This window comes from Hyla sarda, chromosome 11, assembly GCF_029499605.1.
Source record: "Hyla sarda isolate aHylSar1 chromosome 11, aHylSar1.hap1, whole genome shotgun sequence".
NCBI lineage: Eukaryota > Metazoa > Chordata > Amphibia > Anura > Hylidae > Hyla > Hyla sarda.
Window position 1 is genome coordinate 73,456,095 of NC_079199.1, and position 576,716 is coordinate 74,032,810.

At 43.9% G+C, this 576,716-nt stretch overlaps 6 protein-coding genes and 1 long non-coding RNA gene across 12 annotated transcripts; 4 read left to right on the forward strand and 3 right to left on the reverse strand.

Moving 5' to 3' along the window:
- The first annotated feature begins 11,446 nt into the window (after positions 1–11,446).
- On the forward strand, positions 11,447–45,036 carry LRRC14B (leucine rich repeat containing 14B). Its single transcript, XM_056545306.1, has 2 exons — positions 11,447–12,351; positions 44,313–45,036. The coding sequence occupies exons 1-2, from the start codon at positions 11,447–11,449 to the stop codon at positions 44,953–44,955; spliced, it is 1,548 nt and encodes a 515-aa protein (XP_056401281.1). The 3' UTR covers positions 44,956–45,036.
- Positions 45,037–83,959: 38,923 nt separating this feature from the next.
- On the forward strand, positions 83,960–155,097 carry FAM177A1 (family with sequence similarity 177 member A1). Of its 2 annotated transcripts, none has more exons than XM_056545309.1 (5): positions 83,960–84,338; positions 93,178–93,354; positions 116,213–116,288; positions 144,469–144,566; positions 153,416–155,097. In XM_056545309.1, the coding sequence occupies exons 1-5, from the start codon at positions 84,324–84,326 to the stop codon at positions 153,620–153,622; spliced, it is 573 nt and encodes a 190-aa protein (XP_056401284.1). In that variant the 5' UTR covers positions 83,960–84,323; the 3' UTR covers positions 153,623–155,097. The 2 variants fall into 2 exon arrangements, with proteins under 2 accessions (XP_056401284.1, XP_056401285.1); XM_056545310.1 differs by having other exon boundaries at positions 83,976–84,338; positions 116,222–116,288; positions 153,416–154,834.
- Positions 155,098–166,789: 11,692 nt separating this feature from the next.
- PPP2R3C (protein phosphatase 2 regulatory subunit B''gamma) lies at positions 166,790–248,907 on the reverse strand. The gene is made up of 14 exons (XM_056546296.1): positions 248,634–248,907; positions 232,073–232,141; positions 231,671–231,792; positions 229,235–229,339; positions 225,374–225,486; positions 225,171–225,268; positions 206,145–206,215; positions 199,349–199,481; positions 192,782–192,837; positions 178,469–178,544; positions 178,062–178,198; positions 176,355–176,492; positions 175,374–175,433; positions 166,790–169,888 (listed from the first exon to the last, which is right to left on the reverse strand). Exons 2-14 carry the CDS (start codon positions 232,119–232,121, stop codon positions 169,700–169,702), a joined length of 1,347 nt encoding a protein of 448 aa, XP_056402271.1. The 5' UTR covers positions 232,122–232,141; positions 248,634–248,907; the 3' UTR covers positions 166,790–169,699.
- PRORP (protein only RNase P catalytic subunit) lies at positions 248,878–383,077 on the forward strand. 3 transcript variants are annotated; one of them, XM_056546292.1, is made up of 8 exons: positions 248,878–249,010; positions 249,096–250,126; positions 262,606–262,653; positions 263,874–264,006; positions 318,571–318,678; positions 347,693–347,841; positions 350,120–350,312; positions 382,642–383,065. In XM_056546292.1, the coding sequence occupies exons 2-8, from the start codon at positions 249,162–249,164 to the stop codon at positions 382,771–382,773; spliced, it is 1,728 nt and encodes a 575-aa protein (XP_056402267.1). In that variant the 5' UTR covers positions 248,878–249,010; positions 249,096–249,161; the 3' UTR covers positions 382,774–383,065. The 3 variants fall into 3 exon arrangements, with proteins under 3 accessions (XP_056402267.1, XP_056402269.1, XP_056402268.1); XM_056546294.1 differs by lacking the exon at positions 248,878–249,010 and adding an exon at positions 366,511–366,568 and having other exon boundaries at positions 249,105–250,126; positions 382,642–383,077; XM_056546293.1 differs by lacking the exon at positions 248,878–249,010 and adding an exon at positions 375,669–375,771 and having other exon boundaries at positions 249,105–250,126; positions 382,642–382,776.
- Positions 321,280–439,574, reverse strand: LOC130295488 (uncharacterized). Of its 2 annotated transcripts, XR_008848852.1 has the most exons (7): positions 439,356–439,574; positions 435,050–435,215; positions 362,798–362,938; positions 362,096–362,463; positions 342,945–343,107; positions 323,843–324,062; positions 321,280–322,564 (listed from the first exon to the last, which is right to left on the reverse strand). It is a non-coding gene; the product is annotated as an uncharacterized LOC130295488 (long non-coding RNA). The 2 variants fall into 2 exon arrangements; XR_008848853.1 differs by lacking the exon at positions 362,798–362,938 and having other exon boundaries at positions 439,356–439,570.
- PSMA6 (proteasome 20S subunit alpha 6) lies at positions 439,537–468,462 on the forward strand. 2 transcript variants are annotated; one of them, XM_056546297.1, is made up of 7 exons: positions 439,537–439,694; positions 459,280–459,374; positions 460,597–460,684; positions 461,960–462,115; positions 462,215–462,393; positions 463,012–463,106; positions 468,324–468,462. In XM_056546297.1, exons 1-7 carry the CDS (start codon positions 439,619–439,621, stop codon positions 468,379–468,381), a joined length of 747 nt encoding a protein of 248 aa, XP_056402272.1. In that variant the 5' UTR covers positions 439,537–439,618; the 3' UTR covers positions 468,382–468,462. The 2 variants fall into 2 exon arrangements, with proteins under 2 accessions (XP_056402272.1, XP_056402273.1); XM_056546298.1 differs by having other exon boundaries at positions 460,603–460,684.
- Positions 468,463–523,696: 55,234 nt separating this feature from the next.
- On the reverse strand, positions 523,697–527,522 carry NFKBIA (NFKB inhibitor alpha). Its single transcript, XM_056546425.1, has 6 exons — positions 526,876–527,522; positions 525,910–526,018; positions 525,548–525,755; positions 525,366–525,454; positions 524,949–525,209; positions 523,697–524,293 (listed from the first exon to the last, which is right to left on the reverse strand). The coding sequence occupies exons 1-6, from the start codon at positions 527,118–527,120 to the stop codon at positions 524,246–524,248; spliced, it is 960 nt and encodes a 319-aa protein (XP_056402400.1). The 5' UTR covers positions 527,121–527,522; the 3' UTR covers positions 523,697–524,245.
- Between the last annotated feature and the right edge of the window lie 49,194 nt (positions 527,523–576,716).

A 576,716-nucleotide genomic window follows, 5' to 3' on the forward strand; every position in this document is an offset into this window, starting at 1 on the left:
ATATATATATATATATATATATATATATATATATATATATCTGTATCTATATATATATATATATATATATATATATATAAAACTCAACGTGTGTATGTATGTATGTGTGTATGTATGTATGTGTGTATGCTCCAGCATCACGTCCAAACAGATAAAGATATTAACATGAAACTTGGCACACCTGCTACTTATATGTCAACAACAAACATAGGATAGGTGATTTAACCCTTACTCACCCCCATTTGCCAGGGGCGGGGTTTATGTTTAAAGTCCCATACAAGTCAATGGGAAATATATGTTACTACATAACTTCCAAACGGCTGGAGATATTTCGATAATACTTGGTCACATGTTACTTATATATCCACTTAAAATATAGGATAGTTAATTTAACCATGTTGGAAAATGCAGTCCAATGTACATCCTGTTCAATGTATGCAATCCTTGAACAACAGTTTGAGGGTGCATATTGTTGTGCGAGATGTGTGCTAGTTGTCCGTTTGGAAGCCCAGATCCTGCATCTAGAGGGGCGACTGGCAACAATGAGAAGCATTAACAACATGGAGCGGAGTCTCGTGCTCACTGAGCAGCCACTCTCGGGAATAGAGGTGGGGGAGGACAGTGGGACGGAGTTGCAGGACAGTCAGGCAGTTAGCTGGGTTACAGTTAGAAAGAGGGGTAGGGGAAAAAGTGTCAGTGAGGCTAGTCCTGAACTGGCACACCCCAACAAGTTTGCCCGCTTGGCAGATGAGGGGGATGCCATTACAGAGCTAGCAGAACTGCAGCAGGATACCGCCTCTGACCGCCAGGGGGGTGTCTGCTCCAGTAAGGAGGGAGGGAGGAGTACAGGGCAGGCCAGACAGGTGCTAGTGGTGGGGGACTCAATTATTAGGGGGACAGACAGGGCAATCTGTCACAAAGACCGGGATCGCCGAACAGTGTGTTGTGTGCCTGGCGCACGAGTTCGGCACATCGCGGATCGGGTTGACAGGTTGCTGGGCGGGGCTGGAGAGGACCCAGCAGTCATGGTACATATTGGCACCAAAGACAAAGTAAGAGGTAGGTGGAGTGTCCTTAAAAATGATTTCAGGGACTTAGGCCGCAAGCTTAAGGCAAGGACCTCCAAGGTAGTATTTTCTGAAATATTACCTGTACCACGAGCCACACCAGAGAGGCAGCGGGAGATCAGGGAGATAAACAAGTGGCTCAGAAGCTGGTGTAGGAAGGAAGGGTTTGGGTTCATGGAGAACTGGGCTGACTTCGCTGTCGGTTACCGGCTCTACCGTAGGGACGGGCTGCACCTCAATGGGGAGGGTGCAGCTTTGCTTGGGGAGAAGATGGCTAGAAGGGTGGAGGAGTGTTTAAACTAGGGACTTGGGGGGAGGGAACCTACAGCAAAGAGGGGGAAGATAGTGTAGATAGAGAGGTGGGAATTATAAATGTACCTGGGGGTGGAGCGGAGGGAGGGGTTAGAATAGTTAATAGGAATAGGCTTCATAGGAAAATAAAACTTACACCCTTGAATCCCATTAACCCCAATAACATAAAGGATGGAAATGTAAAGTGTATGTTCACAAATGCCAGAAGCCTAGCAAATAAAATGGGGGAGCTTGAGGCCTTGATACTGGAGGAACATATTGATATAGTTGGGGTCACTGAGACATGGCTGGACTCCTCGCATGACTGGGCTGTCAATCAGCAGGGGTTTACATTGTTTCGCAAGGATAGAATGAACAGAAAAGGTGGTGGAGTCTGTCTGTATGTAAGAAGTGGTATGAAAGTCAGTGTGAACGATGCCATAGTGTGTGATGATTTTGAGGAGGTGGAATCACTGTGGGTAGAATTACAAAAGGAGGGAAATACTGAAAAAATAATATTTGGTGTAATCTACAGACCCCCTAATATCACTGAAGAGATAGAAGTTCGGCTTCATAAACAAATAGAGAGGGCCGCCCGGGCAGGTACAGTGGTAATAATGGGAGATTTTAACTATCCAGATATAGATTGGGGTCCGGGGTTGGCTAAAACTACAAAGGGGCGACAATTCCTAAATTTATTGCAGGATAATTTTATGGGCCAGTTTGTGGAGGACCCAACAAGAAGTGATGCCTTGTTGGATCTGATCATTTCCAACAACGCAGAGCTGGTTGGTAATGTAACTGTGCGGGAAAACCTTGGTAATAGCGACCACAATATAGTTACTTTTGACTTAAAATGTAGAAAACAAAGACAGGCGGGGAAGGCAAAAACATATAACTTTAAAAAGGCAAACTTCCCTGGGCTGAGTGCTGCACTACAGGACATAGACTGGGGGGAGGTGTTGTCAAATACTGATACAGAAGGTAAATGGGACATCTTTAAATCAACTCTAAATAACTATACATCTAAATATATACCAAAGGGGAACAAATATAAACGATTAAAACTAAATCCTACATGGCTGACACATGATGTTAAAAGAGCAATAAATAACAAAAAAATAGCCTTCAAAAAATACAAATCTGATGGGTCAGCGATAACATTTAAACAGTACAAAGAGCTTAATAAAATCTGTAAAAATGTAATAAAAACAGCAAAAATTCTAAACGAGAGACAGGTGGCCAAAGAAAGCAAAACTAATCCTAAATATTTTTTTAGATATATAAATGCAAAAAAAACAAGGACAGAGCATGTAGGACCCCTTAATAATGATAATGGGGAGGTTGTCACATGCGATCAAGAGAAAGCGGAGCTACTGAATGGGTTCTTTAGTTCTGTATATACTATGGAAAAAGGAGCTGACATTGGCCAGGTCAGTGCTGGTAACACATCATGTAATGTACTGAACTGGCTTAATGTAGAGATGGTATAAGGTAAGTTAAGTGATATAAATGTAAGCAAATCCCCAGGGCCGGATGGACTACACCCAAGAGTTCTTAGAGAGGTAAGTTCAGTAATATCTGTACCCCTGTTCATGATATTTAGAGATTCTCTGGTGTCTGGTATTGTGCCAAGGGACTGGCGCAAGGCGAATGTGGTGCCAATCTTCAAAAAGGGCTCTAGGTCTTCCCCAGGAAACTATAGACCGGTAAGTTTAACGTGCATTGTGGGTAAATTGTTTGAAGGACTTATAAGGGATTACATACAGGAATACATAGGGGATAATTGTATTATAAGTGATAGCCAGCATGGGTTTACTAAGGATAGAAGTTGTCAAACCAATCTAATTTGCTTTTATGAAGAGGTGAGTAGAAGCCTTGACAGAGGAATGGCTGTGGATATAGTGTTTCTGGATTTTGCTAAAGCGTTTGATACTGTCCCTCATAGACGTCTGACAGGTAAGTTAAGGTCTTTGGGTTTGGAAATTTTAGTTTGTAACTGGATTGAACACTGGCTCATGGATCGTACCCAGAGAGTGGTGGTCAATGATTCGTACTCTGATTGGTCCCCGGTTATTAGTGGTGTACCCCAAGGTTCAGTACTGGGACCGCTGTTGTTTAATTTATTTATCAATGATATAGAGGATGGTATTAACAGCTCTGTTTCTATCTTTGCAGATGACACCAAGCTTTGTAGCACGGTACAGTCTATAGAGGATGTGCATAAGTTACAAGATGACTTGGATAGACTAAGTGTCTGGGCATCCACTTGGCAAATGAGGTTCAATGTGAATAAATGTAAAGTTATGCATCTGGGTACTAATAACCTGCATGCGTCGTATGTCTTAGGGGGGATTAAACTGGCAGAGTCACTGGTAGAGAAGGATCTGGGTGTACTTGTAGATCACAGACTACAGAATAGCATGCAATGTCAGGCTGCTGCTTCCAAAGCCGGCAGGATATTGTCATGTATCAAAAGAGGCATGGACTCAAGGGACAGGGACATAATACTCCCCCTTTATAAAGCATTGGTACGGCCTCACCTGGAATATGCTGTTCAGTTTTGGGCACCTGTCCATAAAAGGGACACTGCGGAGTTGGAAAGGGTGCAGAGACGCGCGACTAAACTAATATGGGGCATGGAACATCTTAGCTATGAGGAGCGATTAAAGGAGTTACAATTGTTTAGTCTTGAGAAGAGACGTTTAAGGGGGGATATGATAAACGTATATAAGTATATTAATGGCCCATACAAAAAATATGGAGAAAAACTCTTCCAGGTTAAACCCTCCCAAAGGACGAGGGGGCACTCCCTCCGTCTGGAGAAGAAAAAGTTTAGTCTCAAGGGGCGACACGCCTTCTTTACCGTGAGGACTGTGAATTTATGGAACGGTCTACCTCAGGAACTGGTCACAGCAGGAACAATTAACAGCTTTAAAACAGGATTAGATACATTCAAGGAACAAAATAACATTAATGCTTATGAAGAAATATAAAATCCCATCCCTTCCCCAATATCGCGCCACACCCCTACCCCTTAATTCCCTGGTTGAACTTGATGGACATATGTCTTTTTTCGACCGTACTAACTATGTAACTATGTAACCCTTAACTACCCCCATTTGTGAGGGTCGGAGTTTTTGTTTAAAGTCCCATGCAAATCAATGGGAAATGTATGTTCCCACATAACTTCAGTACGGCTGGAGAGATTTCAATAACTGGTACACATATTACGGGTCGGGATAGGAGGTCGACATAGGAGGTGGGGATGGGAGGTCGGGATGGGAGGACGGGATAGGAGGACCAGGATAGGAGGACCGGGATAGGAGGACCGAGATAGGAGGACTGGATAGGAGGTCGGGATAGGAGGTCGAGATAGGAGGATGGGATAGGAGGACGGGATAGGAGGACGGGATAGGATGTCGTGATAGGAGGACGGGATAGGATGTCGTGATAGGAGGAAGGGATAGGAGGTCGTGATAGGAGGAAGGGATAGGAGGTCGTGATAGGAGGACGGGATAGGAGGACGGGATAAGAGGTCGGGATAGGAGGACGGGATAGATGGACTGGGTAGGAGTACGGGATAGATGGACTGGGTAGGAGGACAGGATAGGAGGACGAGATATGAGGACAGGTAAGGAGGACAGGATAGGAGGACGGGAAAGGAGGACGGGATAGATGGACTGGATAGTAGGACGGGAAAGGAGGACGGGATAGGAGGATGGTAAAGGAGGTCGAGATAGGAGGATGGGAAAGGAGGACGGGAAAGGAGGTCGAGATATGAGGACGGGAAAGGAGGACGTGATAGGAGGACGGGAAAGGAGGACGTGATAGGAGGACGGGTTAGGAGGACGGGATAGGAGGACGGGATAGGAGGACGGGATAGGAGGACAGGATAGGAGGATGGGATAGGAGGATGGGATAGGAGGTCGGGATATGATGACGGGATAGGAGGTCGGGATATGACAACAATATATGAGGACGGGATATGAAGTCAAAAGCTTCCTCCTTTGTTTATTTTCCTCCCCAACAAGGATTAGGAAGGAAAAACCGGGCAACGCTGGGTACTCAGCTAGTATATATATATATATATATATAAAACTCAATGTGTGTGTGTGTATGTATGTGTGTATGTTCCACAAAAACTTCCAAATGGCTAAAGATATTAACATGAAACTTGGCACACATGTTACTTATATGTCAACAACAAACATAGGATAGGTAATTTAACCTTTACTCACCCCCATTTGCCAGGGGCGGGGTTTATGTTTAAAGTCCTATACACGCCTATGGGAAATACATGTTCTTGCATAACTTCCAAACGGCTGGAGATATTTCCATAATACTTGGTCACATGTTACTTATACATCCGCTTAAAATATAGGATAGTTAATTTACCCTTAACTACCCCCATTTGTGTGGGTCAGGGTTTTTGTTTAAAGTCCCATGCAAATCAATGGGAAATGTATGTTCTCACATAACTTCTGTACGGCTGGAGATATTTCTATTTCAATAATTTTATTGAAGATATTTTCTCGGAATACATAAACAATAAACAAGCACAGGTAAACAATGCCAAATACAGTTAGATAAGGTTATAAGCTGCAAGAGCTGTCCATACATACGAATGCATTGGCATTTTAGGCAAATGAGAAACAAATCTCACAAAACAAAGAAAACATAAACAGAACAACTCTTATCGTGAGGAAGTAAGTCCTGTGCAAAACAATACACTTCAGTACCTAGGGTCCTAAGAAAGATAATTCTGCAATACAGATAAAAGAAATGCAATGTGCAATGTCCGCCAAGACGACTAAAGTAAACGGTCTAGTATCAGGTAGAATTAACATGAAAGTGTCCAGTGTTTTCCTCTTCTATGAGTGTAGTAGAGAGAACAGTGCGTAAGACTGCAAACAGCCCTGCAGAGGATAGATGGGGGGGGACTGAAATGAAGGACAGATTGGTGTGCCGAGCACATTATTTGTTAACAGTAGAATAAGAGGAGGAAAGCCAGTTAGCCCAACGGGTTTGAAATTTGGGGTATGTTCCATTCCCCAAGGCTATAGTGCGTTCATATGTGCAGGTTGCATTCAATTTATTCACTAATTCCATGGTGGAGGTCACAGTCGGAGTACTCCATTCTTTGGTAAGTGCAATTTTGGCAATAATACAAATGATGCAGGTCAATTCACGCAGTTTTGGCAGAATAGATTGCATGTTAATGAGGAGTAAAACAAGTTGTGGGGACCAAGAGGTCTGCAGATGCAGTGCATCTTCCAAGGGGGTTCTACAGGCCGTCCAATAAGGAGCAATAATTGGGCATTCCCTCATGTGTATGAGATTGCCTTTTTTACCACAATTTTGCCAGCATAAGGGGGAGGAGTCAGGGTATATGAGTGAGACTCGCTCAGGGGTGTAATACCATTGTAGTGTGGTTTTGGTCAGGGATTCCACATGGGAGACACATTGGAAAGCTTTGTGTGCCATTTGAAATGCCTGTTTCCATGCCTGTTCTACGGCTGGAGATATTTCAATACCTGGTACACATATTATAGGTTGGGATATGAGGACGGGATGGGAGGACGAGATAGGAGGATGGGATAGGAGGACGTGATAGGGGGTCGAGATAGGAGGACGGGATAAGGGGTCGAGATAGGAGGACGGGATAGAAGGTCAAGATAGGAGGACGGGATAGGGGGTCGAGATAGGAGGACGGGATAGGAGGTCAAGATAGGAGGACGGGATATGAGGACGGGATAGGAGGTCGGGATAGGAGGATGGGATAGGAGGACGGGATAGGATGTTGGGGTATGAGGACGGGTTGAGGAAGGAAAAACATGGCAATGCCGGGTACTCAGCTAGTATTGATCATTTTTTTCATATACAGGATAAGGATCTTCTGACAAAGTGAGGAACCAATGATGTCTGAGCATCTGCAGAGGAAGATTTAGCTTGAAGCCGCCACCTCATCTGGACCGGATGAAGGAGAAAATGGAAGACAACAGAGAAAACGTCACCTGTGAGCCATTATATCATTGTGTATTCTTTCTGACTAGGTGATCATGAGTGAAACCGTACCTCAATCTGTGGCTTTCCAACTGTTGCAAAATGACAACTTCTATGATTCCTAAGGCTCTCAAGACATTATGGGAGTTGCTGATTTTCAGTAGGTGGAAAGCCACTGGAACTGAGGTAATTAATGGGGTCCCAGCAGATGGACCCCCACCAAAAATAGGCTGCATAGTATGAAATGCCCATGCCTTTGTGAAGGCTTGTTAATTGTCATAATTGAAAACATGCACAGGGGGGTTGAGGTTTAGGGATGTGTCTGTGTCGGCATTGTTTTTTTTCCGGGGAAGGGGGGCCCCATCATACTAAAGTGCTCCGTCCTCCAAGCAGCCTTAATCTGGCCCTGCTGGGAGTTCTAGTCGTGCCAGCCAGGGAAGCGGGTGCTAATGCGCTGCGCTCCCTGGCTGCAGTGATCAGAGAATCACTGTAATTTCATATTTCCCGCTGGGTCACGTGACATGGGACCCAGAGGGAAATTTGAAATTACACTAAACTCCGCAGCTCTGAGGTAAGGAACCCGGGACTCCCGCAGCCGGGCAGGGAGATGTGCAGAAGCCGTCCCTGCCATCTCTCGGTGTGTACCGCAGTGCTGAGGGATGGCAGGGATGGCACCTACACATCTCCCTGCCCGGCTGTGGGAGTCCCGGGCAGCTGCAGAGTTATGTCAGCCCGGGCTCCTTACCAGGTGCTGCGGAGCCCAGGCGGCTGAAGTGAGGCTAGCCCGGGCTCCTTACCATGGCGCCGCAGGATATATGAGGAGCCCAGGCGGCTGCAGACTGATGCCAGCCTGGGCTCCTTTTAACATCTAGCGGAGCCACGGAGCTTTTAGTCCCTTTGTAATATCAAATTTCCCGCCGGGTCCTGTGATTGGCTGCTCGGTCCTGGCGAATCACGGGACCCAGCGGGAAATATGAAATTACAGTAGAGACTAAAAACTCTGCGGCGCCGAGGTATGTTAAAAGGAGCCGGGGCTAGCCTCACTTCAGCCGCCCGCGTTCCTCTGAGTCTATCCCCGCTACCCTAATATAATGATGGGGACACTGCTTTACATAACTCCCACGCCCCCTTGTCTTCCACCCGCCCGCGCCGCACATTGTCCGCCCGCTACAATACTACAACTCCCAGCATGCCCTCACTGTAAGGACTTGCTGGGAGTTGTAGTCTTGCTACAGGTAGTAGACAGATGGGAGATGTGCGGCACAGGCGGGTGGGAGACAAGGGGGGGATGTCATTATGTTAGGGTAGCGGGGTAAGAATCAGACAGAGCCGGGCGGCTGCAGAGTGATGCCAGCCCGGGCTCCTTTGTACAGTTGCAATATATTTCCCGCTGGAGCTGTGATCACGGCTGCCAGCGGGAAATATAAAATTTGCTCTCAAAAGCCGTTTTCTAAGCCAACTCTGGGCTGGCTTAAATTTATGTTTTTGAGGGCTTGCGACTTTTTGTGAGACTTTCGCACTTGATAAATCCCTGATCACTGCAAAGTAAAAAATAAAATTTACTTTTGTACGCTCTTTTGTAGCTTTTTGCTTACAGCCAAAAGTCGCACACAAAAATAGCTTAAGTGCTAATGCGACTTTTTGTGCAACTTTTGGTAGCAAAAAAAGAGCTCTAAATCCCTTGATAAATGTCCCCCATATAGTTCAAAATACCAGACAAGAAAACAGATAAGTCAACAGACTTTAGGAACAGACAGGAATATAGCAAAATCCCCCAGAACATCCAGCAGACACAAAGTCCCCATGGACCAGAAACAGGGATCAATCGCTAATCAGGAATATTCGCATTCCCTAGGCAAAACCTCCAGTAGACACAAAGTCCCCATGGACAGGTAATAGGGATGCCAAGATACACAGGATATATAATATATATATATATATATATATATATATATATATATATATATATAAAGATGATAATAGGCAGCACACCAAAGTTAGTGCAAATAAAGGTGTTCTTTATTCCATATACGAGACAACGTTTCAACGATCTCTCATCGCCATTTTCAAGTCACTTGAAAATGGCGATGAGAGATCGCTGAAACGTTGTCTCGTATATGGAATAAAGAACACCTTTATTTGCACTAACTTCGGTGTGCTGCCTATTATCATCTTTATCTAAAGTGGGATCGGAGCAATTGGATCAGATCCAATTGGCGTGCACCCCTGGGACTCTTTTTACTGGATGTGCTGCTTACTATTGGTATATATATATATATATATATATATATATATATATATAACACTATTCACACTGAAAACAAGACAAAAATCGCAATCCCTCAGGAAACCTCCAGTAGACGGGATTGTCCCCATGGGACAGAAACAGTGATGCCTAACATAGGAAAACAAAGCAAGGAGGGTCAGCACTCAGGTGTTGGCGGTGCTCGTGGAAAGCAGAATACTAGAAGGGTAAAGAAATCCCGGCACTCGCTGGATGCTTTTGCAAATATGAACGTGTTTAATTCCCACGGTGCAAATCACAAGTATAATGTGTTTTGGCCACTGCCTTTCTCAGACTGATGTCAGCCTGAGAAAGGCAGTGGCCGAAACGCATTATACTTGTGATTACCCTACTAGTATGCCCAACATAGGACACTGGACACACAAACTGCACACTCCACTCCACTATAGGAGTAGCCATTAATAATAAATCCAATTAGACTACTGGCCAGCGGCACACTCCACAGTGTGGTCAGAAGCTGACCCAGTAGAAAAACAGAAATATAAAACACAGAACTTCACATGAACTGATACAAGAGAAAGCACAGTGTGAACGGGCACATAGCAGAAAGGATAAGCAAATCCTGAAACCGACTAAACAAACACAGCTTAAAATCCACTAAGAGCATGCCACCTAACATGGCTAAAACCAGAAAATACAAAGTGCATGCTAAAACAGAGATAGCTCAAACAAAGAGTGTTTCACCAAGCCTCCATTAGCCGCATAGCCAGCATGTTAGTAAGTCAGGATGAAATTAAGTCAATCACCAGCCCAGGCTAGGCTGGGCTGACTTTAAATAGACACACCCTAAAGGCTATTGGCTAACAGAGGCTGAGGCTGAAAAAGCCAGATAAATTAACTATTCCGTGCCCGGGGAACATAAAACTGTTCACACACAGCAAGTCCAATAGCTGTGGACAGACATGACAACTAGACACATTTTTTGAACTATTCTGACTATCCCTGAGCAGAATGAGAATCAGAAAAACATAATTGATTCAGAATTTACCTACCAGGAGTTAGATAATGCTCTTAAATTCTTTTTAAGCAGTACTTCTCTCGGACCAGACGGGCTACCGTTTGAGGTGTATCGTCAGTATGGGTCTACATTATTATTGAAATTGCTAGAAGTTCTTCAGGAATTCTGTTAAGAGGGTCACTTGCCTGCCTCAATGAGTGAGGCACTGATTGTATTAATTCCCCCAAAAAACAGACCCTAGGGAGGTACAGTTTTATAGACCTATCGCCCTATTGAATACCGAAAAAAAAATTCTAAACTTCTCACACTACGAATTAAACCTAGTATGAATTATATTATAGACCGAGATCAGGCAGAGTTTATGAAAAACAGAACTGAACAGGAAAATATCAGAAGAGTCTTTTCAATTGGGTGAAGGTCCATCCCGCTCATCCTGTCTTTTAGATGCTGCTAAAGCATTTTACAGGGTGGAGTGGGGCTTTTTATGGAAAGCTATGAAATATTTTGTCATTGAAACCAAATTTATAAATTGGGTCAAGGTTTTATATTTTAAACAGTAAAGAAATTGAATATATTACAGCTGTTTCCTTCTTCATAGAAATCTGTATACTAATTTTTATAAGTGTCTGCTACTATCCCCAGGAAAACAGAATTTCTGGCTGACTAATCATATTGTAAAATTGAGCCTGACAGGCTGGAGGTTGTCCTCTCCCAACAAATTCCAGTGTCAGCTGCAACTAAAAATAAAGCATCATGACACGGTGAGAAGAGAGCAACAAAACAGCGACCAAGACAAGAAGGGAAAAGATCAGCAACAGCATGAAGACACTGAGATTGATCGGGGCAGAGAGCTTTATATCCAACCAGGAATATGCTAAAAAACATATCAGGAGTGTGGCACATAATCTATACCCACTGTTACTAAAGGCTTGTTACTTTCATGAAAAAGAGGAAATAATTGTTATGTTGGTTGAGAATTGGCCTCAACAGGATTTCAACTTTGGCAAACTACTCGGCAAAACACTGGACTATCCTGAAGATATCGGCCACTGGGCATGTCAACGTAGCTTGTCAGCTTGTCTGAAGGGCTTGAAGAACTATGTACTGAATCCCTCAACAACTTACTCAAAAAAGCTTAAAGTTGTAGACCTGACAACAATTCAAGACATTGAATTTCAGCCATGCCAATGTAAGAAATCATTGGGAAGATGGGCAAGAACAGAAATGGTTTCTCACCTTTGTTTTGAACTTCTGATAGAGTTGCAGAGATTTGATTTTGACCCATCCATATTTGACATTGACATAGATATCTTCTGTAATCTTTTCGTCACAGAGAAGAATTATGACATTGTGGTGCAAGCTTTACTTATGCGATGTCACTGCCCACTGAAGATAAGATGTGTGGATTTTAGGGCAGACAGTTTAGCTTTGAGAAAGCTTTTTTATATTTTAAAACTTGTTGAGCCCAATTCTATACACAAGTTAGAAATAGTTCACAATGTCCATTTAGAACTTTACCATCTTGAAGTACTTCTTAACAATCTCACTTTCCCTCAACTTAAGTCTCTCACTCTACCAACAAGAACATTTAATGTTACACATTATACACCAGAGGATGATGCTGTATTAAGTAACATTGGAGAGAAACTAAGCAACATGGCCCATCTGACTGAACTAAGTGTTTCATTCTCTACACTCACAGGAAGGCTGAGGAAGCTGCTCAGGTAAATTTCATTTATTTCATATACTGTATCTCAAACTAAACCTGAAATTTTAAGAAAAGTGACATTTAGCTAATTCTTATGGCTTCTGTTTCTTTCAGTGCACTTTTTGGTAAAAACATGTTATTTTTATCCTATAAGTGCATACAATTACAGTGATTTACCAATTTATATAGGTTATTATTAGTATGCTTAAAATTCTGACTGTATTAACACTCATTTTTGCGTGGTGATCTGTAGTTTTTACCGGTACCCTTTTAGATTTGATGGGACTTTTTGATGACTTTTAATTTTTAATATTTTTTTTTTGTATATGAAGTGACCCTAAAACTGAGCAATTTTGGACTTTAGTATTTTTTTTACGTTTACACGATTGTCTGTGCTTTTTCTTATATATTTTAATAGTTTAGATATTTCTGCTTGCTGCAATACCATAAATGTTTATTTTTGTTTACATTATTTTAAGATGGGATGTGATGATTCAAACGTTTAGTATGAATGGGGCTTCTAAACATTTATTTAGAAAAACAAATTTAAATGGGCACCGTCATGTTCAAAAACGTTTTATATGTTGTACATCCTGGCAAAACATTAAAGGGGTACTCCCGTGGAAAACTTTTTTTTTAAATCAACTGGTGCCAGAAAGTTAAACAGATTAGTAAATTACTTCTATTAAAAAAAAATCTTAATCCTTCCAGTACTTATTAGCTGTTGAATACTACAGAGGAAATTCTTTTCTTTTTGGAACAGTGCTCTCTGCTGACATCACAAGCACAGTGCTCTCTGCTGACATCTCTGTCCATTTTAGGAACTGTCCAGAGCAGCATATGTTTACCATGGGGATTTTCTCCTACTCTGGACAGTTCCTAAAATGGACAGAGATGTCAGCAGAGAGCACTGTGGTCATGATGTCAGCAGAGAGCTCTGTGTTCCAAAAAGAAAAGAATTTCCTCTGTAGTATTCAGCAGCTAATAAGTACTAGAAAGATTAAGATTTGTTTAAAGGACAACTGCAGCGGCATTACACTTATCCCCTATCCACAGGATAGGGCATAAGTGTTTGATCGTGGCGAGTCCAACCGCTAAGGCGCGTAGCGTCGACCTAGAGGTCAACGGTGATGCCCCGTCTCCTCCCCGTCCCCATACAGTTCTATGGGGGATGCGGGGAGGCATGAATGCTGCCTCCCCGCCTCTCCCATAGAGATGTATGGAGGAGGCGTGCCGGCCGCAACGTCATGCGATCAAACACTTGAGGCTCTTGAGGATAGGGGATAAGTGTTTGTAACGCTGCAGATGTCCTTTAATAGAAGTAATTTACAAATCTGTTTAACTTTCTGGCACCAGTTGATTTAAAAAAAAAAAAAAAGTTTTCCCCCGGAGTACCCCTTTAAAGGCATGCTGGGAATTCTGGTTTTGCAACAACTGGAGGCAACATTGTTCTGAAACACTGTTCTGGTCTAATTTGCTATAACACACAATGTATGAAAAGCTCTATATAAAACATTTTAAAAAATGGCCATCTTTTAGACCTAAATATACAAAAAAGACACAACCATGACATACTTGATAAGTTGGCTATAGGTAGTATGGGTGAATGTTGGGAAGTTTAAAAAAAAATGAAGACCCTTTCAGAAATGTCCCTGCCACAAGGGATGTCTGCATTTTCACCCCTCCGAAGTTGTTGAGAGGAATACATTTTGAATATGTTAAGTTGTTGATCAATAAGATATGGGGTAAGCAGTTGAATATTGGCTTTGGTTTATTTTAGAGGGAGGGGGGATTAGGATTGCAGGTTACCTATCTATTTCCACAATTGGCTGGTGCTAAATGTTATAGTGCATGGTTAGTATCAGTGGTTTGGTTTTTATTATTGTGCCAATGGATAGTATAATGATTTTTCAAAATTTTTAATGACATTGGCCCACATTTATCATTGTCTTTAGGCAGTTTTTTTGTCTAAAAAAAGGAGCAAGCAGGGTTTTTTGCGCCATTTTTTGCCCCTTTTTGTTTATACATTTCTGCTGATTTTGAATGGCAATCCACTGCTTTTGGCAATAGACATGATATGGAAGGGTTTTATCAACTGCACCTTTTTGTGAAAAGGACCAAAAAAGGCGCAAAGCCACTGAAAAGTCTCTAAAACAACACCAGCCCAGACATGGTGTAGCTTTTTGGTGTATGTGAAGAGAGAAATTTCAGAAAATGTGACCTGCACAAAATTTATCAAATGCGCTTTGACCATTTAATACATTTGGTGCCCCTACACATTACCTGCACACAAAAAAAGTGTAAAAAAATGCTTCACTTACACTACAATGATAAATGTGGGCCATTGTGTCTGGTACTTTTTTGATGGCGTGAATTAGGTCAAATGTATAGGATTTCATCTATAGGATTGGAATCCTGGTTTGGGGCTTGGATTGAAGGTGAATGGAAGTTTTGGGAGCGTTACAGGGTTCCGGCCTAAAATATTAAAATGTTGTACTCATGGTGATGGATTCCTCACCATAGGGACAAATTTACCAATATCAGTACAAAAATGTATATGGTCAGTATTCAAATTTTTTAATAGGTTTGAAATCCATTTTGGTCTTGTAAACTATAAAAAAAAAAAGTGTAATAGTTTCTAAATAATACTATTTTTTTTAAATCAAATGAAGAAGTAGAGTTAGTTTTTTCTGTCTGCCCACTGTGCTCTCTGTTCACATCACTGTCTGTCTCTTGACCAGTGAAAAGTATGATCAAATGCACAGAGCAAACCTCTCAAGCGCTTCCAAAATCCAGAGACAGATCAAGATGTCAGCACAGAGCACTATTTGCATACCTAAAGAAACGTACCCTGTCTATGCACTTTAACCCCTTAAGGACGCAGGACGTAAATGTACGTCCTGGTGCGGTGGTACTTAACGCACCACGACGTACATTTTCGTCCTGTACATAACGGCGGGCATCGGAGCGATGCCCATGTCATGCGCGGCTGATCCCGGCTGCTGATCGCAGCCAGGGACCCGCCGGCAATGGCCGACGCCCACGATCTCGCGGGTGTCCGCCATTAACCCCTCAGATGCCGGGATCAATACAGATCCCGGCATCTGCGGCAGTACGCAATTTCAATGAATGATCTGATCGTCCGCACTGCTGCGGGGATCCGATCATTCAGAACGCCGCACGGAGGTCCCCTTACCTCCCTCTGTCCGGCTCCCGGCATCTTCTGCTCTGGTCTGAGATCGAGCAGACCAGAGCAGAAGATAACCGATAACACTGATCTGTTCTATGTCCTATACATAGAACAGATCAGTATAGTCCCCTATGGGGACTATTCAAGTGTAAAAAAATATTTAAAAAAATTTAAAATTAAAAGTAAAAAAAAGGGAAAAATCCCCTCCCCCAATAAAAAAGTAAAACGTCAGTTTTTTCCTATTTTACCCCCAAAAAGCGTAAAAAATAAATTTAATAGACATATTTGGTATCGCTGCGTGCGTAAATGTCCGAACTATTAAAATAAAATGATCCCGTACGGTGAACGGCGTGAACGTTAAAAAAAAAAAAGTCCAAAATTGCTACTTTTTTAATACATTTTATTTAAAAAAAATTATAAAAAATTTATTAAAAGTTTTTTACATGCAAATGTGGTATCAAAAAAAGTACAGATCATGGCGCAAAAAATGAGCCCTCACACCGCCGCTTATACAGAAAAATTAAAAAGTTATAGGTCATCAAAATAAAGGGATTATAAACGTACTAATTTGGTTAAAAAGTTTGTGATTTTTTTAAGCACAACAATAATATAAAAGTATGTAATAATGGGTATCATTTTAATCGTATTGACCCTCAGAATAAAGAACACACGTAATTTTTACCGTAAATTGTACGGCGTGAAAACGAAACCTTCCAAAATTAGCAAAATTGCGTTTTTCTTTTTAATTTCCCCACAAAAATAGTGTTTTTTGGTTGCGCTATACATTTTATGATATAATGAGTGATGTCATTACAAAGCCCTCATACTAGTCTGGCGATGAAAATATAAAAGAGTTATGATTTTTAGAAGGCGAGGAGGAAAAAACGAAAACGTAAAAATGTAATTGTCTGAGTCCTTATGGCCAAAATGGGCTGAGTCCTTAAGGGGTTAATGCATCACAACGTACAATTGGGGTGACACACTGTCCTAAAAAAATGTCATCATGTAATCTCCTTAATACAGTGGTCACACACTTTTACAAACATCATGCTCATGTCATTTCCTTTCTAATGACATTACACACTGTATCAAAATGTATCCTTATGTCATCTCCTTACTACTGTTATAACACTCTGTTTGAACCCCCTTCCTTATAAAATCTCCTTCCTACTGTGATATTATAGAGTAATAATCCTCAACTTCCTGTAAACTCTTTATTACAGGGGTTACACATTGTTACAAACCTCCTCCTCATGTAATCTCCTTACTACTTGGGTGACACACTGTAACAAACCTCCTTCACACGTTATGTCCTTACTACTTGGGTGACAAACTGTGAAAAAAAAACTCCTTATGGTGTAATCTCCTTACAACTGGGGTGAAACACTGTAACAAACCTCCTCCTCATGTAATCCCTTTACTACTTGGGTGACAAACTCTAAAAAAAAAAAAAAAAATACTCCATATGGTGTAATCTCCTCACAACTGGGGTGAAACACTGTAACAAACCTCATCCTCATGTAATCTCCTTACTACTGGGGTGACACACTGTAACAAACCTCATCCTCATGTAATCTCCTTACTACTGGGGTGACACACTGTAACAAACCTCCTCTTCATGTAATCTCCTTACTACTGGGTTGACACACTGTAACAAACCTCCTCCTCATGTAATCACCTTACTACTGGGTTGACACACTGTAACAGACCTCATTCTCATGTAATCTCCTTACTACTGGGGTGACACACTGTAACAAACCTCATCCTCATGTGATCTCCTTACTACTGGGGTGACACACTGTAACAAACCTCCTCTTCATGTAATCTCCTTACTACTGGGTTGACACACTGTAACAAACCTCCTCTTCATGTAATCTCCTTACTACTGGGTTGACACACTGTAACAGACCTCATCCTCATGTAATCTCCTTACTATTGGGGTGACACACTGTAACAAACCTCCTCCTCATGTAATCTCCTTACTACTGGGGTGACACACTGTAACAGACCTCATCCTCATATAATCTCCTTACTACTGGGGTGACACACTGTAACAAACCTCCTCATTATGTAATCGTCTTACTACTGGGGTGACACACTGTAACAGACCTCATCCTCATGTAATCTCCTTACTACTGGGGTGACACACTGTAACAGACCTCCTCCTCATGTAATCTACTTACTATTGGGGTGACACACTGTAACAAACCTCCTCCTCATGTAATCTCCTTACTACTGGGGTGACACACTGTAACAGACCTCATCCTCATGTAATCTCCTTACTACTGGGGTGACACACTGTAACAGACCTCATCCTCATGTAATCTCCTTACTACTGGGGTGACACACTGTAACAAACCTCCTCTTCATGTAATCTCCTTACTACTGGGTTGACACCCTGTAACAAACCTCCTCTTCATGTAATCTCCTTACTACTGGGTTGACACACTGTAACAGACCTCATTCTCATGTAATCTCCTTACTACTGGGGTGACACACTGTAACAAACCTCCTCATTATGTAATCGTCTTACTACTGGGGTGACTCAAAGTAACAAACATCCTCCTCATGTAATCATTACTAATAGGGGACACACTTTTAAACATTGTGTGTAGATAATCTCCTTTAAATTGTAGTGTTACACTTAAAAAAAAAAAAAACAACAGCACTATTTTACCTGACAGGATAACAAGTAACATCATTAGCACAAATGATAGGATTACCATCCACTAACAGACATAGGGGGATTACATACACAATTTATCAGACAATAGCACACAGAGAGGGATTAGATACACAGCTCCGCAGACAGATCACACATGAGATTAGATACTGGGGCTACCCTTACAGTGTAACACATGGGGGGATTAGATCTCCAGTTTGGGGATTACATACAAGGGCTCTTCAAAAAGTATCACACATAAGGTGTTTACATACACAATTCTTTAGACAGATCACCCATGGGGGTTTACAAACAGGGGATCAAAAAAAATGAATCACACGTTGGGGGATTACATATGTGGTGATTTGGGATGAGGGGTGAACAGGGGTGTTGCAGGGTAGTGTTGCTGGGTATAGGTTTAACCCTTAATTGTCGTGACACCAGGGTGGGTGTTTCCTCAATGTATATATACAGTGGGGATCAAAAGTTTGGGCATCCCAGGTAAAAATTTGTATTAATATGCATAAAGAAGCCAAGGAAAGATGGAAAAATCTCCAAAAGGCATCAAATTACAGATTAGACATTCTTATAATATGTCAACAAAAGTTAGATTTTATTTCCATCATTTAAACTTTCAAAATAAAAGAAAACAAAAGAAATGGCGTCTGCAAAAGTTTGGGCACCCTGCAGACTTTATAGCATGCACTCCCCCCTTTGCAAACCTGAGACCTCTCAGTGTCATGGATTGTTCTCAATCATCATCTGGGAAGACCAGGTGATGTCAATATCAAAGGTTTTAAATGCCCAGACTCATCTGACCTTGCCCCAACAATCAGCACCATGGTTTCTTCTAAGCAGTTGTCTAGAAATCTGAAACTGAAAATAGTTGACGCTCACAAAGCTGGAGAAGGCTATAAGAAGATAGCATAACGTTTTCAGATGTCAATATCCTCTGTTTGGAATGTAATTAAGAAATGGCAGGAACAGTGGAAGTTAAAGCAAGATCTGGAAGACCAAGAAAAATATCAGACAGGACAGCATGCAGGATTGTGAGAAAAACAATTCAAAACCCATGTTTGACTGCACAATCCCTCCAGAAAGATCTGGCCGACACTGGAGTTGTGGTACACTATTCCACTATAAAGAGATACTTGTACAACTATGGTCTTCCTGGAAGAGTCATCAGAAGAAAACTTCTTCTACATCCTCACCACAAAAATCAACATTTGAACTTTGCAAATGAACATATACACAAGACTGATGCATTTTAGAAACAAGTTCTGTGGACCGATGAGGTTAAAATTGAACTTTTTGGCCGGAATGAGCAAAGGTACGTTTGGAGAAGAAGGGGAACAGAATTTACTGAAAAGAACCTCTGTCCAACTGTTAAGCATTGGGGTGGATCAATCATGCTTTGGGGTTGTATTGCAGCCAGTGGCACAGGGAACATCTCACGAGTAGAAGGAAAAATGGATTCAATAAAATTTCAGCAAATTTTGGATGCTAACTTGATGCCATCTGTGAAAAAGCTGAAGTAAGAGAGAGGATGGCTTCTACAAATGGATAATGATCCTAAACACACCTCGAAATCCACGGGGGATAACATCAAGAGGTGTAAACTGAAGGTTTTGCCATGGCCTTCAGAATCTCCTGATCGCAACATAATTGAAAATCTATGGAAAGACCTTAAAAGAGCAGTGCGTAACAGACAGCCCAGAAATCTCAAAGAACTGGAAGACTTTTGTAAGAAAGAATGGGCAAAGATACCTCAAACAAAAACTGAACGCCTCTTGGCTGGCTACAAAAAGCATTTACAAGCTGTGATACTTGCCAAAGGGGGCAGTGCATGCTATAAATTTTGCAGGGTGCCCAAGCTTTTGCAGACGCCATTTTTTTGTTTTCTGTTATTTTGAAAGTGTCAATGATGGAAATAAAATCTAACTTTTGTTGACATATTATAGGACTGTCTAATCTGTAATTTGATGCCTTTTGGAGATGTATCCATCTTTCCTTGGCTTCTTTATGTACATTAATACAAATTTTTACCTGGGGTGCCCAAACTTTTGATCCCCACTGTATATCCTACCACCACCCGTCCCAGGAACGATAGGGAGGAATAAAGGATTGTCCACAGCCGGAATTGTATTGAACTTGAAATAACTTTACTGCAGCTTTTATGCAGGATGCAATTAACAAATGTTTTTACAAGAGGACCGGAATTTAGGCTCCTCACAGGTTGTCTGGGACCTTGTAGGGAATAAGCTTTGAATTTTTGCTTTACGCTGTTCCACTGAATTTAGGGGTATATTATAGGTTCAGTAGTCACGTGGGATTTTAGGATGGAGTTGGATAAACTCACGGTTCAGTATGCAGCTGAAATTGGTAGGCTTCAGGCCTAATTTGCTTGTAGAATTACACAGTGCTCCGCTCGCAGTCATACCCCGGAGGAAAGAGAGCGATCATTGGATACAGCGCCCTTATATCTGAAGGGGGCAGGCTCAAAGCTTATTGGTTTCCCAAACCTTTCAGTCCTAATACAAAGGATTGTGGATATAACACGTGAACTCATCACATGACCCGAAGGTCCTTAACCTCAAATATAACACAAATATCATTGATCACGTGACCTAAGGTCCTGTACATTACTTACACTACATTATACCATATTAAAATATACAATTTTAAGAACACTAGGAGGCGACTAGGGGTTAACCCACCAGGAGAGCCCTATCAGCTTGAGGAACTCTGACTATGGGGACTTAAAACCAAAGGTACGGGACCGAGTCCAGTATCGGGACAGCACACATACAAAGCTCTTCCGATAGATCAAAAATGAAAAGAGTCTCAGTAAGTAGTTGTCTCTTCCATCTCTTCACCTCTGTGGTCCTGAATGAACAATAGTTTTATTGTGAGGTTTCCAAAATTTTATCATAGAAGACCCTTGTAGTGCAGTAGCAGTGGCATGTGAACATTGGGGGAGGGAGCAGCACTCCTCCATCAGGATGAATTAAGCTGAAAAACAGCAACAATGGGGGGACATTTATCAAGGTATTTAGAGCCTTTTTTTGCTTACAAAAGTCGCACATGTGCCTATGCATTTTTTTGTGCAACTTTTGTAGGTAAGCAAAAAGTTAGAAACAAATTTCAGTTCTCACTTTGCAGTGGTCAAGTATTCATGATGTGTGAAAGTCGCACGTAGGCAAATAAAAGTCGCAAACCTTCTTTAAAATGTCGCAAGTGAATTTAAAAAGTCGCCGCCCCTCATCTCCCCCACCAGCGCTCATCTCTCCCCCGCGGCTAATCTCTCCCCTGCCGCTCAACTCTCCCCCCCAACTTGCCACCGCTCATCTCTCTCTCCCTCTCCCACCGCCGTTCATCTCTCCTCCGGCGTTCATCTCTCCACCGCCGCCACGGTGAACAGTGGCGGGGGGAGATGAGCGGTGGCGGGGTGGCAGTGATGGCGGGGGGGAGGCATGAGTGGCGGCGGCGGGGAGATGAGGGGCCGAGACCAACTGGCCAATGACGGCACCACCTGGAAAATATGAAATTACAGTGACCCCCCCGACCTACGATGGCCCCGACATATGATGAAATCGACATACGATGGCCTCTCAGAGGCCATCGCATGTCGATGTCAGCATCGACATACAATGCTTTTTTATGTCGGGGCCATTGCATTAAGTGCTATCCGGCAGCGCCAAATGCTTAAGCTGCTGCCGGATAGCAGCTTATTGTTCCCCGTGTGGTGCGGTAAATATTACTTACCCCTCCACCATGCTCCGGGGTGCCCTCGGGGTCCAGCGCTGGTCTTCCGGTGTCTTCTCGGCCCTCTCCGATGACGTCAATACGCTGCTGCGCATGTCATCCAATAGGAATGGCGTACGCAGCGGCGTAATGATGTCGCTACGCAGGCCCCGTAAGGCCTTGCGGAAGACAGAAGAGGACCGAAGAAGACAGAAGAGGACCGGAGAAGACAGCAGAGGACAGGAGAAGAGAGCGGAGAGCCCAGCGGAGGCCGGGGTCACCATCGGGAGCGGCGGGGACAGGTGAGTACAGCTTCCTATACTTTACATTGCACGAATCCCTCAACATACGATGGATTCGACAAACGATGGCTTGTTTGGAACGAATTACCATGGTATGTTGAGGGACCACTGTACAGTGTAGTTTCAAAAGGAAGAGGGTCCTGTGACACATCAAACTTATTGGGAATTTCACAAGAAAAACAATGATGTACTTGGTTTTAACGTAACGTTATTCTTTCATGAGTTATTTACAAGTTTCTGACCACTTATAAAATGTGTTCAATGTGCTGCCCATTGTGTTGGATTTTCAATGCAACCCTCTTCTCCCACTCTTCACACACTGATAGCAACACCGCAGGAGAAATGCTAGCACAGGCTTTGTAAATACGCATGGCGCGCTCTCACTTCGGAACCCTGTCGTATTTCATGGCAGCAGTTTAAGGCCACATATGGGGTATTTCTGTACGGAGAAATTGCCTAACAAATTTTGGGGGGCTTTTTCTCTTTTAACTCCTTATGAAAAGGTAAAGTTGGGGTCTACTCCAGCATGTTATTGTAAAATTTTCAAATTTTTTACACTAACTTGCTGGTGTTGCCCCATCCTTTTCATGATAAAAGGAAAAAGAGACCCCCAAAATTTGTAACGCAATTTCTTCTGAGTACGGAAATACCCCATATGTGGACGTAAAATGGTCTGTTCGCGCACAACAAGGCTCAGGAGTGAGAGCGCCATGTACATTTGAGGTGATTTGCACAGGGGTGGCGTATCCTTACAGTGGTTCTGACATAAACACACAAAAAAATAACACCCACATGTGACCCCATTTTGGAAACTACACCCCTTAATGAACATAACAAGGGGTATAGTGAGCCTTACCTACCCACAGGTGTTTGAAGAAGTTGGACTTGAAAATTACATTTTTTTTTCACTTCAAAGCTGGTGTTATCCAAAATTTTTCATTTTCACAAGGTGTAATAGGAAAAAGCCCCCCATAATTTGTAACACCATTTCTTCTGAGTAAGGAAATACCCCATATGTGGATGTAAAGTGCTCCGCTGGTGCACTACAGGGCTCAGAAGAGAAGGAGCGCCATTGGGCTTTTGGAGAGAGAATTTGGCTGGAATTGAAGGCCATGTGCGTTTACAAAGCCCCCATGGTGACAGAATGGTGGAACACACACACGTGACCCATTTTTGAAACTACACCCCTCAAAGAATGTAATAAGGGGTGCAGTGAGCATTTACACACGAAAAGTGTCTGACAGATTTTTGGAACAGTGGTCCGTGAAAATGAAAAATTTAATTTTTCATCTGCACAGCCCACTGCTCCAAAAGTCTGTCAAATGCCAGTGGGGTGTAAATGCTCACTGCACCCCTTATCACATTCCGTAAGGGGTGTAGTTTCCAAAATGGGGTCACATGTGCGGGGGGGTCCACTGTTCTGATAGCATGGTGGCTTTGTAAACGCACACGGCCCCTGTCTTCCATTCAAAACAAATTCTCTCTCCAAAAGCTCAATGGCATTCCTTCTCTTCTGAGCATTGTAGTTCACCCGCAGAGCCCTTTACATCCACATATGGGGTATTTCCATACTCAGAAGAAATGGGGTTACAAAGTTTGCCATAACCTCTTGTAAAAATGGTAAATTTGGGGGGGAAAACAGCATATTAGTGGAATTATTTTTATTTACACATCAAACCTATGGGATGTTAAGGCTCACTGTATCCATTGTTACGTGCCTTGAGGGGTGTAGTTTCTAAAATAGTATGCCATGTGTTTTTTTTTGTTTTTTGTTTTTTTGCTGTTATGGCACCACAGGGGCTTCCTAATGTCACATGCCCCCCAAAAACCATTTGAGCAAAATTGTCTTTCAAAAACCCAAATGTGGCTCCTTCTCTTCTGAGCATTGTGGTGCGCCAACAGAGCACTTTATGTCCACATATGGGGTATTTCCATACTCAGAAGGAATGGGGTTACAAATTTTGGGGGGCATTTTCTCCTATTACCTCTTGTAAAAATGGTAAATTTGGGGAAAAAACTGCATTTTAGTGAAAGAAAAAAATTTCATTTACACATCCGACTTTCAGCAGGCATACCGATCCGGTCCCCAACCGGCTAGCGATGGGGACCGGAATTCCCACGGGCGTATCCATACGCCCTCAGTCCTTAAGGACTTGGGGTGCAGGGCGTATGCATACGCCCTGTGTCCTGAACAGGTTAAGGGGTTAACTAGGCTGTTCCTTAGTCTTTCTGCCAATAGTGCCACTCCTTTTGAAAATTCTATTTAAACTGTTGGTATTGAAATTACAAACAAGGGCAAACTACACTTACTTATTTTTGAATTTTTCGGTATTTACAGCTATGGCCATAAATGTTGGCACCCCTGAAATTTTTCTAGAAAATTAAGCATTTCTCACAGAAAAGGATGATTGACTACAAGAGAATCAAACAGGCAGAGCCTCCCATGGGACAGTACGTATAGGTAAAGAAATTATGGTCAAATACGGGAACAAGCGGTGAGGTATTATGCTCACCTTTTAGGGTTGTGTCACAGCCACAACCACTATGAATCGTCTTGTGTGATGTTTGCGGTGCCGCCTCCCGGAATCGGATCCTGGATGGTCCAATACGATCAGAATGTAGCAGTAGTGAAGAAAAAAACAGGTTCCTCTGGCGCTATCCGCAGCAATAACAGGACTTCAATGGATTGTAATAACCAATACACTTCATTTGCCAATACAGACGCGTTTCGGGACCTAGTCCCTTTTTCAATGATACAAATCACTTCACAGAAAAGGATTGCAGTAACACATGTTTTGCAATACACATGTTTATTCCCTTTGTGTGTATTGAAGCTAAACAAAAAAGGGAGGAAAAAAAGCTAATTGGGCTGGACTAAATTATTGGCACCCTTAACTTAATATTTGGTGGCACACCCTTTGAAAAAATAACTGAAATCAGTTGCTTCCTATAACCATCAATAAGCTTCTCACATCTCTCAGCCAGAATGTTGGACCACTCTTCCTTTGCAAACTTCTCCATGTCTTTCTTATTTCCCAACAGCAATTTTAAGATCTGTGATTGATCTGTGATTGATGTGATTAAGATCTGGACTCATTGCTGGACACTTCAGAACTCTCCAGCGCTTTGTTGCCATCTATTTTTCGGTGCTTTTTGACATATATTTGTGGTCAGTGTCCTGCTGGAAGACCCAAGATCTCGGATGCAAACCCAGCTTTCTGACATTGGGCTGTACAGTGCGAACCAAAATCCATTGGTAATCCTCAGATTTCATGATGCCTTGCACACATTCAAGGCACTATGAAAAATAGGACTACCAGTGTCCAGGATGTGCTCTATAAAACTTAACTTTTAATGTCAAATTAAAGATAATAACAAGTGTCTAGTGTTATGACAAAAGTATGAATAACTCGGTCTAATTAAAGACACTAACAAGGTGTGTTCGGGACTCTGCAGGGCCCAGCCAGTCCCAAGTCACCTCTCACTAGAGGGTGCAGTTTAGTTGCACACCTATAGAGAATAGTAATCAAAAAACCCAACGCGTTTCTGCTCGCTTGTATATAGCGGGCGTCCACAGGGGGTATAAACGAAAGAATAAATCAATGACCGAGAGGATATGAAATGTATATTCAGTCATCCATATCCATCAACTGTTAAGAGAAAGGTACATCTCTATATATGCAAAATAAAGGAGTCAATTAAGTATACAATGACATCCATAGCATAATATATAAATAAATACAGTGACCCAGGAGCCTAAAAAGAAATTTCTATCCCTAATAAAACCTGCAAGATATAATGTATGCAAGGTATTTATTCCTGTGGGGAAGAAGAAAGCTGTCCCTAGGGTCACTTATGCACACAGAGATATGATGCAGTCGGCATAAACCAGGTCCACCTATAAAAGAAAAAAAAGACCATTTTGAGGGAACAGACCTGAAAAGAAAGCCCCACACTATACGCTGATAGTGTATAATTACTCACGGTTAGCCAAACTGTAAACTGTATGCAGGTGCAGTCCCGCTATCAGCGGGAGCCGGAGTTGTCCGGACGCTCTCTCCTCGTGTGGGGAGCGAAGGCGTCTGACGTCACATCCGTCGGCTATTCTGCTTATATGCAGCGCGGTGTGCACCGCCCCTATGACCCCAAAAGGGGCGTGCGATCGCATGTAAACAAAGACACGCCGCGCTGTCATTGTCAAGTAGCAGATGCCGATGTCTGTAGGTGTATTAGTTAAATAGTAGAAGAAAAGGTAAGGAATGGAGGAATTCAATTATTCTGGATACAAACTATAGATGGCGAGAAACCGAGGCATAGCTGACTGTCGCTCATGTATAACTGTCATTGTCGCAATTGACAGAGGGGGTCAGTATGCAGATGAACCTGGTGTAGGGACAATGCTATCAAAAATGCATTGTTCCAATCCAAGATTGGTGTATCTATGGACATCCCACAATCGGGGTATTAGGAACATATGTAATTGTAAAGAAATATCAAAACCCCTTACTGGGGCTATGATTATTAAATATACAGAGGATGAGATGGAGGCAAGAATCCAGACCACTCCACGGCAAGTTGTAATACTACTAATAATTGTAAAATAACCCTCAAAAAAAGGGGGTGAGGGTAAGATAGGATAGGGGGGGGGGGGAGGGCCGATCCTAACTGTCTATGGGGAGGGAGTGGGGATAGCGGGGCCCTAGGGATCCTGAACTCGCCCTAGTAAGCCCTGTAATCAGTCCCTAAACCTAGGCGGGGTGGCCGCCCTAAAAAGGGCGGTCCCGCACAGGAACCTCCTAGACTGTAACTGTTAGGCCCTGTGGATTAAAGGGTTCGGGTGATAGTTGACTCCTGTCAGACCAGCTACGGTCGTCCCTAACTACCTGGAAAACACCCGTGGGGAAGAGGTGTGGGGGTAGTGTAAATTATAAAAAAACATGCAAAATGGAGCTGCTCATTTAAACCTCTGGGAGATATCGAATCTAGGTGGTATATCCACCTACATTCTTTTTGTAGAATCAACCTGTCCAGGTTGCCTCCACGTACAGATGGAGTTACTTTTTCGATTGCTATAAATTTGATCTGGCTCAGGTCTCCTCTGTGTACTTCTATAGTATGTGTTGCCACCGGGGTGTCTCGTGCATTGCGTATGTCGCCCACATGTTCCAAAATTCTTTTTTTTAAAGGGCGAATGGTCTTTCCTACGTAAAGGAGCGGGCAGGTACACACAGCTACATAGATGACACCTGTAGAAGAGCAATTCATAAATTGTTTGATTTTGATCGAAGACTGTGGAACCATGGTACTTTTCAAGACATATTGGCATGCACGACAATGTCCGCATTGGAAACACCCCTGTGGAGGTTTAGAACTATTAAGCCAAGTATGTACCTGAGTGTCATTAGTGGAAAGATGACTATGTACCAAAAGGTCTCCCAAGCTTTTACCTCGTCTATAAGTTATCTGAGGTTTAGTGCCTACTAAGTCAAGGAGATCAGTGTCCATTCTTAGAATTTCCCAATGGCGGGAGATAATCTCCCGTATCGGAGCAGCCATTTTATCAAAAGTTCCAATTATTCTCACTTGATGTGAGTGATTGGATTCTCGTGTTTTTGGAGTTAGTAGTTCCGTGCGTGGTCTGGATGCTGCCTCTCTGTATGCCTGTTTTATAATGTATTGTGGATAGCCTCTATCTCTGAATCTTGTAATCATATCTTGGGCCTCCACCTGAAAGTCCTGGGTTCTTGAACAGTTCCTCCTGAGGCGGAAGAACTGCCCCTTGGGGATCCCCCTTTTGAGGGGGCCCGGGTGGCAGCTCTCCCACCTCAGGAGGCTGTTAGTGGATGTATTTTTGCGAAAAATTGTACTCTGCAAGGTATGGTCACTATCAATGAATATCTTGATGTCCAGGAACGCCAATTGTTTATCCTGAATCTCGTGAGTAAAGAGCAGTCCCAGACTGTTTTGATTAAGAGATTGTATTAATCGGGAAAAGTCATCTCTAGTCCCGTTCCATAAAACAAACACGTCGTCAATATACCTCAGCCAAATTATGGCTAAGTCACTAAAGTGTTCCCGCTCATCACAAAACAAAGTGGTCGCCTCCCACCAGCCCAGGGTGAGGTTCGCGTAACTGGGGGCACAGGGGCTCCCCATCGCGGTGCCCCTGAGCTGGTGGAAGAAGCGACCTTGAAAAAGAAAGTAATTTCTTGTAAGAGTAAAATGTAGCAACTGAAGTATTAACTGGTTTGAGCATAACCAGTTAATACTTCAATTGCTACATTTTACTCTTACAAGAAATTACTTTCTTTTTCAAGGTCGCTTCTTCCACCAGCTCAGGGGCACCGCGATGGGGAGCCCCTGTGCCCCCAGTTACGCGAACCTCACCCTGGGCTGGTGGGAGGCGACCACTTTGTTTTGTGATGAGCGGGAACACTTTAGTGACTATATTGACGACGTGTTTTGACGTGTTTTGACGACTATATTGAGGTATATTGACGACGTGTTTGTTTTATGGAACGGGACTAGAGATGACTTTTCCCGATTAATACAATCTCTTAATCAAAACAGTCTGGGACTGCTCTTTACTCACGAGATTCAGGATAAAGAATTGGCGTTCCTGGACATCAAGATATTCATTGATAGTGACCATACTTTGCAGAGTACAATTTTTCGCAAAAAGACATCCACTAACAGCCTCCTGAGGTGGGAGAGCTGCCACCCGGGCCCCCTCAAAAGGGGGATCCCCAAGGGGCAGTTCTTCCGCCTCAGGAGGAACTGTTCAAGAACCCAGGACTTTCAGGTGGAGGCCCAAGATATGATTACAAGATTCAGAGATAGAGGCTATCCACAATACATTATAAAACAGGCATACAGAGAGGCAGCATCCAGACCACGCACGGAACTACTAACTCCAAAAACACGAGAATCCAATCACTCACATCAAGCGAGAATAATTGGAACTTTTGATAAAATGGCTGCTCCGATACGGGAGATTATCTCCCACCATTGGGAAATTCTAAGAATGGACACTGATCTCCTTGACTTAGTAGGCACTAAACCTCAGATAACTTATAGACGAGGTAAAAGCTTGGGAGACCTTTTGGTACATAGTCATCTTTCCACTAATGACACTCAGGTACATACTTGGCTTAATAGTTCTAAACCTCCACAGGGGTGTTTCCAATGCGGACATTGTCGTGCATGCCAATATGTCTTGAAAAGTACCATGGTTCCACAGTCTTCGATCAAAATCAAACAATTTATGAATTGCTCTTCTACAGGTGTCATCTATGTAGCTGTGTGTACCTGCCCGCTCCTTTACGTAGGAAAGACCATTCGCCCTTTTAAAAAAAGAATTTTGGAACATGTGGGCGACATACGCAATGCACGAGACACCCCGGTGGCAACACATATTATAGAAGTACACAGAGGAGACCTGAGCCAGATCAAATTTATAGCAATCGAAAAAGTAACTCCATCTGTACGTGGAGGCAACCTGGACAGGTTGATCCTACAAAAAGAATGTAGGTGGATATACCACCTAGATTCGATATCTCCCAGAGGTTTAAATGAGCAGCTCCATTTTGCATGTTTTTTTATAATTTACACTACCCCCACACCTCTTCCCCACGGGTGTTTTCCAGGTAGTTAGGGACGACCGTAGCTGGTCTGACAGGAGTCAACTATCACCCGAACCCTTTAATCCACAGGGCCTAACAGTTACAGTCTAGGAGGTTCCTGTGCGGGACCGCCCTTTTTAGGGCGGCCACCCCGCCTAGGTTTAGGGACTGATTACAGGGCTTACTAGGGCGAGTTCAGGATCCCTAGGGCCCCGCTATCCCCACTCCCTCCCCATAGACAGTTAGGATCGGCCCTCCCCCCCTATCCTATCTTACCCTCACCCCCTTTTTTTGAGGGTTATTTTACAATTATTAGTAGTATTACAACTTGCCGTGGAGTGGTCTGGATTCTTGCCTCCATCTCATCCTCTGTATATTTAATAATCATAGCCCCAGTAAGGGGTTTTGATATTTCTTTACAATTACATATGTTCCTAATACCCCGATTGTGGGATGTCCATAGATACACCAATCTTGGATTAGAACAATGCATTTTTGATAACATTGTCCCTACCTTTTCTTCTACTATTTAACTAATACGCCTACAGACATCGGCATCTGCTACTTGACAATGACAGCGCGGCATGTCTTTGTTTACATGCGATCGCACGCCCCTTTTGGCGTCATAGGGGCGGTGCGCGCCGCGCTGCATATAAGCAGAATAGCCGACGGATGTGACGTCAGACGCCTTCGCTCCCCACACGAGGAGAGAGCGTCCGGACAACTCCGGCTCCCGCTGATAGCGGGACTGCGCCTGCATACAGTTTACAGTTTGGCTAACCGTGAGTAATTATACACTATCAGCGTATAGTGTGGGGCTTTCTTTTCAGGTCCGTTCCCTCAAAATGGTCTTTTTTTCTTTTATAGGTGGACCTGGTTTATGCCGACTGCATCATATCTCTGTGTGCATAAGTGACCCTAGGGACAGCTTTCTTCTTCCCCACAGGAATAAATACCTTGCATACATTATATCTTGCAGGTTTTATTAGGGATAGAAATGTCTTTTTAGGCTCCTGGGTCACTGTATTTATTTATATATTATGCTATGGATGTCATTGTATACTTAATTGACTCCTTTATTTTGCATATATAGAGATGTACCTTTCTCTTAACAGTTGATGGATATGGATGACTGAATATACATTTCATATCCTCTCGGTCATTGATTTATTCTTTCGTTTATACCCCCTGAGGACGCCCGCTATATACAAGCGAGCAGAAACGCGTTGGGTTTTTTGATTACTATTCTCTATAGGTGTGCAACTAAACTGCACCCTCTAGTGAGAGGTGACTTGGGACTGGCTGGGCCCTGCAGAGTCCCGAACACACCTTGTTAGTGTCTTTAATTAGACCGAGTTATTCATACTTTTGTCATAACACTAGACACTTGTTACTATCTTTAATTTGACATTAAAAGTTAAGTTTTATAGAGCACATCCTGGACACTGGTAGTCCTATTTTTCATATTATTTATGCTGGATGGAACAATCGACACTAGGGGCACCGCGTAGATCCCCCTCTAATGTTCTACGTTTATATGTACACATTCAAGGCACCCAGTGCCAGAGGCAACAAAACAACCCCAAAACATCATTGACCCTCCACCATATTTCACTGTAGGTACTGTGTCCTTTTCTTTGTAAGCCTCATTCCATTTTCAGTAAACAGCAGAATGATGTGCTTTACCAAAAAGCTCTATCTTGTTCTCATCTCTCCACAAGACATTTTCCCAGAAGGATTTTGGCTTACTCAAGTTCATTTTGGCAAAATGTAGTCTTACTTTTTGTGTCTCTGTGTCCGCAGTGGGGTCCTCCTGGGTCTCCTGCCATAGCATTTCATTTCATTTAAATGTCGATGAATAGTTTGCGCTGGCCCTGATGCTCCCTGAGCCTGCAGGACAGCTTGAATATCTTTGGCACTTGTTTGGGGCTGCTTATCCACCATCTGGACTATCCTGTGTTGACACCTTTCATCAATTTTTCTCTTCCGTCCATACCCAGGGAGATTAGCTACAGTGCCATGGGTTGCAAACTTCTTGATAATGTTGCGCACTGTGGACAAAGGCAAATCTAGATCTCTGGAGATGGACTTGTAACCTTGAGATTGTTGATATTTTTCCACAATTTTGGTTCTCAAGTCCTTAGACAGTTCTCTTCTCCTCTTTCTGTTGTCCATGCTTAGACACACAATGCAAAGACTAAGTTAACTTCTCTCCTTTTTATCTGCTTTCAGGTGTGATTTTAATATTGCCCACACCTGATACTTGCCCCAGGTGAGTTTTTAAAGGAGCATCACATGCTTGAAACAATCTTTTTTTTTTTCCACAATTTTGAAAGGGTGCCAATAATTTTGTCCAGCCCATTTTGGGAGTTTAGTATGACATCATGTTCAATATGCTTTTTTCTGGTTTAGTTCCAATACACACAAAGGGAATAAAAATGTGTATAGCAAACATGTGTTACTGCAATACTTTTCTGTGGGAAATACTTAATTGTCTAGAAAAACTTCAGGGGTGCCAACATTTACGGCCATGACTGTGTATACAGGATCCTAAAAAAACAACAATTTAACCCCTTAAGGACCAAGCCCATTTTCACCTTAAGGACCAGAGCGTTTTTTGCACATCTGACCACTGTCACTTTAAGCATTAATAAGTCTGGGATGCTTTTACTTATGAATTTGATTCCGAGATTGTTTTTTCGTGACATATTCTACTTTAACATAGCAGTAAAATTTTGACGATACTTGCATCATTTCTTGGTGAAAAATTCCAAAATTTCATAAAAAATTTGAAAATTTTGCAATTTTCGAACTTTGAAACTATCTGTTTGTAAGGAACATAGACATACCAAATAAATTATATACTGATTCACATATACAAAATGTCTACTTTATCTTTGCATCATAAAGTTGACATGTTTTTACTTATGGAAGACACCAGAGGGCTTCAAAGTTCAGCAGCAATTTTCTAATTTTTCACAACATTTTCTAAATCTGAATTTTTCAGCGACCAGTTCAGGTTTGAAGTGGATTTGAAGGGCCTTCTTATTAGAAATACCCCACAAATGACCCCATTATAAAAACTGCACCCCTCAACGTATTCAAAATGACATTCAGTAAGTTTGTTAACCCTTTAGGTGTTGTAGACCCAGTTTTTGTATTTTTATAAGGGGTAAAAGGAGAGAAATCCCCCCAAAATATGTAACCCAATTTCTCTCGAGTAAGGAAATACCTCATATGTGTATGTAAAGTGTTTGATCGGCGCAGTATAGGGCTCAGAAGGGAAGGAGCGACAGTGGAATTTTGGAGAGTGAATTTTTCTGAAATGGTTTTCGGGGGGCATGTCACATTTAGGAAGCCCCTATGGTGCCAGAACAGCAAAAAAAAAAAATCCACGTGGCATACTATTATGGAAACTACACCCCTCAAGGAAGGTAACAAGTGGTACAGTGAGGCTTAAAACCCCACAGGTTTTTGACGACTTTTCGTTAAAGTCGGATGTGTAAATGATTTTTTTTTTCACTAAAATGCTGTTTTTCCCCCAAATTTTACATTTTTACAAGGGGTAATAGGAGAAAAAGCCCCCCAAAATTTGTTAGGCAATTTCTCCTGAGTACGAAAATACCCCATATGTTACCCTAAACTGTTGCCTTGAAATACGACAGGGCTCTGAAGTGAGAGAGCACCATGCGCATTTGAGGACTAAATAAGGGATTTGCATAAGGACGGAACTGGATGCAAGAATGACACTTGCCTCCGATACCAAAAATACCCTATGGCAGTGTTTCCCAAACAGGGTGCCTCCAGCTGTTGCAAAACTTCCAGCATGCCTGGAAAGTCAATCGCTGTTCGGCAATACTGGGAGTTGTCTTGCAACAGCTGGAGGCTCCGTTTTGAAAACAGTGTCATATAAGAAATTTTTTATTTGGGGGGAGGGGGGGCTGTGTAGTGGTATGTAGGGGTAAATGTATTTACTTTTTATTTTGTGTAATGTAGTATAGTGTGGTGTTTTTAGGGTACATTCACAGGGGGGGGGGGGTGCACAAACCTCCAGCTGTTGCAAAACTACCACTACCCTTTGGCTGTCCGTGCATGCTGGGGTTTGAAGTTATGCAACATCTGGAGGCACACTGGTTGCAAAACACAGAGTTTGTTACTTAACTCAGTGTTTCACAACCAGTGTGCCTCCAGCTGTTGCAAAACTACAACTCCCTGCATGTACGGTCTATCAGTGCATGCTGGGAGTTGTAGTTTGCAACAGCTGGAGGCACACTGGTTGCGAAACACTGTGTTAGGTAACAAACTTCACAACCAGTGTGCCTTCAGCCGTTGCAAAAACTACAACTCTCAGCATGCAGTAACAACTGAGGGCATGCTGGGACTTGTAGTTATGCAACAGCTGGAGGCATACTACTAACACTCCCAGCATGCCCTTTGGCTGTCCGTGCATTCTGGGGGTTGTAGTTATGCAACAGCTGGAGGCACACTGTTTGCAAAACACTGAGTTTGTTACTTAACTCAGTGTTTCCCAAAAAGGGTGCCTCCAGCTGTTGAAAAACTACAACTCCCTGCATGCCCAGACCGCCAAAAGACATGTTGGGAGTTAGTTTTGCAATATCTGGAGGGTCACAGTTTGGTGACCACTGTGCAGTGGTCTCCAAACTGTGGGCCTCCAGATGTTGCAAAACTACAACTCCCAGCATGGCCAGAAAGCCTTTTGCTGTCTGGGCTTGCTGGGAGTTGTAGTTTGGCAACTCCTGGAAAGCAGCAGTGAAGATCACTTACCGCTGATCTTCACTGCTGCGTCCACCGCTACCTCCGCTGGTCCCGCGCTGTCTGTCCAGATACCGCCACGGGTCCCGACACGATTGCCAGTCCCGGGACATGATCGCTGGTCCCGGGACCATCCGCCATCTTCCCCCCGCTCTGCCCCGACATCCAGGGGCGGGGCAGAGCGGGGATTTCACTTCTAACCTCCTGCCCCCCTCCTGCCATTGGTCGCTAGTCCTAACAACCAATGGCAGGGGTTTAGGAGAGAGGTGGCAGCTGCCACCTCGCTCCTATCACTCAGGATGGATCGGAGCGGTCTCTGACTGCTCCGATCATCCCTATTTTCCGGGCGATCGGGTCACCAGAGACCCGATCAGCCCGGAACCCCGCAAGTCATTGTCATTAGTCAGTGACTAACTGACTGACTAATGACAACGATTTGCAGCAGGGGACCAGTCTGATTGGTCCCCTGCTGCATAGTGTCATCGGTCAGCTGTCCAGGACAGCTGAGATGACGTTTCTATCACCATGCCAACGGACATGGTGATAGAAAATGTATTGGACGTGTATACACGTCCATTTGCGGGAAGGGGTTGAAAAATATATATTTAAAACTCCATTAAAAAATCACTTAAAACCATAAAAAAAAAATTGCACACAGTAACCCCGTAACAGGATGAGAAAGGCTTCTGCATAAGAAATTGCATGGGAACACAGCATTTGAACCCCTGCAATCAAACATGTTATCAACAAAGCTTTGGATAGGGGATAAGATATATTTGTGCTAAAATACCGTTAGAAGTGAAAATACTGAAATTTCTATGACAATTGATGACTCACGTCCCGGGAGCTGTGCAGTTCCTATGGGGATATTCTCCCATCATGCACAGCTCCCGGGACGTGACATCATCCTTGAGCAGTTAGACAGAAAATTTCAGAAGCTAATAACTATTGGAAGGATTAAGATTTTTTAATAGAAGTAATTTACAAATCTGTTTAACTTTCCTGAGCCAGTTGATATATATATATATAAAAAAAGGTTTTGCCTGGAATACCCCTTTAATACAATAATTCTTCTAGATTACGGTCCATTAAAAATTTACAAAAATAATGTAAATAAAAAAAATATTCTAAAAATATGTACTTGAAAAATATGTACTTGAAAATGAAAATTAAAAACCAATAAAACTGAGTAGCATGTTCAATAACAAAAGAATTATTATTTACCAAGCCTTTAACAATATATATATATATCCAATATTCCCTAAGTTTCAACTTCTCAACCAAAAAAATTCTATAGTGGTTTCGAAGTTAAGCATGATTTTTTTTGTTTGCTATTATTCAAGAATCTTGAACAGGCCCTTAGTGTAACCTATGGGACCTATAACACTGCAAAAAAAAAGTGGAAAAAAAAAGTTAATAAAGGTAATTTAACCCCTTCCCTAATAAAAGTTGGAATCACCCCCCTTTTCCCTTAAAAAAAAAATAAAACTGTGTAAATAAAAATAAATATATGTATTATCACCGCGTGTGTAAATGTTCCAACTATAAAAATATATTGTTAATTAAACCGCACGGTGTGCGTACGCACAAAAAAATTCCAAAGTCCAAAATAGCGTATTTTTGGTCACTTTTTATGTCATAAATAAATTAATAAAAAGTGATCAAAAAGTCTGATCAATGCAAAAATGGTACCGATAAAAACTTCAGAACACCGCGCAAAAAATCTGCCTTCATACCGGCCCTGTATGCATAAAAATAAAAAAGTTATAGGGGTCAGAAGATGTCAATTTTAAACGTATACATTTTCCTGCATGTAGTTATGATTTTTTTCAGAAGTACGACAAAATCAAACCTATATAAGTAGGGTATCATTTTAACCATATGGACCTACAGAATAATGATAAGGTGTCATTTTTACCGAAAAATGCACTGCGTAGAAACGGAGGCCCCCAAAATTAACAAAATTAAATTTTTTCTTCAATTTTGTCGCACAATGAATTTTTTTCTGTTTCGCCGTGCAATTTTTGGTAAAATGACTAATGTCACTGCAAAGTAGAATTGGTGGTGCAAAAAATAAGCCATAATATGGAATTTTATGTGCAAAATTGAAAGTGCTATGATTTTTAGAAGGTCATGAGGAAAAAATGAAAATGCAAAAACGGAAAAACGCTGAGTCCTTAAAGGGATACTCCGGTGAAAAACTTTTTTTTTTAAATCAACTGGTGCCAGAAAACAGATTTGTAAATTACTTCTATTAAAAAATCTTAATCCTTCCTGTACTTATTAGCTGCTGAAACACAGCTCTGTGTTTCAAACGGAAAATAATTTCCACTGTAGTATTCAGCAGCTAATAAGTACAGGAAGGATTAATATTTTTTAATAGAAGTAATTTACAAATCTGTTTAACTTTCTGGCACCAGTTGATGATTTAAAAAAAAAAAAAAAAAAAGTTTTTCACCGGGGTACCCCTTTAAGGGGATAAACTCTTGAACAATACAGAAGAAGTAAGGCAATGTCTTTACACAGTGACCCCCCCTAGAAAATAATAATTTTTACTAAGTAATGTACTATGACCATGCATTTGATTTGACTTTATACATTAAAAAAAAACTGTTTAAAAAACATACATATTCCAAAAGTGCTATCTTAAGGTAATTTACATTTCATATAAAAAGAGGGTCACTAAGGGTTACCAAGGAAACCACTAAACATAAGGTGAGGGTGTACAATTTTTCATATATTCTATCCATATTTGACCTGCAGTTTTCAAAATCAAAACCAAAATTTAAAAAAATGTAAGTACTGTATGTACACATTCAATCAACCAAATTAATACTAATTTATTCTTACATGCATTAGCCATTTTCAATCTTGTGACCTGAAAATAATATGCTTAAAAATTTGAACATGCTTTTTCCAAAATATAAATTGGTGGCAGTAATTTAAACATATTTGATATTGACTTTTAATTTTAAAAAATCTATATCCGTCCTGTACTTCTCATTTGCTGTATGCACCAACTGAAGTGTATGACCACAGTGCTTTCTGCTGACACCTATGTACATGTCAGGAACTGTATAGAGCGGAAGAAGTTAGCTATGGGAATTTGATCCTACTATGGACTATGGAGTGACTCCGCCAAAAATGACTTCTCCTTCCGAATGACAAGCCCCAGCATATCACAGGCAATATCCCCAGGCAGAACTAGAGATTATTGCATCCTTGTACCCAAAGAACCAGGCAACACCAGTCTTCAGGTATAAAATCAGAACTCTTTATTGTGGAACAAGAGTCTTCTTTTATAGGAAGGACATCACAGGGGGAAGGGTCAGTAAAGACAATACAGGTGACAGTGAATCTGGGAGATAATCGAATAAAGGTGATTAGCTCTCCCTATACAGTGCCTTGAGTGCAAAAGGTGGAGGTGTGCAGAAGTTGGACTGTGTGCAAAAAGGAGAAGCATGTGTAGAATTAGTGCATTGTACAAAAGGTGAATGTTACGCCGAGCGCTCCGGGTCCCCGCTCCTCCCCGGAGCGCTCGCTACACTTCCCTCACTGCAGCGCCCCGGTCGGTTCCACGGACCCGGGGCGCTGCGTTACCACCTCCGGCCGGGATGCGATTCGCGATGCGGGTAGCGCCCGCTCGCGATGCGCACCCCGGCTCCCGTACCTTACTCGCTCCCCGTCAGTTCTGTCCCGGCGCGCGCGGCCCCGCTCCCTAGGGCGCGCGCGCGCCGGGTCTTTGCGATTTAAAGGGCCACTGCACCGCTGATTGGTGCAGTGGTTCCAATTAGTGTTTACACCTGTGCACTTCCCTATATCACCTCACTTCCCCTTCACTCCCTCGCCGGATCTTGTTGCCCTAGTGCCAGTGAAAGCGTTCCTTGTGTGTTCCTTGCCTGTGATTCCAGACCTTCTGCCGTTGCCCCTGACTACGATCCTTGCTGCCTGCCCCGACCTTCTGCTACGTCCGACCTTGCTTCTGTCTACTCCCTTGTACCGCGCCTATCTTCAGCAGCCAGAGAGGTTGAGCCGTTGCTAGGGGATACGACCTGGTCACTACCGCCGCAGCAAGACCATCCCGCTTTGCGGCGGGCTCTGGTGAAAACCAGTAGTGACTTAGAACCGATCCTCTAGCACGGTCCACGCCAATCCCTCTCTGGCACAGAGGATCCACTACCTGCCAGCCGGCATCGTGACAGTAGATCCGGCCATGGATCCCGCTGAAGTTCCTCTGCCAGTTGTCGCTGACCTCACCACGGTGGTCGCCCAGCAGTCACAACAGATTGCGCAACAAGGCCAACAGCTGTCTCAACTGACTGTTATGCTACAACAGTTACTACCACAGCTCCAGCAATCATCTCCTCCGCCAGCTCCTGTACCTCCTCCGCAGCGAGTGGCCGCTTCTGGAATACGACTATCCTTGCCGGATAAATTTGATGGGGACTCTAAGTTTTGCCGTGGCTTTCTTTCCCAATGTTCATTACACTTGGAGATGATGTCGGACCAGTTCCCCACTGAAAGGTCTAAGGTGGCTTTCGTAGTCAGCCTGCTGTCTGGAAAAGCCCTGGCTTGGGCCACACCGCTCTGGGACCGCAATGACCCCGTCACTGCCTCTGTACACTCCTTCTTCTCGGAAATTCGAAGTGTCTTTGAGGAACCTGCCCGAGCCTCTTCTGCTGAGACTGCCCTGTTGAACCTGGTCCAGGGTAATTCTTCCGTTGGCGAGTATGCCGTACAGTTCCGTACCCTTGCTTCAGAATTATCCTGGAATAATGAGGCACTCTGCGCGACCTTTAAAAAAGGCCTATCCAGCAACATTAAAGATGTTCTGGCCGCACGAGAAATCCCTGCTAACCTACATGAACTCATCCATCTTGCCACTCGCATTGACATGCGTTTTTCCGAACGGCGTCAGGAGCTCCGCCAGGATATGGACTCTGTTCGCACGAGGCGTTTCTTCTCCCCGGCTCCTCTCTCCTCTGGTCCCCTGCAATCTGTTCCTGTGCCTCCCGCCGTGGAGGCTATGCAGGTCGACCGGTCTCGCCTGACACCCCAAGAGAGGACACGACGCCGCATGGAGAATCTCTGCCTGTACTGTGCTAGTACCGAACACTTCCTGAAGGATTGTCCTATCCGTCCTCCCCGCCTGGAAAGACGTCCGCTGACTCCGCACAAAGGTGAGACAGTCCTTGATGTCTACTCTGCTTCTCCACGTCTTACTGTGCCTGTGCGGATGTCTGCCTCTGCCTTCTCCTTCTCTGCTGTGGCCTTCTTGGACTCTGGATCTGCAGGAAATTTCATCTTAGCCTCTCTCGTCAACAGGTTCAACATCCCGGTGACCAGTCTCGCCAGACCCCTCTACATCAATTGTGTAAACAATGAAAGATTGGACTGTACTATACGTTTCCGCACGGAGCCCCTTCTAATGTGCATCGGATCTCATCACGAGAGGATTGAACTGTTGGTCCTCCCCAATTGCACTTCTGAAATCCTTCTTGGACTTCCCTGGCTTCAACTCCATTCCCCAATCCTGGATTGGTCCACTGGGGAGATCAAGAGTTGGGGGCCCTCTTGTTCCAAGGACTGCTTAAAACCGGTTCCCAGTAAACCTTGCCGTGTCCCTGTGCTTCCTCATGTAACCGGTCTCCCTAAGGCCTATATGGACTTTGCGGACGTTTTTTGCAAAAAACAAGCTGAGACTCTACCTCCTCACAGGCCTTATGATTGTCCCATTGACCTCCTCCCGGGCACTACTCCACCCCGGGGCAGAATCTATCCTCTGTCCGTCCCAGAGACTCTTGCCATGTCTGAATACGTCCAAGAAAATTTAAAAAAGGGCTTTATCCGTAAATCCTCCTCTCCTGCCGGAGCCGGATTTTTCTTTGTGTCCAAAAAAGATGGCTCTCTACGTCCTTGCATTGACTACCGCGGTCTTAATAAAATCACGGTTAAGAACCGCTACCCCCTACCCCTCATCTCTGAACTCTTTGATCGTCTCCAAGGTGCCCATATTTTTACCAAACTGGACTTAAGAGGTGCTTATAATCTCATCCGCATCAGAGAGGGGGATGAATGGAAAACGGCATTTAACACCAGAGATGGACACTTTGAGTATCTGGTCATGCCCTTTGGTCTATGCAACGCCCCTGCCGTCTTCCAAGACTTTGTTAATGAAATTTTTCGTGATCTACTATACTCCTGTGTTGTTGTATATCTGGACGATATCCTGATTTTTTCTGCCAATCTTGAAGAACACCGCCAGCATGTCCGTATGGTTCTTCAGAGACTTCGTGATAATCAACTCTATGCCAAAATAGAGAAATGTCTGTTTGAATGCCAATCTCTTCCTTTTCTAGGATACTTGGTCTCTGGCCAGGGACTACAAATGGACCCAGATAAACTCTCTGCCGTCTTAGATTGGCCACGCCCCTCCGGACTCCGTGCCATCCAACGTTTTTTGGGGTTCGCCAATTATTACAGGCAATTTATTCCACATTTTTCTACCATTGTGGCTCCTATTGTGGCTTTAACAAAAAAAAATGCCGATCCCAAGTCTTGGCCTCCTCAAGCGGAAGACGCCTTTAAACGACTCAAGTCTGCCTTTTCTTCGGCTCCCGTGCTCTCCAGACCTGACCCATCTAAACCCTTCCTATTGGAGGTTGATGCCTCCTCAGTGGGAGCTGGAGCTGTCCTTCTACAAAAAAACTCTTCCGGGCATGCTGTTACTTGTGGTTTTTTTTCCAGGACCTTCTCTCCGGCGGAGAGGAACTACTCCATCGGGGATCGAGAGCTTCTAGCCATTAAATTAGCACTTGAGGAATGGAGGCATCTGCTGGAGGGATCAAGATTTCCAGTTATTATTTACACCGATCACAAGAACCTCTCCTACCTCCAGTCTGCCCAACGGCTGAATCCTCGTCAGGCCAGGTGGTCTCTGTTCTTTGCCCGATTTAATTTTGAAATTCACTTTCGGCCTGCTGATAAAAACATTAGGGCCGATGCTCTCTCTCGTTCCTCAGATGCCTCTGAAATTGAACTCTCTCCTCAACACATCATTCCTCCTGACTGCCTGATTTCCACTTCTCCAGCCTCCATCAGGCAAACTCCTCCAGGAAAGACCTTTGTTTCTCCACGCCAACGCCTTGGGATCCTCAAATGGGGTCACTCCTCCCATCTCGCAGGTCATGCGGGCATCAAGAAATCTGTGCAACTCATCTCTCGCTTCTATTGGTGGCCGACTCTAGAGACTGATGTGGTGGACTTTGTGCGAGCCTGCACTATCTGTGCCCGGGATAAGACTCCTCGCCAGAAGCCCGCTGGTTTTCTTCATCCTCTACCTGTCCCCGAACAACCTTGGTCTCTGATTGGTATGGATTTTATTACTGACTTACCCCCATCCCATGGCAACACTGTTATTTGGGTGGTCGTTGATCGATTCTCCAAAATGGCACATTTCATCCCTCTTCCTGGTCTTCCTTCAGCGCCTCAGTTGGCTAAACAATTTTTTGTACACATTTTTCGTCTTCACGGGTTGCCTACACAGATCGTCTCGGATAGAGGCGTCCAATTTGTGTCTAAATTCTGGAGGGCTCTCTGTAAACAACTCAAGATTAAATTAAATTTTTCTTCTGCATACCATCCTCAATCCAATGGACAAGTAGAGAGAATTAACCAGATCTTGGGTGACTATTTACGACATTTTGTTTCCTCCCGCCAGGATGACTGGGCAGATCTTCTACCTTGGGCCGAATTCTCGTATAATTTCAGAATCTCTGAATCTTCCTCCAAATCTCCGTTTTTCGTGGTGTACGGCCGTCACCCTCTTCCCCCCCTCCCTACCCCCTTGCCCTCTGGTCTGCCCGCTGTGGATGAAATTTCTCGTGATCTTTCCACCATATGGAAAGAGACCCAAAATTCTCTCTTACAGGCTTCTTCTCGCATGAAGAGATTCGCAGATAAGAAAAGAAGAGCTCCTCCCATTTTTTCCCCTGGAGACAAGGTATGGCTCTCCGCTAAATATGTCCGTTTCCGTGTCCCGAGCTATAAGTTGGGACCACGCTATCTTGGTCCTTTTAAAGTTTTGTGTCAAATTAATCCTGTCTCTTACAAACTTCTTCTTCCTCCTTCTCTTCGTATCCCTAATGCCTTTCACGTCTCTCTTCTTAAACCTCTCATCCTCAACCGTTTTTCTCCTAAATCTGTTCCTCCCACTCCTGTTTCCGGCTCCTCGGACATCTTCTCTGTCAAAGAGATTTTGGCCTCTAAAAAGGTCAGGGGAAGAACTTTTTTTTTAGTGGATTGGGAGGGTTGTGGTCCAGAAGAGAGGTCCTGGGAACCTGAGGACAATATCCTGGACAAAAGTCTGATCCTCAGGTTCTCAGGCCCCAAGAAGAGGGGGAGACCCAAGGGGGGGGGTACTGTTACGCCGAGCGCTCCGGGTCCCCGCTCCTCCCCGGAGCGCTCGCTACACTTCCCTCACTGCAGCGCCCCGGTCGGTTCCACGGACCCGGGGCGCTGCGTTACCACCTCCGGCCGGGATGCGATTCGCGATGCGGGTAGCGCCCGCTCGCGATGCGCACCCCGGCTCCCGTACCTTACTCGCTCCCCGTCAGTTCTGTCCCGGCGCGCGCGGCCCCGCTCCCTAGGGCGCGCGCGCGCCGGGTCTTTGCGATTTAAAGGGCCACTGCACCGCTGATTGGTGCAGTGGTTCCAATTAGTGTTTACACCTGTGCACTTCCCTATATCACCTCACTTCCCCTTCACTCCCTCGCCGGATCTTGTTGCCCTAGTGCCAGTGAAAGCGTTCCTTGTGTGTTCCTTGCCTGTGATTCCAGACCTTCTGCCGTTGCCCCTGACTACGATCCTTGCTGCCTGCCCCGACCTTCTGCTACGTCCGACCTTGCTTCTGTCTACTCCCTTGTACCGCGCCTATCTTCAGCAGCCAGAGAGGTTGAGCCGTTGCTAGGGGATACGACCTGGTCACTACCGCCGCAGCAAGACCATCCCGCTTTGCGGCGGGCTCTGGTGAAAACCAGTAGTGACTTAGAACCGATCCTCTAGCACGGTCCACGCCAATCCCTCTCTGGCACAGAGGATCCACTACCTGCCAGCCGGCATCGTGACAGTGAACCGTGTGCAAAAAGTGAACAGTGTGCAAAATGTGAACCATGTGCAAAAGGTGTATTGTGTAAAGGAGGTGGACAGTGTGCAAAAGGTAGACCATGTGCAAAAAGGTGTATTGTGCACAGAAAGTGGACCGTGTGCAGAAAGTGTATGAAAACAGTAAATAAAAGTATTTTAACTCTGAGCTTTATGTCACTGGACAACATCAACTGAGGGGTACAAATAGTGATGTCCTAAAGTCCATCCAAGTAGGTAGGGTGACTCTAGGATCCATCACAGATATATTATAAGAATGTCTAATCTGTAATTTGATGCCTTTTGGAGATTTTTCTGTCTTTCCTCAGCTTCTTAATACAAATTTTTACCTGGGGTGCCCAAACTTTTGATCCCCACTGTAATGATTATGACTTGCTTCCCAATACTTTTGTCCATATAGTATATGTATAAATGTATCTTAATATCTCTGATAACTCTTATTTCAAAGTCTTAGCATGATCTGCCCACATGCTGGTGTTCTCTTGGGTTATTAACTTATTATTTCTTTGATTTCTTTTTCAGCCCATTGAAGACCCCATTAAAAGTACTTGAATTAAGTAATTGTTCCCTGAACCAGGTTGACATGGTGTACTTGTCAAACAGCTTGCATGTGGAACATTTGGAACTCTTGGATCTCAGTGGTCACAGTATAACAGAACTCTTTCCATCAACTTTCTTTAAACTTCTCCAAAAAGCTTCATCAACACTTAAGACTTTGGTTCTGGAAGAATGTAATATAGGAGACATGAATATCCATGTAATGGAAGTAGGCTTGGTGCATTGTCTGAAACTCAGAGATTTTAAATTTCTCCAGAATCCTTTGACATCTATAAGTCTTAGGCGAATATTCAGAGTTCTTGTAAACCTTCCAATGTTAAAATATGTTGAGTTTCCAGTACCAAAAGATTGCTATCCTCCTGATGTTAGCTATCCCCTTGATGAAGTAACGCTTGTAAAATTTGATGATCAAAAATATAACATGGTCAAAGAATCTCTACAACGTATTTTGGTTCAGGCTGCTCGAGAAGATATATCCGCTGTCACACCTCTTTTTGGCAGCTATGATTCTGCTATTGAAGAAACCAGCAAGGAATTGGGTGCAGGTTTATTGGCTTCATTTAGGGATGCTTTGCAGAGTTTCACAACATCGCTACAAAAATTATAAGGGTCAGTGGTGTGAAAAAAATATCTAAAGTGTTAATTATGACAGGCTTGCTAAAGCTAAATCCGGTCTACCTTTTAATAAAATGCCATGAGTGTTGCAAAAGTTGTAAAGAAACTCTTGTACTTAAACAAAACTATGTACATTTGAATGATAAATTCCCCTCATAGAGTGTATTTTTTTTACTTTTTAGAAATCTCCATCAATAAAGTTCAAGTGTTAAAATGAGAGAAAGAGAGGTTAAGAGTAGGAGGCCTGTAGAATAAAGACTGGGCAGGTGAGGAAGGAGACAGGGTAAGGCCCCTTTCACACTACCGTTGTCTCATGGTAGAGTGACGTCCGTCGGGACCGCTGGGAGGATAGCGAGAAAAAAAATACTACTTGCTCCATCATTTTCTCCTGCTACCCTGGAAAACAGCAATGCTGGACGGACCCCATTGACTATTATGTCCATCGTGACCCGCTTTTGCCCGATGCGCCCCGTCAAAATGATGGCTGTCAAACAAAAACAAAAGAGAGTTTGACGGCCGTTCTCGAAGAGGCGCAATGGCAGTGTGAAAGAAGCCTAACACATATTACATCCTATAAAATATTTACAAGAAATAATGCATGCAAAAATGTGGTAACATTGACAAACAAATATATTAGCAAAAATAAGCAGTCTGCGACTTGAAGTTCCTCAGCTATAGTGAAAACTGAACTCCTCAGCATGCCCTGGCAAACTGGCCTAACTGTAGAATTTAAAAAATGTAGGTAACATTTCAACTAAATTTTATTTTAACTTTTTTATTTTCAAAAATAGTATCTGACATAACAACCTGCCACCTGTTTCAACCAGGCTCAGCATGAAACAGAAAAAGGCAATGGGATGCCAGGACACTATGATTTACTCTGAAACACTCAGTGAAATTAGCTTTTGAAAAGCCGCTGGGGATCAGGTAATAAATCATGGGAGGTGGTACCGATGTCTGCTCCCCATTCACTGGCATTGAATGACGCATAAAGTGGTGGATCAGGAAACAGAAACTAGGACCATCCCCCCATGACTACTTACCCAGGTTTTGACTGCATTTTTTCTAAATGCCCAAACATTTTTGAGTAAACAATAGTGTCAGCTATGGTGGTTCAAGAACTTCAGGTTTATCTGAAATAATGGAATTGAGTCACTTTGATATTTTCAGTCAACTGATGTATTATCCAAAGAAGCAGAAGTTCACCGCTCCTACCTCCACCTGCCACACCTGTGCCAGGACGTGATCAGCAGCATTTCCAATGTCCACTCGTCTAAGACAAATAGGATGTCCAGTACAAGATGTACAGTAAAACTTGGAAAAGCTTCATGTGGAACAAGTAACGCCAACATGTTTCGGACCTCACTTGGCATATTAAATGGTAAAACTTAACAGACATGTATACTAAAACATACTAGGTCACATGACCATTGAATAATCCTGGTCAGAACAATAGAAAATCTGGAATGGAATCTAATCCTGGATTCAGCCAACCACTCTAGGATAAATATCTAGGATGTTGATATGTGTCCATTAGCATTTTTCTACACCAACCAATAATGTAGAAAATATGAAAAAATGTATTACAAAATTATTATTATGGTATATGTATATATTGTGAGAAGGTGAAAGGGATGGTGGTCGATGGACGCTATGTGTCACCAAAGCTCCTGGCTTTGGTAAGGTAAGAGCCGATATTTTTCAGTGTCTGTACTGCGAGGCAGTCTTACACTAAGTTGTAGTATGGCTTTAAGGCTATTCCGGGACAGCTGTTACCGGGAATGACCAAGTGCAGGGTGAGGGTCATTCCCCACAATTCAGGCCGGCTTTTGCTGGTCTTAAAATGAGGATGTTTTACCAGCTGCGGGGAATTGACTGTTGGCAGCTCACAGTGCATGTGGAAGCTGTGTTTGGAGTTCTGCTCTCTGAAGTGGAAGAGTGGAAGCTGCTAATACAGCCTTGCTGAAGGCTAGGAAAAGTCTTGCTGAGTGCCGCACGGCACGAACTCTGGTGTGATCTAACACCAAGGCAGTTCAGGTGGACTTTGTTGTGCTTTCCTTTTTTTTCTGAGTTTAAAGACTGGTTGCTGTATTGTCAAGTGTGAATAACACACTGGACTTTGATTTAAAACGCTGTCTCCTTACCTCTATACTGCAAACCGCACCTCACTGCAACCTCTAAAAATAATTACCCCCACATTCCTATGGGACACCAGACATATCCTAGAAATCATGAACCAAATCCATTGGGACACAAGTTTTTCTTGGGCCACCTGTGAAGTGGTGGCACTGTATCCCTCCATTCCAAACCAAGAGGGCCTTCCTGGCCTATCTCATTATTTAGATGTACACAGTAGGTACTCCCCTGGCCTGAAGGAGTTTATTTTGATGGCAACCAAATTTTTATTTTACAATAATTTCTTCATGTTCAATGGAGATTTGTCAGGGGAGCTTCCATGGGAGCGAAATACTCCCCGTCATATGCAAACATCTATATGATATACCAGGAGGAATTATAAATCTTTACCCCCAGTAATCCATTTTTTTATTGCATAAAATGGATTGGTAGGTTTATTGATGATTGAGTTTTGATGTGGAGGGATACAGTGCACACATTTAATGAATTCGTAGACTATGTTAACAACTACATTAAATATGAAATTCACATCACTTCATTTCCTCAACAGTTTTCCATTTTTGGATGTTGTTTTATCGTGCAGAGATAACAAATACAATTTTGCAGGCATCATCCTGTCACCCAAAACATGTGGTAAAAACATTCCATATGGTGAATGGGTATGTCTTAGAATTATTATTGGAGAGACTCAAAAATAGGATATGATGAAAATAACCTTATTGCAGTAAGGGATAGTGCTATGGCCTTGGACCGTAATACATTGATTTTGCGGAACAAAAATCATACTATTGTTCAGACTAGTGCAGGGAAACAAAGGTTTCCCCATTTTGTTACAGCCTACAGCCTTCAATTCTATGCTATAAAATAAATTATGACCAAATACCAGTCTTGGAACAGGATGGTGTATTAAGATTTAATCTGGGGGTGGTTACAGGCTGTGGCAAAGCGTGGTCCTTCTTTGGGTTGGGTCTTGCCCCTATCCTATTTATGGATGAGTCACACAGAAACAGGAATAAACCTACCTGGCTAAATCACCCGGGCAATGGGAAATGTGGACATAAGTATTGTATTACACACACCCACATGCAGATTGCGGACAGCTTTGAGTCATTCAGTACTAAGAGGTTAGGAGTTACATTAACTGTAACACTACCTCAGTAGTATACTTAGCATCAGGCAATAGCTGCCACTGTCAGTTTATGGGGTGCACATCTGTAGGTCCGCAGGTTGCAGACCACTGTATAGGACATAGTACGTGTCCCGCCGCTCCGGACCCGTCACCGCTGCCCTGGATGTCGCTCCATCGCTGTTGCTGAGGTGTCCCCGACGCTTCGGACGTCTTCTTCCCGGGATCCACGCTCGCCGTCGCCGTCATCACGATCGCCGAGTCTGAAGGGTTAATACAGGGCATCACCACGATCGGTGATATCCTGTATTAGCCGCGGGTCCCGCCCGTTGATGGCCGCAGGGACCGACCCGATAGGTGTGTATTCGCCGTATAAGACGCACCAACTTTTCCCCCCCAGTTTTGGGGAAAAAAGTGCGTCTTATACGGCGAAAAATACGGTATCTCAGATGCCAGAGAAGAACAGTTCAATGTGTCCATACTATGAAAGCACTTTTGGGAAATACTCAAAGGAGATGTAACCTCATTAAAGGTTATGGGGATAGAGAGGGTTAAAAGAAACATCAAAAAGGGGGGGCTTGAGACGACAGCTACTTAACAGAGAATCTTACTGGATGTTTTTACTTAACACTAGATATCCACAAGGTATGAATTTTAGAAAGGATTTGATATTGTTCTATTAGATTCTATTGTAATGGTGTTACAATATTGTCATGTAAGTAATGTATAGCTTTCTATAATGTAGAGATATGCGGTAATAGGATAGTGCTAGATACTATATATGTACCATAATAATAATTTTTGGAATAAATGTTTTTCATATTTTTTACATTATTGGTGTAGAAAAATAATAATGGGTACATATCAACATCTCAGTATAAGATATTTATCCCAGAGTGGTTGGCTGAATCCAGTATTAAAGGGGTACTTTGGTGGAATTATTTTTTTTTTAAATCAACTGGTGCCAGAAAGTTAAACAGATTTGTAAATTACTTCTATTAACCCCTTAAGGGTTTTGCCGTTTTTGCATTTTCATTTTTTCCTCATCACCTTCTAAAAATCATAACGCTTTCAATTTTGGTCAAATTTTGGACCTAAAATGATGGCTTATTGTTTTCACCACCAATTCTGCTTTGCAGTGACATTAGTTATTTTACCAAAAAATCTACAGCAAAACAAAAAAAAATTAATTGTGCAACAAAATTGAAGAAAAAATGCCATTTTGTAACTTTTGGGGGGCTTCTGTTTCTACGCAGTACATTTTTTGGTAAAAATGACACCATGGGGGATATTTATCAAAGGATTTAGACTGGTTTTTCCTGTCTAAATTTGTCGCACAGAAAGTCGCAGTCTAAATATGTGCGACTTTTCTGCGACTTTTGCTCTAGAGGATTTTTAGAACATGAGGCATTCTAGTCTAGTTTAGACTGAAATGCATTGAAAAATGCATTGGTGCTGAATTTATCAAAAGCGACTTTACAGCAACAAGTCGCATCGGCTGAAAGTACGCCAAAATGTCAGACCATGTTGGAGCAGGTTTAAATATAGATTACAGAATAGATCCCGAAGTCTGTGCACAGAATTTATCAAGAGCCGTGCGCTATTTGATAAAGGAGGTGCACAATAGACCGGCCAAACACTCTGTAGTTTGGTCTATATTGAAGCGGGACATAGACAGCTTTGATAAATATCCCCCTTATCTTTATTCTGTAGGTCCATACGGTTAAAATGATACCCTACTTATATAGGTTTGATTTGGTCATACTTCTGAAAAAAATCATAACTAAATGCAGGAAATGTATAAGTAAAAAATTCTCATTTTCTGACCCCTAGAACTTTTTTATTTTTCCACGTATGGGCTGGTATGAGTGCAAATTTTTTGCGCCGTGATCTGAGGATTTTATCCGTACCATTTTTGTATTGATAGGATTTTTTTTATCACTTTTTATTAATTTTTTTACGATATAAAAAGGGACCAAAAATACGCTATTTTTGATTTTGGATTTTTTTTTTTGCAGTCTTATAGCTCCCATAGGGGGCTATAACACTGTACACACTGATCTTTTACACTGATCCTTGCAAAGCCATAGCTTTGCATTGATCAGTGTTATAAGCAGTCGATTGCTCAAGCCTGGATCTCAGGCTTGGAGCAATCAATCGCCGATCGGACACGATGGAGGCAGGTAAGGGGACCTCCGCTCGCGTCCTAGCTGATCGGGACCATCGCGATTTTATCACGATGGTCCCGATCAGCCCAACTGAGCTGTCGGGAAGCTTTCACTTTCATTTTAGACGCAGCAATCAATTTTGTTCGCCGCATCTAAAGGGTTAATAGCGTGCGGCACAAAGATCGGTGCCGCACGCTTTTAGCCCAGGGTCCCGGCTATCATTAGCCACCGGGACCGACCCGGTATGACGTGGGGTCACGGCGTGACCCCGCGTTATATACCGGGACCAGGCGCAGGGCATACAGGTACGCTCTGCGTCCTTAAGGAGTTAAAAAATATTTGTCCCTCCAGTACTTATTAGCAGCTGTATGCTACAGAGGAAATTGTTTTCTTTTTGAATTTCTTTTTTGTCTTGTCCACAGTGCTCTCTGCTGATACCTGATGCCCTTATCAGGAACTGTCTAGAGCAGGAGAAAATCTCCATAGCAAACCTATGCTGCTCTGGACAGTTCCTGACACGGACAGAGGTATCAGCAGAGAGCACTGTGGACAAGACAATAAAGAAATACAAAAAGTAAAGAATTTCCTCTGTAGCATACAGCTGCTAAGAAGTACTGGAAGGATTAAGATTTTTAAATAGAAGTACCGTATTTATCGGGGTATACCACGCACCGGCCTATAACACGCACCCTCATTTTACCAAGGATATTTGGGTAAAAAAAGTTTTTTACCCAAATATCCATGGTAAAATGAGGGTGCGTGTGTGTGCGTGTATACCCCGATACACCCCCAGGAAAGGCAGGGGGAGAGAGGCCGTCGTTGCCCGCTTCTCTCCCCCTGCCTTTCCTGGGGTCTAGAGCCCTGTTGCCGGCCCTTCTCTCCCCCTGGTTATCGGCGCCGCTGCCCGTTCTGTCCCCCTGACTATCGGTGCCGCGCTGCTGCAGGCCTCCGTCGTGCATCCCCTGCGTCATTGCTATGCACGGTGCGGCGCACTGACGTCATGCGCCGCGCAGCGCATAGCAACAACGCCGGGGACGCACGCCGGAGGCCTGCAGCAGCGCGGACCCGACCCAGGTAATTATGCCACCGGGGATGGGGGGAGGCAACGGGGCGGCGGCGCCGGCAATGGGTGCCGCTGCCCCTTCTCTCCCCCTGGCTGTCGGCGCCGCTTCTCTCCCCCTGGCTATCGGCACCGGCAATGGGGCGCCGGCACCGATAGTCAGGGGGACAGAACGGGCAGCGGCGCCGATAGCCAGGGGGAGAGAAGGGCCGGCAGCAGCGCTCTAGACCCCAGGAAAGGCAGGGGGAGAGAAGCGGGCAGCGACGCCCTCTCTCCCCTGCCTTTCCTGGGGGTGTATCGGCGTATAACACGCACATAGACTTTAGGCTAAAAAATTTTGCCTAAAAAGTGCGTGTTATACGCCGATAAATACGGTAATTTAGAAATCTGTTTAACTTTCTGGCACCTGTTCATTTAAAAAAAAAAAAAAAAGTTTTCCACTGGAGTACCCCTTTATATTCCATTCCAGATTTTCTATTGTTCTCACCAGAATTATTCAATAGTCATGTGACCTAGTATGTTTTAGTATAAATGTCTGTTAATATTTACTATTGTGTATGCCATGACTAAGGACCCTGTGAGGTCCGAAATGCATCGGCGTTACTTGTTCCACATGAAGTTTTTCCAAAAAAGATCTCCAAGTTTTTACTGTACATCTTGTGCTGGACATCCTTTTTGTCTTGAACTAATGTATTATCCTTTTTAGTGTCTGTCAGAGAAATACCATAATTTTATTTCTCTTTCTGCAAATTGCAGGTTATGACTCTCAGGTGAAGATTGACATTCTTACAAATTAAAATGCCTATTATGTTGTACAAGCGATTATAATGCTACTGAAACTCACATATACTTAAAATGTAACCAGTTATTTACAACTCAATACCTTCCATGTGGTAGATTTATCATTGTATTTAGAGCCTTTTTTTTTTATTGCTGAAATATGGCACATAAATTTTGCACCAGCTCAGACCTAGCTTATAAAGCTGCCTTTGGAGAGCACTTTTGAAAAGTCACAAAAAAGAATAGGAGGAATAATGCAAAATTGTGTTCTAAAGTGATTTATTGTTTTTTGCTCACATGCACCAAATTTATCAACCCCCTTACGACTGTGTAATGAATATTAAAGCAAGATCAAAGCAAAAAATATAGCTGCAAGCAGCAATTCAGGTGGCCATGCTGCACAGCCAGGTGATAGCACACGATTGCTTAGACCCCCATATGATGAAGAAGGTGATCGTGGACATGTGTGCTAATTTTCACATTGTTCTGACCACCAGTAATTTAGGAGAAATCTATTATTATAAAGTTATTCTAACAAACGGTTTCAGAGAAGAAGATGTTTGTAAAATATTGTGAAATCCAATATGGTGGCCAAAGCAGGTGATCCATTGTGGTACGAAAAGTGATCATAAACACGTGTGCTAATTTTTACAATTTTCTGACCAGCAATTTCAGAGAAAACTATAATTGCAGAATATTTTGCAATCCAACATGGCCACCAATTCTTGTGATCACACGTGGTACACAACGTGATCACAAATGTGTGCTAATTTTCACATTGTTCTTACCAGCAATTTCAGAGAAAACTAATATTTGCAAAATATTAGCAACAGAAAAACAAAGAATCCCCAGTGACACCCTTTCCTGTACATCGCCTTCATGGCTTCATGGTGTCTATATTGATCCTATTATATACCGTATTTTTCGCGGTATAAGACGCACTTTTTCTTCCCCAAAACTGGGGGGAAAAAGTCGGTGCGTCTTATACGGCGAATACACCCCTATCGCGGCGGTCCCTGCGGCCATCAACGGCCGGGACCCGCGGCTAATATAGGACATCACCGATCGCGGTGATGCCCTGTATTAACCCTTCAGACGCGGCGATCAAAGCTGACCGCCGCGTCTGAAGGGAAAGTGACACTAACCCGGCTGTTCAGTCGGGCTGTTCGGGACCGCCGCGATTTCACTGCGGCGGTCCCGAACAGCCCGACTGAATAGTCGGGTTAGTGCTTACAGGACACCAGGAGGGACCTTACCTGCCTCCTCGGTGTCTTCTCCGTTCAGGGATCCCCTGTATGGCCGGCGCTCTCCTCCCTCGTCATCACTTCGTCGCATACGTGCGTCGGCGTGCGTGCGTAACGACGTGATGGCAACGGTGATGGAGTGACATCCAGGGCAGCGGTGATGGATCCGGAGCGGCGGGGACACGTGAGTATTACCTCCTCCTGCAGTGGTCTTCAATCTGCGGACCTCCAGATGTTGCAAAACTACAACTCCTGCCATGCCCGGACAGCCAACGGCTGTCCGGGCATGCTGGGAGTTGTAGTTTTGCAACATCTGGAGGTCCGCAGGTTAAAGACCACTACTGGGTTCAAAATCTTTATTTTTTAGATTTTGCCCCTAAAAATTGGGTGCGTCTTATACGCCGGTTTGTCCTATAGGATGAAAAATACGGTAAGCGGAAACTACCACTGAATTGATGCATAACAAAAAGAACTGAGCTCATACCATACCACATGCACAAGAATAAAATATATACTTTATTATCAAATCTCATAAAAACAGCTTGCAAAATCTGGATATGTAAGGACCCCAAATATAGGCCGAGCAATAACAGAGGAGCATATACCTATATGGTAGTAAGTATATTAACCAGGGAGCACCTTTATGCTGTCGTGCATTGAATTTCAACAGATACTAGGGTATAACACATACTAGAACTGGATCAAATCATCCAGCTTATGCACTATGTGCTAAAATCAGACCTAGACAGTCCCAAACTCTATAACAGGGGTCCTCAAACTACGAGAGCATTTACCCAGCCCGCCGGATGTTTTTACCTCGGGACATCCCTGTGTTCCGAAAGATGCTTTCGGAACACAGGGAGGCCTCTGTTAAGTCCCTGTGGCCCCGCATTTACTTTAAAAACACGAGGACCGCCGGGAGCTAGCGCACGCAGGGACGTCACTGACGTCCCATGCGTGCGCCCATGGCAACGGAGCGTGGAGGAGCTGGGAAGAAGTAAGAAGGACGCGCGCTGGCAGTTGGTAAGTGTTTACCAGCGGCACGTCAGCTTCAATGTTCCGACCACTGATCCTCCTGTCCTGCTATGGCCAGAGCGTTGGTCGGAACACTGAAGTGGGGCAGTACACAGGCATACAGCCTCCAGCCATACTGTATCGCTGGAGGTTGTATGCCTGTGGGGGAACATACTGCCAGCCTAATGTGGGGCACTATATTGCACCTAATGTGGGGGGACTATACTGCACCTAATGTGGGGGAACATACTGCCAACGTAATGTGGGGACTATATTGCACCTAATGTGGGGGAACTATACTGCCGACGTAATGTGGGGGACTATACTGCCAGCCTAATGTGGGGGAACATACTGCCAGCCTAATGTGGGGGACTATATTGCACCTAATGTGGGGGGACTATACTGCCAACGTAATGTGGGGGACTATACTGCCAGCCTAATGTGGGGGACTATATTGCACCTAATGTGGGGGGGACTATACTGCACCAAATGTGGGGGAACAATGCCAACGTAATGTGGGGGACTATACTGCACCTAATGTGGGGGAACATACTGCCAACGTAATGTGGGGCGCTATATTGCACCTAATGTGGGGGAACATACTGCCAGCCTAATGTGGGGGACTATATTGCACGTAATGTGGGGGAACGTACTGCCAGCCTAATGTGGGGGACTATATTGCACCTAATGTGGGGGAACATACTGCCAGCCTAATGTGGGGGGACTATATTACACCTAATGTGGGGGTACATACTGCCAGACTAATGTGGCGGACTATATTGCACCTAATGTGAGGGAACATATTGCCAGCCTAATGTGGGGGAACTATACTGCAAACTAAATGTAGGGGAACTATACCGACAACCTAATGTGGGGGAACTACAACCTAATGTGGGGGGAACTATACTGACAACCTAATGTGGGGGAACTACAACCTAATGTGGAGGAACTACAACCTAATGTGGGGGTAACTATACTGCCAACCTAATGTGAGGGAACTAAAACCTAATGTAGTGGAACTATACTGCCAACCTAATGTGGGGGGAACTATACTGCCAACCTAATGTGGGGGAACTACCACCTAATGTGGGGAAACTATACTGCCAGCCCAATGTGGGGGAAGTATACTGCCAACCTAATGTGGGGGAACTACAACCTAATGTGGGAGAACTATACTGCCAACCCTAATGTGGGGGAACAACAAACTTACGTGGGGGGATCTATACTGCCAACCTAATGTGGGGGGAACTATGCTGCCAACCTAATGTGGGGGAGCTGTGCTGCATATTTAAAGGGGTAGTCCACTAATAAGATGTATAAGTATGCATAGGAATTTGTTCATATTTTTTTTTTTTTTTTACTATAGTCTGGCCCTCCAACGGTCTGAGGAACGGTGAACTAGCCCCCTGTTTAAAAAGTTTGAGGACCCCTGCTCTATAACTTAGTAAAGTGCCAAAGCTACTCTAAAGATAAAGTGCAAGCAGTAATCAAAAGGTGCCTGTATGCTTACCCATTATTCGTGCTCCTCTATACCCCTATGCAGTTTTCTCACTTTCTCAAGGGGTGTAACGAAATGGAGTAGGAGTAAAAAGGAGCACAAATAATGGGTAAGCACACAGCCACCTTATTATTGCTTATTGCACTTTTTCTTTAGAGTAGCTTTGGCGCTTTACTAAGTTATAGAATTTGGGACGGTCTTGTGCTGATGTAAGTTTTCACAAGGTTTTCACACACTGTTGCTGGTATTTTGGCCCATTCCTCCATGCAGATCTCCCCTAGAGCAGTGATGTTTTGGGGCTGTCGCTGGGCAACATGGAATTTCAACTTCCTCCAAAGATTTTCTATGGGGTTGAGATCTGGAGACTGGCTAGGCCACTCCAAGACTTTGAATTGCTTCTTACGAAGCCACTCCTTCGTTGCCCGGGCGGTGTGTTTGGGATCATTGTCATGCTAAAAGACCCCACCACGTTTCATCTTCAATACCCTTGCTGATGGAAGGAGGTTTTCACTCAAAATCTCACGATACATGCCCCATTCATTCTTTCCTTTACACAGATCAGTCATCCTGGTCACTTTGCTGAAAAACAGCCCCAAAGAATGATGTTTCCACCCCCCATGCTTCACAGTAGGTATGGTGTCCTTTGGATGCAACTCAGCATTCTTTCTCCTCCAAACATGAGGTTGAGTTTTTACCAAAAAGTTCTACTTTGGTTTCATCTGACCATATGACATTCTCCCAATCCACTTCTGGATCATCCTAATGCTCTCTAGCAAACTTCAGACAGGCCCAGACATGTACTGGCTTAACCCCTTGGGGACGGAGCCCATTATAACCCTAAGGACGGGAGCATTTTTTGCAAATCTGACCCCTATCACTTTATGTATTAATAACTCTGGGATGCTTTTACTTATAAATTTGATTCTGAGACAGTTTTTTCGTGACGTATTCTACTTTATGTTACTGGTAAATTTACATAGATACTTGCATCATTTCTTGGTGAAAAATTCCCAAATTTCTGGAAAAATGTGAAAATGTTGCATATTTCTAACTTTGAAGCACTCTGCTTGTAAGGAAAAGGGACATGTCAAATAAATTACACATTGATTCACATATACAATATGTCTACTTTATGTTTGCATCATAAAGTTGACATGTTTTAACTTTTTGAAGAAGTATAGCAGCAATTTTTCCCCAAAATGTCAAAATAAGAATTTTTCAGGGACCAGTTAAGTTTAGAAGTGAATTTGACGGTCTTTATGTTAGAAATCCCCTATAATGGACCCCATTATGAAAACTGCACCCCTCAAAGTATTCTAAATGACATTCAAAAACTTTGTTAACCCTTTAGGTGTTTCACAGGAATAGCAGCAAAATGGAGGAGAAAAATAAAAATCTCCATTTTTTACACTAAAATGTTATTGTAGCCCCATGTTTTTCATTTTTACAAGGGTCAAAAGGTAAAAAGGCCCCCCAAAACTTCTAATTCATTTTCTCTCGAGTAAGGAAATACCTCATATGTGGATGTAAAGTGCTCTGTGGGTGCACTTAGAGGGCTAAGAAGGGAAGGAGCGAAAATTGCATTTTTGGAGAGCGAATTTTGCTGAAATGGTTTTTGGGGGCATGTCAAATTTATTCAGCCCCCATGATGACAGAACAGTAAAACAAAAAACAAAAACACAAAACCTCAATAAAATGCTGGTGTTACTCCAAATTTTTCATTTTCACAAGGGGTAATAGGAGAAAAAGCCCCCAAAAATGTGTATGGAAATACCCCATATGTGGATGTAAAGTGCTCTGTGGGAGAACTACAATGTTCAGAAGAGAAGGGGCGCCATTGGGCTTTTGGAGAGAGAATTTGGTTGGAATGGAAGTCGGGGGCCATGTGCATTTACAAAGCCCCCATGGTGCCAGAACAGTGGACCCCCCACATGTGACCACATTTTGGAAACTACACCCCTCACAGAATTTAATAAGGGGTGCAGTGAGCATTTACACCCCACTGGCATTTGACAGATCTTTGGAACAGAAAATCTGTCAGACACCTGTGGGGCATGCTCACTGTACCCCTTATAACATTCCATGAGGGGTGTAGTTTCCAAAATGGGGTCACATGTGGGGGAGGTCCACTCTTCTGGCACCATGGGGGCTTTGTTTCTCTCTCAAAAAGCCCAATGGCGCCCCTTCTCTTCTGAGCATTGTAGTTTGCCCGCAGAGCACTTTATATCCACATATGGGGTATTCCCTTACTCAGAAAAAATGGTGTTACAAATTTTGGGAGGCTTTTTTCCTATTATCCCTTGTGAAAAGGGGTAACACCAGCATTTCAGGGAATTTTTTTTTTTTCGTGTCCAACTTTAACGTTAATTTGTCAAAGACCTGTGGAGTGTTAAGGCTCACTATACCCCTTGTTACATTCCGTGAGGGGTGTAGTTTCCAAAATGGGGTCACATCTGGGTATTTATTGTTTTGCGTTTGTCAGAACCGCTGTTGTCAGCCACCCCTGTGCAAATCACTAATTTAGACCTTAAATGTACATGGCACGCTCTCACTTCTGAGCCTTGTTGTGCGCCCGCAGAGCACTTTATGCCCACATATGGGGTAGTTCTGTAGTACACCCGTGAGAGTGTAGTTTCCAAAATGGGGTCACATGTGATTGTTTTTTTTTTTGCGTTCATGTCAGAACCGCTGTAACGATCAGCTACCCCAGTTTAGGCCTCAAATGTACATGGCACTCTCTCACTCCTGAGCCCTGTTGTGCGCCCACAGAGCATTGTACGTCCACATATGGAAGGATGAGGAGTTATAGATGCATAAGCAATATCATTTATTTGCAGAACAACGTGTTTCGACGCCAGGACGGGCGTCTTTCTCAAGTTCATAGCAAATGTTAACAAAGGAACATATTTATACAAAAAACAAACAAAAAAGTAATCAACTCACAGTGGGTGATTGCTCCGTCTCTGCCAAACTGGTTTGGCACAGACGGAGCAATCACCCACTGTGAGTTGATTACTTTTTTGTTTGTTTTTTGTATAAAAATGTTCCTTTGTTAACATTTACTATGAACTTGAGAAAGACGCCCGTCCTAGTGTCGAAACGTGTTGTTCTGCAAATAAATGATATTGCTTATGCATCTATAACTCCTCATCCTTCCTGCGCCTATTCAAGTCCCTTGGGAGTATTTGGAGGTTGCTATATTCATTACACCTATGTGGTGGCGGGACTGGCTGCATTTTGGAAACTCTTAACAGTGTTGTGCCTGGCATACTAGCACAACTCACCGGGTAAGCGCTTCCAGTAAACTACTGTGAATATCAACTTGCCCGGTTAATGCACTATGGAACGCTTCTCTTTCTTTTTTATTTACGTCCACATATGGGGTATTTCCGTACTCAAAGAAATTGCGCTACCTCTTCTGAAAATGAAAAGTATAGGGCAACACCAGCATGTTAGTGTAAAATTTTTTATTTTTTTACACTAACATGCCGGTGTAGCCCCCAACTTTACCTTTTCATAAGGGGTAAAAGGAGAAAAATACCCCCCAAATTTGTAAAGCAATTTCTTCTGAGTACGGAAATACCCCATTTGTGGCCCTAAACTGTTGCCTTGAAATACAACAGGGCAGGAATTTGCAATAGGGGCGGACCCGGATACAAGGATGGGGCTTGTCTCCACCAAAACCCTACAGCAGTGTTTTCCAAACAGGGTGCCTCCAGCTGTTGCAAGACTCCCAGCCTGCCAGGACAGACTATGGCTGTCCGACAATACTGGGAATTGTTGTTTTGCAACAGCTGGAGGCTCCATTTAGGAAACACTGCCGTATGAGATGTTTTTAATTTTTATTTGGGGGGAACATGTAAGGGGATGTATATGTAGTGTTTTACTTTTTATTATTTGTTAGTGCAGTGTAGTATAGTGTTTTTAGGGTACATTCACGCGGGCGGGTGAGTTTTCCGCTGGAAGTTTGTGATGTGGTGGAAAATTTGCCGCAGCTCAAACTTGTAGAAGGAAACCCACTGTAAACCCGCCCGTGTGAATGTAACCTGTACATTCACGCGGGGGGGGGGGGGGGGGGGGGGTGGGGGGGGGCTGTGGGGCAAACCTTTAGCTGTGGCAAAACTACAACTCCCAGAATGCACTGACAGACCATACATGCTGGGAGTTGTAGTTTTGCAACAGCAGTAGGCACACTGGTGGGGAACCACTGGGTAAAGAAACAGACTCTAGATCAGTGATTCCAACCCGTGTACCTCCAGCTGTTGCAAAACTACAACTCCCAGCATATACGGTCTGTCAGTGCATTCTGGGAGTTGTAGTTTTACAACAGCTGGAGGCACACGGGTTGGAATCAATGAGTTAGGTAACAGACTCTAGCTCAGTGTTTCCCAACCAGTGTGCCTACAGCTGTTGCAAAACTTCAATTCACAGCATGTCCAGACAGTCACGGATGCTGGGCATGTAGTTCTGCAATATCTGTCCCTTCAGATGTTGCAGAACTACAACTCCCAGCATGCCTGGATAGTCTGGGCATGCTAGGAGTTGTAGTTATGCAACAACTGGGGAAGAACAGTTTGGAGACTGCTAAGTAGTGGTCTCCAAACTGTAGCCCTCCAGATGTTGCAAAACTACAACTCCAAGCATGCCCAGACTGTCCAGGCATATTGGGAGTTGTAGTTCTGCAACATATGAAGGGCCAGATATTGCAGAACTACACGCCCAGCATCCCTGACTGCCTGGGCATGCCGGGAATTGTAGTTTTGCAACATCTGGGGGGGCTACAGTTTAGAGACCACCGTATAGTGGTCTCCAAACAGTGCCACTTCAGATGTTGCAAAACTGCAACTCCCAGCATGCCCAGACAGTCAGTGCATGCTGAAAGTTGTAGTTTTGCAACATCTGGAAGACCACAGTTTAGAGACCACTACACAGTGGACTCCAAACTGTGGCCCTCCAGATGTTGCAAAACTACAACTCCCAGCAGGCTGTCTGGGCATGCTGGGAGTTGTAGTTTTGCAACTTTTAGAAGGCCACAGTGAAGGTCACTTACCGGAGATCTTCACTGCAGCCTCCTCCCCCGCCGCACTTTCTGGCCGCACTCCTCCTGCTTCCCCCCCTTGCCGCTCGCGTTCCCCCCCCCCCCCCCCCCCCCCCCCCCCCCCCGCTCTGCCCGGACTTCGATCAGTGGGCAGAGCAGGGGAAATTAACTATCCCCCCCCTCCCAACTGCTATTGGTGGTCATAATGACCGACCAATGGCAGGGGATAGGAGGAGGTGGCAACACTGCCACCTCGCTCCTAACCTTTAGGATGGTCGGAGCTGACAGCTCCAATCATTCTTATTTTCCGGGGGATCGGGTCACCAGTGACCTGATTGGCCCAAGTTGCCGCTAATCGCTGGTCTGAATTGACCGGCGATTTGCGGCGATATGCGACATGGGGGTGTCTCTGGACCCCCTAGGCATTGCCACGGGATGCCTGCTGATAGATATCAGCAGTCATCCCAGTCCGATCACCGCCTGGCGAGCGGCAGTGATCAGAAATCCAGAGGGCGTACAGGTACACCCTCCATCCTTAAGTGACGGGATGCGAGGGCCTATCCATACGCCCTCCATCCCCAACAGGTTAAGCAGGGGGACACGTCTGGCACTGCATGATTTCCCTGGCGGCGTAGTGTGTTACTGATGGTAGCCATTGTTACTTTAGTCCTAGCTCTCTGCAGGTCATTCACTAGGTCCCCCCGTGTGGTTCAGTAATTTTTGCTCACTGTTCCTGCGATCATTTTTACACCACGGATGAGATCTTCCGTGGAGCCCCAGATCGAGGGAGATTATCAGTGGTCTTGTATGTCTTCCCTTTTCTAATTATTACTCCCACAGTTGATTTCTTCACACCAAGCTGCTTGCCTATTGCAGATTCAGCCTTCCCAGCCTGGTGCAGGTCTACAATTTTGTTTCTGGTGTCCTTTGACAGCTCTTTGGTCTTGGCCATAGTGGAGTTTGGAGTGTGACTGCTTGAGGTTGTGGACAGGTGTCTTTTATACGGATAACAAGTTCAAACAGGTGCCATTTATACAGGTAACAAGTGGAGGACAGAGACTCTTATCCCCTTAAGGACCACAGACGTAAATGTACGTCCTGGTTTGGCGGTACTTTGCGCACCAGGGCGTACATTTACGTCCTGTGTATGACCGCAAGCATCGGAGCGGTGCTCGCGTCATACACGGCAGGTTCCGGCTGCTATTAGCACCTGGAAAACCTCCGGTAATGGCCGCCATTCGCCATCGTGCGGATGTCCGCCATTCACCCCTCAGATGCCGTGATCAGTACAGATCATAGCATCTGCGGCAATGCGCATGTTAAAATAGATGATTGGATCGCCTGATCATCTGTAATGGCGGACTAAGGTCCCATCACCTGCCTCCATCCGTCTCCTGCTCTGGTCTGACATCGAGCAGACCAGAGCAGAAGATCACCAATAATACTGATCAGTGCTATGCTCTATGCATAGCACTGAACAGTATTAGTAATCAAATGATTGTTATAGATAGTCCCCTAGTGTGACATAAAAAGTGTAAAAAAAAAAGTTGAAAAATGTAAAAATAAAAAGTAAAAAAAAGTGAAAAACCCCCATTCCCAATAAAAATGAAAATTGTCTGTTTTTCCCATTTTACCCCTAAAAAGCGTAAACATTGTTTTTATAAACAATTTGGTATCGGCGCATGCGTAAATGTCCGAACTATCAAAATATAATGTTAATGATTCCGTAAGGTGAACGGCATAAACATAAAAAAAAGTCAAAAAAATGCAGCTTTTTTGTCACATTTTATTCCAAAAAAATTAATAAAATGATCTAAAAGTTTTATAAATGCAAATGTGGTATCGATAAAAAGTACAGATGACAGCGCAAAAAATTAGCCCTCATACCGTCCTATATACGGAAAAATGAAAAAGTTATAGGTGGTCAAAATAGGGCAATTTTCGATTACTGATTTTGAACAAAAAGAGTTTTTTTAGTGGTACAAAAATATAAATGTATCTAGCCATGGGTATCATTTTTATCGTATTGACCCACAGAATAAAGAACACATGTAAAAATATTTTTTTGGGGGGTTCGCTGTACATTTTATGGTAAAATGAGAAGTTTCATTACAAAGTACAATTGATCACACAAAAAACAAGCCTTTACATGGGTCTGTAGATGGAAATGTAAAAGAGTTATGGATTTTAGAAGGCGAGGAGGAAAAAACAAAATCGCAAAAATAAAATTGGCCTGGTCTTTAACCCCTTAAAGGGGTACTCTGGTGGAAAACTTTTTTTTTTTTTAATCAACTGGAGCCAGAAAGTTAAACAGATTTGTATATTAGTTCTATTGAAAAATCTTAATCCTTTCAGTACTTATTAGCTGCTGAATACTACAGAGGAAATTGATACAGAGGAGCTCTCATGCTGACATCATGACCACAGTGCTCTCTGCTGACATCTCTGTCCATTTTAAGAACTGTCCAGAGTAGGAGAAAGTCCCCAGAGAAAACATATGCTGCTCTGGACAGTTCCTAAAATGAACAGAGATGTCAGCAGAGAGCACTGTGGTCATGATATCAGCAGAGAGCTCTGTGTTCCAAAAAGAAAATAATTTCCTCTGTAGTATTCAGCAGCTAATAAGTACCCAAAGGATTAAGATTTTTTAATACAAGTAATTTTCAAATCTGTTTAACTTTTTGGCACCAGTTGATTTAAAAAAAAAAAAGTTTTCCACCGGAGTACCCCTTTAAGGACTCACCCCTTTTTCATCTTAAGGACTCAGCCCTTTTTTGCAATTCTGACCACTGTCACTTTATGCATTAATAACTCTGAGATGCTTTTACCGATTATTCTGATTCCGAGAATGTTTTTTTGTGACATATTCTACTTCATGTTAGTGGTAAATTTTTGGCAATACTTGCATCATTTCTTTGTGAAAAATTCCAAAATTTGAAGAAAAAAATAGAAAATTTCACATTTTTCTAACTTTTAAACTCTCTGCTTGTAAGGAAAAGGGATATTCCAATTTTTTTATATTGATTCACAAATACAATACGTCTACTTTGTGTTGACATCATAAAGTTGACATGTTTTTACTTTTTGAAGACATTAGAGGGCTTCAAAGTATAGCAGCAAATTTCAAAATGTTCACAAAAATTTCAAAATCAGATTTTTTTTAGGTCCCAGTTAAGTTTGAAATGGATTTGAGGTGCCTTTTTGTGAGAAATATCCCATGAATGACCCCATTATAGAAACTACACCCCTCAAAGGATTCAAAAACACATTCAGAAAGTTTGTTAACCGTTTAGGTGTTTCACAAGAATAGCAGCAAAGTGGAGGAGAAAAATCAAAATCAGCATTTTTTTACACTAACATGTTCTTGTAGCCCCATTTTTTTCATTTTTAAAAGTGATATTAGGTGAAAAAGCCCCCCAAAATTTGTAGCCCAATTTTTCTCGAGTATGGAAATACCTCATATGTTGACATAAAGTGCTCTGTGGGCTCACAACATGACTCAAGAGGGAAAGAGCAACTGTGGAATTTTTTAAAACAAATTTTGCTGTCATGGTTTTTGGGGGCCATGTTGCATTTAGGAAGCCCCCATGGTGCCAGAACAGCAAAGAAAAACCCACATGGCATACTATTTTGGAAACGACACCCCTCAAGGAACGTAACAAGGGATATAGTGAGCCTTAAAGGGGTACTTCAGTGAAAACCTTTTTTTCTTTTAAATCAACTGGTGGCAGAAAGTTAAACATATTTGTAAATTACTTCTATTAAAAAATCTTAATCCTTCCAGTACTTATTAGCTGCTGAATGCTACAGAGGAAATTCCTTTCTTTTTGGAACACTGATGACATCACGAGCACAGTGCTCTCTGCTGACATCTCTGTCCATTTTAGCAACCATGCATAGCAGATACATGCATAGGAGATGTATGCTAAGGGTAGCATGGTGGCTCAGTGGTTAGCACTGCTGCCTTGCAGTGCTGGGGACTTGGGTTCAAATCCCACTAAGGACAACAATAAATAAAGAGTTATTATTATAATAACGTCAGCAGAGAGAACTGTGCTCGTGATGTCATCAGAGAGCATTCCAAAAAGAAAAGAATTTCCCTGTAGTATTCAGCAGCTAATAAGTACAGGAAGGATTAAGATTTTTTAATAGAAGTAATTTACAAATATGTTTAACTTTCTGCCACCAGTTGATTTAAAAGAAAAAAGGTTTTAACCGGAGTACCCCTTTAACACCTCACAGGTGTTTGACGACTTTGTGTTGAAGTTGGACGGGAAAATGGAACATTTGATTTTTAACACTAAAATAATGGTGTTACCCCAAATTTTTACATTTTCACAAGGGGTAATAGGAGAAATGGACCCCAAATTTTAAGCCCAATTTCTCCCATTTAAGAAAACGTCCCATATGTGGACATTAAGTGCTCTGCTGGCACACTACAGGTCAGAACAGAAGGAGCGCCATTAGTCTTTTTGAGAGAGAATTTTGATGAAATGGTTTTTGGGGGGCATGTTGCATTTAGAAAGTCCCCAGGGTGTCAGAATAGCAAAAAAAAAAACAACAAAAAAAACACATGGCATACTATTTTGGAAACTCCACCCCTCGAGGAACATAACAAGGCGTATAGTGAGCCTTAACACCTCACAGGTGTTTGAAGACTTTGCTTGAAGTTGGACGTGAAAGTAGAAAATGTGATTTTTAAAACTAAAATGATGATGTCACCCCAAATTTTTCGTTTTCACAAGGGGAAATTGAAGAAAATGGACCTCAATATTTGAAGCCCAATTTCTCCTGATCAAGAAAATGCCCCATATGTGGATGTTAAGTGCTCTGCTGGCGTACTACAGGTCTCAGAACAGAAGGAGCACCACTGATCTTTTGAAGAGAGAATTTTGCTGAAATTGAAGTCGGGGGTCATGTGCATTTTCAAACCTCCCCTGGAGCCAGAAAAGCAGAAGCCCCCCACATGTGACACCATTTTGGAAACTAGACCCCTCCAGGAACGTAACAAGGGTTACAGTGAGTACTTACACCTCACAGGTTTTTTGAACAGTGGGCTGTAAAAGTGAAACATTTGATTTTTAACACTAAAATGATAGTGTTACTCTAAATTTTTCATTTTCACATGGTGTGATAGGAAAAAATGGACCCCAAAATTTGAAGCCCACTTTCTCTTGGTTAAGAAAATGCGACATATGTGGATGTTAAGTGCTCTGCTGGCGCACTACAGGTCTCAGAACAGAAGGAGCGCCATTGGTCTTTTGAAGAGAGAATTTTGCTAAAATTGAAGTTGTGGGTCATGTGCATTTTCAAACCTCTCATAGTGACAGAACAGCAGAAACCCCCCACATGTGACACCATTTTGGAAACAAGATCCCTCCAGGAACGTAACAAGAGTTACAGTGAGTACTTACACCTCACAGGTTTTTTGAACAGTGGGCCGTAAAAGTGAAAAATTCGATTTTTAATACTATATTGCTGGTATTAACCAAAATTCTTTTGGTTTCACAAGTAGTAAGAGAAAAAAAGCCCCACAAAATGTGTAGCCCAATTTCTCCAGAATAAGGATATACCCCATATATGGCGGTAAAGCACTATGCGGGTGCAAAACAGGGCTTAGGAGTGAGACAGCACCGATGAGATTTGAGGTCTAAAGTGGTGCTTTGCACTGCAATGGTTGAGGTTCTGACGTAAAATAAAAAAATAAAAACCCCGGCAAGTGACCACAGTTTTGAAACTATACCCCTCAAGGAAGGTAACAAGGGGTACAGTGACTACTTATACCTCACAAGTTTTTTGAACAGTGGGCCGTAAAATGAAAAATTTGATTTTTTACACAAAAATGCTGGGGTTAACCAATTTTTTTACAATTTCACAAGGGGTAATTGGAGAAATTTGGTTAAAAATTTTGGAGGGCTTTTTCTCCTGACTATGGAAACACATCCACATATGGGGTAACATGTTGGGCGGGTACACAACAAGGCTCAGAAGTCATAGAGGTCTGTTTACATTTGAGCATATCAGTAAAAAACAGGAATTAGGGGGGGCTCGCACTATAGAAAATGTATAAATAGGTTATATATATATATATATATGTATATATCAAGGTGCTGTGTTGCACGTACCCTTCGTGCCAAAACAAATACAATAAAGACAATGTAGGAATACAGACCTCTAGATATAAATATAATGTTAAATAATTAGATTAACCCCTTAAGGACTTAGGACATATGAGTACGTCCTAAGTCTGGTCCCTGTCTATAACGCGTCATAGCAGGATGGTCCCGGCGCCTATTCACAGCCGGGACCCGCGGCTAATAGCGCGCGGCCGCGATCGTTCGACCACGCGCTATTAACCCTTCTGATGCGGCGCTCAAAGCTGAGCGCCGCATCGAAAGTGAAAGTAAATGCTACCCGGCTGCTCAGTCGGGCTGATCGGGGTCATCGCGATAAAATCGCGATGCCCCGATCAGCTACCCGGAGAGAAGAAGGTCACTACCTTCTTCCGTCGGCGTCCCGGCTCTGATTGATTGCTCCATGCCTGAGTTACAGGCTGGAGCAATCAACCGCCGATTACACAGCTTGTTGCCATGCAACGGCAAGGCAACAATCTGTGTATGCAATCAGCCATTGCAAGCTCATAGGTCCCTATAGGAGCTATGAGCTTGCAAAAAAAAAAAAAAAAAGTTAACCCTTTCAGGTATTCCCTTCTGAATTAAAGTTTAAATCACCCAGCATTTCCTAGTAACAAAATAAAACAGTGTAAATAAAAATAAACATATGTGGTATCACCGCGTGCGTAAATGTCCGAATTATAAAAAATATACCACTTTTAAAACCGCACGTTCAATGGCGCAAAAAAATTCCAAAGTCCAAAATAGCGCATTTTTGATCACTTTTTATACCACAAAAAAGTGAATAAAAAGTGATCAAAATGTCTGATCAGAACAAAAATGGTACCGCTAAAGACTTCAGATCACGGCACAAAAAATGAGCCCTCATAGCGCCCTGAACACAGAAAAATAAAAAAGTTATAGGGCTCAGAAAATGACAATTTTAAACGTATACATTTTCCTGCATGTAGTTATGATTTTTTTCTGAAGTAATACAAAATCAAACCTATATAAGTAGGGTATCATTTTAATCGTATGGACCTACAGAATAAAGAGAAGGTGTAATTTTTACCGAAAAATTTACTGCGTAGGAACGGAAGCCCCCAAAATTCACAAAATGGCATTTTTTCTTCAAGTTTGTCGCACAATGAATTTTCTTTTCCGTTTCGCCGTGGATTTTTCGGTAAAATGACTGTCACTGTAAATTAGAATTAGTGGCGCAAAAAATAAGCCATAATACAGATTTATAGGTGCAAAATTGAAAGAGTTATGATTTTTTAAAGGCAAGGAGGAAAAAATGAAAATGCAAAAACGTGAAATCGCTCAGTCCTTAAGGGGTTAAATAGCTAGTTGTACTATAAACAAGTTTATTAACGTAATGGTATATCAATAGATAAGTCCAAGCAGGGCCCTTGCTATGGACTGCAAAAAAAGCGTTCACCTAATCAGTGGTGTGCGCACTGATTAGCGCCTTGTGGCGGCAGGGGGCGCAGAAGTCAGAGGGGGGTCCTGCCCAGAACAGTGGCTGGTGGCAAGTACACAGACCCCCACACAAAATACCCCAAAAAATAAAATAATAAAACGCTTAACCCCCGAAAAAATGCACCCACCTGAACCCCAAGAAAAAAAAGCTGATCAGTGATAAATCATTGACAGAGGTGGGGCAGGCCGCACACACAGGTACGGTCCGTCCACACAGTACAGGCCTGCTACTGGTGGCACGGACCGCCTATAAGTGCAAAAAATAAAAATGAAAAAAGCCGCTTTAACCTGAAAAAGCGCCAGCACCACACACACAAAAAAAAAAACGCTGATCAGTATTATGGGACTGATCAGCGGCGGGCGAGCTAACGGTGGCGGACCGCTCTTTTATAGCTAAGAGGGCCCAGCCACACGTTTAGCAAAAAAAAAAAAAGGTCTGCGCCCCCCCAAAAATGCTGGGGGCAGACCGCAGTGACCCTGTAGGGCCGGGGTCACCAAGCTAAAGGTGCTACGGACCCAAAGACATATATATATATATATATATATTTTTTTTTATTATTATTATTTTTTACTTCTAACTGTCCCTACCTAATCTACTGCTTTCCCTGACTGCTTTCTGTGCCAAGGGGCCACAGAAAGGGGGCACTTTTTCACACTTTTTAGTGTATGAGGGGGGAGATGGCAGCATGAGACTCCGTCCTGCACACCAGTTCTCTGTAAAATGGTGGGAAGAACGGATCAGCGTGCTTCTGCACCTACCTCCCCCCTTCCCATACTGCAGTGATTGGTGCGGACACAGCGGCCACCCAATCACTGCTGTACTGAGAGGTAGCAACAGTGCCGCCCCTCAGTACTATAAGGATGATGATTGGTGGTGTATATTACACCACCAATCATCATCACTATCCGGGTCATCGGGTCACACGTGACCCAGATGACCCGGAACTGCAGCAGACCGCTGGTTAGTATTTACTGGCAATCTGCAGCGATCGCAGATATGGAGGGATCCTCAGGATCCCCCTCGGCACACTGCCGGGATGGCTGCTGAATGATTTCAGCAAGCATCCGGCTCCCCCAGCCCCCGTCCATAAAAGGGACCAGTCCATAAAAGGGACACTGTGGAGCTGGAAAGGGTGCAGAGATGCGCGACTAAACTAATATGGGGCATGGAACATCTTAGCTATAAGGAGCGATTAAAGGAGTTACAATTGTTTAGTTTTGAGAAGAGGCGTTTAAGGGGGGATATGATAAATGTATATAAGTATATTAATGGCCCATACAAAAAATATGGAGAAAAACTGTTCCAGGTTAAACAACCCCAAAGGACGAGGGGGCACTCCCTCCGTCTGGAGAAGAAAAAGTTTAGTCTCAAGGGGCGATACGCCTTCTTTACCATAAGAACTGTGAATTTATGGAATGGTCTACCTCAGGAACTGGTCACAGCAGGAAAAATTAACAGCTTTAAAACAGGGTTAGATACATTCCTGGAACAAAATAACATTAATGCTTATGAAGAAATATAAAATCCCATCCCTTCCCCAATATCGCGCCACATCCCTACCCTTCAATTCCCTGGTTGAACTTGATGGACGTATGTCTTTTTTCAACCGTACTAACTATATTACTATGTACTAACTATGTAACTATGCAGCAAATCGCAGGTCTGAATTGACCAGCGATTTGCTGCGATCGCCGATATGGGGGGACCTCAGGACACCCCTGGGCTGCTGAACGATATCAGCAGGCATTCCGGTCCGGTCCCTTCTCGGCGAGTGGCAGGAAGAACGCAGGGTGTACCCATATGCCCTAAGTCCTTAAGGACTCGGAAACGGGGGTGTACGGATACGCCCTGCGTCCTTAAAGGGGTATTCCGGGCAAAAACATCTTATCCCTGTCCCAGCGGCGGCCCCCCCCCCCCCCCCCCCTGTGATCTCCCTGAAGCCCGCATTCTATGCGTAGCTGTGCTTGCAGTTTTGGAAACCACTGGGCTTCCGAGATGGGGACATGACGCCACGCCCCCTCCATTTATTTTTCCAAAAATAGACATGAATGGAGGGGGCATGGCGTGACGTCACGTCCCAGTCTCGGAAGCCCGGCGGTTTCCAAAACTGCAGACGCAGCTAAGCATAGAATGTGGGCTGCTGCACGGAGATAGCAGGGGAGTCCCAGCAGCGGGCTCCCCGCGATCAGACATCTTATCCCCTATCCTTTCGATAGGGGATAAGATGTTTTTGCCTGGAATACCCCTTTAAGGGGTTAAGGTTAAAATGGGCTAGGTTCTTAAGGGGTTAAAGAAGAAGTTACAGGTCTGTGAGAGCCAGAAATCTTGCTTGTTTGTAGGTGACCAAATACTTATTTTCTACCATAATCTGCAAATAAATTCTTTAAAAATCAGACAATGGGATTTTATGGATTTTTTTTTCTCATTATGTCTCTCATAGTTGAGGTATACCTATGATTAAAATTACAGGCCGCTCTCATCTTGTAAAGTATGAGAACTTGCACAATTGGTGGCTGACTAAATACTTTTTTGCCCCACTGTAACTTGAAATGAGACAGTGACTGACTGTCTCACACTCACAGTGCCCCTCCCAGTACTGTCTTCTCCCCCTGCTGATGACAAGCCCCCCCTCCCCGCCATTTTGTGGAGCCCGCTGAGCTCAGCCTGCCCTGGAGGATCGTGTACTGTACTCTCTCCATCTTCTCCTGCCACATATGTTCACACACAGAGACCCAAAGTGTGCTGTGCTCGTGCTGCGGCCCTGCCTGGGTATGTAAGTGACTGCATCTTGGTGTGCCTCCTGGGGTGCAATGCTCTGCAGTCTGCACATACCGTACCCCATGTGTATAGCAGTGTGTGTGTATGTATACATCCCTATACAGGTAAAGGTATGTGCAGACTGCAGAGCATTGCACCCTAGGGTCTGCTACAGACCCTACAGTGCAATGCTCTGCACATACCCCCCATGTATAGCAGTGTGTGTACTAAACACACTGCTATACATGGGGAGTATGTGCAGAACATTGCATCCTAGTGTCTGTACATTCCTATGTCAGCGTAAGCGGTGGGATTGGACAAACAGGGGGCGGGAGGGAGTGGGATTGAAAAACCAGTCCCATGCAGGGCTCTACTTCCCATTATACTCAATGGGCATTCCATTCTGCCATTCTCCTGTTATTCCACAGAAAACAGCTATAATCCCAGGTAATTTTCATTTTACAATGTGCTACTCTACCTGAGGAACATTTGTGGTAAATTTAAATTTCCTGCATAACACAGATATACGTGGAAATGCGCTCATATTTTACTTCCCATTATAGTCTATGGGAATTCCATTTTGTCATTCACCTTTGCAATCTATAATAAACATATAATCCCAGGTAATTTTCACTTTACAATGTGCTATTCTATCCAGGGAACATATGTTAAATGGTTCAGACTCCACATCACATTTTGCTTCCCATTAAAATCTATGGCTAAGTTTCCACTTAAAAAACGCCAGTGCAAGTTCTTGCGTCTGACTTTTTTTTCTGGCGTCTTTGCATTACAGTGGAAATTGCATTTTTGGCCCCTCTAGCCTTTTTTCCAAAATTTGTTGGGTACCAAAAAAAATAAAATAAAAAAAATAAATAAATAAAAAAGGGTTCAGTAGTGACGGAAAAAAATGTATTCAAGAAATTTATATTTTTTATAACAAAATGTTAACTAATTTTTAAACAGGGATCAATGTATGTGGGCAGGCAGGGTACAAAAAATGTAGCCGACAATAATAAAATTGTAGTGTGTTTGAGTGTTTTTCCCTTTTTTTCATTTTTTAAATATTTTTTAGGTAGTACTACTCCCAGCATGGAACACACTTTTCCATGCTGGGAGTAGTAGTACCTGTACTAATAAAAATATCGCCCTATGCGATCATCCATAATATAGCAGAAATGCGGAGCGGCTCTGTACAGCGCTCGCATCTCTGCACAATACTCTGGCCGGCCAGTGATGTGAATAGAAATTCACCTCACTCATTCATATTTTCCGCCCAGAGTGGGGATTGGCCAGATGGTGGAAGCCAATCACAGCTCTCAGAGGGAAATTTGAATGGTGAGTGGCCGGCCGGATTACAGAGCAGAGATGAGAGCGCAGGAGAAAGCCGCTCCGCATCTCAGGGATGAAGGATGATCGCAGAGGGTGTCAGGAGTGACACTTGCTGTGATCTTTTCTTAACTGCAGGTACTACTGCTCCCAATATTGTGCACACTCTGCTCCATGCTGGAGCTGTAGTACCTGCATTAATAGACAGATCGCAATGAGTGTTACTCCTGACACCCGTTGCGATCCTCCTGTATAATGTATAGATGCGGCAGGCCGCTCTTCTATGGTCCCCTGCACTGAAGTATATATATACACATATTCATATTCCCCGCAGAGAGCTGTGCTCTCTGCGGAAAATATGAATAGGTGTATATATACGGCAGTGCAGGGGACCATAGAAGAGTGGCCGGCCACATCTATACATTATACAGGAGAATCGCAGCGGGTGTCAGAAGTGACAAGGGCCATCTGTCAATTAGTACAGGTACTACTACTCCCATTATGGAACAGTGTGTTCCATGCTGGGGGTAGTAGTACTACCTAAAAAAAAAAAGTGAAAAACACACACACTACATTTTTATTATTGTCGGCTACATTTTTAGTGCTCTGCCTGCCCACATAAATTGATCCCTGTTTAAAAATTTATTAAAATGTCACTATAATAAAGATAGATTTTATTGAATACAATTTTTTTCCATCACTACTGTATCTTTTTTAATATTTTTTTTAATGGTATCATATGAAATTTTATTAAAAAAGGTATCTCCATCACTTTTTTGGATCACTAAAGGACAAAAAAGAATAAAAACTGCCTGCAAAAACACCAAAGTTAAAACCCACATGTTGTTTTTCTTGGCGTTTTTCAGGGAAAAACACGCCATAGGCTCAATATTCTTCGACTTTGCAAAACCGCCAAGGAGCTGAAAAACGCAAAAAAAAAGTGAAAAAACGTCAAAAGGATGAAAAAAAAAACAGAAAAACGCAGTGTAAAAAAATGTTTGCGATTTCTCACTGATATACAGCTAACATCTGGCTGCAGCGTTTTTTGGCCGAAAAAATGCAATGCGGTAGAATTGGTGTTTTTCTTGGTGTTTTCCCCCCAAAAAAACCAAGTGGAAACTTAGCCTATGGGCATTCATTTCTATCATTAACCTTTGCATTCTATAGAAAACAGGTATAATCCCAGGTAATTTTCATTTGAAATGTGCTACTCTACCCGGTAACACTTTTGGTAAAGGCTAATTTTCTACATAACATGGATTTACATGCAAATAAGATCATATTTTACTTTCCATTATACTCTATGGGCATTCCATTGTGTTATTCCCCCTTGTCATTTCATAGAAACTAATGATAACCCCACTCAATCTCAATTTAAAATTATCCGACTGATCTTGCAGAGTATGTCTGCTAAAGATTTATTTGACATGTTGAATGGTTCAGACTCCACATCAAATTTTGCTTCCCATTATATTCTATGGGCATTCCATTCTATCATTCAACATTGCATTACATAGAAACATAGAATGTGTCGGCAGATAAGAACCATTTGGCCCATCTAGTCTGCCCAATAATCTGAATCCTGTCAATAGTCCCTGGCCCTATCTTATATGAAGGATAGCCTTATGCTTATCCCATGCATGTTTAAACTCCTTCACTGTATTTGCAGCGACCACTTCTGCAGGAAGGCTATTCCATGCATCCACTACTCTCTCAGTAAAATAATACTTCCTGATATTACTTTTAAACCTTTGCCCCTCTAATTTAAAACTATGTCCTCTTGTGGTCATTTTTCTTCTTTTAAATATGCTCTCCTCCTTTACCGTGTTGATTCCCTTTATGTATTTAAAAGTCTCTATCATATCCCCTCTGTCTCTTCTTTCTTCCAAGCTATACATGTTAAGGTTAAGGTCAGTTTTATTCTGCAATTCATGTTCTAGTTTAGTAGCTCTTCTCTGAACTCTCTCTATAGTATCTATATCCTTTTGTAGATACGGCCTCCAGTACTGCGCAAAAAACTCCAAGTGAGGTCTCACTAGTGTTCTGTACAGCGGCATGAGCACTTCTCTCCTTCTACTGCTTATACCTCTCCCTATAAATCCAAGCATTCTGCTAGGGTTTCCTGCTGCTCTATTATATTGTCTTCCTACCTTTAAGTCTTCTGAAATAATTACTCCTAAATCCCTCTCCTCAGATACTGAGGTCAGGACTGTGTCAAATATTCTATTTTCTGCCCAAGGGTTTTTACTCCCCAGGTATATTATCTTGCACTTATCCACATTAAATTTCAGTTGCCGGAGTTCTGACCATTCTTCTAGTTTTCCTAAATTCTTTTCCATTTGGCGTATCCCTCCAGGAACATCAACCCTGTTACATATCTTTGTGTCATTAGCAAAAAGACACACCCTACCATTGAGACCTTTTGCGATACCACTAATGAAGACATTAAGCAATATTGGTCCCAGTACAGATCCCTGAGGTACCCCACTGGTAACAAGACCTTGCTCTGAATATTCTCCATTGACTACAACCCTCTGTTGTCTGTCACTCAGCCACTGCCTTATCCACTCAACAATATGAGAGTCCAAGCTCAATGACTGTAGTTTATTGATAAGTCTTCTTTGCGGGACAGTGTCAAAAGCCTTACTAAAATCTAGATATGCTTTGTCTACTACCCCTCCACCATCTATTATTTTAGTCACCCAGTCAAAAAATTCTAAAAGATTTGTTTGACATGATCTCCCTGAAGTAAACCCATGCTGTTTCTCATCTTGCAATCCATGGGATTTTAGATGTTCCACAATCCTATCCTTTAGTAGGGTTTCCATTAATTTCCCCAATACTGATGTCAGACTTACTGGCCTTTAGTTGCTTGATTCCTCCCTACTACCTTTCTTTTGAATGGGCACGACATTTGCTAATTTCCAATCTTCTAGGACGACTCCTGTTAACAGTGATTGGTTAAATAAATCTGCTAACGGTTTTGCTAGCTCACCACTAAGCTCTTTTAATAATTTTGGGTGTATCCCATCAGGCTCCTGTGACTTATTTGTCTTCACTTTAGATAGCAAACGTAGAATCTTTTCCTCTGTAAAGACCCATGCATCAAATGATTCATTAGTCTTCCTCCCTAATTGAGGTCCTTTTCCTTCTGTAAAAGCTGAACAGAAGTATTCATTAAGGCAGTCGGCTAGCCCTTTATTCTCTTCTACATACCTTCCTTCCTTTGTTTTTCATTTAGCTATTCCTTGTTTTAATTTCCTTTTTTCATTTATATATCTGAAGAATGTCTTATCCCCTTTTTTCACAGACTGAGCTAGTTTTTCTTCTGCCTGCACTTTAGAAGTTCTTATAACTTGCTTGGCCTCCTTCTGCCTAGTCTTGTAGATTTCCCTATCTTCATTGCTCTGGGTTGTTTTATAATTACTAAATGCTAGTTTTTTGTTTTCTATGCATTCTATAGAAAACAGCTATAATCCAGGGTAATTATGATTTTACAATGTGCTACTCTACCAGGGGAACACTTGTGGTAAAGGTTAATTTCCTACATAACACAGATTTACGTGAAAATGAGCTCATATTTTACTTCCTGTCTATGGGCATTCCATTCTGCCATTCCCCCTTGTCATTCTTCAGAAAACAAACAATCTGAATATTAAACAATATCACTGAGTTTGGAGAGTGTGTCTGATACATTTTTATTAGATATATCAAATAGTTTTGTCTTTATTTCAAATATTACATTTCCATTATTCTCTATGGGCATTCCACTCTGCTCCATTATTCTCAATGGGCATTCCACTCTGCTCCACTATTCTCTATGGGCATTCCACTCTGCTCCATTATTCTCTATGAGCATTCCACTCTTGTCCATTATTCTCAATGGGCATTCCACTTTTGTCCATTCTTCTCTATAGGTATTCCACTCTGCTCCATTATTCTCTATGGGCATTTCACTCTGCTCCATTATTCTCTATGGGCATTCCACTCTGCTCCATTATTCTCTATGTGCATTTCACTCTGCTCCACTATTCTCTATGTCCATTCCACTCTGCTCCATTATTCTCTATGTGCATTCCACTCTGCTCCATTATTCTCTATGGGCATTCCACTCTTGTCCATTATTCTTTATGGGCATTCCACTCTGCTCCATTATTCTCTATGAGCATTCCACTCTGCTCCATTATTCTCTATGGGCATTCCACTCTGCTCCATTATTCTCTATGGGCATTCCACTCTGATCCATTATTCTCTATTGGCATCCACTCTGCTCCATTAATCTCTATGCAAAGGCAGAGGTAAAAAACAAAAAAAAACAAAGAGGCGCTCTCTGAGATGATAGTAGGAGGAACAAAGGGGCCCAACTCACCACCTCGTCTTGGGTTTCGTCGTGGTCCGCGGGAGATTCCAGCAGAGCAAAACAAAAACCCTCTGCGGGGAGAAGGATGAGTGGGATATATGCAGTGTGCGGCTCACTTTCCCCTTTTCATCTCCAAGGGTACGGAAATGTGGATGCGAAGTAAACAGGAAAAACAGGGGATTTTGTGTGGAGCGCTTCTGCTTGTAAAGAACAGGACTCAACAGCCACGGTTGCACAAGACAAAAGATTAATTGAAATATTTATTTCAATAAATCTTTTGTCCTGTGCAACCGTGGCTGTTGAGTCCTGTTCTTTACAAGCAGAAGCGCTCCACCCAAAATCCCCTGTTTTTCCTGTTTACTTCACATTATTCTCTATGGGCATTCCACTCTGCACCATTATTTTCTATGGGCATTCCACTCTGCTCCATTATTCTCTATGGGCATTCCACTCTGCTCCATTATTCTCTATGGGCATTCCACTCTGCTTCATTATTCTCTATGGGCATTCCACTCTGCTCCATTATTCTCTATGGGCATTCCACTCTGCACCATTATTCTCTATGGGCATTCCACTCTGCCTCATTATTCTCTATGGGCATTCCACTCTGCTCCATTATTCTCTATGGGCATTCCACTCTGCACCATTATTCTCTATGGGCATTCCACTCTGCTCCATTATTCTCTATGGGCATTCCACTCTGCTCCATTATTCTCTATGGGCATTCCACCCTGCTCCATTATTCTCTATGGGCATGCCACTCTGCTCCATTATTCTCTATGGGCATTCCACTCTGCTCCATTATTCTCTGTGGGCATTCCACTCTGCTCCATTATTCTCTATGGGCATTCCACTCTGCTCCATTATTCTCTATGGGCATTCCACTCTGCTCCATTATTCTCTATGGGCATTCCACTCTGCTCCATTATTCTCTATGGGCATTCCACTCTGCTCCATTATTCTCTATGGGCATTCCACCCTGCTCCATTATTCTCTAGGGGCATTCCACTCTGCTCCATTATTCTCTATGGGCATTCCACTCTGCTCCATTATTCTCTATGGGCATTCCACTCTGCTCCATTATTCTCTATGGGCATTCCACTCTGCTCCATTATTCTGTATGGGCATTCCACTCTGCTCCATTATTCTCTATGAGGGGCATTTACTAAGGGGTTTAGTCATTTTTTTCTGACTATTTTTGGCGCAAAAATGTTGCAATTGCGCCTACCCTATAAATTGTGCAATTTTCCCTAGCAAGAGCTAGAAAGTCACATTTTTTTTTCCCGCTTAATTTACGCAAGTTATCAGTTTTTACTTGCAGTGGTCAGGAATTTATTAACTGAGACAGTCGCAGTTGCGCAATAAACTGTCGCAACGGCCGTAAAAATTGACTAAATTTACTCCAGCTCCAACATGGAGCAGGAAAAGCTACTGCCGCCCGGGCTCCGACATACTTTCTCCCCGCTACCCTCACTGCGCTACCGGGACACTACAGTGATTTACATCCCCCCCTCTCACCTGCCAGCGCCACACAACTCCCATCTGTCTGCTGTTGCAAGACTACAAGTCCCAGCATGCCCTTACAGTGAGGACACGCTGGGAGTTGTAGTCTTGTAGCAGCGGGAGCTGAGCGGCGCGGGCGGGAGACAAGGGGGGGGTAGCGGGGAGGCCGTATGAGGAGCCCGGGCGGGAGACAGGGGGGGGGGGGGCATATGAGGAGCCCGGGCGGGAGACAAGGGGGGGGGGGCCGTATGAGGAGCCCGGGCGGCTGCACTGTAATCTCAGCCCGGACTCCTGCTCTGAGAGCCAAAGGCTTTGGCTGTCAGGGCATGCTGGGTGTTGTAGTTTTGCAACAGCTGGAGGGCCACAGTTTGCAGACCACTGGTGTGTGGTCTGTAAACTGTAGTCTTCCAGCTGTTGCAAAACTAAACAGCTGAAAGGGAACCGGCGAAAACGTTCACTTACCCTTCCGAGGCTCCAGCGACGATCGCTGTCGGAGATCGTTGCACGGCAGTGTCGTGCAGCGCTGGATCCTACGGAAGCCGGTAAGTTGAGCTTCCCAACCAGGGTGCCTCCAAATGTTGCAAGACTACAACTCCCAGCATGCCTGGACACCCTTTGGCTGTTCAGGCATGCTGGGAGTTGTAGTTTTGCAACAGCTGGAGGGCCACAGTTTGCAGACCACTGATTTGTGGTCTGTAAACTGTAGTCCTCCAGCTGTTGCAAAACTAAACAGCTGAAGGGGACCGGCGAAGACGTTCACTTACCCTTCCGAGGCTCCAGCGACGATCGCTGTCGGAGATCGTCGCGCGCGGCAGTGTCGTGCAGCGCTGGATCCTACGGAAGCCGGTAAGTTGCCCAAGCTTCCCAACCAGGGTGCCTCCAGATGTTGCAAGACTACAACCCGCAGCATGCCTGGACAGCCTTTGGCTGTCCAGGCATGCTGGGAGTTGTAGTTTTGCAACATCTGGAGGCACCCTGGTTGGGAAACACTGTTTTAGGCCAGTGTTTCCCAATGAGGGTGCCTCCAGATGTTGCAAAACTACAACTCCCAGCATGCCTGGACAGCCAAAGGCTGTCTAGGCATGCTGGGAGATGTAGTCTTGCAACATCTGGAGGCACCCTGGTTGGGAAACACTGTTTTAGGCCAGTGTTTCCCAACAAGGGTGCCTCCAGATGTTGCAAGACTACAACTCCCAGCATGCCTGGACAGCCAAAGGCTGTCTAGACATGCTGGGAGTTGTAGTTTTGCAACATCTGGAGGCACCCTGGTTGGGAAACACTGGCCTAAAACAGTGTTTCCCAACCAGGGTGCCTCCAGATGTTGCAAAAGTACAAGTCCCAGGTTGGGAAACACTGTGCCCGGCCTCCGCCCCACCTTACTGTAAGGGCATGCTGGGAGTTGTAGTCCTGCAGCTGGGGGCAGGGGACAAGCTTGTCACTTGCCCACACATCTCCTGCACCACACAACTACAACTCCCAGCATGTCCTTACTGTAAGAGCATGCTGGCAGTTGTAGTCGTGCGGGGCGGGAGATGTGTGAGCAGGTGATAATAAATGTACTAACCCATTTTTTTTGTTTTCTTCTCATTTCAGATCCGTGTATCCTGTGGACTCCTTCGGATTCGGTGGACTACTTCGATGACCAGCGTTTTTCTTTGTTTGATTTTAATAAAATGGTTAACGAGGGCTTGTGGGGGAGTGTTTTTTGTAATAAAAATTTTTTAAAACCTGTTGTGTTTTTTTCTTACTTTACTAGACAGGCTTAGTAGTGGAAGCTGTCTTATAGACAGAGTCCATTACTAACCTGGGCTTAGCGTTAGCCACAAAAACAGCTAGCGCTAACCCCCTATTATTACCCCGGTACCCAACGCCACAGGGGTGCCGGGAAGAGCCGGTACCAACAGGCCTGGAGCGTCAAAAATGGCGCTCCTGGGCCTAGGCGGTAACAGGCTGGCGTTATTTAGGCTGGGGAGGGCCAGTAACAATGGTCCTCGCCCACCCTGGGAACGTCAGGCTGTTACTGTTTGGTTGGTATTTGGCTGAGAATGAAAATAGGGGGGACCCTATGCGTTTTTTTTTTTTTTTATAAATAATTAAATATATTTAAAAAAACGCATAGGGTCCCCCTATTTTTATTCTCAGCCAAATACCAACCAAACAGTAACAGCCTGACGTTACCAGGGTGGGCGAGGACCATTGTTACTGGCCCTCCCCAACCTAAACAACGCCAGCCTGTTACCGCCTAGGCCCAGGAGCGCCATTTTTGACGCTCCGGGCCTGTTGGTACCGGCTCTTCCCGGCGCCCCTGCGGTGTTGGGTACCGGGGTAATAATTGGGGGTTAGCGCTAGCTGTTTTTGTGGCTAACGCTAAGCCCGGCTTATTAATGGACTCAGTCTATAAGACAGCTTCCACTATTAAGCCTGTCTAGTAAAGTAAAATAAAATAAAACACAACAGGTTTAAAAAAAAAATTATTACAAAAAAACACTCCCCCACAAGCCCTCGTTAACCATTTTATTAACATCAAGCAAAGAAAAACGCTGGTCGTCGAAGTAGTTCACCGAATCCGAAGGAGTCCACAGGATACACAGATCTGTAGAAGAAGTAACCAAAAAAAAAAAAAGTGTAAGTACATTTAGGGAGAAAAAAACTGTGTTAAAAAATGTAATAAACACACACACACACACTAAACGCCGTTTACCACTTCTGAGCCATGACTACAATTTACAGTGATCCCTCAACTTACAATGGCCTCAACATACAATAGTTTCAACATACAATGGTCTTTTCTGGACCATCGTAAGTTGAAACCAGATTCAACATACAATGCTACAGACAGTCCAGATCTGTGAAACGTGTCAATGGCTGGAAGAACCAACCAATCAAAATGGGCATTCACTGGTAAAACCCCTGTATTACTGAAGTGTATGCACTGACTGGTGTCTGGTATTACATGTTCTGTACACTTTACCTGTATCAGGGTTAGATGCTCTTTTGGACACCAGGTGAGGGCGACTCCATTACTTGTTTGGGACATTGCCTGTACTGTACAGGACCCCTGAAGAAGCTCCTGTCCTCTACATAGACCAGTGTTTCCCAAGCAGGGTGGCCCCATCTTTTGCAAAACTACAACTCCCAGCATGCCCGGACAGCCTTTGGCTGTCCAGGCATGCTGGGAGTTATAGTTTTGCAACAGCTGGAGGCTCCCTGCTTGGGAAACACTGACATAGACAGTAATTTACAGCTCCCAGCAGATCTTTATTACTTTTATATGTAAGGATTTGCTTTATCTATATTAGTTATCTACTTATTTTTCTTTGTCACTTTTTCCTATTTTGGATGACATTTTGGTGCCTTTAGAACCAATTACCACGTTTCCATAGAGTTATGGTCGGTCTCAACATACAATGGTTTCAACTTACAATGGTTGTCCTGGAACCAATTAATATTGTAACTTGAGGGACCACTGTAGTTATTGAATTATTTAGATGTGGTGAAAAAGCTAAAAAAAAAAAAAACTCAAAAACAAAAGATCCAGAAGGAAACCTAGCAGCCAAACCTATTCAGACAGCAGGAAAAAGGAACACACTATTTTTTCTACTACATGAAGTAAATTTCCCACTTTTGCCTATGTCTGCCAAATTTATTAATGCCGTGCAACAATTTAGTAAATTTGTCGCACATAGTCAAAAATGAAGTAGAAAAAAACAGGGTAAAAACCAGACTACATAGTAAAAGATTAGTAAATGCCCCTCTATGTGCATTCCACTCTGCTCCATTATTCTCTATGAGCATTCCACTCTGCTCCACTATTCTCTATGGGCATTCCACTCTGCTCCATTATTCTCTATGTGCATTCCACTCTGCTCCATTATTCTCTATGGGCATTCCACTCTGCTCCATTATTCTCTATGGGCATTCCACTCTGCTCCACTATTCTCTATGGGCATTCCACTCTGCTCCATTATTCTCTATGGGCATTCCACTCTTGTCCATTATTCTCTATGGGCATTCCACTCTGCTCCACTATTCTCTATGGGCATTCCACTCTGCTCCATTATTCTCTATGGGCATTCCACTCTTGTCCATTATTCTCTATGGGCATTCCACTCTGCTCCACTATTCTCTATGGGCATTCCACTCTTGTCCATTATTCTCTATGGGCATTCCACTCTGCTCCATTATTCTCTATGGGCATTCCACTCTGCTCCATTATTCTCTATGGGCATTCCACTCTTGTCCATTATTCTCTATGTGCATTCCACTCTGCTCCACTATTCTCTATGGGCATTCCACTCTGCTCCACTATTCTCTATGGGCATTCCACCCTGCTCCATTATTCTCTATGGGCATTCCACTCTTGTCCATTATTCTCTATGGGCATTCCACTCTGCTTCACTATTCTCTATGGGCATTCCACTCTTGTCCATTATTCTCTATGTGCATTCCACTCTGCTCCACTATTCTCTATGGGCATTCCACTCTGCTCCACTATTCTCTATGGGCATTCCACTCTGCTCCACTATTCTCTATGTGCATTCCACTCTGCTCCATTATTCTCTATGTGCATTCCACTCTGCTCCACTATTCTCTATGGGCATTCCACCCTGCTCCATTATTCTCTATGGGCATTCCACTCTTGTCCATTATTCTCTATGGGCATTCCACTCTGCTCCACTATTCTCTATGGGCATTCCACTCTTGTCCATTATTCTCTATGGGCATTCCACTCTGCTCCATTATTCTCTATGGGTATTCCACTCTGCTCCACTATTCTCTATGGGCATTCCACTCTTGTCCATTATTCTCTATGGGCATTCCACTCTGCTCCAATATTCTCTATGGGCATTCCACTCTGCTCCATTATTCTCTATGGGCATTCCACTCTTGTCCATTATTCTCTATGGGCATTCCACTCTGCTCCATTATTCTCTATGGGCATTCCACCCTGCTCCACTATTCTCTATGGGCATTCCACTCTGCTCCATTATTACCTATGGGCATTCCACTCTGCTCCACTATTCTCTATGGGCATTCCACCCTGCTCCATTATTCTCTATGGGCATTCCACTCTGCTCTATTATTCCCTATGGGCATTCCACCCTGCTCCATTATTCTCTATGGGCATTCCACTCTGCTCTATTATTCCCTATAGGCATTCCACCCTGCTCCATTATTCTCTATGGGCATTCCACTTCCCTGTTAAAGTCTATGGGCATTCCACTTCCCTGTTAAAGTCTATGGGCATTCCACTTCCCTGTTAAAGTCTATGGGCATTCCACTTCCCTGTCAAAGTCTATGGGCATTCCACTTCCCTGTTAAAGTCTATGGGCATGTTCCCTCATACGATCTGCCCTCAGCTTCCCACATAGCTGAGATTACAGACGCCCAGTCAATGCTCTCACTTACTAAAAGCTGCAATCGCTCTGACGTCATCCAACCCTTCAGCACAACCTAGAGTCTATGGCTTCGATATTCTGCAGCTGCATCCAGTCAGCTACATCTACAGCACCATCTAGGGATCTACGTAAGCAATCGTACGAAGGTACCTTTGTGAATAGAAAATCTACCCTACCCTAGGATATACGCGAAATTGCTACGCATGTAGATAAAGAGCGGGTGGAACGCACGGAAGTGTCTTTGCTGACAGAGCGAGGTGTGAAACGCACAAGAGTGGGGTGGAGCCGTTAGCTTCATCTTCGTGTTGTTGCACGGCAAGCCTGGGATTCGGGTCGGCCACTTAAACCTGGAACTATGGCTACAGGAGAGGTAAGAGGATCTGCAGTAGTTAAACGCATGTATTTTTGCCACCTCAATTGTATCCCTTGTGTTCATTGTATACAGGTGCTATGGCTGCCGCGCTGTACTGTTTACTTGTTATATACAGTGGCTGGGGTGTGTATATATAATTCCGCCCACAGCATGCAGCATAGGTCTCACTCAGTCTTACCACAGGTGGCTAACGTCTTCAATTATGCTACATTAGGGTCAGAAGGAATTGATGCGGCCATTCGGTGACTGCTTAAGAATATCTTTAGGCTTGCTGACAGCTCTGCGCCTATCACTGGGCATTAATCATCTGAAGATCATGTGACAGCTCTGCTCCTATCACTGAGCATTAATCATCTGAAGATCATGTGACAGCTCTGCGCCTATCACTGGGCATTAATCATCTGAAGATCATGTGACAGCTCTGCTCCTATCACTGAGCATTAATCATCTGAAGATCATGTGACAGCTCTGCTCTTATCACTGGGCATTAATTATCTGATGGTCAGCTGACAGCTCTGCTCCTATCACTGGGCATTAATCATCTGAAGATCATGTGACAGCTCTGCTCCTATCACTGGGCATTAATCATCTGAAGATCATGTGACAGCTCTGCTCCTATCACTGGGCATTAATTATCTGATGGTCAGCTGACAGCTCTGCTCCTATCACTGGGCATTAATCATCTGAAGATCATGTGACAGCTCTGCTCCTATCACTGGGCATTAATTATCTGATGGCCAGCTGACAGCTCTGCTCCTATCTCTGGGCATTAATCATCTGAAGGTCAGCTGACAGCTCTGCTCCTATCACTGGGCATTGATCATCTGAAGATCATGTGACAGCTCTGCTCCTATCTCTGGGCATTAATTATCTGATGGTCAGCTGACAGCTCTGCTCCTATCTCTGGGCATTAATCATCTGAAGGTCAGCTGACATCTCTGCTCCTATCACTGGGCATTAATTATCTGAAGGTCAGCTGACAGCTCTGCTCCTATCACTGGGCATTATTCATCTGAAGGTCAGCTGACAGCTCTGCTCCTATCACTGGGCATTAATTATCTGAAGGTCAGCTGACAGCTCTGCTCCTATCACTGGGCATTAAAGCGGTACTCTGGCGCTTAGACATCTTATCCCCTATCCAAAGGATATGGGGATAAGATGCCTGATCCCGGGGGTCCCGCAGGTGGGGACCCCCGTGATCTTGCAAGCCGCACCCCGTTTAAAATCAGTCCCCGGAGCGTGTTCGCTCTGGGTCTGTTTACTGTCGATCATGGGGCCGAAGCATTGTGACGTCAAGGCTCCACCCCCACTCAATGCAAGCCTATGGGAGGGGGTGTGATCACGGCCCCGTGATCGACAGTAATCAGACCCGGAGCGAACACGCTCCGGGGACTGATTTTAAATGGGGTGCGGCATGCAAGATCACGGGGGTCCCCAGCGGCGGGACCCCGCGATCAGGCATCTTATCCCCTATCCTTTGGATAGGGGATAAGATGTCTAAGCGCCAGAGTACCCCTTTAATCATTTTGAAGGTCAGCTGACAGCTCTGCTCCTATCACTGGGCATTAATCATCATCTAAAGGCTATGGACATTCACCCCTTAACGACCAAGGACGTATTTCTGCCTTGGCCGGCTCCTGCTCCGTGTCATATCTGGTTGGTCCCGGCATGTAACTGAAGCCGGGGCTAATAGCATGCGGCAGCGATTGCGGTACCGTGCGCTATAAACTCTTTAGACGCGGTGTTCAAAGTTGAACGCCACGTCTAAAACGAAAGTAAAAGCTTCACGGCTGCTCAGTAAGACTGATTGGGACCACCGCAGTAAAAATGCGGCTTCCCCATTCAGCTAGGACGTGAGCGGAGGTCCTCTTACCTTCCTCCGGCTCGTTCGTTTGGCAATTGATTGCTCAAGCCTGCATCTCAGGCTTGGAGCAATCGACCGCCAATAAAACTGATCAGTGGGAGCTATAACAATGCACTGCGTAGAAACGGAAGCCCCCAAAAGTTACAAAATTGCGTTTTTTCTTCAATTTCGATGCACAATGATTTTTTTTTTCCATTTCGCCATAGATTTTTGGGTAAATTGACTGATGTCACAACAAAAGTGGAATTGGTGGCGCAAAAAATAAGCCATCATGGATTTTTAGGTGCAAAATTGAAAGAGTTATGATTTTTTAAAGGTAAGGAGGAAAAAATTTAAGTGAAAAAAGGGAAAAACCAGTGGCCCTTAAGGGGTTAAACATCTAAAGAAAAGCTGGCAGCTCTACACCTACCACTGGGCATTGTTGAGTTCCACAAACCTGTGATAAAACGTTGATGGTACCTGGGCTGAGATGCCCCACTCCTGACCTATTGTTGCGCTAATGTTCACTGTATGTAAAAGTCTTCTCAATGGAACTAAAACTGGAACAGATCGAAAATTTCAAAGGAGTATTTCCAACAGTTCTCATATGACTGGCTTAGGCTGGGTCCACACTACGTTTTGTCCCATACGGGAGCGCATACGGCAGGAGGGAGCTAAAACCTCGCGCTCCCGTATGTGACCGTATGCGCTCCCGTATGTCATTCACTTCAATGAGCCGACCGGAGTGAAACGTTCGGTCCGGTCGGCTCATTTTTGCGCCGTATGCGCTTTTACAACCGGACCTAAAACCGTGGTCAACCACGGTTTTAGGTCCGGTTGTAAAAGCGCATACGGCGCAAAAATGAGCCGACCGGACCGAACGTTTCACTCCGGTCGGCTCATTGAAGTGAATGGCATACGGGAGCGCATACGGTCACATACGGGAGCGCGAGGTTTTAGCTCCCCCCTGCCGTATGCGCTCCCGTATGGGAGAAAACGTAGTGTGGACCCAGCCTCAGCTGGTTTTGTCACACACAAAGATTTTAATGAAATCTTCTGTTTGTCCCCTATTTTAAGGGACCCCTATGACATCAAGTATCAGACAATTATGGTTTTACGGACTAATCCTTAAATACAATAGCACCCTGCATACCTGATGTACATTTCCAAGGAATATGCTCACAATAAGTGACAGGTCCCTTATTCCACTATATACACTGTGTGTGTGCGTGTGTGTGTGTGTGTGTGTGTGTGTGTGTGTGTGTGTGTGTATATATATATATATATATATATATACACACACACACAGTGTATATAGTGGGGGACACATTTTGATCAAAAAGTGCGCTGAGAGCCTCCATTTTTTTGACCTAGAGTGCTGTTGCAACTTTCTTTTTTTACATTTTGTATTTGCCACAGCAGCGGGCACCTGTGTATTAGGTTGTTGTGCTGGCTATTTTTCTTTTTATTTATATATATATATATATATATATATGTATATATATATATATATATATATGTGTATATATACACACACACACATACAGTGACCCCCCCCGACCTACAATGGCCCCGACATATGATCAAATCGACATACAATGTCCTCTCAGAGGCCATCGCATGTCGATGTCAGCATCGACATACGATGCTTTTTTATCTCGGGGCCATCGCATTAAGTGCTATCCAGCAGCGCAAAATGCTTAAGCTGCTGCCAGATAGCAGCTTAATGTTCCCCGTGTGGTGCAGTAAGTATTACTTACCCCTCCACGATGCTCCGGGGTGCCCTCCGGGTCCAGCGCTGTTCCTCCGGTGTCTTCTCGGCCCTCTCCGGTGACGTCACTATGCTGTTGCGCACGCCGTCCCGTCATCCAATAGGAACGGCGTACGCAGGGGAGTAATGACATAACTACGCAGGCCCGGTAAGGCTTTGCGGAAGACAGTAGAGGACCGGAGAAGACCAGGAGAGCCCAGCGGAGGCCCGGGGTCACCATCGGGAGCGGCGGGACGCAGTCCGGAGCGGCGGGGACAGGTGAGTACAGCTTCCTATACTTAACATTGCACGAATCCCTCAACATAGGATGGATTCGACAAACGATGGCTCGTTTGGAACGAATTACCATCGTATGTTGAGGGACCACTGTATATATGTATGTATATATATATATATATATGTATATATGTATATGTTTGTGTGTGTGTGTTTTGAATATTCGTATCTCCCTGGGCACTGGACCACCAATGCCTAGTCCATATATATAAAATTCAACGTGTGTATGTTCCAGCATCACGTCCAAACGGCTTAAGATATTAACATGAAACTTGGCACACATGTTACTTATATGTCAACAACAAACATAGGATAGGTGATTTAACCCTTACTCACCCCCATTTGTCAGGGGCGGGGTTTATGTTTAAAGTCCCATACATGTCAATGGGAAATATGTTACATAGTTACATAGTTAATACGGTCGAAAAAAGACATCTGTCCATCAAGTTCAACCAGGGAATTAGGGGGTAGGGGTGTGGCGCGATATTGGGAAAGGGATGGGATTTTATATTTCTTCATAAGCATTAATGTTATTTTGTTCCATGAATGTATCTAATCCCATTAAAGCTGTTAATTGTTCCTGCTGTGACCAGTTCCTGAGGTAGACCGTTCCATAAATACACAGTCCTCACGGTAAAGAAGGTGTGTCGCCCCTTGAGACTAAACTTTTTCTTCTCCAGACGGAGGGAGTGCCCCCTCGTCCTTTGGGGGGGTTTAACCTGGAACAGTTTTTCTCCATATTTTTTGTATGGGCCATTAATATACTTATATACGTTTATCATATCCCCCTTTAAACGTCTCTTCTCAAGACTAAACAATTGTAACTCCTTTAATCGCTCCTCATAGCTAAGATGTTCCATGCCCCATATTAGTTTAGTCGCGCGTCTCTGCACCCTTTCCAACTCCGCAGTGTCCCTTTTATGGACAGGTGCCCAAAACTGAACAGCATATTCCAGGTGAGGCCGTACCAATGCTTTATAAAGGGGGAGTATTATATCCCTGTCCCTTGAGTCCATGCCTCTTTTGATACATGACAATATCCTGCCGGCTTTGGAAGCAGCAGCCTGACATTGCATGCTATTCTGTAGTCTGTGATCTACAAGTACACCCAGATCCTTCTCTACCAGTGACTCTGCCAGTTTAATCCCCCCTAAGACATACGATGCATGCAGGTTATTAGTACCCAGATGCATAACTTTACATTTATCCACATTGAACCTCATTTGCCAAGTGGATGCCCAGACACTTAGTCTATCCAAGTCATCTTGTAACCTATACACTTCCTCTATAGACTGTACTGTGCTACAAAGCTTGGTGTCATCTGCAAAGATAGAAACAGAGCTGTTAATACCATCCTCTATATCATTGATAAATAAATTAAACAACAGCGGGCCCAGTACTGAACCTTGGGGTACACCACTAATAACCGAGGACCAATCAGAGTACGAATCATTGACCACCACTCTCTGGGTACGATCCATGAGCCAGTGTTCAATCCAGTTACAAACTAAAATTTCCAAACCCAAAGACCTTAACTTACCTGTCAGACGTCTATGAGGGACAGTATCAAACGCTTTAGCAAAATCCAGAAACACTATATCCACAGCCATTCCTCTGTCAAGGCTTCTACTCACCTCTTCATAAAAGCAAATTAGATTGGTTTGACAACTTCTATCCTTAGTAAACCCATGCTGGCTATCACTTATAATACAATTATCCCCTATGTATTCCTGTATGTAATCCCTTATAAGTCCTTCAAACAATTTACCCACAATGCACGTTAAACTTACCGGTCTATAGTTTCCTGGGGAAGACCTAGAGCCCTTCTTGAAGATTGGCACCACATTCGCCTTGCGCCAGTCCCTTGGCACAATACCAGACACCAGAGAATCTCTAAATATCATGAACAGGGGTACAGATATTACTGAACTTACCTCTCTAAGAACTCTTGGGTGCAATCCATCCGGCCCTGGAGATTTGCTTACATTTATATCACTTAACTTACCTTGTACCATCTCTACATTAAGCCAGTTCAGTACATTACATGATGTGTTACCAGCACTGACCTGGCCAATGTACGCTCCTTTTTCCATAGTGTATACAGAACTAAAGAACCCATTCAGTAGCTCCGCTTTCTCTTGATCGCCTGTGACAACCTCCCCATTATCATTATTAAGGGGTCCTACATGCTCTGTCCTTGGTTTTTTTGCATTTATATATATCAAAAAATATTTAGGATTAGTTTTGCTTTCTTTGGCCACCTGTCTCTCGTTTTGAATTTTTGCTGTTTTTATTACATTTTTACAGATTTTATTAAGCTCTTTGTACTGTTTAAATGTTATCGCTGACCCATCAGATTTGTATTTTTTGAAGGCTATTTTTTTGTTGTTTATTGCTCTTTTAACATCATGTGTCAGCCATGTAGGATTTAGTTTTAATCATTTATATTTGTTCCCCTTTGGTATATATTTAGCTGTATAGTTATTTAGAGTTGATTTAAAGATGTCCCATTTACCTTCTGTATCAGTATTTGAGAACACCTCCCCCCAGTCTATGTCCTGTAATGCAGCCCTCAGCCCAGGGAAGTTTGCCTTTTTAAAGTTATATGTTTTTTGCCTTCCCCGCCTGTCTTTGTTTTCTACATTTTAAGTCAAAAGTAACTATATTGTGGTCGCTATTACCAAGGTTTTCCCGCACAGTTACATTACCAACCAGCTCTGCGTTGTTGGAAATGATCAGATCCAACAAGGCATCATTTCTTGTTGGGTCCTCCACAAACTGGCCCATAAAATTATCCTGCAATAAATTTAGGAATTGTCGCCCCTTGTTTTAGCCAACCCCGGACCCCAATCTATATCTGGATAGTTAAAATCTCCCATTATTACCACTGAACCTGCCCGGGCGGCCCTCTCTATTTGTTTATGAAGCCGAACTTCTATCTCTTCAGTGATATTAGGGGGTCTGTAGATTACCCCAAATATTATTTTTTCTGTATTTCCCTCCTTTTGTAATTCTACCCACAGTGATTCCACCTCCTCAAAATCATCACACACTATGGCATCGTTCGCACTGACTTTCATACCACTTCTTACATACAGACAGACTCCACCACCTTTTCTGTTCATTCTATCCTTGCGAAACAATGTAAACCCCTGCAGATTGACAGCCAAGTCATGCGAGGAGTCCAGCCATGTCTCAGTGACCCCAACTATATCAATATGTTCCTCCAGTATCAAGGCCTCAAGCTCCCCCATTTTATTTGCTAGGCTTCTGGCATTTGTGAACATACACTTTACATTTCCATCCTTTATGTTATTGGGGTTAATGGGATTCAAGGGTGTAAGTTTTATTTTCCTATGAAGCCTATTCCTATTAACTATTCTAACCCCTCCCTCCGCTCCACCCCCAGGTACATTTATAATTCCCACCTCTCTATCTACACTATCTTCCCCCTCTTTGCTGTAGGTTCCCTCCCCCCAAGTCCCTAGTTTAAACACTCCTCCACCCTTCTAGCCATCTTCTCCCCAAGCAAAGCTGCACCCTCCCCATTGAGGTGCAGCCCGTCCCTACGGTAGAGCCGGTAACCGACAGCGAAGTCAGCCCAGTTCTCCATGAACCCAAACCCTTCCTTCCTACACCAGCTTCTGAGCCACTTGTTTACCTCCCTGTTACTCAAAAACTTCCAAAAGGCTGGAGATATTTCGATAATACTTGGTCACATGTTACTTATATATCCACTTAAAAGATAGGATAGTTAATTTAACCCTTAACTACCCCCATTTGTGAGGGTCTGGGTTTTTGTTTAAAGTCCCATGCAAATCAATGGGAAATGTATGTTCCCACATAACTTCCGTACGGCTGGAGATATTTCAATAACTGGCACACATATTACAGGCCGGGATAGGAGGACGGGAAAGGAGGTCGGGATATGAAGTCAAAAGCTTCCTCCTTTGTTTATTTTCCTCCCCAACAAGGATTAGGAAGGAAAAACCGGACAATGCCGGGCACTCAGCTAGTGGTAAATAAAGTTATGGTGGTTGCAAATCTTATTGCCTTTTTTATCTCTCAGGAAATTGTCAAGGAGACAGAGCCGAGCTGCTCAGTAGGTAAAGGCAAGCAAGGAGACATGCAAGACTGTGGCACTTGAGCAGCTCAGCCTCATCTCCTTGACACTTGGCTAAGAAATAGAAAGACAATTTTATAAGTTCCATTAGCTCAAAAAAAATTAGAGTTGGATTTTATACCCAAACAGCTGTCCAACCATGTCTGCAGCTCTGTCATCAAATAAAGAGAATCTGACACTATTTTCACCCGCACTAAACACAATATACTGGGTTATAGTGTAGGTGAACAGCTTTACAAAAAGCCCTCTCTTAGTTGAATATGTCTTGTATTTGCAGAGTTAAGACACATTAATCTTCCAGCTGTATTGTGCAGCTCTGTGCAGTGGAGGCGGGGAGCTGGCTCACCCAGCTCCCCTGCCTTCTCCATATTCTCAATTCGGCCTGTCCCTGTCATGAATATGATAATGAATGCCGGAGGTGAGCACTCTCTGCTTGGGGTGAGATCACTCCCACCATCCATTAGCATATGCATCATGGAGGTGAGCCAGACAGAGAACATAGAGGAGGCAGAGTAGCTGCCAAGCCAACTCCCCACCTTCATTGCACAGAGCTGCGCAATGTAGCTGGAAGATTAAAACATGCCATAACTCTGCAAATACAGAACATTTTCAAGTAAGTGAGGACTGAAAAAGCTGTTCACCCGCTCTAGAACCCAGTATATTGGGTTTAGTGCGGGTGAACAGGGTGTCAAATTCTCTTTAAGCTGAAATGTCATTTTCTTATTTTGATAACAGGGTTGTGACAGTAATTGTGACAGTATTGTAATGTGTATAATGTACTGTTTAATCAGTGATGTAATCATTCTTCCTTTTGTTGACACAGGTTGTGCTTAATGGTGATCGAACATTTGAAAGTGTGGAGCTTGGAGATGTAAGGAAGAAGAAGAAAATTCCTCGAAGAATTATCCACTTTGCCAGTGGTGAAACCATGGAGGAATATAGTACAGATGAGGAAGAAGAGTTGCAGGAGAAAAGAGATATTTTGCCATCTGTTGACCCAGTAAGTGACATTGGATCCATAAATGCATTTGGCTGCTTCAGGACAGAGCCTACTTTTTTCTCTATAGACTTAACTATATGCAGTTTTTACACCGTTAACTGTACAGTATAACTGGTATGTTATCTTCAATGCCCAAATTGTGTAATTTTTGTTATGTTTTGCTACTTTTAAAGGGTCACTGTCATAAGAAAAAAACTTGACCTGTGGCATACACATGTCAAGTTCTGATCGCATCAGGTCTAACTACCAAGACCCACTGCGAACGCTAGTTATAAGCCAGGGAAGCGAGCAGCAGCACTAGCGACACCCTGGCTTGCCAGCTGGCAGGTCCTACCTTTTTACTGTACGAGTATGCATAGACTTAAGGTAGGCTATTTTGTGCAGCTGATTTTTCTACCCAATGAAGTTAATGGGTAGCAAAATCAGCTGCACAAAATATGCAGCAGATCCTGTACGTGTGAATGTACCCTTATGCAGAGAAAAGTTTGGATTCAAATGATGGCTTCCTCTGCTTAGAACTATCGATCAACGAGGCTCCCTGGAGGGAGACCTGGTGCAATGTGGGTAACATGTCAAGTGTTTTCATTTCTCATAACTATAACCCTTTAAACTAGGGATGCATCAAAAATTATCAGCCGAAAATGGTCCTTTCGACCTTTTCGGCTATAGGAATTTCCCACTGATAATGGGAATGGATGGATGTGGCGTAACCCCTTCCCGACTTATAACCTACTGGTACGTCATGGATCGGGTGAGGGGAATATGGCACGGGCCTGCTTCATAACCGGCAGACTTACCCGTCCTTTCTTGTCCTCGGTGGATCGACAGTTGCTTAAAAGCTGCCTTAGGCAGTCCATAGAAAAATATATTTTTTAAATAAAACACTGTAAAAAAAATAAATAATTTGGTATCACCACGTGTGTAATTGTCCGATCTATTAAATTATGATGTTCCTGATGCTGCACGGTAAACGCAAAGAAATTTCAAACGACAAAATTGCTGATTTTTGGTCACACCACTTCCCAGAAAAAAACTTCATAAAAAGTGATTAAAAAGTCATATATAAGTGATACTGTTAAAAACCAAATGCTCATGTCACAAAGAATAAACCCTAACATAGCTCCGTAGGTGGAAAAATAAAGTTATAGAGGTCAGAACATGGCATTGAACAAACTTAGACAATTTTAGTTTTACGTTTTCGTTTTTTTCCTCCTTGCCTTCTGAAAATCATAACTCTTGTGTATTTTCATCCACAGACTAGTATGAGGGCTTGTGTTTTGTGCGACCAGTATAATCACATCACTAATTTTACCATAAAATGTATGGCGCACTAAAAAAAAAAACAATAATTTTGTGGGGAAATTGCTAAGAAAATTGCAATTTTGCTAATTTTGGAAGGTTGAAAGGTTTTCTGCTGTGGGTCAATACGATTAAAATGATACCATTGATTACGGTACATATATTTCTATTATTGTAAAGCTTTAAAAATTCTCAAACTTTTTAACCAAATTAGTACGTTTAAAATCCCTTTATTTTGCTGACCTATACATTTTTCATTTTTTCCGTATGAGCCTCCGTGATCTGTATTGATTTTTTGCGCCATGATCTGAACTTTTTATTTATACCATTATACCACATTTGTTTATATAAAACTTTTTTTTTTTTTTTTTTTTTTTTTTTTTTTTTTTGGGAATAAAATGTTATAAAAAAAATTAGCCATTTGTACCTTACTGCCACTCTTAATAACTCTTTCCCTCTGTTTGGCAACCTTGGGACAGGTTTCTGGATAGACAGCCTCCTTAGTCTCCCCTCCCACTATTCCCCCTTTTTTTACCCTTCTTTCTTGTCCTTCTTTGTATCTTCCTGCTGCTGTTTTTATTTGTCTTGTCTAGTTGCACTTTGTTTTCTATTGCTCTTTTGGTGCCCAGTATTGGGCTTCTTGGATTTCTCTTTGAGAATTCCTAGTTTACCTATTGCCTTTTTTGTTGTTTTTGGTTGATTCACACTTTATGCTACAATGTATCGCATGTTGTTCTGACTTTCTATTGTAAAACCTTAACCCCTTAAGGACTCAGGGTTTTTCCGTTTTTGCATTTTCATTTTTTCCTCATCACCTTCTAAAAATCATAACGTTTTCAATTTTGCCCATTAAATTCCATATGATGGCTTATTTTTTGCGCCACCAATTCTACTTTGCTATTTTGGACTTTGGATTTTTTTTGCGCGTACGCCATTGACCGTGCAATTTAATTAACGATATATTTTTATAGTTCGGACATTTTCACACACTGTGATACCACATATGTTTATTTACACAGTTTTTTTTTTTAAATGGGAAATGGGGGGGGGTGAGTCAAACTTTTATTAGGGAAGGGGTTAAATGACCTTTGTTAAAGGGGTACTCTGGTTAAAAACCTTTTTTTTTTTTTTAAATCAACTGGTGCCAGAAAGTTAAACAGATTTGTATCTTAATCCTTCCTTTACTTATTAGCTGCTGAATACTACAGCGGAAATTATTTTCTTTTTGAAACACAGAACTATCTGCTGACATCACGAGCACAGTGCTCTCTGCTGACATCTCTGTCTATTTTATGAACTGTCCAGAACAGCATATGTTTGCTATGGGTATTTCCTTTTACCCTGGACAGTTCCTAAAAATAGACAGAGATGTCAGCAGAGAGCACTTTGCTCGTGATTCAGCAGACAGCTCTGTGTTTCAAATGGAAAAGAATTTCCACTGTAGTATTCAGCAGCTAATAAGTACAGGAAGGATTAAAAATTTTTAATAGAAGTAGTTTACAAATCTGTTTAACTTTCTGGCACCAGTTGATTTAAAAAAAAAAAAGTTTTTCACCGGAGTACCCCTTTAACTTTTTTTTGTGTGTTACCCCGTTTTAAACTCTGAGACCGGGCGTAGGGCGTACAGGTACGCCCTTCATCCTGAAGGAGTTAAAGGACAACTGTAGTGGTACACTTTTCTATATGCCCGGGCCTCAAAAATAAACTCGTACATACCTTCCTACGAGCCCCCGTTGGTCCGGCACAGGCCAAACGGTCCGGCAGTGCTGACGTCATTCCACTTAATGGGGACAGGGACGCTGCAGAGCCGTCGGCGTATCACCAGCCGTAGCGATGTCCCGCCCCGGTCGGTGATAGGCTGAGCCCACTGTCATGTAAGGAGCTCTGGCCGGCTTCTTTTTTTTAATTTTTTTTTTTATTTCAAATTAGAAAATTACAATAATGCATTTCAAAATTCGCTTTACACAATATAAATAATCCCACCCACACCCCTATCCCCCCACCCACTACCAGCTAGGATGCCTCATCCCATTTCTTCCACTCGTTTTCAACTTTTTGACCTATCTTTTTTCCCTGATAATAAATAGCTTCAAATCTTCTCATTTGTTGAACTTCCCTCTGCCACTCAACCCAACATGGGCCCTGGGGAGCAAACCATCTCCTAAGAATAATTATTCTAGCTAATCCGAAAGCCTTTGTCAGAACACTGTTCTTACACTGCATGGCCGGCTTCTTACATGACAGTGGGCTCAGCCTATCATCGGCCGGGGCGGGACATCGCTACGGCCGCCAGTGATACGCCGATGGCTCTGCGGCGTCCCCGTCCCCAGGAAGTGGAATGACGTGAGCACTGCCGGACCGTGAGGCCTGTGCCGGACCAACGGGGGCTCGTAGGAAGGTATGTATGAGTTTATTTTGTTTTTGAGGCACGGGCATATAGAAAAGTGTACCACTACAGTTGTCCTTTTAACTTTCTGGAGCCAGTTGATATGAAAAAAATTATATATTTTTTTCACTGGAATACCCCTTTAACCCCTTAACGACGCAGGACGTAAATGTACGTCCTGGTGATGTGGTACTTAACGCACCAGGACGTACATTTACGTCCTGAGCATAACTGCGGGCATCAGAGCGATGCCGGCATCATGCGCGGCAGGTCCCGGCTGTGGATCGTAGCCAGGGACCCGCCGGTAATGGCGGACACCCGCGATCCGCCATCAACCCCTCAGATGCCGTGATCAATACAGGTCACTAAATTGGATGATCGGATCGCCCGTAGCGCTGCCGCGGCGATCCGATCATCCAGCACGGCAGCCGGAGGTCCCCTCACCTGGCTCCGCTGCCTTCCGGGAGTCTTCTGCTCTGATCTGCCTTCCCGCAGACCAGAGCAGAAGATGACCGATAACCCTGATCAGTGCTATGTCCTATACATAGCACTGAACAGGATTAGCAATCGAATGGTTTCTATAAATAGTCCCCTATGGGGACTATAAGAGTGTAAAAATAAAAGTAATAAAAGTTAAAAAAAAATGTGAAAAACCACCTCCCCCAATAAAAACGTAAATTGTCCCATTTTCCCTATTTCCCCCCAAAAAGTGTAAAAAATAAATAAATAAATAAAAATAAAAAAGTAAATTTTTTTTTTATATACATATTTGGTATCGCCGCATGCGTAAATATCCAAACTATTAAAATGTAAATGATCCCGTACGGTGAACGGCGTGAACGTAAAATAAAATAAAAAAAAGGCCAAAATAGCTGCTTTTTTATGACATTTTATTCCCAAAAAATTTTATAAAAAATGTAATAAAAGTTTTGTATAAGCAAATATGGTATGAATATAAAGTACAGATCACGGCGCAAAAAATGAGCCCTCATACACCGCTTATACGGAAAAATGAAAAAGTTATAGGTCTTCAAAATAGGGGGATTTTAAACGTACTAATTTGGTTAAAAAGTTTGCAATATTTTAATTTTTTTTTTAAGCGCAACAGTAATAGAAAAGTGTATAATCATGGGTATCATTTTAATCGTATTGACCCAGAGAATAAAAAACACGTAATTTTTACCATAAATTGTACGGCGTGAAAACAAAACCTTCCAAAATTTGCAAAATTGCGGTTTTCTTTTTAATTTCCCCACACAAATAGTATTTTTTTGGTTGCGCCATACATTTTATGATAAAGTGAGTGATGGCATTTCAACGGACAACTGGTCGCGCAAAAAACAAGCCCTCATACCAGTCTGTGGATGAAAATATAAAAGAGTTATGATTTTTTGAAGGGGAGGAGGAAAAAATGAAAACGTAAAAATAAAATTGTCTTAGTCCTTAAGGTCCAAATGGGCTGAGGGGTTAAATAATTCAAGTTTGTTGGCTCTCTCCAGCACCACACTGCCCCCTCCCCCCCCTGCCGCTGGGGCGGACTGACAACACTCAAGGCCCCCGGACCAAATAAAGCAAGGGCCCCCAGTCGGCCCCTGGCCACACCTCTGCCCCACCCCTATTCGGACATCAGCCTGATTGGTGATGTCTGCCATTAGCCGAGGGAATGGAAGTGGGAGCAGGCACTGTGCGTACATGTATGCCTTGTGTCCTTAGGGCTCATTTACACGGACGGATCCGCAGCGTATCTTACGGTGTGGATCCGCCGACAATGGACCCTATAGTGCTGCCTCCATCTGTGTCTGCTCATAGCGGCAATCAGCAGCTACGAACAAACGCTTTGATGTGCATGTTCGCCTCACGCATGCACAGTATACTCGCACATAACGCCGCTGCTCTCGGCCTATCTCAGGGAACAGGAGGAGCGGCTGTGATGTGTGCGAGTATACTGCCCATGCACACGGCGAACACGCACCTCGAAGCGTGTCTGCTCGTACTGGTGGATTGCCGCTATGAGCAGACAAAGATGGAGGCAGCACTGAAGGGTTCATTGCTGGCGGATTCGCAGCGTAAAATACGCTGCGGATCCGTCCATGTGAATAAGCACTTAGGGTACGTGCACACGTACAGGATCTGCTGTATATTTTATGCAGCTGATTTTGCAACCTATTGAAGCTAATGGGTTGCAAAGTCAGCTGCACAAAATATGCAGCAAAAATATGCAGCAGATCCTGGTTAATGACAAATAAACAAGCAATGTGTCCGCATGTTGTTGCCCCAGTGGGGTCGCTTTCCCTCCTCCAGTGTCCACAGGTCACATTACCCCAAACATTTTTTAAAAATTGTGGCAAAAATGGCGCAGTTTTACTGTGATTTAGAAAAATCGCGGTAAAACCGTGCCATTTTTGCTGCGGTTTTTCCTCCAAAAACTTCTGGTTACGTGAACTGTTGGTGAACTGTGGACACTGGGGGAGGCAAAGTGACCCCACTGGGCTGTTACTATACCCATCACCCAGCCCCTGGTTATACTGCTGATCAGAGGGGAGAGAGGCAGCACACAGGGACATCACTCACCCTCACATGAAGCGCCGTTCTGTGTTCCTGGGAGGCCTGTTAGCTCTCGGCCCCATCCTCTTCCTGTGCTGGGGGCGGAGCCAACAATCAGGTCCCCTTCATCCCTGTGCTGCTTCCTGTCTCTGCTAGTAATACCCAGAGCAGGAGCAGTGCAGGGATATTTACATAGAGAAAGACATCACTTGAAAGTAGCGCTTGTCTGACTGTTGATCCGGGACAAGTGTCCTTAATCCTCAGCAGCTGCAGCGGGCCCTTTACCAGGCCTTTGGACCACGGCCGAACGGTACGGCCAGTCAGTCTGCCCTGGACTGCCGCTCAGGCAATTATTGGATACAAGCAAAAAAGACGTGGAGCTCACACTAAGGGACACAAGGTTAACTGAATTCCTTCACTTAAAGGATAGAGAAAATAGAAACAATGTAAAAAGATCAGTCCTCAGTGTCCCACTCACAGAAGTGAGTGTATAATGGATATCTGGAAATAATTGATTCTTATAATGCCAGTTACTATTCAAATGTGTGTTATTTATTACACAATAGCCAAAATACATATAAGCTAAAAATATCTCTAGAAGTCTGCCTCCCCAGGGCCCTTGCGGTGTGTAGGCTCGCTTCAGAGAATATATAAAATTTATAATTAAAACAATAAAGTCAAGCGGTTCACCCCTATGATATGCAAAAAAAAGGTGAATAAAGTGAAAAATATATCAAGTCCGATTTGAAAGAGGAGGAGAGATAATTTGTGGATCCTATAGAAGAATAAATCCCTTCAAACACTCCCGTTGTGTATGTCAATCAAATTGTATATACTTTCAAGTCTCTAGTCAAATATTACAATGTAATTGATCTAGTGATACAATATAGTTCACGCAATATAGTTCATGCCAAGTTTTGGCACACTGTGCCACTCACCGCCCTTTCATGGAATTGGTAGCTCTCCGGGATGGTGACTTTCTGGCTGGAGGTGGCGACACCCGATATCAGGGTCTAGCCCCTTCTTACAGCCTGGAATCGCTGCCTGCCGATAGTTGCCGTAGATGCTCGCTCCGATGTGGAGATAAGTGGCGCCCAGCACAAAAGGCGTGTGATGCCGACAGCGTGTGGTGTCATTGGTCAGCTGATTGCAGGTCAGCTGCCCTTGGCTGTGTTAAGTCCCAATATACCTCGGAGGTTTCAGGTTCACTTGGCGGGAGGTTTGGAGGTGATAGAGGAGCCGGTCGTGATCATGTGACTCACGCTCTGGACAAGATGGATTACCTTGGATAACTTCTAAATAAGGACTACAACTGCCAGCAGACCTTTGTAATCCATCTTGTCCAGAGCGTGAGTCACATGATCACGACCGGCTCCTCTATCACTTCCAAACTTCCTGTCAAGTGAACCTGAAACCTCCGAGGTATATTGGGACTTGGGAAAATAATTTGATGTGGATGTACTCAATCTGTGTGATGGTCCGAGAACTTTCACCTGGTGGTATCCTCAGCCCACCTTAAATATTTGAAAAATAGGAAGTAAAGGATTGGAGAGGTTCTCAAGGACTGTGGATGAGTCTGTGTATAGTGTATGAGAATTAGTACATAGGGGTAGGGCCTAGAAGGTGATGTTTAATTGTGAAAAATGGTAGTGTTAGAACAATGGGATGTTCAGATATAAAGCAAGTACTATGTAAAATGTGTAATGTCGCTGTGGGATATGTAATATAACTGTGTCAGACTGAGCAAAATGTATCAGGTGTATAGATAACTGTGTGTTAAGCGCTGTGTGTTGTAGCTGATGGCAATGGATGTAAGATAGATGTAACTGAATGAAACTAAAACTAAAGGTCCAAGGTACAAGAATATTTATTTGGATATATAATCAGAAAACAGTGTGGAGAGAGAGATGTAGGGCCCTTGCACTCTTCTCCTAAACACAATACAAATAATTAAGATAATAAAAAAATTGCAAACAATATAAAATTGTGAATGATGCCACAAAAATGCCACAAAAAATGGTCCAATAAGTATGGTATGCCTCAGCTCTTGAGTGAGAATGGTATAAAGTTTTAATGGTAGAACTACAATTTGCAACCTCTGTAGCTACATGAAAATAGCCCACTGTTGCTAGAGTGTCGCACGGCGGCGGTAGTTAAGTGGAAAGATAGAACAGATATATCCTCCAATGTGGTAACTGGGTTCAATGGTGGTGCAGTGGTACTTCCCCTTTTATAGTGACACGGCGGTGACACAAGTCAAACAGGGGAAAGTGCCAAGGAATATGCAGGGCAGCTTGGCGGCCACGAACTATGAAGGGTGGCTAGGCGGCCGCGATCTAGTTAATAAGCCTTACCGTACTATGTACCGCTTACCCGACCATGGAGGGGCTGGGGTCTTCGGTGTCCTGGTGGCTGCGGCGGAGTGGATTCTAGCGGCGAGGTCCGTCTCTCAACAGACCGGTCACTGGCTGCGCTCGCTGCTTCCAAGGATGATTCACCGATTTCCCCTTCTCATGGTGGTGTCAGCCTGCGTGATGAGATGTCAGCATTTGGTGGAGGTCGGATAGTTGTAGGTAGGTTGATTGGCTGACAGCGATGTAGTTCTTTCAAAAGAGAGATGATGTGTGTCTGTGGCAGTAAGATCAAATGTGTTTCGGACTTACGTGGTCCATCCTCAGTGATCACTGAGCTAAATTGGTATTTTTCACCTCATTACATCAGCACCACACATGAGATGGGCCCCCAATGATCTTAAAGGAACAGGAAGCACAAAGAGGTTAAAAGGCCCCTCCCCAGACAATTCCTCAGTGTTTCCTGTTCCTTTTGGGAAGCATTGAGGTTTTACCTCCTAGTCCTGGGGCTGGTGGCAGGACGAAGCCAGGCAGTGGAGATCGGTTAACTGGGATTCCCCCTCGGTAATGCCGCTCCGGGTCGTGCGATCCTCATAGCGTGCCTCTCCGGACCCTCTGGTTCCCCGCCATGAAGCTCCAGAAGTTTATGCGACGGGGAGAGTTCTGTACAGGACCTCGGGCGCATGCGTGTGTCCCCCTGGTCTTTTCTAGTCTCTAGCAGTGCCGGCGCCTGCGTGTGATGTCACATCGCACGCAGGATGCTGAGATTGCCGGGGTCCCGAAGTTCCGTCTTCTCACGCAGTGGGAGTGTTGAAAACAAACACTGGGGGCGGCGCTGCACGCGGACGCCACTGGTAAGGCGCCAAATTGAAGCTGGGCTATTTAAAGGTAAGAACTCCTTTTCATACTGTCATAATGGAGGCTGCTACTTCAATCCACTCTGAATCGGTGGAGCTAGGGAAGACTAAAGATATTATTTCTTGGCTGAAGATACCCTTTTAAGTGCAGTAAAAAGTGCTATGAGTATAGAAGATCCCCAGGTTACCCTTTCAGTACAAGACGAAATGTTAGCAGGGTTAAAACCTAGAAAACAAAATGTTAACTATTCATGAGAACCTTAAAGGGGTACTCCGGTGCTTAGACATCTTATCCCCTATCCAAAGGATAGGGGATAAGATGCCTGATCGCGGGAGTCCCACCGCTGATGACCCCCATGATCTTGCACGCGGCACCCCGTTTGTAATCAGTCCACGGAGCGTGTTCGCTCCAGGACTGACTACCGGCGACTACAGGGTGGGCGGCGTGTGACGTCACGCCCCCGCCCCCGTGTGATGTCATGCTCCGCCCCTCAATGCAAGCCTACGGGAGGGGGCGTGATAGCTGTCATGCCCCCTCCCGTAGGCTTGCATTGAGGGGCAGAGAGTGACATCACACGGGGGTGTGACGTCACACGCCGCCCGCCCTGTAGTCGCCGGTAATCAGTCCCGGAGCAAACACGCTCTGGGGACTGATTACAAACTGGGTGCCACGTGCAAGATCACAGGTGTCCCCAGCGGCGGGACTCCCGCGATCAGGCATCTTATCCCCTATCCTTTGAATAGGGGATAAGATGTCTAAGCACCGGAGTACCCCTTTAAAAGTCTGATCTTGGATGAATGGAAAGATCCTGATAGAAAACTTATGATCACTAAAGAATTCAGAGCAAGGTTCAATAGTGAAGATACGGATTTATGGCGCGATGCCCCTAAAATAGATATCCAGGTGGCTAAAGTAGTCAAAAAGACATCTCTCCCATTTTAGGATTCTTCTCAATTAAGACTCTATGGATAGGAAAATGGAGGGTTTACTTAGAAAAAATTGAGATGCTTCTTCCCTAAACCCTAATATTGAAGCCACAAGTGTTGCAAGATCTCTGTTTTTATGGCTGGGACAAATGGAAAATCATACTGAAAATAAAACTCTTAGAGAGCAACTACTTTCTTATATTCCCATGTTAAAACTCACCACTGCCTTTTTGGTTGATGTATCAGCTGAATCAGTAAGGATGGCAGCAAAATCTGCAGCATTATCCAACTCTACTAGAAGAACCCTGTGGTTGAAGAATTGGAAGGGTGATTCTGTTTCAAAAACGAAACTATGTTCTATTCCCTTTGAAGGTAAATTGGTGTTTGGCTCTGTATTAGATAACATTTTGCAGCAAGCAGCAGACAAGAAAAAAATTTCCTGAAGAGAAAGGTACAAAAACGAAAAATAATTTCCGTTCGTTCAAGAATAAACAGAGAGACTATAAAAGTAAAGGATAGTCCGGAAGGAAGTTACCCTAAAGTAGGTAAGGTGCAAGATTTCTTGCTCAACCCCAACACTTCGGACAAAAAGCAGTGACTTGTCTCTGGTGGGGGGAGGAGACTGAGTCTATTCTACCTTCAGTGGAAGGATATAACAAAAAAAACTGTTTTTATTCTAAATTCTATCAAGCACAGGTTCAAAATAGTTTGTCTCTCCTCCACCTCAAACATTTCGTACAACAAATTTCAGTTCCGATTGCCTAAATAAACTGTTATTTCAGGGGGTTCAGGATCTACTCGCTCTTGGAGCAATCATTCCTGAGGAACAAGAACAGGGCCACTATTCTTGCCTTTTTCTTGTACCCAAACCAAATGGTTCTTTCAGGACAGTAATAAATCTAAAACACCTGAACCATTATAACTTACAAATGCTTCAAGATGGAAACACTCAAAACAGCTGTTGCTTTAATACCTCAGAATGCCTGGATGGCAACAATAGATTTAAGGGACGCATATTTTCACATACCCATTTTTCCAAAACATCCAAAATTCCAGAGATTTGCTGTAACCCAAAACCATCTAACCTTCCACTATCAATTTAAGGCACTACCGTTTGGAATATCCTCGGCCCCGAGGATCTTTACCAAAGTAATGATAGAAGTACTGGCATTCTTGAGACAAAAAGGAATAAAAATGATTCCATATCTGGACAATCTTCTGGTCATTGCTCGGTCCAAAGAGCTCTTGTCCCAGCATGTCAATCTAACAATTCTCTCTCTACAGAGTTTAGGCTGGATCATAAACTTCCAGAGTTCAAATCTCCTTCCTGCAAGACAAAAAAAGTTTTTAGGAATGATATTGGACAAATCAAAATCTTCTATCAATCGGACATAACTACCATCATAAATGCAATGTCTCTGTTAGGTTCCATGACTTCATCAGGGATGTGGAAATTCTATCGCCCGACGCCCGGGACAAGTAGTTTTGGGCGCCGGGCAGGTGAATTTGTTTATAGATTTAGCCCTGTATTGGGCTAGCAGGGACAGACCGACTTCTCCCTTATTTTTCTTTACTGCCGGTGTGAGGCGCAGGAGCGGATGCAAGTCTACACCTCACACCGGCGCTCAGAGTGTATGGAGGGGGCAGTGGGGGCCTCCAGCTGACCGCAGAGCCCGAGGTTGCACGTTTGCATTACATAATTGAGCCCCGCCCCCTTATCTCCCCTCCCGGAGGATGGAGGACGCAGCTACACATAACACAAGAAGACGAGGAGAGAAAGGATGTCCACAGCTCAGCACACAGCTCCTCTGCTCCCCCGCACACAGCTCTATCCCTCCCCCTGCCCCTGCTCTTTCTTCACAGGACCTAATCCATCACGGGAAGGCTGCATGTTTGCACGGGGAAAACACAGAGCAGGGGGGAGGGGAGAGAGGAGAGGACGTCCGGTGTGAGGGGAGATTTTTAAACCCATTTAACCTCACACTGTCAGGGACTACAGCTCTGATGTCCACTCATGGCGGCTCAGGTGAGTAGACAGAGAATACAGGCGACAGGAAGGGTGGTTGTATATGTAGGGTGTGATGTGTGTATGATGTCTGTGTATGATGTCTGTGTGTGTGATGTGTGTATGATGTCTGTGTGTGATGTGTATGTAATGTATGATGTCTGTCTATGTGGGATGTGTGTATGTATGTGATGTATGATGTGGGGTGGGCAGCGGTGTATGTATGGTGTGTGTGTGTGTGTGTGTGTGTGTGTATATGTATAGTGTGAGTGTATGTGTGATGTGTGTATGATGTCTGTGTGATGTGTGTATGTAATATATGATGTGGGTGGGCAGTGGCGGGTGTATGTATGATGTGTGCATTTGTATGGTGTGAGTGTATGTGTATGATGTATCTGTCAAGTGTGTATGTAATGTATGATGTGGGGGGGGGGGGCACTGCTGCCAGTTGTACCATCTAATTTTATTTATTTTTAGTGGCTTCTGGTCACCCGCACTAAATTGCACCCCCAGAATCCCGCCCCTTAATACTCACCCTCCAACCAAGAGCCCCACGGATGCACGCAAACACGCCCGAACCAAAACTACAACTCCCAGCATGTTGCACCATAACCTAAACTGTAGAACTATAAAGTGCAACATGCTGGGAGTTGTAGTTTTGGTTCAGGTCAGCTGCAGAGCTATAGGCTGCATCAGGGCATGCTGGGTGTTGTAGTTACTAACTGTAATTCCCAGTATTCCCTGACACAGACTATGGCTCTGCAGCTGACACAAACCAAAACTACAACTCCCAGCATGTTACACAATAACCTTAACTGTACTATACAGTGCAACATGCTGAAACACCCACACAACCATAGGCTGTATCAGGGCATGCTGGGAGTTGTAGTTATCTAGTAACTAAATGCAACTTCCAGCATTTTCTGACACAAAATGCACCACATAAACTGGAGAAGCAGAACACCCCCCAATAACACATAAGTCCCTATGAAGACTGAAAAATAGTGTTTAAAATATTTAAAAAAAGTGCATATATATGTGAATAAGCCCCTTTCCTAATAAGTTTCCAATTTTCTTTTAATAAAAATAATGTACAAAAATAAACATAAATGGTATCGCTGCATGTGGAAATGTCCAGACTATTAAAATATAATGTTAGTTAAACGTACGGTGAACGGTGTAAATGTAAAAAATAGTCCAGAATTGCTCATTTTTGGTCACTTCATATGAGAAATTTTTTATGGTGATCAAAAAGTTATATCTATACTTATCTGGGCTTGGCTCGGGTGTAAAAGGAGCTACAGCTCTCCCCCGCTAATAGTCTGGCATGCTGCGATCACCATGGTCGCTATTAAACCATTAGATCACCGCTGTCTAAGTTGACAACAGTGTCTAAAGGGATCTTATATCCATCCTTGGTGGTCTAGTGGGGGGGGGGGGGGAATATCGTACTATTTTGGTCAAAATTATTTTATCTACCAGGACAAGTGGATTTTCTTGAGGGACAAGTAAATTGTGTTCCGCTTTAGTCCCTTGGACAAGTAGTTTTTTTTTTTAAATTTCCACACCCCTGCTTCATGTATTCCAGCAGTCCCATGGAGCCAAAGTCATTCCAGAATTCTTCAGAAACAAGTCCTCAAAGTCTGCGATCGTTCTCAGTGTTCTCTGGAAAAGAAGATGATGATTCCTCTCAAATGGTGGATGAAAAGTCAAAATCTAAAGGAGGGGGTATCCTGGATTCCCCTTCCATCAGTTACAGTCACAACGGATGCCAGCCAAAAAGGTTGGGGAGCACATGTTTAGGATCTTTTTCTCCAGGGCACCTGGTCAGAGGAAACTTTCTCATTCGCTCTTCCAATTTTCGAGAACTAAAAGCTGTGTTCAAGGCTTTGAAGGCATCAGAACATCTCATTCAGAAACGTCATGTGAAGATAAACACCGACAATGCTACCATGGTAGGTTTTCTAAACCATCAAGGGGGAACAAGACACAGATTCCTACAAGCACTGACAGGGAAAATCTATCTTTGGGCAGAGGACAAGATATTGTCAATTTCTGCTATACATCTCAAAGGAAGCAAGAATATTCAGTTGGGTTACCTAAACAGTCACCAGATCAATCCAGGAGAAAGGGAACTCAATCCACAAGTTCTTCAGGAGCTGGTCTTGAAGTGGGGACGGAGTAGATGCTCCCAACAAAGTTGGAACTTCGAAACCGCCTATGCGCTCCCTCCATTCCCTCTGATCAGCAGGACTCTGCAGAAAATTTGTGTGGAGAAATCCAAAGTCATATTCATAGCTCCAAGGTGGCCAAAGAGGGGGTAGTATACACCCTGTTTCAACAACTGTCCATAGATCACTCTTATCCTCTTCCCATAAGAGAAGATCTTCTGTTGCAGGGTCTGCTATTCTTCAAGGATCTAACAAATCTGCAATTGACAGCCTGGCTTTTGAGCGGTCAATTCTAAATCGGAAGGGTCTCTCACATAAAGTTATACATACTCTATTAAAAAAACAAGAAACCTACAACCTCTGCTATCTATAGGAAGCAATGGAAAAAATGTGTCTCTTGGTGCGGCTCCTGTCCTCCAGATCCCTTTTAACCCTAATATCTCTCAAATACTCAATTTTCTTCAAGACAGACTTGACAAAGGTTTATCCATCAGTACTTTAAAAGTACAAACAGCAGCCCTGGGTTGCTTTTTTGACACAGGTATTATAGGTCATAAATGGATTAAATGATTCTTTAATGCTGTTGCAAGATTGACACCCAGAATAACTAACCTCTTGCCACCTTGGGATATAAATTTAGTCCTCACTAGTCTTATTAAAGAACCTTTTAAACCACTTCCAAGATTCTTCAATAAAACTTCTGACCTGGAAAGCAGTCTACTTGACAGACGACATGACAGCAAGAAGGGTGAGTGAACTTCAAGCGTTATCGATTGAAGAACCTTACCTAACTGTGCTTGAAGACAGCATTATTCTGAAATTAAATCCAGCTTTCTTACCGAAAGTAGTGTCAGACTTTCATAGGTCTGAAGACATCATCCTACTTATTTTTTGTAATTCTCCAAAAAATAGAAAAGAAGAAATGTTTCATTCCTTGGACGTGAGAAGAACTATTCTTCTTTATTTACAACAAACCAAGGATTGGAGGAAAGTTTAAAATCTATTTGTTCAGTTCCAGGGCCCTATCAAAGGGAAGAAAGTTTCTAAGGCCTCTATTGCCAGATGGGTGAAGTCATCTATTTCTGAAGCTTATAGAAGATCAGGAAATCAAGTTCCGGAACATCTAAAAGCTCATTCAACCAGAGCAATGGCAGTCTCCTGGGCTGAAAAGTCTTCTGCCTTTATTAGAGCAGATTTGCAGGGCAGCGACTTGGTCCACCCCTCACACCTTCTTTAACCCCTTAAGGACCGGGGTTTTTTCCGTTTTTGCATTTTCGTTTTTTGCTCCTTGCCTTTAAAAAATCATAACTCTTTCAATTTTGCACCTAAAAATCCATATGATGGCTTATTTTTTGCACCACCAATTCTACTTTGTAATGACGTCAGTCATTGTGCCCAAAAATCTACGGTGAAACGGGAAAAAAAATCATTGTGAGACAAAATTGAAAAAAAAACGCCATTTTGTAACTTTTGGGGGCTTCCGTTTCTACGTAGTACATTTTTCGGTAAAAATGACACCTTACTTTTATTCTGTAGGTCCATATGATTAAAATGATACCCTACTTATACAGGTTTGAATTTGTCGCACTTCTGGAAAAAATCATAACTTCATGCAGAAAAATTTATACGTTTAAAATTGTCATCTTCTGACCCCTATAACTTTTTTATTTTTCCGTGTATGGGGCGGTATGAGGGCTCATTTTTTGCGCCGTGATCTGAAGTTTTTAACGGTACCATTTTTGCATTGATAGGACTTATTGATCGCTTTTTATTCATTTTTTCATGATATAAAAAGTGACCAAAAATGCACTATTTTGGACTTTGGAATTTTTTTGCGCGCACGCCATTGACCGTGCGGTTTAATTAACGATATATTTTTATAATTCGGACATTTCCGCACGCGGCGATACCATTTATGTTTATTTTTATTTTTATTTACACTGTTTTTTCTTTTATGGGAAAAGGGGGGTGATTCAAACTTTTAATAGGGAAGGGGTTAAATGATGTTTATTCACTTTTTTTTTGCACTTTTTTTTTTGCAGTGTTATAGGTCCCATAGGGACCTATAACACTGCACACACTGATCTTTTACATTGATCACTGGTTTCTCATAAGAAACCAGTGATCGATGATTCTGCCGCATGACTGCTCATGCCTGGATCTCAGGCACTGAGCAGTCATTCGGCGATCGGACAGCGAGGAGGCAGGTAGGGGCCCTCCCGCTGTCCTGTCAGCTGTTCGGGATGCCGCGATTTCACCGCGGCTATCCCGAACAGCCCACTGAGCTAGCCGGCATGCTTTCGGTTTCACTTTAGACGCGGCGTTCAACTTTGAACGCCGCGTCTAAAGGGTTAATAGCGCGCGGCACAGCGATCAATGCCGCGCGCTATTAGCCACGGGTCCCGGCCGTTGTTAGAGGCCGGGCCCGAACCGCTATGACGCGGGGCCACGCCGTGGCCCCGCGTTATAGATCGGGAGTGGACACATGACGTTCCAGTACGTCATGTGTCCTTAAGGGGTTAAACACGACAAATTGAATGTAGCCTCGTCTCAAGATTTGGCCTTTTGGACCGAAAGGGCACCAAGCTGTACTCCCTCCCTAGACATCATTTATCTGGTATGTCTCATGTCGTGATGATGAGGTTAAAATGTGTGAATTATGACTTACCGATAATTCTGTTTTCTTTAATCATCACATCAGCATCCTTTAATTCCTCTCTAAGTTTTGTACATATGTGTTAATATAGATAGATAAGAAAAACAATGATGTGCTTGGTTTTAACGTAACTTTATTCTTTCATGAGTTATAGACAAGTTTCTGACCACTTGTAAAATGTGTTCAATGTGCTGCCCATTGTGTTGGATTGTCAATGCAACCCTCTTCTCCCACTCTTCACACACTTCAGATGACCCCCAAGATAAAAGTCTAAGGGGGTCAGATCGGGAGACCTTGGGGGCCATTCAACTGGCCCATGACGACCAATCCACTTTCCAGGAAACTGTTCATCTAGGAATTCTCGGACCTGACACCCATAACGTGGTGGTGCACCATCTTGCTGGAAAAACTCAGGGAACGTGCCAGCTTCAGTGCATAAAGAGAGAAACACATCATCATGTAGCAATTTCGCATATCCAGTGGCCTTGAGGTTTCCATTGATGAAGAATGGCCCCACTATCTTTATACCCCATATACCACATCATACCATCAATTTTTGTGTTCCAACAGTCTTGGAGGGATCTATCCAATGTGGGCTAGTGTCAGACCAATAGCGGTGGTTTTGTTTGTTAACTTCACCATTCACATAAAAGTTTGCCTCATCACTGAACAAAATCTTCTGCGTAAACTGAGGGTCCTGCTTCAATTTTTGTTTTGCCCATTCTGCAAATTCAGTGCGTCGATCTGGGTCATCCTCGTTGAGATGCTGCAGTAGCTGGAGTTTGTAAGGGTGCCAATTGTGAGTAGCTAATATCCACCGAAGGGATGTTCCACTAATGCCACTCTCCAGTGACATGCGACGAGTGCTACGCTGTGGGCTCTTGCTGAATGAAGCTAGGACAGCCACTGATGCTTCTTCATTAGTGACAGATTTCATGCGTCCACATTTTGGCAAATCCAACACTGAACCAGTTTCGCGAAACTTAGCAAGCAGTTTGCTAACTGTAGCATGGGAGATGGGTGGTCTCGTAGGGTGTCTTTCATTGAAATCTGCTGCAATGACCAACAAAATGGCCGCCATTGTCACCACCCATCTTGAAAAGTTCCCCCCCTCACATATACTAATGTACCACAAACAGGAAGTTAATATCACCAACCATTCCCATTTTATTAAAGTGTATCCATATAAATGGCCCACCCTGTATGTATATGTGTATATATAGTGTGTGTATTTCTTAGTAATTTGTAAACATTGAGTGGTTGTCTGGGGAGGGGCCTTTTAACCTCTTTGCCCCCAATGATCCTAAAGGAACAGGAAGCACAAAGAGGTTAAAAGGCCCCTCCCCAGACAACCCCTCAGTGTTTACAAATTACTAAGAAGCATACATACCGTGTTTCCTGGCGTATAAGATAGTTAGTACGGTCGAAAAAAGACATATGTCCATCAAGTTCAACCAGGGAATTAAGGGGTAGGGGTGTGGCGCGATATTGGGAAGGGATGAGATTTTATATTTCTTCATAAGCATTAATGTTATTTTGTTCCAGGAATGTATCTAATCCTGTTTTAAAGCTGTAAATTGTTCCAGCTGTGACCAGTTCCTGAGGTAGACCGTTCCATAAATTCACAGTCCTCACGGTAAAGAAGGCGTGTCGCCCCTTGAGACTAAACTTTTTCTTCTCCAGACGGAGGGAGTGCCCCCTCGTCCTTTAGGGGGGTTTAACCTGGAACAGTTTTTCTCCATATTTTTTGTATGGGCCAGTAATATACTTATATACGTTTATCATATCCCCCCTTAAACGTCTCTTCTCAAGACTAAACAATTGTAACTCCTTTAATCGCTCCTCATAGCTAAGATGTTCCATGCCCCATATTAGTTTAGTCGCGCGTCTCTGCACCCTTTCCAACTCCGCAGTGTCCCTTTTATGGACAGGTGCCCAAAACTGAACAGCATATTCCAGGTGAGGCCGTACCAATGATTTATAAAGGGGGAGTATTATGTCCCTGTCCCTTGAGTCCATGCCTCTTTTGATACATGACAATATCCTGCCGGCTTTGGAAGCAGCAGCCTGACATTGCATGCTATTCTGTAGTCTGTGATCTACAAGTACACCCAGATCCTTCTCTACCAGTGACTCTGCCAGTTTAATCCCCCCTAAGACATACGATGCATGCAGGTTATTAGTACCCAGATGCATAACTTTACATTTATCCACATTGAACCTCATTTGCCAAGTGGATGCCCAGACACTTAGTCTATCCAAGTCATCTTGTAAATTATGCACATCCTCTATAGACTGTACTGTGCTACAAAGCTTGGTGTCATCTGCAAAGATAGAAACAGAGCTGTTAATACCATCCTCTATATCATTGATAAATAAATTAAACAGCGGGCCCAGTACAGAACCTGACTGGGCGTATACAATGACCCCCAACTTTTACAGTTAAAATATAGAGTTTGGGATATACTCGTCCTATAAGACTACCCCTCTACCGCGGTACCTTACCATTGTTCCCCCACTCTAGGTTGTCAGCATAGTTCCCCCCCCCCCCCCCACACTAGGTAGGCAGCATAGTCCCCCCCCCCCCCACATTAGGTTGTAGTTCCCCCATATTAGGTTATCAGCATAGTTCCCCCACACATTAGGTTGGCATTATAGTTCCCCCCCCCCCCACATTAGGCTGGCGTTGTAGTTCCCCCCCCCCCCCCCATTAGGTTGTCAGCATAGTTCCCCCCCCCCACATTAGGTTGTCAGCATAGTTTCCCCCACATTAGGTTGGCAGTATAGTTCCCCCACAGACATACAGCCTTCAGCCATATACAGTGTATGGCTGTAGACTGTATGTCTGTATTCTGCCCCACTTCAGTTCTCCGTCCACCGCTCCTCCGGTCAGGGGTCACAATCTGCTGCTATGGCCTATAGGCCATAGCAGTAGGTCCCGGGAGCGGAAAGGAGCGGTGGTCTGAACACTGAAGATGACGTGCCGCTGGTGACTTAAGGTAAGGGTGCCTCCTCCTCCTCGATGCTCTGCTCCTCTGTTCTAATGGGCGCACGTACAGGACGTCAGTGACGTCCCTGCATGCGCTACCTCCCGGGGCCCCTGCGTTGTTAAAGTTCTCATACATACACACCTTAGGGAGTGGTTAAAGGGTGCTGATGTGATGATTCAAGAAAACAGAATTATCGGTAAGTCATAATTCCCAAATTTTTTTTTTTCTTCGTTCATGGCATTCCCTGTGCAGAATTAGGCTGCTTTCACACTATAAAAATACCACCGTTATTAACGTCTGTCTTAAAAATCTTGAAAATCGGGCGTTAATTATTAACGGCCATTATTTTGTGACGTGCGAGTGAACGGAAGAAATAACGCATGCACTATTTCTCCCGTTACTATCGCCCATCACAAAATAATGTCCATTATTAATAACGGGCGATAACTGGTTAAAACGGGTTTTAGAAAAATCCCATAGACTATAATGGGATTTTCTAACGGCTGTTTAACGGCCAATTTTCAAGATTTTTATGACAGATGTTTATAATGGAGGTATTTTTATAGTGTGAAAGCAGCCTTAGCAACATATTTTAATTGTTTGGACATTTCTGTATGCAGTGATACCAATTATCTAAATTTTTGATTATTTTATTTTATTTTGTATGTATGTATGTATGTATATGTGTGTATGTATATGTATATATATATATTATTTATTTTTTTTATTTGAAAATGGGGAAAGGCTAAGTTTCCACGCAAAGAAAAACGCCATGTGGGTTTTAACTTTGGCGCTTTTGCCAGCGGTTTTTATTCTTTTTTTTTTTTTAGACTTTAGCGATCCAATAAAGGGATGGTTAGGTTTTTTTTGGGTTTTTTTTCATTAAAATTTGTCGGTTAAAATAATATAAAAGATACAGTAGGGATGGAAAAAATTGTAGCTGACAAATTTAATATTTTTTTATAACAAAATTTTTATTTCATTTTCAAACAGGGACCAATTTATGTGAGCGGGCAGGGACATAAAAATGTATCCTGCAATATAAAAAATGGATAGAGGGGCCATTTAATTGTAAAAAGTAATATATTTTTTAAATACATTTTATGAAACTTTTTATTAATAAAGTGTTTTTTTTTTTACTTTTTGTGTGTATGTATATATATATATATATATATATATATATATATGTATATATGTATGTGTGTATGTATATATATATATATATATATATATATATATATATATATATATATATATAAATAATATTGATTTTTTTTTTTGATACTACTACTACTACTACTCTCGGCATGAAACAGACTGTTCCATGCTGGGAGATTTAGTACCTGTACTAATAGACAGACCGCCTCGGGTATCACTTCTGACACCTGTTGCGATCCTCTGTATAATCTACAGAAGCAGGCGGCATGGCCGCACTTCTCTGCTCCCCTGCCCGGCACTGTATTATTCTGTGATGTGAAGTTCCAGCCAATCACAACTCTCAGCAGCATATATAAAAGAATTTCACATCACAGAGTACAGTGCCAGGCTGGGTAGCATTGTGGCCGTGCCGCCTGTTTCTGTAGATTATACAGGAGGTTCACAACGGGTCTCAGGAGTGACACCAGCTGCGATCTGTCTATTAATGCAGGTACTACAGCTCCCAGCATGGAGCAGAGTGTGCTCCATGTTGGGAGAAGTAGTACCTGCAGTAAGGGATAGATTGCAGTGTGTGTCACTCCTGACACACGATGCGATCGTCCTTTAGATTCCTGAGATGCGGAGCAGCTCTCTTATGCACATCACATCTTTCTCTGTTCTATACGGCCGGCCAGTGATATGAATAGAAATTTACATAACTGATTCATAAATGCCGCTCAGAGAGATAATTGGCTAGCACCATCCGGCCAATCACCTCTCTAAGCAGCAAATATTAATCAGTGATGTGAATTTCTATTCACATCACTGGCCGGCCCAGAGTACATAGTTGAGATGCGGAGCGCTGTAGAAAGCCGCTTCGCATCTCTGCAATATAAAGGACGATCGCATTGGGTGTCAGGAGTGACACCTGGGGCGATCTGTCTATAAATACAGGTACTACAGCTCCCAGCATGGAACAGTCTGTTCCATGCTGGGAGTAGTAGTAGTACCTATATAATGAATAAAATAAAGAGAATAAAGTAAAAAAAAAGTAAAAAAACACACATAATTAAAATACACTATTAGTAAAAAGTTTCACAAAAGTAATTAAAAAAAATATTATTTTTACATTTAAATGGCCCCTTTATAAATTTTTTATATTTTTATGTCCCTGCCCGCTCACATAAATACATAAATTGGTCTACTTGGTCCCTGCTTAAAAATGTATAAAAATGTAGTTTTAATAAATATAAATTTTGTTAACTACAATATTTTTCCATCCCTACTGCATTCCCGCTTATTTTTTTTTTTTTTTTTTTTTTTTTTTTTAACCCAACAAAATTCTTAAAAAAACGCCAAAGGTGCCAAAAATGCAGTTTCCACACACAGAGAAAAAATGCCAAGAAAAAAACAAGTGGAAACTTAGCCTAAGGGTGATTTAATAAGATTTTTTTTATCCCGGTGCAAGGTTTTGGTGTTAGTTGATTATATCCTATCCCCACTGAGCCAATAACATATATTTTTTTTGATTATGGTTCTTGCAGACAAAGTTGACATGGGGGCCATATCTCTGGTTCTACATGCTGAGAGTTGCAACCTCCACACTTTCAGGTATGTCATACATTTACCAGTTTCCACTGGATAACAAAAAAAGCTTTATGTTATCACCTAATGTGTATCTGATCGATGGTCATATCTAATAGTTAAAGAGTACCAAACTATACTTTTATTATATTGTTCCTTATGTAATTATAAGACACTTTGCTATTTACTTGCTGTTAAAATTCTCAACCTTTATATGTTTTTAATGTGATTGAAAAAACGGCCACTAAGTGGCTCTGTTCTGTTTCCTATGCAAGTCAGTTAGTTTGGACTCCTCCTGGCCTGGTAGGAGGCCAAACTCGGGAAGTGCGTGTGGGGCATTTCGAAACAAAGCTCTTGCAGGCCTCAGTGACATTGCGCCTGCTGGGGGAGGCCCATTTTCTCCTGCCGGGAACTTACCCAGTGTGAGAAAAGGGAAAGGTATGATACAGAGCTTTCTAACCCCTTAACCCCTTCCCGACCTATGACATACCTGTACGTCATGGGTGGCAAGGTGTTCCCGGCCCATGACATACAGGTACGTCATGGACATTACTGCCGCTACTCGCGGCATCCCGCAGCGCCCGGAAAGATGGTGGCTATCACTGATAGCCAGCCATCTTACCGTGCGACCTCGGGGGGTTTCGTCCCCCACCCCCCCCCCCCCCCAGCGATCGCTGCTATCAGCTGGTCAAATCTGACTAGCTGATAGCAGCGTTTCGCTATGAAAACACTTAGCAGCGCGGTGTGTGAGTTCCGATCACGGGGATCGGGACACACACCGCTCTGCTAAGTGTCCCTGACCCGTCCTCCGGCGTCACTTACCCGTCCGAGCGGTGTCCCGAGCGGTCCCGGCGGTCCCGGCGTCCTCCATGCGGTCCCGGCTGCACTGCGTCCCGGAGGTGAGTTTCCGGCATCAGTGCGGCATCTTCATTGGCAGCAGTGAGATCGCCGTAAAGCGATCTCACTGCTGCCTCTGAGAGTTTCAAAACTGCAACTCCCAGCATGCCCAGACAGCCTTTGGCTTTCTGGGCATGCTGGGAGTTGTAGTTTTGCAACATCTGGAGGTCCACAGTTTGGAGACCACTGTATAATGGTCTCCAATCTGTGCTCTTCCAGATGTTGCAAAACTACAAATCTCAGCATGCTCAGTCTGTCCAGGCATGCTGGGAGTTGTAGTTCTCTAACATCTGGAAGAGCACAGATTGGAGACCATTATACAGTGGTCTCCAAACTGTGGACCTCCAGATGTTGCAAAACTACAACTCCCAGCATGCCCAGACTGCCCAAGCATGCTGGAAGTTGTAGTTCGGCAACATCTGATCCTTCAGATATTGCCGAACTACAACTTCCAGCATGCCTTGGCAGTCTGGGCATGCTGGGAGTTGTAGTTTTGCAACAACTGGAGGCACACTAGTTGGGAAACATTGTCCGTTTCCTACCTCAGTGCCTCCAGCTGTTGCAATTGTTGCAAAACTATAACTCCCAGCATGCACTGACAGACCATGCATGCTGGGAGTTGTAGTTTTGCAACAGCTGGAGGCACACTGGTTTGGAAACACTAAGTTTGGTTGCAAAACACTTGAAAGTTTATTACTTAACTTAGTGTTTCCAAACCAGTGTTCCTCCAGCTGTTGCAAAACTACAACTCCCAGCATGCACGGACAGCCAAAGGGCATGCTCGGAGTTTGCAACAGCTGGATGTTTGCCCCCTCCCCCCAATGTGAATGTACAGGGTACACTCACATGGGCGGAGGTTTACAGTGAGTGCTGCAAGTTTGAGATGGCGCAAATTTTGCGCTGCAGCTCAAACTTCCAGCGGCAAACTTGCTGTGAACCTCTGCCCATGTGACTGTACCCTTAAAACACTACACTACACTGACACTAACCTAAAATAAAAAGTAAAAAACACTACATATACACATACCCCTACACAGCCCCCCCCTCCCCCAAAAAATGAAAAACGTCTGGTACGCTACTGTTTCCAAAACGGAGCCTCCAGCTGTTGCAAAATAATAACTCCCAGTATTGCCGGACAGCCATTGACTGTCCAGGCATGCTGGGAGTTTTGCAACAGCTGGAGGCACCCTGTTTGGGAATCACTGGCGTAGAATACCCCTATGTCCACCCCTATGCAAATCCCTAATTCAGGCCTCAAATGCGCATGGCGCTCTCTCACTTTGGAGCCCTGTCGTATTTCAGGGCAACAGTTTTGGGACACATATGGGGTATCGCCGTACTCGGGAGAAATTGCCTTACAAATTTTGGGGGGCTTTTTCTTCTTTAACCCCTTATGAAAAGGTGAAGTTGGGGTCTACACCAGCATGTTAGTGTAAAAAAATAATTTTTTTACACTGACATGCTGGTGTTGCCCTATACTTTTCATTTTCACAAGAGGTAAAAGGGAAAAAAGACCCTCTAAATTTGTAACGCAATTTCTCCTGAGTACGGAGATACCCCATATGTGGGCGCAAAGTGCTCTGGGGGCACACAACCAGGCCCAAAAGGGAGAGTGCACCATGTACATTTGAGGCGATTTGCACAGGGGTGGCTGATTGTTACAGCAGTTCTGACAAACGCAAAACAATAAATATCCACATGTGACCCCATTTTGGAAACTACACCCCTCACGGAATGTAATAAGGAGTGCAGTGAGCATTTACACCCCACTGGTGTATGACAGATTTTTGGAACAGTGGTCTGTGAAAATGAAAAATAAAATTTTTGATTTGCACAGTCCACTGTTTCAAATATCTGTCAAACGCCAGTGGGGTGTAAATGCTCACTGCACCCCTTATTAAATTCCATGAGGGGTATAGTTTCCAAAATGGGGTCACATGTGGGGGGGGTCCACTGTTCTGGCACCATAGGGGCTTCCTAAATGGGACATGCCCCCCAAAAACCCTTTCAGAAAAACTCACTCTCCAAAATCCCATTGTCGCTCCTTCCCTTCTGAGCCCTCTACTGCGCCCGCCGAATACTTGACATACGCATATGAGGTATTTCCTTACTCAAGAGAAATTGGGTTACCAATTTTAGGGTGATTTCTCTCCTTTTACCCCTTGTAAAATTCAAAAATTGGGTCTACAAGAAAATGCGAGTGTAAAAAATGAAGATTTAGAATTTTCTCCTTCACTTTGCTGCTTTTCCTGTGAAACACCTAAAGGGTTAAAACACTTACTGAATGTCATTTTGAATACTTTGAGGGGTGCAGTTTTTATAATGGGGTCATTTATGGGGTATTTCTAATATGAAGATCCTTAAAATCCACTTCCAACCTGAACTGGGCCCTGAAAAATTACGATTTTGAAAATCTTGAGAAAAATTGGAAAATTGCTGCGGAACTTTGAAGCCCTCTGGTGTCTTCCAAAAGTAAAAACTTGTCAATTTTTTAATGCAAACACAAAGTAGACATATTGTATATGTGAATCAATATGTAATTTATTTGGAATATCCATTTTCCTTTCAAGCAGAGACTTTCAAAGTTAGAAAAATGCTAAATGTTCAAAATTTTCATGAAATTTTTAGATTTTTTACCAAGAAAGGATACAAATATCAGTGAAATTTTACCGATAACATAAAGTAGAATATGTCACGAAAAAACAATCTCGGAATCAGAATGATAAGTAAAAGCATTCCAAAGTTATTAATGTTTAAAGTGACAGTGGTCAGATTTTCAAAAAATGCCCAGGTCATGAAGGTGAAAATGGGCTGGGTCATGAAGGGGTTAAAGGAAAACTGTCAGATATTTTCTCATGCACTATCCACAGGTACTGGTGAATAGTGCAGGAGACTCTGTTTAAAACAAGCCCTACCTTACCTGGATCCGCCCGGCCGTTCGCCCGCAATTGTAGTTTTATTCTATGTGTATATCTTGCTTTAACTGGCACGGGCGGGGCTTCTGCAGGTTAACTGCCACTGATGTCAGTGCCCCTTAGGAATATTCCTCCCCCTTCCCTCCAGTTCTCCCTCTCTTCGCCGCTCCTTACTGTAGGGGGAATGAATATTCATAAGCGACGCTGACATCAGTGCCAGTTAACCTGCAGAAGCCCCGCCCGTGCCAGTTACAGCAAGATATACACATAGAATAAAACTACAATTGCGGGGCGAACAGCCGGGGGCGGATCCGGGCCAGGTAGGGCTCGTTGGAATCTGCGTCTCCCGCACTATTCATCAGTACCTGTGGATAGTGCGGGAGAAAATATCTGACCGTTTTCCTTTTAAGGACAAAGCCCATTTTGACCTTAAGGACAAGGCCAATTTTCATTTTTGCACTTTAGTTTTTTCCTCCTCCCTTTCTAAAAATCATAACACTTTCAATTTTGCACCTACAGACCAATATGAGGGCTTGTTTTTTGCACCAGCAATCGTACATTGTATTGACATTAGAGATGAGCGAACTTACAGTAAATTCGATTCGTCACAAACTTCTCGGCTCGGCGGTTGCTGACTTTTCCTGCATAAATTAGTTCAGCTTTCATGTGCTCCCGTGGGCTGGAAAAGGTGGATACAGTCCTAGGAGACTCTTTCCTAGGACTGTATCCACCTTTTCCAGCCCACCGGAGCACCGGAAAGCTGAACTAATTTATGCAGGAAAAGTCAGCAACTGCCGAGCTGAGAAGTTCGTGACGAATCGAATTTACTGTAAGTTCGCTCATCTCTAATTGACATCAATCATTTAAAGGGTAACTCTCATTAAAACAAATTTTTGCTATTGGTCTCCTTATGGTAAATGAAAATATTTCTAATATATTTTGTTTAAAAAAAAAAAGTTTTCTATGTTTTATTTGCGCTTTAAAAAAAGCTCAAGAGCACATTTTCCCCCATCTTATACACAGACTTTGGACCGAAGCCCAAACACAGGAATTGCAGCCTGGAGTGCTGAGAGTGGGGGAGTGTCCAGCCTCATCCAATCATGGCTCCTCTCACACTTAACTGCCCTATGCTGTTGGTTGGACACACCCCCCTCAGCACTCCAGACTGTACTTCCTGTTTTTGGGCTTAGGTCCAAAGTCTGTGTATGAGATGGGGGGAAAATGTCCTTTTTTAAGCACAAATAAAACATAGAAAACTTCATTTTTTTTTTTTAAAGCAAAGTATATTAGAAACATTTGTATTTACCATAAGTAGTGCAAAAGCTAAAATTTGTTTTAATGAGTGCCCATTTAATAATAAAATCTACCGCAAAACTGAAAAAAATATATTTGTAGGGTGAAATTGAAACCCAAACCATTTTGTAACTTTTGGGGGCTTCGGTTTCTACACAGTGCAGTTTTCAGTAAAAATAACCCCTTATCTTTATTCTGTAGGTCCATACGGTCACAAGGATACCCAATGTATGTAGGTTTTATTTTACTGCTTTAAAAATATTCTTATTATAACTACATGCACCAAAATTAGTATGTTTCAAAATTTTCCTCTTCTTTATTTTTCCCGCATACAGGGCTATATGATGGCTTATTTTTTACGCCGTGTCTGTAGTTTTTATTTTTGTTTTCATGGGACTTTTTGATCGCTTTTTATGGTATATGATGTGACCAAAAATGCAGAATTTTTGACTTTTTTATGTGTACGCCATCGACCGTGTGGTTTAGCTAACCTTATATTTTAATAGTTCGGACATTTACACACACGGCGGTACCACATATGATTATTTCAATTTTTTATTGCATTATTTTATTTTTAAAAAATGGGAAAAGGGGGGGTAATTCAAACTTTTAATAGGCAAGGGTTTAAAGGGGTACTCCCGTGTAAAACTTTAAAAAAATTTTTTTTAAACAACTGGTACCAGAAAGTTAAACAGATTTGTAAATTATATTCCAAATAATAGCTTATACCTCTAGGACCTCACCAACCTTGGTGCATAATGATAAAGGTGGAAATAAATTGAGATCTGCGTTACTCATAAAATTCTTTTTAATTAAATAGAAATAGAATAAGGATAAAATATTGAATTAACACGTTTGACTGGCACTACTATATGATAATCCCACTGGGCCCCGTGGGATATCCAACTAATGCAAATGGATGTAAGAAAAATGTCCAATTTACTAGTGCTCTGGTATAAATGAAAAAAAGTCCATTTTGATCCGCAAACAAAAATTGTTTACACATTTCTACTGAGGAAGGGGTCGGAGGACTACGATTCCCAGCACCCCGAAACGCGTTTAGGTGTCTGGCACTATTCACACAGTCTTTACTAGTGTCTGCCTGCAAACTCACAGGTTCCGGTAACAGAGGTGTTAACCCAGCCGTATTCCGCCCTGCCTGGCGGCAATCCTACCTTTAACCATCTCCCACAGCCTACACTGCCTACAGTTCAGGTCTCCACGTGGGACGCCATCCCTGGATCACCCGCCGCTCCCGAGCGCACCATTGCCGCCGGACTTACTGCCGCTCTCGTGCTGACTGACACTCTTGCCGGAGTGTCAGAATAATACCATCAACAGACAGCCGGTGAGTGAGTGCAATCTGCAGTATAGAACATCACATCACGCTCCCCTGCCATCGAAGCCTGCGGCACTTAACATCATACTGCGCCCCCCCCCTGCCATCGGGGCTGCAAGGGAGACGGGAGACTGCAGTGCCCCCCTACCATCGGGGCACGAGAGAAGTTCAGGACTGTAACCCACAGTAAAGGACTATCAAGCCGCCAGAAGCAGTGGTGAGAGATACTTTTAATATCATTTGTATCTTTTTTTCTGGAGATTGACTTTATGTTATAAGCATACTTACTCTGCCACAAAACAGGACTTCAATTTTTGTTTGCGGATCAAAACAGACTTTTTTTTTCATTTATACCGGAGCACTAGTAAATTGGACATTTTTCTTACATCCATTTGTATTAGTTGGATATTCCACAGGGCCCAGTGGGATTATCATATGGTAGTGCCAGTCAAATGTGTTAATTCAATTTTTTATCCTTATTCTATTTCCATTTAATTAAAAATAATTTTATGAGGAACGCTGATATATGTAAATTTATTTCCACCTTTATCATTATTCACCAAGGTTGGTGAGGTGCTAGAGGTATAAGCTATTATTTTGAATACATTTTTAATTTGTTGCCGGTGGGGTCCGGCTATAGCTTTAATTACCTCGGTCCTTCTGTTGTGAGCTGCACCTAACTTTAGTATTTTAGATTTGTAAATTGCTTCTAGTAAAAAATCTTAATCCTTCCAGTACTTTTTAGGGGCTATATACTACAGAAGAAATGCTTTTCTTTTTGGATTTCTCTGATGTCACGACCACAGTGCTCTCTGCTGAACTCTGCTGTCCATTTTTGGAACTGTCAAGAGCAGGAGAAAATCTTGAATCTGCTATGAATTACTTGTGTACCTTGGTTTTTGCATGGCGAAGTAGGCTGGGTTCACACTACAGAATTTCCTCACTGAATTTCCTTTACTTCACCATGCAAAAACCATGGTACACAATTTGTTTGAGGCAGATCCAAGCTGAATTAACCCCTTCAGGACAAAGGGCATGCCCTTGCAACCTGGTGCTTAACCCCTTAAGGACCAAGGACATACCGGTACGTCCTGAGTCCGCTCCCGTTCTATAATGCCACAGCGTGGCCCCGTGTCATAGCGGGTCGGGCCCGGCACCTAGCAACTATTAACCCTTTCGACGCGGCGTTCAAAGTTGATCGCGCGTCTAAAGTGAAACTAAACTATCTTCAGCAAGCTCAGCGGGCTGTTCGGTATCGCCGCAGTGAAATCGCAGCATCCCGAACCGCTGTAGGACAGCAGGAGGGTCCCTTACCTTGCCTCCTGTTGTCCGATTGCCGAATGACTGATGCCGAAAGTCAAGCGGCAGAATCATTGATCAATGGTTTCCTATGAGAAACCATTGATCGATGTAAAAGATCAGTGTGTGTGCAGTGTTATAGCCCCCTATGGGAGTTATAAAATGGAAAAAAAAAGTGAATAAAGATCATTTAACCCCTTCCCTAATAAAAGTTTGAATCACCACCCTTTTCCCATAACAAAAAAAAAAGTGTAAGTAAAAATTTAAATAAACTTATGTGGTATCGCCGCGTGCGGAAATGTCCAAATTCTAAAAATATATTGTCAATTAAACCGCACGGTCAATGGTGTACGCACACAAAAATTCCAAAGTCCAAAATAGTGTATTTTTCGTAACTTTTTATATCATGAAAAAATGAATAAAATGTGATTAAAAAGTCAGATCAATACAACAATGGTACTGCTAAAAACTTCAGATCACGGCGCAAAAAAAGAGCCCTCATACCGCCCCATACGTGGAAAAATTAAAAAGTTATAGGGGTCAGAAGATGACCACTTTTAAATGTATAAATTTTCCTGCATGTAGTTATGATTTTTTCCAGAAGTACGACAAAATCAAACCTATATAAGTAGGGTATCATTTTAATCATATGTACCTACAGAATAAAGATAAGGTGTAATTTTTACCGAAAAATGCACTGCGTAGAAACGGAAGCCCCAAAAAGTTAAAATTGTGTTTTTTCTTCAATTTTGTCACAAAATTATTTTTTTTTCCGTTTCATTGTAGATTTTTGGGTAAAATGACTAATGCACAGCAAAGCAGAATTGGTGGCGCAAAAAATAAGCCCTTATATGGATTTTTAGGTGCAAAATTTAAACAGTTATGATTGTTTAAAGGTAAGGGGGTAAAAATGAAAGTGCAAAAATGGAAAAACCCCTGGTCCTTAAGGGGTTAAGGACCGAGGGCGTGCCTGTACGCCCTGGTCCCGTTCCTGGGGTTTAAAGTGTGCTCACAAGCGGAGCTATGCCGATGCCCAGCATTAACCCTTTAGACGCTGCAAAGTTGATTGTGGCTTCTAAAGTGCGGGGTTAATGGTAACGTTTAGTTCAGGGTAGCTAATCGGGCAAAATTGCAGAAGAGCACCAATAACACTGATCAATGCTATACTATGCTATTATAGGCTAACTATACTAACTGTGTATACAGTCTACAGATTGCATGTTATAGCCCCCTATGGGGACTGGGAAAAAAAGAGTGGATTTAAGGAAAAAAGAAAATATATTAATAAAAATGAATTAACCCCGTACCTAATAAAGGTTTGAATCACCCCACTTCTCCCATTTTTAAATAAAATAAATTTAAATACACTGCGTGCGTAATTGTCAGAACTATTACAATTTTAAGGTTAGTTAACCTCCCTGGCGGTATGATTCTGTCTGGAAATGTGTACCAAAAGCGGTACAATTTTTTTTAACTCAATTTCACATATCCCTCCACCCATTTCACATCTCCCCCGTCACATTCCCCTCTCCCTTGTCACATCCCCCGTCACATTCTCCCCCCCTCCTTGTCACATTCTCCCCCCTCCTTGTCACATTCTTCCCCCCCCTTGTCACATTCCCCCCCTTGTCACATTCTCCCCCTTCATGTTACATTCCCCTCCCCCTGTCACATCCCCCCCCTTGTCACATCCCCCCTTCATGTCACATTCCCCTCCCCCCCTGTCACATCCCCCCTTCATGTCACATTCCCCCCCCCTGTCACATCCCCCCTTCATGTCAGATTCCCCTCCCCCCCTTCATGTCACATTCCCCTCCCCCCAGTCACATTCCCCCCCCAGTCACATTCCGCCCCAGTCACATTCCCGCCCCAGTCACATTCCCCCCCAGTCACATTCCCCCCCAGTCACATTCCCCCCCAGTCACATTCCCCCCCAGTCACATTCCCCCCCAGTCACATTCCCCCCCAGTCACATTCCCCCCCAGTCACATTCCCCCCCAGTCACATTCCCCCCCACTCACATTCCACCTCACTCACATTCCCCCCTTGTCACATTCCCCCCCAGTCACATTCCCCCCCCAGTCACATTCCCCCCCCAGTCACATTCCCCCCCAGTCACATTCCCCCCCAGTCACATTCCCCCCCCCAGTCACATTCCCCCCCCCAGTCACATTCCCCCCCCCAGTCACATTCCCCCCCCAGTCACATTCCCCCCCCAGTCACATTCCCCCCCCAGTCACATTCCACCTCACTCACATTCCCCCCTTGTCACATTCCCCCCCTGTCACATTCCCCCCAGTCACATTCATCCCCCCCCCCCTTGTCACCTTCTTGTCCTGCAGCAAATACACTAGGTATGCCGGGCAGATTTCAAACCTAGTGTATTTGCTGCAGAACAAGCCCTTTCCCCTTCAGCCAATCACAGGCTTTACACCACTGCGGCCTGTGATTGGCTGAAAAGTGAAAGGTCCTAGAAGATGAATAGTGAAGAGAGGACACCCCGGGCTGCACGGAGGGGAACGACATCTGCAGGGACCGGGACTAGGTGAGCAAAAGTTTTTTTTATTTTACTACTTCTTCCCTTTACACTTAGCTCAGTGTTTTTCTAACAGGGGGCCTCCAGCTGTTGTGAAACTACTACTCCCAGCATGCCCGGACAACAGCCTTTGGCTGTTCGGGCATGCTGAGAGTTGTAGTTTTGGAACAGCTGGAGGCCCCCTGGTAGGGAAACACTGACTTTTAGTATTTTTCTTTACCTGCTCTGGCCGGCCCCCGCAACGGGAGCCGACCAGAGCAGATAATCGCAAGTTTTCCCGGGGGGCCACATCGCTATATCGCATTGCTTTTGCGATATATCGTGCAGCCCGGCCGGGAACTCTGCAATTCTACCCCGAGCGTGACTCGGGGTTACCGATCCTGGCTGGGAAAATTAACCCCGAGTCACGCTCGGGAATATCGCTCAGGAGGTTAAACCGCACAGTCAATGGCGAACTCGTAAAAAAAAACACCAAAGTCCAAAACTGCATTTCTGATCACTTCATATACCAAAAAAAAAAAGAGAGATCAAAAAGTCACTAAAAACGTACCGATGAAAACTACAGGCGCAAAAAATGAGCCCTCATGTAGCCTGTATGCGGAAAAATAAAAAAGTTATGGGAGTCAGAAGATGACAATTTTAAACATACTAATTTTGGTGCATGTAGTTATACTAAATTGGGTATCCTTGTAACTGTATGAACCTACAGAAAAAAGATATATATTTGCTTGACAAAGACAGCGAGAGGCTGTTGAAACGTAGCACACGGTGGAGAGAAATAAAAGACATCACTTTACACTAAATCAACGGAGTGCCACTGTTTCTTTCTGGACATATATATCCCTTTGACTGTCAATGCATGCTGATTGTTGCAGTTTTGCAACAGCTGGAGACACATTGGTTGTGAAACAGAGTTTGTTACCTTACTCAGTGTTTTGCTACCAGCGTGCCTCCAGCTGTTGCAAAAATACAAATCCCAGCATGCACTGAGAGACTGTACATGCTGGGAGTTCTAGTTTTGCAACAGCTGGAGGCACATTGGTTGCGAAACACAGAGTTTGTTACTTAACTCAGTGTTTCACAACCAGAGTTAGGTAACAAACTCTGTGTTTCGCAACCAATGTGCCTCCAGCTGTTGCACAACTAAAACTCCCAGCATGTATGGTCTGTCAGTGCATGCTGCAAGTTTGAGATGCGGCAAATTTTCCGCCGCAGCTCAAACTCCCAGTGAGAAACTCGTTGTAAACCTCCGCCCGTGTGAATGTATCCTAAAAACACTGCACTACACTACACTTACACATAATAAAGGGTAAAACACTACATATACACATACACCTACACAGTCCCCCCCCCCCCAATAAAAATTAAAAAATAAGCGTATTGTACGGCAGTGTTTCCAAAACGGAGCCACCAGCTTTTGAGAAACAACAACTCAAAGTATTGCCGGACAGCCACTGACTGTCAAGGCATGCCGGGAGTTTTGCAACAGCTGGAGACACCCTGTTTGGGAAACACTGCCATAGGGTATTTTTGTGGCGGATTCAAATCCCCAATTTAGTCCTCAAATGCGCATGGTGCTCTCTCCCTTCGGAGCCCTGACGTATTTCAAGGAAACAGTTTAGGGCCACATATGGGGTATCTCCGTACTCGGGAGAAATTGCACTACAAATTTTGGGGAGCGTCTTTTCCTTTCTTTTTCCTTTAGTGGGGTTTACACCAGCATGTTAGTGTGAAAATAAAAATAATTTTTACACTTTATAACATGCTGGTGTTGCCCCATACTTTTTAATTTTCACAAGCGGTAAAAGGAAAAAAAAGACCCCGAAAATTTGTAACGCAATTTCTCCTGAGTACAGAACTACCCCATATGTGGGCGTAAAGTGCTCTGCGGGCGCACAACAAGGCTCCGAAGTGCTGTGTACATTTGAGGTCTCAATTGGTGATTTGCACAGGGGTGGCTGATTTTACAGCGGTTCTGACATAAATGCAAAACAATAAATACCCAGATGTGACCCCATTTTGGAAACTACACCCCTCACGGAATGTAACAAGGGGTATAGTGAGCCTTAACACCCCACAGGTGTTTGACACATTTCGGTTAAAGATGCATGTGAAAATGAAGAAAAAAAAATGTTTTCACTAAAATGCTGGTGATACCCTACATTTTTCATTTTCACAAAGGAGAATAGGAAAAAAAGCCCCCCAAAATGTGTATCCCCATTTCCTCTGAGTAAGAACATACCCCATATGTGGATGTAAAATGCTTGCGGGCAAACTACAATGCTCAGAAGAGAAGGAGCGCCATTGTGCTTCTGGAGAGAGAATGTGTCCGAAATTGAACGCCATGTGTGTTTACAAAGCCCCCATAGTGCCAGAACAGTGGACCCCCGCCCCACACATGTGACCCCATTTTGGAAACTACACCCCTCACGTATTGTAATAAGGGATACAATGAGCATTTACACCCCACAGGTGTCTGACAGATTTATGGAACAGTGGTCTGTGAAAATGAAATTTTTTTTATTTTATTTGCACAGCCCACTGTTCCAAAGGTCTGTCAAATGCCAGTTGGGTGTAAATGTTCACTGCACCCCTTATTAAATTCTGTGAGGGGTGTAGTTTCCAAAATAGGGTCACATGTGGGGGGGTACACTGTTCTGGCACCACGGGGGGCTTTGTAAACGCACATGGCCCCCGACTTCTATTCCAACCTAATTCTCTAACCAAAAGCTCAATGGCTCTCCTTCTCTTCTGAGCATTGTAGTTTGCCCGCAGAGCACTTTACATCCATATATGGGCTATTTCCATACTCAGAAGAAATGGGGCTACAAATTTTGGGAGGCTTTTTCTCCAATTACCTCTTGTGAAAATGAAAAATTTGGGGTAAAACCAGCATTTTAGTGAAAGAAAATCTAATTATTCACTTTCACGTCCAACTTTAGCGGCACCTGTGGGGTGTTAAGGCTCACTGTACCCCTTGTTACGTTCCTTGAGGGGTGTAGTTTCCAAAATAGTATGCCATGTGTGTGTTTTTTTTTTTTTTTTTTGCTGTTCTGGCACCATAGGGGCTTCTTAAATGGGACATGCCCCCAAAAAGCCATTTCAGAAAAACTCACTCTCCAAAATCCCATTGTCGCTCCTTCCATTCTGAGGCCTCTAGTGCACCCACAGAGCACTTGACATCCACATATGAGGAATTTCCTTACTCGAGAGAAATTGGGTTACAAATTTTGGGGGGCTTTTTTTTTCCTTTTACCCCTTGTAAAATTTGAACTGGGTCTACAACAACATGCAAGTTTAAAAAATGAAGATTTTGAATTTTCTCCTTTACCTTGCTGTTATTCCTGTGAAACAGCTAAAGGGTTAACACACTTTCTGAATGTCATTTTGAATACTTGGACGGGGGGGGGGGATGGTGCAGTTATTATAATGGGTTAATTTATGGGGTATTTCTAATATGAAGACCCCTCAAATCCACTTCAAAACTGAACTGGTCCCTGGAAAATTCAGATTTTTAAAATTTTGTGAAAAATTGGAAAATTGCTGCTGAACTTTGAAGCCCTCTGGTGTCTTCCAAAAGTGAAAACATGTCAACTTTTATGATGCAAATATAAAGTAGACATATTGTATATGTGAATCAATATATAATTTATTTGGAATGTCCATTTTCCTTACAAGCAGAGAGTTTCAAAGTTAGAAAAAATGCAAAATGTTCAACATTTTCATGAAATTTGGGATTTTCCACCAAGAAACGATGCAAGTAACGACGAAAACTTACCACTGTGTTAAAGTAGAATAGGTCACGAAAAAAACACTCTGAATCAGAATAATTGGTAAAAACATCCCAGAGTTCTTAATGCATAAAGTGACAGTGGTCAGAATTGCAAAAAAGGGCTCAGTCCTTAAGGGGTTAAAGGGGTACTCTGGTGGAAATTTTTTTTTTTTTTAAATTAACTGGTGCCAGAAAGTTAACCAATTTATTTACTTCATACTTATCAGCTGCTGTTTGCTCCATAGGAAGTTCTTTTCTTTTTGAATTTATTTTCTGTCTGACCACAATGCTCTCTTCTGACACCTCTGTCCATGTCAGGAACTGTCCACAGGTTATGTTTGCTATGGGGATTTGACAGAGGTGTCAGCAGAGAGCATTGTGGTCAGACAGAAAGGAAATTCAAAAAGAAAAGAACTTACTGTCTTATACAGAAGCCTCATAAGTACTGTACTGGCAGAATTAAGATTTTAAATAGAAGTAATTTACAAATCTGCGTAACTTTCTGGCAACAGTTGATTTAAAAAGTAAAAAAATTATTTTTTCAGCTGAGTGCCCCTTTAAAGGATAGGGGATAAGATGTCTGATCGCGGGGGTCCCACCGCTGGGAACCCCCGCGATCTCTGCTGCGGCACCCCTCTGTCATTATTGCACAGAGCAGACTCGCACTGTGTGTAATGACGGGCGATACAGGGGTCGGAGCATCTTGGACGGTTCTGTTACCGAATGGCGTTTCCCCATCAGGGTACCAAAACTGTTAGTGCATGCTGAGAGTTGTAGTTTTGCGCTTCAAGTTTGAGTACCCTAAAGGAATGTAATAATGGGTGCAGTAAGCATTTACACCCCACAGGTGTCTGACAGATTTTTTTTAACAGTGGTCCGTGAAAATGAAAAATTTTATTTTTCATTTGCACAGCCCACTGTTTCAAATATCTGTCAAACGGCAGTGGGCTGTAAATGCTCACTGCACCCCTTATTACATTCCTTTAGGGGTGTAGGTTCTGAAATGGGGGGTTTCCACTGTTCTGGCTGCATGGAGGCTTTGTAAACGCACATGGCCCCTGACTTCCATTCCAACCAAATTCTGTCTCCAAAAGCCCAGTGGCGTCTCTTCTCCTCTGAGCCCTGTAGTACGCCCGCAGAGCTTATTACATCCACATATGGGATATTCCCATACTCAAAAGAAATGGTGTTGCAAATTGTGGTGGGCTTTTTCTCCTATTACCCCTTGTGAAAATGAAAAATGTGAGCTAACACCTGCATTTTAGTGAAATAAAAAATCACATTTTTCATTTTCACGTCCCACTTTAACGAAAGTTTGTCAATCACCTGTAGGGTGTTGAGGCTCACTGTACCCCTTGTTACATTCCATGAGGGGTGTAGTTTTCAAAATAGTGTGGCAAGTGTTTTTTTTATTTTTATTTATTTATTAAATGAGACATGCCCCCCAAAAACCATTTCAGCAAAATTCGCTCTCCAAAAACACATTGTTGCTCCTTCCCTTCTGAGCCCTCTACTGCGCCCGCAGAACACTTTACATCCACATATGAGGTATCTCCTTACTCGAGAGAAATTGGGTTACAAATTTTGGGGGGCAGTTTATCCTAATACCCCTTGTAAAAATGAAAAAAATGGGACTACAATAACGTGTTAGTGTAAAAAATTGAGATTTTCAGTTTTTCCCTCCACTTTGCTGCTATTCCTGTGAAACAGGGTTAACAAACTTTCTCAATGTTATTTTGAATACTTTAACCCCTTAAGGACTCAGCCCATTTTGGCCTTAAGGACTCAGACAATTTAATTTTTACATTTTCATTTTTTCCTCCTCACCTTCTAAAAATCATAACTCTTTTATATTTTCATCCACAGACTAGTATGAGGGCTTGTCTTTTACGCGACCAGTTGACCTTTGTAATGACATCACTCATTATATCATAAAATGTATGGCACAACCAAAAAACACTATTTTTGTGGGGAAATTAAAACGAAAAACGCAATTTTGCTAATTTTGGAAGGTTTTGTTTTCACGCCGTACAATTTATGGTAAAAATGACATGTGTTCTTTATTCTGAGCGTCAATACGATTAAAATGATACCCATTATTATATACTTTTATATTATTGTTGCGCTTAAAAAAAATCGCAAACTTTTTAACCAAATTAGTACGTTTATAATCCCTTTATTTTGATGACCTCTAACTTTTTTATTTTTCAGTATAAGTGGCGATATGGGGGCTCATTTTTTGCGCCATGATCTGTACTTTTTTTTGATACCACATTTGCATATAAAAAACTTTTAATACATTTTTTATAATTTTTTTTTTTTAATGAAATGTATTAAAAAAGTTGGAATTTTGGCCTTTTTTTTTTTTTTTTTTTTCGTTCACGCCGTTCACCGTATGGGATCATTAACATTTTATTTTAATAGTTCGGACATTTACGCACGCGGCGATACCAAATATGTCTATAAAAATTTTTTTTTACGCTTTTTGGGGGTAAAATAGGAAAAAACGGACGTTTTACTTTTTTATTGGGGGAGGGGATTTTTTTTTTTTTTTAATAACAATTTATTGAACTGTTTTATAAAGTAAATGTACATACATTTATGTCATGCAGTCACATAGTAAGATCATAGAAGGCATCTGTGCGGTACAGATTCCTGCAACATAATAAAAGAGACTTACATATTCCTAAAATGTGATTATGATGTACATATAAAGCAAACAAGGACCACAACCAGGATAAAACAATGTATCTCGTGCCACATCATGGTCTGTAAATTTTCAATCCAAATATAGAGATACCCAATCCAAAAACAAAGAACACAACATAGCATTGTGAAGCTATAAATTCTTATTTTCATAGAAGCAGGTAATCATTCCTCTACTACAGCAAGAGCTCCAAGAGTTCCCTTCAGGGACTCCAGAGCATACCATTCAGTCATCCGATATTTGAGCATCAGACGTCTCCTGTCCCCATCAGGCATAATCTTTTCAATGACCCTTCTCCATTTAAGGAAAAACGACTTAGCAAGTTTGTCTGGGTCTTTAAGCGTCTCCCGTGATTCCATTCCCAAAAGATGCAGCAGAGTGTCTCTCACCTCAGTAAGTGTAGGCACTGTGTCTACAAGCCAATGGCGCAATAAACATTTCACTCCAATTAATAAGAAAATATGCACATCCTTGGAGGCCAGGGTGGTCGATGTACCACCTGATGTCGGCCGAGGTATATAGTGAAATATAAAGTGTAATGGGTCTAGTGGTATATGGGTGTCAAAGATTTGAGATACAAAGGTCTGAATGTCCTTCCAGTAACCATCAAGACTATCGCAGACCCACAGGCAGTGCCAGAGGTCAGCTCCCTCCAGTAGACATTTTGGACACGCTTTTAGATAATGAGATGGGACTTCCCAGCGGGAAAAGTTAAAGGCGTATATAGCTTTATGTAGTAACTTAAAGTGCATCTCCCTCCAGTCCTCCCCCACTATCGCATCCCTTACATGTCGTAATCCCTGCAGTAGTTTAGACGTCAGGTCATCTGTGGAGATAGTCGGGGCCCACTGATCAAACACTCTGTCTGCCAGTCCTCTGGAACCATGGTCTCTCATTGTTTTATATATATGGGATAAGGGTAACGACTCAGAGCGCTGGCCTATCAAGTCCGCAAACTGTACCTCCCCCGGCAGTTCATCAAAGTTCAAAGCCCTAGATCTACAGAAGGTTCTGACCTGGTAATACTGTAGTATCTGTGAGGTGGGCAAGTGATATCTGTCCCGTACCTCCGGCCATGACATGAAAGTCCCTCTTGGGGGCAGTAAGAGGTCTTTTATAGAGGTGATTCCCTCAGCCTTCCATTTATCGAACAGTTTATTAGAATGTCCAGGGAGGAAGGCTGGGGAATTCCACAGAGACATGACCGGAGAAATCCCAAAGGGTAAGTTATACATTTTCCTTATGGCTTTCCAGGCAGCGATTGTGTCCCTTAGCAGCGCACTATGTCTAACTGACAATGGTAATTCAGAGTATTTGGAATGTAGTAAAGCATTAAGGTTCCAAGGGGCCGCTAATTGTCCATCTACCGACAAGTCAGAGAAATGGGAGCTATGTAGTATCCAGTCTCTGGCATGTCTATATAGGGCCGCTAAGTTATAGGTACGGATACATGGCATGTTCAAGCCTCCCAGGGATTTACTGAGCTGCAATTTACTATAGGCAATACGCGACCTGCGTCCCCTCCACAAAAATTTGATTATGAGTGACTGAAGAGATCGGATATCCCCATGCCGGAGCAACAATGGTATTGTCTGTAGGGGGTATAGGAGCTTACCGAAGCACATCATCTTGACCAGGTGCGCTCTACCCACAACAGACAATGGAAGAGAGGCCCATCTGTCTAAGTCTTTTTTAATCTTATCAAAAATGGGTTTGTAGTTTAGATTGTACAGGTCCGTCGTGGTACGTCCTATCTGTATACCTAGGTACGTCATGTGCGAAGTCGGGACCTCCACCACCGGCATGGGCATCTGTGGTATTCTACCCGTCCCCAAGAATAGCAGCTGGCATTTGGTGGGATTTATCCTAAAACCGGAAAAAGTGCCAAAATCTTGCAGTATGGATAAAACTGACGGGACGTGGAGATCTGGTGATTCAAGAAAGATCAGCATATCGTCTGCAAAACATGTCAATTTAAGTTCTTTAGGCCCCATCCTAATACCCTCGAACTCCGCGGAGGAGATCAGGTGACGCGCCAGAGGTTCCAAGGCCAAGTCGAAAAGAAGAGGTGATAATGGGCACCCCTGTCGCGTCCCCTTCTGCAGACAAATAGGCTTTGACAAAAAACCCGGGGTATATACTTTCGCTACCGGGGAACTGTACATGGTCTGAATGTACTCCCTAAACGTCCCTCTAACTCCGAATCCGTCCAAGACATCCCCCAGCCAATGCCAGCTGATATTATCAAATGCTTTTTCAGCGTCTATAGCCAGCAAGGCCGGGGGAGTCCCGGTAGGATCTCGCCTGGCTGCCATGTCCTGGGCAGCAATAACCGCCCTAATATTAGTAACAGCTGACCTCCCCTTTACGAACCCCACCTGGTGCTCTCCAATCAGTTTTGGTAGGAATCTCGCCAGCCTATCAGCCAATATTTTAGAGAGCAGTTTGCAATCCTGATTAATGAGTGATATCGGCCGATAGGATGATGCTAAGTCAGCGGGCTTACCCGGCTTGGGTATAACCTTGATGTACGTCATGTCCCCAGACGATAGCATACACTTGTCACTTAGTATAGAGTTAAACAATAATGTTAAGGTAGGGGCCACTTCCTCTCCCAACAATTTATAAAAATCTGGTCCAAAGCCATCCGGCCCTGGTGCCTTACCTCTCTGCAGTCCACCGATAGACGCTGTGACGTCTTCTAAAGTAACCGGAGCATTCAAGTAAGCTAGATCTTCCTCAGATAAGCGAGGTAAATCGAGTGACTGCAAAAAGGCACGGCCCTTTTCCTTGTTTAAATCATCTCCCTGATATAGAGTTTGATAATAGTCACCCAAAATGGTATTTATTTCTTTAGGCAGCGTTGTTGATATACCCCCGGCATCACGCAGGCATCTAATGTCAGTCATAGGTCTCCACCCCTTCGCCAAGTTTGCCAGTAGTTTACCTGCTTTATTCCCGTATTTATAAAATGTGGCATTCCTTTGGTCCCTAAATAAAGCATCTAACCTTTCCTGCTTATCCAAAAACTCAGACCTGGCGTCTACCCATTTGGCCTTGTTCTCCGAACTAGGAACCTCCAGAAATATGGTGTACGAATCCCTCAATGTTTGTGTTGCTGCCTTAAAGGCCGCCGCTGCTTGACGCTTTTTGTGTGAGACATACGCCATGACCCTTCCCCTTAGTACAGCCTTCGCTGTGTCCCAGAATAGTCTCGGATCACCTTCATGAGCAGAGTTCGTGGTCTTATAGTCCATCCACCATCCAAGTAGCTGCGCCCTAAAATCAGAGTCAGCAGCCATGGCCAGCGGGAAGCGCCACAAGATATCCTGTCCCTTGGGGATTACAGGTGACATATTCAATAGCACCGGGGCATGGTCAGAAATAACAATGTCGGGAGGGGATTTTTCACTTTTTTTTTACTTTTACTTTTACATTTTTTTACATTTTTTTTTTACACTTGAATAGTCCCCATAGGGGACTATTCATAGCAATACCATGATTGCTAATACTGATCTGTTCTATGTATAGGACATAGAACAGATCAGTGTCATCGGTCATCTCCTGCTCTGGTCTGCTCGATCACAGACCAGAGCAGGAGACGCCGGGAGCCGGACGGAGGAAGGAGAGGGGACCTCCGACCGGCGTTCTGAATGATCGGATCCCCGCAGCAGCGCTGCGGGCGATCCGATCGTTCATTTAAATCGCGAACTGCCGCAGATACCGGGATCTGTATTGATCCCGGCACCTGAGGGGTTAATGGCGGACGCCCGCGAGATCGCGGGCGTCGGCCATTGCCGGCGGGTCCCTGGCTGCGATCAGCAGCCGGGATCAGCCGCGCATGACACGGGCATCGCTCCGATGCCCGCGGATATGCACAGGACGTAAATGTACGTCCTGGTGCGTTAAGTACCACCTCACCAGGACGTACATTTGCGTCCTGCGTCCTTAAGGGGTTAACCCCTTAACGACGCAGGACGTAAATTTACTTCCTGCGCCGGCTCCCGCGATATGAAGCGGGATCGCGCCGCAATCCCGCATCATATCGCGTCGGTCCCGGCGCTCATCAACGTCAGGGACCCGCGGCTAATACCACACATCGCCGATCGCGGCGATGTGCGGTATTAACCCTTTAGAAGCAGCGGTGAAAGCTGACCGCCGCTTCTAAAGTGAAAGTGACCCGGCTCAGTCGGGCTGTTCGGGACCGCCGCGGTGAGATCGCGGCGTCCCGAACAGCTTACAGGACACCGGGAGGGCCCTTACCTGCCTCCTCGGTGTCCGATCGACGAATGACTGCTCCGTGCCTGAGATCCAGGCAGGAGCAGTCAAGCGCCGATAACACTGGTCACAGGTGTGTTAATACACGCCAGTGATCTGTGCAAGAGATCAGTGTGTGCAGTGTTATAGGTCCCTATGGACCTATAACACTGCAAAAAAAAAAAAGTTAAAAGTGTTAATAAAGGTCATTTAACCCCTTCCCTAATAAAAGTTTGAATCACCCCCCTTTTCCCATAAAAAAATAAGTGTAAAAAAAAAAACAAAAAAAAAAAAAACATATGTGGTATCGCCGCGTGCGTAAATGTCCAAACTATAAAAATATATCATTAATTAAACCGCACGGTCAATGGCGTACGCGCAAAAAAATTCCAAAGTCAAAAAAAGCGCATTTTTGGTCACTTTTTATACCATTAAAAAATGAATAAAAAGTGATCAAAAAGTCTGATCAAAACAAAAATCATACCGATAAAAACTTCAGATCACGGCGCAAAAAATGAGTCCTCATACCGCCCTGTACGTGGAAAAATAAAAAAGTTATAGGGGTCAGAAGATGACATTTTTAAATGTATAAATTTTCCTGCATGTAGTTATGATTTTTTCCAGAAGTACGACAAAATCAAACCTATATAAGTAGGGTATCATTTTAACCATATGGACCTACAGAATAATAAGGTGTAGTTTTTACCGAAATATGCACTGCGTAGAAACGGAAGCCCCCAAAAGTTACAAAATGGCGTTTTTTTTCTTAAATTTTGTCGCACAATGATTTTTTTTTCCGTTTCACCGTGCATTTGTGGGTAAAATGACTAATGTCACTGCAAAGTAGAATTGGCGACGCAAAAAATAAGCCATAATATGGATTTTTAGGTGGAAAATTGAAAGGGTTATGATTTTTAAAATGTAAGGAGGAAAAAAAGAAAGTGCAAAAACGGAAAAACCCTGAGTCCTTAAGGGGTTAAGGGGTGCAGTTTTTATAATGCCATCAATTATGGGGGATTTCTAACATAAAGACCCTCAAATTCACTTCAAAACTGAACTGGTCCCTGAAAAATTCAGGTTTTGAAAAATTGGAAAATTGCTGCTATACTATGAAGCCCTTTTAATGTCTTCAAAAAAGTAAAAACATGTCAACTTTATGATGCCAACATAAAGTAGACATTGTATATGTCAATCAATATATACTTTGTTCGGCATGTCCAATTTCCGTACAAGCAGAAAGTTTTAAAGTTAGAATAGTGCACTTTTAATTTAGCTCCCTAGTCTTAATTCCTCTCAAAGTTAGGGGGTGTGGCCTCACTGTGCAGGTCTCCGCCCCCTCCCTCAGTATGCTGTCTGCTCACATCTCCCCTAGCATTAGCAAAACTACAATTCCCAGCTTGTCCTCATAGACAGTAGCTGGACACAAGCTGACAGTGTAAGGATTTTTCCTCCAGCTATGAGCCCTGCACTCACAGCTGTCAATCAAGGAAATGGGTCCATGACCTATGTGATTAACCCCTTAAGGACCCAGCCAATTTTCAGTGTAGGACCCGGCCATTTTTTGCACATTTGACCACTGTCACTTTAAGCATTAAAAACTCTGGGATACTTTTACCTTTCATTTTGATTCCGAGATAGTTTTTTCGTGACATATTCTACTTTATGTTAGTGGTAAAATTTTGTCGATACTTGCATCGTTTCTTGGTGAAAAATTCCAAAATTTGAATCTCTCTGCTTATAAAGAAAATGAATATTCCAAATAAATTATATTCACATTTACAACATGTCTACTTTATGATTGCATCATAAAGTTGAAATTTTTTTTACTTTTGGAAGACATCAGAGGGCTTTAAAATATAGCAGCAATTTTCCAATTTTTCACAACATTTTCTAAATTGAAATTTTTCAGGGACCAGTTCTGTTTTGAAGTGGATTTGAAGGGCCTTCTTATTAGAAATACCCCATTATAAAAACTGCACCCCCCAAAGTATTCAAAATGACATTCAAAAGGTTTGTTAACCCTTTAGGTGTTTCACGGGAATAGCAGCAAATTGAAGGAGAAAATTCAAAATCTTAATTTTTTTACACTGGCATGTTCTTGTAGACCCAGTTTTTGAATTTTTACAAGGGGTAAAAGGAGAGAAATCTTCCTAAAATGTGTAACCCAATTTCTCTCGAGTAAGGAAATACCTCATATGTGTATGTCAAGTGTTCGGCGGGTGCACTAGAGGGCTCAGAAGGGAAGGAGTGACAGTGGGATTTTGGAGGGGGAGTTTTTCTGAAATGGTTTTTGTGGGGCATGTCTCATTTAGGAAGCCCCAATGGTGCCAGAAGAGCAAAAAAAACACATGGCATACTATTTTGGAAACTACACCCCTCAAGGCACGTAACAAGGGGTCCAGTGAGCCTTAACACCCCACAGGTATTTCACGACTTTTTGTTAAAGTTGGATGTGCAAATGATTATTTTTTTCCCACTAAAATGCTAGTTTTCCCCCAAATTTTAAATTTTTACAAGGGATAATAGGACAAAAATTTGTAACCCCATCTCTTCTGAGCATGGAAATACCCCATGTGTGGACGTCAAGTGCTCTGCTGGCGCACTACAATGCTCAGAAGAGGAGGAGTCACATTTGGCTTTTGAAAAGCAAATTTTGCTGAAATGGTTTTTGGAGGGCATGTTGCATTTAGGAAGCCCCTATGCTGCCAGAACAGCAAAAAAAAATCCCACATGGCATACTATTTTGCAAACTACACTCCACAAGGAACGTAACAAGGGGGACAGTGAGCCTTAACACCTCACAGGTGTTTGACAACTTTTTGTTAAAGTCGGATGTTTAAATGAGAAAAAAAAAATTTTTGCACTAAAATTCTGTTTTTCCCCCAAATTTTACATTTTTACAAGGGGTAATAGGAGAAAATGACCCCCAAAATTTGTGACCCCATTTCTTCACAGTATTGAAATACTATATGTGTGGACGTCAAGTACTCTGCTGGCGCACTACAATGCTCAGAAGAGGAGGAGCGCCATTGAGCTTTTGGAGACTGAATTTGGTTGGAATAGAAGTCGGGGGCCATGTGCGTTTACAAAGCCCCCCGTGGTGCCAGAACAGTGGAACCCCCCCACATGTGACGCCATTTTGGAAACTACACCCCTAACAGAATTTTAATAATAGGTGCAGTGAGTATTTACACCCCACTGGCGTTTGACAGATCTTTGGAACAGTGAGCTGTGCAAATAAAAAATAAAATTTTTCAGACACCTGTGGGGCGTAAATGCTCAGTGTACCCCTTGTTACATTACATGAGGGGTTTAGTTTCCAAAATGGGGTCACGTGTGGGGGTGTCCATTGTTCTGACTCTATGGGGGCTTTGTAAACACACGTGGCCTTCAATTCCGGACACATTTTCTCTTCAAAATCCCAATGGTGCTCCTTCTCTTCTGAGCATTGTAGTGCGCCAGCAGAGCACTTTACATCCACATATGGGGTATGTTCTTATTCAGAAGAAATGGGGTTACAAATTTTGGGGGGCTTTTTTTCCCTATTTTTCCTTGTGAAAATTAAAAATTTAGGGTAACACCAGCATTTTACTGAAGAAATTTATTTTATTTTTTTAATTTTTCCATCCAACTTTGAAGAACTTTCATTAAACACCTGTGGGGTGTTAAGGCTCACTATACCCTTTGTTACATTCCGTGAGGGGTGTAGTTTCCAAAATGTGGGTATTTCTTTTTTTGCGTTTATGGCAGAACCGCTGTAAAATCAGCCACCCCTGTGCAAATCACCAATTTAGTCTTCAAATGTACATAGTGCCCTCTCACTCCCGAGCCGCCTTGTGCGCCCGCAGAGCATTTTACTCCCACATATGGGGTATTTCCGTACTCAGGAGAAATTGTGTTACAAATTTTGGGGGTCTTTTTTTCCCTTTTAACACTTGTGAAAATAAAAAGTATGGGGCAACACAGGCATGTCAGTGTAAATTTTTTTATTTTTTTACACTAACAGGCTGGTGTAGCCCCAACTTTTCCTTTTCATAAGGAGAAAAAGCCCCCCAAAATTTGTAGTGCAATTTCCCCCGAGTACAGAAATACCCCATATGTGGCCCTAAACTGCCCTAAATCCTTGAAATACGACAGGGCTCTGAAGTGATTTGAGGACTGAATTGGGGATTGCACAGGGGTGGACATAGGGGTATTCTACGCCAGTGATCCCCAAACAGGGTGCCTCCAGCTGTTGCTAAACTACTAGCATGCCTGGACAGTCAGTGGCTGTCCGGAAGTGCTGGGAGTTGTTGTTTTGCAACAGCTGGAGGCTCCGTTTTGGAAACTCTGCCGTACAAGAAGTTTTTTAAATTTTTATTGGGGGGAGGGGGGGCAGTGTAAGGGGGTGTATATGTAGTGTTTTACCCTTTATTATGTGGTAGTGTAGTGTAGTGTAGTGTAGTGTAGTGTTTTTTAGGGTTTGTTCGCACTGACAGAGGCTTACAGTGAGCTTCCCGCGCCGCGGCGAAAAATTTGCCGCAGCTCATACTTGAAGCAGGAAACTTACTGTAAACCTGCCCGTGTGAATGTACCATGTACGTTGACATGGGGGGGGGGGGGGGGGGCAAACCTCCAGCTGTTTCAAAACTACAACTCCAAGCATGTACTGACAGACCGTGCATGCTGGGAGTTGTAGTTTTGCAACAACACGGGGCACACTGGTTGGAAAACCTTCAGTTCGGATCTGTTACATAACTCCGTATTTTCCAACCAGTGTGCCTCCAGCTGTGGCAAAACTACAACTCCCAGCATGTACTGATGCTGAGAAATGTAATTATGCAACTGCTGGAGGTATGCATCTACAACTCCCAGCATGCCGAGACAGCTGTGTGGGCATGCTGGGATTTGCAGTTTTGCAACATCTACAGTTAGAGACCAGTGCACAGTGATCTCCAAACTGTGGACCTCCAGATTAGGGATCGACCGATATCGTTTTTTTAGGGCCGATACCGATAATCGGTGGAGGTTCGGGCCGATAGCCGATAACTTTTACCGGAATATAGGTATAAGTTATCGGCTATTTATCCGCCCGCGACACCGCTGCAGATCATTGATTTAAAGCGGGAGCTTTAAATCAATGCACTGCAGTGGCTTTTGCGTTGCCATAGGCCGCCGCCGCCACCTGCTTCTCTCGCCCTGCCTGTCCGGGGGTCCTGAGACCTATCACCGCTACCGCTGCACCGCGAACGCCCCCCCCAAACCCCCCCCCCCCCGACCCACCGCACTGCGACCGACCCGCCGGACCGTTCGCGGTGGGGTGTGGTGCGGCAGGGCGGTGCGGCAAAACCGTGATTATCGCCCGATAATATCGGCCATACCGATAATCGGTTGATCCCTACTCCAGATGTTGCAAAACTACAAATCCCAGCATGCACAGACAGCAAACTGCTGTGTGGGCATGCTAGGAGTTGTAGTTTTGCAAGATCTAGAGGGCAGTATAGAGATCAGTGTGCAGTGGTCTCTAAACTGTAGACCTCCATCTGTTGCAAAGCTGCAAATCCCAGCATGCCCAAACAGCTGTCTGGGCATGCTGGGAGTTGTAGTTTTGCAACATCTGGAGGGCTACAGTGTAGAGACCACTGTATAGTGGTTTCAGACTGTAGCCCTCCAGGTGTGGCTAGGCAACTTACCGGCTTCCGTCGGATCCAGGGAGCCGTCCTCTTCTGCCGCACGACATGCCGCCCGCGACGATCACCGCAGCCGATCGTGTCCCGCAGCCTCCACTGACGGGTAAGTGGATCTTCGGCGCCCAGTCCCCTTCGGTTCCTCGTTCTGCCCGGCCTATTGTGGGTGGGGAGAACGGGGAAAATGAAAGTTAACCCCGCCGCCCCCGATCTGCTATTGGTCGTCGCTTTTGACGACCAATAGCAGGGATAGGAGGGGTGGCACCCCTGCCACCTCACTCCTATCCCTTCAGGACAACCGCGATCCCCCTTATATTCCGGGTCACCGGATCACCATAGACCCGTATGACCCGGAATCGGCGCAAATAGCAAGTGTGAATTCACTTGCGATTTGCGCCGATCGCCGACATGGGGGGTCTGATGACCCCCCTGGGCATTTGCGCGGGGTGCCTGCTGATCGATATCAGCAGGCACCCCGGTCCGGTCCCCGCCCGGCACGCGGCGGGGACTGAAATTTCCCACGGGTGTACAGGTATGCCCTGGGTCCTTAAGACCCAGGTACAGAATGCGTATCCATACGCCCTGGGTCCTGTATGGGTTAAGCATGGACACAGCAGGACTAGTATGTGTCCAAGCAGGCAGGGGGGCAGTTGTTTGTTTGTCTTTTTCAGTATAAATACTGAGAATTTTCTAATGAAAGCAATTGCAAAACCTATTGGTTTTGAATGCTTTACAACATATCAAAAGATTTTGTATCTGACAGTGCTCATTTAAGGACCTTAAGTTTTTTTGCAAATCTGACCACTGTCACTTAAAGCATTAAAAACTCTGGAATGCTTTTACTTTTCATTCTGATTCCAAGATTCGTGACATACTCTATATTATGAACTATACTAACTTTACAGCCCCTGTAGCATAATCAAATAAAAATAAATTCCTGGAATACCCCTTGAACTGCGAAAAGTCTGAGCAGTAGGGGTCCACAGAGGTTTCTGTTGAACAGTCTTGTATGGTGTTCAGCAATAACAGAACAGGTCTTATAATAGAATTTATAAGAGCAGTATCAAACCAAAACTACAACTCCCAGCATGTTACTCTATAAAGTTTAGTATAGTTATAGTGCAACATGCTGGAAATTGTTGTTTTGGGTCAGCTGCAGAGCCATAGGCTGTGTCAGGGCATGCTAATAGTTGTAGTTGGTAACTAACTGTGACTCCCAGCATGCTCTGACACAGCCTATGGCTTGGCAGATGACTCAACTCTAGTACTACATTTAAATTAAATAAAAAAAATTGTGGGCAGAGCAAGTCGGTATTGGTTTTCAGCCAAGCACATCCTAAATTTTTAGTTTCACCCCCCAAATTTTCATTTTGGTGCAGCATTAAATGGAACCATATAGTGTGTTTTTTTTTTTTTTTTTTTTTTTTTTTTTGCCTGTAATACAAACTATTTAATCTTGAGGAGGGAGTTAGAGTTGGGGTGTGTTTTTGCTCTAATGTTTTCATGTATTCTCTTCTGTTTCTTAGTGTGCGACTTCCTAGGAGAAAAAATAGCATCAGTTCTGGGGGTTAGTACACCTAAGTACCAATATGCAATTGATGAATATTACAGGATGCAGAAAGAGGTATGTACTCACACTATGTGCACTATTTTCATCCTTTTAAGCTGAGGTCTTTCATGTTACTACAAGGGTTAAATACCCATTTAACCTCTTAAGGATGCAGGGATTTTTCATTTTTGCACCCTTATTTTTCCCCCTTGCCTGCTAATAGCCATATTTCTTAACATTTTCCACTTTTCCACCCATATAAGGGCTTGTTTTGTGCCCCACCAATTGTACATTGTATTACATAATTAATTTTACTACCAAATCTATGGTGAGCCAGCAGGCTCTCATGTCCTAACAATGTAAAAACATTAGCATATTAATTACAGGGGTAGGCTGAGTGGGGAATATTGAGGAGGTGGGAGAGTATGGCGAGCCAGCTTCCCGCCTCCGTTGCGCTCAACTGCACAATAGCAATAGAAAATTAAAGGGACATAACTCTGGAAATTTGACAAAATTGCCAAAGTACCGGTAAGTAACCACTTATTTTAAGGCTGTTCACCCACACTATACTGTAATACAGTATATTGGGTTTACGGTAGTTCAGGTCAGTTTACCTTTTATACACTCCTACAGGCATCTTCCATGTCAAATAATTTTTATGACTGTATGTGGACCTCTACTGCTCAAAATGTCTATAATATATGAACAGTAGAGCTGGATGAAATGGCCTATAAATTATAGATTATTTTAAAGGGGTGCTCTGGGGAAGTTAATAAAAATAAAAATGCCCCCAAGCCACCACAATACCTGTTCTGGGTTCCCTGTAGTTATCCATGTAATTTTGCCAGCTTCTATGGCCCCCTCTTGTCTCCTAAATATTGTTTTTCTTTGCTTGAAGCCCAGACTACAACTCCCAGAAGTCAGTGCAGCTCTGTGTAATGGCTGCCAGCTAATTGCTTTTACTATCTGTGTGCATGCCTACTGTTTACAAGTCTTTTCTTTCAAACTATCCTTCATCCAGCCATAAATCATGCTGTGCTCTGAATGGCTCTTCTCAATTATGTGTTGAGTTGTGACTGAGAATCTTCATTTGGCTTCTCTTGGCGGCAAGCTCCTCACACAGGGAGGGGAGCTGTGGCTGTGAATCCAGAAATAATGTGGTGTTTGTCTTGCAGGAGGGTGGGGGCTAATCTCAGTGAGAGGTTTACACGTATTTCTCTCACTCCCTGCATCTAAGTGACAGCTGAAAGAGGGAAACTGCTCTGTATAGCTTATGAATGATATTTAGACAATTAAATAGGTTGGTCAGAGGGAAAGGCTATGCTATAGGTTTAGTTCCCCGGAGTACCCCTTTAACTGCATGGATAATTCTTAAAGGGGTTCTCCGGTGCTTAAACATCTTATCCCCTATCCAAAGGATAGGGAATAAGATGCCTGATCGCGGGAGTCCCGCCGCTGGGGACCCCCGGGATCATGCACGCGGCACCCCGTTTGTAATCAGTCCCCGGAGCGTGTTTGTTCCGGGACTGATTACCGGCGACTACAGGGCGGGCGGCGTGTGACGTCCCGCTCCGCCCCTCAATGCAAGCCTACGGGAGGGGGCGTGATAGCTATCATGCCCCCTCCCGTAGGCTTGCATTGCGGGGCGGAGAGTGACGTCACACGCCGCCCGCCCTGTAGTCGCCCGTAATCAGTCCCGGAGCGAACACGCTCCGGGGACTGATTACAAACGGGGTGCCGCGTGCATGATCCCGGGGGTCCCCAGCGGCGGGACTCCCGCGATTAGGCATCTTATCCCCTATCCTTTGGATAGGGGATAAGATGTTTAAGCACTGTAGAACCCCTTTAATTTTCTTATTTTTGCTAAACTAAAAAAAAATATGCCAAGACACACAATTCAATTAAATGTCTTTCTTGTGTTTTTGTTTAGTTTTTTTCTTTAAACAAATTCATAAATTGATTATACCTGGACATATTTGGCTACTAGGTTGAAAAAGTGAGGAGCCAAAAAAAAAAATTTTAGGTGCAAAATAAAAATATCACAATTCTATCAATAAAAATGACTTGTTGCATGCTATTCCTGAAGGCATCTTATCCTACTGAAATTACTGTGAATACATAGCAAATACTATGTAATCACTAAGTGATATTACTACGCTAATAACAACGCTACTAAGTAAAAGTAATGCAGCAGCACAGAAAGAAGCACCCCCGTGCCTTGCCGTGACTCCTATATGGCAGCACCATGAGGTATAATCTGATCATGCTGTTTACATAGCAGCAAAGTGAAATATTAGGAATAATTTCCAAAATATATGATGCTGAGGGGGTTAAGGTATTTGCTCAAGGACAAAAATCTTGCCTGTGTACAGCCCTCAGCTGTAATTCTTCCTAAGTCACAGTCTGCGTGCCGGGGTTATGTCATGAAGCTCCCTTTGATTTCAATGGAAGCTTTAGAACAGGGCTGCTCAGAAAAAAAGTGACATCATTTCTTTTTCCACGTGATCCTATTTAAATTAATGTGAGATGTATGTAGTTATTTGCAGGAGAAATCACTCAGTTTTTGTGGGGGAAATAAACACAGGTTCCACGTCAAAACCATACTGTTTTTGGCCCATGTCAAAGACAACAGTCTGATGTCATATCCACAGATTACAGATCCACTAAGTCATGCATGATATTGGTTTTCCTATAGTTGAGCTACAAACAGTCCCAGCATGCTAAGTCATTCAGGTCTTTGAAGACTTGCACACACAGTTGCATAAAAAGGGTATTTGGTCCTAGAATTAGTTCTGACCCAACCTGCACTGTACTCTTTGGAGTATTAGAGCTCTCTCCACTGATCAGAGGATGCGGGCCTTCAGGCACTAAGCCACTATTATCTGAATATAGACTGCCATGACCTGATCTAAAAATTCTGCTCAGAGCAGCCCACACTGCCTGGGGGAATGAGTTGCATGACAGTTAACAGTTAAAACATTTCCAATTTTTTTTTTTTTTTTTTAATAACATAGGAAAAAGGGGCACTCTTGGGAACTAACCCATAGCCCACCCTTTCTCTTTAATCAATCTACTATTTGTCTAAATATCATTCATTAGCTATACAGAGCAGTTTTTTTGGTTGTTACTTACATGCATGTAGTGAGGGAATGACATCATCCAGTCATCCTCTCTGTCTATGTCCAAAGCTCTCTGTTGAAGCAGCCCCCAACCTCCCCGAGACCTAGGCCATGTGCTTTCTACACTGCACTGATGAGTCATGCTCCCTTTAGTGCTGAGAACTGGGAGGTGTGTGCAGCCTTAGCCAATAAGGCACTGAATCTCTCTCTGCTGCTCAGAACAGGAGGGTGGAGGCTGGCAGAGCAGAACTGCAATGATTGCTGGGAGATGTAGGCAAGGGGAGAGAAGGATGACAAAGGATATCAAGCAGCCAGAGAAGACAACCGAGACGACAGGATCCATGCATATCAGGCAGGATTGGTTTACAGGGAACATATCCAGGAAGTTTGGTGGCTTTTGGAGCTTTTCTTTCATATACAGTCATGGCCGTAAATGTTGGCACCCCAAATTTTTTTCTAAAAAATGAAGTATTTCTCACAGAAAAGCATTGCAGTAACACGTTTTGCTATACACATGTTTATTCCCTTTGTGTGTATTGGAACTAAACCAAAAAGGGGAGGAAAAAAAGCAAATTGGACAAATTGTTTCAAGCATGTGATGCTCCTTTAAACTCATCTGGGGCAAGTAACAGGTGTAGGCAATATAAAAATCACACCTGAAAACAGATAAAAAGGAGAGAAGTTCAGGTAGTCTTTGCATAGTTTGTCTGTGTGTGCCACACTAAGCATGGACAACAGAAAGAGGAGAAGAGAACTGTCTGAGGACTTGAGAACCAAAATTGTGGAAAAATATCAACAATCTCAAGGTTACAAGTCCATCTCTAGAGATCTATATTTGCCTTTGTCCACGGTGCGCAACATTATCAAGAAGTTTGCAACCCATGGCACTGTAGCTCCCTGGGTGTGGACAGAAGAGAAAAATTTATGAAAGGTGTCAACGCAGGATATTCCGGATGGTGGATAAGCAGCCCCAAACAAGTTCCAAAGATATTAAAGTTGTCCTGCAGGCTCAGGGAGCATCAGTGTCAGTGCAAACTATCCGTCGACATTTAAATGAAATGAAACCATATGGCAGGAGACCCAGGAGGACCCCACTGCTGACACAGAGACATAAAAAAAGCAAGACTACATTTTGCCAAAATGAACTTGAGGAGTAAGCCAAAATCCTTCTGGGAAAACGTCTTGTGGACAGATGAGACCAAGATAGAGCTTTTTGGTAAAGCACATCATTCTCCTGTTTACCAAAATCAGAATGAGGCCTACAAAGAAAAGATCACAGTACCTACAGTGAAATATGGTGGAAGTTCAATTAGTGCTGGGCGGTATACCGGTATGAACAGGATACCGTTTTTTTTTCTCCCACGGTATGGATTTTTGCCCATACCGCTATACCGGTCAGGCCCCTCCCCCACCCTTCCGAGTCAATAAATTTTTTTTAACTTGCCCGTAATGGGGGTGGTCCGGGCCATCCATCCTTCCTGTAGTGTCCGGCTGCATTCTGGGTGGAGGGTGAACCAGTCCGGGCTGTCCTTCTTCTCCGGGGGTCCTCTTCTCCACTCTGGGCAGGCTCCGGCCTAGTACGCTGCATAGATGCCGCTACGCCGTGACGTCAGGTGCGTTGCTGCGCACAGCCGTCACTGCGCAGCGGCGTCTATGCAGCGTTACTAGGCCGGAACCTGCCCGAAGTGGAGAAGAGGACCCCCGGAGAAGGACAGCCCGGACCGGTTCACCCTCCACCCGGAATGCCGCCGGACACTACAGGAAGGATGGACGGCCCGGACCACCCTCCCCGGACGGTCCCTGCAGCAACTGGGAAGGTGAGTCAGGGTTCTGGGATGGACAGGGGTCTGTATAATATACTATACCTACAGTAGGCCCTCCAGCTGGAGGCACCCCTAGTTGGGAAACACTGACCTATACCATACACTACTATATAGTCCAACATGCTGGTAGTTGTAGTTTTGCAACAGCTGGAGGCTGTAGGGTTGTTTGTTACATCTAGTTAAAAGGGTACTCCACTGCCCCAGTGTTCAGATCATTTAGTTCCAAAAGCCCGTTTAGTTCCGCTACGCCACCTCAATGCAAGTCTCAATGTAAAAAAAAAAAATATCGTGAAATACCGTGATATCGCCCAGCACTAAGTTCAATGATGTTTTGGGGTTGTTTTGCTGCCTCTCCCACTGGGTGCCTTGAATGTGGGCAAGGCATCATGAAATCTGAGGATTACCAACGGATTTTGGGTCACACTGTACAGCCGAATGTCAGAAAGCTGGGTTTGCGTCCGAGATCTTGGGTCTTCCAGCAGGACAATGACCCCAAACATACATCAAAAAGCACCCAGAAATGGATGGCAACAAAGCGCTGGAGAGTTGAAGTGGCAGCAATGAGTCCAGATCTAAATCCCATTGAACACCTGTAGAGAGATTTTGAAATTGCTGTTGGGAAAAGGCGCCTTCCAATAAGAGACACCTGGAGCAGTTTGCAAAGGAACAGTGGTCCAACATTTCGGCTGAGAGGTGTAAGAAGCTTATTGATGGTTATAGTAAGCGATTGATTTCAGTTATTTTTTTCCAAAGGGCGTGCAACCATATATTAAGGGTGCCAATAATTTTGACCAGCCAATTTTTGGAGTTTGGTGTGATATTATGTCCAATTTGCTTTTTTTCCCTCCCTTTTTTGATTTAGTTCCTATATAAACAAAGGGAATATACATGTGTATACCAAAACATGTTACTGCAATCCTTTTCCGACAGCCATAACATTGTGTGTATGTATGTGTGTGTGTAAATAATAATTTCCCTGAGGTAACCCTTTAAGTGAGAGCTGGTGATTTACACATTTTTAAACCATAACTTGTATAGTACATAGAGTTCAAATGATACCTTTAGCAGTGGTTGTCTAAATTCTGTCTGAATGGTTCTCTTAGTTGTGAGCATCTTACGATTGTATGTCCCCTTATCCAGCATAGTGCATTAGGCAGCAAGTGAACAGTCAGTTCTTGAAGCAGTTACGTTGGAAGTAGGAAAAATGGGCAAGTGTTTAAATAGACCACTCAGAGTAGCCATGCTGACCACTGTGGCGCACTGTAAGTGCCTACAATGGGTGCTTACATCGGAAGAAGGCAAGCTAATTAAAGGGGTACTCCCATGGAAAACTTAAAAAAAAAAAAAAAAAAAAATCAACTGGTGCCTGAAAGTTAAACAGATTTGTAAATTACTTCTATTAAAAAAATCTTAATCCTTCCAATACATTTTATGGGCTGTATACTACAGAGAAAATGCTTTTCTTCTTGGATTTCTCTGATGTCATGACCACAGTGCTCTCTGTTGACCTCTGCTGTCCATTTTAGGAACTGTCCAGAGCAGCATATGTTTGCTATGGGGATGGATTTTCTCCTGCTCTGGACAGTTCCAAAAATGGACAGCAGAGGTCAGCAGAAAGCACTGTGGTCGTGACATTAGAGAAATCCAAAAAGAAAAGCATTTCTTCTGTAGTATATAGCCCCTAAAAAGTACTGGAAGGATTAAGATTTTTTTTTTATAGAAGTAATTTACAAATCTGTTTAACTTTCTGGCACCAGTTGATTTAAAAAAAAATGTTTTCCACGGGAGTACCCCTTTTAAGGTTGTATTATGCAAGAAAACCTTGGTCAGCCAGTATCAAAGTAACATTTACATGAATGGCTGGCCCAAAGTACACTCCTTTATGGTAACAGTATTTCCTTATGTCAGTGGCCTCTTTCTTCAGAATAATGTGCCCCACCACACTTCAAAAATTAGGAAAAGTTTGGGGAACATGACATAGTTAACTAGACCTCCTAATTCCTGAGATGTTAATCTGATGTGTGTGGGATGTGGTGGAAAAACAAGTTTGGTCCATGAAGGCCCAATTTTACAACTTAAAGGATCTACTGCTAGTGTCTTGGTGCCAGATTGAAAGGACTCGTTTCTAGATCTTGTTAAGTCTGCCTTGACAATTTGCAACTGTGTTGGTAGTAGAGATGAGCAAAGTTACAGTGATTGGATTTGTCACAAACTTCTTGGCTCGGCAGTTGCTGATTTTAGCCTGCATAAATTAGTTCAGCTATCAGGTGCTCCGTTGGGCTGGAAAAGAGGGATACAGTCCTAGGAGAGAGTCTCCTGGGACTGTATCCACCTTTTCCAGCCCACCGGAGCACCTGAAAGCTGAACTAATTTATGTAGGCTAAAGTCAGCAACTGCCGAGCCGAGAAGTTTGTGACGAATCTAATCACTGTAACTTCGCTCATCTCTAGTTGGTAGCACAGAGGGGACCTACACAATACTAAGCAGGTAGCTTCAAAGTGTACCTTTTTATTATCATTAGAAAAAACTTTTGACATGTTGCAGAGACTTGTCAAAAATTTTCGGTGTCTGAGAGTTCAGACCCATACTGATTTTAAGAACAAACCAGTAGAAGTGCAGGGTTAAAGAGTTTTTCCAATATTAGAAAATTGTATTTAAATCACTCAAAGATATTTAAAGTGTAATCACAATGTGTACTGGCTTTAAAGGAGTACTGCAGCCTTATACTACTTATTCCCTATCTGCAGGATAGGGAATGATTGTCTGATCATGCACGCACAGAGAGGAGAATAATTAAATCCTTAAACGGTTTACATTAAAGATATGTTGTAATATTTCTGGGGAATGTTTCGATTTATCTCCATCACCCCAGCACATGGCTGAAGTTGGGAGATGCATAGACAAAATATTCTAGATGGGCAACGAACATGTTTGTGAAAGTAGGCACCACATTTGTCCCCATTGCGGTCCCATTAATTTGTAAGAAGAAATTGTCATTGAAGGTAAAATAATTCTTGGTTAACACTAATTCCAGTAAGTAAATAATAAATGCATACTTACCAGGGAGGTCCTGTTGAATCGCCGACCTGATCGCCTGCACACCCTCATCATGATTGATGGACGTGTACAAGCTGACCACGTCAAGTGACGCAACAATGACCGCCTCAGGTGCGGTAATGTTGTCAGTCTTGCGTAAAAAATAATCAGTGTCACGAATTAAGGACTTGCCTCTAGTGGTGCATGTTCTTAGTACCTGGTCTAAGAATACAGGCATATTACTGGTGACTGTTCACACAGTAGATATTTAGTCCATTTAGATAGTATTCACACATACAGGATCTGCTGCAGATTTAATGCTGTGATCAATCATTTAACTCACATTGAATCCTGCAGCATCAAATATGCAGCAGATCCTGTACGTGAGAATACACCCTAAGGGCACTTTCACACGGGCGGATTACCTGCGGAAAATGGGTCCGAAGGAAAATCTGCAAACCTGTCTCTATTGTGGGTTTTCTGCTGACCCATCAAAATCAATAGTAGCAAAGTCCACTGCGGATCTTCCGCAGCAAATATGCTGTGGAAAATCTGCAGGTAAATCGCCGGTGTGAACAGACCATTAGGGTAGGGTCACACAAGCGGGTTTACAGCACGTTTCAAACTGCGAGCTTCAGCCTTGGCAGTGAGTAAAAAATTTGCAGCAGATTGCATTGATTTCTATCGGGTCTGGAAATTCCGCTGCAGAAAATCATCTGTGGTAAACCCACCGTGGCTCAAATTTTCAGCAGGAAACTCTCTGCGAACCTACCCAAAAAGCAGAGTCTACCTTTAAAATCATCAGATTGATTTCTGGATATGCATTAAATATTGAATTACGTTTTATGCAAAATATATAAAATGAGAAAGTGGAAATTAGACTTGAGGTAGGTCATGCCTTGCCTCTATTTGTTAAACAAAGTAATGCATCTCTCTTGTTTTGTAGGTTGAAGAGGAGGAAGAAGAGAATGAAATGTCTGAGCAGGCAGAGAAAAAGTACCAAGAGCAGCACACTCCACAGCAGCATGAGACTTGCCCTGAGTCAGAGCAGCCTGATGCCGCTAGTTCCTTTGTCAATATTAGTTTTGTAATGGAAGGAGATGACTCTGTAAATTTGGCACAGAGGCAGGAACTGTCTGCTGTCCCGACTTAGAAGAAAGAGGAGACAAGAAAAAGCAACACCTGCCAAAATGAAAACTGTGCCTTTCTATGTTACTTGACCCTCAAGTGTGTGGTAATAACATAAAATTCTTAATACTTGACATCGAGGAAACTATCTCCATTCACGCAGGGTTGACGTTATTTGCATACTGTTTTTGAAAAGGACACTCACAAGTGGTCAGGGCTAGTCAGCCATTTTTATAAATCTAGTGTACACAAATATATTAATATATTGAACCAAACATGCATGTATGTCTTCATGTTACTTCCTCATGTCCTAACATAAATGTCTGCTATCCAAGACAATTTTGGTGTTAGTTTGTTTTTAGGTTGAATATTCTGTGCAGATTATTTCATTTACAAAAATGGAGTTCCATTTTTCTAATACAGAGCTCCAAATTCTCCGTAAAGACATTTATATGGGCAGTGTCAGAGAGACATATCAAAAGTTTTGATCGGTTGGGGTCTGAGTGTTTAGGCCCCAACTGATAAGCAGGACGAGCCAGGAGAAATGCATGCTCAGCCCATTCTTCCTTAACTATTTGTCATGTGTCCTACATGGTCCTATTAGATAAGTCTATGTGCTCACGTGGACACAGAGCAGGGAGAGACACTATTGCGGGAGACTGTGTGAATTTAGTAGCTCAGCTCCGCCTCCTTGACACAATTAAAAAGAGATTTTATTAGTTCAGCAATTACAATCGGCTCCAGGAAAGGTATGGGTTGCTTTTATACCCTGGCAGTGATCCAACAGTCCGCTGCTTATAGCAGCAAATAGGTTTGAAGGGAATCTGTCAGCTCTCTGCCTGTGCAGAGGATGCGTATAAAATTATTAACCTCCTAATGACTACCCATACACCTTTTTTTAACAGTGGTTATTAACCCCTTGGGGACAGAGCCCATTATAACCCTAAGGATGGGAGCATTTTTTGCACAACTGACCACTGTCACTTTATGTATTAACTTATTACTGCTTTTACTTATAAATTTGATTCTGAGATTGTTTTTGTTTTTTGTGACATATTCTACTTTGTTAGTGGTAAATTTCCGTCGATACTAATAATTTCTTGGTGAAAAATTCCAAAAATTCGGGAAAAATTTAAAAACTTTGCATTTTTCTAACTTTGAAGCTCTCTGCTTGTAAGGAAAAGGGACATGTCAAATAAATTACATATTGATTCACATATACAATATGTCTACTTTATGTTTGAAGCCCTCTGATGTCTTACATGTCAACTTTATTTTAATTTTTTCCCGAAAATTTCAAAATCAGAATTTTTCAGGGACCAGTTAAGTTTAGAAGTGAATTTGAGGGTCTTTATGTTAGAATCCCCTATAATGGACCCCATTATGAAAACTGCACCCCTAAAAGTATTCAAAATGACATTCAAAGTTTGTTAACCCTTTAGATGTTTCAGTCGAATAGCAGCAAAATGGAGGAGAAAAATCAATGTCCATTTTTTTTTTTACACTAAAATGTTATTGTAGCCCCATTTTTACAAGGGGTAAAAAGGCCCCCCCAAAATTTGTAATTAATTTTTCTCTTGAGTAAAGAAATACCTCATATATGGATGTAAAGTTCTCTGTGGATGCACCAGAGGGCTCAGAAGGAAAGAGTGACATTGGGTTTTTGGAGAGCGAATTTTGCTGAAATGGTTTTTAGGGGGCATGTCACATTTAGGAAGCCCCCATGATGCCAGAACAGTAAAACATTAAAAAAATAAACACATGGCATACTATTTTGTAAACTACACCCCTCAAGGAACATAATAAGGGGCACAGTGAGCCTTGAGGGTTGTAGTTTACAAAATAGTATGCCATGTGTGTTTTTTTTTTTTTTTTTTTACTGTTCTGGCATAATGGGGGCTTCCTAAATGCGACATGCCCCCCCCCCCAAAAAAAAAAAAAAACATTAAAGCAAAATTCGCTCTCCAAAAGCCCAATGTCGCTCCTTCCCTTCTGAGCCCTCTAGTGCACCCACAGAGCACTTTACATCCACATGAGGTATTTCCTTACTTGAGAGAAATGGGGTGACAAATTTTGGGGGGCATTTTCTCCTATTACTCCTTGTGAAAATGAAAAGTTTGGGGTAACACCAGCATTTTAGTGTTAAAAATCTAATTTTTCATTTTCACGTCCCACTTTAACAAAAGCTCGTCAATCACCTGTGGGGTGTTAAGGAACATAACAAGGGGTACAGTGAGCCTTAACACCCCACAGGTGATTGACGAACTTTAGTTAAATTGGGACATAAAAAAAAAAAAAATTGTTACCCCCAAATTTCTAATTTTCACAAGGGGTAATAGAAGAAATGGGGTTACACATTTTTGGGGGCTTTTTCTCTGGAGTATGGAAATACCCCATATGTGGATGTAAAGTGCTCTGCGGGCGAACTACAATGCTCGGAAGAGAAAGCGCCATTGGGCTTTTGGAGAGAGAATTCGGTTGGAATGGAGGTCGGGGGCCATGTGCGTTTACAAAGCCCCCCATGGTGCCAGAACAGTGGACCCCCCACATGTGACCCCATTTTGGAAACTACACCCCTCAAGGAATGCAGTGAGCATTTACGCCCCACTGGCATTTGACAGATCTTTGGAACAGTAGGCTGTGCAAATGAAAAATGTAATTCCATTCCAGCCTAATTCTTTCTTAAAAAGCCCAAGGGCGCTCCTTCTCTTCTGAGCATTGTAGTTCGCCCACAGAGCACTTTACATCTGCATATGGGGTATATTCTTACTCAAGAAAAAAGCTTCCCAAAATTTGTAACCCCATTTCTTCTATTACCCTAGTAACACCAGCATTTCAGGGGGAAAAAAAAAACATTTTAAATTTTCATGTCCAACTTAAACGAAAATTTGTCAAAGACCTGTGGCGTGTTAAGGCTCACTATACTCCTTGTTACATTCCATGAGGGGTGTAGTTTCCAAAATGGGGTCACATGTGTTTTTTTTTTTTTTTTTTTGCGTTTATGTCAGAACCGCTGTAAGAATCAGCCACCTCTGTGCAAATCACCAATTTAGGCCTCAAATGTACATGGCGCTCTCTCACTCCTGAGCAATGTTGTGCGCCCGCAGAGCATTTTACATCCACATATGGGGTATTTCCGGAGAAATTTTGGGGGTCTTTTTCTCCTTTAATCTCTTGTGAAAATGGAAAGTATGGTGCAACACCAGCATGTTAGTGTAAAATTTTTTTACACTAACATGCTGGTGTAGCCCAACTTTACCTTTTCATAAGGGGTAAAAGGAGAAAGACCCCCAAAATTTGTAACACAATTTCTCTTGAGTACAGAAATACCCCATATGTGTCGCCATAAACTGTTGCCTTGAAATACAACAGGGCTCTGAAGTGAGAGAGCACCATGCGCATTTGAGGCCTAAATTAGGAATTTGCAATAGGGGCGGACCCGGATACAAGGATGGGGCTTGTCTCCACCAAAACCCTACAGCAGTGTTTCTCAAACAGCTGTTACAAGATTCCCAGCATGCCAGGGCAGTCAATGGCTGTCCAGCAATACTGGGAGTTGTTGTTTTGCAACAGCTGGAGGCTCTGCTTAGGAAACACTGCCGTATGAGATGTTTTTCATTTTTATTGGGGGGGGGGGGAGGGGGAGACACATTTAAGGGGGTGCATATGTAGTGTTTTACTTTTTATTATATGGTAGTGTAGTGTTTTTAGGGTACATTCACACAGAAGGGGGTTCACAGGGAGTTTTCCGCTGGGAGCTTGAGCTGGGGCGGAAAACTTGTTGCAGCTCAAACTTGTAGAAGGAAACCCACTGTAAACCCGCCATGTGTGCCTTCAGCTGTTGCAAATCTACAACTCCCAGCATGTACGGTCTGTCCTTGAATGCTGGGACTTGTAGTTTTGCAACAGCTGTAGGCACAATGGTGGGGAACCACTGAGTTAGGAAACAGACTCTAGCTCAGTGTTTCCCAACCAGTGTGCCTCCAGCTGTTACAAACTACAACTCTCAGCATGCACTGACAGCAGAAAGGCATGCTAGGAGTTGTAGTTCTGCAACAACTGGGGAAGAACAGTTTGGAGACCGCTAAGTAGTGGTCTCCAAACTGTAGCCCTCCAGATGTTGCAAAACTACAACTCCAAGCATGCCCAGACTGTCCAGGCATGCTGGTTGAAAGATCAATGTTTTTTTTTTTTTTTTGCTTATATCTTTTTATTAAATTTTTCACAAATTACAATTCATGTATTCTGGGTATCAATAATTAGTCATCATTTCAATAGGTTTAACACACATACTATATATTGACATCCATCTTCAATGAAGGAACAAAAAGAAGGAAATAAGGAAAAAAAAAAAAGGAGATATCAGAAAAAAAGAAGGGGATATCAGAAAGAAAAAGTTAAATTAATTGTATGGCAATTGCCTTAGTCCGTAGCTAATAACCTATATTTACAGGTGATTCCTTCGCTTCTTCAGCTATTAGAGTTTAATAGCTAACATTTGTTTCGCCCTAAATGTTTTGTTCCCCAATTCCCATCATGTATTGTCTCCAATTTATCCATTTACGATAGAGGGTTCCCATTGTACCCTGTCCAAGGGCAATTATTTCTTCCATTCTGTAGCAGTGTTGAAGTGTATCAACAGTTTCTTGTATCAGAGGGACTTTCGTCTGTTTCCAATATCTCGTCAGTACCAATTTGGCTCCTGTCAATACCTTACAGACTAAAGGTCTGAAATGTATAGGGTATTGTTTTATTCCCACATATAGTAATGCCATTTGGGGTGTCCGTTTCCTGTCAACTAAAGTCAGCTTTTGTATTAAGAACTCAACATTCATCCAGTATGGTTGTATGTTTTGACATGACCATAGTATATGTGTTCATGTTCCCTTTTCTCCACATCCTCGCCAACAGAGGTCTGTGTTTATGTTACTAATTTTGTGGAGTCTATCTGGGGTGTAGTAATACCTTCATACTATTGTCCATATGTGAGATTGCGTTGAGCGAGGAATGCGTTATTTTCAACGCATATTCCCACTCTTCCCTACATATTTTTTCCCCTAATTCCCTTTCCCATTTATTGTATGGACCCGTATTACAAACTACTGCTCTGTTATCCATATTTTTATATAATGGTGCAAGCCCCTTCAGATTCCGGTTTCTCAGATACTCAAATACTGCTATACACCCCTCTTTCACTTCCAAAAAATGCTGAATTCTTATATAGTTAAATATTTCTCTAGGGGGAAGGAGCATATTGCTCCTGTAATTCAGGGAATTGTATCAATTCGCTATATTTTTATATAGCTGTTTAATCCCTGTGATCCCGCACCCAACCCATTTCTGCAAGTTCATATCAGAAACAGCAGAATAAATAATTTGTATTGGTGTTTACTGTCTATCCTAGCCGTATTGCTAATTTTGTGACACAGTTCCCAACAGTGCAAGCTAGCTAATGTTAAGGGTAGAAGATCTTTTGTTTTTTTTAATATTCCAGAACTGCATCAGAAGTAGCGGACGCATATCGAGTTGTTTAGAATAGTAGCTCTCAATTTGAAACCAATGTATATTTAATTCTTCTTGCCACCAAGTTTTTAGTGTGGCCACCCCAGATGCAATATAATAGTGGAATAGGTCAGGTAGTCCAAGACCACCAGCTTGATAAATTTTTGTCATCAATGAGTATGAAATTCTAGGTTTAAAATTATGCCAAATATATCGGGCTACAATAGTCCTTACTTGGCGAAAAAAGAACAGGGGAATCTGTATGGGAAGTACCCGAAATAAGTATAGGAGTTTGGGGAGCACCATCATCTTGAATGTTACTACTCTACCCAACCAAGATACTTCTACTTATTCAAATGTATCAAGATCTGCTTGCATCTTCCCCAAAAACATGAGGTAGTTGGATGCATAGAGATTTTTAAATGTACTAGTGATAGTGATTCCCAAATACTCTATGCCCTTGGTTCGCCAGTCTAGTTGGTGCTTAGATTGTAGGGAAGTTAAGATATTGGGTTCTAAATTTAATGGTAAGGCTTGTGATTTAGTTCTATTAAGGGAATAATAAAGTTCTCCAAATTTATTTAATATTGAAATAACTATATCCAAATATTTTGTAGGTTCAGCTAAAGTAAGTATTATATCGTCTGCATACATTGATATAGTATGATTTTTATCTCCAATGTTGATACCTGTAATCTGTGGATGTGTTCGGATGGCTTGGGCCAGTGGTTCAAGTGCTAGAATAAAAATAAGAGGGGAAAGAGTGCACCCCTGTCGGGTACCGTTGGTAAGTTCCAACTTTTTTGAGAGGGTCCCATTGACAAAGACTTTAGCGGAAGGGGCTGAATAAAGGGTCCCTAAAGATCACAGAGACTGGTCTTCAAATCCCATCTTCCGCAACGCCGAGAAGGCGTACGACCAATGTAATCGGTCGAACGCCTTCTCAGCTTCGAGTGCCAAGAACAGGGCGGGAGTGTGGTTTTTTTCTACATGAGACAAAATGTTCAATATTCTTCTAGTGTTGTCAGAGCAATTTCTGCCTTTTACAAATCCCGTTTGGTCTCCTGTTAATAATTTTGGTATAATAGAGACCAGACGGGTTGCAAAAATGTTGGCATATATTTTTAGGTCGCTGTTTAAAAGCAATATGGGTCTAAAATTAGCTGGATTGTCTGGCTCTTTCCCACTTTTAGGTATTGTCACTATGTACGCCATTTGATTTTCCTCTGGGAAAATTCCCAGTCTCATAGCATTATTAAAGAACCTTGTCATATATGGAATTAAAACCGATGAGAATTGCTTATAGTAGTCGTTGGTTAACCCATCGGGTCCAGGAGATTTTGCAGCCAGCAGTTTTTTAATACTCCATGCTACTTCCTCATTTGTAATTGGGGCACTCAGAGTATCTCTTTGTGTCTGGGAAAGTGAGGGTAGTGAAAGGGTGTCTAGAAAGGCAGTTATTTCTTCTTCAGGTGGGTGATGGATTTCCCCCCATCTTGATGTAAATTATACAGTTTATAATAGAGTTCCTTAAATCTATTTGCTATATCTGTGGGTGTTATCAATTTACCTTTTTTGTCCGCTGACCAAAGGAGTGCTATTTTAGATTTTAAATGTTTATTTTTAAGTTTTGCTGCCAGTAATTTGCCTGATCTATTATCATATGTATAATAAGTTGCTTCAGTCCACCTAATATGCCGTTCGTGTGTCTCAAATAGACATTCACATATTTTATTTTGTATTCTTTTTATTTCCATCCCAATTCCATCCCTATTTCTATCTCTCATTGCCATATTTACCTTTTCTAATTCTTTAAATTTTTGAAGGAGGTCATCCATTTTCACCATTTTAGTCTTTTTTAAATAATGACCCAATTTTAAGTAAGAGCCTCTTATAAACGCTTTGTGTATTCCACAATATATCTTCCCTCACTCCTCCACTGTCATTTGTTGCCAAAAAAATTCCTCCATTTCCTTTTTAATATTCTGAGAGTGTACTGGATGATGAACTATATGTGTATTAACACACCATAGGTACGTTGAAGGGATAACTCCTCCCTCCTATAAAGATATACTTGATCTGAAGCATAGAAGCATGATCTGACCAAGTAATTTGTTGTATGGAGGAATTTTTTCTAACAGAGTTGCACGATCTACTAAAAAAAGGTCTATTCGTGAGTACATATAGTGAGCAGGAGAAAAAAAAGAAAAGTCTCATTCTGAGCTGTGTTGCGCACGCCACACATCGTATAGGTCATTTTTTATATATTATATCCACCATTATCGAAGAGGTACACCTAGATCTGGAGGTTACATCCCATTCTGGATCTATAACGGCATTAAAATCTCCACAAATTATTAACCTTCCTTCTTTACAGTTATCGTTTTTTTAAATAAAGTTACTAATGAAGGCTTTTTGTTTTTTATTTGGTGCCTATTGTGTATGTTACACCAAAATGATATATCGTCCTGCAGGGTCTATAATTTGACTTTTTTGTTGGAATGCTACAGAGTTGCTTATTGCAATCATTACTCCTCTCGATTTTTTCTGGTAATGTGACTGAATAATGTAGGGGTATCTTATGACATACGGTATGCGTCGGCCTGTATTATATGAGTTTCTTGAGCACAAAATATTTCACAGCCCAGTTGTTTCACTTCCGCCCACATATGAGCTCTCTTATTTGGGCTATTTAAACCCTTCACATTCATAGATGCAAACTTTAGTACCATATTTTAATATAACAGTTTTGTTCATCTTTCAACAAAAGTATATCAGCAATTATCCCCTTTGCCTTATATATTTAGCGCGAATAATATTGTTAGCCATTTCACCTGAATAAATACAGATTTTAACAGTTAATAAAGAGAAATAGGGATAGAAAGAGAGTGAAAGAAAAACAAAAGTCCAGGAAGAATTAAAAAAGAAAAAGAGAAAAAAAACCTGCAAAAAAATAGCAGATAAGCCCCGTTTGGAGTGTGATATTTCACTTAGACTTGGTCAGGGAATGCTTTCTTCCATGGCCGCTACTTATTATCAGCTCTGGAGCCTACAACTTGCCATTCTACAGAGGATTTTCTGGGGGAAGAACGTGTTCTCTTAGGTGATAATATTTGCTCAATATTCATCTCCTTTAATAGGCGATTGCTCTCTTCCAGTGATTTGATTATATGCATTTTGTTATCATAGGTTACCACCACTTTAGCAGGGTAGCTCCAGCGATACATAATTTTGTTGTTTCTTAATGTTGCAGTAAAATTAGCTAATTGTCTGTGCATTTGCATGGTGGTGGCAGACAAATTTGCAAACATCTTACTTTTTTCGTATCTATCACATAGAGGAGGACTCTTTCTAGTAGCTATCATGAGAGCATCTTTAACATGAAAAAATGTATGCGCGCCAATACATCCCTAGGAGTGTCTTTAGGTAAATGTTTGGGCCTTGGGAGTCTGTGCACCCGATCAATAATAAGTTCAGTAGCTTTTATGTCAGGTAGTAATGCCCCCATATATTCTGTAATAAAGGGCTTTAATTCCAATGTCCCGATTCCCTCTGGGATTCCTCTGATTTTAACATTATTTCGCCTCGAGCGATCTTCGAGGTCCGCCATTTTCAATTTTATAGTCTCTACTTCTGCCTCTAGGTCAGTATGTGCATCAATAAGCGCATTTTGTGAGTTTGTCAGAGCATCCTTTTTAACTTCCATATGATTAATTCTAGCTCCTATGTCCCGAATTTCAATGCTCAATGGTTTTAACATTGATGCCATATCAGTGTGCACTGCCTGCTGTAGCGCCATAAGCATTGTTTTCAGTGTGTGTTCTGTTACAGGGCAGTTAGTGGCTGGCAACTGATTCATTGGAGCATCAGGAATCGTAGCAGGAGGGGATATTAAATGTATGCCATATTCTCTGTCCATAATTCCTTTTTGTTTAGCTATATCATTAGTGTGCAGTTCATTCACTATCTCCTCAGAGGCTTTCAGTGGGGAGGAAGCATTCCCCATATCCTTCCCCATTATCTGTTTGGGTCTTGCACCCAGCTCATTATGTCTCTCGGGTGGGGGAACCACATAGAAACTGCGCTCCCCTTCTCCTACCTTCCCTGACGAATCTCTTCGGTCTGTAGTGGCGTCACTCCGTTCCATCCTCTTGTTCATCTCCATCCCCGCACGCTGACGCCGAGCTCTCGACCCCGCTGCCCCGTCCCGGGACCAAGCTCCTCCATCTCTCAGGACCATGCGACCTGGGGTCATGTCTACTCCTGCGTCCTCTGCCAGGCGCCACGGCCCCACACCACCAGACGCTGCTGCGCTCAGATGCCTGGCGTCTCCTTCTCTGGGAGTCACATGATGGGGGGATAAGCTGGTCAACTCGCTGCTCGCGTCAAGGGGAGCTTGCAGGTAGAAATCTGTTAATTTCTTTAGTTTCTTGTTCTGTTTATTTCTCTTTTGCGCTCTTGTTGCCATTTCAGATATTTAGTGGAGGTAGGAGATATGAACTGGCAGTTTCTCAAGCTGTCAGTAGCCCGAATTTGAACATGTACTCCGGCACAGTCGTTCAGGCAGTCGTTCAGTTTTCCATGGAAGTCAGGAGCACGCTGCTCACCCAGCCATTCCCTGCTTGTTCCAAGCCACACCCTCTAATCCAATTGAAAGATTAATGTTGAAATTTCTATTAAGCATGTATTTAGCTTGTGCTAAACATCCAAAAATTTAAGGCCCAAGCCCAGAAGCCCGGTAGTTCCTGACACACACAGTCAGGAGCAGGCATCAGCAGTACACCATAGGGTTTCATAACCCCTTACATTGAAAGATCAAGCTAGAAATCTCAATTAAGCATTTATATTAGCTAGTGCTACCAGATCATATTTGGAGTTAATATCCCAGTCCCAGTAGCACCAGAAAACAATATATTGGCTAAATTACACAGCCTGGAGGTGGGGAAAGCATAAGGAGCCCATGTATTGTCTGAAGGGTACAGCCTAAAGGTGGCTGAAGCATGAGGAGACCATTGAAATACAAGGATTTTAAATAGAAATCTAAGATTTTGAAATGGAACTTTTAACTCCCAAGTTTTAGTGGCCCGGCCCCGGCGTGTGGGTACAAAGGACCTAATCTAACAAGGAGTCACATGTCACATATAAGCACAATGACAGAGCCTGGAGGTGGCATATATAGTGTCTGAATGGCACAGCCTGGAATTGGCTGAAGCATGACAAGACCCCAGGCTTCCCAAAAATTGTCAGAATACCACCTGACATTCAAAAGAATAAAATGATAGATACGTTCTCTGAAGAAAAGGATCCTTCATTAGATGACAATGAGAATTGTGTGTTCCAGTGACATTAGCTCATCAGAGGAACAGGAAAATATGATATAACTTAATTCTGCAACTGAAGAACCACAACAAACAATGAACGACTTAAAGCCTACTGGAACTAAGGACCTTCAAAATGGTAAATCTACCACCTGGGATAGTCAGTCAATTCCAACAGCCGGTGGTCAGTATTCACAGTTCCTTGTTTCTGCTAGTCCTTGGCAATATTCCTTTTATTACTGGTCTGGTATCAACATGGCAATAATGCTGGGAGAGTGACTCAAGGATAGCCACATGTTTCCTACAATACACAGTCAATATATGGAGACCATATAGTGGCTTAATGACACAGCCTGGAGGTGGCTGAAGCATGGGAAGACCATATAGTGTCTAAATGGCACAGCCTGGAGTTGGCATCAGATGAGGAGACAATAGGGCCTGACAATCTCTCAGAATAAAAGATGAATTTTGAAATTTCCATTGAAGATGTATGGTATTTAGTGCTACCATAAACATATATAGGTAATGTCCTAGGCCCAGGAGCATCACTAAACCATGTAGTTGCTGAATGACACAGACCGGAGCAGTCAGCAGCAGGAGTGCACAAGAGGGTTTCATAACCCCTAAGATTGAAAGATGAATGTTGAAATCTCAATTAAGCATGTATGTAAGCTAGTGCTAGCATCCAAAAATGTAAGGCCCAAGTCCAGCAGCATCACTAAGCCAAGTAGTTCCTGAAACAAACAGCCTGAGTTTACAAGAGGGCTTCACAACACTTAACATAAGGGATCGACCGATTATCGGTTTGGTCGATATTATCGGCCGATATTCACGATTTTGGGGCGTTAACTGTATCGGCAATTACCTTGCCAATAATCCGATAATGCCCCGCCCCCCACACCTACCCACCGCGCCGCACCCCCCACCGCACCGCCGCGGCCCCATTGCCTCCCCCATCCCCGGTTTTATAATTACCTGTTCCCGGGGTGCATGCTACTTCTGTCTCCTCCTGCGTGCGCAATGACACGTGCCGCGACGTCACCGTGAGTGACAGCTCAGGAGGACGCCACCGGAGCCAGATGTAGAGTGGACCTCGGGAACAGGTAATTTTAAAACCGGGGATGGGGGAGGCAATGGGGCCGGGGCGGTACGGTGGGGGGTGCGGTGATAGGACTCAGGAGAACCCCCGGGCAGGCAGGGGGAGAGAAGCGGGTGGCGGCGGTGGTCTATGGCACCGCAAAAGCCGCTGCAGTTCATTGATTTAAAGCGCCCGCTTTAAATCAATGATCTGCAGCGGTGTCGCGGGGGGATAAATAGCCGATAACTTATACCGGAATATCGGTATAAGTTATCGGCCCTAACCTCCACAGATTATCGGTAAGTAGGGATCGATATTGGTCAATCCCAACTTAACATTAAAAGGTGAATATTGAAATCTGTATAGAACATGTATGTAAGCTAGTGCATCCAAAAAGTTTAGGCACAGGCCTAGCAGCATCAGTAAGCCAAGTAGTTCCTGAAACACACAGCCTGGATCAGGCAGCATGATGTGTACATAAGAGGGCTTCACATCCCCTAACATTAAAAGATCAATGTTGAAATCTTTATTGAACACGTATGTTTGCTAATGCTACCATAAAAAATTGTTGGTAATATCCAAGACATTCAGCCAATATATTGTTTTCTGATGCTGCTGGGACTGACACAGCCTGGAGGTGGGGAAAGCATAAGGAGCGCATATAGTGTCTGAATGGCACAGCCTGGAGATGGCTGAAGCATGAGGATACCATATAGTGGCTGAATGGCACAGCCTGTAAGTGGCATCAGGAGTCCTGAAAGTGACCCTAATGCAAGGAATTTCTGAAACTGGGGACCAGCACCTTAATTATGTTTTGCAGTATCCATGGCAGCACAATTATAGAGCCTGGAGGTGGCAGCATCAGCATGAGGAGACCATAGAGCAGCACAATTAGAGAGCCTAGAGGTGGTAGCATCAGCATGAGGAGTCCATATGGCGGCACAATGACAGATCTTGGAGGTGGTAGCATTAGCATGAGGAAACCATAGAGCAGCACAATGACAGAGCCTGGAGGTGGCAGCAGCAGCATGAGGGCCATGCCAACTGAGGGTTGAGTGTGAGGAGCCCACCGACTGTTGACTGGGGGTGTCGGATGTCACTTGAGATGAAGTGGATGACCGAGTGAACCGATTAATCACGGCTGCTGGGTTGCTGGTCGTGACACGACTGCTATCCTGTAGCATGTATGGGAGGTAGGAATCCCGGCAAGGGTCTCATTCTTCCCGTGGTTGACAATTGCGGCGCTGCAGCTCTACACCGGCGGAGTGAAATTAGCAGTCAGAGATAGCCCAGATGGTGGTGATCACTTTTTATTAATAGTCATAAAAAGGATCTATTCAGGATGGACAACGTTTCTGAGGGGCTCCCTCCTTCGTCAGGTCCGCATTACAGTGTGTTCAAACAGTGTACAGAATATATACATATGCATTCATACATTAACATTTGAATTTGGCGAGTTAGATTTCCATTGGAGGCTGGGTCTGTGACGTCAGCCTCCCCTTATTGTGGTGGTGGTGTATAGGACAGAGTGGGGTAGCTCTATAACACTGATTGTCTGCCTGTTGGAATACATGGGCACGTTGTGGTCTATGGAGAACTCTCGGAAGAGGAGATAAATGCTGTACAGGAGGAAGGGGGTTTGCGGAGTGTATGGGAGACTCTGCTGTGGGTTCAAATCCCGGGCAGGTGAGTGTATAGTTATTCTTTAATTTATGTGTGACAGATCTAGGTCAATTGGCGTGGGAACTGGGTCAATAGGATGCCTTATAAGGAGAACACATTAATTGAATAGGGATGTGTTGAATGTAGGTTGTTGAAGTGAGAGGAAACGAATGGATGGTTTGTAGTGTGTGTAATGTTATGAATGGGTGGTTTGTAGATATTGTGGTTTGCCAGTAGGTGGCAGCAGTGTATTACATGAAATCCACATATGCTGCAGTGTGAAATGGATACACTTACATTTTGTAATGATGTGGCAGTGGGTTAGATGCGCTTACATTGTGCAATGATGTGGCGGTGTATATGGTATATACATTTGTCACGAGGAGGGAAAAAAAACAATAGTCATTTGCTGTGCAAGGAGGCAAACAGGAGGGTATATACATTGGTCAAATAAACACCTCTATTGTGCATGGAGACAACCAGGAGGGTGTATACATTGGTCACATAATGTGCAAGGGGCAAAGAGGAGGGTATAAATATAAACACCGGTCTGAGTGGTATGTTCATATGCAACTGTACAGCTGTCAGCTGTATTGCTGGTGTGTCCAATGTTTATATAGGCTGTTGTAGGAACCTATTGAGATAGATATCATTGGTCTAAGTTTATGTATATTAATATTAACATGTAGCTGTCAGCTGTATTGTTAGTATGTCATATCCGCTGTCTTGTTACTGTACAGCAGTTTTTTCAATGTGCATATAGGTTGTAGTATGGACCTATTTGGGGGATGTGGGAATATGGATGGAATATGTAGGGGGTTATCATTTTGGGGGTGGGTATAGGCGGGTGATGTGTGGGGTTGGGGGGAGAGGATGAGGTAAGGGGGTTTAACGTATTAGTTTGGTGGCTTCGTTGAGACCTTGCGGTTGTAGTGTGTCCAGGTGGAAGATCCAGAACATCTCTCTTCTTATTAAGGTTTCAAATCTGTTGGGGATATGGTTGGGAATGTGGTCGATGGGACAGATAGTGAAAGGGTCTTTGTCATCCTGATGTAGTTCAGTGCAGTGTCTGGAGTGACACGACTGCTAGCTGACACCGGGAGCTCAGACCTCTCGCTGCGACTCCGGCTAGCACACACCCCTACTCTGCTGTGACCTCTGCCACACCTCTGTGCACGTCCTGGCAATACTATTCCTGACATACTTATTGCGTATATGAGGGAAGTACAATACGCTTCACTACACTTAAAACAGTATTTGTCTAGAACAGCAGCAGGTGTGTACTATTGGCTGTCCTTTCACAGTATCTAGGCCCTTGACAGATTAACAAGTACAAAATAGTACACTACTTAGATGTAGGTATGCGGTATGCACTGATGAGGGCAGAAAAATGTGCTACAATATGCCAAAAAACGGTATTTTTGTAAAACCGGGGATTATTATTGCTTGGACTTTCACAGTATGTAGGCCATTGACAGATTAACAGGCTCAAAATAGAAGACTGCTTTGATGTAGGTATGAGGGCAGAAAAATGCACTACAGTTCGCTGAATAAAAATACGTATTTTTGCACAGCAGCAGGACACAACAGTGCAGCACCACAAAAAAAAAAAAAAAAAAAGGGTATTAAACCCAAAATTGCACTCTGTATAATAACCAGCAGTTGACACCATTCTTTAATACTCTGTGACAGTCTACAGACTAGTATAAGCAGCAGATGATTTCTTGTGGGAAAAATACTCAGAATTGCGCTGAAAAATCACACTTTCCTCCTGTGATAAGGTTCATGCAGTTAAGGCAGCTTGTTGATATGTATGAGGCAACGAAAAGCTATCTGCCCCTCTCTGATAAAATGCTGAATAACGTGACTGGGAGGTTAATGGCTGGCATAAAAATTCTCAGTGAGTACAAGCACTGCACTTCTCTATGTCCACAACACTGATGTGACTAGAAGTTGGCACTGGAAATTTATTGTGACTTGGAGGATATGTTTGCTATGATGCCATTATACCTGAAGGGGATCCAAAGCCCCGCAACGCGTTGTCTGGCTAATAAAGTATTTTCTACATTTACTAACATCTCCATCGTGGTTTCATCCGTGGGCTGAGCCATTTACCCAGGTTTTTCCTCTATTGCACGCACTATATATCATCGGTCGGTTTGTCACTGGAGCTGACACCGGGAGGCAGCACCACTTCTTGCATGCACATGTGTAGTTGTGTCTTTTACACAACTGTATCAGGTGGGAGGACCACGGAAACACTGTGGGTTCTATTTTCACCTATTTCTCTCCATATTGGTAAAACGTAACCATCCCATGAGGAGCTCTGCCCATTTTTCCCAGATATTTCTTGCTTGGGAAAAGTTTGATATCTCCTTTTTGAGAAGCCACTACTCTTATTAAGCTAAGCACAAAAGTGTCTTAAAATAAAAAAAGTTCATCCACATTATTTCTATTTTAGTATTCACACAATATTCCATAAATATGAAACAAACAACAGGGTTAGGTCTAATAGACTGAAGTAGTCTTTTTCAGTTAATGCCTATGTATCTTCAGTGTCAGCAGGGCTTTCTCCATCTGTAGCTACAAGGACTTCTCGGTTTTCATATGTCCAGAACCCATTAAGATCTATAAGAATACTGCACACAGTGTCTCCTTGGCTGCTATGGATAAGATCTTGAAGTGTAATGCGAAGCGGATCTTTTGGTTTTACCATGTCAAAGATTTCATCCTAGAAATTTAAATAAAATGTTACAGATTAAATAAGTTTCAACTGGTTGCCCTTAGCATACTAAGATGTACTTGTATAGCTTTTTATGTACTATAAATTACAAACATCTTTGCTTAATGTACAGTGCCTTGCATAAGTATTCTGCCTTGTATAACACCCACCCGGCCCACCCACCCTTAGACTTTGTCATGGTATAAACGAAGATTTAAAATTTATTTTCATTTTATGTAATCAACCAACAGAGTAGTTAATTTTGAAATCCATGTATTTCCTACTATTTCCAAATGATTTATATAAAAAAAAAAATTATAATAATGAAGTGTTGAGTGCATATGCAATCACCCCTTTTACTGTCAAACCATTAACAAAAGACCTGGTGTGACCAATTGCCTTCACCTGTCACATAATTGGTGAATTAGGCCTCCTGTCTGCAATTTCATCTCAGTACAAATACACCTGTACTGTGAAGGCCTCAGAGTTTGTTAGAGAGCATTACAAGTTAATAAGAAGCAAACAAGAGGCCTATGGTAACTCTGGAAGAACTGCAAAGATCAACAGCTGAGGTGGGAGAATCCGCCCACAGGACAACTGTTAGTTGTGTACTCCATAAATCTGGCCTTTGTGAAAGAGTGTCAAAAAGAAAGCTGTTGTTGAAAGTGAGCCACAAGCAATCCTGTTTGCCACAAGCCATATGGGAAACAAAGCAAACATGTTGAAAAAGGTCAATGAATGAGAGTTAAAGGGATTATCCAGGGAAAAAAAAAACAACTTTTTTTTTTTATATATATCAACTGGCTCCAGAAAGTTAAACAGATTTGTAAATTACTTCTATTAAAAAATCTTAACTTCAGAAGGTCATAAGTACTGAAAGAATTAAGGTTGTTCTTTTCTGTCTAAGTCCTCTCTGATGACACCTGTCTCGGGAAACGCCCAGTTTAGAAGCAAATCCCCATAGCAAACCTCTTCTAAACTGGGGGTTTCCCGAGACAAGTGTCATCAGAGAGCACTTAGACAGAAAAGAACAACCTTAATCCTTTCAGTACTTCTGAGCTTCTGAAGTTAAGATTTTTTAATAGAAGTAATTTACAAATCTGTTTAACTTTCTGGAACCAGTTGATATATATAAAATTTTTTTTTCCTGGAATACCCCTTTAAGGTCAGCACCACTCCACCTGTATGTTAGGAACTGGCTGAACTGGCTCCTTTTTGGATGGTGGCCGCAGATGGAGAAACGCTCAGCAGACTGTCCGGAGCCAGCGTCTGACAGTAAAATGTATGAACAAAGCCTTGTGGAAGAGAAATAACGCGGCACCCAGGACACTTCTTGCAATCACTTGCTGCTTTATTGCTTGGAGCAGGGTATACACAAGGATGCACTGAACCAACAATGGGGGAGATTTATAAATACCTGTGCAGAGGAAAACTTGCCCAGTTGCCCATAGCAACCAATCAGATAACTTCTTTCATTTTTAACAAGGCCTCTGCAAAATGAAAGAAGCAATCTGATTGGTTGCTATGGGCAACTGGTCATCTTTTCCTCTGGACAGGTTTTGATAAATCTCCCCCAATGTTCTTGTTTCACGTCACTATGACTCTTTATCAAGGTGAGTTGGGAAGGAGGGCTGTACAACCCCTTAACCCTTAGTGCACACATACAATGTAATCTGTTTACCTATACATCAAAAAGATTCAGAATGAATACAGAATACAAAAACACAAAAAATACAAAAACACCATAAGTCATAAAACATATACAGTATCACAGGAAGGCTTACAGGCCATTCCTGTCGTTTAAGCCTAAACAGCCAGTGACCCCCATCCGGATAATCCACCTGGCTTCAGCCAGCAACAATCTAGTATGACTGTCCAAACTGCTGGAAATAATTCTATGTCCAAAAATTGGACCCTATTCCCACCAAAGTTTGCCGTACACTGCATGTTAATACCATTCTCATTGATATAATCCACGAAGGTGGTGAATTGGGACTGGGTACCTGTCCAAACTACCAGCACATCATCTATGAACCGGGTCCAGTGCTGGATGTACTTGGCAAACTGGTTACCCGGTAGATGGTACTTTCCTCCCACATGGCAAGAAAAATGATTGACAGCGTAGGTGCCATGGGTGTGCCCATGGCCGTGCCAGTGCACTGTGGTGTCACCCGGTCACACCAGGTACACTGGTACAGGTGAACCTGGTCATGTGACCAAGTGACCCCGGAAGCCCGTGTCACTAAGGATGTGTGCCAGAAGTTGACGCCAGATACCTGGCGTACAATTGAGCGTGCAAACTGGGAGGATGTGGATCCCTCTGTAAGTATAAATAGGATTGTTTTATTTATGTATGTATGTATGTATAAGCCTGATGAAAAAGGTGTGGATTGTACCTTTGAAACGCGTCGCATTAAAAGAATATGATTATACCCATGGGACTTCACTGTGACCTGCTTTTACCCAGGACCATATTTTGAAATTATACTGGATAGGCTATTTGGATTGGGGATTTATATCCTTTTTCCAAAAGTCCCCAGTGAAGTAAGTTTTTATGCTGGATATTGATCCTAATTTTTTTTTCCAATAAGATTGCACTGTGCTTTCTTTGAGCGGCGCTGTTTTTTTTCTAATTTTCTTCTGACATTCATTGAACAATCTTGTGCTTTGATGGATAAGATGAGAGTGAGGGGGTATCTGGATTCTATAATACAGCAGGCTTTCGATAGAGCAAGAACACATGAATGCCGAGAGCTAATATTTGGTGCTCGGAAACGCAGTAAGAAAAAAACAATAAGAACAAGCAATGTTTTCATTCGAATTTAGCCCAGTCGCGAATTTAACATTCTATTAATAAGAATTGACATCTGCTACAAGCAGACAAGGATCTGCTGGATCTCACAAGTCAAGTCCCTTGATTTCGTTCCGCAGGACCAGGAACCTGTGGGACGAATTGTTTAAAAATAAATAAATAAATCGCATCTCTACATCGAATGTGAACTGGTTGCAGCGGGAATTGCCAAAAGGTAATTTCCACTGCAAACATTGTTCTTTTTGTAAACACCTTGAGACGTCCCGTTGCATACAGTTAGGTCCTGTCAGTCACATGATTAATGACTTGTAGATTAGATTTCATTGTTTACGCCATTATCTGTCCCTGTATGTTATGTCATATTGGAAAAACCATACGTCCTCTTTTTCATAGGGTACGGGAGCACTTTTACTCCATACATACAGGGAAAGGATTCCCCAGCTTCATTTCTCATATGAAGGATAAACATGGTGGGGACATAACTGGAGTTTGGTTTTTTAGGCTTGCAGCAAATAGATAATTTAGATAGCAGTTTGGACAGGCATACAAGATTGTTGCAGGCTGAAGCCAGGTGGATTATCCTGACGGGAGTCACTGGCTGTTTAGGCTTAAATGACAGGAATGACCCGTCAGCCTTCCTGTGATACTGTATATGTTTTTATGACTTATGATGTTTTTGTATTTTGTAGTCTGTGTTTTGCATTCTGTATTCATTATGTATTATTTTTGAATTTTTTTTAATGTTATTGGTAAACTGATTACATTGTATGTGTGCAGTAAGGGTTAAGGGGTTGTACCGCCCTCCTTCCCAACTCACCTTCATAAAGCGTCATAGTGACGTGAAACAAGCGCTTGTTGGTTCAGTGCATCCTCATTTATACCCTGCCCCAAGCAATAAAGCAGCAAGTGATTGCAAAGTGTGTCATAGGTGTTGCATTATTTTTCTTCCACAAGGCTATGTTGAAAAAGGTGCTCTGGTCAGATGAGACCAAAATTAAACATTTTGGGCTTTGTGTAAACCACTATGTGTGGTGGAAACCCAACACTGCATATCACTCTGAGCACACTTCTGACAAGTTCCCTGTACCTGCTGAAGAGAATTGATGGAATGATGGATAGAGCCAAATGCGGGGAAATCCTTGTAGAAATTGTAAAACAAAAATAGAGAAACAGAAACAAGATCGCACAGCCACCATTTGTATTTTGATCTACTTGCTTCTCAGCATAAATTCAAAAACTAACAGGTTGTTAGTATACAGTTTGATCAAAAAGTACTCACCCACTCACCACCTAGACAGTTTAATTAGCAGGAGACTGCATATGGGTTTCCTCCTAGTATTCTCCCAGTCCTCTGGCAGGGAGCACATGGTAGGTGTTCACACTGATGTGGTTCTCTGTGGTGGCCATTGTTGCTGTGATGCTTTGTCTGTGGGGTGGTGTGGCCCGGGGGCTTGGTCGGGCAGCAGTGGGGCTGCCTGGCCACTGGGTCATTCTCCCTGTGGGCCTGGTGTTGCAGAGGCAGTGGTCGCTGCCCGGCACTACGCCAGTGTTAGGCAGGGCTGGATCATTATTGGCGCGCTCCTGGAGCGCCTGCTCCGGGCCCCCCAGTCACATTCAGGACATCCCTGTGTCCCGAAAAATCTTTTCAGGACACAAGGATGTCCCTGTTACCTCTCTGCGGACCCACGTTAACTTTAAAAATGGAGGGGCCGCCGGGAGGTAGCGCATGCAGGGACGTCACTGACGTCCCGTGCGTGCGCCCATAGAAGAGCAGAGCGGAGTGGTGAGGAGGAATCGCGCATGGCAAGTCACCAGCGGCAAGTCATCTTCAGCGTTCCGACCACCGCTCCTTTCCGGTCTCGGCACCTACTACTATGGCCCATAGGCCATAGCAGTAGATCATGACCGCGGACAGGAGGAGTGGTGGTCGGAACACTGAAGAGGGGCAGTAAACAGGCATACAGCCTCCAGCCATACACTGTATACGGCTGAAGGCTGTATATCTGTGGGGGAACTATACTGCACCCCTAATGTGGAGGGAACTGTACTGCACCCCTAATGTGGGGGGAACTGTACTGCCAACCTAATGTGGGGAACTATACTGCATCTAATGTGGGGGAACTACAACCTAATGAGGGGGAACCATACTGCCAACCTAATGTGGGGAACTGTCTGGCGGGGAGGGGCCCCCATCATAATGAAGTGCTCCGTCTTCCAGGCAGCCTTAATCTGGCCCTGGTGTTAGGTTAGGGACCCACTCTTACTAGGTGGCCTTGACATGGCGAGTGGGCTTGTACTTTTTGATCAAAATGTATACTAACAGTCTGTTACTTTTTGAATTTATGCTGAGAAGCAAGTAGATCAAAATACAAATGGTGGATGTGCGGCTAGGTTTCTGTTTCTCTATTTTTGTTGTTCACTTGTAGAAAATGTAATGCAGCCTCCAAAAGACTTGAGACTGGGACAATGGAATGGTTTAGTTCAAAACATGTTAATGTGCTAAAATGGCCCAGTCAAAGCCCAACCTAACTCCAGTTGAGAACATTTCCATATCCCTCTCAAATTCTAACTGCCATGTTCATCTGCATGTAACATCAGCACCAAACAGGTGTATTAGGTTGACAGCAGCCATAATTCCATAAATAGAGTTTTCAAAGAGAACATAAACCTTTTTCGATTTACCTTTACATCTTGAAAAGAGACAGGGTCTTGTCCATGAATTTTCATTTGTTCCTGAATGGCCTATAAAGTATAGAGAATAAGAAAATATTAAAATACAATTTATGGCTTTTCCTTTTTACAATACAATATATTGTACATTTAGTTATTTATTTTATTTGATAGGTCATAGTCAAGTTTGCCATATACCTTCAATAGCAGTTGGCAGAGAGTTATGTGTTTTGAATGCAGGAAGCTTATCTCTGGGAAAACAAAATGATCGGGCATTGAAAGTTAACATACCTGATCATTCTCTTTCGCGACAATCTGTTGGGAGATTTAGGAGACCACCTTACACATTAGCTACAACAAATTAACCCAAAGGGTTAAAGAAAGGGCCTCATTGTAGCATGTGTCACACTAATACTAAAACTTACTTTTTTGTTTCCTCACCTATTATACATTTTGGTTTGAATAAAAGTTATTAAAATTACAATTCCACTGCTGTCATAGATATATGGGATTATGCCTAGGTCCTCTGTTGGTCATTCCATACTGATGAGTCAATTCACTTGAGCTCAAATAACCTGTCTTAGATTTATAAGTGAAGGGTTAACTTGAAAATTCCGGGAAAGCGGATTGTTACCCAAATTGAGATAGTGACTCTCTGACTAATTGTCACACATATAAGTGGCAATATAGTAGTGTTGAAACATGTAATGTGTATCAAAAGATGTTATGACCCACTTGGCACCCCGCACCTGCTGGGCACCGCAGGTGTGAGCGGCTCAGTCTGGACCTTATTTATTGGCTGTTACTAAGCATGGAGTGCAGTGGAGTTGCTAGTTAAAATACAGTACTGTCACACCCCGACATGTTTCGCCACTAAAATGTGGCTTTATCAAGGAGACAGCTGACACCTTACACAGTCATTCAGTTTGGCTGGCTCCTCTCTAGTATATGCCAGGGCCTTTAGTCAATGGCCAAATACAACTGATAACATACCCTGAAGAAGTAATTCAGAGAAAATACATTCAGGGTGCCTTTGTTTTCAATATCCAGAAGCTTGAATATATACTGCAGGGCAGCTGGTTCTTTCCTGTTCTCCAGAGCTAAGACAAAGTCTAAATATGTCTTATAGTCCTGAAAGGAAGTTAAAAACAGAAATAGCAGTAAGTAATTCCAATTCTTAATGATAACTTTAACTATGCAAGGCCCTATACTATTGTTATTCTTTAGTCCAAGCCTATTTTCATCACGTGTAGTCCATTGGTTTAATTAAAATGAAAAGTCCAGTGTTCTAGCCACACCTGTGGGGAGACACAATGTCTGTCCTTACCCCACCATCCTTCTGCTCTTTGAAGATGAATCCTTAAAGGGGTTCCCCCCATGAATATTGTAACTTTGTTATGTAAACAGCGTAACTCACAATGTTATGCCATTTGCACACCTTTAAAAAAATATATATTATATAATATATATATATATATATATATATATATATATAATATAATATATATATATATATATATATATTATATAATATAATATATATATATATATATATATATTTATATTATATAATATATATATATATATATATATATATTTATATTATATAATATATATATATATATATATATTTATATTATATAATATATATATATATATATATATATTTATATTATATAATATATATATATATATATATATATTTATATTATATAATATATATATATATATATATTTATATTATATAATATATATATATTTATATATTTATATTATATAATATATATATATTTATATTATATAATATATATATATTTATATTATATAATATATATATATATATATATATATTTATATTATATAATATATATATATATTTATATTATATAATATATATATATATATTTATATTATATTATATATATATATTTATATTATATTATATATATATATTTATATTATATTATATTATATTATATATATATATTTATATTATATTATATTATATATATATATTTATATTATATTATATATATATATTTATATTATATTATATTATATTATATATATATATATTATATATATTATATTATATATATTATTATATTATATTATATTATATATATATATTATTATATATATATATATTATATATATATATATATATATATATATATATATATATATATATATATATATATATATATATATATATTTATTTTATTCATTGGAAACCCCCTATGAGTGCTGGTAGGGCATATGAAATCCTGACACTAGTCCTTCTCAATGTGAACAGTAATGTTTTATCTTCAGTTAATGAGCAGCAGTGCAAACAACTTCTCTGCAGTCCTGGGGGTCAATGGCAGAATATGCTCACATACATACTTGCTCTGCCATATTTAAATTCCCCTTAACGTGTTATTGTCATTTAAAATAAAAAAATATTTTGACTTGTCATTGAAACATGTCAAAACTTTTGATTGTTTGAGGTCTAGGTGCTGAGGCTTCCAGTGACTGCAAGAACAAGAAAGAAAAGGTGCTCATCTGAGCGTTTGTCTCCCCATGATTTACTTGCTGCTAAAGACTGACTCTACAGTATTACAATAGAATCGGTCTTCTTACACTTTAAACATTTTAATGCTAAACTATATTTAGAAATCTATTTTTATACTTCTCCAAAGCATGTCATAATGCACGTACCATTTCGCCATCGTAGGTCAAGCATTCCTGGAACACTCGATCTAAAAAGACACTAGTCAAGGTACCAGTTCCGTATCGGGACAGCTCTTCTTTACTCAGCATCCCATTGTGATCCTTATCAAGATTAAGATACTGACCTAGATATTCACAGTATAGCATACAAAAATGTTAATAGATTGGACAATTCACTTCTCCCAGGTTCTTAAAAACTCTAGCATTTCTTACTTATATCTGCCACCCTAGATTTACAGGACACCTGAAAGATGATGCATACCTAATGTTTCACCACTGATTAACTAAACAGGCTTTTCAAAAATTATGGAAGTTTTTAAGGGGCATTATAAAAGGTTGTTTAAAAAAAAAAAAATAATAATTTATAAATCACCTTTAAAGCTGGGCGAACTTACCATAAACCCTCAGTGCAGAGGGGGCTGAAAACCAGTTAGATTCTTGACTTTCTTTAGAAAGTTCTTCATCACGTAGCTGTGAAGGCAAAAAAAGCAAGTTACTAACTGCAGGGCCTGAAGAATCCAGAGTGAAACAATTAAAAAAGGCTTGAATAATAATACTAATCTCAGACATCTTACCCGCTACCTTTGAGTAGGAGATAAGATGCCTAGGGGCGGAGTACCCCCTCAAGCTTTGTGAATATACTAAATAAGCTGCTCAGTCCACCAAGTCCAGAAATGAGAAGTTCCATGTATAGGGGGTGATTCAAAAAGGATAGTGCAAAAGTATAGGCATTAAGTTAAAGTAACATTGTAAATTAGGAGGTGGTCCTTGGTGTGGTGCGACATTTGCGGCTCCCAGAACTTCCTACAGTTTCTCTGGGTAGCTATGGCTGATTTAGTGGAGAAGTTTGAGGAATGTAACAATGAGTAAAACGTTCTCATTGTGTGTAATTGTATGCTGTCCCCTTGCTGAGGAAAACTCTTTTACTTGTATCACCTGCAGGAGCTTGCTTTCTAAGGGTGCGTTCACACATGCATATTTATGCTGCACTGCAGTAGATATGCTGTTGCAGGATTTTGCAATGGGCTGCAAAATCTGCCGCAAAAAATATGCACGTGTGAATGCAACCTTAGTTTGTATTTAGTAGATGTGCAGCATTTCTAGATCTGTGTGCCTGCCTATTTGTGGTCTTAGGTATTTTCCAACCTACACTCATTTCAAGTTCACAGAGGGTAAGAGCTGGCTCTCACTTGTACATAAGTTATTTTCTAATACAGTGTCTGGGGGAGCTTCACAGTTTAAATGCTGCCAAAAAAACAAGGCCAGGAGGGGGAGCCCCATGAAGCAAAACAGAAATAAGAGAAAATTAGATACATTTGTGAAATCCCCGGTTACTGCCACAAGGAATAAGAATCTGAAAGGAAAGTCTCCTAGGGCTGTCACTGATGCTGCCTCAGGCTCTCAAAAGGCAATCAAAATGATTATCCAAAGGCCAGAGTCCATCAAGTTCAACCTATAACCCTAATGAGTCAACTGAGTTCATCCAGAGGAAGGCAAAAAACCCTCATATTAGGAGGTAAAAATTCCTTCCTGACTCCAATATGGCAGTCAGAATAAATCCCTGGATCAACGTTCTGTCCCTATAAATCTAGTATACATAACCAGCGATGTTATTACTCTCCAAAAATGCATCCAGCCCCTTTTGAACTCTTTTACAGAATCCAACATGACCACCTCCTCAGGCAGAGAATTCCACAGTCTCACTGCTCTTACAGTAAAGAACCCCCTGTTGTCCTTAAGGAGATTTTGATGCAAGTACAGAAAAATAAGAAGAAGGGTTTGAGTAAACTTTCCCACAAGTTGTTACGGTTTCAAATAATATCTTCCTGATTAGAGCATACCTGGCCAAAATTAAGGTTAGGGTTAAAAGGGATTGAATCTAAAATACCTCAGTAAGAAAACAAGATTAATACAGTGATCTCTGTAGCTGAAAATAAACGCACAGGAAAAACATTTTTGTTTATCATAAAATTCAAGATATGGAGGACAGAGCAAGATGGTGTAACATCTGTTTTCTTTTGTGTGGAGAATACAAATCTGTGTGTGTTTTTGGAAGATTGGATAAAGGAAAAAATTGGACTTGAGCATCTGTCCAATTTATTTGGAATTGGGAAAACTCATTGGGGGAGATTATCAAAACAGAGGAAGGAAGAGTGGTGTAGTTGCCCACAGCAACCAGATTGCTTGCTTTTTTCATTTAAAAAAAAAGCCTCCTGAAAAAGAAAAGAAGCAATCTGATTGGTTGCTATAGGCTATTGCAACACTCTTCCTCTACACAGGTTTTGATAATTTCCTTTTACCCCTTAAGGACCACAGTTTTTTTTTTCACTTTTGCACTTGATTTTTAGAAGTTTAGGTGGAAAAAACGAAACTCTTTCAATTTTCCACTTTCAGACCCATATGAGGGCTTTTTTTCACCACCAATTGTAATTTGTAATGACATCCATCATTTCACAAAAAACTAGGGTGAAACAAAAAAAAAATTTGGGGGAAAAAATTTAAGACAAAAAAACACCATTTTGTAACTTTGAGGGCTTCTCATTCTACACAGTGCACTTTATCTTTATGATACGCAACTTATAAAGGTTTTAGTTTGTTTTACTTATTTTAAAAATGTATCATTTTTTTGTACGACAATTAGCATGTTTAACCCCTTAAGGACCACAGGTTTTCTAATTTTTGCACTTTGATTTTTAGAAGGTGAGGAGAAAATAATTTTAATCACAAAATCTACGTCGAAACCAGAAAAAAAATAAAAATTGTTGGGTTGAAAAAAAAAAAACCACGCCATTTTGTCACTTTTGGGGGCTTTCGATTCTATGCAGTACACTTTTCAGTAAAAATGACACCTTATCTTTATACTATAGGTCCATACGGGCGCAAGGATACCTAAATTTATATAGATTTTATTTTATTTTACTACTTAAAAAATGTTTTAACTACATTTACCAAATGTTTAAAATGGTCATCTTCTGACACCTATAACTTTTCAATTTTTCCGCATACAGGAATGTATGAGGATTCATTTTTTGCGCCGTAATCTGAAGTTTTTATTGGTACCATTTTGTTTTAATGGGACTTTTTGATCACTTTTTATTGTTTTTTTTAAAGGGGTAGTCCAGTGGTGAAAAACTTATCCCCTATCCTAAGGATAGGGGATAAGTTTGAGATCGCGAGGGGTCCGACCGCTGGGGCCCCCTGCGATCTCTCTGTACGGGGCCCCGGCTCTCCGCCCAGATAGCGGGTGTCGACCCCCGCACGAGGCGGCGGCTAACACACCCCCTCAATACATCTCAATGGCAGAGCCGGAGATTGCCGAAGGCAGCGCTTCGGCTCTGCCATAGAGTTGTATTGAGGGGGCGTGTCGGCCGCCGCCTCGTGCGGCGGTCCACACGCCCCCTTCCCACGGGCTGTCGGGGCTCCGTACAGGAGATCGCAGGGGCCCCAGCAGTCGGACCCCCCGCGATCTGCAACTTATCACCTATCCTTAGGATAGGGGATAAGTTGCTCACCACTGAGTCACCACTGGACTACTCCTTTAACAAGGGTGTAAGGGTATAGAAAATGAACAAAAATACGCAGTTTTTGAATTTTTTTTTATGTATACACCATTGACCGTGCGGTTTAAATTAATGTTATATTGACATATTCTACTTTATTTTGGTGGTAAATTTTCAGCGTTACTTGCATCCTTTTTTGGTGAAAAATCCCAAAGTTTCATGAAAATTTTAGAATTTTTTTATTTTTCTAACTTTGAAGCTCTACTTGTAAGGAAAATGGATATTCACAATAAATTTTATTTTTATTCACAAATACAATATGTCCACTTTATGTTGGCATCATAAAATTGACATATTTTTGCTTTTTCAAAAAATTAGAGGGCTTCAAATTAGAGCAGCAATTTTAAAAAAAAATTCATGAAAATTGCTAAATCTGAAGGGACAGATGTTACAGAACTACAACTCCCAGCATGCCTGGGCAGTCCAGGCATGCTGAGAGTTGTAGTTTGGCAAAATCTGGAGGGCTACCGTTTGGGCACCGCTGTAACAGTGGTCTCCAAACTGTGGCCCTCCAGATGTTGCAAAACTACAACTCCCAGCATTGCAGATTGGCCTTCCTAGTGGTTGCCACAGTAAAGATCACTCTACTTTCACTTTCAATTCCCACCCCCACTGTAGTTTCCCTACCTGACCCAGGATCCAGCAGTCTCCAGCGACGATCGGGGATCTCCAGGCATCTTCTCCTGCAGGTACCGGCCTCCATCTTCTTCCCACGATCCCCTCGACATCCAGGGTTGGGCAGAACGGGGGGTTGCCATGGCAACCCACTGTCCTGCTCTGCCATTGGTCAGAATCAGTTCTGACCAATGGCAGGGGATAGGAGGAGATTGCAGCTCTGCGACCTCACTCCTAGCCCTCAAGATGATCGGGGCTGTCCCTGACAGCTCCGATCATCGCTATTTTCCGGGTGATCGGGTCACCAGAGCCCCGATCAGCCCGGAATAGCAGAAAAATCGCATATCTGAATTGACATGCGATTTTCTGCGATCGACGACATGGGGGGGGGGGGGGGGGGTCTCAGGACCCCCCTGGGAGATGTGCCGGGGTGCCTGCTGAATGATTTCAGCAGGCATTCCGGTCCGGTCCCCAACCGACGGGGACCGGAATTCCCATGGGCGTATGCATACGCCCCACGTCCTTAAGGACTCGGGATGCAGGGCGTATGCATATGCCCGGCGTCCTGAACAGGTTAAACTTTTAGTATGGAAGGAGTTAATTCACATTTATTACCACCATATTTTTTTGTCTCCATAGAGGACTATTACATTGCATACACTGTTCAATGCTATGCCATAGCATAGCATTGGTCAGTGTTATCGGCACTCTGCTGCTCCAGCCTGAGCAGGCATGGAGCAGTAGATCACCGATCGGACAGCGCGGAGGCAGGTAGGGACCCTCCCCCGTCCTCTCAGCTGTTCGCGATGGCGCAATTTCACCGTGGCAGTAATGAACAGCCCGACTGAGCTGCCAGGAACAATTTACTTTCACTTTAGACACGGTGATCAACTTTGATCGCTGTGTCTAAGGGGTTAATGCCAGACATCACCGAACGCATTAGACACGGGTCCCGGCCGTTGATGGCTGCCAGGACCACCCTGCTATGATGTGGGGTCAGCCCATGACCCCGCTTCATAGAAGGGGAGCGGGACTGGGTGTACAAGTACGCCCTTGGTCCCCAAGGTGTTTAAAAATGTCCTCTTCCGACCTCTAAATTTTTTGCTTACATTTTTTTTTTTATGGGATTTTTTTTTATTCAAACTTTTATTAGTGTAAAAAAAAAATTTGTGATTTAACCTGTTCCCTATTTTTTTAATCCCTTATAGGGGACTATTACATGCACTCCTTAGATAGCATTGATCAGTGTTATTGGTGCTCGACTGCTCCATCCTGCCATGGTTGATTGGAGCATTTAGGAGATTGATTGTTGCCAGGATTAAGTTCTCTTTAAAGGGGTATTCTGGGCAAAAACCATCCTATCCCCTATCGAAAGGATAGGGGATAAGATGTCTGATCGCGGGGGGGCCGCCGCTGGGACCCCTCGCAATCTCCCTGCAGCAGCCCACATTCTATGCGTAGCTGTGTCTGCAGTTTTGGAAACCGCAGGGCCACCCCACGCCCCTTACATTCATGTCTATGGGATGGGGCGTTACGGCCGTTACGCCCCCTCCAATAGAAATTATTGGAGGGGCGTGGCGTGACGTCCCCGTCTCGGTAGCCCGGCGGTTTCCAAAACTGCAGACACAGCTACGCATTGAATGCAGGCTGCTGCAGGGAGATTGCGGGGGGGTCCCAGCGGTGGGCCCCCCGGGATCAGACATGTTATCCCATATCCTTTCGATAGGGGATAAGATGTTTTTACCCGGAATACCCCTTTAAAATAAGCACACAATTTAGCTGGAAAGATTAAATATTCTGTATGGTTTTCTCCCTTCCCTGCGGATGTCTCCAATGAGAAGGAGGGTTAATGAGGTTATGTAATTTGAGTCTTATTTCCTTCTGAGGGGGATGGATGGGGGGGTGTAAGTGCAGGGTGAGAGTCTCATGCCTACACTCTGTTCCAAATTATTATGCAAATTCTATTTAAGGGTCACATAGATTAAATATTTTGTTTTTCAGTTTAACTCATGGATGGCATGAGGAGTCTTTTGATCACTGAAAACAATCTCTGACACCTGCAATAATTAGATTGCCAGGTGAGCCCAATTTAAGGAAATGGGTGTTCCACATTATTAAGCAGAGCACCATTTTCAAGCAATATGGGGAAGAAAAAGGATCTCTCTGCTGCCGAAAAGAGTTAAATAGTTCAATGCCTTGGACGAGGTATGAAAACATTAGATATTTCACGAAAACCTAAGCGTAATCATCGCACTGTTAAGAGATTTGTGGCTGATTCAGAGCACAGAAGGATTCGTTCAGATAAAGGCACATTGAGGAAGATTTCTGCCAGATCCATGCATCGCATCAAGAGAGTAGCTGGTAAAATACCATTACATAGCAGCAAACAGATATTTGAATCTGCTGGTGCCGCTGGAGTCCCACAGACATCAAGGTGTTGAGTTCTGCAGAGTCTTGCAACTGTGCATAAACCTTCTATTTGGCCACCTCTAACAAATGCTCACAAGCAGAAACGGCAGCATTGGGCAGAAAAATATATGAAGACTAATTTTCAAACAGTCCTGTTCTCTGATGAGTGCCGTGCAACCCTGGATGGTCCAGATGGATGGAGTAGTAGATGGTTGGTGGATGACCACCCTGTTCCAACAAGGCTGCAACGTCAGCAAGGCAGTGGTGGAGTCATGTTTTGGGCCGAAATCATGGGAAAAGAGCTGGTTGTCCCCTTTATGGTCCCCCGAAGGTGTAAAGATGACCTCTGCAAAGTATGTGGAGTTTCTGACTGACCACTTTCTTCCCTGGTACAGAAGGAAGAACTATTCTTTCCGTAATTAAATCATCTTCATGCATGACAATGCACCATTTCATGCTACAAAGAATAACTCTGCATCAATGGCTGCTATGGGGATAAAAGGAGAGAAAGCCATGGTGTGGCCTCAATCCTCCCGACCTTCCTATTGAGAACTTTTGGAGCATCCTCAAGCAAAAGATCTACTGCCGGACATCCCTCTGCAAGGTTCCCGTATTCCCAGACGAAGGAGACCTCCGAAACGCGTTGGAAGGATATTTTGTACTGTATATACGACCCGTAGTGACGTCACTACGCTAATTCCATCTAGCTAACCTTGCAGCGGAGTGTACGGCAGTAGAGACGCCACCGGCCGGGACTGACTCCTGCTATCCCCCAAATAGACATCGTTTGAACTATAGGAGCAAACCTCCAGGATTAAAAGACTGATTTTCCAGGAGCCGTTACTACAAAGGATAGAGATCGCACAATATTAAACTAAGGACACTCCAGCACTTCCAGCTTTATAAGATACATCTCATTATCAGGTATACACTAATCTTTTTAGATTTTTATAACTTATCTACAAGATGGTGGTGCTGCCTCAGCTCCTATACTTCTGAAACAGAGCCTCCTTTGTCTGTAAGCTCCTAACATTGTGTATTAAACCCTTTTTGGGTGATATAAGTCCAAACCAGTCTGGATTTATGAAGGGTAGGAATAGCTTGGTAACATTAGGAGGGTATTTTCTAGTATGCAATTAGGGTAAGGTCCTGCTCGGTCCATTCTGTCTCTTGATGTCGCAAAAGTGGAGAGTAAGAAATGTATATTGTTTACTCAGATAGCGTTAATATGTAAGAAAATTTAAAAAAAGTTATTAGGTGTGCTGGGGAGCACGAGGTTCTCCCTGATGTGGGATAAATAACATATGACATATGGTTTTAGAAAATAGATAGTATAATTAACAAATTGATCTGGGATGTAAAAGGGTAAGGATGAAATGGTCATCTCTTGCAGTGCCCCAAGCAATGGGTGGTTTGGGGATATCTAACTTAAGATTATACTACTGGGCCACCCTAGTTTCTCAGTTTTATGGGAAACAATGGAATAATTCTGGGTGATTATCTTAGCAATAGAATGGGGTATAAAACTGAGAATATGGAAATGGCACGTGGAGAGTGTAAGAAATTAACATTGTTTAATAAGATGGCATCAATTTGGAATAAAATTAAAAAGTTAGTTATTGGGTGTGCTGGAGAGCATGAGCTTCTCCCTGATGTGGGAAAATAGTAAATTGTATTACATTTTTAACATTAACCCCTTAAAAGGGATACTCCACCCCTAGTCATCTTATCCCCTATACAAAGGATAGGGGATAAGATGTGTGATCGCGGGGGTTCTGCCGCTGGGGACCCCCGCGATCTCTCCTGCAGCACCCCCATTCACCAGCAGTACGGAGCGAAGAACGCTCCATGGCTGACGACGGGCGATACAGGGGCCGGAGCATTATGACGTCACGGCCCTGCTCCCTCGATGCAAACCTATGTTTTTTTTTTTGTGTGTTTATCACACTTGTATATATTTTTACACTTACATTATATTATATTACACATATTATACAAATAGTACACACATATAGTCGCATACACACATCACATTCACATTTTTTAGAGTTAGATTTTTCACAGATTGCATTTTCATCATTCCTTGAGAACAATCACATAATCCATCCTTTTTATTTACAGGCCTACATCTATTTAGCACTTCACAACTCACTTTTGGGTTTTGTTTGGATTATTTTGCTGTGACTGGTAATAGGTGTTTTTATTTTCTCCCCCCACTTGTCATTGGATGGTTCTCTGTTTCATTGTATGTGATAAGATCATTTATGAGTGTTTTCTCTCCTTAAATAGGAGACATTATTTGTCTGCATGTTGCTTATATATATCTCTCAGGGTGGGCCATTTATATGTATACACCTTAATAAAATGGTAATGGTTGGTGATATTAACTTCCTGTTTGTGGCACATTACTATAGGTGAGGGGGGAAACTTTTCAAGATGGGTGGTGGCCATTTTGAAGTCTGTCATTTTGAATCCAACTTTTGTTTTTTCAATAGGAAGAGGGTCATGTGACACATCAAACTTATTGGGAATTTCACAAGAAAAACAATGATGTGCTTGGTTTTATCGTAACTTTATTCTTTCATGGAGTTATTTACAAGTGTCTGACCACTTATAAAATGTGTTCAATGTGCTGCCCATTGTGTTGGAATGCAACCCTCTTCTCCCACTCTTCACACACTGATAGCAACACCGCAGGAGAAATGCTAGCACAGGATTCCAGTATCTGTAGTTTCAGGTGCTACAGAATGGGCAAAACAAAAATTGGAACAGGACTCAGTTCACGCAGAAGATTTTGTTCAGTGATGAAGTAAACTTTTATGTGAATGGTGAACAAACAAAACCACCACTATTGGTCTGACACTAACCCACATTGGATAGATCCCTCAAAGACTGTTGGAACACAAAAATTGATAGTATGGTGTGGTATATGGGGTACAAAGATAGTGGGGCCATTCTTCATCAATGAAAACCTCAAGGCCACTGGATATGCAAAATTGCTACATGATGATGTGTTTCCCTCTTTATGCACTGAAGCTGGCATGTTCCCTGAGTTTTTACAGCAAGACGGTGCACCACCACATTATGGGTGTCAGGTCCGAGCATTCCTAGATGAACAGTTTCCTGGAAAATGGATTGGTGTGAAGGCAATTGTCTATGCTGTGAAGATACGAGATGTGCAGCACCTGAAACTACGCATACTGGAAGCCTGTGCTAGCATTTCTCCTGCGGTGTTGCTATCAGTGTGTGAAGAGTGGGAGAAGAGGGTTGCATTGACAATCCAATACAATGGGCAGCACATTGAACACATTTTATAAGTGGTCAGAAACTTGTAAATTACGCATTTAAGTTACATTAAAACCAAGTACATCGTTGTTTTTCTTGTGAAATTCCTAATAAGTTTGATGTGTCACATGACCCTCTTCCTATTGAAAAACAAAAGTTGGATTCAAAATGGCCAACTTCAAAATGGCAGCCATGGTCACCACCCATCTTGAAAAGTTCCCCCCTCACATATACTAATGTGCCACAAACAGGAAGTGAATTTAACCAACCATTCCCACTTTATTAAGGTGTATCCATATAAATGGCCCACCCTGTATTATACATTTTCATCTTTTGGACTCTGGACTGAGTGGAATTTTGTATACACGTTTGGACTCTGGATAATAGGGCAGAGACTTTCCCAAGATATTACATGATTGGAAGGGCCTTCTATGGACTTGGGAGACTATGGTCAATAATTTATCATGATTGGAGTAAACTGTGTCTAATAAGTATGTAAATGGATTATTTCCACTATAATTAGGGTCATGCCAATATATGATTTTTGGGTAGCCCTGTCTGCGCACCTGTCATTATTTGCGCTCCCATTGGGGCGAGACTGGTGGGTGTGCGCATACATGGCTGGGTAACCTAGGTGTGACTGTATAGACACACTTAGAAGATGCATTTTCAATTATTTTATATACAATAAGTTTTGTAAGTAGACTAATGATGGCATGTCTTCCTTTGGTATGCATTTGTATAATATTTGGCCACATTTATATATTGACTGCTCAAAAAAAAAGGGAACACTAAAGATAACACATCCTAGATCTGAATGAATTAACTAACTGTATGAAATACTTTCGTGCCGACAAATTTATCAACCCATGGAGGTCTGGATGTGGAGACACCCCAAATAAAAAAAGTGGAAAACCACACTACAGGCTGATCCAACTTTGATGTAATGTCCTTAAAACAAGTCAAAATGAGGCTCAGTAGTGTGTGGCCTCCACGTGCCCGTTCGACCTCCCTACAATGCCTGGGCATGCTCCTGATGAGGTGGCGGATGGTTTCCTGAGGGATGTCCTCCCAGACCTGGACTAAAGCCAACTCCTGGACAGTCTGTGGTGCAAGATGTGCTAAATCGGATTCAGGTCTAGGGAACGGGCGGGCCAGTCCATAGCATCAATGCCTTCCTCTTGCAGGAACTGCTGACACACTCCAGCCACATAAGGTCTAGCATTGTCTTTCATTAGGAGGAACCCAGGGCCAACCACACCAGCATATGGTCTCACAAGGGGTCTGAGGATCTTATCTCGATACCTAATGGCAGTCAGGCTACCTCTGGCAAGCATATTGAGGGCTGTGCAGCCCCCCAAAGAAGTGCCACCCCACACCATTACTGACCCACCACCAAACTTGTCATGCTGGAGGATGTTGCAGGCAGCAAAAAGTTCTCCATGGCATCTCCAGACTGTCACGTCTGTGGCACATGAGCTCAGTGTGAACCTGCTTTTATCTGTGAAGAGCACACGAATTTGCCAATTTTGGTGTTCTCTGGCAAATGCCAACCGTCCTACACGGTGTTGGGCTGTAAGCACAACCCCCACCTGTGGATGTCAGGCCCTTATACCACTCTCATGGAGTCTGTCTCTGACCATTCGAGTGGAGACATGCACATTTGTGGGCTGCTGGAGGTCATTTTGCAGGGCTCTGGCAGTGCTTGAACAAAGGCGGAGGTAGCAGTCCTGATGCTGGGTTGTTGCCCTCCTATGGCCTCCTCCACGTCTCCTGATGTACTGGCCTGTTTCCTAGTAGAGTCTCCATGCTCTGGACACTACGCTGACAGACAGGTTTGTTCAATAAAATTTGAATTGTACTCTTAATAGTTGATAACATGAGAATTATGCTGACTCTTTACATCAATTATTTAGGTAAATGAGAAAAATATCATTTGCATTCTAATTTGGAACAGGGTGTAGATTGCATACACTGTTATAGCATGTTATCATAGCATTGATTAGTGTTATTGGTGCTCCATTGTTCCAACCTGCTGAGGCTGACTGGAGCCTTGGAGAACTGATCGGATGGCGAGGAGGCAGATAAGGGCCCTCCCCCGCCATCCTCTCAGCTGTTTGGAACATCATGATTTCCCTGTGATGATCCCGATCAGCTCCACTGAGCTGCCAGGAATGTATTTTCGGGATTTTACATGCCGCCATCACCTTTGATCGCAGCGCCTAAAGGGTAAATGCCGGGCATCAGCCCAATCGCAGGTGTAATGCATTAGCCGCAGGTCCTGGCTGCGCAGGTTGTTAAGGGGTTAAAGAGCACAGCTATTTGGGAAAACAGGATTTGGTGTATCAGTCCCAATTTTTTGAGCAGTAGGTATTGATTAAATTTGAGGTTGATTAATATACATATGGTATGACTTACTTAAGTTTTACAGCTAATATTTTTCCAATGAGTTCTTGGGAGTATTTGGGACACAAAGCAAGATTAAAGGGGTATTCCACTGGAAAAAAAAATTTAATCAACTGGTGCCAGAAAGTTAAACAGATTTGCAAATTACTTCTATTTAAAATCTTAATCCTTCCAGTACTTATCACCTGCTGTATGCTCCAGATGAAGTTCTTTTCTTTGTGAATTTCTTTTCTGTCTGACCACAGTGCTCTCTGCTGACACCTTCGTCCATGACCGGAACTATCCAGAGCAGGAGAGGTTTGCTATGGGGGATTTGATCCTACTCTGGACAGTTCCTGACAGACCGAGGTATCTGTTACATGTATAGTAAAAACTAAATAAAACAATTTAATTAAAAATAATCATCCAAACAAACAAAAGTGGTATGACTACTATGGAACTACAGGAGCCACAAACCATAGTGTATGGCTTTATGATGCATGTATATAGAGGAGTATTTTCACATAGTGGTGCACATATGGATTGCCTAGTAACATATTTATATATAGCTGCATTTCCACATAGCGGTTTTATTTCTATTGAATATACGGTATGTGTGCTTCTACAGTATGTATTAATGTTCATTGCTTTCATAATTCGGTTGTGTGCACTATGCGCTATATATGTGTAGTACTTATATGTCCATATTATTATGTGTATACACATGTATAGAGCTGTATTCACACAACGTTTTTCCCTTTGAGTAATCGTTTTGATCAGCATCACCTGCGCTACAAGCCTGTGTGAGAGGTTTAGTGCGGGTGATTCTGCTGACAGATTTCCTTTAAGCACCATGACAATATAAAGTTGAAAAGTGTTGATTTTTTATGTACGGTTCGTCCTATTACTATTTTAATGGCATGGATTAAAAGTAAATTTTTATATTTTGTCTACACCTGGAGTGCTGGATTTCTTTGTTTTCCCAAAGACTATAACTTGGTGAAAAAATCTCTCTCAAAACCATAGTATAGCGTAACGTCTGAGCTGTAAGCAATTCAAATAAGATCTTCAGAAGCTGAAACCAGTCGACAAACTGAAACATAGTGAGAGAAACATTTATCAAGGCATTTAGAGCCTTGCCTTACTCCAGGTGCACAAAAAGTCGCACATGCAACTAAGCACTTATTTGTGCAACTTTTGCTGGTATGTACAGTGGCAAACAGCCTTACCTAAGCAAAAAAAAGCACGTAGGCAAAAAAAGTCGCAAACCCCTTTACAAAAGTTGCAAGTCAACTCCAGGTCTGACCTAGAGTACAAAACTCCCTTATGTGAGAAATATTAAAAAGTCGCAAACTGAGACTTTTGTGTTTTGATTATGTCTTCCAAATTAATCAACCCCGTGTTATTATGATAAATGAAATAAAAAAAAGATAAAATGATTTAAAGAAACAAAAATGATAAATAAAAAACAAAAGCAAACAATGATAAATACACCCACCCCCCACCGTAGAGCTGGGCGGTATGACCAAAAATGTGTATCAGAGTGTTTTTGTAAGTTATGGCGGTTTTTGCAGCCTGGGCCCAGGAATATGTAGTACAGTTTAGATTTCCAGTGCCGGCGGCCCGCAACTCACAGGAGGACGAGGAGAGCGGTGCTTGCGGGTAACATGATTAGTTCCCGAACAGCGCTGTGCTGATAATTCATTGGGGGGGGGGGGGGGGGGGTAGGAAGAGAAGCAGTACAGTGACCGCGGGTCACATGTGATTAGTTACCAGCACGCTGCGGCTGATAATTCATTCATTCGAGGGGCCCAACCGCTATTGCGGTATGGGAAAAATTCATATCATACAGGAAAAAAAAATTACCGGTATGAACCAGTATACCAGAACTACCCCCCCCAGTGACTTTTGCTTTGATTTGCAGGGCTGATTGGAAGATGATGATTCACTGATATGCTGGTGTTCAGTGATGAGGATACCTTTCACCTCTGTGGGAAGGTCAAATCGCCATAAAGTTAGAATTTGGGGCTCAGAAAAACTATGTGCCCTTATTGATCAAGATAGACTAAGTGAAGGCAAACCGTGTTCTGTGCAATAAGCAGGCTATGGGCCCTTTTTTGTGTGGAGGATACTGTAACTAGCCACTTCTACATGGACTTGGTAAAGGAACAGCGTATGCAACTGATCGGTGAAGTACTGTCTATCAGCATGATGGTGCACCTTCACATTTCCATTCGGAAATTTATCCATACCTGAATAAATCTAGCCAGAATGTTGGATCGATCCTTGAAGTAGCCCCACAGAAAAAAATGAAGTTGCAGTGTATCCGCCCCCATATTTGGCAAGATAAAGGTAATACATTTGTGTTATATTCTCTTGGTTATAAAAAATACTGAGGCTATAATTTTGCATCATCCTTTTTGAGAAATAATAAAAAAATAAAAAACAACTTACCTCCAGTAAATCATCCAAGAAGCTACAAGCTAAAATATCCTGTATTTTTATCTTTCCTTTAAAAAAAAAAAAAAATGAAAAAGAAAATATTAAAAGCTTATCTGTGTACTAGTATAGATGTTATGTAAATGCATAGAACTAATAGAACTAAAAAGGGATTGTCCCATAAAGACAGTCCTGCCCATATCAACATAGATCTTAGCAGCTGCCATTCTGGTCGACTTGAGCGATCCTGGTATGACATAGGCAGCCAATCAAGTGAATGGCAATCATTCAATACTCACCAGCGACTGCTGCTGAGGAAATGACTAGCAGGCTGTGGTTTCCTTAGAAAAATTACCGTATATACGCGAGTATAAGCCGAGTTTTTCAGCACGATTTTTCGTGCTGGAAACACCCCCCTCGGCTTATACTCGAGTGAACTCTCCGCCCTCAGTGGTCTTCAACCTGCGGACCTCCAGAGGTTTCAAAACTACAACTCCCAGCAAGCCCGGGCAGCCATCGGCTGTCCGGGCTTGCTGGGAGTTGTAGTTTTGAAACCTCTGGAGGTCTGCAGGTTGAAGACCACTGCGGCCTTCGACATCATCCAGCCCCCTCTCACCCCCTTTAGTTCTGTACTCACCTCCGCTCGGCGCTGGTCCGGTGCTGCAGGACTGTCCGGTGAGGAGGTCGTCCGGTGGGATAGTGGTTCCGGGCTGCCATCTTCACCTCTTCTCCGCGCTTCGGGCCCGGCCCCGGAATAGTCACGTTGCCTTGACGACGACACAGAGGTACGTTCATTACCAACGTTCCTCTGCGTCATAGTCAAGGCAACGCCTCTATTCTGGGCCTGAAACGCGGAGAAGAGGCCCCCCGGTGAAGATGGCAGCCCGGGCTGGCTGGGAGTTGTAGTTTTGAAACCTCTGGAGGTCCGCAGGTTGAAGACCATGATGATGACGACATGTGGTGATGATGACAAGGGGATGATGAATGGGGGGGGTTGGGGATGATGACAAGGGGATGATGACGACGGGTGATGATGACGACAGGGTGATGATGACGACAGGGTGATGATGACGACAGGGTGATGATGACGACAGGGTGATGATGACGACAGGGTGATGATGACGACAGGGTGATGATGACGACAGGGTGATGAGGATGATGAAGGTGTTAATGACGGGGGTCTGGATGATGACGGGGGGGGGGGGGGATGATGTATTTCCCACCCTAGGCTTATACTCGAGTCAATAACTTTTCCTGGGATTTTGGGGTGAAATTAGGGGCCTCGGCTTATATTCGGGTCGGCTTATACTCGAGTATATACGGTAGTTGTTATTCATGAGGTGAGTCCATGGCATATCATTGGATTGGCTAGGCTTTAAAAGCAGTATAACACGATATGCGAATACAAATACCTCTGTACACCAAGTTTATTTCAGGATGGGTTCACATAACATGGAATGGCTGTGTTTACTATTTCATCAAGTGATCTAATAAATTGAGCAGTGGTGTATATAGAAAAGTAGAAGGAAAACAGACAAAAAAAATAAGGCCACATACCCTATTCATCTGAAACAGGAGGGCTGCCTCTATGGTACATGAATTCTTGTTATTAAAGGGGTACTCCGGTGGAATTTATTTATTTAATCAACTGGTGCCAGAAAGTTAACCCCTTAAGGACCCAGCCCATTTTCACCTTAAGGACCCGGCCATTTTTGCCCATCTGACCACTGTCACTTTAAGCATTAATAACTCTGGGATGCTTTTACCTTTCATTCTGATTCAGAGATTGTTTTTTCGTGACCTATTCTACTTTTTGTTAGCATTGTTAAAATTTCATCGATATTTGCATCATTTCTTGGTGAAAAATTCCAAAATTTGATGAAAAAATAAAAAAATAGCATTTTTTTTTAACTTTGAAGCTCTCTGCTTATAAAGGAAAATGGATATTCCAAATGGTTCTGAAATGGTTTTTAAGGGGGCATATTTAAGGTTTTATGGTTCCAGAACAGCAAAAAACAAAAAAAAACAAAATGGCATAATATTTTGGAAACTACACCCCTCAAGGAACATAACAAGGGGTACAGAGAAGCTTAACACCCCACAGGTGTTTGAAGATTTTTCGTTAAAGTTGGATGTGTAAATTGATTTATTTATTTATTTATTTTCACTAAAATGCTAGTTTTCCCCCAAATTTTAAATTTTTACAAGTGGTAATAGGAGAAAATGCCCCCCAAAATTTGTAACCCCCTCTCTTCTGAGTATGGCAATACCCAATGTGTGGATGTCAAGTGCTCTGCTGGCACACTACAATGCTCAGAAGAGAAGGAGTCACATTTGGCTTTTGGAAAGCAAATTTTGCTGAAATGGTTTTTGGGGGGAAAGTCGCATTTAGGAAGCCCCTATGGTGCCAGAACAGCAAAAAAACAAACAAACAAAAAAAAAAAAACACATGGCATACTATTTTGGAAACTATACCCCTCAAGAAAGGTAACAAGGGGTACAGTGAGCCCTAACACCCCACAGGTGTTTGACAAATTTCTGCTAAAGTTGGATGTGAAAATGAAAAAAAAAATTCACTAAAATGCTGGTGCTACCCCAAATTTTTCATTTTCACAAGGGTTAATAGGAGAAAAAGCCTCCAAAAATGTGTAATTTGCAACAAAATTTAATAAGGGGTGCAGTGAGCATTTACACCCTACTGACGTTTGACAGATCTTTGGAACAGTGGGCTGTGCAAATGAAAAATATTTTTTTTTTATTTTCACGGACCACTGTTCCAAAAATCTGTCAGACACTTGTGGGGTGTAAATGCTCACTGTACCTCTTATTAAATTCTGTGGGGGGGACCACTGATCTGGCACTATGGGGGCTTTGTAAACACACATGACCTTCAATTTTGGAAACATTCTCTCTCCAAAATCCCAATGGTGCTCCTTCTCTTCTGAGCATTGTAGTGCACGCAGAGCACTTTACATCCACATATGGGGTATGTTCTTACTCAGAAGAAATCGGGTTACAAATTTTGGGAGGCATTTTTCCTATTTTCCCTAGTGAAAATCAAAAATTTATAGTAACACCAGCATTTTAGTGAAATTTTTTTTCTTCATTTTTCACATCCAATTTTAACCCCTTGTTATGTTCCGTGAGGGGTGTACTTTCCAAAATGTGGTCACATCTGGGAATTTATTGTTTCGTGTTTATGTCAGAACCGCTGTAAAATCAGCCACCCATGTGCAAATCACCAATTTAGACCTCAAATGTACATAGTGCGCTCTCACTCCTGAGCCTTGTTGTGTGCCCGCAGATCACTTTACACCCACATATGGGGTATTTCCATACTCAGGAGAAATTGCGTTACAAATTTTGGGGGTCTTTTTTCCCCCTTTTACTACTTGTGAAAATTAAAAGTATGGGGCAATACCAGCATGTTAATATAAAAAATGTAATTTCTTTACAATAACAAAACTTTACCTTTTCATAAGGGGTAAAAGGAGAAAAAGACCCCCCAAAATTTGTAACGCAATTTCTCTCGAGTACGGAAATACCCCATATGTGGCACTAAACTGTTGCCTTGAAATACAACAGGGCTCCAAAGCGAGAGAGCGCCATGTGCATTTGAGGCCTATTTTGGGGATTTGCATCAGTCACCAAAATACCCTACGGCAGTGTTTCCAAAACAGGGTGTCTCCAGCTGTCGCAAAACTCTCAGCATGCCTTGACAGTCTAGGGCATTTGCCCGGGATGCCTGCTGATAGATACATAACTACCAGGAAGCCAGGGCTTACCCATACGCCGTGGATCCTTAAGGGGTTAAACAGATTTGTAAATTACTTCTATTAAAAAAACTCTTAATCCTTCCAGTACTTATTAGCTGCTGAATACAGAATATACACCGAGATCGTGGGGGTCCCCTGCGATCATGCATCTTATCCCTATCCTTTGGATAGGGATAAGATGTATAAAGCCAGAATACCCCTTTAACATATTAGTCCCAAACAACATTGGTGGATTGTTACAAATAGATAAGAACCTAAATCCTGACTTTAAAAAAGGTAGCCACACTGGACAGCAGTAGTTGGATGGTTGAACAACCAGTAAGCAATCAATTGTCAATTGACAAACAATTGTTTTTATGATATGTACACATTTTAGTTCACACTGGAGGAGATTTATCAAAACCTGTGCAGAGGAAAAGTTGACCAGTTGCCCATAGCAACCAATCAGATTATTTCTTTAATTTTAAAAGGGCCTCTCAAAAATGAAAGAAGACATCTGATTGGTTCCTATGGACAGCTGGTCATCTTTTCCTCTACACAGGTTTTGCTAAATCTCCCTCACTGGCTGTAACAATTATCCAAACTAATCATACATTTATAATTACACCGGGAAAAGCCCAAAACAATCTTTTAAGAAATGTTCTTTCAAGGAAATATTATTCTGAAAAGATTTTACATTTTGTGAAAAAGAAAAGTTGGGGGTATATAACAGCATGTAAGTGTACACTAACACGCTCCTTTAGCCCCATACTTTTAACATTCACAAGAGGTAAAGAAGAAAAAATGACCCCCCCAAATTTGTAACACATTTTCTCCCGAGTACAGAAATACCCCATGTGTGTACGTAAAGTGCTCTGCGGGTGCACAACATGGCTCATGAGTGAGAGCACACTATGTACATTTTAGGCCTAAATTGGTGATTTGCACGGGGTTGGCTAATAGTTTTAGCATTTCTGACATCTCCCCCCCCCAAAAAAAAAAAAAAACACTACAGGTCTCAGAAGGAAAGGAGCGCCATTGGGCTTTTTAAAAAGTGGATTTAGCTGGAATGGAGGCATGTCGTTTTTGCACGGCCCCCATTGTGCCAGGACAGTGGAAACCCCCACAAGTGACCTCATTTTGGAAAGGACACCCCTCATGGAACATAAGGGGTACAGTGAGAATTTAGACCCCAAAGGGGATTCCAACATTTTTGAAACCGTAGGCTGTAAAAATAAGAAATACATTTTTTTAATATTCACAGCCCACTGTTAAAAATATCTTGGAATAACTGTTGGGGAGTTCAGGGTTACTGTACCCCTTGTTACATTCCTTGAGGGGTGTAGTTTCCCAAATAGCATGCCATGTGTTTTTAGTTTTTTTTGCTGTTCTGGCATCATAGGGACTTCCTAAATGCGAAATGCACCCCAAAAACCATTTCAGCCAAATTCTCTCTCCAAAAGCCAACATTTTGCTCCTTCTCTTCTGAGCCCTGTAGTGCACCCGCAGAGCACTTTTTTGCCAACATATTTCCTTACTCGAGGTAAATGGGGCTACAAATTTGGGGGGGATTTTTCGCCTATTACCCCTTGTGAAAATGAAAAATTTGGGGTAACAAGCATTTTAGTGTAAAAAAATCAAATTTTTCATTTTCACGTCCTACTTTAACGAAAGTTTGTCAAACACCTGTGGGAAGTTAAGGGTTACTGTACCCCATGTTACGTTCCTTGAGGGGTGTAGTTTCGCAAATGATGTGCCATGTGTTTTTTTTTTTTTTGCTGTTCTGGCACCATGGGGGCTTCCTAAATGTGACATGCCCCCAAAAACCATGCTAACAAAATTCTCTTTCCAAAAGCCCATTGTCGCTCCTTCCCTTCTAAGCCCTATAGTTCGCCAGCAGAGCACTTTACGTCCACATATTAGGTATTTCCATACTCGGGAAAAATTGGGCTACAAATTTTGTGGTGCTTTTTCTCCTTTTAACACTGAAATGTTAGTGTAAAAACATTGTGTAAGAGTGTTCGTGTATAAAAAAAAAAAAAAAAAAAAAAAAAAAAAAAAAAAAGATTTAGAATTTTCACCTCCACTTTGCAGCTATTCCTGTCAAACACTGAAAGAGTTTAACTTTCTGAATGTCACTGACTACTTTGATGGGTGCAGTTTTCATAATGGGGTCATTTATGGGAGATTTCTAACATAAAGACCTGCAAATTCACTTCAAAACTTAACTGGTCTCTGAAAAATTCAGATTTAGACAGTTTTGAGAAAATTTGGAAAATTGCTGCTCTATTTTGAAGCCCTCTAATGTCTTTAAAAAAAAAAAAAAGTAGTAAAAACATGTCAACTTTATGATGCAAACATAAAGTAGACATATTGTTTATGTGAATCAATATATAAAATTTGGAATGTCCACTTTCCTTACATGCAGTGAAATCGCGGCGGTCCCGAACGGCCCCACTGAACAGCCGGGTTAGTGTCACTTTCCCCTCAGACGCGGCGGTCAGCTTTGATCGCCGCGTCTGAATGGTTAATACAGGGCATCACCACGATCGGTGATGTCCTGTATTAGCCGCGGATCCCGGCCGTTGACGGACCGCCGCGATAGGGGTGTATTCGCCGTATAAGACGTCGAAAAATACGGTAGGTCACGAGGCCACCCAGGTTATGCAGCTTTAATTTCAATGGTAGTTACACAAATTGCATCAGTCAGCCATCCTGGCTCTTTAGTGCTTTTGGATCATTTACATGAAAGCCATCTTTTAGGTTTGTGGGAAAACCTTTTTTTTTTTTAAAAAAACCTTAATGGTATGATCAGTTTTTAAATTACCTGTCCTTAGAGGATCAAGGAAAAAGAAGAATTTCCTGACAGCAGTGCAGACATAGAAAGAATAAAAGGATTTCTCTAAACCGTCCAGTTGAGGCAGGGTAGGAATAAGCTCAAGGATATAATTCTCCAAGTCCTGCATATAAGAACAATAAAAAGTAATCAGTTACTTTCAAAAAGGGGGAGATTTATCAAAGGATTTAAACTGTTTTTCCTGTCAAAAGTTGTCGCACAGAAAGCCGCAGTCTAAATATGTGCGACTTTTGCGAATTTTGCTTCAGAGGATTTTTAGAACATGATGCCTTCTAGTCTATTTTAGAGGGAAAAATGCATTGGTGCTGAATTTATCAATCAAATTGACTTTTCGGCGACAAGTCGCTTCGGCTGAAAGTACGCTGAAATGCCAGAGCATGCTGGAGCAGGTTTAAATACAGTCTAAAGCATAGAACCCGAAGTCTGTGCGCAGAATTTTTTAAGAGCCATGAGATTTGATAAATTAGGTGCACAATAGACCAACCTAACGCTCTGTAGTTTGGTCCATATTGATGCAGGACATAGATAGCTTTGATAAAGCTCCCCCAAAATCTCCTATATTAACCACTGCCATTGTCAATATATATGTTTTCCTGCTTTTCATAAACAGTAGTCTAATAACCTATAATGTACATAAAAGCATTAAAGTGTTAAACAATGTTTCTTAAACTTACATTGCAGTCCGACATTATTACATGAAAACTAGATGTTTTGCGATCATTTTATTTAATTACTAAGGAAAAGTTCACTTCTGCTCCATTTGGGGACACCAAGGGTCCCCCACTTTATGTAGTTGTCATTTTACTGGGAAAAAACAATTCTGCATGATGCATTTATTGATCGGGTTATTTAAACAGGTTTTGTGATGGAGCTTCCAACGCAGATGTAAACATACTCTAATGCGGTTAGGTAGCCATTTTGTTCACTTCCATTGGATATTTTACAATTCTGGTCTGTTTATGGACACGTGTTATTTCTTTTTTTGTGCATTATTATGGGGAATATTTAGAATTATGTGTATTGGGGGCTTGCATGCTGGTCTGAGTGGTTGCACCTAACGCAAGCTCCCACTAGCTCGGCAAAATACCCTGCTATTTCTTACCCCGTCAGGACGAACTTGCCCCCGCTGAGTGTCCCGGTGCCTGGGGGATCTCCTGCGGCATCTGGCTGGACGCTCCGGTGTGGCCTGGAAGTTCAGCCTGGTGGCTTTGGAGGTCGGCTCCGGCAGAATGGCGGCACGGGAGGGAGCCTGCTGCTGCTGCCTGGATAGTGGCGGAGGTCCTGGCGGTCTCTTCTGGTGCCGTAAGAGAGGATCCAGTGCTGTCCCTGGCTGCCCTGGGGTCGGAATCCTCCAAAGTTTTATGAACTCTGGCGCCATCTTCGGCCTTCGTGGGGATAGTCTGCGCCACTCCCTGGTTGCCACAGCGAGCCCCATGGCTGGTGGAGGACTGAAGGGGAGGGACTAGTGGCCTGCTCTTCAGGAGCTCCCGAAGGAGACCTTGATCCAGCTGTGGTGTATGCTCCCGATTTCTGGACTCTGCTGCTGTGCGGGAGACTTGCTGTACCTTAAAGGGCCCCCCCCCCCCCCGAGTCCTGACCCCTCTGGCGCTGTTGCTGGGTTCATTTGCTCTGCCTCTCTGTGAGTACTCTAGTGGACTGTGGTGTTGGCCCTCCTGTGCAGTGGTTGTGGGTTTGCTGGGAATTGTACCCTGCTCCTCTGCCTGCAGCTTTCTTGATCTGTGGTGCTCCTTGCCGTCTGGACACAGTGCCTGGTGCTTTCCTCTGCCTGTGTGATACCATTCTACCAGTGGGAAGCTATGAGAGGCCGCCGCGGGAAACATAAGTCCAAACTGCATGCTGAAGCCTCTCGCCAAACTTCTGATGAAGATGACTCCTCTGATGATGGAGGTCCCTGTGGTCCCTCTCAACGTGAAGTTTGTGCTCAGACCCCGCTTGCAACTAAAGTGTCAGCGCTTGCAGGAGGATTTGCCTGATCCACCTTTGTTACTGTTTGAGGGCTCCTTGAATCCGGCACAGCCATGCTAGCCTGATCATTCTCTATATGATGCTGTTACCATAGATCATAAGTTCTCTAAATTCTTGGCGGCTTTCACCACCTGGGAGTTCATGATGGTGTCCAAAGTGGAGACAGGATTTTTTTTTATTCTTTGTCATGAGACACAAAAGCTGCAGGAGTGCACGGTGGAAGTGGAGCGTAGAGTGTCCATGGTGGAAGATACCTTGCACCCTGTACTGCAGCAAGTGGCTACCCTGCAGCGCCAAGTTAAAGGGGTGATGGAGAGAGTGGATGATCTTGAGAATCGCCTCCGGATAAATAATAACCGTGTGGTGGGCCTTCCAGAAAAGGCATAAGGGACTGATCCTGTGGGGTTTCTTGAATCTCGGTTGCGGGAGATCCTTCCTGCTGACATATTCTCCCCCTAATTTACTGTTGAGTGGGAGCACCAGGTGGTCCACCGTGTCCTTTCCTGGCTAAATTGCTTTACTTCAAAGACTGTGATGCTGTCCTGTGAGCAGTGAGAATAAAAAGGGAAAGGTCCTCTACAATGATAGAGTTTCTTTCTAACCAGAATTTTCTGTGGAGCTCCGTAAGCAATAGGACTCCGTTCACCAAGGTCCGCTCGAAGCTACGTACCAAGGGATATCGTTACTCCATGCTGTATCCTGCTCGCCTGAGGGTGGTGGATGGCGCCTCCACAAAATTCTTTACATCCTCTGCTGAGGCCTAGCAGTGGGTGGATGCGGCCCCACCTGCCTTCCCACTGGACTGAGGTGGACTGTCAGCAGCTGTTATCACCCGCTTATGTTTGGTATTTAGGATAAGGAGGTAGGTTGTTCCCAATTTAGGGCCCCCCTAGGTTCCGGCTTTCTGTTAAGGTCCTCCAAACTGGGTTCCCCTAGTTAGTTCGGCCTTATTCGCCTTACTTCAGGCTAGGTGGCGGGAGGGATGGGATATTGTGTGTGTACTTTACTGCTTTGAGACTAGCGTTTTTTCTGACGCTCTGCTATTGTAAGTGTTTAGGGTCCAGGTTTTTACTCTGTTCCCTTTAGTGTTAGACAGGGAGTTAATGGGAATGATATTGTTGTTGGCTTTTTGCTGTTTTTCTGTGTTTTTTTGTGCGTGCCCTGTCTGTATGTTGGCTGTCTGTGATGTGGCCATCTCTGGTGCTCCCCTCTATTTTGCTTGTGCATGTTTAGTAGTTGCTCCTGCCTTATTCTTCTTTCGTTGGCAAATATGGGGACTTTGAAAGTTGTGAGCTGGAATGTCCATGGCCTGAACTCTTAAATTTAAAAAGGGCGCTCTGCCTTGATTTTGTGAAGAGGCATTACCCACACTTAGTCTACAAGACACTTATATCACCGGGCCGAAGGTTCTGTCTCTTAAGCGGGCTTGGATAGCAAGGGGGTACAATGCCTCTTATTCTAACTTCGCAAGTGGGGTCTTTGTCTCAAAGTCGCTTCCTCTTGCAGTTTCTCAAGCTGCCTGCCACCAGTTTGGGAGGTTGGCGATTGTACACTGTACTGTTAAATCTGAGATTCAATCTGGTGTCTGTTCATGTTCCTCCCCCATTTCAGGTCTCTGTCCTGGAGGTGATTACTGATAAGCTGATGTCTTTCCCATCTGACCCTATACTTTTTATAGGCAATTTCAATGTGGCTCCTGATCTTTTGGTAGATCACACCACCGCTGCTGATCCCGAATATTCTGCGTTTTCTACATAGAGAGTGGTGCTGGGCCTCACTGACCTCTGGAGGTGGAAGTACCCAACTGAGTCAGCTTTCTCCTTCTACTTTGTGGCTCACAAGTCGTCCTCTAGGATTGACCTGGCCTTGGCAGATATTCTGTCAGTAAGAGACATTGTATACAACAGTAGAGGGATCTCAGACCCCTCTGCAATAGTCCTTACGTTTAATTTGGGTCCTTGTTCTGTGTCTCGTTTCTGGCGTATGCATCCCAGCTGGTTGCAGTCAAAGGCTGTGACGCTTTGGGGAGGGGTGTCTCAGTAATTTTTGGGCACATAATGCCACTCACCCTAACACCCTGGTCCAGTGGGAAGAATATAAAGCTACTGAGTGGGGGGCTTTTATTGCGGGAGGTGCTGGTCAAAGGGAGATCCTGTTGGCTCGGGAGAGAGCTCTGCAGACTGAGTTGCAGGCGGCTTTTGTCAGGGACCCCTCGCCGGATAATGAGCAGGCTTGGGCCAAGGCGCAGAGATCTCTTCTGATTGTCCAGCGGGATAGAGTGCAATTTAAAATTGAGTTTGGTGACAAAAATGGGAAACTCTTGGCTTACTTGGCGAGGGCGAGCCGACCGGCAGCATCAGTTCCCTGTATACTCGATGTTGCTGGGTCCTTGGTGATGGATCCTCTAGGTATTAATAAAAAAGTGTTTTGGGACTTTTATTGTTCCCTGTACTCCTCCCGGTCTCCCTCTTGCCAAGATGAGCTCCTTTCTTTCCTGGGTGGTTTACCCATCCCCTCTCTCAGTCATGCTCAGGCTACCGCGTTAGATGCCCCTTTTACAGCTGAGGAGGTGACACAGGCGATCCGAGATATTCCCCCCCCTCCTGGGAAGACTCTGGGGCCAGATGAGTTAGTTGGGGACTGGTACAGGATGAATGAGGAGAGGTTGGTCCCTCTTCTATTGAAATTGTTTCCGGCAGCTGCTGACATGGGCTCTCTTCCAGACTCTATGAGGGAGGCGTTGATTGTTGTGCTCCCCAAGTCCGGCAAGGATCCGAAATTCCAAGATTCTTACAGACCTATTTCACTCCTTAATGTGGATATTAAGTTTACAGCTAAAATTTTTGCTACCCGTCTTAACGGTGTTATTGCCTCTATCATTCATCCTGACCAGACTGGGTTTAGGCCGGGCAGAGCAACTGATGTCAATGTTAAAGGGGTAGTCCAGTGGTGAAAAACTTATCCCCTATCCTAAGGATAGGGGATAAGTTTGAGATCGCGGGGGGTCCGACCGCTGGGGCCCCCTGCGATCTCTCTGTACGGGGCCCCGGCTCTCCGCCGAGATAGCGGGTGTCGACCCCCGCACGAAGCGGCGGCCGACACGCCCCCTCAATACATCTCAATGGCAGAGCCGGAGATTGCCGAAGGCAGCGCTTCGGCTCTGCCATAGAGTTGTATTGAGGGGGCGTGTCGGCTGCCGCCTCGTGCGGAGGTCGACACGCCCCCTTCCCGCCGGCTGTCGGGGCTCCATACAGGAGATCTCTGGGGGCCCCAACGGTCGGACCCCCCGCGATCTGCAACTTATCCCCTATCCTTAGGATAGGGGATAAGTTGCTCACCACTAAATCACCACTGGACTACTCCTTTAAGCACCTTCAGCTGAATATCACTGCGACAGGGGAGGATCTCTCTTCGGGGGTTGTGATCAGTCTAGATGTTTACAAGGCATTTGACTGGAATGGCACTATATCAGGGGAGCGTTAGATGCTGTGTAATTTTGCCCGCGGTTTTGCTCGTGGGTTTGACTTTTGTACAATAGCCCTAGAGCACGTTTCCGCACTAACCTAGATGAGTTGGACCCCTTTCCCTTGGGTTGGGGGACGAGGCAGGGTTGCCTTCTGCCTCCCTTCCTTTTTGCGCTTGCAGTTGAACCCCTCGCAGCAGCGATTCGGGTGGCCCTTAATATATGTGGAATTCCTAGAGGGTCTATAGTTGAGAACGTTTTCCTTTATGCGGACAACACTTTGGTATATTTGGCAGACGCTGAGGCTTCCCTTCTCTCCTTGACCTGTTTGGCTCTCTTTCGGGCCTGTGGGTTAATTAAGCCAAGTCCTCTCTGATGCCATTGTCTGAGGGGGCGATTGTCCCTTTCTCTATCCCAGCTGGGCTGCAGGCGATGCATCTTTTTAGATACATTGGGGTGGAGGTCATGGCCTCTTTGTCTCAGTTTATTCCCCTTAATCTTGAGCAGCTCTTGGTTAGTACTGAGGAGAGACTGAACTCCTGGACTTCACTTCCCCTCTCGTTGGCGTGAAGAATTAATATATTTAAAAATGATATGCCTCCCCAAGTTTCTGTACCTTTTTCATCTGCCTCTCCTCCTTTCTCCCAAGCGGTTCTTTAAACAGTTATGTAGCATTCTGAGATACTTCTACTGGCAAGGCAAACATCCTAGACTTGATAGAGCTCCAGGCACCTTAACGACATGGCGCGTTTGCCGCTCCTGATATGTATAACTATTATTTTCTTGCCTCCCAACTAGTTTATGCAGCGTGGTGGATCAACCTGGATCTCTCGAATGCAGGTGCTGCTTTGGCTGGAGCACTTGTGGGGTCCCTATGAAGGCCTTACTTAGGCATCATACAGGTACTCTTCCAATTCCTCTAATCTTGTTCCAAAAATTTCAGGATTATTTGAATTATGCGCGCGCGCGCACACACACACACACACACACACACACACACTAAAATGGGTAAATAGAAAAACAAAAAATGAAAATCACAAAAGAAAAAATTTTTCAACATAAGAACTTGATTCAAAACAATACATTATTGATGAACACATTCCATTAAAGTACAGTGAAACTTCTTTAAGTAGACCTCACATCCCCTTACCCAGACCAGATTTCCTGTGGCAGATTTTTAGTCCCATAATTCATTAAGCATTCCTTTGGAAGACTAACCCTGTAATTCTGTGTGGTCACCTTAAAGAAGTTTCACTGTACATTCCAAAGCTGTACAGATCTATGAAAGTTTAAAATAATAAAGAGACCGCAACATACCGACTCTCTCAGGTAGCCTTGACCTGCCACGTCATACAGGCTTAAACCTATTCTTGTTTGGTGGAGCCATACTGGAAAAAAAGGATTGGAGACATTAGTACCATAAAAAGATTAAGCCACTGGGATTCTAAGAGTAGAACTATCTTTAGATACGACTGTATGCAAATTTTCATGTGCTTATTTTATGACATAAAAAAATAAAATAAATAAATAAATTCAATCCCTAAGAGGCATTTTTGGGCATAGGGGTTACAGGGAAACAACTGTGAACTTACACATTCCATAGACTAGGAATACATACAAAAGTATCTATATGAGATATTGCTAATTTTTTTAAACAAGTGCAGCACCCATGGCTATGATAAACAGGGTCTGCTAATCATTAAGGTTTACTTAAAGTTTTACAGTACTCTTCTTAAAGTGGTACTCTGCTGGAAAACTTTTTTTTTTTATCAACTGGTGCCAAAAAGTTAAATATTTGTAAAACACTTATTTAAAAATCTTAACCCTTCCAGTACTTATCAGTTGCTGTATACGAAAGAGGAAGTTCTTTTCTTTTTTAATTTCCTTTCTGTCTGACCACAGTGCTTTCTGTTGACACCTCTGTCCATTTTAGGAAATGTTCAGAGTAGGAGAAAATCCCCATAGCAAATCCTGACATGGAAAGCAGATAGAACTGTGGCCAGACAGAAAGGAAATTAAAAAATAAAAGAACTTACTCTGGAGCATACAGCAGTTGATAAGTACTGGAAAATGTAAGATTTTTAAATAAAAGACAATAAACAGAATGCCCTCCCCTAGTGTAGAACCTCCAATGATCTACAGAAAGAAAAACGGTGGATAATTCACACTCACCGATATGGGTTGTGCAATGAGTGGGCACAAGATGCTGAATCGCTAAAAAGATAGAATCTTGCATAGGTTGCAGCTGTATCCTGAATGCCAAAGCGCAAGAAATGTACAAAGTGGAACCACACAGAGAAAGTTCTGAAGACAGGATTAAATCAGCGCTACCCAGAGCCACGGAGGACAATCAAAAGGATCCTTTATTCCATTAAAAAGTAAAAGTAAGATTTTTAAATAGAAGTTATTTACAAATCTGTATAACTTTCTGGCACCAGTTGATTTAAAAAAAAAAAAAAAAATGTTTTCAAGTGGAGTACCCCTTTAAGGCTCACATAGCTGATTATTAGGCAAAAGAGCGTTTCTAGGAATGTTGTTGGCTGCACCTTGTGTACACTTTATGGGGGAGATTTATCAAAACCTATCCAGAGGAAAAGTTGCTGAGTTGCCCATAGCAACCAGATTGCTTCTTTCATTTTTAACAAGGCCTCTGCAAAATGGAAGAAGCTATCTGATTGGTTGCCATGGGCAACTCAGCAACTTTTCCTCTGGACAGGTTTTAATAAATCTTCCCCTATATGTACACTAGTTTTCGTACAGGAGGCACACTATTAAAAACTAGTAGAGTACCCAGCTTTGCCTAGTCTACCTAAACCTTGTAAAAGACAAAAAGCAACATATAAAGATGCTGTTGTCGGCATATCCCGTCCTAATATCCCAAACTCATACCCTATCCTCACAAAAAAGGGTTAAAAATGGTCTAAAATAGAAGGAGCGTAGCTTTGCAGTAGGGAGTGTAGTGATGCACAATAAAGAGCCAAAAATAGAAAGGTGAGGTTTGTAGGAGAGGTAGGGCTTTTAAATCAGACCAACACATTTAGCAGGAGATGCAGAGCTTGTGGAGTAAGGTGGAGCTGAGCTGTGATGGCAAAATTGTGGTTGAAGGACCTGTGATGTGGGCCAGGAAGTCCATTTTGAGTTTGATAGATGGATTGAATGTGTTAAAGGGGTAATGAAACTGAGTTTTCTTCTTTTCCTTCTGTCCAAATGATTAAAATATCATCAATGTATCAAACTCAAAAATGGACTTCTCTACAGAAAGTGTGAACTTCCTGGGACACTACTTTGACAATAAACAGGAACACACTACAAACGTTTGTGTACTGAAAACCCACAGACCGATCCAGCTATCTACATAAATCCAGTTTCCAACACACACACACACACACGCATCATATACAGCCAGGCTACAAGGTACCATTGCATCTGCTCCAACCCTTGGACATGCACCTATAAACACTGTCTGAGAAATTCAAACAAAAAGGATACAAACCAAGGATAATCAATAGGAAAATACACTCCGTCCTTCAAACACCACGGGAACACCTGCTACAATACAGAGAGATACTGCCATCACCACGCGTACCACTGGTAGTAACATACAATCCGGCTCTTGAAGAAATCCGCCAATATCGGCTGCAGGTCCTTAATAATTTTGCGTAAGATGAGATGCTAAAAGAAATCTTCCCTGAACTTCCCATCTTGGCCTTCAGACAACCACACAATTTAAAACAAAAACTGATCAGACGAAAATTACCTACAGAAAGAAAAGTCAGACAATAGCTGTCATTTACTAATGTCAACCCGACTCTTTTTGTCGGGTTGTGCGACCAAATTTGTGTCGCATAGCCCATGTGACACAAATTTGGTTGCACAACCCAACAAAATATATCATCACTACGAGTGTTTTTTTAAACCTGTCAAAATGGGCATGGTTATCACAAAAAGGGGCGTGTTCCCGAAAAAAAAAAACACTCAGAGTATGATGAAAAACTCACAGGAAAACCTGTGAATTTTTCTTCACCAAAACCCGACAGCTCTGAGCTGTCGGGAAATTACTCAAAACTGACTAAATCCTACCCCCATCATGGAACAGGGTCTGTTCCATGTTGGGGGTAGTAGTACAGGGGCAAAGGGGTTGATCCGATCAAAAGTTATTAAGAAGGGGAGCGGGCGGCATGGTCCGCTCCCCAGCGATGTACAATGTATTTTACTTTCATTTTCAAATTCCCCGCCGGAATCCCTGAATGGCCGGTAATGCAGAGTAGGGATCGACCGATATCGGTTTTTTAGGGCCGATACCGATAATCGGTGCAGGTTAGGGCCGATAGCCGATAACTTATACCGATATTCCGGTATAAGTTATCGGCTATTTAACCCCCTGCGACACCGCTGCAGATCATTGATTTAAAGCGGGTGCTTTAAATCAATGATCTGCAGTGGCTTTTGCAGGGCCATAGGCCACCGCCGCCACCACCCGCTTCTCTCCCTTACCTGCCAGGGTGCTCCGGGCCATCCATCCATCGTTCCTGTAGTGTCCGGGGGCGTTCCGGGTGGAGGGTGGTCCGGTCCGGGCTGTCCTTCTCCCACGGTCTTCTCCACTCCGGGCAGGCTCCGGCCTAGTACGCTGCATAGACGTCGCTGCGCAGTGACGCCCGTGCGCAGCGACGCACCTGACGTCACGGCGTAGCGGCGTCTATGCAGCGTACTAGGCCGGAGCCTGCCCGGAGTGGAGAAGAAGACCGTGGGAGAAGAAGGACAGCCCGGACCGGACCACCCTCCACCCGGAACGTCCCCGGACACTACATGAAGGAAGGATGGCCTGGACCACCCCCATTACGGGTAAGTTTAATTTTTTTATTCACTCGGAGGGTGGGGGAGGGGCCCGACCGGTATAGCGGTATGGGAAAAAATCCATACCGGTATACCGCCTAGCATCACGGTGGGGGGTGCGACGCGGTGCGGTGGGTCGGATGTGCGGTGCGGCGGGTCGAGGGGGTGGCGGTCGCGGTGCGGTGGGGGCGGTGCGGGGGGTGTGGCATTATCGGCTTATCGGCAAGATAATTGCCGATACCGATAATGCCCAAAATCGTGATTATCGGCCGATAATATCGGCCATACCGATAATCGGTTGATCCCTACTGCAGAGCCATTCATGATCTCTGCGGGGTTCTCAAATAGAAGAGCTGCGGTGGGGAAAGATATATAGAATCGCTTGGGGGGGAATGTATATGTCTATCATATGCCCCCAGCAGCGCATGTTATATATGTTCCCCGCACAGCGCAATCATAAGCTCCCGGTAGCGCTATCATTGACAAGCATTTTATTAGCAGAGCATCTTGTTTGACTGGCTTTTTCAGTATGAACATTTTCTAATTAAAGCAATTGCAAAACCTATTGGTTTTGCATGCTTTACAACATATCACAAGTTTTTGCATCTGACAGTGCCCATTCAAGTTCTCCTGCAAAGTGTCTTGAGTCATTTTTCCTTCGATGATAGCAATCCGTCCAGGCCCTGACGCAGCAAAGCGGCCCCAAACCATGATGCCCCACCACAATACTTCACAGTTGGGATGAGGTTTTGATGTTGGTGTGCTGTGATTCTTTTTTCTCCACACAGTGTTGTGTGTCTCTTCCAAACAACTCAACTTTGGTTTCATCTGTCCACAGAATATTTTGCCAGTACTGCTGTGGAACATCCAGGTAATCTTGTGCAAACTGTAAACGTGCAGCAGTTTTTCTTTTGGGACAGCAATGGCTTCCTCTGTGGTATCCTCTCATGAAACCCATTCTTGTTTAGTGTTTTACGTATCGTAGATTCGCTAACAGGGATGTTAGCATATGCCAGAGACATTTGTAAGTCTTTAGCAGACACTAGGATTCTTCTTCACCTCATTGAGCAGTCTGCGCTGTGCTCTTGCAGTCATCTTTACAGGACGGCCACTCCTAATGAGAGTAGAAGCAGTGCTGAGCTTTCTCCATTCATAGACGATTTGTCTTACTATGGACTTATGAACAGCAAGGCTTTTGGAGATCCTTTTTATAACCCTTTCTAGCTTTATGCAACTCAACAATTCTTAATGGAAGGTCTTTTGAGAGCTCTTTTGTACAAGGCATCATTCACATCAGGCAATGCTTCTTGTGAAGAGCAAACCCAGAACTAGTGGGTGTTATTTTTTATAGGGCAGGGCAGCTGTAACCAACACCTCCAATCTCATCTCATTGATTGGACTCCAGTTGTATGACACCTCACTCCAATTAGCTCTTGGAGATGTCATTAGTCTGGGGCTTCACATACTTTTTCCACATGCACTGTGAATGTTTACATGGTGTGTTCAATAAAAACACGGTAACATTTAGTTATTTGTATGTTATCAGTTTAAGCAGACTGTGATTGACTATTGTTGTGACTTAGATGGATATCATAACATTTTATGACCAATTTGTTCAGAAATCCATATAATTCCAAAGGGTTCACATACTTTTTCTTATACACACACACACACACACATATAAAGTAGTAAAGTGTATGGAAAAGTGGTGGATGGGGTGTATATCTCACCTGGTTTCCTCAGCCAGATATGGTAAAAGGAAATCCAGAAGATTATATGCTGCTTTAGCAGAGCAGTCTGCTAGGGCTCTTTTATTTAAAGGGTTATTCCAGGCAAAAACTTTTTTTATATATCAACTGGCTCCGGAAAGTTAAACAGATTTGTTATTTGTTATTACTTCTATTAAAAAATCTTAATCCTTCTAATAGTTATTAGCTTCTGAAGTTTTCTGTCCAACTGCTCAATGATGATGTCACATCCCGGGAGCTGTGCATGATGGGAAAATATCCCCATAGGAGCTGCACAGCTCCTGGGACGTGAGTCATCAGAAAGCAGTTAGACAGAAAACAGCAACTCAACTTCAGAAGCTAATAACTATTGGAAGGATTAAGATTTTTTTTTATAGAATTTACAAATCTGTTTAACTTTCCGGAGCCAGTTGAAGTTTTGGCCTGGAATACCCCTTTAAGTTACATGGGCTGGCTTTCCTGGACTGGAGGACAGGTTGGAAGTGGGAGTGCTTCAGTCCACTATGGGTTTTCCCTTCTCCAAGGTGTTCTCAATTGAGGCTTCCTGTGTTGACTGCTGGGGAGGAAGCCTTAAAGTAGTACTCTACCCCAGATATATTATCCCCTATCCTTTGGTGTCATCAGATGTCTGATCGCAGGGGTCCCGCTGTTGGGGAACTCCGCCATCTCTGCAGCGGCACTCTGCCGTAATCACTGCACAGAACAACTAGTTCTGTGTGTGAAGATGGGCGATACAGTGGCTGGAGCATCGTGATGTTATGGCTCCGCCCCCATTAAGTCGCATCCCGCCCCCACAATACAAGTCTCCGGGAGGGTGCATGGCAGTAGTCATGCCCCCTCCCATAGACTTGGATTAAGGGGGCGGGGCAAGGTGGAGCCGTGACGTCACGATGCTCCGTCCCCTGCTTTGCCCCGTCATCACGCACAGAGCTTGTGTGCTCTGTATTGATGATGGCGGGGTGCCGATGCAGAGATCGCTGGGGTGCCCAAAGGCGGGAATCTCATGATCAGACATCTTATCCCCTATACTTTGGTTCAGGTGTAGGTATGGTTTGGCACCCTTTATTGCATATTTTTGGCAGGTATCACCCTTGTATCCTACCAGCTACCGTGGCATTTACTCCTTATACTTGTATATTTTGATGTATTTGTGTCCTACCATTGTCCTATATCTTTGTATGTCCACCAGTGCCTATTCATTCTTTGTTCCAATTTTAATATCTATTTTTTATTACTAAATTGTATTAATAAAGTTGATTTTGTACATTCTATTACTTTTCTGTTTATTGTGTGGTATGGTTCTCTTTTTGGTGTCATAGGAGATAATATGTCTGGGGTGAAGTACAACTTTAAAACAAAGGGCTGTTGGGGTTTGGAGGCTGGAGGGAAGACTGAGATGAGAAGCAGCCACAGCCAGCACTGCAGCTCAAACCTACCAGGTCTGAACCTTCCTCTATGGACAATTTGGGAGTTTGCTTGGGGCCAGACATTAGGCCTACAGTAGGATAGTGAGGTATCCTGATGTTTATTTAGAGCCGTACAGGCTTAGGTTTTGCTGTTTTGTTTGCACTGTGCTTTTGTGTCAAAAATCTTTTAAATAAACATCCTTTTTGGACGTTTGAAACCCACTGTGTGAATACGGTCATTGCCGACCTCACCATGTGAGCAGTTTCTTACAATTGGTGGAAAATGCAGGCAAATGTTGCTAGGGGCAATGGCAAGACAAAAACAACGTATTTGAATTTTGTGGGCATTTAAAAGGGCCAGAAGCATAGGTCCTGGGTGAAAGCTGCTGCTGCATTGAAGGCACATCCAGCACAACGGAAGAGGTGATAAAGCAGTTTACACAGGCTAACCTGAGACATGAGCAGTCCTTACAAGCCCAGCAACAAGCACAATAGCAGTCCATGGCACAACAACAGGAAACAAATCTCTTGTTAATGGAGCAGACTGCTGCACTCAGAGAGACTGTTATGGCTCAGACCTCACGAGTATAGAGAAGAGTCCCTGAGACTGTTAATGTGAGGAGGGCCGTTGAGCGGGTCTTACAGAAAATGACACCCAATGACGAAGTCGAGGCCTACCTCACCGTATTTGAGAGAGACTGCCAGTTGGAGAGTGCGCAGAAGTGATTGCGCCCTTTCTATCAGGTGAACCGCAAAAGGCCTACTATGACCTCAGGGATGTGCGGGACTATGCTAAACTAAAAACTAAAAGTCTGATATGCAACGTTTCCACCCGTTGGAATTCCACCCTCCATATGTTGGACCGGCTATACAGAGAAAGGCCATCACAGATTTCTTGATAATCCAAGCGGATAGGGGTATTCCCCTGTGTAACTTTGATGTCAACCAGTGGCAGCTCATACGCGACACCTGCCGTTTGCTCAGGCCCTTTGAGGAAGCCACATTAGTCAGTAGACAGGATTACGGGATGAACAACGTCCTTCCACTGCTTCATTTCCTACAACAGATGGGGGAAACAATGGCTGGTCAGGGCATTAGAGACGTGGCGCCTGTGGGGGCTGAACTGGAAGAGGAGGAGGGGCGCACAGGCAATGTGTAGCAAAATGAGTGCTTTTTATACTCTGATCGGAGAGGAGGAGGAGCAGCAGCAGCCAGAGGAGCTACAGGGTGAGGAGGAAGATGAGAAAGAGGACCCAGACACATCATGGCAGTATGTAGTGGAGATGGAGGCAGGGAGTCCCTCCAAGTCACTTGCACAAATGTCACAATGCATGCTCACTTGCTTGCGTAGTGGCTGCCAAATTGTCACCATTCGGCAGCGGGATGATTTCTGTCTCTCCACCTTGTTGGACCCTTGCTACCCAAACAAAATTGGGCCTTTTTTTTTTTACACCCACTGGGAGGGAGGACAAACTGACCTACTACAGGAGACATCCTATGTAGTCAGTTGGTCAATGCCTATCTGCGCCATCATCCATCCTCTCGCAGGACTGACTCAGGGGACCCTCTGCACTCACGTTCCACTGCCATGGCTGCTGGGGAGGGGTGGGGTGCCAGAAGCAGTACCAGCTCTATCAGCAGCAGCCTGAGTCTACAGTCGCTGATGAGTAGCTTTATGCACCCGCATTTTGAAGCAACTAATGAGCAGCAGGTAGACCTTGAGCAGGACCTGAACAAGCAGGTGGTGGCATACTTGGACATGACCCTGCTAACACGCATTGAAGATCCACTGGACTTCTGAGCAGCCAAACTGGATTTGTGGCAGCAACTAGCAGAGTGACCGCCAGCTCGATTTTAAGATACAACTACGAGCTTTTTCACTGCAGCAACTTATACACTGCAGCAATTATACACTATAGGAGCTGGAATTTCCACAGCTGCTGGAACCAGATTTGCCCTCCAATGGGTCCCCAAAAAGGATTTAAAAGTTTGCTCATTCCAATTACCAGGCTCTGTCATTGTGCCGCCATGTGATCTCCTCATGCTACACAAACGTGTTAATCTATGGTTGTTATCATATATTACCTCTGGAATTACCACAAGAATCCAATGAAACAGGTTGGAGTGATAAAAATGAACCATAACTGATTAAATGAAACATACGCAGTTTCACAGTCGGTGGGGGCGATGAGAAGCAGGGGCTGGAAGAGGTGGTAACTAACCTCATGGCAGACTGCCAGATCGATGCTCACCAAAATGGGTCCTCAAAAAAAATTACAATTTTTTTTTAAATTAAAATTAAATAAAAATGTATTAAAAAAATATATATATTTAATCTGTTCAATTGTGACGCCATATGGTCTCCAACCCTGCTGCCACATCCAGACGCTCTCCGGCAGTGATTCTAATAGCGACGCCTGTAATCTGCATGTCATACTGAATAACAGTATTATTTCACTAACCCTGCACACTCCATATGCGTGTTAGGGCAAGGAAAAGTGTTCTACACCCCTATTGAGACTCTCTGTAGCCTGGAAATAGCAGTTTTTAATACAGATTCCTTGTGAATAAATTCAAACCAAATTTTTTTCGGAAAATTCAGCAAATCGCCCTAATCAAATTTTTCAAAAATTTGCTCATCACTAGTAACAGTCACCCAAGTCTATAATATAAGGTGGTTCTTAGCCTGAGATTGTTTCAATTACTATTGTATATTGCAATACTTCTTTTTAACTAGAGGACTAAATAATAAATAAAAATATGCCTAAAATGTTAGGAGTTTTAAGGAAGGTAAATGGGCATGTGCTAGGATGGTGATAAAGTTTAGCAGGTAGGTCTCTCTGAAAAAGATTTTGATAAGCTGATGGCTGATGGCTGATGAATAATATATTCTGCAGCTAGAGTATAAATGGAGAGAACTACACTTTAAAAAGGTGTACACTTTAAGCCCTTTGATGAAGAATGGATTTTAAATGGGCACTCATTAAATGTTCTATTGCACTCCTTATGGTAAATTAAAAAAAAAATCTCTCTAATGTACTATGTTTAAAATAAATTAAGTTTTCTATGTTTTATTTGTGTTTAACACCTTGGGGACCAAGGGCGTACCTGTACGTCCTGGTCCCACTCCCCTGCTGTCACGCGGGGTCACCCCGTGTCATAGCCGAGTGGTCCCAGCAGCTATCAACCACCAGGACCCGTGTCTAATGCTCCTCGGACATCACAGATTGCGGTGATGCCCGGCATTATCCCCTTAGACACGGCGATCAAAGTTGATTGCCGCATCTAAAGTGAAAGTAAACCATTTCCATAAGCTAAGTCGCGCTGTTCGGGACTGCCGCAGTGAAATCATGGCATCCAGTCAGTGATTTACTGATCCATGCCTGAAGCATAGCATTGAACAGTGTATGCAATCAGAAGATTGCATGTAATAGTCCCCAATGGGGACTTAAAAAAAATAGGTGTAAAGAAAGTAAAAAAATAAAAAAGTAAAAAAGTTAATAAATGTAGACTAACCCCTTCCCTACTAATTTTAAATCACCCCCCTTTCCCCAAATTCCATATAAAAAATATGTCCGACAGGAGAGCACAGAGGAGTGCTAGCCCACCCTCAACTACTGGCCATTGTCTATGCCTGTGCTTCAGGTTGTACAAAGCTATGATTTTATAAGCCATAATTTCTATAAAAAATATAACATTTTCTTATGAAGTATATTAGAAGAGGTTAATGTTTTGCCAAGATTTACAACATAGCTGTACATTTAAGGTTTTGAATCTGACAGTGCCCATTTAAGTGATCAGAGCTCCACCCACCAGGAGAACAAGCTGGAAGAAGTTTGCGCTCAGTGCGCTTTCTTCTGTCTCCGTGTCACATAATTGAGACAAACTCGCCATGTAAGTCTATGAGAGTGTCTCAATCATAGGTTTTTGAAAAAAAAAAAAGCTGAATAGACCAATGCGCAACTAAGCATAATTATCCTTTTTTTTTTAAAGATGAATCATATGCACGAAGGTAAAAAGGTATCTTCACCTTTGGGTGTTGTACTATGAGCACAAGACTATGGAGGGCTTGTTTCCACAATCAGTGGTATACAGAGGAGTGCAGCCTGCACCGGTCCCATGCTCAGCTTGTGGAGGACGGTCTGTGGATAGCAGAGGGTGGAGGAAAAAAATTATCCTGAAAGTGGTGTTGTCAGCGGCGCTCTCCTCTGAATGCTCGGGACTATTAGGCAATAACCGGCAAGAGCTGGACTTGATAAAAAACAACAAAAAGGTATATTGTAGGTATGCAAAGGAAAAACGCGTTTCGAGGGGCGGGACCCTCTCTTCGTCAGGTTCTGATTGAGTGTTGAATATGACAATCCTTGTATATTTGACTAAGCCCATCAATTTTGCACAACATAAAATACATTCAATTGCAAGTCATACAAATGTCAAAAGAGTCTTGCTATTTCTATTGTAGTTTGAAACATTCTTCAGGAGGAATAGAAACTAATGTTTCTAAAGGTCCTTGTATTCTGAATTATGATTGCCACAGTGGCGGCTTGTCAAGCAGAGTGTTCCGCATGCAAAGCCGACAGCAGGCACTACTAGCCACTCGCACTGCCCTCATTTTTCTAGACAAATGTAAGTTCGGCATTAGGAGGAATTTTAGCACTGTATGGCAATAGGAAAGTCTTGTGTGCAATGGGATATATCTAAAGGCACTCAGAGGACACTAATGGAGTAGAATAAAACTGTGTAATGGAATATATACGTGGTGCTCCATAGAAAGGAATGGGGCTGCGGATTGGCCGCAAATAATGCTTCCTGAAATACAAATATAAGGCAGTGAGTATCAATAAACCTTCCCTTGTTTAAAAGTGGAAAGAATTGGAGGCATGGATTAATAAAAGATATAAGTTAGAAAATGAGGATAAATGAATGGATGAGCATCCATATGTCTTAGATGGAATGAGCTGTAGTGATCTATGCAGACAATCAATAACTCTAGGGGAAAGGAAATAATGTGGGGACAAAGATGCCAAAGGGGAAGGAATATATTGCTGTGAGTGTTTTGGCATTTTGTTTCAGTAATGGGTGTCTATGGGCTCTCATTTATTTCCACTTGTGGAGTTAAGAATGTCATAAAACAACAAGACAAGGTCAGACGCCTGGATGGCGCTGCAATTACCCCGGCTGTTTCACACGGAATCGTGCTTCATCAGACAGCATGCTTACACCTGTGTGAGGGGGAGGTATAAGCCTTCCAATCCACGTGACAGATGAAACATGACAGTAAATATACTAGATTAGAAAAATTCAAAACATAACTATCCCTTATTCTTCATTTATATGAACATACTTCGGTCAGAGCGATCATTTAGACCAAGATTCCCTAATGCGCAAGTATTTATTATCCATCTTGCTCCTCTTTGTAGTAACATCTTCAACACTTCTCAACATCTTCAGTAGGGAACACTCTTTCAATGCCTCACATTTTTAAACAAGAGGGATTATTATCGTGCACTTCTTGCAAGTGCGAGATGAACCGGGGTGCTCCCTTCTTAGTTTTCAGCGAATAGATGTGCTCTCTAAAATGGGTGTTGAGAGTCCTGATTTTACACAAGCATATTTGGGATACCCAAGACACTTGGTTCTGCAACAAACGGGTCCATTTAATTTCACCTGAACACCTCGGATACAAATGTTTTTTGTCAGTGTTCATATACATTCACCATGTACAGGAACCACACTTGTAGTTCCCTGAAGGGAGCGTTTTATTTAACCAACTAGCTGAGTACCCGGCGTTGCCCGGTTTTTCCTTCCTAATCCTTGTTGGGGAGGAAAATAAACAAAGGAGGAAGCTTTTGACTTCACATCCAGTCCTCATATATTGTTGTCAATATATGAGGTCACATCCCGACCTCCTATCGCGTCCTCCTATCTCTACCATCCCGTCCTCCTATCTTGACCCATCTCGACCTCCTATCCCTTCCTCATATTTCGACCTGTAATATGTGTACCAGATATTGAAATATCTCCAGCCGTACAGAAGTTGAGTGAGAACATACATTTCCCATAAATTTGCATGGGACTTTAAACAAAACCCCCGACCCTCACAAATGGGGGGTAGTTAAGGGTTAAATTAACTATCCTATATTTTAAGTGGACATATAAGAAACATGTGACCAAGTATTATTGAAATATCTCCAGCCATTTGAAAGTTATGCAGTAACATATTTCCCATTGACTTGTATGGAACTTTATACATAAACCTCGCCCCTGGCAAATGGGGGTGAGTAAGGGTAAAATCACCTATCCTGTGTTTGTTGTTAACATATAAGTAACATGTGTGCCAAGTTTCATGTTAATATCTTTAGCCGTTTGGAAGTTTTTGTGGAACATACACACACACGTTGAGATATATATTAGCTGAATACCCGGCGTTGCCCGGTTTTTCCTTCCCAATTCTTGTTGGGGAGGAAAATAAACAAAAGGAGGAAGCTTTTGACTTCATAACCCGTCCTCATATATTGTTGTCATATCCCAACCTCCTATCCCATCCTCCTATCTCTACCTCGTCCTCCTATCTCGACCTATCTTGACCTCCAATCTCTACAGCCTATTTTAAATGGGTATATTAGTAACATGTGACCAAGTATTATTGAAATATCTCCAGCCGTTTGGAAGTTATGCAGTAACATATTTCCCATTGACTTGTATGGGACTTTAAACATAAACCCCGCCCCTGGCAAATGGGGGTGAGTAAGGGTTAAATCACCTATCCTATGTTTGTTGTTGACATATAAGTAACATGTGTGCCAAGTTACATGTTAACATCTTTAGCCGTTTGGACGTGATGCTGGAACATACACACACTTTGAGTTTTATATATATATATAGATTAGTATTCGGATTCGTTTGGGGGAAACTTACTACGAACTATGGTAATGCCAATACTCCTGGATTTTCTGAAGGAGATGACTGGTTTTTGACTGCTAATATGTTTCAAATCAGTGTTGTTCTGAATATTATACCAATGTTTGTAAATTATATTCTTGATATTATCTGCCATAGGGCTGAATTTAAATGTAAATGCAAACCGCTCAGTCTGAACATTGGTGTTGGAGTGTACAGATCTGCATCTTTTGTGAGGCAACAAGGAACGACACAGAGTCTAGTATAATCTAGTATATTTACTGTCATGTTTCTATACTCTGATGCACCTGTGTCATGTGGGTTGGAAGGTTTATACCTCCCCCTCACACAGGTGTAAGCATGCTGTCTGATGAAGCAGGATTCCGTGTGAAACAGCCGCTGTAATTGCAGCGCCATCCAGGAGTCTGACCTTGTCTTGTTGACGTTTTTAATGCACCGAAAATAAGGAACGCATCTTGGAGCACGGATCCGGTGAGTGGCCTCTCATTCATTTCTTCTTTGCCACATTGAATATTTATATTTACATTTTTTTCATCCACACTGTCAATAAGAAGTTTTATGACATTCTTCACTCCACAAGTGGAAATAAATGAGCCCATAGACACCCATTACTGAAACAAAATGCCAATACATTAACAACAGCAATATATTCCTTCCCCTTTGGCATCTTTGTCCCCAAATAATTTCCTTTCTCCTAGAGTTATTGATTGTCTGCATAGATCACTACAGCTCATTCCATCTAAGACATATGGATGCTCATCCATTCATTTATCCTCATTTTCTAACTTATATCTTTTATTAATCCATGCCTCCAATTCTTTCCACTTTTAAACAAGGGAAGGTTTATCGATACTCACTGCCTTATATTTGTATTTCAGGCAGCATTATTTGCGGCCAATCCGCAGCCCCGCTTCTTTCTATGGAGCACCACGTATATATTCCATTACGCAATTTTATTCTACTTCATTAGTGCCCTCCGAGTGCCATTAGATATATCCCATTGCACACAAGACTTTCCTATTCCTATACACCTTCTCTTGCCCACTATATCCCGGGAGCCACCTTTTATCTAAAATGCAAACCCCTTCTGCCAACTCCAGACATTGCGGCTGTCTCCCATTCCTCCTAATGCCGGACTTGCATTTGTCTAGAAAAATGAGGGCAGTGCGAGTGGCTAGGAGCGCCTGCTGTTGGCTTTGCAGGTGGAACACTCTGCTTGACAAGCCGCCGCTGTGGCAATCATTAATCAGAATACACGGACCTTTAGAAACATTAGTTTCTATTCCTACTGAAGAATGTTTCAAAGTACAATAGAAATAGCAAGACTCTTGACATTTGTATGACTTGCAACTGTTGTAATTGAATGCATTTTATGTTATGCAAAATTGATGTATGTTTTTCACGGGCTTTGCCGAATATAAAAAGGAGCGTCATATTCAACACCCAATCAGAACCTGACGAAGAGGTAGTCCCACCCCTTGAAACGCATTGTTCAATTGCATACCTACAATAAATCTTTAGCTATTTTTTATTAAGTCCATCTCTTGCCGGTTATTGCCTACTAGCCCCCGAGCATTCAGAGGAGAGCGCCGCTGAAAACACCCCTTTCAGGAGAATTATTTTCCTCCACCCTCTGCTAGTGTCTCGACCATGTGACACAGAGGCAGGGAGCACGCTGCAGCGCAGACTGGTAGAGGTCTAAACACCCCCCGCTCATCAAAACTTTTAACATGGCGCTAGGACAGGTCCTCTTTTAGAAAACCATTAATCTAAAACAGTGCCTCTAGCTGTGGTGTAAGCCTTACTGTTGAAGCACCCCTTCGTTGTTGGTGAGGAACTGCGTTCCTGATGTGATTGCTCTGGGCATATGTTCTAGCAAACCAGGGAACTGTTAAAGCAGGAAAGCTATAGAGCTTGCTATGTGATCTTGGTTCTGGCAATTGTATCTGTTTATACAAAGACACAGATAAAAGTCAAGACCTGGACAAGTGCATTGTTTATTTTAGCTACTTAGCTACAACAGATCAATGGCAATTATGATCTGTTTTCCCCAAGAAGCTAAAATAACCAGTGCACTTGTCCATGGTGTGAAATGTTAAACATCTCTGTGCATAAAAAGATAAAACTGCCTGCACAGAGAACACACAGCTCTGTACATCTCCTGCTCTGACAGCTCAAGGGCTATTGCACAATTAAAGGGCTACTCCTCCCCTAGACATTTTATCCCCTTATCCAAAGGATAGGGGATAAGATGTCAAATCGCGGCGGTCTCGCTGCTGTGGACCCCAGGGATTGCCGCTGCGACACCCCGCTGTCATTACTGCACAGAGCGAGTTCGCTCTGTGTGTAATGACGGGCGATACAGGGGACGGAGCAGCGTGACGTCATGGCTCCGCCCCTCGTGACATCATGACCCGCCCCCTTAATACAAGTCTATGGCAGGGGCGTGGCTACCGCCACGCCCCCTCCTATAGACTCGTATTGAGGGGCGGAGCCGTGACATAACAATGCTCCGGCCCCTGTACTGCCCGTCATTACGTGCAGAGCGAACTCGCTCTGTGCAGTAATGACAGCGGGGTGCCGCAGCGGCAATTCCGGGGTCCCCAGCAGCGGGACCGCCGCGATCTGACATCTTATCCCCTATCCTTTGGATAGGGGATAAGATTTCTAGGGGCGGAGTACCCCTTTAAACCCATAAGGCTGCAGTGAGGTGGCAGTGAGTTACTGCTCATGTTTTAGAATGTGCACTCCCAAGGCCATTTTGCTTCACAGAACTAAAAAAGATGGAACACTGCACAAGCGTGGCCATCAATGCAACTTGAGCATTTACAGAAATAACATATCAAGAAGTTTTTATTTTTTGGATTTGATTGCTATTAATGTGAATTTATTGTAATAGAAATATCCCTGTTGTACTTTTTGGCAAAACATTGAAAACTTTCTAATATACTTAATTAAAAAAAATATATATAGGGGGCCAGAATATTGTCCTGTCCAGCTGGGACAATGTCCAGGAAGTGAGGGCCGGGACTTCTGTCTGAAAACAGAGAGGAGGGGGTTACAGTGCAGCCTGCAGTGATTGAATAATGAGACCCAGCACAGCAGACTCAGGAAGAAAGTGAATGCACGGGGAGTGAGTGCAAGCTCAGTGCTTTTCTTGGACATACCCCTTTTTGAGCAGTGGATGTTAAAATGAGTGAGCAGCAAAATTAAGGAATTTGTAAGTATAAACAGAAGATAGACACAAAGACACGCAAAGAATTTGCATGACCTAGTAACATTTTTCTGCAATATGCTTTAAAAAAAGACAAAATATTTTTAATTTGTCTGAGCAATATTTGTAATTCTTGCATGGAACCTCATCACCACCACATAGACCAAGAAGATGCATGGGCATCATCACCCTATCTAGTGAGGTCCAAACGCTTTGTTGAAGAACAAGTAAATGAAAATGCAGACTAGGGGAAACCCTTGATGTGACATGAGTTTTACTAGGTTTTATATAATATCTGTTCCAAATACTAGGTTGTGTACAGATTGAAAGATTGGCACAGATCTCATAGTGAGTGTGCTATTAGCTACAGACTGAACAATGCATGACTTCAATAACGTTATTTTACAACCACATGTGTTCCATTACTTGTGGGCTGTTCCAGCCTGGACTATAAAAAGAATTTGTTTTGTCCAGATGATATGGGACAGAGTGTAGGTATGTGAGTACCCTCATGTTATAGTGGTTGTGAGTTTTGCAATTTTCCATTTTTTTTCTACAAAAAAAAAAAAAAAAAAAAAATAAAACGGAAAAAAAAACCCCACTTTTTATTGTACGCTTTATGCAAAATATACTGGTCATTAGAGCACAGGAAGATACCGTATATCCCGGCGTATAAGACGACTTTTTAACCCCGAATTTTCTTCTGAAAAGTCGGGGGTCGTCTTATACGCCGGGTACTGGGGTCCGGCATAGGAATACCTATGATTATCTGCCCGGCCTGGCTCCAGGCGGGGGCCGGCCATAGCATGTAAAAACTAATTACTGATACTGAAAACCAGGGTGCCTCCAGCTGTTGTGAAACTACAACTCCCAGCATGCCCGGACCAGCAAAGGCTGTCCGGGCATGCTGGGAGTTGTAGTTTCACAACAGCTGGAGGCCCCCTGGTTTTTAGTAGACAGTATTAGTTGCATGCTATGGCCGGCCCCCGCCTGCAGCCGCACACAGGAGCCGGGCCGGACACATAAAAATAAGTATTCCTATCCCGGACAGCCCTGTGTCCGCCGGTCACTTACCATTCCCTGGCCAACGCGCGTTCTCCTGCGATGATCCTCCGGTCCTCCGCCTCTATGGTTGTACGTCAGTGACGTCCCGTGCGCACAACCATAGAGACGCAGGAGGACCGCAGGATCATCGCAGGAGAACTCACGTTGGCCAGGGAATGGTAAGTGACAGCGGTGCATTATCTTCTTCAGTGTTCCGGTCACCGCTCCCCCGGTACTGGCACCTCCTGCTATGGTCCATAGCAGTAGATGGTGACTCGGGCCGGAGGAGCAGTGACCGGATCACAGTGGGGGCAGTACAGACATACAGCCTCCAGCCATACACTTTATATGGCTGGAGGCTGACGCTGTATGTCCCCGGGGGGGGGGGGGGGGGGGAAGAGCTGACAACCTAATGTGGGGGGAGCTGCCTACTATTATGGGGGGGGGGGGGGGAGCTGCCTACTATTATGGGGGGGGGGGGAGCTGCTACTAATGTTGGGGAACTCCCAACCTAATGTGGGGGAACTCCCAACCTAATGTGGGGGAACATGCTGCCTACCTAATGTGGGGGAACATGCTGCCTACCTAATGTGGGGGAACATGCTGCCTACCTAATGTGGGGGAACATGCTGCCTACCTAATGTGGGGGAACATGCTGCCTACCTAATGTGGGGGGAACATGCTGCCTACCTAATGTGGGGGGAACATGCTGCCTACCTAATGTGGGGGAACATGCTGCCTACCTAATGTGGGGGAACATGCTGCCTACCTAATGTGGGGGAACATGCTGCCTACCTAATGTGGGGGAACATGCTGCCTACCTAATGTGGGGGAACATGCTGCCTACCTAATGTGGGGGAACATGCTGCCTACCTAATGTGGGGGAACATGCTGCCTACCTAATGTGGGGGAACTATACTGCCTACCTAATGTGGGGGGAACTATACTGCCTACCTAATGTGGGAGAACTTTACTGCCTACCTAATGTGAGGGAACATGCTGCATATCTAATGTGGGGGGGGAACTACAAAGGTTCTGTACATCGCGGTAGGAGGGGTAGTCTTATACGGCAAGTATATCCCAAACTCTACATTTTAACTGTAAAAGTTGGGGGTCGTCTTATACACCCAGTCGTCTTATACGCCGGCATATACGGTAGTTTCAACCTTTGTCTTACCTTTTCTCATAACATAGTTGAAAAACTGCATAATTGATATCCTGCCATAGGGATCATTGTAAATAAGTTTGCTGAAGACTTTAGCTGTAAAAAATGGCCTATATTGAGACATGTAGAAAAATAAAGAATTAGTTTACGATTTATAAAATTCTACTAGTTTATTACCAGTAAAGGGCTAGTAGGTTTGCGGAACACGGACATACTTGCATTTTGGCCCAGCCTTTTCACCAACAATTTGAAAGTTGGTATAGTTAATCATGGCTTCCTCACCAATCATGGGAAATGACTGGTGCTTGTCCAGAAGAAACCATAAGTTCTAGAAGCATACAAAGAAAAGAAAAAAATATTTTATAAAAAAAATTTATATATATATATATAAAACTCACTTATGAATGAATCAGTAAACTGCAAAGCAATAATGACATAGCTAAGCATGGCCAGCAAGTTCTAGTTAGTTCAGTCCTGGGCTATTTCTTCCTTGTGTAAATCGGTACCACATAATTTAGAAATCCTGCTTATATAAAAAAAAAAAAAAAAATCATATGCCAGTACACACATGAAAGCCCAACAGTTTAACCCCTTCAGGACGGAGCCCATTTTGGCCTTAAGGACCGGAGCGTTTTTTGCACATCTGACCACTGTCACTTTAAACATTAATAACTCTGGAATGCTTTTAGTTATCATTCTGATTCAGAGATTGTTTTTTCGTGACATATTCTACTTTAACATAGTGGTAAATTTTTGTCGATACTTGCATCCTTTCTTGGTGAAAAATCCGTAAATTTGATGAAAAATTTGAAAATTTTGCATTTTTCTAACTTTGAAGCTTTCTGCTTGTAAGGAAAATGGATATTACGAATACATTTTTTGGTTCACATATACAATATGTCTACTTTATGTTTGCATCATAAAATTTATGAGTTTTTACTTTTGGAAGACACCAGAGGGCTTCAACGGTCAGCAGCAATTTTGCGATTTTTCACAAAATTTTCAAACTCCGTATTTTTCAGGGACCAGTTCAGGTTTGAAGTGGATTTGAAGGGTCTTCATATTAGAAATACCCCATAAATGACCCCATTATAAAAACTACACCCCCAAAGTATTCAAAATGACATTCAGTAAGTGTTTTAACCCTTTAGGTGTTTCACACGAATAGCAGCAAAGTGAAGGAGAAAATTCACAATCTTCATTTTTTACACTTACATGTTCTTGTAGACCCAATTTTTGAATTTTTACAAGGGGTAAAAGGACAAAATTTTTACTTGTATTTGTAGCCCAATTTCTCTCGAGTAAGCACATACCTCATATGTCTATGTAAAGTGTTCGGCGGGCGCAGTAGAGGGCTCAGAAGCAAAGGAGCGACAAGGGGATTTTGGAGAGTACGTTTTTCTGAAATGGTTTTTGGGGGGCATGTCACCTTTAGGAAGCCCTTATGGTGCCAGAACAGCAAAAAAAAAAAACCACATGGCATACCATTTTGGAAACTAGACCCCTCTGGGAACGTAACAAGGGATAAAGTGAACCTTAATATCCCACAGGTGTTTCACGACTTTTGCAAATGTAAAAAAAATAAAAAAAATAAATGTTTACCTAAAATGCTTGTTTTCCCAAAAAATTGTAATTTTTAAAAAGGATAAATAGCAGAAAATACCCCTAAAAATTTGAAGCCCAATTTCTCCTGATTCAGAAAACACCCCATATGGGGGTGAAAAGTGCTCTGCTGGCGCACTACAGGTCTCGGAAGAGAAGGAGTCACATTTGGGTTTTTGAAAGCAAATTTTTCTCTGGGGGCATGCCGCATTTAGGAAGCCCCTATGGTGCCAGGACAGCAAAAAAAAAAAAACACATGGCATATCATTTTGGAAACTAGACCCCTTGGGGAACGTAACAAGGGGTTAAGTGAACCTTTATACCCCACAGGTGTTTCACGACTTTTGCATATGTAAAAAAAAAAAAAATAATAATTTTTTTTTACCTAAAATGCTTGCTTTCCCAAAAATTTTACATTTTTAAAAAGGGTAAAAGCAGAAAATACCCCCCAAATTTTGTAACACAATTTCTCCCGAGTACGGCGATACCCCATATGTGGCCCTAAACTGTTGCCTTGAAATACGACAGGGCTCCAAAGTGAGAGCGCCATGCGCATTTGAGGCCTAAATTAGGGACTTGCATAGGGGTGGACATTGGGAATCACTGGCGTAGAATTCCCCTAACAGGGTGCCTCCAGCTGTTGCAAAACTCCCAGCATGCCTGGACAGTCAACGGCTGTCCGACAATACTGGGAGTTGTTTTGCAACAGCTGGAGGCTCCGTTCTGGAAACAGTGGCGTACCAGACGTTTTTTCATTTTTATTGGGGAGGGGGGTTGTATAGGGGTATGTGTATATGTAGTGTTTTTTAACTTTTTATTTTATTTTTTGTGTTAGTGTAGTGTAGTGTTTTTAGGGTACAGTCACACGGGCGGGGGTTCACAGTAGTTTCTCGCTGGCAGTTTGAGCTGCAGCAGAAAGTTTGCGGCAGCTCAAACTTGCGGCCAGATACTTACTGTAATCCTCCGCCCATGTGAGTGTACCCTGTACGTTCACATTGGGGCGGGGGGGCATCCAGCTGTTGCATAACTACAACTCCCAGCATGCCCGTTGGCTGTCGGTGACTGCTAAGAGTTTTAGTTTTGCAACAGCTGTAGGCACACTGGTTATGTATCACTGAGTTTGTGACCTAACTCAGCGTTTCACAACCAGTGTGCCTTCAGCTGTTGCAAAACTACAACTCTCAGCAGTCACCGACAGCCAACGGGCATGCTGGGAGTTGTAGTTATGCAACCAGCAGATGCACCACTACAACTCCCAGCATGCACTTTAGCTGTCTGTGCAAGCTGGGAGTTGTAGTTATACAACAACTGAAGGTACACTTTTCCATAGAAAAAATGTGCCTCCAGCTGTTGCAAAACCATAAGTCCCAGCATGCCCATAAGGGAATGCTGGGAGTTGTGGTGGTCTGCCTCCTGCTGTTGCATAACTACAGCTCCCAGCATGCCCTTTTTGCATGCTGGGAGCTGTTGCTAAGCAACAGCAGGAGGCTGTCACTCACCTCCAACGATCCACGCCGGAGAGTCAGTCCCGCCGCCGCTGCTCCTGGGGCCCCGATCCCAACATTGACGCCGGGGATCGGGGTCCCCAGCACCCGGGATGCACGTCCCGCACCCGCTCACGCCCTCCGGAAGAGGGGCGGAGCGGGTGCGGGAGTGACACCCGCAGCAGGCGCCCTGATTGGTCGGCCGGTAATCCGGCCGACGGATCAGGGCGATCGTGAGGTGGCACCAGTGCCACCTCACTACTGCAGGCTCTGGCTGTTCGGGGCCGTCAGAGACGGCCCCGAACAGCCAGTAATTCCGGGTCACCGGGTCACTGGAGACCCGATTGACCCGGAATCGCCGCAGATCGCTGGACTGAATTGTCCAGCAATCTGCGGCGATCGCCGACATGGGGGGGCATAATGACCCCCCTGGGCGATATGCCGGGATGCCTGCTGAACGATTTCAGCAGGCATCCGGCTCCGGTCCCCAACCGGCTAGCGGTGGGGGCCGGAATTCCCACGGGCGTATGGATACGCCCTCGGTCCTTAAGGACTCGGAATGCAGGGCGTATCCATACGCCCTATGTCCTGAAGAGGTTAAAGGAAAATTAGGGTTTTGTCAGTCTAAAGGCATACAGCTCAGAGAAGAATAGTGCGAGGTAAGTGGACATAGTCTGAAAGTCAACACAGTTACCCAAGTTTCTTTCTTTAACAAACTGTATAAAGACAATAAAAGGAGGCTATACATCCTCAATCGCTGTTGGCCAAAGGTATGTTGAACCAACAGCTATCTCTCCGTTCATGCCATGTGCATGAATATATGGCTCAGCTGAACGTAAATGGGAAGAAGGGAGGTAAGCTGCTGTCAAACAACTCTGGCGGCAGCATATCTTCTCAAAAACAAAAGGGTCGGGTAGTTGTTGAAAGTAAACATGCCCACTCCTTCAGCTTTAGTAAACCTGCTACCATTAAAACAGAGTCTCCTCTCACCTGCAGTTCCTCATTGTCTAGTAATTCTCGGCTCTTCCTCTGTAAAAAGACAGCTCGTGACTCTTCCCTCAGCTTCTGCTGTAACACCTCGTCCTCTGCTGGTAACTGGGTGGGACAAATATTCTGAGCTTTTATAAAAGTTTGGTACTTCCAAAATTTCTGTTATTTGTGATAATTGTACTTAGTATAAAAGGAGGTAGGGTATGCATTTCCTGTACTTTTCTCACCTTAGTTCTATACTAAGTAAGAGTCATACAGCTATATCTTCAGCATAAGAACTATTATAATCTCCACTAAATACCAAGAATGGCATTTAAAAGGGGTACTCCAGGGGAAAATCATTTTTTCCCATATGAACTGGCTCCAAAAATGTTACACAGATTTGTACAGGGTGGGCCATTTATATGGATACACCTTAATAAAATGGGAATGGTTGGTGATATTAGCTTCCTGTTTGTGGCACATTAGTATATGTGAGGGGGTAAACTTTTCAAGATGGATGGTGACCATGGCGGCCATTCTGAATCCAACTTTTGTTTTTTCAATAGGAAGAGGGTCATGTGACACATCAAACTTATTGGGAATTTCACAAGAAAAACAACGATGTACTTGGTTTTAACGTAACTTTATTCTTTCATGCGTTATTTACAAGTTTCTGACCACTTCTAAAATGTGTTCAATGTGCTGCCCATTGTGTTGGATTGTCAATACAACCCTCTTCTCCTACTCTTCACACACTGATAGCAAGACCACAGGAGAAATGCTAGCACAGGCTTCCAGTATTCGTAGTTTCAGGTGCTGCACATCTCGTATCTTCACAGCATAGACAATTGCCTTCAGATTACAGATAAAAGTCTAAGGAGGTCAGATCGGGAGACCTTGGGGGCCATTCAACTGGCCCACGACGACCAATCCACTTTCCAGGAAACTGTTAATCTAGGAATGCTCGGACTTGACACCCATAATGTGGTGGTGCACCATCTAGCTGGAAAAACTCAGGGAACGTGGTCACCATGGTCACCACCCATCTTGAAAAGTTTCCCCCCCTCACATATACTAATGTGCCACAAACAGGAAGTTAATATCACCAACCATTACCATTTTATTAAGGTGTATCCATATAAATAGCCCACCCTGTATATTACTTCTATTAAAAAATCTTAATCCTTCAAGTACGTATTTATCGGCGTATAACACGCACTTTTTAGGCTAAAATTTTTAGCCTAAAGTCTGTGTGCGTGTTATACGCCGATATACCCCCAGGAAAGGCAGGGGGAGAGAGGCCGTCACTGCCCGCTTCTCTCCCCCTGCCTTTCCTGGGGTCTAGAGCGCTGCTGTCGGCCCTTTTCACCCCCTGGTTATCGACAGCCAGGGGGAGAGAAGGGGCAGCGGCACCCATTGCCGGCGCCGCTGCCCCGTTGCCTCCCCCCATCCCCGGTGGCATAATTACCTGAGTCGGGTCCGCGCTGCTCCAGGCCTCAGTCGTGCGTCCCCGGCATCATTGCTATGCGCTGAACGGCGCGGCGTATGACGTCAGAGCGCCGCGCATAGCAACGACGCTGGGGACGCACAACGGAGGCCTGGAGCAGCGCGGACCCGACTCAGGTAATTATGCCACCGGGGATGGGGGGAGGCAACGGGGCAGCAGCGCCGGCAATGGGTGCCGCTGCCCCTTCTCTCCCCCTGGCTGTCGGCGCCGCTTCTCTCCCCCTGGCTATCGGCACCGGCACCGATAGTCAGGGGGACAGAACGGGCAGCGGCGCCGATAACCAGGGGGTGAAAAGGGCCGGCAGCAGCGCTCTAGACCCCAGGAAAGGCAGGGGGAGAGAAGCGGGCAGCGACGGCCTCTCTCCCCCTGCCTTTCCTGGGGGTATATCGGGGTATACACGCGCACACACGCACCCTCATTTTATCATGGATATTTGGGTAAAAAACTTTTTTTACCCAAATATCCTTGGTAAAATGAGGGTGCGTGTTATAGGCCGGTGCGTGGTATACCCCGATAAAAACGGTACTTATCAGCTGCCATATACTACAGAGGAAGTTGAGTTGTTCTCTTCTGTCTGACCACAGTGCTCTCTGCTGACACCTCTGTCCATGTCAGTAACTGTCCAGAGTAGGAGCAAATCCCCTTAGCAAACCTCTCCTGTTCTGGAAAGTTCCTGACATGGACAGAGGTGTCAGCAGAGAGCACTGTGGTCAGACAGAAAAGAACAACTCAACTTCCTCTGGAGTATACAGCAGTTGCTATAAGTACTGAAAGGATTAAGATTTTTTAATGGAAGTAATTTACAAATATGTTCAGCTTTCTGGCACTGGTTGATTTGGAAAAAAAATAAAAAATAAAAGTTTTCCAATAGAGAACCCCTTTAACAAGAATATTATTGATATTGACAATGTTGTGCACAATTATATGTCAGCTGGAGTTGTACTCACCCTGTAGTAGAATCGAGGGATGCTTTGGGATTTTGAGTCATTCTGGCCACCTTTCCATTCTGCATAAAACTTGGTGAAAATGGTCATTTCTTCATCTTTCATCTCTTCCTCACTTTTTCTGGCTGATAAACAGAAACATTTATTCAATATAGCTAAACATATAGGTGTGCAGAGAGAGAATAATTTGAAGGGATAGGATTACTGCGAAATTGGGCAGAATAAAAAAAAAAAGTTTGTTTACAGGATTCTTTACAATAATATATCTTGAGGCATATAGAGATCATAGAGCGGTGGAGTGCCACCTTAATTAGCCAAAGGAACAGCTCACGATTTAGCGGATTTGGTACTTTCCATAGAATAGATAAAGTACAGTTTGGATTACTTTTGGGTATCACATTATACCTTTATTATCTTTTTCCAGCTTTTCTTTGAGACTTTTCTTCCAGTCCATTCTACTGCAATGTGAATTATCTTTAAAAAAAACAAAGAAAAAATAAAACATTTATATAATAAATAATTAATAATAATAATAATAATAATAAGAAGAAATAATAATATTATATATATAAAAAATTATTATCTACCACACTTATTTTTATTACAGGCCACACAACAACTTAACTTCTACACCTATTGAGCATAAAAATGCTTCCACGGGAATGTGTCAAATTGTATTTTACATGTGACAGCTGTGCTTTAATGCAAGTGAAAGGTAGCCAACGCATCATACAACTGCTGTACAAGGTGAGTAACGTAAATCTCACAACAGTCACATCAAATACAGTGGCCCCTCAATAATAATTTGTTTCGGGATGAGCATTAAACATTGGATCCATAACTATGGAAAACTGGTAACTGATTTCAAAGTCCCCGAAATATCAGCCATTAGAAAAAAAAACATTAACAATGAGGAAAAATAAGCACAAACATAGTGCAAATAAAACATGTACTTGTAGTAGTCAGAAGGAGCAACTTAACCCCTTAAGGACCAAGGGCGTACAGGTACGCCCTTGGTCCTGCTCTCCTGATATAACGCGGGGTTACACAGTAACCCCGCGTCATATCACGGCGGGCCCGGCGTCATAGCGAAGCCGGGACCCGCCTCTAATAGCGCATGAGCAGTCATGCGGCAGAATTCTTATAAGAAACCAGTGATCAATGATGAAGATCAGTGTGTGCAGTGTTATAGGTCTCTATGGGACCTATAACACTGCAAAAAAAAAAAAGGGAAAAAAAAAGTGAATAAAGATCATTTAACTCCTCCCCTATTAAAAGTTTGAATCACCCCCCTTTTCCAATAAAAAAAAAAAAAAGTGTAAATAAAAATAAGCATATATGGTATCACCGCGTGCGGAAATGTCCGAATTATAAAAATATATAATTAATTAAACCGCTCGGTCAATGGCGTGCGCGCAAAAAAAATTCCAAAGTCCAAAATAGTGCATTTTAAAAATGAATAAAAAGCGATCAATAAGTCCTATCAATGCAAAAATGGTAGCGTTAAAAACTTCAGATGACGTCGCAAAAAATGAGCCCTCATACTGCCCCATATACGGGAAAAATAAAAAATAAAAGTTATAGGGGTCAGAAGATGACAATTTTAAACGTATTAATTTTCCTGCATGTAGTTATGATTTTTTCCAGAAGTCCGACAAAATCAAACCTATATAAGTAGGGTATCATTTTAACCGTATGGACCTACAGAATAAAGATAAGGTGTCATTTTTACAGAAAAATGTACTACGTAGAAACGGAAGCCCCCAAAAGTTACAAAACTGCGTTTTTTTTTTCAATTTTGTCGCACGATTTTTTTTTCCGTTTCACCGTAGATTTTTGGGCAAAATGACTGACGTCATTACAAAGTAGAATTGGTGGCGCAAAAAATAAGCCATCATATGGATTTTTAGGTGCAAAATTTAAAGAGTTATGATTTTTTAAAGGCAAGGAGCAAAAAATGAAAATGCAAAAACGGAAAAAACCCCGGCCCTTAAGGGGTTAAAGCTTTCTAAAAAAGGATAAAAGTATTGGCAGTGAAAGGAGCAGTGGACATGCTGCCATACTACCACTCCATTCAATTGGGGCACTCAAATACCACTGTTATTTTCCATAGGAACACTAGTATCTGACAACTGCTTCTTTTACCGCAAATGGTAATGAAAGATAACCGTTCCATAGACAGTGAATGCATGCGGACTGCCACTCCATTTGGGGTCTCAGCTGCCTTACCTCCAGTGATTATGCTTTTAACAACTATCCTGTGGATGATTATATATTATATATATTAAATGGAGGAGGAGATGTGAAATGGGCGGTGGGCATAAAATGGGTGGATAGTTTGGGATTTCACCATTTATTTATTATATCGCATATCGAAATTTCAATATTTAGGCCCATAATCACAATTGCACATTTTCCCCATATCGTGCAGCCCTAGTGAGAATGTTTCATCTAGATTTCCAAGGCTCTTGAATGGCATATCTGCTTAGCAGAAGAACAACATGGCTGCCATTATAAACCCAAAATGTTTGTGGGAATAAGTGGGATTAGACACACATGTTGCAGGCACTAACTATCAGAAATTCAGCGGCCGTGACCAGGATTTAGAGTGTACCAGTAGTCAACAAAAACTTTTGAAATAATGTAGATAACATTATATGTATATTTCATATATACACTGGTTATAAAATGAGTATATTTTTGGGTGAAAAAATGCTTTGTCTGCAGCTATTGCATGTGCGTGTCTCTGTGAGGAGTCAAAACACAGGAAGTGAGGGTGGACAAGCAGGGCTCTGTGCAGGCTCCTGGATAGTCAATCATCCTCATGTGTGAGCCCATAGCATGTCACAGGTCCTCAGTTCACAGAGCCCCGCTTGTCCTCAGTGCACAGAGCCCCGCTTGTCCTCCCTCACTTCTTGTATTTGATTTCCTCATAGAAACACAAAGGCAATAGCTGCAGGGGCAAAAATATACATTTTTTTAACCAATGTATATTACAAATATACATATTATGGTATTATCTACATTATATAAAAAGTTTTTGTTGACGACAGGTACACTAAAAAAATTAAAAAAATAATAAAAAAAAAAAAACAGTCCTACGCAAGGCTCTTCTTGTAGTATGCCTTAACTCATCAGCCAGTGAGTGTTTACAGTGTTTAACGTAAAAACCCAATGATGATTGTAAGGTGGTAAAAGTTATCAGCCAATTTCACAAAACTCCTGCTTTAAGTGCAGGGACTGCAAATGCCCGGCGAATGGCTGGACATGACAGCCGATGTGCACTGACTGCAGCGGCCCAGCAGAACTCCACACTACAGCTGCCACCAGGCAGCAGCTCATAAAAAGCATCTGTTTTTACTGAGCATCTGTTTTCTTCATTAAGCAGCCTGGTGGCAGCTGCAGCAACAGCTCCACCATGTGGCTGGTTCAGTGAGCAATCTGGCGAACAGTACCAGCAATGTTTTACATCTCCTTTAAAACAGTCCGACTGCAAGTGTAGGCTCTGCCAAGCCATTGCCTAATTCCAGGTGGCAATATCTTTATATATAAAACTCAATGGCCCACATTTATCATTGCAGTGCAAGTGAAAAATTTTTTTTTTTTTACACCTTTTTTGTGTGTGCTGATAATGTGTAGGAGCACCAAAGTTATTAAAAGGCAAAAGAGCTTTGATAAATTTTGTGCAGGTCACATTTTCAGAAATTTCTGTCTACACATAGTCCAAAAAGCTACACCATGTCTGAGCTGGTGTAGTTTTAGAGACTTTTCAGTGGCTTTGCGCCTTTTTTGCTCCTTTTTACAAAAAGGGGCAATGATAAATCCCTTCCATATCATGTCTATTGCCAAAATCAGTGGATTGCAACTCAAAAATCAGCAGAAATGTGTAAACAAAAAGGGGCAAAAAAAAAAAAGGGGCAAAAAACCCTGCTTACGCCATTTTTGCCACAAAACACAGTCTAAAGACAATGATAAATGTGGGCCAATGTGTGTGTGTGTGTGTGTGTGTGTATGTTCCAGCATCACGTCCAAACGGGTAAAGATATTAACATGGAACTTGGTACACATGTTACTTATATGTCAACAACAAACATAGGATAGGTAATTTAACCCTTACTCACCCCCATTTGCCAGGGGCGGGGTTTATGTTTAAAGTCCCATACAAGTCTATGGGAAATATATGTTACTGCATAATTTCCAAACGGCTGGAGATATTTCGATAATAAACCAATCGCCGTGACTGGTTGGCTTAGACAAGGCGGAATTTCCACATCAGATGATTCTGCTGTGGAAATCCCGATTCTGTAAAATGAATAGACGTCTATTCGGAGTCCGCACTATAATACTTTGCCATCTACGAGATGGCACATTTCCGAGCGGTCCCAGCCGCCAACATGTTCTGCAGAGCTTCACTGTCAGGACAACGTCTGAATGGAAATTTTCTGTGCGGACATTGCCTGTGTGAACATAGCCTAATTGCCAAAGAGAGCAAAACTAATCCCAAAATGTTCTTTATCATATATATATATATATATATATATATATATATATATATATATATATATATTATATATACACACACGAAAGGTTAAAGAAAAAAAAAGGTTAAAAAGTGTTAGTCCTTTAAAAGTAATGAGGGAGAAGTTATAGAGAGGGATCAGGAATGAAATGCAAGGTAATATGCAGCAGGATAAAAGCCCCAAGACATGTCACCTGTCTAACCCAGGAAGAAGTACAGTGCCACCTAAAAAATATTAAAATAGACAAATCACCAGGTCCAGATTCACTCTAAGAGTTAAAGGAGAACTCCGATGCTCTAAATTAATACTATAATGTAGCCTAGACTCCTACCTTTCCAAAGATGCAATTTCCACGCGAATCGGTCCAGCCGTTTGTCCGCTATGCCCATCCGAAAATCCGTCACTTCCGGGTACAGTGCATATGGAGTGTAGCGTAAAAGACTACATCTCCCATAATGCATTAGTCTAATTTCCTGTTCGCTCCTGCCCTCTCCCTGATTTATCAGCCAGCGGCGATAACGATGTGCACATACGCACATCTATAATGTAGATTAGCCAGCGGCGTTTGGTGAGCTAAGCCTATGGCAGCTCAGCAAACCCGAATAAATGAATAGATTAGCGAGGGGGGAGTAGCCGACTCCGGGCTAGGAGGCCGGCAGAGCCCGCACTGACTCATGGGAGGTATGAGTCACCGGGCTAAGATGGCGGCGGAGCAATGAAAAAAAGAAGTTGAGCGTCATCAGAAAACTGAAAAGTACAGAGCTTTCGGTGAGCGACAGAAAGAAGAGGAGGACCAGGATCCTTACCATATGGACAGCGTAAGTACATTATAATGTTATATAGCTTTCTTTAATGCTTTTTTTTCACAGGTAAAATTTTTCACCGGAGTAGTCCTTTAACCCCTTAAGGACTCAGCCCATTTTGGCCTTAAGGACTCAGACAATTTAATTTTTACGTTCTCATTTTTTCCTCCTCGCCTTCTAAAAATCATAACTTTTATATTTTCATCCACAGACTAGTATGAGGGCTTGTTTTTTTGCGCGACCAGTTGTCCTTTGTAATGACATCACTCATTATATCATAAAATGTATGGCGCAACCAAAAAACACTTTTTGTGGGGAAATTAAATCGAAAAACGCAATTTTGCTAATTTTGGAAGGTTTCGTTTTCACGCCGTACAATTTATGGTAAAAATGACGTGTGTTCTTTATTCTGAGGGACAATACGATTAAAATGATACTTTTATATTATTGTTGCGCTTAAAAAAAAAATCACAAACTTTTTAACCAAATTATTACGTTTATAATCCCTTTATTTTGATGACCTCTAACTTTTTTATTTTTCCGTATAAGCGGCGGTATGGGGGCTCATTTTTTGCGCTGTGATCTGTACTTTTTTTTTTGATACCACATTTGCATATAAAAAACTTTTAATACATTTTTTATAATTTTTTTTTAATAAAATGTATTAAAAAAGTAGGAATTTTGGACTTTATTTTTTTTTTCGTTCACGCCGTTCACCGTACGGGATCATTAACATTTTATTTTAATAGTTCGGACATTTACGCACGCGGCGATACCAAATATGTCTATAAAAAATATTTTTTTACGCTTTTTGGGGGTAAAATAGGAAAAAACGGACGCTTTACTTTTTTATTGGGGGAGGGGATTTTTCACTTTTACATTTTTTTTTTTTACACTAGAATAGTCCTCATAGGGGACTATTCATAGCAATACCATGATTGCTAATACTGATCTGTTCTATGTATAGGACATAGAACAGATCAGTGTTATCGGCTATCTTCTGCTCTGGTCTGCTCGATCTCAGACCAGAGCAGGAGACACCGGGAGCCGGAAGCGGGAAGGTGAGGGGACCTCTGTGCGGCGTTCTGAATGATCGGATCCCCGCATCAGCGCTGCGGGCGATCCGATCATTCATTCAAATCGCGCACTGCCGCACTACCTGAGGGGTTAATGGCGGACGCCCGCGAGATCGCGGCCGTCGGCCACCCCGCACTACCTGAGGGGTTAATGGCGGACGCCCGCGAGATCGCGGGCGTCGGCCATTGCCGGCGGGTCCCTGGCTGCGATCAGCAGCCGGGATCAGCCGTGCATGACACGGGCATCGCTCCGATGCCCGCGGTTATGCACAGGACGTAAATGTACGTCCTGGTGCGTTAAGTACCACCTCACCAGGACGTACATTTACGTCCTGCGTCCTTAACCCCTTAAGGACCGAGCCCTTTTTCACCTTAAGGACCGGAGCGTTTTTTGCAATTCTGACCACTGTCACTTTAAACATTAATAACTCTGGAATGCTTTTAGTTATCATTCTGATTCCGAGATTGTTTTTTCGTGACATATTCTACTTTAACTTAGTGGTAAAATTTTATGGTAACTTGCATCCTTTCTTGGTGAAAAATCACCAAATTTGATGAAAAAAATGAAAATTTTGCATTTTTCTAACTTTGAAGCTCTCTGCTTGTAAGGAAAATGGATATTCAAAATATATTTTTTTGGGGTTCACATATACAATATGTCTACTTTATGTTTGCATCATAAAATTTATGAGTTTTTACTTTTGGAAGACACCAGAGGGCTTCAAAGTTCAGCAGCAATTTTGAAATTTTTCACAAAATTTTCAAACTCGCTATTTTTCATGGACCAGTTCACGTTTGAAGTGGATTTGAAGGGCCTTCATATTAGAAATGCCCCATAAAAGACCCCATTATAAAAACTACACCCCCCAAAGTATTCAAAATGACATTCAGTAAGTGTATTAACCCTTTAGGTGTTTCACAGGAATAGCAGCAAAGTGAAGGAGAAAATTCAAAATCTTAATTTTTTACACTCGCATTTTCTTGTAGACCCAATTTTTGAATTTTTGAAAGGGGTAAAAAAGGAGAAAATTTTTACTTGTATTTGAAACCCAATTTCTCTTGAGTAAGCACATACCTCATATGTCTATGTTAATTGTTCAGCGGGCGCAGTAGAGGGCTCAGAAGGGAAGGAGCGTCAAATGGTTTTTGGGGGGCATGTCACCTTTAGGAAGCCCCTATGGTGCCAGAACAGCAAAAAAACACACATGGCATACCATTTTGGAAACTAGACTCCTCAGGGAACGTAACAAGGGGTAAAGTGAACCTTAATACCCCACAGGTGTTTCACGACTTTAGCATATGTAAAAAAAATTATTTTTTTTTACCTAAAATGCTTGGTTTCCCAAAAATTTTAAATTTTTTAAAAGTGTAATAGCAGAAAATACCCCCCAAAATTTGAAACCCAATTTCTCCCGATTCAGAAAACACCCCATATGGGGGTGAAAATTGCTCTGCTGGCGCACTACAGGTCTCAGAAGAGAAGGAGTCACATTTGGCTTTTTGAAAGCAAATTTTGCTCTGGGGGCATGTCGCATTTAGGAAGCCCCTATGGTGCCAGAACAGCAAAAAAAAAAACACACATGGCATACCATTTTGGAAACTAGACCCCTCGGGGAACGTAACAAGGGGTAATGTGAACCTTAATACCCTACAGGTGTTTCACGACTTTTGCATATGTGAACATTTTTTATTTTTTTTAACCTAAAATGCTTGGTTTCCCAAAATTTTTACATTTTTAAAAAGGGTAATAGCAGAAAACACCCCCCAAAATTTGAAGCCCAATTTCTCCCGATTCAGAAAACACCCCATATGGGGGTGAAAAGTGCTCTGCTGGCGCACTACAGGTCTCAGAAGAGAAGGAGTCACGTTTGGCTTTTTGAAAGCAAATTTTGCTCTGGGGGCATGCCGCATTTAGGAAGCCCCTAAACACATGGCATACCATTTTGGAAACTAGACCCCTCGGGGAACGTAACAAGGGGTTAAGTGAACCTTTATACCCCACAGGTGTTTTATGACTTTTGTATATGTAAAAAAAAAAATTTTTTTTTACCTAAAATGCTTGGTTTCCCAAAAATTTTAAATTTTTTAAAAGTGTAATAGCAGAAAATACCCCCCAAAATTTGAAACCCAATTTCTCCCGATTCAGAAAACACCCCATATGGGGGTGAAAATTGCTCTGCTGGCGCACTACAGGTCTCAGAAGAGAAGGAGTCACATTTGGCTTTTTGAAAGCAAATTTTGCTCTGGGGGCATGTCGCATTTAGGAAGCCCCTATGGTGCCAGAACAGCAAAAAAAAAAACACACATGGCATACCATTTTGGAAACTAGACCCCTCGGGGAACGTAACAAGGGGTAATGTGAACCTTAATACCCTACAGGTGTTTCACGACTTTTGCATATGTGAACATTTTTTATTTTTTTTAACCTAAAATGCTTGGTTTCCCAAAATTTTTACATTTTTAAAAAGGGTAATAGCAGAAAACACCCCCCAAAATTTGAAGCCCAATTTCTCCCGATTCAGAAAACACCCCATATGGGGGTGAAAAGTGCTCTGCTGGCGCACTACAGGTCTCAGAAGAGAAGGAGTCACGTTTGGCTTTTTGAAAGCAAATTTTGCTCTGGGGGCATGCCGCATTTAGGAAGCCCCTAAACACATGGCATACCATTTTGGAAACTAGACCCCTCGGGGAACGTAACAAGGGGTTAAGTGAACCTTTATACCCCACAGGTGTTTTATGACTTTTGTATATGTAAAAAAAAAAATTTTTTTTTACCTAAAATGCTTGTTTTCCCAAAAATTTTACATTTTTAAAAAGGGTAATAGCAAAAAATACCCCACAAAATTTGAAGCCCAATTTCTCCCGAGTACGGCGATACCCCATATGTGGCCCTAAACTGTTGCCTTGAAATACGACAGGGCTCCAAAGTGAGAGTGCCATGCGCATTTGAGGCCTAAATTAGGGATTGCATAGGGGTGGACATAGGGGTATTCTACGCCAGTGATTCCCAAACAGGGGGCCTCCAGCTGTTGTAAAACTCCCAGCATGCCTGGATAGTCAGTGGCTATCTGGCAATACTGGGAGTAGTTGTTTTGCAACAGCTGGAGGCTCCGTTCTGGAAACAGTGGCGTACCAGACGTTTTTCATTTTTATTGGGGAGGGGAGGGGGGCTGTGTAGGGGTATGTGTATATGTAGTGTTTTTTACTTTTTATTTTATTTTGTGGTAGTGTAGTGTAGTGTTTTTAGGGTACAGTCACACGAGCGGGGGTTCACAGTAGTTTCTCGCTGGCAGTTTGAGCTGCGGCAGAAAATTTGACGCAGCTCATACTTGCAGCCGGATACTTACTGTAATCCTCCGCCCATGTGAGTGTACCCTGTACGTTCACATTGGGGGGGGGGGAGAAACATCCAGCTGTTGCAAAACTACAACTCCAAGCATGTACGGTCTATCAGTGCATGCTGGGAGTTGTAGTTTTGCAACAGCTGGAGACACACAGGTTGTGAAACACCGAGTTTGGTAACAAACTCAGTGTTTTGCAACCAGTGTGCCTTCAGCTGTTGCAAAAGCTACAACCCCCAGCATGTACGGACAGCGGAAGGGCATGCTGGGTCTTGTAGTTATGCAACAGCCGGAGGCATACTACATTGGCTGGGAATGCTGGGGATTGTAGTTATGCAACAGCTGGAGACACACTGGTTTACTACTTAACTCAGTGTGCCTTCAGCTGTTGCAAAACTACAACTCTCAGCAGTCACTGACAGCCAACGGGCATGCTGGAAGTTGTAGTTATGCAACCACCAGATGCACCACTACAACTCCCAGCATGCACTTTAGCTGATTGTGCAAGCTGGGAGTTGTAGTTACACAACAGCTGAAGGTACACTTTTCCATAGAAAGAATGTGCCTCCAGCTGTTGCAAAACTACAATTCCCAGCATGCCCATAAGGGCATGCTGGGAGTTGTGGTGGTCTGCCTCCTGCTGTTGCATAACTACAGCTCCCAGCATGCCCTTGTTGCATGCTGGGAGCTGTTGCTAAGCAACAGCAGGAGGCTGTCACTCACCTCCAACGATCCTCGCTGCACCAGGTCAGTCCCTCATCGTCTCCGCCGCCGCCGCTGCTCCTGGGGCCCCGATCCCAACAGGGACGCCGGGGATCGGGGTCCCCAGCACCGGGGGTCGTCTTCCCGCACCCGCTCACGTCCTCCGAAAGAGGGGCGGAGCGGGTTGCGGGAGTGACACCAGCAGCAGGCGCCCTGATTGGTCGGCCGGTAATCCGGCCGACGAATCAGGGCGATTGTGAGGTGGCACCAGTGCCACCTCACCCCTGCTGGCCATGGCTGTTCGGGACCGTCTCTAACGGCCCCGATCAGCCAGTAATTCCGGGTCATCGGGTCACTGGAGACCCGATTGACCCGGAATCTGCCGCAGATCGCTGGACTGAATTGTCCAGCGATCTGCGGCAATCGCCGACATGGGGGGACATAATGACCCCCCTGGGCGATATGCCGGGATGCCTGCTGAACGATTTCAGCAGGCATCCGGCTCCCCTCCGGCTAGCGGTGGGGGCCGGAAATGCTCAGGGCGTATCCATACGCCCTCGGTCCTTAAGGACTTGGAAACGGGGGTGTATGGATACGCCCTATGTCCTTAAGGGGTTAAGGGGTTAAAGGGGTACTCCAGTGAAAAACTTTTTTTTTCAAAAACAACTGGTGCCAGAAAGTAAAAACTCATTTTTTAAAATTACTTCCATAAAAAAAAAAAAAAAATCTTAATTTCAGTACTTATGAGCTGCTGTATGCTCCACAGTAAATTGTATGTTTTTTTTTAGTCTGACCACAGTGCTCTCTGCTGCCACTCTGTCCATGTCAAAACTGTCCAGAGCAGGAGAGGTTTTCTATGGGGGATTGAGTACCCCTTTAAGTAATGGGATAGACAGACCCTTGTTTTTAATATTCAAGGTCTCTATAGTGACAGAGTCTGTTCCCCAGGATTGGAGCATAGCAAATGTGGTGCCAATATTCAAAAAAGGGACAAAAAGTGACCCTGAGAATTATAGGCCTGTTATTTTAACCTCCCTTATACGTAAACTTTTTGCGAGAGATACTATTTTGAAGTATCTTAATTTATATAAACATATGATGCTTTAACAGCAGGGGTTTATGAAGGGAGCAGTTCTGTCTAACTTAATCAGCTTTTATTTGGAGTTGAGCTCAAGTTTAGACCAGGGTGAATCGCCATCTGGAGAGAAAAAAAAAAAAGGGTTTAGCCTAAAGGGGCAACAATCCTTCTTTACCATAAGAACTGTGAATTTATAAACTGTGAACATACCCGTTCCCTTCACCTCCTTGGTTGAGCTCGATGGACGCATGTCTTTTTTTCCAACCGTACTATGTAACTATGTTGTATATCTTTATTTTTCTAAAGCATTAGAAACTGTGCCACATAAAAGGTTGGGAATGCTTGAACTGGGGGAAAATGTGTTTATGTAACTAGCTCAATCATGGGAAACAGCTTGGTTATTAATTGTACATACTCTAATTGTGTGACTGTTACTAGTGGGGTACCACAAGGGTCAGTTGTGGGTCCTATTCTTTTTACTATATTTATTAATGACCTTGTAGAGGGATTGTATAGTAAAGTATAAATCTGTGCAGATGATACTAAGCTCTGTAAAGTGGTTAACACGTTAGAGGACAGTGCACGGTTACAATGGATTTGGAATAGGTTCGAGGCCTGGGCTGGGAAGTGGCAGATGAGGGGCAACATGGATAAATGTTAAGTTATGAACTTGGGAATATGTATTAAAGGAGTATTGGGGTCTGAATTTTTAAGCTTCTATTGTGCCCTGCTGCAAAAAGTAACAAAAAAACAAACATTAACTCACCTTCCGCCGTTCCCTCGTTTGGCCCTCCGATCCCCGTCTCCTTCCGTGTGACTGGATCGTCACACTGCGGTCGGCGTATCTTCGGCCGCAGCAGTCCCGGCTTGGCCGGTGATAGGCTGAGCACAGTATCATGTAACGAGCCCAGGTAGAAGGGAGAAAGCGGGGCCCAGGCTCCTAACATGATACTGCGCTCAGCCCATCACCGGGCGATGCGGGACATTGCTGCGGTCATCGATATGCTGACCGCAGTGTGCAGATCTGGTGACACGGAAGTAGGAAGGAGACCGGAACCAGAGTACCGACGATAACGGCACGACGGGGGAACGGCAGAAGATAAGTAAATGTTTGTTTTATTACTTTTCTTGCAGTTGGGCACAATAAGAGCTTAAAAAAAGTTCGGGCACAATACTTCTTTAAATTTGGGCAGACTTACATGGAAAAGAACTTAAGTACTTTAGTTCCGAACGCTATGTGCACGCTGCGAGGGTTGGCCACACCCCCTCGAGACGTCAGGCCACAGTCCCTCAAAAGCAAGTCTATGGGAGGGAGCGTGCCGGCCATCAAGCCCCCTCTTGTAGACTTACATTGAGGGGGCATGGCCTATCCCCACAGTGCGCACACAGCGTTTGGAACTAAATATTCTGAACAGTGGCCAAAGGAGTACCCCTTTAACAGTAAACTTACCTGTAGCGACCAGTGTTAGGCAGCTGCTGCCAAGGCAAATAAAATCATGAGGTGCATCAATAGGGGCATAGATGCCTACGACAAGAAAATTATTCTACCATTGTACAAATCACTAGTCAGATCATATATGGAATACTGTGTACAGTACTGAAAGATATAGTGGAGCTGGAGAGGGTTCAAAGACGAGCAACACAGGCAGTGGGAGGACTTGAGTACCCCAAAACGTTATCAGAATTAGGGTAATTTTTAAGAAAAAATATGGTTTAAGGGCGACCTAATAACTACATATAAATATATCTGAGATCAGTACAGAGATCTCTTTCATGATCTATTTATACCCAGGACTTTACCTATTACAAGGGGGCATCCTCTACGGCTAGAAGAAATAAAGTTTCTACAGCAGCACAGATGGGGGTTCTTTACTGTAACAGAAGTGAGACTATGGAACTCTCTGCAGAGGAAGTGGTCATGATGAACTCAATAAAAAACTAAAAATTCGAAAAGAAGCCTGGACGTATTTGTGGAGAGTAATAATATTGGATACTAGATATATAGGGACAGAATGTGGATCCAGGCATTTATTTCAATTTCTATATTTGGAGCTGGGAATTTTTTTTATTTCTCCTTGGTATGGCGAGTTGTTTCTCCTACTTATCTGGCATGTTTCCGCCTGTAAATATTTTTCCGTAAATAATTTTTTTTTTATAAATCAAAAGTTTAAAAGGGAACCAATCAGCAGATTATATATATATATATATATATATATATATATACACACACACACACACACACACACCAAAATCGTTATAAAGTCCCGTCCCCCCCGGCCGTCCCTCAAGTAGTCCCCAGATGGCTTGAATGACTGCTCACGTCACCGCTCTGCTCCGTCTGCTTAGGACGCAGAGCGATGACGCGAGCCGTCATTCAAGCCTGCTAAAATCTGCTGATTGGTTCCCTTGGTTTAGATCAAGTAAAATGTGATCAAAACGTTTGATCAATACCGCAATTGTACCAATAAATACTACAGATCACAGCTAGAGATGAGCGAACTTACAGTAAATTCGATGCGTCACGAACTTCTCAGCGCGGTAATTGATGACTTATCCTGCATCAATTAGTTCAGCTTTTAGGTGCTCCTGTGGGCTGGAAAAGGTGGATACAGTCCTAGGAGACTCTTTCCTAGGACTGTATCCATCTTTTCCAGCCCTCCGGAGCACCTGAAAGCTGAATTAATTTATGCAGGATAAGTCATCAACTGCCGAGCCAAGAAGTTCGTGACGAATCGAATTTACTGTAAGTTCGCTCATCTCTAATCACAGCACAAAAAATTAGCTTGGAACATAAAAATAATTTTATAGAGGTCAAAAAATATTTAAAAAAATTCTAAAAAGTTTAGAATTTTTTTTCAATTTGAAAAAAGTGTGAAGCAAACAATACAAATTGTTTTAATCATGCCTACCTAAAGTATCAAGATTACATGTTAGTTTGACCGCACTGTGAATGGCATAAAATGGACCCCCTGTCATGACCGGGGGTGGACAGGGATAGCGAGCCCTAAGCTGTCCTAAGAAACACTCTCCCTGCCTACTTGCCCATCCACCCTAAATGGCGGATCAACAACTTGAAGCCGATACCTCCCTGCACTAAAGTGCATTGGGTGCAAAGGTACAAATAATACAATACAAAGTGAGGGACAGGTGGGAAACGTAATGGGAAAACAACCAGATAAACAAGGCAGGATATAAATATACAAACAGGGCAGGAAATAGCGTACTAACATACAGTTCAGAAACCGGAATCAAGATAAACGGCAGATATGAATAAATCAACAAGACTAGATATGGAATAAGTATAAAGCAGAAACCAGGAGATGCAGGGGATGAACAGATTAATTGAATGTCAAATATTAAACAGGTCAAACATAGAACACAGTTCACACTGGACCCAGAACAAAGAAACAAACAAGACACCCCACACCAAACATGGAGGGACATCAATACCAAAGACAAAATAGACTCCTAGCCCACGGGCACACTCCCCCGTGTGATCAGGACACTGGCCTAAAACGCAAACAGAAATATAATTCACGGAACACTAGACTGAGAACGGATCAAGATAACAAATAGGAATATAACAAAACCAAACTCCATTACATGGAGGAATACGGGTCAGGACTCTAAACAGGAATACTAAATATCAAGCTTGGGTACAAACAAGACTTACAGTGTGAACACAGACTAAAATATTACAAGGTACTAAAAGCCGACAGATTTACTTAAAACCAAGCAAACTAAAATCGATTTCATAACAGGAATCAAACCATGGTTAAAACTCAGATATTAACAGACAGACTAAAACACAGTCAAAGTCAGAATAAGAACTAATCAACCAGCTCAGAGTTCGGGTTACAGAACCCCACCTGAGTTCCCATTTGCTAATAGCATTAAAGGAGTATGCCGCCCCAAGACATCTTATCCCCTATCCAAAGGATAGGGGATAAGATGTCAAATTGTCGGGGTCCCGCTGCTGGGGACCCCCGGGATCTCCGCTGCAGCACCCCGCTATCATTACTGCACAGAGCACGCTCGCTCTGTGCGTAATGACTGGCGATACAGGGATGGTTCATTGTGACGTCACGGCTCTGCCCCTTCGTGATGTCACGGCCCGCCCCTTAATGCAAGTCTATGGGAGGGGGCGTGATGGCCGCCAATGGAAACCTCAAGGCCACTGGATATGCGAAATTGCTACATGATGGCGTTTCCCTCTTTATGCACTGAAGCTGGCACGTTCCCTGAGTTTTTCCAGCAAGATGGTGACCACCACATTATGGGTGTCAGGTCCGAACATTCCTAGATGAACAGTTTCCTGGAAAGTGGATTGGTCGTCGTGGGCAAGTTGAATGGCCCCCAAGGTCTCCCGATCTGACCCCCTTAGACTTTTATCTTTGGGGTCATCTGAAGGCAATTGTCTATGCTGTGAAGATACAAGATGTGCAGCACCTGAAACTATGGATACTGGAAGCCTGTGCTAGCATTTCTCCTGCGGTGTTGCTATCAGTGTGTGAAGAGTGGGAAAAGAGGGTTGCATTGACAATACAACACAATGGGCAGCACATTGCACACATTTTATAAGAGGGCAGAAACTTGTAAAATAACTCATGAAAGAATAAAGTTACGTTAAAACCAAACACACAGGTCGGCGATCGCCAACCTATAGACACAGGTCGGCGATCGCCAACCTATAGACACAGGTCGGCGATCGCCAACCTATAGACACAGGTCGGCGATCGCCAACCTATAGACACAGGTCGGCGATCGCCAACCTATAGACACAGGTCGGCGATCGCCAACCTATAGACACAGGTCGGCGATCGCCAACCTATAGACACAGGTCGGCGATCGCCAACCTATAGACACAGGTCGGCGATCGCCAACCTATAGACACAGGTCGGCGATCGCCAACCTATAGACACAGGTCGGCGATCGCCAACCTATAGACACAGGTCGGCGATCGCCAACCTATAGACACAGGTCGGCGATCGCCAACCTATAGACACAGGTCGGCGATCGCCAACCTATAGACACAGGTCGGAGATCGCCAACCTATAGACACAGGTCGGAGATCGCCAACCTATAGACACAGGTCAGCGATCGCTAACCTATAGACAGGTCGGAGATCGCCAACCTATAGACACAGGTCGGCGATCGCTAACCTATAGACAGGTCGGCGATCGCCAACCTATAGACACAGGTCGGCGATCGCCAACCTACAGACACAGGTCGGAGATCGCCAACCTATAGACAGGTCGGAGATCGCTAATCTATAGATAAAAAGCAATCGGATTGATTGATTGCGATGGGCAAATGGTCCTCTGCACAAGGTGTAATAAATCTCCTCCAATGTTCATTTACATTCCGGCACCTGAAGGCTGTTGGCGTCTCCCAGCAGAGCTCTATGCAGTCATGTCGTGCACATAACACAGTGATAAATACATACCTAGATGAGATATCCTGCACAATTCTCTCCCACATCCCCCTCTGCTCTGTAATCGTTTCCACAGCACAACACGACTTTCCTCACCGCGTCACTTCCTCGCACTTTGTTTCTCCCGGCAGTTACTATGGTCTCCATGGCAGTTTTATACGACGTCTCTAACTCCGCACGTAAACTGTAGGCAAAAAGACATTTTTCTGCAGACCTCTTTCATGTACAGCGCCGAATGATCTATGCAAAAATGGCGCCCGTTTCTAGAGACGACGGTTAATAGATGAAGCCCTCTAGCGATACTTGAATTCTCGTGTTTTGATTGGTTTGTGGTGAATCCGGAAGTGTTTACGAGTTGACACCGACATGTGGTCACTAGAAGAGGAGCAGTGAGTCTAATGTGTTTGTTGTAGGAACTTCCCCGATCTATTTTCTTCATGTCTCATGATGATTCGTTCCATCTTATTTCTATAGCTACTGCTAAATCTTCTTGTGGAAGAACATTCAAAGCCTGGAGGAATATCCGTGCTAGCCAGCAGCATGTTATCCCTCCTGATATGCAGGTCATGGTATAGGACAGTATGTGCCCTCAAAGTGCCGCTACATCAGGTCACTTCTGCTTTCATGCCCTATATAAACGCAGGGCCAGTGTACAACCCTGTTCAGACCATAAGTGCTACATGTAGTGCAAATGCTCATGCAAACAAACCTGGATCCTACAGTAAATATCCAAGGCAGCCTGAAGGAAAGGAATACATGAGAGGCTCATCTGTATTTAATGCAGGAGCTGCCAAAACACGGTCTGACAAGAATAAGGCATTGACAGGAGCCAAGCCCTCTGCCACACGTTTAACAGACAACAAAATAGCTTTGCCTTCTGAGCCATTGAGTGTGGATGGGTGGCACAGCCTAAAATTGGAACATGAAGGTTATGGAAGCTTTGAGGATTACGCGATGGGCCTGATGATTAAAAAGAACACTGATATAGACATTGCTAAGTCTTTGCTGTCTTATGTGGCTGTAAAGGAGGGGGATGTTACTTACAAATTACTCCTAAAATATCTAGTGTTATGTGTCCAACAGAAACAGAACAAAGAGATTTATGATGTGTGTGATATTATGAAAATTAAGTTTGATACTTTGGATACTGGGGCCCACAGCCTCCTTATCAAAGGTCTAAGTGAAACTGATCGCTGGAGGGAAGCAATAGCCTCTTTAGAAAGTATCAAGAAAGCCGACACACCTTCAGCCAGGAATTATGGAGAGTGTATAAAAGGAGCTATCGTGCACCGCGAGGACAAGCTGGCCTGGACACTCTATGATGAAATTCTACATAGAGACTTCATACCCCCTGAAGATGCCATTCAGAGTCTTTTTAATGCTGATCAGGACTTACAGGATGAGGATTTTAGGAGGAAGCTTCTTGGTATCCTCACATATTTCAGAGAAAATCAAATCTACCCTGGACAACCTCTGATGAAAACTATAAAGTCCTGGTTTGAAAGGTAATCTTGGGTAAAGCTTCATTGTTGTATGTATATCCAGGGCTGTGGAGTGTTCCGACTCCACAGTTTTTTGTACTTCCGACTCCAACTCCTCTGTATTACCGTATATACTCGAGTATAAGCCGACCCGAGTATAAGCCGAGACCCCTAATTTCAACCCAAAATCCCAGGAAAAGTTATTGACTCGAGTATAAGCCTAGGGTGGGAAATACATCATCCCCCCTGTCATCATCCAGACCCGTCATTAACATCCTCATCATCATCCCCTTTTCATCATCCCACACATCCCCCCTTCATCATCCCCTTATCATCCCACACATCCCCCCTTCATCATCCCCTTGTAATCATCCCACACATCCCCCCTTCATCATCCCCTTGTCATCATCCCACACATCCCCCCTTCATCATCCCCTTGTCATCATCCCACACATCCCCCCTTCATCATCCCACCCCCCCTTCATCATCCTCTTGTCATCATCCCACACCCCCCCCCCTTCATCATCCTCTTCTCATCATTCGCCCTCAGTGGTCTTCAACCTGCGGACCTCCAGAGGTTTCAAAACTACAACTCCCAGCAAGCCCGGGCAGCCATCGGCTGTCCGGGCTTGCTGGGAGTTGTAGTTTTGAAACCTCCGGAGGTCCGCAGGTTGAAGACCACTGCGGCCTTCGACATCATCCAGCCCCCTCTCACCCCCTTTAGTTTTGAGTACTCACCTCCGCTCGGCGCTGGTCCGGTCCTGCAGGGCTGTCCGGAGAGGAGGTGGTCCGGTGGCATAGTGGTTCCGGGCTGCTATCTTCACTGGGGGCGCCTCTTCTCCGCGCTTCCGGCCCGGAATAGAGGCGTTGCCTTGACAATGACGCAGAAGTACGTTGGCAATGAATGCACCTCTGCGTCGTTGTCAAGGCAACGTGACTATTCTGAGGCCGGGCCCGAAGCGCTTAGAAGAGGCCTTCCCGGTGAAGATAGCAGCCCGGAACCACTATGCCACCGGACCACCTCCTCTCCGGACAGCCCTGCAGGACCGGACCAGCGCCGAGCGGAGGTGAGTACTCAGAACTAAAGGGGGGTAAGAGGGGGCTGGATGATGTCGAAGGCCGCAGTGGTCTTCAACCTGCGGACCTCCGGAGGTTTCAAAACTACAACTCCCAGCAAGCCCGGACAGCCGATGGCTGCCCGGGCTTGCTGGGAGTTGTAGTTTTGAAGCCTCTGGAGGTCCGCAGGTTGAAGACCACTGCGGGTGGGGGAGTTCACTCGAGTATAAGCCGAGGGGGGTGGGGGAGTTCACTCGAGTATAAGCCGAAAAATCATGCTGAAAAACTCGGCTTATACTCGAGTATATACGGTAATATGCGAATGTATTTATAAACACTTACAGTTGAATCCAAGAAGCTGTTCCACCAAGTTTTTCTAAGCTCTTCTAGCAGAGAGAGGTAGTTGGGCAGAAGCTGCTGCCTTCTCCTTTTTGTGTGCTGATCGGCTGCTGAAGATAGGGCAGTGGTAGGATCCAGGAAGGGGCATTTATTATAAAACATGATTTCCCTAGTAGAATCCCATAGTCCTGTTTAAAGTTTAAACGGGTACTCCGCCCCTAGACCTCTTATCCCCTCCCCAAAGAATAGGGGATAAGATGTCAGATCGCCGGGGTCCTGTTGCTGGGGACCCCCGGGATCGCCGCTGCGGCACCCTGCTATAATTACTGCACAGAGCGAGTTCGCTCTGTGCATAATGACGGGCGATACAGGGGACGGAGCAGCGTGACTTCATGGCTCTCCCCTCGTGACATCACGGCTCGCCCCCTTAATGCAAGTCTATGGCAGGGGGCGTGACGACCACCACGCCCCCTTCCCTGTAACAGCGGAACACAACACTATGGTAAGTATAAGTATTGCCGCTCCTAATTGTGCGTTGCGTGCCATATAGTGAAGCACACGAAAAGTATGCTTCTTCACGGTCACTTAACGTGTTTGTTTTGCGGTTACGTGAGGCACTGCATGCATTGGTCTTTATTCTTACAGTAGAGAAGTCATTAATTATAACTGTTTGTGAATTGGGACATTTAAACTTGCTTTTTTTTTTTTTATTCCAATCTAAATTTAGTAGGAGTCGTAGTCGGTGCATTGTTTGCCGACTCCGACTCCAGGTACCCAAAATTTAGTCCGACTCCTCGACTCCGACTCCACAGCCCTGTGTATATCCTACTAATATTGTAAGAAGTGGGGTTATGATTTATAATCTCTCGTTCCTGACAGTGGTGGTAAGTGATAATAACTAGGAGGGAGTAAGAGTAAAGACGGGCTATGTCCTGTAAGATTTGTGGACTCACTTCCAGTGATGCTATGTCAGCTGTTATTGGTTATGTGCATGCACACACCCCATCTGTGCAAGCAAAAGCGATGGCAGCGAGCCATTCTGCTCATAGCAAAGTGCTACTCTTGCCCAATGGAATAATGAGGTACTGTCTGCACACTGCACATACCCAGCACCAATGTTACATTAAAACTATCAACCTGTTCACCCAAACTAAACCCAATGCACTTTGTTATAGTGTGGGTGAACAGAAGTCCAACGAGAGGTCACTTAGTTAAATATCAGCAACCAAAGGACAGGAAACTAGAAGCTTGATATCGCGCTGCTGTATGGTGGACAAAGATGACTGCTCCGGTAAGTTTAAACATTTATTTAGCACACACAACGTGTTTCAGGGAATTAATATCCCTTTCATCAGGCGTGATGAAAGGGACATTAATTCCCTGAAACTCGTTGTGAGAATGTCCGAGAAAGTCCCCTTACCCAGCAGGAGTGAGGTGGCACGGGTTCCGCCTCACGTTAACGTGATTGATCGGTTGGAAAGACCGACCAATCGCGACCCTGCTGGGAAGTGATCGGGACGGTGATCATGGCAACGATCGGGGCCGGCTGGGTTCTCCTACCTTTCCCTGGTCTGGCGGGGGCCTCAGGAGCGGTGGCGGCGACAGGAGCAGCAGGATTGGTGGCAGCAGGGGCGGCGGTCCCGGCGGCAGGATGCAGCAGGAGGTGAGGCCTGTTCACTTCCTGCTGTTGCTTAGCAACCCTTTTGCTTTGCATGCTGGGAGTTGTAGTTTTGCAACAGCTGGAGTTCCAACTACATCTCCCAGCATGCCCTTTGGTAGTCTGTGCATGCTGGGGGTTGTAGTTATGCAACAGCTGGAGGCATATTTTTTTCTATAAAAAAAAAGTGTGCATCCAGCTGTTGCATAAGTACAACTCCCAACATGCACAGACTACCAAAGGGCATGCTGGGAGTTGTAGCAATGTGCCTCCAGCTGTTGCAAAAATACAACTCCCAGCATGCACTGTACATGCTGGGAGTTCTAGTTTTGCAACAGCTGGATGCACACTGGTTGCGAAACACTGAGTTAGGTAAAAAAAACTCTGTGTTTCGCAACCAATGTGCCTCCAGCTGTTGCATAACTACAACTCCCAGCATGTATGGTCTGTCAGTGCATGCTGGGAGTTGTAGTTTTGCAACAGCTGAAGCCCCCCCCCATGTAAATGTACAGGGTACATTCACACGGGCGGGTTTACAGCTATTTTCTGCTGCAAGTTTGAGATGCAGCAAATTTTCCGCTGCAGCTCAAACTCCCAGCGAGAAACTCACTGTAAACCCGACCATGTGAATGTACCCTAAAAACTCTACACTACACACAATGAAAAGTAAAACACTACATATACACTGCACCCTTACACAGTCCCCCCCCCCCCCCACAGACTGTGGCATGCTGGGAGTTTTGCAACAGCTGGAGACACCCCATTTGGGAAACACTGCCGTAGGGTATTTTTGTGGCGGATTCAAATCCACATTTTAGGCCTCAAATGCGCATGGCGCTCTCTCGCTTTGGAGCCCTGAAGAATTTCAAGGAAAGAGTTTAGGGCCACATATGAGGTATTTCCGTACTCGGGAGAAATTACGTTACAGATTTTGGGGGCTTTTTCTCCTTTTACCCCTTATGCAAAGGTAAAGTTGGGGTCTACACCAGCATGTTAGTTAATTTTTACACTGACATGCTGGTGTTGCCTCATATTTTTTTCACAAGCAGTAAAATGAAAAAAAGACCCCCACTAAAATGGTGGTGTTACCCTATATTTTTCATTTTCACAAAGGAGAATAGGAAAAAAGCCCCCCAAAATTTGCATGCCCCATTTCTTCTGAGTTAGAAAATACCCCATATGTGGATGTAAAGTGCTCTGAGGGCGAACTACTATGCTCAGAAGAGAAGGAGCGCCATTGGGCTTTTGGAGAGAGAATGTGTCCGAAATTGAAGGCCATGTGTGTTTACAAAGCCCCATAGTGCCAGAACAGTGGACCCCCCTCCCACATGTGACCCCATTTTGGAAACTACACCCCTCACGTAATGTAATAAGGTGAGCATTTACACCCCACAGGTGTCTGACAGATTTTTGGAACAGTGGTCCGTTAAAATGAAAAATTAAATTTTTCATTTGCACAGCTCACTGTTCCAAAGGTCTGTCAAACGCCAGTGGGGTGTAGATACTCACTGCACCCCTTAGTAAATTCTGTGAGGGGTGTAGTTTCCAAAATGGGGCATATGTGGGGGGGGGTCCACTGTTCTGCCACCACAGGGGGCTTTGTAAACACACATGGCCCCTGACTTCCATTCCAAACAAATTCTCTCTCCAAAAGCTCAATGACGCTCCTCCACTTCTGAGCATTGTAGTGCGCCAGCAGAGCACTTGACTTCCACACATGGTGTATTTCCACACTCAGAAGAAATGGGGTTACAAATTTGGGGGGGCATTTTCTCCTATCGCCCCTTGTAAAAATGTAAAATTTGGGGGAAAACCAGCATTTTAGTGAAAAATATATATATTTTTTCATTTATACGTCCGACTTTAACAATAAGTCGTCAAACACCTGTGGGGTGTTAAGGCTCACTGTACCTCTTGCTACATTCCTTGAGGGGTGTAGTTTCCAAAATAGTATGCAATGTATTTTTCTTCTTTTTTTTTTTTTTGCTCTTCTGGCACCATAGGGGCACGCCTATAGAGGGCATGCCCTGGTGTGAGTGCCTAGAATAAGGGAGGGTTGGGTGGGAGACGCAAACGTAACTTACGCCATTAGCTGTGTGAGAGGGGTGGTTATATACTCCACTCCCACAAATAAAGCCAATTAGGCTTAACACTTGTGGTCATGGCTCGAAGAGCCTTGAGCGAGACCTGTAGAAACATATAATTAACTGTACTTACCGACCTGGGACTGTGGATCATCCTAGAGGACCTAAGAAGGAAGTAAGCTAGCGCATGAGGTGTGCCCAAATACCACGAACGTGGGCACGCCTATAGAGGGCAAAGAGTCAAAAGTAGGGTGCAACTCTATTTTATTTGTTTTTATAAAGCCAACACTTTAAATACATGAGCCATCTCAGTGGATGGATCTGGGACGTAGCGGTCGAAGCAGGCCGAGTTCCAGCTTCCCAGCTTCTTGATGACATGAGCTGGAGTATTGTGTTTGGAAGCCGCTGAGGCTGCCCCTACTCTGAAGGAGTGACCTGATATGCGAGTGGGATCGTGGCCCAGAATGCTGACTAAGGTGCGCACATATTTAGTGAACTGTGAGGAGGAAAGTGCTAGCCCATTAACCGGTAGGAGAGGGCTGCCTGCCGGGCGACTATGAAGAGTGGAGAGAAGCTGTGAGTGTGTAGCAACCGGACACCATTGATGAAAAATGGGGAAGTAACGTATGGTGGCTCCCCATCTGCATGTTTTAGTGGAGGGTAGTGAAAGAGCGAAACCTGACCCGTGTGGTGTGAGTTGGCTCGTGAGGAGACCGCATGACCTTGTGCCGCAGCGTGTAAATTCCTCTGGCCTTAAAAAACCGTAGAAGGCTAGGTAGATAGGCGCTTTGACAACAGTACTGATTTGAAAACCGAAAGGGTGAGTGTCGAGGAGAGAGGACATGGACCGGAAGAGTTCCCCAGTGACTGGTGCGCGAGTGGAAGGCTTAGGATGTGACAGGAGAAGAATGCCTTTTAGTGCTGCCTTGATAGGATGAGCTGAAAGTAAGGAAAGTGCCTCAGGATGGGTGAGAGACCTGTCATGTTGGAGACCTGCTAAGTGTAACTTGATGGTGTTATGGGAGAGGTGAAGAGAAGAGTGGCAGAAACCAACATAAGCTAGGGAGGAGTGCACTGAAATGGTGGCAGGAAGACCTTGATTGTGCATAAAAAAAGAAAAAGAGGCTAGAGCTGCGTCATATGCTCATTTGGTGCTGGGTGCAAAGGACTGTCTGATAAGGGAGTTTGCTATGGAAATGAAGTTGGCTAATCCATGAGTAGGTGCTGTATTGCGGGAATCGGAGCCCCGACTTCGTCTGCCTCTGGGCGTACCTGAAAGAATAGGTTCATGTTACCTCGGGATATGGCATCTGCTGCTATATTATTTTTGCCTTCAATATGTACAACTGAGAAATGGAAATTGTATCGGAGTGACAACCAGACAAAACTTCTAACAAATCGCAATATATGCGGAGACCTGGAACGCCCTTTGTTTAAGATTTCAACGGTGGACATGTTGTCGCACATAAAGCAGACAGTGGAGTTGGTCCAAGAACTGCCAGTGAGAACCGCCAGCCAGTGAGAACCGTGGAGGGCAGCAAAGCCGACAGCTGACGCGTCGGATGCCACTGTAGGGGACATTTCAGTGACTGCGGGAACAAAAAACTAAATCCCGTTCCAGTTCCCTAGAAAGTGGTCCCACATGAGTAAATCCGACATGGCCTCCCTGTCAATGTGTATGACGTGCCTCTGACCTGAAACAGAGGGGAGTAGACCCAGAAGTCTTGATATGAACGATCTGCCTTGCGGTATGATCCACATAGCGAAGGCCATCATGCCTAAGAGACTTTGAAGCTCAACCCTGGACACTGTACGACACTTGGCAATTTTTTGAATGACCTCACGGACCCTTACCAGTTGCTCCTGGGGAAGGCTGACTTGCATTTTCTCGGTGTCTAGAACAATACCTAAAAAGGTGAGCTGCGTAGACGGACCTTCGGTTTTGTGAGGTGAGATGGGGACCCCGACTTCCTCAAACAGAGCTAGCAAAGACCTGAGGTTTGAGGGGCTATGATCCGGGTGTTCCAGCAGAAGAAAGTCGTCTAAATAGTTTATGTTATATTGACAGTTGGAAACGTGCTGAAGTGCCCAGTGGAGAGCCATGGCTAACTCATCGAAAAGCCAGGGGCTGCTTTTGGCTCCGAAGGCGAGTTTCGTGGCAAAGTAATATTCACCTGCCCATTTCACCCCGTGTCATTGCCAGAGATCTTGTTTTATGGGGAGAAGCTTGAAAGCGTCGGTGATGTCCGCTTTGGAAAGCCACGTGCGCTTGCCTGCCAGTGCAGTATGGCCTGTATGGCTTGATCAATTGTGGAATACTTCATAGTGAATTGGTCAGAGGGAATTAGAGCATTGATGTTGGGGATGTTAGTGAAGTAAGACGCGGAGAGGTCGTAGATCAACCTTTTTTTATTAGAACATTTTCCAGTGGCTAACCCCAACAGGCTAACTCTCCAACAAAGAAAAGGGGGTACATCGAAAGGGCCGATCATGAAGCCTTTCGAGAGCTCGGCCTGTATCAGTTCGGACACGACCGTTGGCTCCGAGAGGGCTGACAGTAGGTTTGGGCATTCGTGGGTGCTTTGTGGTAGGGCGATCAGCCCCGTGTGAAACCCCCCCATGGAAACCATCCACCAGCCACCTGACCCAGCAGGGAACAGGGTGACTGGCTAGGATGCGAGCCAGGACGTTAGCCCGCACCATGCCTAGTCATGCCTGGGAACCCTTTTGAGAGCAGATGGAGCTGGGGTGGGCCCGGTAACAGAGGTAGCAAATGTGGAGGAGCCTGCAATTACTGTAAGCGGATGTGGACAAATTAAAGTTATTGCATATCTGGGACTTGCTCAGATATCTCACCGGCCTGCCCAGCCTGTCCAGGGAGGTGTTGTTCCTCTGGCTGGAGGGGGCGGAGGTGTTGGGTCCTTTGCTGGTGCTTGGCTTGTCCTGGTCTTTTACCTGTGGGCACCAGTTGGATGTGTGGGTGGTGACCCCACACCAGTTGCAGGAGGGGGCTTTCAGGCCTGCAAAATGTTCACAGTAAAGCTCGGTGTCCACGGATCCCCAATTGGTAACATAGTTGAATTGAGCGTATGCAGCGGCCGCAAATGACTTATGATACTCGTAAAAAGTAGAACCGCCATATTTATATGCCATTTGGGCCACTTTATGGAGGTACAAGTCAAGTTCCTCTCTGCGGCTGGTATTAACTGAACAAATGGTATCTCTATTGACATCTATTGACATCGGTTGTGGCTATTAGCAACAGGGCCAGATTGATATCCTTCCCTTCCAGTATGTCTTTCTTAATTGCTGCCGGGATAAAATGAGCAGGTCTGACATTCGGAGGAGGCTGAGGCGTACCTGAAGGCGGAGCCTGAGAGGTAGAAGCCACAGGAACTGCTGGGGCTGGGACTACGTACGTGGCCCTGGAGCGTTCCATCTCCTCCAGTCTGGCCTGGAACCCGGATACTGAAGAGAGGACCTGGCTCATCATGATATGCAGCTGAGATAAGGAGGTGCTGGAAGACTGTGCTGTAGCTGCGTCTTGCCCTGCAGGGGGGGCTCGGTCTGTGTTCAGCAGACTGAACAGCTCCCCTTTCCTGGCTGTGGCCGAGAAGGGGATACCCCTGCTCCTGAGTTCCTGCATCAGCCTGGGGATAGTCCAGGAACGGTAGGAGGTCGTACTGCCGGGTCAGAAGCCCTGGCTGGGGTTTCATGGACGGAGAGGGCGTCCACAATGTCCGAGGGCTGCGACATACCAGTCGACACCTGTCCGGGCCAGATATGGGTGCTGGTAAAACACAAATTATGACTGGTAAGAACAGTATTGGTGCCTGAGTGGACCTGGCTGATAGATTTGAGACACTGACCTGCTGAATCCCGAGCTGTGGAAAGATAGGGAGCCTGTATTGGCGCGACCCGACTCTCAGCTGAAGGGATACACATGGAAATATTGGAAAAACGGGAGAGAAGGGTGGCAGTTAAGTGCCTGACATGATGTATGCAGTGTAGAAGTGATGACTAAGTGTATGCTGTCGGGACGTGTCGGCCCTAAGTGAGAAATTCCCCCCCCCCCCCCCCTTGAGCCCCTACCTCTATACCCATCTGCCCCCTAAGGCCCCCTGCATGTGAGCGTGCTGGCCAGTGGCCAAGGGTTTAACAGGATATGCAACAGTTGGTATCAATATCTGTATTAGAATATGTATTGTTTTATATTTTAATACTGTGGCTGACTACTGTATTGCATTTTTAAAATATGAACCTGGCGGAGTGACCCCTTGCTAACCTAACCCCCAGTGGATATTGTCTCCCCTCCCCCTATTTCCCTATTGAGGCTGGGCCCGGTGGCGAGGTGCTTCCCCGCCGCTAGGCCCCCAGGTTTGGACTGAGCCGCCGAACCCCCCCCCCACCTGTACCTGCACGGCGAGTGGCAGCGGGGAGGGAAAAGGGGAGACATGCTGGGGGCTCGTGGAGGGAAGAGCGCGAGGCCCAGCAGGAGGACGAGCAACCCCGAACCGTGCCCGGGCCGGCCTCCCCTAGGTGAGTGACGCGAGATGCCGCCGGGGGAGTGACGTCATCGGCCGGGGCCGCAAAAACCCTGCCCCGACAAGCTGCGAGAGCGGAGCGAGGGACGTCCACCAGCTGGAGCGGGAGGTAAGTGAGGAATGGGGCCCCATGGTTGCCCAGGGAAACCCGGACTCCCGATAGTGGCAGCAAGGCCGGCGGGAGGGTCCGGGACCCCGAGTGTAGCGAGGCTGCGGTCCCGCCGTGGGTGAGTTGTCCCTGCACTGCCCCACAGCCGGAGCGGGAGGTATGTAATGGACGGGGCCCCATGGTTGCCCAGGGAAACCCGGACTCCCGATAGTGGCAGCAAGGCCGGCGGGAAGGTCCAGGTCCCTGAGAATGTAGCGAGGGGGCGACCCCGCCGGGGGTGAGCCGTGCCCTGCACTACAGAAACAATGCAGCACGGGGAGTGAAATAAAAAGGGGGGGAAGGCAGCATAGATTGAGCAGGGAGCCGGCACTTACCTGACGGACGTCGCAGAAGGACGGGGGATAGATACACCAAGACACCACTACTCACTCCGGGGCGTATGAACTAACACGGTAGACTACTAGGAGCACTACCGCCAACGTAACATACGCCCCTAGCTGTGGGAGAGGGGTGGTTATATACCCCACGCCACTCCCACAAATAAAGCCAATTAGGCTTAACACTTATGTTTTGAGGCTCATTTATTGCTGGAACATTTTCCTAAATTTTGACGAGCCCAGCTAACCAAACTTTTCAAAAGTTTGCCCATCTTTAGTCATTAGTAAACATATTGAAAAGAAGTGGACCCTGGATTCCTGTGGTACCCCACTTGTAACTGTGATTCAACCAGAGTAAGGGTGCATGCACACTACGTTTCTTAAGATACAGGACCGTATGCGGCTGGGGAGAGGGGGGCGGAGAGTCGGTGGCGGGGCAACCGCACGCTGCCGTATGCGGTCCCGTATCTAATGTATTTCAGTGAGCGACTGGAGTGAAACGCTGCCTCCGGTTGGCTCTGTTTTGCCCCATATACGGCTTCTCGACCGGACCTAAAAATGCTGTTGACTACGTTCGTAGGTCCGGTCGGGAAACCGTACATGTTTAGTTACATTTTGTGTTGCAGAGTATCAAATGCCAGATTTTTGATAAATCTCCCCTATGTGCTTCTTTATAGGCTTTGCTAAGTACCTTATTTTTCGCCCTATAGGACGCACCGGCATATAAGAAGCACCCAATTTTAAAGGTGCAAAATCTAGAAAAAAAGGTTTGTGAACCCAACAGTGATCTTCAACCTGCGGACCTTCAGATGTTGCAAAACTACAGCTCCCAGCATGCCCGGACAGCCGTTGGCTGTCCGGGCATGCTAAGAGTTGTAGTTTTGCAACATCTGGAGGTCCGCAGGTTGAAGACCACTGGTAGGATGTAATACTCACGTGTCCCCGCTGCTCCGGACCCGTCACCGCTCGTCACCGCTGCCATGGATGTCACTCCATCACTGTCGCCGCGTCCCCGTGGTGCCCCCGACGCTCCGGACATCTTCTTCCCCGGGATCCACGCTCTCTGTCGCCGTCATCACGTCGCTACACACGCCGCTCCTATTGGATGACGGGACGGCGTGCGCGACAACGTGATGACGTCGAAGGAGAGCACCGGCCATGCAGGGGATCCCGGCCCGGAGCAGACACCGAGGAGGCAGGTAAGGTCCCTCCCGGTGTCTTGTAAGCTGTTCGGGACGCCGCGTTCACTGCGGCGGTCCCGAACAGCCCGACTGAGCAGCCTGGTTAGTGTCACTTTTGCTTCAGACGCGGCGGTCACCTTTGATCGCCGCGTCTGAAGGGTTAATATTATGTATTAAGTATTATGAGCTTTCTGCACTGCTTTTAGAGAGGTGCTTTAGAGCAGGCCCATGCACATGGGAAACAATAGACTGGATGGGACCCTATTTACTTTTGTGGGAGAGTTTTATAGGATCTGTGCAGAGGTCACTGTGCAGGAAGGATGAACTTTAAAGGGGTACAGTACATTAAAACTTATATGCAGGATAGGAGATAACTGATTGCAGGGGTTCCAGCCACTGGGACCCCCTGCGATCTCCTAAACGGCTCTCTTTGTGCATGAAGTAGGGTTGACACCGGAGCACCAAACATACACAAGTACAGCGGCCGTGTATCTCCGGGGTACCATTCAGGAGATTGCGAAGGGCATCAGTGCTCTGACTCCCCGCCATCAGAGGATAAGTTTTAATGTACTAGAGTACCTCTGTAACTATTACTTATTATGAATGCCATATTCTTTGTATAGTCTTATATTGAAGGATAACTTGCATCTTTTTGTATTATTGGCCCAGAACATTTTTGCCTTCATGTATTCTTGAGATGACAGTGAATAACTGAATTCATGTCACACATTCCAGATTAATTGCATACTTTTGGTGTTGCCTTGCAGCGCTGGGGTCCTAGGCTCAAATCCCACTAAGGACAACATCTGCAACGGGTTTATATGTTCTCCATACTTTTGCTTTGGGTACTCTGGTTTCCTCCTCTCCAACACATACCTGTAGGTGAATTTAGACTGTGAGCCCCAATAGGGAAAAAACAAATAGTGGAATCTGTGTGCTCTATATAAACTAAGAATTATTATTGTTATTTTATACATTACCTAGGCAACAGATTTTCCAAAGAACTGAAGCAAAATTGTGTGAACCAAGAATGTTGTTCCACCTTGGTCATAATTTGCTTTCTAATTAAAATGATCAACATAATCACTTGAAGATTTTATCCGGTATGTTTTTTTCTTTTATTTCATTGATAAGAGGTCGGTGCTTTATCTTTCAGAACTCCAAATGAAACATGGAAAGGACAGCTTACTAAAGTCACAGACAAGTAAGTGTTCCAATTTATGTCCAGTAAGGGGTGGGGGGTTCCGCATGTTAGAATTGCCCACATGTTTTCCAGTAGTTGGTGTGGAAATTACATCTTACCTTTTGTCTAGCAGTCAATTCTGTTGGCAGCGTGTTCTTGGGCCATTTAGAAATAGGTCCATGTATATCTAATATTTCTTGTTATGTATTTGAAGGGGTAGTCCAGTGGTGAAAAACGTATCCCCTATCCTAAGGATAGGGAATACGTTTCAGATCACGGGGGGTCCGACCGCTGGGGCCCCCTGTGATCTCCTGTATGGGGCCCCGGCTCGCTGGCCAGATAGCGGGTGTTGACCACTGCACAAAGTGGTGGCCGACCCCCCCCCCCCCTCAATACATCGCTATGGCAGAGCCGGAGATTGCTGAAGGCAGCGCTCCTGCTCTGCCATTGAGTTGTATTGAGGGGGCGTGTCAGCCACCGCTTCGTGCAGTGGACAACACACCCCCTTCCCGCGGGCCCCGTACAGGAGAACGCGGGGGGCCCCAGCGGTCGGACCACCCACGATCTGAAACTTATCCCTTATCCTTAGAATAGGGGATACGTTTTTCACCAATGGATATCTCCTTTAACACTGTGCACTGCACACATCATCATCATTATTATTTTTGTTTATTCAAAAAATAACATTGCAACTCTTATAGAAGGTACAAGATTTTGCTCAGACAGACCAAAATGCATGCACTTGTCAGTCACTGATCCCTGCTGCCCACTTTCTTCTTGCCCCAAATGTTCTAATGTCAATGGTTAGAAAAGCAGTTTTCAAGATATTGAAACCATTGGTTATGCAAGGAGATAGGACACTGTCAGAAGTGACCAGGAAAGGATTGTCTGTAGTCTACTTTAAGTAAACATACATGTTCAGTATTGGGGAAAGGAGGAGGATTAATTTGTGTGTGGACAGGCACATAAAAAGTGCCTTTACCACCCTTTCTGGTCTCTCACTATAAATTGTTTAATCCATGTGATCTGCATAATCTACAAAGGCTGGCATAGAATTATTTAGCATCCATATACAGTGAAACTTTTTTGAAACCATCTTGTCAATGAGATTGATCAGTGTGCATATTATGCACTGTTACTAAAAAACCTCACAAGAAATCCAGTCCAGAGAGGTTGCATTGTGAATAGCTATGGTTGATGTGTCCTCCTTTAAGTAACAAATGTTTCCATACTTCCTAAAGTGGTCACTGTCAGGCTTGTAAAGAACAGCTGGAGTCCAGTCACCTAACACCAGAAGAACACAGCATCTTGAAAAATGCAGTTATTGAAAGCGTTATCAAGGGGGAAGATATATTTCGTAAGACTACCCCAGGGGTAAGCAAGTTTTATTTGTTTATCACAGTGGTTACATTTCCTTGTCCGAACTAGCCACAACATTGACGTCAGGGGGTCATACAGTGGGGCAACAAAGTATTTAGTCAGCCACCAATTGTGCAAGTTCTCCCAGGCCTGTAATTTTTCATCATAGGTATACCTCAACTCTTAGAGACATAATGAGAAAAAAAATCCATAAAATCCCATTGTCTGATTTTTAGCTAATTTATTTGCAAATTATGGAGGAAAATAAGTATTTGGTCACCTACAAACAAGCACGATTTCTGGCTCTCACGGACCTGTAACTTCTTCAAGAGTCTACTCTGTCCGCCACTCTTTACCTTTACCTATTAATGGCACCTGTTTGAACTTATCAGTATAAAAGACACCTGTCCACAACTTCAAACAGTCACACTCCAAACTCCACTATGTCCAAGAGCAAAGAGCTGTCGATGGACACCAGAAACAAAATTTTAGACCTGGTCCAGGCTGTGAAGACTGAATCTGCAATAGGTAAGCATCTTGGTGTGAAGAAATCAACTGGTGGAGCAATTATTAGAAAATGGAAGACATACAAGACCACTGATAATCTCTCTCGATCTGGGTCTCCATGGAAGATCTCACCACGTGGTATCAAAAAGATCACCAAAACGCCACCAGGGACTCAAATCATGCAGTGCCAGATGTGCCCCCCTTGCTTAAGCCAGGACATGTCCAGGCCTATCTGAAGTTTGCTAGAGAACATTTGGATGATCCAGAAGAGAATTGGGAGAATGGCATATGGTCAGATAAAACCAAAGTAGAACTTTTTGGTAAAAACTCAACTCGTCATTTTTGGAGGAGAAAGAATGCTGAGTTGCATCCAAAGAACACCATACTTACTGTGAAGCATGGGGGTAGAAACATCATGCTTTGGGGCTGTTTTTCTTCAAAGGGACCAGGATGACTGATCCATGTAAAGGAAAGAATGAATAGGGCCATGTATCGTGAGATTTTGAGTGAAAACCTCCTTCCATCAGCAAGGGCATTGAAGATGAAACATGGCTGGGTCTTTCAGCATGACAATGATCCCAAACACACTGCCCGGGCAATGAAGGAGTGGCTTCGTAAGAAGCATTTGAAGGTCCTGGAGTGGCCTAGCAAGTCTCCGGATCTCAACCCCATAGAAAACCTTTGGAGGGAGTTGAAAGTCAGTGTTGCCCATTGACAGCCCCAAAACATCACTGCTCTAGAGGAGATGTGATTTTATGGATTTCTTTCTTTCTCATTATGTCTCTCATAGTTGAGGTATATCTATGATGAAAATTACAGGCCTTTCTCATCTTTTTAAGTGGAAGAACTTGCCCAATTGGTGGCTGACTAAATACTTTTTTGCCCCACTGTATATAGATGTACAAATATGTGTAGAAATAGAGATTAACTCCTTAAGGATGCAGCCCATTTTCACCTTAAAGGAGTAGTCCAGTCCTGAAAAACGTATCCCCTATCCTAAGGGCCCCCCGCGATCTCCTGTACGGGGCCCCGGCAGCCCGCAGGAAGAGGGGGCGTGTTGATCACCGCACAAAGCGGTGACCGACACATCCCCTCAATACAGCGCTATGGCAGAGCCGGAGATTGCCGAAGGCAGCGTTCAGGCTCTGCCATAGAGTTGTATTGATGGGGTGTGTCAGCCGCCGCTTCATGTGTTGGTCAACACGCCCCCTTCCCGCGGGCTGCCGGGGCCCCGTACAGGAGATCGGGAGTGAGAGCGCTCCGGAGGCCTAAATTAGGGATTTGCACAGGGGTGGCTGACCGTCGCAGAGGTTGACAGGGCCTCGCATGGAGGGGGTGTGCCGGGGGGCACGTCCTCCTCACATGCGACTTTAGCTCCGACTTGCGACATGGATATTTCTGCACCCGGTGCAATGGCAGCCCCAAAGCCACTTGATTTACTCCATTGATGGGAGGCCTAGCCAAAAAAGCATTGGGGTGTTGAGCCACAAACTGTTGGGCAGACAAGTTCTTATGAGCCACCATCAAATTGACCAAAAAAAATTCTAAAAAAAAAAAAAAGGTAAAGTCAGTTTCAGTGAGAACTGCGGGGTCAATTTGGATTCACGGGTGTGGATCTGGGGTCCAGATGGGGTCACCTATATGGGGGGACAGGGAAAAATTCTACACGGGACAGGGAAAACTTTTATGGGGGGCAGGGACACTAGTTTGGGGGGCTCTACTGGCATTGCCCTGCGGTGTTACCTTCTAGGGGGCTCATCACTGGATGATGACAAGAGGGAGGGAGGAAGGGAGAAAGGTGGGGTCTCCCTCATTGGTGGTCTTGGAGGCAAGAATGGCGTGTTCCTCCTCCACCAAAAAAGAACCTTTCGATCATTTTAATTTTAAAAGGGTGGGGTAAGTGTGTGTAAATGTATAGTGTTTTTACTTTATTTGATTATTTCAGTTTTATAATGTGTTGCAGGTGCAGTGCTTTTTTTTACTTTTACTGTAATAAAGTAGTTTGTTTTTTTTGGCCACTTTTTGGGGGATGTATGCGGTCTGTGCCACCAGTGACTGCGCTGTGTGGCCGGACCTTTTCCCCCGTGTGCAGACTGCCCTTGTTTCTGATCAATGATTTGTTGTTACTGATCAGCAGTTTGGGTGCATGTATTTTTTTCTTTTCTTTTTCACTTTTTTTGTGGGCAAACAACCCTAAAAAAAAAAGCAAAAAAAAGTGGTGATCAGTAATAAATCACTGATCAGCAATCATTGCAGTCACACAGGGAAAGGTCAGGCCACGCAGCGCAGAACAGATGCTGGTGGCATGGGCTGCAATTGCCCCCTCAAAAAAAGTGCAACAAAAAAAAAGCTAGGGGCAGCAGACTGATGGGTCATACCAGTGGTCTCCAAACTGTGGACCTCCAGCTGTTGCAAAACATCTCTCAGCATGCCTGGACAGCCGTAGGTTGTCTGGGCATGCTGGGAGTTCTAGTTTTGCACCAGCTGCAAGTTTGCGCCACCCCACTCCCACCCATGTGAATGTAGAGGGTACATTCACACGGGCGGGGGTTTTCAGTGAGATTCCTGCTACAAGTTCGAGCTGCAGCAAATTTTCCGCCACAGGTCGAACTCACAGCAGAAAACTCACAGACAACCCTGTGAATGTACCCTAAAAACACTACACTACTCTACACAAAATAAAGAGGAAAATGTGGTGTCCCTGCACTAAAAGCTGTCCTGCCAGCAGTGGATCTATGCTGTTTCGGGCTGAGTGGCCAGACCCCCCACTGACTTTTTTTGTCTCCTGCCGCAACCTGGAGGGCTGCAGTTTGGAGATCACCACTTGCTTAGGAGCACACGGCAGTACATGGTGCTGCAGCAAAAAAAAGTCACTTAGGCCAGTGGTCTCAGATGTTGGCTGTCAGGGCATGCTGGGAGTTGTAGTTTTGCAACATCGGAAACCACTAAGTGTTTTTTTTTTCTTTTTTCAGCACCTTGTACTGCTGTGGGGGTTTAAGTAAGTGTAAGTTGCAAAACTACAGCAGTTGACTGTCAGGGCATGCTGGGAGTTGTAGTATTTCAACATCTAAAGGGCCACAATGTTTAGATCTGAGCATGGTGACAATCAGCTGTCCAAGACAGCTGATGTCACCTACACAGGATCACTAGAAGGGGTAACAGGGGGTTGTTTAGGGGGTCATTTATTTTTTATTTTTTTTATTGTACAGAGCTACACAGCTCTGATCTCCAAACTGATCTCCCTGCACCGAGGAGATCGGAACTGTGAAAGGCAGTTTTTTCAACTGCCTTTGCTGTGATTGGTCAATCTGTATTGATTGACCAATCACAGCGATCTGGGGCAGGGCCATCCGTGGGGGTTGCCGCGCTGATGTCTGTGACGATCGGCTTTCTATGACGGCTGAAGTCACTTCTCTGTCACAGAATGTTTACACACTGTGACAGTTTAGCTTCAGGTCAAGCCGGCTCGTCCTAATGCGGTAAGTACTCGCTGATTAGGATGAGCCGGTGTACTGAAGAAAACTGTTCCCTGTAGAGAAATGTTCCCAAGCAGCTGATGATAAATGCTGAGTCAGGAAAGCCACTGTGATTGGCTGAGATGCGCACACCCGCCCCATACTGTTGGTGGGGGAGGTGCAGTCTCGCTCTGCTCACTATTTTGCAGCCTTGCTGTGCCTGGACACAGTTCTCTGCGAACAGATCAGGGGAAGAATTCTCTACAGCCTCCCTCCCTCCTTCCTCTTCAGACAACCAGCAGCACAGCAGCAGGATATGTCCTTTATCATGTCCCCGATCTCTATGCTCGCTCTGGCAGCTGTCAGGGGAACATTTCTTTTCAGCGTCTTCTTGCGCCAAAATGTACAGTGGAAAATCCACATTATTTAGCATTTCTCCGGAGGCAGTGGTCTCTAAAATGTTGACCTCCAGCTGTTGCAAAACTACAACTCCCAGCATGTCCAGACAGCAGTTTGCTATTTGGGCATGCTGGGAGTTTTAGTTTTGAAACATCTGGAGACCCACAGTTTGCAGATCACTGCGCATAGCTCCCTAAACTGTGGCCATCCACATCTTGCAAAACTACAACTCCCAGCATGCCCAGACAGCCTTTTGCTTTCTGGACATGCAGAGAGTTGTAGTTTTTCAACAGCTGGAAGTTTGCGCCACCCCCACCCATGTGAATGTACATTCACACGGGCGGGGGTTTTCAGTGAGTTTCCTGATACAAGTTCGAGCTGCGGCAAATTTTCCCCCACAGGTCAAACTCCCAGCGGAAAACTCACTGACAACCCTGCCCGTGTGAATGTACCCTAAAAACACTACACTAGAGTACACTAGTCTACACAAAATAAATAGTAAAATGTGGTGTCCCTACACCAAAGGCTGTCCTGCCAGCAGTGGATCTGTGCTGTTCCGGGCTGAGTGGCCAGACCCCCCCACTGACTTTTGTGTCTTTTGCCGCCACCAAGTGCTAATCAAGTGCGCACACCACTGATTAGGTAAACACATTTAAAAAAAAAATGTTTTTGGTGCAGGGCATTTTGTGCTAGAAGTCCCCTTAAAATAAATGTTTCCTTTTTTAAGTTTAACCCCCTGCCACAAATGGACATTCATTGACATCCATCTGCGGCTCCCAAGGTATGACGTGCACTCAGCAGGTGAGCGCGCATAACACCCGGTGGATCCCGGTTGCTATAGGCAACCAGGACCCACGGCTAATACCGGACATCTGCAATTGGGCTGATGTCTGATCGCCACGTCTAAAATGAAAGTAAACATTGCCGGTTAGTTCAGTGGTGCTGTTCAATGTAGTGATCAGTTTAGGAAATCGGTGTGTGCAATGTTATAGTGCCCTATGGGAGCTATAACATTGCAAAAATAGAAAGTGTAAATAAAGTGTAAATAAATGTGCACAATTGATATAGTGCACAATTTTTCGCTATTAAATATATAGTGACTAAGTATTTACCGGTCAAGAACCTGCCTCCAAAAGTCGACAAACATCATACATAGTGCCTCTGGAGCCACAACCACGGAACCACAGCGGGGAAACGGTCAGATAAATATCATAAAGCAGGGACCATATACACCCTATGTAGAATTTTAAGGGACGTTTCTGCAAGGGAAACCTGCCAGCTACTCTTGCCGACAACAGGACAACCATCCCGCCACTTCCCTAATGAAAAGGTCAAATATAAGTCCTCTTCCAAATCTAACCTGAATTTACCGTAAGCTTCATATGCTTAGGAGAAGCGTTAATGTGGCCGTAAAAAAGAGATAGTAAACCTAAATGTCTGGGGTATATATTTTATACTCTGAACTCCCACTGGGCCTGGGAGGCATAATAGGACAATATTTGGTGAGCCCTAAAGTATTCCCTAAGGGGAAGGTCATAACGTAACTTGAAGGCCTCGAAGAAATCAGGGACTTACCCTGAAGAAAGTCGTGTAACTTGGTCACGCCAGAGGTACTCCACCATTGAAATGAGACAGGAGGGACACCAGGAGAGAAGAGGGGATTTCCCAGTAAGGGTAGAGATTGCAAGGGAAATTTGAGAGAATAAATAGTCACCTGAGCAGAAGAAGGGAGAAGGGATGAAATCAATCAAGTAGACCACATAAGAGCATAGAATATGGGGATAGCAAAGCTTCCTCCAAGCCCACCCATCTAAGCGCCCCTTTCTTGACATTGATCAAGGCCAGCTGCGCCAATCTTGCTGCGTAGTAATATCTTCAAAGATTAGAGACTGAGAGTCCTCCCACTTTCTTATTATAATACAAGACAGACTTGCCAATGTGTGGGTGTAAGCAAAAATGTCTTTCTGTAACAATGATAAATCACGCTTAGGTACAGGAAAGGGGAAAGAGCATAACAGATATAATAATCGGGGCAAAACCACAATTTTTATTACATTAATCCTTCCCACCCAGAACATGTGAGTGAGGTGCCATCTCTGTAGATCCGCTCTAATGACTCGGTATAATAGGATATAATTAGCCTCATAAAGGGTATTCAAAGGGGTCGTGAGTTTAACCCCTAAGTAGGGCAGGCCCACAGAGGAATCCCGATACCCAAAGTTAAGAGAAATAAGACTCTAGACTGATGTGTGGACATTGCAATATAAGACTTCCGAAAAATTTGCATTAACACAAAGCCCTGACCAGCATCCAAACACATCTAGCAACTGGAAAATATTAGAGAAAAAAATTAGAGGAATAGTAAGGGTAAGAAAGAGATCATCAGCAATTAGATTATATTCAGCTGAACCCACTGTCACCTCCTTAATATTTGAATTGCCCCTAATAAGGGTAGCTAGGGGTTCTATCATTAAGGCAAATAAGGCGGGTGAGAGAGGACACCCCTGCTGAGTGCCCCTCAATATAGATATCGGTTGGGGGCAGTAGTTGGTATCTTCAGATAGGCAGTTGGAGCTGAATAAAGATGTTTCAGCACCTGTACAAAGGGTCCAGAGATGCCAAACTTAGACGTCAAACAAGTAAGGCCAAGAGATGCTGTCAAAAGCCTTTTCTATATCTAAAGCTAAAGCCACCATAGCTGACCTGGTGGTGTTGGACCAATGGATCAGATTTAGTATCTTACGTATGTTGCCTGGGGCCTGATGCCCTGGGACGAACCCCACTTGATCCATATGTATCAGGCCAGAGACAGAAGTCTGTTAAGGCAAGCCGCTAAAATAGAGGAGAGGAGTTTGGTGTGAATGTTAGAGTACCCATCGCCACACTAAACTTTTAATATATTGTTTCTTATGTAATTATGACACTTTGCTATTTTCTTCCTGTTAAAATTCTCAACCTTTATATTTTTTTAATGTGAAAAACGGTTACTAGGTGGCTCTGTTCTGTTCCCTGCTGTAAGTCAAACAGTTAGTTTGGTTTCCTTCTAGCCTGACAGGAGACCAAACTCAGAAAGTACGTGCGGGGCATGCCGATGCACAGCATTCGCAGGCTTCACTGACGTTGCACCTGCTGAGAAACGCCCACTTTCTCCTTCCGGGAGCTCACACAACGTGAGCAAGGGGAAAGGTATAATACAGAGCAATTTAAAGCTCAGAATGTTTTTTTTTAAAAGCAGGAGGGGTGTTAAGAGTATCCAAATCAAAGAGACAACAGAAGATGCAGGCACTGCTAGTATCCCCTTAGTTGCGGTCTATCTGGCGGTGAACTTCTAGTGCACACTAGTTCAAATCGGTGGTGCACTTTTACATAGAGTTACGTCATATGAGTAATATCTAGAGAAAAAAAGAATTCCAAAGGCACTCACCGGGTACTGTGTGACTTCTTCTTTATTTCATAATACGAATGCAGGATAAGGCAGATGCATGCCGCTGCAGGTGTAAGACACCAGTGCCATCAGGTCCTCGTGTGAAACAAGTCCTGAATTAACTGAGATAAACCATGAGAAAGTTGAGTATTCTTCTTCGTTTGTGTCCTGGGCACAATCACTTTATATATGCAAGCATTGGCATAGCATTACACAGTAAAATCGGTCATCCACTGATATAGCCTGGCTAAGCCAGGCTACATCATTGAATCAGCGATCAGGAGGTAGGTAATGGTAAGCTCCTCCACCATTTTGGCTTACGGAACCCCTGTGATCAAGTTGTGGGGGTTCCGTGAGCTCGACTGAGCTGCTGGCATCTTTCCAAAGGGTTAAATGCCAGGCAGCGCTGCCCAGCAAAATAAATGTGTGAGGCTACTGATAGTACAGGTACACCCTCGGTCCTTAAATACCAGGACGCAAGGGCATACCTGTACAACCTTCATCCTAAACAGGTTAAAAAGCACCCCACGCCCCCCAAAAAAGTGCTTGCATTATCCTTAGTTTGCTTAGGGTTACCTGACCCCACATGTTTTTCACCGTTTCTTGATACACCTTTCTATCCCGAGATGCATGGGTTTATAGTTTGTCTGACAAATCGGGGTATAAGTCAGATGGGCATGAACTTAATTTTAAAGATAGATTAAGTATATACACGCTGTATGAAAGTAATTTGTTAGTGCTGATCACCACTGCAGATTACATTTTCCCAACTGTTAACTATACATCCAGGAAGACATAACCGCAGCTCCTATCATATACCATTGACCTCATTGGAACCCCTTACAAGACAAGTGTTGCCCAACAGATTCACACACTGTACCTGTTGAGTAAAACTTATGCAATGTCCATAAAAAGGGCAACTTAGAGGGAATCCTAATATAAAATAATTTTATGGGTACCTAATTGTGGAAAAGAAACCTTTTCCCATTTCCAAGTTCTTAAAGTATGAAGGAAACTGGGGTCGTGTAGCTGGAAACTTCTTAGCTCCTCCTATTTTTCCAACCCTGTTTAGCCCAGAGGCTGACCTTGAGATCTGGCCTTCAGACCACAGGTATGAAATATGCTGCCCTAAAAAGATTTGGTATGCTTATATTGGGGATCAGGATCTACATTGTCACAATTTTCTCTCCAAAAGTCACCCCTGGAGTAGAATCCCATGCTTTTTAAGTACAATGTTTATATTTTCAGCTTTTTGTGTGATGTAACTAAATTTTTTTCCTGTATAGACTGTAAAACATTTTCTTTGCCAATCTCTTATTTAAAGTCATGCATTTGTCTTGTAAAATCAGCTTTATTGATCCTAAAGAGTTTATAGTCCTGATTTTTCTAAATGTTAGACTCACTTGTAGACTTGGATGATCTTTTTCCTGTTTTGGGATAGTAGTTTGGATTGGGGAAATTGTAAGCATATGTCCAGATTAAATAGCTGGCAGCAATACTGAACATAGAACATCTAATGTAGACAAATAGTGGTTTGTAAATTGTCACTACCCTAACACAAGTCACCTCCCCGCTTAGAAGCCAGGATCTCCTATTGTGTGTAGTCTATACCCATTAGTCTTTACTTCAAATCCCTTGGCAACCATATTGGCTTCTCATTACATGTGATGTCGCCGCATTTTATGGTAATATTGAACACTTAATAGGCCTCAAATGTGTACGTGAATTTCTAGATTGTGATCTTTCCCTTACACTTTCACATAGATAATTCCTTGTTAATTGCCTTAGGTTTATTTTGTGTGATAATTTTTTTCCCTTATGATGTAAAGGTGTTCCATCAGAGAGTTGGCACAGCCGGGGCGGGGGGGGGGGGGGGGGGGGGGTTAAAGTGATCCCATCTTTTGCAAATTTATTTATGGCCTCATTTGAAGATACCTTATGTATGTGCTCTATCTGAGATTTATAGATGTTACCCCCATGACCTATAGACATGCTTCCACCTTGAAAAGTATATGACACCAAGCCAACTTAAACAACAGAAAATTGTTACTAAAGACATATGGATAGAGGCCAAACCAGGTAGCTATAGATGTAATAAAAATAGATGCAAAGAAATCAAGCATTGAGCCATTCTTTGTAACATCAAAAAAGACAGGGGAAACTTTTAAAATGAAGAGCCACCTTACCTGTCAGCCAGATTTCGTCATCTATGTAATACAATGTGCATGTTTACTATAATGTGTGGGTCCTCCTATACAAACCCTGTACTGTCGCCACAATAAACACAGATATAATATAAAGACTACATTTCAAATGCACGGGTTGTCTAGGCATTGTGCCAGTGCCCTTCCTGAATCTAACTGTCCAATCACTTTTACATTAATAGAATCAATACCAGTTTATTCATCAAACAGATTTGAACAGTTGCACCACAAATAGATCTTTTGGATCTATAAATTAGGCACTTTAGTTCCAGAGGGGCTCAATGAACTTATTCTATGATATATATGTCTATTCTTTTAATAATCTCTCTGGATAATCTTGTAGTACTTTAACCTTATATTTTTTGTTCAGTAAAGTAATTTACAAATCTGTTTAACTTTCTGGCACCAGTTGATTTAAAAAAGAAATGTTTTCCACCGAAGTACCCCTTTAATGCTTAACTTTTTCAAAAGGGTAAACACAAAAGTTAGTCTCTTTAATTATAGTGGTGTAGACTAAAAGCAGTGCAGATTAAAATAGATAGCTTTCAAGTCTTGGGGCTGGGAGTGCCATTTCTGTCTGCCTTTATCTTGATAGAATGGGGGATTTCCAAAACACAATAACAGCCCTTTTTTTTGTAAATGGTGGATGGGGAAATGATGTAGGAACTAAAGCATATTGATATGGAAATACTGATTTGCCATTTTGACAAGTAGCAAGTGTATATTTTTCTGTATTTTGTAAAGAATGTATTGAACAGAATTGTGTTAATGTTAATTTTAATCTATGCATAGATTTGGATGACCCGAGATTATCACCATATTTATAATATAATATTGTCTAAGCTATTTCACTATGTGTTGAAGATATGATAATTTTGCAGGTCTAAATGATGTCATATACGCAATTCAGTTTATGCATGTGCACATTTACTTACATTGTTTCTTTCATTTCTTATGAGCCTAAAATGCAGGAGACTAATTGTCCCTCAGCATTATTTTATTTGTATAGGTGGCTTCACCTATATAGCAGATATTTTAATATCTAAAACTAAACTTAATATATAAAAACTAAAAAAGTAGAATTTCCTTTTGCTGCAACTCACTGTATGACTATTGTATAGCTATAATACAGCCTTACTGCCTGCAGATGGAGCTGGCAGTAAGGATGAAACATTGTCGCTCTTTAAAGAGAGGCAGGAGCTCTGTATCAGAATATATGGAGTACTCTTACTGTAGTTTTCGTACAAAAATGTGGAAGACTGGTAGCAGGGAAATTAAAAAGGAGTTTTAAGAATAGGTCTGCAACTAATGATTATTTTCATTATTGATTAGTTGGCCGATTTATTGTTTAGATTAATTGACTAATCAGATAAAAATAACCATTGTGGAGAAAAAGACAATTTGTGGGTTAGATTAGGGAGGGAGTTAATGAGTGGAGGGGTTCGGACTGAAGATCTTCTGTGTGTTCTAGATAAGGGATGGATTGTGTGTGGGGTCTGCTAGATGCTGAGCTTTGTGGAGGCTGAGAGGAGGAGCTTTTTATTATATTTAAATACATAAATAAATCCTTTAAAATACAATTTTCTTTTATTTTTGTACTTTTAAGGGCTATAATCCCCTCCCTGTTTCTTACCTGTGGCCAGATAGGAGGGGCAACATTCCCTGGTTGTCCATCCTCTGTGGCCCCAGCAGCCCATTTAGTGAAGAGGGGACCAGCACACAATCTTCTACTTCCTGCATCTTTTCTCTGCAACTATTAAGAATCTGGCCTTTAGCTCAGAGCCAGACAACCGGGACTCATGATAGCTGCAGAAAAGAGCTGCAGAAAACAGAAGATCATGTGTGCGGGGCCCCCTCTTTACTAAACAAGCTGCAGAGGACCACAACTGCATATATAGTGATAATCGCTAAGTGTATGTGAACTTTAGAAATTTGCTGACCAACTAATCGACCAACCGATTAATCAATTATAAAAATTGTTGACAACTATTTTCATAATCTATTAGTTGCCGATTAATCAATTAGTTGTTTCAGCCCAAATTAAGAATATTAAAGTTTTTAATTGAAATGGGCACTGTCAGATACAAAAACTTTATATGTTGTAATTATTTATGTTTTGCCACTGTGCCCTAAGATTTCGTGTAAGCTCCTAGTGATGATTTTTATATAATTTAACCCCACTAGGACCAAGGGCGTAAAGGTACGCCCTCGCATCCTGGGGCTTAAGGACCAAGGGTGAAGAACGGGTTAAAGCCTGTGGGTCTCGGTTGCTACAGGCAGCCAGGACCCACGGCTAATGCTGGGCACCACCAATCGGGCCGATGCTCGGCATTAACTTTGATTGCGGCGTCTAAATTGCGGGGCTAGCGGTGCCGGTAGCTCATTGGAGCTGATCGGGACATACGCGGTGACATTGCAAGTCCCGATCAGCTGAGTGAACGACGGGAGGGTCCTCACCTGCCTCCTCGTCGTCCGATCAGCGATCAGCTGTTCCTGGCCTGCAATGCATAACATAGCATTGATCTGTATATGCAATCAGAAGATTGCATGTTGTAGCCCCCTATTAGGGCCAAAAAAAGATAATAAATAAAGTGTAAAAAAAAAAAATCACCCCCTTCCCTATTAAAAGTTTAAAATACCCCCTTTTCCCATTGTTTTTAATATAATAGTGTAACAAAAAATATAAAGAATCATATGTGGCACCATCGCGTGCGTAAATGTCCGAACTGTTGAAATATAAGGTTAGCTAAACCGCACTGTCGATGACTTAATACAAAAGTCCATAATTGTGCATTTTTGGTCACTTCGTATGCCATAATAAAATAATAAAAAGCGATCAAAAAGTCCCATCAAAACAAAATTGGTATTGATTAAAACTACAGACCACAGTGCAAATAATGAGCACTCATATAGCCCCGGATGGGGAAAAATAAAAAAGTTATAAGGGTCAAAAAATGACCGTTTAAAAAAAATACAAATTTTGGTGCATGTAGTTCTAATTTTTTTAAAGTAGTAAGATAAAGTAAAACCGAAATAAATTGGGTGTCCTTCTGACCATATGGACATAAAAAATAAAGATAATGTGTCATTTTTACCGAAAATTGCACTGTGTAGAAACAGAAGCCCCCAAAAAGTTACAAAATGGCAATTTTTTTTTCAATTTTACAAATATATTTTTTTGTTTTGCACTAGATTTTGTTATTAAATATCATTACAAAGTACAATTGGTGGTTCAAACAACAAGCCCTTATATGGGTCTGTAGGTGCAAAATTGAAAGCATTCTGATTTTTAGAAGGGGAGGAGGAAAAAGCGAAAGTGCAAAAACGAAAATTGGCCTGGTCCTTAAGGTCAAAATGGGCTTGGCCCTTAAGGGGTTAAGAGTTTTGTGGCTAAGGCTACATTTATATCATAAGTTAATGGAGTTTTTTAGGTGCCATTGGCATCTGTCATATGACTGACCAGATAGGCATGACTTCTGTAATGAACAGAAGCAATGATACATGTGAACATCGCTACATGTGATCATTTTCAGCAGGATGTAACTTTGATGAAAATGAGTAGACACCTCTGCTCTACAAATTTAAAGTACTCTGACACACTTGGCATAAAGGAAAATTCACAGTAAGGTACAAATCATTGAAACCAGCTAGCTACTTGTGACCTTTGTCAAAACAGTTTACTGCAGACGGTGACAAGAGCTTTTGTCAGCAGTTGTCTCTGAGTCATGATTTTTTTTCCTTCTTTTACTTCCTGAACATGTTGCAAAATAACTAAAGAAATTCTGATAAAATTCTAACATGTATATGTCAAGTCTAGAAAAACACATCAAAGATATATGCAACATAAAGTCTCAAGATATAAATAAGTGATCCCCCTGCAATCTCCAGAATGTGGCCCAGGCTTTCAGTGAGACCACCAGAGATACCCGAGTGCTATATTCTACAATGAAGCAACCTTATGATGCCCAGCAGGTTTCATGTACAAGTCCTGTTAAAGGGATTGTGCGCTGCCCTGACTTTCGGAGCTCCGCTCACAGCGTCCGGAAGTTCATTACTCCGAACGATGTGTGCGGGCTTCCGTGTTCGCGGCCTCCGGGCGTGACGTCATGCCCGGCCCCTCGTGACGTCATGCCCGGCCCCTCGTGACGTCTCGCCTGCCCCCTCGTGACGTCTCGCCCGCCCCCTCGTGACGTCTCGCCCGCCCCCTCGTGACGTCTCGCCCGCCCCCTCAATGAAAGTCTATGGGAAGGAGGCAGGTAAGGGCCCTCCCGGTGTCCTGTCAGCTGTTCGGGACGCCGCGATTTCACCGCGGCGGTCCCGAACAGCCCGACTGAGCAGCCGGGTCACTTTCACTTTCGCTTTAGAAGCGGCGGTCAGCTTTGACCGCCGCTTCTAAAGGGTTAGTACCGCACATCGCCGCGATCGGCGATGTGTGGTATTAGCCGCGGGTCCCGGCCGTTGATGAGCGCCGGGACCGACGCGATATGATGCGGGATTGCGGCGCGATCCCGCTTCATATCGCGGGAGCCGACGCAGGACGTAAATATACGTCCTGCGTCGTTAAGGGGTTAATAAATGGTGAAATCCCCATATTTAATGTCCAATCCCCATATTTCATATAGCCGACCCCCCAAATTTCATGTTCATTGACTGAATATTAAATGGAGGGGTTTGGATATGAAATGGGGAGAAATTAGCTTAATTCCTCCTCCGCATGTGCCTGGCCTGGTATAGTGTAGTCTCCACACTCTCCGGCGTTGTTGCGTTGCTCTATTGTGCAGTGCAGCTGGGTGGGAGGGAGCACTGGGAGTAAGTGAATACCCTTAAAGGAGTACTCCGCCCCTAGACATGTTATCCCCTATCCAAAGAATACGCCCCTGGGACCCCCCACGATCTCAGGCGCAGTACAGTGTAATCTGATGCAGGGAGCAAACTTCACTCCATGCCAGATGAAGGAAGACCACCACCATCACACCCCTTCCATTCATGTCTATGGGAGGGGGCGTGACTAGCCATCACGTCCCCTTTCTTAGACATGAATGGAGTGGGCGTGGAGTAACTTCGTGTTCCCTAACGCCGCAGTGCCGGCCCAGAGATCGCAGGGGTCCCCAGCGGTCGGACCCCCCCGTGATCAGACATGCTATCCCCTAGCCTTTGGATAGGATTTGTAGGGGCGGAGTACCTCTTTAAGGACCGGGAAGGGGGAGGAAGCTTTGTTTTTCCTCCTCACTTTCTAATATCCATAACACTTTCAATTTTCCACCTACAACCCATATAAGGCTTGTTTTGTGCGCCACCAACTTTTTTGCACTGTGATCTGTAGTTTTTATCGGTACCCGTTTTGTTTTGATGGGACTTTTTGATCACTTTTTTTAAATAAAAAAAAAATCTGGTTTATGAAGTGACCAATAATTTGCAATCCTGTTATTTGGTATATATTTTTTTTGCCATTAACTGTGTGTTTTCATTAATATTATTTTAATTGTTCGGACATTTACGCACATGGCGTATACCATGTATTTTTATGTTTATTTTTGTTTACACTATTTTATTTAAAAAATGAGGTAAAAGGGCAGGGTTTTCTAAACAGTGTCTCTCCATTTGCTGTAAAACTACAATTCCCAGCATGCCCGGACAGTTGTAGTTTTGCAACAGCTGGAGGCACACTGTTTGGAAAATGCTGCCATATGGGGACAATTACTTGCAATCTTGTGATTGCAGACACTAATCAATATTGTGCCATAGCACAGCATTGATCAGTGTTATCGGTGCTTCATTACTACAACCTGCTGAGGCTGGCAGCATTATTGGAGCGCAGATCGGACAAGCTGGAAGCAGGTAGAGAACTCTGCCTGTCCACTCAGCTGATCGGGACTCCGCGGTTGTCCTGATCAGCTTCACTGAGCTATCAGCACTAGTTTTAGGCATCTAAGATGCCACAATCAACTGGCTAAAAGGTTAATTTCGGATATTTATGCTTGGTGATGTCCGGCATTAGCCAGTATTAAGAAAGCTCAGCTCCTGAACTCGCTTCATACACCCACCGCATAGCTGCGCTGTATACTTACGGTGGCAAGTCCGGAACCAGCCACCACCGTCATCTTAGCAGTCGAACGAGGAGCGCATTCAGACAGCTGCACCAATCCTCCTCTGAACTTGCCACTGCTGCTGCCCCTGCCGCCATCACTGGAGCCATTGCAGATGAGCAGGTAATTGCAGGATTTTCCCAAAGGCCAAATTGACATATTGCAATCGGCAATAATCGATTGCCATTGAGATATATGGTGCAGGCCTAGTACGTACTAAAATCACCTTATGGTGGATAACCCCTTTGAAGGGTTAGTCCAGTGGTGAAAAGCTTATCCCCTATCCTAAGGATAGGGGATAAGTTTGAGATCGCAGGAGGTCCGACCACTGGGGCCCCCTGCGATCTCTTTGTACAGGGCCCGGGCTCTCCGGCCAGATAGCGGGTGTCGACCCCCGCACGAAGCGGCGGCTGACACGCCCCCTCAATACATCGCTATGGCAGAGCCGGAGATTGCCGAAGGCAGCACTCCGGCTCTGCCATAGAGTTGTATTGAGGGGGCGTGTCGGCCGCCGCTTCGTGCGGGGGTCGACACGCCCCCTTCGCGCGGGCTGTCGGGGCCCCGTACAGGAGATCGCGGGGGGCCCCAGCGGTCGGACCCCCGCGATCTGCAACTTATCCCCTATCCTTAGGATAGGGGATAAGTTGTTCACCACTTGTTCACTACTGGACTACTCCTTTAAGAACTTTTTTTTGCAAATCTGACCTCTGTCACTTTATGTAAAACTCTGAGTTGCTAATACTTATGAATATGATTCAGAGATTCTTTTTTGTGACATATTCTACTTTAAGATAATGGTAAATTTTCATCAATGCTTGCATAATTTCTTGGTGCAAAATTCCAAAATGTCATGAAAAATTAGAAAATTTAGCATTTCTCTAACTTTGAAACTCTGTGCTTGTAAGGAAAATGGACATGCCATATAAATTATAAATTATAATATTGACTCACATATACAATGGGGGGAATTTATCATTGTATATAGAGCTTTTTTTGGTGTATTTTTTAACGCAAAAATTTGCAAAGGAGGTTTTTTGCGCATTTTTTTTTGCGCAAAATCTGATAGACTTTTTCATGGCCATGTCTACGGTTAAATTTAGCATAGATCATTTTCTACTGTAGAATTGAATTTATTAACTGCATTTTTTTTTATACGCAAAGAAAATGCGCAAAAGCACTTTTCTTGTGCAAATATACACCACCTCGGAGGACACGTACCGAAGTGTCTATTTTGGGACAGTGAGGACTGCTATTCCCAACATGGACAGACTTTTCCCATGATGGGAGTTGTAGTCCAGGGGCTGAGGTGCAGATCGCAGCAGGTCATTCTGCAGAGACCCGCTGCGATCCGCATTTATTAACTTAAAAAGCCAGCGGTACATGCGGCTCCACTGCGCTGTCCGCGGCTCCTGTATAAACTGCAGCTCTGATTGGAGAACAGCTATTGACCAATCAGAGCTCCCCTCTGCCGGCGGTGGCAATGATGAATTATGACAGCTGTATATAGAAGCCGCAATATTCCGCTGCTTTGTATAGTTTAATAAATGCGGATCGCAGTGGATCTCCAGAGAATGATCTGCTGCGATCCGCATTTAAGTTAGCAAGCCGGACGGTACATGCTGCTACATCGTGCTGCCCGCGGCTTCTATATACACTGACCTAATTAATAATCCCCGCCGGGAGAGGAGAGCTCTGATTGGAGAATAGCTATTGACCAATCAGAGCTCCCCTCTCCCGGCAGGGATTATGAATTATGACAGTGTATATAGAAGCCGCGGGCAGCGCGATGTAGATGCATGTACCGCCCGGTTTCCTAACTTAAATGCGGATCGCAGCGGGTCTCTGCAGAATGAGCCGGTGCGATCTGCACCTCAGCCCCTGGCCAACAACTCCCATCATGGACAGAGTTTTATCATGATGGGAGTAGTAGTCCTAAAAGTCCCGCAGCCGGGGGATGTGCAAGTGCCATCCCTTAGCAGGTACTACAACTACTCCCATCATGGGACAAACTCTGGACTTAACCCCTTCCCGATATAGGACGTATGCATATGTCCAATCATCCGACACGTTTGCGCAATTGGACGTATGCATACGTCATAGTGATCTCCTGCACTGCCGTGTTAATCACAGCCGGAGTCCCACCGCAGCTGCCGGAGCCGCGATCGCGCCGGTCCCGGCAGCATTAACCCCCTAGATGCCGAGCAGTTTGGGAAAAATAAAAATGGCAATTTTCATACTGATATGCCAATTATGTTGCCAGAGTATAGCCAAAAGTAAAAATTATGCCCGCCCCAAGCCCTATGCTCTGCTTCATCATTCTGGGAATGTTTTTTGTGTGGCCCTAACCTGTTGCCTGCAAATGCACAGGTGGGGAGAGAACACTGCGCATTTTAGGCAACATATCCCTAATGCTAGTGACATGGTGTTATCAGGGGTATTATGTGAAGGGTTTTTTGGGGTGTTTGGGTTTAAAATTTGGAAGACAATGTTCTCTGGAGTGGTATATTGGGGTAAAATTATGGGAAGTTAAAAAGACGGAAGAGGATTATAAATGTAGTACTCTATGGAAATGTGGTACTCCCTGAAGCAATTTTTAATGCAGAGGCCCGGATAATCGGGGCATGTGTCCCACTGAGTGGTGATGTCCTTCCTTATCCCCCTCTTGCGACACACTCTGCATTTTTTCAGGGGCCTGGAACGATCTGTGCATTTACAGTTCCAGAGGTACTCTGTTCTGCTCATTCCCGGTCGTCAAATATCAGGGACTTGAGGACGTTCTCCTGGAACTGCAGGAATGTCCCTGCGTTGCCAGCGTACTGGGACAGTACAAAAGAGTTGTAGATGGCAACCTGGACCGTAAAGACTGCAACTTTTTTTTGTACCATGCCTGTGTTTTTCGCATGCCGTTATATGGCTTGAAGACTTGATCAGAGAGATCAACTCCCCGCCCATATACAGATTGTAGTCCATTACCATGAATTGTGGTCAGCATAAGACCTCTCTCTTGTCCTTATACCTGACCAGCAACAGGTTTTCACTGGTAAAGGCCCTGCAATTACCCCTGTGGATAGGTGTCTGGAGGGGATAGGTCGGGAGGCCTTTTTCTTCCACACAGTCCCACGAGCGGCTGTGGAACTGGCGGTGAGGGATGTGAAAAGATGGAGAGAGGTCTTTGGTATTAAGTTATTTCCGTTAAAGGTGGTAACCCTTATCCAGCAGTGGGTGCAAAAGGTCCCACACAAGGTTCCCACTAACACACAGAGTGGGGGGGGGGGCACCCTGAGGTACTCTTGCAAGGTTTTATAGAGTTTCACGCCATAGCTCGCTGCTTAGATGGGATATATTGGCGGAAGCTGAGTCTACCCTTAAAGCTAATGAGAGCGTTCTCAATAGAGACCTCTCTTCCAGGGACATAGGCATCCGAAAATTTGGCCCCGACCGTGATTGATGACCAGCCTGATTTTGTACAGTCAGTCATACATAGGATCACTTCGGGGGGTGTCATGCTGCATTATAGCGTAAGGCAAGAATTTTCGATGGCCTTGAAATGGGGACGTTTCATGGCCATACTGTACAGTGGGATCTGGTGGAGGACATCTCCCCTAAGTATTGCCTGACACTGGTTTGTTTGACTAGGTCTCTTGTGCAAGCAAGGCCCCAAAACGTCTTCATTTCAGCTGCTCTGACAGCGTGCCATCTATTGGGCCTAGCCAAAAAGGAACCTGGGTTTGTGGTGTTAAACTGTTGGGCCTACAGGTGTGTCTGCTCAACCATCAGATTGACAAAGTTGTCACTGAAAAAATAACAAAAAAAATGTCTATTTCATTGAAGCCCACAATGTCAATCTTGATTCCTGAGTCACCAACAAACCTAGGAATCACAGGCTCATAGTCCACTGGCACAGTCCAGACATGTTCACCAATAAGGGGGCACCAGTAAACCTGGGGGGTCAGACTAGTAGGCCCATGTGCAGCACGAGGCTCCAAATCATTCTCATTTCAGCTGCTCTGACCAGGTGCCATCCATTGGGCTTTGCTAAAAAGGAGCCTGGATTCATAGCGACAAACTGTTGGGCGTAGAGGTGTGTCTGCTCAACCATCAGATTGACAGTCATCACTGGAAAAAAAAAGCCCTTTTTCAGTGAAGCCCACAATGTCAATCTTGATTCCTGAGTCGCCAACAAACTCAGGAATCACGGGCTCATAGTCCGCTGGCACAGTCCAGACAGGTTCACTAATAGGTGGCACCGGTAAACTTGGGGGGGTCGGACTAGTACGGGCGCCAGGGTTTCTTGTACTAGTATGGGGCACAGGGTAAATAGCCTGGGGGGTTTGTTGCCCCACATGGCGGCATCTCCACCACTTTGGGGGCTCATCATCATTACTTGATGATGAGGAAGACAACAGGAAAGTAGGGTCTTCCTTGTCCTCACTGACGCTTTTGGATTCAGAGGCAATTAAGGCATATGCCTCCTCTGCTGAAAATACCCTGTGGAGGTGTGGGTCACTGATTAGCACTCGGGGGTGGCAGGGGGCGCAGAAGTCAGTGGGAGGGGGTCCAGCCACTCAGACCAGAACAGTGGCTGGTGGCACGATCACAGACCCTCACAAAAAAAAAAAACTCAAAAAAAGCACCGAAAAAAATTAATAAAAAAAAGCTGATCAGTTATAAATCACTGTCATTGGTCAGGAGAGGCCGCACACAGGCGTATGGTCCATCCACACAGTACTGGACTGCTGCTGGTGCCACGGACCGCTAAGCCCCAAAAAAGGTGCTTAGAAAAAAAATAGATAAATAAAAAGCCGCTTATATCCCCGAAAAAGCGCCTGCACCCAAAAAAAAAATGCTGATCAGTGTTACGGAACTGATCAGCGATGGGATGGACGATTTGCTAACAGTGGTAGTCCGCTCTTTTAGAGAAGAGGGTCTGGCCACACAGTTACCAAAAAAAAATAAAAATCTGTGCCCCAAAAAAGGCTTGGAGACCGTGGCACCCCTATAGGACACGATTCACACAGCGGAAGGTGCTGCAGACCCTCAGACACCTGGTGAACGCTGCCGGGGGAAAAAATATAAATTCTTTTTTTTTAACCACCTAAAGCTTTCCTTACCTAACCTAACACTTTCCCTATACCCTAAAGTGCCTGATGGCAAAGGATGGCACTGGATTTCCTTTTTACATGCCCAGGAGTGGAGATGGCAGCACGGGGCACCATTCTGCTTACCAGCACACGTAGTGTGGGTGGTCAGAGCGGAGCAGCATGCGGTTAACCCTTTCTCTCTACCCCTTTCTGCCGTGATTGGTCTGGTCGCTGCGACCGGCCAGTCACAGCTGTCCTGGGGGGATGGCATCACTGCCACCTCCCAGTGCAGTACAAAGGGTGATTGGTGGTGTATCATACACCACCGATCACCCGCTTTTTCAGCGTCATCAGAGACCTGAATGACCTAGAAACAATGTGATTTGCCGATCTGAATTGACTGTCGAATTGCATCGATCGCCGACATGGAAGGGGGAGGGGTACTCAGGACCCCTCTGGGCAATGTCACAGGATGCCTGCTGAACAATTTCAGCAGGCACCCCGTTCCAATCAACGCTTGGCTACGCCCTGTGTCCTTTAGTTAATTGTAATATGAACAGGTTAATTGTAATATTTACTGTACTGCTTCTGCAATATCTGTGCTTTCTTCAAAACTAGAATGTCCTCCGTGTTTGAAATGGCTATCCAGTGTACATCTTAATAGATGTTTACACACCTTGCAGTTTCCTTGCAGTTCTAGGGTGCAAATTGCTGTGTAAGGTGTGTGCAAATTGTTCATTTGGAAGCCCAGATCCTGGATCTAGAGGAGCAACTGGTAAGACTGAGGTGTATTGACAGCTTGGGGTGGAGTCTGCTGTTCACTGAGCAAGCACTCTCTAGTGCAGAGATGGGGGAGGATAGTGGCATGGAGGAGCAGGACATTCAGGCAGCTAGCTGGGTCACAGTTAGAAAACGGGGTAGGGAACTGCCAGTGTCAGGTAGGCTAGTCCTGGTCTAGCACACCGCAACAAGTTTGCCCAGTTGGCAGATGAGGGGGGATGTTAGTTCAGAGTTTTTAACAATGCTGCAGCAAGACACTGCCTCTGACAGCCAGGGGGTGTCTGCTCCAGTAAGGATGGGAGAAGGAGTGCAGGGCAGCCCAGGTGCTGGTTGTGGAAAACTCAATTATTAGGGGGAAAGACAGGGCAATCTGTCACAAGTACCGGGATCACCAAACAGCATGTTGTCTTCCTCACAGATTTTGAATTTGGTTGACAAATTACTGGGAAGGGCTGGAGAAGACCCAACAGTCGTGGTGCACATTGGCACCAATGAAAAAAGTAAAAGGGAGGTGGAGTGCCCTTAAAATTGATTTCAGGATCTAATACCATTACATTTTATCTTCCACTATATTCCTTGACAGTCTCCCTCCTCTTCTTCGACCACTTTAGCAAACGGGAGAGGGAGAGGGGGAGTCCATAGGATATTGGTAGTGGTGGTAAAGTGCTTACTAAGACATTGGTTAGAAGACACACTACCAACCTTATCGGAAATAATTGAAACCATGACCAAAATCCTCATCAAACTGTGTGAGAGAAAAATAGAGCGATTTTCCCACAGCAGCCAATCACAGTTCAGCTTTCACTTTACTATCTGGGCCTATATTTTAGTAATACAAAATAAAAAGTAGAGCTAGACGTGCTATCCCTTCTCCTGTTTGTATATTCAGGAACCTAGTTTCTGAGTATTCTTTGTTGTCAACATAATGGAAAGTACTAGTACGGTCTATTCAAGTGCCCTTCCCTGACCTTCTGATTTTACAGGTATGCGGGATATGCGTATATGAGAACTGGGTATTTCCTGGCTCTGAAAACCTAACTTGTAAAACAGGTGAAGCAGAACTGTCCATAGGAATGTGCATAAAACCAAAATACACTTGTGATGTATGAGTCAGCACAAGGAATTGCCTGCCTAACAGCAGTGTTGTCCTGCCTAAGCCACTGAGTGGACAATTTCCTCATGCCGACCCTTACTCCAGAAGTGCTGCGGTACCAGGCTCTGTGACTGTGGGTAATTTTTTTTTTTTTTTTGCTTTTACCACCTTCCTGCACAGAATTATACATAATGGGGTTTATTTACTAAGAGTCGAGTGTAGGTTTCTTTGTGGGTTTTGATTGCCGACTGGTATTTTCCCAAGGTATTTATTAAGGTTTCCCTACATTCTGCACTTTTCCCTACATTTTGCTTGTTTTACAACTGTTCTGATCTGTCGGGTTTTCCTCAGCTCAAATCCACCACATTTTCTGTGAAAACCATAGTAAATATGTTGGGATTTTTCAAAACTGTCGGACCACGGCCCTTTTGTTCGGATCACACCCACTTAATCCAATTACCACGCCCCTTTTCAGGTTTTCTTGTAAAATGGAGGGTTTTGTTTTTTTGTGCCGCAAGGGACGTGCGACACAATTTGGGTGCAAAACCCGACAAAAAAGAGTCAGGATCACGTTAGTAAATAAACCCCAATATGTATTCCCCGCAATACCTTTTTATTTTAAATCTTTCAGGTGATTTCACATAATGTAACTAATCTTAGCTGTTTTGTGTTATCTTTGATTTGTGTATTTTCTATAAAATGGACAAGTTAGCTGACCGTCCCCTAAATTAAGTGATTCCCAAAGTTTTACAAGGGACTGCACACTTAGTAGGAAAAGTCGAACAAAGACATTTGCAAATGATATCAGATCTGCCAAAATGATGTGTAGGTTCATTGTTGATGGTCCTACATTGCAAGAATACTTATACAACATATTGAGTTACCGTACATTAAAGATTTCATTTATCATGTTGCTGCTATTGGAAGATCGCTTTCTAAAACTCAGCTCATCAAATTTCTGTACTACTGGGAGTTATGATATATCTTAAGTGCTGTAGAAGCATCAAATAGGAACATACAGTGGGGAAAAAAAGTATTTAGTCAGCCACCAATTGTGCAAGTTCTCCCACTTAAAAAGATGAGAGGCCTGTAATTTTCATCATAGGTATACTTCAACTATGAGAGACATAATGAGAAAAAAAATCCATAAAATCACATTTTTAAAGAATTTATTTGCAAATTATGGTGGAAAAGAAGTATTTGGTCAATAACAAAAGTTCATCTCAATACTTTTTGTTATATACCCTTTGTTGGCAATGACAGAGGTCAAATGTTTTCTGTAAGTCTTCTCAAGCTTTTCACACACACTGTTGCTAGTATTTTGGCCCATTCCTTCACGCAGATCTCCTCTAGAGCAGTGATGTTTTAGGGCTGTCGCTGGGCAACACGGACTTTCAACTCCCTCCAAAGGTTTTCTATAGGGTTGAGATCTAGAGACTGGCTAGGCCACTCCAGGACCTGGAAATGCTTCTTACCAAGCCACTCCTTCGTTGTCCGGGCGGTGTGTTTGGGATCATTGTCATGCTGAAAGACCCAGCCACGTTTCATCTTCAATGCCTTTGCTGATGGAAGGAGGTTTTCACTCAAAATCTCACGATACATGACCCCATTCATTCTTTCCTTTACATGGATCAGTCGTCCTGGTCCCTTTGCTAAAAAAAAAATGCCCCAAAGCATGATGTTTCCACCCCCATGCTTCACAGTAGGTATGGTGTCCTTTGGATGCAACTCAGCATTCTTTCTCCTCCAAACATGACAAGTTAAGTTTTTACCAAAAAGTTCTACTTTGGTTTCATCTGACCATATGACACTCTCCCAATCCTCTTCTGGATCATCCAAATGCTCTCTAGAAAACTTCAGACAGACCTGGACATGTCCTGGCTTAAGCAGGGGGAAACACCTGTCACTACATGATTTGAGTCCCTGGCGGAGTAGTGTGGTACTGATGGTAGCCTTTGTTACTTTGGTCCCAGCTCTCTGCAGGTTATTCACTAGGTCCCCCCGTGTGGTTCTGGGATTTTTGCTCACCATTCTTGTGATCATTTTGATACCACGGGATGAGATCTTGCATGGAGTCCCAGATCGAGGGAGATTATCAGTGGTCTTGTATATCTTCCATTTTCTAATAATTGCTCCTACAGTTGCCTTCTTAACACCAAGTTGCTTGCCTATTGCAGATTCAGTCTTCCCAGCCTGGTGCAGGTCTACAATTTAGTTTCTGGTGTCATTTGACAGCTCTTTGGTCTTGGCCATAGTGGAGTTTGCATTGTTACTGTTTGAGGTTGTGGACAGGTGTCTTTTATACTGATAGGTTCAAACTGGTGCCATTAATACAGGTAACAAGTGGAGGAAAGAGGAGACTCTTAAAGAAGAAGTTACAGGTCTGTGAGAGCCAGAAATCTTGCTTGTTTGTAGGTGACCAAATACTTATTATAGCGAGGAATTTGCCAATTAATTCATTAGAAATCCTACAATGGGATTTCCTGTATTAGGGTTCATACACACCACGTTTTCACTGTACGGGTGCCAGATCCGGGCCGGCGCTGAAATCCCTTGACTTTAATGAGCCGACCGGAGTCACCGTTATATCGGATTTCCCCTCTCCCAACCGGATCCGGCATCCGTACAATGAAAACGTGGTGTCCATGCACCCTTAGTCATCCACCATGCTTAGCTGACCTCATATCGCATGGGAAATAAGGAATAAAAAGAAAACAGAAAGGACCGTTCCTTTTTGTAATTCTGTGGGCATAGGACAATAAATACAGTTGTGAGACCCCCAGATGCAATTAACTCTCATCTGCAATACACATTTTGATCATGCAAATCACCCCTTTCCCTCCGGTAGGTGGTGATCCTGAGCTGCAGACTGTCAGTGCCATAATTGGTATCCTAGACAACAAAAAGGGGGCCTCTGATATGGTGCTGCTGTAAATAATAGCATTATATGTATATTGGTAATATACCGTATTTATCGAGGTATACCACACACCGGCCTATAACACGCACCCTAATTTTTTCAAGGAAATTTTGGTAAAAAAGTTATCTTTTACCAAAATAGCCTTGGAAAAATGAGGGTGCGTGTGTGTGCAGGTGTACCTTGATAAACTGTTTCTGGTGGCTTCTGCAATTCAATGATTTAAAGCAAGTGCTTTAAATCATTGATGTGCAGTGGCTTCTGTGGGGCAATAGTGGCCCCACAGAATTCCCTCCCCGTCCCCGGTTTTATAGTTAAATATCCCGCCACTGCCTGATTCCCTCCCCTTCCCCGGTTTTATAGTTACATGTGCCCTAGGGACTACAGTCCTTCATGCTCCGGCGGCATCCTGAGCGGTCACTGTGCGCCGTGCACTGACTGACGAGTGATGTCGTGTTGAGGAAGTCACTCGTTATTGCACAGCGCACAGTGACTGCTCAGGAGGCCGGCGGAGCATCGAAGAGCGCGGTCCCCAGAACACATGTAACTATAAAACTGGGGACGGGGAGGGAATTGGTCAGTGGCGGCAGTGGGATATTTAACTATAAAACCGGGGACGGGGATGGAATCTGGCAGCGGCGGCGGGACATGCAACTATAAAACCGGGGATGGGGAGGGAATCTGGCAGTGGCAGTGGGACTCTGGCCTGGAAGAAGCTGCTGCAGTTCAATTATTTAAAGCGCCCGCTTTAAATCATTGAACTGCAGCAGCTTTTGCGGGGTCACAAACAGTCTATAGGCGTATAACACGCAGATAGACTTTAGGCTAAAAAATGTTAGCATAAAAAATGTGTGTTATACGCCGATAAATACGGTACATTGGTTAAAAAATGTGTATATTTTGAGGGAAAAAGGCTGTCTTGTATCTGCAGGTATTGCCTGTGTGTCTCCGTGCAGTGCAAGTGCTCTGTGCATGTTCCCCAATGTCAATTAGCCTGCTGTGTGAGCAGGGGGCATGTCACAGCCTCGGTACACAAATCCCTGCTTGTCCCTCCAAAACTTCCTGTATTTTGTCTTTGTACAGAGACACACAGTCCTGGCCTAATCACAAGGCTGATGACCGGAACTGAGAGGTGTCAGACTAGGGCTTGTGTATTTAATAAAGCTGCAAAAATGTATGAAACTTTTCTTATAGTCAGCTGTGTGTGGTCCTACAGCTCACTCATATTCCCACTCTGTGGCACCTTCATTCTGCTAATCATTTGTGAACCAAGGTTTGGACTCCTTCTTTCACAAATATTAATGGCATTTCCTAAGGATAGTAGATAATAGTGTTAATAAGTCTGTGATCAGCAAAGCATGCCTTTTATTATGTAATTACCAACAGCAGCTTGTTTATTACTCTGGTTGCTGAGCATTCATGGGGAATACCAGAATTTAACGTCAAGGGCATGTTCCTTGTACAGCCACACCCTATCAGACCTGAGCCCAGATACTGGGGAATCCCCACACACTTCCTGCTAATACCAGGAACCTGTATGGTTACTCACATTGTACCTTTCCACATTAGCACTGGGAGATTTTTAAATAGTTTTCCGCATACACTTCTCTGTATTTATATAGCATTTTATATAGACATTTCCTCCTTCCATATAGTAAGTAGTTGTAATTTTGATCACCTTATTTATTTTTAATTGACCATCTTTGTTTAGTCATTGTTTTTGTATGTCTACTTTGCCATCTGCAGATGTTACTTGTGCTGCAAAAATCACAGGTACTGATTTTGACTAGTGCGATAGGAACCTTAAAGGGGTATTGTAGAAAGTAAAATGGACCCTAGAAGGGTCCATTTTAAGTAATTCTAATTAGGTTGGTGTAAAATAGAAAATATTAATTCTCGCATTCCCCACACCTCGGCCACTCTGATGGAGCCCAATCCCACTGTGCAGCCTCCGGGTGTCAAGGAATCCCTGATAAACCAGTCACTTTCCACATCAACATCCTGCCTGAGTCAGGGATTTGCTGAGTGAGTGCAGTTAGGTTCGGTCAGCGTTGGAGCTGAAGAGGATTCTACAGGTAAGTATAGCAATATTTAAATATTTTATTTATTGCAGCTTACAAAACTAGACTAGAGTCTGTTTGTTGGCATTTTGTAGAATGTGCCCATTAAGATAACAATCACAGTTACCATGTTGATCCAGTGGCAAAAAAAACCTTATAAGGCAGAGGCTAACTGCCCCATACCAGTGGGACAAATTTCTTCCCAATTTCAAATCAGAAATGTATTAGTTTTATCAGAATAAATCTCTGTCTCCAGCAATCTAGAATCCATTACTTGGAATATTAAATTTTTCACAAAAAGCATCCAGGCCCCACCGGAACTTGTTGATTAAAGGGGTATTCCAGGATTATTTTTTTGACTATCAACTGGCTTTAGAAAGTTAAACAGATTTGTAAATTACTTCTATAAAAAAAAAATCTTAATCCTACCAGTACCAGAGTTGTTCTTTTCGGTCTGACAACAATGCTCTCTGCTGACACCTCTGTCTGTCTCAGGTTTGCTATGGGGATTTGCTGCTACTCTGGAAAGTTCCTGAGAACTGTGTTGATCCCCTTATGAGCCACTTATGGGGCAGATTCCAATTGCTCCATACTAAGGGGAAAAAAAATTCCTTCCTGATTCCAAATATGGCAATCAGAATAATTCCCCACTCTGTCCCTGTAGATCTAGTATCTACAACCTGTAATGTTATTACTCTCTAGAAACATGTCTAGACCTCTTTTGAACTTTTTTATTGAGTTCACCATTACCACATCATCTTGCAGAGAGCTCCATAGTCTCACTGCTTTTACCATGAAGAACCCTCGTCTGTGTTGTATAGAATTTTTATTTTATTTTTTTAAAGCAGTAGAGGATGCTCCCTTGTTATAGATACAGTCCTGGGTATAAATAGTTCATACGCGATATCTCTCCTTGATATATTAAGATGGCCAAGCAACGAAGTTGCACTGGACACCTATTGTTTTTGCTCAGATTATTATTAGGTGGCCAAGCAATAAAGTTGCACTGGACACCTATTGTTTTTGCTCAGATTATTATTAGGTGGCCAAGCAATAAAGTTGCACTGGACACCTATTGTTTTTGCTCAGATTATTATTAGGTGGCCAAGCAATAAAGTTGCACTGGACACCTATTGTTTTTGCTCAGATTATTATTTTTATTAGGTGGCCAAGCAACGAAGTTGCACTATACACCTATTGTTTTGCTCAGATTATTTGGTGGCCAAGCAACAAAGTTGCACTGGCCACCTATTGTTTTTTGCTCAGATTATTTTTATTATTATTATTTTGCCGCAAATTTCAATTGCTTACATCTGCTGAACTGTTACTCCAAAACTCATGAGATTTTGCATAGTGGTAGAACCATGAGCTGTGCATAATCTTATGTAATATAACGGTCATAGGTCACATGGTAAGGCCGCCATCTTGAGTTTTGTGGCAATTTTTTCTCAATATTCAAAAATCTTCTTCTCTGGAACCACTAAAGCTACATTTATATTATTTGCTGTATGTGGTAACACTGTGGTCCAGATTCAGATTTGTTCATTACAAGGTGTGGCCACCATGGATTGCACAATATTGCACAATATTCTACAAACATCTTCTCTGAAACCGTTTGTTAGAATAATGTATCATTTTGCAGACATGTTAATGGTTACCTCCTGTACCAAGGATGTTAAAGCTGGTTCATTTGCATAATCAATATGGCCACCGGACGCCAATAACATTTAAATGGCATTAATATTAATGCACAATATTTTTTAAATTTGTGCAATATGTACACAGTTAAAAACTTGTGTTTCTTTGCACAATGGTAGAATACTCTATTGTGCTTTAAGATTTATTTAACATAAAGGTTATAGGTCACATCAGGTGGAAGCTATCTTGTTTTAGGTGACAAAATTCAGTGCTATATGCAAAGACATGTCTTTCTGAAACCATTAAATGAACAGATGTACCAATAGCCATGTATGGTAACACTGTGACCTAGACTCATATGTATGTTTGACATCATTCAACCATATGGTTCGGCGGCCATATTGAATATTGTAAGTATCAACAATTATTATTATTATTTCTATGGGGCTTTTTGTATTATGCCTGTAATTGCCTCAATGTTACTTCAAAACTCATGACATTTTACCCAAAGGTAGAGCCCAGTACTATTCATAATATGTTGTAACATAAAGATCATAGGTCACATGGTCTGGCAGCCATGTTGGTTTGTGTGGCACATTTTTGCACAATATTGAAACCTCTGCATTTCTGCAATCGCTAAACATACAGATTTAAAAATTGTTATATTTGGTTACACTGTGATCACAATTATGACTTTTCATTACAAGTCTATTAATCCCATGGTTTAGCCGCCATATTGGATTGCACAATATTCTACAATCCTCTTCTTCTCTGAAACCATTTGTTAGACTAACTTATAATTTGGCAGACATATTCATGGTTACCTCCTGTACCAAGGTTGTTAAAGCTGATTAATTTGCATAATCAGTATGGCCACCGCACACCGATATCATTTAGATAGCATTAATAATAAGTATATGCAATTTCTTTAACCCCTTAAGGACCAAGCCCATTATGATCTTAAGGACCAGAGCATTTTTTGCAAATCTGACTCTGATGCTGATCTTATCAATTTGATTCCGAGATTTGTTTTTTAACGACATATTCTACTTTGTTAGCGGTAAATTTTTGTTGATACTTGCATAATTTCTAACTTTGAAGCTCTCTGCTTGTAAGGAAAATAGGCATGACAAATAAATTCTATATTGGTTCACATATACAATATGTCTACTTTATGTTAGGCATCATAAAGTTCATATGTTTTTACTTTGTGAAGACATTAGAGGACTTTAAAGTTTAGCAGCAATTTTTCAATTCCCCCCCCCCCCATAAGTGACCCTATTATGAAAATTGCACCCCTCAAAGTATTCAGAATGTTTGTTAACCCTTTAGGTGTTTCACAGGAATAGCAGTAAAGTGGAGGAGTAAATTCAAAATCTTCATTTTTTTTTTTAAACTAACATTCTTGTAGCCCATTTTTTATTTTATTTTTTTCATTTTTACAAGGGGTAAAAGGAGAAAAAGCGCCGCAAAATGTGTAACCTAATTTTTCTCGAGTAAGGAAATACCTCATGGGGAAGTAAAGTGCTCTGCAAGCGCACTACAGGGCTCAGAAAGGAAGGAGCGACAATGGAACTTTGGAGAGCAAATTATGCTAAAATTGTTTTGGGGGCATGTCGCATTTAGGAAGCTCCCATGGTGCCAGAACAGCAAAAAAAGACAAAACACATGGCACACCATTTGGGAAACGACATCCCTCAAGGAACGTAACAAGGGGTACAGTAAGCCTTAAAGGGGTATTCCAGGGAAATATTTTTTTTATATATCAACTGGTTTCTGAAAGTTAAACAGATTTGTAAATTACTTCTATTAAAAAATCTTAATCCTTTCAGTACTTATGAGCTTCTGAAGTTAAAGTTGTTCTTTTCTGTCTAAGTGCTCTCCGATGACACCTGTCTAGGGGAACGCCCAGTTTAGAAGCAAATTCCCATAGCAAACCTCTTCTAAACTGGGCGGTTCCCGAGACACGTGTCATCAGAGAGCACTTAGACAGAAAAGAACAACCTAAACTTCAGAAGCTCATAAATACTGAAAGGATTAAGATTTTTTAATAGAAGTAATTTACAAATCTGTTTAACTTTCTGAAGCCAGTTGATTTATAAAAAAAGTTTTTTCCTGGATAACCCCTTTAACACTCTACAGGTGATTGATGAACTTTCGTTAAAGTGAGACATAAAAATGAAAAATGCAATTTTTTTTTTTTTTTTTTTACAAAAATGCTGGTGTTGCCCCAAATTTTTCATTTTCACAAGGAGTAATAGGAGAAAATGTCCCCTAAAATTTGTAACCCCATTTCTCTCGAGTAAGGAAATACCTCATATGCGGATGAGTGACAATGGCAAATTTTGCTGAAATGTTTTTTTGGGGGCATATAGCATTTAGGAAGCCAGAACAGCAAACAAAAAAAAAAACACATGGCACACTATTTGGGGAGCTACACCCCTCAAGGAACATAACAAGGGGAGCCTTTACACCCCACACGTGTTTGACGAATTCAACGTGAAAAAAAAATAAAAGGACTCCATTGGAAGGAGCACCATTGGGCTTTTGGAGAGAGACTTTTAGCTGGAATGGGAGTCGGGGGCCATGTGCATTTACAAAGCCCCCGTTCTGCCAGAACAGTAGATTCCCCCACATGTGACCCCATTTTGGAAACTTCACCCCTCACGAAATGTAATAAGGGGTGCAGTGAGTATTCACACCCCACTCGCGTTTGACAAATCTTTGGAACAGTGGCTGTGCAAATGAAAAATATTTTTCCTTTTCATGGACCACTGTTCAAAAATTTTGTCAAACACTTGTGGGGCATAAATGCTCGCTGCACCCCTTATAACATTCCATGAGGGGTGTAGTTTCCAAAATGGGGTCACGTGGGGGGGGGGGCACACTGTTCTGGCAGCACAGGGGCTTTGTAAATGCACATGGCCATAAATTCCAAATAAATTCTCTCAGAAAGCCCAATGGCGCTCCTTCTCTTCTGAGCCCTGTAGTACGCCTGCAGAGCACTTTACACCCACATATGGGGTATTCCCTTACTCAGAAGAAATGGTGTAACAAATTTTGGGGGGCTTTTTTTCCTACTACCCCTTGTGAAAATGAAAATTTTTTATTTTCACGTCCAACTTTAACGAGAATTTGTCAAACACCTGTGGGGTGTTAAGGCTCACTATACCCCTAGTTATGTTACGTGAGCGGTGTAGTTTCCAAAATAGCATCACATATGGGTGTTCTTTTTTGTGTGTAAGGGTGTGCGTATATGTAGTGTTTTATTCTTTATTTTGTGTAGGTGTAGTGCAGTGTAGTGTTTATAGGGTATACTCATGTGGAAGGGGGTTCATAGAGAGTTTCCTGATGGTAGTTTGAGCTGCAGCGGAAAATTTGCCACAGCTCAAACTTGAAGCGGGAAACTCGCTGTAAGCCCCTGTACATTCACATTGGACCACTGTTCAAAAATTCTGTCAAACACTTGTGGGGCATAAATGCTCACTGCACCCCTTATAACATTCCATGAGGGGTGTAGTTTCCAAAATGGGGTCACGTGGGGGGGGGGGAGGCACTGTTCTGGCAGCACAGGGGCTTTGTAAACGCACATGGCCATCAATTCCAAATAAATTCTCTCAGAAAGCCCAATGGCGCTCCTTCTCTTCTGAGCCCTGTAGTACGCCTGCAGAGCACTTTACATCCACATATGGGGTATTCCCTTACTCAGAAGAAATGGTGTAACAAATTTTGGGGGGCTTTTTTTTCTACTACCCCTTGTGAAAATGAAATTTTTTTATTTTCACGTCCAACTTTAACGAGAATTTGTCAAACACCTGTGGGGTGTTAAGGCTCACTATACCCCTAGTTATGTTCCGTGAGGGGTGTAGTTTCCAAAATAGCATCACATATGGGTGTTCTTTTTTTTTGTGTGTAAGGGTGTGTGTATATGTAGTGTTTTATTCTTTATTTTGTGTAGGTGTAGTGCAGTGTAGTGTTTATAGGGTATACTCATGTGGAAGGGGGTTCACAGCGAGTTTCCTGATGGTAGTTTGAGCTGCAGCGGAAAATTTGCCACAGCTCAAACTTGAAGCGGGAAACTCGCTGTAAGCCCCTGTACATTCACATGGGGGGGGGGGGGGAGCAAACCTCCAGCGGTTGCAAAACTACTACTCCCAGCATGCACTGACAGACCATGAATGCTGGGAGTTGTAGTGATGCAACAGCTTGAGGCACACTGGTTGGGAAACACTGAGTTAGGTAACAGGCTACCGCATTGTTTCTGCACCAGTGTACCTCCAGCTGTTGCAAAACTACATCTCCCAGCATTCATGGTCTGTCATTGCATGCTGAGAGTTATAGTTTTGCAACAGCTGGAGACACACTGGTTACTAAACACTGAGTTGGGTAGCAAACCCTAACCCAGTTTTTCGCAACCAGTGTGTCGTCAGCTGTTGTAAAACTAAAACACTCAGCATGTACTGACAGCTGAAGGGCATGCAGGGAATTGTAGTTGTGCCTCCAGCTGTTGCATAACTACAACTTGCAGCATGACCATTGTCTGTCTGTGCATGCTGGGAGTTTTAGTTATGCAACAGCTGGAGGCACACTTTAAAAAAAAAAAAAAAAGATGTGCCTCCAGCTGTTCCATAACTACAACCCCCAGTGTGCCCTTTGGCTGTGCATGCTTGGAGTTGTATAATACAACAGCTGGAGGTACACAGCACTCGCCTTTGGCTGTTGTATAATACAACACCCAGCATGCACAGCCAAAGGCATGCTAGGAGTTGTAGTTTTGCAGCAGCTGGAGGCACAACTGCAACTTCCAGCATGACCTTTGGAAGTCTGTGCATGCTGGGGGTTGTAGTTAAGCAACAGCTGGAGGCACATTTTTTCTAATAAATGCTGGGAGTGTAGTTGTGCCTCCAGCTGTTGCATAACTACAACTCCCATCATGCCCTTTGGCTGTGCATGCTGGGAGTTGTTGCTAAGCAACAACTGAAGGCAAAGCCTTACCTTCTGCTGCTGTTGCTCTGCAGTCCCTCGCCGCTGGTCCTGGGGCCCCAATCCCGATGTTGGGAATCGGGGGCCCCCGCTGCAGGTATCAACTCCTAGCACCCGCTCTCACCCTTCGTAGTAGGGACAGAGCAGGTGCTGTTAGTGACTCTCCCAGCAGGAGTCCTGATTTGTCGGCCGGTAACAGCTGATGAATCAGGACGGTCCTGCTGGTAAAGGGTGATAGGTGCGGTCACTGGAGACCCAATTGACCTGGAATCGTTGCAAATTGCCGGTCTGAATTGACTCAGGATCCCCCCAGGGGTTTTCACGGGATGCCGGCTGAATGATTTCAGTAGGCATCCAGTTTACTTCACCGCCCTATTACCATCCTGGGATTTAAGGATCCAGGGCATACCTGTACGCCCTGTGTCCTGGACGGGTTAAATGTGTGTAATATGGACACTGTTATTCTAAAAGTTATGTTTATTTGCACAATGGTAGAGTACTCACTTTCTGTATCACAATTGATCAACATATTTGGCGGCCATATTGGATTGCACACTATTCAGCAAACATAGTTTTCTCTAAATTTACTGTTCAGAATAGTGCAAAAATTAGCACACATGATCGGGCATCACTTTCTGTACCACAGTTGATCACCAGATTTGTCGGCCATATCTGATTGCGCAATATTCTGCAAACATAGTTTTCTCTAAAATTACTGCTCCGAACAATGTGAAAATTAGCACATACATTACATTCGTGATGACTTTCTGTTCCACAATTGATCACATGGTTTGGCCACCATATTGGGTTGCACAATATTCTGCATACATGGTTTTCTGTGAAATGACTAATCAAAACAATGTGAAAATTTGCACACATATCCACAATCACCTTCCCCACCAAAAGGGGGTCAAAACAATGGTGTGCTATAACCCAGCTGTGCAGCTTGGCCACCTGAATTTCTGATTGCAGCTATATTTTATTATTATAATTATTCCACAACAAAATTCAAATGCCTATATTTCCTGCACTAAAACTCTAAAACACATGTGACTTTGCATACTTGTAGACCCGCGAGCTGTGCATAATCGTATGTAATATGAAGATCAACATGATAAGGCCGGCACCTTGGTTTTTGTGGCAGTTTCTGCACAATATTCTAAAATCTTCTTCTCTGGAACTGCTAAAGTTACAGATATAATATTTGCTGTATGTAGTTACGCTGTTTTCCCGAGCCAGAATAATTCATTACAAGTCTATTGATCACATGGTTTGACTGCTATATTGGATTGCACTATATTCTACAAACATCTTCTTCTCTGAAGCAGTTTGTTAGAATAACTTATAATTTGGCAGACATGTTCAAGGTAACCTGTATGTAATATGTACATTTTTTAAAAATTATGTTTATTTGCACAATACTTACATTCTGTACCACAATTGATCACAAGATTTCGCCACCATCTTGAATTGCGCAATATTCTGCAAACTTAGTTTTCTCTAAAACTACTGGACAGAACAATGCAAAAATTAGCACACTTGTTTGTGATAACTTTCTGTAACACATTTGATCATGAGATTTGTCCGCTATATTGGATTGCGCAATATTCTGCAAACATAGTTTTCTCTTAAATGACTGGTAAGACCAATATGGAAATTAGCACAGATGTCCACGATCACCTTCTCCACCATAAAGGGTCAAAGCAATCATGTGCTATAACCCAGCTGTGCCGCTTGGCCACCTATATTGCTGCTTGCAGCTATATTTATACATAGGTATTAGGTCACCCCTAAGTAATCTTTTTTTCTAATCTAAATAACCCTAATTCTGAAAACTTCTATTAGAAAACTTCTTTCCTCTAGATGTAGAGTATGACCCCTTGTTATAGAATGCAGTCCTAGGTATAAATTGGTCATGGGAGAGATCTCTATACTATTCTCTGATATATTTATACAGTTATAAAGTCACCCCTAATCCGTCTTTTTTTTTTTTTTTAAACTAAATAACCCTAATTTTGATAATCTTTCTGGATACTTTCGTCCTTCTATTTCTAGTCTTTGAACCCTCTCCAACTCCACTATATCTTTCTTATTTATTCTATTATTTTTTTCAAATTCAACGTTTTATTAAGCAGTAGAAATCAGGGGTACAGAAAATGAAGGGTCAGTATGGAGGCACATCAGAAACAATAATAAGGAAAGACAATTTTTGTGAAAGAAAATCGCAAACCACCTCACGCAAGAGGGGAAGAGCAATAAACACAGATCCAAGAATAGCGCACTATGGCATAGATAAGTGTGTGCTTGGAGCCTTTCCGTATACAAACAATGATGTGCCCATCGGAAGCAATTTGTCCATAAGACATGGACACAAAACATAGAAGAGAAAAAGAGAAAAAAAATAAACTGGTAACCAATTCAAACAGAGGGCAGGTGGGGAAAGGTGGGAGAGAGGCCAGAGAAAACCAGACACAGAGGGAAAAAAGGAGCAAGAAGAGAGAGGGAGGGGGACAATGAATGAAAAAGAAAGAAAGAAGGGGCTATGCCGCAGGAAGAAAGCAGAAGAGGAGAGGAAAGGGCCAATAAGGTAGACACAGAAGGGGAGGAAGAGAGACCAAATTGCAAGAACTGAGGAGAGAAGACCAAATCCAACCAGGCATGCCAGCACAATAGGTATTAATCAGAATGTCCATGAAGTTCAGCCTGACATTCCTCCAGTCCCTGAATGTGAAGTACCTCCCGAAGCCATTCTGTAACTGTAGGAGGGGAAGATGACTTCCACTGTCTAGGGATAACCCATCTAGCTGCGGCAAATAATAGACCAGTCAGACATTTACGCAGGGACCCCGGGGTGCTTGACAGCATGGATAGTAGCAAAACCTGTGGGGAGGGTTATAATTGGGTACCAGTTATTTGTCATTTAGCGTGCAAACGGCCTGCCAGAATGCCGCTATAGAGGGCCACGACAGCCACAAGTGCGTTAGTGTCCAACCCACTTGACCACACCGCCAGCACACTTCTGGAACAGAAGGGTAGAACCAGTGGAGGAGGGCAATTAGTCTCCTGGAGAGCCACAGCTGCAGAGAATTTATGGCACAGCAGGAAATAAGTTTCCCATTCAGTGGTGCTGGAGGTATAGCCAAGTTCTCTAGCCCACCCACTTTGGTAAAGATGGAGCTCCCTAGAGTCTCGAGGGCGTAACAGTGCATATAGTTGGGAGACCAAATGGACTGGTGTATCAGAAGTCAAGCATAAGTTTTCAAACGCGGTCAATTCCCAGTGGAAGTCCCCAGGAGCCAGCCACGTGGTGTAGAAGTCCTGCAGTTGAACATATTGAAGCAGGCACAACGGAGAGGGGGTGAACTCTCCAACCATATCTGACAGGGATTTCAGAGAGGAGGACTGGAGGACCCTGGCAATTGGGAAAGGGTCAGCAGGGTCAGCCATTAGGAAACACCTAACAGCGGAGCCCGGTGGGAAGTCAGGGTTACCTAACAGAGGAGACTGGGACCCAGTGGCTGGAACAGTCGTGCTTTAAACAAGTGTTGGTGGCAAGTCTTAAGAAGAGTACGGGAGAGCAGGGGTAGAGCGTCCATAGAACTTCTGGACCAGAACGCCGGACGGATCCATGGGAGGGCAGTGAGTGGAAACGGTGATAGCGCCTGTTCCAGTCTCACCCACAGTTTAACCCGTGTATAGTGAAAGCTATATAAAATGCGGGTGGCCAAGGCTGCAAGATAATAAGAGTAGGGATCCGGAAAGGCTAAACTACCGTCCAATTTGGGCCGAGCCAACTTATCTTTAGCTATGCGATGGCGGTAATGCGACCAAATAAAATCAGAGACTCATGAGAGGGCGGAATAATGTGCGAGACAGTGCCATAGGCAGGATTTGGAATAAATAAAGCAAACGGCGGAGGAGGTTCATCTTCAGGATATTAATTCACCCTATCCATGAAAAATCCTTACGGTCCCACTTACGCAGGTCTCCTTTGAACTGGGTGATCAGGGGAAGGAGCTTCAGGTCTATGATACGAGACAGATCATGGAAGACAAAGATTGTTAGGTACTTGAAGGATGTGGGGTGCCAAGGAAATGGGAAAGATGTACAAAGCCTCTGGACTGTGCTAGGAACGAGAGATACATTCATGGCTACACTTTTAGAGCAGTTAATCTTATAATTGCTTAGCCTACCAAATTCATCCAGGAGAGTATCGGGAGAGGAAATGTAGAGGAGAAGGTCGTCTGCGAACGCAAAACATTTAAAGTGCATATCCTTTATCGGGATTCCCTGTATATCTGGATGAAGACGGATAGCCTGCAGCAAGTGTTCCATGACAAGCACATATAGAAGCGGGGAAAGGGGACAGCCTTGTCGGGTACCATTATGGATCTGCAGAGGACGGGAGAGTGAACCAGTGGGATTACCAAATAGTGCTAGAATACGACCCATGGCTAAAGGGCTAAGACCCTGCTGCTCCAAAACGCCCCTCATGAATTCCCAGCTCACCCGGTCGAAAGCCTTTTTGGCATCTAAGGATAATACCATACATGGGAACTTCACAGTTGTGGTGGATTAACTCAGCGTTCTTATAACTATCTTACTCCCGGACAACTCCGTATACAGAATGTATATACCGAAGCATAGAGAAATAAATCAGACGGAGCCATTGTGCTTTAGCGTTCTGTGTGCTATCCACTGGTCTTTATTTCAAATCGTTCAAGCTTATATCACCTTTGTCATTAACATAAGTTCCCACCCCCTGCTAGGGGGAAAGGCATGCCACTCCTGTTTTTCCCGGGCTCTCTTTGTTCAAAATCTTCAGACGATGGGAGGGGTGATATGAGAGAGAGCAGATAGGGGAGGAGTGGACAAATAACAGGAATGTGGAATATTCACCCTAAATGGGCATTTTACATATACAGTATATAAGATTTATATATACACACATATACAGTGGTCCCTCAACATACGATGGTAATTCGTTCCAAACGACCCATCGTTTGTCGAATCCATCGTATGTTGAGGGATCCGTGCAATGTAAAGTATAGGAAGCTGTACTCACCTGTCCCCGCCGATCCGGACCAGGTCCTCACCGCTCCCGATGCTGTCCAAGGGGCTCCCGATGCTGTCCCGCTGCTTCGGTGTCTTCTTTGCGATCCTCCGGCTTCTTCCGCATCTTCTGCAGGGTCCGGGCCTCGCTTTCTGGTGACGTTATTACGTTGCTGCGCCGGCACGGTGTGCGTAGTGACGTAATAACAATGCCAGAAAGAAAGGCCCGGACCCTGGAGAAGATGCAGAAGACGCCGGAGGATCACAAAGTGGACCCGGAGCAGCGGGAATAGGTAAGCGAACCTGCCCGGGATGCTTAAACTGCTATCCGACAGCAGCTTAAGCATTTTGCACTGTCGGATAGCAGTTAATGCGATGGACCCGACATATAAAAGCATCGTATGTCGATGCTGACATCGACATGCGATGGGCTCTGAGAGGCCATCGTATGTCGATTTTATCATATGTCGGGGCCATCGCAGGTCGGGGGGTTACTGTAAATCTATATAAATCACAGTCCCCCCTAAAATGACCAATTTTCCCTTTCCCTAACTTCCATCATCCTAACTCATCTGCCCCAATGTGTTTTCTCGAACGTTTCACTGAACTTGAGACGACCCATGGCTTATCCATGGACCCCCTTAGCCTCAGACTTTACACATATGGAGTCAGATGTTGTCCCTATGGGTCACTGGTGTTATAGATGGCATTGAAGCTCTGTAATGGGGTATAGGCTTAATCTGTAATCTCAAAGTCCACATTTGTCATCACTGGCATGGTATTCTTGTCTGTCGTCTCACACTTCTTCGTTAGGCAAAACACAACACACAACAAAGCAAGATTATTAGAATTATGAGTATGATTCTTTTACCGGTCCTATACTGGCTGAGATATATGTGCAACAAGTCTCCCAAACATCTTGTATACCCCCCTTACACCCTACACCATACATCATATCTAATGCCGTACCATTTTGGAATATTATAGCGGATGTGACTCTTAGTTGTTCGGTCTAACCTTGAAGAGCATTTACAAAGAAATGTATTAATCTTAGTTGGTTATAATAGATATAATTAATTCTACTCATGGGAATCTGGGATATTATTGACTCAACTCTGTCTTTTTATTTGACCTCTAGCTATAAAATTCATCTGGGACCCCCCTTGGGACTCCTTTAACATCAATATACACAAAGGGGTCAAAACTCCCAGCAGGGGCTGCACGTTTTCCTCAAGTGTGGTTTAGATTTCTTTGTAGGTTTGATAATGGAAGTGTGTATAGGCAGACGTGTCTTGACTAATGTTTATTCCCCAGTTTAATTCCATTCTAATTTAACTCTAAACTTTGTATCCAATACTTTACAATAGTTACCACTTACCGTATTTTTCACCGTATAAGACGCACTTTTTCTTCCCCAAAACTGGGGGGGAAAAGTCGGTGCGTCTTATACGGCGGCCGGGACCCGCGGCTAATACAGGACATCACCGATCGCGGTGATGCCCTGTATTAACCCTTCAGATGCGGCGATCAAAGCTGACCGCCACGTCTGAAGGGAAAGTGACACTAACCCGGCTGTTCAGTCGGGCTGTTCGGGAACAGACCGACTGAATAGCCGGGTTAGTGCTTACAGGACACCGGGGGGGGGGGGACCTTACCTGCCTCCTCGGTGTCTTCTCCGTTCAGGGATCCCCTGTATGCCGGCGCTCTCCTTCCTCGTCATCACGTCGTCTCGTACGTGCGTCGGCGTGCGTAACGGCGTGATGGCGTCGACGGAGAGCGAGGATACCCGGCCGGCAGCAGATACGTTCCGGAGCGACGGGGACACGGCGACAGCGATGGAGCGACATCCAGGGCAGCGGTGACGGGTCCGGAGCGGCGGGGACACGTGAGTATTACCTCTTCCTGCAGTGGTCTTCAATCTGCGGACCTCCAGATGTTGCAAAACTACAACTCCCAGCATGCCTGGACAGCCAACGGCTGTGCGAGCATGCTGGGAGTTGTAGTTTTGCAACATCTGGAGGTCTGCAGGTTGAAGACCACTATTGGGTTCAAAATCTTAATTTTTTTAGATTTTGCCCCTAAAAATTGGGTGCGTCTTATACGCCGGTGCGTCCTATAGGACGAAAAATACGGTACTCATCCCACTAGCTAGGTCTATCCTTTCTATAATCTTACACCAAGTATTCCTTTCCTTTATAACATTATTACTCACTGAAATACTTGTTGCACCCCGCAATTTATACATGTTCACCTACTGTTTCTCCTCATACAACGTCACCTCCTAACAATCCGTTGTGATTATCTTTCCCTTTGGAACAACCATGGTTATGCACATACATAGATTTAACAGTTATCAGAGATACATCTATACAGAATCATCATATGTAATCTTCTCTTTCCTCACTTATTTCCTGCATAGGTTTTGAAGAAATGGGTGACAATTACAGAATCTGAACTAGGTACAGTTTCACAACAGGTTCTTAATTGTATACTTTACTTTATCTATGGTTAGGGATCAGTACAATAAGACTAGGAGATACTGATATTGACCTAGGCAGTTAGATGAAGTCTACTCATATTCTCTGAAACAGGTAAGATGTTTATGGAGCGTGTTGGTCAGGTACCTTTATTGTTTTTACCTAGGTCATATGTCATATGTAAATGATGACGTCTGTACAAACCTTCTTTCTGCATTGTTGAATCCTGAGGCGACCCAATGTACTGACATTACTATGCACATAGCTCCCCTCTGCTTAATGTATGGGGTCATATATGTTACCATGGGGTACAAGACTGCTGGCACATACATTTTCTTACCAACTCTTTCCGGATGCCGTCTTTGCCCTGTACCACCTCTTTCTTCTTCCATTGGTCTCTCTCAGCATGCATAGCTGGTTCCTGCAAGAGACCTAACCAGAAAATTCCACATTGCCCATCCACCTGTACACTTTGTACCATCATTGTGGGAGAACAGGAGCACTGCAGCCATGGCAGCCTCCTTCACCATTCAATCCCCTTGGCTTCTGTGGCTGTTTCCTTCATGTGTCTCTGATCTTTTCGATGGCCATTTTCTCTGGCAGCTCTCGGACTTTGAACACTTGAAGTACAAATTTACAGATTGGTTCGCTCAAGGATTCAACAACACTCTTACGTCAATAGGCCCATACTTGGGGGCGGTAATTAAAGTGTACCCGTACTCATTGTGGCATACCTTTAGATATCTTACACATCTCAGTGAATACTTTCAACTCTACTTCTCTGAACCACCAGCTCAGATCGAGTGGTTTATTGCAGTAGAACTTCATTCTGCGTGTGGTCACCATATATCCTGTCTTATGTATTACATCTTTACATTACTTAGAACAAACTTACATTTATGACTCAGCATTAACCATGGATTCTCCGATATCCTATCATGGCTCTTGAATTTTTTATTTATTTAATTATTATTTTATTTTTATTTATTTATTTATTTTTATCTTATAAGTTCAAGACAATCAGCATCTTCATATCACGCTAAATATCATTATAAAGTTATCCACTTAAAATTGATGTTATTCAAATAAATACAATGTAGAATGTATAGGTATATCACGTTGTGTATGCAGGTACTATAACACATCCAAGTTTAAACAGTAGATTTGTAGTTCCTTCAATTTAATTTGACTGTGTTTCCTTAGACCAAGGCTTTTCTGTCAATCTTCCTATAAGCCCCACCTTTCTCCTCCCACTCCTCTATGTCACTGGTCACCACCCCTTTGAGTCTTGCTTTTTGTCTTTCTTTAGCTTGTTCATTCCTGAAAAATTCTTGAACAATCAGTGCCTACATTGAGACATACCATACACATGTAACATGTAACAATACCAACATTTACAAATACTCAACATATAACACACACAGACAGGGCCCACATTCCCAGTAAAAACAAAATGTAAAAGAATAAAAAATATATACAGAGCTCTTTCAAAAATTGGGAACAAATCATCTTCAATGCACATTATTTATAATTAATAAACCATTAGCTGATTTTAAATGCTTAAAGTAATATTCATTAATTAAACAGTGATCACTTTTTCATTTATTTGTTTTATCTTATGCTCCTTGGCCAAACTTCTCTTGTCACTCCTATAATATAATCAGATAGTTAATTGCATTTCCTCATAAATTTCCTTTTTTTTTTTTTTTTTTTTTTTAATCCATCTGGCACTCCTGCGAAAACAAACTTATTAAGAAATTAATAAAATATAATCAAGTAGTTTCATTATGACATAATCATGTACATACGCAGTTTTACCTAAATCCATTCACTGGTCATACTCCGTGTATTCCTAATTTATCATATATGTTTCAATTGACTAGGTGTGTTAAAAATGGCTGCTGGGGAGTGGAGGTGAGAACTAATTGTATGAACTAAAATGGCTGCTGGGGGAGGAACTTCACTTTTGGGAGTGCCAAAATGGCTGCCCCCATACAGAATAAGCATGTGGCAGAGACTAGCAGCCTCATGGAAAGAGACAGAGAGAAAGCATGGAGTGAAGAAAGGTAAGATCTGGGTTATAACTTTAGGGATTAGTATTAGGGTGTCACTCCATAAGGGATTCTTAGCTCCATAATAATAATATTATACAGACCAATTTTCACACTCCCTCCCCCCTGCTTACTACAAAGACTCTCTTAATTGAAGATATGATAATTCTCACCATCCTATCACCAGTTTTTAAACATCGGTGTTAACTTCAATACCTAAATATTCGCATCATATTTTCAACCAACACCTTATGCCTATCTATTCGCCTCACATTCTTTTGTCTATCTATATCCATTCAGATGGTTACAATATAACTAAGTCACATCACAATTGTTCTCAAAAATCACGCTGTTATATATAACTGTATATTACACTGCTATATATATAAACCTTCTTATTCTATCAACCATCAATATATTTCAAACTTGCAACTGCCTTAATATCTATAATTTATCAATTCCATTTTGAACTCACCACATGCTTTTAATCAAAACTCTATTTTCTTTCTTTACAATTTTGTGTAATTCCCTTCCCCCACTTCCTCTCCATATGCAATTCTATCAATGGGATCAGATTACTTCTGCACATTCCAAAGCCCTCCTTGCAGCCACAGCCCCCTCCATCTCTCAAAAAGCTCAGGGTGTCCCCAGCTGTTGCAAACTAAAACCCTTTAAAAAAAAAAACTTAATTTTAGGAGATATCTTTAAAACACTAATACATTAGATCTAGTATTAGAAGGGAAGTTATTTCCCCCTCTTCGTCTTAATTAGCTAATTTCCATGGACACATTAAGACAAAACAAGACAAGACACATATCAATCAATTCAATCAGTTATAATGGGACAAGTTCCAGAAGTCTGCTATTGCCGGGAAAATCCCTTGTACCCCCAGTCCTAGACAAGCTCCAATTATGACGTTATACCAGGCGACCAGCACCATATCCGTCCTGAATCACTTATTATCTATTTATGACTCTTCTGTCCTAACCATTCTGATGATGCCTTAACATCCCAATGATTAATTACGACAACGTACTCCGCAACTCAAGTCCCCAATGAACAGTCCCAATTCCACTTATTCACTCACACACACTTCATACACACTCGGGTAGTAAGATAGATACATTATACATGGGTAATTGGCTGGACGAGAATTTATCTATCTTTCTCTTCTTCATCACAAACCAGTCATCTTAAGGCATCAAGATAAACCAAAGGAGGGGCAGGGCAGGAGCACTGTGACTATGTACAAGAAGGTGTTCTTACCGTACTTCCGGAGATGATCCACTGCCTTCCTTTGTGCCATCTCCTTTGGTTCAAAATGATTCCCCAATTCAGCGCAACTAGATTATGAACGAAATAGCCTAGCCCCCGTTGGGCGACATCTGTGGTGGATTAACTCAGCGTTCTTATAGCTATCTTACTCCCGGACAACTCCGTATACAGAATGTATATACCGAAGCATAGAGAAATAAATCAGACAGAGCCATTGTGCTTTAGCGTGCTGTGTGCTGTCCACTGGTCTTTATTTCAAATCGTTCAAGCTTATATCACCTTTGTCATTAACATAAGTTCCCACCCCCTGCTAGGGGGAAAGGCATGCCACTCCTCAGTTTTTCCCGGGCTCTCTTTGTTCAAAATCTTCAGACGGGAGGGGTGATATGAGAGAGAGCATATAGGGGAGGAGTGGACAAATAACAGGAATCAGCGACTGCTGATGAGTGGCCTCAAGACTATCAACTTGGTCTAGGACAGCAGCCAGTTTATAATATGCCTCCCGCTTACATCTGGCTCCATCTCGAATCAGAACACCTCGAAGTATACATTTCAACGCTTCCCATTGGGACTGTGGGAATGAGGAGTCAGAGGCATGCGTGGACGCAAACTCAGCAACTGTTGCCTTAAGGTCCGCCAAGCAGGGGACATCGGAGAGAAGTGTTCCGTTTAGACGCCAAGTAAATTCCCCTTTAGGAAAGGCAGGAAGATGGAGGGTGCAAGAGATTGCTGCATGATCTGAATATATCATCGAATCAATGACCGCGAATCCCAGAGTGGGGAGGAGATGATGGGACAGAAACTCATAATTGAGCTTAGAGTAAACTCCCCTCGCATGCAAGTAGAAGGTGAAGTCACGGCGGGAGGGGAGATGCAATTGCCAGGAATCACACAGCTGTTGTCTATGCAAAGAGCATTTGATTCAGTTTAGTGCAGCGTTGGAGAAAGGACTAGAGCCCATGGACGTGTCAAAGGAGTGGTTAAGGGCCACATTAAAGTCACCACAAACTATTAAGGTGCCTTGTTGAGGTCTCCCAGCGCCTTCTCAAGAAAGGAGCACTGACTGTTGCTAGGGGCGTACAGAGACGCCACTGTATATTCCCGGCCTTGAATAGAGCACTTTACAAATACGTAGCGGGTATCCCGGTCTGAGTAGGTATCTAAAATCTGAAACGCCAGGGATTTATGAAAGAAAATGACAACCCCCTTTACCTTTTGCGACGGGGAACCACTATGGAACCAAGTGGTATAGTATCTATTAGGGAACCTCCGCTAGCTGGTCTTGGCATAAATGGGTCTCTTGCAAGCACACCACATGCAACTTCTGCTTATGGAAGCCTTATTTTGGTTAATTTCCCAGGAACATTGAAATCCTGAAGATTCAGGGAGGAGACCTTAAGTGACGCCATCATGAATGGTAAGCCACAAAAAGGACAAGGAGGTGTCCCTGAGAACTGAGCCAAGTCGGACACTGTCTACAGCAGTGCAGGAAAAATGGAGAGAGAGGAGAAGGAAGAGGGGAGGGAGCCTGGAAAAGGAAAAAAGAACAAGGAAAAACAGCGCTCAACAGCATGGTGCACATCAAACTACAAGACAAGCTAAAGGCAATAACCAGGTAGTAGCAAAATCCTACCAGAGACCTACATGGGCCATAGGAGCAGGTGAAGGAAATATGGGGAAAACCAGCCATGTCCAAACAACACAATGCGCTGGATAGCGCCGTATGACCCCAAACAACAAAATGATATGCATAGTCAGTGTGAGGGAAACCCATATGAAAAAAGGTGGGTGCCGTCAAAGTCACGCAATTGCCTTGCTTTCTGTAGGATAGTCTCTTTAAGGGCAAAATAGTGAATACGGCAAATCACATCCCTCGGCTTGAGAGGGTCCGAGCTCTGAGGACGAAGAGCCCGGTGGGCTCTATCAATCTCAATGGGAGTTCTGGTCGGGCGATCCAGGATGGAGTTGAAGAAACCTGTAACTACTGGGAGGAGATCCGGAAGATGGACAGATTCTGGGAGCCCTCGAAGACGGATGTTGTTCCTGCAGTTCCGGTTCTCTAAGTCATCAAACTGAGCGTGCAGGAGTTGTTGATGGCGGGTTTGTTTGTGACCACCTCCTGTAATTTGTCCACTTTTGCCTGGACAGAGTGACGGAAGGCTTGGAGATCCTGAACTGTAGTAGTCATAACGGAAACCTCCTGTTGCACTTCATTGAGGTCTTGCCTCCAGGCTGTTTTAAGTTCCGATGCTAGAGAGGAAAGATCCTGCTTGGACGGCAACAGGGAAAGTAATGCATGTAATTCAGGATGACCACTCAAAATATGCAAGGCCTCACCGGAGGCTGAAGATACAGGTCTTGAGCAGGAGCCTTTGAGCAGAGCCCGGCGGGGCGTCCATGTGCATAGCCAGGGTAACAGGAACAGACTGTACTTTTGGCTCAGGGGGCTCCAATTCAGAGGGGCCAGGAGGATATACTGGCTGAGCTCCAGGATGGGATTAGGGGATTGGGCAGGATGTCCCATAGGAGACCGGGGTGGTGCAAAGGGGTCCAGGGTTTGGGCACAGTCCTACCTAATCCTCATGTGGTGGGTTTCCCTGCATTGGATTGTGGTGGTGGGAGTAGGGTGGTGGTGCCCAGGAGCCTATGGGGCCCTGTCTTGAGAGCCAAACAGGAAGGAGAGAGGTACTGTGTGGCACAGGAGAGCTCCAGTAGGCAGCAGGTGCAAGGAACTGCAGGGCAACCGCAGCCATTTCATCTGTCTCCTCTAAGTCATGCAGGGGGCATAGTCAGCAGGGCGGGATGCTCATGTGCATCGGCACCTCAGCGGCAGACCCCTGCAGATCAGGAGATCGAGCCGGCGTGCCCCGTATTGGGCCTTCAGGTGGAGGCAGAGGCGGCCAGTCCGGGGAGAGAGGCGGGGAGGGGCCTGCTCCACATTGTGCTTACATGGCAGGGGCATCGGGGAGCACTACAGGAGGGGAGTGCTGCAGTCCGGCATGTCCATATTCAGGAGGTGGACCGTAGCAGGAGAGAGAGGGCGAGGTGACTCACCCGGTGGTGTCTCCGGAGATCGCCGGCAGTCCGGCACAGCTGTGCAGAGTTCAGGAGCGGCAGAGGCGGAGGACCTCATGGGGGAAGATGGCGCCCACCGGGGGCCTCGCAGGTCAGGAGCCTGGGGATCCGGAGCCAGGAGGTAAAAAAGCTGGAGATAGGAACCCCGAGGTCAGCAGGGGTTCCGGTGCATTTGGTACCCTTTTTGTGCCTTTTGTTGCCCATTTTGCGAGCAGATAATCCCTCAATCGTTCGGTCAGGGACAGAGCACTCAGCTCGCACGTCCTCACACCGGCATGGCTAGACACGCCCCCCACTATATCTTTCTTGTACACTTGTGTCCAGTACTGTACACAGTATTTCATGTGCGGTCTGACTAGTGATTTGTACAGTGGTAGAATTATTTCCTTGTCATTTGCATCTATGCCCCTTTTGATGCACCCCATGATTTTATTTTCCTTGGCAGCAGCTGCCTGACACTGGTTACTACAATTAAATTTACTATTGACTAAAACTCCAAATCCCTTTTCCATGTCAATTGTCACCGGCTTTTTCCCAGCCTGGATTTTTCTTCCCCATCTACATAACCTTACATCTGTGTTGAATTTAATCTGCCACTTCCCTGCCCAAGCCTCCAACCTATCCAGATCCATTTGTAATTGTGCACTGTCCTCTATTGTGTTAACCACTTTACAGAGCTTAGTATCATCTGCAAAGATTGGAGATATTACTATATATTACTATATAATCCCTCTACAAGGTCATTAATAAATAAAATAAAAAAAATAACAGTCACCCAGTCAGAGTATGTACCATTAATAACCACCCTCTGTTTCCTATCCCTGAGCCAGTTACACACCTTTTCACCTAGCCTAAGCATTCTCATTTCACGTGCCAGCCTTTTATATGATATTGTATCAAATGGTTTGAAAAAAATCAAGATATACAACATCCAGTAATTCACACAGGTCCAGTCTGGAGCTCACCTCCTCATTAAAGCATATCAGGTCAGTTTGACAGGACCGATCCCTCATAAACCCATGTGCTCAGACCATAGACTGCACACTGCATCAAATTGCTTTGCATGACTGTTGTCCCAGAAGGAAGTTTCATATAAAGATGATGCACAAGAATTCCGACAAACAGTTTCATGAAGACAAACAGACTAAGGTTATGGATTATTGGAACCATGTCCTGTGGTTCAATCAGAACAAGATAAACTTATTTGGTTTAGATTGTCTCAAGCACGCGTGGCAGCAACCAGGTGAGTAGTACACAAGTTTGGGCCTGCAAATATGCTGCTGGCACTGGGGAGCTACTATAAAGAGTAAACATGAATGCCAACATGTACTGTGAGAGCATGATCTCCTCCTCTCAGAGACTGGGCCACAGTATTTCATCATGATAACCACACCAAACACATGTCCAAGACCATCACTGTCTTTCTAAAGAAGCTGAGGGTAAAGGTGATGAACTGGCCAAGCATGTCTCCAGACCTAAACCCTATGAACATATGTGGGGTATCTTTAAATTGAAGGTTGGGGGAGCGCAAGGTCTCTATCATCCACCAGCTCTGTGATGTGCTCATAGAGGAGTGAAGGGGGACTCCGGTGGCAACCTGGGAAGCTCTGGTCAACTCCATGCCCAAGAGGCAGTGTTGGAAAATAATGGTGGCCACACAAAATATTGGCACTTTGTGACCCAATTTTGACATTGTTTAGATATTAATAGGTGTGTGTTAATTTATTAACCTCTTAAGGACCCAGCCATTTTACACCTTAGGACCCGGCCATTTTTTGCACATCTGACCACTGTCACTTTAAACATTAATAACTCTGGAATGCTTTTAGTTATCATTCTGATTCCGAGATTGTTTTTTCGTGACATATTCTACTTTAACATAGTGGTAACAATTTTTGGTAACTTGCATCCTTTGTTGGTGAAAAATCCCCAAATTCTATGAAACATTTGAAAATTTTGCATTTTTCTAACTTTGAAGCTCTCTGCTTGTAAGGAAAATGGATATTCAAAATATTTTTTTTTATTCACATATACAATATGTCCACTTTATGTTTGCATCATAAAATTGACAAGTTTTTACTTTTGGAAGACACCAGAGGGCTTCAAAGTTCAGCAGCAATTTTCCAATTTTTCACAAAATTTCCAAACTCACTATTTTTCAGGGACCAGTTCAGGTTTGAAGTGGATTTGAAGGGTCTTCATCTTAGAAAAACCCCATAAATGACCCCATTATAAAAACTGCACCCCCCAAAGTATTCAAAATGACATTCGGTCAGCCTTTTAACCCTTTAGGTGTTTCACAGGAATAGCAGAAAAGTGAAAGAGAAAATTCACAATCTTTTTACACTCGCATGTTCTTGTAGACCCAATTTTTGAATTTTTACAAGGGGTACAAGGACAAAATGTATACTTATATTTGTAGCCCAATTTCTCTTGAGTAAGCACATACCTCATATGTCTATGTAAAGTGTTCGGCGAGGGCTCGGAAGCGAAGGAGCGACAAGGGGATTTTGAAGAGTACGTTTTTCTGAAATGGTTTTTGGGGGGCATGTTGCATTTAGGAAGCCCCTATGGTGCCAGAACAGCAAAAAAAAAAAAAAAACACATGCCATACCAGTTTGGAAACAAGACCCCTTGAGGAACGTAACCAGGAATAAAGTGAGCCTTAATACCCCACAGGTGTTTCACGACTTTTGCATATGTAAAAAAGTTTTTAAAAATTCACTAAAATGTGTGTTTCCCCCCCAAATTTCACATTTCTGCAAGGGTTAATAGCAGAAAATACCTCCCCAAAATTTGTAACCCCATCTCTTCTGAGTATGGAGGTACCCCATAAGTTGACCAGAAGTGCACTACGGGCGAACTACAATGCTCAGAAGAGAAGGAATCATATTTGGCTTTTTGAGAGCAAATTTTGCTCGGGGGGCATGTCGCATTTAGGAAGCCCCTATGGTGCCAGGACAGCAAAATAACCCCCACATGGCATACAATTTTGGAAACTAGACCCCTTGAGGAACGTAACAAGGGGTACAGTGAGCATTTACCCCCCACTGGTGTCTGTCAGATCTTTGGAACAGTGGGCTGTACAAAATTTTTAATTTGCACAGCCCACTGTTCCAAAGATCTGTCAGACACCAGTGGGGGGGTTAATTCTCACTGCACCCCTCATTACATTCCGTGAGGGGTGTAGTTTCCGAAATGGGGTCACATGTGGGTTTTTTTTTTTTTTGCGTTTGTCAAAACCGCTGTAACAATCAGCCACCCCTGTGCAAATCGCCTCAAATGTACATGGTGCACTCTCCCTTCTGGGCCTTGTTGTGCACCCCCAGAGCACTTTGCGCCCACATATCATATGGGGTATCTCCGTAGTCGGGAGAAATTGCATTACAAATTTTGGGGGGCTTTTTCCCCTTTTACCCCTTGTCAAAATGAAAAGTATATGGCAACACCAGCATGTTAGTGTGAACAATTAATTTTTTTACACTAACATGCTGGTGTAGACCCCAACTTCACCTTTTCATAAGGGGTGAAAGGAGAAAAAGCCCCCCAAAATTTGTTACGCAATTTCTCCCGAGTACGGCGATACCCTATATGTGGCCCTAACCTGTTGCCTTGAAATACAAGTGAGAGAGCGCCATGCGCATTTGAGGCCTAAATTAGGGATTTGCATAGGGGTGGACATAGGGGTATTCTACGCCATTGATTCTTAAACAGGGTGCCTCCAGCTGTTGCAAAACTCCCAGCATTCTTGGACAGTCAACGGCTGTCCGGCAATACTGGGAGTTGTTGTTTTGCAACAGCTGGAGGCTCCATTTTGGAAACAGTGGCATACCAGACGTTTTTCATTTTTATTGGGGGGGGGAGGGGGGCTGTGTAGGGGTATGTGTGTATGTAGTATTTTTTACTTTTTATTCTATTTTGTGTTAGTGTAGTGTTTTTTAGGGTACAGTCACACAGGCGGGGGATTACAGCGAGCTTCCCGCTGCGAGTTTGAGCTGCCGCACAAAATTTGCTGCATCGCAAACTTGCAGCCTGATACTCAGTGTAAGCCACTGACCATGTGAATGTACCCTGTACATTCACAGGGGGGGGGGGGGGGGGGGGAACCTCCAGCTGTTGCAAAACTACAACTCCCAGCATGCACAGTCTATCAGTGCATGCTGGTAGTTATAGTTTTGCAACAACTGGAGGCACACGGGTTGGGAAACACTGAGTTAGGAAACAGACAATGTTTCTCAACCAGTGTGCCTCCAGTTGTTGCAAAACCACTACTCCCAAACATTCTTTAGAGCCAGATGTTGCCGAACTACAACTCCCAGCATGCTTGGAGTTGTAGTTTTGCAACATCTGGAGGACTACAGTTTGCAGACCACTAATACAGTGGTTCCCAATCTGTGCCCTTCCAGATGTTGCAAAACTACAACTCCCAGTATGCCAAAATTCTCCAGGCATGCTGGGAGTTGTAGTTCTGCAACATCTGAAGGGCCAAATGTTACAGAACTGCAACTCCCAGCATGCCTGGACAGTAAGGGCATGCTGAGGATGTGTAGTTTTGCAACATCTGGAAGGGCACAGTGGTCTCCAAACTGTGGACCTCCAGATGTTGCAAAACTGCAACTCCCAGCATGCCCAGATGCCAAGGGCTGTCTGGGCATGCTGGGAGTTGTAGTATACAGGGGCCCATTACAGTAATGCATGTCGCTTTACGGCGACGTGCATTGCTGTAAAGGGCCCGACCACGGCTGAAGAGGAACTCACCTGTCGCCGCCGCCGTCTTCATCGCCGGGATCCGGGTCTTCAGGGATGAGGTAAGTACCGGGGCCGGGCCCCAGCACTCCCACGTCCCCCGCCGCGTCCTCCGGTCTTCCTCCCGTCCTCTCCGGACTTCCAGGGGCCGGGCAGGGCAGGAGGAAGTAACCGCCCCCCCCCTTGCGATTGGTCGGTTAGCTAACCGAAGAATCGCAGGGGATAGGAGGAGGTGGCAGGCTTGCCACCTCGCTCCTAGCCTTCAGCATGGTCCTGGCTGTCTGTGACAACCGGGATCATGCAAAATTACCGGGCGGTCGGGTCCCAGAGACCCGATCAGCCCGGTATCGCCGCAGATCGCAGGGGCGATTTCCCTCGCGATTTGCGGCGATCGCCGACATGGGGGCAGACATGGCCCCCCTCTGCGTTTGCCCTGGATGCCTGCTGAAGCATTTCAGCAGGCATCCGCTTCCTATCATGCCTGGCTCGCGGCAGGGACCGGAAAACGCCAGGGCGTATGGATACGCCCTGGGTCCTTAAGGCCCAGGGTGTGAGGGCGTATCCATACGCCCTGGGTCCTTAAGAGGTTAAACACTGTTATACAGGTTGTGCACTTACTACTTTACATTGTAGTAGAGTAATGTCTTCAGTGTTGTCGCATGAAAAGATATAATAATATATGTTCTTTATTCTATTTTTTTTTTTTTCAAATAATCATAACATGTTACCATTATAGTATAAAGAATGTGAGCAGCAGAGCCAGTGAAATCAGCTTTTGGAATGGAGCCATGTTAGATCAATACATACTAGATTCATATATACTAATTAATTGATTAGTATTGCATGCCATGTTCTGAACATGATAAAGCCACACTTTGTGTTGACCTTTGTTGTACTTTGTGAAGCTTTAGCTTTACTGGCATCATTCTCAGTGTCAATGTGTTACATAGAACAGTTGACACTAATTCAAAAAAATCAAGCAGTTTATTTCTATAAACTAAAATACAAATTATGATAGGGTACTTACTAAGATTCTGAGGAATTGCTGAATCTGTAAGTGCTACTGAATTTTAAAATGTAATGCATTTCCCCAGATTTTATGCATTGTTACTTGGTAAAATTTTTCAAAATATCATGTCTGTTTTATGCACGCCTTACCACTTATATGCCTATAGTTAACATTTTTAGAATTCTATACATGTTGCCTCACACAAGTGATTGGAGAAAATGTAATTGATGATAATGCTGCCTTTTGTGTTGTGTTTTGTCTCTGTAGGAACTGCAGACATTTTTTAAATTTGTGGATTCTCGACCGCCCTATGATATTGTGGTGGATGGACTGAATGTGGCCTATCTCTCTAGAAAAGTTCCACTTTCAACTCCTGTGAGTATTAAATAATTGACTGACTTTATACTTCCTTGAAGAGAAAAGCATGACTATAAAAATGTATGGGTAAAACCAACACAAGCAGGCGGCCACATGCAGCAAATATGCAGCAGTCGATTGCCACACAAACTTTTTGTTAAACTTGTGCAACGATTACCTACCACACTCTGGCCCCATGTGGCTGAAGGCTTGTTTGGTTTTACCCTAAAATTTTCAGTGTACTTTCCTAGAGAAGTGGTGATGGGACAAAAACAATGCATAATTACTTGCTGCTGCTTTTTTTGAAGTGGAAAAACTGATGTGCCTGCTCATACCTCGGACCTATTACTGTGGTTAGTGCTAGAGATCTGATACATTCTTGCTTTATTCGTTGTCTCTATTACACTCCTGTGAAACAAACAAAAAGGGAGTTTCTTTCTCTTATCTGTGATTTAGGTGCTGTGTGAAGGTGGGGACTTTCCTACATGCGGTGTGGATTTGTCCATTAGTTGCTTTTTTCGGAAACTACACATGCAGTTCCTACATGATCATCTAGACTTTCCATTTCTCCTTGCCACAGAGATCTGTTTGAAAGGAGTGATTAAGGTGTCTGTAAGAATGTGGGGACATGTCCTGGAAGGGGACAGTATTGCCCCTCACCCATCTTGGATTATCCTGGTTATATATGTCCCACTCTATTAGGCTCTTTTTTAGTCTGTAGTGTCCCAAGAAATTTGACAAAGTTTGGTTGCCGTGGCTCATTTTAGATGCCTTATTTGGTAAAACTCACCAGGCTGACTTGATGGGATAACCCACTGGATTCTTTTTCTCTCTCAAGGGATAGGGGGGGTTGATCTGACACTGTAGCGACTGGTGTGCTTGTGTGTGTTATTTTATGTGGTGGGCTTCTTGTTAATTGGATGTTTGTAGCACAGTGTCTTCCTCTTCTGTTGTTTTTAAGGGAAGCAAGTGAAAAAAGACACGCACCCCTAGTGAAGTACTGTTAGGTAAGTTCAGTTAAAAAAAGAAAGTGATCCACTCACTCTATAGTGTTGCGCTCAGAGAACAACACCTATATCGCCTGTATAGTGGATATCAAAGGTCCTGCAGCTTGCAATCCTTCCGATTACTGACCTCAGTCAATCGGTAGCAGAATAAGATGCATATGGTGAAAAAGGATATTTTTCTGCAGTGCGGGACCATGTAGATCAAAAGAGACTAAACTCTAATAAACAAGTTAAAATAATGTTTTATTGTAGCATGACAGAGGCTCTTGATGAAGGGCCTTTTCAAGGCCGGAAACGCGTTGAATGTGCTACAATAAAATGCTATTTTAACTTCCACAGTAGTACCTCTACCTCCACAGTTGTACCTCTTCTTCTCATCGCTGCATTTCCAGTACCAGCTTGGAAAGTCTACAATCTCAGGCATTGTGTGGGACACCTGCAAGGCCCTGTGGTATTGTCTTTATGAGGAATTCATTCCATCGCCTTCTACACAACAGTAGATCGGCATTGAAGACAAGTTTTGGAAAGTGACAGTTTCCCAACTGGGTTTGTGCAGTGAATGGAAGCACATCCGGATCCAGAAGCCTTTCTACCTCAGCCTAGTACAAGTTTGTTACTGTGGACATTAGGTCATATGGGCGAGCCAACGACTCCCGTGTCTTCCAGAACTCTGCCATGGGAAGGAGGCTTTATTCTGGCATGTTTGGACTTCCTGCAGCAAGGCCCTTTCCTGGAACTGATGGACCTACTTTCCCCTCTGTTCTTGTGGTTGATGAGGCCTTCCAGATGTGTGGCAACCTGTTTAAAGCCATCTCCAGACGGACGCAGACTGAACTTCCGCCAAGGGATCTACAATTAAACACTGACCCGTGCCAGACATTTTGAAGAATGTGCTTTTGGCATTCCCACCTCAAGATGGAGGATTTTCACTTGATCAATTCAAATGTCTCTAACAGTTGTGGATGAGGTGGTTAAAGCAGCAGTGGTACTCCACATCTTTGTGTTAACCAATCAGTCTATTCCCGTTTGGTACCAAGAAATGAGTCAGCTTTGCCATCTGTGGAAGCGTCTCCTTGTTGGACTACTCTGGCTGTTGCCCGCATGAGAGACCAGTTTTCTGAATTTTTTTCTCAGAGAGCATGGATGGCTGGACTGGCAGGAGTAAATGGTCTGAATGGACTTTTTCGCCTTCCTTAACTTTCTTCCTCTTTCGGAAAATTTTGCCCATGACAGTTTAATGTTTTTGTTTTTTCAGGGGACTTTGTTTTTCTTCCAATTGTTTCTGTATTGTATTTTTGTCCTCTGCGCAGTTTCATTATTTTATGTATATTGCCACATATCCATTTTGTCTTTGGTAAATAGGTTTGGCTCTCTCCTCGCTTTAGTGTGCAGACCGCACTGGGACGAGGAGAGAAACAATCCTCTTCACCAAAGACAAACTTTGTATTTGTGTATGCCCAGGTTTCCATTTTGTCTTTGGTGAAGAGGTGTTGCTCTTTCCTCGCCGTAGTGTTCAGTCCTATTTACCAAAGACAGATCTCTCCTTCTCTAATAGAAATAAAAACCCAACAAAGTAAATTTGCATGCAACATTTTTTTACTGGATGCAAAATATAAAAAAAAAAAAACTGTTTAAAACTTTGTGCTGTACTGAAATGTCAGTAATGTAATTTTTTAAAAACATTTTGGACAATACAAAGAACAGTTTTTTTCTGGTGTAATTTGGTCTATTCATCGCGAGTCATCCTCAGAGCTGACGCAAATTAGTGTCTCTGTTACCAACTGGTTCTAAGGTAGATGCTAGACTCTGTATCTCAGAGTTTGGCAGATTATCCTCCTGCCTTCTCTAAAAGCCTCTGGGAAAAGAGATGGGGGTGTGGAGGGAATAAGATTCGGAATAGGAGACATGGTGGGTGACAGGTGTGGACGGTGTGGGAATTGAAAAGAGGGGAGTGGAAAAAAGATGGGGTTTGGCTTAGGGACTGGGAAGGAAGGGTAGTGCAATGAGGAATGGATTGAAAAGAGGGAGTGGGCTGGGAGAATTTTTGGCAAGGGGAATCAATTTGATAAAATATTTGGCCCAGGCATAGATCATGGGGCTGAGAGTGGGAAAGAGGCTGAGTCGGGGTGGAATTGGATTGTGGCAGGGTGGTGAAATGGGATTGTGAAAAAGGACTGGGGCTGGGAAGGTGCATAGGATAGAGGCTGGGGAAGGGCATAGGACTGGAGATGGGCATAAGACTGGGGCTGGGCATGGGGCTGGGAGGAGGTTTTAACAGGGAATCAATTTGGGAAAATATTTGGCCCAGGCTTAGGTGTTGGAATGGGATTGTGGCAGGGGGGTGAAAATGGACTGGGACTGCGGAGGGGCATAGGACTGGCCCTGGGGGTGGGAATAGGACTGGGGCTGGGAAGGGATATAGAATGGGGCCTGGCATCGGACTGGGGTAGGTGGGGGTTGGAGGGGCGGCGCATGATTTCAGGGAGGTTTTGTAGGAGAATACTGTGAAACTCGTTCTGATTCTCAATCAGCATGTGCTCCATGTCAGGAAGAAGATTTTTGAAAACCCAAGATGGGTAGAAGGGGCTTCTGCTGTCTTTGCCCCCTCCAGTCAGGCAAGCAGGCAGGTATTTTCCTCCTTATACCTCATCATGAGTTGTTTCATTCTTGTCAGGGCATCTCTTAGCACAGTGACAAGATCTTCAAAATCCGAGACATATCTTCTCTGCCCCTGAAACAGCTCACCAAAAAGGGCACTAACCCCTGTTGGAGCTGAAATGTTGAAAAAGTTAGCTGATAGGGAAGCTTCCTTCGATTGCTCTCCAATACTTAAGACAATTGTACCGGGAGTTCTGGCATGTGGTGGAATATCTGGATCAGCAAGCCTAGAGACAGTCCTGAAATAGAATAGAGCAAACATCCAAATAATTGGGTAATATTTTTCTTCTTTTTCTAAAGAGATGGTGTTGAGTTCAGAAACGGCAAAAGACATGACTTTATTCATCAGCATTAGCTATCTTTCGGCTATCTCACACAGCCATTATCAAGCAAACAAGCGCATATAAGCAGGGTTTAAATATACGATGTGAAAGTGACATCATACAATGATTACCATACAATGACATTGTGTTATTCTTAAAGATCAATATACAAAGCAGCGTACAAATCTATATGACACATTAAGACACCCTAAGGGTGAGGGACTAAGTAGCAAAAAAAAAAAAATCACAAAAAGCGTGCATACATACATAAAAACACAGGTTACAATAGTGGAGGTGTGATGATTAAAATATCATAGACGTTTGGCCTAAGGACGTCCCACTCACCAGCAAATGATAGTGTGCAAGAAACAATCAGGTGACTGGCAGAACATGTGTCTGGCAGGTCATGTGAAACAATCAGGTGACTGGCAGGTCATGTGACTCTAGTGTTGGAGATGAATAGAACATATGGAGCATACAACTGGTTAGATGAAACACATCTAATAGTGCTGCTAGTGCACTTTAGTGTTGGAAATTGATATAGTTCATAAAGGGGTACTCCGCCCCTAGACATCTTATAAGATGTCTGATTGTGGGGGTCCCGACGCTGGGAACCCCAGCGATCTTTCCTGCAGAACTCCCCTGTCATATTGTGCACGGAGCGAACTTCGCTCCGTGCCTGATGACTGGTGATGCAGGGGCCAGAGGCCACACCCCCTCCCATAAACTTGCATTGAGGGGGTGGGTCTGTGACGTCATGAGCCTCCGACCCCTACATTGCCAGTCATCAGGCACGGAGCGAAGTTCGCTCCATGCACCAGATGACAGGGGATAGTGCAGGAGAGATCTCGAGGGTCCCCAGTGGCGGGACCCCCGCGATTAGACATCTTATCCCCTATCCTTTGGAAAGGGAATAACATGTCTAGGAACGGAGTACCCCTTAATGAAAGGAGAAAACCAACACTTTAACTAGGGATATATATGTTCACTACAGGCAAAGGCACAGCAATCCATCTGAGAAAAAGATGGGAGCTGCCAAGCAACTTGGTCGCGATGCTTTCTCTTGGAGGTCTTTCATGAAACGGTCCCTGGTGGACCTCCATCTCTTTCTTATAATTTTTTCTATAAGCATAAAAAATAAATAAATATATACATATCCATCATTTCACTATAAAAATTGAGTCAAATCCATACCTGATTTCTCTTTCTCTAAAGAGGATAGGCTGTTCCTGGTAGTGACAAGTGCCCGGAAAATATCCTCCCACAGCCGCTTGCAGGCGATTTTGTTGTGATGCTGGAGATGGGATTTGTCCCACAGTGGCATCCGTTCGTTTATCATCTCTATGAGGAGGTCACTGTTTACTACCACCTACAGTTTGGCAGCCTCCTCCTCATCTCAATGATGCACAGAACCCTGAAATGAGAAATTACAGATTTTTACATATCTACAATAACCTTACAGATAGAAGAGTGTTTACACAAAATATATAAATGTCTGTATATATTTATATATATATATATATATATATATATATATATATATAGGGGAATATGCAAATCAGCTCATTACATCACCTTTTCAGGCGATGTTCCCTGGTATCAGCTTAGCTCCAGTTACGGAATTATAAAAAGCTAATCGGGATTAATGCCAAGCCAGAACTCTCTCTCCAGAAGGAAAGAGTACCCATCTGCAGACAGCTGTTTCGGGGTACTTGCCCCTCGTCTGTATAATCTGTATAATCTCCACACAGTAGATAATGAAAAAGGTAACCACCACATTCCATAAGTTCACACATGTTATAATATAAGAAAAATCCCTTGTATGCAGGATTTGGCAGACCACATGCCACCATTACACGGATCACCATGTGCAGAAACTGTGGGGAGAGATTTATCAAATCCTGTCCAGAAGAAAAGTTGCTGAGTTGTCCATAGCAACCAATCAGATCACTTCTTAAAAATGAAAGAGGCAATGTGATTGTTTGCAATTGGCAACTTACCAACTTTCCCTCTGGACAGGTTTTGATAAATCTCCCCCTGTGTGTGCTGTCACATTGGGACTGTTGCCATGAAAATTCTCACCTGGCTTCTGTGCATCATTTAATTGGGGGGGGGGGGGGCTCCTGTGTCTACTTGCAGACTTCTGCTGTTGCTGCATTACAGTGGTTGCGATCACATGATATAGCTGACTTCCTCTTTTTTTTCTTTCTGAGCATGCTCAGGCAGTATTAATGTAACCAAACACTGAAGAGAATCTCAGTAGATCGCCTTAGTTAATGCTATATAAAAAAGGTGAGCAACCAATCCATAATTAGTGCACATTTGTTTATTTTCCAGAGAAATAATTATTTTCCATATTAACTGGTGTCAGAAAGTTATACAGATATGTAAACTATTTAACCTCTTCCCTCCCCAGGGCGAATGGGTATCTCCTGCAAAAAGGGGAGCAGCTACGGAGCGGGATTGTGAAGTCATGCTGCTCCATATCACGCAACCACTGGCTGGAATCAACTGCCAGGGGCCGCAGCTAATATCCTGCAGCGGCGATCACTGCTGCAAGGCTAGTAATCCTTTACATCCCGCGATCAAAGCTGGTTGCTTTGGGTGATCATGACCACCGCAAGGCAATCGTGCACTCCCAATCACCTTTACTGACTGCCGGAGGGTCCCTACCTTCCTCCGTGCCTTTGGATCTTCTTTATGCAGGCTAGAGCAACAGACCACAGATAACACTGGTCAATGCTGTGTAATAGCATAGCACTGATCAGTGTTAAGAATCAAAAGATTCCATGTAATTGTCCCCTAAACGTAAAAAAAAATACCCGAAATCCATAAAAAGTTATCAAAAAGGGCATTAAAAGCAAAAATTGTACAGTTAAAAACTACATATCACTACACACAGCGCAAAAAATGAGCCCTCATATAGCCCCACATGCGGAAAAATAATAAAAGTTATAGGGGTCAGAAGTGGACAATTTTAAGCCTACTAATTTCCTTACAAAAAGTTATATTTCTTTTCACTAACAAAATAAAACAAAACCCATATGAATTGGGTATTGTTGTAATTGTAATTGAAAATTTGGAAGAGTTATGGATGAGAAAAAATGTAAACACAAAAAACAAGAAATCGCAGCATCATTAAGGGGTTAAAAATCTCAATCTTTCCAGTAGTTGTCAGCTGCTCTATATCCTGGCAGAAGTTATGCAGTCCTTCCATTCAGACATATTGCTACGTGCTTTCTCCTCTGTCTGTGTCAGGAACTATCCTGATCAGTACAAAATCACAATAGCAAACCTCTCCTGCTCTGAACAGTTTCCGACACAGACAGAGGGGGCAGCAAACAGAAAACACTATTTTACTTCCACCAGCAGCTGGTAAATATTAAATATTTTTAAATAAATAAAAAAAAAAAGTTTTTTCCCTCATGTGACAACCCCACTTTCTACAAGATTTGCCTGGAATTTCAACTCAGCAGCAGTACCAGACACGGTTTGTGAATAAGAATGGTGAAGAAATAGCCCTAGAATAATTTTTTACATAGATAGTAAAGCATGGGATGTAAGCCGTTGTGTATACTTGTTTTAGCTGAGGTGGCATAAATGGATTGTCTGCCATCTTGATTCCTATTACTGTTCAACATGGATAGCCGTTTTAATACAGACCCCAGAATCAGACCCCACCATAATACAGACCCCAGAATCAGACCCACCATAATTCAAACCCCAGAATGAGACTCCACCATAATACAGACCCCAGAATCAGACCCCACCATAATACAGACACCCTAATACAGACTCCAGAATCAGATCACTCCATAATACAGACTCCCAGAATCAGTCCCCACCATAATACAGATCCCAGAATCAGACCCCACCATAATACAGACACCCTAATACAGACTCCAGAATCAGATCACTCCATAATACAGACTCCCAGAATCAGTCCCCACCATAATACAGACCCCAGAATCAGATTACTCCATAATAGAGACCCCAGAATCACCACCCACCACAATACAGACCCCAGAATCACCACCCACCATAATACAGACCTCAGAATCAGTCCCCAGCATAATACAGACCCCAGAATCAGTCACCACCATAATACAGACCCCAGAATCAGAGCACTCCATAATACAGACCCCAGAATAAGTCCCCACCATAATACAGACCCCAGAATCAGACCCCATCATAATACAGACCCTAGAATCAGTCCCCAGCATAATACAGACCCCAGAATCAGATCACTCCATAATACAGACCCCAGAATAAGTCCCCACCATAATACAGACCCCAGAATCAGACCCCACCATAATACAGACTCCAGAATCAGTCCCCATCATAATATAGACCCTAGAATCAGTCCCCTGCATAATACAGACCCCAGAATCAGTCACCACAATAATACAGACCCCAGAATCAGATCACTCCATAATACAGACCCCAGAATTAGTCCTCACCATAATACAGACCCCAGAATCAGATTACTCCATAATACAGACCCCAGAATCAGTCCCCATCATAATACAGACCCCAGAATCAGTCCCCACCATAATACAGACCCGGGAATCAGTCCCCACCATAATACAGACCCCCGAAACAGTCCCCACCATAAAACAGACCCCAGAATCAGATAATTCAATAATACAGACCCCAGAATCAGATAATTCAATAATACAGACCCCAGAATCAGTCCCCGCCATAATACAGACCCTAGAATCAGTCCCCACCATAATACAGACCCCAGAATCAGTCCCCACCATAATACAGACTCTAGAATCAGTCCCTGTTTGGGTTTGCTGTGTGCTCGGCTTGGAGAGAGATCCATCTGTCTCCCAGGAGCGACCTTCCTTTCCCCAGAAGGAGAGTTTGTTTCCTGGTATGAGCGAGGAGCGGAGAACCCCAACACCTGCCCCGCGAAACAGGTCTGCGGGGGACAGGGGGGAGCCAGCGACCTATTGCAGAGGGACCAGCATCAGGAACTGCACCAGAAATCTCTGGGTTAAGGCGCTCTGCAAGGAGATGCAGCGATATATATCTCCAACCCCTCCTGAGCATATGGATACAGAGATTAGCCGCAAGGCTGCTCCTACAAGCAGCAAAGCTACAAAAGGTACTACAGGTACTGTGAAGACAAGCTTTGATAATATGGACTGTGATACTCCTCCTGGAGAAAAGCTAAATGCCCATGAAGGTGTGGAGGATTGGGGAATGCCAAGGGCCCAGGAGCTCTGAACCACCTATGGGTTTTGGGTGGCGGAGGTACTTCATGGGTATGAGGAAGCAAGGAGCAGCAGGTATAGGCTCCAGGAGGAGGTACAGGAGGCAAAAGCCTTGATGGACACAGTGTCCAAATGCCAGAAGGCTGAGCTGTCAGCCAGGATTAAACAGCTAAAAGCAAGCATCAGCAATCTGAAGAAAAGGAAAACATTTATTTTGGAGAACGGGCCATTCAAAGCATTCAAAGAAAAGCTTCAGAATGAAGATCGCTTTGCAGAAATGGAGAGAGAGAAGCAAAGAAAACTGAGGGGGCTTCAGCCACTGGTGGAGGAGGAAGGAGACACTTCAGAGGCCGAATATGTTGAGCCAAATCCACCCGGGGGTCTGCAGCATTTGACCCCATACAGTGGGCTCCCTGCAAGGCAAGTGGCGATGTCATCTAGCCACTGCTCTGGCGGTTCGGGGGATTAGAGCAGCACCAGTCATCAGGGAGGGGTGCTGATGGCCCACATCCAGCTCCTGGAGTCCCCAGGTTGCCTCCAGGACTTCACGTTTGGAGATGATTTAAAAGAGGAGGAACCTGGGGGAAGGAGAAAGAAGAAGACCAAGCTCCAGGAGAAGCTAACATTTTTATATAGCCCCCTCCCTTACCCCCCCGAAATGGCCGTAGGGTCAGCTCACTGCGTGAACCCCATTTTTCAGCCCTGCCTGAATTCTGCTAGAGTGGGGAGAGTATGGATTCTAGTGGGGCGGTGAGCTCCGTCGCTGTTTGTAGTAACAGTGGTGGAGCAGAGAAGGTATCAGCTGTGTGGTCGGACAGAGATATTGGCCCAGTGATGCGCAAGGAAGGCCTTGGCACATTAGGTTGCTCCCTAACGGGAGGGGGGCAGCTTTGTGCAAGAGTCGGCTGTGGGAGCTTCGGTGGCTCTGAATGTTGGCACTGTTGTTCCTTTGGAGCAGCGGTGTCATCATGGAGGAGTTGCCGGGGCTAAGATGCCTTTGCCTCCCAGGAAAAAGACTGGACTTAAACCTCTATTTTGTATTAGCACCGCTTATCCAGATCAGCGGCGCCAAGGAGCAGGAAATTCAAGTACTGATGAGGCGGAGGGTACCAGTAAAAACAGGGCTGGGGCCACTAATAAACAGACTAGGCAGGCTTCCCGGTCCTTGTATAAGGGACCGGTGACCTGTCCTGTGGCGGTGGCTCCAGCTCTGCTACCCAATCCTGAAGGTACAATGTCTGCACCAAAACACACCGGTCCAGCCAGTATGAATGAGCAGATTAATGTTGGAGTGAATGTAGTAAAAAATGTATCTGCTAATAACAATCTGTCTGGGGCTTTGAATGGTGGAATGGTGGCTAGAGGATGTGGCAACTTCCACATCCTCTAGCTCTGAGAGAGCAGTTTGCAGCAACGTCTCCTGGGGGCCTTACAGAGAGGGGAGAGATCAGTCAATGTAGAGGGTAGGTGGATTGATCTTTCTTTCTGGATAGAGAGACATGTTCTTTCAACCTTCCGAGATAAAAGAGGGGGGGATACTGTGTGGTCCCTCCCGACAGCCAGTCCAGGTGGTCTCCAAAGGAATGTGGTCCCACTGAGGTGGAGAGGCAGTGATACATGTCCTCCAAGATCTAAAGTTGTTGAGCTTCTGCTGAAGTTGGGCTTTAAGGCAGCTGACATCTACGCCTGGATACATCCTTATGGTAGCCCTGAGTCCGATATCAGCTTTGTTCGGCCGAATTATGAGCTTGTAAAGCACGAGCCCGGCTGACGAGACTTTGCCATTCAGGCGGTGTCTCGCCAAAATAACATCAAGAAAGTGATCGTTTAACAAATCACTCTCTTGTATTGACATCATGACGTGGCTAGGTCGGTATGGAGAGGTGATGGAGGTCCCAAAAAAGAACAGGGATGAATATGGAATCTGGTCAGGGGCCTGGACATTTATGGTTAAGCTTAGGCGTTCAGGAAACACCGTTACCCATATACCATCTGCGACCTTCCTCAGAGGAGATCATATCCAGATCTTCTACCAGGGTCAGCCGAAGCACTGTCACAGATGTGGTGACCCCACACATTTTTGTGCCAGTTGCACTGTGCAGAAGTGCACTCTGTGTGGGAAAATAGGCCATCTCACTGTATCTTGTGCGGAGATTAGGTGTCACCTGTTCAGTCACCCACCTGTTCATTAGGTCACCCATTCAGTCGCTGCCCTCGTTCCTTTTTCAACATGGTTGTTACCCCTGTGGGAGTAAGCCATGAGGTGGATTCTGCTGGGGGTGACGGCTGGCAGGGATGAAGGGGTGCAGGGGCCAGGGAAGAAAAGTAAGCAGAAGATGCCTGCCCAACTGAGACATCTCAAGAAGCGCCAAAGGGATAGGGAGATTCGGGAGTCACAGGGCCATCATCCAATTGAGGTTACTTCTGATCCTGTCCCTGTGGCCAGTCTTACTGCTGAGGCCCTGGGGGATAGTGAACTGGATGAGATTGGGAGGATCCACAAAGAGGAGGATGCTGTCTCCTCGCTGTCCTCCCATGGTGAGAGTACAGATGAGGAGAGTGGGAGATGGGCAGAAACAAAGCAGGGTACTCGGAGGAATAAGAAAAAGGGAGATATAAGATCATCTTCCACCTGCCAGATGCCAAAGGAAGGTACAAATGACCTCCCTCTGATTGGTCTCTCCAACCGGTTCCGAGCCCTCCGTGACATTTCCTCTTCGGAGGAGGATGCTGGGGGTAAGGTTGCGGTGGGGCCCACAGGAGACGCTGAGTCCTCTCTCCCTGGTGAACCTATGTCTTCAGGGGGGAGGACTGGCCGGGAGTCAGGGGACAAGGAAAATTTATATAAAGGGAAAATGGACACATCTATCTCACTAAAAAGGGGTAAACCATCATTTGATGAGGAGGGTCGTGGGGTGGATGGGAAGGATGGTGGGAAAAAGAAAGCTGTCTAACTAAATCACCCTAGATGTCAGCACCCTGTCCGTTGACTCTGGCATCCGTTAATGTTGCCAGCATCAAGTCAGATACGGCTAGATTTGCGGCCTTTGATTTTTTTGCCCATATTAATGCTGATTTTATTTTTGCAGGAGAACGGGCTAACCGATATGCCATCTATGTACAAGGCTAAAAGAGAGTGGAGGAATGGGCCTTCCTACTGGTCTCTTGTGGCCGAGCCGTATAACGGAGTCGCGATCCTTTTTACCGCAGTGGTAGAATGCCAACGGGTTATCAAGTTAGAAATGGGAAGAACTTCGCCTTATTAACATCTACGGCCCACAGTCGAAGTGGGACCAGAAGTGTCTCTTTGAGGTTCAATCCCTATCTTTTTACAAGTCAGCAGGTGGTCTTTAATGCTGTAACGAGGCCCCAAGACAGGGGAGGTTCCAGAGACAAGCTGACTTATGATAGCGTCGCCCTTAATAGCGTAGTGAGTGAGGCTCGCCTGGTGCATGTCCACATCCAGCACACCCCAGGCCACGTGGGATTCATGTATCATAGGGGTAGTTGTAGGTGCAGAATAGACAGGTTTTAATTAAAGGAGGAAGCCGTCTACTCAGCAGTGTTTGTTGTTGAGGTGGAGTTCTCCGATCACTGTTTAATTTTGTTTTCTCTGAATGTCACAGACACCCCCCGGATGGGCCGAGGCTATTGTAAGCTCAATTTGTCTCTCTTGGAAAAAGCGGAGATAAGACAGTCCTTTGAGGATTTTCTTCAGTTCCAGGTACCATTGCTGGGACTTTGTAGCAGTAAGTCAGAGTGGTGGGAAATGTTTAAAAATGGGTTGCAAGATTCTTCTGCCAGCTCTTAGGCCTCAGAAGCCTAAACAGGTACCCCTTGTACCAGGGCCTCAGGAAGAAACTTGAGCACCTTGTCTCGACTGGAGGTAGCCGGGAGGATATCTTTAGAGTGAAGTCCTTGCTGATGAAGTGCCAGTACGACAGACACACATCTTTTGGTTTTTGAGAGGGATCACGAGAAGTACCACTCGCCCGACCCTTACAGAAACTTCAAGATGTCAGTGAGTAGTAAAGTAGTCTCAGGACTGATTGATAGTATGGGATCTTTGAAAAGGTCCAGATCAGGGATCCTGGAGGTCGTCAGATCCTTTTACTCGCACCTCTTGGGAAGGATGGATCTAGATCCAGATAAGTTATCATCTTTCTTGGCTGAAGCCGTCGCAGGAGTAGACCCCCTCTTGACGTTTTGACAGAGATGATCCGGGAAGAGGAAGTCAGGATGGCGATTGATGGGCTTGCCCTCAAGAAGTCACCCGGTCCAGATGGCTTAACATCTGAGTTCTATAAGACCTTTAAGGACACTTTGGTTCCCCTCTTGATCAAGGAATTTAATGAGTGTCTATACTTGGGCACTCTGCCGAAGTCAATGAGGAGGTCAGCGTTGATCATCCTGTCAAAGGGTAATGACCCGAATTGACGTCCCATAGCGCCTCTCAATGCGAACAGAAAGATTCTGGCAACCGGTTGGTGGAGTTTGTACCCCGGCCCCTTTTGGGGGCACAGCATTGCTCTGTTCCGGACAGCAGTACATTTAGTGCTGTGCTCAGTGTCCCGTATTCTGTGGAGCAGGGTAGGGCTGGCCACTGGAAGGGGTACTTGCTGTTCTTGGATCAGGCAAAAGCATTTGATCGGGTTAACCATCAGTAAGTACCCCTGGTCTGTTCTTCTGAGATATGGCCTGCCGGGGGTGTGGGGGTGTGTGGGTGTTGTTGATTGGCTTAAGACCTTGTATGCAGGGGCAGAGAGTTTCCCATTTATGAGTGGTTGGTTTGGACCATTCTTTTGAGGTTGCGTCTGGTGTCCGTCAGGGTTGTCCTTTGAGCCCATTGCTGTACGTGTTTGCAATTGATCCTTTCCTTAGGAGGTTTGATTGTGGACCGTTGCTGATGATGTCACAGTGTTTGTCTCCTCACAAGGGGAAGGCCAATGGGTGATGTCAGAGATGGACTGCTACTCGGAGACATCTGGGTCCAAGATCAACCAGGATAAGTGTGAGAGTCTCTGGCTGGGAGGGGGAGATCTTGGTTTTGATCTCCCGTACGCCCTTCCAGAGCCCCAGGAATCTGAAAAAGTCCTCTGCATCGAATTTAGCCTGCTGTCCCAGTTTTGTTTGCGGTAATCCCCTTGGCCAAAGATGGCCGCTCAGAAAGTGAATCAGTGGAAGGGTTGGTCTTTGACCCTCCGGAAAAGGGTTAACCTGATGAAAACATTCCTGCTCCCTTTGCTGATGTTCCAAATGTTATGGGGGAATAGACTGAACCTAGTGAAGAGGGAGGTTACTTACCGTACGATGAGACTAGGGGGGTTGTGTATGGTCAACCCCGTGGTATTCCTAGTGAATACCTTTCTTAAGACCAATATTGCAAACCTCTGGTAAGAGAGGGCTCCTCCGTGGGCATCCTCCTGAGACAGGAGGGCAAGTGAAGGGTCTTCGCACACCACACGGGCATCTTCCGACTTATGCTTCCCCGGTTCTGAAGGTTATGAGTCGGTGGGGTCTGGGCATGTGGGAGATTAGGACTGTCTTCTCATTTCCAGAGGCCATTGGCGCTCAAGGATTGCCCGCGTGGGGATCTGGAGATGGGATTGAGGCTTTTGAATTCTATCAGGATCCCCTTGAAGTTTTGGAACTTGACTTGGCGCTGCATCCATGGAAAACTGTGTGTGAGGGATATTCTGAAGTGCAGGAGCTCTGAGGACCGGGGATGTCCCCACGAGTAGTGTGGAGGCATGCTGGAAAGTATGGAGCATTTTCTGCTTCATTGTCCCTTTAAAACAGAGGTTTACAACAGGGTGGATGCTTCCATTGGTTGTCCTAGGCTGGCAAGTCTCTCCTATGCAGAATGGGCCTATGGAGCATTCAGAAACCTTGGAAGCTGGGACCGCAGCACTTTATTCCTAGTCAGCACTACACGTGGAACGCACAGTGTTTAGTGTCGACGCAGCGTAAAATCCTCCCCGTGGTTAGGAACATTCTCAGGGACCTGGTTTGCAGGCACTAAACTTGAGCTTTAGGGGTTTGTGTGGCTGAAAAGCCTCTTTGTTGTTTGGTTTATAGTGTCATGTATTTTGTTATTTTATTTATTGTTGTAGTCTATGTGTATATTTATGTAATGTATATATTGTTAGTCTATGTATTTTTTATGTACTGTATATATTGTGTGATGCCACCTGGGGTTTGGGTTTTGTTTAGGTTGGGTGATGGGTTAAAAGGGGGGAGGGGGTTTCTATGGGACTTTTATATTTATATATATATATATACACACACACAGAAAATCCTGGACTGGTTCAAGGATGCCTGGTAACATGTACTGGAGGCATGGGATGCGGGACCAGTTCAGGGCCCAAAAAAAAGATGTTATTGTTGGCATATATTATTATTATTATTCATTTTGGTATTCGGTTTCGCATAAATATTTGGTTTTTCATTTTGCAACTGGGCCAGGGAATTCACATTTAATATTAGTGTATATAGTTTATTAGTATGTTATGGGTAATATAGGAAAATGTCTTATAAATATTGTATATATTAGTTTGCGTGGAAGAATGAGTGTGGGGTGGACCGGTGTTGTATTTTATGCTATGGTGTTGGTTTTATGATTCATTATATTTTTATTATTATGTTCTGTAAGATATGGTATGTATGTTTGTAATTATTTATTGTTATGTTTAAAATGTTTAATAAAAGATTTACAGGATTTAACTCAGGATCAAAACAGGATAAGTACACTCGGTTCCAAATTATTATGCAAATGATATTTTTCTCATTTGCCTAAATAATTGATGATAATAACAGTTAGCATAATTCTCATGTTATCAACTATTAAGAGTACAATTCAAATTTTATTGAACAAACCTAATAACAGTATTTTTTTTAAACATAAAAAAACTTACAATGTACTGTTCCAAATTATTATGCACAGTAAGTTTCAAAACGCTTTATAGGTTGTAAAGAACTGAAAATTGTCATTTGTTGTGTTTGCAGCATATTTACTGAAATCAAAAGCTATTTCAGTCAAACTTTTAACAACATTTTACCTTTTTAAACAATTTAGACAGGTCTTGTTACATTTTAACATAGGACCCCTTATTTGATAGCAGCTTCACAAGTCTTGCATCAATTTAACTTGTGAGTTTTTGGACAGTTTCTGTTTGAATTTATTTGCAAGATGTCAGAATAGCCTCCCAGAGCAGCTGTTTGGATGTAAACTGCCTCCCACCCTCATAGATCTTTTGCTTGAGGATTGAGGTCAGGGGAGGATAGAGGCCACACCATGACTTTCTCTCCTTTTAACCCCATAGCAACCATTAATGCAGAGGTATTATTTGCAGCATGAGATGGTGCATTGTCATGCATGAAGATGATTTTCTTACGGAAAGCATAGTTCTTCCTTCTGTACCAGGGAAGAAAGTGGTCAGTCAGAAACTCCACATACTTTGCAGAGGTCATCTTTACACCTTCGGGGACCCTAAAGGGGCCAACCAGCTCTCTTCCCATGATTCGGGCCCAAAACATGACTCCACCACCGCCTTGCTGATGTCGCAGCCTTGTTGGAACAGGGTGGCCGTCCACCAACTATCCACTACTCCATCCATCTGGACCATCCAGGGTTGCACGGCACTCATCAGTGAACAGGACTGTTTGAAAATAAGTCTTCATGTATTTTTCTGCCCAAAGCAGCCATTTCTTCTTGTGAGCATTGGTTAGTGGTGGCCGAATAGAAGGTTCATCCACAGTTGTGAGACTCTGGAGGACTCAACACCTTGATGTCAGTGGGACTCCAGAGGCACCAGCAGCTTCAAATATCTGTTTGCTACTATATAATGGTATTTTAGCTCTGAGTCAACGGCAAATCTCTTAATAGTGCGATGATCCCGCTTAAGTTTTCGTGAAATATCGAATGTTTTCATACCTCGTCCAAGGCATTGAACTATTTCATTCTTTTTGGCAGCAGAGAGATCTTTTTTCTGACCCCACCAGCAGAATATTGAGTAAAGCTCTGTATATAAGGGTAGGGTCACACGTAACGGATCCGCAGCGTATTTTACGCTGCGGATCCGCCAGTGACCCGACCTATTTTGTGCCTCCAGCTGTTGCCACCCCCTTCTCCCACCTCAACCCACCCCTGGCCTTCACGCAGCGGCAATACACAGCTACAAGCAGCCACACAGGGGGCCTGCGAGTTGCCGAGTGCACTCTGACATCGCTGAGCAGCCGCGATGTCTAAGTACACTGCGCATGTGCAGTGTACTCAGACATTGATGCTGCTCCGCGATGTCTGAGTGGACTCGGAACATGGGTGATGAGAATTGTTGTACATAAGGTTGCCACGTAAATATTGCCTACCACTGTGGTAGTCTTCTTATTTCAGCCCTTCCCTTTCCACACTTATGGGTAGTAAGGGTTAGGTTACTCTTAGGTAGGGTTATATAGTAGATAGGTACTCACCTGTATCCCCATTCCCCTCCTTTTAAGGTCATTGTTGGGCCTTATATGTCAAATATTTGTATGTCAAACATTATATATCACATATGTGGGCCATTGTTTCACTAATATGTATATACTGTAATATGTATATATTGTGTTTTAACAAAATCTGAGTAAAAGTTCTATTTTATTCAAACTATCTAAGCCTCATTAGTAGAATCTGTTTATATGATTTGTAAAACATTAAGTAGCCAGTACAAAAATGTATAAAAAAAATTGGAAACAGAAAGTAGGGCTGCCATCAAAGATTTTGAGGCCCCTTAAACAGCTCAAGGCACCTCTTGACAATCTCCCCATGTGTATTGCCCCAATACATAGTGTCCGCTTTGTGCCCCCATAAATAATTTTATGCCCCATATATAGTTCTAGAACCCTTCTGTATCCCCTTATATAATTTTTTGTCCCCATATATAGCTGTAGGTCCCTTCTGTGCCCCAATATATAGCTATAGACCCCTCCAGTGCCCCATATAGCTGCAGGTCCCTATTTTGCCCCTATAGGTAGCTGTAGGCCCTTCTTGTGCCCCCATAGGTTGTTGTAGGCACCTACTGCCCCATAGGTAGTTTTAGGCCTCCAGTGCCCCCACAGGTAGTTGTAGACCCACAGTGCCCCCATAAGTAGTTGTAGCCCCCCCCCCTTTGCCCCCCCCAAAGACATACTGCCTACAGCCATATATAGTATATGGCTGCCGACAGTATGTCTAAGTACTGCCTCCCTTCTGCGTTCTGACTACTGCTCCTCCTGTCAGGAGCTTATGGGCTATAGCAGTAGGTCCCTGGACTGGAAGAGCAGTGGTCAGAGCACTGAAGACAGCATGCTGTGCATGTATACTCACCTAGCCGGCCACCTATCTTCCTGCTATGGTGTGCTTCCTTCGCTCCTGCTATCCGGGCGCATTCAGACTCGTCAGTGAGCAGGGGCTAACTTGTCATGGCCACTGTACTAGTTTTCTCAGTACCCTAATCAAATTTTCTTTGAATAAAGTATGCTCTCAATGCCATTAACCCCTTAAGGACCAGGCCATTTTACACCTTAGGACCAGAGCGTTTTTTGAACATCTGACCACTGTCACTTTAAACATTAATAACTCTGGAATGCTTTTAGTTATCATTCTGATTCCGAGATTGTTTTTTCGTGACATATTCTACTTTAACATGGTGGAAAATTTTTGTGGTAACTTGCATCCTTTCTTGGTGAAAAATCCCAAAATTTGATGAAAAAATTAAATATTTAGCATTTTTCTAACTCTGAAGCTCTCTGCTTGTAAGGAAAATGGATATTCCAAATAATTTTTTTTTAATTCACATATACAATAGGTCTACTTTATGTTTGCATCATAAAATTGACAAGTTTTTACTTTTGGAAGACATCATAGGGCTTCAAAGTTCAGCAGCAATTTTTCACAAAATTTCAAACTCCCTATTTTTCAGGGACCAGTTCAGGTTTGAAGGGGATTTGAAGGGTCTTCATATTAGAAATACCCCATAAAAGACCCCATTATAAAAACTGCACCACCCAAAGTATTAAAAATGACATTCAGTCAGCGTTTTAACCCTTTAGGTGTTTCACAGGAATAGCAGCAAAGTGAAGGAGAAAATTCACAATCTGCATTTTTTACACTTGCATGTTCTTGTAGACCCAATTTTTGAATTTTTACAAGGGGTAAAAGGAGAAAATGTATACTTGTATTTGTAGCCCAATTTCTCTCGAGTAAGCACATACCTCATATGTCTATGTAAAGTGTTCGGCGGGCGCAGTAGAGGGCTCAGAAGCAAAGGAGCGACAAGGGTATTTTGGAGAGTACGTTTTTCTGAAATGGTTTTTGGGGGGCATGTTGCATTTAGGAAGCCCCTATGGTGCCAGAACAGCAAAAAAAAAAAACACATGGCATACCATTTTGGAAACTAGACCCCTTGAGGAACGTAACAAGGAATAAAGTGAGCCTTAATACCCCACAGGGGTTTCACAACTTTTGCATATGTAAAAAAAAAAAAAATGTGTGTGTTTCCCCCAAATTTCACATTTTTGCAAGGGTTAATAGCAGAAAATACCCCCCAAAATTTGTGACCCCATTTCTTCTGAGTATGGAAATACCCCATGTGTGGACGTCAAGTGCCCTGCGGTCGAACTACAATGCTCAGAAGAGAAGGAGCGCCATTGAGCTTTTGAAAAGTGAATTTGTTTGGAATGGTAGTCAGGGGCCATGTGCGTTTACAAAGCCCCCTGTGGTGCCAGAACAGTGGACCCCCCCCCCCCCCACATTTGACCCCATTTTGGAAACTACACCCCTCACAGAATTTAATAAGGGGTGCAGTGAGTATTTACACCCCACTGGCATTTGACAGATCTTTGGAACAGTGGGCTGAGCAAATGAAAAATTACATTTTTCATTTTCATGGACCACTGTTCCAAAAATATGTCAGACACCTGTGGGGCGTAAATGCTCACTGCACCCCTTATTACATTACGTGAGGGGTTTAGTTTCCAAAATGGGGTCACATGTTGGCGGGTCCATTGTTCTGGCACTATGGGGGCTTTAACACACGTGGCCTTCAATTCCGGACACATTTTCTCTTCAAAATCCCAATGGTGCTCCTTCTGTTCTGAGCATTGTAGTTCGCCCGCCGAGCACTTTACATCCACATTTGGGGTATTTTCTTACTCAGAAGAAATGGGGTTACAAATTTTGGGGGGCTTTTTTCCTATTCTCCCTTGTGAAAATGAAAAATGTAGGGTAACACCAGCATTTTAGTGAAAAAAAATTATTTTTTTCAATTCCCCATCCAACTTTAACGAAAATTTGTCAAACACCTGTGGGGTGTTAATGCTCACTATAACCCTTGTTACATTCCTTGAGGGGTTTAGTTTCCAAAATGGGGTCACATGTCGGTATTTATTTTTTTGCGTTCATGTCAAAACCGCTGTAAAATTAGCCACCCCTGTGCAAATCACCAATTTAGGCTTCAAATGTACATAGTGCGCTCTCACTCCTGAGCCTTGTTGTACGTCCGCAGAGCATTTTACGCCCACATATGGGGTATTTCTATACTCAGGAGAAATTGCGTTACAAATTTTGGGGGTCTTTTTTACCTATTACCTCTTGTGAAAATAAAAAGTAAAGGGCAACACCAGCATGTTAGTGTAGAACACAGGCTGGTGTAGACCCCAACTTTTCCTTTTCATAAGGGGTAAAAGGAGAAAAAGCCCCCCAAAATTTGTAGCGCAATTTCTCCTGAGTACGGGAATACCCCATATGTGGCCCTAAACTGTTTCCTTGAAATACGACAGGGCTCCGAAGTGAGAGAGCGCCATGCGCATTTGAGGACTAAATTAGGGATTGCATAGGGGTGGACATAGGGGTATTCTACGCCAGTTATTCCCAAACAGGGTGCCTCCAGCTGTTGCTAAACTCCCAACATGCCTGGACAGTCAGTGGCTGTCCAGAAATGCTGGGAGTTGTTGTTTTGCAACAGCTGGAGGCTCCGTTTTGGAAACACTGCCGTACAATACGTTTTTAATTTTTATTGGGGGGGACCGTGTAAGGGGTGTATATGTTGTGTTTTACCCTTTATTATGTGTTAGTGTATTGTAGTGTTTTTAGGGTACATTCACACTGGCGGAGGTTTACAGTGAGTTCCCTGCTAGGAGTTTGCGCTGCGGCGAAAAATTTGCCGCAGCTCATATTTGAAGCAGAAAACTTACTGTAAGCCTGCCCGTGTGAATGTTCCCGAGACACGTGTCATCAGAGAGCACTTAGACAGAAAAGAACAACCTTAACTTCAGAAGCTCATAAGTAGTCAAAGGATTAAGATTTTTTAATAGAAATAATTTACAAATCTTAGAGAATAAAAAAGATCACTAGCGCTGGATGGGTCTGGTTTGATGTGTGATTGTACTGCTGCTTTACTATAAATGTGCTCCCCTATGGATGCACACTGTGTAGAAAGTAATATACTGAAAAATAATTGAATAGTAAGCGCTGTATTATATACACAAATTACAAACTGACCTGTAGATAGTACGGTTGCTGATAAAAATAGGTGGTTGCGGTGTAAGTGTACTGATCCCACAGCAATGCTGTTACAGCGCGATCGCTGTGTATTCCAGTGAAGGAGGTACCGCTCTGCAGATACGTGGGCTCCCTGAAGTGGTGTTCCAGAGGTTGCAAGTGGTTCTTACTGAATTGACTCCCGGATGCAACCTCTGGAACACCACTTCAGGGAGCCCACGTATCTGCAGAGCGGTACCTCCTTCACTGCAATACACAGCGATCACGCTGTAACAGCATTGCTGTGGGAACATTACACTTACACCGCAACCACTGATTTTTATCAGCAACCATACTATCTACAGGTCAGTTTGTAATTTGTGTATATTATACAGCGCTTACTATTCAATTATTTTTCAGTAATTTACAAATCTGTTTAACTTTCTGGAGCCAGTTGATATATATATAAAAAAAAAGTTTTTTCCTGGAATACCCCTTTAATCCTTTCTTTGTGATGGACGCTTCATGTCAGACATCTGAGGCAACAAGTTATATGTGGTCATTTTTATCTGGAAAAATTAGCATTGCTCAGACAGGTGTTTACTACTGCTATGTGTGCAAACTTTTATGCTGTTCTGCCTGTTCCAATCTAACTTTGAATTGGTGATTTAAAATGTTATGAAAAGGTTTTGTTGCTGTAGTAACAGACAGTGGCTGAGCAACATTCCAGAGGTTTGTGTGTAAACTTGCCTTTCATGTGTACATGTCTATGAGTGACATAACTTATAGGCAAGATGACTTTGTACAAATGAGATCATCCCATGTTACTAAACTCTTGACGTAAAAGTCAGCATATGGAATCCCTAGACGCATTTTCCTACACATTTCACCATTATGCAAATATGCGAGCGAAACTGACTGCTTACACATTTTATTATTCTTTAACCCCTTAAGGACCACAGGTTTTTCCGCTTTTGCACGTTCATTTTTTCCTCTTCACCTTCTAAAAATCATAACTCTTTCAATTTTGCACCTACAGACTCATATGAGGGCTTATTTTTTGCGCCACCAATTGCACTTTGTAATGACATCAATCATGTTACCACAAAATTTACGGCGCACCCGGGAAAAAAATATTTATGGGTCAAAATTGAAAAAAAAAACACCATTTTGTAAATGATGGGGGCTTCCGATTCTACGTAGTGCAATTTTCAGTAAAAATGACACTGTATATTTATTATGTGGGTCCATACAGTTACAATGATACCCAATATACAGGGGGGGCCAAGTTAATATGTGAGGGGGGGAATTTTTCAAGATGGGTGGTGACCATGGTGGCCATTTTGAATCCAACTTTTGTTTTTTCAATAGGAAGAGGGTCATGTGACACATCAAACTTATTGAGAATTTCACAAGAAAAACAATGACGTGCTTGGTTTTAACGTAACTTTATTCTTTCATGAGTTATTTACAAGTTTCTGACCACTAAAATATGTTCAATGTGCTGCCCATTGTGTTGGATTGTCAATGCAACCCTCTTCTCCCACTCTTCACACACTGATAGCAACACCGCAGGAGAAATGCTAGCACAGGCTTCCAGTATCCGTTGTTTCAGGTGCTGCACATCTCGTATCTTCACAGCATAGACAATTGCCTTCAGATGACCCCTAAGTTAAAAGTCTAAGGGGGTCAGATCGGGAGACCTTGGGGGCCATTCAATTGGCCCACGACGACCAATCCACTTTCCAGGAAACTGTTCATCTAAGAATGCTCAGACCTGACACCCATAATGTGGTGGTGCACCATCTTGCTGGAAAAACTCAGGGAACGTGCCAGCTTCAGTGCATAAAGAGGGAAACACATCAAGTGGATTGATCGTCGTGGGCCAGTTGAATGGCCCCAGAGGTCTCCCGATCTGACCCCCTTAGACTTTTATCTTTGGGGTCATCTGAAGGCAATTGTCTATGCTGTGAAGATACGAGATGTGCAGCACCTGAAACTACGGATACTGGAAGCCTGTGCTAGCATTTCTCCTGCGGTGTTGCTATCAGTGTGTGAAGAGTGGGAGAAGAGGGTTGCATTGAACACATTTTATAAGTGGTCAGAAACTTGTAAATAACCTATGAAAGAATAAAGTTACATTAAAACCAAGCACATCATTGTTTTTCTTGTGAAATTCCCAATAAGTTTGATGTGTTACATGACCCCCTTCCTATTGAAAAAACTAAAGTTGGATTCAAAATGGCCGACTTCAAAATGGCCGCCATGGTCACCACCCATCTTGAAAAGTTTCCCCCCTCACATATACTAATGTGCCACAAACAGGAAGTTAATATCACCAACCATTCCCATTTTATTAAGGTGTATCCATATAAATGGCCCACCCTGTATACCTGGAGTAACAACATCTGTACCTGTATGAGAATGAAACCAAATCTTAAGTTTAACACGGCTTTAAACACTGGGTGAAGTCCAATTCAATTTGAAACCAGTCAGGTGTATTCACTGGACAAAAATTAAGTCCATTGGCCAACAACTGTGTCTGTTCGTGAGAAAGTAAAGTAGAAGAAATATTTACCACTTCTTTTTGGTGAATTTCGGTTGAGGTTGTAGCTGTTGTGGAAGAGCTTTCGCTGTTCACTGTCCCCTTGTTCTTATATGTTTACTTGTGCCATTTCCCTCCGCGTCTGGTGGTTCTCTTTGAGTGCATAGACTTGATTCTAAAAAAGTAGCATTCTCTGCTGTGTAGGCAAAAAAAAGATGGATTAGTGGATACTGGATTAACAACATCTTTATAGTCCTTCATGCATTCTGTCTATTTCGTTACCGGTATAGGTGTAGACATCAGGTCTAGTTACCAGTCCAGTGGTAGCTTCCATGCTTGAATAAAAAAAAAATCATCAGGTACATGTACGTGGTGATGCGGAAAATCAGCCATAATCACCACGTACATGTACCCGATTATGCTGGAATGGGTTAATCACGTGTTTGGGTACTGCTTTTATATATATATATATATATATATATATATATATATATATATATATACAGTACAGACCAAAAATTTGGACACACCTTCTCATTCAAATAGTTTTCTTTATTTTCATGACTATGAAAATTGTAGATTCACACTGAAGGCATCAAAACTATGAATTAACACATGTAGAATTATAGACATAACAAAAAAGTGTGAAACAACTGAAAATATGTCATATTCTAGGTGGAAAGTGTCCCCAAGTGCAGTCACAAAAAGCATCAAGAGCTACAAATAAACTGGCTCACATGCAGACCACCCCAGGAAAGGAAGACCAAGAGTCACCTCTGCTGCGGAGGATAAGTTCATCCGAGTCACCAGCCTCAGAAATCGCAGGTTAACAACAGCTCAGATTAGAGACCAGGTGAATGCCACACAGAGTTCTAGCAGCAGACACATCTCTAGAACAACTGTTAAGAGGAGACTGTGTGAATCAGGCCTTCATGGTAGAATATCTGCTAGGAAACCACTGCTAAGGACAGGCAACAATCAGAAGAGAATTGTTTGGGCTAAAGAACACAAGGAATGGACATTAGACCGGTGGAAATCTGTGCTTGGGTCTGATGAGTACAAATTTGAGATCTTTGGTTCCAACCACCATGTCTTTGTGCGACGCAGAAAAGGTGAACGGATGGACTCTACATGCCTGGTTCCCACTTGAAGCATGGAGAAGGAGGTGTGATGGTGTGGGGGTGCTTTGCTGGTCACACTGGGGGATTTATTCAAAATTGAAGGCATACTGAACCAGCATGGCTACCACAGCATCTTGCAGCGGCATGCTATTCCATCCAGTTTGCGTTTAGTTGGACCATCATTTACTTTTCAACAGGACAATGACCCCAAACACACCTCCAGGCTGTGTAAGGGCTATTTGACCAAGAAGGAAAGTGATGCGGTGCTGCGCCAGATGACCTAGCCTCCACAGTCACCAGACCTGAACCCAATGAAGGCAAAAGTGCTGACAAGTGCTATGCATCTCTGGGAACTCCTTCAAGACTGTTGGAAGACCATTTCAGGTGACTACCTCTTGAAGCTCATCAAGAGAATGCCAAAAGTGTGCAAAGCAGTAATCAAAGCAAAAGGTGACTACTTTGAAGAACCTAGAATATGACATATGTTATATTTCATGTCTATAATTCCACATGTGTTAATTCATAGTTTTGATGCCTTCAGTGTGAATCTACAATTTTCATAGTCATGAAAATAAAGAAAACTCTTTGAATGAGAAGGTGTGTCCAAACTTTTGGTCTGTACTGTGTATGTATATATATATATATATATATATATGTACATATATATATATATATATATATTGTGGCAAGGAAAGGGTGTATTTCCCTTGCTATCTCTGCTGAATGCTCCACCTGTGGCCTGATTAATGAGGTATCAGGAAGGGAAAGTGTGTTGAAAAGGAAAAGAAACAGAATAGTTGGGGCTCTCCCTGGGTAACAGCATGTCGCTGTAGGGGGAGACACACAGACCCTGTTGAGGAAACACACAGCGAACTGTGAGCGGTCCAAGAAGTGAAGAAGTGGTGTGAACTGTGAGTAACAGGTTGTAGGGGCACATGTTTTATGCTGGCTGAGGGTAGCTCACCAGATAGTAGTCAGGGCATGCTGATATGTGTAGTCAGTGACCAGACGGTCTAGGACTTTGGTTTGTTCCTGAGTTATGTTTTGTTTTATTTGCAACCTGTCTAAATAAAGCTGGCAAGGTGCCAGGCTTGCATGAATAACCGTTGTCTGCGGGTTTATTGAGTGGAAACGTGTCCCGTGGCAGTGTCCAGGACGATCCCAGAGCTAATCCCCAAGGAGGAATCCTTACAATATATATATATAGTGTGTGTGTGTCTGTTTCTTTATTAAAGCAAGTCCTATTGTTACAGCCCAGTTGTTTGAAGATGGTGTAGTTTGAGCATTTGCTGATCATGCAGCTGAAAGTAAAAGCTCACAAAAATCTCTCAAAATGCTGTGAGATAATCACATGACTAGTTCTCATTTTGTGTTCATTGATCAATGGTGTAAATAATGCTCTTAGTCTTATATGTTATTTCGTAAGTTTTACGTTTTTCCCAAATGACTCTGCAGCTACGATTACAAGATGTATTGCTCTAGTTTCTGATTTGGTTTACCAGTCAAGTCCAGAAATGGAAATCCATTTTAACTGTCAAATTTGATTAACTTCCCTTTTACCTACAGTACAGACCAAAAGTTTGGACACACCTTCTCATTCAGAGTTTTCTTTATTTTCATGACTATGAAAATTGTAGATTCACACTGAAGGCATCAAAACTATGAATTAACACATGTGGAATTATATACATAACAAAAAAGTGTGAAAATATGTCATATTGTAGGTTCTAGACACCTTTTGCTTTGATTACTGCTTTGCACACTCTTGGCATTCTCATGATGAGCTTTAAGAGGTAGTCACCTGAAATGGTTTTCCAACAGTCTTGAAGGAGTTCCCAGAGATGCTTAGCACTTGTTGACCCTTTTGCCTTCACTCTGCAGTCCAGCTCACCGCAAACCATCTCGATCGGGTTCAGGTCCGGTGACTGTGGAGGCTAGGTCATCTGGCGCAGCACCCCATCACTCTCCTTCTTGGTCAAATAGCCCTTACACAGCCTGGAGGTGTGTTTGGGGTCATTGTCCTGTTGAAAAATAAATGATGGTCCAACTAAACGCAAACCGGATGGAATAGCATGCCGCTGCAAGATGCTGTGGTAGCCATGCTGGTTCAGTATGCCTTCAATTTTGAATAAATCCCCAACAATGTCATCAGCAAAGCACCCCCACACCATCACACCTCCTCCACACCAGCACACCTGTGAAGTGAAAACCATTTCAGGTGACTACCTCTTGAATCTCAACAAGAGAATGCCAAGAGTGTGCAAAGCAGTAATCAAAGCAAAAGGTGGCTACTTGGAAGAACCCAGAATGTGACATATTTTCAGTTGTTTCACACTTTTTTTGTTATGTCTATAATTCCACATGTGTTAATTCAGAGTTTTGATGCCTTCAATGTGAATCTACAATTTTTATAGTCATGAAAGTAAAGAAAACTCTGAATGTGAAGGTGTGTCCAAACTTTTGGTCTGTACTGTATATATAGTTTTTACTATGAGTTCAGCATAATTTTAGGGGGGGGGGGGGGGGAATACTTTTTTTTAATTATTTTTTTTACAACAAAAAAGGTAAGTTTAGGACAACCATCATTCTAGTGTACTCAAATGTACTGAAGGAGACCACTCAGACACGTCTAGGTTTTAGCAGAAGTTCCCTTTCATAGGCTCATTTCTCCACATAAAGTAGTTGTACTGCCGTCTCTGTCCACCATATTAGTTATTAACCTCATCACTTTAATCATTTTAGTTCGATGCTCAAATAGGAACTGCCACTTTTAATTAAAGAAAACGGCAGCAAAATCCAAGCCTTTAATACAAATGTAATAATCATGTCCTATTAAATTTGCCTGGGCACTTGTGTTGCAGAGAAAAGATATTCTATGATTTTCATTTTATGGGAAATATTAGTATATACTGAAACAGACCTGTCAGGAAAGCCTGCTTCATACACAAGACTTCAGTATGCAACTGATACTTGCTGTCAGGGGTTATACAACAAAAAAGTTTCTCTTTTTATGAAAAATGCCCAGACTGCCTGCTAAAAGAAAACCTGTACTTGCCTAACTCACTCCTCTTCATTCTCCGTTATTACAGTGCCCAATCTCCTCTGCGCTTTATTTTCTCTTGCTGGGTTTGGCACAAAACATTGCTGCACAGGCAATCACTGGCCGCAGGAGTGTCCTCCCTCAGCAACTATTTTTCTAAGCGGCAATGTCTCATGCCAACTCCCAGTACCAAGAAGGAGAGCACAGCGGAGACCAGGCACTTGAGTTATGGAGCCTACGGGGAGCAAAAAAGGGTAAGTCCAGTTCTTTTTTTTTTTTTTTTTAGTCTATTTAAAAAACAAAACCTTTTTGTCAGACAACCCCTTTTAACTCCTGGCTGACAACAGCAGCAGCCAGTTGCAGGTAGCAGCTGACATCCCTTGTGCATGTCTCCTGACATGTCTGTTTTAGTAAATAGAAAAAAAATACCCAGTACCAGAGTTCAGAGTTGCCATGTTTTGGTCACCTGGCATCCCAGGAACCTAGTAAACATGTAAGTTTAACCCCCTTCCAAATTTTTTCTTTTCTTTTTTGCATTACATTGTATGGTTAAATAAAGGATGGAAATGTTATTGTACTGTATCTGTTTACTCTCTTCATAACTAAATCATTTCTTTCAGCTTCTGACTGTGGTGTCTTTCCTAGCAACAAGGGGAAAGAGGATTCTGGTACTTGGTAGAAAGCACATGTTATTAAACTCCAAGAACTGGATAAAAGAGGACATTCAACGCTTGCAAAAATGTGCAGACTGTTTTTTCCTTGACAACATGTGAGTATAGCTTTGTTTGTCATACCATAGTGCCTAGTTTAGGAAATAATCTGCATACTAGCCACATTATGACTTCTTACAATCTTTATGTTTTAAAACATTCTCAAGGCCAAGTTGGCCATGTTGCTTACAGAAACCAGTGATGAGCATGGCCGGGGCTACCATAAGGCATCTAAGGTACACCCCATCTACTTTCTCGGGGGGAAGGAGGTGCACTGCATTTCATCCATATCTCCTGCCAGTGGCTGGCCCAGCTGTTAGTGCGGGAACGGAGAGAAGCTGAGTGTGGAGGGATAAAGAGAGAATATTACTTACAATGGGCACTATCTTTCTACCACGGGACACCATTTAATTTCCATGGGGCACTATCTACCATGGGGCTTTACCTGCCTACCCATCAGGGGCATTACCTACCCACCAGGGGGATTACCTCATTCCCTATCTACCATTGGGATTTTTTACCTATCTACCGGGGGCATCTACCTAACTGAAAGGAAGAGGATTGCCCATCTACCTTTCTTTCTTTTCTTTTTTTTTTTTTGGGGGGGGGGGGGGGGGATTATCTACCTACCTACTGGGGGATTCCCTACCTATCTACTGGGTGCATCTACCTAATGGGAGCAGATTACCAAAAATTGTACTGCCATGCCACCTACCTGTTTGACTTTGGGCCAATCTTGGGAGTGTAGTCTAAGTATTCCCCTGGTTTTTAATTCTGTTCCAGAATGCGGAAGATAGACTTCTGGGGCAAGAAAGATACCAGGTCCCTATCACAAGAGTGGTCCCAGTTAGGGGATGGCTAGCCAAAATGCTAGTATTAGACTAGTAGGCAAGCTACAATATTGCTCGGTCACCAGGATATGGGTGGAGCAACCTTACATGTGTGGTGCCTGAAAGGAATTGGTGAGGGAAACTTTAGGAAAGCATGTACTGACCCTTTAAGTTACAGCCAGTGCTTTCACAGTCCCTAGTGGGCAGAGCAGGAATTGCAACAATGGTAGAAGCAGCAGGAGTGAGTCCATAGTAGTAGGCCCAAGGCCTACAGTGAAGACATGGGGCAGAGAATGTGGCTCGGCATCTGTGAGTGCCAGGACACACAGTATGCTGGTGAACACCAACCACCAGAGTTACACAATTTTATCTCATTTGTTATCCATCAAGTTTTTTCAGATGTAGTCCCTGATATGTAGCTTCTGTGTGCCCCTATAAATTTGTCTACACCTGTGGTCTTCAACATGCGGCTTTCCAAATGTTGTAAAACTACAACTCCCAACATATAGCAGAAGTTTCATCTATCAGCAGTTTCATTATCTGCAGGTGTTGATGCAGAAATATATAAATTGTATATGCTTTACTGTGGTTTAGAATGGCAACTGAATTTTTTATTTATTTAAAAGAAGAATATAGTGCTGGTACAGGGGAAAACTGGCTCCTGTTCGCCATTGTCTGGTCCCCCCAGTCTTTCTTCTTTCTGTGTCCAAGCTAAGCTAAAGCCAGCAGGTCCAGATTCCTGCCTAGTTTCCGAAGCAGAAAGAATAGAGAAGATTGGGGGATTGGAGAGGCAAACGGGAGCTGCAGAAGACTGCGGCTAGGTAAATATAAGTTAAATATCCATTTACACCAAGCCCAAGCACCATACTAGTTTTCTTGATGGATAACCCCTTTAAGAGAGACATACTAATTGAAACATGAAGCAAGTTTGCACAGACTTAATTAAAACTGTATTGTCTCGCTAGCTCCTAAACAAACTAAAGTGTCTCTGTGGTAACATGAAACAAACTCAGGTAGTTTGATCCTGCAGCCAAACTCCCTTCCATATTTCCCATACTGAACACCAACCCCTGCCCCAACACACATAAGCACACAAATATTTGGTAGTTAAAATGTAGGGCACAGATAAATAAAAAGGACAACTATAGGGCACACATAAATAAATGCCTGCAGGTGTTCTCTGTTACCTTGGAGATGCATTGGTCGGTAGTAACAAAAGATTTTTAATCAAGACATATTGCAAAGCTTCATCATGTTAAATATCTTTAACAATAAAGCTGACTTATCCATTCCCTATTAAATTGTTATCAGAACTACTCCATACTACCATGAATGTCCCCATATTTTGCATACAAGTCTTTAATGATATTTAGATCAAGGCAGCCTGTACCTTGGCTTAATCCAGGGACAGGCTACAGGGTGCCATAAACAGCATCTTGTAATTATACAAGGTTTTGAGCTGCAGCTATATACTCTTTTTATAGACATATGTATTCTCTTCATGCAGATCACTAGATGACCCTTTCCTGCTGTATGCCTGTCTAAGCTCTGGAAGTCACTGTTGCTTTATTACCGGGGATCTTTTAAGGGACCACAAAGCATGTCTTCCCAATACAGAAACACAACGTCTCTTCTTAAAGTGGCAGCGTGGACACCAGCTTGTGCTTCCCTTCTATTCCTCGGAGAATGTTTATTTGCAGGTATAGAAAACAGTTATTCTCATGTTTTATACAGATATCTAGTTTTACTCAATTTAATGACAAACAGGAAATCTAGTAAAGGGAATATGTGAGCTCTATATCATGCTTATAGATCAAGTATCAACGAGGCATGCCCAGACTATAGCATGCATGCCTTCTCCACCCCATCCTGCCTTGACTTACTGATTTACAAAGCTTAGTGCTGGAAATCCTACCCTATAGATCAATCATGCAGGGCAGGGATGGAGGAGGCATGTATATTGTATTTCGGCAAAGTCTCCTTGATACTTAATCCCCGAGCACGATATAGAGCTAGCAGATTCTCTTTTACCCATTCCCACCCTATGAGATATATATATATATATATATATATATATATATATAGCCATCAAAGTCAATTGTGGAATCTTAAAGCATTAAAATACTGGTGCCAGTCCTTCAAAGGGGTCCAGATCAGCTGACATGAAGGCCAGTGGTGCCTCACCTGCCTCCGTGCCATCAGATTGGCGCTCTCAGTTTACAGGCAGACTCTATAAGCATTGAGCCAATAACAATGATCAATGCTATTGGGACAAAAATTTTTTTTTGAAAAGTAAAAAAATAAATAAAAATTATCTAATAAATGTGAATAAGCTCGTCCCTTAACAAAAGTTTAAATCACACCCCTTTTCACAATTTTTAAATGAAATAATGTTAAAAAAAATATTAATAAATGGTATCACATGCAAAAAATGTCCAAACTATTAAAATATAACTTTAATGAATACACACTTTGAATGGCATAAACGTAAAAGAATTCCATAGTCTGAAATTGCTGATTTTAGATCACGTTATACATTACAAAAAAATAATAAAAAACATTCAAAAAGGCCCATTAGAATAAAAAAAATTGTACCAATAAAAAATACAGATCACTGCGCAAAAAATGAGCCCCATATACTGAAAAACTAAAGTGTTGAATGGGTCAGAGGGAAATTTTAGGCATAATTCCTTTGGGGCTGGTCCATTTCCAGGAAAAAACTTTTTTTTATATATCAACTGGCTCCAGAAAGTTAAACAGATTTGTAAATTACTTCTATTGAAAAATCTTAATCCTTTCAATAATTATCAGCTGCTGAAATTGAGTTGTTGTTTTCTGTCTGGCAACAGTGCTCTCTGCTGACATCTCTGCTTGTCTTGGGAAATGCACAGAGTAGAATAGGTTTGCTATGGGGATTTGCTTCTAAACTGCGCGGTTCCCGAGACACGTGTCATCAGAGAGAACTTAGAAAAGAACAACTTAACTTCAGCAGCTCATAAGTACTGGATTAAGATTTTTTTTTATAGAAGTAATTTACAAGTCTGTTTAACTTTCTGGAGCCAGTTGATAAATAAAAAAAAAAGTTTTTCCTGGATAACTAACCCCTTTAAAGGGGTACTCCAGTGCTTACACATCTTACCCCCTATCCAAAGGATAGGGGATAAGATGCCTGATCGCGGGAGTCCCGCAGCTGGGGACGCCCGCGATCATGCACGCGGCACCCCGTTTGTAATCAGTCCCCGGAGCGTGTTCGCTCCGGGTCTGATTACGGTCGACCGCAGGGCCGGCGGCGTGTGACGTCACGCCCCCGCTCCCGTGTGACTTCACGCTCCGCCCCTCAATGCAAGCCTATGGGACTCCCGCGATCAGGCATCTTATCCCCTATCCTTTGGATAGGGGATAAGATGTGTAAGCACCGGAGTACCCCTCACTTTATGTTATGGTAACTTATCCTTTAACTATTCCCGGTGATTATGATATTGTTTTTGGTGGCATGTTCTACTTAATGTTATTGATAAATTTTTGAGTGAAAAATACAAAATTATTAATATTTTTTTTGAAAAAGTTGACATTTTTCTGAATTCCAGATTCTCTACTTGTAATAAAGATAGTCATGCCACATAAATTAGTTATTAATTTCACATTTACAATATGTCTAGAAGTTTAACAGTTATTTTCAGAATTTTTGCGAAAATTTCAAAATCAGATATTTTTAGGAACAAGTTCAGTGCTGAAATGGATATAAATGGGTACTCCACTGGAAAACTTTTTTTTTTTTATCAACAGGTGCCAGAAAGTTAAACAGATTTTTAAATTACTTCTATTTAGAAATCTTAAAGGGGTACTCCACTGCTATGACATTATTGTTACCTTTGAGCATTGTGTAAAGTTGTTTAACACCCTAATGTGCTTGCTGTGTCAATTATGCATGTTTTTTCTTTTGTACTTACTGTTCATATGTGCAGAAGGCGTGTACTTTTTTTTAAGTTCTGTGACTGTTGACTTTTTTTTATGTTCACGGCCATGTTGTTGTCAGCCCGCCCGCCCCACAGTGTTGAGGTGACATATGTTTTTCCCTCCTCCCATGTCCGGAGTCAAGATGGCCCACTTGTTGAATATTCTAATGTGTTTTAGTGGGTGTGCCTTTGCTGCTTCTGGTTCATTGCCAGCCCTTGTGTCATCATCATATCCTGGGCCAATCGTCATGCGTGCTGGGCGCATGCGTCATGGATCCAGTGCGAGCCGTCTTCTGCGCATATTGCACGTCTGCTACATCTTCCGAGGCATACTGTGCGCATGCGCCATACCGCGAGTTTTGCCCCAGCTCTCTGCACTGTTTTAGTGCTCACATCTGCAGATGCGTCAGCGCTATAATTTGGATCTGGTGTTTTCTATTAGTTTTGTATTAACAAGAATTAGCCCAATTTGTAGCATCTGCTTTATAAATTAGGAATCGAACGATATCGTTTTTTTAGGGCCGATACCGATAATCGGTGGAGGTTAGGGCCGATAGCCGATAACTTATACTGATATTCCGGTATAAGTTATCGGCTATTTATCCCCCTGCGACACCGCTGCAGATCATTGATTTAAAGCGGGCGCTTTAAATCAATGCACTGCAGTGGCTTTTGCAGTGCCATAGGCCGCCGCCGCCACCTGCTTCTCTCCCCCTACCTGTCAGGGTGTTCCGGGCCATACATCCTTCCTGTAGTGTCCGGCGGCATTCCGGGTGGAGGGTGAACCGGTCCGGGGGGTCCTCTTCTCCACTCCGGGCAGGCTCCGGCCTAGTAACGCAGCATAGATGCCGCTGCGCAGTGACACCCGTGCGCAGTGACACCCGTGCGCAGAGACGCACCTGACGTCACGGCGTAGCAGTGTTACTGTTGTCCGTTATGTTGCATGTTTACATGATAAAATGTAATGTCAAGGTTTGTCTGCAAATATGGTCTTTATGTTGTTTGAGTGAATACATCATATTTTTACTATGTAGAGTAATGAGGTGGCATGGTTCTCTCGTACGGGTAGAGTTGAAATGTGTGTGGAATGGGGAAGGTGTTGATGTTGTTTGTAGTTGGTGATATCAAGGTATCAATGTACAGAGGGGGGGGGGGTAGAGATGTGCCATGTTATTACATGTGTTTGCTTGTTGTGGTGATGGGTGAAAGGGGTGAAAAAGAGCAGACGTTATTCAATGGAGGTGATGTTTTTGGCTATAAATGGTGGTTTGTTGAAAAAAGAGGAGAATAAAGTGAACAGTAAGTGGGGGTTGGTGAATATGAGCTTGCTGAAACAAGGGCTGTGGAATCGGTAGATAAATGTTCCGTCTCCGACTCCACAGTTTTTTGTACTTCCGACTCCTCTGTTTTAATATGCGAATGTATTTATAAACACTTACAGTTGAATCCAAGAAGCTGTTCCACCAAGTTTTTCTAAGCTCTTCTAGCAGAGAGAGTGGTAGTTGGGCAGAAGCTGCTGGCTTCCGTTTGTATGCTGATCGACTACTGAAGATAGGGCAGTGGGAGGACCCAGGAAGGGGCATTTATTATTAAACATGATTTCCCTAGTAGAATCCCATAGTCATGTTTAAAGTTTAAGCTAACAATCGGAGTTTACAAGTTTTTATAGCCTTAGCTGAATGGCATCAGTTTTTCCAATGGTTTACAGCTTCAGTCTTGAACTATTAACCCTCCATTCCCTTCACTTATACAAGTGTCTCTAGTCCTGCAAAAAACATATTTACTTAATCCCTTATCAGTGAGAGGCTAGGTTGCCCATGGGTTCCCTATAACAGCAGAACACAACACTATGGAAAGCATAAGTATTGCCACTCCTAATTGTGCGTTGCGTGCCATATAGTGAAGCACATGAAAAGCATGCGTCTTCACGGTCACTTAACGTGTTCGTTTTGCGGTTACGTGAGGCACTGCATGCATTGGTCTTTATTCTTACAGTAGAGAAGTAATTAATTATAACTGTTTGTGAATTGGGACATTTAAACTTTTTTATTCCTAAATTTAGTCTTGTGCATTGTTTGCCGACTCCAGGTACCCAAAATTTCGTCCGACTCCTCGACCCTGACTCCACAGCACTGGCTGAAACTGCATAAAATGCCATGTTGCAAAATAATGATCAATTTTTTTTTTTTTTTTTTTTTGTGGTCAGCACAAATGTATATTTTTCAAAAAACATCAACAAACACCTTGGTCTACACTTTATTTGCCTCTTTCTTCCCCACACCCCCATTGTTACCAGTTTTTTTTTACCTCTGTTCTCACCCTTTTCTTCTCCCTATCTACATCACTCTTTCTTCCCCTCCTTGCCATTTCCCTCTCCCCCCTTTCCCCATGTCCACCTCTCCACATCCCATATACAGTGGGGATCAAACGTTTGGGCACCCCAGGTAAAAAAAATTATTAATGTGCATAAAGAAACCAAGGAAAGATGGAAAAATCTCCAAAAGGCATCAAATTACAGATTAGACATTCTTATAATATGTCAATGAAAGTGAGATTTTATTTCCATCATTTACACTTTCAAAATAACAGAAAACAAAAGAAATGGCGTCTGTGAAAAGTTTGGGCACCCTGCAGAGTTAATATCTTGTACTGCCCCCTTAAGTATCAAAGTATCAAGTATCAAAGCTTGTAAACGCTTTTTGTAGCCAGCCAAGAGTCTTTCAATTCTTGTTTGAGGTATCTTTGCCCATTCTTCCTTGCAAAAGTCTTCCAGTTCTTGGAGATTTCTGGGCTGTCTGTCACGCATTTTAAGGTCTATCCATAGATTTTCAATTATGTTGAGGTCAGGAGATTGTGAAGGCCATGGAAAAACCTTCAGTTTACGCCTCTTGATGTTATCCCCCGTGGATTTTGAGGTGTGTTTAGGATCATTATCCATTCGTAGAAGCCATCCTCTCTTTAACTTCAGCTTTTTCACAGATGGCATCAAGTTAGCATCCAAAATTTGCTGAAATTTTTGTGAATCCATTTTTCCTTCTACTCGTGAGATGTTCCCTGTGCCACTGGCTGCAATACAACCCCAAAGCATGATTAATCCACCCCCATTCTTAACAGTTGGACAGAGTTTTTTTTCATTAAATTCTGTTCCCCTTCTTTTCCAAACGTACCTTTGCTCAATCCAGCCAAAAAGTTAAATTTTAACCTCATCAGTCCACAGAACTTGTTTCCAAAATTCATCAGGCTTGTCTATATGTTCATTTGCAAAGTTCAAACGCTGATTTTTGTGGTGAGGCCGTAGAAGAGGTTTTCTTCTGATGACTTTTCCATGAAGACCATATTTGTACAAGTATCTCTTTATAGTGGAATAGTGTACCATAACTCCAGTGTCTGCCAGATCTTTCTGGAGGGATTGTGCAGTCAAACGTGGGTTTTGAATTGTTTTTCTCACAATCCTGTGAGCTGTTCTGTCTGATATTTTTCTTGGTCTTCCAGATTTTGTTTTAACTTCCACTGTTCCTGATGACTGCCATTTCTTATTTGCATTCCGAACAAAGGGTTTTGACATCTGAAAACGTTTTGCTATCTTCTTATAGCCTTCTTCAGCTTTGTGAGCGTCAACTATTTTCAGTTTCAGATTTCTAGACAACTGCTTAGAAGAACCCATGGTGCTGATTGTTGGGGCAAGGTCAGATGAGTCTGGGCATTTAAAACCTTTGAGATTGACATCACCTGGTCTTCCCAGATGATGATTGAGAACAATCCATGACACTGGCAGGTGGAATGGCCTATGCATTTTCGACAAAAGGTTTATCCTTTTTAGCTAGTTGTTTACCCCTGTGTCTCTTCGGCTGGGTTCACGTGTGTTGCATCCCAAACAGTTTCCCTCCCGCGTTGTAATCAGTTGTGGCGATATTTAGGTTGAGTTCACCTATGCCTCCCAGCCTTCGGGTGTCTGGGCATACTGGGAGTAGTAGTTTCGCAACTGCTGGAGGCACCCTGGTTGGGAAACACTGCCATAGCAAACCTTCAGGAGCTGACCAGCGCTCCGGGACTCACCTCTGGCCAGGTTAGGGTTAACAATCCTCCAGCGCGTCAGGCCCGATGCTGACATCACTATGGCACATGCGCGGATGATCCGCCGGGGCGAGGACCAACTGCGCATGCGCCCGTCACGGCATCTGATTCGCCGAAAGCAGCCCAATTCGCATTCAGCTTAGAAGTAGATGAAAGTAAGGAGGGTGCGCGCTGATGACGACAGAGGATTCCGTCGCGCGGGAGGCGGGCACGTACGGAGCGAGGGGCAGGCCGGCCTCCAACACACCACCCTCCACGGTGACGTCCCGGTGGCAAGATGGCGGCGGAAGAAAAGAAAAAAAGTGGTCGAGGCTAGGCAGGAACAACTTAAGAAACCAGCTTCTGGGTCTGGAAAAAAGGTAAGTAAAACACCACATACAGAACCGTTAGCAACATGAAAAAAAGCTATAATAACATATAGCCACAGAGCTAACTAACTGCTAAAAGTAGGTTAAGGCAGTGGAGAACCCCTTTAATGTACCCAGCTTGTAGATCCAGAACATTTCTTTTTTTGTCAAAGCTTCGAATCTGATTGTCAAGTGTTCAGGTATCAGGTCTATTGGAAGGATGGATATGGGATTGTTGTTCCCTGGATGGAACTTACTGCAGTGACGTGAAAGACCATATAATTGGTAGCATTTTTTTATACTCGCCCGATGTTGGTTCAATCTTATGTGTAATGGTTGTGAGGTTTGTCCTACATACTGCTTTTTGCACTCACATTCAATCAAGTATATGATATATCTTGATTGGCACGTAAGGTGTTTTTTTTATGGGGAATGATTTATTTGTGCTCATGCTTCTGAATGATGTTTCTCCATTGTGGATTGTCTGACAGCACATGCACCTTGGCGTATTGCATTTGTAGGACCCTTTCTTTGTGGTCGATTCGAGGTCATGCTTCTCGGTGTGGCACTTAAGTTTACTTGGGGCAATCATCTACCTCAGGGTGGGGGCTCAACTGAATGTGATACCTGGCATCCTGGGGATGATGGGGGTGACGTCACCCCACCTGCCCACAAACCTGGTGCACTCTCGCGGGCTTTTTTGAATATTGACATGTAAAAAAAGAACCCATGAATGTATATGTCCCCCTCCCTGACCTGAGGAAGAGGGGTGCAGACCCCCTCGAAACGCGTTGTCTACTATTCTATCACAATAAAAGAATGCTGTTCTAAACTACCTGGAGTGTACTAGCATTCTTCACTCCATCCAGTGAGTGTCAGATAAGTGTCAACTTTTCTTCACCCCCAACAAGAGTGCGGATTTCCACCTACCAAATACCACAACACTTGAAATCTACGTCTCTTCAGGAAAGTACGCTTGAGCACAACATGAGTAACGTAACTAATCCACATGCCACCAATGTCAGCCACAATGGATCCATCAACAGCTTCTGATTTTTTTTCACAGAGTGGCAGCTTGTTAGCAGTTCTGTTGTTGATCTTCCAGAATCAAGTGAGACATCACTGTCGTCTTAGGCTTTGGACAATGTAGTCCTGGATGAACCAGTTGTGTTAGCCTGCCAAGTCCTGTTTTGAAGCATGATTTTGCCACAAACACATTATACTGGACGGAGCCCAAGAATAAAAAAAATTCAGGTAAAGATTCCCACACGCTCCAAAAAAAATGATGTGCAACAGATTAGGGTCTACACAAACAAGAAAAGAAAAAAGAAGTTCACAAAGAAAAAGTGAAAAACAAAAACAAATAAGACATTCAAACTCACCATGCACATTGCAACTTGCAGAACTAAATCCGACCTGCCGGGATCCTTGGGGAAGTAGCCCAAATATTATTTTAGACAATGAGTTTGATATAACTTTTGAGATTGACTCCGAAAACTCACCAGAACCAAGGCATTCCACCCCAACAGACAGAGAAATCCCTGTGTCTTACTGGCCAACACAACATACTGATAGTGTTTGTTGCCAAGGTACAGTGCCTAATTTACCACAAAATCGTCATTCTGATCCAAAGCAAACACGTGATGGACACCTCCCTCAAACAGACATTTTACATTCTTTGTCACCAATACCTTGGCAACATGAATTGCCTCCAGGACATGTTACAAAACTCAGAAAATTACAACCTGAACATAAGTTCAATTTCATCATGACCCTAAGTTTATTGTTTTTAAATCTTGTCTAAAAAAAATGTTGGCTATGGTGCCATGTCCCATATTGAAAAAATGTTCAGGAAAATTGGTGAAATATTAAAAAAAATTATCCGGGGTGTGCTGTGTTCAAATGGACATATACGTCAACTTTGAGAATCACAACCAAAAATTGGTAATCTTCCCGCTGGCAATGTCCTGATTTCCGCATGCACTCTGCTCAGTGGAAACAGTTTTCACAAGATCCATTTGTTCCTAAATATATTGAAGCTGAATGGCATAGGTAAATCATGTTTTTTCAAACACCCCAAAAAATACATTTACCCTGGCATCCATCAAGAATGGCATAAGGACCAGGAGTCAGTTAGTCTGCTTTGTGAAACACCAGCTTTGTTGTGTGGGGATGGACAGTCAGACTCAGCAGGATACTCGGCAAAGTATTGTACATATACTTTACTAGATGCAGTCAGCCATAACATTTCTGCTTTCACAGTGGAGCAGTTGCTACCTTCTGGATCATTAGTTGGTCTTGAGAAGTTAGCTTTTCAAAAAACACTGGAACATTTACTGCATGAAAACATAATTGTTAGCCAAATTGCTATTGACAGACATGTGTCCATGCGGAAACTTCTGCGCGAACACCATCTAACAATCCAGCATCAATTTGATGTCTGGCATTTAGCAAAGTCTATTAGCAACAAGATGGAGCAAAACTGGAAAAAAACAACCATTCTCAGCTCATGGGTTCAGCCTATAAAAATCACTTATGGTGGTGCGCCCGGAGCTGTAATAAAGATCCAGAGGTGCTTGTGGAGAAATGGAAAACCGTCACCAAGCATGTTGTCAATTAACATGAATGGACTGAGGAGGGCTTGTCAAAACAGTGCCATCACCAACCCTTATCAGAAGAAAAATAACTAACAAACACAGAGGCTGCTTCCTAAATCACCAGCCTACAATGTTCTAAGCAATATTGTGCTGAACCCAGTGCTCATCAAAGACATCATTGGAACATTGGCAGAATTCAAGCATTGGTGAAAAAAGCAACAACCAGGGGAGATCCTATTGGAACTGTAAGACATTGGTCCTCATTTACTAACAGCATTCCGACTCTTTTTGTAGGGTTGTGTGCCTAAATTCTGTGTAAATTCTGAATGTGCGACAGAATAAACCCAGCAGAATCAGAAACACTCAGAGTGGAAAAAAACAAACTACAAAATGGGCGTGGTTTTCGGGAAAAGAGGCTCGTTCCCTACATTTCATCCAAAATCACTCGTTTTTTCTGAAAACCACTATGAAAATCGTGAATTTTCAAATACCATGGGGAAAAAAAAGGTTGGAACAGCAAAAAACACAACAAAACCTACACTCCACTCTTAGTAAATCAGGGCCATTGTATTGAGTTTTCAAAAGGAAGGAGAGCTTGGGTTGTGAAGAATCTTTGAGCCAACATGCCAAGAGTTTTTATTTGACGTTTTGGAGATCAATCAAGTAGTTCAACATGCAACAGAAATAGTCTGGCAGTCACAGATGTTTTGCCACTAAATATGGCACCAATCCCAAAACCCGATAAGTCCGAGCTGATATCACACTCACACTTGACCTCCCGCTTCACCGAGTAAAGTGTGAGGGTTCTGACTAACCTTACATTGACTCTTTCATTTAGCTAATATGTATATGTTGTTTGACCCCGCTTAGTTTGTACTCACAAATGTCCAAACCTTATTTATTTTGTATATTATGTTTGTTGGATAATGTAAAAGACAAATACAGAGTGCAAGCTAGACAATAAAGATTGTATTCATTGTCACACAATTTTCATTGTCATTTGTCAGCCACAGAAAAAAATTGCCTTCAGTAGGCCAGCATTTAGCAACTAAAGAATATTTGTGTTGACAAAATAACATAAACAACTCCTTTAGTAAGGGTGTAATTCCTTAGGGTAAGATGTCAAACAATATTTTAGAAAACAAAATGCAATGTTGTTTCATTCACAAACAAATAGAACAGTTTCAGAAATGTTGAGTTCTTGGTGTTTTTAGGGAATTATAATCCAAAATCCACTTGAAGCCAGTGTATCTCCCATTTGGATCAGGAAATTGATGTCAAATGGCATTGCCCATACACGAAGAAATGGGAAAACGTTTCCCCTTGTCTAAATGCCCATTGATTAGAGCCGAAAAAAGACCGGTCAGCATGCCAGCAGAGGTGCCTGAAACCCCCCAAAAATATGCTAAAAATTTTGCGTCAACAAACCCACATATTTTCAAGACATTCATTAGACCACAAAACAACATAGGGTAGATTTTTCTAAACGTGTTCCGAGGAAAAGTTGGCCAGTTGTCCATACCAACCAATCAGATAGCTTCATTCATTTTACCAAAAGCCTATGCAAAATGCAACAATCTAATTTGTAGCTATGGGCAACTTTACCTCTAGACAGGTTTTGAAAAATATTACCCATACAGTGTGTAACGTTTGTTGTGGTTTGTTGTTAGGAATGTATTATTATTATTTTTTACAGTTTTACAAAGACAAAAAACTATAAAAAATCCTAAAATTAGCAAATGACAACAGCATTTTTACCAGGACACACTATTAGTAAAACAATAAAACCTTACTCGTGCATTATTAAAATGGACACAATGAACTCCCCATGTCAGTAACTCATTCTACTTAAACACATGCTAAATGAGATACATTACAATTATGGATACTATAAAAAAAAAAGTCAACACCTAAAACCTTGTAAAGGGACACAGTTTACACAAACCACACTATCCACATTAATCCAAACCAAATGCAACATGGAGCCTTGGTGTTATCCAAGGACTTGCATACTGAGCGTGATGAAAATTACTAAAAGTGTAATAATAATTGATGTAGCAGCTAAGTTAGGCTGGGCTCACATATATACGGCATAGGTGAACTACTGCAAAATCTCAACGCAACAGATGGCAACTTGACATCAGTTGTATGTCATACGCCGTCCATTGTTTTAGGGCAATGGACAGGGAAACACAGGAAGCTGCGTTACCCTGTCTGGTGACCTCTGGTGTGGCCAACCATCCTGTGTCTAAATGATTGTAAACTGGATGATTGTGAACTGTCCCATTTAAATGAATGGCCTCAGTTCTCACCTGATTTTCACTATGGTGCACGCCAGAGGGAAAATATGCGTCAGATATGTGAGGCCAGCCATAGAAACATTTTTTTTTGTTTGGTCAAAGTGTCTCAACACTTCTAAATCTAAATTGATGGCGGGTCTTCGTTGAGTAAGGGCTAGTTTGCACAGCACATTATCTGTTGAACAACCAACATGGGAAATAATACTTACACATTTGGATTTTTTTGCATCTCCTTATAAGGGAGCAGGTTAGCTGTGTCTATATGGTGTCTTAGGAGTTGATCATCTAGTACCAATCTTGATACTTCCGGATGAGGAACAACACATTCATGTTGTTGTTTGAAATGGATAATATTTTGAAACTCACAACAACAAATGCTTTCTTCTACCGATGGCATCAAGTTGCAGTTGTGACACCTACACCATCCCATGTTTACTAGCCTTCCCTTGGTGTCGGGAATTGGTACAGGACGCCTTTCATTTGGGCCCCACTGTGGGTCATTTGGAAAGGACCAAGGATTTAGTGGATTATGTTCATCAATCCTTTCTTGGAGTTGGTTTAGGAAATTTTGTAATACCTATAACAACAAATACAAAGCAAAACATTTATTCAGTAAATTATTAGGTGAGCAAGCACATACAACACATAAATAGAAATAGGATAATGGTAAGACCAGAAGGGAAAATCATAAATGGCTTCACAGTGAATATACATTACTAATCTAGTAACTTACCCACCCATAAACTATACACTTTGGGGAGGTGAGACACTTTTTCATGCATTATTGACATAATTGAGATTCCCCGGTTGAGTGTTGTTCCGAAGAAAGTGTATTGCTGCAAGGTGGTGACAATAAACAATATATCCTACAATAAGCCAAAAAAAAAAACACTGTATAGAATATAACTTACTACATGTCAAGCAATGTGGTTGTTTCCTTTGGCAAGATGTGTGGATTTCGAGACTGTGTACGGGATGATGATCACAGTGTGGTGGTTTGGGCAGTAGGTGCTTAAGTGGAATGATCCTGTTCTGCATCTTGCACCTAGTAACTATTAGAAGATACATTTGTAAGCCAAAATAACAACATATATACATGCCCACATAATGATTCGTATTATAAATGTGTATTGTCTGCAAAGATAACACTATGACTATCTGGTCACCTCAATGCCAAACTTACTCTGCACACTCAAGTATGTTTAGATTGTGTCAGATTTTTATTTAGGACTCAAATATCTATCACTGTAACCGTTGATAATATGAGCTTTAGTTTTAAAAATATAAACTATCATATTAGTAAAACTTAAAGTTAGTTAGATTGTAGCCAACATAACACACAATCCCTCATTAAGCTTACCCACAGACATTTATTGAAACAAACAATGCACGCAACACAAATTGTAGGCTACAAAAGTTATTCAACTATATTTTGAAAAAAATAAATAAATACCATGCTACAATCCGATACGGAAGAAGTAGTAAGTGTTTCGGTATAGACACTCAGTTCATCCTCTGAAAATTCAAAACCAGACTAGAAAGGCAAAAGCCAACAACATGAAATGTATTACAACACTCAGTACAGTACATACATACTGTAAATAATTGTGGCGAATAGTTGTAGCTTCCACACACAGAAAAAAAAAACATGCACAAATAAACCGTGTGACAGTCCAAAACAATGTAAATTAAAAAAACAAAACAGAGACAGACAGCAAGAGTCAGAGTGAGAGACAGAGACAGACATACAGAAAAAGATAGACAGAGACAGGCAGACAGAAAAAGAGATAGAGACACACAGAGAGAGACACAGAGACAGACATAGACAGACACAAAAAGAGTCAGAGAGAGACAGAGACTGAAAGAGAGACAGAAAAAAAAGAGACCCAGAGAGAGACAGACAGAGACAGACACAAAAAGAGAGTCAGAGAGAGACACAGATACAGAGAGACAGAGACAGACAGATACACAGAGAGATAGAGACAGACAGACAGAGACAGACATACACAGACAGGAGAGAAAGAAAAGAGTGGGTGAGATAGTAGACTTAGTCGGTCTCTTTCTAAAGATGCTATTTATAAAATGCTTACTCTCTCTTGCTAAGAACAATGCAACCCCCCAATACCCCTACAAAACACTTGACTAAATAAATGTAGGTACATATCTGGTTTAGCAAGGAGTCATATAGCCTAGGCAAGAGTTGTAGGGATACAGACAAAGACACACACAACAAAAAGGTCATAAATTGACTAGAAAGTATACCCTCAAATGAAGAAAAAAAAAACAGGAAGGCATACCGGTACATAACTAATATCATAAATACGCAGAGGGAGAGCGACAGCTAAATAAACAGGAATAACAAGACATATTCATTGCATGATAAATTCATTGCATGATAAAGGAAGCCGAAAGAAAGAAAAAAAAAAACACAAGCAACAGAAAAAAAGGCAAAGTTAGAATAAACCAAGATAAGGACACTGACCATTGCACACGAATAAAAGATTCCCTTGCCCAGGCTATAACAGGATGCTGAGAACATATATGTGGAAGGGAGCATGGTGATGCAGCGACGGAGACACGTGATTGGCTAGAGCCACCCACATCAAACTGAGTCCCCAACATAACAGACATAAGCCAGGCGGGGCGAAGTTAGTGACGGATGGCTGAGAAAAGGGCGTAGACCTAATCCACGATGGGTGTAAGCTGGGCAGAGGATGGGCGTAACATAAACCAAGAAGGGGCGGGAGATGGGCGGAAACGAAAATCATGATGGGCGGCATAACAAGGAATAATAGGCATCAACTAAATGCATCATCGTGCCGCAAAGTATAATGGGAATAGTAGTTTTGACGGACAGAACATCGAGAAATGAGCAACAAAGTCAGCCAGACAGAACGCCAACTCAGGGAACGACAACGCAACTGTAAAAGGTGCATACAGCACAGGGGTGTTATGTGAAGACAACAGGTGAGAGATAAAGTGTTTGGGACATACTTACTAGGCAGTATGATCCACAGGAAGTTCTTTTCTTTTTCAATTTCCTTTTTGTCTGACCACAGTACTCTCTGCTGACATCTCTGTCCATTTTAGGAACTGTCCAGAGTAGGAGAAAATCCCCTGCTCTGGACAGTTCCTAAAATGGACAGAGGTATCAGCAGAGAGGAAATTCAAAAAGAAAAGAACTTCCTGTGGATCATACTGTAGCTGATAAGTACTAGAAGGATTAAGATTTTTAAATAGAAGGAATTTACAAATCTGTTTTACTTTCTGGCAACAGTTGATTAAAAAAGAAAAAAAAATGTTTTCCAGTGGAGTACCCCTTTAAGGGCCTGGATGTTAGAAGCCAGGATAAATGTCCCTAATATAAAAACTACACCCCTCAAAGTGATCAAAATGAAATTTGGGAAGTTTATTAACCCTTTAGGTGTTTTACCGAAGATTATAGCATCGTGGAAGTCAAAAATTTTAATTTTTCATGCAGATATGGCATTTTGCTCCAGTTTTGTCTGTAACACAGTAGGTGCTGCAGAGAAATACAAATATTTTTTCCCCTCATTCTGACGTACCGTATATCCCGGCGTATAAGACGACTTTTTAACCCCAAATTTTCTTCTGAAAAGTCGGGGGTCGTCTAATTCGCCGGGTATTGAGGTCCGGGATAGGAAAACTTCTGATTATCTGCCCAGGCCGGCTCCTGTGTGCGGCTGCAGGCGGGGACCGGCCAGAGCAAGTAAAAACTAATACTGTATACTAAAAACCAGGGTGCCTCCAGCTGTTGTGCAACTACAACTCCCAGCACGGCAAAGGCTGTCCGGGCATGCTGGGAGTTGTAGTTTTAGAACAGCTGGAGGCCCCCTGGTTTTTAGTATACAGTATTAGTTTTTACTTGCTCTGGCCGGCCCCCGCCTGCAGCCATACACGGGAGCCGGCCCGGGCAGATAATCGTAGGTATTCCTATGCCGGACATCCCTGTGTCCCGAAAAATCTTTTCGGAACATAAGGATGTCCTCCGGTCACTTACCATTCCCCGGCATCCTCCTGCGGTCCGGTCCTCCGTCTCTATGGTTGTACGCACGGGACAAAAAACGGCCAAAAAACGCTGCAGCCAGATGTTAACTGTAAATCAATGAGAAATAGCAAAATTCTTTTTCCACTTGGCGTTTTTCAGTTTGGCATTTTTTTTCACGTCACGTCAGTGACTTCCTGTGCGTACAACCATAGAGGCAGAGGAGCGCAGGACCAGGAGGACCGCAGGAGGACGCACGCCGACCGGGGCCTGGTGAGTGACCGGCCGTGCTATCTTAAGTGATCCAGTCACCACTCCCCGGTCCCGGCACCTACTGCTATGGTCCATAGGCCATAGCAGTAGATGGTGACCCGGGCCGGAGGAGCGGTGATCGGAACACTGTGGTGGCAGACCAGTACAGACATACAGCCTGCAGCCATACACTGTATATGGCTGGAAGCTGTATGTCTGTTGGGAGGAGCTGCCAATCTATTGTGGGGGGAGCTGCCTACTATTGTGGGGGAACTGCTGACCTAATGTCGGGGGAGCTGCCTACAAATGTGGGCATTTTTTTTCACGTCACGTCACGTCAGTGACTTCCTGTGCGTACAACCATAGAGGCAGAGGAGCGCAGGACCAGGAGGACCGCAGGAGGACGCGCGCCGACCGGGGCCTGGTGAGTGACCGGCCGTGTTATCTTAAGTGATCCAGTCGCCGCTCCCCGGTCCCGGCACCTACTGCTATGGTCCATAGGCCATAGCAGTAGATGGTGACCCGGGCCGGAGGAGCGGTGATCGGAACACTGTGGGGGCAGACCAGTACAGACATACAGCCTGCAGCCATACACTGTATATGGCTGGAAGCTGTATGTCTGTTGGGAGGAGCTGCCAATCTATTGTGGGGGGAGCTGCCTACTATTGTGGGGGAACTGCTGACCTAATGTGGGGGGAGCTGCCTACAAATGTGGGGGGAGCTGCCTACTATTGTTGGGGGAGCTGCCTACTACCTACTATACTATATGGCTGGAAGCTGTATGTCTGTTGGGAGGAGCTGCCAATCTATTGTGGGGGGAGCTGCCTACTATTGTGGGGGAAATGCTGACCTAATGTGGGGGAATTGCCTACAAATGTGGGGGGAACTGCTGACCTAATGTGGGGAACTGCTGACCTAATGTGGGGGGAGCTGCCTACAAATGTGGGGGGAGCTGCCTACAAATGTGGGGGGAGCTGCCTACTCTTGTGGGGGGAGCTGCCTATAAATGTGGGGGGAGCTGCCTACTATTGTGGGGGAATTGCCTACAAATGTGGGGGAGCTGCCTACTATTGGGGGGGAACTGCTCACCTAATGTGGGGGGAGCTGCCTACAAATGTGGGGGAGCTGCCTACTAATGTGGGGGAGCTGCCTACTAATGTGGGGTAACTGCTGACCTAATGTGGGGTAATTCCTGACCTATTGTGGGGGAGCTGCCTACTATTGTGGGGGAACTATACTGCCTACCTAATGTGGGGGGAACTACAAGGTACCGTACATCGCGGTAGGAGGGGTAGTCTTATATGGCGAGTATATCCCAAACTCTATATTTTAACTGTAAAAGTTGGGGGTCGTCTTATACGCCAAGTCGTCTTATACGCCGACATATACGGTATTAAGAAAAATCCTATATGTGGCTCTTGTGTGCTTCGTGACCTACACATAGGCTGGAATTCCACTTGTTTATTTTTTTTGAAAAACGCCATTTCTGCCGCATGGCATTTTTTCGGCCAAAAAACGCTGCAGCCAGATGTTAACTGTAAATCAATGAGAAATAGCAAAATTCTTTTTCCACTTGGCGTTTTTCAGTTTGGCATTTTTTTTAAACCTTTTGGAATTTTTTCACTCTTTTTTTTGGCGTTTTTCAGCTCGTTGGCGGTTTTGCAAAATCACAACATATTGAGCCTATGGCGTTTTTTTTCCCTGAAATCGTGGTATTTTTCTCCCATTGAAGTCTATGTGAGGGTTAAGCGCTATGTGGGTTTTAATTTTGGCATTTTTGCAGGTGATTTTTATTCGTAGGGTACCATTAAAAAAAAAAAAAAGATACAGTAGTGATGGAAGAAATTGTATTTAACGAAATGTATCTTTTTTATAACAACATTTTTATAAATTTTTAAACAGGGATCTATTTATGTGTGCAGGCAGGGCACAAAAAATATAGCCGACAATAATAAAAATGTAGTGTGTGTGTGTTTTTCACTTTTTTTTCTACATTTTTTAGATGGTACTACTGCTCCCAGCATGGAACACACTGTTCCATGATGGGAGTAGTAGTACCTTTACTAATTGACAGATCGCCCGGGTTCCGTTGCGATTCTGCTGAATAATTTATAGATGTGGCCGGCCGCTCTTCTATGGTCCCCTGCACTGCCATATATATACACCTATTCATATTTCCCGCAGAGAGCTGTGATTGGCCAGATGGTTCCAGCCAATCACAACTCTCTATTGGAAATATGAATATGTGTATATATAGAGCAGTGCAGGGGACCATAGAAGAGCGGCCGGCCGCATCTATACATTATACAGGAGGATCACAGCAGGTGACATCCGCTGGGATCTTTCCTTAACTGCAGGTACCACAGCTCCAAACATGGAGCAGAGTGTGCTCCATGATGGGAGCAGTAGTACCTGCAGTTAAGGAAAGATCACAGCAAGTGTCACTACTGACACCATAAAAAATTAGGTAGCATCTTTAAAAAAAAAAAAAAAAAACTGTTCTGCCATTGTTTTTATTTATTTTTTCTTCCCCATGCAGTATAAATGGCATGTTATCTCTTTTCTGCAATTCGGTACGATTATAAAGATACCTAACGTGTTTTTCCACATTTATAATCATGAAAATATATATATTTTTCAAAAATTTTTAAAAGCTTAAAACTTTTTTTTTTTTTTTTTACCTTTGTAAGGGCTTGTTTTTTGTGGGATAAGTTGGTACTATTTTTGGGTATGGTTTATTATATTACACTATAAAAACGTTTTTTGATAACAAAAAATTTTGTACATCGCCATTTTCTGAGAGCCGTCATTTTTTATTTTTATGCCGACAATATTGTGTGCGGACAAATCTCTAAGATGAGTTGACATTTTTAACTTCTCTAGGACCACGCCATTTTTCATCTTTGCACTTTCATTTTTTCCTTCTCCCCTATAAATCAAACTGCTTTCAATTTTCCACCTACAGACCTATATGGAGGCTTGCTTTTTGCACACAAATTTTAATTTGTAATGACATCAATAATTTGATAACAAAATCTATGGCGAAACAAAAAAAAATGTTGTGGGGTGAAATAGAAAAAAATAATGCCATTTTGTAACTGTTGGGGGCTTCCATTTCTACACAATGTACTTTTCGGGAAGAATTACACCAAATCTTTATTCTGTAGGTCCATACAATTACAATGATTTTATTTTATTATACTACTTTAAAAAAATAACTACATGCACCAAAATTAGTATGCTTAAAACTGTTCTTTTCTTACTCTTTTTATTTTTTATTTATTTATTTTTTATTTTTCCTCATACAGGGCTATATGAGGGCTCATTTCTTTGTGCCTTGATCTGTTTTGATGGGACTTTTTGATCACTTTTTATTAACTTTTTTTTATGGTATATGAAGATACCACAAATGCACAATTATATTTTTTTTTTCATGTGTACACCATCAACCGTGCAATTTCATTTACATTATATTTTAATAGTCCGGACATTTACACTCGCGGTGGTACCATATATGTTTATTTTTGTTTACATTGTTTTATTTACAAAATGGGAACAGGGGGATGATTCAAACTATTATTAGGAATGGGGTTGATTCAATTTTACTAACTCTTTTTTTTTTTTTTTTTATTACACTTTTTTGCTTTTAGTCCCTGTAGGGGACTATAACATGCAATCTTGCGATTTTCATACACTGTTCAATGCTGAGCTTTGGCTCAGCATTGATCATTGTTATTGACTCTCCCTTTTTTGGATACATTTGATGTTTGGATTACTTTTTATTTAAGATTTACAGAGACAGCATTAATATAAAGCAATAAATTTGGCAAGTTTTTTAATATATATATATTTTTTTTTTTACGGTGTTCATAGTACGGTTTAAATAATGTGATAGTTTTATTGCTTGGGTTGTTATGGATGCTGCGAAACCAAATATGCGTATATAATTTTTTTAGGGGGAGGGGGGGTTAAAAACATAACTTATAATGGGGGAAAGAGGGATTGTGCATATATTTATTTATTTTTATTTAGATTTATTATTTATTTAACATTTCTTTTATGGGACTTCACACATATAATACATTGCAGTTCAGAGGTCTCTGGTTGCCATGACTACCATTGGGACCCTGCAATCGCATTGCAAAGTCCCGATGGAGGGCAAAGTAAGCTCCCTCCCTCTGTCATCCCGATCAGGGGTTAAAGGAGAAAACTCACCTAGAAAAAAACAATTCCATAATGCCCTGGCTGCAATAAAATAAAACAATAAACCTGTTTTCACTCCCCTGGTGTCCCGGTATTGTTACTCTGTCGCAGTCTTCTTCCTGGTCCAGATGTGGTCAGCACATCACAAAGCCCCTCAGCAAATCGCCGGTGATAACTCGCCTTGGCAAGCTGAGCATCAGTGTGATGCACTGAATCTCGGAGACCAATGCCGTAGCTCAGTGCATCACTCTGCCGCTTAGCCTCAGTTGGCAATTTGCTAACTGGCAGCGTGATGCACTAACCATGGCTGGCCCCGGAAGAAGATGGCGGCAGAGGAGTGATCGAGATAACTGGACACCCAGGGAGCAACTGCAGGTAAGTCCTGTTTATTGTTCTATTTTGTTGCAGCCTGGGCATTATATATATATATATATATATATATATATATATATATATATATATATAATTTTTTTCTAGGTGAGACTTCTCCTTTAACCACTTAACCCCTTAACGACGCAGGACGTAAATGTACGTCCTGGTGATGTGGTACTTAATGATGCAGGACGTACATTTACATCCTGAGAATAACCGCGGGCATCGGAGCGATGCCGGCATCATGCGCAGCAGGTCCCGGCTGTGGATCGCAGCCAGGGACCCGCCGGTAATGGTGGACACCGCGATTCCGCGGATGTCCGCCATTAACCCCTCAGATGCCGTGATCAATACAGATCACGGCATCTGCAGCATCGCGGTCACTTAACAGGATGATCGGATAGCAGCGCAGCGCTGCCGCGGCGATCCAATCATCCTGCACGGCAGACGGAGGTCCCCTCACCTGCCTCCGCTGCCATCCGGGAGTCTTCTGCTCTGATCTGCTTTCCCACAGACCAGAGCAGAAGATGACCGATAATGCTGATCAATGCTGTGTCCTATACATAGGACTGAACAGCATTAGCAATCGAATGGTTGCTATAAATAGTCCCCTATGGGGACTATAAGAGTGTAAAAATAAAAGTTAAAAAAATAAAGTTAAAAAAATTTGAAAAACCGCCTCCCCCAATAAAAACGTAAATTGTCCAATTTTCCCTATTTTACCCCCAAAAAGTGTAAAAAAAATTATTTTATATACATATTTGGTATCACCGCGAGCGTAAATATCCGAACTATTAAAATAAAATGTAAATTATCCCGTACGGTGAACGGCGTGAACATAAAAAAAAAAGTCCAAAATAGCTGCTTTTTGATAACATTTTATTCCCCAAAAAATTAATAAAAAATGTAATAAAAGTTTTGTAAAAACAAATATGGTATTAATAAAAAGTACAGATCACGGCGCAAAAAATGAGCCCTCATACCACCGCTTATACGGAAAAATGAAAAAGTTATAGGTCTTCAAATTAGGGGGATTTTAAACGTACTAATTTAGTTAAAAAGTTTGCGATTTTTTTGTAAGCGCAACAGTAATAGAAAAGTGTGTAATCATGGGTATCATTTTAATCGTATTGACCCAGAGAATAAAAAACACATGTCATTCTTACCATAAATTGTACGGCGTGAAAACAAAACCTTCCAAAATTTTCAAAATTGCGTTTTTCTTTTTTATTTCCCAAAACAAATAGTATTTTTTTGGTTGCGCCATACATTTTATGGTAAAGTGAGTGATGGCATTACAACTGACAACTATTCGCGCAAAAAACAAGCCCTCATACTAGTCTTTGGATGAAAATATAAGAGTTATGATTTTTTGAAGGGGAGGAGGAAAAAACTAAAACGTAAAAATAATAATAATAATTATTTTTTTTAATCAACTGGTGCCAGAAAGTTAAACAGATTTGTAAATTACTTCTATTAAAAAATCTTAATCCTTCCAGTACTTATTAGCTGCTGAATACTACAGAGTAAATTATTTTCTTTTTGTAACACAGAGCTCTCTGCTGACATTGTGACCACAGTGCTCTCTGCTGACATCTCTGTCCATTTTAAGAACTGTCCAGAGTAGGAGAAAATCCCCATAGCAAACATCCTGCTCTGGACAGTTCCTAAAATGGACAGAGACATCTGCAGAGAGCTCTGTGTTCCAAAAATAAAAGAATTTCCTCTGTAGTATTCAGCAGCTAATAAGTACTGGAAGGATTAATATTTTTTAATAGAAGTAATTTACAAATCTCTTTAACTTTCTGGCACCAGTTGACTTAAGAAAAAAAAGTTTTCCACCGGAGTACCCCTTTAAGGACACAGCCCAGTTTGGCCTTAAGGTCACAGACAATTTAATTTAGCATTTTAGTTTTCTCCTCCTTGCCTTCTAAGGAGCATAACATTTTCATTTTGCATGACTACATTTTTTATTGGGGCTTATTCACTTTTAATTAAACCTTTTTTTACACTTTGCTTTACACTTTTTTGTCCCCAGAGCAATGATCAGTGTTATCTGCAATCTGCTTCTCTGGTCTGCTAACTGCAGGAGCCAGCCGGAGCAGGTGAGTGGAGCTCCGCCAGCCATCTTAACATATCTGACCACCCACCGCGGGTGGTTGGATGTGTGTCTGAATATCACTGCAATACTTCAAATACTATGATAACTATTGATCACGGCATCTGAAGAGTTAATGGCAGACATCAGCGGGAGCAGCAGTCGTCTGGTTCCGATCACCACGTTGAGCTAAGTCCCAGGGCACCACGACATACATGCATGCCACGTGTCCTCTAGGGGTTAAATGTAGCCCGAAAAATTGTAAACCAAATAATTCAAAAAATGCCATTAGCCTCAATAACTACAATAAGCCCCATTAACTCAGAAAATACCATTAGCCCCAATAACTTAAATAATATTGTTAGACCCAATAACTCAAAAAATCCCATTAGCCCCAATAACTTAAATAGTACAATTAGCCCTTATAACTCAAATAATAACATTAACACCAATAACTCAGAAAATCCCATTAGTGAGACTATATGTGTAAAACTTAATGGAAATGTAAAGTGTATGTTCACAAATGCCAGAAGCCTAGCAAATAAAATGGGGGAGCTTGAGGCATTGATACTGGAGGAACATATTGATATAGTTGGGGTCACTGAGACATGGCTGGACTCCTCGCATGACTGGGCTGTCAATCTGCAGGGGTTTACATTGTTTCGCAAGGATAGAATGAACAGAAAAGGTGGTGGAGTCTGTCTGTATGTTAGAAGTGGTATGAAAGTCAGTGTGAACGATGCCATAGTGTGTGATGATTCTGAGGATGTGGAATCACTGTGGGTAGAATTACAAAAGGAGGGAAATACTGAAAAAATAGTATTTGGAGTAATCTACAGACCCCCTAATATCACTGAAGAGATAGAAGGCTGCATAAACAAATAGAGAGGGCCGCCCAGGCAGGTACAGTGGTAATAATGGGAGATTTTAACTATCCAGATATAGATTGGGGTCCGGGGTTGGCTAAAACTACAAAGGGGAGAAAATTCCTAAATTTATTGCAGGATAATTTTATGGGCCAGTTTGTGGAGGACCCAACAAGAAGTGATGCCTTGTTGGATCTGATCATTTCCAACAACGCAGAGCTGGTTGGTAATGTAACTGTGCGGGAAAACCTTGGTAATAGCGACCACAATATAGTTACTTTTGACTTAAAATGTAGAAAACAAAGACAGACGGGGAAGGCAAAAACATATAACTTTAAAAAGGCAAATTTCCCTGGGCTGAGAGCTGCACTACAGGACATAGGCTGGGGGGAGGTGTTCTCAAATACTGATACAGAAGGTAAATGGGACATCTTTAAATCAACTCTAAATAACTATACAGCTAAATATTTACCAAAGGGGAACAAATATAAACTATTAAAACTAAATCCTACATGGCTGACAAATGATGTTAAAAGAGCAATAAACAACAAAAAAATTGCCTTCAAAAAATTCAAATCAGATGGGTCAGCTATAACATTTAAACAGTACAAAGAGCTTACCGTATTTATCGGGGTATACCACGCACCGGCCTATAACACGCACCCTCATTTTACCAAGGATATTTGGGTAAAAAAAGTTTTTTACCCAAATATCCATGATAAAATGAGGGTGCGTGTGTGCGCATGTATACCCCGATATACCCCCAGGAAAGGCAGGGGGAGAGAGGCCGTCGCTGCCCGCTTCTCTCCCCCTGCCTTTCCTGGGGTCTAGAGCGCTGCTGTCGGCCCTTTTCACCCCCTGGTTATCGGCGCCGCTGCCCGTTCTGTCCCCCTGACTATCGGTGCTGGCGCCGATAGCCAGGGGGAGAGAAGCGGCGCCGACAGCCAGGGGGAGAGAAGGGGCAGCGGCACCCATTGCCCCCATAGAAGGGGCAGCGGCACCCATAATTACCTGAGTCGGGTCCGCGCTGCTCCGCTGCTCCAGGCCTCCGTCGTTGCTATGCGCTGAACGGCGCGGCGCATGACGTCAGAGCGCCGCGCCGCGCCGTGCATAGCAACGACGCTGGGGACGCTGGGGCGCTCTGACGTCATGCGCCGCGCCGTTCAGCGCATAGCAACGACGGAGGCCTGGAGCAGCGGAGCAGCGCGGACCCGACTCAGGTAATTATGCCACCGGGGATGGGGGGAGGCAACGGGGCAGCGGCGCCGGCAATGGGTGCCGCTGCCCCTTCTCTCCCCCTGGCTGTCGGCGCCGCTTCTCTCCCCCTGGCTATCGGCGCCGGCACCGATAGTCAGGGGGACAGAACGGGCAGCGGCGCCGATAACCAGGGGGTGAAAAGGGCCGACAGCAGCGCTCTAGACCCCAGGAAAGGCTGGGGGAGAGAAGCGGGCAGCGACGGCCTCTCTCCCCCTGCCTTTCCTGGGGGGGATCGGCGTATAACACGCACACAGACTTTAGGCTAAAAATTTTAGCCTAAAAAGTGCGTGTTATACGCCGATAAATACGGTAATAAAATCTGTAAAAATGTAATAAAAACAGCAAAAATTCAAAATGAGAGACAGGTGGCCAAAGAAAGCAAAACTAATCCTAAATATTTTTTTAGAAATATAAATACAAAAAAAACAAGGGCAGAGCTTGTAGGACCCCTTAATAATGATAAAGGGGAGGTTGTCACGGGCGATCAAGAGAAGGCGGAGCTACTGAATGGGTTCTTTAGTTCTGTATATACTATGGAAGAAGGAGCTGACATTGGACAGTTCAGTGCTGGTAACACATCATGTAATGTACTGAACTGGCTTAATGATGAGATGGTACAAGGTAAGTTAAGTAAATGTAAGCAAATCTCCAGGATCAGATGTAGTACACCCAAGAGTTCTTAGAGAGGTAAGTTCAGTAATATCTGTACCCTTGTTCATGATATTTAGAGATTCTCTGGTGTCTGGTATTGTGCCAAGGGACTGGCGCAAGGCGAATGTGGTGCCAATCTTCAAGAAGGGCTCTAGGTCTTCGCCAGGCAATTATAGACCGGTAAGTTTAACATGCATTGTGGGTAAATAGTTTGAAGGACTTATAAGGGATTACATACAGGAATACATAGGGGATAATAGTATTATAAGTGATAGCCAGCATGGGTTTACTAAGGATAGAAGTTGTCAAACCAATCTAATTTGCTTTTATGAAGAAGTGAGTAGAAGCTTTGACAGAGGAATGGCTGTGGATATAGTGTTTCTGGATTTTGCTAAAGCGTTTGATACTGTCCCTCATAGACGTCTGACAGGTAAGTTAAGGTCTTTGGGTTTGGAAATTTTAGTTTGTAACTGGATTGAACACTGGCTCATGGATCGTACCCAGAGAGTGGTGGTCAATAATTCGTACTCTGATTGGTCCACGGTTATTAGTGGTGTACCCCAAGGTTCTATACTGGGCCTGCTGTTGTTTAATTTATTTATCAATGATATAGAGGATGGTATTAACAGCTCTGTTTCTATCTTTGCAGATGACACCAAGCTATGTAGCATAGTACAGTCTATAGAGGATGTGTATAGGTTACAAGATGACTTGGATAGACTAAGTGTCTGGGCATTAGGGGTGTGAATCGCCAAGAATTTGGCGATTCGATTCGAATCGCGATACCAGTGTGGCGATTCGATATATCGCGATACCGTCTAGGTGACGATAGATCGCGATATATCCTGATTCGGTCTAAAAAAAACAGTCTTTGACACTTTTATTAAAACTTTATTTTATTTTTTTTATACACTTTATTAGTCTTTTAGGAATCATTAGATTCCTCAGACAGATGAATAGAGTTCTATTGAACTCCATTTATCTGCGATGCATTGATAGAGCCTGGTCCAGCCAGGCTCTATCAATGACAGAGCCACGGAGAGCAGGGAAGCAGAGGTAAGCCCTCCTCTGCCTCCACAGTGGATCGCCCGCCCGCGATCGCACTGCGGGGGGGGGCGATCTTGCCCACCAGGGAGCATACACATGTCCCTTTAGACGCCGCTGTCAGCTTTGACAGCGGCGATCTAAAGGGTTAATAGCCAGCCGCGACGATCGCCGCATGCTGGCTATTAGCGGCGGCCCCCAGCTACTGAGAACAGCCGGGGGCTGCAGAGTATGGAGCGGGCACGAGTCCGGAGCCCGCTCCATACACACTGCAGAGCACCGCATGCTGGATATTAGCGGCGGTGATGCATCAGCGGCCCCCGGCTACTGAAATCAGCCGGGGACCGCAGAGTATGGAGCGGGCACGAGTCGGAGCCCGCTCCATACACCCAGAGCGCCGCCGCGTCAGATCCGGCTGACAAAATGTGGAAGTTGTATATCCTGATGCCCGGGACATGCTGTTTCGGGGATCAGGAGATACAAATTCCACATCACTAAAAGAATCGATTCAAAAATATTTTGAATCGATTCAGTATCGGCAAGTGAAAAATCGCGATAATCGCGGGAATCGATTTTTTCTTACATCCCTACTGGGTATCCACTTGGCAAATGAGGTTCAATGTGGATAAATGCAAAGTTAATCATCTGGGTACTAATAACATGCATTCGTCGTATGTCTCAGGGGGGATTAAACTGGCAGAGTCACTGGTAGAGAAGGATCTGGGTGTACTTGTAGATCACAGACTTCAGAATAGCATGCAATGTCAGGCTGCTGCTTCCAAATCCGGCAGGATATTGTCATGTATAAAAAGAGGCATGGACTCGAGGGACAGGGACATAATACTCCCCCTTTATAAAGCATTGGTACGGCCTCATCTGGAATATGCTGTTCAGTTTTGGTTGCCTGTCCATAAAAGGGACACTGCGGAGCTGGAAAGGGTGCAGAGACGTGCTACTAAACTAATATGGGGCATGGAACATTTTAGCTACGAGGAACGATTAAAGGAGTTACAATTGTTTAGTCTTGAGAAGAGACGTTTAAGGGGGGATATGATAAACGTATATAAGTATATAAATGGCCCATACAAAACATATGGAGAAAAACTGTTCCAGGTTAAACCCCCCCAAAGGACGAGGGGGCACTCCCTCCGTCTGGAGAAGAAAAGGTTTAGTCTAAAGGGGCGATGCGCCTTCTTTACCATAAGAACTGTGAATTTATGGAACAGTCTACCTCAGGAACTGGTCACAGCAGGAACAATTAATAGCTTTATAACAGGGTACGATACATTCCTGGAACAAAATAACATTAATGCTTTTGCAGAATTATAAAACTACATCCCTTCCCCTTATTCCCTTACACCCTTCCCTTCAATTCCCTGGTTGAACTTGATGGACGTATGTCTTTTTTCAACCATACTAACTATGTAACTATACAATTAACATTATTTAAACCCTTAGCGCATATAGACGTTGCTATGAGCAACCAAGACCCATGCTAATGCCGGACATCGCCGATCGGGCTGATGTCCGACATTAACTCTTTAGATGTGGCGATCAAAGTTGATCGCCGCGTCTAAAAGTGAAAGTAAAAGCATCCCCAATAAAATCGCGATGTCTCGATCAGCTAGGACGCAGCAAGAGGTCCCCTCACCTGTCTCCTGAGCATCCGATTGTCGATTGATTGCTCCAGGCCTGAAATCCAGGATTGAGCAATCAACTGCCGATAACACTGATCCCTGCCATTGAATGCAATGGCAGTGATCAGTGTATTGAATCAATGTACTGCATGTTATAGTCCCCTATGGGAGCTATAACATTGCAAAAAAAAGTAAAAAATAAATAAAAAAGTTAATAAAGATCATTTAACCCTTTCCCTAATAAAAGTTTGAATCACCCCCTTTTCCCATAAAAAAAACTGTAAATAAAATAAACATATGTGGTATTGCTGCGTGCGTAAATGTCCGAGCTATAAAAATATATAGTTAATTAAACCGCATGGTCCATGGCGTACGCGCCAAAAAATTCCAAAGTCCAAAATAGCGTATTTTTGGTCACTTTTTATACCATAAAAAATGAATAAAGAGCGATCAAAAAGTCAGATCAAAACAAAAATGGTACTGCTAAAAACTTAGACCACGTTGCAAAAAATTTGCCCTCATACCGCCCCGTACGTTGAAAAATAAAAAAGTTATAGGGGTCAGAAGAGGACAATTTTAAACGTATATTCCTGCCATTTTGTCGCACAATGATTTTTTTTTCCGTTTCGCTGTAGCTTTTTGGATAAAATGACTGATGTCATTACAAAGTAATGGTGGAGCAAAAAATAAGCCATCATATGGATTTTTAGGTGCAAAATTGAAAGGATTATGATTTTTAAAAGGTAAGGAAGAAAAAACCAAAGTGCAAAAACAGAAAAACGCTCCGTCCTTAAGGGGTTAAGACATGGAATCAATATTTTTGTCATTATCTAGTGAAATTATTCCACATATACCTTGTATTTCTAATACCACTATTTCCCTAAAACCTTTCATTATTTCTAGTAGCAGCTGTCCTAAGGCTTTGTGATATATTCTGAAATATTGATGTAGGGATTTATTACTATTGGCACTAATAACTTTTTATTTTGTCACGTGGTGGTCACATTTTTTATTTTATTATTATTATTGTTTTTTTCTTTCTATCATGAGTTTACAGGGTACAGTGGGGATCAAAAGTTTGGGCACCCCAGGTAAAAATGTGTATTAATGTGTATAAAGAAGCCAAGGAAAGATGGAAAAATCTCCAAAAGGCATCAAATTACAGATTATACATTCTTATAATATGTCAACAAAAGTTAGATTTTATTTCCATCATTTACACTTTCAAAATAACAGAAAACAAAAAATGGTGTCTGCAAAAGTTTGGGCACCCTGCAGAATTTACAGCATGCTCTGCCCCCTTTGCAAAGCTGAGACCTGCCAGTGTCATGGATTGTTGTAACCGAAAGAGACTTTCCTCAAGGGCTCAAAAATAGAATAATTTTATATAGGTAGGGTAGGGGATTTATTATCCACTAAGAGAGCAACTAAAACAACAACCTACAGGTGTGGAAGACCACACAACAAAATGGTGAATATACCCCAGTTAAAAATAATTTATGACAAGTATAATCATGTATAAAAATGGTTTTATTGAAATATATAGTTTAAAAAATACATATATGTATATCTGAAAACACAGAATCAATTCATAGACGGTAGTATAAAAATAAAGGATATATATAAAAGTATAAGTGTAAAAGTATAAGGTGGATGCTGGGGTGAGAAAGCCTGTATGCCAATAAAATAGATAAAGAGATAAAAATAGTTCTTTGAGAAGTCACAATGCTAGTAGTGAGCTGCAATTAATAGTTATAAATAGGTAGATTAATAATAATAAATAAATTAATATCTGCACCTTGTGCATGCAACCCTTGCAGATATTAATTTATTTATTATTATTAATCTACCTATTTATAACTATTAATTGCAGCTCACTACTAGCATTGTGACTTCTCAAAGAACTATTTTTATCTCTTTATCTATTTTATTGGCATACAGGCTTTCTCACCCCAGCATCCACCTTATACTTTTACACTTATACTTTTATATATATCCTTTATTTTTATACTACCGTCTATGAATTGATTCTGTGTTTTCAGATATACAAATATGTATTTTTTAAACTATATATTTCAATAAAACCATTTTTATACATGATTATACTTGTCATAAATTATTTTTAACTGGGGTATATTCACCATTTTGTTGTGTGGTCTTCCACACCTGTAAGTTGTTGTCATGGATTGTTCTCAATCATTATCTGGTAAAACCAGGTGATGTCAATCTCAAAGGTTTTAAATGCCCAGACTCATCTGAACTTGCCCCATGTTTGACTGCACAATCCCTCCAGAAAGATCTGGCAGACACTGGAGTTGTGGTACACTGTTCCACTATAAAGAGATACTTGTACAACTATGGTCTTCATGGAAGAGTCATCAGAAGAAAACCTCTTCTCTATCCTCACCACAAAAATCAGCGTTTTAACTTTACAAATGAACATATAGACAAGTCTGATGCATTTTGGAAACAAGTTCTGTGGACCGATGATGTTAAAATTTAACTTTTTGGCTGGATTGAGCAAAGGTACGTTTGGAAAAGAAGGGGAACAGAATTTAATGAAAAAACCCACTGTCCAACTGTTAAGCATGGGGGTGGATTAATCATGCTTTGGGGTTTACCATGTCCTTCACAATCTCCTGACCTCAACATAATTGAAAATCTATGGATAGACCTTAAAAGAGCAGTGCGTGACAGACAGCCCAGAAATCTCAAAGAACTGGAAGACTTTTGTAAGGAAGAATGGGCAAAGATACCTCAAACAAGAATTGAAAAACTCTTGGCTGGCTACAAAAAGCGTTTACAAGCTGTGATACTTGCCAAATGGGGCAGTACAAGATATTAATTCTGCAGGGTGCCCAAACTTTTGCAGATGCCATTTTTTGTTTTCTGTTATTTTGAAAGTGTAAATGATGGAAATAAAATCTAACTTTTGTTGACATATTATAAGAATGTCTAATCTGTAATTTAATGCCTTTTGCCCGGGGCCTCCGGTAATCGGCTCCGGTCTCCGCCGCAATCCACTTCCTGGTTGCCGGTGGTCGAAGAATCATACTGCGCTCAGCCAATCACCAGCCGCAGCGAAGTCTGACTCGGCTGGGGATAGGCTGAGCGGCAGTGTGAGAACGCTTCATGACACAAAATTCTTCACTACACTGGCACCTGCTGCCGGGGCTGAAAAGGTCACACTGCCACTCAGCCTATCGCCGGCCGAGTCGGGACTTTGCTGCGGCTGGTGATTGGCTGAGCGCAGTAAGACTCTCCGACCACCGGCAACCAGGAAAAGGATCACACCGGAGATGGTTACCGGAGGCCCCGGGGGAGCGGAGGAAGGTATGTACATCTTTATTTTTTTACTGCTGGCAGTATGGGCAACACTTTTTATATTCTGGAGTTCTCCTTTTAGTACACAAGGTGTTGTAAGTATAGGTAAATATACACTGTGGGTAATTACCCATTCCTTGTCTATGTCTAGTCTGTATTTTACATTTCATGTAATACAACGTTCTGTATATACTACATTATTACTACTACAGTCTCATTGCAGTGTTTCCAGTACCTCTCTGATTGTTTTTTTTTGGTGTGTTATTGTTTGTAGTACCTCATACTATAATTTTAAAAGATGATTAATAAACTTTTGTACATTTTTATTGGAGCTTGTAGCTCTATTTTTTGCTTGGTGTATATATATATATATATATATGTCCATTTGCGGCAAGGCATTGCTAAAATATACGTCCATCTGCGGGAAGAGGTTGAAGTAGTAAAATAGAACAGAACATATATGAATTGGGTATTGTTGTAACCGTATTGGCCTAAAGAATAAAGATAACATGTCATTTTAACTGTTAAGTTCACTGTGGTAAAATGTCATTACAAAGTAAAATTGGTCCTGTACAAAAAAGCCCTCATATGGAACTGTAGGTGGAAAATTGAAAGACTTGGCTCTTAAAATATGAGGGGGGAGGGGGGAAACTAAACACAGAAAATGAAAACTTGGCCGGTAAAACCAAAACAGGGCGTGGCAATAAAGGGTTGAAATACTACTTGCCTTTTTTGTGGTCAGTTTTTGCATCTTAAAACCATTTCCAATTCCTATAAACCATGACTTTTATTTTGGTACACTTCAAGCTATCCATAAACATTAGAACCTTACCAGCAGAAACCTCTCCAAAATTCTCTCTCTTTGAGAAGATCACTCCCCTTATCCACACCATATTATATGTGTCTGATTTTCAGTCAACCATACATTATTCATAGTGGTTTTCTCAAGGAGGTTTCACGATATGCAGAAGTAATCCCGCCATTTTAACTGCAACATAAAGACATATCCTGAAAATGTTACAATATATTTTTCTTTTTCTCACAGCCAATCCAAACTTATGATACCATCCTACAGAATACACATGTTTCTTGGCATATTCCATATGATGAAGCAGGGGTAAAGAGAGCTGCCTTTGAGGTGCCAAAGACTTGGCTGTGCCTGAAGAAAGTATCATAGCAGTGCTGGCTGTCTCACGTTGATGTGTGCGCTATGTTGATTCATTTTGAGGAATTATAACACATCTGTGTTTTGTGTTGAAATAAATGTTATTGAATCCTTGATTATTTTTGTCTTTTTAAAAAGTTTACCACTTTGAACAGAAGGAATTGGAACAAAAAATGATTACAGGGTGAACTCCTGTCAGAGGACTCTCAAGCAATCAGCTGTAATCTATTATGCCAAATGTAAAAATTATAGTATTACATAGTTCCATTTTATATCTTTGTGCGTTACTGTGTAATGTGGCTTCTTTTTGTGAGATTTCTAACACTGTAAGCTAATAAAGAGAGGTATTTTTTTTTATAATATAGGCAATAGAGGCATAAAAATGAGTTGTGCATGGTCAGGATTAGGTACTAAGTAGCATATAAATTTTTGTCGTGGGATCTGCCAGGTACACTTTAAATTGAACTCTATTTTTTATTCTCTTGCTATATCCACATTCCCCTTCCACTTGTTCCAGAGATGGAAGGGTTTTAATATTTACTTGACTATACCACTTTTTACTGAATAATCAGAGGGAGATGAAGTTTATTGCAAGAAGTTAATGTTAATGCTGTGCTCTGGGGGTGTGATTTGGAAGTTTAATAATCATAGACCTCAAACATGTTTTACGCTCCCTCAGCCTCCGATTCACACCCCCACGCAAACCTTTTAAATAAGTCTAATTGGGGCTTCAAGTGGTAGGGCTCTTCACATTCAGTTTCAGACTATACAGCAAAGCTAACCAGTGATCTGCAGAAAACATGAGCTGTTAACTGACTGCTGTTTTGGCCAATATGAAAACTTGAAAAAAAGTAGCGGGCGTAGCTAGACACGCTGGTGGCCGGACGTCTAAGGGGGGCTCCCACTGTAGTGTTCGTATGGTTGTATAACGGTAGGCTATGGGAATGTTCCACCGTAATAAGAAGACTGCAAGTCTCCAGAGTGCCCTTCCGCCCTCACAGAACATTACTGATTATTTCCAGCACGATGTCATCACCTGCGGTGCAGGGCCTACAGCTCTCAGAGAAGCAGTGAAGCCTGCTGTAGTAGAGATTATGTCACCACTTACCATGGTGGACTCCTCGGCTATTACAGCGGCACCGATCGTTCTATAGGTTAGTGTGAGCACCTGTTTAGACTGCCCTTCAACTTCTGCCTCACCCTTCTACAGTAAGGAGACCACCATGGAGGTAACACCCCCAGCATCAGGGTATTTACCCCCAAGCTTGCCAGAGGCCTCTGATGTTATATCTCATATTCAACCTACTTAGCACCTTCCCTCCTCTGATGCTGAGTCTTCTGCAAAGGACTCTGATGATTCTGGCTCCCTATTTTCCCCACACAGAAGTAGAAGCCCACTTGCTAAAAAGTGGCTTAAAAATATTCTGCTAAGAGGTCTCCACCCCATCTTGAGGACCTGCAACTATATTCTAGTGACACAGACTCTGGTTCCAGCATTTGTACATACAGTCCGCCATGGTAGATCAGAACTACAAAGTGACCCTGGATGTTTTCAAGCTTCCTTTCTTCATGCGGATGAAACTACGCATATCTTAAAGGACCACCCCGAATTTCAAGCGCTAATAATTCTCTTTCCAACTAAATGTTACCTTTCTGCTCTCGCTGCAGTGAGTTAAACCGATATTTTTTATGACTGTGCTACAGGGGCTGTAAAGTTATTGTAGTTTATAATATAGTGTTTGTACCTGTATTTCATGGTGGTCTCGCAATTCTTAGTCAGTCAGGTGTTCAGAGGGAGCCTGTCTTTGCTTCAATGGGTGGAGCGACTGCTGGGTGGGATGGAATTCTGCAGTGAATTGTAGGTTTGCAACAGCTGGAGGCACCCTGTTTAGAAAACACTGGTCTATTGCATTGAAGGGAGCACAGGTGTGTTTCAATGGGTGGTATGGCTGATGTGTGAGAGGGAGACAAATGACCTCACACTTACAAACTTAGAGGACTTGTAGTCCAAGAGAGGAAACTCCAAAAGGAAATAGCCAGTTCACAATAAGATAGACACAGTGTTATAGAAATCTCACAACATAGCCGTTTAGCTCCAAGACAAGCACGGATCCTTCATAAGCATGTCCATTTCTGTCTGTCCATTACTGTAGTGCAAAAAATTGTGATCCTCGCTATCCCAGAGATGTGATCTTTTGGCTACATTACTACACACAGAAAGAAGAGGTTATGACCAAAGAGCGAATGCTCCAACATATCCTATCTAGATGCAGGTTTTCAGCTATATTTGGATTGGTTGCAATGAACATTATATCAGAGCTAACCTCTCCTGTCAGTTCTTCAAACCAAAAAAATACTGTATAATTGGGGTTTCCCCTTCTCATCTACTGTCTGCCAGGGTAATTCCAATTGTTTTGAAGACTCCAATTGATCTTCCGTCCTTTCTTCAGGCCCTGAACCTGGAGACAATTGAACTTCCGGACTGGGTTGCTTTTTTCAAATTGGACTCTTGCTACCCTGGATACATAATGTAGCCTTTGTCTTGTTTATTATTTTGTTTCGTTTGTATGTTATTTATATTAGGTTGTCAAATTGCAAACCTGTTCACTCTTTAGGGCTCATTTCATTAAGATCCCATTATTTGTATTTAGGAACCTTTGACAATTACGCTTTTCCCTTATCTTATCTTAGCTCACTTTCCAACCTAAGATGCTCCTAAGCCTCCTAGTCACCACGAGTCCATTTATGTAATGCTCCATGCCGTTAACCACTGAGCTGGTAACCCCTCTGTGCATTAGCGAGGACTAGACCTGCACCATGCTCCCCTGTATTTATCTCTCTTTTCAGGTATGTGTATGTTCCTCTTTTTTCCAGTTATATATGGGATTATGGTTAATCTGATATCATCCTTGAATGTTCAGGGATTTAACATACCCGAGCAGAGAGCCAATATTTTATATACAGGAGACTCGCTTCAAGACAGGCCATACCACTACTTTAATTAACCACTATTTTCCTACTTGGGAACATTCCACTAATTCATAAGCTAGAAATAGAGTGTACTCTGTTGGGTTTCAAAATTCAGTCCCTGTCACGCTTTATTCCTCTCTTGCTGATACAGACACCAGGTTTTTGTTTTTTAACCCCTTAAGGACTCAGCCCATTTTGGCCTTAAGGACTCAGACAATTTAATTTTTACGTTTTCATTTTTTCCTCCTCGCCTTCTAAAAATCATAACTCTTTTATATTTTCATCCACAGACTAGTATGAGGGCTTGTTTTTTGCGCGACCAGTTGTCCTTTGTAATGACATAACTCATTATATCATAAAATGTATGGCGCAACCAAAAAACACTATTTTTGTGGGGAAATTAAAACGAAAAACACAATTTTGCTAATTTTGGAAGGTTTTGTTTTCACGCCGTACAATTTATGGTAAAAATGACATGTGTTCTTTATTCTGAGGGTCAATACGATTAAAATGATACCCATTATTACATACTTTTATATTCTTGTTGCGCTTAAAAAAAATCACAAACTTTTTAACCAAATTAGTACGTTTATAATCCCTTTATTTTGATGACCTCTAACTTTTTTATTTTTCCGTATAAGTGGCGGTATGGGGGCTCATTTTTTGCGCCATGATCTGTACTTTTTTTTGATACCACATTTGCATATAAAAAACTTTTAATATATTTTTTATAATTTTTTTTTAAATAAAATGTATTAAAAAAGTAGGAATTTTGGACTTTTTTAATTTTTTTTCGTTCACGCCGTTCACCGTACGGGATCATTAACATTTTATTTTAATAGTTCGGACATTTACGCACGCGGCGATACCAAATATGTCTATAAAAAATGTTTTTTACGCTTTTTCGGGGTAAAATAGGAAAAAACGGACGTTTTACTTTTTTATTGGGGGAGGGGATTTTTCACTTTTTTTTTACTTTTACATTTTTTTACATTTTTTTTTACACTTGAATAGTCCCCATAGGGGACTATTCATAGCAATACCATGATTGCTAATACTGATCTGTTCTATGTATAGGACATAGAACAGATCAGTATTATCGGTCATCTCCTGCTCTGGTCTGCTCGATCACAGACCAGAGCAGGAGACGCCGGGAGCCGCACGGAGGAAGGTGAGGGGACCTCCGTGCGGCGTTATGAATGATCGGATCCCCGCAGCAGCGCTGCGGGCGATCCGATCGTTCATTTAAATCGCGAACTGCCGCAGATGCCGGGATCTGTATTGATCCCGGCACCTGAGGGGTTAATGGCGGACGCCCACGAGATCGCGGGCGTCGGCCATTGCCGGCGGGTCCCTGGCTGCGATCAGCAGCCGGGATCAGCCGCGCATGACACGGGCATCGCTCCGATGCCCGCGGTTATGCTTAGGACGTAAATGTACGTCCTGGTGCGTTAAGTACCACCTCACCAGGACGTACATTTACGTCCTGCGTCCTTAAGGGGTTATTTGCAGCATTGCTGGGCACGCATTTACTATAGCGTCTATCTATGCTCCTAACAGACCGATCTCATCTCCACCCTAGACTCGCTTACCCTCTTTGCCACAGGCCGTATCCATTTGTGCTGAGATTTTAATGTATCCTTACATCCGCCTGTATCCTAGGCGTAAACTTTCTTCTAGCATACTTAAACTACATTCTTTTCAGCTTCCTGGCGGCTATCCAATTCACAATCTAAGGATTTCATCTTCTACTCTAACCCTCAAAACTCCTATAGTCGCTTAGATTATATTTTTTGCTTTCATGATCTTCTCCCTAATATCATTAACACCACAATTGGTTCTATATTTTACTTCGATCATGCCCCGGTGTCCTTATGTTTTACTCTCCCCTCTCTACAAAAACCTTCTTACACATGTAAACTTAACAAATCACTCTTACTTAACCCTCTTTGTCTTGCAGATCTAAGACAGGCTATTCAGAATTTTCAGACAGATCATGAGGCTTGACTATACCTTGCCCACTATGAAATGGGAGGCCTTGAAGTGTGACTTGAAAGGGGTAGTCGTACAACATGATGCTTGCTTGAAAAGTAGGCTGCGGATAAGCTCACTTCCTTATAAGCAACTCTTCATTATTTTGGAGACCCGCCATAAAGGATCTCAATAAGAAGACACAGACACATTACAGCAGACTAGGTCCGAGTTGACTTAAAGTGGAAGTTGTATCGCCAGTTGTTCAGTAAGACTTTTTATGAATGGGGCAATAAGCCGGGTAAATATTTGGCGAGGGCTCTGCGAGACAGAAAAGTGGCTTTTTGCATCTCTTCCATTAAAACACCCTCAGTATCTGTTTCACACCACACGAAAGAGATCTCCGATGCATTTTCCTCATACTACTCTGCTTTCTATGGCCTCCCTTCCTTATCTCATGCCGTACCCCAGTCTGTCCTCTCTCTGTTTTCTTACAAAATATATTCAGTCCACTGCGCTCCCATCTCTATCCTCAGAGATTGCTTCTTCTCTTCAAAAACCCTTCTCTGATAAAAAATTGAATTTCCCTCCTTCCATCTGAAAAAAACCCTGGCCCAGATAGCTATTCGGCAAAACTTCATAAAGTACTTGCTGATGACTTATCCTTCCCTCTCCTCTCAGCATTTAATGGGGTCTCTCCGTCTGCCCCTTTTCCACTATCTTTCCTGGGTGCCCATATTGTTGCTCTCCCTAGGAAAGGAAGGCAAGCATCTGCAACTTTGTTCCAGCTATCGCCCAATCTCCCTCATTAACAACGATGCCAGACTGTTTGAGAAACTTATTGCCAATGTCGTGCCGCATGGGCAGAGAAGCATGGGATAATAAGCTCAATGCTTTTGCTTCTATAGCACATGATAATGTTTTAACACACCAGGCAAGACTGCCCTTCTTCCCAATGTTATACATCTTATGTATGGAACACTTAATGAACGCAATACGGACATTAAGCCTGGCCCTCTCCATAGGAACTAGCAAATCTTTTGCTGACGATTTGATAATTTTAGTTATCATCCCCTCACATCTCTCTCCGTTCTTTATTCTTATGAATTAGAGAGTTCTCAAGCTATAAAAACTAAAAAAAATGAACGTAGCTAAGAGTGTTGCCCTTAATGTGAGATTGTCTCCATCGGTCTTAGAGGGAATATGAGCAAATTTCTCCTTCTCCTGGGATCCAAGTTCTATTAAATATTTGAGTTTTCAAGTTCCCTCAAACCTCGCTGACATTTGCACTCTCAATTATCTTTAAGGGGATTAAAGGGGTACTCCACTGGCCAGTGTTCTGAACATTTAGGGGGACATTTATCAATGTTTGCTTATGTATTCCTTTTTCTAGTTAGTTTTTTCTTACTATTTTTTTGCTTATGTGCGACTTATTTATCAACTGCTTTCAGCCTGTTGATAAATTTCTTTCACTTAAGCAATTTTTCTTTTTTTGCTTTGGTAGTGACTTTTTCTGCTCCATGTCTGAGCTGGAGTAAATTTAGTAGGTTTTTTCATGCGATGCGACTGTTTTGCAACTGTCGCACTTGATAAATCTCTGACCACTGCAAGTCAAAAATCTTTATTTGCTTTGGTAAGCAAGATTTTAATTTTTTGCTTAGGACACTGAACAAGCAAAAAGTCGCAGAAAAAAGAGCGCAGGCGCACGTGTGACAATTTTGCGACCATTTTAAGCAAAAAAAAAAATGCTAAATGCTTTGATAAATGTCCCCCTTAGTTCCAAACGCTGTGTGCGCTATGCGGGGGTCAGCCTCGCTCCCATAATGCAAGTCTATAGGAGGGGCGTGATGGCCGCCACGCCCCCTCCATAGACTATCATTGAGGAGGTGTGGCCCGACATCACGAGGGGGCGTGGTCGACCCCGCAGCATGCACATAGCGGTCGGAACTAAATGTTCCGGTGGAGTACCCCTTTAATGCGATCTATCCTGTCGGATCTTCTTAAATTGGAGAAGAAAGCTTTTTCCTAGATAGGAAGCATTAATATCCTTAAGATTAATATATGTCTACCTACCTCGCTCTTTTTCCCCCTACTTAGTGCTTCTTTTTTTATCCTTTGTTTGGAATCATAAGCCTCCTCGAATTGCCCAAAGTATCATAATCAGACAGAAACAGACCTGAGGCCTTGGCCTCCCAGACTGTCTCTCTTATCACCTGGCCTCTGTATTGGTGAGAGTGTTGGATGGTTTTCATGCTGCTACTGATAAGCCATGGGTCTTAGCTGTTCCCAGCTTAATCTCTCGCTCCTCCCCCTGTATCTCATTCCCTGCAAGCAGTCTGTCAGTCATATTTGGCTGACTCTTAGCTGCTTCTTAAAAATGACCCTTTAATGTCCCTTATTGCTTATAAATTATTGCCACCTAAATTATTCACATAATATGCTGACACTATTACGGATGCCCTGTGTAAAGCCAAAAGAAAATTACAAACAAGAATCCCGGAATGCCAATTACACAATTTCAACAGAAAACTGGAAGAAAGAAAAGCTTGTAACATTGTAAATTAACATCAAGAAACAAGTTTGTTTGCGATAAAATGGACTTTGATACGGGCAGAATTTTTACAGGCTTTGCAAAAGCTACCACAAATAAAAATAAAAAGTATTGGAAATCGGGAACTTCAAAAAATCTTACTATTAATAAAAAGAGTACACTGAAAAAAAACCTCAGACTTTCTAACAACTAAATCTGAATCAGGTGGATCAGATGATATAGAACGTCCTGCCACTAATTGTCCAGCTACAAATGTGAATGATGCTCTAAATGAAAAAATGGGAGATGTCCCTTTAGAAGGAGCCGTGGGAGGAAAAACCAGAAACAACAAAAAAAGCTACAAAAGAAAGAAACAAGTGGCTTGGCAGCAGTAAAGCCCTTGCCTTCGTATGCGGACATTACTGTAACTGATTCCCCTTCCACAATTATTAATCTCACTTCCATAACTTTGAGTAATGCTGCTTTGTCTATCCTTTCTTGTTTACCAGAGCCTTTTGATCTAGTGGACTTCAAAATTGACCTTTTCAAGTCTGTGAGAAAGCTTGAAGAGTACCTGTCACCAAAAAAAAAGTTTTTTTTAAATATTTTGTTAATCATTGTATTAGAAACAACTTTCTAATAACATGTGATTAACAAAAAATTATCTTTATAAGTTTGTTTTTTTTTACTTTTAAAAACTACTAGGGTTCTCCCATATGTTCCGGTTCATTGAATTCGGACTCATGCCGGCCTGGCATGAGTCCGAACTCTCAGTGCAGCCGGGACACTTAAAAGCACAGTTACATGGCGGCCCGCAGCACCCCAGTGATTACATGCCAGCCCGACACCACTACACTGCACCGATATGTCTTCCCCCCCCCCCCCCGTTATTACATGCTGGCCCGACACCACTACACTGCACCGACATGTCTCCCCCTCCCCACGTGAGTGATTGCATGCCGCCTGCAGCTCCCCACGGGACTCCAATCAAGCCCGCCCCCCCCCCCCTGATTACCTGATTAGAAGCCGGCCCGCAGCAAGGAAGAATGGCGGAAGTGAGCCCAGGTAGGCTTCAGCAGACTTTGTGCCTGCTGGCCATCCCCCTTCCTGTCCCATAGATGCAAGGGAACTGAGCAAGGAAGAAGGGACTAAACAGGCTTTTAAAAAACAAAAAAATGTAGGATTAGAGTCAGGAAGAGTCAGGGACAGTTGGTGGGGGCAATTAGGGGCAGATGAGTTCATGATAGGTACTCTTTAATTTAAAAAGATTTTTTTGCTAATAATTGTATTCATAATGTTGGTAAAAAAAAGAGGGGGAGGTCCCCATTTCCATTGACCCGTTATGGAAAGGCCAGTGAACCAGAACAACAATGATTAGCAGATCTTACAGAGCTACTTGGAGGTAATCCCCAGTCCACGAGTTTGGAATTCTATCAAAATGAAGGTTTGTGGGTGGGTTAAAATTTTGTTTTTGTCCCCTGATCACCCCTGGTAGTAACTTAGATTTATTTTACTACAAAGTTATGGAAGAGATTAGAGCCTTAAAATACCCCGTAGATACAAATAATCTAGAAAAGGATGAAAAAGAAGCATTATCCTGGTCTCTAAAAGGGGTCATTTTCAAAAAGGCTGATAAGGGTGGGAATATTGTTACTATGACAGAGGAACATTATGTACAGGCTAAGTGCCAGCTTAGTAACATGGGTAAGAAGGGTGCCTTTTTGCCTCCGTTGACATAGCCTCAAGTATCCGTAAATTTATTATTAAAATCTGGAAGGAGCGATACCTGTGTGGAATTTGTCTGTGATGCCTTGTCTCTTATCTTGACCAATAACACATTTCAATTCAATAATGAGTGGTTCAGACAGACCGCCAGAGTGGCCATGGGCACTTCGGTGGCCTGAACATTTGCCAATTTGTTTGTGGCTTACTTTCAGAACAATTTGGTCTTTGCAGCCAAAAACCCTTTTTGAAATTCAAAAAAGGCTATTCCCGTTTTGTGGATGATATCTTTATTATCTGGTCGGTCTTGGGGGCAGGCTTCACAGACTTTTCCAGTACATCAATAAAAAATAGCATGAATTTAAGCTTTACCTTTAAGACCAGTTTGGCTGAGTTGGAATTTCTCAATGTGTTGGTCTCTTTGGGGAGTGACGGTCTGGTGACAACAGGGTTTAGAAAACCTACAGCGGGTAACTCCTTACTACATTTTTGTATTTACCACCCTGAACATATTAAGTCAGCTATACCATATGGCCACATGTTAAGGTTAAAATGTATTAATAGTTCTGAGTTTGGGTTTAAACAACAGGCTACTGAACTAGCCTTGAGATTAAAAAGTAGAAGGTATTCCCAAAAAATCCTAGACAATGCTTATGAACGAGCTTCTTTACAAAATAGAGACCATTTATTGAAAAAGACAAAAAGGAGATATCAAAAGTCTAAGAAATTTACTTTCTCTTTTAAATATGGTCCTATGACTAATGTTATTGAGAGTGCTGTACAAATGCATTAGTATCTTATTCAAAATTACCCCCTTTAAGCTGAGGTAGCCCAACAAAAACCTATGATTGCGTTCAAACGAGTGAAGAATTTGCAGTAAGTTCTCTACTACACGTGAAGATAAGAATTGGCTTGGTTCCAAAGAGAACCACAAATGTGGCTCACCTTACATGTAAGTGGTGTCCTCACCTTATATGTGAAAAAACAGTTAAGGTAGAAGGTATAGATATTAATTGTAGGGACTTTTTTTTGCTGTAAAACTAATCATGTTATTTATGGGCTTGTATGTATGTAGGTCTTTTGGAGAGATGGTCTTGATAGACGCAAAGCGCTCCTGCAAGCCGAGGCTCGTTGAATCATGTGCACTGATGCTCAAGGAAAGCTCGGCTTTAATGACAAACTTGATCTAAGTATTTTTGTATAGTTCTCTTGCGTTCTCCTGTGTATATCCACAGTGTGTTTCTGTGATTTTAATTGTTTTTAACTTGTTTCACTTTTTTACTTTATTCTACTGTGTTTTGGGAACATCTGCCTACTGGTGATGTCATCCAGTTTTTTTTACCGGCGGCCTCACCAATAGCGAGTATGGTCTGATGAAGTACGGATGTACAATACAGCTGTGGGCTTGCTGGGGTGCCCGGCGTGGTTGCTCCCCCGATTTTATGTCTACTTTACTCGCTCTCTTGATTTTTTATCCACTTTACATTTGATATAATAAAGAAGATTTGATGCCATCCACCTGGTGAGTGCCTCCTTTCAATTCCCTTGGATTTTACTATAAATTTTATTTCCGCCTGGGGTGGGAGTAATTTTTTTTTTGGACCACCCAGCTAAATCTCCTCTAGTTGTGCACATGGTCATGGCAGGTACCTTTCTTAAACCACTATCAGATCTAAAACCCTCAGACTCCTAATATTCTCTGGAATATGATCAATTGTGCCATTTTGTGACTTCTCTGGGTCCCACTTTGTCTATCTCCAGGGATTTAACAAATTTTGAAGCACTTTGTGTCTCAGTTACTCCCCCCCCCCCCCCCCCCTCTATAACTATGTCTCTGATCTACTCCTTTCTTCTTGACTCTCCTATGGTACAGCGATTGACTTTTATGTTAAGATGGGAGATGGAATTAGACCGTAACTTCTCTTTTAAAGATTGGCTTAAGTCCTTCACTCTGAGTCATATTCCCCACAATCCTTTGCACACTGCTAGCGTTGTAATCAGGGTATAGTAAAAAATGATCAATATATGGTGGTCCTGTCTGTTAATCCAAGATTTTTGGGTTTTAGATCTGATTCATACAATTACTGGGAAATCCCTATTAAATGACCCCACCCCTTGTTCCTATCTATGATCCAGGGGACGGATAGGATCATCTAAGTAGGGGAACTAAGGCTTGCCTTGTGTTCCTCCAAGATTTGATTTTACTCATGGGTCTATTAGTCACACACAGTCCCTTGTAATAGTCTATAGGAATTTGTATATTTACATGGTAGGATTATTTAGGTCAATCACAATGCCTTTTTGATTAGTATTAGTTAATATTAAGTTTACTTCGGTACCCCATTTCCCTCATGCTTATAGCATACTCATCATACATGTTTGTTTATACTTTGCTGTAAAGGCACAGATTAAAGGGGTACTCCGCCCCTAGCCATCTTATGCCCCATCCAAGGATAGGGAATAAGATGTCTGATCACAGGGGTCCTGCAGCTTGGGACCCCCGCGATCTCTCCAGCAGCACCCCGTGTCATCAGCTCTCCGGAGCTAGGTTTGCTCCGTGGTTGATGATGTCATGGCTCTTCCCCCTCATTATGTCATGCCTCACCCCCTTAATGCAAGTCTATGGGAAGGGGCATAACTGTTACCACGCCCCCTCCCATAGACTTGCATTAAGGGGGCGTGGAGCCATTATGTCACGAACCGCCGGCCCCTGTCATCTGCCACAAAGCATACTTAGCTCCGGAGAGCTGATGACTCGGGGTGCTGCAGGAGAGATCGTGTGGCTCCCCAGCAGCGGGACCCCTGCGATCAGACCTCTTATCCCCTAACCAGAGTCTGTTCCATGATGTGGGTTGTAGTACAGAGGCTGAGAAATTGATCGCATCGGGTCTCACTTCTGAGACCTGATGCGATCAGAAGTTGGAGTCATCTTGGAGTACGTGGAAGTGCTGCTCAACCCACTTCCTGTGCTGTCAGACATCTTGGAGTGCCAGGAAGTGCTGCTCCATCCACTTCCTGTGCTGTCAGCCATCTTGGAGGATCAGGAAGTGCTGCTCAACCCACTTCCTGTGCTGTCAGTCATCTTGGAGTGCCAGGAAGTGCTGCTCCATCCATTTCCTCTACTGTTAGCCATCTTGGCTTACCCAATCTACTTACTCGCTGTAATGAGCCCGCATCCAGTACGCCCAAACAGGCTTTGCCAGTTGCTGGAAGGTTTCCAAACGTAACTTCCTCTAGCAGTCATCCTAGTGCTAAAGAACTTGATCTCTTTCCAGGTATGACCCAGGTAAGACTTTGTACCTAATGACCAGATCCCTGGCCTATACCCAAATCAAACCCACACACTCCCAGATCCGCCCTCTCCGAAAAACTCTGTATTTTATTTTGCTAATAATTGCAGGGCCTCATCAAGAAGTCAGACCTCTCTACCCAGTGAAGACAGTCCTCCAGCCCAAGAAGAACCCCATGCACAGATTCAGTCTCCTATCACTGATTATCATCAGTCTCCTACCAATGATAATCATCATCATCATCAGTCTCCTATCACTGATCATCATCATCAGTCCCCAGGAAAGATACCACTTTCACCTGTTAATACACATCTACTGTGGTGCAGTTTCATGTGCCTCCCAATACCTCCAACAGTAGCATGTACCAAACCATTAGATCAAGTATGGTGTCTGAATCTTTTCAATAGGCCCTTGGAACAAAGATCTGGAATCTGGAAATTTCCTTTCTGGCCATTCCACCCATCAGTTCTGGACTCTTTAGATTCCCTCCTAATATCTGTGCCAATGCAATAGTGTCAAGCATTAAGGATCACAAGCCAATACATACATTGCAGGAAATCATGCTTATCTCTAAAACATACGAAACAGTCCAAGCTCTGGTGGATGCTGTTAACTTGATCAAGAAACCTAACCTCTTGGCTAAACACCCAATGCCACATGATGATTTAGATAACCTACAACATGGATTACCCAGATCCATGTCATCTAAACTCTTGCCCAAACAGCCTGATGGTTCCAGAGATCTCCTGCATAGGTTTGGTGAATCCAGTCCACCGCAAACTATGCCAATACCACTTACCTCTAGTGGTGGAAATAAAGGGTCTGAAAAACCTCTTTCAGAAACTCTTTACAAATATGTTCCGTTTACCTCAGTGCAAGTAAATAATCTTGTAGCCCAACTCCCTGACCCAGAGAAACAGCCAATGCCTTTCTACAGAAGAATCAAGTAAATTCAACAAACCTATTCATCAGTATGGAAGGATTTATATAATCTAGTCTCTATCAAAACTGGAGACACCATCTGGCCTATCATTTCCGCCAGGCTTGATAGCTGCCATTATGGATGAGGAGACATACTCTTCTGGAATAGAATTCTGCCGACAACTACAAGCCTGGGTCAGAGACAGACTAGCGTCAAGCTGCACCAATTTCTCTGATGCCTCTCAGTTTTTCTCCAGACTACTTAATCTGTTCCAGGATCAAGGTTATGACCTAGGAAGCAAATTCCATAAGACACTCTTCATTAGCACCTTTGTTACTGGCTTCCATGATGCTACCAAGAAAAGGCTTATGGACACTAGGCCTGAATATGTGACACTTGAACCAAAGCAGCTCTTTCTCATTGTCAAAGCTATTGAAAAACAAACTGAAGTGGCACCTACTAAGAAGCACCGATGATGCTTAATGCTACAGCACAATACCCGGTTCAGAATTATGTCCCTCAGTACCAAACCGTTCCTGCTCAGTACCGTGTTCCGAATTATCCCCCTCGAAGATCACTCGTTAGGACGATCATCTGCTACAGATGTGGTAAACTAGGACATGTCAAGCGAAACAGCTGAACCCGACTTCCTCCTGTCAACTACTGAATGGATTCAGCCACTGCAAGGCCAATGATGTCAAAAAACAATAATAATATGGACCAACAACAATCTGGACCTCTCTCTGGACACCCAAACCACTCCAGGATGAATCAACAATGAAGACCCGACAACAGAATAACTCAAGAGAATCCAGCTAATCATGTCTCATATAGAAATTATCAAAAATCTGGATCTAAGATTTACTCCTGAAACTCAAAGTCACCAATAAATATGAGGATGATGGGATGCACCTTGAATTAGCCCAAGCACTCACACCTGAAGAACTTTGTGTTCTGCAAGCCTCTCCACTGATGGTCATGAACATCCCAACAAAGACTATACTCGATGTCTACCTGCAACAAATTCCTGACCATGTCTGGTCCAAAGGCCCAGATGATATTGGACTCTTGCCTGTTCCATTTGTTAAGGTCTTTTTGAAACCTGGTGCCAAGATTCCAAAAGTACCCCAATATTCTCTAAGATCCAATCAAGAGGCTTCTCTATCTGAACAAATTACAACTCTTCTCAAGAATGGAGCATTAATCAAATGGGTTTCACCAGCAAACACCCCCCATGTTTCCAGTCAAGACCCCAAAAGGAAAACCTAAGAAGTTCTGCATGGTACATGATCTTTGTGCCATTAATGCTGCCACAATTCTAGATACTCCCATTGTTCCCAATAACTTTTCTCAAGCCTTATCCACCTGTCTGGATCCATGGGTAGGAGCCCATCATAATGTGACTTTACTTCAATACGTGGATGAACTTCTACACTGTGCCACATCGCAAGACGAGTGTGCCACCACTTCAGTTGATCTACTGTCTTTCCTTGCCTCAATCAACTGCAAGATGTCTCTTGAATAAGTTCAATGGGCACAACAAAAAGTAGTCTTCCTAGGACATTGTATCTCTCAAGGTGCTAAACACCTCATGGAGGACAGGACGCAAGCCATACAAGAGATTCCTATACTTACAACTGTCAAGCAGCTACAGGATTTTCTTGGTATGATAACATACTGCCGACAATGGATTCAGGATGCCTCAGCACTGATGCAACCTCTGTATGATGCCATTCCAACTATATCTCAGAAGCAACCTCTTTCATGGGAGGCCATACAATGTTTGAACTGCCTACAAGACCTTATCATGTCCGCTCCAGCACTTGACATCCCGAACTATGAACTACCGTTTTATCTGTTTCTCGCTGAAACAAAGGGTCATGCCTCTGGAGTCCTTGCACAAAAACATGGAGACAAATTGAGACCTTTGGGATACTACTCATGCAGACTAGATCCTGTTGCACGAACTGCACCCACCTGCCTTCGAACTGTAATAGTTGCTAAAGACCCTTTGGACAAGACTTCGGACATCATTCTTGGACATTCTATTATTATCCTCGCTTCATATGATCTGAAAGCTATTTTGACTCAATGCCAAAAAATCCACTTTCTCTACAAAGACAAGTGAGGCTTCAATGCTCTCTGTTACTACCAGATAAAGTCACTCTTAAAAGATGCACAATCTTGAATCCAGCTACCCTGCTACCTCTCTCGGGGGGGGGGGGGATGATGAAGAAAAAGAAACTGAACAAAATTATGAAGACCTCGGTGACCCTTAGCACAATTGTTTAGAGGTTATGGAGATGGAGGCATCACATCTACCAATGGACCATTGGTAGATGTGATGTCTCCATCTCCATAACCTCTAAACAATTGTGCTAAGGGTCACCGAGGTCCAATGAACACCATTGGACAATGCAACCTTTACTCTCTACACAGACGTGTCCAGATATGCTGATGAAAGTGGCAACTTCCACACGGGATATACAGTGGTTAGCCCATTCGAAGTTCTGCGAGCAAGACTACTCCCTCCCCGTGTTTCAGCACAAGAGGCGAAACTCATTGCCTTAGCTGAAGCCTGCCGCATCTCGGAAGGACAAACCGCCAACATCTAAACAGACTCTGCCTATGAGCATGGAGTGAAGCTAGACTTCGGATTAAAATGGGCCTTGAGGGGGTACATGACTGCAAGTGGAACTCCTATAAAGAACTTTGAAGCTGTCAGGTAGACATGTGCAATTCGGTCTAAATTACCGAATTTTACCGTTTTCGTGCATTCGGACCGATCCGAATGCACGAAAACATATTTTGAACATTCCCGAATAGCCACGATAATACGAATAGCAAAGTAACGAATACATTCGTTATTTCCCGACCATATGCTGTAAATAACGAATGCATTCGTTATCCGTAAACGAACGTGAAGAATTCATTCTGATAACAAAGATAATAAAAAGGATACAGATAGTTAGATTTTTTCGGATACATTCGGTATTCGGGTACATTCGGTAAATCTTTTTATTCTTTTTTTGGACTTTAGCGATCCAAAAAAATTATGGAGATACCTTTTTTATTAAAATTTCGTAGGGTATCATAAAAAAATCATAATAAAAAAGATACAGTGGTGATGGAAAAAATTGTATCTAATGAAATGTATCATTTTTATTATGAAATGTTTATTCATTTTTAAACAGGGATCAATTTATGTGAGCGGGTAAAGCACTAAAAATGTAGCCGACAATAATAAAAATGTAGTGTGTGCGTGTTTTTCACTTTTTTTTTTAAAACATTTTTTAGGTAGTAATACTACTCCCAGCATGGAACACACTCTTCCATGATGGGAGTAGTAGTTACCTGTACTAATTGACAGATCGCAGGGGTCCCTTGCGATCCTCTTGTATAATGTATAGATGCGGCGGCTGCTCTTCTATGGTCCCCTGCACTCACGTATATATACACATATTCATATTTCCCGCAGAGCTGTGATTGGCCAGATGGTTCCAGCCAATCACAGCTCTCTGTGTGAAATAGGAATATGTGTATATATACGGCCGTGCAGGGGACCATAGGAGAGCGGCCGCCGCATCCATACATTATACTAGAGGATCACAGCGGGTGTCAGGAGTGATACCCGCAGTGATCTTCCCTTTACTACAAGTACTACCACTCCCAACATGGAGTACACTCTGCTCCATGCTGAGAACTGTAGTACCTGTATTAATAGACAGATCGCAGCGGGTGTCAGAGGTTACACTGGCTGCCATATGTCTATTAATGCAGGTACTACAGCTCCCAGCATGGAGCAGAGTGTGCTCCATGTTGGGAGTATTAGTACCTGCAGTAAGGGACAGATCCCAGGGATGTCACTTCTCCTGACACCCGCTGCGATCCTCCTGATGTGAATGTCGGGATCAGCTGTTCTCAGGGCTACAGAGCCGGGAGAACAGCTGACGCTGAGCCGTAGGTATACATCGTATATCTACTGCCCAGCAAGAACCTACAGTGAGCCTGCAATGTGTATACAGTATACACATTGCTGGCTCACTTAACCCCTTGCTGAGCTGTGCGCTATGCGCAAGCCCAGCAAGGGAAGAGTTAACTTACACTGCTGGACAGTGTAGGTTAACCCTTTGGGCGGTATACACTATATACAGCTATCTATAGATAGCTGTATACAGTGTATACAGAAGACGAAGTCCAGCTTACTTCCCTCGAGTCCCGAGCCGGGTTCGTGTAGCTCCGCCCCCTAGTGATGACGTCATTGGGGGCGGAGCTACAGAAGGGAACAAGGCTAGTTAATCTGAAGCTCTGTTCACATTGTACGTTTTGTATAATGTGAACAGACCCTTCTGGCAGTGTCTACCCAGACAGGGAGACTCCAGCTGTTGCTAAACTACAACTCCCAGCATGCCCAGACAGCCAAAGGCTGTCTGGGCATGCTGGAAGTTGTAGTTTTGCACCAATTGGTGGCTCCCTGTTTGGGTAGACATTGCATCATGGGTGCTCTCCCCAGCGGACAGCGCCAAAAATGTCATAACCAATTTTTTGTGTTTTTTTCTTCTCGTTTCAGATCCGTGTATGCAGAGGATTACTGCGGATTCCATGGATTACAGCGGATTATTTATTTTTTCCTTTAATAAAATGGTTAACGAGGGCTGTGGGGGAGTGTTTTTTTAAATAAAATAATTTTTCCAATGTGTTGAGTTTTTTTTTTTTTTTATTGAATTTTCAGGGTTAGTAGTGGAAGCTGTCTTATTGACGGAATCCATTACTAGGCCAGGGCTTAGTGCTAGCCCCAAAAACAGCTAGCGCTAACCCCCAATTATTACCCCGGTACCCACCGCCACAGGGGTGCCGGGAAGAGCCGGTACCAACAGGCCCGGAGCGTCAAAATGGCGCTCCTGGGCCTAGGCGGTAACAGGCTGGCGTTATTTAGGCTGGGGAGGGCCAGTAACAATGGTCCTCGCCCACCCTGGTAACGTCAGGCTGTTGCTGTTTGGTTGGTATTTTTTTTTAATTTTTTTAGTTAAATAAAAAAAAAAAAACGCATAGGGTTCCCCGTATTTTCATTCTCAGCACAATCGAATCCGCAGTAATCCTCTGCATACACGGATCTGAAAAGAGAAGAAAAAAAAAACCACAAAAAAATGGTTATGACATTTTTGGCGCTGTCCGCTGGGGAGAGCACCCATGATGCAATGTCTACCCAAACAGGGAGCCACCAATTGGTGCAAAACTACAACTCCCAGCATGCCCAGACAGCCTTTGGCTGTCTGGGCATGCTGGGAGTTGTAGTTTAGCAACAGCTGGAGTCTCCCTGTCTGGGTAGACACTGCCAGAAGGGTCTTTCACATTATACAAAACGTACAATGTGAACAGAGCTTAACTAGCCTTGTTCCCTTCTGTAGCTCCGCCCCCAATGACGTCATCACTAGGGGGCGGAGCTACACGAACCCGGCTCGGGACTCGGAAGTAAGCTGGACTTCGTCTTCTGTATACACTGTATACAGCTATCTATAGATAGCTGTATAAAGTGTACACCGCCCAAAGGGTTAACTTACACTGTCCAGCAGTGTAAGTTAACTCTTCCCTTGCTGGGCTTGCGCATAGCGCACAGCTCAGCAAGGGGTTAAGTGAGCCAGCAATGTGTATACTGTATACACATTGCAGGCTCACTGTAAGTTCTTGCTGGGCAGTAGATATACGATGTATACCTACGGCTCAGCGTCAGCTGTTCTCCCGGCTCTGTAGCCCTGAGAACAGCTGATCCCGACATTCATATCAGCAGGATCGCAGCGGGTGTCAGGAGAAGTGACATCCCTGGGATCTGTCCCTTACTGCAGGTACTAATACTCCCAACATGGAGCACACTCTGCTCCATGCTGGGAGCTGTAGTACCTGCATTAATAGACATATGGCAGCGAGTGTAACTTCTGACACCCGCTGTGATCTGTCTATTAATGCAGGTACTACAGCTCCCAGCATGGAGCAGAGTGTACTCCATGTTGGGAGTGGTAGTACTTGTAGTAAAGGGAAGATCACTGCGGGTATCACTCCTGACGCCCGCTGCGATCCTCCAGTATAATGTATGAATGCGGCGGCCGCTCTTCTATGGTCCCCTGCACGGCCGTATATATACACATATTCCTATTTCTGACAGAGAGCTGTGATTGGCTGGAACCATCTGGCCAATCACAGCTCTGCGGGAAATATGAATATGTGTATATATACGTGAGTGCAGGGGACCATAGAAGAGCAGCCGCCGCATCTATACATTATAAGAGAGGATCGCAAGGGACCCCAGCGATCTGTCAATTAGTACAGGTAATTACTACTCCCATCATGGAAGAGTGTGTTCCATGCTGGGAGTAGTACTACCTAAAAAATGTTTTAAAAAAAAAAGTGAAAAACACGCACACACTACATTTTCATTATTGTCGGCTACATTTTTAGTGCTTTACCCGCTCACATAAATTGATCCCTGTTTAAAAATGAATAAACATTTCATAATAAAAAAGATACATTTCGTTAGATACAATTTTTTTCCATCACCACTGCATCTTTTTTATTATGATTTTTTTATGATACCCTGCGAAATTTTAATAAAAAAGATATCTCCATAATTTATTAGGATCGCTAAAGTCCAAAAAAAGGCTAAAGATTTACCGAATGTACCCGAATACCGAATGTATCCGAAAAAAACAACCCGAATACCGAATGTATCCGAAAAATCTAAACCGAAAATATTGCCGAACCGAAAAATTTTTCCAAAACGAAAAAACGAAACGAAATTAAACGAAAATTTTTCTAGTGCACAAGTCTACTGTCAGGACCCTGATTGAAGCCTTAAAATTGCCTACACAAGTGGCAATCAACAAAGTCAAAGATTGGACTCAGAAGAAGCCTAAGGAAATTTCTTAGCAGACCAGGCAGCTAAAGAAACTGCAATACTGCCCCTTGCTCGAGAGGAATCAGGGGTATACGTGGTGACAAGAAGACAGAAAAAAGGATCAGAAAAACCAGAAGAGGAAAAGGAAAACTCCGGACTCAAGACACTGAAACAGTTGCAGACTCAAGCCTTGGACAAGGGAAAGAGTATATGGGAGAAAATGGGAGCTGAACTCATACGGCCTATGGAGAAAAGCAAACAAGATTGGTCTTCCCTAAGCCCTTTACCCGGGGGTGACTAAATGGGCTCATGGAATCAACCACAGAGGAAAAAAACAATTGATCACTTCTATAAATAAAATCTACCTTGCACCAGGAATAACAACACCAGTTGAACAATATGTCAAGAGATGTGACATTGGCAACACCTGTAACCCTGGAAGAACAGAAGTTACTCCGAAGAAACACTTGGCCATACCTTGCTATCCATTTCAGAGGATCCAGATTGACCACATGCAATTGCCCAAAAGTGGAAAGTTGAGTACGTGCTAGTAGCAGTGGACATTGTTACGCCGAGCGCTCCGGGTCCCCGCTCCTCCCCGGAGCGCTCGCTACACTCTCCCCGCTGCAGCGCTCCGGTCAGATCCACTGACCCGGGGCGCTGCGATTCCGCTTCCAGCCGGGATGCGATTCGCGATGCGGGTAGCGCCCGCTCGCGATGCGCACCCCGGCTCCCGTACCTGACTCGCTCTCCCTCGGTCCTGTCCCGGCGCGCGCGGCCCCGCTCCCTAGGGCGCGCGCGCGCCGGGTCTTTGCGATTTAAAGGGCCACTGCGCCGCTGATTGGCGCAGTGATTCCAATTAGTGTCTTCACCTGTGCACTTCCCTATATCACCTCACTTCCCCTGCACTTCCTTGCCGGATCTTGTTGCCATCGTGCCAGTGAAAGCGTTCCTTGTGTGTTCCTAGCCTGTGTTCCAGACCTCCTGCCGTTGCCCCTGACTACGATCCTTGCTGCCTGCCCCGACCTTCTGCTACGTCCGACCTTGCTTCTGCCTACTCCCTTGTACCGCGCCTATCTTCAGCAGCCAGAGAGGTGAGCCGTTGCTAGTGGATACGACCTGGTCACTACCGCCGCAGCAAGACCATCCCGCTTTGCGGCGGGCTCTGGTGAAAACCAGTAGTGTCTTAGAACCGGTCCACTAGCACGGTCCTCGCCATCCCTCTCTGGCACAGAGGATCCACCTCCTGCCAGCCGGCATCGTGACAGACATGTTCTCAGGATGGACAGAAGCCTAAGGAAACTACTAACAGAGCTGGTATGCATATTTGGAGTCCCTGAAGTCATTGAAAGCCAAGGACCGGCTGTCATTGCGGATATTACAAGAGAAACTTTGAAAAATGGTGGGAGCAGACCTTGGACTCCATACCCCATATAATTTCGGAGCAGTGGGAAAGTTGAAAGACTGAATGGCACCCTAAAGAACAAAATCCTAAAAGCCAATAAAGAACTGTCCCTTCCATGGCCAGAAGTGCTGCCCATAGCTTTGTATTCTGTTAGAAACACACCCTGACAGCCAACAGGCCTAACCCCATATGAGACACTCTTGGGGGGGGGGGGGGCTACCATCAATACCCTCAGTGCAGGAAATGATAGGACAGCAATAAAGGAAATGGAAAATGAAGAGTGTTCACTCACCGCTTCTGGTGCTTGTACTTTATTACAGGGTGCAGTAAAACAGCGCCTACAAGGGTATGTTCGGACGCTCCTGTCTTAGCCGGTGTCGGAACATACCCTTGTAGGCGCTGTTTTACTGCACCCTGTAATAAAGTACAAGCACCAGAAGCGGTGAGTGGACTCTCTTCATTTCCATTTTCTTTATTGCCGTCACATTATTTGAAAACTTAGAGATTGAGCACCCCCGCAAGCTTACCTTGTATCCAGATGAATGAACTCGCAACAGTAGCCCAGCTTCACATGCAAAACAGATAGTGCCAACCGCTGTATCTACCTGTATCTGCAGGAAATGATAGTTTGATAAAGTTTGTTATCACACAGTGTAATGAGCTGAAAGTAACACATGTTGCAGTTTTACTGTTCCATTCCAGATCCAGACGCTGAACCAGGAAGTCACAATCTGCAGAGTTTGTCCTCGTGAAAAGACATGTGAGGGGGCCGCTGGAACGTAGATTTGAAGGTCCTTAACAGGTTCTACGGACAACTCTGACTTCGGTGAAACTGGAAGTAAAATCAACATGGATACGCCTCACACTGAAAGAGGGTTCCTACACCATGCTCCAGATACATATCCTTTTTTGTATAAGTGGAGTGCAAACCCAGCAACCTAATCCGACTCCACCACACTACTGGGCAGACTTGACAATGACCCAAGAGTTGTATCCCACGTTTTGATATAACTCTTCCAATGCCCATGTGACTACCTTTAAATTTGACTACTGTGACATCGTGAATTGTCCCGAGGTGCCAAAACAATGGCTTATGTACGGGGATGACAATTCATTATACCCATGTGTGACGGATGACTACTGCGGGGAACAACTGTGACTATTGGAGAGCAGTGGGATGGAACACAGGGACTGACTGGGACTATAGACCACAGAATGCCAATAGAAGAAAAGACAATACCGGAAAGTCTCTACTACAGAGAATAATAATTGGATGTTGCATAGTCCCCAGTGTAAAGAAAACAATAATCTCCACTGTAGAGGCCACACTTCAAACAGGGACAATGTATATGGTTATTGAACCTACTATTTCAGTTTATTTGAACCTAATTGATACATCAAACCCAAGCATGACCGAGAGAATTCCCCCCTGGAAAACAACCATCCTGTATGCCAATGGTGCAAGTGCAAACCCAACAGAGTAGGGCTAATATAGGAGTCTCAGGTGAAGGATCAGTCTGGGTACAAAGGGGGGGGGGGGGGGGTTCACAATGAGCCACTTGTCTCAAACCAGTGAAGCATCTCATACCTGTTTTTTCTTTATCCCACCTGAACCTGAGACTATTAGGTGCAATATATTCTAGGGAGAGATGTTGTGTACGGTAACATATATCTTTTAGGGGGGAATTGATAGGGATGATCCTTATGTTTCTAATGACTGATCAATATACTGATACTAATATGCCATTGCTGCTGGAAAAATATATCTCTTTCCTACCCCTTAACCCACATACATCAGCTTGCAATGTGCTCGTGACTACGATTGAGGCCTTGCCATGACGCCGATGCAACTGAGATAAGGAGTAGAAAGACAAATATCTGAGGAACAGAGAACTCTGGAATTTCCCACTAGAGAAACTTCTGCCAAGAAATTAATGTACACTAGATATGCTAATATATACGGACACAATAATCAACCAATCAAAATGTAACATGCTGATTCTGATGTCATAACTAAACCTCCTTATTTGTCAAATGTTAAAACTAAATGTACTTCCTGGATTAAACAGAACTCTTTTGGGGAACAGCTGAGTTTCCTGCTAAGAGAGAGTTATACCAACATCCTGTGTGGTGTATATTTTGTTATGTGAACACTTAGCAGTATATATTGCAGCACAGTCAATCACATTTGAAAGCCTCCCCTCGGATGATCCTTAACAGTGGGAGGTGATGATGCAATCCTGTAGTACACAGGTCAGAGTCTGATATCCTGCTTGTAGCCATTAGACACTGGAATATTTGAAGAGTCAGACTTGTGGTCATATAACCAAATTAGAGTAATAAAATACATGAATGCAGTTGTGCTGCAATAAACAAATGGAGTTGTAGAACTAGTGATAATATGTATGATAAAGTAAAAAAACAAAACAAAAACATGGCATTCGTCTTTAACCCCTGAAAGGGATACTCAGGGAATTTAAACCCATAGCCCATCCTTTCCCTCTCAACCTTTTTAATTGCCTAAATATCATTCATTAGCTATATACACCCTGTTCCAAATTATTATGCAAATTATATTTTTCTCATTTACCTAAGTAATTGATGTAAATAACAGTCAGCATAATTCTCATGTTATCAACTATTAAGAGTACAATTCAAATTTTATTGAACAAACCTCCTAATGATAACAGTATTTTTTTTTTAACCCCTTAAGGACGCAGGACGTACTCAAACGGCCCCTTAAGGACTCAGGACGTTTGAGTACGTCCTGTCAAATCCCGGCCCCCCGCCGCTAGCTGAAGAGGAGCCGGTGCCCGATGCCTGCTGAAATCGTTCAGCAGGCATTGGGGCATATCGCCCAGGGGGGTCATTATGCCCCCCATGTCGGCGATGGCCACAGATCGCTGGACAATTCAGACCAGCGATCTGCGGCAGATTCCCGGTCAATCGGGTCTCCAGTGACCCGGTGACCCGGAATTACAGGCTGTTCGGGGCCGTCGGAGACGGCCCTGAACAGCCACAGCCAGCAGGGGTGAGGTGGCACTGGTGCCACCTCACGATCGCCCTGATTCGTCGGCCGGTTTCCCGGCCGACCAATCAGGGTGCCTGCTGCGGGTGTCACTCCCGCAACCCACTCCGCCCCTCTTCCGGAGGACGTGAGTGGGTGCGGGACGTGCACCCCGGGAGCTGGGGACCCCGATCCCCGGCGTCAATGTTGTGATCGGGGCCCCAGGAGCAGCGGCGGCGACGACGAGGGACTGACCTGATGCGGCGTGGATCGTTGGAGGTGAGTGACAGCCTCCTGCTGTTGCTTAACAACAGCTCCCAGCATGCAAAAAGGGCATGCTGGGAGCTGTAGTTATGCAACAGCAGGAGGCAGACCACCACAACTCCCAGCATGCCCTTATGAGCATGCTGGGACTTATAGTTTTGCAACAGCTGGAGGCACATTTTTTCTATGGAAAAGTGTACCTTCAGCTGTTGAGTAACTACAACTCCCAGCTTGCACAAACAGCTAAAGTGCATGCTGGGAGTTGTAGTGGTGCATCTGCTGGTTGCATAACTACAACTCCCAGCATGCCCGTTGGCTGTCGGTGACTGCTGGGATTTGTAGTTTTGCAACAGCTGAAGGCACACTGAGTTATGTAGCAAACCAGTGTGTCTCCAGCTGTTGCATAACTACAATCCCCAGCATCCCCAGCCAAAGTAGTATGCCTCCAGCTGTTGCATAACTACAAGACCCAGCATGCCCTTCCACTGTCCGTACATGCTGGGGGTTGTAGCTTTTGCAACTGCTGAAGGCACACTGGTTGCAAAACACTGAGTTTGTTACCAAACTCGGTGTTTCACAACCAGTGTGCCTCCAGCTGTTGCAAAACTACAACTCCCAGCATGCACTGATAGACCGTACATGCTGGGAGTTGTAGTTTTGCACCAGCTGGATGTCCCCCCCCCCAATGTGAATGTACAGGGTACACTCACATGGGCGGAGGATTACAGTAAGTATCCGGCTGCAAGTTTGAGCTGTGGCAAATTTTCTGCCGCAGCTCAAACTTCCAGCGAGAAACTACTGTGAACCCCCGCCCGTGCGACTGTACCCTAAAAACACTACCATACACTAACAAAAAATTAAATAAAAAGTAAAAAACACTACATATACACATACCTCTACACAGCCCCCCTCCCCAATAAAAATGAAAAACGTCTGGTACTCCACTGTTTCCAAAACGGAGCCTCCAGCGGTTGCAAAACTACAACTCCCAGCATGCACTGATAGACCGTACATGCTGGGAGTTGTAGTTTTGCAACAGCTGGATGTTCCCCCACCCAATGTGAACGTACAGGGTACACTCACATGGGCGGAGGATTACAGTAAGTATCCGGCTGCAAGTTTGAGCTGCGGCCAATTTTCTGCCGCAGCTCAAACTGCCAGCGAGAAACTACTGTGAACCCCCCGCCCGTGCGACTGTACCCTTAAAAAACACTACACTAACACACAATAAAATAAAAAGTAAAAAACACTACATATACACATACTCCTACACAGCCCCCCTAAACGTCTGGTACGCCACTGTTTCCAAAACGGAGCCTCCAGCTGTTGCAAAACAACTACTCCCAGTATTGCCAGATAGCCACTGACTGTCTAGGCATCCTGGGAGTTTTACAACAGCTGGAGGCACCCTGTTTGGGAATCACTGGCGTAGAATACCCCTATGTCCACCCCTATGCAAGTCCCTAATTCAGGCCTCAAATGCGCATGGCGCTCTCACTTTGGAGCCCTGTCGTATTTCAAGGCAACAGTTTAGGGTCACATATGGGGTATCGCCGTACTCGGGAGAAATTGTGTTACAAATTTTGGGGGGTATTTTCTGCTTTTACCCTTTTTAAAAATGTAAAATTTTTGGGAAAAGAGGCATTTTAGGTAAAAAAAAAAATTTTTTTTTACATATGCAAAAGTTGTGAAACACCTGTGGGGTATTAAGGTTCACTTAACCCCTTGTTACGTTCCCCGAGGGGTCTAGTTTCCAAAATAGTATGCCAAGTGTTTTTCTTTTCAAAATTTGCTTTCAAAAAGCCAAATGTGACTCCTTCTCTTCTGAGACCTGTAGTGCGCCAGCAGAGCACTTTTCACCCCCATATGGGGTGTTTTCTGAATCGGGAGAAATTGGGCTTCAAATTTTGGGGGATATTTTCTGCTTTAACCCTTTGTAAAAAATGTTAATTTTTTGGGAAACCAAGCATTTTAGGTACATTTTTTTTTTTTTTTTTTTTACATATGCAAAAGTTGTAAAACCCCTGTGGGGTATTAAGGTTCACTTTACCCCTTGTTACGTTCCCCAAGGGGTCTAGTTTCCAAAATGGTATGCCATGTGGTTGGGTTTTTGCTGTCCTGGCACCATAGGGGCTTCCTAAATGCGGCATGCCCCCAGAGCAAAATTTCCTTCAAAAAAGCCAAATGTGACTCCTTCTCTTCTGAGACCTGTAGTGCGCCAGCAGAGCACTTTTCACCCCCATATGGGGTGTTTTCTGAATCGGGAGAAATTGGGCTTCAAATTTTGGGGGGTATTTTCTGCTATTACCCTTTTTAAAAATGTAAAACTTTTGGGAAACCAAGCATTTTAGGGAAATTTTTTATTTTTTTTTTACATATGCAAAAGTCGTGAATCACCTGTGGGGTATTAAGGTTTACTTTACCCCTTGTTATGTTCCCCGAGGGGTCTAGTTTCCAAAATGGTATGCCATGTGTTTTTTTTTTTGCTGTTCTGGCACCATAGGGGCTTCCTAAAGGTGACCTGCCCCCCAAAAACCAATTGTCGCTCCTTCCCTTCTGAGCCCTCTACTGTGCCCGCCGAACAATTAACATAGACATATGAGGTATGTCCTTACTCAAGAAAAATTGGGTTTCAAATACAAGTAAAAATTTTCTCCTTTTTACCCCTTGCAAAAATTCAAAAATTGGGTCTACAAAAACATGCAAGTGTAAAAAATGAAGATTGTGAATTTTCTCCTTCACATTGCTGCTATTCCTGTGAAACACCTAAAGGGTTAAAACGCTGACTGAATGTCATTTTGAATACTTTGGGGGGTGCAGTTTTTATAATGGGGTATTTTATGGGGTATTTCTAATATGAAGACCCTTCAAATCCACTTCAAACCTGAACTGGTCCCTGAAAAAAAGCGAGTTTCAAAATTTTGTGAAAAATTGGAAAATTGCTGCTGAACTTTGAAGCCCTCTGGTGTCTTCCAAAAGTAAAAACACGTCAACTTTATGATGCAAACATAAAGTAGACATATTGTATATGTGAATTAAAAAAAATTATTTGGAATATCCATTTTCCTTACAAGCAGAGAGCTTCAAAGTTAGAAAAATGCTACATTTTCAAATTTTTCATCAAATTTTGGGATTTTTCACCAAGAAAGGATGCAAGTTACCACAAAATGTTACCACTATGTTAAAGTAGAATGTGCCACGAAAAAACAATCTCGGAATCAGAATGATAACTAAAAGCATTCCAGAGTTATTAATGTTTAAAGTGACAGTGGTCAGAATTGCAAAAAATGGCCGAGTCCTTAAGGTGAAAAAGGGCTCAGTCCTTAAGGGGTTAAACATAAGAAACTTACAATGCACTGTTCCAAATTAGCATGTGTAAAAAAAAAAAGCAAAGTGTAGGGAGAGTAGAAAATGTAGGGAAACCTTAGTAAATACTGTGGAAAATAAATTGTAGGGAATTAAAACCCACAAAGAAACCTACATTCCACTCTTAGTAAATGAGGGCCAGTAAGTTTATAGGTTGTAAAGAAATGAAAATTGTCATTTGTTGTGTTTGCAGCATATTTACTGAAATCAAAAACTATTTCAATCAAACTTTAAACAACATTTTAACTTTTTAAACATTTTAGCAGGTCATGTTACATTTTAACATAGCACCCCTTATTAGATAGCAGCTTCACAAGTCTTGCATTCATTGAACTTGTGAGTTTTTGGACAGTTTCTGCTTGAATTTGTTTGCAAGATGCCAGAATAGCCTCCCAGAGCTGCTGTTTGGATGTAAACTGCCTCCAACCTCATAAATCTTTTGCTTGAGGATGCTCCAAAGGTTCTCAATAGGATTGAGGTGAGGGGAGCATGGAGGCCACACCATGACTTTCTCTCATTTTAACCCCATAGCAGCCATTGATTCAGAAGTATTCCTTGCAGCATGAGATGGTGCATTGTCATGCATGAAGATGATTTTATTACGGAAAGCATAGCTCTTCCTGTTACCGCTGTGGTGAGGTGGATCCACTGACCTGTGAGGATGATGGCATGGGCCGTACCAGGCAGCAGAGTCTAAGGTGCTGCTGGGTTTCACCAGAGCACGCCGCAAAACGGGATGCACTTGCTGCGGCAGGCGGTACCCAGGTCGCTACCCATGATACGACTCATCCCCACAGGCAGCTGAGGTATAACTTGGCACAGAAAGGATGAGGCACAAACAAAGTCAGGACAGGCAGGAGGTCTGGGCTGGCGGCAATGAAGCAAGATGAGGAGCAAGGTCGGGATATATAGAAAGGGGTCAGGTACACGGCAATGCAAGACACAAGTAAACGCTTTCTCTTGGGCAATAAAGGCACAAAGATCCAACAAGGATTTTAAAAAGTGCAGGGTTATATAGGGTCAAAAGAGACTAGCACCAATCAATGGTGCGCTGGCTCTTTAAATTTTAAAGAGGACGCACATGCCGGAAGACATGGAGAGCGGAGAAGACAGAGCGGGGAGGAGGTGAGACCCAGCGGTCGCTTGCATTCACACTGCGGGATGCAAACTGCAGCAGCGCCGGCAGCAGAGACAGGGATGCGCTTGCAGTCAGCAGGTCTGACCGCAGCGCTGACTGTAATAGTACCTCCCCTTAGGTCTCCCCCTCTTTTTGGGCCGCAGGAACCAATGAATCAGACCTTGGTCCAGTATGTTCTCTTCAGGTTCCCAAGATCTTTCTTCAGGCCCGAACCCCTTCCAGTTCACCAAGAAGTCTTCTATTTTTGTCTGCCTGCGATTTCATGTGGGTGGATGCAAGAATTAAAGAGTGCCGAGTTTCTTGCCAAATAGATGAAAAGTTCTGTAACAGAATGTCCACCGCAGGTACTTCAGAAGGAACAGGTAGAGAAAGAGGAGGACGAGGGTGACGGCCGTAGACAATGAAGAACAGGGAAGTTTTAGTAGCTTCAGAGTCCCGGTGGTTATATGAAAACTCTACCCAGGGAAGCAGGTTGGCCCAATCGTTTCGTCAAGCAGAAACAAAATTACGTAGATAAACTACGAGAATTTGATTCACCCTCTCTACCTGACTGTTGGACTGGGTGTGGTATGCAGAAGAGAAGTCAAGCTTGATCTTGAGACAAGAGCAGAGAGCCCACCAGAATTTGGAAATAAACTGAACCCCACAATCAGAGACAATGTGAGATGTTAGGCCATGCAAAGGAAAGATATGTCGAAGGAATTGATCCGCCAGTTTTGGAGCAGAAGGAATTCCAGGGAGGGGCACAAAATGAGCCATCTTGTAAAAACGATCAACGACCACCCAAATGACTGTGTTGTTGCAGGAGGAAGGCAGATTGGTGACAAAGTCCATAGCAATGTGAGCCCAAGTGCACTCCGGGATAGGCAAAGGAAATAAAAGACCCACAGGCTTGAGCCGAGGAGTCTTGTCACGGGCAGAGGTCATACAGGAACGTACAAAATCAGTGACATCATGCTCCAGGTACGGCCACCAGTAATGTTGGGTGATCAATTGAATGGACTTCCGTACTCCAGCATGCCTGGCTAGTAAAAAAGAATGGCCCCAATACAACACTTTGCTTCTCAGACGAGGAGGCACAAAAGACTTCCCTGGAGGGACTTGCTGAAGAACAACAGGCGCAACTGTAATCATCCATTCAGGAGGAACAATATGCCGAGGAGTAAAGTCCAGACCTTTTATATCAGAAACTCTAGAGAGAGCATCAGCTCTGACATTCTTGTCTGCAGGTCAAAAATGAATAAAGAAGTTAAACCGGGAAAAGAAAAGAGACCATCTGGCCTGCCGGGGGTTCAGACCCTATGCGGACTGAAATATAAAAAGTTTTTATGGTCTGTGTAAATACTGACAGGATGAGTTGATCCTTCCAATAAGTGATGCCACTCTTCTAATGCAAGCTTAATGGCCAAGAGTTCCCGATCTCCAATAGAATAGTTTCTCTAAGCAGGCAAAGACATCTTAGAAAAGAAGCCACAAGTCACCATATTACCTCTGGAGGTCTTTTCAGTTAAGATGGCGCCGACTCCAAGTGATGAGGCATCTACTTCAAGAAAGAATGGCTTTTCTGGGTCGGGTCTAGACAGAACAGGTGCAGAAGCAAAGGCAGATTTCAAAAGACTCTTCTTCTTCTGGGGACCAGGACTTGAGATTACTGTTTTTCTTGGTGAGAGCCATAATCGGAGCAATCAAGGAGGAGAAATGTGGAATGAACTCTCTATAATAATTGGCAAATCCAAGAAAAGGTTGTAGGCCAGAAGGTCGTGGCCAATTGAGTACTGAAGATAACTTGACTGGATCCATCTGGAGGCCTTGACAAGAGACAAAGTAACCCAGGAACAGAAGTCTCGTCTTCTCAAAGAGGCATTTCTCGAGTTTGGCATAAAGATGATTACTACGCAGGTGACGTAAGACCTGGCACACATGAGTGCAATGCAAATCCATGTTGGGAGAGAAGATCAAGATGTCCTCTAAATAGAACATGACACAATGTAAAGAAGATCCCAAAAGATGTAATTTACAAATTCTTGGAAGACAGCCAGGGCATTACAGAGTCCAAAAGGTATCACTAAGAACTCAAAGTGCCCATCAAGTGTATTAAAAGCTGTTTTCCATTAGTCTCCTTCTCGAATCCTGATTAAATGATATGCTCCTCGCAGATCCAATTTGGTTAAGACCTTGGCGCCCCGCAGACGGTCGAAGAGCTCAGAAATGAGAGGTAAAGAATACCAATTCTTGATGGCAATTTTATTGAGACCATGGTAGTCAATGCAAGGGCGAAGAGAGACATCCTTCTTCTCCACAAAAAATAATCCAGCTCTGGCAGGAGAGGAGGATTTCAGAATAAAACCCTTCTGGAGGTTCTCCTTTATATACTGAAACATTTCAGGCACCGACAGGGGTAGATTCTTTCCCGGGGAGGTGTAGTGTCAGGCAGAAGCTCAATAGGACAATCATAGGGTCGATGTGGAGGAAGACTTTCAGCCTGTTTCTTGCAAAACACATGAGCAAAGTCCTGATAAGGAGAGGGCAGACCCGGCAGAGAAGAAGGTGAAGGAAGAGAGCGCTTCAATTGCGGTGCCAACAGGCAGAGATTTTGATAGCTTTGACGCAAGCAAGAGACTTCACCAGTTTACCAATTGATAACCGGTGCGTGAAGTTGCAACCAAGGTAAACCTAAGAGAACTGCAGAAGTACAAAAAGGAAGCACATAGAACATGATCTTCTCTTTATGTAAAACTCCCACGTGCATCGTCAGATGATCCATGCGGTATTGTACCGTGAAGTTCAAACTTTCACCGTTGATGGAAGAAATGTATAGGGGTTTGCTGAGCTGTTTCACTGGAATACTATACTTGTGGACCAGGGATGCATTGATGAAATTCCTGGCCGAACCAGAGTCCAAGAAAGCAGAGGCATGAAACAAAGTCCCGGAAGAGGTGAAGATTTGGACTGACAAACGAGGAGAGAAGATATTCTCACCAAGGGATGCCTCTCCAACGTGTCCTAGGTGTGTGCGTTTCCCGGACAAGAAGGACGAAGAGGACAATCTCTGAGGAAATGTTCCAGATTAGCACAATAGAGGCAAAGATTTTCCTCACGTCGGCAAGACCTCTCATGCTGTGACAGGTGAGCGCGGTCCACTTGCATTGCTTCTTCAGCAGGAGGTAAGGCAGGTGACAGAGGAGTCCACTGGAATACCGGTGCCAGTCAAGGAAAACAACGAAGTACAGGTTCACACTCGAGACGAAGCCAGGAACAGAAGAATACCCTTGGCAGAGGTTCAGAAGCGCAGTTTCTGCAGAGAATTCTGAGAGGAAAGCTTGCAGGTTGGTAGTCAATTGGTCCCTTCTGTCCCAGAGAGGAGTGGCCCAGGCCAGAGCCTTACCAGAGAGTAGACTAACCATGAAGGCCACCTTGGCACGCTTCGTCGGGAACTGATCGGCCATCAGTGAGACATGCATGGAGCACTGGGTCACGAATCCCCTGCACAATTTAGGATCCCCTTCATACTTCGTCGGCAGGGATAAACAAAGTTTGGGACCAACGGATGCTGCAGACACCGTAGGAACCACTGGAGCAGGTTGCGGTGTTGCTGTAGTTGCTGCTGGACCGTGAGGAGCTGCTGCATCATCGCGGACAGTTGATTTAACTGCTGTGCTTGTTGTGCAATTTGTGTGAGGTCAGAAACATCCGGCAGAGGCACCCTGGCAGGATCCATGGCCAGATCTTACTGTTATAGCTGTGCTGAGGTGGATCCACTGACCTGTGAGTATTATGGCATGGGCCATACCAGGGAGCGGTGTCTAAGGTGCCAATGGTTTTCACCAGAGCCCGCCACAAAGCGGGATGGACTTGCTGTGGCAGGCGTCACCCAGGTCGCTACCCCTGATACAACTCATCCCCACAGGCAGCCGAGGTATTACGTGGCACAGGTGGGATGAGGCACAAAGGATGAGGCACAAAGTCAGGACAGGCAGGAGGTCTGGGCTGGCGGCAATGAAACAAGGTCAGTTCTTGTAGCAAGAGGTCAGAAGGAAGGTGGCACTGGAGCAAGGTCAGGATACGTAGCAAGGGGTCAGGTACACGGAAAGGCAAGACACAGATAAATGCTTTCTTTTAAGCAATAAAGGCACAAAGATCCGGCAAGGATTTAAGGAAGTGCAGGGTTATATAGGGTCAAAAGAGACTAGCACCAATCAGTGGTGCGCTGGCCCTTTAAATTTTAAAGAGCCATCGCGCACGTCCTAGGAAGTGGGGTCGTGCACGCCGGCAGACACGAAGAGAGGAGGAGACAGAGCGGCGAGGAGGTGAGGAGAGACCCAGCGGTCGCATGCGTTCTCATCGCGGGATGCGAACCGCAGTGGCATCAGCAGCAGAGACAGGGATGTGCTTGCGGTCAGCAATTCCGACCACATTGCTGACTGTAACATTCCACATACTTTGCAGACGTCATCTTTACAGCTTCGGGGACCCTAATGTGGCCGACCAACTCTCTTCCCATGATTCCGGCCCAAAACATGACCACCACCGCCTTGCTGACGTCGCAGCCTTGTTGGAACAAGGTGGCCATCCACCAACCATCCACTAGTCTATCCATCTGGACCATCCAGGGTTGCATCATCAGTGAACAGGACTGTTTGAAAATTAGTCTTCATGTATTTTTCTGCCCAATGCAGCCGTTTCTGCTTGTGAGCATTGGTTAGTGGTGGCCGAATAGAAAGTTCATGCACAGTTGCTAGACTCTGGAGGACTCTACACCTTGATGTCTGTGCGACTCCAGAAGCATCAGCAGCTTCAAATATCTGTTTGCTGCTATGTCATGGTATTTTAGCAGCTGCTCTCTTGATCCGATGCATGGATCTGGCAGAAATCTTTCTCAATGTGCACAAACCCATCTGTGCTCTGAATCAGCCATAAATCTCTTAATAGTGCGTTTATCATGCTTAAAGGGGTTGTGCGCTGCACTGCAGTTCAGAGTTCCGCTCACAGCGTCCGGAAGTTCATTACTCCGAACGTTGTGTGCGGGCTTCCGTGTTCGCGGCCGCCGGGCATGACGTCACGCCCAGCCCCTTCGTGACGTCTCGCCCGCCCCCTCGTGACGTCACGCCCGCCCCCTCTACCAAAGCCTATGGGAAGGGGCTGCGACCGCTGTCACGCCCCCTTCCCACAGACTTTGGTAGAGGGGGGCGGGCGAGTCGTCACAAAGGGGCCGGGCGTGACGTCACGCCCGCCGTCCGCGAACACGGAAGCCCGCACACAGTGTTCGGAGTAATGAACTCCTGGACGCTGTAAGCGGAGCTCCGAACTGCAGGGCAGCGCACAACCCCTTTAAGTTTTTGTGAAATATCTAATGTTTTCATACCTCGTCCAAGGCATTGAACTATAACTCTTTTTGGTAGCAGATAGATCGTGCTCTGCTTAATAATGTGGAACACCCACTTTTAGTGGTTTATCCTTAAATTGGGCTCACCTGGCAATCTAATTATTGCAGGTGTCCGAGATTGTTTTCAGTGATCAAAAGAGCGCTGAGACACAATGCCATCCATGAGTTAAACTGAAAAACAAAATATTTAATCTTTGTGACACTAAGGGTGCATTCACACTGCGGAATCTCCGCTCGCTGAATTCAGCGAGCGGATACTCCGTCTGGCGGCCGCCACCGAAAATACTTTGGCGCTAGGGCCTTGGGGCACTGAGCCGTCATCATTGACAGCTATGCAGTGCTTGCGGAATCCGCGCAAATAATGAACATGTTCTTTCTTTGCGCGGAACAGTTTCAGCCGCGGAATTGTCTGTCGCTGAAATTCCGCAGTGTGAACGGGTCTCGCGGAGACCCATTCACATTATGTTAAGTTCACACAGCGGAATTCTGCGGTAATTCCGTAGTGTGAATGTACCCTTAAAGTGTACCCGTCAGATCCAACAAAAAAACATTTTTTAAATATATCACTCAGTACCTAATCCTGATCATGTACATCAAATTTTTATGTGTCTAGCAACTTTATTTTTTTATTACACTTTTAATTTAGCTCACTAGTCTGAATTCCTCTCAAAGGGAGGAGGCGTGGCCTCACTGTGCAGGTCTCTGCCCCCTCCCTCAGTATGCTGTCTGCTCACATCTCCCCTAGCATTAGCAAAACTACAAATCCCATCTTGTCCTCACTGACAGTAGTGGGACACAAGCTGACAGTGGGAGGATTTTTCCTCCAGCTGTGGGCCCTGCACTCAGCTGTCAATCAAGGAAGTGTGTCCATGACATAGATGATGATGCATGGACACAGCAGGGCTAGTATATGTCCAAGCAGGCAGGGGGGGGCAGTTGTTTGACTGGCTTTTTCAGTATGAAATACTGAAAATTTTCTAATGAAAGCAATTGCAAAACGTATTGGTTTTGCATGCTTTACAACATATCAAACATTTTTGTATCTGACAGTGCCCATTTAAATAGAATTTGCATAATAATTTGAAACAGAGTGTAGAGCAGTTTCCCCTCTTTGGTTGTCACGTACATGCATGAAGTGATGGAATGACATCATCCTGCAATCCGCTCTTTATCTGTCCATATTTCTCTCTGAAAGCAGCCCCCTACCTTTCTGAGACATAGAACATGTGGTTTCTACCCTGCACTGATGAGTCATGCTCTCTCTAGTGCTGAGAACTGAGAGGTGTGTGCAGCCTTAGCAAATCAGACACTGAAGCTCTCTCTGCTGCTCAGAGCAGGAGGGTGGGGGCTGGCAGAGCAGAACTGCAATGATTGCTGGGAGATGTAGTCAAGGGGAGAGAAGAATGGCAAAGAACATAAAGCAGCCAGAGAAGATAACAGAAACACAGGAGCCATGTATATCAGGCAGGATGGTTTACAGGGAACATATCCAGGAAGTGTTGTCGCTTTGGAACAAAGAAAAGAGTATATCCAGCTCCTCCAGCAGAACAAATTTAGATACAGTAAAACATAACTTTTATTGTGCTTGCATTAAAACTCCATGGATATAACAGACATAACAAAAAAAGTGAAGGAAAAAAAAAATCCTGAAATCCTGGCGTTTTTCTCCCTTAGAAGTCTATGGGAGTAAAAAAAACGCCAAGAAAAACGCCATGTGGGTTTTAACTTTGGTGTTTTTTCAGGCGGTTTTTTATTCTCTTTTGGACTGTAGCAATCCTAAAAATTGACAGATGCACCTTTTTTAATAAAATTTCGTAGGGTGCCATTAAAAAAATAATAAAAAAGATACAGTAGTGATGGAAAAATTGTATTTAACAAAATGTATCCTTTTTTTTACAAAATGTTTAGTAATTTTTAAACAGGGATCAATTTATGTGGGCGGGAAGGGCACTAAAAATGTAACCGACAATAATAAAAATGTAGTGTGTGTGTGTGTTTTTCACTTTTTATTCTTTATTTTTTAGGTGGCACTACTACTCCCAGCACGGAACACACACTGTTCCATGATAGGAGTAGTAGTACCTGTACTAATTGACAGATCGCCCCGGGTTCCGTTGCGATCCTCCTGTATAATTTATAGATGCGGCTGGCCGCTCTTCTATGGTCACCTGCACTGCCGTATATATACACCTATTCATATTTCCCTCAGAGAGCTGTGATTGGCCAGATGGTTCCAGCCAATCACAACTTTCTGTGGGAAATATGAATAGGTGTATATATATGTCAGTGCAGGGGACCATAGAAGAGAGGCCGGCCGCATCTATACAGCGGGTGTCAGAAGTGACGTCCACTGTGATCTTTCCTTAACTGCAGGTATTACAGCTCCAAACATGGAACAGAGTGTGCTCCATGTTGGTAGTAGTACCTGCAGTTAAGGAAAGATCACAGCGGGTATCACTCCTGACATCTGCTGTGATCATCCTTTCTATTGCAGAGATGTGGAGCGGTTATATACAGCGCTCGCATCTCTGCTCTGTACTCCGGCCAGTGATGTGAAAAGAACATCACTCATTCATATTTCCCTCTGAGAGCTGTGATTGGCTACAACCATCCGGCCAATCCCCACTCTGGGCAAAAAATATGAATGAGTGATGTTCTATTCACATCACTGACTGTAGTACAGAGCAGAGATGCGAGCGCTGTATAGAGCCACTCCACATCTCTGCTATATTATGGACAATCGTATCAGGCGATATGTCTATTAGTACAGGTACTACTACTACTTGGCCAGATGGTTCCAGCTAATCACAACTCTCTGTGGGAAATATGAATAGGTGTATATATACGTCAGTGCAGGGGACCATAAAAGAGAGGCCGGCCGCATCTATACAGCTGGTGTCAGAAGTGCACTGTGATCTTTCCTTAACTGCAGATACTATAGCTCCCAACATGGAACAGAGTGTGCTCCATGTTGGAGCATGGTGGAGAAGCCCATATGGCATTTTCACAGAACAGGTCCCAAAGAAGTTGAGTGCACATGCACAGCATCATATCCAGAAGTTGTCTTTATTCCTGAAGACAAATGAGTGCTGCCAGCATTGCTGCAGAGGTTGAAGGAGGGGGGGGGGGGGGGAGCCTGTCAGTGCTCACACAAAATGCTGCACCCTGCATCAAATTGGTCTGCATGTCTGGCACCCCAGAAGGAAGATAAAGATGAAGCACAAGAAAGCCTGCAAACTGTTTGTTGAAACCATAATCCTGTGGTCCAATTAGATCTGTGGTCCAATTAGATCAAAATACATTTATTTGGTTCAGATGGTGTCAAGCATGTGGCAGCAACCAGTTGAGGAGTACAAAGGTATGTTTTGCCTACAGTCAAGCATTGTGATGGGAATGTCATGGTATGGGGCTGCTGGCACTGGGGAGCAACAGCTCATTGATGGAACCATGAATGCCACCATGTACTGTAACATACTGAGGCAGACCATGATCCCCTCCTTTCGGAGACTGGACCACACGGCATTGTTCCTAAATGATAACGACCCCAAATACAACTCAAAGACCACCACTGCCTTGCTAAAGAAGCTAAGGGTAAAGGTGATGTACTAGCCAAGCATTTCTCCAGACCTAAATCGTATTGAACATCTGTGGGGCATCCACAAAAGGTCTTTAACATCTACCATCTCTGTGATGTCATCATGAGGAAGTGGAAGAGGACTCCAGTGCCAGTGGCAACCTGTGAAGCTTTGGTGAATTCAATGCCCACAAGGCTTAAGGCAGTGGTGGAAAATAATAGTGGCTGTCAGGATCCGGGCTGGTAGCGGAGGCTGGTGGTGGATCCACTGTGCCAGAGAGGTGATGACGTGGTCTGTACCAGGGGAACGGAGTCTAAGGAGTTACTGGTTTTCACCAGAGCCCACCGCAAAGCGGGATGGACTTGCTGTGGCAAGTAACCCCCAGGTCATTCCACCCAGTAGCGACTCAACCTCTCTGGCTGCTGAGATATGGCAAGGTACAAGAGGATCAGGCAAAGGCATAGTCAGACGTAGCAAATGGTCAGGGCAGGAAGCTCAGGTTCACAGGCGGAAGTCAGTAGCAACGGGAACGGCAACAGGCAGGGTAACACAGGAACAAGGAATGCTTTCTCTCAGGCACAAAGGCAACAAAGATCCGGCAGGAGGCTGTGGGAGGAGACGGTACTTATAGGCAGTGCCCAGGTGAGGCCTAATTAAGTCCAAACAGCACGGCTCCCAAGATCTCTCTTCAGGACCGCAGCCCTCCCAGTCGACCAGAAAGAATTTTCTCCCTCTAACCACTTTGGATGCCAAAATCTCCTTGACGGAGAACACATCTGAAGTTCCAGACACGGGAGTGGGAGAAATGTCCTTGGGGGAAAAACGGTTCAAGATTGCTGGTTTCAGAAGGGAGACATGAAAAGAATTAGGTATTCTGAGGGAGGAAGGGAGATGGAGCTGATAGACCACGGGATTAATTTTCATCTTGATTCTGTAGGGGCCCAAGTAACGGAGACCTAATTTGCAACTTGGGACCCTAAATCGGATGTACTTGGAAGACAGCCACACTTTGTCCCCTGGGGCAAAAACTGGAGGAACCCAACATTTCTTATCGGCCTGTGTCTTCATGCGAGAGGTGGCGGCAAGAAGAGATTGGCGCATCTCGCGCCAGATGGATACAAAATCCCGGACAAGATTATCGACAGTGGGTACTTCCGAGGAGGTGGGCAACGGAAGAGGCGGCAAAGGGTGACGTCCATACACCACGAAAAAAGGAGACTTGCTAGAAGCGGAGGACTCTTTGTAGTTGTAGGAGAACTCAGCCCACGGGAGCAAGTCTACCCAGTCATCCTGACAAGAGAAGACAAAGTGCCGGAGATAGTCACCCAAAATTTATTTAATGCGCTCTACTTGACCGTTGGACTGGGGGTGGTAGGAAGAAGAGAAGTCCAATTTAATCTTCAGTTGACCACAGAGGGCTCTCCAAAACTTAGACACATACTGTACCCCTCTGTCGGATACAATGTGTGTGGGTAGACCATGGAGACGAAAAATGTGAGAAAGAAATTGTTTCGGCAGCAATGGCGCAGAAGGAAGAGCAAACATAGGTACAAAGTGCACCATCTTGGAAAACCGGTCCACAACCACCCAAATAACAGTTTTGCCATGAGAAGGTGGGAGATTGGTGACAAAGTCATGGCGATGTGGGACCATGGAGTCTCTGGAACTGGCAGCAGCTGAAGCAGGCCTGACGGTCTCTGGTGGGGTGTCTTGTCCCGGGCGCACACAGTACAGGCCTGTACGAAATCCTTATTGTCCAGCGGGCTTGGCGGGGATTAAGTCTTTGAGCAGACTGAAGATAGGACAGATTCTTGTGGTCCGTAAATATGTTCACAGGGTGAACAGAACCCTCTAGGAGATGTCTCCATTCTTCCAGCGCCAACTTGATGGCAAGAAGTTCTCTGTCTCCGATTGAGTAGTTTCTCTCAGCAGACGAGAAGGGTCTGGAGAAAAACCCACAGGTGACGGATCTCCCCTTTAAGGACTTCTGGGTTAGTACGGCTACGGCTCCAACAGAGGAGGCATCCACCTCTAAGAAGAGGGGCTTCGAGGAATCCGGTCTGGTGAGGACAGGTGCAGAAGCAAAGGCGGACTTCAGAGTGCGGAAAGCCTCTTCGGCCTGAGGAGTCCATGATTTAGGATTAGCCCCTTTCTTAGTCAGGGCCACGATTGGAGCCACCAGGGTGGAGTAATGTGGAATAAATTGCCGGTAATAATTGGCAAAACCCAGGAACCTCTGTATGGCCTGTAGACCTGTGGGACGAGGCCAGTCCAGAACTGCTGAGAGTTTAGAAGGGTCGATCTGTAGGCCTTGTGCGGAGATGATGTAACAAAGAAAAGGCAGGCTAGATCGTTCAAAGAGACATTTCTCAAACTTGGCATAAAGGTGATTTCTTCTCAGACGAGACAGAACCAGACGAACATGAGTACGGTGTTGCTCAAGGTTAGGAGAATAAATGAGGATATTGTCCAGATACACCACCACACAAGTGTAGAGAAGGTCTCTGAAAATGCGATTAACAAATTCCTGAAAGACGGCCGGGGCATTACACAGGCCAAAAGGCATGACTAAATACTCAAAGTGACCATCCCGTGTGTTAAAGGCAGTCTTCCACTCGTCTCCCTCTCGAATTCGGACCAAATTATAGACACCTCTCAGATCCATTAGAATATATAGCTTATGCCTCTAGGACCTCACCAATGGTGCATAATGATGTGGGCAATAATAGATTGTGGCAGCGTTAATCAAAAATTGTTTTTAATTCAGATTATAAAATATAAATATATAAAACAATGACAGAGTAACACATTAAACTGGCACTGTCTAATGAAAATCCCACTGGGCCCTAGTGGGATATCCAAAATAGAATATAAAAAATATAAAAATGATGAATTAATGTTCCAATAAGTCCATAAATCTGCAAATGAAAAATAATAAAATCTGCAAAAGGTATGGATAGATATTCGGTTTTGTGGCAAAATAAACTTGTAACATAAAGTCAATGTAACAAAAAGTCAATAATCAAAAAAATGAATGATACAGAGTATTGCTTCTGGCTTGATGGATTTTTTTTATGAATGAATCGCAGCCTTGTATTCCTCGCATGCCCCAATATGGAGAGGGGGGGCACTGATTTTCACATCTCCCTTAGCAGCACCGTTGGCAGAGGGACGCAAATGGATGTTACGTACCGTTGGCTCAGATGTCGGAGGAGCGTGCAGCAGTATTCAGCGCTGGAGACCACGCTCGCTAGCCGGCTTGCTGCAGATGGCACTAGAATGACACTCCGGCAAGAGTGTCAGTCAGCTCGGGAGCGACAACGGGTCTGGCGGTGATGGTACGTCGGGAGCGGTAGAAGGTCCGGGGATGGCGTCCCACGTGGAAGCTTGAGTAACAGGAGGTACAGGCTGTGCGATGTAGTTAATGGTGTGGTTGCGGCCAGGGAGGGCGGAATGAAGCTGACTTAACTCCTCTGTTGCCAAAACATATAAGTTTGCAGATGGACACTGGTAATAGCTGTGTGAACAGTGCCAGATTCCTAAACGCGCTTCGGGGTGCTGGGAAACATGAACCTCCGACCCCTTCCTCAGTAGAAATGTGTATATAATAAAATTTAGTAGTAACGCTGTTTTTATAATGAATTTACACCTGATAGTGGTTAGTGACATTTAAGAAAGCACGGTCTTTGGATTGTGATGGATTGTCTCTTAGGTCTAACAAAGTTATGGAGTGGAGCAGCTCTTTGGCAGTTACTCGGGAAAATCGGATAACTAGATAAGACGTTATTCACACCCGGCTAACCCTGGTGGTGAAATGGGTCATGTTACTGTGACTGTGACTAATATACATAGATTCACTGTAAACAGTACGACAGTGAAAAACTGTTATACTAAATGGACACATATGTAAGGACATAAATTCAGTATCACATAATTAGATGAAAGAAATAAATGCATAAAAATATATACATAAATAAAATGGGAACAGTAATAATTATCAAAAATGAAATAAAAATAAGAATAAAAATAGAAAATCATAATAATATATAAAAAAAAATAATAAAATAATTAAAAAAAAAAATAAATTAAAAAAAAATTTTTTTTTTTGTTACATTGACTTTATGTTACAAGTTTATTTTCCCACAAAACCAAATATCTATCCATACCTTTTGCGGATTTTATTATTTTTCATTTGCAGATTTATGGACTTATTGGAACATTAATTCATCATTTTTATATTTTTTATATTCTATTTCAGATATCCCACTAGGGCCCAGTGGGATTTTCATTAGACAGTGCCAGTTTAATGTGTTACTCTGTCATTGTTTTATATATTTATATTTTATAATCTGAATTAAAAACAATTTTTGATTAACGCTGCCACAATCTATTATTGCCCACATCATTATGCACCATTGGTGAAGTCCTAGAGGCATAAGCTATTTATTCTAATTGATATTTATTATTGTTGCCGGTGGGGTCCGGCTTTAGCTTTGATTGCCTCGATCCTTCTGTTGTGAGCTGCACCTAATTTTAACCTCTCAGATCCAATTTGGTGAAGATCTTGGCACCTCGAAGTCGATCGAAGAGCTCTGAAATGAGTGGAAGGGGGATATCGGTTCTTAATGGTGATTTTGTTTAGACCACGATAGTCGATGCAGGGTCTCAGAGAGCTGTCTTTCTTACAGACAAAGGAGAAATGTCACGATGCCGGCTGGCAGGTAGTGGATCCTCTGTGCCAGAGAGGGATTGGCGTGGACCGTGCTAGTGGACCGGTTCTAAGCCACTACTGGTTTTCACCAGAGCCCGCCGCAAAGCGGGATGGTCTTGCTGCGGCGGTAGTGACCAGGTCGTATCCACTAGCAACGGCTCACCTCTCTGGCTGCTGAAGATAGGCGCGGTACAAGGGAGTAGGCAGAAGCAAGGTCGGACGTAGCAGAAGGTCGGGGCAGGCAGCAAGGATCGTAGTCAGGGGCAACGGCAGAAGGTCTGGAAACACAGGCTAGGAACACACAAGGAACGCTTTCACTGGCACTAAGGCAACAAGATCCGGCAAGGGAGTGCAAGGGAAGTGAGGTAATATAGGGAAGTGCACAGGTGATTACCCTAATTGGAACCACTGCGCCAATCAGCGGCGCAGTGGCCCTTTAAATCGCAGAGACCCGGCGCGCGCGCGCCCTAGGGAGCGGGGCCGCGCGCGCCGGGACAGAACAGACGGGGAGCGAGTCAGGTAGGGGAGCCGGGGTGCGCATCGCGAGCGGGCGCTACCCGCATCGCGAATCGCATCCCGGCTGGCAGCGGGATCGCAGCGCCCCGGGTCAGAGGACGTGACCGGAGCGCTGCAGCGGAGAGAGAGAAGCGAGCGCTCCGGGGAGGAGCGGGGACCCGGAGCGCTCGGCGTAACAGTACCCCCCCCCTTGGGTCTCCCCCTCTTCTTAGAGCCTGAGAACCTGAGGAGCAGACTTTTGTCTAGGATGTTGTCCTCAGGTTCCCAGGATCTCTCTTCAGGACCACAACCCTCCCAGTCCACTAAAAAAAAATTTTTTCCTCTGACCTTTTTGGCAGCTAAGATTTCCTTGACCGAGAAGACGTCCGAGGAGCCGGAAACAGGAGTGGGAGGAACAGATTTGGGAGAAAAACGGTTGAGGATGAGTGGTTTGAGAAGAGAGACGTGAAAGGCATTAGGGATACGAAGAGAAGGAGGAAGAAGAAGTTTATAAGAGACAGGATTAATTTGACACAAAATTTTGAAAGGACCAAGATAGCGTGGTCCCAACTTGTAGCTAGGGACACGGAAGCGGACATATTTAGCGGAGAGCCATACCTTGTCTCCAGGGGAAAAAACGGGGGGAGCTCTTCTTTTCTTATCCGCGAACCTCTTCATGCGTGAAGAAGCCTGTAAGAGAGAATTTTGGGTCTCTCTCCATATAATGGAAAGGTCACGAGAAATTTCATCCACAGCGGGCAGACCAGAGGGCAAGGGGGTAGGGAGGGGGGGAAGAGGGTGACGGCCGTACACCACGAAAAATGGGGATTTGGAGGAAGATTCAGAGACCCTGAAGTTATACGAGAATTCGGCCCATGGAAGGAGATCTGCCCAGTCATCCTGGCGGGAGGAAACAAAATGTCGCAAATAATCACCCAAGATCTGGTTAATTCTTTCTACTTGTCCATTGGACTGGGGATGATATGCAGAGGAAAAATTTAATTTAATCTTGAGTTGTTTACAGAGAGCCCTCCAGAATTTAGACACGAATTGGACACCTCTATCCGAGACAATCTGCGTGGGCAACCCGTGAAGACGAAAAATGTGTACAAAAAATTGTTTAGCCAACTGAGGCGCAGAAGGAAGACCAGGAAGAGGGATGAAATGTGCCATTTTGGAGAATCGATCAACGACCACCCAAATAACAGTGTTGCCACGGGAAGGGGGTAAATCAGTAATAAAATCCATACCAATCAGAGACCAAGGCTGTTCGGGGACAGGCAGAGGATGAAGAAAACCAGCGGGCTTCTGGCGAGGAGTCTTATCCCGGGCACAGATAGTGCAGGCTCGCACAAAGTCCCCAACATCCGTCTCCAGAGTCGGCCACCAATAGAAGCGGGAGATGAGTTGCACAGATTTCTTGATGCCCGCATGACCTGCGAGATGGGAGGAGTGACCCCATTTGAGGATTCCGAGGCGTTGGCGTGGAGAAACAAAGGTCTTTCCTGGAGGAGTCTGCCTGATGGAGGCAGGAGAAGTGGAGATCAGGCAGTCAGGTGGAATGATGTGTTGCGGAGGGAGATCAACTTCTGAGGCATCCGAGGAACGAGAGAGAGCATCGGCCCTAATGTTCTTATCGGCAGGACGAAAGTGAATCTCAAAATTAAATCGGGCAAAGAACAGAGACCACCGGGCCTGGCGAGGATTCAGCCGTTGGGCAGACTGGAGGTAGGAGAGGTTCTTGTGGTCGGTGTAGATAATAACAGGAAATCTTGATCCCTCCAGCAGATGCCTCCATTCCTCAAGTGCTAATTTAATGGCTAGAAGCTCTCGATCCCCGATGGAGTAGTTCCTCTCCGCTGGAGAGAAGGTCCTAGAGAAAAAACCACAAGTGACAGCATGCCCGGAAGAATTTTTTTGTAGAAGAACAGCTCCAGCTCCCACTGAGGAGGCATCAACCTCCAATAGGAAGGGTTTGGAAGGGTCTCAGCTTGTCTTTTGCAGAAAACATCCGCGAAGTCCATATAGGCCTTAGGGAGACCGGTTACTGGAGGAACCACAGAGTTACGGCAAGGGTTACTGGGAACCGGTTTTAGACAGTTCTTGGAACAAGAGGACCCCCAACTCTTGATCTCCCCAGTGGACCAATCCAGGGTTGGGGAATGAAGTTGAAGCCAGGGAAGTCCAAGGAGAATTTCCGAGGTGCAATTGGGGAGGACCAAAAGTTCAATCCTCTCATGATGAGATCCGATGCTCATAAGAAGGGGCTCCGTGCGGAAACGTATGGTACAGTCCAATCTTTCATTATTTACACAATTGATGTAGAGGGGTCTGGCGAGACTGGTCACCGGGATGTTGAACCTGTTGACGAGAGAGGCCAAAATAAAATTTCCTGCAGATCCAGAGTCCAAGAAGGCCACTGTAGAGAAGGAGAAGGCAGAGGCAGACATCCGCACCGGCACAGTAAGACGTGGAGAAGCAGAGTAGACATCAAGGACTGTCTCGCCTTTGTGCGGAGTCAGCGTACGTCTTTCCAGGCGGGGAGGACGGATAGGACAATCCCTCAGGAAGTGTTCGGTACTAGCACAGTACAGGCAGAGGTTCTCCATACGGCGTCGTGACCTCTCTTGAGGTGTCAGGCGAGACCGGTCGACCTGCATAGCCTCCACGGCGGGAGGCACAGGAACAGATTGCAGGGGACCAGAGGAGAGAGGAGCCGAGGAGACGAAACGCCTCGTGCGAACAGAGTCCATATCTTGGCGGAGTTCCTGACGCCTTTCAGAAAAACGCATGTCAATGCGAGTGGCTAGGTGAATAAGTTCATGTAGATTAGCAGGAATTTCTCGTGCGGCCAGAACATCTTTAATGTTGCTGGATAGGCCTTTTTTGAAGGTCGCGCAGAGGGCCTCATTATTCCAGGACAATTCTGAAGCAAGTGTACGGAATTGTACGGCATACTCGCCAACGGAAGAATTACCCTGGACCAGGTTCAACAGGGCAGTCTCAGCAGAAGAGGCTCGGGCAGGTTCCTCAAAGACACTTCGGATTTCCGAGAAGAAGGAGTGTACAGAGGCAGTGACGGGGTCATTGCGGTCCCAGAGCGGTGTGGCCCATGACAGGGCTTTTCCGGACAGAAGACTGACTACGAAAGCCACCTTAGACCTTTCAGTGGGAAACAGGTCCGACATCATCTCCAGATGCAGGGAACATTGGGAAAGAAAGCCACGGCAAAACTTAGAGTCCCCATCAAATTTATCCGGCAAGGATAAGCGTATCCCAGGAGCGGCCACTCGCTGCGGAGGAGGTGCAGGAGCTGGCGGAGGAGATGACTGCTGAAGCTGTGGTAGTAACTGTTGTAGCATAACGGTCAGTTGAGACAGCTGTTGGCCTTGTTGCGCTATCTGTTGTGACTGCTGGGCGACCACCGTGGTGAGGTCAGCGACAACTGGCAGAGGAACTTCAGCGGGATCCATGGCCGGATCTACTGTCACGATGCCGGCTGGCAGGTAGTGGATCCTCTGTGCCAGAGAGGGATTGGCGTGGACCGTGCTAGTGGACCGGTTCTAAGCCACTACTGGTTTTCACCAGAGCCCGCCGCAAAGCGGGATGGTCTTGCTGCGGCGGTAGTGACCAGGTCGTATCCACTAGCAACGGCTCACCTCTCTGGCTGCTGAAGATAGGCGCGGTACAAGGGAGTAGGCAGAAGCAAGGTCGGACGTAGCAGAAGGTCGGGGCAGGCAGCAAGGATCGTAGTCAGGGGCAACGGCAGAAGGTCTGGAAACACAGGCTAGGAACACACAAGGAACGCTTTCACTGGCACTAAGGCAACAAGATCCGGCAAGGGAGTGCAAGGGAAGTGAGGTAATATAGGGAAGTGCACAGGTGATTACCCTAATTGGAACCACTGCGCCAATCAGCGGCGCAGTGGCCCTTTAAATCGCAGAGACCCGGCGCGCGCGCGCCCTAGGGAGCGGGGCCGCGCGCGCCGGGACAGAACAGACGGGGAGCGAGTCAGGTAGGGGAGCCGGGGTGCGCATCGCGAGCGGGCGCTACCCGCATCGCGAATCGCATCCCGGCTGGCAGCGGGATTGCAGCGCCCCGGGTCAGAGGACGTGACCGGAGCGCTGCAGCGGAGAGAGAGAAGCGAGCGCTCCGGGGAGGAGCGGGGACCCGGAGCGCTCGGCGTAACAAGAAACCTGCTCCAGCAGGTGAGGAAGACTTCCTGATGAACTTCCTGTAGGTTCTCCTGAATATACTCTTACATGGCTTGAGTCTCAGGTGGAGAGAGAGGGTAAATTCTTCCTCGAGGTGGAGTGGTGCCAGGCATGAGGTCTATAGGACAATCATAAGGCATATGCGGGGGAAAAATCTCTGCTTGCTTTTTACAGAAGACATCTGCAAACTCCAAATATGGTTCCGGAAGGCCTGGAGGAGGTGGAATAGAAGATGCACATTTAGCAGAAACTGGCAGGAGACATTTGCCAAAGCAAGATGACCCCCAACTTCGGATCTCCCCGGAGGACCAATCCAGGACAGGACTGTGACGCTGGAGCCAGGGCAGACCTAGCAGAATCTCTGAAGTACAGTGAGGAAGAACAAGAAACTCCAATTTCTCAGAATGAAGTACTCCAACAGACATCTGGAGGGGTTCAGTACGGTAGAGAACGGTAGCATCCAGTCTCTCACCATTGACAGTGGTAATGTAGTTGGACTTGACAAGACGGACCATTGGAATATTAAACTTTCTTATAAGTGAGGCGTCAATGAAGTTGCCGGCGGAGCCGGAATCCAGAAAGGCAATACCAATGAAGGATGTCTTGGCTGGGACACAGATTCTGTAAGGCGTGGAGAGGTAGCGTTCACAGCTAGCAACGCCTCTCCAACGTTAACTAGGTGCGCGTTTCCCGGACGAGGCGGACGGAGAGGACAGTCTTTTAAGAAATGTTGTGTACTGGCACAGTACAGACACAGATTCTCGTCTCTGCGGCGGTTCCTTTCTTGAGGGGTCAGGCGTGACCGATCCACATGCATGGTTATCTTGGCAGGAGGCCCAGTAGAGGGTTGCAGTGGACGCAGGAAGACAGGAGCCGAACGAGGATAGCGTCTCATACAAACATTTCCTTTCTCCTGACGGAGTTCCTCTCATCTCTTGGCGAAACGCATATCAATCCTGGTGGCCAAGTGGATGAGGTCACTCAGGGTAGAAGGCATTTCCCATGCGGCAAGAACATCTTTTATGTCACTGGACAGACCTTTCTTCAACGTGGCACAGAGCGCTTCATTATTCCAGGACAGTTCCGAGGCCAGAGTGCGAAAAGGATGGCGTATTCGCCCACAGAAGAATTTCCCTGATTCAGGGTCAACAAGGCAGTCTCTGCTGAGGCAACCCGGGCTGGTTCCTCAAAAACACTCCGGAATTCTTGGCAGAAGGACTGGGCAGTAGCAGTGGCCGGATCTTACTGTCAGGATCCGGGCTGGTAGCGGAGGCTGGTGGTGGATCTGCTGTGCCAGAGAGGTGATGACGTGGGCCGTACCAGGGGAACGGAGTCTAAGGAGTTTCACCAGAGCCCGCCGCAAAGTGGGATGGACTTGTTGCGGCAAGTAACCCCCAGGTCGTTCCACCCAGTAGCGACTCAACCTCTCTGGCTGCTGAGATATGGCAAGGTACAAGAGGATCAGGCAAAGGCGTAGTCAGACATAGCAAATGGTCAGGGCAGGCGGCTCAGGTTCACAGGCGGAAGTCAGTAGCAACGGGAACGGCAACAGGCAGGGTAACACAGGAACAAGGAATGCTTTCTCTCAGGCACAAAGGCAACAAAGATCCGGCAGGAGGCTGTGGGAGGAGACAGTACTTATAGGCAGTGCCCAGGTGAGGCCTAATTAAGTCCAAACAGCACTCCCTCTCACAAAGCTTAACCCTTAATGAACCACTTTGAACCAGGCACCAATCACCTGTGCACTGGTCCTTTAGATCTAAGAGTGGATGCGCGCCCTAAAGAGCGGGGATGCACACGCTGTGACGCCGGAGAGCTGCCTGGGGACACACACTGTGAGCACTCCGAGGCCAGCAGGGGGCCCGGAGCACTCAGCGTAACAGTGGCCACCCAAAATATTGACCCTTTGGGCTCAACTTTGACATTTCCACTTAGGGGTATATTGACTTTTGTTGTCAAAGTTTAGACATTGAGGCTGTGTGTTGAGTTATTTTGAGGAAACATAATATTAAACATTATATACATATACAAGCTGTGCACTCACTACTTTACATTGCAGCAGGGTTGTCATTTCTTTAGTGTTGCCACAGGAAAATTTACAGTAAAATATTTACAAAAATGTCAGGGTTGTACTCACGTATGTGAGATACTGTACATATACATCGCATGTCCTCTATGGGTGAAACATGATCATGCTATATTTGTGCATGGCATGATTTAGAGACCTACTAGATGTGCCATCACTAAAAGAGCACCAATATTGTAAATGGCGCTCATTTACAATGCTCAACTATCGTGTGGGGAGGGCCACACAAACAATTGCTGGACCATTTATGCAGCCCTTTGCTACAAATAGTTATTGGTTGAACATATTCTATTACAAGGGGAAATGTGCTCCCCATAGTCAATCATTTTCAGGACAAAGGAACATAATCAGCCAACAAACAAGCATTTAGTTGGACTGTTCAGCCAATAATCACCCTTAGTGACTGGTTTCATGATCATATTTATTTAACTATGTTTCGCCCCAAAGAAAAAAAACATACTATGTCACTGGCTTTTCTGCACTAAGTTGTTTACGCTAAGTAGGCCCCTTCCCACTTTCTCTGTCCAATTTAGGGTACGTTCCCACACGGCGTATTTTGCTGCGTATTTCCTCCGTATTTGGTGCTGCGTATTTTCCTACCCATTGACTTCAACAGAGAAAATAAAATACGCAGCAGCAAATACGCAGCAAATACGCCGTGTGGGAATGTACCCTTAGAGTGGTTGACTGATCTCTCCCTGTACACAAATATCAATCATAGTGAGGTGGGCATAATGGAAGGGGGGGCGGGGGGGATGAGCCATAACACTGGTTACAAGCTAGTGATGAAACTGTGTTTTCTCTAAAATACTGCAGCAAATTAGTGTACAACACAGGTACCTATCACAAAGTCAAACATTATAATTCATATGCTATAAACCCAGGGCTATAAGTGACGTTCTAGATTACAATGCTGCAAGATAACTGTAGGAATCACATATGACAAAAGAGTGTTGGAAAAAATGTATAAGTAAAGTACATCATTGGATGAGATGTGCGCTTTTTGCTTCCTGAGATATAGGATACTATTTGGTTGACTATCTGTACTTTTAACGAAATAGTTAGATGGGCAAGAACTTTATTGCAAAATGGGGGTGGGAATGCTAGGAGATTCATAATCCCCCCCCCCCCCCCCTTGAATTCAAACCTCCTTAGCCTAATTATCACATACCCTGAACCTAGCATTTACACCACAGTTTGCAATAAAGTTTTTATCCCCTATCTAAAAATGTAGACAGTCAACCAAATAGAATTATCATTTATTTTTATTGCGCCCTCAATTTCAGGGCGCTGCCCATATGAAAAAGGTTACAATACCTGACACAGATGTCAGTACAGAGAATGTGAAACAGTAAATTCTGTTTTTTACTGTTGAGGGTATTTGTCTTTATTTGTACCCTCAAAAATGTAAAGTGCTGCAGATTGTTTTGGTGCTCTATGAAAAAAAAAATGTATTATTACTGTACATTTCTAAACTTGAGTTTTGTGTGAAACAGTAGTAAAACGTAGATGGGATGGGCACTACAACACCTGAATTAAATCAGTAGCAAGTATAAACCATGTAAAGGAGACTCGGTATGAATAAGGTTCTATGGGGTGCCAGACAAAAAGGAGTAGAGTCAATTCCACAATTCCAATAGTAGAGAAGAAATAGTCTGCACTCACCATAGGCTTCCTTTTAAAAAAACGACTTTATTCAGCCGGCAGGCAGTGTTCATACATAGAAAAGTTCACACCCGAGTGCACAGGGAGGGGGAGCAGCTAGCGGCTAGGCAGCCGAAGTATACTGGAACAACAGCACCGTTTCTCGTCTGTGACGCTTCTTCCGGTTCTGGAACCGGAAGAAGCGTCACAGACGAGAAACGGTGCTGTTGTTCCAGTATACTTCGGCTGCCTAGCCGCTAGCTGCTCCCCCTCCCTGTGCACTCGGGTGTGAACTTTTCTATGTATGAACACTGCCTGCCGGCTGAATAAAGTCGTTTTTTTAAAAGGAAGCCTATGGTGAGTGCAGACTATTTCTTCTCTACTATTGGAATTGAGTTTTGTGTGATTCTAATACATTTTAAAGACTTAAAATATACGGACAGAATAGTTTGCATGTCTTGTGCAGAATGTTAGGTTATAGTATTGCAGGGCCAGACTAGCAATCGGGCACACTGGTATTTGCCCGGTTGGCCAGGATGTCCCCCTGCCTGCCCTGAATACTCAGGAGCTGCAGCCTGCAGCCGCTACCCTCTAGTTGTCTGTGAGTACGGAGAGCCACCAGAGAAAAATAAATCCATGCTGCTGAGAGAGCACTAAGCAAAAGGGCTGTACAAGCAAGTGATGTAAAGTATGATAGTCATCTTACCTTTTTTTTTCTTCATGAAGGAAGCCGCTTGTAATGCATTACAATCTTGGCAGCGGCTGTGAGGTAAATTCATTAACAGGACCCAGGACACAGATCTGTTCCTTGGCTGCTCCTGTCTTCTTATCAGGAAGGTTTGTTTATTTCAGCAAGTTGAACCATTACACCGCTCGACAGGAACCAGGGAGGGAAGAAGGGAAACTTATAATGCTATTGATATGACACACATATTATGTCCCCTCCAGCCCCTTTTCACCTCCCCAACCCCCCCCCCCCCTTGCCTCCTCCATACTCCTCTGTCCATCCCTGTCCCTTCTGTTCTCCCCTAGACTCCCTCTCTCCTTCACTGACCCCTCTGTACTCCTCCAGACCCTATGTCCATTCCTTCCTGACCCCTCTGTCCTCATTTAGTCTTCTCTATCCATCCCTGACTCCTCTGTTCTCCTCCAGATGCCTGTTAATTCCTGACCCCTCTGTACTTCTCCAGACCCCTCTGTCCTTCTCCAGACCCCTCTGTCCATCCCTAACCTTTCTGTTCTCCTCCAGACCCCTCTGTCCATCCCTGACCCCTCAGTACTCCTCCAGGCCCCTCTGCCCATCCCTGAACCCTCTGTACTCCTCCAGGCCTCTCTGTTCATCCCTGACCCCTCTGTATTCCTCCAGACCCTTCTGTTCTCCCCAGGACCCTTATGTCCATTCCTGACCCCTCTGTCCTCCTCCAAACCCCTCTGTCCTTTTACAGACACATTTGTAGTCCTCCAGACCCCTCTGTCCATCCCTGACCCATTTGTACTCCTCCAGACCCATCTGTACTCCTCCAGACCCCTCTGTCCATCCCTGACCCCTCTGTCCATCCCTGACCCCTCTGTATTCCTCCTGACCCCTCTGTCCACCCCTGACCCCTCTGTACACCTCCAAATCCCTCTGTCCATTCCTGACCCCTCTGTACTCCTCCAGGCCCCTCTGTCCACTCCTGACCCCTCGGTACTCCTCCAGACCCCTCTGTCCATCCCTGACCCCTCTGTACTCATCCAGACCCCTCTGTCCATCCCTGACCCCTCTGTACTTATCCAGACCCCTCTGTCCATCCCTGACCCCTCTGTACTCCTCCAGACCCATCTGTTCTCCCCAGGACCCTTATGTCCATTCCTGACCCCTCTGTCCTCCTCCAAACCCCTCTGTCCTTTTACAGACACATTTGTAGTCATCCAGATCCCTCTGTCCATCCCTGACCCATCTGTACTCCTCCAGACCCATCTGTCCATCCCTGACCCCTCTGTACTTCTCCTGACCCCTCTGTCCACCCCTGACCCCTTTGTACTCCTCCAGATCCCTCTGTCCATTCCTGACCCCTCTGTACTCCTCCAGGCCCCTCTGTCCACCCCTGACCCCTTTGTACTCCTCCATACCCCTCTGTCCATCCCTGACCCCTCTGTACTCCTCAAGACCCCTCTGTCCATCCCTGACCCCGCTGTACTCCTCCAGACCCCTCTGTCCATTCCTGGCCCCGCTGTACTCCTCCAGACCCCTCTGTCCATTCCTGACCCCTCTGTACTCCTCCAGACTCCTTATATATTTATTTATTATTATTTTTTTCATCATGTACCCTGTTTTACCCACCTGTGACTAACATTTGGCCCCTCCACACATTCCGCTTACACATAATTCCTGTTACCCTTTAATTACCCTTTAATTCCCTGGTTGAACTTGATGGACATATGTCTTTTTTCGACCGTACTAACTATGTAACTATGTATAGCCAGAACCATGACCAAAATAGGCTGCTTATTGTAAAATGCCCAGGCCTAATTTTGGTTCCAGTCTGTCCCTGTAGTATTGTAATTTTTTCAATTTTTAGCATTTCAGAGTTCAACTATTTAATAATTCTGAAAATTTTATAATTTTGCAAACAGTCAACAGCTAAGAGACTATAAGGGAGATTTAGAGTTTTTTTTTTATTTTGCTTACAAAAGTCGCACAAAAAGTCTAAGCATTTTTTGTGCGACTTTTTTGGGTAAGCATAAAGTACCAATCAGCCCTACCTTTTCAGTTTTCACTTTCCAGTGGTCGGGAATTTCTCAAGTGCTAAAGGTGCACATAAATAAATGTTGCAAACCTCCTTAAAAAGTCACAAGTGTAAGCCAGGTAAGACCTGGCTTTCAGACTTGCAGAACCGCCCGTATCTACCACCCACCTGCTAGCTATTGCAGGACTACAACTCCCAGCATGCCTTTACAGTGAGGACATGCTGGCATTTGTAGTTCCAACAGCTTGCAGGCTAGTGGTAGATATGGCTGGGTGGCCGAGGAGCGGAGCTGGCTGACAGGTAAATGAAATTACAGTACTGTAATTTAAGATTTCCCGAGTAGACCCGTGATTGGCCAGGACCCCCTGGCCAATCACAGCTGCCAGCAGGAAATATCAAGTTACAGTGCCGTTACTAAATATTTCCCGCTGGGCAGCCAGGGAGCAGAGCACAATGCCACCAACTTTCCTGGCTTCCTTGACACCCGCCTGCGCCACATGACTACAAACTCTGAGCATGCCCTTACAGTAAGGACATCCTGGGAGTTGTAGTCATGTGGCGTGGGTGGGCATGCGCAGTTGTGCGGAGCGGGAGATCTGCGAACGGGTGACAAGCTTCCCTGGCTTGCTTGTCACCCACCTGCACATCTGCCACCAGCCCGCCTTCGCATGACTACAACTCCCAGCATGCCCTTATAGTGATATGCTCGAAGCTGTAGTCGTGCGGCGTGGACAGGAGATGTGCGGGCGTCAAAAATGGTGCTCCTGGTCCTAGGCTGTAACAGTTTGGCATTATTTAGGGTGGGGAGGGCCAGTAACAATGGTCCTCGCCCGCCCTGGTAACGTCGTGCTGTTGCTGCTTGGTTAGTAGTTGTTTGACTGGCTTTTTCAGTATGAAATACTGAAAAATGTTCTAATGAAAGCAATTGCATAACCTATTGGTTTTGCATGCTTTGAAACATATCGAAAGTTTTTGTATCTGACAGTGCCCTTTTAAGTACCGGGACGCGATGGCGTACCCATACACCCTCCATCCCCAATAGGTTAAGTGTGTGGAATGGTGTCTATTATACAGGTAACAAGTTCAAATAGGTGCAGTTAATACAGGCAATGAGTGAAGAATAGGAGGGCTTCTTAAAGAAAATATAACAGGTCTGTGAGAAGCATTCTTACTGGTTGGTAGGTGATCAAATACTTATGTTGTGCAATGAAATGCTAATTACTTTTTTGAAAATGATACATTGTGATTTTCGGGATTTTTGTTTTAGATTCCATCTCTTACAGTTAAAGTGAACATATGATAAAAATGACAGACCTCTACATGCTTTGTAAGTAGGAAAACCTGCAAAATCGGCAGCGGTGTATCAAATACTTGTTCTCCCCACTGTAAACCTAGTGTGAAAGACTTCAGAACAGTGTTTCCCAAATAGGGTGTCTCCAGCTGTTGCAAAACTGCAACTCCCAGCATGCCCGGACAGTCCTTGGTTGTTTGGGCATGCTGGGAGTTGCAATAGCTGGAGACACCCTGGTTGGGAAACACTGCTCCAGAAGCTTCAGGTTAAAACAGAAAGCAGACAGCGCTCCATAGTGTGATACCGTTTGTTACACAGAAAAAATCATACAGGTGGATATTGTGCTTGCAACAAAGGGTTACACTCCACCAAGTGCAACAATGGATCAGGATGTAAGATATCATTGAGGTGTCTGCAGCCACACCACGTCTCATCGAATGCAGTAAATGAACAATAAAATCTCCCAGGTATAGACAGGATACACGGCGCTCAACCACCAGGTAACAGGATAAAAACGTTTATTCACCCATAATGCAACGCGTTTCACAGCACAGCTGCTTCATCAGGCATCTGATGCCTGATGAAGCAGCTGTGCTGTGAAACGCATTGCATTATGGGTGAAGAAAAGTTTTTATCCTGTTACCTGGTGGTTGAGCGCCCGTTTATCCTGTCTATACCTGGGAGATTTTATTGTTCATTTACTCCAGACGCTTCAGGGTCATACAGGGTGCTATGATAAGTAATGGATGATTTGTTGCCAGTCTATCGAATACATTCTTTCCTGCCACTGACAATAAATTATCTTCCCATACATGCTCATAGTACTTTATACGTGCCCCCAAAGGAGGAGGAGCTTATGTGCCCAATAACAAAGACAGTCATGTAGTCCTCTCTCAATGGAGCTGGTTAGTGCCCCAACCAAAGAATATGTGACCACTATAGTTCCCCACAATTCTGACGTCATGTACATTATCCCTTCAAGTTGTACAGACCTGTTCATTCCATAACCTTACAGAACTGTACCGGAATACAATGTACTTGGAGAACAGCACTGCAAACTTTCGATTTGTCAGGTTGGGCATATTTCCCTAACAAAACATGGCGACGATGTGTCACGAAAAAGATCACATGACAGAGATTCCAGCTTGTGATTGGTGTGCACGCAGCGCAGAATGATGACACGTTGCCGATGCTCATCTTGCAGCGCCGCACGATCTATTGAGGCACTGGGAAGTAGCTGCATCTTTGTCTAGTCATGTCGCGGGGATCGAGCGCGGGTTTTGATCGGCACATCACCATCTTTTCTCCTGAAGGAAGACTATATCAAGTTGGTGAGTAACCAGCAGCTGCTCCTTCCCTTCTGTAGTGAAGACCTCGGCATCCGCAGATGCTGTGTCACGCCGGGCCTGTGGACCCTGTCTGGCGGTGTCATAGCAGCAGACATAGAGACCTGTCTAACAGCCTTCAAGTGATTGTATATAAAGAGAACTATTTTAAGAATAAATCTTAAACGTCCCATTAAAAAAGAAAAAAACGTAGTCCGTGGCTTAGTCCTGTGTGAACCTGGCTCTACAGTAAGCTCCCCTGTCTGGTCGGACTTGGTGGCACCATTTCAGCTCTGACCACCTACCGTCACATTACCCCTGCTAGTAAATTGTCTGTTATGTGTTCATGCAGAGATGCTAGAGCTGGGTGATATGACCAGAAATGTGTATTTTTGTAAATTATGGCGGTTCCACAGTATTTAATGTTATTCCACCCCCCCCCCCAATCATGTGACCCGCGAGCGCTGCTTCTCTCCCTTCTCTACATTTTTCATTTTCACAGACCACTGTGGGGTGTAAATGCTCACAGTACACCTTATTACATTACGTGAGGGGTGTAGTTTCCAAAATGGGGTCGCATGTGGGGGTTCTGCTGTTTTGGCACAATGGGGGCTTTGTAAACACACATGGCATACAATTCCAGCCAAATTCTCTCTCAAAAAGCCCAGTGGTGTGCCTTCTCTTCTGAGCCCTGTAGTGCGCCCGCAGAGCACTTTACATCCACATGTAGACCCCAACTTGACCTTTTCATATGGGGTAAAAGGAGAACAGAAATACCCCATATGTGACCCTAAACTGTTTCCTTGAAATGCGACAGGGCTCCGAAGTGAGAGAGCGCCATGTGCATAAATTAGGTATTTGCTTAGGGATGGACACGGCAGTGTTCCCCAAACAGGGTACCTCCAGCCGTTGCAAAACTCCCAGCATACCTGAACAGTCAATGGCTGTCCAGCAATACTGATAGTTATTTTGCAACACCTGGAGGCTCCGTTTTGGAAACACTACCATATGAGACGTTTTAAATTTTTATTGGGGGGGGGGGGGGGGTGTATGGGTGGTGTATATGTAGTGTTTTACCCTTTATTTTGTTAGTGTAGTGTTTCTAGGGTACATTCACACGGGTGGGGGTTTACAGCGAGTTTCCCGTTGGGAGTTTGAGCTGCGGCAGAAAATTTGCTGCAGCTCAAACTTAAAGCGGGAAACTCGCTGTAGACCTGCCTGTGTGAATGTACCCTGTACGTTCACATGGGGGGGGGGGGGAATGAGGGCAAACCTCCAGCTGTTGCAAAACTACAACTCCCAGCATGCACTGACAGACCGTACATGCTGGGAGTTGTAGTTATGCAACAGCTGGAGGCACACTGGTTGGGAAACACTAAGTTAGCAAACAGACAGTGTTTCCCAAACAGTGTGCCTCCAGTTGTTGCAAAACTACAACTCCCAGAATGCCTGGAGAGCCGAAGGGCATGCTGGGAGTTGTACTTTAGCAACATCTGGCCCTTCAGATGTTGCCGAACTACAACGCTCAGCATGCCTGGACAGTCTTGGCATGCTGGGAGTTGTAGTTTTGCAACATCTGGAAGTGCACAGTTTGGAGACCACTATACAGTGGTCTCCAAACTGTAGCTCTCCAGATGTTGAAAATCTACAACTCCCAGCATGCCCAGACAGCCTTTGGCTATCTGGGCATGCTGGGAGTTGTAGTTGTGAAACTACAATGCAGTGCAGCGGTTACTGGCGGCAGACAGCAGGTCCTCCCCGCCGCCGGGCCCCCACTGTCTACCGCCGGTATTCTTTGTCCCACTCCGCCCGGACTTCCAGAGCGGGGATCTCAACTTTGACTGAACCCCCAGCCCCTGCCCTGCTATTCGCCGATCGGCCAATCGCATGGGATAAGAGGAGGTGGCACCCCTGCATGCTCGCTCCTATCCTTTTAGGATGATCGGAGCTGTCAGACTATTCCATCTGAGACCCGATTTTTTTTTTTTTTTTTTTAAATCTCTGTTAATAGATAAGATTTTGCTTTCTGTCTCCTTATGGAATCTTCTGTGCACGTGAACATGCATGGCCCAGAAGCAGTGCATGTGAAGTGCTCGCCGAAGGGAGGTGAAAAGTGAAAGCTCTCCACGAGAGAGATTTTACAGGGGAAAAGTTATGAATAGGGGTGAACCGAAATGAAAATGTTGGGCTAAAACTTCTGAATGAGCTTGGCTGAAACCCGAAAATGACTTTGGCCCACTTTGTTTTAAAAAAATAAATTAAATAAATAAATAAAATGTTTTTGTATACTTGTATTAGCTGACCATAAACTACTCATCATGCCCTGATACAGCTTGTGGCTCTGCAGCTGCCCAAAACAAACCTACAACCCCCAGCATGTTGCGCTATGTAGAACAGTGATTTTGGATTTGGATTTTTTCTTTTGCATTCATGCCGTTGACGGTGTGGGATCAGAAATGTAGTAATGTTATAGTTTTTACAATTCTGCATGCAGCGATGCCAAATAAGTGGTAATGCGTAATTAAAATTTACATGGTGGGGGGGTGGATTTCCTTTTCCGCAAAAAGATGTACGTGTATGTCCTGGAAGCAGCTGCATTTCCGCAACATGAGGTACATGCACGTCATGTATAATGATATCACACTGTGAGGTGCAGTAAGCTAAGCTTGGTTCTGCAGCACAGTCAAGCATCCCTGAAGTCGTCCAGGGACCAAATGCAGCGATCGCTCTTATTGATCTGTCACAGACCAATAAGTTTAAAGTGTGAGGTGGGAGCAGTGTCTTCTCCTCCACCGCCTATGCTTCACTCATTGAAGTGAATGATGGAGGAGAGGGCTGCATCAGAGAGGCTCAGCTGCAGGATCGGAGCTGCTCCATTCTTGACAGTTAACCCTATAGATGCTGCGGTCATCTATTAGGGTGACAGAGGGAGGCTGCTCCCTATGGCACCCCGCAAAGAGAGACATAGTAACCAGAGGTCTGACAATGGCCTCTGTTGTCATGGCATACAGATGTGTTCTTCACTGTTTTATGTGTGATCAGTAAAAAAAAAAGTGTAGAACCAGAAAAATAGTCCCCCTAAAAACATCAATTCATCTAAAAAAAAAGTCCACAGGATAGGGAATAAAATGCCTGATCGAGCGAACTTCGCTCTGGGTCTGATAAATCACAATCACGGGGCCAAAGTATTGTGACATCACAGCTCCGCCCCTCAATGCAAGCCTATGGACAGCAACCACGCCCCCTTCCATAGGCTTGCATTGAGGGGGCGGAGCCGTCACGTAACAATACTCTTGCCCCGTGATCGTGATTCATCAGACCCGGAGTGATGTTCGCTCTGGAAGCGGATGATAGTGGGGTGCTGCATGAAAGATTGCGGGGTCTCCTTTGGACAGGGAATAAGATGCCAGGGGCGGAGTACCCCTTTAAGGACTAAGCCCATTTTGGCCTTAAAGACCAGGCCAATTTTCAATTTTGAACTTTCGATTTTTCCTCCTCCCCTTGGTTTTTTGCGTCACATTGTACTTTGTAATGACATCACTTATTTTATACCAAAATCTGCGGCAAAACCAAAAAAACATTATTTGTTGGGTAAAATAAAACAAACTCCTTTTAATAAATTTTGGGAGCTTCTGTTTCTACGCAGCGCACTTTTTGTTAAAAATAAAACGTTCTCTTTATTCCGTAGGTCCATCCGATGACAAGGATACTCAATTTATGTAGATTTTATTTTACTACTTTAAAACAATAACTACATGCACCCAAATTAGTATGTTTACAATTGTCATCCTATAACTTTATTTTTCCGCATATGGCACGATATGAGGGTTCATTTTTTTGCACCGTGACCTGTAATTTTTACCAGTACCATTTTATTTTGATAGGACTTTTTGATCGCTTTTTATAAAAATTTTTTATGGTATATGAAGTGACAAAAAATTCACAATTTTGGACTTTGGTATTTTTTTTTACATATATGCCATCGAACATGCGGTTTAACTAACCTTATATTTTTATTTTAATAGTTTGGACATTAACACATTTTATTTTTTATTTTTTTAAATCACATTATTTTATGAAAAAAAATGGAAAAGGGGACTTAACCCCTTAAGGACACATGACGTTCTCATACGTCTCCATTTCCGAGTCCTTAAGGACACATGACATATGAGAACGTCATGTGTTTTACTGGCCCCCCGCAACCATCTGGAGCGGAGCCGGTGCCCGATGCCTGCTGAAATCGTTCAGCAGGCATCGGGGCATATCGCCCAGGGGAGTCATGATGACCCCCCATGTCGGCGATGGCCGCAGATCGCTGGACAATTCAGTCCAGCGATCTGCGGCGGATTCCGGGTCAATCGGGTCTCCAGTGACCCGGAATTATTGGCTGATCGGGGCCGTCAGAGACTGCCCCGAACAGCCATAGCCAGCAGGGGTGAGGTGGCACTGGTGCCACCTCACGATCGCCCTGATTCGTCGGCCGGATTACCGGCCGACCAATCAGGGCGCCTGCTGCGGCTGTCACTCCCACAACCCGCTCCGCCCCTCTTCCGGAGGACGTGAGCGGGTGCCGGACGTGCACCCCGGGTGCTGGGGACCCCGATCCCCGGCGTTAATGTTGGGATCAGGGCCCCAGGAGCAGTGGCGGCGTCGAGGGACTGACCTGATGCGGCTGGATCGTTGGAGGTGAGTGACAGCCTCCTGCTGATGCTTAGCAACAGCTCCCAGCATGCAAAAAGGGCATGCTGGGAGCTGTAGTTATGCAACAGCAGGAGGCAGACCACCATATCTCCCAGCATTCCCTTATGGGCATGCTGGGACTTGTAGTTTTGCAACAGCTGGAGGCACATTCTTTCTATGGAAAAGTGTACCTTCAGCTGTTGTAGAACTACAACTCCCAGCTTGCACACAGCTAAAGTGCATGCTGGGAGTTGTAGTGGTGCATCTGGTGGTTGCATAACTACAACTCCCAGCATGCCCGTTGGCTGGCTGACTGCTGAGAGTTGTAGTTTTGCAACAGCTGAAGGCACACTGAGTTAAGTAGCAAACCAGTGTGTCTCCAGCTGTTGCATAACTACAATCCCCAGCATGCCCTTCCGCTGTCCGTACATGCTTGGGGTTGTAGCTTTTGCAACAGCTGAAGGCACACTGGTTGCAAAACACTGAGTTTGTTACCAAACTCGGTGTTTCACAACCAGTGTGCCTCCAGCTGTTGCAAAACTACAACTCCCAGCATGCACTGATAGACCGTACATGCTGGGAGTTGTAGTTTTGTAACAGCTGGATGTTCCCCCCCCCTCCTCAATGTGAACGTACAGGGTACACTCACATGGGCGGAGGATTACAGTCAGTATCCGGCTGCAAGTTTGAGCTTAGGCAAATTTTCTGCCACAGCTCAAACTGCCAGCGAGAAACTGTGAACCCCCGCCCGTGCGACTGTACCCTAAAAACACTACACTACACTACCACAAAATAAAATAAAAAGTAAAAAACACTACATATACACATACCCCTATACAACCCCCCTCCCCTCCCCAATATAAATGAAAAACGTCTAGTACGCCACTGTTTCCAAAACGGAGCCTCCAGCTGTTGCAAAACAACTACTCCCAGTATTGCCAGATAGCCGTTGACTGTCCACGCATGCTGGGAGTTTTACAACAGCTGGAGGCACCCTGTTTGGGAATCACTGGCGTAGAATTCCCCTATGTCCACCCCTATGCAAGTCCCTAATTTAGGCCTCAAATGCGCATGGCGCTCTCACTTTGGAGCCCTGTCGTATTTCAAGGCAACAGTTTAGGGCCACATATGGGGTATCGCCATACTCGGGAAAAATTGGGTTACAAATTTTGGGGGATATTTTCTGCTATTACCCTTTTCAAAAATGTAAAATTTTTGGGAAACCAAGCATTTTAGGTAAAAAAAAGATTTATTTTTTTACATATGCAAAAGTCGTGAAACACCTGTAGGGTATTAAGGTTCACATTACCCCTTGTTACGTTCCCCGAGGGGTCTAGTTTCCAAAATGGTATGCCATGTGTTTTTTTTTTTTTTTGCTGTCCTGGCACCATAGGGGCTTCCTAAATGCGGCATGCCCCCAGAGCAAAATTTGCTTTCAAAAAGCCAAATGTGACTCCTTCTCTTCTGAGACCTGTAGTGCGCCAGCAGAGCACTTTTCATCCCCATATGGGGTGTTTTCTGAATCGGGAGAAATTGGGCTTCAAATTTTGGGGGGTATTTTCTGCTATTACCCTTTTTAAAATTGTAAAAATTTTGGGAAACCAAGCATTTTAGGTAAAAAAATATATATTTTTTTTTACATATGCAAAAGTCGTGAATCACCTGTGGGGTATTAAGGTTCACATTACCCCTTGTTACGTTCCCCAAGGGGTCTAGTTTCCAAAATGGTATGCCATTTACTGCGCCCGCCGAACAATTAACATAGACGTATGAGGTATGTGCTCACTCAAGAGAAATTGGGTTTCAAATACAAGTAAAAATTTTCTCCTTTTTACCCCTTGCAAAAATTCAAAAATTGGGTCTACATGAACATGCGAGTGTAAAAAATGAAGATTTTGAATTTTCTCCTTCACTTTGCTGCTATTCCTGTGAAACACCTAAAGGGTTAATACACTTACTGAATGTCATTTTGAATACTTTGGGGGTGTAGTTTTTATAATGGGGTCTTTTATGGGGTATTTCTAATATGAAGACCCTTCAAATCCACTTCAAAACTGAACTGGTCCCTGAAAAATAGTGAGTTTGAAAATTTTGTGAAAAATTTCTAAATTGCTGCTGAACTTTGAAGCCCTCTGGTGTCATCCAAAAGTAAAAACTCATAAATTTTATGATGCAAACATTAAGTAGACATATTGTATATATGAACCCCGAAAAAAATTATTTAGAATATCCATTTTCCTTACAAGCAGAGAGCTTCAAAGTTAGAAAAATGCAAAATTTTCATTTTTTTCATCAAATTTGGGGATTTTTCACCATAAAATTTTACCACTAAGTTAAAGTAGAATATGTCATGAAAAAACAATCTCGGAATCAGAATGATAACTAAAAGCATTCCAGAGTTATTAATGTTTAAAGTGACAGTGGTCAGAATTGCAAAAAATGCTCCGGTCCTTAAAGTGTAAAATGGCCTGGTCCTTAAGGGGTTAAACTTTTTATTTATTTTTTTATTTTAATTTTTTACACTTTTTCTCCATAGGGGGCTGTACCATGCAACCTGTCGATGGCATACACTGTTGAATGCTAAGCTTTGCCTTAGTATTGATCAGTGTCATCGGTGCTCTGTTGCTCCAGCCTGCTGAAGCTTCCTGGAACAGCAGAGGATTGATCGGATGGCGAGGAGGCCGGTAAGTGCCCTCCCGCTGTCCACCCAGCTGATCGGGACATCAGCTCCCCAGAGCTGCCGGTTTGAGGTGTTTTTTTGCGCCCCCGTAGATCCATGCGTCCACTCCTCCCCCAGCTCTCCGAACATTTCCGGATCTAGAACTGGGGGAGGGCAGAGAAAGGGGAGGGAGGAGGTTCACGCCCCCTCCCTCATCTCCCCTCCCTGAGCTCGGCTGGACGCAGATCTCTACGGCACGCCCCCTCCCTGAGGACATAGATCTCCACGGCAGGTCCCCTCCCTCATCTCCCCTCCCTGAGGACGTAAATCTCCACGGCACGCCCCCTCCCTCATCTCCCCGAGCTGAGGACGTAAATCTCCACAGCAGGTCACCTCCCTCATTTCCCCGAGCTGAGGACATAGAGCAGTGCTCCCAATGAGCTCTATGTGTAAAGGGGGACATACTGCACGGGCTAAAGGGGGACATTTAGCCTGTACAGTATGTCCCCCTTTAGCCCGTGCACTATATCCCCCTTTAGCCCGTGCACTATATCCCCCTTTAGCCCGTGCACTATATCCCCCTTTAGCCCGTGCACTATGTCCCCCTTTACACATAGAGCTCATTGGGAGCACTGCTCTACGTCCTCAGCTCGGGGAGATGAGGGAGGGGACCTGCCGTGGAGATTCATGTCCTCAGTTAGGGGGCGTGCCGTAGAGATCTGCGTCCAGCCGAGCTCAGGAAGGGGGATGAGGGAAGGGGCGTGAACCTCCTCCCTCCCCCAGTTCTAGCTTCGGAAATGTTCGGAGAGCTGGGGGAGGAGCGGACGCATGGATCTACGGGGGCACAAAAAACCACCTCACACCGGCTTAGTTAACCGCGCATTTTAGATGCCACAATCAACTTTGACTGGGACTGGGAGCTGCAGTGACCCGGTGCCTGGGATTTGGAGACCCATTTCGGCTTTATGTATACACTCAAGGACCTCCACATATATTGCATATGTTTTGCTGTCTCTATTCAGGTCTGCAGTAGATATGAAAAGAGCCTGGAAATGGATACTAGGGGAATATCCTATTGAGAATATCCTATTCAGACCATGTAGAAGTGAACGTGGGCTTAGGAGGCGCACTCTGGCCTTTTATGTACATTATACACCTCCACATTGATATAGATATACCGTATATCATACACTCGATTTCAGGAGACTGTCCAGCAATATGAAGTTTTATAGATATTGACATATAAAATTGAGCACCATCAATTAATCCGGGAAACCCCAGGGTTTGTCTCCTTCCCTTACTGTATAGGTGAGAGGCTTCTGTGTTATTTCTTCTTACATTGATTCCATATAGAAAAGAAGGCAACCACTCACCGTTCCTGAAGGTATCTTTTATTCTTGTATCCAAAAACATAAGGATTTTTGGCAGGGGTTACGAATGTAATTGCAAGGACGTTCCAGGACAGCTATTTTCATGCTGATGCACTTTCTCTAGCCGCTAGAGGAAGTGCGTTAGCATGAAACAGCTGTCCCGAACTCCATTGCAATCAAGTTTGTACCCCCACAAGGGAGTGAGTGGGCCTCATATCCTTGTGATAAGCGATTTATGTTTTTGGATACAAGATTAAAAGATACCTTCAGGTACAGTGAGTGCTTGCCTTCTTTTCTATATAGAATCTATGTTCTGCGTCTCTCATTGAACACCCTGTTAAGCAATACCATGCAGGACGTGGTCTGCTTACCTGCGCTTCATATTCAACCAGTGTAGACGGTGACCAGAGAGGTGGTATTGCTGGATTAACCATGTGTGGATGTTTTTCTGACAATATTTCATATTACTGGTTATGGATGCTATATTTATGGGTATTTATTCTGATTGTCATATTGGAGTCAGGAAGGAATTTTTCCTTGGTTATGGCGCAGTTGGGGTCAACCTCGGGCCATGTTCACACGACGAAATGTCCACAAAAAATATTCTGCAAATTCTTCTGCACTGTGCACACAGCGGAATTTCCACGGCAGATGTTTCTGCTGTGAAAATCCTGATTCCAGGTTAACCCCCAAGGGTTTTTCAGAATTTGTGTTTAAGTGCCTGCCAACCCTTCGGGAATTTTTTGGTGTAACTTTGACTATGTTGACACATCAGTTTTGGGCAGTTTATAAATGATTAAAAAAAAAAATAATTCTTGACATGAAATCGACCATTTTCAATCTTAAAAAAAATAAAAATGGTCAAAAAAGTATTAAATTTTTTTTTTAAACATAGAATTCTACTAAATTAATTGTGAAAACATCACTTAATTCCGATTGTATTAACATCACATTCGTTATTGTTATAGATGTAAAATGTAAGTGCCTTTGATGACTTTTCAGACGTTCATTAACCCCTTCCCGCAGAATGTCATATATAAACGCCGGGTTGTGCAGTGCGTTCGCGCATCCCGGCGTTTATAAATGACATTCAGTTAACCCGGCGATGCGCAGCATCGCACGGGTTAACTGGCAGAAGTCCCGCTGTTTCCAGCAGGGGACAACTTCTGCTTCACCCCCAGGAGCATCCATTGATGGTCCTGGTCAGCGATCACTGTGATTGGTCCCTGTGGACCAATCACAGTGATCTAGGGTGAAAGTTCAGATCCCCCGCACTGCCCGCCCCTGGAAGTCGGGCAGAACGGGGGACGATGGCTGCGGGGGCTCGCGGCATAGGTGGCGGAACACGTGGGGACCGGCAGCCTTACCAGATCCAGCGGCGGGACCGAGGAGCAGTGCGGGACCGGCCACGTGGACGAGGAGCGACGGGACCGGGAGGTGAGTATATGGTCCTCAGAAGCAGCAGTGAAGATCTTCACTGCTGCTTCTAGGAGTCTGAAAACTACAACTCCCAACATGCCTAGACAGCCTTTGGCTGTCTGGGCATGCTGGGAGTTGTAGTTTTGCAACATCTGGAGGGCCCCAGTTTGGAGACCATTGTATAATGGTCTCCAATCTGTGCTTTTCCAGCTGTTGCAAAGCTACAACTCCCAGTATGCACTGATTGTCCAGGCATGCTGGGAGTTTTAGTTCAGCAACATCTGGCCCTTCAGATGTTGCCGAACTACAACTCCCAGCATGCCCTTCAGCTGTCTGGGCATGCTGGGAGTTGTAGTTTTTCAACAACTGGAGACACACTGGTTGGGAAACATTGTCTGTTTCTAACTCAGTGTTTCCTAACTGTGTGCCTCCAGCTGTTGCAAAACTATAACTCCCAGCATGCACTAACAGACCATGCATGCTGGGAGTTGTGGTTTTGCAACAGCTGGTGCACCCCCCACCCCTGTGAATGTACAGGGTACATTCACATGGGCAAGGCTTTTACAGTGGGTTTCTCGCTGCAAGTTTGAGATGCAGCAAATTTTGCGCTGGGAAACTCGCTGTAATCCCCCGCCCATGTGACCGTACCCTAAAAACACTACACCAACACAAAATAAAATAAAAAACACTACATATACACATACCCCTACACAGCCCCCCTCCCCCAATAAGAACGTCCGGTACACCACTGTTTCCAAAGCAGAGCCTCCAGCTGTTGAAAAACAACAACTCCCAGTATTGCCGGACAGCCGTTGACTGTCCACGCATGCTGGGAGTTTTGCAACAGCTGGAGGCACCCTGTTTGGGAATCACTGGCGTAGAATACCCCTATGTCCACCCCCATGCAAATCCCTAATTTAGGCCTCAAATGCACATGGCGCTCTCACTTTGGAGCCCTGTCGTATTTCAAGGCAACAGTTTAGGGTCACATATGGGGTATCGCCGTACTCGGGAGAAATTGCGTTACAAGGTTTGGGGGGTATTTTCTTCTTTAACCCTTCATGAAAAGGAAATGTTGGGGTCTACACCAGAATGTTAGTGTAAAAATTTTTAATTTTTTACACTAACATGCTGATGTTGCCCTATACTTTACATTTTCACAAGAGGTAAAGGGGGAAAAAAGACCCCAAAATTTGTAACGCAATTTCTCCCGACTACGGAGATACTCCATATGTGGGCGCAAAGTGCTCTGAGGGCGCATAACAAGGACCAGAAGGGAGGGTGCACCATGTACATTTTGACAAACGCAAAAAAAAAACCCACATGTGACCCCATTTCGGAAACGACACCCCTCACGGAATGTAATGAGGGGTGCAGTGAGAATTTACCCCCCACAGGTGTCTGACTGATCTTTGGAACAGTGGTCCGTGAAAATGAAAACTTGTACAGCCCACTGTTCCAAAGATCTGTCAGACACCAGTGGGGGGCAAATGCTCTCTGTACCCCTTGTTACGTTCCTCAAGGGGTCTAGTTTCCAAAATGGTATGCCATGTGTTTTTTTTTTTTTGCTGTCCTGGCACCATAGGGGCTTCCTAAATGCGACATGCTCCCCGAGCAAAATTTGCTCTCAAAAAGCCAAATATGACTCCTTCTCTTCTGAGCATTGTAGTTCGCCCATAGTGCACTTCAGGTCAACTTATGGGGTACCTCCATACTCAGAAGAGAAGGGGTTACAAATATTGGGGGGTATTTTCTGCTATTAACCCTTGGAAAAATGTGAAATTTGTGGGGAAACACACATTTTAGTGAAAAAATATATATATTTTTTTACATATGCAAAAGTCGTGAAACACCTGTGGGGTAATAAGGCTCACTTTATTCCTTATTACGTTCCTCAAGGGGGTCTAGTTTCCAAAATAGTATGCCATGTGTTTTTTTTTTGCTGTTCTGGCACCATAGTGGCTTCCTAAATGCGACATGCCCCCCGAGCAAAATTTGCTCTCAAAAAGCCAAATATGACTCCTTCTCTTCTGAGCATTGTAGTTCGCCTGTAGTGTACTTCAGGTCAACTTATGGGGTACCTCCATACTCAGAAGAGAAGGGGTTACAAATATTGGGGGGTATTTCCTCCTATTAACCCTTGGAAAAATGTGAAATTTGGGGGGAAACACATTTTAGTGAAAAAAAATAAAAAAATTTTTACATATGCAAAAGTCGTGAAACACCTGTGGGGTATTAAGGCTCACTTTATTCCTTGTTATGTTCCTCAAGGGGTCTAGTTTCCAAAATGGTATGCCATGTGAGGGTTTTTTGCTGTTCTGGCACCATAGGGGCTTCCTAAATGCAACATGCCCCCCAAAAACCATTTCAGAAAAACGTACTCTCCAAAATCCCCTTGTCGCTCTTTCCCTTCTGAGCCCTCTACTGCGCCCGCCGAACACTTTACATAGACATATGAGGTATGTGCTTACTCGAGAGAAATTGGGCTACAAATATAAGTATACATTTTCTCCTTTTACCCCTTGTAAAAATTCAAAAATTGGGTCTACAAGAACATGCGAGTGTAAAAAATGAAGATTGTGAATTTTCTCCTTCACTTTGCTTCTATTCCTGTGAAACACCTAAAGGGTTAAAATGATGACTGAATGTCATTTTGAATACTTTGGGGGGTGCAGTTTTTATAATGGGGTCTTTTGTGGGGTATTTCTAATATGAAGACCCTTCAAATCCACTTCAAACCTGAACTGGTCCCTGAAAAATAGTGAGTTTGAAAATTTTGTGAAAAATTGGAAAATTGCTGCTGAACTTTGAAGCCCTCTGGTGTCTTCCAAAAGTAAAAAAAAAAAAAATTTATTTGTAATATACATTTTCCTTACAAGCAGAGAGCTTCAAAGTTAGAAAAAGGCAAAATTTTCAAATTTTTCATCAAATTTTAGGATTTTTCACAAGGAAAGTATGCAAGTTACCACAAAATTTTACCACCATGTTAAAGTAGAATATGTCACGAAAAAACGATCTCGGAATCAGAATGATAACTAAAAGCATTCCAGAGTTATTAATGTTTAAAGTGACAGTGGTCAGATGTGCAAAAAACGCTCTGGTCCTTAAGGCCAAAATGGGCTTAGTCCTGAAGGGGTTAAAGTTGATGCTTTACAAGGGTTGTGGAAATTTCCCTGATAAAATGCCAGCAATAACAGGTATGCACCATAGCTGTAGTTCCGGAAGTACAGAATGTTCCTGCAGTTCTGACAGGGTAACCACTGAAGCTCAACAGATTTTCATGCCATTTGTTTTTTTTTGTTTTTTTTGTTTTTTTAAACCCCTTAAGGACTCAGGGTTTTTCCATTTTGCACTTTCGTTTTTTCCTCCTTACCATTTAAAAATCATAACCCTTTCAATTTTCCACCTAAAAATCCATATTATAGCTTATTTCTTGCGTCACCAATTCTACTTTGCAGTGACATTTAGTCATTTTACCCACAAATTCACGACGAAATGGAAAAAAAAAACGTGCGACAAAATCGAAGAAAGAACGCCATTTTGTAACTTTTGGGGGCTTCCGTTTCTACGCAGTGCATATTTCGGTAAAAATTACACCTTATCATTATTCTGTAGGCCCATATGGTTAAAATGATACCCTACTTATATAGGTTTAATTTTGTGGTACTTCTGGAAAAAATCATAACTACATGCAGGAAAATGTATACGTTTAAAAATGTCATCTTCTGACCCCTATAACTTTTTTTTATTTTTCCACGTACAGGGCGGTATGTGGGCTCATTTTTTGCGCCGTCATCTGAAGTTTTTATCGGTACGATTTTTGTTTTGATCGGACTTTTTGATCACTTTTTATTCATTTTTTAATGGTATAAAAAGTGACCAAAATACGCTTTTTTGGACTTTGGAATTTTTTTGCGCGTACACCATTGACCGTGCGGTTTAATTAACAATATATTTTTATAGTTCGGACATTTACGCACGCAGCGATACCACATATGATTATTTTTATTTACACTGTTTTATTTTTTTTTATGGGAAAAGGGGGGTGATTCAAACTTTTATTAGGGAAGGGGTTAAATGACCTTTATTAACACTTTTCTTTAACTTTTTTTTTTTTTTGCAGTGTTATAGGTCCCATAGGGACCTATAACACTGCACACACTGATCTTTTACACAGATCACAGGCGTGTATTAACATGCCTGTGATAAGTGTTATCGGCGCTTGACTGCTCCTGCCTGGATCTCCGGCACGGAGCAGTCATTCGCCGATCAGACACCGAGGAGGCAGGTAAGGGCCCTCCCGGTGTCCTGTAAGCTGTTCGGGATGCCGCGATTTCACCGCGGTGGTCCCGAACAGCCCGACTGACTTGCTGGGATACTTTCACTTTCGCTTTAGAAGCGGCGGTCAGCTTTGACCGCCGCTTCTAAAGGGTTAATACCGCACATCGCCGCGATCTGCGATGTGTGGTATTAGCCGTGGGTCCCGGCCGTTGATGAGCGCCGGGACTGACGCGATGTGATGCGGGGTCGCAGCGCGACCCTGCTTCATATCGCGGGAGCCGACGCAGGACGTAAGTAAACGTCATGCGTCGTTAAAGGGTTAATCTCCTTCCTGATTCTGACAGCTATTCCTTGTGATCTGAGTGACCATGTTTTAGCAATAGAGTTCCTGTATCAGGTTTTTGATGAAACACTGATTCCACTAAACCGTATCAAAACGAGTGTACAAAATTAACCCGTATACAGTTTGATAAATTTGCATCAGTTTAAAAAAATATATATACGTTTTTAACTTTTCATTCTATTTGGTGTGCACTGCACATGTGCAAACTCAAAAACCATATTGTGCAAACCGGATAGAAACGATTGCACATACAGTTCTCATTGACTCCCATGTTAAAGGAACAATATACTTTTTCAATACGGTTTTTCACCCGACAAAAAAACAATATACAAAACAAAGGCACACAAAGTACACAACCGGATGCATCGTTTGGCATACAGTTTTCAATACGGTTCCGTACGGTTTTAAAATTGAAATGTGAACTGTATTGCAAAAACAGGGGGTGTTGGTAACCACCATGTCTAAACATTTAGGAGACACAGTTGCTAAATGGCACCCAGTCTTTTTAGTTGTTACAGGGACAGTGCACTGTTACAAATGGTTCTGGATAGATTTGAGGTTTAGGATGGCAAGTGGCAGATGAGGTTCAATACAGATAAATGTAAGGTTATGCATATGGTGAGGAAAAATCCAGGCTGGGAAAGTGTTAAACGTAAAAATACTGGGAATGACTGACATGGAAAAGGTCTTAGAAGACGTCAGTAAATGTAACTGTAGCAACCAATGTCAGGCAGCTGCTGCCAAGGCAAATAAAACTGTGGATTGTACAAAAGAAACAGATTCACATGACGAGGAAATAATTCTACCGCTGTACAAATCACTAGTCAGACCACACATGGAATACTGTGTACAGTACTGGGCACCAGTGTATATGAAAAACACACAGTGGAGCTAAAGAGGGTTCAAAGACGGGCAACCAGTGCAATAAGGGGCACCCTTTTCAAGATGCAGAGATCTCCACACTGAAAGTATGGCCATGGCAGAGGTGCACAGTAAGATGAGGCCCCTTTCACACTACCGGGATGTTTCTGCATTTTGACATCCCTTATTTAGCAATAACAGGTCATGAAAAAATGGATGAATACAACAGATGATAACTGATGACCAATTTTGTCGAACATTCTGTAAAAATAATGGACATGTGCCATCTGTTATCACTCGTTATAGTCCGTTATTTTATTTCCATGTGACTTCCTGGTTGTGATGCTGTACTGAGCATGCTCAATAGCAATAACGCATCATAATGGAACATGAAAATAACGTACAATAACGGAAGTCATCCCTCACCCATAGACTCCAATGTTTTTCTGAAATGGTTTTTGGGGGGCATGTCGCATTTAGGAAGCCCCTATGGTGCCAGAACAGCAAAAAAAAAAAAACACATGGTATACTATTTTGGAAACTCCACCCCTCAAGGAATGTAACAAGGGGTACAGTGAGCCTTAACACCCCACAGGTGTTTGACGACTTTTCATTAAAGTTGGATGTCTAAATTTATTTATTTTTTCACTAAAATGTTGGTTTTCCCCCCAAATTTTACATTTTTTCAAGGGGTAATAGGAGAAAATGCATGTTGCATTTAGAAAGCCCCTATGGTGCCAGAACAGCAAAAAAAAACAAACACATGGCATACTATTTTGCAAAGTACAAGGAATGTAATAAGCAGTACAGTGAGCCTTAACACCCCACAGGTGTTTGATAAATGTTCATTAAAGTGGCATGTGAAAAGATGTGAACAGAGGGATGCTGGTATAAAAGTAAAGGTGGTAAACCTTATCCAGAAATGGGTGCACAAGGTCCAAAACGATTTCCCCGCTAACATACAGAGTGGGGGAACATTCTGTGGGTTCAATACGGGAATCTGGTACCTCAAATACTCTAAAGTTTGTAGAGTTTCACCGAGAGCTCCCTGAGGGGTACGTAGACCTCCATAAATTTGGCCCCAAAGTGATCGATGACCGGCCTCACTTTGTAAAGCCAGTCATAGGCAGGATCACTTCAGGGTGGACATGCCAAATTATCAGTGTAATGTAGGCATTTCCGAATGGCCTCGAACCGCCTCAGTGCCATGACCATACTGTAAAGCGGGGTCTGGTATAGGATGTCCCCGCTCCAGTACTGTCTGACACTGGGCTTTTTGGCCAGGCCCATATGCAGCACGAGGCCCCAAAATGTCCTCATTTCTGCTGCATCAATGGCGTACCATTAGTTGGGCATGGCCAAAAAATCTGGGTGGTGGGCGATGAACTGCTGGGCGTACAGATTTGTCTGCTCCACCACTGAAAAAATAACTAAAATAGTCAATTTCAGTGTAACCAGCATTGTCAATCTGGATTCCTGAGTTGCCAACAGACTCAGGAATCCGTGGCTGATAACACTCTTGGGGTCTCCAGACAGGTTTACCGGAAGGGGGCTCTGGTACACTTGTCTGGGGGGGTCGGACTCCTAGTACAAGCGGAATGGATGCTTGTACTAGTGTCAGCCACTGGATCACGATCATGGGGGTGCCTGGCCTCGCCTGGCCACATCGCCGCCGCCGTACAGGGGACTCATCATCAGTACAAGATGACGAGGAAGAACGCCACCGAAAATGCCCGGTGGGGAAGGGGTGTGTGTGTGTTTGTGTGTGCGCGCGCGTGTGCGCGGAAGGGGGGGGGGTTGGGGCAGGGAAAGGGGAGTATGAAGTGTGTGTGTGTGTGTGTGTGTGTGTGTGCGTGTGCTTGGTGTAACTTTATCTATAACGGTGTGTGTTTATAAATCGCACACCGTTATATGGGGCCAAATGCAGCGCCCTGAACCCCTAATAGGGCTGGATCACGCTGAAAAAACTGCGGCGGACCTATTAGGAGGTTGGGGGAAAGTTTTTTGTTTTTTTTTACTTTTTTTTTTTTTTTTTACTTTTTTTAAATAGCTATGTTGCAAGATTACCTTAATGCCGAGGACCATGATTCCTTGTAACTGTAAGTCACTTTTCTCCCTCCCACACGTCAGCCACCCCACCCATTGAAACACACCTGTGATCCTTTCCATGCAATAGAATAGTGTTTTCTTACCATGGTGTCTCCAGCTGTTGCAAACTGCAATTGTTGCAGAATGATCTCCCTGCCGCCCAGCGGTCGCTCCACCCATTAAAGCAAAGACGGGCTTCCTCTGAGCAACTGAACAGGGATGTAATGTCTTTGGTCGCACTGCAGGCTCCTGTGGCTCCCTCAGCACTGCCTCTTTTCTTCTCTGTTCTTTCCTCTTTTTCTGCAATCCAGCATCTGATGTCACTTGTCTGCTGGAGCGTAGAGGAATTGCTCGGCCTCTTGTGTTTGCTGGCTAAATGCAACTGGTGGCAACGAGTGATTGACAGGGTGAGGAGCCAATGGCCTTTCACACTGTCAAACTTCCCACCATGTGCCTCTTATAACAGTAGGAGGCTTTTACAGTTAAATGCGGGACATGGGTGCCGTTCTGGGACGGCCGGACATCACCCCAAAAGCGGGAATGTCCCATCGGATCCGGGACAGAAGGGAGCAGTTCCTGCTGGCAGGCATCAGTTTGGTATCGGGACAATCCCTACTGGTATTGCAGAGTAATAAGTGGAATGGGAGGACTACAGAACCCAGATTCTTTACTGAGAGAGCAGTGAGACTATGGATCTCTCTGCCAGAGAAGCAGTTGCTTCAGCAGTCATTGCAAGGATTCTAGATGGTGGTGATTTGAAGGTGTTGTGACGATCTCATATGGTTTTCTGAACTTATTGCATTTTTTGGGGGGAAGGTGACTTTTCTACTTTTTCATTAGATAGAAGCAAAGTGCTGAAAACGTTACGGCACAAGTTATTTGTCTATCGAAGATTTTATAAATCTTTTCCTAATTTACATACATACTATTGTCTTTTTAATACTTGTTTATAACGGATTGTCCTTAGTCTACATAAGTGTTTAAGTATTGTGTTTATCACCAAGCTGACAATGGCCATATGTTGGCAATCTTGGAACTTCTGATAAACTTGCTCCTATTCAGCTATGGAATATGAGGGGAATTTATCAACGGTTACTTCAGAAAGTCATTATATAAGTAGTTTCTTTTTTGCTTTGGTTTTTCTTTCCTGCGTAAAATTGATCAGAATGTCGCACGGCATTGGTAAATTGTGAGCGCGAAAGTCAAACTTTGAAAATCCCCTCACATACCTTACCAGGCCCACTGATATTGCGTACATAAGTGGTTTTCAAAAGACAGGATTTTGTTTGCTTTGCACTGCGGTATTTTTTTTTACTACCGTGCAACTTTTTTTTTGCGAATGTCGCTATAATTAATTCACTACTACTGCAAAGTGAAATATTGAAAACTTGCTTACCTAGGGTTTTGAAAAAAATTAGCTTAAAAGCCACTGCCTTCAAATAGTCTCACGGAAAGTTGCTTGGCGCACATGTGACAATATACCGTAGGCGCATATAATAAGCAAAAAAGTCCCTTACCAGCTTTGATCAATTCCTCTCTATATGTTTAGTTCTCTTTTCACTCTATTTTTCCCACTCCAAATCCAGTTTAGACACAGATAAATTATAAATTGCTCATGTATAAAGATTTGTAATACCAATTTACTGAAGTAATATAGTAACCTCAGGCTGTTGTTCACCTATAAAAGTAAATACTCAACAAGCTATGCATTTAAGAAATATACATTGTTAATCAGATACAATATTTCATAATATATTTAATTTGAAGTAGACGTTCGTACACGTTCCGTCAACTACAACCCTATCCAAAACGATCACTGAGTCTGACTCCACAGCTCTTGTTTTCTCCAGGTCTTTTGAGGTTTTTATTTCTCATTTCTTTGTTTTCTAGAATATGCTTTTAAAGCCATCAACCAAGGAGGCCTCACATCAGTGGCAGTTCGGGGGAAAGATTGTGCCATTGTTGTTACACAAAAGAAAGTCCCTGTAAGTAATTTGAATGCAATATTTTGGACTATGACTGTATAATACATTATTTTTAGCCTTGGGGGGGAAGAGAAATGCTGAACATGTAGCTGGGTGACACTCCAATTATCACTATTCACGGAGATATGAGGATGGACAAAGCAGGTGCATTCCACAGGTAAGGATCAACGACATTTCACATCTTCTTCTTCCCTGAAATATTGTTGATCCTTACCAGTGGAATGCACCTGCTTTGTCCATCCTCATACAGTGACCCCCTGACCTACAATGGCCCCGACATACGATAATTTCAACATACAATGGCCTCTCACAGGCCATCGCATTTGAAGGCAGCATCAACATACAATGCTTTTGTTTGTCGGGGCCATCGCATAAACGGCTATCCGGCAGTGGAGACTGCTTCCGCTTCCGCTGTTTAAGGTGCCCCGTGTGGTCCGGTGATGATGACTCACCTGTCCCGGCGCTCCGGACCGTTCTCTTCAGGATCCCCTGCATCGCCGTCGCTCTCCATCGTCGTCATCACATCGCTGCGCACGCCGTCCCGTCATCCAATAGGAGCGGGGTGCGCAGCGACGTGATGACTGCGATGAATAGTGACGATCCCAGGCAGCAAAGACGGTCCGGAGCGGCGGGGACGCGGCGACAGCGATCGAGGGCGACATCCAGGGCAGCAGTGACGGTCCGGAGCGGCCGGGACAGGGGAGTATAACTTCCTATACTTTTCATTGCACGGATCCCTCAACATATAATGGTTTCAACTAACGATGGCTCATTGGTAACGAATTACCATCGTATGTTGAGGGACCACTGTATCTCCGTGAATAACGGTAATTGGATTAATTGAGGTATTGTCGCCTATCTCTTCCTTCTCATCTGTACAGTGCTGAGACTTTGCCTTTGTTGGAGTGGAGCACCGCTAACCATTACACAGAGCCCAGTGCTCATAAGACTGTTATGTTTGGTGTTAGCAGAAGACCTAGTAAACGTCTAGTTGTCTCAGCTGCTTTCTTTTCCTACAATATGTAGCTAGCTTGGCAAGTTGGAATTAGTTTCCATGTAATACTGACTAAACTACACCAGAGTAAATGCCTAACACTGTAAGAAGGTTCTTCAGCAGCACAATAATATTCCAACATGGTTTTGATGTTTTCTAATGTCTAATAGACCTGGTATTTGATTCCGTTACAGTGTTCTACATAACTTTTGTTTTTTATACGTACTGATGCAGGATAAGTTGCTGGACTGCAACACGGTGACACATTTATTCCAGATAACTGAGAACATTGGCTGTGTGATGACAGGAATGACAGGTAAGATATAAAGACTTCCCTTCATGTAACTGTTCTTTGGATGTATTACTGTATTATATTACACTTCCATTATTATAGTGCATTACTTTGAGACTGTGTAAGATTTAGCAGGATTACCGCAGCATGTTTATTAGCAGATCACTAGCAGTGTTAGCATGTATAAACCAGATTAATCTCTACTACCACCAATGTCCCTACTAATCCAGGTTATCCATAAATCCCAGCTGCTGTTAAAGTGATGTGAATTTAGGAGTCATGCACCTCCCTGAAAAATTATTTCATGTACTGCACACCACACATATAATTGTTATCAAACATTATGCTGGGCATTGCTGTGACCAGTATACAGTGGTCCCTCAACATACGATGGTAATCCGTTCCAAACGGACCATCGTTTGTTGAAACCATCGTATGTTGAGGGATCCGTGCAATGTAAAGTATAGGACAGTGGTGTACAACCTGCGGACCTCCAGATGTTGCAAAACTACAACACCCAGCATGCCCGGACAGCCAACGGCTGTCCGGGCATGCTGGGTGTTTTAGTTTTGCAACATCTGGAGGTCCGCAGGTTGTAGACCACTGTTAGAGAAAGTTGTACTCACCTGTCCCCGGTGCTCCGGACCATCACCGCTTGTCACCGCTGCCCGGGATGTCGCCGCCCATCGCTGTTGCCGAGGTGTCCCCGGCGCTCTGGCAAGGCTTCTGCTTCCCCGGCAACCGCGTTCTCCATCGCCGCCATCACGTCATCGCTACGCACGCCGCTCCTATTGGATGACGGAGAGCGCCGACGATGCAGAGGATCCCGAAGAGGAAGCGCCGGAGCCCCGAGGACAGGTGAGTGACCATCACCGGAGTTCATGGGGCACCATAAACGGTTATCCGGTGGCAGCTGAAGCAGTCTGCGCTGCCGGATAGCCGTTTATGCGATGGACCCGACATGAAAAAGCATCGTATGTTGATGCTGCCTTCAACATGCGATGGCCTTTGAGAGGCCATCGCATGTTGAAATTATCGTATGTCGGGGCCATCATAGGCCGAGGGGTCACTGTATTGTACAAAGCCTCGGTTTTAAAGGGTATGTCTCGCCAGCAAACCTCTGTCATGATGCCAGTGTGAAAACAGCCTTATTGCAAAATTACTTGAATTGCTAAATTTGACGACAGAGAGGGGACATAATAATTTGTGATGTCACTTATTTTTTAGGTAAAACAAATAAATACATTTACCAACCGTGAATATTAAACGCAATGTTTAATGTGCTTTCTTCACTCTTAGCGGACAGTAGGTCTCAGGTGCAGAGGGCACGATATGAGGCTGCCAACTGGAAGTACAAGTATGGTTATGAGATTCCAGTCGATATGCTTTGTAAACGGATTGCTGACATCTCTCAGGTGTACACACAAAATGCAGAAATGAGGCCACTAGGCTGCTGTAAGTATTTCATGCATGATAGAATGTCCAGTGTTATTTTGTATAAATAAATGTTTATTGTCTTATATTTTTCTTGTTATAATTTTTGTTATCTTTAAGGTATGATTCTAATTGGAATGGATGAAGAAAATGGGCCTCAGGTTTATAAGTGTGATCCTGCTGGATATTATTGTGGCTTTAAAGCTACCACAGCTGGTGTAAAACAGACTGAAGCTACCAGCTTTCTAGAAAAGAAAGTCAAGAAGAAATTTGATTGGACATTTGAACAGAGCATTGAGGTGGGTGTAGAAAACTACTCTACTTTAGTATGAAAGCTGTTTTGATCAAAATAAAAAAATTACATTGCATGCATCAGGCGCACACACACAGTATACAACAAGCTGTGCATGGGATATTCCGTTTTTGGCTTCATAGTGGTATGGCTGTCAATGCCATCCACAATCCCCAAAACAAGGCTTATTTATCCCCATCCCAACCCATAATGTACATTGTACGTCATGAGACCAGCTCAGGAGTACGATGCAGGCTCATGAGTTCTGTCTGCTCCTTAATCCGGTGAACATATTAATGTATCGTGGTGTGAATGCATCCCAATATGGCTTAAGGAACCTGACAAGTTCTCTTTTAAAGCAAAACTGCAGGGATTATACAGCAGATCTCTGAGTTAATTAGATAATAGCATTGAATATGCATTATTATGGAAGAAAGATGTCATAAGGGGTAAAAGATCTCCCGCTCTGTAAGCCGTAATTAAATGTTGCTAAGTATCATCTCTTCTTACAATCACTACTTTTATGAATGATTGGTTTAAAAGAGGTAAATTATAACCTAAAACAGGACTGTTTATCTGAATTGCAAAGTTCTTGACCATTGCACCTTGTTTTCTCCTCCCATAGACTGCCATCTCTTGTCTCTCCACTGTTCTGTCTATTGATTTCAAACCTTCTGAGCTTGAGGTTGGAGTAGTGACCGTGCAGGATCCAAAATTCAGGTTTGTTTAGTGTGTGATATATTGACTGGTGAATATGTGGTCTCTGAAGCAGTACTGGTGCATATTAGCTGTAGATTATGGTTAAGACCTGTTGCAGGTAAGTGTCATATAGAAAGTTGCATGTAGTGACCCAAATGAAAAGCATCATAGAACCCTTGAATGCTTTGAGTTTTGGTCATCAGACCCTTAGTCGGAAAGGAACTAGTAGCGCCAGTATTATGCTCATCTGAATCTGGCATTCGTTTGTAAGATGCTAAGTACTCACTAAATTGCATGTTAAAGCAAGTCTGTTGCCTAAAATGTGTCTGTGCCAAATGCACAAAAATGTTCAGTTGTTTAATTCAATATGAAACTAGTAGAAATGTGAAACTAGAAGAAATGTGTTGGAAAGAGGTTGGCACTGTATAAGAACATTTCTTAGAGTACCTGTCACCAAATAAAACTTTTAATATAGTGTTCCTTGTGTAGTAAGCAGACACTTTTCAATTTGCTTGCTTTTAAAATTATCAATATAAATATGTTGAAAATGTATAGAAAAAACAGCTACTAGGTGGCTCTGTTCTGTTCCCTGCTGCAATTAATACAGTGAGTTTGGTCTCCTCCTGGTCTGGCAGAAGACCAAACTCAGGAAGTACTTCTCTGCACTGAGCTTGATTGACAGCTGCACAGACCCTCAATGAAAGCTGCAAATAGCCTCATTAAAAGCTGCAAAGAGCCCCACAAACATGCATAGAGCCTCACTGAAAGATGCGCAGAGCTTGAGGTCTTATATTCATTACAGCACTGCAACGATGTGAGGGTGGAAGTGGTCCCCCAGCAGGCTTCAGTGATATCATGCCTGCTGGGACACCCCCACTTTCTTCTGCTGGGAGATTGCACTAGGTGAGCAAGAATAAAGGTGAGATTACAGAGCTTTTTAAAGCTCTGAAATTTTTTTTAAGGGTGGGAGGAGTGTTAGGAGTAGTTAGGGAACATAGCCTGAGTTAGTTTAAAAAGTTTATTTGGTGACAGGTACTCTTTAAATTCCATAAACTATTGAAGTACTTGTAATGATCCCATGGATGTCGGTAGAAAGATGATCCTTAAAGGGGTTCTCCCTCGTTTATACTGTTTTGTTATTATGTTTGTGTGTTATGTGTGTATAAGTATGTGTTTTGTTATGTGTGTTGTGATTATGTATATATGTATTTTCTTACCTTTTGTGAAGATCCGGAAGCTGGTCCCTTTTTCTTCCAGTGGCTTGCTGTGTACCTCTGCCTCCGCCATGTTGTGTTCGGTATGTGGGATGTCGGGGGGTGTGTTCTTGCTTCTGTCCTTCCTATCTTCTGACGTCCGAGGCAAATGTTTTCTTCTTGTTTCTTCCGTGGCTCAGCGACGAATCTGCGGCCTCTTCCGGCGCATGCGCAGGTATTATATATATTTTTTTTGTATACAATAACTTTTTTTGGTCTAATTGACAAACTGTCTGCGCTTGCGCAAAGCTACGCTATTAGCGTAGACCTAATGTACGCTACCCTGTTAGCGTAGCACTTGCGTACTGGCGCATGCACAGACAGTTTGTCAATTAGACAAAAAAACTTTATTGGTAAACAAAACAAACAAACTACCTGCGCATGCGCCGGAAGAGGCCGCAGATTCGTCGCTGAGCCACGGAAGAAACAGGAAGAAAAGATTTGCCTCGGACGTCAGAAGATAGGAAGGACAGAAGCAAGAACACACCCCCGACATCCCACATACCGAACACAACATGGCGGAGGCCGAGGTACACAGCAAGCCACTGGAAGAAAAAGGGACCAGCTTCCGGATCTTTACAAAAGGTAAGAAAAAACATATATACATAATCACAACCCACATAAAACAAACTCATACTTATACACACATAACACACAAACATAATAATAAAAAACAGTATAAACAAGGGAGAACCCCTTTAAGGCGCTCACCCAAGGATGCAGAGTTCTTCATAAAGAACTATATAGAAAAGGACTGATACAGACTGAACATTTCAGATCCTGTGGGCAATATAAGAAACACACTGAAATGCCCAGGATAATTGCTTCTGTCCCTTGCAGCCCACAAAATTTGTGCCAGCAGCTTCAGCTCCGGATGCCTGATGGATGCCCTGGTAGATGCTGGGGGGCGTAACAGCACATGGTTGCGCATTCCATTGGTCTTTTTTTTTTTTCTTTTAAACATTGAGATAAACTATTTAAAGGAGTTCCCCCGTAAAAAGTTTTTTTTTTTTTTTTTTTTTTTTTTTTTTCCTTTTAAATATCCCCAGGCTGCCTGATCAACCCAAAAATAACTCCACTTACCTTCCCCCTCCAGCCTTAGTTATCATAGCACTCATCTTCTTTGTGTTTCACTTCTTGGTGCTGGGGTCAGCACGAGACATTGGCAATCAGTCATTCACTGCCGAAAGTGGTGTCCTGCCTCAGCCACTAATTGTCTGAGCTAGCATCAATGTCTCGTACCAACCCCAGCACCAGAAAGTAAAGTTCAGTGAAGATGGGTGCTGGGAGGGAGGTAAGTACATTTTAATATTTATTTTTTATTTTTAATCAAGCAATTAGTACTAATTATAATGTAAACCTTTTTGTATATTTTATATATTTAGTTTATATGTAGCTACAGGCAGCAAAATCTCCTATATCTGCACTTTTGCATTACATGTTTAGTTACTAGCGCAGAGAAAAATATGGAAGCGGTACCTCTCTGGAATTCCTAAGTGCACATCACCTTGGATGACTTGGTCCAGCTTGTGCTCACAGGCAAATGGCTTCAGAAAATATGCACTCTTGAATCTGCACATGGAGCTCTGTTAGGAAGCTTATTTAAAGAGTACATTCAGGTGTCAAAAAACTGAGCTGAACAGTCCATCACACAACAGGTCTCAAATTATCCCATTGACTTTAATAGGGTTTGTGTGATTGGCGGAGAAAAAAAAATTTGTGCTGCGTTTTTTTTTTTTTCCCTACACTCATGTCTCTCTCAGCAAACATTGCTCCCCTAACAAAGCCAAATGCTGATGTGCTCATAGCCTTAGCTGTAGAGGCCCTCATTATTTCTCAGAATGAAGGTTCAGAAGTGCTTCTTCCATGCCTGCCATGTACCGTTTCACCCAATGGACTAAAGGGGGGGGGGGTGTATTGACAGTCCTAGCAACTTTCACTACTACTATTGCTGGAGTAACAAATTACAGTCATTGCCGTAAATGTTGGCACCCCTGAAGTTTTTCAAGAAAATGAAGTATTTCTCACACACAAGGATTGCAGTAACACATATTTTGCTATACACATGTTTATTCCCTTTGTGTATATTGTAACTAAACCAAAAAGGGGAGGAAAAAAAGCAAATTGGACATAATGTCACACCAAACTCCAAAAATGGGCTGGACAAAATTATTGGGCCCCTTAATATTTGGTTACACACAAAAATTTATGAAATCAGTCGCTTCCTATAACCATCAATAAGCTTCTTACACCTCTCAGCCGGAATTTTGGACCACTCTTCCTTTGCAAACTGCTCAAGGTCTCTCTTGGAAGGCGCCTTTTCCCAACAACAATTTTAAGATCTCTCCACAGGTGTTCAATGAGATTTAGATCTGGACTCATTGCTGGCCACTTCAGAACTCTCCAGTGCTTCGTTGCCATCCATTTCTGGGTGCTTTTTGACATATGTTTAGGGTCATTGTCCTGCTGGAAGAACCAAGATCTCGGACGCAAACCCAGCTTTCTGACACTGGGTTGTACAGTGTGACCCAAAATCCATTGGTAATCCTCAGATTTCATGATGCCTTGCACACATTCAAGGCACCCAGTGCCAGAGGCAGCAAATCAACCCCAAAACATAATTTAACCTCCACCATATTTCACTGTAGGTACTGTGTTATTTTCTTTGTAGGCCTCATTCCGTTTTCGTAAACAGTAGAATGATTTGCTTTACCAAAAAGCTCTATCTTGGTCTCCTCTGTCCACACGACTTTTTCCCAGAAGGATTTTGGCTTACTCAAGTTCATTTTGGTGAATTGTAGTCTTGCTTTTTTATGTCTCTGTGTCAGCAGTGGGGTCCTCCTGGGTCTCCTGCCATAGTGTTTCATTTCATCTAAATGTCGATGGATAGTTTGCGCTGACACTGATGCTCCCTGAGCCTGCAGGACAGCTTGAATATCCTTGGAACTTGTTTGGTGCTGCTTATCCACCATCCGGACTATCCTGCGTTGACACCTTTTCATAAATTTTTCTCTTCTTTCCATGCACAAGGAGATTAGCTACAGTGCCATAGCTTGCAAACTGCTTCATAATTTTGCACACTGTGGACAAAGGCAAATCTAGATCTCTGGAGATGGACTTATAACCTTGAGCTTGTTATTTTCCCACAATTTTGGTTCTCAAGTCCTCAGACAATTCTCTTTTCTTTCTGTTGTCCATTCTTAGTGTGGCACACACAGACACACAATGCAAAAACTAAGTGAACTTCTCTCCTTTTTATATGCTTTCAGGTGTGATTTTTATATTGCCCACACATGTTGCTTGCCCCAGATGAGTTTAAAGGAGCATCACATGCTTGAAACAATCTTATTTTTCCACAATTTTGAAAGGGTGCCATTAATTTTGTCCAGCCCATTTTTGGAGTTTGGTGTGACCTTATGTCCAATTGGCTTTTTTTCCTCCCTTTTTTGGTTTAGTTCCAATACACACAAAGGGAATAAGCAGTTGTATAGCAAAACATGTGTTACTGCAATCCTTTTCTGTGAGAAATACTTCATTTTCTAGAAAAATGTCAGAGGTGCCAACATTTACGGCCATGACTGTAAATTTACCCTTATAGAAGTCTGTTTACTGAAAGCGATGCATCATGAGACATAGTTTAAGACATAATCTATTTTATTTTACTTACTATTATCTTGGGTATCCTGCAGTGAGGGGTAGATATCAGTTATACCTTATGCAATGCTTGCAGTTTTCCTAAGCTGCAAATGAGCAGATTTATTTTCCAGCTATATTTTGTGCATGGTTTACATTTTAAATTTAAGGCGTTACTGTCAATAGTAAGAAAAAATTAAATAAAATCCTCAAGTCAGTGTAGTAATGGGCCCTAAGACTTGTAAGCATAATAATATGCATGTTTGTATATGTTGAATACCTTTTTAATCTGTGTTTTACAATGCTCAATATTCTGGATGCATTTGATTGTGTAATATTTCCTGTATTTCAGAATTCTCACAGAAGCAGAGATTGATGTTCACCTGGTAGCATTAGCGGAGCGTGACTAGCATATCTCCAGATTTGACAAGTGACCACAAACCTTTTGCCTGTTCTTCTGTGTATCATTTAAATAAAGAGATTTTTTTGAATATTGTTTCTATATTATTTTGTTCTTAGCAGTGGCTTGCTGAGAATATAATGATGAATACACTTTATCACGAAATGAATAATGTACGGTAGGTAATACACTGTTATCTATTCCCTCAGCACACTTTATTGAAAATGGAAAAGGTCTTGAATTCTTCTAGCCTCATCCCGCAAATGTCACATTAACTAAATATTCCTTCTTTCAACTTTGGAAATGATCATACACTCTTTGCGGGTAATTCTGTGGTGCACTGCAAGTCTAATTTGCTTGTTGGGCCAAGGATGTAATTAAAGCTCTCCTGAACCCATAGAAATGTATGCAATCAAATCAATTGCATGAAGTATATGGCCAAGTGCATTGGCTCTAGAATTTTATACCAGAGTTAGATACACAAAGTATTAAGGCCATGTTCGCACATCATCAATCTGGAGCAATATCTAGGTATGTTTCAGATTTCACCTACTGCAATACAATAAGCCATGGCTTTATTTTCTCTGAAATTTGGATTTAACACCTTAACAGCTAAAGGCATAGGGGTACGCCCTCGGTCTTTGATGCTTAAGGACCGATGGCGTATCTTTATGCCCTCTGCATTTCCGATCACTGCCAGTAATCCAGCGGTGATTGGAATGGGATGCCTGCTGAAATTAGCAGGCATCCCGGGACAATGCCTAGGGGGGGACACCCCCTCCCCCATAAAGCTGATTGCTGTGATTCGCTAGTGAGTTCTGACCTGTGAAACGGAGCGATTTTGGGTTGCCATTGATCCAGAAGAGGAGGGTGATGGGTGGTGTACAACCGACCAATCATGGGCATTGGGGAAAGGGGTAACCTACCATTGCCCTGCTCTGCCCACACACACTAGGAAGTGAGTGAGCGGAGCCTGGTGCCAGTGATTCCCCCACCCCATGCTTAGGCTGCATGACCCAGGCCCCCCTTTAGGGTGAGGAGGTCTGCTCCAACCTTTAGGCATTTTTATTTTTTTTTAAGGGGGGGGGGGGCTTTTTCGGTGGAGGAGGCAAATATCACGGCCCCACTTTTCTGTTGAGCAACCCTGGTGCCCATACTAGTTGTTTGGCCCCCACAGACAAGTTTACCTGTACCCTTTAACTGTGAACTTGTCTGGAGTGCAGCAGAGGACTATCAGCCCATGAATCCTTGGTTAGTTGGCAACCCAGGAATCCAGACTGACATTGTTGGATTCACTAAAATTGAATCTTTCAGTAATTTTTCAGTGACGACTTTGTCAATCTAATGGTGGAGCAAACAAACCTGTATGCCCAACAGTTTATTGCCCACCACTCAGATTCCCTTTTGGCTAGGCCCAATGGATGATGCTTGTCAGTGCAGCAAGATGAGAACATATTGGGCCCTCATGCTGCATATGGGCCTAGTCAAAAAACCTAGTGTCAGGCAATACTGTAATGGGGATGTCCTCCACCAGACCCTGCTCTACAGTATGGCCATGACACAGGGAAGTTTTGAGGCCATCCGGAAATGCCTGCCTAACGTTTATAATGGAGCATGCCCCCCCAAAGTGATCCTAAATATGACCGCCTGTACAAACTCCGGCCGGTCATCGATAACTTTTTGGAGCCAAATGTTTGGAGACCTACATACCCCAAAGGGATGTCTCTCTTGATGAGTCTTTCATTAGCTTTAAAGCTCATCTTTCGCCAATACATTTCCACTAAGCGAGCGAGGTATGGCGTGAAACTCTATAAACTCTGCAAGAGTACCTCACAGTACACTTACAAGTTTAGAGTTCATTAGTGACGGGATTCCTGTCTTGAACCCCCAGAATGTCTTCCCCTTATAGATAACCCTACCACCCGCTCGTGTTGGTTCATGACAAGTATGATCTTCAAAGATTGCTACTTAACTATTCAACCCCTCTACAAGGTTTTTAACCCCTACAGGACCCATGACTTACCGCTACATCATGATACCCTTACCGGTACGTCCGTGGGAATTCCGGTCCCCGCCGGGCATGGACCGGACCGGGGACTGCTGATATCGATCAGCAGGCACCCCGCGCAAATGCCCATGGGGGTCATCAGAATCGATGTGAATTCACATCGGCGATTTGCGGCTTTTCCGGATCATACGGGTCTGTTGTGACCCAGAAAATAAGGGGTCCAAGACACCCACGATCCCCCTGAATGGATAGGAGTGAGGTGGCAGGGGTGCCTGCTATTGGTCATATAGAAGCGACAACCAATAGCAGATCGGAGGCGGGGTTAACTTTCGGTTTCCCCGTTCTGCCCACCCACAATAGGCGGGGCAGAACGGGGAAACCGACGTGGACCGGCGCCAGAGGTCCACTTGCCCATCGGCGGAGGCGACGATCGACTGCGGTGATCGACGGGGGGCGGCGATGACGTGCGGCTGGCTCCTACGGAAGCCTGTGAGTTGCGTAACAACATCTGGAGGGCTACAGTTTGAGACCACTATACAGTGGTCTCTAAACTGTAGCCCTCCAGATGTTGCAAAACTACAACTCCTAGCATGCCCAGACAGCTGATTGGGCATGCTGGGATTTGTAGTTTTGCAACAGCTGGGGGCTGCAGTTTGGAGATAAATGTGCAGTGGCCTCTGTGCGGCAATCAGTACATGCTGGGAGTTTTAGTTTTGCAACAGCTGGAGGCACACTGGTTGGAAAATACTGAGTTAGTAACAGAACCTAACTGAAGGTTTTTCCTACCAGTGTGCCTCCAGCTGTTGCAAAAGTACAACTCCTAGCATGCACGGTCTGTCAGTACATGCTGGGAGTTGTAGTTTTGAAACAGCTGGAGATTTGCCCCCCCCACATGTGAATGTACAGGGTACATTCACACGGGTAGGTTTACAGTAAGTTTCTGGGAATCACTGGCGTAGAATACCCCTGTCCACCTCTATGCAATCCCTAATTTAGTCTTCAAATGCGCATGGCGCTCTCTCACTTCGGAGCCCTGTCGTATTTCAAGGAAACAGTTAAGGGCCACATATGGGGTATTTCCGTACTCGGGAGAAATTGCACTACAAATTTTGGGGGGCTTTTTCTCCCTTTACCCCTTATGAAAAGGAAAAGTTGGGGGCTACACCAGCCTATTAGTGTAGAAAAAATTTTATGTTTACACTAACATGCTGGTGTTACCCCATACTTTTTATTTTCACAAGCGGTAAAAGCAAAAAAAGACCCCCAAAATTTGTAACGCAATTTCTCCTGAGTACCGAAATACCCCATATGTGGGCGTAATATGCTCTGCGGACGCACAAGGCTCAGGAGTGAGAGTGCACTTTGTACATTTGAGGCCTAAATTGGTGATTTGCACAGGGGTGGCTGATTTTACAGCGGTTCTGACAAACACAAAAAAAAAGTAATACCCACATGTGACTCCATTTTGGAAATTAAACCCCTCACAGAATGTAACAAGGGGTATAGTGAGCCTTAACACACCACAGATGTTTGACGAATTTTTGTTAAAGTTGGATGGGAAAAGGTAAAAAGAAAATTTTGTTCACTAAAATGCTGGTGTTACCCTAAATTTTTCATTTTTACAAGGGAAAATAATAAAAAAAAAAATTTGTAACCCCATTTCTTCTGAGTAAGAACAGACCCCATATGTGGATGTAAAGTGCTCTGCGTGCGAACTACAATGCTCAGAAGAGAAGGAGCGCCATTGGGCTTTTGAAGAGAAAATTTGTCTGGAATTGAATCCCAGGTGTGTTTACAAAGCCCCCATAGTGTCAGAACAATGGACCCCCTCCCCACATGTGACCCCATTTTGGAAACTACCCCCCCCCCCCCCATGTAATGTAATAAGGGGTACAGTGAGCATTTACGCCCCACAGTTGTCTGACAAATTTTTGGAACAGTGGTCCATGAAAAATTAAATTTTTCATTTGCACAGCCCACTGTTCCAAAGATGGGGGGTGTAAATGCTCCTTGCATCCCTTATTAAATTCTGTGAGGAGTGTAGTTTCCAAAATGGGGTCTCGTGTGGGGGGGGGGTCCACACTTCTGGCACCACGGGGGAGGGGGGGGGATGGGCTTTGTAAGCGCACATGGCCCCTGACTTCCATTTTAAACAAATTGGGGGACATTTTCTCCCACTACCTTGTGTAAAAATGGTAAATTTTTTCATTTACACATCTGACTTTAATGAAAAGTCGTCAAACACCTGTGGGGTGTTAAGGCTTGCTGTACCCCTTGTTACATGCCTTGAGGGGTATAGTTTCCAAAATGGTATGCCATGTGGGGTTTTTCTGCTGTTCTGGCACTATAGGGGCTTCCTAAATGCGACATGCCCCCCCAAAAAACATTTCAGCAAAATTCTCTCTCCAAAATCCCATTGTTGCTCCTTCCCTTCTGAGCCCTCTACTGCGCCTGCAGAACACTTGACATCGACATATGAGGTATTTCCTTACTCGAGAGAAATTGAGTTACAAAGTTTGGGGTACATTTTCTCCTATTACCCCTTGCAAAAATTCAAAAACTGGGTCTACAAGAACATGCGAGTGTAAAAAATGAAAATTTTGAATTTTGTCCTTCACTTTGCTGCTATTCCTGTGAAATACCTAAAGGGTTAACAAACTTACTGAATGTCATTTTGAATACTCTGAGGGGTGCAGTTTTTATAATGGGGTTATTTATGGGGAATTTCTAGCAGAAAGGCCCATCAAATCCCCTTCAAAAAGTAAAAAAAATGACTATGATGCCAAGATAAAGTACACATATTGTATATGTGAATCAATATATCATTTATTTCCAATGTTCAATTTCCTTACAAGCAGATAGTTTCAAAGTCAGAAAAATGCAAAATTTTTCAAGAAATTATGCAAGTATCAAGGAAAATTTACCACTATCTTAAAGTAGAATATGACCCGAAAAAATTTTCTCGGAATCAGAATAATTGAAAGCATTCCAGAGTTATTAATGCATAAAAGGGGTCACACCAGGTCGGTCCCGGCTGCTATTCATCGTTGTGCCGCCCGCTATTAACCCTTCAGACGCGGCGATCAAAGTTGACCGCCACGTCTGAAAGTGAAAGTAACCGCTTCCCGGCAGCTCAGTTGGGCTGATCGGGACATCGGGATAAAATCACGATGTCACGATCAACTAAGACGCGAGCGGAGGTCACCTTACCTGTCTCCGCTGTGGCCTATCGGGGTTTGATTGCTCCAAGCTTGAGCTACAGGCTTGAGCAATCGAGCCCCTATCTTGCTGATCCATGCAAAGCTATGGCTTTGCAGGGATCAGGGTAAAAGATCAGTGTGTGCAGTGCTATAGGTCCCTATGGGAGCTATAACACTGCAAAAAATAAGTGAAAAAAAAAAGTTAACAAAGATCATTTAACCCCCCTTTTCCCATAAAAAAAAAAAAAAGTTAAAATAAAAATACACATGTGGTATCGCTGCGTGCGTAAATGTCCGAACTATGAAAATATATTGTTAGGGGGGCGTGGCTTGGCGGTGACGAGAATGGCCGCACATTGAAGAGGCTCCCGCTCCCTGGGCCGTTTAGCACCTAACAGACCCGCATTGGTGACCCAGCACCCCCATGGGGAAACATTCTAGACGTACTAGAACACCCTCCGCACCTGCCAGGCTCTCTGCTCCGGCCCCTGGACCCCTACAGCGTCTGTGGCGACTCCCTCCTGCCTCTGCTCTGCACTCCGGACCCGCCATTACAGGCCCTGCTCTAGGCCTGCGATCTCGCTCCAGCTGCCGCCTCCCTGCGGGGCGGGATCCCTCTCAGGAAGATAGCCCACAATGATCGGAGACCCTGGGCTTACCTTCTCTCCTGGTCCCGATTACCCCTTCTGCTCCTGCGGTGTCTGGATCCCGGACCCCTCCGCTGACAGGAAGCGCCTCTGTGCTGGACACGTGTGCGCTCCGGGGACGTGCAGTAAGTGACACCGGCGATCCCCTGTGTAGTGTGCTGACTCCCGTGCTGGTTGCGGAGGGCTCACCTTCACTCCCTGACCCTCTCCCTCCTGCAGTATCACCACCCCTCCTGGCGGACCCTTCTCCCATTCCTCCTGGCAGCCCCCCTGCTGCCATCACCTGGGCTGCCGTGGTGGGGGCCAGCGCTCCTCTTCACGGGACCACAAGTCTGCCTGCTGCCTCCTTAGCTACTTCACCCTGCTCAGGCTCCCCCTCCTCTGGAATCCTTGAGGGGGTTATCTGCTCTTCTCCTAGGTCTCCCCCTGATCCCCTGGGGTTCCCTGTTGTGCCTCCCCTGGACCCCCTAGCAGCCTGCTATACCCCTCTTGGCACCCTTAGACCACAGAGGCCCCGCTCTGCTACGGTGATGTCTGTGGGATCCGGACGCCGGTCCCCTCCTGGGACCCCTGGCCATCTGCATCAGCCTCCCCTGATCCCTGAGGTGGCACCACCTTCACCCTCTTGGGATGCTCTCCCTGGCTCCGGCATACCCTGCTCCGGGGGCTCACTGCTGTCGGCCGCAATTCCAGAATTGAGCCAGTTGCTTGCCCAAATTCCTTCGAAGGAGGACTTTCGCTCCCTGGTTGCGGAGGTCAAGGAGACCTGCCGGGCTGAGATCTCAGAAATGCGCCGGGATCTCCAGCATGTCTCGGATCGAGTGGATGACCTGGAGGATGCCCATGATATAGCCCAACTTCACTCCACCATTGCTTCCCAGAAGGATTTCTTGGGTGATCTCCATGCCCATGTTGAGGATCTTGACAATAGGGGGAGACGCAATAATATCCGACTGAGAGGGCTGCCGGAGGCAACAAGGGAAGAAGACCTCTTTGGCACCTTGGAGACCATCTTTAATAAGATTCTTGGTGAACCGCCATTGCATAGGATTAAACTTGACAGAGCACACAGAGCGCTCCGCCCCAAGTCAGCCTCGGGCGCTCCTCGAGATGTCATCTGCTCTGTCCACGATTTCCAGATCAAAGAGGTCATCATGGCTAAGGCTCGATCCCTGCGCAATTTCGACGTTGATGGAGCTCCTGTCCAGCTTTACCAAGATCTGTCCTGGCTTACTCTCAGAAAGAGACGTTTGTTGCAACCTCTACTGGAAATACTTCGCTCCCATCATGTGCCATACCGCTGGACTTTTCCGTTTGGCCTGCAGGCACGCAGGGAGGGACGCTCTGCTTTTCTTCGCTCCTTTCCTGACCTCCAGGCATTCTGCTCAGCCCTGGACCTACCGACTCCGAAGATGGCGGACTGGGACCTGATGTCTCCCCCTCCTCCCCTGCCCCCGGTGTGGAAGCCTGTCCGATCCCGACAGGCTGGTGGCCGACGTGACCCACCTTCTCTCCCCCCAAGGGAGCTCCACCAGCCCCCCCCTTGAGCAGATGGTCTCGCTACATGGTTCCTCCATATTGGACTCTGCTGGTCCCCTCTGGTTCTACAAACCCCCCAGCCCCCCCCCCCCCCCCCCGACGAGTGGGGTTGACTTTCCCTTAGATGTTATCTACATATCCTGGCTTGCATAGGGATGCTTACGTTTAGACTCCTCACCTGACTGTGGACTGTCTTTCTATGGGGGGGGCCAGCACTGTTGTTTCTTCATAGTCACTTTTGCTTTTTTTGGTGTTTTCAAATGTTTTGGTCGCCTATGGGTTTTCGTTTCATTTATTCACTTGCCACGGCCTTGGAGTGGGGTGCCCCACTTTTTTGGGAGTTTTTCTTTGTTGGCCTCCTTCCATATCCCCTCTTGAGGCTGTGGCAATGGTCTGCCCATGCTCTGGACCATGGCCCACTTCGGTGGTCCTGGCCTCCGCATTGGCTTTTTGGTCAATGGTTTATTTCACTGATTATTGTTGTTTTTTTTGTCATGTGGTATCCTGTCTGGTTGTGTATTGTATGTTTTCCCCTTCGTGTCTTCTTCTTTGGTCCCTTTCTGTCTTTCCTTTCCTACCCCCACCTCCCTCTTTTCTTCCTGCCTTAGGTTGCCTGTTCCTGTACAAATTGTTGCTGATCCCTGCTCTTATCCGGTTCTCATGCAGGATCCTGTGCTGCCCTTTCTGTCCTCTTGGCCTGTTTTCGTGAGTATGCTTCTTATTGGCTGTTTATTTTCCTCTTGTCATCCGCCATGGTCAAGTGCGTCTCCCTGAATGTTAAGGGGCTTAATTCCCCTACTAAGCGACGCCTGTTGCAAAGGGAGTTGGTTAGTCTACGTGCTGACATAGTTTTCCTTCAGGAGACGCACTTTGACCATTCTGGATCCTTCCAATTCATTCAACACCTGTTCCCCCAGTGTTACTCGGCTACCATGGATAGGAAGAGGGCGGGGGTAGCTATTTTGGTGTCTAGGTCCTGCCCATTACAAGTCTCTTCCTCTCTTCTTGATCCTAAGGGGAGGTATGTCATACTGGAGGGTTCCCTGGGCGGGGTCTCCCTTTTGCTTTGTAATGTCTATGCTCCTAACACTTCGCAAGTTCCTTTTCTGCATAGGGTCCTTACTAAACTCCAGAGGTATCCCCCGTCAGCATGGTTAGTGGGTGGAGATTTTAATCTCATCTTTTCCCCCTCCTTGGACCGCCATTCAGTCACCGGCGCTCCCCCTGCGCCTGCGCAGCTGCGTCTTGCCTCAATTTTTCGGCGTCTCATCCGTAACTCCTCGCTCTACGATTTGTGGAGGATTGGCCACCCGAAGGAGCGCTCTTTTCGTTTTTATTCGCACCCACACAAGTTGCATACGCGTATTGACTTTTTTTTGGGGAATCTTCCGATGGTGCGCATGCTCTCTGATACCTCTCTGGATCCTATTTCTTGGTCTGACCACTGTCCAGTTCTCCTCTCTTTCTCCTCTTCCCCTTCCTCTCTGAGACCTTGTCATTGGAGATTGAATGACTCCCTCCTTAAAACGTTACCTTCCCGTGAGTCGATTCAGCGGTGTATTACTGACTACTTTGCCACTAATGAAGGCTCAGTGTCCTCGCAGGCTATTCTTTGGGAAGCTCACAAGTCTGTGATCCGCGGCCATTGCATTGCTTTGGGCGCTGGTCTTAAGCGGAATGGTCTGAATCGCTCTCGGGAACTTCGATTGGAGATTGCTCGTCTGGAAGCTCGCTTGCTGTCTTCTCCTTCTGTTTCAACACTGAGGGGCTTGGTTGCGGCCCGGGCACGATTGGGCGACCTGGCTCTAGATAGAGTTGAGAGGCAATTGCTCTATACCAAGCAGCGCTTCTACGAGAAAGGCAATAAGGCTCACACAATGCTGGCGAGACGTTTACGTGACCGGGCTGCTGCTCAATCCCCCCTCTGCTTTGAAGGACCCTAATGGGGTTCTCCATTACCACCGTGCTGATATCTCCCATCTTTTTGTTGACTATTACACTGGTCTTTACTCACTTCCTTCCCAGTTGCCGTCCGACCCGGGGGAGAGGGCAGCCACCTTAGACGCCTATCTCTCTCGGTGTGGATTGCCTTCTCTTTCGGGTGCCGACCGGGATGTTCTTAATGCCCCTATTACGGGAGAGGAGGTCTTAGAGGTCCTTAAATCTCTCCCGACTGGTCGCTCTCCTGGGCCGGATGGTTTCCCATATCTGTATTATAAGACATTCTCCACTCTGCTGGTGCCTAAACTCATTCCTCTTTTCAATTCCTTTCTGGACGGGGAGGCGGTTCCGCAGTCTTTCTTACACTCCCTTATCACCCTTATACCCAAGCCTGGCAAAGATCCTCACGATTGCTCCAGCTATCGGCCCATTGCCCTCCTTAACTCTGACCTTAAGCTTTTTTCTAAGGTATTGGCTGTTAGACTTTGCTCCTTCCTCCCGGCTCTCATTCATAAAGACCAGGTTGGATTTATCCCTTGTCGCCAACGTGGAGACAACACAAGGAGGGGGTGGACCTGATTGATTTGATCAATCGGAGATCTGAGCAGGCCTTAATTCTTAGTCTAGATGCTGAAAAAGCTTTCGATAGGCTGGGGTGGCCGTTTCTTTTTGCTACTTTACAAAAATTTGGGATTTCGGGGAAGTTTTTGATTGCACTGCGGGGTCTCTATTCCTCTCCTACAGCCTCACTCAAGCTTCCTCACTCGCCATCTCCTATTTTTTCTTTATTTAATCGAACTCGTCAGGGTTGCCCGTTATCCCCCCTGATCTTTGCGCTATGTATTGAACCCTTGGATGCTATGATCAGAGGTGATCCGGACATTACTGGTATTTCCTTACATGATAGGGAATTCAAGGTTTGTCTGTTTGCTGACGATGTTCTTCTTACACTTTCTCGCCCTCTACTGTCTCTTCCTTCTCTTTACAAGGTTCTGCATGACTATGGGGTGGTTTCCGGCTATAAGGTTAACCTTACTGAGTCGGAGGCCCTTCCTCTCAATCTCCCTTCTTCGTTTTCTGCTCTTCTACGCTCTGACTATTCTTTCCGGTGGTCTCCCTCTGCTATTAAGTACTTGGGGGTCTGGATCTCTTCTAACTATTCCTCACTTTATTCCACCAACTATCTTCCCCTCTTTCGGGAGCTCCGTGCTCTTATGGAAAAATGGCGCTCGCAATACATCTCTTTTTTGGTCGCATTGCTGCGGTGAAAATGACTATTCTCCCGAAGCTTCTTTACTTTTTTGAGACCCTGCCGGTTCGGGTCCCACTGTCGGCCCTGCGCTCTCTACAGGCGGCTATTTTTCGATTTATTTGGGATGGGAAAAGACATCGGCTCCCGATATCCGTGATGAAGGCCGGGGGTGGTTTGGCGGTCGCGGATGTGGTAAAGTACTATTGGGCTGCCCACTAACGCCATCTAGCGGCATGGTCCACCTATCATGCCTATAGCCGTTGGATGGAGCTAGAGAAGCTATGGTTAGCGCCTGTCCACCCTAACGCTCTCCTTTGGACTCTTCCTGCCTCTGCTCCTTCTCTCTCCCCTCTCCTGGGCCCTATGGCGTTTTCCAGATATGTGTGGGGTTACTGCTCTGTCAAATTTAAACTACTGTCTCCCTCCTTCCCTCTTCGATCTTTCCTTTATCATCCTAGTTTTCCCCCCGGCCAGACTTCTCTTATGGTGAGGGAGTGGGGGTCTAGTGGCCTTTTTTGCTGGGCAGATGTGATTGATCTCTTGTCGCGAACTCTCTTGCCTTTTTCTCAGTTGCAGTCTCGTTGGGATCTCCCCTCGTCTGAGCATTTTCATTATTCACAGCTACAGCATTTTATGTCCTCCACGCTCGGTTCCCTTGTGGTGTCCTTGCCTACAGGCTTTGAAAGGCTGTGTCGTGGTGGACCTCAGGCGAGGGGTCTTCTCTCCGATATTTACTCTTTGCTTACCCGGCCTATGGGGGATGTCCAGGTATCCCACCGGTATATGTCTCGTTGGGAGGAAGCGCTTAATATGTCTATTACCCTTCCTCAGTGGAAAATAATATGGGAGAGGGCCTCTAGGGCATCCATATGTACTGCTTATAAGGAGACTCAATACAAACTGATTATGGGTTGGTACCATACCCCGGAGTTATTGAATAGACTGAATCCCAGTGTCCCCAGTGCTGGCGATGTGGGGTGGGTTTGGGTACGTTGTTTCATATTTTTTGGTCTTGCCCGCTCATCACGGGATATTGGGAGTTAGTGAGTCGCTTACTTTCGGATGTTTTTGGAGTATCAGTCCCTCCTAACCCTCAGGTCTATCTTTTGCACCTCTCGCACTCAGCTCTACCCAAGAGGTTGTTTAAACTGGCTATGCACATTTTTTTGGCGGCTAAGACCTTAGTTGCTAAATGCTGGAAGAGGACTCTTCCTCCCTCTGAGTCAGACCTACTCTCCCGTATTAGTGAAATACGCTCTCTAGAATACCTCACAGCCTCTCTGAATAATACTATCCCCACCTTCCTTTCAGTTTGGGAGCCGTGGGATCGTTTCTCTGACAGGCAACCTCCTTAAGGCGCTACCGAAAACTTTCCCTATCCCCCCCCCCCCCCCTTCCCTCCCTATTCCTTCCTTCTCTTTCTTCCTTCCTTCTCCCCTAATGTGTTTGTGCTTTGGGGTCTTTGTCTCCTTCTGTCTTCTGTTTGTCTTCTCTCTCGGTCCTTCATATTGGAGAATTTTTCAGTTCTCTCCTTTGAGTAATTCACTATATGGCTTCTTATCTTCTGTATATTTGCTTTGGGTTGATGGTTTGTCTGCAGTCGGGGCTAATTGTTCTGATGTACAACTGTTTTATTTGTCCTGCTCTTTATATTGGATTGTTACTTACCCCTATTGTAATTGTGCTGGGCTGCACCTCGGACTCTGATTTGCCTAAGTCTTAGCGGACTCCTGTTTTCTTTTGTGAAAATCTTTAATAAAAATTACAGTTGAAAAAAAAAGAAAAAAAAGAAAATATATTGTTAATTAAATTGCACAGTCAATGGTGTACGCGCAAAAATTCCAAAGTCCAAAATAGCCTATTTTTGGTCACTTTTTATATCATGAAAAAAATAAAAAATAAAAAGCGATTAAAAAGTACAATAAATACAAAAATGGTACCAATAAAAACTTCAGAACATGGCACAAAAAATTAGTCCTCATACCAGCCCGTACGCGGAAAAAAAAAGTTATAGGGGTTAGAAGATGAGAATTTTTAACATATAAATTTTCCTGCATGAAGTTATGATTTTTTCCGAAGTACATTATCCAACCTATATAAGTAGGGTACCATTTTAACCATATGGACCTACAGAATAAAGATAATGTGTTAATTATACCGAAAAATGCACTGCGTAGAAACGGAAGCCCCCAAAATTTCCAAAATGAAATTTTTTCTTCAATTTTGTCGCACAATTAATTTTTTTTCTTTTTCTCCATGGATTTGTGGGTAAAATGACTTATGTCACTGCAAAGTAGAATTGGTGGCGCAAAAAATAAGCCATCATATGGAATTTTCTGTGCAAAATTGAAAGCGTTATGATTTTTAGAAGGTGGAAAAAATGAAAATGGAAAAACCCTGCGTCCGGAGAACTCCGGAATAGGAAAATTGTCTTCCATACTTCCGGCAGTAAAAGAAATAAACTGGTACGTACCTCAGCCAATCACCAGCTGCAGCGAAGTCCCGACTCGGCTGGCGATAGGCTGAGCGGCCTATCGCCGGCTTGGTCGGGACTTTGCTGCCTTTGTGATTGGCTGAGTGCAGTATGACTCTCTCACCACCGGCAATCAGGAAGAGGATCGCGGTGGAGGCCTGAGCCGGGTACTGGAGGCATCGGGAGCGAAGGAAGGTATGTACCTCTTTATTTTTTTACTGCCGGCAGTATGGACGATAATTTTCCTATTCCGGAGTTCTCCTTTAAAGGGTTAAAGGGGCTATCCAGCCTACTAGAATTGATGGCCTGTCCCCATAATAGATCCTCAATGTTAGTTCGGAGGGGGTCCAACTCCTGGTACCCCTACTCATCAGCTGTTTGAAGGGGCCATAGCATTCATAGCTATCATACCTGTGTTGCTGTAATTTTAGAAGCAGTGATGCTAGGCACTGCAGGGTTGCTCTGTTCTCTTGATTGAATTAAGATGCAGTACCTGGCACCATCACTACTAAAATGATGCCAAGGCAGGTATGAATACCGTCAAATACTGAAGAGAGTGTGGGACTTTCAGGGATGCTTCAATCAGCTGATCAATGGGAGTGCTGGTAATCAGACTGTCACACATCTTATACTGATGACCTATGCTGAGGATGGAAGTAACAAATCTTCAAATGCACCACTGACACCTGTTCTTCCCTTGTTGTGATCCATTAGTTCAAGGCACCAGGTTACCTCCTGTGTTTTTATGCTGTGATGGTGTGACCGTGTGATGGTTTGATAACGGCCAAAATATTGCTGCTAGGTTGTCATTTTTATGAACATGTACTATAAAAGTTTTGCCTCATCCTGGTGCCTTGAACCTTGACCATTGGACTATGCTGAGGAAAGGCCATCAATTTTATTAGGTTCGCTAAAGCCCTTATCATACTATATCAATGGTGTCTGTTTGCTGTATACATCAGAATATTTCCTGGTGCTTACAGCAAATGTACCCATAGTTCCAAATCACCCAGTGGAGTAATTTTGGCATCTGTTCCAGCGGTTTCAGATTTCTGCTGGGAAGAATAAGGCAGACCTTTGCACAATTCCAAAGAGCAGGATCCCGTAAACAAAAACAAAACATACCATGTGTTATACATTTTTTTATGATGGCTATACGGTTGAGACACATGTCAGGGAGTCACCCAACTTGTACCCCTGCCATACAGCACAAAACCAAGAAAAGTGCGTAACCACTTTAAAGGGGTACTCCGGCGCTTAGACATCATATCCCCTATCCAAAGGATAGGGGATAAGATGCCTGATCGCGGGGGTCCTATAACGCTTTAAATTATTTTTTATCTACAGACTCGGGGGGGCTTGTTTTTTTTTGTGCCATGAATTTTACTTTGTGATGACAGCACTTATTTTACCACAAAATCTACATTGAAACCAAAAACAAATTGTGTGGGCAAAATGGAAAAGAACTTAATTTTGAAACTTTTGCAGGCTTTTTTTTTTCTAGGTTATGTTTATTTTGTAGGTCCGTACGGTTACAACGCTACTCAGTTTATATGGGTTTTGTTTTATATTACTACTTAAAAAAATTATAACTTTGTGCGAAAATTTTATGTTTAAAATTGTCCTCTTGTGACCCTTATAACACTTTTATTTTTCCGTAAAGGGGGCTGTATAAGTTTTTAGCAATAGCATTTTTTGCTTTGATGGGACTTTTTGATCGCTTAATGTGACCATTTACGTCATTGATCTCGCAGTTTCATAAATTTTTTATACGAATTACGAACCCGGCAATACCACATGTTTATTTTTGATTACATAATTTTATTTGAAAATAGGGACGTATTCACATTTATTAACCCCTCAAGCATGCAGGGATTCTTCAATTTTTGCACTTTCGTTTTTTCCTCCTCACTTTGTGATAGCGATAACACTTTAAATTTCCTACTTATAGACACATATGGGGGCTTGTTTTTTTTGCGCTACCAATTGTAACTTGTAATTACATCACTCTTGTTACCACCATATCTACGGTGAAAAATGTAAATAAAAAATGCTTTTTTTTTGTAAATGTTGGTAGCCACGTTTCAGTAAAAATGACACATCTTTATTCTGTAGGTCCATGCGGCAGTACCCAATTTATATAGGTTTTTGTATGAAAATTAGCATGGCTAAAATTGTCAATTTTTCACCCCTATAACACTTTTTTTTCCCTAATACAGGGATGTATAAGGGCTATTTTTTTCTGTCGCAATCAGTAATTTCTAATGGCCGTATTTTTGCTTTGATGACACTTTTTGATCACTTTAAAAAATTTTTATGGTATATAAAGTGACAAAAAAATGCAATTCTTAATATGGTATTTTTTATGTGTACGCCATTGATCGTACCGTTTCATTAATGTTATATATATATATTTTTTATAATTCTTTATTTTCCATTTTCAATATTACATCATCTCCCAACACAGAAGGCATCAAACAGATATTCAGATACAGCAATTATAAACATCAAGGCATATTCGTAGGGCAGACCGGAACTACTGGCTCCGGAAAGTTAAACAGATTTGTAAATTACTTCTATAAAAATAATAAAAAATAAAATCTTGGTTCTTCCAGTAGTTATCAACTGCTGAAGTTTAGTTGTTATTTTCTTTCTGACAACAGTGCTCTCTGCTGACACCTCTGCTTGTCTCAGGAACTGTCCGAAGCATTAGAGGTTTGCTATGGGGATTTGCTCCTACTCTGGGCAGTTCCTGAGACAAGCAGATGTCTCAGCAGAGAGCACTGTTGTGAGAAAGAAAAGAACAACTCAAATTCAGCAGCTGATAATTACTGGAAGGATTAAGATTTTTTAATAGAAGCAATTTACAAATCTGTTTAACTTTCTGGAGCCAGTTTAAATTTTTTTTTTTCTTCCTGGAATACCACTTAACCTGTTTGGGACCACGGGCATATGGATACGCCCTTGCGTCCTTGTACTTAAGGACCAAGGGCGTACCTGTACGCCCGTGGGAATTTCGATCCCTGCCACTAGCTGGACGGGGATCGGAATAGGATGCCTGCTGAAATCATTCAGCAGGCATCCCTTGCAAATGCCTGGGGGGGGGGGGGTCCTCAGATTGGCGATTCCGGGCTGGTCGGGTCTCTGATGACCCGATAGCCCGGAAAATAGCAATGATCGGAGTTATCAGAGACAGCCCCGATCATCCTAAAGGATAGGTGGCCTTTGACTGTCTGGGCAAGTTGGGAATTGCAGTTTTGCAACATCTGGAAGGACAGTGGTTTCCAAACTGTGGCTCTCAAGATGTTGCAAAACTACAACTCTCAGCATGCTCCGTTATATATATATATTTATAATTCATTATTTTCCATTTTCAACATTATATAATCTCCCAACACAGAAGGCATCAAACAGATATTCAGATACAGCAATTATAAACATGAAGGCATATTCGTAGGGTAGATTCGGGTAGAAAAACAGACATGGTGCACATCTACAATCTTGTATAATGATTTGATTGCTTCTCAGCATAATATTAAAAACTAACAGGTTGTTAGTATACATTTACCAATGCCCACAGGGGGGGAACGACCCACCGGCAGAGCGGCCCCAATACCACTCAAACCAGTCTATGGGCCGCACCCCCCCCCCGCAGACACGGCGCCACACCAGTGTGAACAAGGTGTAATGGCTCACTTACCATGCTCTCCCAGTCAGACTGGGAGGCTGCTAGGAAAGAAATGAACCATGTGTCGCTAACTACTACTTATATAGGGTTGGGCTGGGGGGGGGGTGGGGGGGGGGGGGGGGGAAGAGTGCTGACACATGTTCAAACAAAAAAAAAAAAAAGGGGATAGAAATCAGTGTGAATTCGGGTAGAAAAACAGACATGGTGCACATCTACAATCTTGTATAATGATCTGATTGCTTCTCAGCATAATATTTTTTTTTGAACATGTGCTGCACTCTTCCCCACCCCCTCAGCCCAAACCTATATAGGTGGTAATTAGCCACACTAGGGCCATTTCACTCCTAGCAGCCTCCTGGTCTGACTGGGAGAGCAAGGTAAGTGAGCCATCACACCTTGTTCACACTGGTGTGGTGCGGGGCGGCGTCCGTTGCTGCCGTGGCGCTGTGTCTGCGGGCGGGTGCGGCCTATAGACTGGCTTGAGAGGCATTGGGGCCACTCTGCCAGTGGGTCGCTCCCCCCCCCCCCCCCCCCCGTGGGCACCTGTGTCATGGTGGTCGCTGCCCAGTGCTATGCCATTTTATGCTAGGGACGTTAGGGACCCACTCTGAATAGGTGGCCTTGACGTGGCGATTGGGCTTGTACTTTTTGATCAAAAATTTATACTAACAACCTGTTAGTTTTTGATATTGTGCTGAGAAGCAATCAGATCATTATACAAGATTGTAGATGTGCGCTATGTCTGTATTCTACTCGAATTCATATTGTGATTTCTATCCTTTCTTTTTTTTTTTTTTTTGAACATGTGCTGCACTCTTCCCCACCCCCTCAGCCCAAACCTATATAGGTGGTAATTAGCCACACTAGGGCCATTTCACTCCTAGCAGCCTCCCAGTCTGACTGGGAGAGCAAGGTAAGTGAGCCTTTACATCTTGTTCACACTGGTGTGGTGCGGGGCGGCGTCCGTTGCTGCCGTGGCGATGTGTCTGCGGGCGGGTGTGGCCTATAGACTGGTTTGAGAGGCATTGGGGCCACTCTGCCAGTGGGTCGCTATCCCCCCCCCCCCCCCCCCCCCCGTGGGCACCTGTTTCGCGGCGGTGGTGGTCGCCGCCCGGTGCTACGCCATTTTATGCTAGGGACGTTAGGGACCCACTCTGAATAGGTGGCCTTGACGTGGCGAGTGGGCTTGTACTTTTTGATCAAAAATTTATACTAACAACCTGTTAGTTTTTGATATTGTGCTGAGAAGCAATCAGATCATTATACAAGATTGTAGATGTGCGCTATGTCTGTATTCTACTCGAATTCATATTCGTAGGGTAGACGGGGCGATCTATGCGAATCAGACCTGAACATGCTGTTGCAGAACTACAACTCCCAGCATGCCTGGACAGTCAGCATGCTGGAAGTTGTAGTTTTGCAACATCTGGAAGGGCACTGTTTGGAGACCACTATACAGTGGTGTCCAAACTGTAGCGCTCCAGATGTCAATTCAAGGCATGCCGAGACTGTCCAGGCATGCTGGGAGTTGTAGTTCAGCTACATCTGGCCCTTCAGATGTTGCCGAACTAGAACTCCCAGCATGTCTGGGCATGCTTGGAGTTGAAGTCTTGCAACATCTGGAGAGCTACAGTTTGGAGGCCACTAGACAGTGTTCTCCAAACTGTTCTCCAGTTGTTGCTTAACTACAACTCCCAACATGCACGTTTGGATGTGCGTAAGTTACAGGATGACTTGGATAGACTAAGTGTCTGGGCATCCACTTGTCAAATGAGGTTCAATGTGGATAATTGTAAAGTTATGCATCTGGGTACTAATAACCTGCATGTGTCGTATGTCTTAGGGGGGATTAAACTGTCAGAGTCACTGGTAGAGAAGGATCTGGGTGTACTTGTAGATCACAGACTACAGAATAGCATGCAATGTCAGGCTGCTGCTTCCAAAGCCGGCAGGATATTGTCATGTATAAAAAGAGGCATGGACTCAAGGGACAGGGACATAATACTCCCCCTTTATAAAGCATTGGTACGGCCTCACCTGGAATATGCTGTTCAGTTTTGGGCACCTGTCCATAAAAGGGACACTGCGCAGTTGGAAAGGGTGCAGAGACGCGCGACTAAACTAATATGGGGCATGGAACATCTTAGCTATGAGGAGCGATTAAAGGAGTTACAATTGTTTAGTCTTGAGAAGAGATGTTTGAGGGGGATATGATAAATGTATATAAGTATATTAATGGCCCATAAAAAAAATTTGGAGAAAAACTGTTCCAGGTTAAACCCCCCCCCCCCCCAAAGAACGAGGGGGCACTCCCTCCGTCTGGAGAAGAAAAAGTTTAGTCTCAAGGGGCGACACGCCTTCTTTACCATGAGAACTGTGAATTTATGGAACGGTCTACCTCAGGAACTGGTCACAGCCGGAACAATTAACAGCTTTAAAACAGGATTAGATACATTCCTGGAACAAAATAACATTAATGCTTATGAAGAAATATAAAATCCCATCCCTTCCCCAATATCGCGCCACACCCCTACCCTTCAATTCCCTGGTTGAACTTGATGGACATATGTCTTTTTTCGACCATACTAACTATGTAACTATGTAACTGGAGGCACACTGGTTGGGAAACATTGTCTGTATCCTAACTCAGTGTTTCCAAACCCGTGTGCCTCCAGCTGTTGCAAAACTATAGCTCCCAGCATGCACTGACAGACCATGCATGCTGGGATTTGTAGTTTTGCAACAGTTGGAGGCACATGGGTTGGGAAACACTGAGTTAGGAAACAGACAGTGGTGCGGAAATACTGCGGTATAGTCTGTTACCTAACTCAGTGTTTCCCAATTCCAACCAGTGTGCTTCTAGCTGTTGCATAACTACAACTCCCAGCGTGAACGGTCTGTCAGTAACTAACATGCTGGTGTTGCCCCGTAATTTTTATTTTCATAAGAGGTAAAAGATAAAAAAGATACCCAAAATTTGTAACACAATTTCTACCAAGTACGGAAATACCCCATATGTGAACGTAAAATGCTTTGTGAGGCACACCATGTACATTTGAGGCCTAAACTGGTGATTTGCACAGGGGTGGCTGCTGGTTACAGCGGTTCTGACATAAACGCAAAAAATAAACACCCACATGTGAACCCATTTTGGCAACTACACCCCTCACGGAACGTAACAAGGGGTATAGTGAGACTTAACACCCCACAGGTGACTGACAGATTTTTGAAACAGTGGTCCGTGAAAATGAAAAATTGAATTTTTAATTTGCACAGCCCACTGTTACATAGATCTGTCAAACTCCAGTGGGGTGTAAATGCTCACTATACCCCTTGTCACATTCCTTGAGGGGTGTAGTTTCCCAAATAGTGTGCCATGTGGGGTGTTTTTCGCTGTTCTGGCACCATAGGGTCTTCCTAAATGTGACATGCCCTGCAAAAACCATTTCAGCAAAATTCACTTTCCAAAAGCCCAATGCCGCTATTTCCTTTCTGAGCCCTCTAGTGCACCCCCAGATCAATTTACATCCACATACGACATATTTCCTTACAATTTACATCCACATACGACATATTGAGAGAAATGGGGTTTCAAATTACCCCTTGTGAAAATGAAAAATTGGCGGTAACATAAGCATTTTAGTGAAAAAAATAAAATTCTTCATTTTCACGTCCAAATTTATTGAAAATTCGTCAAACACCTGTGGGGTGTAAATGCTCACTGCACCCCTTGTTACATTCCTTGAGGGGTGTTGTTTCCCAAATAGTATGCCATGTGGGGTGTTTTTCTCTGTTCTGGCACCATGGGGGCTTCCTAAATGCGACATGCCCCGCAAAAACCATTTCAGCAAAATTCACTCTCAAATTCGCTCTCATTGTCGCTCCATCTCTTCTGAGCCCTCTAGTGTGCCCACAAAGCACTTTGCATCCACATATGAGGTATTTTCTTACTTGAGAGAAATTGGGATACACATTTTGGGGGGCTTTTTCTACTGTTACCCCTTGTAAAAATAAAAAATATGGGTCTACAAGAACATGTTAGTGTAAAAAAGAAAAATTAAGATTTTGAATTTTTGCCTTCACTTTGCTGCTATTCCTGTGAAACACCTAAAGGGTTAACAAACTTTCTGAATGTCATTTTGAATATGTTGAGGGGTGTAGTTTTCATAATGTGGTCCATTATGGGGTATTTCTAACATAAAGACCCTCAAATTCACTTCAAAATTAACATGGTCCCTGAAAAATTAAGATTTAGAAATTTACCGTATTTATCGGCGTATAACACGCACTTTTTAGGCTAAAATTTTTAGCCTAAAGTCTGTGTGCGTGTTATACGCCGATACACCCCCAGGAAAGGCAGGGGGAGAGAGGCCGTCGCTGCCCGCTTCTCTCCCCCTGCCTTTCCTGGGGTCTAGAGCTCTGCTGCCGGCCCTTCTCTCCCCCTAGCTATCGGCGCAGCTGCCCGTTCTGTCCCCCTGACTATCGGTGCCGGCACCCCATTGCCGGCGCCGATAGCCAGGGGGAGAGAAGCGGCGCCGACAGCCAGGGGGAGAGAAGGGGCAGCGGCACCCATTGCCGGCGCCGCTGCCCCGTTGCCTCCCCTCATCCCCGGTGGCATAATTACCTGAGTCGGGTCCGCGCTGCTCCAGGCCTCCGGCGTGCGTCCCCAGCGTCGTTGCTATGCGCGGAACGGCACGGCGCATGACGTCAGTGCGCCGCGCCATGCATAGCAACGACGCAGGGGACGCACGCCGGAGGCCTGGAGCAGCGCGGACCCGACTCAGGTAATTATGCCACCGGGGATGGGGGGGGGTTCAGCGGCGCCGGCAATGGGTGCCGCTGCCCCTTCTCTCCCCCTGGCTGTCGGCGGAGGCAATGGGGCGCCGGCACCGATAGTCAGGGGGACAGAACGGGCAGCGGCGCCGGTAACCAGGGGGAGAGAAGGGCCGGCAGCAGCGCTCTAGACCCCAGGAAAGGCAGGGGGAGAGAAGCGGGCAGCGACGGCCTCTCTCCCCCTGCCTTTCCTGGGGATGTATCGGGGTATACACGCACACACACGCACCCTCATTTTACCATGGATATTTGGGTAAAAAACTTTTTTTACCCAAATATCCTTGGTAAAATGAGGGTGCGTGTTATAGGCCGGTGCGTGGTATACCCCGATAAATACGGTATTTGAAAAATTTGAAAATTGCTGCTATACTTTGAAGTCCTCTGATGTCTTCAAAAAGTAAAGACATGTCACCTTTATGATGCAAACATAAAGTAGACATATTGTATATGTGAATCAATATATTAATTTATTTAGTATTTCTTTTTTCCTTACAAGGAGAGAGCTTCAAAGTTATAAAAATGCTAAATTTTCCAATTTTTTATGAAAGTTTGGTATTTTTCACCAAGAAAAAATGCATTTATCGGCAGAAATTTACCACTAACAAAAAGTAGAATATGTCACGAAAAAACAATCTCGGAATCAAATTCTTAAGTACAAGCATCCCAGAGTTATAAATGCTTAAAGTGACAGTGGTCAGATGTGCAAAAAATTCTATGGTCCTTAGGATCAAAATGGGCTCGGTCCCCAAGGGGTTGACGAGGTTATCCGCCATAAGGTGATTTTAGTACGTACCTGGCAGGCAGTAATGGACATGCTTAGGAAGGATCTACACTTGTCTTGGGGCTAAATGGCTATGTTGGGAGATTACCATAACACTTTACTACAAATCCCATAATTCCATTTTCCTCCCTCCCACACATCAGCCATCCCACCCATTGAAACATAAATGAGCTGCATCCATTCAAAAGACCTGTGGTTTTCAATCAGGGTGCCTACAGCTGTTGCATTAGTTGCAGACTGATCTCTCTCCCACCAAGCGATCCCTCCACCCATTGAAGCAGACAGGCTCCCTGTCATTAGCTGACTAGTGAGTCAGGTCTTGGCTGCATTGCAACCTGGGATAAATCTGAGACAACAGTCATTTTGTATGCTGTTAAAAATAAATATTGGGGTGAAAATCACAGAAGAATTGTGAGAAAAACATCACACACAGGTACAGACACTATATTATGAACTACACCAACTTTACAGCCTTTGTAGCATAGTCAAATAAAAAAAAAAATCCTGGAATACCCCTTTAAATCTTTGGGGCTGTTTCCTGTCAGAGAGAGAAACCAATATACTATTCACAAATAACGTATTAACAGGGCTAATCCCTGTAAACTGCACTCCCTTGTTAAGGCGCTACTTTGTCCCAAACAGGAAGATGTAACCGGTGTTTGCGGAATAAAGCGTTATGCTGTGTTTAGGGCATTTTGCATAGGTATCGCTATCATACAAGATTCTAGCTCTTTGTTGACAATTGTAGCTTCTTTCCTGTACACACACACACACACACACGTATGATGTCCCAGTACGGGATATGCATCTCACAGTCCTATCAGCTTGAGTCCCTGCACGTCCCCAGGGCTCACCTGCACTGTACTCCTAAAATCTGTATAATTGTATATTATGTGTAAAGGACCTTTGATATGGTCACATGGTTATTGATCACATGATAATGGTTGTCACATGTTAAAGTCACATGTTTTGTTACCCAGAGAGCACTAGGTGACCAGATGACCCGCAGCTAGCCTATGGGCTCCTTGCTCAGCCCTCCTTTATTAGAGGGCGAGGTGCTACAATCTCTCTTTTTTCCACCATGTTCTCTGCTGAGGTCAAGTTCAGTCCAGACGTCTCAGAGTCAGTGTCCAGCACACCTCGAGGCCTCAAGCCTAAATTACAGCCACAAGCCAGTAAGTCAAGTCATCTCTGTCTGCTGTTACAATCTTCGGGTGGTTATCTGTAAAACTACATCACAAACATTTAGGGGTTAATAGCATCTGCCCCTGGGTTATAACATCTGCCCCATACATTTCACACTCCGAGGCTCATACACACACACACACACACACACAGTTTTCTTTGTTCCCAATCCCTATTTCTCTGCTATTTGTATCCATATAGCTCTCTCTCTGTCTGTCTGTCACTTTCTCCTCCTTTCATCAGACTAAGTGCAGGCCACGCCGCGTGGGACCTTATGACTGTGTAAAACTGCGCTCCCCCTTGCCTACTTCTATTGGCCCTTTGGGCTGCTTGACACAAAAAATCTGCAAATCATATGATAACCTGGGGCTATCATGATATGCTGGTCACCTGTCGTGATGCCACCAGCCCCTGGTCCTCCCGCTTCCTCTGCACGCAAAAACGCCATGCTTTTTATGTAATTTCTGTGCTTTTTCTGCGTTGTGCGTACGAACTGTTATAAGAAAGAGAGAGCAGAGAGAGCTATGGGGATAGATCTATGCTGTCCGATGCCGTCTTCTTTTCCTTACTAAGTGTATCCTACTATTTTCCTACAGAGAAGGGGAAACTTAGAAGCAGAAGACTGCACTGGACTGCACAGATCAGATGCTGCCTGGTATGGAGCAGGCTCAGGGATGCTGCCGGGTATGGAGCAGGCTCAAGGATGCTGCCGGGTATGGAGCAGGCTCAAGGATGCTGCCGGGTATGGAGCAGGCTCAGGGATGCTGCCGGGTATGGAGCAGGCTCAGGGATGCTGCCGGGTATGGAGCAGGCTCAGGGATGCTGCCGGGTATGGAGCAGGCTCAAGGATGCTGCCGGGTATGGAGCAGGCTCAAGGATGCTGCCGGGTTTGGAGCAGGCTCAGGGATGCTGCCGGGTATGGAACAGGCTCAGGGATGCTGCCGGGTTTGGAGCAGGCTCAAGGATGCTGCCGGGTATGGAGCAGGCTCAAGGATGCTGCCGGGTATGGAGCAGGCTCAAGTCCCAAGCCCGCTCATCACAAGCATTTTTCCCCCTGCGGACACCAATGCTCTCTTGTCAGTTGCATGGCGGTGCTGGTCTCCTCTCCTGACTGCTCATCTGCCAGCACATGGTTGGAACGTACTTTTCCGTATGCAGGTCTGTATGAAGGCTTATTTTTTGCGCTGTGATTGGTAGTTTTTACTGGTATCACTTTTGCAAATATATGACTTTTTTTTTATTTTTTTTATTCCTTTTTTTTCTGGGATGTGAGGTGACCAAAAATTTGGGATATGGGGTATTTTTTAAATACATTTATGCCATCCCCTGTATAGGATCATTAACATTATATTATAATAGATCGGACAGTTATGCCTGCAGCAATACCAATTTTTTAAAACTTTATTTGGCGAGGGACTTATTCAAATTTATTAAAACTTTTTCTTTTACTTTTTTTTTTTCTCTTTTTCAGTTACCAAATACTACTAATACTGAGCAGGGATATGCATAGGCATAGAGTTATCTGTGATCTGCTTCTTAGGCCTGCCAGAAGGTAGACCAGAGAAGAAGAGTGCAGCAGAAGTCCGGGACAGGGGCGGATCCAGAGTCTGGTCTCGGGAGGTGCACTATTAGAGAATTTTGCATTGGCGGACAGAAAATAAGGTGTTGCTTAAAGAACTTACGATATTATTAAATGTATCCAGTAGAATGATCAAATATACCAATTGCCACAGAATGGGAAAGCGCTAAAGAAGTTTTTACCATTTAAAACTGCAGCCCCCAGTATGACCTAAGTAGTGGTGAGGAGATGCTGGGAGTTGTTTCACCCATCATTACTGCAAAACTTACAAGTGACTACCGCTCTGATGGGACAGTCAGGACAATACACAATGATATCAGTGACTATAGGTGACGTCTTCTCTATAGTCTTTCCTTATCGAATTCAGATGGTACATACCACCGGGTCCAGCTAAATATTCTCGCTGCATAACTTGACGCCCAGACGGCTCTTCACTTTGTCAGCGGATTCTGATCCTCTATATGAAAAAATTATTATTATAATACTGCCACACACTGTACCCACTGAATATAATACTGCCACACACTGTACCAACTGAATATAATACTGCCACACACTGTACCCACTGAATATAATACTGCCACACACTGTACCCACTGAATATAATACTGCCACACATTGTACCCACTGAATATAATACTGCCCACACACTGTACCCAATGAATATAATACTGCCAGATACTGTACCCACTGAATAATACTGCCACACACTGTACCTAATAAATATAATACTGCCACACACTGTACCCTCAGAATATAATACTGCCACACACTGTACCCTCAGGATATAATAATGCCCCACACTGTACCCCTGAATATAATACTGCCCACATACTGTACCCCAGAATATAATACTGCAACACACTGTACCCCTGCATATAATACTTCCCACACACTGTACCCTCAGAATATAATACTGCCACACAATGTACCCTCTGAATATAATACTACCACACACTGTAGGCTCTAAATAGCCCTCTGAATACAATACCATGATGTATTGTGGCTAATGAAAACCGTACTACCCCAGAAATTCCTTATACTCTGTGCCCCTCATATATAGTAGTAATGCCCCATCCTGTGCCCCCACATATAACTATGACCTGTCCTGTTCCCCCTCATAATAATAATGCCCTCTGTCCTGTGCCCCTCACATATAATGCCCCCTGTGCTATGCCCCTCACATATAATGCCCCTGCAATGTTCCCTCATATAATGCCCCCCAATCCTGCTCCCTCAGGGGGCATTATAAGTGAGGGGAACATAACAGGGGGGCATTATAAGACAGGGCACATTATATGTTAGGGGCACATGACAGGGGGGCATTATATGTGAGGGACATTTAATGACCCCTGTCATGTGCCCCTAACTTATAATGCCCCCTTCATGTGCCCCTCACATTTAATGCCCCGTTATGTTCCCCTCACATATAATGCCCCCTGTCCTGCACCCTCAGGGGGCATTTTAAGTAAGGGGCACATGACAGGGGGTATTATATGTGAGGGGCACATGACAGGGGGCATTAAATGTGAGGGGCACATGACAGGGGGGCATTATACGTGAGGAGCCCCCCTGTCATGTGCCCCTCACTTATAATGCCCCCCTGTCATGTGCCCCTCACTTATAATGCCCCCCTCACTTATAATGCCCCCCTGTCATCTGCCCCTCACTTATAATGCCCCCCTGTCTTGGGCCGCTAATATATAATATGCTTCGACTTATAATGCCCCGTTATGTTCCCCTCACATATAATGCCCCCTGTCCTGCACCCTCAGGGGGCATTTTAAGTAAGGGGCACATGACAGGGGGTATTAAATGTGAGGGGCACATGACAGGGGGCATTAAATGTGAGGGGCACATGACAGGGGGGCATTATACGTGAGGAGCCCCCCTGTCATGTGCCCCTCACTTATAATGCCCCCCTGTCATGTGCCCCTCACTTATAATGCCCCCCTGTCATCTGCCCCTCACTTATAATGACCCCCTGTCTTGGGCCGCTAATATATAATATGCTTCGACTTATAATGCCCTGTTATGTTCCCCTCACATATAATGCCCCTGTCCTGCACCCTCAGGGGGCATTTTAAGTAAGGGGCACATAAAAGGAGGGCATTATAAATCAGAGCACATTATTTGTTAGCGGCACATGACGGGGGGCATTATAAGTGAGAGGCACATGAAAGGGGAGCATTATAAGTGAGGGGCACATGACAGGGGGGCATTATAAGTGAGGGGCACATGACAGGGGGGCATTATAAGTGAGGGGCACATGACAGGGGGGCATTATAAGTGAGGGGCACATGACAGGGGGGCATTATAAGTGAGGGGCACATAACGAGGCCCTGTCAGTCTGCCGGAAGTGGCCATTCCAATGTCCCTCGCAGGAAGCTCCGTGCAGGGTTCAGCACCCCCTTCCAGCAGACTGCAGGGGCCCTGTTCGGGAGATTATAGGGGGTCATAGCGCTCGGATCCCCCACAATCTATAACTTATCCCCTGTCTCGGCATCTAAATAGGCTGTAAGTAAATGAAAAATAGATGCTGGCAGCAGTGGGATAGATATGATATAGATAGAGAGATAGGAGATAGATAGATAGATAGATAGATAGATAGGAGATAGATAGATAGATAGATAGATAGATAGATAGATAGGAGATAGATAGATAGGAGATAGATAGATAGATAGATAGATAGATAGATAGATAGATAGATAGATAGATATGAGAGATTGATATGAGATAGATAGATATGATATAGATAGATAGATATGAGATAGATAGATAGGAGATAGATAGATTGATATGAGATAGATAGATTGATAAGAGATATGAGAGATGGATAGGAGATAGATAGATAGATAGGAGATAGATAGATTGATAGGAGATAGATAGATAGATAGATGATAGATAGATAGATATGAGATATATAGATGATAGATAGATATGAGATATATAGATAGATAGATACATAGATATGAGAGATAGATAGGAGATAGAAAGACAGATAGATCAGTGTTCCCCAACCAGGGTGCCTCCAGCTGTTGTAAAACTACAACTCCCAGTATGCCCACAAAGCCAAATACAAGCTGGGAGTTGTAGTTTTACTACAGTTAGAGGCCTCTGCTGGGAAACACTGATAAGAGTTCCCCTTTACCTGTCTCCCGAGCCTGACACCCCCCCCCCCAAAGCTACTTACCATGAAAGGCAGCATCAGGGTGGGCAGGGGGGTCTGGAGGCATTGGGTGGGTGTCCGGGCCTGTGGTGGAGGGCAGTAAGCTGAGCCCGGCCTGCTAGAAACACAAAGGGGTGAGAGGGGGAGGAGCGTATCTCTTCCCAGGCCCTGCACAGTGTAATGGCTGCAGACAAATATTAGGCAAAGGCTGTCCGGGCATGCTGGGAGTTGTAGTTTCACAACAGCTGGAGGCCCCCTGGTTTTTAGTAGTATTAGTTTTTATATGCTCTGGTCAGCCCCCGCCTGCAGCCACACACGGGAGCCGGCCCGGACACATAAAAAGAAGTATTCCCATCCCGGACATCCCTGTGTCCCGAAAAATCTTTTCGGGACATAAGGATGTCCGCCGGTCACTCACCATTCCCTGGCCAGCGCGCCTCCTCCTTCGGTCCTTCGCTTCTCCACCTCTATGGTTGTACGCACGGGACAGGAGAACGCGCGCTGGCCGGGGCCTGGTAAGTGACCGGCTGCGCATCATCTTCTTCAGTGTTCCGGTCACCGCTCCTCCGGTCCCGGGACCTACTGCTATGGTCCATAGGCCATAGCAGTAGATGTGACCCCGGGCCGGAGGAGCGGTGACCGGATCACTGTGGGGGCAGCAGTACAGACATACAGCCTCCAGCCATACACTGTATATGGCTGGAAGCTGTATGTCTGTGGGTTGGGGGAAGCTGCCTACTATTGTGGGGAACTGCTGACCTAATGTGGGGGGGGGAGCTGCCTACAAATGTGGGGGGGAGCTGCCAACAAATGTGGGGGGAGCTGCCTAATATTGTTGGGGGAGCTGCCTAATATTGTGGGGGAACTGACTACTATTGTGGGGGAGCTGCCTACTAATGTGGGGGAACTACTACTATTGTGGGGGAGCTGCCTATTAATGTGGGGGAGCTGCCTATTAATGTGGGGGATGCTGCCTATTAATGTGGGGGAACTTCCAACCTAATGTGGGGGAGCTGGCAATCTAATGTGGGGGAGCTGGCAATCTAATGTGGGGGAATCTAATCTAATGAGCGGAGCGCTGCATTTTACCAGAAGACGGGGAGAAGTCATTTTTGGTTTTGGTATCAGTTTCGGCCGGACATTTTTTTTTATTTCGGTTTTGTTTCGCTTCAGAAATTTCCATTTCGGTGCACCGCTACTGCAGACTGAATGATGCTGAGACCGGAGCATTCTCAGCACTGACAGGCAGCCCGCGCGGCCTCCAGAGAACGGTGTCCTGCAGAGAATGGTGTCCCCGGCGGTTCACACGCTGCAGGTGACGGGACAGTGCAGCCGGGGCTGACGGCTCCCTCTCATCATTAATATAGTATCGGGAGGGGCAGCAATTGCCCCGTTGCCCCCCCCCCCCCCCCTGGATCCGCCACATGTCCGGGAGCAGGTGAGCAGAGCCCCGGTGGCCATCTTTACTCATCTGACCCAATTGCACAGTGAGTGGTCAGACAAGTGTCTGTGTGTTCCCCACATACTTCAGATACCATGATCAGTATTAAAGGGTTAATGGCGTGCATCAACTTGATCGCCATTAGCAGCTAGGCTATCAGCAGCTGGCAACCGCAGCTCCTGCTCTCACTTCATAGCTATGATGAGACTCAGGATGTATATGGACTTCCTGAGTACCAGGCGACCAGGGCGTAAAGGTACGTCCTGTTCTCCCAAGAGGTTAAAGGAAAGAAGCAATCAGATTGGCTGCTATGGGCAACTGCACCACTTTTTCTCTGCACATGTTTTGAAAAATATCCCCCAATATGGCATTGAAAGCCTTGAACAGTCATGTTTATGGTTACTTAGAAGTGTATATGAGGTGACATGGCTACATAGCCATCAATATATAGCGGAAGCTGCTACATATGATAAGAATATACTACTGTACCTCATAACAGACAGCCTTATCTTGGTCCTGTGGTATGCAGATGCTGCATTGCATACTGAGAGATAGTAGAACACCTTGTAATGAGGTCTGTTGCTGTAAATTCTATTCCTCTCAGTTTTCCAGAACTCCAGTATATCAAGTGAGTAGCTAAGGGACACTCCCTTTCAAAGCACCTAGAAAGGGAAATTCCAGTTCACTCATGAAGGTCTGATTGCCAGTGCTCAGACTTTGTAACGTGAAAACCACAGTCCTCATGTTACACTATTTTAAGTCTGTGAGCATTTTTTTTTTAATAGGGTATGCCTTATTTATTACTGTTTTCTTACCCTATGACTTGTATTTGCTGTTAAGATCTTCAGACACTGGAATAGCTGTTGGGGTATAAATAGTAAACGGTACCTTTTAATTTCTCAGCAAAGTGTCAAGAAGGTGGGGCAAAGCTGATCAAGTGCCATGTCCTGGCACATCTCCTTGCTCATCCTCACCTCCTAGTCCCATAATGATTGTAAACTGAACTCTTTAGAACAGTCATTGAGGGGCTGGGAGGTGAGGTTGAGCAAGGAAGCGTTCCAGTTTGTAGCACATGAGCAGCTCAGCCCCTCCTCCTGGACACTTGGCTGTAAAATAAAAAGATTATTTTACAAGCTTCTCCAACCTTAGTTCAAGGAAAGATACATTTCCTTTTATATCCTAACAGCTATCCAATAGTGTCTGCAGCTCTTAGCTGCAAATATAGATGACAAATTCACATTAACCCAAATCCACCCATTACGCTAAGACTACCCACAAACTACCAAAATATATGTGGAAAAAACATGTGCATCCCCAACAATTGCCCTCATTTACTAAGAGTGGAGTGTAGTATCCCAACAGATATTTTTCCATGGTATTTACTTTTTTTTTTTTTTACATCTGTTCTGAGCTGTTGGGTTTTACAGAGCTGAAATCCACCACATTTTATGTGGGAACATTGGTAAATTTGGGAAAAAAAATTCAGAAAAATAAAATAATTTTTTTTTTGAGACACGCCTTGTTTTGGATTTTCTGAATAAAGTGTAAAGTTAGTAGGGTTTTTTGGAATTTTTCTCAGGAATTCTGGTGCAACATAGCAAACCCTACAAAATCTATTTAGAAAAGCCTTAGTCAATGAGGCCCAATGTGTGTCTCATTGTTTTCAATGGGATTTTGCACTGCAGCTCATGGTGTGGCTATTTTGTGGTATTTATTTACACGTATTTAATGTAGAAAATGCATTGAGAAGCATTAGAAGTTATACTTCCACACAAAACTACCATTAATGTTTATTTGCTTAAAGTTTATTTTTAAATTTTTTCTTATAAATGAGAAAAGATTATAAAAATTTTTATTGAGGCATTTTTTTAATATATATATTTTTAAATGTATTATATTTTTTAGTCCCCTTAAACATGTGATTGCTTAACCCCTTAAGGACACAGCCCATAATGGCTTTGAGGACACAGCCAATCTTATACTGGGGCCTCATCCGTTATATGGGCCTAGTAAAAAAAAAAAAAAAAAAAAATATTAGGCAATAATGGAGTGAGGAAGTTGTTTACAACACCTCACTTTACCGTATGGCTATGAAAAGGGCTCGCTTTGAAGCAATCCGAAAATGTCTGCATTATGCTGAAAATGCAACATGCCCCTTCTAAGGTGATCCTGCGTATGACCACCTGTTTAAAATGAGGCCAGTCATACATAATTTCACAAATAAATTTGCACAATGTGCCATTGTCCTTGCTTGTATATTTGGAGTTGGGAAGGAATCTTTCCTTTGGTATAGGGCAATTGGTATCCGCCTCATAAGGGTTTTTTGCTTTGCTTTGCGTCAACACAGTAGGGATATGGGGGTGATTTACTTACTGTGGTGTTTTGGTGTACCAAACATAAGTAAAGCTTTGCCTATTTGCGGTCTGGTAGATTTACTAAGAGGAGCATACCTCTTAGTAAATTTGTCCTCTCTTTTTGCCAGGCACAGAAATATACACCACAGATAGAGGTGGTGTATATTTCCACAACTTTAGGTGTCACCAGTCTGCTAGAAAGTCACAGAATCGCCGCAACTATCAGCCACATCTGTGCAAGTCACCAATTTATGCCTCAAATGCACATGCAGCTCTCTCACTCTGGAGCCCTTGAAGAGCGGTTCAGAGGTGCGTACTGCTGTGTGAGATGTGTGCAAGTTTCTCATTTGGAACCCCAGATCCTGGATCCAGAGGAAATCCAAATGTAAAGAGAAAAAGGCGGTCTTGGAGGTGCTGCTCAAGGATAGTCACGAACTGACAGACTCAGGCCAGCACAGGACAATAAATATTTTATTTAACAATACGGACAACATGTTTCGTCACATACAAAGTGCCTTCCTCAGGTCAAATTAGACAGTACACTCTTCGTATTTGGCAAGGTAAGGGTGTGCTGGTTGGGATCCTGTGTTCAATTGGTGCTGGCATTTTCTCTTTACATTTGCATTTCTTCACTGGTCACTTACGGGAATCCAGAATCGGTCCAGTGTGCGGCAGCCTTACTTTTATCTACCTATTATAAATGCCCCACTATACTCTGACCACCGTGACTCTTAGGAGCCACGGATCAGATTGCCATCACAGGTGAGCATATCACCTAGGTGTGGTGGAGGGTTCACACCAAGTTGATATATACTCCTTCCAGTACTTTTTATGGCCTGTATCCTACAAAGTTTGAAGTGGATTTGAGGTTTTTTTCTGTGAGAAATACCCCATAAATGACCCCATTATAGAAACATTATAGAAGGAGAAATTTAAAATCTTAATTTTTTACACTCGCATGTTCTTGTAGAGCCATTTATTTTTTATTTTTACAAGGGTAAAATGAGAGAAATCCCCCACCAAAACTTGTAACCTAATTTCTCTTGAGTAAGCAGATACCTCATATGTGTATGTCAAGTGCTCTGTGGGTGCAGTATAGGGCTCAGAAGTTAAGGAGGGACAATGGGATTTTGGAGAGTGAATTTTGCTGAAATGGTTTTTGGGGGCATGTCATATTTAGGAAGCCCCTATGGTGCCAGAACAGCAACAAAAACTTTGGAAACTACACCCCTCAAGGAACGTAACAAGGGGTACAGTGAGCATTAACACCCCACAGGTGTTTGACGACTTTTCATTAAAGTCAGATGTGTAAATGAAAAAATGTTTTTTTATCCCCCTAAAATGCTGATTTTACCCCACATTTTAAATTTTTACAAGGGTAATAGGAAAAAATGACCCTCAAAATTTGTAACCCCATCTCTTCTGAGTATGGAAATACCCCCTGTGTGGATGTCAAGTGCTCTGCTGGCTAACTACTATGCTCAGAAGAGGAGTCACATTTGGCTTTTGGAAAGCAAATTTTGCTGAAATTGTTTTTGGGGGGCATGTCGCATTTAGGAAGCCCCTATGGTGCCAGAACAGGAAAAAAAACAAAACACATGGCATGCTATTTTGGAAACTACACACCTGAAGGAATGTAACAAGGGGTACAGTGAGCCTTAACACCACACAGGTGTTTGACGACTTTTCGTTAAAGTAGGATGTGTCTATGGAAATTTTTTTTCTTCACTAAAATTCAGTTTTCCCTCAAAATGTAACATTTTTTTCAAGGGTAATGGGAAAAAATGACCCTCAAAATTTGTAACCCCATCTGTGGATGTAAAGTGCACAGCGGGCGAACTACAATTCTCAGAAGAGAAGGCGCGCCATTGAGCTTTTGGATAGAGAATTTGTTTGGAATAGAAGTTGGGTGCTATGTGCTTTTACAAAGCCCCCCATGGGGCCAGAACAGTGGACCCCCCCCACATGTGACCCCATTTTGGAAACTACCCCCCTCACAAAATTTAATAAGGGGTGCAGTGAGCATTTACTGGCGTTTGGAACAGGGGGCTGTGCAAATGAAAAATTATATTTTTCATTTCCACGGACCACTGTTCCAAAGTTCTGTCAAACGCCAGTAAATGCTCACTGCACCCCTTATTAAATTCTGTGAGGGGAGAAGTTTCCAAAATGGGGTCACATATGGGGGGGTCCATTGTTCTGGCACCATGGGGGCTTTGTAAACACACGTGGCCTTAAATTCCGGACAAATTTTCTCTCCAAATGCCCCATGGCGCTCCTTCTCTTCTGAGCCCTGTAGTGCACCAGCAGAGCACTTTATATCCACATATGGTGTATCGCCATACTCAGAAGAAATGGGGTTAACTCCTTCAGGATGAAGGGCGTACCTTTACGCCCTTCGCCCAGTCCCGGTGTTTAAAAGGGGGTCACACCCGCATCACACCGGGTCAGTCCCAGCTGCTAACAATAGCCGGGACCCTGGGCTAATAGCGTGCGGCACCGATCGTTGTGCCGTGCGCTATTAACCCTTTAGACGCGGCGATCAAAGTTGATCGCCGCATCTAAAAATGAAAGTAAACGCTTCCTGGCAGCTCAGTCGGGCTGATCGGGACTATCACGATAAAATCACGATATCCCGATCAGCTAGGACGCGAGTGGAGACCCCCTTACCTTGCTCCATCGCATCCGATCGGCGTTTGATTGCTCAAAGCCTGAGCTACAGGCTTGCAATCAAGCCCCTATCTCGCTGATCCATGTAAAGCTATGGCTTTGCAGGGATCAGGGTAAGAAATCAGTGTGTGCAGTGTTATAGGTCCCTATGAGAGCTATAACACTGCAAAAAAAAAGTAAAAAAAAAAGTTAACAAAGGTCATTTAACCCCTTCCCTAATAAAAGTTTGAATCACCCCCCTTTTCCCATAAAAAAAACTGTGTAAATAAACATATGCAGTATTGCCGCGTGCGGAAATGTCCGAACTATAAAAATATATCGTTATTTAAACCGCACGGTCAATGGCGTACGCACAAAAAAAATCCAAAGTTCAAAATAGCGTATTTTTGGTCACTTTTTATTTCATGAAAAAATGAATAAAGAGCAATCAAAAAGTCCGATCAATACAAAAATGTTATGATAAAAACTTCAGAACGCGGCGCAAAAAATTAAGTCCTCATACCGGCCCGATCGCGAAAATATAAAAAAGTTATAGGGGTTAGAAGATGAGAATTTTTAACGTATAAATTTTCCTGCATGTAGTTATGATTTTTTTCCGAAGTACGACAATATCCAAGTAGGGTATGATTGTAACCCTATGGACCTACAGAATAAAGTGCACTGCGTAGAAACGGAAGCCCCCATAAATTACAAAATGAAATTTTTTCTTCAATTTTGTCGCACATTGAATTTTTTCCCGTTTCGCCTTGGATCTTGTTGTAAAATGACTAATGTCACTGCAATGTAGAATTGGTGGCGCAAAAAATAACCCGTCATATGGAATTTTAGGTGCAAAATTTAAAGCGTTATGATTTTTAGAAGGTGATGAGGAAAAAATTAAAATGCAAAAACGAAAAACTCTGCGTCCTTAAGGGGTTAAACATTTTGGGGGGCTTTTTTTTCCCCTATTTTCCCTTGTGAAAATGAAAAATTTAGGGTAACACCAGCATTTTAGTGAAATTTTCTTTTTTTTTCATTTTCCTATCCAACTTTAACGAAAATTGTCAAACACCTGTGGGGTGTTAAGGATCACTATACCCCTTGTTACGTTCAGTGAGGGGGGTAGTTTCCAAAATGGGGTCACATTATTTCTTTTTTTGGGTTTATGTCAGAACCGCTGTAAAATCAGCCACCCCTCTGCAAATCACCAATTTAGGCTTCAAATTGACATAGTGCCCTCTCACTCCTGAGCCTTGTTGTGCACCTGCAGAGCATTTTATGCCCACATATGGGGTATTTTCGTACTCAGGAGAAATTGTGTTACAAATTTTTGGGGTCTTTTTTTCCTTTTACCTCTTGTGAAAATGTTAAGTATGGGGTAACACTAGCATGTTAGTGTAAAATATGTTTATTTCATTTTTTATTACAATAACATGCAAGTGTAGACCCCAACTTTACCTTTTCATAAGGGGTAAAAGGAGAAAAAGCCCCCAAAATATGTTACGCAATTTCTCGCGAGTACGGAAATACCCCATATGTGGCAATAAATTGTTGCCTTGAAATATGACAGGGCTCTGAAGTGAGAGAGCGCCATGCGCGTTTGAGTCCTATATTAGGGATTTCCATAAGAACGGACCTGGATGCAAGAATTACACTTGCCTCCGATACCAAAATTACCCTATGGCAGTGTTTCCCAAACATGGTGCCTCCAGCTGCTGCAAAACTCCCAGGATGCCTGGACAGTCAATTGCTGTTCGGCAATACTGGGAGTTGTTGTTTTGCAACAGCTGGAGGCTCCATTTTGGAAACAGGGCCGTACCAGAAGTTTTTTTTATTTTTATTGGGGGGGGGGGATAGCTGTGTAGGGGTATATGTATATGTAGTGTTTAACTTTTTATTTTGTGTTGGTGTAGTATAGTGTTTTTAGGGTAAATTCACACAGGCCGATGTTTACAGCAAGTTTGGGCTGCAGCGGAAAACTTGCTGCATCTCAAACTTGCAGCGAAAAATTCACTGTAAACCCACCTGTGTGAATGTACCCTGTACATTCATATGAGGGGGGGGGGGGGGAAGCCTCCAGCTGTTGAAAAACTACAACTCCCAGCATGCCCTTTGGCTGTCGTGCATGCTGGAGGTTGTAGTTATGCAACATCTGGAGGCACACTGCTTGCAAAACACTGAGAGTTTGTTACTTAACTCTGTGTTTTGCAACCAGTGTGCCTTCAGATGTTGCAAAACTACAACTCCCAGCATGTACCGTCTATCAGTGCATGCTGGGAGTTGTAGTTTGCAAAAGCTGGAGGGACACTGGTTGCGAAACACTGAGTTAAGAAACAAACTTAGTGTTTTGCAACCAGTGTGCCTCCAGCTGTTGCAAAAAGCTACAACTCTAAGAATGCAGTGACAGCCGAAGGCCATGCTGGGACTTGTAGTTATGCAACAGCCGGAGGCATACTACTAAAACTCCCAGCATGCCCTTTGGTTGCCCGTGCATGCTGGAGGTTGTAGTTATGCAACAGCAGGAGGCACACTGCTGGCAAAACACTGGGAGTTTGTTACTTAACTCCGTTCTGCAACCAGTGTGCCTCCAGCTGTTGCAAAACTACAACTCTCAGCATGCACTTACAGCCAAAGGGCATGCTGGGACTTGTAGTTATGCAACAGCTGGAGGCACAATACTGCATCTCCCAGCATGCCCTTTGGCTGTCCGTGCATGCTGGGGGTTGTAGTTCTGCAACAGCTGGAGGCACAAAAATGTGCCTCCAGCTGTTGCATAGCTACAATCCCCAGCATGCACAAACTACCAAAGGGCATGCTGGGAGTTGTAGTTGTGCCTTCTGCTGTTGCATAACAACAACCCCCAGCATGCCCTTGTGTGCATGCTGGAAGTTATTGCTTAGCAACAGCAGGAGGCCAGCCTTACCTCCTGCTGCTGCGCAGTGAAGATCCGCCTGCTGTCGCCAACTCCACTACTGGGGCACGGATCCCTCCGAGGATCGGGGGCCCCAGCCTCAGCGCACAGGCGGGGAAACGAAGGTCGGGGGGGGGGGGGGGGGGGTTTGCGAAGGAAGTGGCAGTAAGTGATATTTACTGCTGCCCTTCCTAGTGGGTGCCAAACTGGAACTCCCAGCATGCCCAGACAGCCAAAGGCTATCTGGGCATGCTGGGAGTTGTAGTTTTGCAACATCTGGAGGGTCACAGTATGGAGACCACTGTTACAGTGGTGCCCAAACGGTAGCCCTCCAGATGTTGCCAAACTACAACTCTCAGCATGTCTAGACTGCCCGGGCATGTTGGGAGTTGTAGTTCTGTAACATCTGTCCCTTCAGATTTTGCAATTTTCATGAAATTTTTTAAAATTGCTGCTCTACTTTGAAGCCCTCTAATTTTTTCAATAAGTAAAAATATGTCCATTTTATGATGCCAACATAAAGTGGACATATTGTGTTTGTGAATAAAAATACAATTTATTTGGAATATCCATTTTCCTTACAAGTAGAGAGCTTCAAATTTAGAAAAATGCTAAATTTTCAAAATTTTCATGACATTTTGGGATTTTTCACCAAAAAAGTATGCAGGTAACGCCGAAAATTTACCATCAAAATAAAGTAGAATATGTCACGAAAAAACAATCTCAGAATCAGAATATTCGGTAAAAGAGTTTTCGAGTTATTAATGCGTAAAGCGACGGTGGTCAGAATTGCGAAAAAGGGCTCAGTCCTTAAGGTGAAAAAGGGCTGCGTCCTTAAAGGGGTACTCCGGTGCAAACCTTTTTTCTTTTAAATCAACTGGTGGCAGAAAGTTAAACATATTTGTAAATTACTTCTATTAAAAATCTTAATCCTTCCTGTACTTATTAGCTGCTGAATACTACAGAGGAAATTCTTTTCTTTTTGGAATTCTCTCTGATGACATCATGAGCACAGTTCTCTCTGCTGATGTTATTATAATAATAATGATGCTTTATTTATTGTTGTCCTTAGTGGGATGTGAACCCAAGTCCCCAGCACTGCAAGGCAGCAGTGCTAATCACTGAGCCACCATGCTGCCCTTAGCATACATCTGCTATGCATGGTTGCTAAAATGGACAGAGATGTCAGCAGAGAGCACTGTGCTCGTGATGTCATCAGTGTTCCAAAAAGAAAGGAATTTCCTCTGTAGCATTCAGCAGCTAATAAGTACTGGAAGGATTAAGATTTTTTAATAGAAGTAATTTACAAATATGTTTAACTTTCTGCCACCAGTTGATTTAAAAGAAAAAAGGTTTTCACTGGAGTAACCCTTTAAGGGGTTAATAACTCTGGAATGCTTTTACTTTTTATTCTGATTCAGAGATTTTTTTTTTCCGTGACATATTCTACTTTATGTTAGTGGTAAATGTTTTGTCGATACTTAAATAATTTCTAGATGAAATATTTTAACATTTTGCATATTTGTTTTTTACTTTGAAACTCTGAGCTTATAAGGAAAATGGATATCCCAAATAAATGATATATTGATTCGCATATACAATATGTCTACTTTATGTTTGCCTCATAAAGTTGACATGTTTTTACTATTGGAAGACACCAGAGGGCTTCAAAGTTCAGCAGCAATTTATCAATTTTTCGCAAAATTTTCTAAATCGGAATTTTTCAGGGACCAGTTCAGTTTTGAAGTGGATTTGAGGGGACTTCATATTAGAAATACCCCACAAATGACCCCATTATAAAAACTGCACCCCTCAAAGTATTCAAAATGACATTCAGTAAGTGTGTTAACCCTTTAGGTGTTTCACAGGAATAGCAGCAAAGTGAAGGAGAAAATTCAAAATCTTCATTTTTTACACTCGCATGTTCTTGTAGACCCAATTTTTTAATTTTTACAAGGGGTAAAACTAGAGAAATAACCCTGAAATTTGTAACCCAATTTCTCTCAAGTAAGGAAATTCCTCATATGTGGCTGTCAAGTGTTCGGCGGGCGCAGTAGAGGGCTCAGAAGGGAAGGAGCATCAATGGGATTTTGGAGAGTGAGTTTTTCTGAAATTGTTTTTGGGGGCATGTCACATTTAGGAAGCCCCTATGGTGCCAGAACAGCAAAAAAACGAAACAAAAAATAAATAAAACTACACCCCTCAAGGAACGTAATAAGGGGTACAGTGAGCCTTAACACCCCACAGGTGTTTGACGACATTTCATTAAAGTTGGATGTGTAAATTAATTTTTGTAAACCTCCAACTGTTGCAAAACTACAACTCCCAGCATGTACGGTCTGTGAGTGCATGATGGGAGTTGTAGTTTGTAACAGCTGAAGGCACACTGGTTGCGAAACACTAAGTTAGGTAACAAACTCTGTGTTTCGCAATGAGTGTGCCTTCAGCTGTTGCAAAACTACAAATCTCAGCATGCATTGACAGCCGAAGAGCATGCTGGGATCTGTAGTTATGCAACAGCTGGAGGCACACTGTTTCATCGCCCAGCATGCCCTTTGGCTGTTTGTGCATGCTGATTGGTCTAGTTATCCTAGAAAAAAGTGCCTCCAGCTGTTTCATAACTACAAGCCCCAGCATGCACAAACAGCCAAAGGGCATGCTGGGAGTTGTAGTTTTGCCAACAGCTGTTGCGAAACTACAACTCCCAGCATGCCCTTTGGCTGTGCATGCTGGGAGTTGTTGCTTAGCAACAGCAGGAGGTAAACAACTCACCTCCTGCTGTATCCTGCCGCTGCCCGGGGACTTCCGCAAATGTCAACGACTCCAACCTAATTCCCTGTCCCCCAAATATCCTCACCTGCCTCCCCAAACTACCTCATTAGGTGTTAAACAGAGAGCCCTGATTCTTGTACCCCACTTCTTCTCCCCATGCGACCTCTCCAACTTCTAATAGGGCATTATTAAACAAGAGGTAAGAAATGTTGCCCTCCTAGCGGGTCAGTCCCCAATAAGCCTTTCCTTCTTGGAAAGATGCCCAGGGGTGCCAAGTAGCAAAAAACTTTGCCTGAATATGGTGTCGTGTCGATGCCATGTCTTCTATGAGCATGATATCATTAACTTTCCCTATGCACAAGCCTACCGAGGGAGGCAAGCTTTTTTCCAGAGCGAGGCAATTCAAGCTTTAGAAGCCATAACAAGGAAACTGAACAATGACCCCTACCGGAAGCCCAGTATGGTGTAACAAAAATAACGCTGGTTTCAGTGCAATCTTAGTCTTTGTAATCATACCTCCTTCACTTTAACCCAAAAGGGAACCACAATAGGGCAAGACCTAAAGATATGGAATATTGACCCTGTTGAATTAACAAATCTCCAGCAAAATTGACCCAGGTGGGGCCAAATCTTATGTAAACAAAAAGACGATTGACTTCCATGGATGTCAACACAAAAATAAAGCTAAAAACGCTACATAACAAACGCATTTTGAGCTGTACCAAGCTCTTAGTCGTGGTGCCACGACTAAGAGCTGGGTATGTCTCGAAGCACATCGGTTTTGTAGCATTTTTATCTTTATTTTTGTGTTGACATCCATGGAATTTTAATGATCACAGTAAAAGTTAGATTTTAACCGTGCTGTTACCCACACCATTTGGAGGAGCTGGAAGTCAATTGTCTTTTTGTTTCCATTGCCCGGGAGTCGGCTCGCTGTGATCTTTCCCTGCTCTCCAGGAGAAAGCGTCCAAACATGAATCTGCTTTTGGTGCCGTGAGCTGATGTATCCCTATTTTTTCCAAACCTTGTGCAGCTTACTAGGGAACCTGTACCATCTGGTGAGAGTTGTGTAAATTTGAGTTTGTACAAATAGAAGAACAGTGTACTAATGTAAAGATTTTTGCCCATTCTTGCCCAGATAATGTCATGCTTAGATTTCCCCCCTCCATTTTTTGGCATATTTTAGCAAAGAGTCATCAGGAAGGATAATTCAGATTTACATAAATCAACCTTGATTTGATTTTTATGAACCACTGGGATATATGCATTTGATTGCCGTGAGTGCACTGTTTTTGCTAACCAAAAATAAAAAATTGTTTCCCTTGTTTATTTCCTTGCTCATAAAGCAAGCCCCTATGCTGACTGCAGGCTTTTTTTTTTTGCATTATCTATTAGTACAGACCTGACTTCTTCCCTTTTTGTCCATCAACTGCGCTCTACTTATGGAAAGCTGGGTGGTTTTATGTGTGTTTTCTATCTCCCGCAACTGATTCTGGAGCTTCTGGAGTTTGGCTGTTTTTTCTTTTTTAATTCTAGAGCCATGTTTTATCAAAACTTCGCTGGCCACACATTTATGGACTTCCCAGATCATTGGGGCAACTTCCCCATGGCAATAGAAACTAAAGAAGCGGGACAGATTAGAAATTAAATCTTCTACCACTACAGGGTCCTGAAGTTATGAAGTGTTTATCTTCCATGTCCGATTCAATGGATTTGATAAAGGGGCTTAAAGGGGTTCTCCGGTGCTTACACATCTTATCCCCTATCCAAAGGATAGGGGATAAGATGCCTGATCGCTGGAGTCCCGCCGCTGGTGACCCCCGTGATCATGCACGCGGCACCCCATTTGTAATCAGTCCCCGGAGCGTCACACGCCGCCGGCCCTGCGGTCGACCGTAATCAGTCCCGGAGCGAACACGCTCCGGGGACTGATTACAAACGGGGTGCCGCGTGCATGATCACGGGGGTCCCCAGCGGCGGGACTCCCGCGATCAGGCATCTTATCCCCTATCCTTTGGATAGGGGATAAGATGTGTAAGCACCGGAGAACCCCTTTAATGAACGCATGGTCAGTGAAAGTGAAGGAGTCTATATCTGTAGAAGGAAGAATTTCTAAATTTTTATGTTTAAGAAGAAATAATATATTCTTGAACATGCATCATGCGGTACAGAGTAATAAGTGACATTTTTTCGGAGGGGTGGCAAATACCCCAGGTGTCAATCAATTGATGTTTGTGCAATATGTTCTGACAAGATAAGGTAACATAGTTTTAGTGAGAGAAGATTTACCTTTTGATGTATCTTTTGATGTATCTACCTATGTACCTTTTGATTTACCTTTTGGTGTATCTATCTTTTGATGTATTTAGATTAAAATCTCCCCCTAAGATCAAAATACCTTCCAGAAAATCTTCAAGTTTGATCAGAATTGACCTTAGGGCCACACCCTGCTTTGTATTCGGTAAATGTAGTGAGGCTAACCTAAATATTTGTGTTGATATGCGTCCTTTAATAAACAGGAAACGCCCCTCCTTTTCCTTTTACATATCCAGTTGTTGCCATGGAGTGTCTTTGGAAATTAAAATGCTTTTACCCTTTGATTTGGTGTTAGGAGTATCACTATGTTATCCCCATGGAAAATATCTACTGGTCAGTTTAAGACGATGATACAACATATAGTGAGTTTCTTGTATGAAAACAAAGTTTAATTGTTCTTTTCTTAGATAATTTAACATAATTTTCCGTTACCGTTTCCATTCTTTGACATTCAAGGACCCAACCATAATACTTCCATTGTAGGCCATTATCTACATTAATAAGTGAGGCTGAAAAACCATGATCAGTCACAGAAAAAAATAACTAAGGAGAGGGCCGGGGACAGAATGGAGAAGGGGAAAAAAAACAACCCACCAGGCACTTGCCTTCTTCTCGCCTGGGGACCCGGATCTCGAGCCCACTTGGTATTACTTACTAAAAAAAATTTAAAAAAAACTCGTTTGTAACTCGTTTGTATAACTATGACAAATAATAGATGTCACACTGCGACACTGAATGAAACTCATGCTAGGGAAATGCCAATGAGCTATTCTATCACATGTACACATTGAAATAATGATTTGTGTCATACTAAGCGACTAATTAATAGCTGGTTTCATATTGTCAGAGTGATTCATGCTTGAAGCTTGGGAATGAATGCTGGGACACAGGGAGACACACCCATGGACTGCACCTATGTTATCCTTACAAGTGCAGAAAACAATGTGGCAAAACATTTCTATAGAAGGGAAATTCCCCAGCGAATATATGGCAATGGAGAACAGAAAGTCGGGGCACTAGGTGTTGGTTTTGTACAAAAAAAATGTTTCCCTTAGTTCCTTCAGAAGCACAACGCATGGTGAAATTGTCTGCCCTGCGAGTTGATGTGACAGGTGGAATTTTAATGGATACCGTATTTTTCGCCCTATAGGACGCTCCGGCGTAGAAGACGCACCCAATTAATAGGTGCCAAATCCAAAAAAATAAAGATTCTGCACCCAACAGTGGTCTTCAACCTGCGGACCTCCAGATGTTGCAAAACTACAACTCCCAGCATGCCCGGACAGCCGTTGGCTGTCCGGGCTTGCTGGGAGTTGTAGTTTTGCAACATCCGGAGGTCCGCAGGTTGAAGATCACTGGTATAGGAGGTAATACTCGCGTGTCCCCGCCGCTCCGGACCCGTCACCGGTGCCCTGGATGTCGCTCCATCGCTGTCGCCGCGTCCCCATGGTGTCCCCGACGCTCCGGACTTCTTCAACGGGATCCACGCTCTCCGTCGCCGTCATCACATCGCCGTCATCACGTCACTACGCATGCCGCTCCGATGTGATGACGTCGAAGGAGAGCGCAGAGGATCCCGGCACGGAAAAGACACCGAGGAGGCAGGTAAGGTCCCTCCCGGTGTCCTGTAAGCTGTTCGGGACGCCGCGATTTCACCGCGCCGGTCCCGAACAGCCTGACTGAGCAGCCGGGTTAGTGTTAATTTTGCTTCAGTCTGAAGGGTTAATACAGGGCATCACCGCGATCGGTGACGTCCTGTATTAGCGGGGGGTCCCAGCCATTGATGGCCCCAGGTATTCGCCGTATAAGACGCACCAACTTTTCCCCCCCAGTTTTGGGGAAGAAAAAGTGCATCTTATACAGCAAAAAATACGGTAAGTCCTAAGCCCCAAGAACCCCGAGCTCCATCCCCTATTCTAGTGGAGACAAAAAAAGACAACCGGGAGGCAGCGTCTCGTGTATTACCCTTGGCAGGTGAGGAATCCACTACACTTACTGGGTGAATAGACCCAGGATTTTAGTGAAGATGGCCGCTCATCTTATAAATGGAGAAATTGCGCATATCACCCCTCATCCGGGGTATCAAGAGATAGGGATCAGCTGCCAAGCCTGATGGTCACAGGAAGACGGGTATCTTCCTGTAGAAACTGAAGCAATTTTCGTAGAAAAGGACCACTATAATCCAGGCGCTGCTTAATCCAAAGATGCAAGGATGCAGGGAGGTATTGTAAACCAGAAGCTTTTATTTGTATTACAGCATACAAGTTAAAAGAATCATGATGCGTTTCGGGGTCTATTGCCCCTTCCTAAGATGATCTAAAGGACTACTGACACCAGCAGACCTTATATAGGGACATAATGGAGGTGATCCAGGTCAAAGGGATGGGCTGAATGTGATGTCACATCCAGTTCATTTGCAATTAACATAGTGAAAAATACAAAAAGAAATACACTTTACATACCCAGATGGTATCGCTATATTCATGCAGAATAGAGCCTTATATTAACAGGGAAAAATACAGAAAAGTATAAGCATAGCTTATATCTATCACCAAATCAGTAGGAAATGTGTCCCGATAGTGTTACATCAGAGCGAGGCTCCATTAGGGGAGCCGTCATGATAGTAAACAGTGTAACATGTGGGGCCAGTTGTAAACATAACAGTCCCGATGTACACGATGTACCTATATAAGGTCTGCTGGTGTCAGTAGTCCTTTAGATCATCTGAGGAAGGGGCAATAGAGCCAGAAACGCGTCATGATTCTTTTAACTTGTATGCTGTAATACAAATAAAAGCTTCTGGTTTACAATACCTCCCTGCATCTTGCATCTTTGGATTAAGCAGCGCCTGGATTATAGTGGTCCTTTTCTACGAAAATTGCTTCATCCCCTATTCTAGTCCTCCACAGACATCTTGCATTCCCCCCCAGGGAAGAGCATTGCTTAACCTCCCCCCTTTTTTTATCAGTGCAAAATAAAGTACTGCCATGCTGTATTACATCTGCTAAGCCTGGACGAGAAAAGCCACAGGAGTTGCTGCCCTGTCTACAACAGGAATTTTTACACAGGCTCTGTGGTTGATAAAGGCACAAACATCATAAGTGCTTAACCTCTTAAGGACTCAGGGCGTACCTGTATGCCCTGAGCCCGGCCCCGGTGTGAAAAACAGGGTCACGCCATGACCCTGCATCACACCGGGTCGGTCTCAGCTGCTAACGATAGCCGGGACCCTGGACTAACAGCGTGCAGCACCGATCGATGTGCCGCACGCTGTTAACCCTTCAGGGGTTAAATGACCTTTGTTAACTTTTTTTTTCACTTTTTTTTTTGCAGTGCTATAGCTCCCATAGGGAGCTATAGCACTGCACACACTGATCTCTAATGCTGATCCCTGCAAAGCCATAGCTTTGCACGGATCAGCGAGATAGGGGCTCGATTGCTCAAGCCTGTAGCTCAGGCTTGGAGCAATCAAACCCCGATCGGACGCCGCGGAGAGAGGTAAGGAGATGTCCCTCCGATGTCCCGATCAGCCCGACTGAGCTGCCGGGAAGCGTTTACTTTAGTTTTCAGATGCGGCGATCAACTGATTTTTTTCAGAAGTGCTACAAAATCAAACCTATATAAGTAGGGTATCATTTTAACCGTATGGACCTAGAGAATAAAGATAATGTGTAATATTGACCAAAAAATGCACTGCCTAGAAACGGAAGCCCCCAAAAGTTACAAAATGAAATTTTTTCTTCAATTTTGTCGCACAATGATTTTTTTCCGTTTTGCCGTGGATTTATTGGTAAAATCACTGTCACTGCAAAGTAGAAACAATATGGATTTTTTAGGTGCAAAATTGAAAGCGTTATGATTTTTTGAAGGTGATGAGGAAAAAATGAAAATGCAAAACGGAAAAATGCTGAGTCCTTAAGGTTTTAAAAGTGCTGTGTCTAGGTGGCAGGACACACTCTCAGTGTGTAACACACACGCTAACTCCTGTCATCAAATGTTTCTTGAGAAATTATGGCAGCCTCAGTAATATGCTTGCTATGTGCAGGAAAGTTTGCGCTCAGTTTAGCTGTTCTTTTTAACCCCTTAAGGACCAGGCCCGTTTTGGCCTTAAGGACCAGAGCGTTTTTGCACATCTGACCACTGTCACTTTAAGCGTTAATAACTCTGGAATGCTTTTACTTTTCATTCCGATTCCGAGATTGTTTTTTCGGGACATATTCTACTTTATGTTAGTGCTAAATGTTGTCGATACTTGCATCATGTTAGTGGTAAATGTTGTCGATACTTGCATCATTTTTTGGTGATAAATTCTAAAACTTGATGAAAAATGGCTTTCTTATTAGAAATACCCGATAAATGATCCCATTATAAAAACTGCACCCCTCAAAGTATTCAAAATGACATTCAATAAGTGTGTTAACCGTTTAAGTGTTTCACAGGAATAGCAGCAAAGTGAAGGAGAAAATTCAAAATCTTCATTTTTTTACACTCGCATGTTCTTGTAGACCCAGTTTTTTTATTTTTACAAGGGGTAAAAGGAGATAAATCCTCTCAAAAATTGTACTTCATGTGTATGTCAAGTGTTTAGCGGGTGCAGTAGAGGGCTCAGAAGGGAAGCAGCGACAATGGCATTTTGGAGAGTGAGTTTTTCTGAAATGGTTTTTGGGGGGGCATGTCACATTTAGGAAGCTTCTATGGTCCCAGAACAGCAGAAAACCCCCCACATGGCATAACATTTTGGAAACTACACCCCTCAAGGCAAGTAACAAGGTGTCCAGTTAGCCTTAACACCCCACAGGTGTTTGACGACTTTTCGGATGTGTAAATGGAATAAAAAAATGTTTTCACTAAAGTGCAGTTTTCCCCCCCAAATTTACCATTTTTACAAAGGGTAATGGGAGAAAATGCCCCCCAAAATTTGTAACCCCATCTCTTCTGAGTATGGAAATACCCGATGTGTGGATGTAAAATGCACTGCGGGCAAACTACAATGCTCAGAAGAGAAGGAGTCACATTTGGCTTTTGGAAAGCCAATTTTGCTGAAATGGTTTTTGGGGGGCATGTCGCATTTAGGAAGCCCCTATGGTGACAGAACAGTAAAAAAACAAACAAAAAAAACCCAAACACATGGCATACTATTTTGGAAAATACACCCCTCAAGGAACGCAACAATGGTTACAGGGAGCCTTAACACCTCACAGGTGTTTGACGACTTTTTGTTAAAGTTGGATGTGTAAATGAAAAAACAAAAATGATAAATTTCACTAAAATTATGGTTTTGCCCAAATGTTACATTTTTACAGGGGGTAATAGGAGAAAATGACCCCCAGAATAGTAGTGGACCCCCCCCCCCCCCACATGAGACCCCATTTTGGAAACTAAACCCCTCACAGAATGTAATAAGGGGTGCAGTGAGTATTTACACCCCACTGGCGTTTGACAGATCTTTGGAATAGTGGGCTGTGCAAATGAAAAATGACATTTTTCATTTTCACAGACCACTGTTCCAAAAATCTGTCAGACACCTGTGGGGCATAAATGCTCACTGTACCCCTTATTACATTACATGAGGGGTGTAGTTTCCAAAATGGGGTCACATGTGGGGGAGGGGGGGGTCCATTGTTCTGGCACTATGGGGGCTTTGTAAACACACGTGGCCTTCAATTCCAGACAAATTTTCTCTCCAAAATCCCAATGGCGCTCATTCTCTTCTGAGCATTGTAGTGCACCAGCAGAGCACTTTACATCCACATATGGGGTATGTTCTTACTCAGAAGAAATGGGGTTACAAATTTTGGGGGGCATGTTTCCTATTTTCCCTTGTAAAAATTAAAAATTTAGGGTAACACCAGCATTTTAGTGAAAAAAAATCTTCATTTTTTTTTCATTTTCCCATCCAAATTTAATGAAAATTCTTCAAACACCTGTGGGATGTTAAGGCTCACTATACCCCTTGTTATGTTCCGTGAGGGGTGTAGTTTCCAAAATGGGGTCACATGTGGGTATTTATTTTTTTGCGTTTATGTCAGAACCGCTGTAAACTCAGCCACCCCTGTGCAAATCACCAATTTAGGCCTCAAATGTACATAGTGTCCTCTCACTCCTGAGCCTTGTTGTGCACCCGCAGAGCATTTTACGCCCACATATGGGGTATTTCCATACTCAGGAGAAATTGAGTTACAAATTTTGGGGGTCTTTTTTTTCCTTTTGCCGCTAGTGAAAATAAAAAGTATGGGGCAACACCAGCATGTTAGTGTAAAATTTTTTATTTTTTTTACACTAACAGGCTGGTGTAGCTCCCAACTTTTCCTTTTCATAAGGGGTGAAAGGAGAAAAAGCCCCCCAAAATTTGTAGTGCAATTTCTCCCGAGTACGGAAATACCCCATATGTGGCCCTAAACTGTTTCCTTTTAATACGACAGGGCTCTGAAGTGAGAGAGTGCCATGCGCATTTGAGGACTGAATTAGGGATTGCATAGGGGTGGACATAGGGGTATTCTATGCCAGTGATTCCCAAACAGGGTACCTCCAGCTATTGCTAAACTCCCAGCATGCCTGGACAGTCGGTGGCTGTCCGAAAATGCTGAGAGTTGTTGTTTTGCAACAGCTGGAGGCTCTGTTTTGGAAATACTGCCTTACAATACATTTTTATTGGGGGGCAGTGTAAGGGGGTGTATATGTAGTGTTTTACCCTTTATTTTGTGTTAGTGTAGAGTAGTGTTTTTAGGGTACATTCGTGGAGGTTTACAGTGAGTTTCCCGCTAGGAGTTTGCGCTGCGGCGAAAAATTTGCGTCAAACCTCCAGCTGTTTCAAAACTACAACTCCCAGCAAACTGCTGTGTGGGCATGCTGGGAGTTGTATATTTGCAAGATATAGAATGTTACAGTTTAGAGACCACTGCACAGTGATCTCCAAACTCTAGCCCTCCAGCTGTTGCAAAGCTACATATCCCAGCATTCCCACACAGCAAACAGCTGTCTGTGCATGCTGGGAGTTGTTGCAAAACTACATCTGGAGGGCTACAGTTTAGAGACCACTGTATAGTGGTCTCAAACTGTAGCCCTCCAGATGTTGCTACGCAACTCACAGGCTTCTGTAATATCCAGGGAGCCGCATCACCGTCCTCTGCTGCTGATGGGTAAGTGGTCTTCAGCGCCGGTCCTCGTCGGTTTCCCCGTTCTGCTGGGCCTATTGTGGGTGGGCAGAACGGGGAAACCAAAAGTTAACCCCCCCGCCCCGATCTGCTATTGGCCATCACTTCTGAATGACCAATAGCAGGGATAGGAGGGGTGGCACCCCTTCCACCTCACTCCTATCCCTTCAGGGGTATCGTGAGTGTCTTAGACAACCCCGATTCCCCTATTTTCCGGGTCACCGGAGACCCATATGTCCCAGAATCGCCGCAAATCGCCGGTGTGAATTCACTGACGATTTGCGGCGATCACCGACATGGGGTGTCTAATGACCCCCTGGGACTTTGCACGGGGTGCCTGCTGATAGATATCAGCAGTCACCCCAGTCCAGTCCCCGCTCGGCGCGTGGCAGGGACCGAAATTCCCACGGGCGTACAGGTATGCCCTTGGTCCTTAAGTACCAAGGAGCGAAGGCGTAGCTGTACGCCCTTGGTCCCTAAGTGGTTAAACATGCCTTCTTTACCTACAGCCCCAAAATGGTCTTCCTCAACACGACATTCCAACATGTCTTCCTCATTTGCGACATTCCAACATGTTGAACTTAACATTACAAATATTGGACTGCATGTACCAACAGTGAAATTCGGTGATAGATTTTCTTATGCAGCAGACAGACAATTTTTGGAGCCAGTGTGACTTTCAACTGAGGCATTGACAGCTAATCGAAGACACCTGTCACATGCTCAGGCCTTTCGAAGAAGCAGCAAGATTTGTTTGCATTGATGTTATGCTGCTGATATTGATGATCAGTAGAGATGAGCGAAGTTACAGTGATTCGATTCGTCACAAACTTTTCGGCTCCGCAGTTGCTGACTTTAGCCTGCATACATTAGTTCATTAGTTCTCTCCTAGGACTGTATCCACCTTTTTCAGCCCACCGGAGCACCTGAAAGCTGAACTAATTTATGCAGGCTAAAGTCAGCAACTGCCGAGCCGAGAAGTTCGTGACGAATTGAATCACTGTAACTTCACTCATCTCTAATGATGATGATGACGACGAAATTCATCACCAACCTTGGCAGTATTAAACAGAGGCAGAACAAGCTGGGCCCTTGAAAAAGCTGGCAAGCTGTATGCTTTACAGCAACAAGCATGTGCTGAACAGGCATCCACTCTTTGCTCCCAGCTGAGTCAACCCTCCATTCCCTTTTCCAGCATTACCCCTGCAAGAGGCAGGAGCAGCAGCGGCATCTTCAAGATGGAGTACATGATGACAACGTTTTTGCATCCGGTATTCCACCCTGACATAAATCATCCCTAAATGGAAGTACACCACCCAACACCTAAACAACTAAGTTGCATACCTAAGCTAACAGATACCATGAGCCCAGACTTCATGGACTTCTGGGTCTCCAAATTAAAGCATTGGCCAGAACTTGCCCAGTTTGCCATGGGTGTTCTGTGTTTTCCACCTTTCAGTGTAGCATCAGAGATAGTGTTCAGTGCAGCAGGCGGCATCCCCCCTAAGCGAACAAGATTATGCCAGCAACATGGAAAAACAATATGATATGAGATTTGGGGTCAGGAGGAGAGTGGGGGTGGGATGATATGAGATTTGGGGTCCAAAGGAGGGGTGGGGGTGATATTAGATTTTGGGTCCAAAGGAGGGGGGGGGGGGGATTTGGTGTCTGGAGGCAGCGTGTGTATGAATGATGTGTGTATGTATAATGTATGAATGATAAATGTTGTGTAATCAAGATGTATTTATGTATGTATGTATGATTTGTGTAAGCTAGAAGGATATATATGTATGTGGACATGTATTTTGTTGGGGATCTGGAGGCGGCGGGTGAATGCATGATATGTGTTTATGTATGATGTATGTGTATTTATGATGTGTATGTATTATGCATGAGTAGGGGGTCCAGAGACGGCGTGTGTATGAATGATGTTTGTGTACTGTATGTATGATGTGTGTGTATAAATGATAGATAGATAAAAGCAAGATGTATATGTATGATGTCTGGAGATGTGTGTAAGCTAGAAGGATGTATGTATGATGTGTGGAGATGAATTATGAAGAGGGATCTGGAGGCAGCAAGTGTATGTATGATGTATGTAAGATGTGTGTGTATGTATGTATTATGCATGTGTTGGGGGGGGGGGGGGGGCGGTCCGGAGGTGGCGTGTGTATGAATGATGCGTGTATGTACCGGATGGATGATGTATGTATGAATGATGTGTGTGTATGAATGATAGATGTGTGTAAGCAAGATATATGTATGTATGTATGATGTGTGGGAGGGTACAGCGTATAGCATGGTTATTTTTGAGGGTTTATATTCAGGGGCACAGTGTGTGGCAGTATTATATTCAGTTGGTACAGTGTGTGGCAGAATTATATTCAGAGGAAACAGTAGGTGGCAGTATTATATTCGGGGGGTACAGTAGGTGGCAGTATTATATTCAGGGGGTGCAGTGGGTGGCAGTATTATATTCAAGGGGTACAGTGGATGGTAATTTTAAATTCAGGGGATAAAGGGGGTGGCAGTATCATATTCAAGGGGTACTGTGGATGGTAGTTTTATATTCAGGGGGTGCAGTGGGTGGCAGTATTATATTCAAGGGGTAAATTGGATGGTAATTTTATATTCAGGGGCTACAGTGTGTTGCAGTATTATATTCAGGGGGGACAGTAGGTGGCAATATTATATTCAGGGGGTACAGTAGGTGGCAGAATTATATTCAAGGGGTACAGTGGATGGTAATTTTATATTCAGGGGATACAGTGGGTGGCAGTATTATATTAAGGGGATACAGTGGGTGGCAGTATTATATTCAGGGGGTACAGTATTTAGCAGAATTATAATGATTATTGTCTTCATACAGAGGATGAGGATCTAATGACAAAGTGAGGAGCCTATGGTGTCCCGGCATCAGACTCTGCAGAGAAGATGGAGCTGGAAGACATCCTGAGGTCTGGACCAGATGAAGAAGGAAAGAAAAGACAACAGAGAAGACTTCACTCAGGTCACTGATATCACTGTGTTTTCTCCTGACTGTTCCATCAGAGCTGGAGTCACTTGTAAGTTCCGCAGTGATGATGGGTGACAATGTACCCTAATCTATGGCTCTCCATCTGTTGAAAAACTACAATTCCTATAATGCCTGAAACTCTCCAGACATGATGGGAGTTATAGCTTTACAACAGCTGATTGGGTGATTGGTGGGGGCCCCAGCAGTTGGACCCCCACCAGAAAAATGGGCTTCTTATTCTTGCCTGTTTTGTCTGTCTGGCCCTGCCTATTAGTCATTTATATAGTTGTGTATTCACCTGACTGTGTTCCATCAGTGCTGCAGTGACTGATATCTTTGTGCAGCCGAGTAAGTGGTCGTCCGGGATTTGGGAAGAGGGTCGTCAGCTCGTAGGGGGTCCCAGGGCAATTTTTCGCACCGGGGCCTTGTGGTTTCTAGCTACGCCCCTGACTACAACTCATACCAGTCCATCACTGCCCTGCTCTCCACTGGCTACTACAACTCCCACCAGTCGCCCACTACTTGCTTTTCTGACCGCTGGTTACTACAACTCCCACCAGTCTGCCACTGCCTGCTGTCCTGTCAGCTGGCTGCTACCGCTACTTCAGGCCAGGCCTACCTATGTTCCCCCCCCAAAAAAATAGGGATCATTTTTGGGGCTTTTCATACAAAAAAATTTTCTTCACTAATTTGGGACACCAATCCTGTTGCAACTCCCAAAAAGGATAATTTTCATAGGCATCTCCCAACAAAAAGGGATACTTTATGCACCTTTAGTGTTAAAAAGCATACAAAATCCACTAGCGCAGTGTGTTTTTAAACTTGATAGTTACCGTTGGTTACTGCTGTAACATACCCATTTGTACATGGCCTTAAAAACGGGTGACCCGACCCATAGTGACAATACACCTAAGGAAGTTGCCGACAGTTGCCCACGTCTAGGGGGGCACCTGCCTGGGATACTCCTCCATCTGCTGTCTGTTGCCTTACTTTACCAGGACTATCCTGATAACTTGATACAGGTTGTAATAGACAATTGATTTAAACCAGGATTGTATATGTATACTTTTTATAGTATAGGCTAATTTGACTGGTATTGTTTATATTGAGACAAGCGGGTTCCCTGGGAGGGGTCTTGACAGCCCCACCCACTGTTTGTGCAGTGGCCTTTTGGGCCTTCTAGATGTTTTAAAATGTTTTTGTCTGCTGTGCAATTTTTTGATATTTGTAATAAACTTTGATGCATTCATCCTTGGGTGTGCACTGTATTGTGTATCCCTTCTTACTGTGGTGTAGTGGTAGTGTACTGATACACATGGTAGAACCCCTAGAAAATATTGTGGTTTTACTGTAGCTGAGCCCACTTGCTCTAGTGTGTGTACCGACCCATAGTATGCCTCCAGCTGTTGCCCTGCCTCGTCCTGTCCCCTGGGTTGCTTGCAGCGGCTCAGAGCAACCAGAAAGGGGCTGGGAGTTGTCACAGCATGTGCAGTGTACTCGAACAGCGGCTGCTCTGCGATGTCTGAGTACACTGCAGTGCACTTGGCGACTCGCAGGCTCCTGTGTGGCTGCTCGAAACAGCGGACTGCCGCTGCGAGCAGGCCAGGGGCGGGGGCAACAGCTGGAGGAACACTATGGGTCAGGTCACCGGCAGATCCACAGCGTAAACTACGCTGCAGATCCATTACGTGTAATTCTATCCTAAAATTACTTGAATACATTCCTTGGTGACCCTAGCAGCATTATAGGGCTTTAGAGCTTGTAGGCAGTGTAATGCACATGTTTTGAGGCTTATTTTACTGCTGGTTGACAGAGAACTCTTTAAGCACAAACCAAACATTTTACAAAAAATGTGGTCATCTCTAATTGGTCTGATGACCTAAACAAACAGCTGTCAGTTTGGGTCATCAAAAACATAGTCTGACTTGGACTTTTGGCAATAATACTGATGCAAAAAAGGAAACCATATTATGCTTGTGTGAAACTTATCTTAGGTAAACATTCAACTAGTAATCCTACATAAACTGGGTCTGGTTACCAGCAAAATTACAATCAAAATTGACGTAACCAGTCAATAAATGCAAAAAATTCATGTGAAAAGGTAAGTAGGATGTGAGTATTTGTAGACAGCACAATGTATGTTTGATTTTTTTCATTTAAAAAACATTTCCCACATGGTGCCTTTACGTATGTTTTAACACTATAATCACAGTGTTATGTTTTTCGTTTACATGGATTTAAATTGGAAATTAGAAATGCCATTGAATACTCATCAGTCAGGCTGTTGTCTTTTAGGATCCTGCATGAGATAGCTAATGTGCCTATTTTTATATTTGGTTATTATTTGCATTTTTTCTGTGGACATGTTCTCATAATACCTCACTCATTGTTCTAGAGAATGATAACGATGGTACAATTTGTATTTGAATTTTATTTTAATAAATATATCCCATTCATATATATAAAAATAAACCATATACATTATTTACAATTTATACATTGTGTAGTTTATTTTTCTCACCACTTTAGGTCTTTTAAGGGGTCTAATATTTATCTGTATGAGTCTTCTTAGCAGTATGGTAATACATTTAATAGGTAGCATTTTTACTAGCTACACCCTTATAATAATCTGTTTTTCACCCCTAGTTCAGATATAAACATGTCTGTCCGCTCTGGGAACTGGTCATTCTGGAGACAGGTTCTTGTGCTTCTGTTCATCAGCACCTTTTTCCCAGTTAGATTCTTGAATTCTAAGACCACATGTTAGTTCTAGGCTCTTCTAGACGCATCCACTTCATGACTCATGTAGCACATCTCACGCTCTAGAACAGCACAAGCAACTCAGGTTTACAAACTCTTTAGTGGACGAACATCCACTTCTGACCCTTGGTCCAAGTGTTGCCACCTCTTGTACTTGGCAAGCTTCTGTCCATATATATATGCTTGTGGACTACTCCTGCAGTGGCCTACAGCATCCTTGGGCATGCAGAAATGCAAACGTCATCATACATGTACTGTAAAAAGAATAAAAATCCAATTAAGTTTAAAGCAGTGTCTTATATAACCATAAAGGAAAGTACTATAAATATGATTTGGGCCCTTATATTTGGTTAATTCCATGAAATAGATACATAGAAACATAGAATGTGTTAGCAGATAAGAGCCATTTTGGCCCATTTAGTCTGCCCAATATTCTGAATACTTATGAATAGTCCTTGTCCCTACCTTATATAAAGGATAGCCTCATACCTATCTCTATCCTATATGAAGAATGGCCTTATGCCTATCCCACCTAAACACCTTCACTGTATTTGCAGCTACCACTTCTGCAGGAAGTCTATTCCATGCATCCACTACTCTCTTAGTAAAGAAATGCCTCCCAGCATTGTTCAGGTCCCTTCCTCCTAATTTAATAAAGAAGGATCTCATGTCAGTCAGGATACCATTTTATGCATTGTCTTTGGAAAAGGGGAGCCTTCCTGAGGTTCAGATAGCCCCCTGCAGTAGGGGATGGCAACCCTATAGTCTTCATATCACTCAGAGCATCAGAGTTCAGCCATTCAATAGAAGAAAACCTCTTATTGTCTAAACTTCATACTCTCTATTATCTAACATTATATCTATGTCAGTACAAAGATAATCAATAAATATGCAAGTAATAATAATTACCTCGTCATCTGATTGTTCTGATTCTGACTCTGAACTGTCTTCATCTTCACTTTCTGGCAGGTACTGCAGGCTCCTCTCTGTCACAGCTAGCAGGTGCTGTTGAATTTGGAGGTTACTTCTCCCCCAGGTAAGTTGGCATGGCGAGTATCCTTGATAGGTGACTCTATTCACATCTGCTCCATACTTCAGCAGCAAATGCATGAGATCGGCATTCTGTTTGTCCACAGCCATGTGCAGAGCTGTGCGGCCATTACATGGTTCCTAAAATAAATCCAATAAAGGATATTAAGTTACTTAACCAAACACTGTCTCAAAGTTAATGTTAATATAGTGATGTTAAGATACTGATCGTTACTATGAGGCTAATGCAATGCAATGGATTTTGTTTTGCGAGATAGGTGACATAGAGATCCTCACCTGTGCATTAATATCTGCTCCCAAATTGATCAAGTTCTCCACAATAGCAAGGAAGCCATTACTGGATGCCAAGTGTAGGCATGTGTGACCTATGAAAAAATGACAACACCATGAGCATTCCACAATTGGAAATGTGCTGTGTTTCTTTTTTGCTTTGAAAACAGATTTTTACTGATACCTACCATCATAGTTTGTGTACTGTAGAATGGGTAACAGACGGGATTTGCAGTTCTGGACAATAACACCAACCCCATGCAGTGACCCCTTTTCACAAGCAATGTGTAGAGCTGTATTTCCACGATAGTCTCTAACTTCTGGATCACAACCTGCTTCAAAGAGCTTTGCAGCTATTTCAGGCTGATCTGTTATGATGGCCAGATGAAGAGGTGTCTGTAAATAAATCGGAAATATAAATATATATGTATATTCATTTATATAATATTACATGTAGTTTTATTGTACATTATTCTATTTTCCATTCATTTTGTATTATATTAAAAAAAGTCCCAAAATGTGGCAAATTAAGTTCGAAATGGCTCATTACCTGGTGAAGGTTATTCTGTCGGTTCAGGTAGAAAGAATCTCTGTAGGATCTTTTGATGGCCTCTGCTGCCAGTTCTTTTTCCTCATGAATTATTGCCAAATGAAGAAATCTGTAAAGAAAAAAAAAATGTTTAAAATAGAATCATGTAAGTCTAATGCAAACATAAAAGGAAATGTGTCACAATTTCATCACCTCCATTTACCAGATAGTAATATAGGTAGTCATAGCACTGTGTCAACTGTGAGTTATTTCCCCTCCCCCTGCTGTAAGTCCAGGATTGTGTAAGTTGGGTTTTTTCTATGTGTTGTCTCTCTAGATATGTCTGTTGTTTTCCGCTTTCTCATGTATGCAGTTGTGTTCCTGGCCACAAGCCAGGGACTTTCCGAATAGCTTCAGAGCTCCACCCCTCCCAGCCAGCAAGTCACATCACAGAACATGGTGGCCTTGCCTACCCTCCCCCATGTCCTTCCTCTCCTCCACCACCCCTCTAAAGCTTACAAAGAGAGGAAGGGAAAACCCAGAAAATATGTATCAACGACTTTAAAAAAAACAAAAAACATCTACCGTAGTTGCAAAACATTTTCCCTTCCTTTTTGACACATTGGCACAGCATAAAAAGCAAGATAAACAATTCACTTGACATGAAAATTGCATTTCTATTTTTATTACAGTATGTAGAAAAAGAACAAAACCCTGCAAAAAACTGTGTTAAGCCTATTATTATTATTATAAACGATTTACTGTTATTTTGTACTGGGCAGCTCCTATCCTTGTGGGCTGACAACAATTATGTAACAAGCAGTTACCAAATATATATGCAGATATATTAATTCTAAAAGATGCATGCTCCTCAAAGGATGACGACTGCTGTTGTCATATAATACTTGACATATATAGGGAATGCAAACATTATAGCTATATACACTAAACATAAAATAAACACAATTTGCAAATCAGATCACTTACGTATCGCCATCCTCGTTTGCCTGCATTTTCCATGCCTCCACTTCATAGTCCTGGATGTTTTGATCTGTAGGCATAGACAGATTTTGCATATCTTTGACTATATTATCGTAGTCTTCTTCTCTCAAAGAGTCCAGTCCACTGTCAGTTCTATCTTCAGTGGCCTGGAACAACTTGTCTTTCCCAGCCATCCTGATATCGCCATCCATCATCATATTCCCGGAATAATCCATATGTCTTGTATTCATTTTGAGTGTTTCCTTTGCAGCAATGAAAAAAGTTGAAAAAAATCTTCAAACGTTTCCTTTTTTAGAACCTTTCTTTAAAATGATGGTTCCAAAGGAATCAAATGAATCCGTCTACAAAATGTAGTGAGAAATTGGATGTCTTTTGGTTTTGTAGGACAAAAATAATTCCTAAATGTAATCGTCGACAAGCACCCAAGTAGGATCAGGCGAGCAGTGCAAGAGATCTGAGAGCTGTGTCTGTGTGCTGGGCTTTTTCAATATAGTGATTACACATATGGGGATTTTTGGGAGGCGTGGCTGTACGCTTTCCTCTTGTAATCTATGCACTGTGTGCTCAGGGCTGGGAAATTCCAAGCAGTCACACTGCAAGTGCAGCACACATTGAACCAGACTTATCCTGTTCTGGGGTTTGAAAAAGAAGAGAAAAATTTTAAACCAGAAAACTTCCAAACCGGTTACACAGAGATGAGAAATTCCCCTTTGTATGGAATGTTCTTTATTTCTCAAACACAATGCCTTCTTGTGAAGGTTATTTAAACACCCAGTACAATCCCGCAGAATCTACAACAGATCTATGATATTTTTAGGGACTGTACGGTTTATATCTTTCCATTTTAATGGTAATAATTTGATACTTTTTTGCACGCTACATTTTGACTGTAAAAATAATTCTGCAGCCATTCACACCATTTTTGTGCAGTCTGCTGCACTGTATGCAAACAAAATAAAAAATATATATTTTTTTGGTATCTGCATTAAAACTGTGCAATGTTAATACTATGGGCTTCATCCTGAAGAGACTTAGGCTATGTTCCCACGGTGGAATGTCGGCATGGAAAATTTTCATTCAGACATTCCACAGACCGCTCGGAAATGCGCTGCTTCATAGACTGCAATGCATTTCCGAGCAGAATACTCAAAAACATTAAACAGGTTCAATGCTTTTACGGATGCCCGAATCAGGATTCCTGCAGCAGATGTTGCTGCCACGGAAATTCTGCCTTGTGAACAGAGCTGCAGAATCTCAATCTGGAATATGCATGCAGAATTCCGCACGGACATTCTGCCATGTGAACATAGCCCTATTGTACCTGTGTTTTTTTAAGCGGAATCCGCTTGCATAGTTATATAGCTAAATGAATAGAATCCCCCCACCCACAGTCAGAGGGGGTTGCCACACTGCAGAACTAAAAGATAGGGAGGAGGGAGATAGAAAAGGAGAAAATAAAGAGGGGAAAGAGGGAGAGGTTAGAAAGGAGAAATGAATGCACCTGAGGACATCAGGGACGTAAAGGCAGAGGGTGAGGCCGGTGGGGGCAGAGGGGGTACCACATGAAAATGATCCAAGGAGATATCAGGGACCAAGTCATAGTCTCCCATACACAGAACCCTTGCATGTGGAAACCCCACTGCAAATGTCACTGCCAGGTGAATTATCTCAAGGGTAGCTTAAGGGGGGTTATATATACAGAGGAGTACAAAAGGGGTTTTATTAATAAATGCATGTACAAAAATATTATAGCCCACGGGGTCCACTCGTATCTGATCCACCTTCCAGAGGAGCAACCTATGAACCTGCAGCGTTTCCCCTCTAGAGTAGGTGGAGTGATAAAAAAAATGGTTGTCCCACTGGACCCACGATTTCCTAAACACCCCCATTTTATCAGGCACCATGTGAGTTTCTTGTAGGCAAACTATTTGCAGCAAGCAGCTGCTCTGTGACCTCCCACAGTGTGGGCTCTAAAGTCTCCTCCACAGCGCAGAGGACTGAGACGCATGGGCACCATCTTGGACCAGGTCTCATCAAATTCCTGCAGCCTGTCTGCAGTGGCAGCAATACGGCAGTGGCTAGTGTCGGACATAAAAGGCATCCTTAGTGTACCCGAGCGGGTCCGGGAACACGATAGGCGTCAGGAGACCAGCGGTAATGGGATCAGAGCGGGAGCTACAGAACCGTGTGTCTGCTCAGGGTAAGCGCTAGGCCCTTAGATACTCGAGACATCCAAATATCTCAGTCAGAATAAATCCCTGGATCAAAATTCTATCTCTATAAATCTAGTATCTACCTGTAATGTTATTAAGCCCCTCTTGAACGCCTTTATTGAGTTTACCATGACAACTTCCTCTGACAGAATGCCATAGTCTCACTGCTCTTACAGTAAAGAATCCCCATCTGTGCTGGTGTAGAAACCTTCTTTCCTCTAGACATAGAGGATGCCCCCTTGTTATAGATACACTTCTGAGTATAAATAGATCATGGGTATGAATAGATTCCATGTGTGGTCTGACTGGTGATTTGTACAGTGGTAGAATTATTTCCTTGCCGTATGCATCTATGGCCTTTTTTTTTAAACTTTGTTTATTGTATTTTTATAATTTCTCAGAAGAACAGCAAGAAAAGTACAGGAAAACAATAATATGGCATAAAAGCTGAAGTAAGTAGTGCAGTATCCACACATTAAGTATACTAAACATAGAGAAAAGCCAATAGGCAAGTACTGTGGCAAGACTGGGGTAACCCCGTCCCCAAAAGTGCAAAATACCTGGCACAAAACATAGGCACTACAATCACACACACACAGTCAGAGACACAGGGGGACACAGGGGGCCCAGAGTGTCACTTAAGGCTGCCAGGTTGTACCATTCCGTGTGGCGGAATGGCAACACTATGGCATCAATTTCAGGCTTATTGACGTGAGTGGACAAAAAAGTTTACCACTTTGTGAAGAATTTCATCGCATTCCTCTCCCTATGTCCAGTCTGTCCACCTTTAGAAAATGTTTAAGCTCATCCACCACGTCTGCTACGGCAGGCATGGTAGACTTAATCCAGTCTTGCAAGAGCATTCGCTTAGCCACCAGGAGAATGACATTGATAAATTTAGGGATGTTACGCAAACCTACCTCCTCTGCAATTGGGATGTTGACAGACTGAAACAGGACAGCCCGGGGAGTCAAGGGAACCCGAATGGTCCAGTACCTAGCAATGTAAGCGACAATCGCCCACCAGAAGTCTTGGGCCACCACATTTCAGACAAAGAAGTAAGTCTTTTTGGGAAATTAGAAGTAGCTAGGATGTTAAAACCCAATGAACCAAAATGCATCATCTTAAATGTCTCATACCAGCGCTCGTTAATGACGTTGGCCCATTAATATCTTATCTCGCATGTCAGAATCATCAAGAACAGACTCCCAATTGGCAAAGAGTTCATCTTTGGAAACTTTAAGGAGACGGTCAATGAAAAATCTGTAAAGGCCAGAGAGGGACAAATTTCTAGGCTGCGGCACTACCATGTCTTCAAAATGGGAAGAAGTCCCCTCCGAGGTTGGGTCACAGAGTCGAGAAGTACAGAAAGAGAGAAGTTGGGACACCTGGAGAAAGTGGGAGGGTTTAAAAGAAATCTTAAATAAGATTTCCTGTGGGGTAAGCCATCTCTTGGCTTCAACATGCATCAGCTGCTTTGCCACGCTGATCCCTTTGCAGCACCAAGCGTCAGACAAGCTTCCTGCCCTGGGGAAATTCTGGGTGGCCCCAGAGGTTGAGACGCCCAGCTAGCAGAAAAGGTAGATCATAGGCCTTGCGAATGGCTTTCCAAGTCAAAACTGTATCTCCAATCACTAAGAGACGCTTTACATGGGTGGGAAGGCACAGAATAGTAGGAATGCAGGGCACCAACTTCCAAGGGAACCTCAAGTTGGCCTCAAAGGATTAATTAGAATGGTAACTGGACTCATTGAACCAATCAATGACATGGCGAAATAGGCAAGAAAAATTTAAAAGCCACTGAGGTTGGGAGAACCCACCCCGCCATCAGCTCTACAGAACATCAATTTTTTAAGCACAATCCGAGGACATTTACTTGCTCATATAAAGCGCGTAAAAGCAGAGTTCAGAGTGGTCACATCCTTATGTTTTAGTAAAATGGGCAGGTTCTGTAAGTGGTACAAAAGTCATGGGAAACTGATCATCTTGATAAGATGACATTTACCCAGTAAGTTGACTGGTAGAGAGAACCAGCTGAACATTTCCTCTTGGATTTGCTTAAATAAAGCGGGGTAGTTCAGAGAGCGTACAGGGAGGAAGGTACCTTCCCTATTTTATACCCCAGGTAGGTAATGAAAGGTTTAATGAGACCCCAGGTATGCCCAGTGCCTACTGCCTAGCGGTTTGGGGTGGCCCTAGCGGAATGATTTCACTCTTAAGTTGATTCACTTCATACCCCAAGAAGGTACCAGTGGTCCAGAGCGGACATCAGCGGGACATAATGGGCACTCAGGTCACTCAAGAAGATCAAAACATCATCCGCGAAAGGGGCTAATTTGACATTTTTATGCTGCACTGTGATGTTCTGATACAAGCCCTGATACTAAATGGCAAGCCAATTGTTACAAAGTTATATTCAACAGGAGAGAAGACAAAGGCCATCCCTGTCTCGTCCCCTTTAGGAGAGGAAAGGAATAAAATGGCCGAGGGGTTGATTCGCGCCTGGGGGGAAGAATACAGACCTCCTAGAAAGGTGCGAAAATGTCCGGTAATCCCAACCTTGTCCAACACCATCCAGTGCCAGTTCCACCTGACATTATCAAATGCATTTTCGTCATCAAGCGCCAATAACAACGGCTGTTCCCGTTGTACCCTAGGTTTTGCACCCTATTCAGGACTGTGAGTACCTTACAAATGTTAGTGACTGCCAAGCGATTGCACACAAAGCCTACTTGGGAAGGACCAATGAGAGAGGGCAAAAACAAACTAAGACAATCGGCAAGGATTTTAACCTGTTGGGGACGGAGGACGTACAGGTACGCCCTTGCATCCTGGAACTTAAGGATGGAGGGTGTACCTGTACGCCCTCCGTATTTCCAATTACCGCCACTCGCCGGGCGCTGATCGGACCAGGATGACTGCTGATATCTACCAGCAGGCATCCCGTGACATTGGCCAGGTCCTGAGACCCCCCCCCCCACAATGACGATTGCCATGATTTGCCAGTCAATTCTGTTCAGGAAAATCATGGCTTTTTACAGGCTGATCGGGTCTCTGGTGACCCGATCGCCCAGAAAATAAGCATGGTCGGAGCTGTCAGAGACCGCCTCAATCATCCTGAAGGGGTGCCATGTCCTCCTATCCCCTGCCATTGGTCAGTGAGGACTGACCGACCAATGGCTGGCAGTTCGGGGCGGGGGGGGGGTTAAAGTTAATTTCCCCCGCAATGCCCACTGATGGAAGTCCGGGCAGAGCGGGGGGAACAAGTGCGGCGAGGGGGGAGCATGGCCGTCTTACCGGAGCAGCGGCGGCACTGATGTCGATCGGCGGGAGCAGCCCCGAGGTCAAACGGCGGCAGAGACTGCAGGCTGGAAACTTCGGCGGCGGATGAGGCTGCAGTGAAGATCGCTGGTAAGTGATCTTCACTGTGGTATTCTAGAAGTTGCAAAACTACAACTCCCAGCATGCCCAGACAGCCAATGGCCGTCTGGGCATGCTGGGAGTTTTATTTTTCTACATCTGGAGGGCCACAGTTTGAAGACCACTGTGTAGTGGTCTCTAAACTGTGGTCCTCCAGATGTTGCAAAACTGTAACTCTCAGCATGCTTAGACAGTCCAGACATGCTGGGAGTTGTAGTTCAGTAACATCTAGCCTTTCAGATGTTGCAGAACTACAACTCCCAGCATGCCTGACAGTCTGGGCATGCTGGAAATTATAGTTTTGCAAAATCTGAAGGGGCACAGTTTGGAGACCACTATATGGTGGTCTCCAAACTGTAGCCCTCCAGATGTTGCATAACTACAATTCCCAGCATGTCCAGACAGTCAGGGATGCTGGACGGTGTAGTTCTGCAACATCTGGCCCTTCAGATGTTGTAGTTTTGCAACATCTGGAAGGCCACAGATTGGAGACCACTACACAGTCTCCAAACTGTTCTTCTCCAGTTGTTGCGTAACTACAACTCCTAGCATGCCTTTCAGCTGTCAGTGCATGCATAGTTTTGCAACAGATGTAGGCACATTGTTTGGGAAACACTGAGCTAGAGTCTGTGATTGTACCCTAAAAACACTACACTACACTGACACTGTCCCACCCCCACCCCTTCCCCAATAAAAATGAAAAATGTCTCATACAGCATGGTTTCCTAAACAGAGCCTGCAAAACAACAACTCCCAGCATTGATGGACAGCCATTGACTGTCCTGGCATGCTGGGAGTTTTTCAACAACTGGAGGCACCCTGTTTGAGAAACACTGCTGAAAAGTATGGGGCAACATCAGCATGTTAGTGTAAAATGTTTTATTTTTTTACACTAACATACAGGTGTAGCCCCTAACTTTACCTTTTCATAAGGGGTAAAAGGAGAAAAAGCCCACCAAAAATTTGTAACACAATTTCTTCCGAGTATGGAATGTAAAATGCTCTGCAGGCTCAGGAGTAAGAGCGCAGCATGTACATTTGAAGCATAAATTGGTGTTTTGCACAGGGGTGGCTGATAGTTACAGCGGTTCTGACATGAACGCAAAAAAGAAAACACCCACATATGACCGAATTTTGGAAACTACACCCCTCAAGGAACATAATAATGGGTACAGTGACAATGTGAAAATTAAAAATGTTTTTTTTTTCCCCTGAACTGCTGGTGTTACCCCAAATTTTTCATTTTCACAAGCGGTAATAGGAAAGAAAAGCCCCCAAAATTATTAACACCATTTCTTCTGAGTAAGGAAATACCCCATATGTGGACCTAAACAGCTCTGCCGGTGAACTACAATGCTCAGAAGAGAAGGAGCACCATTGGGCTTTTGGAGAGACAATTTGGCTGGAATTGAAGGCCATGTGCGTTTACAAAGCCCCCATGGTGCCAGAACAGTGGATCCCCCCACATTTGACCCCATTTTGGAAACTACACCCCTCACGGAATGTAACATGGGGTTCAGTGAGCATTTACACTCCACAGGTGTCTGACAGATTTTTTGAACAGTTGTCGGTAAAAATGAAAAATTTTCTTTTTCTTTTGCACAGCTCACTGTTCCAAAGATCTGTCAAACACCAGTGGGGTATAAATGCTCACTGAACCCCTTATTACATTCTGTGAGGGGTGTAGTTTCCAAAATGGGGTCACATGTGGGGTGGGGGGGCCACTGTTATGGCAGCACGGGGGCTTTGTAAACACACATGACCCCTGACTTCTAATCCAACCAAATTTTCTCTCCAATAGCTTAATGGCACTCCTTCTTATCTGAGCATTGTAGTGTAGTTTGCCTGCGGAGCACATATGAGGAATTTCCTCATGGTGTTACAAATTTTTGGGGGCTTTTTCTCCTATTACCCCTTTGTGGTAACACCAGCATTTAAAACAAAAAAAAAATCAATCTTTTTATTTTTATGTCCCAATTTTACGAAAGTTAGTCAATCACCTGTGGGGTATTAACCTGTTAAGGACCTATGGCGTACCTGTATGTCCTCAGTCCGCTCCAGTTCTATAACGGGGTGCCACGGCATGGCCCCGCGGGTCGGGCCCGGCCTCTAACAATGGCCGGGACCCGTGGCTATTAACCCTTTATACGCAGCGTTCAAAGATGAACGCCGCGTCTAAAATGAAAGTGAAACCATGCCGGTTAGCTCAGGGAGCTGTTTGGGATCGCCGCGGCGAAATCACGGCATCCCGAACAGCTTATATGACAGCCGGAGGATACCTACCTGCCTCCTCGCTGTCCGGTCGCCGAATGACTGCTCAGTGCCTGAGATCCAGGCATGAGCAGTCAAGCGGCAGAATCATCGATCAGTGGTTTCTTACGAGAAACCAGTGATCAATGTAAAAGATCAGTGTGTGCAGTGTTATAGGTCCCTATGGGAGCTATAACACTGAAAAAAAGTGAAAAAAAAGTGAATAAAGATCATGAAACCCCTCCCCTAATAAAAGTTTGAATCACCCCTCTTTTCCATAAAAAAAACCCCAGTGTAAATAAAAATAAACATATGTGGTTTTGTCGCATGCGGAAATGTCCGAATTATAAAAATATATAATTAATTAAACCGCATGGTCAATGGCGTACGCGCAAAAAAATTCCAAAGTCCAAAAAAGCGTATTTTTGGTCACTTTTTATATAATGAAAAAATGAATGAAAAGCAATCAATGCAAAAAGGGTACCGTTAAAAACTTGAGATCACGGCGCAAAAAATGAGCCCTCATACCGCCCCATACACGGAAAAATAAAAAAGTTATAGAGGTCAGAAGATGACAATTTAAAATGTACAAATTTTCTTGCATGTAGTTTAGATTTTTTCCAGAAGTACGACAAAATCAAACCTACATAAGTAGGGTATCATTTTAACCGTATGGACCTACAGAATAAAGAGAAGGTGTAATTTTTACCGAAAAATGTACTGTGTAGAAATGGAAGCCCCCAAAATTTACAAAATGGCGTTTTTTTTTTCAATTTTGTCTCACAATGATTTTTTTTCCATTTCGCCATAGATTTTTGGGTAAAATGACTGACGTCATTACAAAGTAGAATTGGTGGTGCAAAAAAGAAGCCATCATATGGATTTTTAGGTGAAAAATTTAAAGAGTTATGGTTTTTTTAAAGGTAAGGAGGAAAAAATGGAAATGCAAAAACGGAAATACCCCGGGTCCTTAACCTCTTAAGGACCCATGACGTATGCATACGTCATCACACCCTGGGTCTTATGGACCCATGACGTATGCATACGTCATGGTCTTTTCCTGGTCTCCGCCGCTCACCCGGCGGAGATCGGAATCGGATTCCTGCTGAAATCCTTCAGCAGGGATCCAGGGCAAACGCCGAGGGGGGCCATGTACCGCAAATCGCAAGGGAAATCGCCCTTGCGATCTGCGGCGATACCGGGCTGATCGGGTCTCTGGGACCCGACCGCCCAGTAATTTCGCATGATCCCGGCTGTCACAGACAGCCAGGACCATGCTAAAGCATAGGAGCGAGGTGGCAAGCCTGCCACCTCCTCCGATCCCCTGCGATCCGTCGGTTAACTAACCGACCAATCGCAGGGGGGTGCGGTTACTTCCTCCCGTCCTGCCCGGCCCCTGGAAGTCCGGAGAGGACGAGAGGAAGACCGGAGGACGCGGCGGGGGACGGGGGAATGCTGGGGCCCGGCCCCGGTACTTACCTCGTCCCTGAAGACCCGGATCCCGGCGAGGAAGATGGCGGCGGCGGCGACAGGTGAGTAGATCTTCAGCCGCGGTCGGGCCCTTTACAGCAATGTACGTCGCCGTAAAGCGACATGCATTGCTGTATTGGGACCCTGTATACTACAACTCCCAGCATGCCCAGACAGCCCTTGGCATCTGGGCATGCTGAGAGTTGTAGTTTTGCAACATCTGGAGGTCCACAGTTTTTGGACCACTGTGCCCTTCCAGATGTTGCAAAACTACACATCCTCAGCATGCCCTTATGGTCCAGGCATGCTGGGAGTTGTAGTTCTGTAACATCTGGCCCTTCAGATGTTGCAGAACTACAACTCCCAGCATGCCTGGACAGTTTTGGCATACTGGGAGTTGTAGTTTTGCAACATCTGGAAGGGCACAGATTGGGAACCACTGTATTAGTGGTCTGCAAACTGTAGTCCTCCAGATGTTGCAAAACTACAACTCCAAGCATGCTGGGAGTGTAGTTCGGCAACATCTGGCTCTAAAGATGTTGCCGAACTACCACTCCCAGCATGCCTGAGAATGTTTGGGAGTTGTGGTTTTGCAACAACAGGAGGCACACTGGTTGGGAAACATTGTCTGTTTCCTAACTCAGTGTTTCCCAACCCGTGTGCCTCCAGCTGTTGCAAAACTATAACTACCAGCATGCACTGATAGACTGTGCATGCTGGGAGTTGTAGTTTAGCAACAGCTGGAGGTCCCCCCCCCCCTGTGAATGTACAGGGTACATTCACATGGGCAGGGGCTTACAGTGAGTATCAGGCTGCAAGTTTGCGATGCAGCAAATTTTGCGCGGCAGCTCAAACTCGCAGTGGGAAAATCGCTGTAACCCCCCCCTGCCCGTGTGACTGTACCCTAAAAACACTACACTACACAACACAAAATAAAATAAAAAGTAAAAAACACTACATATACACATACCCCTACACAGCCCCCCTCCCCTCCCCAATAAAAATGAAAAATGTCTGGTACGCCACTGTTTTCAAAATGGAGCCTCCAGCTGTTGCAAAACAACAACTCCCAGTATTGCCGGACAGCCATCGACTGTCCAAGCATGCTGGGAGGTTTGCAACAGCTGGAGGCACCCTGTTTGGGAATCACTGGCGTAGAATACCCCTATGTCCACCCCTATGCAAATCCCTAATTCAGGCCTCAAATGCGCATGGCACTCTCACTTTGGAGCCCTGTCGTATTTCAAGGCAACAGTTTAGGGTCACATATGGGGTATCGCCGTACTCGGGAGAAATTGCCTAACAAATGTTGGGGGGATTTTTCTCCTTTCACCCCTTATGAAAAGGTGAAGTTGGGGTCTACACTAGCATGTTAGTGTAAAAAAATTTATTTTTTACATTAACATGCTGGTGTTGCCCTATACTTTTCATTTTGACAAGAGGTAAAAGGGAAAAAAGCCCCCCAAAATTTGTAATGCAATTTCTCCCAACTACGGAGATACCCCATATGTGGGCGCAAAGTGCTCTGGGGGCGCACAACAAGGCCCAGAAGGGAGAGTGCGCCATGTACATTTGAGGTGATTTGCACAGGGGGGGCTGATTGTTACAGCGGTTTTGACAAACGCAAAAAAAACAACCCCACATGTGACCCCATTTCGGAAACTACTCCCCTCACGGAATGTAATGAGGGGTGCAGTGAGAATTTACACCCCACTGGTGTCTGACAGATCTTTGGAACAGTGGGCTGCGCAAATTAAAAATGTTGTACAGCCCACTGTTCCAAAGATCTGACAGACACCAGTGGGGGGTAAATGCTCACTGTACCCCTTGTTACGTTCCTCAAGGATTCTAGTTTCCAAAATGGTAAGCCATGTGGGGGTTATTTTGCTGTTCTGGCACCATAGGGGCTTCCTAAATGCGACATGCCCCCCGAGCAAAATTTGCTCTGAAAAAGCCAAATATGACTCCTTCTCTTCTGAGCATTGTAGTTCGCCCGTAGTGCGCTTCAGGTCAACTTATGGGGTACCTACATACTCAGAAGAGATGGGGTTACAAATTTTGGGGGGTATTTTCTGCTATTAACCCTTGAAAAAATTTGAAATTTGGGGGGAAACACACATTTTAGTGAAATTTTGTAATTTTTTTTACATATGCAAAAGTCGTGAAACACCTGTGGGGTATTAAGGCTCACTTTATTCCTTGTTACGTTCCTCAAGGGGTCTAGTTTCCAAAATGGTATGCCATGTGGGCTTTTTTTCCTGTTCTTGCACCATAGGGGCTTCCCAAATGCAACATGCCCCAAAAAAACCATTTCAGAAAAACGTACGCTCCAAAATCCCCTTGTCGCTCCTTCCCTTCTGAGCCCTCTACTGCGCCCGCCGAACACTTTACATAGATATATGATGTATGTGCTTACTCGAGAGAAATTGGGCTACAAATATAAGTATACATTTCTTTCTTTTACCCCTTGTAAAAATAAAAAAATTGGGTCTACAAGAACATGCGAGTGTAAAAAATGAAGATTGTGAATTTTCTCCTTCACTTTGCTGCTATTCCTGTGAAACACCTAAAGGGTTAAAATGCTGACTGAATGTCATTTTGAATACTTTTGGGGGGTGCAGTTTTTATAATGGGGTCATTTGTTGGGTATTTCTAAGATGAAGACCCTTCAAATTCACTTCAAACCTGAACTGGTCCCTGAAAAATTGTGATTTTGGAAATTTTGTGAAAAATTGGAAAATTGCTGCTGAACTTTGAAGCCCTCTGGTGTCTTCCAAAAGTAAAAACTCGTCAATTTTATGATGCAAATATAAAGTAGACATATTGTATATGTGAATAAAAAAAATAATATTTTGAATATCCATTTTCCTTACAAGCAGAGAGCTTCAAAGTTAGAAAAATGCAAAATTTTCACATTTTTCATCAAATTTGGGGATTTTTCACCAAGAAAGGATGCAAGTTACCAAAAAATTTTACCACTAAGTTAAAGTAGAATATGTCACGAAAAAACAATCTCGGAATCAGAATGATAACTAAAAGCCTTCCAGAGTTGTTAATGTTTAAAGTGACAGTGGTCAGATGTGCAAAAAATGGCCGGGTCCTAAGGTGTAAAATGGCTGGGTCCTTAAGGGATTAAGGCTCACTTTCCCCCTTGTTACGTTTCTTGAGGGGTGTCGTTTTTTTTTTTTTTTTTTTTTTACTGTTTTTCTTCTGACCCCTCTAGTGCACCCACAGAGCACTTTACATTCACATATGAGGTATTTCCTACTCGAGAGAAATTGAATTACAAGTTTTGGGGGCCTTTTACCCCTTGTACAAATGGAAGAAAAAATGGGGCTGCAATAACATGTTAGTGTACAAAATGGAGATTTGGATTTTTCTCCTCCACATTGTTGCTATTCCTGTGAAACATCTAAAGGGTTAACAAACTTTCTGAATGTCATTTTGAATACTTTGAGGGGTGCAGTTTTCATAATGGGGTCTATTATAGGTTATTCCGATCATAGAGACCCTAAAATTCACTTCAAATCTTAACTTGTCCCTGAAAAATTCTGATTTTGAAATTTCCGTGGAAAATTGCTGCTATACTTTGAAGCCCTTTAATATCTTATGATGCCAACATAAAGTAGACATATTGTATATGTGAATCCATATGTAATTTATTTGACATATCCATTTTCCTTACAAGCAGAGAGATTCAAAGTTAGAAACATTTTTCATGAAATTTTTGAATTTTTCACCAAGAAATGATGCAAGTATAAAGCATCCCAGAGTTATTAATGCATAAAGTGATAGTGGTCAGATTTGCAAAAAATGGTCTCGCCCTTAGGGTCAAAATGGGCTTTGTCCTCAAGGGGTTAAACATCAGTTTGAGGTCTTGATTGATTAGGGAATAAAGGACAGTACGATTGCGGGAGGAACAGGTCCTTATCAGGCTTCAATAAAAGCTTAATAACAGCAGTGTTAGATGTTAATAGAGGCATCAACTGATCGATCAGGACCTTATAAAATTCACCAGAAAAACCATCAGGGCCCAGTGCTTTTGTGTTATGAAGACGTTTAACGGTCTGGCAAACTTTGTCCTCAGTAAAGTCTGCATTTAGAAAAGCCCTTTGGTCAGAGGACAACATGGGAAACTAGACCAATTCCAGAAACATCTTATCCGAAGCCATGTCCGCAAGGAAGGAGGGAGTACAGGGACGGGTAGTAAGTACAAAATAAAGAGTTAATTATCCAAGAGTCAATTGTTATTGCCAAAGCAGAACAACTCCGCTAAGAATCTAGAATAGGAAGCTAGACATTTACGTTCTGACCAGAGGTCAAAAGTAGTTTTCACCACCATCCACGCCTGGAAAGCTGCTGCTGAAGGATGGGATACATAAGCATTCTAGGCAGATTGTGAAGCCCTACTAGCCTCTTAAATGGTGGAGGGATTTTTTTTCACCGTGGACATGTAAGCAATTAGACGACCATGGAGCACAGATTTTGCTGACTCCCAGTATAAAAGAGCATTGGAAATATAGGTACTATTATGACAAGAGAACTCCGTCCACCAACTCTTCAGAGACTCTACAGAATTATCCTCTTTTGCCATGTATGCACCAATGAAAATCATAACCTTTTGGGAAGCAGTCCGTCACAGAGACGGAAATAGAGGAATCGGAGATCACCAAAGTAGATCACCAGAGTCTGCCATGCGGCCATTAGGCCTGGGGAAGTGAGTAGGTAGTCTATGGGGGACCAGGAGGAGTGGCTATGTGAATAGTGACTAAAATCTCTGCTGCCTGGGTGCATCAACCGCCATGGATCCAGGAATGCAGAAAATACTTTGCCGCTAGGCCGGGCAAACAACCGGTCCACAGACCCTCCCTTCCTGTCTTCTACAGTGACAGCTGCAACATTCATGTCTCCACACACAACTTTACAGGAAATAGGGTCCCCCAGAATCATTGTCTCTAAATTAAATATTGTTTTTTGTCCCCATTAGGGGTTTAGCAGCTATAAAGGCTATAATTATGTCCCTTAAAACGCAGGTGCACTCTCACCCAACGGCCCTGCTCATCAACCTCTTTAGCAACAACTGTACCCCCACACTTTTTGAGAATAAGGATGAAGGTGCCCACCTTACCCCCATGAGGCCCCATTACCGATGAAGCCCAAAGTTTAGACATGCGGACCAGGTTCCCTGAGGCCAGGTGAGTTTCCTAGAGCATAACGATATCTGGATGAAGCCTCTTTAAGTGACAGAGAATCTGTATACGCTTGTTAGATGAACGGAAGTCTTTTCCAGGAGATCAAGTGCATGGCTGCAGAGAGAGGGGAAAACAAACAAAAATAAAAAACTTCACACACACAAACAATACTCACACTATTCTGTCCAGGAATGAAGGACCTAAAGTACTAAGTAATGCTGGCAAAAGCTGTGGACTACGCAAAGGTCATGAGGGCACAAAACAAAGAAGGAACAAAAACAATAGTGCAATACAAGAACGTATACCAAACACTCTTGTGTTAAGGAATTCTCTTTTTTCTACCAACACAGAAAATACTGCCCCCAGCAAAGCAAAAAGACAATGTAAAATCCCCAAATTAACCCGTACAGGACCTAGGGCGTATGCATACGCCTTCTGTACCTGGGTCTTAAGGACCCAGGGCGTACAGGTACACCCGTGGGAATTCCGGTCCCTGCCGTGCGCGGGGCAGGGATCGGACTAGGGTGACTGATGAAATCAATCAGCAGGTACCCCGCGCAAATGCCGAGGGGGGTCATCAGACCCCCCCCCCCATGTCGGCGCAAATCGCAAGTGAAATCGCACTTGCGATTTGCGCAATTCCGGGTCTTACGGGTCAAGTGTGACCCGATGACCCGGAGATACAAGGTGATCAGGGGTGTAGAATACACCCTCTATCACCTACTGTATCTATGGGGAGGTGGCGATTTCGCCACCCCCCCAGGAGAGCTGCTATTGGCTGGACGATCATCCAGCCAATAGCAGCCGGAAGGGGAGGGGTTAAACAGCATCCTCTGCAGCGCTGACCGTTAGCTGGGTTCAGTCAGTGGTCAGAGCTGCAAGAGGAGCCAGGGACCCCCCCTCTGCCCCCATCGGATCGCCTCAGGAGACACGAAGATTCCCTAGATCAGAGACAGAATCAACCAGAGGGAAAGGTAGGGAAATCCATGTAATAAAGTAAAAAAAAAGTAAAAAAATAAAAAATCCCCCCCTGACCCCCTAATAGGGCTCAAGAGTACGCCTCATCTTTTTTTAGTGTGACCCAGGCCCTAGGGGTTCAGGGCGCTGCGATTTGCCCCCCCCCCCTTTTTTTTTGTGGCCGCAGCGTTTTTCTCTTTTTGCTCACATAACGGTGTGTGATTACTAATCACACACCGTTATACATAGTTACACCAAGCACTCACTACACACTCCCCCGCCCCCCCCCACACCCCCTCCCACCACCACCTCCCCCCCCCCTCCACTGTAGATAAAAGGCGTTGGCTCGCCGGGCATTTTCGGCGGTGGAGGCATACGCTTTTCTTGCCTCCGAATCCGAATCTGCCAGTGAGGACGAGGAAGATCCAACATTCCTGTGTTCTTCCTTTTCCTCCTCATCATCTAGTAGTGATGAGCTCCCCAGAAGGCGGCGGAGACGCCACCAGGCGAGGCCACGCACCCCCCTCGAAAGTGCCCCAGTGGCTGGCACTAGTGCGAGTGGTGATGCCGCTCGTACTAGGAGTCCGACCCCCCCAGGCGAATTTACCGGAGCTCCCTTCCGGTGAACCTGTCTGGAGACCCCCAGAGGGTTATCAGCCACGGGTTCCGGAGTTTGTTGGCGACTCCGGAATCCGGATTGACACGGCTGGGTTCAATGAATTTGACTATTTCAGTTATTTTTTCAGTGACGGCCTGGTCAATCTAATGGTGGAGCAGACGAATCTGTACGCCAGGCAGTTCATCGCCCCGCCACCCAGATTCTTTTTTGGCCAGGTCCAATGAATGGTACGCCGTCAGTGCAGTAGAAATTAGGACATTTTGGGGCCTCTTGCTGCATATGGGCCTGGTCAAAAAGGCCAGTGTCAGGCAGTACTGGAGTGGGGACATCTTCTACCAGACCCCGCTTTACAGTATGGCCATGACACATAAGCGGTTCGAGGCTATTTGGAAATGCCTTCATTATGCAGATAATGAGGCATGTCCACCCCGAGGTGATCCCGCCCATGATCGGCTTTACAGAGTGAGGCCCGTCATCGATCATTTTGGGGCCAAATTTTTGGAGGTCTACGTACCGCTTAGGGAGCTCTCGGTTGATGAGTCTCTTATCAGTTTTAAGGGGAGACTCATCTTCCGCCAGTATATTCCCTCGAAGCGGGCGTGGTATGGCGTGAAGCTCTATAAACTTTGTGAGAGTACCTCCGGGTACACTCTCAAGTTTAGAGTGTATGAGGGACGAGATTCCCGTATTGAACACCCAGATTGTTCCCCCACTCTGGGTGTTAGCGGGAAAATCGTTTGGGACCTTATGTACCCATTGCTGGATAAGGGTTACCACGTGTACGTGTACAACTTTTATACCAGCATCCCTTTCTTCACATCCCTTGCCACCAGATCCATGTCCGCTTGTGGGACCGTGCGGAGAAAACAGAGAGGCCTCCCTCTAAATTTGATCCAGACACCTATTCCCAAGGGTGAGTCCCGTGCCCTTACCTATGAAAACCTGTTGCTGGTCAAGTATAAGGATAAGAGGGATGTCCTTATGCCTACCACTATTCATGGTAACGGCAGCTCACCTGTCCCTGTGCGAGGTACCACAACAACGGTCCTCAAGCCTGATTGTATTCTGGACTACAATCATTATATAGGGGGAGTTGATCTCTCAGATCAAGTCCTCAAGCCATACATGGCCATGCGGAAAACACGTGTACGGTACAAAAAAGTTGCGGTCTACATGGTACAGGTTGCCATGTACAACTCTTTTGTACTGTATCGGAACGCTGGCAACACAGGGACATACCTCCAGTTCCAAGAGGAAGTCCTAAAGGTCCTGATCTTTGCTGACCGGGAAAGAGCAGGCTGGACTTCCCAAGAAACTGGAGTTATAGGTGCCAGGATCGTCCCAGGCCAACACTTTCCAGGTGAGGTCCCCCACACTGGAAAGAAGGGATGATCCCAGAAAAAATGCAGAGTTTGTAACAGGAGGGGGATACGGAAGGAAACCACCACTCAGTGTGACACTTGCCCCGATCATCCGGGCCTCTGCATAAAGGACTGCTTCAAATTTTCCCTCTTCATTTACATTTTCCATAATTTGACCCCAATGTACCAAGTCCAGAGTACATCCCAAATTTTAACCCCATAAAACCACTAAATTGCCCAAAAAAACTATTTCATAAAAAAAAAAAAAAAACAAAAAAAAAAAAAACTGATAAGACCTCTGGGGGTATTTTTTCCAAAAATGGGTCATGGGTCACTGAGTCACTATCATCGGGGACTTTTTATGTTGCCTCAAATGCGCAGCACTCTCTCTCCACCTGAGCAGGTGCGCATTTGAGGCAACAGGTTAGGGACGGCCACACACATCACATTCCCAGAATGATGATTCAGAGCATAGGGTTTGGGGTGGGCATATTTTTTTTTGTTTTGGCTATGCTCTGGGTCATCATTCTGGGAACATAACCTGTTTTATAATTTTATGTCCCACTGTACTTCTTGTTAGTTATTAGTGTACCCCATATAATGCCCCTTGAGGGGGGGTCCCACTGTTCTGGCTCCGTAGGCAGCTGTCTAGAAGCTTCAGGCCCCTGACTGCCCTCCTGTTCCTCCGTGACTAGTGAGCAGAGCCGATCTACGCCCAGATATGAGGTATGTCCTTACTCCAAAGAAATGGATAATTTTTTTTGTTGCTGTTCTGGCACTAAATGTGACATGCCCCCCCATTTCAGCAAAATGTGACTCCTTCTCTTTTGAGCATTGTAGTGCGCCAGCAGAGCCCTTGACATCCACACATGGGGTACTTCCATACTCAGAAGAGATGGGGTTACACATTTTGGGGGACATTTTCTCCTATTACACCTTGTAAAAATGTAAAATTTTAGGAAAAACAGCATTTTAGTAAAAAACAAATTCATTTACACATCCAAAGTCGTCAAACACCTCTGGGGTGTTAAGGTTCACTGTACCCCTTATTACGTTCCTTGAGGGGTGTAGTTTCCAAAATAGTATGCCATGTGTTTTTTTTTTTTTGCTGTCCTGGCACCATAGGGGCTTCCTAAATGGGACATGCCCCCCCAAAACCATTTCAGCAAAATTAGATTTGCAAAAGCCAAATATGACTCCTTCTCTTCTGAGCATTGTAGTGCGCCAACAGAGCACTTGACATCCACATATGTGGTGTTTCCATACTCAGAAGAGATGGGGTTACACATTTTGGGGGGCATTTTCTTCTATTACCCCTTGTAAAAATGTAAAATATGGGGGAAAACTAGCATTTTAGTGAAAAAAAAATTTATACATCCAAATTTAACGAAAAGTTGTGAAACACCTGTGGGGTGTTAAGGCTCACTGTACCCCTTGTTACGTTCCTTGAGGGGTGTAGTTTCCAAAATTGTATGCCATGTGTTTTTTTTTGCTGTCCTGGCACCATAGGGGCTTCCTAAATGGGACATGCCCCCCCAAAACCATTTCAGCAAAATTTGATTTGCAAAAGACAAATATGACTCCTTCTCTTCTGAGCATTGTAGTGCGCCCGCAGTGCACTTGACCTCCACATATGTGGTGTTTCCATACTCAGAAGAGATGGGGTTACAAATTTTGGGGGGCATTTTCTCCTATTAATCCTTGTAAAAATTTAAAATTTGGGGGAAAACTGGAATTTTAGTGAAAAAAAAAAGAAAATCATTTACACGTCCAACTTTAACAAAAAGTCGTGAAACCCCTGTGGGGTGTTAAGGCTCACTGGACCCCTTGTTACGTTCCTTGAGGGGTGTCATTTACAAAACAGTAAGCCATGTGTTTTTTTTTTTGCTGTCCTGACACCATAGGGGCTTCCTAAATGCAACATGCCCCCAAAACCATTTCAGAAAAACTCACTCTCCAAAATCCCTCTGTCGCTCCTTCCCTTCTGAGCCCTCTAGTGCACCCGCCGAACACTTGACATACACATATGAGGTATTTCCTTACTCGAGAGAAATTGGGTTACACATTTTAGGAAGATTTCTCTCCTTTTACCCCTTGTAAAAATTCAAAAAATGGGTCTACAAGAACATGCGAGTGTAAAAAAAGAAGATTTTGAATTTTCTCCTTCAATTTGCTGCTATTCCTGTGAAACACCTAAAGGGTTAACAAATCTTTTGAATGTCATTTTGAATACTTTAAGGGGTGCAGTTTTTATAATGGGGTCATTTGTGGGGCAATTCTAATATAAAGGCCCTTCAAATCCACTTCAAAACAGAACTGGTCCCTGAAAAATTGCTGCTATACAGTGGTCCCTCAACATACGATGGTAATTCGTTCCAAACGACCCATCGTTTGTCGAATGTAAAGTATAGGAAGCTGTACTCACCTGTCCCAGCGGTTCCCGCTGCTGTCCCGCTGCTCCAGTGTCTTCTTCGCGACCCTCCGGCTTCTTCCGCATCTTCTGCAGGGTCCGGGCCTTGGTTTCTGGTGACGTTATTACACTGCTGCGCATGCACGGCGTGCGTAGTGATGTAATAACGACACCGGAAAGCGAGGCCCGGACCCTGGAGAAGATACAGAAGACACCGGAGGATCGCGAAGTGGACCTGGAGCAGCGGGAATAGGTTAGCGAACCTGTCTGGGACGCTTAAACTGCTATCCGACAGCAACTTAAGCATTTTGCGCTGTCGGATAGCAGTTAATGCGATGGCCCCGACATATAAAAGCATCGTATGTCGATGCTGACATCGACATGCGATGGCCTCTGAGAGGCCATCGTATGTCGATTTTATCATATGTCGGGGCCATCGCATGTCGGGGGGTTACTGTACTTTGAAGCCCTCTGATGTCTTCCAAAAGTAAAAACATGTCAACTTTATGATGCAATTATAAAGTAGACATGTTGTATATGTGAATCAATATATCATTTATTTGGAATATTCATTTTCCTTATAAGCAGAGAGCTTCAAAGTAAAAAAAAATGCTAAATTTTCAATTTTTTCATAAAATTTTGGAATTTTTCACCAAGAAACGATGCAAGTATCGAAAAAATTTTACCACTAACATAAAGTACAATATGTCATGAAAAAACAATCTCGGAATCAGAATGAAAGGTAAAAGCATCCCAGAGCTATTAATGCTTAAACTGAAAGGGGTCAGATGTTCAGAAAATGGCCGGGTCCTACAGTGAAAATTGGCTGGGTCCTTAAGGGGTTAAGCATAACAGGAGCAATCCCCAGGCAACTGCAGGGACAGGAAAACTGACCTGGCAGCAAGACCTAGCAGTCCCGAAGCACAAGAGGGGCTTTGCTCCTCTGAAAAGCCCGCAGTAAGGCTTGGCGGTCATTGTAGTCTAGCAGCTTGAAAATTACCTTGCGGGGTCGGTATTGTTGTGATGATTGAGAGGCTCTCACATTGTTATCTTGGGTACCAGGTTCTGGTCCCAATTTATGTGCTCTCTCCACCTTGAAATAGTGGTCCAGGCCTAATGCATCGGACAGCTCCATCCCACAAATACGCTGGAGATGAATCGCCTTCACCTGTTCCGAAAGTTCCACTATGCGTAAGTTATTTCGCCTGGAGCAATTCTCCAAGTCGTCTAGTTTGGCCCATAGGCTCACGTTCTCCTGCTGTAGGTCAACCACAACGGCAGACACATTGGCATGGCCCCAATCACTTTAACATCACTTTGAACCACAGTATCTGCAACTGTATCTGAGACCGTAGGTTCTCTGCAAGTCTATAAAGCCAAACAAGGTAATGGATAATATATTTTTAGGAACAGAATGTTGATCAAGGGATTTATTCTTATTTAAAAAGAGGATGATGTAGTTAGATTGATAGGGACTTATGATAATCAAGCTGAGAGGGTCAAAAATGTTCTTAGGAGGCATTGGCCCATTTTATGTAATGATCAGGACCTTATGGACCTTATCCCTCCATACCCAGGAATAACATTCAGAAGGGGGAGGTCGATTAGGGACTTTCAGGGAACAAAGAGAGAGGGGACCTGGTTAGAGAGGAAACCTGTGAGCACCTTTCGGTGTGGTAGATGTAGGGCCTGCAGTAATGTCCAACAGAGTAAGATGTTTTGTAGTGTGGTAACTGGGAGAGAATATAGGGGCCGTGACTTTGCCAACTGTGATACAGAGGATGTTGTGTATTTAGGTACCTGTCACTGCCCTCTACAATATATAGGTAAGACGAAGAGGGCCTTTAAGAAACGAACTTGTGAACATATATGTGATACACAGAATAGAAGGGAGACACAAGTTGTATATCTTTTTGTGTGATAGAAGTAATTTGGAAATATCCTAAGGGGGTGGTGCTTGGGACAGACTTATCCTCCAAATGGAGTCAGAATGGATTTTTAGAATGCGTTCTATAGCCCTCCTGGGTTTAAGTGAACGCCTTACATATACCGTATTTTTCAACGTATAAGACGCACTTTTTATTCCCCACTAGGTGGAAAAAGTTGGTGCATCTTATACGGCGAATACACCCCTATCGCGGCGGTCCCTGCGGCCATCAACGGCTGGGACCCGCGGCTAATACAGGATATCACCGATCGTGGTGATGCCCTGTATTAACCCTTCAGATGCGGCAATCAAAGCTGACCGCTGCGTCTAAAGGGAAAGTGACACTAACCCGGCTGTTCAGTCGGGCTGTTCGGGACCGCCGCAATTTCACCGCGGCGGTCCCGAACAGCCCGACTGAATAGCCGGGTTAGTGCTTACAGGACACCGGGAGGGACCTTACCTGCCTCCTCGGTGTCTTCTCCGTTCAGGGATCCCCTGTATGGCCGGCGCTCTCCTTCCTCGTCATCACGTCGTCGCGTACGTGCGTCGGCGTGCGTAACGACGTGATGGTGGCGACGGAGAGCGAGGATACCCGGCCGGCAGCAGAGACGTTCCAGAGCGACGGGGACACGGCGACAGTGATGGAGCGACATCCAGGGCCGCGGTGACGGGTCCGGAGCGGCGGGGACACGTGAGTATTACCTCCTATTCAGTGGTCTTCAATCTGCGGACCTCCAGATGTTGCAAAGCTACAACTCCCAGCATGCCCAGACAGCCAACGGCTGTCCGGGCATGCTGGGAGTTGTAGTTTTGCAACATCTGGAGGTCTGCAGGTTGAGGACCACTATTGGGTTCAAAATCTTTATTTTTTTAGATTTTGCACCTATAAATTGGGTGCGTCTATAGGGAGAAAAATACGGTAGCTGTGTTGTGTAGTGCTGTTCCCTGTTTTTACATTTTACTTTTTACTTTGTCCTGCTCTTGAATTTTGACAAACTGTAGGTGTTTTTTAAAATTACCCACTAATTACATCACTCACCGTGATCGTTTATGATCACAGTGCTTGATGTTATATTGATTTATGACCCCTATATGATATATATGCTAGAAATTTGGCTCTAATGAGCAATAAGTATTATGTCATCTGATTTATTTTTTTTCCTTTTATTAGCTTGTATGTAATTCTTCTGCTTATTATTATTTTTCTGATGTGTTTGTTCTCCTGGTGATCACCTTCTGTATAATATGTGTTACTATAATTTCACTATCCCTCCTTAGACTGCATTTGCTATCAATATCCAGTCTATAGACTACGGGGCTGTATTCGGTTATCATGATAACTGGACGCAAAAGTAAGGAGCTCCGGCAGACCGGAAATGATGTCATGTAAGGGCAGCTAACCTGGCTGTGTCGGTGCATTCAGTGCTGTCAGTGTCGATCCATCATGTGATATTCGCAATCAAGCAATCACATGGAGGGGCATTTAATAATCTTTTACTATGTAGTCTGGTTTTTACCCTGTTTTTTTCTACTTCATTTTTGACTATGTGCGACAAATTTACTAAATTGTTGCACGGCATTAATAAATTTGGCACACATAGGCAAAAGTGGGAAATTTACTTCATGTAGTAGAAAAAATAGTCCGTTCCTTTTTCCTGCTGTCTGAATAGGTTTGACTGCTAGGTTTCCTTCTGGATCTTTTGTTTTTGAGTTTTTTTTTTTAGCTTTTTCACCACATCTAAATAATTCAATAACTACAGTGGTCCCTCAAGTTACAATATTAATTGGTTCCAGGAAAACCATTGTAAGTTGAAACCATTGTATGTTGAGACCATAACTCTATGGAAACGTGGTAATAGGTTCTAAAGGCACCAAAATGTCATCCAAAATAGGAAAAAGTGACAAAGAAAAATAAGTAGATAACTGATATAGATAAAGCAAATCCTTACATATAAAAGTAAGAAAGATCTGCTGGGAGCTGTAAATTACTGTCTATGTCAGTGTTTCCCAAGCAGGGAGCCTCCAGCTGTTGCAAAACTATAACTCCCAGCATGCCTGGACAGCCAAAGGCTGTCCGGGCATGCTGGGAGTTGTAGTTTTGCAAAAGATGGGGCCACCCTGCTTGGGAAACACTGGTCTATGTAGAGGACAGGAGCTTCTTCAGGGGTCCTGTACAGTACAGGCAATGTCCCAAACAAGTAATGGAGTCGCCCTCACCTGGTGTCCAAAAGAGCAGCTAACCCTGATACAGGTAAAGTGTACAGAACATGTAATACCAGACACCAGTCAGTGCATACACTTCAGTAATACAGGGGTTTTACCAGTGAATGCCCATTTTGATTGGTTGGTTCTTCCAGCCATTGACACGTTTTACAGATCTGGACTGTCTGTAGCATTGTATGTTGAGTCTGGTTTCAACTTACGATGGTCCAGAAAAGACCATTGTATGTTGAAACTATTGTATGTTGAAGCCATTGTAAGTTGAGGGATCACTGTAAATTGTAGTCATGGCTCAGAAGTGGTAAACGGCGTTTAGTGTGTGTGTGTGTGTTTATTACATTTTTTTAACACAGTTTTTTTCTCCCTAAATGTACTTACACTTTTTTTTTTTTTTTGGTTACTTCTTCTACAGATCTGTGTATCCTGTGGACTCCTTCGGATTCGGTGGACTACTTCGATGACCAGCGTTTTTCTTTGCTTGATGTTAATAAAATGGTTAACGAGGGCTTGTGGTTTTAAAAATAAAAAAGAGTGTTTTTTGTAATAAATTTTTTTTTAAACCTGTTGTGTTTTATTTTTATTTTACTTTACTAGACAGGCTTAGTAGTGGAAGCTGTCTTATAGACTGAGTCCATTACTAAGCCGGGCTTAGCGTTAACCACAAAAACAGCTAGCGCTAACCCCCAATTATTACCCCGGTACCCAACACCACAGGGGTGCCGGGAAGAGCCGGTACCAACAGGCCCGGAGCGTCAAAAATGGCGCTCCTGGGCATAGGCAGTAACAGGCTGGCGTTATTTAGGTTGGGGAGGGCCAGTAACAATGGTCCTCGCCCACCCTGGTAACGTCAGGCTGTTACTGTTTGGTTGGTATTTGGTTGAGAATAAAAATAGGGGGACCCTATGCGTTTTTTTAATATATTTAATTATTTATTTAAAAAAAAAAAAACGCATAGGGTCCCCCCTATTTTCATTCTCAGCCAAATACCAACCAAACAGTAACAGCCTGACGTTCCCAGGGTGGGCGAGGACCATTGTTACTGGCCCTCCCCAGCCTAAATAACGCCAGCCTGTTACCGCCTAGCCCCAGGAGCGCCATTTTTGACGCTCCAGGCCTGTTGGTACCGGCTCTTCCCGGCACCCCTGTGGCGTTGGGTACCGGGGTAATAATAGGGGGTTAGCGCTAGCTGTTTTTGTGGCTAACGCTAAGCCCAGGTTAGTAATGGACTCTGTCTATAAGACAGCTTCCACTACTAAGCCTGTCTAGTAAAGTAAGAAAAAAACACAACAGGTTTTAAAAAATTTTTATTACAAAAAACACTCCCCCACAAGCCCTCGTTAACCATTTTATTAAAATCAAACAAGGAAAAACGCTGGTCATCGAAGTAGTCCACCGAATCCGAAGGAGTCCACAGGATACACGGATCTGAAATGAGAAGAAAACAAAAAAAATGGGTTATTACATTTATTATCACCTGCTCACACATCTCCCGCCCCGCACGACTACAACTGCCAGCATGCCCTTACAGTAAGGACATGCTGGGAGTTGTAGTTGTGTGGTGCAGGAAATGTGTGGGCAAGTGACAAGCTTGTCCCCTGCCCCCAGCTGCAGGACTACAACTCCCAGCATGCCCTTACAGTAAGGTGGGGCGGAGGCCGGGCACAGTGTTTCCCAACCTGGGACTTGTAGTTTTGCAACATCTGGAGGCACCCTGGTTGGGAAACACTGTTTTAGGCCAGTGTTTCCCAACCAGGGTGCCTCCAGATGTTGCAAAACTACAAGCCCCAGCATGCCTGGACAGTCAAAGGCTGTCTAGGCATGCTGGGAGTTGTAGTTTTGCAACATCTGGAGGCAACCTGGCTGGGAAACACTGGCCTAAAACAGTGTTTCCCAACCAGGGTGCCTCCAGATGTTGCAAAACTACAAGTCCCAGCATGCCTGGACAGTCAAAGGCTGTCTAGGCATGCTGGGAGTTGTAGTTTTGCAACATCTGGAGGCAACCTGGCTGGGAAACACTGGCCTAAAACAGTGTTTCCCAACCAGGGTGCCTCCAGATGTTGCAAAACTACAAGCCCCAGCATGCCTGGACAGTCAAAGGCTGTCCAGGCATGCTGGGAGTTGTAGTCTTGCAACATCTGGAGGCACCCTGGTTGGGAAACACTGGCCTAAAACAGTGTTTCCCAACCAGGGTGCCTCCAGATGTTGCAAGACTACAACTCCCAGCATGCCTAGACAGCCTTTGGCTGTCCAGGCATGCTGGGAGTTGTAGTCTTGCAACATCTGGAGGCACCCTGGTTGGGAAACACTGTTTTAGGCCAGTGTTTCCCAACTGTTTTAGGCCAGTGTTTCCCAACCAGGGTGCCTCCAGCTGTTGCTAAACTACAACTCCCAGCATGCCCGGACAGCCAAAGGCTGTCCAGGCATGCTGGGAGTTGTAGTCTTGCAAAAACTGGAGGCACCCTGGTTGGGAAGCTTGCGCAACTTACCGGCTTCCGTCGGATCCAGCGCTGCACGACACTGCCGCGCGACGATCTCCGACAGCGATCGTCGCTGGAGCCTCGGAAGGGTAAGTGAACTTCTTCGCCGGTCCCCTTCAGCTGTTTAGTTTTGCAACAGCTGGAGGACTACAGTTTACAGACCACAAACCAGTGGTCTGCAAACTGTGGCCCTCCAGCTGTTGCAAAACTACAACTCCCAGCATGCCTGGACAGCCAATGGCTGTCCAAGCATGCTGGGAGTTGTAGTCTTGCAACATCTGGAGGCACCCTGGTTGGGAAACACTGTTTTAGGCCAGTGTTTCCCAACAAGGGTGCCTCCAACTGTGGCAAAACTACAACTCCCAGCATGCCCGGACAGCCAAAGGGTGTCCAGGCATGCTGGGAGTTGTAGTCTTGCAACATTTGGAGGCACCCTGGTTGGGAAGCTTGCGCAACTTACGGGCTTCCGTAGGATCCAGCGCTGCACGACACTGCCGCGCGACGATCTCCGTCAGGGTAAGTGAACCCTCGGAAGGGTAAGTGAACTTCTTCGCCGGTCCCCTTTAGCTGTTTAGTTTTGCAACAGCTGGAGGACTACAGTTTACAGACCACACACCAGTGGTCTGCAAACTGTGGCCCTCCAGCTGTTGCAAAACCTACAACACCCAGCATGCCCTGACAGCCAAAGCCTATGGGCAGGAGCCCGGGCTGACATTACAGTGCAGCCGCCCGGGCTCCTCATACGGTCTCCCCGCTACCCCCCCCCCCCCTTGTCTCCCACCCGCGCCGCTCAGCTCCCGCTGCTACAAGACTACAACTCCCAGCGTGTCCTCACTGTAAGGCCATGCTGGGACTTGTAGTCTTGCAACAGCAGACAGATGGGAGTTGTGTGGCGCTGGCAGGTGAGAGGGGTGGGGTGTAAATCACTGTAGTGTCCCGGTAGCGCAGTGAGGGTAGCGGGGAGAAAGTATGTCCAAGCCCGGGCGGCAGTAGCTTTTCCTGCTCCATGTTGGAGCTGGAGTAAATTTAGTCAATTTTTATGGCCGTTGTGACAGTTTATTGCGCAACTGCGACTGTCTCAGTTAATAAATTCCTGACCACTGCAAGTCAAAACTGAAAACTTGCGTAAATTAAGCGGGAAATTTTTTTTGGACTTTCTAGCTCTTGCTAGGGAAAGTCGCACAATTTATAGGGTAGGCGCAATTGCGACAATTTTGCGCCAAAAATAGTCAGAAAAAAATGACTAAACCCCTTAGTAAATGCCCCTCATGATGATCACCTGAGACATTTTTCAGTGAGTTGCGAGGTACAGTGCAGCGATCATATGATGAGCTGCGCGCACTAATATGAGGGGTATATAAAGGAGAGTAGTGGAGTGTAGTGTTACCCGCAGCTTGGATTGGCAGTGGCAGTGTACTTCATCCATCTATATACAGGACTGTGGGTAAGGACTTTGAATATCTGGTTTGGTATATATGTGCTAGACTTTTGGGACATTGTTGCCGTATGTTTGATTTCAGATCAGCCTTATGGAGCTGTATTGACAGTGGGGTATATTTCAACATGGCTATGTGGACGATATGTGAACTGGTCAGATACAGATAATTTTGACAGTAGGTAATTTATCTTTGGTGATGGTGGCTATTGGGGATTATTGAGTAATATTTCTATGTAAGTAATTGTCACATTTTAATTCATCTATAGGTGGCACTTATCCGGTCCCTTGGGAAAATATCGGTATATTTGGAACCCTTATGCTTTGAGGTATAGGTGTAATTTGTATCACCAGTACCTGTAGATATCTATGGTATCATTGTGGATCTATTTTGGTAATGTGTCGTGGCATCCATTTTATATTATAGGGAAGTATTATCTATCTGGTCTATATGGTGGTTTCTACTACACTGTGATTCCTCCTCCGACATCATATATTAATCCACTATAATCTGGAGGTAAATTTAAAATAAAATCTGTTCACAGTATGGTGTGTTCCCATTTTTTTTTATATATTCACCATATTCTTCTTTTTTTCCTTGCGCATATCTGTGTTGTTGCTTTTTCTCTCTGTGTTATTCGTTAGTCACTAATTGCAATGTATCAGTATACTGTGTATTATATGTTTGTCATTAATTGCTATGTATCAGTATACTGTGTATTATATGTTTGTCATTAATTGCGATGTATCAGTAGACTGTGTGTTATCTGCTAGTCACTAATTGTAATGTATCAGCATTTTTCTGTGCATTGTTTGTATGTTTTCATTTACATTTGTCTGCTTTATGTGTGGTATGTCTTGATCTCTTGCTACAGGATCAGCAGTGGTCAAGATACTTCAAGCAATTAATTTCCGCTATCTATGTCTGGTCTGCTAAGTGTCAAGTTTACATGTATTCAGGGCCGGTATTAGGTTTAGCGTGGCCCTAGGCAAAATCAAAAGAGGGGCCCAAAAGTCGTAATAGTGCACTAACCAGATTTGCTAATTTTTGGTCACTTCAAATACCATAAAAAAAATATCTAAATAGCAATTGAAAAGTCCCATCAAAACAAAAATCCCCCCACATTAGGTTGGCAGCAGTGGCGTACTAAGGGGGGGGCAGCCCACCGGGGGGGGCAGCCCACCCAGCCCGCCCCGGGTGCCGCTCACAAGGGGGGTGCCAGGGGTGGACTGACCCGCCGCCACCACTACTGAGGATCCGGAACACTCGTCCCAGATCCCCAGCAGACAGCACTACATTCTCCTCATACACGCACATACAGGAGAAGGCGTCCCCTCTGTGTGAGCCGCATCTGCAGTTACACAGAGGAGACGTGGCTCCACCCCCACGCAGCACGCAGTACAGGCACCGGTGACGTCACTCATCGGCGCCTGTCCTGTGGAGGGGAGAAGACGCGGGCCCTGCAGATGAGGAGATCACTGCGTGGGATATCAGGTGAGCATCCTTTTTTTATTTTTTTTTTCAACTCTGCATACACCTATGGGAAAGGGGGGGGGGGGGGGTTACTCTACATATATACCTAGAGGGGAGGAGGGGGTGTTACTCTACATATACTTATGGGGGAGGGGGGGGGGGTTACTCTACATATACCTATAGGGGAGGAGGGGGGGTTACTCTACATATATACCTATAGGGGAGGAGGGGGTGTTACTCTACATATACCTATGGGGGAGGGGGGGGGGTTACTCTACATATATACCTATAGGGGAGGAGGGGGGTTACTCTACATATACCTGTGGGGGAGGGGGGTTACTCTACATATATACCTATAGAGGAGGAGGGGGGTTACTCTACATATACCTATGGGGGGGGGGGGGTACTCTACATATACCTATGGGGGAGGGGGGTTACTCTACATATACCTATGGGGAAGGGGAGGGGTTACTCTACATATACCTAAGGGGAGGGGGGTTACTCTACATATATACCTATGGGGAAGGGGAGGGGGGGTTACTCTACATGTACCTATAGGGGGGGGTTACTCTCTACATATACCTATGGGGAAGGGGAGGGGGGGGGTTACTCTGCATATACCTATGGGGAAGGGGGGTTACTCTACATATACCTATGGGGAAGGGGAGGGGGGGTTACTCTACATATACCTATGGGGAAGGGGAGGAGGGGGGGTTACTCTACATATACCTATGGGGAAGGGGAGGTGGGGGGTTACTCTACATATACCTATGGGGAAGGGGAGGGGGGGTTTACTCTACATATACCTATGGGGAAGGGGAGGGGGGGTTACTCTACATATACCAATGGGGAAGGGGAGGGGGTGGGGTTACTCTACACATACCTATAGGGGAGGGGGGGGTTACTCTACATATACCTATGGGGGAGGGGGGGGTTACTCTACATATACCTATGGGGGAGGGGGGGGTTACTCTACATATACCTATGGGGGAGGGGGGGGTTACTCTACATATACCTATGGGGGAGGGGGGGTTACTCTACATATACCTATAGGGGAGGGGGTTACTCTACATATACCTATGGGGAAGGGGGGGGTTACTCTACATATACCTATAGGGAAAGGGAGGGAGGGGTTACGCTACATATACCTATGGGGAAGGGGGTGGGGGTTACTCTACATATACCTATGGGGAAGAGGGGGAGGGGTGTAGCTGCAAATACATATGGGAAAGGAGGGGGTGTAACTGCATATACCTATGGGGAAGAGGGGAGGGGTGTAGCTGCAAATACATATGGGAAAGGAGGGGGTGTAACTGCATATACCTATGGGGAAGAGGGGGGGGGGGGTGTAGCTGCATATACATATGGGAAAGAGGGGGGGTGTAGCTGCATATACCTACGGGAAAGAGGGGAGGTGTAACTGCATATACCTGAGGGAAAGAGGGGAGGTGTAACTGCATATAGCTATGGGAAAGGGGGCGATGTACCTGCATATACCTATGGGAAAGAGGAGGGATGTAACTGCATATACCAATGGGAAAGAGGGGGGATGTAACTGCATATACCTATGGGAAAGGGGGGGGGTGTAACTGCATATACCTATGGGAAAGGGGGGATGTAACTGCATATACCTATGGGAAAGAGGGGGGTGTAACTGCTTATACCTATGGGAAAGAGGGGGGGGGGAGGTAACTCTGCCTATACCTATGGGGAAAGGGGAGGAAGGGGGGGGGGGTAACTGCCTATACCAATGGGGAAGAGGGGGTAACTCTGCCTATACCAATGGGGAAGAGGGGGGTAACTCTGCCTATACCAATTGGGAAGGGGGGGGGGAATCTGCCTATACCTATGGGAAAAAGGGGTTTAACTCTACCTATACCTATGGGAAACGGGGGGAGTTTTTTTTTTTTTTTAACTCTGCCTATACCTACGGGGAAAGGGGGTGGGGGGACTCTGCTGCCTATACCTACAGGGAAGGGGGGGCTACCTAACTTTATACCTGGATGCCTAACTACTTACCTACATACCCAGCTACCTAACTATGTACATACCTGGCCTTCATACATGGCTCCCTAACTACCTAGCTAGCCCCCTACCTACCTAACTTGTCACCTACCTACATATCTGGCTTCCTGATCTACCTACCTAGTTACCCATTTACCTGGGTACCTACCTACCTGCCCGTTTACTGTGCAGGACACCAAGGAGGGCATTATTACAGTTTGTGGGCCCATATATGGAAAGATTGTGTAGAGGAGGGGAGGCCACTGGAAAAATGCAGAGTCTGACATGTTTTTCCTGCAAATGTTAAGAGATCCACATGGCGGTCTGATCCAGACGGAGAAGAAAAGGAGAGAGTCCCAAAATGTAACTGCAATCACTTACCGTGTTTCCCCGAAAATAGTACCTATCCCAAAAATAGGCCCTAGCCGGATTATCGGGGTGAGCTGCAATATAAGCCCTACCCCGATAATAAGAGCTAGACCAGTGGTCTCCAACCTGCAGACCTCCAGATGTTGCAAATGTTTGCAACATCTGGAGGTCCGCAGGTTGAAGACTACTGACCTAGACAATGCCCGGGCTGCAAATATTAAAAAGCAATCTTTAACTTACCTTCGTCCTCTGTTCCCCCGTTGCTAAGGAACCGGCCTCGCTGTCCTCCGCTGTTCTTGCTCGCCAGCCGGCTTCTTACATGACAGTCGGCGGGACATCGCTGCGGCCGGTGATAGGCTGAAGGCTCTGAGACGTCACAACACCAGGAAGCAGCAAGAACAGCGGAGGGACCATGAGGCCGGTGCCTTAGCAACGGGGGAACGGAGGACGAAGGTAAGTTAAAGATTGCTTTTTAATATTTGCAGCCCGGGCACAGGAATAGATACAGCGCAGCGGCTGGTAATTATTTGGCAGGGGGGGAGAGAAGCTGCACTCGCGGGTGACAAATGATCAGTACCCTGATGTGGGGATTGTGGGGTGCAGCGCTGGGCTGATAAACCGGCAGGGGTGGGGTGGGTTAGGGACGTTGGGGGGCATTTACACCCCCCCTCATTATCATCATGTGATATGCGCAGCTCGCGCATATCACATGATGATAATGGGGGGGGGGGGGGGGGTAAATACCGTGGAACCGCCATGTTGTTCAATGTGCATACCTTACCATAAATAAATAAGCCCTACCCTGAAAATTAGCCCTAGTGTGTTTTTTGGGGCTAAAATTTATTTGTATATAAGGGGGGGGGGGGGGGGTGCCAAACAAAGGGTCCGCCCCGGGTGCCAAATGCTCTAGGTACGCACCTAGCTGGCAGTACAGTTCCCCCACATTAGGTACAGTTCCCCCACATTAGGGACAGTTCCTCCCACATTAGGAGCGCCATTGGGCTTTTGGAGAGAGAATTTGGCTGGAATTGAAGGCCATGTGGGTTTACAAAGCCCACATGGTGCCAGAACAGTGGACCCCCCCCCCACTTACGACCCCATTTTGGAAACTATACCCCTCACAGAATGTAACAAGGGGTTCAGTGAGCATTTATACCCCACAAGTGTCTGACAGATTTTTTGGAACAGTTGTCCGTAAAAATGAAAAATCAAAATTTTTCATTTGCACAGCCCACTGTTCCAAAGATCTTTCAAATGCCAATGGGGTGTAAATGCTCACTGAACCCCTTATTACATTCTGTGAAGGGTGTAGTTTCCAAAATGGGGTCACATGTGGGGGGGTCCACTGTTATGGCAGCACGGGGGCTTTGTAAACGCACATGGCTTCCAACTTCTATTCCAACCAAATTTTCTCTCCAATAGCTTAATGGAGCTCCTTCTTATCTGAGCATTGAAGTACGCCTGCAGAGCACATATGAGGTATTTCCCCATGGTGTTACAAATTTTTGGGGGCTTTTTCTCCTATTACCCCTTTGGGGTAACACCAGTATTTTATTTAAAAAAAAATCAAACTTTTTATTTTTATGTCCCAATTTTACGAAAGTTAGTCAATCACCTGTGGGGTATTAAAGCTCACTTTCCCCCTTGTTACGTTCCTTGAGGGGTGTAGCTTCCAAAATAATATGCCATGTGGGTCTTTTTTTTTACTGTTTCCCTTCTGAGCCCTCTAGTGCACCCACAGAATACGTTACATCCACATATGAGGTATTTCCTACTCAAGAGAACTTGAATTACAAGTTTTGGGGGGCCTTTTACCCCTTGTAAAAATGAAAAAAAAAATGGGGCTGCAATAACATGTTAGTGTACAAAATGGAGACTTGGATTTTTCTTCTCCACTTTGCTGCTATTCCTGTGAAACATCTAAAGGGTTAACAAACTTTCTGAATGTCATTTTGAATACTTTGAGGGGTGCAGTTTTAATAATGGGTTCCATTATAGGTTATTTCGATCATAAAGACCCTCAAATTCACTTCAAATCTTAACAACCTAATATTTTATGATGCCAACATAAAGTAGACATATTGTATATGTGAATCAATATGTAATTTATTTAACATATCAATTTTCCTTACAAGCAGAGAGCTTCAAAGTTAGAAAAAATTTTCCTGAAATTTTTGAATTTTTCACCAAGAAATGATGCCAGCATCGACGAAAATTTACCACTGACATAAAGTAGAATATGTCACAAAAAAAACGATCTCTGAATCAAATTTATAAGTAAAAGCATCCCAGAGTTATTAATGCATAAAGTGATAGTGCTCAGATTTTTTTTTTAAATGCTCTTGTCCTTAGGGTCAAAATGGGCTTTGTCCTCAAGGGGTTAAACACCAGTTGCACATTAGGTGCAGTACAGTTCCCCCCCACATTAGGTGCAGTACAGTTCCCCCATATTAGGTTGGCTGTATAGTTTCCCCATATTAGGTTGGCTGTATAGTTCCCCCACATTAGGTTGGCTGTATAGTTCCCCCCACATTAGGTGCAGTACAGTCCCCCCCAATTAGGTGCAGTAAAGTTCCGCCCCACATTAGGTGCAGTACAGTTCCACCCCACATTAGGTGCAGTACAGTTCCACCCCACATTAGGTGCAGTACAGTTCTGCTCCATATTAGGTGCAGTACCGTTCCCCCCACATTAGTTGCAGTACAGTTCCCCCACATTAGGTTGGCTTTATAGTTCCCCCCACATTAGGTTGGCTATATAGTTCCCCCCACATTAGGTTGGCTGTATAGTTCCCCCCCACATTAGGTTGGCTGTATAGTTCCCCCCACATTAGGTGCAGTACAGTTCCCCCACCTCCTCTGAGAGGGACGATTTGGGAAGAGACTCAAGAGAATGCAATCATTGCAGCAGGACCTGTAATTTACGGGCTGCCTCATGCTTAAGCCTGGCACCATGTTTTATCAAGGTGCCATGTAGCACACATTTCAGTGCCTCCCACTGACACTGAAGAGAGGTGGAGTTGCTTGCATGGTTCCAAACAAAATTCGCCCCCTAAGGTCCGCTAAGCAAAAAGTGTCAGAAAGAACCGATTCATTGAGTCTAGACATATTCATTCTTATAGCGGAATCTTCCAGCTTAGCATTTGTTGAATGGGACTTTGATTGTTGGAGCTTATTTGATTGACAAATTCTGCACAATTCTAAATTGCTGAGGAATTCTGAATTCCTTAAAGAAATTGCTCAGAGTTCAAGGACCCTTAGATCATGCACCAAATTGTCCCACGGACTTCGATAAATTAGGGTCATCTTTACAACTGTGCAAAAACAAAAATCTGACGTGAATTCTGAAGGCTGATAGAAGAATTAAGCTATTACAAGCACCACCACCACCAGTCAAATGCAGTGCTAAGACTCAAAATACACACCACAAGGAATCAAACTAAAAATCTAAAGCACTGGGGTTTTGACATATCATATAAAACACAACTTTTATTAGGAATTATCTAAAATATATTTAACCCTAACATGGAATAACTATTCTCTGTCCTGCTCTTATGCCAAAATGGTCCCAAGACCAATGAGCACTAATACAGCATAACTAGATGTCAAAAGTAACAACAATGCAACAACCAATGCTCATTCTAAGATTACCGCCCAACAGGTTGAGGGTCAGGATCTGTTACCACCCAACAGATTAGTGGTCAGGATTCCAAAGCACGAGGGTCACCCTTTTAAGGGCAAGTTCCCCAGTTACATGCCGCCAAGCCAGGTTATAGTTTAGCAGTAGGGTGTCCATTACACCAAATAGGGCATTAATAGGGAGAATAGGGAAAGGCCCTTGTATCATACCTATTCTTGTATAAGAGAAATTGCTTGAAAACTCCTTATTTTGCCACTTTTTAAACTGCTATTGTGCCAGTTACATTAGTATAATCTCTTATATAAGTAATTCCTCGCTTCTTCTTTTACAACTAAGAAGGGGGGATTAGTGGTTGCATTGTCGTTACTTTTGACATCTAGTTATGCTGTACTAGTGCTCATTGGTCTTGGGACAATTTTGGCGTAAGAGCAGGAAAGAATGTATTTATTCCATGTTGGGGATGATATGTATTTTAGATAATTCCAAATAAAAGTTGTGATTCCCCTCTCCTTGTAAATTGTAAGCTCTTGCGGGCAGGGCCCTCTTCCCCTCTATGAAAGTCTGCAAGTTTATATGTGTAATGCTCAATTTTAGCTTTATGTACTGTTTCCTTTATCATATGTAAAGTGCCCTGGAATGAATGTTTCATGCGTAGTGACGCACTTCCTCAAGCAAACGCGTTGGCTTGAGGAAGTGCGTCACTACGCATGAAACGTTTGTTCCATACATTCCCCGCTGTCTGTGTTACTCCCTGTCCTGTGTAAGATGCACCATTACTGAAGATTAAAAACTCCTGTATTTGCCGTATTGTGAATTGTTATGTAGCCCCAGTCAAATGCAGAATTTTTCAGCAGTTTGCGCCCATATCAATCCAAAGGTTAACATCTACAGCCACATACATAACACAGTCCACATGTAGCATATGGATTTTGGTGCATACTTCCAGACTAGCTCAAAAGTGTTTTTCTCCAGTATGTCAACACAAAACATATTTGTGACATTTTTACAGCAAAAACTGTATGCAGAAACAAGAGTCAAAAGCATAACTAGAATAGTTTCCCATAAAAATGCAGTTGCAATTTTTTTTCTAAAGTATTTGAGGAAAAAATATTCAACATTTCAAAGGAATCAAATTGACTGAATTATGCTTTTTGGCATACATTTATACAGAGGCACCTATTTTTATTGTGTTGCTATACATTGATAAGTATAGTGTTCAAGATGAATGCCATATTAATTTAATGAATACTTCTGTTCAGTTTCTACAGAAGAGAAAGAAGGAATAGGACCTCCATTAGGGAGAAAGACTAATGAATTGTTTGATGCATGTGTCTTTACAGAGGAAGAGGTTCTACGTTTGCTATCTAAAGTGAAGACAAATAAGTCACATGGGCCTGAAGGGATACACTCAAAATTATTAAAATAGCTTAGTGGTGAGATAGCAAAACCATTAACAGATTTATTTAACCAATCACTGGTAACAGGAGTCGTCCCAGAAGATTGGAAATTAGCAAATGTTGTGCAAGGTAGTAGGGAGGAATCAAGCAACTATAGGCCAGTAAGTCTGACATCAATGGGGGAGATTTATCAAAACCTGTGCAGAGGCAAAGTTGCCCAGTTGCCTATAGCAACCAATCAGATCGCTTCTTTCATTCTTAACAAGGCCTTTGAAAAATGAAAGAGGCGATCTGATTGGTTGCTATGGGCAACTGGGCAACTTTGCCTCTGCACAGGTTTTGATAAATCTCCCCCAATATTGGGGAAATTAATGGAAACCCTACTAAAGGAGAGGATTGTGGAACATCTAAAATCCAATGGATTGCAAGATGAGAAACAACATGGGTTTACTTCAGGGAGATCATGTCAAACAAATCTTATAGAATTTTTTGACGGGGTGAGTAAAATAATAGATGGCGGAGGGGCATTAGACATCGCATATCTAGATTTTAGTAAGGCTTTTTGACACTGTCTCACATAGAAGACTTATCAATAAACTACAGTCATTGAGATTGGACTCCCATATTGTTGAGTGGATTAGACAGTGGCTGAATGACAGACAACAGAGGGTTGTAGTCAATGGAGAATATTCAGAGCAAGGTCTTGTTACCAGTGGGGTACCTCAGGGATCTGTACTGGGACCAATATTGTTTAATATCTTCATTAGTGATATCGCAAAAGGTCTCGATTGTAAGATATGTCGTTTTGCTGATGACAAAAAAATATGGAACAGGGTTGATGTTCCTGGAGGGATACGCCAAGTGGAAAAGGATTTAGGCAAACTAGAAGAATGGTCAGAACTCTGGCAACTGAAATTTAATGTGGATAAGTGCAAGATAATACACCTGGGGCAGAATATAGAATATTTGACACAGTCCTGACCTCAGTATCTGAGGAGAGGGATTTAGGAGTAATTATTTCAGAAGACTTGAAGGGGTATTCCAGGAAAAAAAAATAATTATATATCAACTGGCTCCAGAAAGTTAAACAGATTTGTAAATTACTTGTCACGATTCGGCTAGCTGGTTGTGGATCCTCTGTGTCAGCGAGGGATTGGCGTGGACCGTGCCGGTGGACCGGTTCTAAGATGCTACTGGTGTTCACCAGAGCCCGCCGCAAAGCGGGACGGTCTTGCTGCGGCGGTAGCAACCAGGTCGTATCCACTAGCAACGGCTCAACCTCGCTGACTGCTGAGAAGGCGTGGGACAGAAGGACTAGGCAGAGGCAAGGTCAGACGTAGCAGAAGGTCGGGGCAGGCGGCAAGGTTCGTAGTCAATATGGATAGCAGGAGATCTGGAAACACAGGCTTTGGACAACACTAAACGCTTTCACTGGCACAAGGCAACAAGATCTGGCGAGGGGGTGCAGGGGAAGTGAGGTATTATAGCCAGGGAGCAGGTGGAAGCTAATTAGGGCTAATTGGGCCAGGCACCAATCATTGGTGCACTGGTCCTTTAAGTCTCAGAGAGCTGGCGCGCGAGCGCCCTAGAGAGCGGAGCCGCGCGCGGCCAGCACATGACAGCCGGGGACCGAATCACATCCCCGCCGGCAATGTCAGTGCAGCGCTTCCGGTCAGCGGGTCTGACCGGGGCGCTGCAGGGAGAGAGACGCCGTGAGCTCTCCGGGGAGGAGCAGGGACCCGGAGCGCTCGGCGTAACAGTACCCCCCCCTTAGGTCTCCCCCTTTTTTTGTCTGGCAACTGCTTCACATGGGACGAGGACACCGGGAGTGATTGTAGGGTTTCCTCAAAGGCAGGCAGTACAGCAGAAGTGGGAATGGGGAGGGAGGGCAGAGGGTGAAGCTTGGCACGGGGCAGGGTGTCACCAGGACGGGGGCCAAGAGGAGGCAGGGCACAGTCCTGATAAGCCTTGGGGAGACCAGGTGTAGGAGGAGGCACTGAGGCTTGCCTGACGGGACTGGGAGGAGAGGAGAGGCATTTCTTGTGGCAAGGAGAGCCCCAATTCTTGATCTCCCCGGCGGTCCAGTCAAGGGTGGGAGAATGAAGCTGGAGCCATGGCAGACCGAGGAGGACTTCGGAGGTGCAGTTGGGAAGGACGAAAAATTCAATTTTTTCGTGATGGGGTCCAATGCACATTAAGAGGGGTTTTGTGCGGTAACGCACGGTGCAATCCAATCTAACTCCGTTGACCGCAGAAATGTAGAGCGGCTTGACGAGACGGGTCACCGGGATGCAGAACTTATTCACCAAAGAATCCAGAATAAAATTCCCAGAGGCACCAGAGTCCAAGCAGGCCACGGCTGAGAGGGAGGAGATGGCAGAAGGAGAAATCCGCACGGGCACCGTGAGACGTGGAGAAGCAGACTTCGTACCAAGAGACGCCACACCCGCGTGAGCTGGGTGCGTGCGTTTCCTAGACGTGGAGGACGAATAGGGCAATCCACCAAGAAATGTTCGGTACTGGCACAGTACGGACAAAGATTTTCTTCCCTACGGCGATTCCTCTCTTCCTGGGTCAGGCGAGACCGATCCACTTGCATGGCCTCCTCGGCGGGAGGCACAGGCGTAGATTGCAAAGGATACTGTGGGAGAGGTGCCCAGAGATCTAGGTCTTTTTCCTGGCGGAGCTCCTTGTGTCTCTCAGAAAAACGCATGTCAATGCGGGTGGCCAAATGGATAAGTTCTTGCAGGTTGGCAGGAATCTCTCGTGCGGCCAGCACATCCTTGATGTTACTGGATAGGCCTTTTTTAAAGGTTGCGCAGAGAGCCTCGTTATTCCAAGATAATTCGGAAGCGAGAGTACGAAATTGGATGGCGTACTCCCCTACTAAGGAATTACCCTGGACCAGGTTCAGCAGGGCAGTCTCGGCAGAAGAAGCTCGGGCTGGTTCCTCGAAGACACTACGGACTTCAGCGAAGAAGGACTGGACTGTGGCTGTGGCAGGATCATTGCGGTCCCAGAGCGGTGTGGCCCAAGACAAGGCCTTTCCAGAAAGAAGGCTCACTACGAACGCCACCTTAGACCGTTCTGTAGGAAATAGGTCCGACAACATCTCCATATGCAGGGAACATTGAGACAAAAAATCCACGGCAGAGTCTAGAGTCCCCATCAAATTTGTCCGGCAGGGACAAGCGGAGGCTAGGAGCGGCCACTCGCTGCGGAGGAGGTGCAGGAGCTGGCGGAGGAGATGGTTGCTGCTGTAGCAGTGGCAGAAGTTGCTGTAACGTGGCGGTCAACTGCGACAGCTGCTGTCCTTGTTGGGCAATTTGCTGCGATTGCTGAGCGACCACCGTGGGTAGGTCAGCGAGACTTGGCAGTGGCACCTCAGCGGGATCCATGGCCGGATCTACTGTCACGATTCGGCTAGCTGGTTGTGGATCCTCTGTGTCAGCGAGGGATTGGCGTGGACCGTGCCGGTGGACCGGTTCTAAGATGCTACTGGTGTTCACCAGAGCCCGCCGCAAAGCGGGATGGTCTTGCTGCGGCGGTAGCAACCAGGTCGTATCCACTAGCAACGGCTCAACCTCGCTGACTGCTGAGAAGGCGTGGGACAGAAGGACTAGGCAGAGGCAAGGTCAGACGTAGCAGAATGTCGGGGCAGGCGGCAAGGTTCGTAGTCAATATGGATAGCAGGAGATCTGGAAACACAGGCTTTGGACAACACTAAACGCTTTCACTGGCACAAGGCAACAAGATCCGGCGAGGGAGTGCAGGGGAAGTGAGGTATTATAGCCAGGGAGCAGGTGGAAGCTAATTAGGCTAATTGGGCCAGGCACCAATCATTGGTGCACTGGCCCTTTAAGTCTCAGAGAGCTGGCGCCCTAGAGAGCGGAGCCGCGCGCGCCAGCACATGACAGCCGGGGACCGGGACGGGTAAGTGACTTGGGATGCGATTCGCGAGCGGGCGCGTCCCGCTATGCGAATCGCATCCCCGCCGGCAATGTCAGTGCAGCGCTCCCGGTCAGCGGGTCTGACCGGGGCGCTGCAGGGAGAGAGACGCCGTGAGCGCTCCGGGGAGGAGCAGGGACAGTACTCGACGTAACAGTACTTCTATAACAAATTCTTAATCCTTTCAGTACTTATGAGCTTCTGAAGTTCAGGTTGTTCTTTTCTGTCTAGGTGCTCTATGATGACATGTGTCTCGGGAACCGCCCAGTTTAGAAGAGGTTTGCTATGGGGATTTGCTTCTAAACTGGGCGTTTCCCGAGACACATGTAATCAGAGAGCACTTAGACAGAAAAGAACAACCTTAACTTCAGAAGCTCATGAGTACTGAAAGGATTAAGATTTTTTAATAGAAGTAATTTACAAATCTGTTTAACTTTCTGGAGCCAGTTGATATATAAAAAAAGGTATTTTCCTGGATAACCCCTTTAACCCCTTAAGGACCAGGCCATTTTATGCCTTAAGGACCGGAGCGTTTTTTGCAATTCTGACCACTGTCACTTTAAACATTAATAACTCTGGAATGCTTTTAGTTATCATTCTGATTCCGAGATTGTTTTTTCGTGACATATTCTACTTTAACTTAGTGGTAACATTTTATGGTAACTTGCATCCTTTCTTGGTGAAAAATCCCAAAATTTGATGAAAAAAATGAAAATTTTGAATTTTTCTAACTTTGAAGCTCTCTGCTTGTAAGGAAAATGGATATTCAAAATAAAACATTTTTGGGTTCACATATACAATATGTCTACTTTATGTTTGCATCATAAAATTTATGAGTTTTTACTTTTGGAAGACACCAGAGGGCTTCAAAGTTCAGCAGCAATTTGGAAATTTTTCACAAAATTTTCAAACTCGATATTTTTCATGGACCTGTTCAGGTTTGAAGTGGATTTGAAGGGTCTTCATATTAGAAATACCCCATAAATGACCCCATTATAAAAACTACACCCCCCAAAGTATTCAAAATGACATTCAGTAAGTGTATTAACCCTTTAGGTGTTTCACAGGAATAGCAGAAAAGTGAAGGAGAAAATTCACAATCTTCATTTTTTACACTTGCATGTTCTTGTAGACCCAATTTTTGAATTTTTGCAAGGGGTAAAAAGGAGAAAATTTTTACTTGTATTTGAAACCCAATTTCTCTCGAGTAAGCACATACCTCATATGTCTATGTTAATTGTTCGGCGGGCGCAGTAGAGGGCTCAGAAGGGAAGGAGCGTCAAATGGTTTTTGGGGGGCATGTCACCTTTAGGAAGCCCCTATGGTGCCAGGACAGCAAAAAAAAACCACATGGCATACCATTTTGGAAACTAGACCCCTCAGGGAACGTAACAAGGGGTAAAGTGAACCTTAATACCCCACAGGTGATTCACGACTTTTGCATATGTAAAAAAAAAAAAATGTTTTACCTAAAATGCTTGGTTTCACAAAAATGTTACATTTTTAAAAAGGATAATAGCAGAAAATACCCCCCAAAATTTGAAGCCCAATTTCTCCCGATTCAGAAAACACCCCATATGGGGGTGAAAATTGCTCTGCTGGCGCACTACAGGTCTCAGAAGAGAAGGAGTCACATTTGGCTTTTTGAAAGCAAATTTTGCTCTGGGGGCATGCCGCATTTAGGAAGCCCCTATGGTGCCAGAACCGCAAAAAAAAAACACATGGCATACCATTTTGGAAACCAGACCCCTCGGGGAACGTAAAAAGGAGTAAAGTGAACCTTAATACCCTACAGGTGTTTCACGACTTTTGCATATGTTAAAAAAAAAATTTTTTTTTACCTAAAATGCTTGGTTTCCCAAAATTTTTACATTTTTAAAAAGGGTAATAGCAGAAAATAATATAATAATATAATGTGAACCTTAATACCCCACAGGTGATTCACAACTTTTGCATATGTAAAAAAAAAATAATTTTTACTTAAAATGTTGGTTTCCCAAAAATTTTTGATTTTTAAAAAGGGTAATAGCAGAAAATACCCCCCATAATTTGTAACACAATTTCTCCCGAGTACGGCGATACCCCATATGTGACCCTAAACTGTTGCCTTGAAATACGACAGGGCTCCAAAGTGAGAGCGCCATGCGCATTTGAGGCCTAAATTAGGGATTGCATAGGGGTGGACATAGGGGTATTCTACGCCAGTGATTCCCAAATAGGGTGCCTCCAGCTGTTGTAAAAGTCCCAGCATGCCTGGACAGTCAGTGGCTATCTGGTAATACTGGGAGTAGTTGTTTTGCAACAGCTGGAGGCTCTGTTTTGGAAACAGTGGCGTACCAGACTTTTTCATTTTTATTGGGGAGGGGAGGGGGGCTGTGTAGGGGTATGTGTATATGTAGTGTTTTTTACTTTTTATTTTATTGTGTGTTAGTGTAGTGTAGTGTTTTTAGGGTACAGTCGCACGGGCGGGGGTTCACAGTAGTTTCTCGCTGGCAATTTGAGCAGCGGCAGAAAATTTGCCTCAGCTCAAACTTGCAGCCGGATACTTACTGTAATCCTCCGCCCATGTGAGTGTACCCTGTACGTTCACATTGGGGGGGGGGGGGGAACATCCAGCTGTTGCAAAACTACAACTCCCAGCATGTACGGTCTATCAGTGCATGCTGGGAGTTGTAGTTTTGCAACAGCTGGAGGCTCCGTTTTGGAAACGGTGGCGTACCAGACGTTTTTCATTTTTATTGGGGAGGGGAGGGGGGCTGTGTACGGTCTATCAGTGCATGCTGGGAGTTGTAGTTTTGCAACAGCTGGAGACACACAGGTTGTGAAACACCGAGTTTGGCAACAAACTCAGTGTTTTGCAACCAGTGTGCCTTCAGCTGTTGCAAAAGCTACAACCCCCAGCATGTACGGACAGCGGAAGGGCATGCTGGGTGTTGTAGTTATGCAACAGCCGGAGGCATACTACTTTGGCTGGGGATGCTGGGGATTGTAGTTATGCAACAGCTGGAGACACACTGGTTTGCTACTTAACTCAGTGTGCCTTCAGCTGTTGCAAAACTACAACTCTCAGCAGTCACCGACAGCCAACGGGCATGCTGGGAGTTGTAGTTATGCAACCAGCAGATGCACCACTACAACTCCCAGCATGCACTTAAGCTGTTTGTGCAAGCTGGGAGTTGTAGTTACACAACAGCTGAAGGTACACTTTTCCATAGAAAGAATGTGCCTCCAGCTGTTGCAAAACCATAAGTCCCAGCATGCCCATAAGTGCATGCTGGGAGTTGTGGTGGTCTGCCTCCTCCTGTTGCATAACTACAGCTCCCAGCATGCCCTTTTTGCATGCTGGGAGCTGTTGCTAAGCAACAGCAGGAGGCTGTCACTCACCTCCTGCTGCTGCTTGATCGCCGCACAGGTCAGTCCCGCCGCCGCCGCCGTCGCCGTCGTCGCTCCTGGGGCCCCGATCCCAACATTAACGCCGGGGATCGGGGTCCCCAGCACCAGGGGTGCACGTCCCGCACCCGCTCACATCCTCCGGAAGAGGGGCGGAGCGGGTGCGGGAGTGACACCCACAGCAGGCGCATTGATTGGTCGGCCGGTAATCCGGCCGACGAATCAGGGCGATCGTGAGGTGGCAACAGTGCCACCTCACCCCTGCAGGCTCTGGCTGTTCGGGGCCGTCTCTGATCAGCCAGTAATTCCGGGTCACCGGGTCACTGGAGACCCGATTGACCCGGAATCGCCGCAGATCGCTGGACTGAATTGTCCAGCGATCTGCGGCCATCGCCGACATGGGGGGGCATAATGACCCCCCTGGGCGATATGCCGCGATGCCTGCTGAACGATTTCAGCAGGCATCGGGCACCGGCTCCCCTCCGGCTAGCGGCAGGGGGCCGGGAAAGGACAGGACGTACTCCTACGTCCTCGGTCCTTAAGGACTCGGAAACGGGGGCGTAGGAGTACGTCCATTGTCCTTAAGGGGTTAAAGGTAGGAAGACAATGTAATAGAGCAGCAGGAAATGCCAGCAGAATGCTTGGATGTATAAGGAGAGGTATAAGCAGTAGAAGGAGAGACGTGCTCATGCCGCTGTACAGAACACTGTTGAGACCTCACTTGGAGTATTGTGAGCAGTACTGAAGGCCGTATCCTCAAAAGGATATAGATACTCTAGAGAGAGTTCAGAGAAGAGCTACAAAACTAGCACATGGATTGCAGGATAAAACTTATCAGGAAAGGTTAAAGGACCTTAACATGTATAGCTTGGAAGAAAGAAGAGACAGAGGTGATATGATAGAGACTTTTAAATACATAAAGGGAATCAACACGGTAAAGGAGGAGAGCATATTTAAAAGAAGAAAAACTACCGCAAGAGGACATAGTTTTAAATTAGAGGGGCAAAGGTTTAAAAGTAATATCAGGAAGTATTACTTTACTGAGAGAGTAGTGGATGCATAGAATAGCCGCTGCAAATACAGTGAAGGAGTTTAAACATGCATGGGATAAGCATAAGGCTATCCTTCATATAAGATAGGGCCAGGGACTATTGATAGGATTCAGATTATTGGGCAGACGAGATGGGCCAAATGGTTCTTATCTGCCGACACATTCTATGTTTCTATATCATCTAGAATAGCTTAGGGTCTTTGATTATTGGCACTCATTTGCTGAGCCTTCAGAAGGCTCGATAAGTTATGTTGCCCTAATTGTCATCTGCACATCCCTTATTTACACAGAGTAATATGTGGCCTATAGCGATTATGTAAATGGCCACACAAAAGATTCAGTCAAGTATATAACAGAAGAAAATAGAATTGCAATAGGCCGGGCCGGCAATGGCGTGTAGTGCTGGGGAATGGTGAGGGAAAGGTAGCTTATAGTTTGTGATGCCAGGGCACCTTTAACCTACACAGCCCAAGATTGAGATAGCTTCTTCTGGGCCAGGTACGCGGTAATGAATACACTGATGCAAGGTTATGGATAACTATCTTTACTGAGGCAGGAGCAGTTTTTTAAGTACTCACAGTGCAGATTAGAGCAGAGATGATGCAGAGTAACCCTTGGGAGCCCTGTAGAGGACTTGTAGTGTTTCACACCCACTTGACTTTACTTTCTTTTAGATACTGAAGACTTGGGACTTTAGATTTGATTTTGAGGTATCCCACACTGACTAGGGTTCTTCAAATGTCCTATTAAAGCTATACCGCCAGGGTATCCAGCTGCCTGAGGCTTTCTGCTGTATCTATTCCGGACTAGCACTATGGCCCGTCAACTCACAAGCTCCTGTGCCCACAGCTATGAATTTCTGACCCCTCCTGGGTGGGGAACACTTGCAGAATGGCTTGGCACTTGCTTTAAGATTTTCTTTGGGCTTTACTTAAATCATCTCACACTCCTGCTGACTCCTGTCCACATTGCAGCTCACACTGAGCTCTGCACTTTACTAGAGACTAACTAAACAGGGTAAATTCAAGTAGAAAAAACAGACATGGTTGCACATCTACATATTGTATTTTGATCTAATTGCTTCTCAGCATAAATGAAAAAACTAACAGGTTGTTAGTATACATTTTGATCAAAAGGTACAAGCCCACTCGCCATGTCAAGGCCACCTAATTAGAGTGGGTCCCTAACATCCCTAGCATAAAATGGCGTAGCACTGGGCGGTGACCACCACCTCCGCGACACCAGCGCCCACAGGGGGAACGACCCACTGGCAGAGCGTCCCCAATGCCACTCAAACCAGTCCATGGGTCGCACCTCTCCACAGACATGGTGCCACGGCAGCAACGGATGCCGCACAGCACCACCCCAGTGTTAACACGGTGTAAAAGCTCACTTACCATGTGCTCCCAGTCAGACTGGGAGGCTGCTAGGAAAGAAAAGGCCATTGTGTATCTACCTGCTACTAATATAGGGTTGGGCTGAGGGGGTGGGGCAGAGTGAACTAGCCCTTGGAATCCAGCTGCCTGAGGCTTTCTGCTGTGTCTATCCCGGACTAACACTGTGGCCCGTCAACTCACAAGCTCCTGTGCCCACAGCTATGAATTTCTGACCTCTCCTGGGTTGGGGAACACTTGCAGAATGGCTTGATACTTGCTTGAAGATTTTTGGGCTTTCCTTAAATCACCTCACACTCCTGCTGGAGTGTTCTTACTCACCCCAACAACTAATAGTGCCCAGGTAGATCTATTGACAAGTTGCCATCTGGGGTCTAATTAGACCCTCCACCTTGGGGTCTAGGAGGAAAATAAGAAACAATAAGAAGAGGTAAATACCCCATGAGGGATGCATATAGTTTCCATCAGTGTAGTCCCCGCCTAAAATCAGGAGGCACTTACCCTATGTTGGGCCTGTAGATGCTTGGACATCACGGGATAGAAGCGATGTGCCATGATCCCGGCACTTTCGTTATTTATACCAGTGAGCTGGAAGTACGTCATCAGAGGTGCGGCTGCGCACTTTCACTGTTATGGTGAGGTGGAACGCGTCCATCCCCGGAAGTTCCCGGGTGTGGAACGCAACCTCTAAGTCTTTCTGTGCCGGAGACATTAAGGGAGTTCCGGTTTATGGAACGCAGATGCGTTCCAATAAGTAAATTCCGGCTTCTTTGATATCAATGTTCCGGCCGGTGGAACGCATATGCGTCTCATCTCCGGGGCCACGGTAGTAGGGTTGGTGGAATGCAGTTGCGTTTCACCCCTAGGTAGATAGGGTAAGTAGATAGAATAAGTATATAAGAACTTGGCTGGATAAACCAGTGATGGGGATATACCACTGTGGAGAGTGCAAAGCTTGCAAATACATACATGTGGCAAAAGAATTCTGTGGACCCAACGAAACAAAAACTTATAAATGCCGGCAACATGCAAACTGTAAAACCAAAGGGGTAATATATCTGGCTAAATGCCCCTGTCCGTTATATTATGTTGGAAAAACCATCTGCGAGCTCCGGCGAAGAATTCTGGAGCATGTAGGAGATGTGAAACACCAAAGGGAGAAACCTATTGCCACCCACATGCACCTTAAACATCGTGACAACGTGTATGACCTCAAGTTCCAAGTCATAGAAGTATTGAAGAAAGACCCAAGAGGGGGTGACCAAGACAGGATCCTTATGCAGAAGGAAACCAAGTGGATCTATTGTCTTGGCACCCTGTCACCACGTGGTCTAAATGACTCCCTTTCATTTGTGCCATTTATTTAGGGTGGGCGTAATGCAATATGACTAAGTGAATTCTCATAGTACTCCATTGTGTCACTAAGAGACTCAAATCACTTTGATTAATACTGCCAATCGTTGAAATTATTTCATAGAAATGCCCTATTCCGGCATTAACATTATTTGGCCATGACACTATGTGTAACACTTTGTAATATATATATATTTAAATATCCTTATGCATCCTTCATCATCTGTCATGCAGCCACTGGCATTCAGTACCTGGCATATTATTATTTCTATGAGAATAGGATCGGTTGCTGTTTGGTTTGTTCTAGTAGACCAATACCCAGCCCTTATATACTTATTCTATCTACTTACCCTATCTACCTAGGGGTGAAACGCAACTGCGTTCCACCAACCCTACTACCGTGGCCCCGGAGATGAGACGCATATGCGTTCCACCGACCGGAACATTGATATCAAGGAAGCCGGAATTTACTTATTGGAACGCATTAGCGTTCCATAAACCAGAACCCCCTTAATGTCTCCGGCATAGGAAGACTTAGAGGTTGCGTTACACACCCGGGAACTTCTGGGGATGGATGCGTTCCACCTCACCATAACAGTGAAAGTGCGCAGCCGCGCCTCTGATGACGTACTTCCGGCTCACTGGTATAAATAGCGAAAGTGCCGGGATCATGGCACATCGCTTCTATCCCGTGATGTCCAAGCATCTACAGGCCCAGCATAGGGTAAGTGCCTCCTGATTTTAGGCGGGGACTACACTGATGTAAACTATATGCATCCATCATGGGGTATTTACCTCTTCTTATTGTTTCTTATTTTCCTCCTAGACCCCAAGGTGGAGGGTCTAATTAGACCCCAGATGGCAACTTGTCAGTAGATCTACCTGGGCACTATTAGTTGTTGGGGGTGAGTAAGAACACCATCCTAATAAGCTACTTATATTCAGCAACAATACATCATATTAACCACTCTCATGGATGAAATATGATACTTTCTCAAGATCACATTGTCCAGAGCTTAACAAATGACAACAGTCTCCATAGGGGAGCCAACTGCCAAAGTTTTCATGCATGGTTCTTGAAACCAAGGTATGAATGCATTTAATCTATGTATGATATGTGTAATATAATTATAACTATATACCTCATACAAACACACCTTTTGTCCAATTATGTCTTCACAGCTCATCCATCCTATACACAGGATCTAAGTGTCACTACATATGTCTTGATGCAATAATTATGCTGTGCTATCTCTATAATTGGGAACTTACATGGATGTGATGCTATTTAATCTATACTTGCAGCGTATGATTTAATTTAAAACTATGATGTGGCGTATTATCATTAAGCTATCATGTCCCATGACCTTTGACTGTGTGTACATTGTTCTGAATTATTCTTCAGACTGAAAGCTCACCAACTTGGACATTGACTATGGCTCAAATTTGCCAGTGACTGACTGACATACCCATCTCTATATCTATTTGAAATCTATCTGGTCTCTATCTGACTAACTATTGATCTTAACTTAGTCCATATATACCTATCTCTATGTACCCCTCCATGATATAACTATATACTGTTAGTCTATTATTCCCTCCTCGGCTCCCTGATGAACCCCTAAAATAAGTGGGAGAAATGCGTTGGACAGGAGTATGAGAGATTAATCAGCTAACCACCTGTGAGTGGAAACATCAGACCCTACCCCCATCCACACTTAATGTAGTGAGGGATAGTCCTATATCCAGGTAGGATTATTTAGAAATAGGTATTCACCTGTCATTCTATACCCATTTCATGAGCACGGTCCTGCGTTGACCAATCAAACCGTAAGGTATGGACTTTTTAATCCTAT

Excerpts from the sequence above, each read along its gene's own strand:
- LRRC14B (XM_056545306.1), top strand. The coding sequence starts at position 11,447 with ATGAAGACACTGAGATTGATCGGGGCAGAGAGCTTTATATCCAACCAG. Across the intron at positions 12,352-44,312 it reads AGGCTGAGGAAGCTGCTCAG|CCCATTGAAGACCCCATTAA; the intron begins GTAAATTTCATT and ends TTTCTTTTTCAG.
- PRORP (XM_056546292.1), top strand. The coding sequence starts at position 249,162 with ATGTTATCCCTCCTGATATGCAGGTCATGGTATAGGACAGTATGTGCC. Across the intron at positions 262,654-263,873 it reads CTTACTAAAGTCACAGACAA|TGGTCACTGTCAGGCTTGTA; the intron begins GTAAGTGTTCCA and ends TACTTCCTAAAG. Across the intron at positions 347,842-350,119 it reads TGTTTTTTCCTTGACAACAT|ATCACTAGATGACCCTTTCC; the intron begins GTGAGTATAGCT and ends CTCTTCATGCAG.
- PSMA6 (XM_056546297.1), top strand. The coding sequence starts at position 439,619 with ATGTCGCGGGGATCGAGCGCGGGTTTTGATCGGCACATCACCATCTTT. Across the intron at positions 459,375-460,596 it reads TTACACAAAAGAAAGTCCCT|ATGCAGGATAAGTTGCTGGA; the intron begins GTAAGTAATTTG and ends TTATACGTACTG. Across the intron at positions 462,116-462,214 it reads AATGAGGCCACTAGGCTGCT|GTATGATTCTAATTGGAATG; the intron begins GTAAGTATTTCA and ends GTTATCTTTAAG.
- NFKBIA (XM_056546425.1), bottom strand. The coding sequence starts at position 527,120 with ATGAATACAAGACATATGGATTATTCCGGGAATATGATGATGGATGGC. Across the intron at positions 526,019-526,875 it reads GCAAACGAGGATGGCGATAC|ATTTCTTCATTTGGCAATAA; the intron begins GTAAGTGATCTG and ends TTTTCTTTACAG. Across the intron at positions 525,455-525,547 it reads ACAGTACACAAACTATGATG|GTCACACATGCCTACACTTG; the intron begins GTAGGTATCAGT and ends ATTTTTTCATAG.
- FAM177A1 (XM_056545309.1), top strand. Across the intron at positions 93,355-116,212 it reads TTTTGCCATCTGTTGACCCA|TTCTTGCAGACAAAGTTGAC; the intron begins GTAAGTGACATT and ends TTTTGATTATGG. Across the intron at positions 144,567-153,415 it reads ATTACAGGATGCAGAAAGAG|GTTGAAGAGGAGGAAGAAGA; the intron begins GTATGTACTCAC and ends CTTGTTTTGTAG.
- PPP2R3C (XM_056546296.1), bottom strand. The coding sequence starts at position 232,121 with ATGGACTGGAAGAAAAGTCTCAAAGAAAAGCTGGAAAAAGATAATAAA. Across the intron at positions 225,487-229,234 it reads TAGACAATGAGGAACTGCAG|AACTTATGGTTTCTTCTGGA; the intron begins GTGAGAGGAGAC and ends GTATGCTTCTAG. Across the intron at positions 206,216-225,170 it reads CAACTATGTTATGAGAAAAG|TATGGCTCCACCAAACAAGA; the intron begins GTAAGACAAAGG and ends CTTTTTTTCCAG.